The sequence below is a fragment of the Acinonyx jubatus genome, chromosome A3, assembly GCF_027475565.1.
Source record: "Acinonyx jubatus isolate Ajub_Pintada_27869175 chromosome A3, VMU_Ajub_asm_v1.0, whole genome shotgun sequence".
In the NCBI taxonomy this organism is placed as follows: domain Eukaryota; kingdom Metazoa; phylum Chordata; class Mammalia; order Carnivora; family Felidae; genus Acinonyx; species Acinonyx jubatus.
The window spans coordinates 97774738-98183332 of record NC_069388.1 but is presented as its reverse complement, the minus strand read 5'-3'; the positions used below and the strand labels follow the sequence as shown (position 1 = coordinate 98183332).

Below are 408595 nucleotides of genomic sequence, written 5' to 3'. Positions count from 1 at the left end.
CAAAGGAAGTTCAGTTTTGGTAAGTGGGTGTGGCAGATGGCTGGTAGAAAGGCTGAGTAGGAGGAGAGGAGATGAGGAAGGTTGACGATTAAAAGGTGCGCAGAATCAAAGAATAGGATCTTGTTATATGGGTGGGGAGCCCCCAGCCCGGGAATAGGAAGTGACTGGCAAATATCTTTTGGGTAACATTTTAGCTGTGATTCTTTCTGTTTTCAGCAGGAAAAGACAACTCTGACAAGTTTAAGCAAAAAGGGAGAATTGATTAGAAAGCTAGTGGTGTTGCCCCTGGCAGCCATGGAAGAGTTTCAGGTGCTATAAATTGACTTCTCATTATGGAGGGTGAGGACTGACTTCCCACAGACCACACCCCGTCACCCCCTCACACACACCTCTTCATCATCCCGGTGGCTTATGTTCCCGTTCCTTCGCAATTCTATTTTCCGCAGTCACTAAGCGTCTTGTTTTTTCAGTTGCCTGGTTATCTATGCACTTCTTGTTAATTCAATCCCAAGCTCCTCCCTGCCCCCAGAATGACAGGAGTTCTCAACATGTTCAGATGCAATGGATCTCCATCAATTTCATCATCTTGAAGAAATCTCTCCCAGTGCCTTTGACCTGGTCCTGTCTTTTTTTTTTTTTAATGTTTATTTATTTTTGAGAGAGAGAGAGAAAGAGAGACAGAGTGTGTGCAGGGGAGGGGTAAAGAGAGAGAAAGAGACACAGAATCTGAAGCAGGTTCCAGGCTCTGAGCTGTCAGCACAGAGCCTGATGTGGGGCTTGAACCCATGAACCGTGAGATCATGACCTGAGCTGAAGTCGGACGTTTAACCGACTGGGCCATCCAGGCTCCCGGACCTGGTCCTGTCTTGTGTGGACTGCTCTTCAGGACTGATATGTGGGGTGGTCATGGCGTCTCACCTGACCAGCATCCTGGGGATGTCTTGTCTGCACACATATTTAAGAGTGGGGCACAGAAAAGTGAATTAGAAGCCCCACGTACATATGTGGGGCTTGCCAACGGGGACTTGATTGCAGAGTGATCTGGCTGGGCCAGTTCATTGGGAAACCTCTGATGTCAGTATCTCTAGATCTTTTTTCTCGGGCTTGGTCAAATTTGCCAGAAAAGTTTCTGCCAGTCTCATGCTCAGAGGGAAGAAGCCTGCCAGTGTTCTGACTGTGGAATGGGGGAAGAGAGGTGGTGGTCTCCTCATTTCGTATGTAGGATGTCCGTGCTTAAACCTCCTGTTTCCAATATGCCACCTGGGCCCCCAACTGTGACCGATGTCTCTCAGTCCAGAAAACTGATTTTATCCTTTCCTAATGGAAGTCTCCAGTGTCTCCTGCTGGGGTAGAGGAGGGACCGCCACTCACTAAGGGCAGTGCGGGAGGAGTTAGGGAGTCTAATGGCTTCTTAAATCCACATTTAATTAGTTCTCCTGTTTTTATGCCCAGTTTTAACCTTACTCCAAGTGAGTAGTACCTGCTGCCTCCTACCTCAAGTTCCTGGGGGCTCCACGGTGTAAACAGGGGAGTATCTTGGTTTTTTTGTTTTTGTTTTTGTTTTTTGTTTTTTTTGCACAGCCGGTCTAGGATTCAGCTTTTAATGCTACGAAGTGACCATTAGTCCAGTTTGAGTCAAGTGTCCCTCCTAAACCAATTAACTTTGGCAAAGAGAGTAGAGGCCATGGCTGGCGTAGAGGGACCAACAGTGTGGTGGGGGTGGAGTCATGTTTTACTAACATGGCAGCTCCCATGGTCATAGAGATGGGGAAGGGCAGTCCCTAGGAAAGGAGATGGATAGTCCCTTAGGATCTACCACAGCTAGGAAAGAGGAGATTGAAATCTGGGGCTCTTTTTATTCTCCCCATCTTGTTGGTCATCATAAGGGCAGAAATGAGAGGGAGGGGATAGGACGAAAAAGTAGTCATCACAGCTCCTGGGGTAGGAGCTGGTGTCCACAGGAAACTTCTGAGTCTGTGATGCTATTAGATTAGGTGAGGGAGAAGATAGTGCACACGCAAAAGCTGGAGCAGGCAGAGGGACAGTGGGCAAGTCTCCAGGACGGCACTGAATGGGAAGGCCGTGGGAGAAACACTGATGTACTTAAGTAAGAAGGTTGTCCAGCAAAGTGCTCCTCAAGAATTTGGGAATCTTTCAGGGGCGGTTCACAAGGACTTAGGAATACATGGGCTCCTCTCTGGCATTAGGGCTGCCTCAAATCTCCCACTGGGTATCTTCTGGGCACCACCAGGTTCTGGGAGATACTGGCATGTTGTGATGCCAACATGGCACGTTGTTCTATTGCAAAATGGGAAAAGACTTGGTTCATCTCTTTTGTGTTACACTTGTTGGAAGGGCCCTAAAGCCACCTGCGGCCACACCAATTTGAAGAATAAAAAGGGTTTTCGCTTTTTGTATTTCCAACCTGACACACTGGGCCTCTCTCCTCCAACAGCCATGACTCTCCTCCAACAACTCTTTTCTGGGCCAAGCTGGTCATGCCTTTGGGATGAGAGCTTTCCGAGAAGTCTGCTCAGTCATTCAGGCAAATCAGCTGCCAGACACAGTCTTACATATCCAGGCCTCAATTTATGCCCCAAATTATGTTATCCTAGTCTCAACATGTTCGATACGTTTTCCGGCACACATTGATTAACGCTGGGGAAATTCACTGAAGAGGCACATAAGCTCTGCCCCTCTGACTCCTGGGATTAAAAGTGGGTGAGACTTCGCACATGTGTGTTTAAGGACAGTCCTTTATAAAGCAGGACTACCATTGCTTTCTGTGGGAACAGAATACCCAACTAGTGGGGGCTTGTGCCTGGAGTGAGCAAACTGGCCCACAAGCCAAATCCGGACTGTCACCTGTTTTTGTAGAGCACATGAGCCAAGAATGGTTTTAAAATTTTTTAATGATTGAACAGAAATCAAAAGAAGAATGAGATTTTGTGACATGTTAAGATTCTATGAAATTCAAGGCTCAGTGTCCATAAGGAACTTTTACTGGAGCACAGCCATGCTCTTTCCATTATGCATCGTGCATGGCTGTTTGCATGCTCCAGCAGCAGAGTTAAGTAGTTGAGATAGACATTGTGTGTTCCGCAAAGTCTAAAATATTTACTGTCTGGTTCTTTACAGAAAAGAAGCGCTGATCCCTGGCTTAAACCATAACAAATCTGTTATTTCCTTAAGAAATCTGAAAATAAGGCATTTCCAAGGTTTAGTTCAGTGGTTCCACAAAGTCTAGGTGCTAAGGTGACGTATCTAAAATTCTCCCAGTCTTGCCTCATAGTCACAAGATGGCTGCATCAGCCTGAAGCACTAGTACTCACAAAATCCCATCCAAAGGCAGGAAACAAGAGAACAGCAGAGGGGCAGAGAAGGACCTTTTTAGCATGCTTCTTTAAATTCATCAGAGAGGAAAATTCTTTCTCCAATTCCCCTAAAAAGCCTTATTCTCAATCTCATTGGCGGGCACTAAGTCAGTAGATCACATGACATCCCATGCCATCATGGAAGGAGCTAAAAGAGAAGGGGAAGGAAATGGCCATTGGATAGCGGACTGTAAGTGACTGCCACATACACAAACTGTCGCTGTGGGCAAGTGGTGAGTCGGTGGCAGTGGTGTGAGAGCCAGCTGCACACACCTCTTTCCTTCCTGCATTTAGTGATGTCACATTGCTGGTTTGAAGTTGGTCAAAATTGACAACGGTGGGAGTATTTATGTCACAGAAGTGAATAAATACTACAAATCAAGTGGTTTTGTCAGCACACGACTGATTAGGGATGGTTTTTATTTGGCTATACTTTTCCAAGTTTTCTACAATGAACATGGGTTAATTTTATAGTCAGAAAAAAAAATGTGTTAAGAACAAAAGAGGCCTCACCTTATATCATATACGAAATTAACTCAAAACGGGTGAAAGATGTAAACATAAGAGCTGAAACTATAAAACTCTTAGAAGGGGTACCTGGGTAGGATGCGTGGGTGCTCAGTCACTTAAGCATCCGACTTCAGCTTAGGTCATGATCTTGCAGTCCGTGAGTTCGAGCCACACGTCAGGCTCCAGGAGCCTGGAGCCTGCTTTGGATTCTGTGTCTCCCTCTCTCTCTGACCCTCTCCTGCTCGCACTCCATCTCTCTCTCTCTCCCTAAAAAATAAGCAAACATTAAACATTGGGATTCTCTTTCCCTCTCTCCCTCCCCCTCCCTCCCCCCCCACACTGTCTCCAGAAAATTAAATGCCCCTCCCCCCCACCGTGCTCTAAATAAATAAATAAATAAATAAATAAAAGATTATTATACTGGGGCACCTGGGTGGCTCAGTCAGTTAAGCATCCAACTTTGGCTCAGGTCATGATCTCACAGCTCGTGGGTTCAAGCCCCACGTTGGGCTCTGTGCTGACAGGCCAGAGCCTGGAGCCTACTCTGCATTCTGTGTCTCCCTCTCTTTCTGCCCCTCCCCTACTCACTCTCTCTCTCTCTCAAAAATAAATAAACATTAAAAAAAATTTCTTTTAAAGATTATTATAAAACTCTTAAAAGTAAACACAGGGGAAAAGCTTCACAACATTAGATTTGTAACAGTTTCTTACATGTGACACTGAATGTATGAACAACAGAAGTAAAAATATATAAATTAGACTCCCTCAAAATGAAAAACTTCTGTGCATCAGAAGACATCACGGTGTGAAAAGGCAAACTATGAAATGGGAAAAAATATGGGCAAATCTTACATCAGATAAGGGATTAAGATCCAGTATATAAAGAACTACACTGGACAACAAAATAGAAAACAAATGACTCCATTAAAAAAATGGGTAGGGGCGCCTGGGTGGCGCAGTCGGTTAAGCGTCCGACTTCAGCCAGGTCACGATCTCGCAGTCCGTGAGTTCGAGCCCTGCGTCGGGCTCTGGGCTGATGGCTCAGAGCCTGGAGCCTGTTTCCGATTCTGTGTCTCCCTCTCTCTCTGCCCCTCCCCCGTTCATGCTCTGTCTCTCTCTGTCCCAAAAATAAATAAACGTTAAAAAAAAAAAAAGGGTAAAGGGGCAGCTGGGTGGCTCAGTCGGGTAAGTGTCTGACTTCGGTCCAGATCATGATCTTGCTGTTTGTGGGTTCAAGCCTCACGTCGGCCTCTTTGCTGTCAGCACAGAGCCCGCTTCGGATCCTCTGTATCCGACCCCCCTCCCACCCCCACCCCTGCGCTTGCTTTCTCTTTCTCTCAAAAATAAATAAACTTAAAAAAAAAAATAGGTGGAGGACTTGAGTAGACATTTCTCCAAAGAAGATATACAAATGGCCTATAAGCACACAAAAAGATGTTCAATAACGCAATATCACTAATCATTAGGGAAATGTGAATCAAAATCACAAGGAGATATCAATTTATACCCATTAGGGTGGCAACTATAAAAACAAACAAACAAACAAACAGAGAATAAGTGTTGGTGAGGCTTTGGGGAAATAGGAGACTCATACATTATTGGTGAGAATGTGAAACGGTGCAGCCACTATGGAAAGCAGTGTCGTGGTCCCTCAAAATATTAAAACTAGAATTATTATATGATCTGGCAATTCCATCTCTGGCTATACATCCCAAAGAATTGAAAGCAGAGTCTTGAAGAGGTATTTCTACCCCCACGTTCACAGCAGCATTATTTACAATAGCCAAAAGGTGGAAGCATCCCAAGTGTCCATCAATAGATAAATGGATAAACATAATAAGGGAGATAGATGCATGCAATGTATGCAGCCCCACGTGGGGCTGGGGTGGGGGGAAGGGGGCGTTGTTATTTCACAGATGCAGAATTTCAGTTTTGTAAGATGAAAACAATTCTAGAATTTGGTTGCACAACAACGTGAACGTGCTTACCATTACTCAACCCTATACTTAAAAGTGGCTAAGATGGTAAATTTTATGTTACATGTATTTTACCACAACTAAAATTTTTTTTTTTTTTAATTTTCTGGGGACAGTGTCTGGAGGCATTTAGAATGGTCCAGTGTCTGAAATACCATCCCAGGTGGGTCTACAACACAGCCTCTAAGGAAACCAGGCTGTCCCTGGTAGTAGAATTGTTGACCTTTATACCAAGAAGGTTAGGAAAGCACCAAAATGTGCGTGTGGGTGTGCCCAGGCCGGCATCGAGGAGTTGGTGCTGTGAGACCTCACCTTCCTATGAGGTTGTCTCAAATGAACAAATATGTCAGCAGGGCCTTTGGTGGTTCCGTGCCTGCTGTGGCCGTGAGGGGACTGAGTGTGCTTCCTCACTGAGGAGCAGAAAATCTTTGAAAGTTTTGAAGGACAGAATACAAGCACAGAGTCAGAAAACTAAATTTAAAAACGAAGCTTTTTTCACTATATGCTAACTAACTTGGATGTAAATTAAAAAATAAAATAAGATAAATAAAAATGAAGCTTTTTTGAGTAATGGAAAATTTTTTTGTAAAGGTTAATTTAAGCTTAAGGTGGGAAGTGAAATTAAAAAAATATTTTGAGGGGCGCCTGGGTGGCTCAGTCAGTTGAGCATCCCAGTCTTAATTTCAGCTCAGGTCATGATCCCAGGGTCGTGGGTTCCACACTGAGCATGGATCCTGCTTAAGAGTCTCTCTCTCTCTCTCTCTCTCTCTCTCTCCACTCCCTGTTTGCCTGTGCTCTCTCTTTCTAAAATTAAAAAAATGATAATAATTCGAGTCCAGGTGAATCCAGACTCCCGGACAGATGACTTCCCAAGTAGCTGGGGACATGAGCTGGTAACTCAGGCTGGACGGTGAAATCCCTGAAGACCACAGGAGCTGGGCTTCTGGGCTGTCTGGGTTCGAAGCAGAAGCAGACAGTCCTGCCCACTTCCGATTTGGGGGGCTGCTTTCTGAAACGATGAAGAGTACTAGGTTAGGATTAGAACATGTGGTATACTTTATTATTTTTTTTTCAACGTTTATTTATTTTTGGGACAGAGAGAGACAGAGCATGAACGGGGGAGGGGCAGAGAGAGAGGGAGACACAGAATCGGAAACAGGCTCCAGGCTCTGAGCCATCAGCCCAGAGCCCGACGCGGGGCTCGAACTCACGGACCGCGAGATCGTGACCTGAGCTGAAGTCGGACGCTTAGCCGACTGCGCCACCCAGGCGCCCCCATACTTTAAATGTTCACCTGTATGGGGCACCTGGGTGGCTCAGTCGGTTGAGAGTCCGACTTCGGCCCAGGTCACGATCTCATGGTTTGTGAGTTCGAGCCCCGCGTCGGGCTCTGTGCTGACAGCTCAGAGCCTGGAGCCTGCTTCGGATTCTGTGTCTCCCTCTCTCTCTGTCCCTCCCCTGCTCATGCTCTGTCTCTGTCTCAAAAATAAATTAATAAAAACATTTAAAAAAAAATGTAAATGCTCACCTGTAATTAATGCTTTAACATAAAAGGTACAATAAGGTGTAATTGTACTTTTCACAGGATTTTAAAGAAATATGAATCCATTGTGTGTTACAGGCGGCAAGGCCAGTCACTAAGCCACACGCTTAAATCTGATTCATCAGTGTCTTTCTTTCATTTCTTGCAGGGCTACCCTGTGGACTGTATCTATAATCCTATTTGGAAAAAACATCCAAAGTCTAAATTTGAGACCTGTTGTAAAAGTGAGATTGGAGCCTGACTGCCTTCCTGCCAGCTGCCCAATACCCACCTCCATGAAAGGACCTGGAGGGGAGCCATCTGGGGCCTGAGAGAGAGCACAGTCTGTTTGAGAGACCTGGTCAGCATGACCCTGTCCTGAGAATTAATTTTGGCTCTATGGGTGGACAGCAATGTTCCCCAACGTCTGATCCTCAGTCTCTTTTATCTCTACACAGATTCAACAATTACATCTGTATGGGTGTCTCTAAGCCCCCACTTCCGCCTGACCTCTCTGGTATCTCCAGTCCCACACTTCCAACTTCCAGAGAGAAAGGTCCGCTTTGCTGCCCCACCCGGGCTGGCCCCCAAGCTCAACGCTCCTAGTTGAGCTCATCATTCCACCTCCTGGACCTGAAACCTAGAATTACTTTCAACTCCTACCACTCCCTTGGCACAGGTAACCCATTAGTCACCACGCATAGTCACCCACTGCTGGTAACGGCTTTCACACTCATCCCATTGTAAATGGCTGTGAGATCGCCGTGGGTGTCCAACCTATCATACGGATCAGGCAGAATGGGACCCCGCCTGGAACAGGCTGGCATCAGTATGGCAATCTGTCACTAACAGCAGAAGCTGTAACAGGAGTCATGGGCAATGGGGTAAGATGAAGAGATGTGGTCAAGGTCAGCGCCAGATTCCCCAGGCTAAGAGGGGTCAGACAAGCAAGGCAAGAATAAGAATTAAAGTCAAGAGCCAGAGCAGACCTGGGAACTGAGCTGGTGTGGGCTCGTAGGACAGAGCATGGGCACTGTGACTGGATTCTAGGGACAGAGTTTTGCTTTGCGGGGGGTGGAGGGGGCAGTGAGTAGGGACCCTTGGAGAGGCCCAGGCCTGTGCTTTCTTAGCTGTGCCGTGGCCAGGTGTCATGGAGCTGCGTATCCTTAACACGTTTCCTCTTCTCCACCCCCCTGCCTCACTCCAGCCCAGAGTGACTCCTTATTTGCCTTGACTTTGAGAAAGCATCTCTATCTGCAACCCTGCAGCCTCTGGAGGGGAGCTACTAATATCTATTGCACACCTGCTAAGGCCTTTTGTGTATTTTATCACATTCATCCCGACAGCAACACTGGAGATAGATGGTGACGTCTGACATTTGTTCGGTGACTTTGGTTTCTATTTTATTTTCACAAGCACTAACTCATTTGACCACTGGGTAACCCAGTGAAGTGGTCAGAGCCCTATTCAGCAGAGGAGAACACTGGGGCCAGAGGGATTAAAGTGACTTCCAGAAGTCACCCAGGTCCCTATGACTCCAGGTGTTGCCCAGCAGCATCTGCTGGAAGTTGTTAGAAACAACAGCAGGATCTCGGGCTCACCCCAGGCCACTGAACCAGAATCTGCATCTGAACCCGAACCCCGCGGGGGATCACTGGCATGTTAAAGTTGGCCTGAGTAGTTGTTCTAGGAGTCTGCACTAGAAAGCAGCCTTACAGGGCTAAGTCAGCTGCGGTCAGCGATGGTGGACACAAATACCCCAAGGTTACCTGCAGCTCTTAGAGTCAACACTGACCGCTGGCCCTCGGTGGGGAGTGAAGCTGACAGAGCCAGGGATTGGATGGAGAGAGAAGAGAAAGAGAAGTCAAGTCAAGGGGCATTTGTGAAGCTTCTGCTGGGTGCCTGCTGCTATGGCTCCAGGCATACATAGCAAAGAGGCCGGGGAGCTGAGGGTGTGTTTGGGGAGCAAGACACAGGAGCCAATGCGGGAGGACTGCGACCCAGCATCTGGAAGCAAGCTGAGTGCTGGAGAAGGTGCTGGTCCAGCGGCAGTGGAAGGCCCTCCTGGGGGCAGGAGAAGGAAGGCGGGAGGATGCCACTGGGCCGGGGTGTGCTGGGCCCTGCAGACGAGGCAAGTGAGTGCAGGTTCGGTCTGGCAGGCAGTGCCTTCAGAGAGCCTGGGCTAGAGAATGTCCTGGTGCCTACTTCTCCAGCCTTAGTTTCCCTCACCAGTCTCCTCTTCTCAGGGAAACACCTGTGCTTACAACCCCCTTAAGACCTTGTAGCTTGTAGAACTGCTCCCTGCCAATTCTCAACAACCAGAACTGAGTCCCTCAGGCCCCTTCCCTGCTTTCTGAGTCTTGATAAAGCCACCGCCCTTCACCCGGTCACTCCGCCACTCACCTTGGGAGTGATTTCTGACTCCTCCCCTTCTTGTGACCTTGACATTTAGTTCAACTGCTTCTGTCTGAATTATCTCTGATGAGAACACATTTTATCTCACGATGTCTCCCTCCTTCTAGTATCTCCACCCCACACTCAGGAATTGTTGGAGGCTTCTTTCGTTGGGTCCAAATTCCGCAGCCTGAGCTGCGATTCTCAGCTCTCCACACCTTCCTCCCACTTGGCCATGTCTCTCACTTTCCTCAGTGCTCCTATTGAGACAGCCATTCCCATCGTTCCTGCCTGCCCCTCCCTCAGATCCCTCGTGTCCATTCCTGCTTGTCCGACCCTACCTGGGGAGACTTCATGTCCATATGTCCTCTATCCAAAGCCTGCTTGTCTTTCTATGCCCATTATATGCTTTTGCTTCTCTTTTGTTGGGAGTAGAACCAAGGATTTGTGGCCAGGATTATAATGATGATCTCTGTTATGCACAATTGTCATAGAAAAGACTGGAATTAAACAGCAATGTAGTAACCATGGTGGTCTCTGGATTCTGGGCAATTGGTAATTTTTTTTCTTTCTAATTTTTAAAAAATATTTTCCTTTTTTCTAGGGCAACCATGTAGTACACTATAATTAAACAAAGTACATAAACTATTATGCTTTCTAAAGCATGAATTGCAGCCAGAGAAAGGCTGCTGTTCAGGAAGGCGGCAGTTGGGTGAATCCAGGTAGTTGGCCTTGGGAGGGCGGAGGGGTAGAAAGCACGGTAGTTAATTCAGACCTGGGCTTGAATCTCAACTTTGCACCTCACTCTCTGACCCTGGGCAAGTTAGTTAACCCTCTGAGTTTCTACATATGCTAGTGGTGTGGCCTTGGGGAACGAATTTAGCCTCTCTCAGCCTGATGATTCATTTAACAACTTTAATAACTATGGAACTATGTGCCAAGAATGGTTCTGGATGCTGGAGTCTAGCTGTACACAATTCAGACAAAGTCTCCACCCTCGCGGAGTCTCTACAGGGGAGAGGCAGATAGTAAACAACCAAGAAAGATGTAATATCTTTTCTTAAATGCTTTTTCTTAAGTTTATTTATTTTGAGAGAGTGAGAGAGTGGCGGGAGGGGCAGAGAGAGAGGGAGAAAGAGAATCCCAAGCAGGCTCTGTCAGCTCAGAGCCCAATGAGGGGCTTGAACTCCCCAACCGTGAGATCATGACCTGAGTTGAAACCAGGAGTCAGATGCTCAACCGACTGAGCCATCCAGGTGCCCCAGAAAGATGTAATATCTTCAATGTTGATATGTGCACACACAAACACATATATGATATCCCATGTGGTGGTTAAGTGCTATGAAGAGAGTAAAGAGGAGTCTAGAGACTGGAATGTGGGAAAGTTTGCAATCTTAAATAGGGTGGTTCAGGGAGGTCTCACTGAGGAGGTGACATTTAAACAGAGACCAAAAGGAATGAGAGAGCCAGCCCTGCGGGTGCCCGGGGAGGGAATTCCAAGCCAAGAGGACAGCAGTGCCAAGGCCTCCGGGCAGGAGTGGGCTGCGGGTCTGAGGAGTAGCCAGAAGGCCTGTGTGGCAGGAGCCAAGTAGGGGGAGCAGCAGGAGATGAAGCCAGGGACGTGGAGGCAGACCAGATGATGAGAGCCTGGTAGGCCATGGTCAAAGCCTAAGAATACTGGCAAGAGGGGCGATGGTGGATATATTTTGAAGGCGGAGCCAATGGGATATGCTGATATACTGACCATGAAGATACATTGCTGATATATTGACCACGAAGAAACACGTCAAGGAAGAGTCCTGGAACCAATTTTGATCTGAGCAGCAGAAGAATGAAGGTGCCACATAGCTATTTATTGAGCTAGGGAAGTGCTGTGTGCCTATTTCAGGCTCTCAATAACCAATGCTGTGGTGGGACCAGCTCTTGTAGTTCTTACAATGATTGCAAGACACTCTTCAGCAATAATCATCAGGAAATTTAAAAAAATAAATAAAGGTTTATTACTTACAGGACCTGGAAGTTACATAGCATACTTGGGGCCACACAGTGAGGTCACAGGGGGAGAGAGAGAGAGAGAGAGAGAGCGAGCGAGAGAATGTACATGCAGGCCTGGGGTCAAGGGTAGAGGCCTAGGGTTTCATGGACTCCCTCTGTCTTGGTGACTTTTTTTTTTTTTTAACGTTTATTTATTTTTGAGACAGAGAGAGACAGAGCATGAACGGGGGAGGGTCAGAGAGAGAGGGAGACACAGAATCAGAAGCAGGCTCCAGGCTCTGAGCCATCATCAGCCCAGAGCCCGATGCGGGGCTCGAACCCACGGACCATGAGATCGTGACCTGAGCTGAAGTCGGACGCTTAACCGACTGAGCCACCCAGGCGCCCCTGTCTTGGTGACTTTAAAACACAAAAGTGGGAATTTAAAGCACGGGAAGAGAAGAGGCAAGTGGCCCAAAATGATCAGTTATCAAAATCAGCCAAAATCTCTGAAATAAAGGAGCCTCAGTCCAGGGAGCGGCCCAGTTCTTTGTCCAGTCCTGTCGCTTGCTAGGAGAAGTAGATGCCTCTTGGAAGTGATACCTTGGCAATCAAAGCTTAAGTTGCGTTACAACTTGCATTACAAAAAGGAAGATCATCTGCCAGAGTTTCCACTACAAGAAGACTGTGGAAGGAGCAGGTTTAGGGGCACAATAATAGGGTTTGATTTTGGATAGTGTGTTGGCCATGTCTATTAGATGTCCAGGTCAAGGCATTGAGTAGACAGTTGAGTATTAAAGCCTAGAGTTCAGGGGACAGGCCAGGGCTGGAGATATAGACATAGTTGCTGTCAGGGGCACCTGGGGGGCTCAGCTGTTTAAGCGTCCAACTCTTGGTTTCAGCTCAGGTCATGATCTCACAGTTCATGGGTTTGAGCCCTGCATCAGGCTCTGCGCTGATAGGGCAGAGCCTGCGTGGGATTCTCTCTCTCTCTCCCTCTCTCTCTGCCCGTCCTCCTCGTGTGCTCTCTCTTCCTCTCCCTCTCTCTCTCTCTACATGAATAAACATTTAAAAGCAAAAACATAGTTGCAGTCAGCCTAGAGAGATGGACCTCATTTCAGGGATGAGGTCATCTAGTTTGAGCAAGGATAGATAAAAAAGAATGACTGAGTCCTGGGGCGCTCCAATGTTAGGCACCAGGAAGATGAAGAAGAACCAAAAAGATATGTGGTGAAGGAGGGGCCAGTGAAAAAGAAGGGAACCAAGGAAGAGTGGAGGCCCAGAGGCCAGGTGAGGTGTTGCTGCTGCTAGTGTTATTGACAGACTGGGTTCAGCCTACACGTGGGTGATGTATGACTACTTTGTCAACAGTTTCTCTGGAGGAGTGGTATTATGGCTATATTAAAGAAAGGCCACCACCATTTTCAATGGCCAATTGTTCAACAAATGAATTCCATCCAAGTGAATGCAACAGTCATCTTGCACTCCAAATTAGGTTTATCCTGACCTCACACAGCCACCTGTGATGGAAATCTAGCGGGAACAAGGCAATGGTGGGGGCGGGATGGGGGTGAGGGTGGGTGGCAGGGCTCAGAAGGAGGCCACATTTGGAATTCCAGGAACACAGATGGGGCCTGAGATCCCACAATAGAGATTTGGTCTCCGGGGAGCCTTGTGAGAGTCAGGGGAGGTCCTGGGCCCAGACCGGGTGTCCTGGTCCATCAACATGGTGACACCCTAAGCAGAATGAGGAAGCAGGAAGAGGAGTCAGTTGTTGGAAGAGATGCGTTCTTGTGTATGTACATAGATGTTCTGGCATCTGGTGGAGCCCCAGCTTCCTTTTCTGTGACCCCTGACCTGCCGCACCTTAGATTTGCCATTCCCTCATCCTTCTCCATACACAGGTATCCCCTCTGATTGTAGCCCCCAACCGTCATCTGTTCTTGCCCCTCCAGCAGCACGGCCTTCGATCCTCTCAAGTCAGCACCCCCTCTGGTCATGGTCACGGGCCTCCCTGCCGGCCCTCCCTCCCCAGGGCCCCCCACCCCACTGTAGAACTGAGCCTCAATTCACACAACAGCCACCGCCGATGCTTTCTGTTCCCTGAAATCGATAAAGTCTCCCTCTTGTTCCCGCATCACTAAACAGGTACAGCTCATACTTTTTGAAGCCACTGTCCCTTCTTATTACTCTGTTTTCTCAGAGCCTAATCATTCTGGGCACATTACAACCTTCAGAGAGACCTGCTTTACTGAAGTGAGACTTTACATATAAGATAGAACAGGAGGATGCACCAGGGCTCACCCCAGAGTAACCCCAGGGATCATAGTGGGGGTGGGGGGGTGGGGAGGAGTTGGGGATCACAAAGGAGGTCACCCCCTTCAGATAGACAACTGTATACTTTGTATTTCATGGAAGGACAATCTCTTTTTGTCATCCAGTTGTAATTTGCAACACTCTATATAGTTCACGGGCAAGGAACAGAATGTTTCGCCACAGGATGATTCCACCCCTGAGGAGTCAACCCACGGCCTTGGCCTTCTGAGCAGGGCCATTAACTGAGCCAACTACACAAGAAAAGAACTAATAAGGCACAGGCCTGTGGCTCAGGGAGTTTGGTGGTCAGGGATGTGCGTGCGTCCAGGTAGCAAACTTCAGGGTCGCGGGATGCCCCTGGAAGGAGAGCATGTCCCCTGCTTCTCTCATTTGATCCAGCCAACGTTGTTTACCACTGCTGGGGTGCCCCACAGGGCCCAGCTCAGAGTCCAGCTCAGAGAGGGTGGCAGAAGGGTCCTTGACCTTGCCCTTCAAATGTCTGTAGCCTGGCTGGGGTAAAAAGATATTTAAGAACTCAGGGTCATTTAGAAGGTGAAGTGAATGTCATGGGAAAACCAGGGTGCTCCAGCCTGAAGCGTGAGACCTCAAGGCTCCTTAACATCTTGGCTCCTCAGCTTCCCTAAGAAACGAGGCCAGTGCCATCTGTCCTTCACTCTCGCCTTGGGCATCTGGCAAAGTAACAGGTGGAAGGTAGTGAAGGGGAGAGAACCCGGACCGTGGGCCTGTCGAGGAGGTTAATCTCTGGTCACTTCCTGTCCATTCTCAGGGAATGTTCGAAGCAGGGGAGTTTATCCTTCCTCATCTCAGGCAGAAAAGTTGAGCAAGATGTGACCTTGCTATGCAAGCTCTGATAATAAAAATCCCATGGTTAATCTAGCTTATCTCTGGAAAGATACACAAGAAACCAGTAACACTGCTTTTCTCTGGGGAGGAGAACAGAGCAGCTGAGCAAAAGGTACGGGAGGGACACCATCTTTCTCTGTACTAACTACTCTTTTATGCCTTTTTAATTGAATGACCTGTGATTATTTTTTTTTTAATTTTTTTTTTAACATTTTATTTATTTTTGAGACCAGAAGAGACAGAGCATGAACAGGGAAGGGTCAGAGAGAGGGAGACACAGAATCTGAAACAGGCTCCAGGCTCTGAGCTGGCAGCACAGAGCCCGATGCGGGGCTCGAACTCACGGGCCGTGAGATCATGACCTGAGCCGAAGTCGGCCGCTTAACCGACTGAGCCACCCAGGCGCCCCGAATGACCTGTGATTATAATATCTAACAGTAAATATAATTCCAACTGAAAAGTGGTTCTAGGAATCGGTTTGAGGTTGGGACAGAGCCAGGAGCTGGCTTTGCATTGGGTTTCCTCCCTCAGATACCCTTTTTCTGAGCATGAGGGGCCGGTGAAGGGAGATGAGAGCAGACCGAAGGGCTTGGAGTGCCCTGCAGGCTGGGCCCGGTGTGGCGGCTGGACCCAGGTGTCTCATGTCCGCGTCCTTCCAATGAGAAGGGCACACCTGCCTCTCTCTTTGCCTCCAGCTCTGGCACAGAGCTTTCCACCAGGCCTGGGAGCCTGGTGGAGTCGGGGTTGGGGGGGCGCAGTCGGCACAGGCCGTCCCCTCTGGCGCAGGGCACCGTGTGCTCACTGGCCTGCAAGCCCGGGGGGCCTGAGCTCAGCAGCCTCACAAGTTTCGTCAGTGACAAGCAGTGCTAGTAAGGTGGGCAAGGGTCATGAGGATGTGCATATGGCTGAGGCACGGCTGAGGGCAAAGGTCAGGCCCAAATAGCATGGTGGCAGATGACAAGGAAGGCCTCGTTTGACCCTGGCATGGACAGGGAGGCCAGCAGTGGCCACTCTCACGGGTCCTGAGCCAGAATGCAGGGGCCGGTCCTGAAGCCTGCTTCAACCCCCAGGCAGCGACCCCAACCCAGCTGGTGGCAGCCTGAGGTTGGTGTGGCCCGTGAGCCTTGGTCTGTGGGAGCAGCTGACACACAGGGGCTGCCACGTGAATGCTCCGAGCACCCTCCTCTCATCTCTGTGCTCCCAGAATGTCTCCAGGCCTTCTCAGACAGGCATGGCTCCCGGTGTACCCCGCCCCCCAAATCCACAACTTGTCCTCCCAGCCTCCTCCACCGGATCCCCGGCGCCCCTGAGAAAAGTTCGTGGGCCTCGGCAGGGTCCCAGTGACCCAGTCTGCTTGCGGAAGGCTGCCTGTTGCTCAGATGTGTGCCTGGGGGTCAGAATGAAGGCAGCGTGAGGACACGGGAAGACCCTGTGGATGTGACTCCTGGTTCTGCCAGAACTCTCTGGGCCTTAGCTGCTTCGTCTGGGGCTTCCCTGCATCACGGCACCATCCCTTGGAGCACTAATTAATCATGAAAGCACTTTGTAAAATGTGACACACATTATCCGTGTTGTTATTACACGCCCTGTTATATCACTGAGCTCTTAGTAAACTGATGCTGAATGAATCTTCGTCTTGAGCTGATAATGACTCAGGAGGGTGGCCTTGGCATTCCTACCTTCAGCCTGGGCATCGAAAGTGAGGGTGAGGGCCGGTGGGGGTAAGTCTACCCTCTAACAGGATAAGAGGGTCTGACCTCCCCGAGGAGGGCAATTGGGCCAGTGTTTGACAGAACCTGAAGGCCAACAGGTGCCCAGGCCCTCTTTGAACAGGTCCCCTGGGAGAGGGGCTCTAGGGCTCAGCTCTGTTCACAGGCTGCCCTTGCAGGGGAGCTGGACTGACTCAGAAATGCTCAGCGCTACCCCAGCTCCATGCAGCAACTGCTCCCAGATCTTCAGGTGACCCTGCTCTGCTTCCAGAAGGAATGGAACTACAGACCTAGTAGGCCAAGGCAGAAGGGAGTGAATGGGTATGTTTTCTAGAGTGCGGAGGGGTACAAGAAGCTCCATGTCCTGGAGGCAGGCTGAGCTCACCCACCTCTGGCCTTGCATCAGCTGCAGAGCTGGCTGCCAGGCCCTGGGAATTAGGCAGGAGGCTCCCAGGAGCCTCCTAGCCTTGCTTCTTGCTCTCGGGGAGAGGGTGGCAAGGAGGAGCTGGCAAGCCCGGGGCTCCGCAGACTCTCCATTTCCAGGTCAGCCAGCTGCCCCAATTCCCAGCTTCCCGGGCAGCATATGGCCTGTGTGATCAAGGACAGGCACAGCTGAGGGCCCTGGGAGGTCACCCAGCCTGCCCAAGGTCTCCTTGCTGGAAGCCTTCCTAAAGTTGGCGGTATCTCCCAGGTAAATGTGGGGACTTTGGAGCTGGTACCTCTCTGGCCCCTGATATCACCACTTAAAAAAATTTTTTTTCGTCTTTATTTTTGAGAGAGAGACAGAGCGTGAGCAGGGGAGGAGCAGAGAGAGAGGGAGACAGAGAATCCAAAGCAGGCTCCAGGCTCCAAACTGTCAGCACAGAGCCCAATGCAGGGCTCGAACTCACAAACCAAGAGATCATGACCTGAGCCGAAGTCAGATGCTCAACTGACTGAGCCACCCAGGTGCCCCCTGATATCACCACTTTACCACTAAAAATGACCCTCTACCAATAGCAGCAGGTGCTACAGATGTGGGCCAGATGTGTATCATGGAGACTTTCATTGTAGCCTTTCATCTCACCCTTGATTTATTAATGATTCACCTTAGGGTTGAATGTGACAGGTGGTTCACAGAGGGATTCCCCTTCTGTTATTCTCTCCAGTGTGTGGGATTTATAGAATCTGTGAGAACTGCCCCACAGCTCCTGTGTCCCTGACTCCTCCTGGGGCACAACAGTGCATGTTCTCAGTGTTAAGTGCCATATCAGCTCCCTTCTGCCTGGAGCTTCTCAAAGGGGCATGTAGAGTTTCTGGGGATTCTGGAAGGCACCCATCAGTCCTCCTCACTCTACTGCCAGTGCTCTCTCTTGCCAGTGTCCTCCTGCTCCAAGCACACCGGGCCTGCTATCTGTGATGTCCTGAGAGCTGAGTTGACAGCAATGGGCAAAGGAAAGGAGACCCTGGAGGGCTAAAGCAGAGAAGGCAGACGGGGCGGCAGGGACACAAGGGTTCATGGGAGGCCTGGGTCAGCCCTAACCTGGTGCTTTCAGCTTCTCCTGGACTCAGTTTCCAAGTCTTCCTCAGCTGGTCCCCATGTCCAGGCCTTACCCAGACTTGTGCTGCTAGAGAAAAAATGTACACACCCCCACCCCCAACCAATCACAGACTCCTGTCCCCTTCCTGGGCCTTAATTTCCTCATCTGCAACGTGAGGAGACAGGACAAGATGGATAAGATGGTTCCCCAGCTCAGGTGCTGTAGGAGTCCATGACAGCATTCTTCTGCTAGAACTTTCTCTTTCAATGCTCTCCCCTCCATGCAGCCCCTGCCTCAGTGTTTGTTCTTGGGTTTTCGCTCCTGGTCTCAGACCCTCTGCCCTAACTTCCAGGCTTTAATGGAGACTGGGCTGATCCACTCATTATCTCAAGACAAACATTAGACTATTCCAAACCTACATTTGCCTTTTATAAGCTATATCTCCTGGGTTTTCATTTAATCCAAAACGCTCTGTGGAGGGGGTGCTTCTCCGCAAGGAGCGCGTAAGAGATCTCAGCTGAGAGGGCAAACCTTGTGAGGCTGAGCAGGGAGGACTGGAGGGGATTGGAGGGGTAGAGAAGTAGAGAGCATAGAAGGAGGTAGGCCAGGCTGTGAAAGACACACAGTCCCAGGCAGCACGCAATTAGCCCCAGGCCCTGAAGATATCGAGGTTGGAAAGGCCCTTGGAGGTTACTTAAGCCAAGCACCCTGCCCCTCCTATTGCATTTTATTTTATTTTCCCCTGCCTTTCCTATTCCATTTTACTTCATTAATTGTTTAATTTTTTTGAGAGAGATAGGAGAGCGCGCATGCATGGCTGGGGAAGGGGCAGAGAGGGGGGGTACAGAGGATCCAAATGGGCTCTGTGCTGACAGCAGAGAGACTGATGCAGGGTTTGAACTCACAAACCGTGAGATCATGACCTGGGCCGAAGCCGGACGCTTAGCTGACTGAGCCACCCAGGCGTTCCTTTCTCCTATTCCATTTTAAAGATGGGGCCTAGCAAAATCAAGTGACCTAAAAGAAAGTATAATTTAATACCAAAAAAGGAGGAAGAACTTGATTTCCCTTTAAAAGATGGTCCTTTAAATGGAATAATTTTGCTTTGGGAAGAGCTCATTCTGGGAATTGCGTTTTTCTCCTTTTTTGTCACCAACTGGTGATGTCATCATCATGGTCCATGGGTGTTCTGAGGACCAGATTTGGAAACCACTGTCCTGAAGTCCTTCTGTTCCCAACATCCCTCTGTCTCTTCAACAAGACTTGCAAACTAAACAAAGGAGACATCTGGGGTCAATCTAGATTAAAAAAAAAAAAAACACACTTTTAAAATGACCTCAGTATCCCTATAAATGGTCACTGCAGCTGTAAAGGAAGCAGAAACCTGTCGCTCAGAGTAGGGTGCAGGCAGAAACTCTGTCACAGGGCTCTGGACCAGGAATAGGACTTAACTCCATGCTGAGCAGACCACGGTAGGTAGGTAGGTAGGTAAATACGTAGGGAGCTAGCTGGTTCCTCTCACATCTTTGGCACATGAGGAGGATTCTGGGAGTATTGATTCTGGAAAGATGGTGAATGTGTTCTCCCAGACTGGTGGAGAGAGCTGTTTTTTATGTCCTCTTAACTCAAGGATCCTTAGAGATTGGGAGTGAAAGTGGGGAGAAGAAGTCCTTTAGTAGCTGTGGAGGGAGAACGAGATGCTAGTTTGTTGCCTGCCATATAATATGCACTCTGTAAATACTTGTGATTGATGTGTGGGATGTGTGACATAATTTATGGTAGATCTAGAGCCTGTCGGACAAGTCTAAACTCTGGTTTTACAACTAACTGCTCAGAAAAACCTCTGATGCCCCCAAACTTCAAGGACACAAGTGCCTGTGGCAGGCAGGAGTCTTCTTTACAAATATCAGAAGCCATACTCCTACCAGCTTAAACCAAAAAGGGTTTCTAGCTCACATAGCTGGGAGGGGCACAATAGCAAAAGCTGTGACCTTGGGGCAGAACCCAGTGTCTCCAAGATACTTGCTCTTTGTCTTTGCCTGACTTTTGCAGATAGGTTCTGTCCATGTGGTGGGGACGCCAGCCATTTGCAGCCCAAACTCAGGCTTAGAAAAAGGGCTTCTCTCTCTCTCAACATCAATATATCTATCTCAGAGAAGGCTTTGATTGGGACTGCTTTGGTCCTAGCCAGACCTAGGTCACATGCCTGGTCCTATGGTGAGGGAAGTAGATGGCATTACCAGGAGGAGGGGGGATGGGAAAGCCAGGTGGGGAGACAAAGCAATAATCATAGTACCTACAATATCTAAAGGTTGCATGTATGTGTGTGTGTTTATGCATGTGTGTGTGTGTGTGTGTGTGTGTGTGTGTGTGTGTGTGTTGGGGAAGCCCAAGTCTGAAAGAGCCTGTTAGAGTGCCTGGGTGGCTCAGTCAGTTAAGCGTCTGACTTAAGGTCAGGTCATGATCTCACGGTTCATGAGTTCAAGCCCTGTGTCAGGCTCTGTGCGGACAGCTCAGAGCCTGGAGCCTGCTTCGGATTCTGTGTCTCCCTCTCTCTCTGCTCCTCCCCAACTCATGCTTTGTTTCTCTCTCTCTCAAAAATAAACATTAAAAAACAAAACAAAAAAAAACCTCTGAGAAAGAAAGAAAGAAAGAAAGAAGAAAGAAAGAAAGAAAGAAAGAAAGAAAGAAAGAAAGAAAGAAAGAGTGAGCCCATGAAAAGGGATCATGCTGGGGCGACTGGGTTGCTGTCATACTTTGGCTCAGGTCATGATCTTGTGGTTCATGGGTGCAAGCTAGCGTCAGGCCCTGTGCTGATGGCTCAGAGCCTGGAGACTGTTTTAGATTCCATATGTGCCCCTCCGCTGCTTGCACTCTGTCTCTCTGTCTCTCTCTCTCAAAAATAAAATAAAAACATTAAAAAAATTAAAAAGAAAAAGAAAAAAAAGAAAAGGGATCATGTAAGTGGGACCAGAACCAGGCTTGGCCTATTCACAGGATTATTATTAGGTACCAATCATTTGGCTCCACTATATGTCAGGCTCTGCATTAGGCTAAGTATATATTACATACATTATTTCTCATTCTCACAGTAACCCTAAGAAGTAGATATTATTAGCTTCATTTTAAAGTTTTTTTTTTTTAAGTTTATTTATTTTGAGAGAGACAGAGAGCATGCATACTCACTGGAGCAGCAGAGAGAGAGGGAGAGAGAATCCCAAGCCCACTACGAGATGCCAGGCTGTCAGGGCAGAGCCCGATGCAGGGCTCACCAACGGTGAGATGACCTGAGGCAAAGTCAAGAGTCAGACACACTGAACCAACTGAACCACGGGCACCCCTAGCCTCATTTTAAAAGTAAAAGAGACAGAAGTTAAGGTCACACAGGCCGTGAGTAACTGAACCATGTTCAAACTTGGGTCCTTTAGACTATAGAGCCCATGTTTTTTGCCCAAGGTCAGGTTGCTGCTTTAGAAACCAAAGCTGAAAGCTTGCTGAATGGTGGCAGAGAGCACACTCCCAGCCCCAGCAGGTGTGGTCTTGCCAGGGTGGGTAGCCACGACTTTCATGCATTTCCTGGCTGCATACTTCCTTTGTCCCCTGTCCTACAGGCCCTTCATGGCAGATGGAGACAGGCAAACCACTCATGGTAATACATGGGCTTCTTCACCAAGTGGATACCAAATGGTATTTCTCCCAGACTTGGTCCCCCAGTTAGTGACTCTGCCTGGATATTTCTAGAGTCTGGCCTGTCAGGTGAGAAGAAATGGGATGGGGTATAGACGGACACTGGCATGGCAAAAAATCAAAGGATGTCATCTCTCACCTAAATCACAGAAGTATCTGCAGGCCCTGATTACTCTCCCTACCCCTGTGCTGCCTCTCCAAACCACTCAGCACTTCACAGCTAGAGAGACCCTCCTGAAATACTACCCCTCCTGCACCCACCCTTGCTCTGAACCTCGATGGCTTCCCTTTGCCCACATTCATTATGGAGGCTTCTCAGGCTCCCCTGGACCACCACTCTCCCCCACACACCATTCTCTTTTATCACTGGACAGAACTAGGTTGGACTTTTCTCTCACCAAGGAAGATCTGATTAAGGAATATTAACAAACAGCTTTAGAGGAATTTAGGGTAGACTTGACCTATTCAGTGACTCTCAACAGATTTTGGCATCTATTGTATTCCAGGTCCTGAATACACAATAATGGGCAGTAGTAGCTTGGTTCTTTCCTGGGAGTGAAAAGGCAATTGCTGGAAGGTGTCCTAAGTGCCTGAGCCCAGGTTTGGGGATCTGGGAAGGCTTCCTGGAATAGGGGACATCCACGTGTGACGTGCAGGGTGAGGAGGTACTAGCTAAACTGAGTCACTCTCTAGACCAAGCTCTTTTTTGGCCCTCAATGGCCCTCATCACAGGCTGTTTCCACTCCTTGGACTGAACCGCCTCTCTTTTTCCCCAGGGAGGGAAGGGGTGAGGCTAGTTCCTGAAAGTTAGTTTTCCAACTGGAACCAAGCAGAGTCTCTGTCAGGTCACCAACTCAAGAGCTCTGTGCTGTGGTCTCCGCTACCCCCACTGGCCAGCTGGCTTTGGGGCTAGGCGAATTCAGGGCTAGAAAAAGCCGGCCCTAGGGGAGAGAGCTCCTCAAGAAAAGTCAAAGCTGAGAATCTGGTGGGAGATGCCAGAATCTGATTGTACCTTGAGGCCCACCCGGAAGTTGGGCTCTCCACCCTCTCCAGCCCCTGAGTTCCCACCTGGTCAGGTAGGGGAAGGCCCAGAGGGAGCCAGGGCTGACTAACAAAGCCAGGGAAGCGTCCTTGGACCTCCTGTCCCCCTGCTTCTGCGGGCGTCTCCAGCTGCTAATCCCCTCCTCACATCACACAGCTGTGCCCACCCTCACCTGGCCCTGTGCCACCTGCCACATGCTGCTCCTCTTCCAGGTGGCCTGGCCAGAAACTACATCCCTGCTGGGACTTGAAAGTGGCAGTCACTGACCCGAATTCCCGTGTGTGTTCGTCTGGGGGAGAGGCGCTATGGCCCTCCCCACCAGGGGACGCCTGCACTGTCCTCCCCACTTTCCAGAGAGCGCCTTACCTAAGCCTCCTCCCCCTAGGATAATTGCGTAGGGACAATTATCGCCGCCTCTGTTACAGACATTAAGGAGCGGGTAATCTGTCAGAGCCGGCAGTGACGGCAGTGACGGAGAAAACCGCCAACGCCCACGACCTTGGCCCCGATATCGCACTTGCATCTCACGGTGCCCCGGGGCACTCCTCTGCCATCTACCCGCGCTCCCGCCAGGGCCTGGGCGCGATCCGGGGCCTCCCTGCCCGCCAGAGTCCGGGGGCCCGGCCGGGGGGGTAGGAGGTCCGGCCCTCCGTGCCATCCTGAGCGCCAGATGGCCTTAGAGACGCCCTTTGTTTCGCGGCGCTCACGGCTTCTGCGCAGTCACGGTCACATGGCGCTTCCGGCACGGGGTGTTCCGGGCGCTGCGCCAGGGCCCGGCGGCGCCCCCAGCCCAGCGCTGCCGCCGCCCCGCCCGCCTGCCGGCCGCGCGTCATTCTCGGACCCTCCAGGGTCCCTGAGCGGCGGCCGACCTTCCCGCCCGGCACGCAGGCGGCTTTGCACTCGGCCTCTTGCCTTCTCTGAACTCCACCCTTGGGCTTGCCGTAGCTTTTGATCTTAGCACTGGCATGTCAATTACCCATTTGCTTCCTGGGGTACTCCTGTTTCCCCTAGTCTAGACAACACCGAGTGAGCAAAGTCAGACTCATTCCTCCCTGGGGGAACACGATACGGCAAATAGTGGTGGACAAGTACTTAACTAAGTCCGTGCTCATCATTTAATGGGGCGGCAGAGACAGCGCCAAGCGTTTCCTACCCCTTCTCCACTCTGACCTCCACAAACAAAATAAAACAAAAATCAGCCACCCCGGGCTGGCCTCCACTGACCAGCTAAGGGCAAAAGACCCAATCAGGGGCAGAAACGGGGCTGGCCCTTCTTCCCCTGGCCTGGCCACCACGGCTCCATCACTCCCAGGCCCAGTCTGTGCCCTGGGACACTTAAGAACCTTGAAACCTCATGGAGGCCTCACAGAGGCTGCCTCTGCTTCACTCAGCAGATTCAAGAATTCACTCAACAAATATTTATTGAAAGCGGACCATGTACAGTGTAAGCAAAGATGCCAGCCCTGTGTTAAGTCCCCGAAAGAATGTGAAAGGATTCTCTTTGTGTCCAAGCAGTACCCCGGGCTGTTTCCCTGAGGCTCAGCTTCCCCGGGGAGGCTTTCATCCAAAGCAGCTTGGGAGGCTCTAGTAAACAGTGCAGACACAGCCATGCCTGGGGGCTGGGAATGGGGACGCTGCGTGATGCCTGCTTCCAATCCTTGGAGATGCAGCAGGGCAGGGCAGTGCCAGGCTCCAGGTGAACATGGGGTGGGGTCTCAGGGGCTCTTGCTGCCTCTGGGCAACCTTTCCCAAAGCCTCTCATCCAGGCCTGCAGGGACTGGGGCAAGGGGGTGGGGAGGGTCTGGAAGGGTGGAGACTTGGGAGAGGCAAGAGGGAGACAGCCCAGGATGGCCCCGGCAAGGAGCAAACTACGGGGCCAGAGGTGGCTGTGTACAGTCCGCCATGGCGTCAGGGCTTGGTGGGGAAGAGCAGGCAGGTGAGCTGACGGCTACCGCTGTGTCTGTCCACAAGGGGCAGCGGGTGCTGTGTGTAGTGCCGGACCATGGCAGCCACGGAGGAGAACAGCTGGACAGGAATGAGGGGCATCAGTGAGTCCCCTGAGCCTCATGCTGGGAGAAACTTCCTGAAGGAACTGAGGGGCTCTGGGGAGGGGGTTTGTTGACATTTTTCTAAATACTTTCCTTCTTGTTTGCCCCATGAAGAGCCACTGCTGTTCTGCTGACCAGTTCCAGGCCCCGCACAACTTTCTTGCAACTGCACCCACAGGCATGTTGTTAGCCAGGCTCATATTTCCCAGGCCGGGTAGAAATAACTTTGGGGCCATGCCTCTGCCCAGGTCCTCCAGCACGTAAGCCTCCGCAAGTGCCAGGCACAAAGTTAAGTCCTTGGGATGGGCAGGAACCTGGACTACCCGGGCCCTGCCCTCCTCCTAACTGGGTTCATGGCAGGCCCATTGCCTCCCACCGGGCCTTGGGCAGATGGAGCCCTACAAGAGGGGTGCCTCCCCCAGAGGAAGGCAGACCTCTGGGAAGGAATTCAAGTCACTGGCCACTCTTATTTCCACCCAATCCAGAAAAAAATGCAAAATGTGGGTTTTCCTCTGGGCAAATGCTCCTGGCAGGACCCAGCATGTGACTGTGCTGTGCCCTCCTTGCTTTGTAGCCCCCATCCTCTTCCAGCACCCACCTCCTCGTGGTTCCTGCCCTCCCGGCCCAGGGCATAGTGGCTCCCACCATCCAGCCGCCGGATGGGAATGTTGAAGACCCGGCCATGGAGAAGCACTGCCAGGGTAAGGGGCTGTGAGCCATGAGGCTCTGAGCTGGGGCGCACAGTGTAGGCCCCATCCTGTGGAGGAGACCCCATCCATCAACCTCGTCTCCCAACTGTCTGCCTGCAGCCTTGGCCCGCAAATGGCCAGCACCCCCCTTGCCCTCCCATCCCCACCTGCTCAGCCAACCACAGCTGGTGAGCAGAAGGGTTTCCGAGAAAGCCCAGGGGGACTGCAGTTGCCCACCTTTCGGAATTGGAGCAGGGCACTCTCAACAGCATGGCGGTCACAGTTCCCTGAGTACCAAGGCTGACCCAGAAGGCTGCTGTCCTGTATACACACACAAGCAGCCATTCACAGATGTGCCACGACAGTGGAGAGGGGCTGGGGAACAGAGAACCCTGCCCTGCGGTCGTGTTCACATCTCAGTTCCCTAGACTGAGTCTGCACAAGCAGAACAGAGATGTGTCTGTGTGTGGTGTCCAGCAGGGTGCTGCACACGCATGTTCAAAACGTGATCCTTGCTACGGTGAGCCGCACCCACCCCACCGGCCGCCAAGAGGCCCTGCAGGCCTCCTCCAGAGCCTTCTCCCTGCCCCTCCTCACCTCAGCAGCTGAGGTGCTCCGGGTGGGTGCTATGCAGGAAAGAGAGGATCTCCTTCCTGCTGGAAGAAGCAGATTGTAAAGCTGAGGCTGGCTGGGGATTAGGCAAAGAAGGCTTTGGGCCCAGCTGCAGAGGTGGGCGAGGTTAGAGGGCAGTGCACATAGGCCTGAAGCCCCAAGCAGAGCACCCGGAGCTTCATCCCTCCTCTCCAGGTCTTGGGCTCTGGTAGGACCTACCAGCTAGGCCACGAGTGACCTCCAAATGAGGGATGATCTTGAGATACGGGCTAGGAGCTTCCTGCTTTGGTGCAGACCCTGGCAAATGCACAGTGGGATCCCCTCAGGCCTGCTCCCAGCTGAAGTCAGAGCTGTGAGGACTCCCACAGCCAAGTGGGGCATGAGAGGCTGGAAAGGTGGGCCCTGGAAGGACTGCCTGGGGTTCATGCTGAAGACGCCTCTACTCACCTTTAGAAGTGTCGTTCGCTGCTCCCTGGGACACAGGAGGGCTGGTCAGAAAGTCTCGGTCCTGTAGGCCCACCCCCTGGGCCTGTAGTCCCTCCCTGAGCTCCCTCCCCCCCCCCCCCCCCCCCCCCCGCCCCGCCCCAGGTTACTTCTCCCCTGGCTACTAGCCTCTTACATTCCAAGCTTCCTGGGGGGCTACGGTGGACCTGTGGGGAACAAGTTGGGGAAGAAAGTGGCTCTGAGCTGAGGCGCTCAGCCCCAGTGGCTCAGGATTTTATCTTAAGGGAAAGAACCCAGTGAACCCAGAGATCCCAGGGTCAGAGCTGGGGAAGCTTGAGTTGGCCATCTCTCATGTACACACACACATCCCTGGTGGGCACTCACCTGGGCACCACTGATGTCCTTGGAAGAGGGTCTGGGGGCATCAGGACTTGAGAGCTCAGAGTTCGAGTCAAGGCCAGGACTAAAACAGTGAAAGCAGGCTGGGCTGGAGACTGGGTATCAGGCAAGGAAATCCACACCGACCAGGGAGGGGTGCAGATGCCTGCAGCCCTGCTGTCTCTCAGCAGCCCGGGCTCTCAGGGAGTCCTTCCAACCAGTGGGGAAGCCCATGCAACCCTTGCTTTAAGGGGGTTCCCCCTCTAGTATGCACAGTAGGGGTCAACCTGGACCAAAGGCCGAAGCGTGGGTGTCCATGTGGGTGTCCAAAAGCAAATGTGTATTGGTGGGGTAGTGGGGAAGACAAGGGAAGAAGACAGAGCCAGAATGTGTCCTGTTGTGAGCAGCTGAGGGCCTCAGGCAAGATGGATCTGGGGTAGAGGAAGGTGTTCACCTGGACTGGGCTCACATTCCAGGTAGATGTTCTCATCAGATTTCTTTGGAGGGCTTGGCACCTAAGAGTTTGACCAGCAAATGGGAGGGAGGGTGAAGCCATCACTTGGGGTGGGGGGAATATGGACATCTCCCCCCCCACCCCCCACCACAAACTGGACCTCTTTCTGAGAGCTAGCTAGAATGATTAAAGTTGCTCCTTTGCCTGGGAGGGGGCACCCACGAGCACCTTCCCCTTCAGAGGTGCCTATAGGCCCCAGCTCTCATAGAATGTGGGTGTCCAGGAGAAGCCCAGAGGCCAGGCTTCCCCAGTAGCCTTGGACGGCATATGACAGCTGGCTTACACCTTGTCAGGGGCCTGTGGCAAACAGGAACGACTCTGCTCTGGACCTTTTCCCTTGGTTTTAGGGCTATTTCCTGGCCCTCCCAAGGCCCCCTACCCCAACTTTGCCAACTTCCTAGCCAGAACCCTAGAGGATGAGTGGGGACTGAGAGAGAGGTCACTCACCATTCTGGCCGGTGTAGCCAACTCTGGAGGTAAAGGAGAAACCACCAGTCATGAGCACAGGGAGAAAAGAATTCAGTGAAACTTAGGCTGGAAGGACGGAGTATCTTTGGAACTCATCTGAAGGGATTCTCAGAGTCAGCTTTGAAGCTCCAGGAGAAAGCCACCCTAAGCTCCGATCGCCTTACTTCACACCCCCCCGGTGGTGTTGCCTGGCTTGACCTCCCAAATGATTTGCCAGGCTTGCTCCAAATGACTTTGGGCTGTTCCCCAAGTCAAAACCACCCTCAAGGTCACGAAGGTTTACCAACCACTGAGCACAGTAAACGTGAACGTGCCTCAAGTTAGCTGTTTGACCTTAGGCAGGAGACTGCTCTTCTTGGGCCATGTTCAGACAAAAATGTGCTGACTGAGGTCCCTCACTGTCCTGATATCCCAGGGTTCTGGGTTCACAGGCCTCAGGGCACTTATCACAGGCAAAGTCTCTGGACAGTGGTAGCAATAATGACATGGATGGGATCAGAGACCGGTGGCCAAAGAGCCACTTCGACAGGGACATGACACTCAGATGTGTTTCAATAGTGAGGGTCCCCCAGGCAGGGGAAGCTGCCCTCAGATCTCTTCATCCTGGAGTGTCCCTTGCCGGACCCAGAAAGCACAGCAGGTGCAGAACAGGACCTGGAAGTCGGGGACTCTGCTTTTTTGTGATCTCAGCCAAAGCATTTCTGGTCTCCAGACCTTAGGGTCCTCCTGAACTGCCAGCCTTAGCAGGGATGGGGAATTTTTCCTCAGGTAAAAATGAGGAACAGCTGGAGGAGTGCAGTGACCAGGCAAAGCATGAGCCCAAGTAACCCGAACCCTAGTCTGCCCTGAGGGGGCCAGGACGCCCCATCTCAGGGTAGGGAGTGGGTGGGCCTCTAAAAGAGATAGGAAGTCCTCATTACCTTGCTTCCCAAAGGGCTGTCCCTGCTTCCTAGCCTCCTGCAGGCTCAGTATTGCCTTCAGCTGTGGGCACAATGGGCGGGAGGGAGAGCAGGGTTAGGGGTGGGAGAAGGGAGAGGAACTGGGGCATGGGAAGGGCAACATGGTGGGGTGGGATGCAGTGGGGTTAAGTATATCTGCGCGGCCTTAAAACCACTGCAGTACAAGAACTAATGTACAGAGGTAACTCTTTGCCTCTGCTTTGTGCTCTTTGTTGTGAATCTCTCCCTGTTTTTTTTCTTTTTATTCCAATAAAATATATGATGAAAGTGGTAACTTCCAAGCCCATAAGCTTTTCTCAAGCCCAGTGGGCCTTTCCAGCTGGTCGTGATGGCAGCCAAGTGAGGGATTTCTTCACTCTCTAGGCAGGGAGGGGTCCTCAGGCTCCAGGGTCCAGGGAGGGGCAGCCTGGCCTTCCAGCCCTCCCAGCTCCACCGGAAGGGTGAGTCCCTGGACGCTGACTGGTGGGGGTGGGGGGAATGACCGGGAAGGGGGAGGGGAAGGGAGCAGCCGCTGGTAACAGGGCTCTGCTTCTGACACATCTAATTTTTCAGGGACTTCTAGAATGCAGATGTGGGGGAATCTTGCGGATGAGTTGCCTCTTAGATTTACTCACTGGGAAATGGTAGCCTGGGGTGAGGTGGGGGGGCGGGGGAAGGAGGCACTTGAGGGGGTGTTATTCACCGTTGTGGGCTGGGGCTGGGGTCGCGGTGGCGGTGGCGGTGACTTGCACGGGCCCGGGGGGCCAGGGTGATCTGGAAAAGGCCCCAAGCATTGTGGGTGCGTGGGTTCCTCCCACACAGGTTCCTGTTGTCCTCCCACCCCCTACCTAGCCTTTATTTCCTCCTCCCCCTCCCCCTCACTGGCTTCCCCACAGCCCCATCTCCATGGCAACTGGAGGCAGCCAGTTTTCCTACCCCCACCGAGTCAAGGAGCCCTGGGGGTGGGATGCCAGCGGCAGCCCCGGCTCTCCTGGCATCCCTACCCTGGTTCGAGAAGTGCGCGGGATCTCAGAGGAGGCCCCAGGGACCCTGTGGGGCCTCCTGCTTTCCCACCGTTGCCTTGGTTACAGTGCCCCTCCAGGCTCTCCCCTTCCCACTCTCCCTCCTACCTTTCTCCCCCCTGCCTCCTCCTCTCCATCCTCTCTCTCTGCCTAGCCCAGAGGCTTCAGCAACTGCCAGCTGAGGCCTCACCCCCAACCCCCCCTTCCGTGGCCCAGCACATACAAAGGGAGAAGAGGCAAGGTCTGCACCCTCTTTTCTTGTGGGGACCCTCTGTCCTGCCTGACCACCCAACTCCCTTCCTCACCTTCCCAACCCCTACCCAAGTACAAAGAGTCCTCCTCGGTGCCAGGAAGGTGGGCAGGGACAAGACTGAGGGGTAGAGCCTCACAGGGGGGCAGCTCATATTTATCTTCCTCCTCTTCCTCCTCCTCCTGGGCTTTCTGGAAGGGCTAGAAGAGGAGCAGGACCAGTGGTAGCTGCGGCGTCCCACCTCCCTCCCCTCTAGTCTCAGCAGCTATACTTACTGTGTGTCTCCAGGTCCCAGAGGCAGGCAGAGGACATGGGCTGGGGACATCTTTTTTCCAAGCTGGGGAATCTGGACAGGGGACTGATGAGACTGGGCTTATCTCCCAGCACCCCCACCCCCACCCCACAATGACTTACTCTCTGTCCCCAATATAATAAACCATCTGCACTTTTACAGTAGGGCCTCAGTGATTCACTCAGCTCAAAGGGACCATTCATGACCAACCTTTCCAACACTGCAGCAGGGCCAGTGAGGTAGGCGTTTTGAAAATAAGGGGGCCTCCCAGCTAAGTTCCAGCTATGACAATCCCCTACCCCATGCACCCCAAATTCTGAGCAAGGCAGATGGAAAGGCTAGGCCCCGGTGACTTAGTAGTGCTGGACTACAACGGGCAGGAGGGGTCCGGAGCCATTCAGAAGAGACTGTACTTGCAGGGGACCCCATTCTGCTTGCAGGGGGCCCCCTTGCCCACTGTCACTTACCTCCACATCTGGGAGATGGAAGGGGTGGCCCCAACCTGCAATCAGACTCTAGTCAACTCTGCCCAAGAGGCCCTTGAGTTTGTGTCAGCCAGACACTGCACAATTCCCAGGACATTCACATCCATGACTATGTGAATGGCGCCCCCTGGAGTTGTGTGGCACTGGCCTGGGATCAGGACAGCAGGAAGAACAGTCCCGGGGGCAGAGCCAGTGCCCGGTGGGTACACAGCTGGATGAGTTGGTGCCCCAGTGAAGCTGGTAGTGGGGGAGCCCTAGCGCTCACAGCGGGGTAGAAGTACATGAATGGTCTTACTGGGCAGGTAGGGCCGTGCCCAGGAAAAGGGCAGCGAGGTAGAGATCAGAGAGGAGGCAGAGGAAAGAGCGGAGCTGAGTACTCACCGGGGCTTGCTTCCCCTGAGCTTGTCCTGCAAAGAGAGAGGGGCATAAGGGGGTAGTCAGTGCAGCTGGGATGCCTCTCCCTGGGAAGATTCCTGGGCCCCAAGGGGTGGGCAGGTCTGTGCACCTCGGGCTGCCCCAGAACTAACTCTCACCATGGCCCAGCAGAAGCAGCAATGCCTCCCTTGAGCAGAGGTTCTGCCACAAATGGCCTGGGGACAGAGGCCCTATTGTTCTCATCATTTGCATCTCACAAGCACGAGGAAGGTGGGCCTGCTGTGTCCTCTAACCCCAGACCAAGTTACCCCAGAGGCTCCCATAACCTCCCCCACATTGCCTTCCCGTGCTGTGGTCCCCAGTCTCTAGCCCTTCTGCTCCACAGGAGGAAGGGCTCTCTCCTCTGCCCCAGGGCCTCAGGCCCACAAGGCTAGACCAGGGCTCAGAGGCCTACTGCAGCTCCCTGATCAATGCGTCCTCCTCCCAGAAGCTCATTGAAGGATCATCCAGACTGGCCTTTCCCACCTCACAGAAGATATGACATTAATGGGCAGATCCAGTTGAAAATGAGAGACCAGCCTTGCACTTTTCTTAAACGCTTTATGCTTGCTGTCCTTTCCTGGTGACTGGTCGTCAATGATCACAGAAGTAGAGGTTAATGAAAAGCTTAGAAATATGCATATGTATTTAGTATGACAGCTTCCTTTATGGATGGATGTATTTATTCACTGAATAAGTATTTATTGAACATCCATTATCTGCCAGGCACTATTTAGGTGCTAAAGATGTTATAGGAAAACTGAATAAGCAGGCATGTGTATTTCCTATTGGATTCTTACAATAACCTCATGATGCAAATGCTAGTTTAATCCCTGTTTTTCAGAAGAGGAAACTGAGTGTATTAGATCAGGCTGCCATCACAGAATACCACAGATGAGGTGGCTTGAACTAGAGAAATTTATTTTGTCACTGTTCTGGAAGCTAAATGCCCAAGATCAGTGTGCCATCAGAGTTGGTTTCTTTTTTCTTTTTTAAAAATTTTTAATGTTTATTTATTTTTGAGAGAGAGAGAGAGAGAGACAGAGACAGAGCACAAGTGGGGGAGGGGCAGAGAGAGAGGGAGACACAGAATCCAAAGCAGTCTCCAGCCTCTGAGCTGTCAGCACAGAGCCTGACACAGGGCTCAAACCCACAAACTGTGAGATCGTGACCTGAGCCAAAGTCAGACGCTCAACCAACTGAGCCACTCAGGCGCCCCCAGAGTTGGTTTCTGATGAGAGTTCTCTTCCTGCCTTGCAGACAGACAACTTCTGGCCTATGCTCTCTGCGTGCATAGAGAGAGCTATCTCTGATCTCTTCTTATAAGGACACCAGTCTTATTGAATCAGGGCTCTACCCTTATGACCTCATTTAACTTTAATTACCTCCCTAAAGATCCTGTCTTCAAATATAGCCACACTGGGGGCCAGGGCTTCAATAGATGAATGAAGAAGGGGTACAGTTCAGTCCACATAGCTCAGAGGCTTTGAGAAATTGGGTGGCTTTCCCAAGGTTGACAATTAGTAAGTATTGGAGGTGAGATTCAACCCAAGCTTTGCCTGTGCACTAACCACCAGGCAATCCTGCATCTCATCTAGGCCTGAATCCTTACCCTCCTTTCCTGTGAGGGAATTAGACACAGCGGTAAACACGGCTTCCTTAAGGAGCCCATGACTTTCAGGTGTTCTGTTACTTGAGTGAATTTTAGAACATTAATATCTGAGAAGTGTTGGGGCAAAAAGAAGGGCCTGGCGTCTGACTTTGTTTAAACCAGGGACTGAGGAAACACAGATGAGGATCATGAATAGAAGACTTTTCTAGGGCACTGTAACTTGCCTGTTTATTATTTTGGTGATGTCCTGGCTGTTGGCACAAAGAAGTGAAGGTCATGTGCTTACATCTTTGGAGGCCATGGGGCTAGGGACACTGGGGAGAGAACCTCAGGGTTGAGCTGGCCACAACCTTCAGAGAGGAAGACCAGATGACTCCTGGGACCCACAGGCCAAAGGGCACTTTAAGAAGCTATGAAAAATCACTGGGGTGGCTTAACAGGGAGCCCATGTGGTACAGTGGGAAAAACTGAGAGAACAAAAACAAAGAAACAATCTAGGTCTGGGTCAGGGACAGGGGTCTCCTCCCTAACCTCCACTCCCCATTTGACCTTTGTTCCACATTTGGACCGTATTGCAGGGGGCAACCTCCCTCATGAAGGGGACTTTCTATGGGACAAGGTCAGCAGATCAAAGTCTACAGCAGGAGGCTCTAGATATCAGCCCCACTGCCAACCCAAACTGAGTGGGTTTCCCAGTAAGTACCCCCCTTGCCTCAGCCACACCCCCCCTCCTTCTGTTTGGGGCTTTGCATAGGCAAATGCCATGAGCAGGGTGAGTGAAAGGGTCACAGGCACAGAGGATGGAATCGTGCCATCTGGGTGGGGGCATTGGCCTGGACAGATTAGGAAGAAGGGGGTGGAAGGAGGCCTGCCTCGTGGCTTTGTCTCACACTGGCCAGCCCTGTGCGGTGAGGACTGTGCTTCTTACTAATTACACAGGCAGATTTGGACAACCTCTTTCTCCTCTGGCACAGGACTGCTTTGTGCATAGCTATTCCCTCAGCATGAATTCCTAGAAGTGGTATTGCTGGAAGGTCACATTTTGGTTGCAATGCCCCATTGTCTGGTAGCACCCAGTGCCTGTTCTAAGGCTCTTGCATAGCACGCAGTGATTCTCCACATTTTCCAGACCTCGGTTACTGATCTCTAATGGGAACAGGCTGTAATTTGTAGGTGCAGAATAGTCTAAATCCACCCTAAGAAAACAGCTCTCCAGAGCACTGTTTCCCTTATTTGCATGATCACAAGAATCGCTAGAGAACTTGTTAAAAGTCTTAGATTCTCAGACCTTCCATGAGATCTTTTTTTAAAATATATTTATTTATTTTTGAGAGAGACCGAGACAGAGAGCATGAGTGGGGGAGGGCTGAGAGAGAGGAAGATAGAGAATCCCAAGCAGGGGATAGAACTCATGATTCGTAAGATCATGACCTGAGCTGAAACCAAGAGGTGGACACTTAAGCAACTGAGCCACCCAGGCACCCTCCCCCCTTACCTGAGATCTTATGGATTGGATGCTCCAGGAGGGAATTGGGAATATATATACACACACACACACATATATATGTGTGTGTGTGTGTGTGTGTGTATATATATATATTTAGTTTTGAGACAGAGCATGAGCATGAGCTGGGTAGGGACAGAGAGAGAGGCAGACAGAATCCAAAGCTGGCTCCAGGCTCTGAGCTGTCAGCACAGAGCCTGACTTAGGCCTCAACCCACGAACGGTGAGATCACGACCTGAGCCGAAGATCACGGACTGAGATCACTGACTGAGCCACCCAGGTGCCCCAGGAATCTATATTATTATTTTTTTTTTTAATTTTTTTTTCAACGTTTATTTATTTTTGGGACAGAGAGAGACAGAGCATGAACGGGGGAGGGGCAGAGAGAGAGGGAGGCACAGAATCGGAAACAGGCTCCAGGCTCTGAGCCATCAGCCCAGAGCCCGACGCGGGGCTCGAACTCCCGGACCGCGAGATCGTGACCTGGCTGAAGTCGGATGCTTAACCGATTGCGCCACCCAGGCGCCCCTATATTATTTTTAACAAATAAACATCCTAGATCAATCTTATCAAGTCAAGTTTGGGAAACTCTGTTATATAGGAAACAGTCTGAGAACCTGTAACTTCTAGGACATTTTTAGACTCACATATGGACTTTTGCTTGTTTGGAACAAAGGGGTCCCCAGCAGGGAAAGAACGTGACACAGACCCTGCTCTCAAGGGGCCATTACAAGTGATGGAGAGGGCACACCCAAGATGTTCAATCTCTGGGCTTGAGTTTCCTCTTGTGTAAATGGGGATGTCAGTAGGGGTTCCTTTTAGTGAGGGAGCTTCTGAGGGTTAAATGAGGTGATGGCACAAGAAACACACAGCACCCACAAAATAAATATCAGCTTTCCCTGAGACAGCGGTGTCCTGCTTCACATAGATGTTACCATCGGACACGGTGGGTGGTGCGGTCTAGCCGGGATCCCTGGTGTAGCAAAGTGGGAAGCACTGTGAGAAGGAGGGGGAAGGCAAGCAGGCTGTGGCCAGAGTTCTCAGGGGTGACCATGCGGAGCAGGAGATGGGGACGGCTCGACTCCTAGAGAATAGAAGGGGACCTGAGCCATTCTTTCTGGCCAGTGAGCATGTCCTGCATTTGGGGCATTCTCCACCTTATAAATCCTGATTCCATCCACAGGAGCCCAGCGACGTCTTCCCAGCCTCCTTTGCAGCTGGGATGCAGGCATTCAGCCAGTCACATGCCCCCGTGTTAGACTTTGTGTCTGAAGCAGGCACCAAGAGGAAACCGCCCTGGGGAGGGGATGACCTCTGTATCCTACTTCTGGAGGCTGAGGAGGTTGAGACCCCCTTGGGACCACCAGGGCCCAGGTGAGTGGTGTTGGCAATAGTTTTGTCTATGCCCAGAGGTGCCTCCACCAGGCCAACTTGGCCCTGACTTTTGAGCCATTGTTTCTGGCTGTTTTTCTGGTCCTCCAGGAGATGCTGTGAGCTACAGAATATCTTTAATAAATTGTTTTTCCGCCTCAACTAGCTAGGGTGGGTTTGTCTTACTTTCAGTTAAGAACTCCAGAGTTGAGACCACAGAAGCTCAAACTCTGAGGCCAGGCATAGTGGGTGTCTCCTACAAAGGTCAGACCGGGTAGAAAGAAGTGTCATAGCTTTATATTTCTATCCTCTTGAGACTGTGTTTATGACAAATATTAATTATTTTTACAATTAAAAAAATCAGTCAATACAAATGTAAACAACGGCAACAACAGAAGAAGAAAGAAGCAAGGGAAGGAGAGGGAGATAACCTGGATTTCAAATGTGAGGAAGCCCGGGGCGGGGGGGGGGGGGGGGGGGGAGGGGGGGGAAGGATGCATTAGGGAGAAGCAGGGCCCTGGAGGTGGCCCAGGGGAGGTCGTCAGGGTGTGGGGCTACCTTACGACAGCCAGCTTTTCCTTAGCCAGGAAAGTACTGGGAAAGGTGGGGAAAAAAAACCCCAGAGGGTGTTGATAATACAGGAATTCTTCTCCCAGGGGAACAGGAATCCATAGAGGCACGTGGAAAGGGTGGGATAGATCGAAGAAGTTTCTGAACATGAGGCTAGGGCCAAGTCAGTGGCATGAGACAAGCCTGAACTGCAGGGCTGGGGAGGGGAGACCTGGAAGTTATAAACAAGGTCCTGTGAGGAGTCAGGGAGAAGGAATTCTCAAGATATTTTTACCTGAGCAGGTGGAGCCTGAGTCCAATTGAACTCTGTGGTTGGGTTAAAGTTAATCTCAGGGACCCTCCCTCTATCTCCCTGAAAGTGATAAAGATTGGTGTGTAGCATGTCTCTGTATTTTTCTGGAGGCCGGAACACTATTTTCCTTCAGATTTTCCAAGGGTTAGGGTGGGGCCTGACAGTTGACGCCAGCTTTCTAGGTCTCCAGGGTAAAGAGCACGAGCCAGTACCACCTTCCACCTGCCTCCGTCCCACACACCCTGCCCTTCCCTGTCCCTGAGCCTTTGCTCATAGCAGATTTGGTCATGTCCCAGCTCTGCCTAAAACCCATAAGGGACACACCGTGGCTCCTTGAATAAAGACCAAATGTCTCTGTCACCTTGTAAGATCAGGCCCCTACCTGCTTCTCCTGCCCTAGCCCCTCCATTTTCCCCCATGGACTCACACTCAACTTCTCTTTGAGGTAAATACAGGATGCAGGTGGGGGGAGGGCCCATTCTGCACCCTGTAAAAAGGAAAAAAGGACTCTGTGTATGTAATAGTTCAAAAACTCTTACCCCACCCCCACCCGGCACCGCTTTCCTCAGCTCAGCTCTGCAACTGGCAATGCTCTCTTCACAGATGGTGGAAGCACACTTGCCTTCGCCAGACCCCAGCCCTCTCCCCTCCACCTGGGCCTGATTATGAAGATCACCATAACTTCTTCAGCTATTTTTAAACTTGATCCATTAGCCCACTGCCCAGATTCTACAAAGGAGCACCTGGATAGAGAGCCCGGGCAGTGTCCCAGGGTTTGGGAAGCCTGGATAAGGTGGGGGTAGGGGACAGGGTGGCTGCAAATGCTTATAATGTTACATGGCTTCTTTCATCCCTTTCTAGCCTTTTCTAGAGGCTGCACACTTGCCATTCTTTTGCTGGAACACTCTGTCCCCTTTCCTCCCTTGTCCTTCAGGCCACAGCTTATGTGACCCTCAGCAGGGGTCCCAGACCAGGGCAGTCTGTCTCTCCCTTACAATACACCCTCTCTTGCGGCTTCCCCCATAATTAGATCTAGAGGTTTATTTCAGAGCTACACTAGGGACTCCCACTCGACTGGAAGCCCTGTAAATGGGTAGCGACTGTATCTGTTCAGTTCACAGCCAAATTCCAAGTGCCCAGCCCACAGCTTGGCACATAAGAGGCTCTCAACAAATATTTGAGCTACATACTCAAATCTCACTCAAAGTCTGCCTCTCTGTGAGCACCTATTATGTGCTGGGCATTGGCCTGGGCACTGGAAAGACTGCACAGAATGGCAGAAAAAAAATCCCTGACCTCTGGAGCCTACATTTTATAAGGAGAGAGGGACATGTAAGTAAGAATTTTAAAAAAAGAAAAAGTCTGCCTCTCTGCAAACATCTTTGGTCTCTCTCTTCCGAAAGGCCATAGCTTGCTCCTTTACTGCCCATTGGTCACCAACCACTAGGCCTCCATTAAGCACAGTGTCTGGAGACCCTTTTCCTGTTTACCTGCAAACAACTCTCTTCCCTAAATACAGATGGATTACCAAGGACTCTTCTCTGGGTATCCGTGACTGACTGTGCCCTTACCCTACTGGTTCTTTTCCTCTATTTACCTTCCTGTGGGGGGGGGGGGGAGGGGGGAGGGCATCTACTCCTCTCCCCTCCCTCTCTGCACTCTACCCCCTCATTCCTCCACCCCCTATCTCCCTGGACAGATGTAATATGGACCTGCCTAGGTTTCCCTCTTCAGCTCAGAGCCAGTGAGCCAGATATCTGCTACTCCTGCTGCTTCCTTGTTTCTTTCTCCTAGGACTGGTGAACACAGAGATTACGGAAAACCGGCCTGGCCTTTTACTCCCCCTTCGGAGAGACCAGGCACTGCCGCTAGCGGATGTGTCTCCATCCCCACATCCTTCCTTGATGGGTGTGGAGGGCCCTGAGGTCACCCTCCCCACCTTTACCAACGGAAAAATTGAGACTCAAGCAGAGGTGGATGCTGGGCCTTGGGCCAGGGACATCCAATCTTACACGCGGGACTAGAGCCCTCGATCCCCTCACCCCGGCCCGGTCCGCTACAGGTCCTCAGACGTTCTACGGGAAAGGGCGGCCCCTGGTGGTGAAGAGAAGCGTGGCTGCCTGTCCTTATCCTGAGGATAGGCAGACAGAGGAAGGGGCGTGGCCTGCAGGACCACCAACCCAGGTTAATTACCACCTGCTGTTGATGCCAGGACCTTGCAGAAATCTGTGACGCTCTACACAAACGGAAGATTTTAAAAACATGTGCAAACAAGATAGAAGGTGTTATTAAGACAATGAGTTTCTGTTTATGATTTTATTATTTTTTTTAAGATTTTATTTTTAAGTAATCTGCACACCCAACCTGGGGCTTGAACTTACAACCCCGAGACCGAGAGCTACATGCTGTACTGACTGAGCCGGCCAGGTGCCCCTCTGTGCTTTAAATGACGGTTTTAACAAACTTTTATTTAAACATTCATGTGCCAAGAATAACCCTGTCAAAATGGGAATCTTGCAGTTGCATCAGGATGTAGAAGCAGTATAGGTGCAGGCAGGTACTTTCATGTACAGAATAGGTATGTTCCTGAGTCGCTCCCATGGCTCTGAAGGGGAAAGAATCCAACTTTTGTTGCACCTTACCCTTAGCCACATTCCCTGTGATGACCTAATTGACACTGCCCTGTGACTTTACCTGTGCCCTGTAGGCTGGATCTTCAGGAAACAGGGACAGGCATAAAATGGCTTTTGGCATATGGCAGGCAAGTGACACAGGCTCTAACTGATTCCAGAGTCCAGTGCTCAGTCCAGGAATGCAGAAGTTCGCTATCACAGGAGAGTCTTATTAAAGAGTCCAGGGACTGGGGCAAGGTTGTCTCCAAGTTTCCATGGTATCTATCTCTCGTCTCTAGGGGCAGAGGGGCTATGTAACAAACGACATGTTGTCTTAACAAAAATACTTGGAAAACCGAGCCTTTGAGAATTTCCCAGACAGAAATGGGCATGCTTAGAGACCACTTGACTAATTAATACCACTCCTGTTACCAAGGGAACCTGGGCAATCTACTTTGAATATCCTTTCTGGAGTGGTTTCTAACAATTCCAAGATTAAATGAAACGTTTCTAGGAAACAGCTGGTTCGACCTAACTACAGAAGAATAAAATCTCACTGGCATTACGGGGTTGTGGCTATACCTTAGATATTTTCCTATAAACCTTGATGATCAGGGACACAGCAGTACATGATCAGATCAGAAAGTGTATAAGCTGAAAATAGGGCTGGAGACAGAAAGTCCAATGTGTTGCTGGCCACTGTGGTGTCACTGCTCCCGATACAGGTGTAACCTGAATCCCCACTTGGGAGCCAGAAATCAGCTGAGAAGAGGCCTCTGGAGAGACACTGCCTTGGCTCTGGAAGGTGGATGAAGTGAGCTCATCGTACTGAGCAGACTGGACTGAGTTCCTGACTTGTACTGAAGGGATTAGGTAAGTCTCTTCTGTAATGCCTCAGACGATCCTTGGATAACCAGGAAGTTAGGACAAGAGTCTGGCCCTTGACCCCGAGCCGTGAGCAGACCATTTTGAGAGAAACCTACTGAATGAGACTGCCTGCTTATAACTTCCTGGCAGCCCTCAGCCTTATCAAACTCTGCCATGTAAAGCTAATGCCTGGGCGCAGGCACTGACAGTGGTCCGAAACCAGGCCCCGAACATCTGGACATACATCCAGGACCGGGAGAACCCAGGCCTTCCCGGAGCTTCTCCAAGAGACTTGCAGCCCGTACAAGGACCCTAAAAGGCTTAGTCCCGTCCCGTCTCAGGGTCCGGGCTGCTCTTCCCTCCTGGGAAAAGGAGTTCGTTCTAGGAGATGGGGGAGAGGTCAGGAAGGCGAACTCTGCATCCCCCTACCGCCAAGGGGCCAACACATATTCCCTTTCCGTAGCAGCCCAGGCTCGCGGGGAAGGAGGGTCCGGGCTCCGGTTAGCGGAGGAGGGCTCGGACCCGCGACGCCGTGGTCGAGCAGTGTGTGCAGGGGCGGCGGGGAGCTCGGCTGGCGGGAGAGAAGATACTCTCCTCCGTACCGGGGCAGCCACCATCCAACGATGGAAGATCCCATCACGCCCGTCACTCTCTTCCGGTCCTGAGCGTCCTGGTCTCCGAGGCCCCGCCCCGCAGCCCACTGCCTGCTGGGATTTGTAGTTCGCGGGGGCGGGCCGGCACGGCCTGCGAGTGCTTGAGTATGTGCGTCCAGAGGTCTAATGTGCTGTCCCGGTCCTCGTGACTCATGCCTGAGGGCTCACTCGCCTGGGGATTGGCACTGAAGTCGCAGACCACAGCTCCCGAGGCCCCGCCCCGTGGCCCACTCCTACCGGAACTTGCAGTTCGGACTGGGGTTCCGGCCTGGATGGGGCCGGAGGTGGCGTGTCCCACCCCAGCCGAGTCTGGCGTGTTGCCATCCTAATTTTTCATTGTCCTGGATCTGGACAATAGTCCTGGCGCGGGACTCGCAGCTCCGACCGGGATCGCTGTGGCCCTTTCCATGGCCTCAGCGGCCCCTGCAAGACCAGCCTCTAGATGGGCAAACTGAGGCACCAAGAGCTGAGGCTTCTGGCTGCAGTCGGCCCTGGTGTCAGGCAGAGCCAGGCTGAATGTAAACTTGGGAAAGGAAAGGCCAGAGTGAGGACTCGGCCTGGGAGACCCAGCCCAGGCCTGTGGACCACGCTGGGCAAGGGGAGGTCCAAGAACCCTTTCAGTTCTTGAAAGAGTCTGCGAACTCTCTCAAAATGAAGAACAGACCCTCCCGGCACTGGCTGAGCATATGTTAGAGTTGACTGCCTCATAGGGTTGACAGGTAAAATTCTTATTTGCCAAATTTGGCAGCCTTACAGAGGGAAGGAACTCAGGGAGGGACGAGGTTTCTTGTGAAGAAGAAAACCAAGAAATTGGCTAACCGTGTTTCACAGTTTGCAGTTCACATAAATGGGGTTTGGAGGTCGGTTTTTTGGAGTTTTTTTTTTTTTTTTTTTGAATTGAAGTATAGTGACATACAATTATTAGTCAATTGTATTAGACCATTATATTAGTCTCAGGTGTACAACTGACAATTATATATATTAGGAAATGTTTATTACCATAAGTATATATAGCTATCACTAACTATAGTTACCATCTGGGGGTGGGAGTGTTTTGCAAAGTATAAAGTTCAGGGCATGGGTGAGGAGTTACTATCATGAGAATTTGAACCTGAGACACTGGAGAAAAGGCTTGGGGCCTTCAGGAGTTTCATTTTTTAAAGGGGAAGGTGGTACACTTACTATAATTATGTAAGATGTCTCCATCAGGAGAAGCTGGGTGGTAGACACATGGGACCTGTCTATACTATATATATATATATATTTTTTTAATGTTTATTTTTGACAGAGAGAGAGAGAGAGAGAGAGAGAGACAAGCATGAGTGGGGGAGGGGCAGAGAGAGAGGGAGACAGAATCTGACAATTTAATTTCAGAACATTTTCATCACCCCAAAAAGTAGCCTGTACCTATTAGCAGGTACCCCCTAAACCACCTTATCTCCTCCAGCCCTAGGCAACCATTAATCTACTATTTATTTCCACAGATTTGCTTATTCTGGACATTTCATGAAATCATATAATACATGGTTTTTTGTGATGGGATTCTTTCACTTAGCATGATGTTTTAAATTTTTTAAAGTTTATCCAGGTTGTAGCATGTATCAGAACTCCATAGTGTTTGCAAGTTCTTGTGAGTCTATTATTATTTTGAAATAAATCTTTCTCTTTCTCTCCTTCCTTCTCTCTTCCTTTCTTCCTTTCTTCCTTCCTTTCTTTCTTTCTTTCTTTCTTTCTTTCTTTCTTTCTTTCTTCTTCTTCTTCCTTCCTTCCTTCCTTCCTTCCTTCCTTCCTTCCTTCCTTCCTTTCTTTCTTTCTTTCTTCTTTTCTCCCTTCCCTTCCTGCCCCAGTTGCCTGGTGCCCTCCTTGCCACCACAGTGCTCCACCGGATTTCTTCCTGACCCACTCATTCATGCTGTACTGGACAGTCCCACTTTCCAAGAGGTCACCAAGGAATTCCAGCATGTCACTGCCCAGAATGTCTCTGAGCACTCAACAGCTTTATTCAGAAAATATGGCATGGGGCCCCTGGGTGGCTCAGTTGGTTAAGCAATCTGACATTGGCTCAGGTCATGATCTCGTGGTTTGTGAGTTCGAGCCCCACGTGGGGCTCTGTGCTGACAGCTCGGAGCCTGGAGCCTGCTTCAGATTCTGTGTCTCCCTCTGCCTCTTCCCCACTCACGCTCTGTCTCTCTCTCAAAAATAAATAAATAATATTAAAAAATTAAATATTTTAATAAAATATTAAAAAATAAATAAATATTAAAAAATTAAAAAATAACTTTTAAAAGAAAATATGGCAGTTCATGGGACACCTGGGTGGCTAAGTCAGTTAAGCATTCGACTCTTGATTTCAGTTCAGGTCATGATCTTACTTCTCGTGGGACTGAGCCCCACATCGGGCTCTGTGCTGACTACAGAGCTTGCTTGCACTCTCACCTCTCTCTCTGCCCCTCCTCCTGCTTGTGTGCACAGGCATACGCTCTGTCTCTCTCAAAGTAAATAAGAAAACTTAAAGAAAAAAAAGAAAAAGAAAATATGGTAGCCCAGACCCCTGGCCGTTCCTCAGAGCTGGTTGAAATGATCTAGAAAAATTTATTACAGATCAAATATAAAGGCTAGACCCATCCTGAGTCAATGCCTTCAAAGGAATTTTTGGGGGAATTTTGATTGTTGGAATTTTAAGTGTTGCAACAGATCTCTGCCAGCTTCCCAGGCTGAGGAAATGCAACATCTCAGCCTGAGCTGTGCCTCTGGATTGGAGTCAGAGGACCCAGAAGGGACTCCTTGTCTGGTGCCTGCATTTTACAGATGGGAAACAGACTAGGAGAGGACCATATGGCAGGGTAGTTAGAAGCCAGGTTGGGAACTCAATTAGGGAGAATCCTTTGCAATTTCAGGAAATTCTTAGCCCCAGAAATCAATCCATAAGCCTGGGTCCATGAACACAGAAGCAGAGAGCTGGGCAGCTTGGGTGGCTCCAGACATTGGCCGGAGCCCAAGTAGCCAAACCCGGAAGTCAGTGTTGGATGCCTCTCTCCTGGTTTCCTTCAGCCAGATGTTTGTCCTAGAAGTAGGAGTTTATTAATAATAATGGTAACAGCAGCTTGCGTGTGTCTAGGCCTTTATTCTTTTCAAAGAACCTCCCATGGGTCATCTTACTGGATACCCACAATCCCCTAAGGTAGGATGGCTGGGTTATTGTCTTCCCTTCACAGTCAAGGAAGCTTGGCTCAGAAGGCTTAAGTGACTTTCCCAAAGTGACAATACCTTGGGGCCATTCAAGAATGTGGGAATTTTGCTCTCTAATCTGTTAATACATTTAGTAAAAATAATAATAATAATAATTTTTTTTGAGTGTCTGTTACCTGCTAGATGTGTTACAGGGTGCCAGGGTCTGTGGGGGAGCAAGTATTTCTTGTCCCCTTCAAGATCCTTCTAGTGGGACTAAAAATCAAATTGACATGAGACAGATTAACAAGAGAAAATCAAATTTCGTAGCGTACATATGGGGAACCCACACAGACATGGAAATTCCAGAGACAGGCAAAATGAGATATATATATGTCATTCTGAATTAAGGAGAAGGTGATAGGGCTCTGGGGCTTCAAAGGGAAAGAATGCAACTCACAGGATGATGAAAAAGAGTAAACGTTTGGTAAATGTTTTCTAGGCCACTCAGAAACAATGGGATATACAGGACTTTGCTCAAACAGGCCTTGTTAGGTTCCTTCCTATCTACTATATCTAGTTCATAGTATAATGTAGTTATTCATAGTGATAGCTGTCTTTCTGGAGCAGGCCCTCTATCTAAATTCTTTTTAGGCATCTGGAAGGGAAAGGGAGTAAAGAGGTTTTCCTGAATCTGCTAGGTTTTGATTGCTTTTTTAAAAATGATTATTTAGAGGAGGGGAGGGGCAGAGAGAGAGAGAGAGAGAGAACCCCAAGCAGGTATTGCACTGTCAGTGTAGAGCCCAATGCAAGGCTTAAACTCCCAAACCATGAGATCATAACCTGAGCCAGAATCAAGAGCCAGATGCTTACCCGAGTGACCCGTCCAGGTTCGTCTTGCTTTTTAACTCAATATAATCTTTGTGCCAAAGTGGCCCATCTTAAGATGGCTTGCCCTTGGACACTTTAGTTCACAAGGATAACCTGACATAGCTCCTGGGCTGGAAGAGCCAACGGTGTGTTAGGAGAGGCACACATGGAGTAGATGATAAAAAGTGGTGGCAAGGGAACTCTCTACGGGGGTGGAAGTGCTTTATATCTTGGTAGGATGTTGGTTTACTTGGGTGTTTGCATATGCCAAAACTCATTGAGCTATATGATTATGATTTGTGCATTTCACTTATCAATTTTACCTAAAAAATGTAGAAAATGGGAATGCTCTGGGAAGACTATGCCTAGCTGGGCTTTGGCAGGGCACAATTGTTGGGAAGTGGGCCAGGGGCAACTCGATCACCCGTGGATACAATTCCACCTTTGCTAGTGGGGTATGGCTGAAAAGTTTTCCCATGGAAGCTGTGGACCCAGATAGTCCAGAGGCCTTGACGCTCAGAGTACTGGGGACCACAGAGGAGGGAGGCAGGGATCGCTGTACACTTCAGGGGACAGATATTTCAGCTGAGTCTGCAGGGTGAGCAGTTGTCCGAGGACGGTGGACAAGTGGAGGTTTCTAAGCACCGCTCAGTGAAGTGTGGTTGCCCAGCATGGCCTAGATGGAAAGGGGTAGAACCAAGCTTTCAACTGCTTCTCTAACCCCATCAGTGGGCCTCAGTGAAATTCAAGCTGGTTGGATTTTTTTTTAAATAAATTTAATTAATTTTTAAAAGTTTTTTAATGTTTATTTATTTATTTATCGATAGAGAGCAAGCCGAGGAGGGGCAGAGAGAGAGAGAGAGGGAGAGAGAGAATCCCAAGCAGGCTCTGCAATTTCAGCACAGAGTCTGATGTGGGGCTCGAACCCAGGAACCTCGAGATTATGACCTGAACCTAAATCAAGAGTCTGACACTTAACCGACTGAGCCCCTATTTATTTTTTAAAAGTAAACTCTACTCCCAATGTGGGGCTTGAACTCAGGACCAGGAGATGATCCAACTCTGTGCTGACAGCTCAGAGCCTGCAGCCTGCTTCAGATTCTGTGACTCCCTCTCTCTGCCCCTCCCCCGCTCACACTCTGTCTCTCTCTCTCTCTCAAAAATGAAAACTAAAATTAAAAAAGAAAAAAGAAAAAAGAAAAAGAGAAGGGTGAGGTATTGCAGGTCTAACATCAGCTTTGAAGCTAGACCAGCCTGGGCTAGAATCCTGCTTCTGCTACTGAACTGGCAGTGTGACCCTGGACAAGTCACCTCCTCTGAGCCTCCCAGACACTTCTCTGTCCATTAAGCATAATTATGCATAATTATGACGGTAGTAGGCCTGAGGACAGAACCACCTCCTATAGTAGTGGTAGTAGCACTGAGTACAGGGGGCCTGGGTGGCTCAGTAGGTTGAGTGTGGAACTCTTGATTTCGGCTCAGGTCATGATCCCAGGGTCATTGGATTGAGCCCTGCAGCCGGCTCTGTGCTGAGCATGGAGCCTGCTAGGGATTCCCTCTCTCTTTCTAAAAACTAGTAATAATAACAATAAAGCACTGAGAACATAGCAGGCACTCATGGGTCAGACAGCAGCAGGGACTGATAACAGTAGTTAGAGCTTGATTGAGACCAAGGATCTGGACACTGCAATCCCCTGGCAGAATTTTCTGCACTGCATAGCTGTTGTTAGCCTCCCCAATACCCACCTCAATTCTAGGTCCACTTGGATGCGGCCGGCTCAGCAGCAACCCCCCCCCCCCACCCAAGCTGGGCCCCTCTCTGATTCCCATGTGGGGGGAGGGCCCCAAGCTACCAAGCAAGGTGCTGTTAGGCAAGTAGCATTCCAAGGTGACCGCCAGCACCAGGTTCCCCTATAGAAGTCGGAGAGGCTCAGCTGGCCCAGGGCCGCCTCCTCGGGGTGCCCTCTCCTCCCTCTCCTCTTTGGGGCACACCCGCTTGCCTAATTGCGTCTTCCCACTTCCCGAAAGGAGGGGTGGGAGAGGGCGGACGCTTGCTAAAGAAATGTTTTATTTTACTCCATCTGGGACAAACTGAGCATTCCTGCTGGGGGAGACCGGAGGGAGAGGAAAAATGTGAGTCTGGTTTAAACACACACACACACACACCAAAAAACCAAAAAAAAGAAGTTTTAGAGTCTGGTTACCAGATAATGTCTTTAGCATTGTTTGAGTTCCAAGGTGCTTGGGATTCCCAGGTTGAGTGATCTGCTCTTGTTTCATTGTTAATTTGCAAACCTCTTTTGATTTTTGTGGTGATGGGGCCAAATTTAGCCAAGTGAGGCTCAAATGTGGAGAACAGTGACTCCCAGTTGTCCTTGTGTCCTTGGTCATGCACAGAGTCCAGAACCTAAAAGCCACCCTGGTTATGTGCCAGTGCAGACTAGAGTGGGTAAACCTTGCTAGGGTGGGAGAGAAGGCTGGACAAGGGGTGGTGATGTGTGGTTTAACTTCCCATGCCCCTGCCGGCTCCACCATGAGTTCATGGTGGGAGGTGGGGGTTGGGGGGGGACTACTTCCTGAGGTGCCTGGCACATGTATTGGGGTCCCCTAGTAAATTCTCTTTGGGGGGAAGAAAAAGAAGTCTAGCCTGACTGAGTATCTATTTGCTAATTAATTTTATGATGTCAATCTTTGCATTTATCTTTATGCGCATTTTACAGATCGGGCACAGTGAGGCTCTAGGAGACTAAATACAGCCAGTAAGTAGCCAAACTGTTCAACTCTTTCCATTCTGCCAGGTTATCTGCCCAGTCTCTGATTCTTGTGAGGACAAGCCTCTTGCTGATATTACAACCCAGATTACCCTATTTTTTTTTTAATTTTTTTTTTTAACATTTATTTTTGAGACAAAGAGAGACAGAGCATGAACGGGGGAGGGGCAGAGAGACAGGGAGACACAGAATCGGAAGCAGGCTCCAGGCTCTGAGCCATCAGCCCAGAGCCCGACGCGGGGCTCGAACTCACAGACCGCGAGATCGTAACCTGAGCTGAAGTCGGACGCTTAACCGACTGAGCCACCCAGGCGCCCCCAGATTACCCTATTTTTAAAGCCAGCAGTTTGGCCGTGGAGACGGCCTGCTAGTCTCAGATGCCTGCTAGTCTGCATTCTCTGAAGAAAACGTCCCATCTTGCTCTGGTCCAGAAATTTTGACACGTGGATTGACTTAGTTCCACTGCCCGACTTGCTGCCTCCTGGGTGGGGCCTTGACCCTAAAGCCTGAGCCTTATCTCTAATGAGCCTGTGGACCAGCCCTGGGCCAGGGCAGACCTGTGTCCAGGACAGACAGGCCGGAGTCTTAGGCTGAGGAGCACAAGTGTGGCTAACTGGGTGCCCACCTTCTCCTGGGGCACACACAGACTCTGCTTCATACCTCTACAAGGATTCAGAAGGAAATGGAAGCTTCCCTTACACTGCCCCTCCTTCCCGTTCCTATGTGACCTGAGTCCCATCCCTGTGCAAGCCACCTGTGCTCTCAGGGCCTCGGTATCCTCCTTTAGAAAGCGTGCGGACAAGACTAGCTCTAGGGTCCTATGATGTGATGTAGGCAAGATGCCCCTGGGTTGAGCCAGAACCACCCTTCTTTTTATGTTTTTTTTCATTTTTTAAAGTACGCTCTGTGCTCAATGTGGGGCTCGAACTCACAATCCCAAGATCATGAGTCACATGCTCTACCGAGTGAGCCAACCAGGCGCCCCGAACCTCCCTTCATTTTATGGCTGACCCTCAGAGCGCCCAGTGCCCAGACTGTGTCAGTAAACATCTGGTGAACAAGAAGAACGACCCAAGGTAGACTCGAGAGGTATTTGGCCTGCAGGACACAGCAAAGAATGTTTCCTAGACCCCAGACACTCCCTCATTAGTGAGCTTAAAAAAAAAAAAAACCAAATCAAATGGATGCTTTCTGGGCAAGGAGAAAGACAAGTCTGGGGGAAGAGGAAAAAGTCCTGCAGAGGCAGTGACCCCACCCAGGAAATGTGACTAACCCACAGAGGCCGGGGGCAGGCAGACACACACGAACGCCGGAGGCTGGTGAGTGTGGTAGTTTTCCCGGGGCTCACCGTGCAGAGACGCCAGCCCCTCGGCACTGTCCCCCGCGAGGGAGGGGACAAGGGTCTGCAGGGTGGGGGCAGAAGGGGGGAAGAGCATGTGGGCGGGGCAGCCAGGGAGGGGACCTCGTGAAGTGAGAAGCTGGGCGAGGCGGGGCGGGAGGCAGAAGAGCCTGAAAAGCAGAAGAGGGAGGAAGGAGAGCTGCGGAAAGGTGAAAGTGGCAAGGTGGCTGAGGGAGAGTGGGCCCCTGGGACTTGCTGGCTGGGACCCTCTTAGAGGGGTGAGGGCTGGCCGCCAGGGTCTGGAAAGAGACTCGAATTTCTGGAAGCCGCTTTGTCCAGGACTTCTGGTCCCCCAGCCCGCTTTCCTGGCAGCTTTGTGCCAGGCTCCAGGTACATGTATTGTCTGTCTGGAGCCCCACGGCTGCCCCGGAGGAAGGTGGGTTGGGCTCGGGATACAGGCAAACAACTCCAGGGTCAGGCGTGTCCGGGCTGGTGGGAGAGGTGGTGCCCGACCTCCTGCCAGATTTGAGGATGCCTGTCCCTAAGACGGGGCTGGCCCGACCGTAGACTGGTGGACTGCAGTGGTGGGGGGAGGGGGAGAGCAGGACTTCCTTCCCAGCAGGAATTCAAACTGTAGCACAGCGCACTGTTTTGCAAATTCAGCAAGACTTCTGCTGGGGTCTGGTCCTTGGCCTGGGGTAGGGGAAGGGGAGAAGAAGGCGAGGGGGGGGGAAGGTGGAGGAGGGATCCCACTTGGTGTCAGGGGAAAGAGCACTGGCCAAGGAGTCCCCAGGCGAGGCCTCTGGACCCAGCTCCTTTCCTGAATGCCCCCATCCCAGGCTGGAAAGACTTGTTGCCATTTCTAGAGTTGACACTCACCCTTCTACCCTCTCTTGGAGAGAGGGGTAGGGGCTGTTTCATTTTAGAACTAGGGGCAAATGGACTGTGAGGTGAAGGGACCTGTAGCGGTCAACAGAGTCAGCGTCTGAGGAGGGCAGAGAGAGCACTGGAGGACTGCTGTTGCTCTGACAGTTGTCAAGCATTGCCTTAAAAGTACGCATCATGGTGACACCTCGCCCCCGCAGGTCCCCCAGGGTGTCCTCAAAGGCAAGTCCCTTCCTAAGTCCAGGTTGTGGATGCTCCGTGTGCATCCTGCCCAACCCCTGGCCCCTTGACAGTCTCACTGGATTCCCCAGCCTCTGCTTTCTGCCTCCGGGGCTGCAGCCTGTCCCAGCCTGTGAAATCTCTCTCTCTCTCTCTCTCTCTCTGACTCCAGCTGCTCTAGTGAGCCCCCACAGGTCCTGTGCCTCTGACGCACCCTCCGAGCGCCTGCAGGGTGCCAGGCACAGGGTGGGGCTTGCAGCGGTGGGAAAGTTTTCCCTTCTTCCCGTCTAAGGAGTTTGGCCAGTCTATTGAATTGATATAAGACAGATTAATAGGAGAAAACCAAAAGTTTAATAATGTATATACCTCTTGAATACTTGGGAGAGACCCAGGAAAACTCCCTGAAATGAAGCCATCACCTTAAATAACCATCTCTGCTAAAGACAAGAGATGCTGGGGGTCTGTTACGGGAGGTTACCGGGAAGGGCGTGGTAAACAAGGGCAAGATTGTTATGCAGGTTTACATGGCTGCTTTCTCCTTTGATTCAAAGTGAGAAGCTGGGTGGGGCGGGCAGGGAGGCACTGGAGCCTGAAAAGCAGAAGCGGGAGGAAGGAGAGCTGCGGAAAGGTGAAAGTGGCAAGGGTGGGTGAGGGAGTCGGCCCCTGGGACTTGTTGGCTGGGACCCTCTTAGGCCAGTGAGGGCTGGCCACCAGGGTCTCCCTTCCTGATCTAGTGGGGAGATACCCTCACCTATGGAGATTTCCTTATAAATGTAAACATCTCCTACATAGGGCAACTTCTACTTGGTTTTCAGAACTTCACCTGTATCTGCAGCTTCTTAAAAATAGTCATTTTAAAAGAAAAAGAAAGAAAGAAAGAAAACTAGCCAGTTTAAAATATAATCATCAGGCCAAAGAGGCTTATTTTGGGGTGGTATATTTTACTCCCCTTCAGGTTCCAGCTAGAGAGGCAAAATACCGTCTCTGCCCAAAAGGCCTTTATAGTCTAGTGGGGGAGGCTGGCAGATCCATAACTTAGTGCACTACGGCAAAGTGGGAGGAAGCAAAGGTTTTAACCTAAAAGGTATATATGGAGGAGGCTGCCTTGTGAGGTGGTGAGTTCCCCATCACCAGAAGTGTTCAAGAGGAGGATGGTGAGGGATGCCATAGAAGGGCTTCTTGCACTGTGTGTGTATGGGCATGTGTTGGGAGGCAGATGCAGAGCATTTAGGCTCCTTCTGATGCTGACATCTGTGATTCTGTGACATTCTCCACCTAGAGAAAGTTTGTCTGTGGCCCCGCTGGGTGTGACGGCTCCCTCCTTGCCTGCCCCCTCCAGTCAGACCATGAGACACGGATGGTTCTTCCTCATTTCTGTGCCCCTACCATCCTCACCACCCTCATTCTGCCCAGTGCCATGTTCCCAGGGTAGACTTTGTGTGGAATTGAATAGACCCTGTCGTGGGCCACTTGAGGAATGCAGGAGGGTCAGGCAAGTCTGCTGCTCTGGCTGAGGCGTGAAGCGATAAGACACCTGCAAACAGAGACTGAAGTACACGCTCCTGAGTGAGGGGGCTGCTGGGAGAAGTCCCAGAAGGCTGAGGCTACCGAATGTCCTGGAAGGCTCCTTGGACAGCTGGGGTTTGGTACGGGCCCGGAGGGTGGTGTGGCGTTGATGGACGAGGGGTGGATGTGCTACTGAGAAAGCTCGAGGAGCTGTGGCCTTGGGCAGAGCGGCTGGAAGGGAGAGGAGTGAGACGGCCTCGTGTCAGGGGGCCCCTTACCTGGGAGAGCCGGGAGCCGGGGGGGGGGGGGGGGCAGAGATCCGATGGGACAGCAGGAGTTTCAGCCCTGAGTGAGTCGCCTGGGACTTCTCAAACACGATGTCCAGGCTGCATCCCAGAGAGTCTGATTTTAACTTGTCTGGTGTGTGGCCCGGACATTGGGATTTTTTTGAGCTTGATGATTCTAACATACGGGCAGGGGTGAGATGCCTTTCTGGACAGTTAACTGGCAGCACAGAATCACCTGGAACATATGTTCAAAATGCAGATGCACACGCCCCTCTCCACACCGTGGAATCAAAATCTCCAGGCCTGGAACTGGAGCATCTGTGTTTTTATAGGATCCCAGGGTAACTTGAACAGGTTGCCAGGGTGATGAAGAAGCAGGCGGCCAAGCCCCTTTCGTCAAAACCCTGCAGTGGCTCTGGGAGGCCTGTAGTCCCGCCCATGGGCTACCTGCTTTTGACTTATGGCCCGAGCTCTCAGATCGGTAGCACAGAAGGAAAAATAGTAAAGCTAACAGTTGACCCTCTTGTCTTGTCTGTCACACCATCTCTGTTCCCCAGCTCTCTCCACTGGCTGGGGCGTGGTGCCTGGGGGGGTAGGGCAGCCGCTTCCCCTGCTTCGGACCTGAGTCACAGGCTGAGCAGCCTGCTGTAGGGGATGTGGGCATGGCATGTGACCTGTGAATGGAGAAACAAGGGTTCCCTCCCCCAAACTACCTACCCCCTCACTGCCTTCTGCTTTGGGAAAGTGCGGCTCTGAAAAAACGCCTCCAGCAATGTTGTTAGTTAGGAATGGAAAAGAAGTCATGATTCACCTGGCATCTTACATCCATTACCACTGCTCCTGTTTCTGTTCCGTTTTCCACTCAGACTCAACCCCCTCTAAAGAGGGCTCTTGGCCCTTCCCACTTCCTTGGGCCCTAAGAATCTCCCTATGGTGCCAGTTTGCCTCCTCACCTTGAAATCCCCCAGGCCCTTACCCTGTGTCACAGAGGCTCACCTTACAAAAGCTGTTCACGTGCACAGTGTGAATTGTGTTGCAGTGGTTGGTAGTGTGGGCTGTGCATTTTAATTTTTTTTAATGTTTGTTTATTTTTGAGACAGAGAGAGACAGAGCATGAGCGGGGGAGGGGCAGAGAGAGAGGGAGACACAGAATCCGAAGCAGGCTCCAGGCTCTGAGCCGTCAGCACAGAGCCCAACGCGGGGCTCAAACTCACAAACTGTGAGATCATGACCTGAGCCGAAGTTGGAGGCTTAACTGACTGAGCCACCCAGGCGCCCCTGTTTTGGTTTTTTAGTCAGGAATTGATGTCGAATTTTAGTAAATGCTTTTTCTGAATCTATTGAGATGGTTATATACATGCACACACACGTATATATTGTCAATGCAACATACATATATATATACATACATATGTATATACATATACATATAGACATGTACATATTGTCAATACAAAATGAACAAACCTTTTAGAATCTCTAAAAGAAAGAAAGAGAGTTTTATTTGAGCTCAAGTTAGGACAGCTGGACAGCTACCCTGGAGACACTCTTCACAGGGAAGAAAGTGCTCCAGAGAATGAACAGTTTTTACAGGATTATATACCTTTCTGTATCTTGCAAAAGCTCGAGAGATTATAGATTAGCATATAGGCAGGAACCATGAGGTTTCTTTTTAGATAATTATTTTTTTTAAGTTTATTTTGGGAGAGACAGAGACAGTGAGTGGGGGAGGGGCAGAGAGAGAGAGAGAGAGAGGGAGACACAGAATCCCGAGTGACTCAGCCACCCATATGCCCCCAGATTTCTTTCTAAGTCAGCATGACTGTACGTAAACTTTGTTTAAACCAAAAACCTGTAAGTGAAATAAGTCAGAGAAAGACAAATATTGTATGATTTCACTCATATGTGAAATTTAATAAACAAAACAGATGATCATAGGGGAAGGGGAAGAGAGGGAGAGCAGCAAACCATAAGAGACTCTTAACTATAGAGAACAAATTCAGGGTTGCTGGAGGGGAGGTGGGGCAGAGGGATGGTATAAATGGGTAATGGGTATTAAGGAGGGTACTTGTGATGAGCATTGGGTGTTCTTTGTAAGTAATGAATCACTAAATTCTACTCCCGAAGTCAATTTTACCATATGGTAACTAACTAGCATTTAAATAGAAATTTGAAATTAAAAAAGAAAAGTAAACAAAAAAAACAAAACAAAACCCAAAGGTCTGATTTATGGCTCACCCATACACTGTACACCTGCCTTATAAATGAGTAGCCTAAAGGAAACCATCTTGGGGCACCTGGGTGGCTCAGTTGTTTAGGCGTCTGACTTTAGCTCAGGTCATGATCTTGTGGTCTGTGGGTTTGAGCCCTGTGTCCGGCTCTGTGCTGACAGCTCAGAGCCTGGAGCCTGCTTCAGATTCTGTGTCTCCCTCTCTCTCTGCCCCTCTCCTGCTGACACTCCGTCTCTATCTCTCTCTCTCTCAAAAATAAACATTAAAAAATAAAAAAATAAAAATAAAGGAAGCCATCTTGCCCTTATGATATCGATCAATTCTCCTACTTCCTGCATTTCTTAACATTAAAACTCATGGTTCTGGGGCTCACCGGGTGGCTGAGTCAGTTAAGTAAGTATCTGACTTGTTTTTGGCTCAGGTCATGATTTCATGGTTTCATGGGTTCGAGACCTGTGGCTGGCTCTGTGCTGAGCATAGAGCCTGCTTGGGATTCTCCCTCTCCCTCTCTCTGACCCTCCCCTGCTTGCCTTCTTTCTCTCTTTCAAAATAAACAAATAGACATAAAAAAAAAGAGAGAAATCTAAAATGGCTTCCTTTGTATATCAAGTTTTTAGAGAGTTTTTTTCATATATATATAATTAATAAGGTGAATTATATTGATTTTCAGATTTTTAAAAATTGTATTTAATTTTATTATTTTTTATTTTTTAAACTTTTAAACAAAACTTTTTTTAAGTTTATGTATTTATTTTGAGAGAGAGAGAGAGAGAATGTGGGGAAAGGGTAGAGAGAGAGGAAGGGAGAGAATCCCAAGCAGGCTCAGCACCAGTGCAGAGCCTGACGGGGGTGATGGGGGCGAGGGGGGGGGGGGTGCAGCTCGTACTCTTGAACCAGGAGATCATGACCCCAGCCAAGGTTGGATGCCTAACTGACTGAGCCACTCAAGCACCGTTGATTTTCAGATGTTAAGCCAACTTTGCATTCTGGGGATAAACCCCATTTAATCATGGTGACTTATACTTTTTATATATTATCGATTTGCATATGCTAAAAATTTTTTTGTAAATTTTTTTAATGTTTATTTTTCAGAGAGAGAGAGAGAGAGAGAGAGAGAGAGAGAGTGGGGGAGGGGCAGAGAGAGAGGGAGACACAGAATCTGAAGCAGCCTCTGTTATGCCCAGAATTCATGACCACCAGGGAGCCGAATCCGATGCAAAAGCAAAAGAGCCTTTTTATTCGAGCTAGCTCGAGCTCAGTCCCCTACCTGCACCGACGCAGCGGTGAGATACCAGGGAGAGAGCGAGTTTTAAAAGCACAAAGGTTTTATAGGGGTCTAGGGGCAGCCGATTGGCTGGGGAAGGGGCGTGGCCTTGGCCGATTGGCTGGGGAAGGGTCAGAGTCCTGTTACGCAGGTCGCTGGGCGTGTTTTGATCAGGAAGTTTGAATGGGTGAGAGGGAGGTTACTCAAGGGGAGGAGGCGTGGTCTAGGTGAAGGACACAGAACAAGATGGAGTCGGCCAGCGTAGGCCCGCCCTTTCACCTCGAAGCTCTGAGCTGTTAGCACAGAGCCTGATGTGGGGCCCAAACTCACAAACCTTGAGATCATGACCTGGGCCCAAGTTGTCTGCTAAACAGACTGAGCCACCCAGGTGCCCCCATATGCTAAAATTGTGTTAATATATTTAAAAAAAAATTTTTTTTTAACTTTTATTCAGTATTGAGAGACAGAGCGTGAGTGGGGGAGGGGCAGAGAGAGCAGGAGAAATAATCCCAAGCAGGATCCAGGGTGTGAGCTGTCAGCACAGAGCCCAACGTGGGGCTTGAACTCACAAATGGTGAGATCATGACCTCAGCTGAAGTTGGCTGCTCAACCGACTGAGCCACCCAGGTGCTCCATATTTTGTTAGTATTTTTTATGTCTATGTTCATGAAGGACATTGGTCTAGTCTTTTCTTTTATAACATATTTATCTGGTTTGTTATATCAGTTAATGTTGGTGGCATAGGATGAACTGGGAAGTATTCTCTCCTATTTTCTGCAAAAGTTTGTGTAGAATTGGTATTATGTCTTCCTTAAATTTTTGGTAGAATGTACCAGGACTGGAATTGGGGGCTGTGGGGACAGGTGGCTTGAGTACAAATGCAACTTCTTTAATATATATTAGAACTATTCAGGTCATCTATTTTCTCATGAGTGGACTTTATAATTTGTATCCTTTAAGGAATTTGCCCATTTCATGTATGTTGTTGAATATATTGGCATAAGTTTTTGTAATATTCTCTTTATCCTTTTAATATTTGTAGAATCTGCAGTGAGTTACCTCTCTTATTTACGAATTGTAAATTTGTGTCATCTTCCTAATTTGTCTAAAGGTTGATCAATATTATTGATTTTTTTCCCAAAAACCAGCTTCATTGACTTTCTCTCTTTTTTATTTCTATTAATTTCTGCTCTTACTTTTATTATTTACTGTCTTCTGATTATTTTGTGTTTAATTTGCTTTTCCTTCTTTGGTGTTTCTATGGTGTTTCTATAACTTAAATTATTGATTTTAGACGTTTCTAATATAAGCAGTTATTGCTTAGAGAGCCGTATGTCGCCTCATGCAACACCCAGAGTTAGGGGCTGGAAGCAGAAGAGAGGCATGGCTGAGAGGTCACAGCAAGGGGAAGACACTGGCCAGTTGGCCCAGGAGTCAGAGACCTAGTTTTTGTTTTCGTTTTTTAAAGACAGAGAGAAAGAGAGTGTGAGTGAGTGAGCAGGGGAGCAGGGCAGAGGAAGAGAGAGAGAGAGACAGAATCCCAAGCAGGCTCCATGCTCCATGCAGAGCTCGACTCAGGGCTCGATCCCATGACCTTGGGATCTTGACCTGAGCTGAAATCGAGAGTCAGATGCTCAACTGACTGAGCCACCTGGGTGCCCCAGAGACCTAGTTTTCATTAGCTATTCATAAGCTTTGTGACTTTGAACTTCAGACTTTCTAACCCTCAGTTTCTTTGCCTGCATAATGGAGCCAGGGTAATCGCCTCTTGTGCTATTGGAGATGAAGTAGTTAATGTATATGATTGCATGTGACACCTGGAATGCCCCCCCCCCAGACCAATGTGAAGGGTGGTTGTCATAACATTTGTAATCATAATGGCTTCTTCTGTCTTTTCAGAACCGGAAACAGCATGTATACGCACCTCCCCCAGAGGTAGGCTGTGCCCCTCCCCTCTCATCGCTCCCCTGCTTTGCCCCTAAGGGCTCCTCACAGCTCCCCTCACCCCCCCCACCACAGCCCCTTGGCCCACCCAGGTCTGCCCAGCTCTCTCTGCTTGGGTCCACTCCTCATGGGCCCTGGCCAGCACTGCCAACCCTCTTCCCTCCTGCAGTGGCTCTCCGTTCCCAGCCTCGGTGCAGGATCCTGGCCTGCACGTATGGCGGGTGGAGAAGCTGAAGCCAGTGCCGGTGGCACGTGAGAATCAGGGCATCTTCTTCTCGGGGGACTCCTACCTAGTGCTGCACAATGGCCCGGAGGAGCTCTCCCACCTGCACCTGTGGATAGGTAAGGGAGCTGGGGGACAAGTTGGGGGTGTGGCCTGGCCCAGAGTCGGGCATGGGTCTCATGGGCCTGGCTCTGCCACTTCCCACCCACCCCAGGCCAGCAGTCATCCCGGGATGAGCAGGGGGCCTGTGCCGTGCTAGCCGTGCATCTCAACACCCTGCTCGGGGAGCGACCCGTGCAGCACCGAGAGGTGCAGGGCAACGAGTCCGACCTCTTCATGAGCTACTTCCCGCGTGGCCTCAAGTACCAGGTCAGAGCCCGCCTCCCAGCACCCTTACCCTGTGGCTCATCTCAGAGCCCCTCCTCCTTCCAGCCGGTTCTCACCCTGCAAAAAAGGCCCGGGTGCCCTCCGGCCTGGGTCCTCCCCCACCTATCTGCCCATCTCCTGCCCGGAGTGGGTGCGGCGGGCTGCGGGCCTCCTGTCAGTGCTCTCAGGTCGTCCCATCTGGGCTGCAGGAAGGTGGAGTGGAGTCAGCGTTTCACAAGACCTCTCCGGGGGCCACTCCAGCTGCCATCAAGAAACTGTACCAGGTGAAGGGGAAGAAGAACATCCGTGCCACCGAGCGGCCGCTGAGCTGGGACAGCTTCAACACCGGGGACTGCTTCATCCTGGACTTGGGCCAGGTGGGCAGGCGGGGCGGGGCTGAGCGCTGTATTGGCACCGGTGTCATAAGGGGGCAGGGACCAGGAGGCCGGGGAGAAGGGGAGCAGCTGTTCCGGCCATTAGCAAACATCTTATATTCCAAAGGACAGAAACTTCCCTCTGCCATCCAGCCATAGTGTCTAACACTGGAAGCTACTCTCTTCTTCTCGTGGAGCCTTTGTAGTTCTGAGTTAGCTGCCAGCCACACCATTCGTTAATGTTGTTCACTCAGCGAGTCTGTGATGCCCACCCTGAGCCAGCGTGGGGACTACAAATTGTCTGCCCTTGGGAGGCTGCCGAGACAGGCTTGTCACTTGCTGTAAGGTACGGTAGGATGTGATGAGGGCTCTAAGAGAGGCAGGGGCATGTGCTGAGGGAGTTTGGGGCAGGGAGACATCCCTCTAGCTTGAGCTGAAGCCCTTGTCCCAGGAAGGTGCCATTTGACTAGACCTTTACGGAGGGGGAAATACCTTTTGAGGTGAAAGGACAGGTGAGCTGAGGCTGAGGCATTGAGCTGGGGGAAGGTGCAGGCATGCTGACAGCAGGGAAGGGTCTAGCTTGACTGGGACCCTGAGTGGGGACAGGAGCAATGGGAGCAAAAATTGTTAAGTTGCCTGAGACATAGGTCAGGAGACTGTCTAAGGAGTCTGGACCACATCTTGTGCTGAAGGTTTGAGGCAGGAAGCCAACCCAGAATCGGTTAGGAGTGTCGGCAGCAGTGAGCTAGAGGGAGGGGACCAGCTCAGCAGGGTGCAGGTAGCAGTGTGAGACACTGGGCTCAAAGATGGCATTGACCCGTTCACTCTTTCATTCATTCGTTCATTCAATACTTATTTTCTGCCTAAATACATGCCAGTCTCTGTTTTAGTCCTGGGCATGCAGCAGTGAACAAAGCAAAGCAAAACAACACAAAACACCCATGCCCTAATGAAGCTTACTTTCTAGCCAGGGGAGCTAGATTACAAACAAGATAAAGACCTGTAAGTATATGCGGATAAGCAATGTGGAGAAACATAAATCAGGAAGGAGATGGGGCTGGGCGGAGAATTACTCTTGCCAAGAGTGTCGATTCAGGGGGCAGTTCATCAGGAACCACTCCCCCCCCCAGCGCCGCCCCCCCCCCCCCCCCTCCATCCAGTCAACAGGATGGATGCAAGCAGCTGAGCCTCTGTACTTCCCTCCAGAACATCTTCGCCTGGTGTGGTGGAAAATCCAACATCCTGGAACGCAATAAGGCACGAGACCTGGCCCTGGCCATCAGGGACAGTGAGCGACAGGGCAAAGCCCAGGTGGAGATTGTCACTGATGGGGAAGAGCCTGCTGAGATGATCCAGGTCGGGGGACATTAGGGTGGGCAGCCGGGAGAAGCTGGGGTGAGGAGGGTGGTCAGTAGAGGATGGCAGGGGTAGGAGTGGGCGGTCTGGGGTACTGCTTAGGGCTGTGGCTAGCTCACTGGGTGCCCTCGTGTGACTCAGAGTAAAGTATCCCTCTGGGTGGATGGACCAGTGGCCTCACTCACCTCTCCTGGGTGCTCTTGTGCAGGATGCAGTTAGTCCCCTGCCAGAGGTGGTGGCCTTGGGCATGATGGGTTGGGAAGGTTTGGGGCAGGTGCCCAGGAATCCCTGGAAACCTGGCCTGCCCTGGCCTCTGTAGGTCCTGGGTCCCAAGCCTGCTCTGAAGGAGGGGAACCCTGAGGAAGACCTGACAGCTGACCGGACAAACGCCCAGGCCGCGGCTCTGTATAAGGTGGGCACTGTGGGCCTGCGCTGTGCCCAGGCAGGGGCTGCTGAAGGGAGAAGAGAAAGCCCTGGGAACGTTGAGCCGGGCAGCATGGTGGTTTGTTCAGGGCTTGGTGTGAGGTGAGGATGGGAAATGGACAGATGTCCGGCCCTCCTGAGGAGATAAAAGCCACTTCACTTGTGGCCCATTGTTGGAGAAGGAGGTGTGAAGCCAAAGCTGAGCTTTACTTTTTCGGATTCTTTGCATCCATTTGTAATTTGGAATCCACCTAAGTGGAGGCAGGGCCTCGGTGCTACAGTGATTGAGGGTGATGTGAGGGGTGAGGTGCCTACGATTTGCCCGTCAGTGCTATCTGCCCCGAGTTCTCAGGCTGGGGCCATGGTGCAGGGGTGGAGCTTAGGGCTGTGTGTTGGGAGCAGGGGGTGGGATCTGGCACTGCCCATCCTCCCCCAGGTCTCCGACGCCACTGGACAGATGAACCTGACCAAGGTGGCCGACTCCAGTCCCTTTGCCCTTGAGATGCTGCTGTCTGATGACTGCTTCGTGCTGGACAATGGGCTCTGTGGCAAGATCTACATTTGGAAGGGTACGTGTGGCTTCTCCATGCTAGCCCAACACCGCCGCAGCTGCTCTGAGCTGGGCACGCTTCCCGTCGGAGGGCTCGGCCTGACTGACTGCTTTCAAAACCAGCCCCAGGGAGGCCCTGAGGGCTTTCTCTGTGCTGTTCTCGGCCCCCCTAAATTCCAGGCAATGGTTCTGAAACTCAAGCATGCTTTAGAATCAGTGGAGGGCCTCTTAAAACAGATGGCTACCCGCCTCCACCCCCCGAGTTTGGATATCTAACCGGTTCCCAGGCCTTTCTGCTGGTCCAGGAGCACATTTTGAGGACCACTGTTCTAGAACACTCCTAGGCCCTTGAGGGCTGCTGGGATCCCAATCTTGCCATTCTGCCCATGGGGTGCGACAGAGAGATTTTAGGTAAATTAAATCCCACTTTATGCACTGGGAAATGAACTAGTGGAAATTGTTTTTCCAAGAGATTGTATTGGCTGGGGATAGAAACACTGTTGTGTGTAAACTTGTCCACTTGGTTTAACTCTGAAAATGTTGAAACAAAACTCGGAACCTCTGAGTGACCCTGGGGGCCTCTTTACTTCTCCATGCTTGCCTTTTCTTGAGCGTGTCTTACCTCCCTGACCAGATTATACGTTTCCCGAAAGCAGGAACCGTATCATCTCTAGTGTCGTGACTAAATAGCATTTGCTCAATAGATATTTGTGGGGACAACTGAAGCCAAGAGAAACCCCCGGCCCTAGGAAGGAAGATGAGGAAGGATAAGGTGTTCCAAGGATAGTTCCAAGGATAAGGTCATCCAAGGAAGATGAGGAATGATAAGGTGTTCCCCTTCGGGGAAGGGCCAGAGCGGCCGACAGCATGGCGGCTTTCTACGAGTTGGGCGGGGATGGGTGGAGATTGTGCACTGGGGCTGCCATGGGGTCCCTTTCCCATGGGACCAGTTCCAGGCATGAGAGGTTCCCAGATACCCACGGAAGGGAATTTAACCCCAAGCAAAGAACCGAACCATTCTGGAAAGAGAAACCAGAGAAGAAAACAAACAAATAACGCTGGGAGCCAAGAAGAGAAGTACTTTGCCTTAAGCTGGAGTATAGCTTGCATTAAAGGAACTGCCCACAGGAGCAAATGGATAACTGGATGCTCTTCCTTTTTATAAGGTCTTTGGTGGCCTACCTAATGGCCTACGTACCCATTAGGCTGAGGTCAGCTATCTGGCATTGTGGGAGGAAGACTAATAAATCACACCCTTTTGTCCTATTTAGTTTTACACAAAAGGCTTGATACTTGTTGATACTTGTCAGTGGTACAGTTGATAGGCTCCAGAGGTGAGGTGTCCTGGGGCGGGGCTCTAGATTTAGGGTCTCATGCCACGGGAACACTAGCGCTCTCTCTGAATATCTGTGGGCCCTCGGTCCGAGCACAAGGTTTTGATTAGAGGAGGCGGAAAGAGCAGCTTTCATATCACTTGGAGCTGCTGGGTTGAGAAAAGTCTCAAGAGGTTGACCTCACGGCTCCAAAGACCTCCTCAGGGTCTTGCAACCCTCCTGGTCCGTTTATTTAAAAAGTGGCCGGCTGTTCTATGGACCTCCCCTTAAATTTCCTTGAGAAAATGGGATGTGAACTAGAGAGAATCCCTTCTCTTAAAAAACAAAAAATCCCCTTCCTATTGATCCAGGGCGAAAAGCTAACGAGAAGGAGCGGCAGGCAGCTCTCCAGGTGGCGGAGGACTTCATCTCTCGCATGCGTTATGCCCCCAACACTCAGGTGAGGAGGCGCCTTGTGCCCCAACTCCCCCTCCTGGGACTCTTCTCGTGGGCTCTTGCCCCAAAGACAGGCGGAAGAGGGCAGGAAATCCTCGAGCACAGTCAGGAGCAGTCTGGCCTCCCTACCATCCAGTGGGAAAGCCCCTCTTAATCCTTCAACATTTAAAAGCAAGAGGATGCTGGGCAGCCCCTCCCTGGCAGCCCAGAGAGCGGGTGTGCCTTTGCAGAGCTTGTGTGTCTCCTCTGGGCCATTGTCCCTGGCCCGTACACCCCTTGTTGCACCAGCAGTAGGACTCCATGAGTCTTTCCGAAGGCTCATCTGTGACTAGTGCGTCTATCAAACTGCACACACGAGTTCTTGAGGCGATGTTTTCTCAGCTCATGTCCCCATAATCTTCTTTCTCATCTCTTGGCTTACCTGGAGAAGCATTCCTGGCCTGGAGAGCCGTGTGGACTCAGGGCTGGGGCCCGGCACCCTCCTCCGTGGCTTTGGCCTTGCCTGGTGGAGGCCAGGGTGGAACCTCGTGGGCTATCCTTCTCCCCTGTTCTTCCTGCAGGTGGAGATTCTGCCCCAGGGCCACGAGAGTCCCATCTTCAAGCAATTCTTCAAGGACTGGAAATGAGAGTGGGCATCTCCCTGCCCCCGGCCTCCTGCCCGCTTTCTCCTACTCTGGCTGCCTGGTCAGTGCTGAGGTGCCCCTGAGGACGTTCAATAAAGGAGACAAGTGCCTCCCCAGCTCTCTGCTCTCAGCTAATTCTCACTCCCCACCCGTCCACCAGGGCTTACCCACACACTGGGGCAGAGGAGGACCGACCCAGTGATGATCCCCCCACTGACTTTGCATGATTGAGGCAGAGGGGCCAGGATTCCCTCTGGGCAGGTAGTGCTGTGAACCCAGTAGGGAAGCGGCCCAGCACCAGACCTCAGGATAGCTTTCAGCCAGGGGTTCAGTTCAGTCACGCATTCCCCACTGGGACAAGGTTGTGGCAACGGGCTCGGGATACCTTTCTCTTCAAGCCAGTCTTTCCTCAGCTGCTGTAATTAACCATGGTGAGGCGGCTTCCAAACGACACGCTTGCCGATCAAGAGGCTTGCTTCTCACTGCTGTGCAGAAGTCTGGCCTGTCACCTCATAGGCACGTCGTATCATGTTAGGCCAATGAGCACAGGGCCCCTGTAGGGCTGGGGGAGAGCCCCACACTAGTGTGGAGTCACGGGTTCTGGTTTACACTCTGCCTCTATTTCATCCTGGGCAAGTTGCTTTTCCTTGTCTAGGAAAAGACAGACCTTAGTTCATTCTCTTGTGCAATGGTGTGATGGCTGGAATATCAAAGAGCTTAGATAGCTAAATAGGAGGAGAACACAGTCACCCAATGTGGCCCCACCCTGGGGGGCAGGATCTAGGGTGGGAAAGAGCACGGATGGGTAAGCCTGGACTCGAGTTAATGAGGCCAGGCAGGGCTGTGACTATCCTGACCTGCCCTCACCCCTGGGCTCTAAGGGCTCTGTGGCTTCTGAGCTCTGACCTGCTGGATTCTTCCATCCCAAACAAATTCTGACCAAGTTCATCTTGTTGATTTTGTGCAAAGCAGCACAGAAAAATCACCTCCCCTGCATAGCACCCCCAGCCTGCCCTCGGTGGAGCTGCCAGCCTATACAGACAGCATGTGCAGGGATGATTTGCAAAGGAGAGAGTGAGGGCTGCACCAAATCCATGGCTCCAATGTTTTTAGGGTGGCGGAGCATTTTGTCTCCCATGGAAGGTCGAGGTAGGCCCTTCCCAAGAAAAAAAGCACAGGTTAAGATTTTTGCATCCACTTTCAGAGTGTTTCGGCCCCCCCTCGCCCTTCCCCAACAGAACCACAACTTAATCCCTGGACTGTGTTGTTGGTAATGTCCCAAGGTCTGAAGCTGAGTGCCCTGGAGAGCATTACACGGGGAGTGACTTGATTAGAAAGGACTGCCTCCCCTTCAGCTAGAGGCCCATGCGGACTGCTCCCTGAGCATGCTGCAGCCTGGGCATTCACCATCGGGTAGGCTGAGTTAGGCTTCCGGTCTGAGAGCCAGGGGAAGGAATCTGCAGGAAGGGAACTATGGAACCTGACTCTGAAGTGGGGGCTGAGCTGTAGCCTTTCCGTGTTCCGGCTCCACCCAGCCCAACAAAGCTCCCTGCCCCCCTGCAGGCCAGCTAAGCACCCAGACTGGAGGAAGAAAAGCAGACGAAGGATTAGTTCAGGTCTGGCCAAGATGGTGCTGTGCGAGGCAAACTGCAGAGTTGAGGCATCCTGCTGACAGCAGTGGGGAGGTCCCTGCTGTTTCCTGCCTGGGTGGCTGGCTATCATCCCCACCTCTGTGATGGACCCCAGCTCCAGGGGGTTAGACTTAGCGAGGCCTGCAAGGCCTGGACAGTGGTCTTCAGTGGGTCTACTGGAGGGAGTACAGAGGACAGGAGAGCAGTGTAGTGGGGTCTCGGCTGCCCCCTGCTGCCCAGCGAAGGAAACCCTGGCCTGGAGGAATGAAACATCGGAGCTACGAGCTTCCCCGGAAGCACATATAGGAAAACCTGTGGATGCCTTACAGCAATCTTCACAAGAGTCAGGGCCACCTTGCCCACCGGCTAGAGTGTGCGAGGAGTCTCTGGGCCTGTAAGTACGAATGGATATCTATGCCCTCAGCAGGGGCCTGGCCAGGGCAGAGCACCCTTCTCTCCTGGAGCCCGGGACTGGTGCCGTCACTAGGCTGGAGCACCTGGCTCTACCAGGCTGGAGGAAAACACCTGGGGCCCTTGGCCTAGGACAATTCTTTTATTCAAAAACTGCCGATGTGTGAACCTCCTCCTTCATCCAGGCCAGAAAACCATCCCTGGTGGCAACCGCACACCTTCATGGGGTGGGGTTTGTGCAGTAGTGGGGTGCCCAGCTGGTGGGCAGTGGGGATGGGCAGCAGTGGAGACACCCAGCCGAAAGGCGATTCTGTATCCTCAACAGCGGGGCTGAGGCATGGGGAGACGTGAGGGTGGGGTGAGTGCAAGGCCAGAAACCCCAGAGGGGCCCCATATCAGCCTGGTGGAGGAAGAGGAAGACCTGTTGCTCTGGTTCATGCTGTCCCCTGTTGGCTGCTGCCACTGCTCCTCCCTTCGAATTCTAGCCACAGGGTCCCTGTCCTGTGGGCACCTGGGGCCTGAGAGCCTGCCGCCCAGGGAGTCAGAATTCTGGCACCTCTGTGTGGGCATATCTTTCGATGTGCAGATATGTAGAACATCCAGGTAGGGCTTTCCTGCCTCATGATCCGTTCACTCACTGGGATTACCTGGAAACCAACTCTGAAGTAGCTCAATTCCAATTATGACAAGTTCATCGCTCTGGAGGCAGGTCTGTGGGGAATGGGATGAGTCTAACTGTCCCTAATGTCTCACACGGGTGAGGGTCCTTGGATTCGCCAAGGAGGTCCAGCCGGCATACACTTGGCATAATGTGCCAAGTGCCCTTCCAAAGCCCCCGTGGCCCAGCAGCTGGGTGTTTCTATCAGCCTCCGGTTGGTCAGATCAGCCGCGTGCCTTTGGATGAATGTGGTGGCAGGTCACACACGCCTGTGAAGGTGAGATCCCTGGAGTGAGAGGCTTGTGGCCCACAGCACTTCTGTGTTCCCAACAATGAGGCCTGTCCCTTTGACACTCCAGCCAGGTAGATTTCCAGGGTCTTGAGCAGCCGCCTCGGGCTCTTCTTGGCCAACACCTCCAAGTCTGGAACAGAGGAATGGAGAACAAAAGGCTTGAGGGGGCTTTGGGCTGCACACCAGTCCAGGCCTAGCAGCTCTGGGGGCACCCCCCAACCCAGACCCTGTGGAGAGAAGGGTGAAAGGGTCCAAGGTGGAGAGCTCTCCAGAGAGGGAGGCTGACGGACCAGGCAAGCCACAGGAACTGCACATTGTACCTTGACCAGGGCAGTCTCGACTTTGAATGGTCAGTCCACCCGATGGACCCAGCTTTTGATTCAGTAAATATAATCTGAGGTCAGAAAGGGAGGAGAGGTGGCAGGCTCCAGAGGGTGGGCTGATGGACACTTTGGGAAGCTGGAGTTTGAGAAAGTGTGAATGGGGGGGGGGGGGGGAGGGGGAGGGAACTGTAACCCAAACCAGTCTAGCAACTATCCTGGGGTCCCTGAACCTGGGGACCCTAGGAGTTCAGACCTCCTAGGTCAAGACAAAAGAGCACACCTTTGAGGACAAAGCCGGAGTCTGCGATGGTCTTCTGCTGAGTCCTCCAAACGTGTGCGAGGCGGAGGAAGGTGGCGGCATAGAAGCTGTTCACCACCGGGATCACCTTTTGCTGCCGGTTGCACTCCCTATAGCACATGGGCGGGGGGGGGGGTGGGGGGGTGACCCACCCCGCAGCAGACAAGCTGACAGCCAGGTGCCTCCTGCCCTCCATTCCCCCAGGGAGCCTTTCCTCAGGCAGCCTTCACCTCAGGGTAGGGTTGGACTCTGCTGGGACTGGACTCTGTTGGGGCTCTGGGAGAGGGGCTGGGAGAATGGGGCAGGGGGTGGGAAGGAACCAGGTTCTGCTGGGTCGCTCTCATCAGCTGGCTGAGGTTGACCAGCGTGGGGACTCACCTGGAGAGACATTCCTCCCTTAAGGCCTGGATTGCAATGCGGGTGATATTCACGGACATCAAACAGAAGGGGAATTGCTGGAATGGAGTGGGCACAGGGTCAGTGGCAGCCCGGCTCTTTACATGTTAGTTTCTACCGTTGCACATACCCAAGGACACCCCCTGAGGGGCACACACAGATCAGTACACTCCTTAGTTGGGAACAAGAGCCAAAGTCTCTTTATCCCATCTGCTTCCCCTAAGAAAAAGTCATTACATTATGATGCAGAACTGTGCTGTCCAGTAGGGTAGCAAGTAGCCACAAAGAGCGACTTAAATTAGTTAAAAATTAGGGGCACCTGGGTGGCTCAGTCGGCTAAGCATCCGACTTCAGCTCCAGTCATGACCTCACAGTTTGTGAGTTCCAGCCCCGCATCGGGCTCTCCCAATCTCATCCCATTGAGCTTGGGATTCTCTCTCTCTCTCTCTCTCTCTACCCCTGCCCCACTTGTGCTCTCTCTAAATAAGTAAATAAACTTAAAATTCATATAAATTAGTTAAAAATTAAGCAAAACTAAAAATCCGACTCCTCGGAACACCTGGGTGGCTTAGCCGGTTAAGTGTCCGACTTCGACTCAGGTCATGATCTCATGGTTCATGAGTTTGAGCCCCATATTAAGCTCTATGCTGTCAGCACAGAGCCTGCTTCAGATCCTGTCTCCTTCTCTCTCTCTGCTCCCCCTGCTGGTTCTCTCTCTTTCAAAATAAACAGACAAACAAACAAACATAAACAAAAATTCAACTCCTTAGTTGAAAAAACACTGAACTCCCGTGACGCCCAAGGGTCTCAATCGGTGAAGCGTCTGACTCTTGATCTCGGCTCAGGTCATGATTTCACAATTATGAGATGAAGCCCTGAGTGGGACTCGGCGCTGACAGCAGGGAGCCTGGTTGGAATTCTCTCTCTCTCTCTCTCTCTCTGCCCCTCCCCTACTCTCTCTCTCTCTCTCAAAATAAATAAGTAAACTTAAAATTTTTTTGAAAAACAAAACTGAAGTCCTGAGTCCTATTCCTTATATATAGAGTGGTCAATAGCCATCTGTGCTGAGTAGCTAGCTACTGTATTGAGCAGTGCCAATAAAGAACACTCCCTTCATTGCAGAAAGTTCTACACTGAACTATCTGACAGCACTGAACTGTAGAGGGTCTTCTGGCTCCGCAAAGATTTTCCTTGGGGTCTTCATGACATCTGGGCTCCAGATCTTGGCCTGGACGCCTGCTGGCTGTGTGTCCTTAGGAAGGCCACCCGAATTCTATGAGACTTAGCTTTCCCGTTTCTTAGAACCAAAAAGGAAATAACATTGAGGACTGCGCAGGAAAGAGTTAACGCACCAGACCTGAGACTGCTGTCCTTAGAAAAACCTGCCTGCAAGGGTGGCCTTTGGCTGGCACCTGGGAACTTGGATTTTGGGAGGGTTTCCACCATCCCCTCAGGATGACTCATGTGCCTTAACTGTACAATGTGGTTTATGCTGAATATCTGCTTTTTCTCTGACTCTGGAATTTTGGTGTGTGCTACACAGAGGGTGTGTGCACGACTGCCCCCATAAAACCTTGGGTACTGAATCTCTAGTGAGCTGCCCTGGCTGGCAACATTTCCTGTGCTGTGTGATTCGATACTGGAGGAATTAAGTGTTTCCCGTGTGGTTCTACTGGAAGAAGACTCTTGGAAGGAAGCTCATGCCCGATTTCCCGTGGATTTGTCCCACGCACTCCTTCCCTTTGCTGATTTTCCTATAAATCATAGCTATGAGTGTGACTATAGGCCAAGTCCTGTGAATCTTCCCAGTCAATCATTGAACCTGGGGGTGGTCCTGGGGACCTTGACAAAAGGGCCATGCTGGGTGGAGTCGAGTCACTATTCATTACAAAAATGCTATGAGATCGGTTTTATTACCTACAGTTCACATTTTCTATTATCTATTTCACAACCTACTCACAGTTATCGTCGCGAGCAATTAGATCGCATATGCAAAATACTAAGCACAGTGCCGGCCTAAGGAAGTGTTAACAAATGTTCATAATTATCCTTTCCTCAACATGAGTAGCTGAGGTCAGCAGCAATGCATTTATACCTTCATGTATTGCCTACTTAATTACATATATACTCGTATAAGATTGCTCCCTCCCTAGACTTTTTTCAGTCTAAAAATAAACACGGGAACAAGAATATGGTAGCAACATAATTAACAGAGGATCGAAACCCAGTGTTTGCTCACTCCTGAGAACACTGTTACCGAGCCCACTTACTAAAAAGCAGTGAAAAACTGGAATTCAGATCTAAATGCCTCTTTTTCTTCAGCAGTTCCTTGGCCCCTGACAAGTGTTGCCTAGAGCTAAAATACTACACTGAGGCTGTGTTGAGGAACTGACTGAAAGACAGCGGAGGAAGCCAGACCTGGACATTTTTGTCTGTCACATTCTGGCTTAACCACCTTTGAATACTGATGCAAAGAAGACCAGATCGTTTTTTGGGGTGGCTGCTGACATGGCTCCATCCCTGGAGATTCAATTCAGTAGTCTGGGGAGGGGCCTGGGCACCTGCACCCCCTAGGTGACTCTGAAGTGAGTTGCCGGCTGACGACTGCTGCTATGAGGAGCCCACTGCTGGGCTAGCTGTCAGGAGGTGTAGGTCCCAGGCCCCACTTCACCACTTACTAGCTTTACCTCTCTGACCCTCACATTTCTCTGCCTGGAAAAGAGATCTATAAGGATCATCTCTACCCTACCTCTTTGCAGGCTGTCATGTTGGCGGAATGAAACAAGGCATGGAAAGTGCGCGGAAGGCTATTGAAGTGTGTATGTGAGCAAGCATTACCATAAGGTGCTTCCTCGCCTGCCAGCAAGTAGCCCGATGTGCCCTGCACCCCTCGGTGTCTCTGACAGCACCCCTTCTCCGCATGGTGTGGGCTAAACACTTCCATACTGCTGGGATTCGTGGGAGTCTGCCCCCCTACGCCGGCATTTGTACTTTTTTTTTTTTTTTACTTTTTTTTTTTTTTAACGTTTATTTATTTTTGAGACAGAGACAGAGCATGAACGGGGGAGGGTCAGAGAGAGGGAGACACAGATTCTAAAACAGGCTCCAGGCTCTGAGCTGTTAGCACAGACTCACGGACGCAGGGCTCGAACTCACGGACGGCGAGATCATGACCGGAGCCCAAGTCAGCCGCTCAACCAACTGAGCCACCCAAGCGCCCCGGCATTTGTACTTTTTTGCCAGTTCCCCTTTAGCAGGATGTACCGTGGGTACGTGGGGCTTTACGTTTCCCCTCAGGAGAGAACAGGACCAGCTGCTGGCAGAGCTTTGGCCCCCAGCTGTTACTCTGATCTCGCACACGCCTCCTGGAAAATGGTGTTTTCAAGGTTCATAAGGGCTTGAGGTGAAGCTTTACTTTAAAATCTTGGCATTGCTTTTACTTCAAGGAATTTTAAAATTAATCTGGGAGGGACCTTAGAATTGTTTAGGCCAAGGCCCTTATTTCATAGAAGAGCACGCTAAGGCCCGGAGAGGTTAAGTGACTTACATCCTAGCCCCATAATAATACTGCGGATGGAACCAGGATCTAGCTTCCTGATACCAGCCCTCTTATTAGGTTAAACTGCTGTTCCATCTTACTGGCCAACATGCATATTGTGGAGTAAACATAAATCCCCAGTAAGTTCCATAAAGGCCGGCCGGTGAAGGGATGAGAAACGGACTGGTCAAAGCAGTCAGTCTGGGTCCGTGCAGATCAAGTACCCAGTACTCTCTCTCTCATCCTGCTGCTCCCTCTGCCTGGGATGTCCCTCCCAGAGACATCTGGATGGCTTGCTCCCTCACCTCCCTCAAGCCTGTCCTTAAAAACAAATGAGGTATTCGGAGTTGGCAATACCCTCCACCCTGGCATCCATTTTCCTGTAGGCAGCTCTTACAACAGAGTTTTCGTACATCACAAGAAGGGAGACAATGAGGTCAGAGATAACTCATAGGAAATACCAATTAGCCGTGGGACTTTCAGCAAGTCATTTGGTTTCTCTGGGTCTCCATTTCCATGCCTCTAAAATGAGGGGCTGGATTGCTGAGGTACTCCTCAACCTCAAGAGAGGGGACCACGGCATAAGCTACCAGGTACGGTTCTCAAACTTAACCCAGACATTACCTCCCTGCATCGTGAAGACCACAGAACATGCCCACATTCTCACCCTGTGAGGTCCCTGATATATCTCAAGACCAGATGCTTGTGAAGTCCCACTCTTGCCTCTTCCAGTGTTTCCTGGAACAGACAGGCATAAGTGAAGCCTTAAAACTTAATGGGTGCTTTTCCTCCCAAAGATACAGAGATATTCAGTAGGACATCAGAAATGTAAAACTGCCCCAGGGGGCGCGTGGGTGGCTCAGTTGGCTAAGTATCGGACTCTTGATATTGACTCAGGTCATGATCATACAGTTTGCCTCAGGTTCTGTGCTGACAGTGTGGAGCCTGCTTGGGATTCTCTTTCTCTCTCTGTCTCCTCTGCCCCTCCCCACTCACACACACACACACACACACACACACTCACTCTCACTCTCTCTCTCCAAATAAATAAATAAATAAACAATTAAAAAAAAGAAAAAGAAAGAAAGAAAAAGTGTCCCAGTGGCAGGAACCATATGATAACTTGTTTTGTATTCAAGAAGTTTTGGATGAAAAAAGGGATCCACCTAAGACACACATATACACACACTAAAATAAAATAAATTAAAAATTAAAGAGGCATCTACTTTACTAACAGTTGTGTGTGTGTATGTGTATGTGTGCCCTCATGCACACACAGATATGTATTCAACTGACTTTAAAAACATAAGATGTATTTATGTATGTATTATTACACATAAGATGTATAACGTGTATTTTTACTCACGGAAATCAATTACGTTGAGGGGCACTTGGGTGACTCAGTCTGTTAAGTGTCCGATTCTTGATTTTGGCTCAGGTCATGATGTCACAAACCATGAGATCAAGCCCCGTGTCCACGCTAACAGTGCAGAGCCTGCTTAGGATTCTCTCTCCTTCTCTCTCTGCCCTTCCTTGCTTGCTCTGTCTCAAAATAAATAAACTTCCAAAAAAAATTTTTTAAGTTATTTTGATAACACTCACTGAACGGCTGTTGCTTGGCACTTTACATAGTTTATCTCTAACTTAGAATAATTCTGCAGGGTTGGAATTACTTTCTCATTTGACAAGAAGGAAGAAATTGAGATTGTGAGAACCACAAAACACGGCCAGCCACACTGTTACTGCAACGGTCTGTTTTGGCAACTCAGGCCTGCCCACCTCCAACCCTCTAGGGTAAGATGATCTGATGCAAGTGTTGCAGGTCTGATGCTCAGCCACTGTTCTTGGGCTCCTCTCCCTCAGGCAGTATCAAAGCACACCACCTTCCTGCACCAGGGCTGGGACAGGTACACTCGCCTCCGTAGACCTCCCCTATCAGGGCTGGGAACGAACCTGTAGCACATGTGTGTATTCCAGGCTCTGTCCACAGAGAGGGCCTGGAAGGGTCAGAACTTACTAGCAGCGAGAACACCTGGCCCTCAGCGCTTGCTTTCTAAATGTCATTCTCCAACTAAAAGAGCAAGAGCTCCTTAGAGAAGTGGGTGATTCCAGGCCTGGAAATCATATGGGGAAAATACAAGATGAGACCAGAGCATTTTCTGCAGTCCAGAAAGCTAAACAGCGCTCAGAAAAGGGCACACTGTAAGGGCACAGGTGCCCACCTGAAAGAGCTCCGAAAATGGCCGAAGACCTTGAAACAATGTGAGCAACAAAATAAGTAACGATACTATTGGGTTATAACCCATAGAAAAAGATAAATATCTATATACGCTGATATAAAAACAGAGTATTTGCGCAGTCTCAAAGTATCTTCCCCAAGACAGTTACTAATTACAAAGGGGAAAAATAATAACTCTACAGTGTAGAAACCTGGCAGACACCTTAACCACATGATCAAGGTTAACCTTACCAGCAGTAAGACATGTTGGCATTACGTGCTCCTGAGCTGAGGCACAGAGAAGGCCACTGCTCTTTTGTGGTGCTCTTACCAAAAATGCATAACCTCAATATAAAATTTGTATGGCGGAGCGTCCAGGTGGCTCAGTCGGTTGTGTCTGACTCTTGATTTTGGCTCGGGTCATGATCTCAAGACTTGTGAGATTGAGCCCCGTGTCAGGCTCTGTGCTGAGCATGGAGCCTGCTTAGGATTCTCTCTCTCTCTCCCTCTCCGCCTCTCCTGCACTTGTGCTCTCTCTCAAAATAAGTGAATGGACACTTAAAAAGTAAAATAAAATTTGTATGGCAGACTGAACCCCCCAACCTTGCTCTCTCTTTTCTATTTCAGTTGATGGCCATTCTATCTTTCCAGTTGCTCAGATTAAAAATCTTTTTTTCTCACACCCATAATCAATCCATCAGAAAAATATGCTGGTTCTATTTTCTTTCTTTCTTTCTTTCTTTCTTTCTTTCTTTCTTTCTTTCTTTCTTTCTCTCTCCTCTCTCTCTCTTTCTTTCTTTCTTTCTTTTTAAAGCAAACTCTCCCTCCAACATGGGCCTTGAACTCATAACCCCAAGACCAAGAGTCACATGCCCTTCCAACTGAGCCAGCCAGGTACCCCAACTAGCTCTACTTTCTTAAGCCCACACGCTCAAGATCCCATATCCAGAATCTGACTACTTCACAACACCTCCTCTGAAAACACCCATCATCTCTGACTGGATTATAAAAGCCCTCCCTACAGACTATTCTCAACCTAGCCACTGAGAGGATACATTTAAAAATGTTGAGTTGCATCATGTACTCCAGGCTGCTGAAAACCCTCACTTTATTCAGAGTAAAATCAAAAGTCCTCATCATAACCTACCAGGCCCTCTGCCATCTGGTCCCCGTTAGCCGTATGACCTCCCTCCCGACTGTTCTCCCGGGCTCTTTCCACTCCAGCTGGCTCCCTGCTGTCCCTTCACATGCCAGACATACTCCTTCCTCAGCACCTTTGCTCTTGTCACTCCCTCTGCGTGGAGTGCCCTCCCCCAGGTGAAGGGCCAACACCTTCACCTCCTTCAAGGTCTAGTTTAAGTCCCTCCCTCTCATGAGAGCTACCTTGAGCACCCTAACCTTACCCTACTTGTTCTTTCCCTTTAGCACTTACCACCTTTGGGCATACTTGATCATTCCTTTACATGTTAGTCTCACTGCCTTGTCTTCTGTGCTAGAAGGATCTTTGCTTTGTCCTCTGATGTATCCCAAGCACTAAGCACAATAAGTAGCATAGGGAATGCTGAATAAAAATTTGTTTCGTGGGGGCCCCAGTCAGTTAAACTCAGTCAGTGGAGTGTCTGAGTCTTGATTTCGGCTCAGGTCATGATCTCACAGTTTGTGAATTCGAGCCCTGAGTCAAGTTCTTCACTGACAGCACAGAGCCTGCTTAAGATTCTCCCTCTCCCTCTCGCTCTGCCTTTCTCCTGCTCAGTCTCTCTCAAAATAAATACATAAATAAACAAGTAACTTAAAATTTTTTGTATAGTGGATAAATTCCATGTTCCATGCATCTGGCATAGATGAATGGCAGGAAACAGGTCAAATTTGTTTTCTAAAATGGTGGGATGGTGCACCTAGATGGCTCAGTTCATGGAGCATGCTAGTCTTGATCTTGGGGTTATGAATTTGGGCCCCAAATTGGGTGTAGAGATTATTTTAAAGTAAAATCTTTAAAAAAAATAAACAAAACAAAACAAAACAAAATGGTAGAACTACCACCTTTTACTACCTGGGAAAAACGTGAAACCTAACTCCAAAGAAGGTTTGGACAGACCAAGGGCTACAGGAAGCCACTTCTGGCCTGTCAGTAAGACCATGTGTCACCTGACCCTCACAGGCAAATCTCCTCCTCTGGGGCACATAAAGACTAACTCTTCTCCTTTAGGGTCAGGAGAACCTACTAATACTGTTGAAGGGATTTCCTCAGGGAGGATAATGAGTTGACACATTAATATCACAGCTACGCCTAGCGCTTCCATATACAACCTCATTTAATTTTCCCAACTATCCAGCTGAAGTGTTCGTGATTTCCATTCTATGGATGAAAAAAACCAAGGCTCTGAGGAGTTAAAGCACTTGCTTGAGACACAGGCTAACAAGTGGTAGAGCTCAGATTCCAGCGCAGGTCAGGCTGGTGGGGGAAGCCTGGTCCTGGTTTGGCCCCAGTTGTCCTGAGAGCCCTCAACCACTAGAGACAGCCCCCGTGAGGCTCTCCTGATAGCTCAGGAGCACCATGCTCCCGGACCCTGGGTCCACAGCCCTTTCTCTGGCTTCCCAGCAAAGCCCCACCTGGATATGGTGACGAGACAGGCGGAAAATCTCCTGGGCCATCAGCAAAGTCTTTGAGTCCATCACCAGGTACAGCAGGTGCAGGAGGGCAAGGAAGCCTGCTCCTCTCAGGTCTGTGGCCGGATTCGCTCCTGCAACAGAGATGAGGACATGGAGAGTGACGGCGAGCAATGCCAAATGAAGTCCCTCCTCCCGTGGGCTTCAAGGACTTGATTACCTTTGCTACAGGCCAAGTGGGGAGTCTGGACTTCCATCCCTGCCTGACTGTAACAAGGTGCCCCTTAGTTCCACCAAGGTAGTTTCAGCAAACTGGGAGCTGGGAGTGAGCCCCCCTACCCTTGCGATGTCAATGAAGTCTACATGGGACTCCTGTAATGAGTCATGTAATTTGGTACCTGTGCCCCTCTTAGCCAGTGGCATCAGCGGAGGCCGAACAGGGTGCCTGGGTGGCTCAGTCGGTTCAGTGTCCGACTCTTGGTTTCAGCTCAGGTTATGATTTCACGGTTCCATGAGTGAGTTTGAGCCCCATGACAGGTTCCGCACTGCCAGCAAGGAACCTGCTTGGGATTCTGTCTGTCTGTCTCTCTCTTGCGCGCTCTCTCTCTGCCCCTCCCCTGCTCACGCTGTCTCTCTCTCAAAATAAATAAATAAACTTAAAGAAAAAAAGAGTACATTTATCTTGATGAGCACTGAGTACTAGATGGAATTGTTGAAACACTATTATTATACACCTGAAACTAATTTATCACCAGCAGGACTACTTTAGAAAATGGCTAAAGGAAGTTCTTGAAAATGAAAGGAAATGATAAAAGAAGAAATCTCAGAATATCAAAAAGGAAGACAGAGCAATGGAAAGAGTAAACATACGGGCAAATACAGCAGACTTTGCTCCTCCTCTTGAGTTTTTAAAATTGTTTGATGGTTAAAACAAAAATCATAACACTGACATGATTTTCATTGCATATGGAGGAAAATTTTAAGATAATTATATTATAGATGAGGGAGGATAAAGGAATTTAAACATGTTGTCAATGCCAATGGACCAATTAGTTATAGGTACGTAAAATTTCCTATTTATTTTATTTTCAGAGAGAGAGAGAGAGAGAGAGAGAGAGAGCATGTGCACACACAAGTGGGGAAGAGACAGAGAGACAGGGAAAGAGAATCCCAAGGGCTTGAACCCATGAACCGTGAGATAATGACCTGATCTAAAATCAAGAGCAGGGATGTTTTAACTGACTGAGCCACCCAAGTGCCCCTAAAACTTCCTTTTTTTTTCCTAATTTTTTTTTTTAACGTTTATTTATTTTTGAGACAGAGAGAGACAAAGCATGAATGGGGGCGGGTCAGAGAGAGGGAGACACAGAATCTGAAACAGGCTCCAGGCTCTGAGCTGTCAGCACAGAGCCTGATGCGGGGCTCGAACTCACGGACCGCGAGATCATGACCTGAGCCGAAGTCGGCTGCCCAACCGACTGAGCCACCCAGGTGCCCCTAAAACTTCCTTTTTAAATGAAGACATTTTCCTATTCTATATAAATGTAACTTGATACGATTTTGAAAAAAGAGTTGTATAATCCCAAAACAGCTGAAATCATTTTGTTTCACTCAAAAAATAAAATAGCATAAAGCAAAATTTTTATCTGTGTTAAAAGGAATGAGGAAAAAGAAAACACTAGATTCCAAATCCTATCACTCTGATGCTTTCTGTCTCACTTAGAGTAAATGTTTGACAATGGCCTGTAAGGCCACAAGTGATCTTTTCACTTCAGTCACACTCCTTGCTATTTCTCAAGCATAGTGAACATGCTCACCTCAGGGCCTTTGCATTTCCCATACCCCCTTCCTGGAATGCTTCCCCCCAAGATATCAGTCTCAGGGTGTTGGCATGATAGGAAGAAGACTGTCTGGGCTCTTGCTCTAGTGGTGGAATCAGGGGTCAAGGAAAAGATGAACCATTCCTGTCTCTTACCCTGAAAGCCCAGATCTTCCCAGTGGTCTCCGTAGAGGGCACAGTCGAACTTGGAGCCAGTCAGCTTCTTATAGATGGTCTGGAGGACTCGGCCATGCATTGGGTCTTGGTTATCCAGGCCACCTACCCAAAAACACATCCCACCCCCCCGTCAGATTGCTGGCCTCTGAAGGGATGACTGAGTGTTTCTCAGAAAATGGTTGATACAAGGTAGATCTGGACTGTACTCGTCACTGTGTTCTCCCCCATTTTCATCCCGCGGCTCCCGCTCTCCCCCACGACATGGTACATGAAAGACCTCTGGCTTAGCCTCAACAACAGGTGGGCAAACAGTGCTCTCTGCCTGACCACAGATGCAGCACCCGTGCACTCACACTGAGCAATGGTCAGGACCAAGTCCCTTTCTTCACGGAGGCCCTGGTGGAGCTTTGGAGGCCCGAAGAGGCAGTGCCGGAGGGCAGCGAGCCCAGTCCTTCGAATAGTTGGCTGAATTCTTTTCTGGGGAGGAAATCACAGGCAATGAGCAGAGGGCTGAGTTCACCTGCTTGTTTGTTTATTTATTTATTTATTTATTTTTATTTTTTTAATTTTAGGGAGAGAGAGGGATAGCATGAGCAGGGGAGAGGGGCAGAGGGAAAGAGAGAATCCCAAGCAGGCTCCATGCTCAGTGCAGAGCCTGATGCAGGGCTCGATTCCACAACCCTGGGGTCATGATCTGAGCCGAAATGAAGAGACGGACGCTCAACCAACTGAGCCACCCAGGCGCCCCTCTGAGTTCACCTGCCTTAATAAACTGACCTTTAGGATCAGTACAGGGACTGTTCTTGCAGAAAGAAGTAGCTCCCCCAACTACCTGGCTGGGCTGTGGGCCAGGGAAAGGGGGTCGAAGCTGTGAAACACCTGCTCAATCTCTGGAGACAGGCTCTTCTGGCCCCCAGGATTTTTGTGAGTAGGAAAGAGATATAGGCATTATTAGCCCGTTGTCTGCATTTGCTCCTCCGGGTTTCTCCAGAGCTCCCTATTCCACCGACCACCAAGGAGGCTAGAGATGGCTGACGCGGGGACCCCCGCTTTGGTCTGACAGAAGCCAGGCCAGGTTTCCCGGCAGGGCCGCTTTCCCTTTTGTAGGTCTATCTCTTTCTGGAAAGGACATAAATGATAAAGTCTCGCAGGTCCTCTCAACTTCCAGGGTGAGGGAGCCAGCGGGGAGGCGTGTTTAGTGGGGGCTTTTTTGGAGCCGGATACCTGAGGGGTAGCTGGAGCGTTCTGTCCATACCACAACCAGCACCTCCTAAACCAGGTCGTGCTGACTTATGCCTCAAGGGCCACTGCAGCAGGTATTAGAATTTCTGGTTTTGGTAGCTTCTGGCTCTCTGGGTCCTAAAAACCAACCTGATTCTTGTCTTTGCAGCCTTTCTTAAACCTGGTTTTAGGTTGAAGATCTGCAATCACAATCCTCTAAAATTACTCGTAGTCACTCAAGATGCTGCAGAAAGCCCTCGAGCTTTTATTCTCCTCAATGTTTTTAAAATTCTCCTCGGGGCGCCTGGGTGGCTCAGTCGGTTAAGCGTCCGACTTCAGCTCAGGTCACGATCTCGCGGTCCGTGAATTCGAGCCCCGCGTCGGGCTCTGGGCTGACAGCTCAGAGCCTGGAGCCTGCTTCTGATTCTGTGTCTCCCTCTCTCTCTGCCCCTCCCCCATTCATGCTCTGTCTCTCTCTGTCTCAAAAATAAAAAATAAACGTTAAAAAAAAAAATTAAAAAAAAATAAAATTCTCCTCAATGTTTTAAAATCCTCACATATTTTTAAAATTCTCAAATCACTTCTGGTTCCCTGAGGGAACAGAAGATTTTTCTACAATGGCCATGGATTACTCAGCTTTCTAGACAGGATGCCTTGCTTACCTAAGGAGCTATCTAGCATTTGATTCCAGAGGAAGAACAGGGAGCTGCAACACAGACCTCTGTATGACAGGGCCATAAGAACTCTGGGGCACAGTCCCCAAAAGGCCACTGGGGTCCTGTATGAAGCATGGGTCTTTGGCTACCCCTGATTCTGTGCTCTAAGATTTCTTAGGTGAGGTAGGGTCCTCAACCGGAAGCTTCAATCTAGCTTGCCCAGTGTGGGATAGAAACCTGGGCCCTGGGAAGAACGTGCTTTGCCTGAGACCCCAAAAGTACTTTCATACCTTGAAGGAAGAGAGGTCCACAGTCTGGAAATGCTGCAGGGCTTCATTGAAGGAGATTAGCTGCCCAGGCTGGTCTGAGCTGGCCTGACCTATAGCAAAGGGGAAGACACTCCAGGATTTATAACAGTAGTCATTCCATCCGCGAACATTTACTGAGGGCCCTCTGGTTGTCACCTCTAAGCCAAAAGCTGGCCTTCAGTTGCAAACGTCAGATACCTACAGCTAAAACCAATTCTTTTTCAAGGGGCTACCATTATCTGCTGGGCCAGCTCCCTTTTAAGACCAGGCTGTTCAGAGGCTTGCTAGGCTGACCTCTGCAGCTGAGTAGGGACAGATCTGACCTGCGGGGGGGTGGGGGAGGGGGTCCCTAAATTCCACTCATCTGTGAGGAGGCAACTCACTGACTGGAGTAGGTGCCCCTGTGGGAGCATGCCAAGGTCTGTTTAGGGGCCTTTCCTAACTGCTACTTTGCCCCTTCTCACACCCTGTATGCGAATGACCCCCTTTCTGTCCTTTGGTACTGTCCACAGGGAATTAATTATCAGTTAGCAAATATAGGTGATGACTGATACAGTCCATTGTAATGACTTTTCAGGAGCCCCAGGGAAGCTCAAGCCAGGTATGCGTCCCAGTTCTACCCTCTTATAGCTCCATCCAAACCTGTCAAAAAAGGAAGTGAGACCATTTTCACCCAGCCCTCAGAGCCATCCAGCAGGTGGCTTCAGCCCCTATCTCCAGAGACCTCCCCGTACAGTGAACAACCTTAGGCAGGGACCCTGGCTGCTGGCCTCCATCCTTCTGCCCAATCTCATCACCCTGCAGAAGTTGACCCTGGCCAAGGTCCTCCCTGTCTTCTCTCAGGTGTGAGTGGATGGCAGCCCTTTCCCCATGGCATTCGTCCCCATTTCCTCCAGAGGCAGAATGTCATCATCTCTGGATTTGGGAAGATATTTTATTCTATGTCAAAGGGCTAAAATGAAAATGCTCAGTAATTGTCTCCTAATCTCAGAGTCACAAAAATGTTAGCCACACATGTGGATGGCACCCTTCCTAGCAGCTGGGCTGTGTGGAGACAGTGCCGTTCCCGTGGTTACCTGTCTCCGTCCGGATGTTGTCCACAGCTTCCCATTCTTCTTGGGCTCTGAGCACCTCCACACTCACAGCTGTAACAGTGAGAAAGGGAGACCCTCAGAGATCTAGGTATATCTGGATCGCTGCTGCAGCCCCCGCCTTGGTTGCCTGTCTTGGATCTCATTGCCCTCAGGTACCCTCTCCACACGGCTGCCAGTGTGAATGTTCAAAAAGGCAGCCCCCTTTGATGTCAGCCCCCTGCTCAAAACCCTCCAGGGATTCTCCATAATTCTCAAGATAAAACCCAAACTCTTCAGCACAGCATCTAAATACGTTCACAGTCTGGGTCTCTCTTGCATCTCTAGCTGTCCCGTAGGGCATGCAGAATCCCTCCACACCTCCCACCTTCGGTGCCTCTGCACAGACAGTTCTGCCACCGCAAAGTCAGCACCCCAGTTAACTCTGATGCCGGCCCTCACCCACACACCTTCTTTGACTTCATTAAATCTGGATTGGGAGTCACTCCTCTGTAAACTCCTGACACCCAGTGCTCGTCAGTGCTGGAATGGTCTCTCCCACTACACTGGGAGCTACATGAGGACAGGGTTCTCCAGAACCTAGCTCAGTGCCTGACCCAGGGCAGGTGTTCAACAAAAGTTTGCTAAATGAATGAAAGCACTGGAAAAGCAGGAGAAAACAAGCAGCAAGATAGATTCTCTATAGCCACCACCCAGCCCTTTCTCCAAACCACAGCTGTCACTCTTTAGCCCAGACTGCTGGTGGCACGTCCTGCCGCGGGCTTTTCCCATTTGCGAGAGAGGAAATCAACAAATAATGGAGAAAACAGAGACACTTGAGTCCAAGACCCCAAATCACGACCCCTCCAGCCTCTACCTCCAGTGGTAAAAGTGAGGGGGCAGCTCCTCTCGGCCATGCAGTCTTGACTGAGGATAGCACAGGACAATTAACTGTTTTGAAAATATACTTGCTAATAAAATAAAATCAATAAAATGCTACCAGAAACTCAAACCACTAACAGATATCGAGGAAGAGAGTGCTGCTGGGAAGCCATGGAGGGCTGTTACTGACCGCACACTCCAGAGCCAAGTGCCGGCGGGCACCTTCCCTCTGCTGCTCCCCAGCGGTGCTTCAGTGGGCGAGGCACGGACTATGTGCCATCACTCACTGCCACGAGGAGGGGCGTGACTCCTTAGCTTCTCAGGGCAGAATGTGGCCCAAAGATGGGTACTCAGTATGTGTCAGCTAGTATTACTGACAGTCCTGGGTTCAGGTCCAGGGGAGCAGTGGGTAGTGGCAGCAGGGCACATGGGTCTGGATTTCTAGGAAATTCAATCTTGCCAGCCCCCGTCTGGAGTGGACTGGGACCCCGAGCCTCAGGGCTCCCAAGCTAGATCACTTCACCAGGATACAGACTGCCTGACCTTGGATGGTGAAAAAAATAAAACTTCCTTCCAGCATGCTGGACCCCAGGGAGATGCAAAGGAGGGAGAAAGCGGTTGAACAAAGAGAAGAGTGGAGTGGCAGTGGGGACTGCTCATTATGGTGCTGACAAGGGCCTCGTCACCCCTCACCCTCACCAACACCCAGCTTCACGGACTCTTCACACCACAGGCCCTCGTTCCAAGCCACTTGGTCAACTTTTCACCCCACATACCCTCACCTACCAAGAACTTGCCAGAAGCTTGTGAGTCAGGAGGAGAAACCTCACCAGGAAGGTGTACGAATCTGCTGAGATTGCAGGTTGGTCAATAGGAAATATAAGGTCCCAGCCGGCAACTGCACTCCGGTGCCTAAACACTGGGGACAAATGTCCAAGGCACGCAAGAGCATCTCCTCCCCTTCCTCTTGGAACCAGGGAGACTCCTCCTCCATCCAAAGATGATCCTGACATTAAATACTAATGCCCCCCTGACTAACAGAAAAAAGTGGAGGCAAAACACAAATCTTCAGGATAGTGAATGCAGCTCACATTAGCACAGGTCTTTATCTTTCTTCCTCTTTCAACTGCCTCCTTTATTTGGGCTCTCTTTCACTTACACAGGAAACAGCATTGCTGAGTTAGTAAGCTTGCTTATCTATCTATCTATCTATCTAATTTTTAAAGATTTTATTTTTTCAATGTTTATTTATTTTAAGAAGTTTCTGTCTTTTTAAGTTTATTTTTTAAAATTTATTTTGAGAGAGAGAGAGAGAGAGCACGTGTACAAGTGGGGGAGGGGCAACGAAAGAGGGAGAATCCCAAGCTGGCTCTGCACTCAGCACAGAGCCCAACACGGACCTGAACTCACAGAACGTGAGATCATGCCCTGACCTGAAATCAAGAGTCGGACGCTTAACTGACTGAGCCACCCAGGCGCCCCTAAATGTTTATTTTTGAGAGAGAGAGAGGGAGGGGCAGAGACAGAGGGAGACAGAGGATCTGAAGCAGGCTCCACGCTGACAGCAGAGACTGATGTGGGGCTCGAACTCACAAACTGCAAGATCATGACCTAAGTCTAAATCGGACGCATAACTGAGCCACCCAGGCATCCCCAAAATTTTATTTTTTTAAAGTAATCTCTATACATGAGGCTCGAACTCATGACCTCAAGATCAAGAGTTACACACTATGTCTGAGCCAGCCAGGTGCCTCATAAGCCTATCAATTTAAATGAGCTGAGAGCAATCTGGAAGAAAAGTGTAATCATTCAATGCGATTAAAAATATCTGGCGTATAGCTGCCAGTTGTACTGAAATATAAAATATTTTAGCATTTAAAGCAATATGTCTAATAAATGTTAGGTTTGTCATCACACAGTGAAGATAAAATTCTGGGTTTTTTAAAATGTTTGTTTTTGAGAGAGAGGGAGAGAGAGACAGAGTGTGAGTGGGGTAGGGGCAAAGAGAGAGAAGGAGACACAGAATCCGAAGAAGGCTCTAGGTTCTGAGCTGTCAGCACAGAGCCCGACATGGGGCTCAAACTCACAAACCATGAGATCATGACCTGAGCTAAAGTCGGACGCTTAACCAGCTCAGCCAACTAGGCACCCCAAAATTCTTTTTCTTTTTTAAATGTTTATTTATTTTTAAGAGACAGCACGAGCGGGGCAGGTGCAGAAAGTGGGGGACAGAAGATCCAAAGTGCGTTCAAACTCATGAACCACAAGATCAAGACCTGAGCCGAAGTCAGATGCTCAACTGACTGAGCCACCCAGGTGCCCTGGTATATTAGAAGAAACTTCATAGATCTCCAAATAGTTTTTCTACATTAGAATATTTTTAGCAAGCCCCATATTTCTGGAGATTATATTTTCAGTTTGCAGAATTTAAAGATGACAATACAATGAGATTTATAGTCTGTGTGCTAAGCACTTTACCTTACTTAGCTCACTTATTCCTTACACAATTCCTGTTACACAGCAATTCTGTCTGATGCACGCCCAGCTTCACAGATGAAGTAAGTAAAGGTTAGAAGGTTAAGAAACGTGGCTCATGATCCTATAGCTGGTGGGCAGAAGCAGCACTTAACCCAGAGACATGGGATTCCAGAATTGGTGTTTCTCAACTATGAGTGGGCATTTCTGTGTCATAAATCAGCGAGTGAAATGAGCTTTAAATACAGTACATGAGAGAATCATAAAGCCGATAAAATAGGATACTTTCTCTAAGGCTTTTCACATGCACTGAAATCATTTTATTGTCACAGTATCCCTCTGAGGATAAAGGAGGCATTGATATTCCCACTGTAGACACAAAGATGATATGACTTGCCTAAAAGTACACAGTAAGCCACGAGCAGAGCTAGATCAGGACTCAAGCCTTTTGACTCCTAATCCAGAGTTGATTCTAATTTTCCTTGAAGAATGATAAATCTATCAAGTTGTACAGGACAAGTAGTGAAAGAAGTACAAATGATGAAGAATAGACATGGGGAGCTCTGACTTGGGTCCCACCCAGGCTCCAAGGGCCCTGAAGGGGACCTTACCACCTGGCTCCCATCCATTCGCTTCTGCGGTCAGGGCCTGGAGGATGCCATGGTTCTTCAACTCTGAGATCTGTAGGGGCAGCTGACCTTTAGTGTGAGGGCGAATCCACACCCCTCCGTCCACACAACCAATTCCCACCCTTGGAACTGGAGACCAGAAGGATGGGTTGATTAAAGCCAATCTTAAAAGAGAAGCACATGGAAAACTCCCGCTCTGATGTACAAGTTGCGCGATGTGGGGACAAGCATGTGCTCTCCTTGAAGAGTAAATAAAACTTCACGTCACTCCATTGAGACTGTGGTGTGCCTTTGGTATTCCCACTGCACTTTACAGTCTGCTTCACTAGCGCAATTATCTTACTGGCTAGAGGTTGTTTTGCAAGTTTGTGCCCCACACCTCTGCTCCCAAGTGTGAGTTCCTGGAAGCAAGGTCTGTGCCGTGCTGTGTGCCCGGCACCACAAACTCGCAACAAAAGCCTGCATTGGCAGGAGGTACTGGAGTTGGGTGATACGTACAGGAATTCCTCTGAAAGCCTGAAGAACACTGTTTTCCTTGTCATATGGTGGAGGACACACAGCACACACACTTTCAACCTGTAAGACAAAGCAGGATCAACCTCTCGGGCACATATAGGTCTTCCAAAGTTGACAGCTTAAATGTCACACCTTTTCGCAATACCACACACACAAAAATGGCTGAACTCCTGAGAAGTCAACTACAAGGAACACTGTAAGGGAAAACTTCTGCTTCATCTGGTTTTTTGGTTTTTTTTTTAATTTTTTTTTAACGTTTATTCATTTTTTGAGAGACAGAGAGAGACAGAGCGTGAGTGGGGGAGGGGCAGAGAGAGAGGGAGACACAGAATCTGAAGCAGGCTCCAGGCTCTGAACTGACAGCACAGAGCCCGATGCGGGGCTCGAACTCGCAAACTGCGAGATCATGACCTGAGCCGAAGCCGGATGCTCAACCGACGGAGCCACCCAGGCGCCCCTGCTTAATCTCGTCTTAAGAAAAGCTGCAAAAAGCTTAGTTAATGCTATCTCAGATTTCTTGGCTCCGTGAAACATCTCAGGGCTCTGAGTAAGTAAAGCTCAGTCAGGCAGTTCCCTTACCTTTGGCTAAACCTTGCCCCATCAGAGGGTAAAGAAAACCACTTGACCAACTTTTGCAATTCAGATTACCAATACAGGGCTAATTTTACTAATAATGTTGGGAATAAAATCCTACAAATCAGTTAGGGAAAGAAACCCGACCCAGTAGAAAGACGGGCATGGATATGGACAGCTTACCGAAAAGGAAACACGAATAGTTCTGAAACATACAAAAAAAATGCTCAACCGCACTCATAAGAGAAAGGTCAGGGGCACCTGGGTGGCTCAGTCAGTTAAGCAACCAACTCTTGATTTCAGCTCAGGTCATGATCTGATGGTTCGTGAGCAGAGCTTGCTTGGGATTCTCTCTCCCCATCTCTCTGTCCCTCCCCTGCTTGTTCTCTTGTTCTCTCTCTCAGAATAAATAAATAAACTTAAAAAAAATATGAGAAATGTCAAATAAAACTACTCTGAGATTGGGGTGCCTGGGTTAAATGTCCAACCTCAACTCAAGTCATGATCTCACAGTTCATGAGTTCGAGCCCCGCATCAGGCTCTGTGCTGACAGCTCGGAGCCGGGAGCCTGCTTCGGATTCTGTGTCTCTCTGCCCCTCCCCTGCTCGCACATTGTCTCTCTCAAAAATAAATAAACATTGGGGCGCCTGGGTGGCTCAGTCGGTTGAGCGTCCGACTTCGGCTCAGGTCATGATCTCACAGTCTGTGAGTTCGAGCCCCGCATCGGGCTCTGTGCTGACAGCTCAGAGCCTGGAGCCTGCTTTGGATTCTGTGTCTCCCTCTCTCTCTGCCCCTCCCTCGCTCATGCTCTGTCTCTCTCTGTCTCAAAAATAAATAAAAACATTAAGAAAAAAAAATTTTTTTAAATAAAAAATAAAAAAAAAATAAACATTAAAACAAAAAAATTTTTAAAAATCTACTCTGAGATAATATTTTTCACTTATCATATTAGCAAATATCAAAAAGTGTGGTAACACGCTGTGTCGGCTAGCAAACTAAGTGTTAGAACACTCTGAACAGTAAACTGTTTCCATCCCTACAGCTTGATAATATCTGACAGAATCAGATACACTTTGTGCATTTTGGGTCTGCAACTGCATTCTAGGAATTTACCCAACAGATATACTTGTCCGTGTGCAAAATGACATGCTTATAGCACTGTTCACAGTAGCACTGTTTGTAATGGCAAAAGGCTAGAAAAACCCCAAATGCCCACTAAAGGACTAGCTAAACAAATGAAAGCACATTAACTCAACGAGATCCAATATAGCCATAAAGAAAATGAATAAGAAAGTACTTTGTGGACAATATGGAACGATCCACGTGATATATCAAGTGAAAAAAGCAAAGGGCAGAGTATATATGCGATTTTACCATGTGTATTTTCAGAAAATACACAAATACATTTGCTTTGCTCTGCCAAGACGTTGTCCAGAATTATACCCAAAGAAGCAGTGACTTGGCCTCCAGAAGAAAACTGGGTGGCCGGGGCACAAGAGTAGAAGGCAGTTTTTTCACTATAGATACATCCTCCATGCTTTTTGGAGTCTGAACCATGTGAATGTGTTATTTTCTCTAAAATAAATAAAAGAGGGGCGCCTGGGTGGCTCAGTTGGTTAAGTGTCTGACTTTGGCTCAGGTCATGATCTCACGGTTTGTGAGTTCGAGCCCCGCGTCCGGCTCTGTGCTGACAGCTTGGAGCCTGGAGCCTGCTTCGGATTCTGTGTTTCCCTCATTCTCTGCCCTCCCCCACTAGCGTTGTCTCTCTCTCTCAAAAATAAATAGACATTAAAAATTTTTTTTAAATAAACACAAGAAACTAATTAAAACTAGTAAAAAAAAAAATCAGTGCTTTTGTCAAAGCTGTAGAATTCCAGCTTATTCTGTTACTCTAATCGTTCTCACAGACGTTTGCCAACTACTACTCCTTAAACAGAGCTTTGATTCTTTTATGACGAGGACACAGGAATGGCTGCCGAAACACACCATGGCTGAAAAAACTCCTCTGTCGCTGGCCTCATGATGCCCCCTCATGAATTTTTTTTTTGACAGTGTTTACTTATTTATTTTTAAAGATGGGAGAGGGGCAGAGAAAGAGGGAGAGAATCTCAAGCAGGTCAGCCCAGCCCCGACATACGACTCCACCCCATGAACTGTGAGATCATTACCTGGGCCAAAATCAAGAGTCAGCTCCTCAACCAACTGAGCCACACAGGTACTCCGATGCCTTCTCACTGTTATTGCCCACTTCGCCCCCGTGAACACCCTTGCTGTAGTTCCTCTCGCCTCCATCCCTCTGGTTGTGTGGTTTTCCTCCAGAATACGCCCCTACCACCACCTCTTGTGTCCTCCGGCCCCTTTAAGATCAGTTGCATCTCCTCAAGGTGGCCCACCTTATCCACTGGGGCCACACTACAAGGGTCTCTCCCCTTCTCTCAGCCCTGCAGCCAGTCCTGTGGGTGGCACAAGCTCCCTGCCAAAGGCCCGCATGATGAGGAAACAGCTCTTCTGAGTTGCTTCCTCAGGGCTGACAGTACGACAAACCTGCTTACAGCCAGAGTCTGGACATTTAGACAGGGACCCGGGCTTAGGATTCCTGCTACGAGTGCCTGCTTTGCTTTTTCTGGGGCATCTTTGAAAATAATCACTTAGAGTTGAGCCCAAGAGAAGTCAGTGACCTCCACCTTATGAGCAATAGGGGTACTTACTCATGATCTGGTACTGAGGACCACCCTTACCTAGGCTCCCTGCCCCCTCCGCACATTCACCCCTGCCGCGTTTCTGGGGTCTGTAAGTAGTAAGTCTTGTGACTCCTTCTTTGTGAGTATGCTGAAATTGTACCTAGAGTTTTTTTCTTGTTTTAATGTTTATTTATTTTTGAAAGAGTACAAGTGGGGCAAGGGCAGAGAGAGAGGGGGACAGAGGATCTGAAGCAGGCTCCGTGCTGACAGCAGCGAGTCCAATGCAGGGCTCCAACTCACAAACCGTGAGATCATGACCTGATCTGAAGTCAGACATTCAACCGACTGAGCCACCCAGGTGGCCGGTACCTAGAATTTTTACTTCCCCCCAACACAGTCTATCTTTAAATCACACTCTGCTGCTTTGAGTGGAGGAATCTTCTCTTATACTTCTTTCCTGTTTCTGACACCCATTAGCAGAGTATTTGGCACAAAATGCGTTCTCAAAAATATGTGATGATTCATTATGCTGAACAACTCCCTGTAGGGGTCTGTGTACTCAGGATTCACTTCATCCTTCCTTTCCCTCTCCAATTCAGTCCCTTCCAGTGGCCAAAGGCTTCTCTCTGTAGTAGAGTAGAGAAAACCTTCCTGGACTCCCAAAGCAAAGGCTTTATCCCAGAGGCTAATAAATCCCACAGGGTCCCTGTAAGACCATTTCTGGACAAGGGAGGGAGAAAGGGAGGTAGAGTCAGCTCCCAGACTCACAAGTCATCACCCTGGACTCCGAGTCCTGAGGATAATCAAGCCAAAGCATATGTGTGGCAAAGGGTCAATACAGTAACAAACTGATGAGTCACAAATACCTTGGGGGATTCCTCATTGAACTTCTTCTCTCACCCAAGCAAATCCAAAACAAAATCCCATGACCCACTTAGAACATAAGCTACCAGCAAAGGCAACTGACCCAGAGGTGAATGAATAGAAGCTTCTCCTAATAGAACAAAGAACATTATAATGAAAGTTTTCCTGTAACATTTCGAAAGTTCTACATTCTAGTGATATATCCTCTGTGTTACCACTATTAACAATATATCCCCAACCAACACCTTCTTCCCTAAATCGAAGTACTTGCTTACCTGTCCATCTCTTAATTCTTTCTCATGGAAAGAGCAAGAGTTTTCATTCATGATTCAAAGTCATTTGTTAAGTGAGCTTTGTCCTTGGGCTCAGAAAGGAGTTTAATAAGGATTAGAAATATGGAGAAAGCCTGACACCCAACTGTTCCGCCTTTGCCTTCCTTCTTGGCAGTCATTCAGACTAAGAGTAGGAAAACAGTCCCTGTGTGCCATCACCAGGGTGTGGGAGGTTTCTGCGAGTACTGAAAGAAGTCCCTGAAGTCTCTGAAGTCTCAGCACTGTTAAAAAAAAAAAAGAAAGAAAGAAAAAAAAAAAAAAGAAAGCTAGTTTCATCATTCAGTAAAGCCTCTGTTAAGAAAAATTGACTTTAAAAATTTTTAAGCAAGAAACTTACTCTGAATAAATCAGCTGCTTTAGCCAAATCCTAACTCTTACTATCCGTGCCACCCGATGACAAGAAGGGGATGGTGTAGGAGTCTGAGGGTTGGATTCTCAAGTGTCCAGAAGGCAGAAGCATCGCTGTTAAGTGGTAGGGTCAGTTCTAACCATGAAGTCACTGGGATTTGGGGGCAACTTATCAAAGGGTGGCATCCTGGTGGGTGGTCTTAGCTGAAATGCTTAGGCTTTGCTTAAGTCTCAGACACGGGTTGGGTCTGGGGGCTTAGAATACTAGGCCTGGTTCCTATGATGATAGAAAATCAAAATCCAACACGTTGCCTTGCCAGTGAACGCCAATATGGTACATGTTAGCCAGTGTGGCTAACTCTAAGGCGGTCATCCTACAAGCCCGCCTTGGGAAGGGGGCTGGACAGGCCCATAACCTACCATGGAGGAGCTAGACATCATGGATGCCTGTTACAACAATCTGGATCATAGGAGGGCAGACAGTCCACCACTGACTGACAATCATGCTTCACAGATGAGGGTAACTTAGGAAGGAGGGTGGCCTCTCTTTGAAGTCAGCTCCCCACTGTGGGAACATGATCCGGATTCCCTAAGAACTGGCTGCCAATAACAAACTAGAGTCTCTGCCAAGATGCACTGATTCCCAGCACCAAGAATGGGAATATTTCCTGGCTATTAGGCTGGACGTTTGGGTAACTCTAATTAAGGGGGGAGGACAGTGTTCGGTGGTCATGGTACCTCAGGAATTAGCTCTCTCTCACTGTATCCTCTGGGGTCTCAGCATCTGGTTCCCTTTCCTTTCCCTTCTCCTTGACCTCCATGACACCATATAACAAAACACTCACACATCAGCCAACGCTGGGAAGGTGACAGGCAGGTATGGTAAAAGCGACGTCAAGCAGCCTCTTCTGTTTCTGTGTATGAAATGAATCAAGCAGCTAGAAGTATGACCAGCTTCACACACCTGCTAGTGCCTCAGGTCTGGCTGGAACTCTGGGGGCTTCAACAGGTACAGTTAGTATCTGTATCAGAGACAGAAAAGAGCAAAAATTCTGTCAAATAAGCAAGTAATGGAAGTTAAGAAGTCACTCCCAGCAACATTAGGCTAGTTCCTTATAGTTGGGCCCAAGGAAATGGCCTTCCTCTAAGGACGGATCCTTTACCAAATTAAGGATTTATGGTGCACCCATTTTAGGCAAGGAGCTACATTAAGGGATATGATTTTCAAACTTCCTGCTGGAGCTTTCACTCTCTGAATAGGTATTTAATACAGTAACTGGGTCCATACGTTAAATACAAATGACCACGTAGGTCTGACAGTCCTTCTTTAATCCTTTCATCAGGCTTGTCGCTGGCAGCTCCCCGACCCTCACTACCCCACGGAAGGAGGGTAGGTGCTGTGGGGCCCCAACCTGCGGCTTGGGGGAGCCTCCAGGCCCCCGCCTCAGGCAACGCCATCCACGGGGCCGCCGCGGTCGAGGGCTGAACGATTGGCCATCGCGGGATGGGGATGGGGTGGGGGCACAGGGTTGGGTGCTCGCCGGCTGACTCGCGATCTCAACAGGAATCTCACTCCATCAAGAAACCCCGCCAGAATGGGGCTGTGTGGATTCCGGACGGAAACCTCCTCGCCACTAGGTACTGAAAACTGGTAAGCAACTTGCCTGGGGTCATTCGGCGAGCCCTCGGCAGAGCGCGGACCAGAACCCAGGCATCCTGGGTCCCGGGCGGGATTCTCTCTCGGGCCTGCAGCTCCCAGGCTGGTCTAGGTCCGGGACGACCATCTCCACTCCACGCGTCCTCCGCAGAATTGGGGGCTCGCGGGCCGCGGCCAAGGCTCCCGGGCCTTCCCAGTCTCCGTCAGCCCCCGGCCGCCCCTCCCCGCGCATGCGCACGGCGTCCGGGCTCAGCCTCCGGGCCCGGAGCGCCCCGCCTCCCGGCAGCCTGGGAAACTTGGCGCTGCAGGAGTACGAGCCGCCCGGAGGGCCAGTCCGCGCCGGACTCCTGGCTCCTGGCCGGAAAGTTTCTGGCTGATCAAAGGTCGATGTTGCCCCCGCCTCCTGGCCGGGAAGGATAAATACGAGCGGCGGGGGCACTGCAGTACAGGCTGGGGGTCGTGTCTGCGGACCCCGTCCTTGGGCACCGCCGGCGCTATGTGGCTTTCGCTGCTGCTGCTGCTGCTGCTGCTGCTGCTGCTGCTGGTTGTGCCGCTGTTGGCGGTCCTCTGCAAAGGCCACCTGCGGCCGTTCGCAGGCAGCTCCCCGAACCCCTTCTCCGAGGACGTCAGGCGGCCCTCCGCGCCGCTGGTGACCGACAAAGAGGCCAGGAAAAAGGTTCTCAAGCAAGGTCAGCGAGAAGGGCTCCAAGGCTGTACTTGGGCGGCCTCTCAGGTTTGCGTTCCGATTCCAACACGGCGATCCGCTGCCCACCTGGGCCTCAGTTTCCCCATATGTAAAGTGCTGGGAGGGCTTCCTTGAAAGTGGAGGCGCCCCGCTTTCGTGTCTCCTACGGGTGACAGACTTTGCCCAAGCAGGCCCCCAGGCCATAGTGGCCCCACGGGCGGGGGTCCTGTCCTCCGCTTTCTGAGGTCATGGCGATGAAGTTTTGGGGGTGATGGTGGGGTGGTCCTGAGCCTGGGACCAAGAAAAAATTCTTGGTGCAAAAAGGTGATTTTATTAAAGCACAGGGACAGGACCCATGGGCAGGAAGAGCTGCACTGAGGTTGTGACAGTTAACTCATTATATACCCTCAGGTTGGGAGGGGGTCAGGGATAGAGTAAGTCGCTAAGGTATTTTGGAAGCAAGATTTCTAGGACCTTGAGGGGCGAGCTGTTCCTAGGGAAACACCAATTACCGTTTAACAGAACCTCAGTCATGAGAGGTTCTGTTACATCTATACATAGATGTATGTTGGGAGGCCATACGCTTGGAGTATGATTGCCAACATATATTTTGGGGTAATTGAGATAAAGGAAGTAGACTTACAAGATGGGTCCTCAAGGTTGTGACAATGCTAAGCTCAGGTTCTCTTTTGTCCCTAGCAAAGTGCCATCATTGAAACAGCTAAGCTCCGACAGGGAGGTCACTCTACCAATTTCAAGGACTCGTCAATGGGCTGCAGGCAGTAAGGGAATTTAATTTTTCATTTGCCTTAGTTTCCCACATCACCATGGCAAGCACTTAAACCCTTTTCCTTTGTTCTTGGGTAGCCAGGAGTGTCCAAGGATTATCACACAGATCCCACCTGGGGTTGGGTGTGTGTGTGGCGGGGGGGGGGGGGGGGTACTAGATTGTGTTTTGCCCCTCAGCCTGCCTCATGCTCCCTCACCAATGGCATAGCCAGGAACAGGTCCACAACCCGCAGGATAGACAAGAAGAGACCTTTCCCCCACTTGGTTATAAGACCTTAACTTTTCCCCTTACTCTCCCCCATGGTTCAAGGGCATGGAGGAGCTGCACATCTCTTCCAACCTGTGTGGGAAATTGTATTTCGCCCATCAAGTGATTTGAGTGGCTATGCCTCGTCCCAACTCTTATGGTTGGTTCTAAAACTTTGGGAGAGGCTCAACAGGGTGCCTCAGGCTGAGAGCTGCTCTTTGGTCAACCAGAGTATCTCCACTATCATCTTTAGAACATACTTTGGGGTTCCTCATAAGGTTTAAAGAAAGGGTTGTGCTGCTTTAAGAAAAAAAAGTTAGATCTCCTCTTTGATCTCCAAGATCCCTCCCACTTGTAAATTTTAGAATTCTGTGTGATACATCTTGTGACACAGGCAGAGACGATACTGTTTTAAGTGGAAAGACTGTTAGTCTGAACTTCTGAGATGAGGGTTTTAGCTTGGATTCTGTCATTAATTTACTGCATAGCCATTATTAGCAAATTACTCCACTTCTCTCGGGTTGGTCTAGAAGTGAGATGACTGGGGCACCTGGATGGCTCAGTTGGTTGAGCATCTGACTTCAGCTCAGGTCATGATCTCACAGTCTGTGAGTTAAAGCCCCACGTCGGGCTCTGTGCTGTCAGTTCAGAGCCTGGAGCCTGCTTCAGATTCTGTGTCTCCCTCTCTCTCTGCCCCTCTCTCGCCCACTCTCTCTCTATCAAAAAATGAATAAACATTAAAAAAAATTAAAAAAAAATAAAAATGAGATGACTGATGTAACTTTTTCCAGCCAGGTTGTGTGATCTATTAGTGGATCATGAACTGGATTTAGTAGGTTGTATTTCAAAATGTAGTAGAACAGAAAATATCAGAGTCATCATACATAGTTCTGTAATACTTCTATTTCAGTTATTGTGAAACTTCAACTCCCGTTATTTAGATTATATACTTATTTATATTTTGAATTGTGATATAAAATGTGTTTTTCACTAGACTTTTTTCTTTTTTTCTTCTTTTTTTAATGTTTATTTTTGAGAGAGAGAGAGACAGAGTGTGAGCAGGGGAGGGGCAGAGACAGAGGGAGACACAGAATCCGAAGCAGGCTCCAGGCTCTGAGCTGTCAGCCCAGAGCCCGACGCGGGGCTCGAACTCAGGGACTGCGAGATCATGACCTGAGCTGAAGTCGAGCACTTAACCGACTGAGCTACCCAGGCGCCCTAGACGTTTTTCTAAAAATGTTTGAAAAGTTAAAAGTTTCCCAAGTTCTCTTGCAGCTTGGAAAAATTCCAAATCTCAGTTCAAGAATGATCTTTAAAGAACAGATCACGTGTTGAAGTGCCCACGTGGCACCATGTGCTGTCCTTTTATCTTGCTTAGGTGCTGATCCCTTAGTTCTGCCTCCAGACTTCTCTGATATGAAAGGGTGGTGCAATGATTTCTCAGCTCTGTCCTGCTCAAGCCTCTGCTTCAGGATCTTGAAGAACCATCATAGGACCAGGCTGTTCCACTGGTGCCTAAAGACCCTGTATTTTTCAAAGATAACCGACTTATGAATGGACAATTCCAAGAGCCACAGTCTGCCCACAGCACTCTCCTGTGTCCCCCGTTTCCTTGTTTCTTTCTTCCCTAGCTCTCTATCTGCACTTAAGTTTCTCAGCCTGTACTATTATTGTCAGCTTTCTGTTTCTGTTTGTGTTTGTTTTCTTTAAAGTAGGTAAAATCCTCAGGTACATATTGGTTTTAGTTCAATCGGCTCCAGTAAGACCAAATCACTGTCTTTAATCTGCCTGGCTGGTCCTGAGTATTTCCCAGGTGCAATGTTTGAGATATTTTAGTCGGTTGCTCCATGCCAAACTGCACTGGAGTTTTCTTGCATTGTATAAGCTAGCAGAGCCTTCCTTGGTTTCCGTGTCTTTGCTCTTTTGCTGCCCCTGCCTGAGAAGCTCACCCTCCAACTCTTCCCTCTGCTGCAGCTTTCTCAGTCAGCCGAGTGCCAAAGAAGCTGGATGCAGTGGTGATCGGCAGTGGCTTTGGGGGCCTGGCTGCAGCTGCGATTCTAGCCAAAGCCGGCAAGCGAGTTCTGGTACTGGAACAACATACCAAGGCAGGAGGCTGTTGTCATACTTTTGGAAAGAATGGCCTGGAATTTGACACAGGTAAGGCTTGTGTGGGAAGGGGTTGGGAACATGGCTGTATCTTTAGGAGGCTTGGAGCAGCCACTGTGGGATGACACTGGACGTTTCTGTTGTTCTGGAGGCCCCAGCTTCTCTCTGGGCACCACTTTCTTTGTCTGACAGCCATCACCGCGGGGAGCTGAACTGGGTAGAGATCTGGTGGTTTCTGCTGCAGCACCTCCCCACAGAAAGTTGTGGGTAGCACTCCCCGGGCACGGACTCAGCCATGCAGGACTACCTCTTTCATTTCACTTCTTTTATCTACCGTTCCAGGGATCAGCTCCCTTATCCCTATGACACCTTGTTCTTCTGTCTCCCAACAGGAATCCATTATGTCGGGCACATGCAAGAGGGCAAGAGTAGCCGTCTTATCCTGGACCAGATCACTGAGGGGCAGCTGGAATGGGTCGCCTTGTCTTCTCCGTTTGACATCATGGTACTAGAAGGACCCAATGGCCGAAAAGAGTTCCCCATGTACAGTGGGAAGAAAGCTTACATTCAGGGCCTCAAGGAGAAGTTTCCCCAGGAGGAAGCTGCCATTGACAAATATATAAAGCTGGTTAAGGTAACATGGATGTGCTGAGGACCCCCCCACCCCCACCCCCCGTTTATTCCCGACAAGGCTGACCTTCACTAGTGCAGTGACCGGTGGGCGAGGCAGAAAGGGAGGACCGGTCAAGTCTGCCCTGAACTTAGCCCTACCCTAGTTGGCCTCTGCCCAAATATATTCAGAAAATATATTTATATTCAGAAAAGGACTCATCTGAATGTGGAATGGGAAAAATTCACAGAGTACAGATTTTTAAAAATCCAAGTTCGGCCAGGGCTAAATGTTGCTGGGCCCCGGTGCTGGGCTGGTACGCAGGCCATTGGAATGGTGATTCCGTTACAGTGGCTCCTCGCTGCTTATTTTTTTTCTCAGGCGGTGTCCCATGGAGTTGTCCTGGCCATCTTGTTGAAGACCCTCCCATTGCGCATAGCTCAGGTCCTCAGCAAGTGGGGGCTGCTCACCCATTTCTCTGCCTTTCTTCGTGCTTCCACCCAGAGCCTGGATGAGGTCCTGCAGCAGCTGCCGGCCTCCCCGGAGCTCCGGGCGGTGCTCAGCTACATCTTCCCCACTTACGGTGGGTACTGGCCTGGAGTTCTGGGCGGCTCCTGGAGGAGGAGGTGTTGCCCTCTTGGCTCTCAATCTTTCTTCCTGAACCTGCCTGACTGACTGAAGTGGAGCAGGATAAACCCAAGGCCCTCTGGAGCTCTTGGGTGAGAAGTCTGCCCACCTACCTGCTGGACTCCCTGGCACACATTCCCTGCGCCATGCCCTGGATGCTTTTCCTTTTCAGCCAACCGTGTCCTCCCTCGTCTCAGCAGCATGTCACTTTGAGGGAGGACATTCCCACTGGCCCCCGGATCTGTAAGGTACCCTGTGTTTGGATGGCAATAGATAGGCCCTCTGGCTGCCCTTAGCCCTGGGGATCATTTGGATCCTGGGGTGGGCAGACCGAGGCTTGCGTGCTTTTTGACAGGAATCTGTCTTCCTCTTTAAATGCTGCTGCCGCCTGCTCTTGCCTCATCGCCCCTTCCTTCCTTCTGTAGGTGTGACCCCCAGGCACAGTGCCTTCTCCATGCACGCTCTGGTGATGAACCACTACATGGAAGGGGCCTTTTATCCCCGAGGGGGTACCAGTGAGATCGCTTTCCACACCATCCCTGTGATTCAGCGGGCCGGGGGCGCTGTCCTGACCAGTGCTACTGTGCAGAGTGTGTTGCTGGACTCCACTGGGAAAGCCTGTGGTGAGAGCCCCTCATCGTGCTTCATGGCTCCTGGGCTGGGGTGGGAGAGAAGTGGGGTGCAGAGAGAAACAAGCACAAGGTATAGAAAAACCGACCTCTTCACGGGGAGTTCAGGGCCAAAATTGCCCAGAGCAGGGGCTCAGGGAAAGCGATTAGAAAGGACGCAGGAAGGATAAAGGATTGCATGGTCCCCAAAGACCAGTATTTGATCATTTATTCCATAGGCAAAAATAGGGATCCAGCAATCCAAGATCCCCTTGAATGTAGGGGCTGTGTCTTTTTTTTTTTTTTTAAGTTTATTTATTTTGAGAGAGAGAGAGAGAGAGAGAGACAGAGACAGAGCACACCAATAGGGGAGGGGCAGAGAGAGACGGAGAGGAAGAGAACCCAAGCAGGCTGTGCACCACCAGCACAGAGCCTGACGTGGAGCTCGAACCCACAAACTGTGAGATCATGACCTGAGCCAAAGTCAAGAGCCAGATGCTTAACTGACTGAGCCATCCGGGCGCCCTGGGGGCTGTGTCTTTATGCCTCTAGATCTTAGCACATAATAGAGGCTCCATACATGTTTGTTTAGTGATTGGTGGGATGAATAAATAACCTGGGCACTTGAAAGGGCATTGTGGAGGCCAGCGAGATGCTCTGCCCTCAACCTGTAAATGGCAGAGTGGAGCCTAGAATCTCGTTATCCTGGCTCCGGTCTTTACTGCCACCTGCCCAGAGCATCAGAATTCCACCGTGGATGAATTCTGTGAGGAGAGGGTGTGTGCAGGGAAGGACTCTGGTAAACAGAACAGGCCATCCATGATTAGGGGGTGCTTAAAGAAACATCAGGGAAGGAGACAGAGAGAGACCTGAAAGAAGAGGGCTGGTGTGATAGTGAATTCACCAGAGAAGTCTTTCAAGGAGGAGGTGTGTGGATGGCCCACTGCACAAAAAAATCAAGGGAGAAAAGGTCATCAGCGATCTCTGAGAATACATTTGTAGAAGAGACTAGGAAGTTGCTGGGTGAGACCGGAGAGGTGGTTGGTTGTGTGAGATTTTTCTCTGATGTCCACAAGCAAGTTCTTCTTCCAGCCAGAAGAGGTCCTTGAAGCAAGGTGGGTTTATCAGTTCAATTAAATTCAGTTCAGAATATTACTCGTATTTTTCAGGTGCTAGGTGATAAAAGATGGAGATAAAAAGATGAGATGGCTATAAAGAAAATCTGTAATTCAAGAAGTTTCTAATCATAGGGAAGATCATTGAGATGTAAAGTGTCATACGAAGGTACAGACTAAGGATGGAGGAAGGAGGGCAGAGGTGCTTGAGGCAGGTCATAAAGGGTGAGAAGAAGCTAGCTCGAGCTTTTGGAATGTTCCAGGCAGGGGGAACAGAATGTGCGAAGGCACGGATGCATGAAAGAGCTGACTATTTTTAGGCATCTGGAAGTAGGTTGAACCCAAAAATGCTACTGTTTTTATAGGTCAAAGTGGTTGACTATCAGCTGTTTGATATGGTGCCACCTAATAGTTTAGTGCGTGTGGCCAGAGACAAGGCTGGAGACACAGAAGGGACCAGATCTTGGAAGGCTGGTACAAGACTTTGGAGTTTATCTTACAGAGGTTGTGGTGTCATTGGAGGGTCTCAGAGTATTTTGGAAATAGAAGTCTGGCAGCAGTGAAGAAGGGCCTGGGATTCCAGTGGAAGGGCTTCAGCCCATGAGCTTTGTCATGGTTAGTGTGGAGGTTTGGCTACAGAAAAGGGTGCCCACATGGCGTGGGGAGAGAGCCAGGGAAGGTAAGTGCACAAGTGACTGTGGGGTTAGGCGGAGAATGCTTGAGGATGTTTCACTTGCTTTGCAGTTTTGCCTGGAGCCTGCCTGCCTGACCATAGCTGGGCTGGATGCCCAGGTCTAAGAAGATAAAGTGTAGGCTGGGAGAGATCTGTGTAAAACCTGGAGTGCAAAGAACCTCAGCCAAGCTCTTGTGCCTGCAGGTGTCACTGTGAAGAAGGGTCAGGAGCTGGTGAACATCTATTGCCCCATCGTGATCTCCGACGCAGGACTCTTCAATACCTACAAGTACCTACTGCCAGAGAATGCCCGCTGTCTGCCAGGTAAAAGACTGGGCTACTTTGCTCTGCGAAGCTCCTAGCAGTGCCCCCTCTGGGGCTAGCCTGCCCAGCCAGGCTGGTGTTCTTGCTCCTCTTGACTGCCCTGTGACTGTCCTTAAGCAGAACAGGTGAGCACGAGCACACCATCTCTAGCATCTGTTCCCAGCAAGACCTCTGTGTTTAGGGGTTGGGAAGCAGCTTTCTTTGTATTGAATCACCCCCACAGACCCCTCGGTCCTTATCTCTCATTCCGTCCTTGGCATATTTACCCCTTATCCCCTATAACCTCACCCACTTTGCCCTCTTCTCTTTCAAGTCTGTTGCCTGTTTTCAGCTTCCCCAGATCTTAGAGCTAATAGTTCATGATGGTGGGTAGCGTCCTAAAGGAACGCTGCTTGGGTTTGTGGTTTGAATCCTACTTTTTCCCCTGAATTCTTCACTTACTTTGAGTGGGAAAGCCTGGTCTGACGTCAGTTAAGGAAGCTAAGGCCGGCATGGAGAAGAAAGTCTTGCTATAATTGTTGTGTGCTTTATTTGGGACCCAAGGTTCTATTTTTTTTTTTTTTACCTCTTTCAAGAACCAGCTACTTGCTGGGGCTGAAGCTGCGGGAGTACCCTTCTGGCTTTCTTCTGTCCCTTGAGCTCTGGGCTTGTGCTTGAAATCTGTGGCCTGGACAGAAATAACCCTCAATGCAGTCTTCTCTTCTAATAGGCTGTGTCCAAACATAATAAAAGCCTGGTTTTGGGGGGGTGAGGGGAAGTAGGCTTATCTGTGGGTGAGCCCTTCCTCGGTAAGTCTGTGTGAGAGGCTTTACCTTTGTCGTGGCACGTGATCCTCACTGCCACCTGGGAGACAGATGTCATCATCCTGATGTTTATGGGGCCGGAGGAGAAGTGAGACCCATACGGGTGAAGTGACTTCCCAAGGCCACCCGGGTGAAAGCAGCAAAGCTGAGATGAGAACACTGGTGGTTCTGACTTGAAAGCCTGGGTCCTTGGCCCCGTCCCGACTGAGAAATGTGGAGCTTCACTCAGCTGGGCCTCAACTGGCGTCTGTTGCCAGAGAAGGCCTGTCCTCCCTCACACTGTGTGGGGTGTGGCAGACTGGCCGGTGGCAGGGCAGCTGGCAGACTTTGCGTTTGGTACTTCCTGCCTCCCTGCCTCCCAGGACCCCTGAACCCTGGCTCTGATGGGTCCCAGTGCCCCTCCTCCTGCCTGCCTCCTCCCCAGGGCGCCCTGTCAGGAGTTACAAGTTTAGCTTGCCCTCCCTTCTCTAGTTACAGTGTTTACTGCTTTTGTGTATCTAATCTAATGGCACAAGCCCCACCTGGCTGAAAAACCATTTGCCCCCTTAGGAGGAACAGTTGGATGTTGCCTCAGATGAATCCCCGTTTGAGAGCGTTTCAGGCAGTGGCAGCCAAGATGCTTAACTCAGGAGACCCCCAGGTGCTGGGACTCCTTTGTTTCCACCTGCTTTGGGGGTGGGGGTTCTCATAGGTCTATCTACCTCTCAGAGTTGAGAACCAGATGTCTGGTGGCCTTTGGGGCAGGCAGTGCTGGCTGGAGTCGTGTGGAGGTGGGGTGGTCAGGCAGAGGGAGCCTCTGTGAATAGGAGCACTTTTCTTAAGTCCACTGCTGGGCCTTCAGGAGGTTCCTGGGGATGGTTTGGAGAGGAAGTTGTTTGAGTGGGGAAGACTCATCGGACAGTATCAATAAGGGAAGCTGAGGCTGGCATGGAGAAAAAAGCCTGGATATAATTGTGTGCCTTATTTGGGACCCAAGGTTCTATTTTTCTGCCAGGTATGGATCCCATCCTTCTAGTTGGAGAAAAAGGGAAAGGAAGGGCTAGGTGGGGTAGTTACTGTTCTTAAGGGCCTCTGGAGACCTAGATGGTTTCACTCCTGGGCCCCCTGTTTTCTCCATGATCACCCCCATCCCACCTGGAGAGGGGGAGCCGGCAGTGAGATGAGCCCCAGATGCTGGAACCCGGGTGAGAAGGTGCTCCTACGGCCCCAGGGCAGCCCGCCATCCCTCCCTGTGGCGGTGGAAACCCACATTCCCCTTCTGTCCTGATTGCGCCCCCATGGCCCAGTGGTCTGTCAGTCTCTTACTTGTGGTCCTACTGGAATTGCTATCCCGCCTCCTTTCACTCTCAAAAGCCTGTTTTGGATGATAAATCCTATGGTCACCCTACACATAGCACTCAGCTCTTTGTAGCCTCTATTAGGAAAGCCAGCTTCTTTCAGGAAAGCCTCTTTTCCAGGAGACAGGCATCATATCTGATTCCTTATAGTGTCCCCAAAGCCTAGCAGAGGATTCAGCACATTTTAGGTCCTCAACAAGTACTTGTTTAACAAATTAGGCACAGTAGCCAGTGGCCCAGTTACCCCTCAGGCAGGTGGTGGTCCTGGGAATGGGAACAAAGGTAAGACTTTGTGGGAGCCATTTCCAGAAGGCTGGTCTGGGGTCATTTGTTGAGAGGTGGGGGAGCCCAGCTGCTTAGCTCCAGGGGACATCAGATGGCTCTCACAGAGGCTCTTGCCTGCTTCCACAGTGCTCTTCCCTCCTCCCCTACCTGAACCTAAAATGCCAGCTGGCAGGAACGGTGTTGGCATTTGTTCATCTGCGTTGCTTACCATTTTGAAGTCTTGTTCAGCCTGTTCAGCACACTAGGAATTATGTATATTTGCTCATTGGATGGCTTGTATTCTTTTTTAATGCTTTTTTTATTTTGAAATCTTCATTTTGTTGTTGTTTTAATGGTGAATCTGGTTGTTCCTTTATAGTTACTATTTGAACACCTATTTCAGGAGGGGTGGTATTTTTAAAAATTGTTTTTAACATTTATTTTATTTTTCAGAGACAGAGGGAGAGTGTGAGCAGGGGAGGGGCAGAGAGAAGGCGACACAGAATCCAAAGCAGGCTCCAGGCTTGAGCTGTCAGCACAGAGCCTGACGTGGGGCTTGAACCCACGAACTGTGAGATCATGACCTGAGCCGAAGTCAGACACTCAACTGAGCTAGCCAGGCGCCCCTACATTTTCTTTTTTTTAATGCTTATTTTAAGGGAGGGAGAGAGAGAGAGAGAGAGAGAGCGCGAGCGCACGTGCAGGAGAGGGGCAGAAAGAGAGGGAGACACAGAATCCAAAGCAGGCTCCAGGCTCTGAGCTGTCAGGACAGTGCCCGACACGGGGCTCAAACTCACAAACCGTGAGATCATGACCTGAGCCGAAGTCAGATGCTTAACCAGCTGAGTCACCCAGGTGCCCCTAGATGGCTTGTATTCAATGTAATATGGAAATCAAGGCTTATAACAAACTACTGTTCGTACGTATGGTCTGTATAGTGTGGAGCCCAGTAATCTGCTCATAACTTAAAGCCAATAGGGAAGATTGCAGGCACTGAGCCAGCTTAGAGAAGCTGGGCCTCCTGGGCCTTCAAGGGGGCTTAGAGCAGAAGTGGGGGGTGGGCAGAGGAGTGGGAGCCCGGGGTGTGTTCTTACCAGGCAGAAGACAGAGAAGAGCAGGCCCTGTCAACACTGTTATTTTAGTGTTAAAACAAGAGTTGTGAAGATGGCCAGGTGCTAGGCTGGTCGCCGAGGGTGAGGCTGCAGATAAAGCAAGCAAGTTCTTCCGGGCAGGGAGCGGCTCCCCCTGCCGGCTGTGTTCACATGGCCCTCACCTCCACTTCGGCAGGTGTGAGGCAGCAGCTGGAGATGGTGCGGCCTGGCTTGAGCGCCTTCTGGGTTTTCATTGGCCTACGAGGCACCAAGGAGGACTTGGGGCTGCAGTCCACCAACTACTTTGTGTATTTTGACACAGACTTCGACAAGGCGTAAGGCGTGTGTGTGCATGTGGGGGGGGGGGGTGTCAGCTGGGGCCCACAGCCCATGGGGCTCTTGCCTCCTCCTCTGACGCTGGAGAATCCGCAGCAGTTACGGAGTGGGCCTCGGCTTCATCCCTGTGGGGGGTCCCGGGGGCTGGCCTGTCCTTGGGGCAGTGGCAGTGAGGAGCCAAGGCCTGGCATCGGCAGCCACAGCCCTCGCCCTCAGGATGGAGCACTACGTCTCGATGCCCAGGGAAAAGGCTGCAGAGCACTTGCCCGTCCTCTTCATTGCCACCTCCTCAGCCAAGGATCCCACTTGGGAGGACCGGTTCCCAGGTGGGCCTTTCGGTCAGGGGCGGCACGGGGGCCGGAGCAGGGAAGGGGCCTGGCATTAGTAACCCCAGCTGTGTCCCCAGACCGGTCCACGATGATCGTACTGGTGCCCACCTGCTATGAGTGGTTTGAAGAGTGGCAGGAGAAGGCAGAGGGAAAGCGGAACAGCGACTATGAAACACTCAAAAACTCCTTTGTTGAAGCCTCTATGTCGGTTGTCATGAGGCTGTTCCCACAGCTGGAGGGGAAGGTAGGCGGGCAGACCATGTGGTAGTGACAACATACCTCTCAGTGCCATTTCTGCTCTTTCTTTTGGGGAGGGAAATAAAAGCCCTGAAATAACTAAGCTCCAGGGAAGGGCAGGGAACCCATGCAGGCATACAGTTCAGTTGAGAACAGAAAAGGGAGGAAACGAGGATCTCACAAGGCCCCACTCCCACTCTGCTGCCTTTTGTCTCCTCAGGTGGAGAGTGTGGTTGGAGGGTCCCCACTGACCTACCAGTTCTATCTGGCTGCTCCCTGGGGTGCCTGCTATGGGGCCAACCATGACCTGGACCGCCTACATCCTCATGTGATGACCTCCATGAGGGCCCAAAGCCCCATTCCCAACCTCTTCTTGACAGGTACACTGCCCCATTTCTCTAGGGCCTACAACCCCAGGCCTCCCGGTCACCCAAAGTACTCTGTTCTGTCTGCAGATCCTACTGTCCCCTGCAGCCTTCCACATTGGGATGGGCTACCCCAGCAGGCTATGGACCCTGGTCCTGATGTAAAGCCATCCGTGGGTGGCCTAGCTTGGAGGGTGAACATGAGAGCCTTTGCTCCCTGTCCCCCCGCTTGGGGAAGATGCTCATGGGCCTGTGCTCTTGTCTCCTAGGCCAGGATGTCTTCACCTGTGGGTTGGTGGGGGCCTTGCAAGGGGCCCTACTATGCAGCAGCACCATCCTGAAGCGGAACTTGTACCTAGACCTTAAGAATCTCAATTCAAGGATCCAGGCTCAGAAGAATTAGTCCAGAGTGGAGTCTGAGGAATTTGGCTGGTGCTATGGCACAGCCCTGGATTTAGCCATAATGTCTTCCTGTACTCGTTCTTTCCTCACATAAGGCACTCTAATCTGTTTTTGATTTCTGAAGAGGTCTGACACATAGGTCACAATTCTTCAATCACAGTTCTCAAGTTGCACCTCTTCCAGCTGGGCAGGTGATTGCTCAGAGCTAACACTGCTATCCCTGGTAAAAGGCCCGGGGTGGCCCAGTGACTTGGGCAGCCTGTTTGGTCAAGCAGTGCTTTGCACACTGCGCTCCCATCGCCTCCCAACCCAGAAGAGTCCAACTGAATATTCTTTTGGTCAGGTGGACAGAACCCTCCGTAGTCTTGGTCAGCTGAAGCAGATTGGGCCAGATGTCCTGAGACTTCTCTTCATTCTCCTTGCTGCACCAAAGGAGTTCCATACTGCTGTTGGAAAAGGGTGCCTAGAGAGGTTTTTGTCAAAACCTGGGCATGGTTTTGGTTGTAGTTCCGTGGGTTCAGAGGCCCCCAGAGAGCCCGTTTTTGTTGGTTCCAGTGGCTCTTTCAGAGGGTGGGGAAACACCTAGGGTAGTCTCAATGTGGTTGTGGGAGTTGGGGGTAAAGACGTTAGCGAAGTATATATTGAAATATCCAATTCACATGCAGCCAGGCCCTAGGTTTGTCTTCCTTATTTTCACGGTAACATTGGGTCTCCACTGGGTCAGCACCAAGATACCCTCATGGAGCTCAGTACTTGAGCCTCAAAAGTTTATCTTCCAAAAATCCACAGCAAAAAGTGATGTTAGCAGTTACAACACTGGACTGGAAAGATGAGTTCATGGGGGTTGAAGCAGACTGAAAGAACGTTCCAGGCCAAGGTTACAGCAGATGACAACCACAGAGGTAACTGATTGTAAGACAAATAACCCAGCCACCTCCTAGACCTAGAACATGGGCTGCCTGGCAGGGAGGAGTGGGGCTGGAAATCAGTCAGGATCAGAATGTGGAAAGCTACGTAACGAGTGTACAAAGGTCAGGGATGGTGTTCCCATTTATTGGTACATACGGGGGGGACTGGATGGAAAGGTGAACAAAGGCTGAAGTTTTTTTTTTTTTTAATGACCTTTCACTTGTATTAGGCCTTATTTCTATCAATTTGATTGCCATTTTAATAAATTTAATGTTTTTATAGCTTTAATATTTGAAATTTATTTTGGTTTCTGTGCAGTGATACAAAACTACATTGAAACGGCATTCAGAGAAGCTCAGGAAAACATTACGTACTGAAAAATACTTATCATTAGACCAAATAAGCTTTAAAAAAATAAAATTAAGTAATCATATAGTTAAGTTAAAAAAGCTGAAAATATAAAACATTGCAAAAACAGTGGCACTCTACTAATCCGGTAAACAAAAAAGGGAGACAACTTCAACAATCATTTATTTAACATGAGAAACTTCTGAATTAAAGGAATATCTAAGTGTGAGGAGGCTGCTTTTGTTGGCAGCTTGTAGCTACACAGCTCAGACCCAACACTATTACGGAGGAGTTTCTCAACTGGGACATTTAGGAAATTCACAGGTGTCTTGAAGAACTAGGTGAGTTGAGATTCTGTCTTGCTCTGGATGAATAGTTAAATGGAACCTGGAAATCTTCCCAGGATTCTTCCTTAAGCAAGGCAATGTCAAAGGCAACCTTCTCAGCAAGACTTTTCAGAAAACAGCTGGAAGAACACCAGGATCTGGTGTCTGGTGTACAAGATACTCTCTTCCCCGTTCAAGTGATTCAGAACACGTGCGAAGCGTGCTAGCTTTCATCACACATACATAACAGCATTATGTATCAAGTTACCTTGTAAAAACAAGAAGCAGGCTTCCTTTTTTGATTTAGATGACATGAAGTAGAGAGAAAAATGAGAATCACCATCAGGGGAATTCTAGAGGTTTATAATTCTATCACCAAACGTTTCATTAAAAGCCATTATGGGAAAAGAAACGTCAGCATACATATAGCTCATTGTCAGGTCTTTCCGAGTTGTTGTAGCCTTTCTAGATAGACTGGCCTTCGTTCCCCCAGAGTCCAGAAGAGCATCTTTAAATAATTCTACTCAGTAATCTGTAGCAAGAAACGAAACCCCTCTACTGACATCCATGACTGAAACACAGATTCCTCCTACTAGAAATCAATTTTCAACCAAAGGCTGGGGCAGGAAAGACATAGCTGTCTAGATAGCGGTGCTTCTCGTGGCTCCAGGGACTTCCCTGCCCACCCCTACCCTTCCCCCACCCCCCCCCGGCGCCCCCACCCCCCCCCCGCGCCCCCACCTTGAGAGATGCCTCAAGCCAGCTCACCCTCATCCACACCACCTCTAGAAAAACATGCTATCAATAGTTTATCTTCAAAAGGACAACTACTGAGAAAAGTTTTCCGCTGGTGTCAGAAAGTTCCTTCAGTGTAATTTCTACAGTGAAGCTTAAATTCTATTGTACTCTTTTAGCACAAGAAACGATACTTCTCAGATGCTCAAAAATGGAACTATGCGGACTCCACAGAATCCTTCTGCATCCACTTGGTGCCAACCCTCTTGGTTCCTGAAACCAATCTTTCTGCTCACCCTCCTTACAAGCAAAGTCTATCAGTAAGGGACAGCAACCAGTAGCCAGGAAGAGCTGTATGAGACGTCAGGTAAGTCACATTCAGACGTCCTGAACAAGGAAAATGTCTCTGCAAGAAGACAGTGAACTCCTGAAGTACCTAGGGGATGTCACTACACTAGGCAGCTATGCAGGTGGTGCCAAGGGCACTCCTGCAAGTAGCTTCGTTTTGGGGAGGAGAGACCAGATACAGACATCAGATAAGTCTGCTCTTTTTTGCTGGAGTTACAAAATTTGTGATTGGCATTATTAAGAGTTATTAGAATAGAATGGAAAGAGCCAACAATCACGTGGTGGAGTAGGTAAGAAGGTGCATGGAAAAACCTGAGCTGGGGCCTGAAGAAACATCTGGGGAGGCAAGTGAAAGAAGAGAAAGGAGTGTGCCCTGACTGCAGAACCACGGAAGCCAGGGAATGGAGGGCACAGCAACAACAAAAAGGCACAGAGGCCTAGATGAGCCTGACAAGAGGAGCCTTTGGCCTGGGCAGGATGCAGAGAAAACCTGGCAAGAAAGTGCCCATCTGCAGAGTCCTGAACACTACAGTCTATAAAGCTAGATTCTCTAAGCCATGAGAGGTAGACAGAAGCTTTAGATCAGGGCAAGGATTTTGGAAAGATCAATCTGTACATGACAGAAGATGGACAGGAGAACCAGTTAGGATGCCTCTTGGGCGGGTTGGGAATTCAGGAGAGAAGTGAAATGGTGGGGATGCAACAGGAAAGCAAGGAAAATGGAAAGAAAGATTATACTGGAGACTTTTTGTTGTTGTTGTTGTTGTTGTTGTTAATGGATAGGTCTGTTGTAACAGATAAAAATGGTAAAAGACCACATAGTTTGGAGCTGAGACAAATAAAATGGGCAGGTGAGATGGGCAGCTTAATGGGTATTAGAGAGAACTTCAGTTTTTAGTGCCAACAGAGCAAACTAACAGCGCACAACAGGATTTGGTTCTTTGGGAACCAGGCCAAGGATAAATACTTGGGAGTCACTCACTCAGAGGATGAGGGATGGATGAATTTCTGGGAAGATGAAGGAAGAGAGAAACCATACTTTGAGAGCTCTCTTCCCCCACCAGCACAGGGTAAAGCAAAGTTCTTAGAAACCAGGACAGTCAGTCAAAGAAACCAGAAGGGGTTTCTGGTCAACAATGGTCAGTTCTATCCAGAACAAGACTAAGCTTTGAGAATAAGCCATTACCTTTGGCAATCTGAACCTCAGGAAAAACACTACTAGTAGGAAGACAGGGACCGACATGAGTGTACAAAGGTTACGAAGGGAAGGAGTAACAAACAGGATGGATGGGAACGGGACATCTGGGCATGCATAAAGGCAGAAGGAAAGGTGCTAGTGTAGACGGAGAAACAGAAAACATCAGAGGGGAGAAGGAAAGGTAGGCAAAGGGGAACTGTGGTTTTACAGAATGCTAGGAGAGCCGGACAGAAAATTCCTCAGAGGAAAGTGTTCTAAGACTGATGCACAGGAAGAGGGCATGACACCGAGATCATTCATTTATTCCTTGTCTCCATAAATCTCAACTCAAAGCCATGCTGTTTTAAGTGAGGCGCAAGGTAATGTGCCAACAGGATGGTCCTTTCTGCAGAATGACTTCAGCAGCACAGAATTCATCCCACCCCTCACTTCCCACATTCTTTGTATTTCCCTGAGATCAGCTATTCTAATTCCATTTTTTCTCTGCAGAACAACTCTCTCTAGGCTCTCTATAATAGGTAGCACAGCTAGAACGGACTTAAGTAAAACTTCAAACCACAGCATGATCCAAAACACTACCCTCAGTTACCCCAGGGGAACTCTCTGAATTTCTTAAGTTTTAACAACCTCTGACATGGAATGGAAGGAGAGTTTTTACTAATTACCCTTGATATCCTATATCAGATACAGAACCATTAACTAGATTAAGGTAAAAGAGACAGTACAGTTAGTTTCTGACTACAAGTCTAATTTGTCTATTTTAGGCAACAAATGTCAAACAGAGTTTATGGGAAACCTTTCATAAAACCTTAGGAAAATAATGCAGGTCAAAACCAAACCCTCCTGCACATTTTCTGCTGCAAAGTATGAGCTCACCCTATTTTAAAAAGTTCCTGTTACAATTATGAGTATAGACAAGCACAGTATTTTCAATAATCGTAACTATATTTTAAAAAATCTGTGATGGGAACCGTGGCTTTACAGCTTTACTTCCAGAATCCCCAAGTTCAGTTTTATGCTCAGTACAACCAAATGGAATTTGACTCACTTTGTCTTAAGTAATACGAAAATATCAGGAAAATGTGAAGAACTTACACTAGACAGGTTGGACTGCAGGCAATAAAGCACTTTTTAAAAGCTGTTTGGGTTTGCTGCTGAAGCCTTTGAAGAGAATTACGTATTCAAAGTAGCCCTTTGCCCGTCAGCATTCACCTTCTACATCTTTTGTAGGGCACATCCCTCCAGATGAGGCCTTGGTATAGAAGCACCTCAACCTGCAGGTGAGTTTTCTCCTAGGTTGACTTTTCAACCTAGTTTTCTCCTAGGTCTGCAAAGATAACTTGTGGTGGGTGCAATGCTGTTTTCAAGGGGTAACTACGAAAGGGCCAAGGCCCAAGGGAAGGCAGTCAGCAGCAGTAGCCTGCCTGGGGCTGAGGTCTCCCTTTGGTCATAGCTGGCTTCCCACATGCTCCCTCTACTCACACTCAGAGGAGGAAAGGATGGAAGACACCAGCATAGGTGATGGGGACACAGGAGTACAAGGTCACCAAAGTGCAGGTGCAAAAAGCTAAGCAATACCCCCCCGCCTCTGCCAGGCCCGATTTGCCACCAAACCCTAGAGGAGGGGGTGTCTCTTAGGTCACAGTACTTTTTTTTCTTCATTTCTCTTGATTTAAAAACAAATCAGCAGGGAGGACAAAGTTCTCAAGAACACAGAAATCAAATCTGAAACGAGAGCAACACAATTCATTTGTGACATTAATCTCCTTCCAGGGGAATACACCTCACTGCTATGAATCTAGGGGAATACAAGATCCTATAGGAGTTGCAGTTCAGGGAAAAAATTCAGAATTAAGATAAGCTGCCGCTCTAACATACAAAGAGCAATCGGTAAAATAAAAGCACATAAAATTATTTTTAAAGTCAGTTTGAAATCAAACATATACTAGAAAGATACACACTTGGTGAAAGGAATATGGAAATCCTGGTCTCTGCTTTGTAGTATTTCTGTGTTGTTTTGAATTGTTTACATGTGCATTTTAATTAGGAAAGGGAAATGAATCCTTAAAGTCAATTATCCGGAAAGGTACTAGGCCAAGGCTAAATTGTGAAGTTGACCTACTGGGCTAGTTAGCAAAGGTGTTTGGAGCTGAGTGGTTTATTCTGTTGCTGGTATGGGCTATACATGTGAACTGCGTTACCTGTAGGGAGTCTTAGGAAAACTTACAGTCAAGCCACCAAGTACTATTTACCAATGTCCTGACTGTCCTTACATAGAAGGGGAAAGGAGGGGTGTGTGCTGGCAAGGCAGTGGAAATACCCTGTTCCCACTCAGGCTGCTTTTGGGGAGAATCCTGCTCAGCTCCTACTCTGTGGGGTGGAAGGAATGCTTTGTTTTCTGGCAGGCGTGAGTTGGCTGCACTTAGGAAATCGAGTCCACAGTTTAGTAGGGCTGATCTCTAGAGTTGGAGGCCTAGATGTTTCTGGACTCACTGGTATTCGGGGAGTGTAGTCAAATGCTCTGCTACCTAAAGCATGGCTCCACAGCATGTGATGTCACCTGGGAACTTCCTAGAAACGTAGAAGCAGAGATTCCACCCATATGTAATCAGTCAGACTTTTCAATACAATTCCCAGGGTGATTCATGTGCCTACTAAAATTTGTGAAGTGTTGGTTCGGTGCAAAAAGCACAGGATGGGTGCCTAGGGGGTTGCCATCAGGTCTTGATTTTGACACAAATTTGTAGTGGGAACTTCGGTGCGGGGGCGGGGAGGAGGAATCAGGTTTCTGGGCCTGAATTTCCTCTCTGTCAAGGGAGGGAGCTGACTTACAGCACGTGGAGGTCTCTTCTAGCTCTCATATTGCAGACACGTACATATGGACATCTCTACTTTGTGGTCCGCAAAGGGTGGGGCAACGGCCATCGTGTCAAATGTAAGTGCTCTGCTGGGCCTATCTGAGACTGCCTATCCCTCCCACAGACCTGGGGCTTCTTTCCTTACCTTCTGGTCCAAACGCTGGTAATCACTGGCCTTTGGCCGTCGAGTAACTTTAGATCTTTTTCCTTCTAGCACAAAAGCAATAATCTGGGGAAAGGAAAATGAAATTAACAAGTGACTCTACAATGACATATCTCAGTCTCTGAAATCAGAGGTAATCACCTGGTAGTACATTTGTTAAGGACCCTGACAGTGAAAGAGTAGTACACCCACAAAGAGACCTCTTTAAGTTATGACAATTTTAAGGAGGACAGGGCCTCCAGTCACCTCAGAATCTTTTATACTACTAAGTATGAAGTAACAGATGGGAAGAAGACTGTTCTGGGCTTTGGCTTGTGGGAGTCTATATGATTTACTCAAGAGTACAAAGATCTGCCAACTCCTCCCCAGAAAGCTCTAGGATAAGACACTCCTTTTTTACTCACAAGCAATAATTATTTCTTATCTGCAAATGTACTTTTTCACCCCACACTTGCTCCACTTTAACCTTACCACTTTCACATCTACGGTTACTTTCTGGATGTAGAATAAGGAACACCTTTTTGTTAAACGTCTTCCCTCATTCCTTACAGTCATAGGCATATTGACAAATTGAACGCTCCAATTTTAACCAGGCTGTAGAAACTACTAAATTCTTAGGACTCAATACGAAATGCAATCATTTTGTCATCAGAGTGGTTGCTAAGCAACAGATATTACTGTATACCAAACATTGCTAAAGTAGTAAAAGATGAGTGTCTCCATGCAATTTCTGGCCATTCTTCTAATCAGAAACTCAACTGACTGTAGAAGACAGTCCCTGGGCTCTCTGCTGTTGATGTCAAAGACTATGTAACCACTCTTTCTGCCATTGCAGACGGAAGGTAAAAGCTTGGGAAAGGAAACTAGAAATCATTCACCATCTTCAGAGTACTATATTTACGAACTGTCAGGTACTCAGGTTCTCTAAGGCTGTAAAGGACCTAAGTTTAAGATTATGGGAGGAGACCCCAATTCAGGTCAGATCACAATAATGTCCTTACTTAGCACCTAATACAGCAGCAGAGGGCACTCAAAGGTATCTGACATGAAAACAAATCATTTATGAGAGTAGAGAGCCGTAGCAGAATCTGAGGATAAACTGAAGTTTGTCTTAAAATCCCCAGTGCTCATAGGCAGATGAGTGATAGATACCGGCCCACACACCAAACTTTCAGGGTGGAGGAAATCCCATTCCTCTTCTTAAGGCAACTCTTGACTTACCTTCCGCTTGTTGTGATAGGCAATATAGAGGACAGCAACAAGTATGGCTGCGGTCACCAGATATGCAAAGAAGTGGCTGCTCTCTGCACTGGCACTTCCAAGACTGTCTTTATAAAGGTCATCATTCTCCCTACCCATGGAATCCAAAAGTGTTCCTTCACGGTTCTCACTGGAGGCAAGGCCGGGCATCTCTTTCTCTTCTTGGGGCGGTGAACCTTCAGGCTCTGTATCGCCTTCCTCAGCCTTCTTGGGCTCCACATCTTCTGTAAGCTCTGAAGACTTACCTTCTCTCTCCTGCTGTGGAGAAGTGGGGTCAGAGTCCAGTAATACTGTCTCCCCAGATTCACCTCTAGAAGCATGCAGAGAGGTATCTTTGTCAGCTGGTATGTTTAAGTCAGGATTGGTGGGTTCCTTGTTATCAGAGGAGGGGTTGGAGACCAGCTTGTTGGAGTTCAAGGACTGCTGCTGCAGCTTCTCCTTGCTAGGGTTATCTCCCGTGGTCTGGGGCTGGGGCTTCTGCTTGCTGGAGCCCTGTCCTGTGGACTGCGGTTGGGGCTTTACCTTACTAGGGCTGTCTCCCACGGACTGTGGCTGAGACTCCACCTTGCTAGAGCCATCTTCCGTGGACTGTGGCTGGGTATTCACCTTGCGAGAGCCATCTCCAGAGGACTGCGGCTGGGTATTCACCTTGCGAGAGCCGTCTCCCGTGGACTGTGGCTGGGGATCCACCTTGCGAGAGCCGTCTCCCGTGGACTGTGGCTGGGGATCCACCTTGCGAGAGCCGTCTCCCGTGGACTGTGGCTGGGGATCCACCTGGCGAGAGCCGTCTCCCGTGGACTGTGGCTGGGGATCCACCTTGCGAGAGCCGTCTCCCGTGGACTGTGGCTGGGGATCCACCTTGCTAGAGCCGTCTCCCGTGGACTGTGGCTGGGGATCCACCTTGCGAGAGCCGTCTCCCGTGGACTGTGGCTGGGGATCCACCTGGCGAGAGCCGTCTCCCGTGGACTGTGGCTGGGGATCCACCTTGCGAGAGCCGTCTCCCGTGGACTGTGGCTGGGGATCCACCTTGCTAGAGCCGTCTCCCGTGGACTGTGGCTGGGGATCCACCTTGCGAGAGCCGTCTCCCGTGGACTGTGGCTGGGGATCCACCTTGCGAGAGCCGTCTCCCGTGGACTGTGGCTGGGGATCCACCTTGCGAGAGCCGTCTCCCGTGGACTGTGGCTGGGGATCCACCTTGCGAGAGCCGTCTCCCGTGGACTGTGGCTGGGGATCCACCTTGCGAGAGCCGTCTCCCGTGGACTGTGGCTGGGGATCCACCTTGCGAGAGCCGTCTCCCGTGGACTGTGGCTGGGGATCCACCTTGCGAGAGCCGTCTCCCGTGGACTGTGGCTGGGGATCCACCTTGCGAGAGCCGTCTCCCGTGGACTGTGGCTGGGGATCCACCTTGCTAGAGCCGTCTCCCGTGGACTGTGGCTGGGGATCCACCTTGCTAGAGCCATCTCCCGTGGACTGTGGCTGGGGATCCACCTTGCTAGAGCCGTCTCCCGTGGACTGTGGCTGGGGATCCACCTTGCTAGAGCCGTCTCCCGAGGACTGCAGTTGAGACTTCTCCTTGTTAGAGTTAACTCCCGTGGACTGTAGCTGGGGCTTCTCCTTGTTAGAGTCATCTTCTGTGGACTGCACCTGGGACTTCCCCTTGCTAGAGCCGTCTCCCGTAGCCTGAGGCTGCGACTGGCTAGAGTTTTCTAGCGGTAGGTCTACTGAAACAGAGAAACCAGTTGGCCCTGAAGAGAGGGAGGCCAAGAGAAGGGAGCCCTCAAAGCTAGATGAAACCGAGGCAACTAGCAAACGGGGGAGGTGGGTGATAGCAAGCGGAGGAGTGACTACGGCAGGGAAGTAGCGAGCTCAGAGAGCGACCCGGGGCGGTGAGGATGGTGGGCCTAGGGGTGAGAGTGGGATTATTTGGGGTGGGAGTGGGGGGGGTCTTACCCGCCACTACAACGCTCAGCAGGATCAACGCAACCAGGAACCGCATCCTGCACTAACGGTGCTTCCGCCCTCTACTGCTCTCGCGAGACCCGCGCGTGCGCGCTCTTAGTGCCCTTGGCTCCGCCCCTTCCTGCGTGCGTCTTCCGCCGCACGCTCAGGCGAAGGGAGGAGCTTACGAAAAGGCCGGAGTGTCTGGTGGTTCCTCCCTTGTCCTGTGCTGTGGTCCAATTTTTCAGTGCAGGCATCTAACAGTCTCCTCCTTTTCCAGGTTTCTTCTCTGCATAGCAGCCGCTACAAACATCACTCTCCTTTTCCTTCTCTCCCCTTGTACTTCCGAGACGATACAGGTCGAATAGGAGCTCCCTGGTCCGCGGGTGATCCCATGGGAGTGACGTCACTGGGGTTCGGCCCCTCTTGGCTCCAACCTGTGTTCACATTTTTAACTTCTCCCTTTCTCGTGGTTCTTTCGCTGTAGCACACAAACGTGCTGTACTCTGGTGTCTCCTATCTGGAAACAGACACCCATCCTGCCACCTTTGTAGCAGGAGTCTTCCCATCCCAGCTCCTCTCTTTCCCGACCCCACAGAAACTGCTCTTCGAGGTCCCCAGAGATCTTTTCTAAAAAATACATCCTTTTTCTGGTCATGGAAGTTACTCATATTCACTGTAGAAAATTTAGTGAACCTGTAGAAATAGAAAACAAAATCGTTGTCCCACTCTTCCAGGATAATCACTATTAAAGTTTTAGTGTATTTTCTGTCTTGCAAACATTTAATATTTTTGATTAGGTAATATATTCTAATGGTTCAGAAATCAAAATGGGATATTAAAAAAGAGGTATACACACACAAAAAAAGAGGTATACATTAGAAAGTTCTTGCTCCCTACCATTCTACAGGTTACCACTTACCTTTGTTGTGTTCCCATCTAGCGTGAGTTTTTTTTAAACAAATACAAAAGCATTCATTTTCTTTTCTGTCTTAATTCGTGTATTTTTTTCTATGCATATCCATTTTCCTCCAAGTTGATATTATTGGGTAAATAGTTTTGTATCCCACTGTTGAAAGTGCTGTTGTTTATACATTAATTACCGCTTGAAATCCTTTTATAAACATTTGCCAGGCGAGCTAACTTAATGGAGCATGTAATCTAGTGGAGAATACAAATATTAATCAATTATTTATGGAAATTGTGTGAGTGTGTGAGTATGCATTCTAAGAAATGCCAAGAAAGCAAAATGCCGAAACTGTGATCTCTGTTGAGAAAGGGACTTTTGGGCTGAGAGCCAAAGAGTGTATTTCCCAGGTGAAGTTGAGGGGAAAAGGTGAGCTCTCCTGGCTGAGTGTACAGTGTGTGCAAAGGTCTGGAGGCAGGTGAGAACATGACATTTCGTGTAAGTCTTAAAGACGAGGACAGGATTGCCAGATAAGAGACAATGGCAGGTGATGAGGCTGGAGTAGAGCCAGATTAGGAGTAAATGATGTTGTCCAGGACATAAGTCTTTGTGAGACACAAAAGTACATCAGAAAATATTCCAGTTAACTAAGGTTGAAATGTAATCCTACCAAAAAATACTACAACCACCAGGGGGAAATAACACTATAGTAGTCTGTTGAGTACAATCTTTAGGTTATATGCCATGTAGTTCTAGTCAGTTGAAAGTCTTCAGAATTTCAAGGAACAGTACGTGGCATAAATATAGTTTTCAGGACCAAGTACTTTGTTATTTAAAAACTCTTTAACATGCTTCTCAATGTTTCCTGTTGTAAGAAATCTCTCTCACACACATTACTGAGGAGAGAATAAGAATCACAGAGAAGTGAGAAATCTTTTACCAAATTATTTCAGAAATGTGACTGTTCTGGCTAAAAGAAGTGAATTGATAAATGAACCTTTTTTTTTTTTTAAAGATTTTTAAAAAAAGTTTTTATTTAAGTAAGTAATCTACCCCTCCCCCCCTCAAAAATAAACATTGTTAAAAAAATAAAACTTACTACAGAGCTACAGTAATTAGGACAGTGTGGTACTGGCATAAAGACATATAGATGAGTTGGATAGAATTCAATAGAGTCCAGAAATCAGCCTCTACATTTATGGTCAGCTGATTTCCAATAAGGGTGTGCTAAGACAGAAGTCTTTTCAACAAATAGAATAGTCTGGGAAAACTGTCTAATAAGCATGTGAAGAGATGCTCAACATTATTAGTATTACATACATATCAAAATCACACTGAAATACCACTTCATACCTACCAGGATAGCTATAATAAACAAAGAAAGAAAGAAAAACTGTGCTGGTAAGGATGTGGAGAAATTGGACCCTCATATATTGCTGGTTGGAATGTAAAATGGTGCAGCTGCTATGGAAAACAGTTTGGCAATTCCTCAAAAAGTTGACACAGAGTTAACCGTATGACCCAGCCATTCCACTCCTAGATATACACCCTAAAGAACTGAACACAGGGACTCAAACATACTCATATGTTCAAAGCAGTTCACAATAGCCCAAAGGTATAAAAAAACTCCATGTACTCATCAATAGATGAGCGGATAAACAATGGCTTGTATACATAATGGATTATTCAGCTGTAAAAGGGAATCAAATTTTGATATGTGCCACAATGTAGATGAATCTTGAAAGCATTGTGCTAAGTGAAATAAGCCAGACACAAAAGGACAAATATTAAATATTGTAGGATTCTATTTATAGGAGATACTGAGAATAGGAAAATTCATAAATAGAAAGTAGATTAGAGGTTCAAGTCTGGGGGTCAGGGGGAGTTAATGTTTAATGAGTAGTTTGTGTTTTGGATGATGAAATAGTTCTGGAAATTGACAGTGGTTATGGTGCATGATGTTGTGAATGTACTTAACACCATTAAATTGTCCATTTAAAAAGTTAAAAAAGGGGCGCCTGGGTGGCTCAGTTGGTTAGGTGTCTGACTCTTGATTTCGGCTCGGGTCATGATCTCACAGTTCCTGGGTTGACCCCTGCGTCGGGCTCTGTGTGTGCTGACAGCTCAGAACCTAGAGCCTGCTTTGTATTCTGTGTCTCCTTCTCTTTCTGCCCCTTCCCCGCTCATGCTCTGTCTCTCTCTCTCAAAAATAAACATTAAATTTTTTTTAAGTTAAAATGGTAAATTTTATATTATATACATTTATAATAAAAAAAAAGCTATGTCTGAGTAGGGTAAAACAAAACAAAACAAAAAAAACAAAACAAAAAAAACCTGGCAAGTACTCAAAAAGATAAAGGAAGACTTAAGTATTTTAGCAAAGCTCAAAAAAAAAAAATAAATAAAAAAGGAAACATATTTGGATACATGCTACAAAGTGGATGGCCTGGAGAACATTGATTTAAGTCGAATAAGCCAGGCACAAAAGGACGAATGTTTGATGATTCCACTTACATAGACTATTTGGAATAGGCAAATTCAAGGAAATTTGATGGAAAGTAGATTAGAGTTTACCAGGGGCTGGGGTGGGGGGGGGGGAGTGGGATGGAGGGAGGTTATTGCTTAATGGTTATGTAGATTCTGTTTGGGGTGATGAAGTTTTGCAAATAGTGTTGGTGGTGACACAACATTGTGAATGTAATGAGTGCCACTGAGTACATTTACAAATAGTTAAAATGGCAAATTTTTTTTTAATTAAAAAATTTTTTAAATACAAAACCACAGATTTTTAAAATGTTTGTTTATTTTATAAGAGAGAGGGAGGGAGAGTGTGTGTGTGAGCAGGGGAGGAGCAGAGAGGGAGAATCCCAAGCAGGCTCTGGCACAGTCAGTCTGGACCTGATGCGGGGTTCAAACCCATGAACCGTGAGATCATGACCTGAGCTGAAATCAAGAGTTGATGCTTAACTGACATGAGCCACCCAGGCACCCTTAAAATGGCAAATTTTATATTACATATGTTGTACCATCACAAGTAGAAAAGGGAATGAAGTACTGAGACATGCTACAACATGGATGACCCTTGAAAATCATAGGCTGAAAGAAGTCAATGAAAAAGGACCATGTGTTGTATGATCCCATTTATTATTTTTTAAAAACTTTTATTTATTTAAGTGATCTCTACACCCAACATGGGGCCTGAACTCATGTCCCTGAGATCAGGAGGCACATGATCTTCTGACTGAGCCAGCCCCCCTATGGTCCCATTTAAATGACATGTGCAGGGGTGCCTTGGTGGCTCAGTTAAGCATCGAACTGTTGATCTCGGCTCAGGTCATGATCTCAGTTTGCAAGTCTGAGCTGTACATTGGGCTCTGTGTTGATGGCGTGGAGCCTGCTTGGGATTCTGTTTTTCCTTCTCTCTGTGCCTCACCGGCTTGTGCTCTCCCTCTCTCTCAATAAACAAGCTTAAAAAAAAAAAAAAAGACGTGTCCAGAGTAGACAAATCCAGAGACAGAAAATAGATTTGTGGTCGCCTGGGACTGTGGGGGGTGAGGGGAGGAATTAGGGATGTCTTCTAAAGGGTTTTCGGTTCCTTTTTGAGGCAGTGAAAATGTCCTAAAATTGACTGTGATGATGGATGCACAAGTTTGAACATACAAAACCCACTGAATTGTATACTTCAAATGGGTAAATCGCATGTTATGTGAATTAGAGCTCAATAAACCTGTTAGACAAGAAATTAATGGTGGTGTTAGGTACCATGCAAAATGACAAAGGCCCCCCTTATATCTTGGCAATTATAAGATAAATGAAAATAAAGATTCCTCTCTTTGGATCTCAGTTATTGATGCTGACTGGTCTCTGTACATTTGAGGCTGAACGTTGGGTTGCATTTTTCCGTCAGGCATGTTTTCATATTCTCCCCTCCCCGGGCCCCACAAAAATCCAGCACACGGCTTGGTATGAAGATGGGGGCTTGATTCAACAGAAGGACTAAAATACTCAGAAAAGGTCTTGCAACTGCAATTTTATTTTCTTTTGTGAAAATAAACAACTGGAAGTTTAAATTGCTCCAAAAAACCCCATAAAAACAAAAAGAAATACACACAGAAGAAGCATGTGAGGTGATGGGGGGAGGGAGGAGGGAGTTTCGACCTTTGGCAGATTGTGCTAGCACTGACCCAGGGGACAAGAGCCAGGCCTGGGGGCCAGGTCTCGTCTGCCACTCTGGGACCAGGAGAAGAGGTCTGGACTGATGAGGGGGTGGCACAGAGACTTCTTCACCAAGGAAGTGGCAGGCACCTTGAATCCCTTTAAATGTGGGGGAAGAACCATTTCGGAGGACCTCTCTTCCCACCAAAAGCTGGAGGTTGTTGGGTTAGGGCCCACTGAGGAAAAAGGGATGCTGGTGGAGACAAATCAGGCAAAGGTGGCTTCTCACGTGATGACAGCCTTACCCTGGGCAGAGGACGGAGATGAAGGCAAGAACCCACGGAGCTGAGCAAAGGAGAAACACTTGGTGAGGGAAAAGAAAATGTCCAGGAGCGCCATCTAGATGAAGAGGCAGCAGGCTAGAGGCCCAGCGATGGCCAACATGCGGACTAGGAAGGGAGGGGGGCACGTGGGAGCGATGAGAACAGGGAGCAGGGCAGAAAGTGAAAGAGGTAGAGAGAAGGGGGTCTTCTGCCCAGGCCCATCCACCACTGCACATACAGGAAGAATAACACGCTACTTTTCAGTTCTCTTTCTTTTAAAGATTTTTTTTTTGTTTTGTTTTGTTTTGTTTTTTAAAAAAGCCTGAAGATCAGCTACTGGTTACATCTACAAAACGTAAAGTGCTGTTGTTACCAGTCACTTTACAGAACAGTCCAGAGTGGTCAAATATTGACCAATAAAGTTTCCTTTTTTTTTTTTTTTTTTTTTCCGTTGTTTCTTCTGAATCATTACTACTTGACGAGTCACTTGACAGCCTGCATAGGTCAGGGGGCAGCTCAGTGGGCAGACTTGGTAACCAAGGAAAGAGGCTGGGCCTGGAGGACCGGGAGGGCCTGGTGGGCATGGAGCGTGGTGGGGAAGGAGGGGGGGGAAGTCAGCAGAGCTGTGGGCAGGGACCCGAGGGGGAGGGGCCGGGAGAGGAGTGGGGGCTGGCTGCCCATCTGGCCAGAGGAGGTGGCTGTCGCCTTAGCGGACAGGAAGGCGGCCGAGTGTAGAGCCAGCTGGGCCCGGCTCTCCGGCTTGGTGGTGAGGGAGAGGGGCTGGGCTTGCTCCGAGTGGGTTGCAGCAGGGGCAGCAGGCGACGCCAAGGCCGCGGAGGGGGTGGCCGGGGAGTCGAGCATGCTGCCGTGGGAAGAGGCAGGGCTGTCACACGACTTCTCGGGGGGCAGGTACTGAACACATGGCTTCTTGCTCTTGGAGGCCAGAGCACCTACGGGGGAAAAAAGATACACAAAAGGCTGAGCAGCTAGTGGCTGTGGGTGAGGCGGAACACAAGGATGCTCAGTGGGAAGGGAGGGAGGGCCTGAAATTACATCTGAGGCTTTCAAGACCAGGAAGCTGCATTCAGGGACACCTAGAGCACGGAGAAGGGGCAACGTCAAAGTGACAAAGACCTATTCAGCATCTGATAGCAGGGAAAACAGCTCGGTCTACCACACCGTCACCTTCCTTGCCTAAATCTTACCACTGCGGGAGACAGATCTCCATTCAATGTGCCTTAAAATCTCTGCCTTAGGGTGCTATCAGAGAGGGCACAGCACCTGCTAAGCAGGGAGGTATACGGTGGGTTGGGCAGCACGTACACACTTTACTTATGTGTCCTCATACGTAAACGAATGTACAAATTATATAGACAAAAGGAAAGAAAGAGAAAGGGAGGAAGAAGAGAGTAACAGCATGTTGGTACCAGCTGCTCTACACTTGTCCAGAGGTGTGCATGAGGTGGGGGCACAAGGTGAGGGGCATGACCTAAACGCCTGTCACCGCATGAGCATCTCCGTGCCAGGTGTGACCGCAGTGTGAAAAGACAGAGCACATCATTTTGGCACAAAGCGGTCCCCATACCAAGCAAACTCTTTCGGGGTTCGACCAACCAAACCTTGCAGGAAACCTGCTTCTATTGGATTCACAAATAGGTGGCATGTCGGTCTCTGCTGCGCCCCCTTCCCGACTGAATTCCAGAGGTCATTTCAAATATCTCCAATTTTTACCTTATACATTTATTTGAGAACCCTCAAATAAGATGCAACTCAACTGAACTGAATGCCTAGGCTTTGAAGTGGGAGAGTGCTGGGATCAAATCCTGCCTCCGCCATTTAACAAGCGGAATGACTGGGAAGATCCAACTTCTCTGAGCCTCTTAATCTGCCATCTCTAAAAAGGGGATAATAATAACACGCACCTGGGTATGCAAGAGGCTCCCAAGAGGCAGAGGCCCTGAAAATGGCAGCTATTATGAAACAGCGCTGTCGCTGTACCCTTCAGAGAGCCAGGAACAACCCACAGGCAGGCACGAGTGTGACGGCGGGAAGAAGAGCCAGCGCCCTCCTTAGGACTCACCCTCTGCCTCTTGGACTTGCTGCTGGGACTGTGTCTGTGACAGCTGCTTTTCTCTCTTCCTCTTCTTTTTCTTACCCTGAAAATTATGGCCAAAGAAAGGGGTAACCAGGGACAGCTCTTTAGGGGGACAGAACATACTGCCCATACTGCCCTTGACCCTGGGTGAGAAGCTGGGGGTGGAGGGAGTCACTCAGGTCACACTCTCCACAGAAGCCTCTGAGGAGCCTTCCTGGAAGGTGCCTTCCCTTCCCCATTCGATTCTTCCCCCTCCAACCCAGTGTCCTGGCCTCCTTGGAAGGCCTCACCCTTCAGTGCCCTTGGGCACTGCTCCAGTGTGATTCTCGATCTTTTTTGAGGGGACTCAGGCCCCACTGAAAATCTAAGGCAGCTCTGAGGCCTCTCACCAGAAAGAAAAAAAAAAAGCAAATAAGAACAGACATACAAAATCTGTCTTGTTTCGAAGAGTTATTAGAAATGCCAGCTGAGGTGGCTCAGTCGGTTGAGTGTTCAACTTTGGCTCAGGTCATGATCTCATGGCTCATGGGTTCGAGGCCCATGTCGGGCTTTGGGCTGACAGAGCAGAGCCTGCTTTGGATTCTCTGTCTCCCTCTCTCTCTGCCCGTCCCCTGCTTGTACTCTCTCTTTTAAAAATAAACATTAGAAAAAAATGCCAGCTGAGGCTCATACATTGTTCTCCAAGCCCCAGGTTCAGAACCCTTGGCTGGTGACACCCTTGCCACCAGAGCCAGAACATAGCTCGCACTGCACCTTGACTTATGGACTCGAAGGCTGAATCCACCTCAAATGAGAGGGTACAGATTTACCTCGGTCCATAGGATGTCAACACCATGTCCTTGTTGACCTCCTGAGAATTAAAATGCCTTCCTTATTTCTAGAGCAATAGAGCCTTCTCCCTGGCCTTAAGTGTCCTCTATAAATGCAGCCACGTCCCCCTCCCCACTTCCTCTCGCAGATGCTGCCGTCGGGGCCGGAGGGGGCACGTACATAGTTGTCCCGGGCTGACCAGGTCGGGTAGAGCTGGGAGTGAAGTTGCCGCTCCTTCCGGGCCAGTTCATAGTACTTGGCCTGTTCTTCTCGGGACAAGTTGTGCCACTGCGGAGAGAGGGTCAGAGATGACGGGGAGCAGGAATGCGGGGGTCGCTGACCCTCAGAGCCTGGAGGGAAACAGCGGATCCTACCTTTCTTCCCAGGATTTGGTTAATGGCCGCGCTCTCCTTCAGGGTGCACTCGGCCACCACCTTGGCCCTCATCTCCTTCATATATAACATGAAGGCATTAAGAGGCTTCTTCACGTGGGGTTTCTTTTCTTCTTCCTTTTTCACCGTGACTGGTGATTTCCTGGGGAGTCACAAAGCTGTCGGTTAGCAAGAGTCAGTGGTCACCCTGTCACCTGACCCGCAATCCATGCCCCTCATGAGTGCCCGCGGGGAGGAGGGATGACTGGCTGTCATCCATTCAAGTTGCCACGGCTGCTTACAGCCCCCGAGTGTCTTCCACAAGCAGCCCTCAGCCTTGGGATGACCTCAGGCCATAGTCTATGAAAGGCTCCTGAAGGAGCAGAGGAGCTGGTGAGAGCCCCCTGTCACAGGTGATAGAGAGGAAAGGGGGCAGGGCGCTTTGGGCAGAAGCAAGAGGGAGTCTCCCCGCCATGAGGCGTGGACTTTGGCTTTCCTGCTGTCTTCATGGCTCAGTGGACACAGCACAGGCCTTGCTGGTAGTCTCAACTCCGCTACCGGTCAGCTATGGACCTGGAGAAAATCCTCCCTTAAGGGCTCATGTTTTCATGCATAAGGGAGAGGGGGAAGGAAGCCAAAAGCATTCTCAGGTCCTCTTTCAGCCTCTAAATCCTGTCTGTAAAACTCTTCTCACTGTGAGAAAAGATGTCTGAGAGGGTGGGGACACAGACAGTCAAAGGGAGCAATTCCTAGGAGAAAGGGTATGGCTGAGGGAGGCTGCTGGCTGCCTGCTAAATGCCACCAGGGAGAAAAATAAATGGCATCTGCCGCTCGGAGACTGGCCACCGTCCCATCCAGGCTGCCTGATACTCACGCGCTCACGGCGGGGCTCAGGCTGGGGGGTGCTGGCTCCTGCTTGACAATGGGGGAGACGATGGCGGGGTGGGGAATCCCTGAGGTGGGCAGACCAGGATGGGCCGGAGCCACCATGTGAGGAGAGAACCGACTGGAAACCAGGCTGTGTATCAGGGGAGAAACAAGTGACAACACGAGGGTTCAGGCTGAATGCTTGTCACCCGGCAGAGGACCCGGTGGCTGCCTGCCTTTATGGCAGAGCTCGGTAAATAGCTCTGCCACGGCAGACTTTGAGGAATGGAAGCCCATTCACTGACCTCGACAGAACCAGGTTTGGGAAACACCCAACAAACCTCCCCTTCCCACACAAACGCACAGGACTCCTGTATTTCGTACTGGACGCAGGTAGGATGAAAATCCAAAAGAAGGTGTGGCGGGTCAGAGGCCAGTGTCCGCAATGGGGAACCACACCATATGCCGTGGGTTCCACTTCCTTTGTGACCACAGGTACCATTGTCAGGTAGATCCGGCCCCTGGGACAGGAGCCCCCTTTGCTGTTCCCTCTCCTGACATCACTTCAGGAAACACTAATCATCTCCAGTCTCTGGCTTCAGTGCCACAAAGCCCAGCAGGTGGGGGGACGTGTGGGGATGCTGAGTACTAGGGCTTTGAAATTCTTCCCTTAGAGAGATGGGCAAAGAACGAGCCGAGTCTGTGGTCTCCATTCCGACCATACAGTATGTGCGAGGAGCGCCTCAGCAAAGAGGGGTGGGGAGAAAAGGTGAGCCCGTGCCTCCCAGTTTAGGGCCAAGAGAAAGCTTTTCATGGTCACAAATGACAAGGACACGAGTAGAGGACCGTTCTCTGCAAGGGAACTTCATGCTCACAGCCCCCAGTCCCGGGACTCACCTGGACATTGAGGCGTTCATGGCGAGGGCAGGGTAGGGGTGCCGGAAGCCACCAGGAGGAAGGGAGTACATGGGCTGTCCTTGCCTATAAGGGCCGGGAGCACGGAAATCTGGTCAGCATACTGGTTACAATGGGACTGTTCAGGACAGGGAAGGAGAGGGGGCTGGAAGAAAGGATGAAAGACAGAGGGCAGGAAGTAGGAAGTAAGAGTGGGGAGCTAGCTGCCCAAGGGAGAGAAGGGAGGTCTGAGCTGTGGGCTTTGATGAAAGAGCTCCACTGTGGGAGGTGGGGGTGCTGCACACAGATCCCAGAGCACGCTGGAGGTACAGGAGGCCGAGCACAGCATGAGGAAGAAGGAGGGTAAGAAAGTCTGCTAGTTTCCTTACTGCGGGACGAGCCAGCCGAGAGGATGAGGGATTTGTCCGACAGCTCCAGGAGACAGTGGGTAATATGGAGACAGCTCAGATGGGTGAGGGGGCCGGGGGATTCCTGCTTCAAAGAGACATGTGTCAGACTGTTCCCTGGCCCTACCAAAGCACCTTAAAATAACACCAAATGGGAAGTCCCTTGCCCCATGTCCCCAAGTGTGCTGGAGCATGGAAGGCCTTTCATTGTCCTTGCCTTCTGTCATCTCTCCAGCTCTGCTGGCTGGTGAGTCAAGGACATATTCAAGGAAGGCAGGACAAACACAGCCAGCTCTCTCTGGCTACATGGATCCCACCTATCAGCAGGAGTAATTTCCAGCTGCTTACATAGGAGTCATCCAAGAAAGGGGCCAGAAATCTTGGACTGAGAGACCCAAGACATTCTCCGGAGTCATCAGCTAACTACCCCTTTAGAAAATCTGCCTCATTCATGGAGAAGTAAACTTTGGATTTCTATTCCACTTTTGTCCTCCTCATTATTTGTAACTTACAGTAACTTTGCTTTCCTTAAAGAGGGGTTCCAAAAATACTTTGAGCCACTGCAACTCTGGGAATTTGATGAAGCTATGTTTCCCTAAGATGGACAGTTCTGGTGAGCAATTCAAAAAAAAGAGAAGAAAAGAAAAGAAAAAAGAAAAGAAAAATCCAGCTCGGCCTTACCTCTTTAAAGCTATACTTAGAAGTCTGGCTAGATTGGTAACTCTATTTGAAAATGTTCAGTGTAAGGCAAAGGTCTTGGTTTAGGAAGGCACAGCCTCCAGCTGGGCTAGAGTTCAAGGTCAGTGAAAAAGATTCCCACCCACCCCCACTTCCAGCTCATTGCACCCCAAAGTATTAAGAGAGTCTAAATAAAGTAAAGAATCTTTGGCAGAAGAGTGCCATCTCCTTACTGTGGAGCCAGGCCCTGACACTGCCTCATAGATTTCCTTTAATCCTCACAATGCCTCGATGATGCGGAAGGGACACAGGAGGTGTGGATGAAAACACTGAAAGGGCTAATGTCAGTAGGCAGGGTTATGGGCTCTTGGGAGTTGAAGACATGACCTGAACCCAGGGCTGCCGATTCCAGGGTCATTATGTTCCCTGAGAAGACAAGCCTGCCCCACTGGAGCTCTCTGCACAGGGGCCAGCCTGGGTGGCAGATGACTCACCTGTCTTTGGATCAATCTCTGGGGAGAGATGTGTGGGAGGGGAGCCAGGGGAGAAGTGGTCGTTGCTGTAGGTGATGAGGGGCGTCAACGGGTGCATGTGATGCGGGGGCTGAACAACAGGAACTTTATTAGACTGAAAGAGAGAAAAAGACTAGGCATAGTTACCAAGGAGACAGAGAATACAATCCGCTGTTGTTTACTGTGTCCAATATGTGCCAGGTATTTTCCATGCAATAGCCCATCCAGCCCTCAGACAGCCCTGGAAAGAAAGTAGCAGTCTACACAGCAGGGAAAGAACCAACAGAATTAGAGGAGGGATTACACCCACCTTCCCACATACCTACTCTTTAAAAAAACATATATTTACTCCATGTATGCTGTGCAGTACAAAATGCTATATATAGGTGATTGAGTTATCATCTGTGCTCTGTGTAATCTCAGTTAAGTTTAAAAGGTTCAACACACCCTTTCCAAATAAATTTCATAGAAATAGTAGCTCACAAGCTCAAGTCTGAGGCTGGGAAACAGACCAGTGGGGAATTGTCACCGTGAGACCTCATGGAATCAGCTGTCATGTTCAGGCTTTACAGACACAATCCAAGAGCACTTAAAACAGGTCTCCCTGTAGCACTTCAAACACAGCTAACCTAATTACCACATTTCCTTGAAAACACCAGCAAATGCAAGAAGTACCATTATTTTATAGAACTGTTAAGAAGGAAAAAAACCACTGGCATGCCACTGACACATCCTGATTTCTGAGATTTAAAGTGGGAAAAACCTGTAAGTCCTAGAATTGGTGAACTGAATTAAATTGTTTTAATCCAATCTGAGCTAACAATCAGGGTTTTATTATAAAAAAAAAAAAAGAGCTACAATTTATTGAGCCCTTCACTACAAGCACAGGGCTAGGCAATACATCTATTCCTTATAACCTAGCAAAGAAGCTGTGATGACCCCATTCGAGGGATGAAGAAACAGCTCAGAAAGATTAAGTGGCTTAGCCATAGCCAAGGACACAGAGCTACTAAATGGCAGAACTGGATTCATGTCGGCCGTTTAGAGCTTTAACAAACCAGAGTGTTTTCTCTGGTCCTACCTGCCTCCCCAAGAGCCCAAACATATATCTGCCAGAGGGGACTGACATACATTTTCCTGCATAATAAGGTAAATGAATTACATACAAGTGGAGAAGAGATTTGCTCTGAAAAGAGATCTGCAATATGGAGGATGATCTGGAGGCAGCCCAAGGGCTACGTTTCCAAACTGCTGTCTTTCCATTTGAATTTTTCATTTCATAGACTCTGGGAGCCCTTTCCTTCTTTCTCACAGTGCCCATTTGGTGCTCCTAATGCAAATCTCGATCCGTATGTCTATATATCCGTGTGCTGACAGGTAGTCTTGCTCTATTTTCAGTAGGCTAAGCAGAGAGAAGAGGCAGAATACTGGAGCAAGGTCCCCAACCAGGAGAGTCCAGCTCCCAGACCCGCCTATGCGAGGCAGAGTTCAGACTGTTCATAACCCACACCACTAGGTGGCGCTGGCACATGACCAGGTGCTGTGGGTCTGGAACCACTTCCTATCACCTCTCAATCCCAGTGGGCTCAGTTGACTTTTACCTATAAATTCTAAAATCATTTCCTTACTTTTTTTCCTGTTCCCTGACTGGCTTTTGAAGGTATCTCTATGTACACGAACAAACAGCACAAATAAGAGTATAAGAATTATTTTAAGGTCAGATTTCTTGGAACCTAATGTATTTAAATGGTGCATTAGGGTTTCCTGGAAACAGCTTTGTCTAAAGGATGATGTTTTGGTATCATAAAAGCAACAGAATGATTACTAAAGTAATAGTAAATGATAAAAGAATCACACAGAATGATTACAATTAAGAAAAAAATACATAAACGCTATGTTAAAAAAAAAAAAAAAAAAAGACAAGAAACCCACCAAAATGTAAGCAGTAGGTATGTCTGAGTGGTGGAGTTATGGGTGATTTTGTTTTTCTTGTTTCTATTTCTGTATTTTCCAACTGTAATTACTGTCTATATAAAAAAGTACACTTATGATGAATCAAAAAAAAAACACCACAAATTATATTATAAAGCATTTAGAAAACACAACCACACTAGCCTAATCCAGCCCCTATTATCATTTTGGTATATCTCCATTCATTTCTACTTTGTGTACATCTGGTTTTTTATTTACATTAATTTACATCATTTGTACCAATTTTTAAAAAATTTTTTGAATGTTTATTTTTGAGAGAGAGAGAGAGAGAGATAGAGGGAGGGAGAGAGAGAGAGAGAACGAGTGGGGGAGAGGCAGAGAGAGAGGGAGACACAGAATCTGAAGCAGGCTCCAGGCTCTGAGCTGTCAGCACAGAGCCTGATGCGGGGCTTGAACTCAGACTGTGAGATCATGACCGGCCACCCAGGTGCCCCACCAATTTTTTTTAATTAATGTTTTTTTCAGCTTTTCTGAGGTATAATTGACAAATAAAACTGAAATCTATTTGAAGTGTACAGTATGATTCTTTGATATATGTATTTATGGCCATCTAAAAATACTTAACAGTATTGTGAAATCCTGACTGCCTATGTACTGGTGAGCCTGACCTCACCAGAAGCTTGCAAACAGCACTGAACAGGTAGCAAAGTACAAAGCAGAGAAATGTGAGTTATATTAAAAAGGTAGGCATCCTCACTTAAATGCTCTGAAAGTTATTACTGGTTCCCATTAGGTGGCATCCTTGTCCAGAAAATGGACTGGGAGGTGGTGGGTTCACAGAAAGAGAAAGAAGGGTAAACTTTTTCTTGATCAGTCTGGAAGATGTGGCCTCTGGGCCTGATAATTGAGAATTGCCTCCCCAGGGAAGGTTCTCCTTAGAGGCTACTGTTCCAGTAAAAGTTCCCACTCTTTTCTCCTCTCAGCCACCCTCAGTGGCAGGATGTCCACAGCATAAACTCAGGCCAAGTGTAGGAATATCAGGAACCACTCTGCACCTCCCAATGGGAAACCTCAGTACAAATAATGCGCACAGGCGAAGCCATGGGGTTCACTTAACACAGTAGCTGAGTCCAGATTTACCTGAGGAAGAGCATCTCACAGCCATTCAGAAGGACCTGAATCCTTCTGCAGTCACGTATACCCAACCCTTTTCCAGTTCAAGTCCTCCTCGAATGTTTTAATCTGTTTCTAGAGTTGGTCCAAGCCAAAGTTCCTTAAACTCCGGGTCCTTGAGGAAGCAATGCCTCCTCTCCCACCATTAAAGACTTAATTTCAAGTTTAAAGTAAAGCTAACGCCACACAGCTCTAGCACAGCCAGAGAGACCATCCCTCCACAAGGCCCCTCTCCTTCAACTGGTCATTGGAGACGTCCACAAAGCCTCTTGGCTCCTATTGTTCATTCACTATTGTCTTTTCTTCCTGATCCTGATTTCAGAGATCAAAAGGATAAGGTTTCTTAGATCAGGCAAAGATGAGTCTTGGCTTTGTGGTACCACTCATAAAGCAGCACAGACTGGCCAACAGACTGCCCAGGAAAGATACTGAGAGTTCCAATAGGTTGCTAACTGTATCTGATTTTATGTATTTAAAAACTCTAATCTATCTACATCCATTTGTCTGTTTACTGATGGAAACAACCTTCTCTGTGGGGGCTGGAACTGTGTTCAAGAGACTATGCCTAACCACAGGGCTCAGGGGGGTGGGGGGAAAGAAACTGGAATAATTGCTAAAATATCAGCCTATTCACAGCGTTGTAATGCCCGTAGGGAGGAAGAGGGTCTGAAGTGGTCATGAAGGCCAGAAGAGGACTGGTTTCTCCCAACGCAGGGCTATCTGCTGAGAACAGTCAACTGCCAAAGAAAGAGGATTTCCAAGGACTTGCTGGCCCCCGCTACAAAGTTCAGTGTTAACTCCAATTCTAACAGTGACAGACGATCAGTTGGGCCAGGGGTCTCTAAATTTTTTTTTGACCACACAACTTAATAAAAAGTGTCAGTTCTACCATGTTTTGTTTGTTTGCTTATTTGTTCCTTTGGTTTGTGTTCTTAGTAGTATTTTCAATCTAAGTTTATTGCAGGAATCTTTCAAAGCTACTTGTCCATTTCCTCATGGGTTATTTTACTTAAAACTAGGTAATTTGTGGGGCGCCTGGGAGGCTCAGTTCATTAAGCATCTGACTCTTGATCTCAGCTCAGGTCACGATCTCACAGTTTGTGAGTCGAGCCCCGTGTTGGGCTCTGCTGACAGCACGGAGCCTGCTTGGAATCAATCCTCTTTTCCTCTCTCTCTGCCCCTACCTAACTTGTGCTCTCTCTCTCTCAAAATACATAAATAAACTTAAAAAAAAAAAACTTGGCAAATTGAAAATCGATGTAGCTGGGCTCAGGTGAACTGTCATTTGCTGAGAACCAACAAGTAGGTGAAGTTCATGCTATTGATCCCCCCTCACATTCCATACAGTAATGATGTACTTCTTCCTAATGATTTTAGTGACAATGTTTTTACCTCTGACCTGTACCTCAATGGAACATCCTGTGTGTGCACAACTTTTTGGAGACAACCAACTGGATTCACTGCTCAAGCTTGGGGAGAGAACAACTTTCTTTGCATGTACCCTATTTCAGGCCCTAGGAACTGTTTCCTTAAGTTCCTTACGTGTTTCTTTCCTAGCCCTATAGATGAGCATATCACTTAATAAAATCAGTATTCCCTCTCTCTGACGAGAACTCATCAAGCATTGGAAGACAAACACCTTGTTCTCTGAGGTCTTCTGTTTCCCTCATATGCCACAGTCTCTGGACTCCTCACTGTTTTCTGGCCACCTGTCTCTAAATTAGCCCCATGTCTTTCTTAAAATTAGTAAAATAGGGGCGCCTGGGTGGCTCAGTTGGTTAAGCGGCCGACTTCGGCTCAGGTCATGATCTCACGGTCCGTGAGTTTGAGCCCCGCGTCGGGCTCTCTGCTGACAGCTCAGAGCCTGAAGCCTGTTTCAGATTCTGTGTCTCCCTCTCTCTGACCCTCCCCCGTTCATGCTCTGTCTCTCTCTGTCTCAAAAAATAAATAAACGTTAAAAAAAAAAATTAGTAAAATATCCCAAAGGGAGTTGGCCAGTTGGTAGTGCAGAAAATAAGATTGAAAGATTTATATATAATAGAACCAGGGCCACATAGGAACCTAATCAAAGTTGGGGGGGGGGGGGGGAGAACTCAATTCTCTCTGCGTGCGCGCGCACACGCGCGCGCACACACACACACACACACACACACCTCTAACAAATACTACTTGAAAGGCAAAATGTAAGCTTTTTGCCATTCTGTCGTTGTATCCTATTAAGGGAAGGAAGTCTGAAGTTATGTGTCTCCTATATGGATTTTTCCTCTACTGAGAGAAATGGAAATCTACACTTTTATGTATTGGGTAAATGTTTGTGGAGACTGTCTGTACCGTAGGCACTGAGTTGGGCAGCCAAAGGGCTGGAGGCTGATAGAGCAGAGACAGAAGAATCGGGGTCTCTGATGACATAGATGGATTGCTTAACTGCCTGGCTCTGCAGAAAACACTGATCACAACAATAAAAGCAGTAGGATAAATTCCTTTCTTGTTTCGCTACCAAAAAAAAAAAAAAAGAGAGAGAGAGAGAGAGAGAGAGAGCAAAGAGCAACAGGTATTTATATTGTACCTACTATATGCCAGCAGTTGCTTGCTCTAGGTCTTGTGAATGCACTAGAGACTCATCTATTTAGGCAGAAATATCTATTCTCATGGTACTTATATTCTAATTGGAGAGATGGAATATAAGTAACATAAACCGCGCAGTAATAGTGAGAAATGCTAAGGAGAAAAACTAAGTCAAGGGCGAAGGGAGTGTGGGTTGTGACGCAGGTTGAACAGGGAAAGCCTCAAGCAGAAAATGACTTTTGAATAAATACCTGAAGGAAGTGGGGTGCTAGATGTGTGGATAGACAGGGGAAGAGCATTTTGGCAGAAGGAACACCAGTGCAGTGGCTTTGAGGTGGGCAGTGTGCTCAGCATGTTTGAAGAACCACAGGGAGGCCAGTGGACTGGAGCAGAAAGAAGAAATGAGGACACGGGGCTCCATGTGACTGTATTAACAAATGCTTTCTGGGCTCCTCACCCACGGCAAGCAGTTGTGCTGCAGGACAGAAGACGTAAAGATAAACCAAGAGTCTCTGTGGGGCAACGGGTGAGACCAGGTTTAGAGAACTGGAATGCGTTTCAGGTCCTTCTAAGCAGTGTCACATTTTTGAGGTCCTTGCAAAGTGGACTGTGCATAAAATTCTTGAGATAAATCTTTTTCCTTATCAAAACTCTCCTTCTCTGCCCTTGTGTTTGCTGGCATTGAAAATGGCAAAAGAGGGGCGCCTGGGTGGCTCAGTCGGTTAAGAATTCAACTCTTGATTTTGGCTCAGGTCATGACATCATGATTTGTGAGTTCGAGCCCCACATTGGGCTCTGCACTGACAGTGTGGAGCCTGCTTGGGATTCTCTCTCCCCACTCCCACCTCTCTCAAAACAAAACAAAAACAAAAACAAAAACCCCAAAAACCAAACCAAGCCGAAAACAAACAAAAAACACAAAACAAACAAAAACTTTAAAAAGAAAAAAAAAAAGAAAACGACAAAAGAAACCCTTTATTTTTGTTTCTTTGATACTGTCCTTTTTTCCTCCCCTGCACGTATGCTTGTAGAAAAAAAGATTAAACCCTCACATTTCAAATCATTGTCAGGATGTACACAGGTGAATGTCCATTTTCATTTACTTTGGAGAATTCAGGTGAACTCTTCTGATCTATAAATTCAAGTGTTTGTTTCTAAAGCCCGGCTTCACCTCTCTCACTGCCTTTTGTCGTTTTCATTGGCTGGGTCTCTTTTGCAGGAACACATCTGTTGACTGTTTTTGTAGCTTCTGTCCTCTAAACCTTGTCATCTTTTCCAGAGTGTTTTCGGTGCACAGACTGGACTTGTCACAATGACTGCTGGGAGACAGAGTAAGAATCTCCCAAAGCTAACTTCTCCATAGCAGAAACTAGTAAAGGGATGGAGGCAGGTAATCCCCAATGACTGCCCAAACTAGAGGGTGAAAGTCTGATGAAAAACAGGACACGCACACGGCTGCAAAGCGTCTCCCTACAGAGAGTACTTATTAGTTACAAACGGAGAAAGAGCCACTTCACAGTGGAAACACACAGCAGACACCAACTTAACCGAATGATTAAAGCTGACATCTCCACTATGGGGACAGATGGACACCGGGAGCCTGCCCCCCCAGTGTGAGGCACTGAGGAGGACACAACATCAGTGCAGTAGTGTTCTTGCTGAAGACACATGACTGGAGCCTAACCAGGAGAAAACAGACAAACCCTAGAGGGAGGACATTCTACAATAGCTGCTCAGTACTTCTCAAAAAACATCAAGGTCAGGAAAGACAAAGGCTGAGGGACCCTGCTAGATAAAAGGAGACAAGGGACATGGCAGGTAAATGCCACGTGTGATCCTGGATTGGACTCTGGCCAGGGAAAAGCACATGGTTGTAATGGATACCATTGGGACACTTGCCAAAGTTTGAATATATACCATGGGTTAGAGAGTAATGTGAAATGTTCACTTCTTGATTTTGATAACTGTACTGCAGTCATTGTAAGGCAATATCTTTGTTCTTAGGAGATACATCCCAAGTATCCAGGGATAAAGGGGCATAGTGTCTCCAACTTACTCTCAAATTGTTAAAAAAATCTGTACATATATGTACATGTGTATATATGCATGTACACACACACACACACACACACACACACACACACAAAGAGAGAGGGACAAAGCATGGGACAAAAATTTCTGAATCTGGATAAATGTATATGGGAGTTCCTACGGTGCCTGGGTGGTTCAGTAGGTTAAGTGTCCAACTCCTGATTTCGGCTCAGGTCATGATCTTGTGGTTTGTGAGTTTGGGCCCCACAGTGGGCTCTGTACTGACAGCTCAGAGCCTGCTTGGGATTCTCTCTCCCTCTCTCTTTGCCCCTCCCCCTGCTTGCTCGCTCTCAAAATTAAAAAAAAAAAATATGGGAGTCCTTGTATTATTCTTGTAATATTTCTGAAAGTTTAAAATTATACCCAAATAAAGAATTAATACTGCACAATAAGAATTGAAATCAGTATTGGAGGCAAACCAAAGCAGCAACAAGCTACATGGTGAGTTTTGAAGTGTTTTGGGTCCACAGCAGGTATACCAGTAAGAATATGGAGAAACTATGCACAATTTAAAAAGGGAAACCTAGGGGCGCCTGGGTGGTTCAGTTGGTTGAGTGACCGACTTCGGCTCAGGTCACGATCTCACACTCTGTGAGTTTGAGCCCCACATCGGGCTCTGTGCTGACAGCTCGGAGCCTGGAGCCTGCTTCAGATTCTGTGTCTCCCCCTCTCTCTGCTCCTCCCCTGCTCATGCTCTGTCACTCTCTGTCTCAAAAATAAATAAAAACATTAAAAAAAATTTTTAAAGGGAAACCTCAATAATTTTTTTTGTTTATTCATTTTTGAGAGAGAGCACACGGGTGCAAGCGTGCAAGTGGGGGAGGGGCAGAGAGAGAGAGAGAGAGAGAGAGAGAGAGAGAAAGAGAAAGAATCCCAAGCAGGCTCCATAGTGTCAGTGCAGAACCCGATGTGAGACTTGATCTCATTAACTGTGAGATCATGACCTGAATAGAAATCAAGAGTCGGATGCTTAACGGACTGACCCAGCCAGGTGCCCCCTTGATAAATGTTTTAAATTGAGAACTGGCATGTTAAGCAAAGTCAGACTTCTCAGCTCGAAGGCGAAGCAGCGAGGCGGCTGTTCTTCAGAGGAGGGCTTCCAGGCAGTGGCTTGACAATCCGATAGTTGCTTCTGAGAGCGGCCCAATATTTAATGGCAGAATGGGGAGCTTACTATTTAAAGGAAACATTTTGGTCATCTTCTAGAAAGCAAGTTACAGGTGCACGCATGCACACACACACACACACACACACAGAGAAGAGAATGAAATGCTGTATAACAAAACATGTGTGGGTTGTGGGATTCTGGGGCTCTTTCTGTGCACTTTGCATCTTCCCAAGTGTTTTACACAACACGGGCATTACGTTTATGGGTTCAAAAACAGATTCAGTTAAAAAAAAAAAAGTCCTGTAGGAGAAGAGGGAATGGAGCAAGAAGGAGAGAGGGCTTTAGAAGGGGTATCAACCTTTCCCCCATCATTTATTCTTCCATTCATTCACAAATGTTCTACAAGTACCTACTCTGTGTTAGGTGTTAACAATAAGCGCTGGGTGAATGAACGTGACCAAAGCAGGTGGGATTCCTATCTTCGAGTTGGTTATGTTCTGGAAGTGCATATATTTGTTTTGTGTGGCTGGGCACAGTGCTCCAGGGAGAGAAGAGGGAAAAGACGGGGGCCAGGCACATGGGGCCACGGTAACGGTCTGGGTAACAGTCTAACGTGCAAGGAGATTACAGTGATCAGATATTACAAATCGTTACATAGAAAATATCACAGCGATTCGGTTTTTAGAGCTTGTTTTTAAGGCATAAAACCCAAGCAGTAATAACACTTAACTCCGTCCCCACCCCGGCTCAGTTATGGCTTGTTTATACACATTTCCGTGACAGGCAGCTTTGACACGACTCACTAAATCTCTGCCAAGTACGCAGGCAGTTTCCTTCACTTGCCCTTCTCCCGGGGCCAACCTCATCTTAAAATATTCTGCTCGTGATTCTAAATGCAACTTCATAAGCAAGCGTCTTCAACTTTCTAATAAAAACACCAGTGTCCAAACCTCCACAACTACTTCCAGGAACCTCCAAGTTCTGCTTACACCTCCAGCCTAGAGAAGCCGGCACCTAGCAAACTGGGGTTGTCTCTAGCTCCTTCCCTTTGGCCTCTGATTTGTGATTAGGGCAAGGATTCTCCATTCTGGCTGCCCCTTAGAGCCTCCTGGGTGAACTTAAAAAACGAAGATACCAACACTGCCTCAGACCAATTAAATCATATCCTTGGGAGAGTAACTGTGAGATTCTATAAGCTCACTATCTCTCTTACCCTCGTGATCTGTCCACTTGAACTGGCACCTACCGCAGGCCCTCATCACCTTTTCATCTGCTAATTAAATAGTATTTTAATTGCTCTTTCCTTGTCTTAATAACAGCAACGGTAAGTGGGGGTGGCACCCGCAGTGAGCTGACAGTTACTGAGGGCTTACTTCGTGTCAGGCGCAATTCTAAAATCATTACAACGCACTGGTTCGTTTGCACACGACTTTTGAGATCGAGCCCTCTTCTATTCCCATTTTGTAGACGAGGAAACCAAAGCAATGAGAGATGAGGAAATGTGGCTAAAGCTGTACTGATAGGAAGAGGAGGAGCTGGGATTCACACCCACGGTGTTATACATTCTCTGGCACATAGATGGTCCCCCCCAGGTGTGTCAGGCTTTGCTCCCACACATACATGTATCTCAGAAGTTGGAATGAGACGCTCCAACCCGAAAATTGAGAAGGGGGGTGTCTTCTCCCAAACTGTAGGATTTCAAGTTAATGTTAAGGTTTTTGCCCATAAATTTTCCTTCCTTGAGCTTTTGAGGCCCGTTTATGCCTTTTTAAAATTTTTATTTTTTTATTTAAAAAAATTTTTTAACATTTATTTATTTTTGAGACAGAGAGAGACAGAGCATGAACAGGGGAGGGTCAGAGAGAGGGAGACACAGAATCTGAAACAGGCTCCAGGCTCTGAGCTGTCAGCACAGAGCCCGATGCGGGGCTCGAACTCACGGACCGCGAGATCATGACCTGAGCTGAAGTCGGCCGCTTAACCAACTGAGCCACCCAGGCGCCCCAATTTTTTTTTATTCTTAAGTCATCTCTACAATTAATATGGGGCTTCAACTTACAACGCTGAGATTAAGATGCTCCACTGACTGAGCCAGTCAGGCTCCCTTCTGCTTTTTTTCTTTTTTTTTTAAACTTGAGACGGGGGTGGGAGGGGCAGAGAGAGAGAGAGAGAGAGAGAGAGAGAGAGAGAGTATCTTAAGCAGGTTCCATGCTCAGTGCCGAGCCCATGACTCTGGGATCATGAGCTAAATTTAAGAGTTGGACACTCAACCAACTGAGCCAGTCAGGCTCCCCTCTGCTTTTTTTTTTTTAACTTGAGCGGAGGTTGTGCTGGAGGGACAAAGAGAGAGAAAGAGAGAGGGAGAGAGAGAGAGAGAGAGAGAGAGAGAGAGAGAGAGAGAGAGAGAGAATCTTAAGCAGGCTCCATGCTGAGGGCAGAGCCCAATGCAGGGCTCAAGCCCATGACCCGGAGATCGTGACCTGAGCTGAATTCAAGAGTCGGACACTCAACCCACAGAGCCACCCAGGTGCCCCTGCTTTACTATAGCAGAATATACAGTGCGATAGTACACAACTTACTAGAAAATTAGCCATTTTGTCACCTACAGTGTAACGTAGCCACTGTTCATGCTTCTCCACGCTGACAAATTAGGGGCCCCTGTTCTACCGCGCCAAGCTGGATTAGTTTCTGCAGAGCACTATCTGCAGGGGATGGGCGTCTGCCTGGCTGGTGGAGCCATGGGCACAGAACCTTGCTGAGAGGTTAGCGATTTCATGTATCTTTAGGTCACTCACATGGAGGTAATAAGTGAGAATGGGGACCTTGACTTATTTGAGGAAAATAGTCCAGAAAGAGAATGCAGGTGTAGAGAGGGCCCGGAACTGTTAGCGTGTGTGCATACAGGCCCCTGGAGTCACAAAAGCCCGAGTCCAGGAAGCAGAGCGCTGCAAACACTGTCCGATGCCACCTGCGTTGAGGAAAAGCAGGGGAAATGCTTGGACTGAGGCATGCGACACCGTTGCCGGGCCGGGCCGAGCCCGGCCGCGGTGGGTTGGCAGAACGAACGATGCAGAGGCAGAGGTGGAAGTCCTGCTCTTGTGGGAGAAGCCAGTGGTGGACACCACATGGGAAATCAGATAAAGCTCACAGCAGGAGGAGGTCTGGACACAGGCTTTTCATTTTATTTTCCAGAGACGGATTGCTCTGCACAGCAGGAAGGATGGGAAGCTCAATGAGTCCCCATGCTAGTTTTAAAGGGAACTCACTTCCTCTAAAGTAGATGGAGGGGCGCCTGGGTGGCTCAGTCTGTTGGGCATCCAACTCTTGATTTCAGCTCAAGTCATGACCTCACGGTTCAGGTGTTCGAACCTCATGTTGGGCTCTGTGCTGACAACATGGAGCTTGCTTGGGATCTTCTCTCTCCCTCTCTCTCTGCCCCTCCCCTGCTCTCTCTCTCTTTCTCTCTCTCTCTCAAAACAAACAAACAAACAAACAAACAAACAAACAAACAAACAAAAACTTACTAAAAAAGTAGGGGAGATTTTAGACAATATGCAGAGAGAATATGTGGAGGGAAGAGAGGAGAGAGGGCCCTGCCATCTCGGGGTCCACTGCAGTGGGCTGGGGGATGCCACAGGATAGGTAGGGGGGGTGAGCAAAGATTTGAAACAGTTAAAGAGAGACAGCTGTGCCTGGAGGGGACAACAAGCCAGGTCTGTGGCAGGGTAGATAGATGTGGGAAGTTGTGTCCTCCACTGGGACCAACCACTAGAGGGCATCGGGACCTCGCGCTACGCCATCCCACACAGGACTCTGGGGGACCAGAGACGCGACCCGGGCCTGTTCCTAGGGCGGCCTGAACCAGATGCCTGGCTGCTCACCGTTCCCTACACAGTCACTGGTCTCTCCTAGAGATGGTGGAAACCAGCTCTCCCCACTTGTCTCCCCAGTGGATGGCAGCGACAGTCATCTGACAACTACACAGGACACTGCTTTATAAACTTCCAAGGGCTCTGTCACTGTAAACTGCTCTCACATGTACTGGAAATCATACAGGCTCGCTGAGCCCGAATTATCTTCTCTGTATATCTAGACTCTCAGCTTTTAAATGAAAAAGGACTGTCAGGGTATCTTAAGATGTCCAGAATGAGATGAAATAATGTCTGGGATTTATTTTAAAGCAACCCAGTGTAGTAGGAGGAGGTGTGTGGGTGAAAGGGAACAGGTGAAATTTTCCATAATAATGTTTCTAAAAACACTATGTTTCCCAGGTCTCCTTGTCTATAAAATGCATAGGTCATGCCAGTGGGGTTCCTTCTAGCTGTACCCTCTAGGACTCAGAGGCTCACTGTACAATGCATATCACCAGTTAGCTTGAGGGGTGTGTGGGTCTTAAGGCTAGGGAGACCCCAAGCTCCTAAGAAAAGTCCTGGAATGCAATGTCCCAGGACCATCTCTTGTCTATTTCAGTCCACCGCAAGCCCTGAGGAGGCGAGACCTGCTTGGACCTCATTGCTCCCACCTCCTAGGACCATCCAGATCTTCCTTTGGGACCTGAGTTGTCACAGGGCTTGGCACAAAGGTCTCAGCTGCCCCACTGGGGTTTTCGTTTGCACAGAGCCTCTTCAACTGTTGCTGCCAGCAACAATGAGAAGTGGCAGCAATGTAGAACGAGCTCCAAAAGAGAGAAGGAACACCGCTGCCCAGGTGGAGCGGGCAGAGGGATTCTTAGGGAAGCGGCAAGGACCAGGGAACCAGCCAGGTTGGTGCCGGCATTTCTAATCATACGACATCACAGCTGGTATGTGCGTGTGTGTTGAGGTGGAAGGGGTGGAAAAGCGTACAGGTAACACGGCCACACCCCAACTGCTCAGCTCTTCTCCTGAGACACACACTTGGGGCAACACCGCCAGACCCCATCAGCTTCGGGATGGTGGATGGGATGCAACAACATGGGGTGAGGGGAGCGAGAAGATCCCTTTGGCACTTGAAGGGGAAACAGACTTACCAAGTGTGCCGGGGATGGTGACCTGGTGTCTTTGACTGTGGCACTGGATGGGACATCGAGGAGGGGCCATTTCATCTGTAGGTACTGCACAGGGGATAGAAAACACAAGGCATCTGGTGAGATGAGGCCTCGCGAGCACCCCCAAGTGAGCAGAGGAGGAGCTGTGCAGGTAGGCTGCTGCTGGTTCTCCGTGACCGCACATGCTCCTTCCTGCTCAGTGTCCAGATGATTATCTCAGGGGAGAGCACACACTCAGAATCACCACTACCATCACCTGCCCCCTCTGTCATGTTGTGGGGGACACACAACAGGACAACCAGCCAAAGTGTCCAAAGAACCTATATCGCTGAGGGTCAAGCTCTCCCTGCTCTAGTCATGGGACAAGCAGGGCACATCTAGGGACCAAGGGCTCCCACATGGTGATCCTGCCCCATTCATTCCCATCACACACAATACTCCCTAAGAAATAGCCTCCAGAAGTATTTGGTGAAGGAATGAATAAAAACCATCTGCCCGACACTCGCAGGGTCATGGGTAATATCTGTCCGTACTCAACGATGCTGATTTAACTTCTAGCTATAGTGTTTCTCAGCCTTGAAAAGATTATCCAGTACCTTACCCTGTATTATTGCAGAAAATCCAAACCAAACAGCAAACCCTCAACATACACATGCACATACTTTCTTTAAACAAAAAGCTTCTTCTTGGGGCACCTGGGTAGCTCTGTCATTTGAGCAACGAACTTGATTTCGGCTCAGGTCATGATCTCAGGGTCAAGGGATTGAGAGCTTGCACTGGGCTCTGAGCTGAGCATGAAGCCTGCTAGAGACTTTCTCTCTCTCTCCCTCTTTCTGCCCCTATCCCCTGCTCACGTGCTCTCTCTTCCTAAGATAAAAAATAAAATAATTTTAAAAAGCCTCTCCTCAACCCTGGCATGGCAGTCTTTGGCAAGGGCCTGGAAAGGAATGAGTGGAGAGGCTAAGAGGGGCACTGGGTGAGCCCGCCTGGGGTCTGGAGTCAAACGCTCATGGGTTCAGGGTCTCACTCTGCCAGTGTAGGCTGTGCAACTCTGGACAAGCATCTTAACAACTCTGAGTCTCGGCTTCTGCATCTGTAAGGCAAGGCTACTCTCAATAACTTTATAGGTTGTTAGAAGGATTAGGGACAATGTCAAGTATTGAACACAATGCTTCGCACGTGGGAGACATTTGATAAATGGCAGCTAGTATTTTCGTAAGCAAACCATTAGTCTTTGCCAAGGGCAAAGCACACATGTTGTCTTAGTGTCAACACTGACATGGTGTTTCTGGGCAGCAGACCAGCTATGCAGACTCTTTGCAAAATTCTTGAGGTTACTTTGGAAATTACACCTCCAATAGGAAATGATGGCTCCAGGAAGAGTTTCATAGACAGAAATAAGTTTCTGAGTTATCCCTTGCTCTGGTCACTCAATTTCAGGGAAAAAGAAATCGTGAGTTGGCCTTGAGCTATGTGCACAGGATCAGAAAACTAGGATGGGCCGTGCCCCTTTGCTTTCCATCAAAGAGTCCACAAATATGGACTGAGTGGGCAGGGTCTGGGCTTTCAAAACAATGTCCACAGGCAAGGATAATGGCCCTAGGACACATCTACAAAGGGCCAGTGAGTAGCACAGACAGCAGGTGGGATGGACCAATCAGGCCTGGCTGTGGGAGGCTTGGGAGGTGGGAACAAAAGGGGGTTGAGGGGGTGCTATAAATGAGGGCAGTCTTCACTCTGGGCCCTCTGTTGCCTGCCCCTCCATCCATGAGGCCACACCGAGTATCATCCCTGTCCCTGCATTCTGCTGATTCGTCCCACGCCCACCTGTCTTCTTCCTTACCCAGAGTCTACGCTTTGTAGATAAACTAACTGGGATTTCAATGCCTTTGGCAAATTAAAAACACTGGACAAATACTGGAATCATGAGTTAAAACTCATTTCCTGGGGTGCCTGGGTGGCTCAGTAGGTTAGGCACCCAAATCTTGATTTTGGCTCAGGTCATGATCTCAGATTGTGAGTGTGAGCCCCGAGTCGGGCTCCGCACCGACAGCTCGGAGCCTGCTTGGGATTCTCTCTCTCTGCTCCTCCCCTGTTTGCTCGCGTGTGCACGCGCACTCTCATGCAGGCTCTCAAAAATAAATACATAAACATTAAAAAAAAAAAGCCCTCATTTCCTCAGTGAATAACATCTGTGCCATACTGGCAGTTTCCAAAGCATTTCCACACACATAAACCAGTTTCCTCTTCACAACAACCCTGCTATTGCAAGTAGGGGTGACTGTCCCAAATTTTTCAGATGAGCTAATGGAGGTAAACAGGGTGAGTGACTAGCCCAAATTTATGATGGGAACTGAAGTTGAAGTCTCTTGGCTTCAACTCCATGCTGTTCACTGCGACAGCAGTCATCACATCACCTTCTTGAACCCCACCCCCCCAGCCTTTTCTTTGCTCCCATGGGTTTTTCTCCCTCCCTTTCTGTCTTGCCCAGGGCTGGCAACCTCAGAGCTGAATGAATATATACACACCAATGTTCTCCTGTAGGGACGCTTGAGGTGACCCAAGCTTACACCATTCATCACACTGTTTCTCTAGAAGCAACAACCTGAGCATTTATCGTTTTTCTTGAAGTTGAACTACAATCACAACTATCACGTGCGAAAAGAAGTATCCCAAATCCACCCCAATATGAAACATAGTAGAAGGGGCTCCTGAAACCCACCAACTCTACCAGCATCTGGTTCCCTAATTGACATCATAAAGACACACGCTGAACACTCCTCATTCTTGTTGGCCAGGGATGTTCTTAGATCAAATAGGAATCCATCTGAATCCTAGTTTGGGAAAGAACATTATTAGTGGACCTTTTGAGTTGTTAGGCAGAGCAGGCTTGTAGGAGTCTAGTTCAGGGCTTCTCAACCATGGCACTAGTGACATTTTGGGATATCGTGGGGGCTGTCCTGTGCACTGAAGGATATTTAGCGGCATCCCTGGCTTCTGCCTACCAAAAGCCAGTAGCTCCCATTCTCCTGCCCATTTGTGATAACCAAAAAGGTCTCCAGACTTTGCCAAATGTCTCTGGGAGTGGGAAAACCATCGCCCAATGGGAACCACTGCTCTACTATGAGCTCCATGAGGGTCTGCCTTCATGCTGGGGCTATCAAGGTACAAATATACATATGGACACATACACACACACACACACTCAGAGAAAGTGCTTTTAGTAATAGCTACTGTGTTTGGTTGTCCATCACATGCTTGGTGTCTTACCTACCCACTGCCTGGACTTCCAGGGGGAGGAAGAGACCACACTGTCCTCATATCTCTGTAGGGTTCCCTCTCACTCAATGACTTTAACAGAGACCTGGAAGCTTAGAAGTGTGTAAAAATCTTTAGCCTTGTCCACGACCGAAGCCTGGCCCCATAGAGATCTGTCAGACAGGTGGGAGAGTGGTTTTGGCAATGGTGGACATCTGGCCCAGGACCTTTCCTGCTCCAGGAAATCTGGGGGGTGGGGGGTGGGGGTGGTGTGGGTGTGCATGTATACAAGGAAGGATTCATTCGATAAAGAAATAGAGGATAGTCCCTTCCCCCTTTCTACTTTTCTGCCTAAGATTTTGAAACACGTGATGTGGGGTGGTGGGGAAAGACCTATAAAAAGACGCAGGGGCCCACTGCAGCTTCGCCATCAAACTCCCCTGGATCGCAATTCTGAAGAAAGGAGCATTCGAAAGGGACAGCTGAGCTTCCCAGAACCACAGATCAGGGCAGCAGGGACCTGCGGCAGCACCTCTGTAAGCCTCTCCCACCTCAGCACCAGATCTGTGGAGGTAGCCGGGCAGTTCTGAATTCCTGGGTCAGGCGTACCCCAATGTTTAGGGGCAATAAAACTCTCTTTGGCTGCAATTCTCATCTGAAGTCAGCCCACAATCACCCTGGGGCTAATCAGTTATCTGGGGAGTAAGAGAGATGTGGCTGAGCTTAGATTCTTTGTATGGTAATGGCATGTGGGCAAATTAAAAATGCTAGGTTTCTCCAAGTCTAGTCTAGGTTTTCCATCCAACTGACCACAACCGGCTCCTGACCAGTGTTATCATGCACAGGCTGTAGCGCAGTGAGGATGGGCCGGCGGGCTGCCTCCCTGCCGGGGATGCTCTTTGGAATGTAGACCATGGAAGCTGTGTGGCACCAGTGCAACTGACTGCCAAGTGATAGCAACGGCCACCACACATGGGATGCTGACTAGGAGGTAAGTATTCTCTTCTGATACTCAGAAAGAGAAAACTAGACTCAAATGGTGAGTACTACCACTCTCGATTTACTCATGCTGCTTAATATGCTACCGTATGTTGTGACTCTCTGAGACAGGACAGATATGCAGTTTCCTGATCTGACTGAATTTGGGAAACTCTTTCTGGGGATTGGGGTTCCATAGAACACACTTGGGGAACTTATGGTTCACAGTTAGGTAGACTGAGGCTGTGGTTTAGAACCTGTCTTTACTGTACTGACTCAGTTGTGAGATGTATACATAGTGATAGATTTTCTTACACGAAAGCATCCTTGCATGCCGCAGGTAAACCCTATTTGGTCATGGTGGCTTGTTCGTTCTTGTACTGTATTGTGGAATGCAAACTATGAGTCTCTTAAGATTTTGACTTCAACATTCCTAAGGGAGAGTGAACAAAAAGTTTTTTTTGTGGTATTTTTCTCAAGGGCTGCTATCAGTGTTATTTTGGCTTTACTCTTTATAAAGGGGGCTGTGCCTCTTTTTCTTTATGCTCTGGGTCCCTTTCTGCTTCTGGGGCCCCTCTTTAGTGCCCTTAGTGCCCTCCTTGCGGTGAATACTTGGCCAGGTGGGCTATTTCCATTCGACTTGGCCCCAGGGAAGGGTCCCTCTGAAGGGCGCTCTCACCAAAGAGCCAGAACCTCCTTTCCTGCAGGGAGGCAGAGAATCGGTCCTACAGGATCCCTGCTTAGCTTGAAGACTGTGCAGCAGATTAATTGCAGCTGTGCCCTGGAATTTCCCCAACATACAAATCTTCATGATGTAAAACAGCTGGGAGGAAATCCCAGCATGCCCCGTACGGAGGCAGAACTGCCAATGAGCTATGGAGATTAACCCTCCACCTCCCAGAAGGTAGGGACCCCCCCCTCCGCCTCCCCCCGCCCAGCCATATCTGCCCCTGTTCCAAGCTTGCTTTGGTGTGGACAGGACTCTACAGGACTCTGGGTACCGCCCACAGTCTTCCCATTCACAGGTTCTCACAGAAAACCCTTTAGGCAGGGCCCAGGCAAGAGAGGAAGCAAAGCTTCATGTTACAGAAGCCAAGAGCAGAGCTCGCCGAAGTGCACTACAGTTGGAAGCGAGGAAAGAAGTCCTCTCCAAAAGTTTCCCAGGTGAGAACACGCCATTCCACAGAATTCCTTCCACTTCTTGAGCTCTTCCCCCTGGCTTTACCGTCTCACAGGTTTTACCCTTCAGTAGCAGAAGCTTGCCAGTGGAGATGACCAATCTTTTCTGCATCTCTGGTCCCCAGTGATAAACAGACACTCTGGGACCCCAAAGCCAGGGCCCCTGGAACAGAGAAGAGGGCTTTCTTCCCCAGACCGCCCTCTTAGGAAACTGCATGGTGTAGCCACCCAGCAAAACAGGCCAGAAACCCAACCCCACAGGCTGTCCGCCACAGAGTGACAAGGACATTGTGCAAAATGCAATTTTTTTTTTTTAACATGAAGAATCGTATTCTAAAAACATGTGAACCAGTGATCAGTTTCTCTTTACTCTCCATTCTGCCACAGTTGGGGATGGGGATAGAATCAGGACCACTGCAGTGGCTTCCCGAATTCAACGCTAGTTTATCTTCTAAAAACTAAGTCATCAGGGGGCACCTGGCTGTCTCAGGCAGTAGAGCACGTGACCCTTAACCTCAGGGTTGTGAGATCGAGACCCACATTGGGTGTGGAGCCTACTTAAAACAACAACAACAACAAAAACACCTAACTCATCAGATATCTTCCTTGCTTAAAAAATCCTTTCCTAGTTGGTTGCTGGGCCCCTCAAAGTCCTCAGCAATCCGGTGCCAACCTATCTTTCCAGCCTTCATCCCTCAGGGCTCCCCTGCTCCTCCATCACCCACCGACGCCAACTGCACTCAAGTTCCTACAATATTCTGTGCCATTTGATCAGCTGCTCCGCAGCCTGGAGTATCCTTTACCAGCAGGAATCTCTAACCTCTTCTTCAAAACCCTGTCCCAAGGTCACCTTCCCAGACAAGCCTTCTGCAGCTCCCCACAGGAGCCAGGCACTCTCACCTCTGTGCCAGCTTGGCGTTCCCATGGCACTCGTCATGCTGTGTGGCTGTTATCCACTTGCAAATTCTGTCTCTTGGACTGTAAGCTCCTCAAGGGTCACATCCACATCCCCAGTTCCTCGCCCAGAAGCCAGCATTCATGCTTCCAGACCCTGTCTGGCTTTGAGCTTAAGCGCTTACCAAACTCCTAAGCCCTAGTTTCCACATCTGTAACACTGGGTTGTCCAGCCTCTTCCTGAATCCTTTGGAGATGTGGAACGCATTTAACGGAGTTTCTTTTCACTCTTGAGTGATTGGTTCTTATGTTAATTGGCCTACTATTGCCAAGAATCTGTAAATGCAGCTTGGAGGCTCTGATACCCAACCCTGCCAGTTCCTGGAGGCCTGTTTAAGATCCTCTGTCTTCTGTCAGAATGGACATAAGTTGATCTCAATTTGAAAGTCTACCAACATTGAGCAATGGGCTCATTAGTGGGGAGACAGAACCGCTCTCCCAAATAAGAACAAATGTTTCATTTCAGGAAATCACTGAACAAGATAAAATGAAAGTATTTAGGAGAACTGGTTTCCAAACATGATGGATTAGACAAAGTTCCAAGAGCGAAAGTATAAAAAGCAAAGTTTACACTCCTCTCCCTTATTTTCTTTTCTCAAGATGAGTAGTTTCTGCATTTGCTTCGTTCTGTGGATGGCACTAAATCCCAAACACAATCACGATTTTGTTTTACTCATGGGCAGAAGGTGGGGTTCCTTCTTAAGTTTCTGTTAATAGGTGAGTTGTTACAAATAAATCCAAATGTCTTAATACAAGATCCTTTTTTCATGTAATACAACACACATAATTTTCCTTGGAAAAGTTATTTAGAACCGCATTTTTGCAATGTTTTAAACCAATGAAATGACTTTTTTCTTGAGGCACCTGTCACAGCATTTAGGTCAGCAAATATTTTTGGAGCCCCTCCTGTGTACTGGCAGTGGAGGGGGCTCTAAAAATATTTCATGACTGAAGAGTAAACTCAAGAGTGGGTTGGATGGGTTTCAGTTTTCCCATAAACACCTATTCCCTGCCCATACCCTCAAATAATCCCCCTTCTTTCCCGGATGGCCTTAAACCATTCTCTTCCTCTTCCAACTCTGAGAATCTGGCAATCCTGCATACCAGACTTGACCAAAGGTTGGTTTTTAAAAACAGGGGCGCCTGGGTGGCTCATATGGTTGGGTGTCTGACTTTGGCCCAGGTCATGATATCACTGTTTGTGGGTTTGAGCCCCTTATCGGGCTCTGTGCTGACAGCTCAGAGCCTGGAGCCTGCTTCTTGGATTCTGTGTTTCTCTCTCTCTCTCTCTCTCTCTCTGCCCCTGCCCTGCTGGTGCTCAGTCTCTTTCTGTCTCTCAAAAATAAACAAACTTACAAAAATTTCTAAAAAAATAAAAAATGAAAACTGGCTCCCTGCAGAGGCCAATTCCCAGTGTTGGAAGGATACAGCATGGAAAGTAGAGACCAGAGTCCCAGGCTCGTTCTAACCTCTCTGGACTCGATCATTTCACCTTTAAAATGGGAGTATTTTACTGGCCTGAAGGCAGGGACCTGGACCAGATGGCCTCCCATCTGGAAGAAAAAAAATGAAATGTCTGATTAAACCACAGTGGGTTCCTGGGAGTGGAGACTGCGTTGAGGTACTCAATAAATAGACTCAGGAGTCCTCGCTGGTCCCCATTTACAAGCTGTGTACCTGAGGAAGCGACCTCACCCTTCAGAACCTCTGGTTTCTCACCGGTGACATGGGAATAATAGCACCTACCATCTGGCAGAATTCTTTTTAATTTAGTGCAGCAGTCACTTGTGAAAGGACTAACCAAAGGGCTGAGCACGTGGAGAGCTCTTAGGAAACAGGTGTTTAGTCCCCAGAACTTAAATTTCCTTTTGTTCAATGGGCCTATTAACTGCATTTTACCCAGGGTCAAGGAAGAGCTAATTAACATAGAGTTGGACCATTCACTCCTCTCATGGCGCTTCACGCGAGAGGTCCTGCTCAGTGGTGTGTTAGTAAATGTGTGACGGCCAGCCCTCTAAGCAAAAACAAAAACACAAACACAAACCTAGCTTTGTAGTATTTGCTGGGATCCACCCACAAGTGTAAATATTCCCACCATGGCTGATGTCAAGATACCATGGTGAGTCCCTGATGGCAGGGATGGGAAGAGAAGCTAATGGCTCCCTAGGTAGCAGCAGGCTCTATCACCCACTGCCTGCGGACAGGTGCTGAGAGGCCCTGGCGGACGGGGGCTTCTGGTTCTGCACACAGACGGCTGGAAGGCTCTCATACATGTGGCCCTCGGCTGAAGTGGGCCCAAGGTCTTGATGCAGAGTCGGACACTTGGCCAGGCAGATCTTTCTGGCAGCTGCATGCTCCTTTTAGAAGGAGCAGGGAACCTCTGCCCCCAGAGCACTGGGCATTCAAAAAAACCAGTCAAAGTGAAACAAACTGCTTTTGGGTCATCATTTCTGAAGCCTAGAGCTATAGGCCTCCTCAGTCTCTGTGGCCTCTCACACTGGCTGTGATCTTGGGGTTTGCTGGGCCCGAGCAGCTTCCGTGCTCAGTGCCTGACAGTGTACCCACACAGAGAAGCTTCTTTGTAGGAACTGACCTTGGACGCCTGGCCCTCCTTTCCCTGCGTCGAACCCTGCCTGACCCCTCCTCCTCTCCCTTCTGCCTCGGGTCTTGTCATGGCCCTGTCTGGTGCATGATGGCAGCACTCCCCTCCCTCCGCGTAAGATCATCTGTCCTGGCCCCCACCGTGGGCTCGGATGCGGCCGAGAGAACCTCTGCCGTGGCACAGCTTTGGGCCCTGTTCTCTGGCCTGCACGTACGCACCCCCATCTTGATCATGTAGCAACATATTAGAGCCGATTCAATTCCGTGTAATGACTCCATGGTATCCACTGTACAGAAAGGCCATACTCTAATACACAGTCCATATTCACAGACATGTAAGTGCCTCCTGGTCTTTTGCTGCAATGAACATCCTCAAACACTCATCATCACGCTCACGTATGAAAACAGCTGCAGGATACGTTTCCAGCTGGGAGGGGAACTGCTAGGTCAAAGCTACGTCCATTTAGGTTTTGAGAAGTATTATCGAACTTCTCTGTCTACACTGCCACCAGTAACATAGAAGAGAGCTTAGACCCTTGCCTAGTGTCCTCAAACTTAACTGGTCGACCCCAAACGGACAAGTGGAAAACAGTAAGTAGCTCCTTATTTCCAATTTGCATTTCTCTTGCTGCAAGTGGGGCTGGGAACTGCCACATGTGTAGGTAGCAATTTGAGGGCTAGACGAGATGTGCGTAGACAAGAGGAAGCAGGCTTATGAGGTGGGGGTACGAGGTGGCGGGGAGGGATGGAATGGGTACGGCATCTGCAGGTATAATGGAGGGCTGGGTGAGCTGTGCAGGAGAGGGGTCTCTGTGGCTTCTCACGAGTTACAAAGCTCTGTGCAACCTTCAGTGCACGTGACCTTCACTCAGGGGGAATAAAGGGCAGATCTGACAGGAGCCGAGGACACAGCTCATGGGGTGGATGACTGTGGGAGGGGAAGAGGAGAGCCCAGGAAGCTGCTGCTGCTCCAAGCTGGGTGAGCACGGGGGACGGTGCACGGCTGCGCTTTCCCTCCTCCCCTTCCAGTCTGGCTTCTGTTCCAGCAACTCTCCTGTCTCTGTCCCTGCAAGGACACTGAGGACCTGAGAAAGGGAAGTGGCCTAGTACCTACCAAATCCCGTGGGTGTCCTTCAGGCCTCATCATATTTGGAAGCTCTGGAGAAACACGTTTCCTGCACGGAACCCCCCCCCGCCCCCCCCCGCCCCGGTCTCCTATGGTTTCAGGCTCCTCGTACCCTCTGGTTGATGTACCAGCATTGCCCTGAATAAATGTCTCGGACAAACTGTTCAGGGAGAAAAGCCAATTAAAGAACCTGTAAGGACAGTCACCACAATGTCACCACTGGGTTTCAGCACTCAGGCAAATTTCCTTTTTTCTTGGTGCTTTTCTTATTCATTAGAAATTTTTACAATGACCGTGTCCTATATCATAACAAGAATAAGCAAAGCTATTAAAATTAATCCCAGATTAATTTTCTTTGTCCAGTCCATGCCTTCAGTTTTTCTAGCGGGAAATCTCAGAATCCGCCTTCACGTCTTTGCTTTCCCCGCCTCCTGTTGGCCAATAAGTTCCATGGATTCAAGGCCCCTTTCCAGATTCTAGGGATTCAGGTCCTCCTTATTTCACGACAGGGCTGCTGCAGCAGCCTTCTGTCTGCTTCTGATCTCCTGGCTCTGGTTCGGTTCTGCTCCAGATTCTATCTAGGAGGCTGCAAGCCGGTCTGAAGGGGGTGGTGGTGCGGGTCACTTTGTCTCACACGGACAAAACATCTGGTGTCTACATCAAAGAACAGGGTGTTGGATGGAGATGAAGGCGCCCCAAATCCTCCTCCATAGTGGCACCACTGCTTCTGTCTCCCTCCCTATCTCTCCCAGTCCACCCATCGCTTGTCCCTACAAATATCTTTGTAAAATATAAAAACTAAGCTATTTCAAGATGGCAGGTGGCTTCCGATTCTTACAGAACTGTCTCCTTCCTGATAGAACTGGTCGAGAGGCAATGGCAATTGTACAGAGCACTCCATAAATGTCACATGGGCACCTTCTACACAAGGTGGCTGTTCAGGTGCGTGAGGTGCCATGGGGGAGGTTTTTTTTTGAGTGCTTAAATAACTAGAATGTAAGTCAGCAAATGACAGGTTCACAGAAGAGAGGGGTTACGGTGAGCAGGATTCTCATGGAAAGACTGGAAGACTTCATCCAGGAGGTGGCACAAGAGCTGGGTCACACAGGCAAGATACACTTCTGTAGTTATTTTACTTCTTAAAGCATTTTTTTAAAAGTTTATTTATTTATTTCTTGAGACAGTGAGAGAGAGAGAATTTCAAGCAGGCTCTGAGCTGTCAGCCCAGAGCCCGACGTGGGGCTTAAACTCACGAATCGTGAGATCACGACCTGAACCGAGATCGAGAGTCAGATGCTTAATTGACTGAGCCACCCAGGCGCCCCATACTTCTTAAAGCATTTTACATTAATTACCTCATTTCATCTTAATGACCGTTAGATATAGATAGATAAGGCCAGTATTATCATCTCATTTTATCTATTTATGTTTAATTTTTTTGATGTTTATTCATTTTTGAGAGACAGAGCATGAGTGGGGGAGGGGCAGAGAGAGAGAAGGAGACACAGAATCTGAAGCAGGCTCCAGGCTCTGAGCTGTTAGCACAGAGACCGACGTGGGGCTCGAACCCACAGACGGGGAGATTATGGCCTGAGCTGAAGTCAGATGCTTAACCAGCTGAGCCATCCAGGCGCCCCCATCATCCTCATTTTAAAAGCGGGGGAGACGAGCCTGCTGGAAGCTCCTGGATTTAGGATTTCCCATGGTCATGAACTCATTGATGTCCAGTTGGCACTAGAATAGAGAGCTTCGGACTGTTACGGTATGACCCAAAGGTGCAAGAGCATGTTTCTGGTCACCTAGAAGCTTCAGTCTCACCTTGGAATCCTAGGGTATCAAATACAGATCGTGAATGCCGCTGCAACCCCCTCTTGTGCCCATGGTGGACACTGCTAATAGATCATGGTGTTCTTCCCTGTGTATGTGAAGACCTCAGAATGTTCAACCCAGTACACCAGGCAGCCACTAACAATTGATTCAAGTTCATCTGGGAGGTGCAGTCTATTTATTCTGTCTGATTTAAGCCTGAAGGTCGATGTAGATATCTTGGCTAGTAAGATGGGGGCCGGGGGGTGGGGGAGTGGGGGAAGGCCAGGCCTCAGGAACATTTGTCTCCAGGCCGGCACATTGAGGAACTCAAGTTTCCAGACAGAGGTGGAGGAACCACAAAGAATGTGACTGGATAGCAAAAAGAGTGATGACTTGCATGAAGCCCATTGACCAAAGAGCAGGCCTGGGAATTCTGAAGTTTATGGATTTTCCCCTGTGGGAGGAGAAGCTGGAAAGCATCCCAGGTATTGAGGAGAAAGGAAGCAGGATCTGTGTATAATCAATGGGGCACAGGAAGTGCTTATCGTAGGCCAGTAAAACACACAACACAAAAGAACAGCCAGGCGGCCTGGAGCCGCCTCTCAGCGCACGGAGCTGCAAGGGCCTCTCTCCAGAAGCCTTCTCCAGCACTCCTGCAGCCGGCGGCTGGCCAAAGTCAACAACTCCCGGGCACCAGGAAGTGGGACATGTCTGGGGAGGTCCCTCAATAGGTGTGCAGTTCTGGGAGAGCTCTTGACCCTACTGGCGAGAGAGGATGCTAAGAATAAGGCCATGCCGGCCATCTCCACACAGGACCATCACTCCTAATAAAGGAGCCTAAAGTATAGATTCCCGCGTCCCATCCTGGTGTGCGCGCGGTAGGTGGACACAAGTGGGTTGGTCACTTATAGGGCATTACAAAACGACTCTGCATTTGTACTGAGGTGAGGGCACCGAAATTAGGATAGGATAGTGGAAGGGCTGTAAGAAATGAACATTTATTATGAGTAGACTGTATATATATACTTTAAACATCTTACCATGGCACCAAACTCACACGTCTCCTCCTCCTCCTCCTCCTCACTTCCCGAGGGTCTGGCACCTCTTTCCCAGTTCCCATTTCAATTCTATTAAATGATATCCATTTTTGTTTTAGTATTTAAACTATTCGTTCTAACAGGCATTAAAATACATACATATTTTATATATAAAAAAGGAAAACCCGTGTCTTGAACACTGTTGCTTTAAATGAAGCTCGATTCTTCATTTTTTTAAAGTTTATATCTTTATTTTGCGACAGAGTGAGTGCGAGCCAGGGAGGGACAGAGAGAGGCAGAGAGAGAATCAGAAGCAGGCTCTGCACTAGTAGTGGGGCTGGATCCCACGAACTGTGAGGTCACTACCTGAGCTGAAATCGGGAGTCCGCTGCTTAACTGCCTGAGCCACTCAGGTGCCCCAATTGAAGCTCCATTTTTAAAAAGTGGGGAAAAAGTGAGTCAACTCAAAGAAAAACATTAGGTAAATAACATAGATGCCATGTGGCATATGGGCGCCATTCAAGGACACTGTTATAGAATCACGTGTTTAAGGCCATGCAGAGGCTAGCGCAAATTATGGGTGAGGATATCCCCATATCTCTAGGAACCAGAAGAGGTTCTGCACGCAGATCGAAATGTCAACATGTGCCAAGACGCATCACTATCTTCTTCCCAAATGCTTCTCACTCAGACCCACTCAGAGTGCTAGTGCACTCCCAAGTCAAGACCTTAGAAATCTTTCCCTCCTGCCTCTGCCTCACTATTTGCTGGCTAGCCAGTCACTAAGTCCTGTCCATTGGCTGACACAGGATTTTGTCCATTTCTAACACCACTGCCTTTGCAATGGCTTCCTAACCACTCCCTGCCTTGGCTCAGTCCCTCCTCCCAGTCATTCACATACTCTGCTGCCCCATAGCCAGACTCTTGGATCCTGTGTTACCTCCTCCTAAGCTTCTTGGGCACAGGAACCAGAATTCATTTGTCCCTTGGATCACCATGGCCCGTGGCACAGTACATCATTTGTGAGAGGTGCCTGGTAACTACTGCGGCGTGTTTTAGAGTTAATCAGGGACTCGAGTGTCTCTCCCTCCAAGTGTTGCTTCCCAGCCAGTTCCAGGGGAGAAATATATTCAAAAGCCAAAGACCATCAGTGGCCATGCTCCTGGGGTTGTTGCCAGAGACCCTAATCTTGGTGGCCCAGGGTGAGAACAGTGGTAGCCACAGCCTTTTGGGAAGACTACGGACAGAGTGAATGGGTCTGTCTGTCCACTGCCAATGGGAATCTATTGGCTAATCAAGATTCCATTTACTTCATACAGTAAGACTGATGAAATCAAGCACTCGCTGATATCAAATCTGCTTCCAACTGTTTTTGTATTTGCCCCTATAGTGTACGTGTTGATTATAAAATATAACTTGATACATCTTAGGTCTTCTGTAGTGGGGGCCATGGCAATGGAATTGTGTTGCTCAGTGAAATCATATTGTTTGATATTAGTATCATTTCAGGTAATCAGATAAGTAAGTGCAAGAGCCAAGGACAGCAAACTGTCTGTGTAGAAGAGCAAACAGATTTCTTTAAAGATAATATTTACTGATTAGTTATCTTGTGCCAGGCACTGTACCAAGCTATTTCCATGTGTTATTTCGTTTAACCCTCTCAGCCTCATAGGCTGATGCTATTATTTTCCCTACTTAACCGATGAAGAGATTAAGGTATTGAGAATTTAAGTAACCTGCCCAAGTCCTGTCATCTTGTTAGCACTTTCGTTTATACTAGTGTTGGAGGAGAACATAAGTGCAACACTCCTCCAGCCCATCCTGGCATTTGTCAGATAAGGGCACTCAGGCTACTGGCAGAGCTGTGATTAGTTTAGCTTGGGGCTTGTATGGATCAGGTTATTATTATTTTTTAAAGTTTATTTATTTATCTTAGAGAGAGAGAGAGAGAGAGAACGAGAGCGAGAGAGAGAGAGAGAGAGAGAGAGAGACAGCGAGCATGTGTGCGCATGCAGGCAAGCAGGGGAGGGGCAGAGAGAGAGGAGAGAGAGAATCGCAAACTGTGAGATCATGACCTGAGCTGAAATCAAGCGTTAGACACTCAACCGACTAAGCCACCCAGGCACACCAGATCAGGTTATTTTTTGCAACCAACATATAAACTACAGGGGAAAAAATAAAAATAATTGGAAGGGGATAAAATATTTCTCTTAGTAAATCAACATTATGAATGCCAACCAGCAGAAGTAATACAACACACAACAAAGGAATGATTGTATTAATCAAGATTTCACTATGGAGTGTGGTCACAGTTCCACACTGCCCCCTGGTGGTTCCCATGCAAACACAGGAAGCACGCTAGGCCAATGACTAGGGGGAACAAAGGCTCTGGATTAGGATACATGCCATATTCATCCTGTGATCTTGGGCCCCCACTTCTCTCGGTTTCTCTCCCTCTCTCTCTGTCCCTCCCTCACCTGCACCCCGCTCCAAAAAAACCCCCAAAAAACAAAACAACAACAACAACAAAACCATGTCATATTAAAAACCACATCAGGGAACGGCCTTAGAAAACCCAGGGGGGTTGGCAGAAACCTAGGGGGATTGACAGAAAAGATCCTCTTGAGATTTTGAGAATTTGAGATTAAGATGTTATGAACTCAGTAATGAGTTAAATACTTTTAGTCCGTCAAATTGGCAGAGGCTTTCCTCCTTTTTAATTACCATGGGCACTTTTCATACCTTGTTGGTGGGAGAGTAAATTAGTAAACCTTTCTTGTGCAATTTGGAGATACGTACCAAGTCTTCCGAAAGTCTACCACCCGCAGGAATGTATCTTAAGGAAATAATTAAGGATGTGAGCAAAATGTAACTGTAAGAAAGTTCGCTGAAGTGTTGTTTATAATAGCCGAAAGATATTAAGTACATTATGCTGCAATTATGCTATCTGAATTTATGAAGTAGGCGAGTATGTACAGACAAAGAAAGGTGTTTACTATATACTGTTAAGTGAAAGAGCAGTATACAAAACATGTGTTGATTCTACTTTTAAAAAATATGCATCTTTGGGGCACCTGGGTGGCTCAGTCGGTTGGGCGTCCGACTTCGGCTCAGGTCATGATCTCACGGTCTGTGAGTTCGAGCCCTGCGTCGGGCTCTGTGCTGACAGCTCAGAGCCTGGAGCCTGTTTCAGATTCTGTGTCTCCCTCTCTCTCTGACCCTCCCCCATTCATGCTCTGTCTCAATAAGTAAACGTTAAAAAAATTAAAAAAAAAATATGCATCTTTGTGTATGTTTTGATGAGAGAGATCTGAAGAGAGATCACTCTAAAAGGTGAACTGAACTTCTCTGGATGACAAAATTATGGGTGATTTTTCTTTTCTTCTTTTGACTAAATGTGCGCTGCTTTTAAAATGTGACAACGAATGCATGCAATGAAAATCACTTTTTGCTTAGACATTTTAAAGACCGACAAAACCAATCGGAAAAAACAATAGCAGTAGAATCTATATCCAAACCTCCAGTCTCACATTTCTGAACTTGCACGTGCTATTTCCCCTTGAACAGTAGTATCCTGCCCCGGACCATTCTTTCTAACCATCCCCATTCGGGCCTGAAAAAGGGTGATCTCAGCCACTTAGGAATCTCCACTGCTCCCTGGACAAGATGTGCTTGCTGGGCCCGCGGTGCTGTGACCACCAGCTGCACAGGCCCGTCCGTCCTCAGTTGAGGAAGGGTCCGCTCTGCTGGCCCTGCACTTCGGTGCTCTCCTCTTGCTCTTTCCCTTCCCTGAACACAGAAGGGAGCCCCCAAAGGGGAAGATTGGAGTGCCATTCTCCTCAGAGGGGAAGAGCTGTAGAGATAAGCCAATGTGCTGGAGAGCTCGGACCTCACTGGGCATCAGAGTTGCCTGGAGGAGCTCTAAAAAACAGATTCCTGGGGCTCCTGGGTGGCTCAGTCAGTTAAGCGTCGACTTCAGCTCAGGTCACGATCATGCAGTTTGTGAGTTTGAGCCCTGCATCGGGCTCTGTGCTGACAGTCCAGAGCCTGAAGCCTGCTTCAGATTCTGTGTTTTCCTCTCTCTGCCCACCCTGCCCCCCACTCGTGATCGGTCTCTCTCTCTCTCTTTCTCAAAAATAAATAAACATTAAAAAAAAAAACCCAAAAATGAATTCCTATCCCTCATCCCCATTATGGTCTAACTGTTCTTGTAGGGCCTAAGCATCCCTTTGTTTGTTTTTAAAGCTCTCCAGGTGATGCTATTGTGAGCTTTTCTCCAGATGCTAACAACACCCCCTCCTACCGCCCCCACCCCCCCCCCCCCCCGACCCCGCATAACTTTCTGCAGTTCTACACCCTGGGCTTCTCTTCCAAAGATGGCATCCATGGATCTGTGGTCCTGTCCCTTGTCCACTCTCCTTCTCCTCCAGAGCAAGCATCCACCAACCTTTTCAGTGCTCCTGTATGACAGGTACCTAGGTCTCACCCCTGCTTAAATCCTTGCCCAGAATACTATCTTTATTACAGAAGAACGATTATATGGATAATGCTCCAAGAGGAAGTTTCTGGTAAATATGGAGTATCCAAAACCTGAGAGCAGCCCTTGCTTGGGCGGTTAGATGAGAAGTGCCTGCAACCGTGAATCCTGCTGATATTACTGGGCAAATTCACCATATTCCTTGAACATTCCTAATGGCGTCAGCACATTACATGCCTCATTTCTGGGTTGGGAGAGGGGCTGTGTCACATTCCTCAATCTCTCCAACCAAATTGAGGGCTTGGTCTTTATGGAATTTCAAATATCCAGGCTAGGCTAGTTGGATTGGGGAAGGGGGTACATTTCAGAGCACAGAAGCCCTAAAGCATTTCTCGAATCTCATGTCATTTCCCAAGTGACCTGGGAGCACACCAACTCTAGGCACAGCCGGTGCATGAGGCTGGTTACAGAACTTGACTCTCTCACAGCTGTTTGGGGAGCTGGGCTGGGAGATGGTCAGGACTTGTTCAGGGCCTGCGTCTGATGACCCCAAGCTTCCATATCCCTGCCACTTCCTTCCTGAGGCTCTGGTCCCCATACGCTGGCTCTGAAAGGCAAACACCGAACTGGGTGACAATATCATCTCTGGGTCCAAAGACCCATCATGCACACAGAGCCAGACTGGGTAAGTGTGGTTCATCCAAATGCTTTTTTCCCCCCCTCAGTTAATTGGCCAAATTCTCTATTTGATTCACCTTGGTTTTCTCTGTTGCATTCTTTTATGTTTTTTTATGTTTGTTTATTTATTTATTTTGAGAGAGAGAGAGCGAGTGCACAAGTGGGGAAGGGGCAAAGGCGGGGGCGGGGGTGGGCGGGAGGGAGAAAGAGAGATTCCCAAGCAGGCTCTCTGCCACCAAAGCAGAGCCCGACTCAGGGCTCGAACCCATGAACCATGAGATCACAACGTGAGTTGAAGGCGGACACTTAACCAACTGAGCCACCCAGGTGCCCCTTCTCTTCTGTATTCTTAAACGTCCCACACTACTTACCAATTCTTTGGGGTCAGGCATACTCATTCAGAGTCACTCAAACACAATACTGAATTAAACTCAAAGTCATGGTTTGAGTCATGACTCAAAGTCATTAATTTCTTCCTCCTTGATTTCCATTTTTCCTTCCAAAGAAAGAAGACCAGTGCAGTTGGTCAGTCCCACAGTTGGGTGGGTCCCTGCTGCTGCTACCTCTCTTCTTCCCTATAGTCTTCTTATAAAAACCAAAGACACTGAACTCTTGTCCCTTCCACTCCTTCTGACTCCTTGGCCCAGTGCAATCTGGCTTCCGTAACATTGACACTGCTGTTGTTAAGGTTGCCGCTGGCCTCTTAACCAAATCCAATGTCGTGTCTCAGGTGTCTTCCCTCACAAACCCTTACATTCTGCCCTCCCCCCTTTCTGCTAGTTTTTATACTTCCCTCTCCTACCACTGGTGTTCTCTCGCCCACCCCCCGGGCTGGTCAGCAGTCACATGGTGATCACTCTCATCTCTGTGGTTACCCTCAATGTTTCTCCTGAACCCCTTGCCCCTCATTTCCAGTTGCCTCCTCTACATCTTGCCACAGGCAGCCCCATCCCACACACACTCATCAAAACCCAGCACCGCTCCAGTTTCCTAATATCCTACATAGCAGCATTCTTTTGCAAGTGAAAGGGAACACTTTTAACAATTATATTGGATGTGATGGTTAATTTTAAGTGTCAACTTGCCTAGGGCATTGGGTTCCCAAATATTTGCTCAACATTATTATTCTGGGTGTTTGGGGATGAGATTAACATTTGAATTGGTAGATCTGAGTAGAGCAGATTGCCTTCCCTCAATTAGGTGGGCCCTATCCAATCAGTTGAAGGCCTGAATAGAACAAAAAGGCCAGTGAGAAAAATCCTTCCTGCCGGATGACCTTTGGAGTGGGACACAGGCTTTCTTCCTGACTTTGGACTCAGAATGAAACAACAGCTCTTCTGGGGGCTTGCGTCTGTCAGCCTTTGCATGGAAACAACAGCGCTGGCTCTCCTGGTTCTCCAGCTTGTTGACTCACCCGCCTCCATAATCATGTGTCCACACACACACACACACACACACCTTGTTGGTTCTGTTTCTCTGGAGAACCCTAATATAGCAGACAACCAATGCAGACCATGAATATGGTCACCCTGACTATTCTACAAAACCTGGGGATAGTTTTTGGTTTCTTCTTTCCTTCCCTCACCTTCAAATCTGATGGAGGAACCAAGGCCTGTCATCCTAACTCTGACTCATATCTCAAATCGCTGCCCTAGTGTGTTCTCCTCATTGCTGCCCTGGACCTCTACAGAGACCCTTAACTGACCTCCTACCTCAACCCTTCCTCAGTCCAGCCCATCCTTCACGCTACTGATGGTGTCATCAAAAGCTCTGGTGGCTCCCCAATGCTTGCAGGACAAAACCTGCCTGCTCAGTGGGCATTAAGGCCCTGGCCTGCTCTTGCCATCTCCAGCCACCTGCCCCCAGCCGCCAATAAAACCCTCCCTCCACGTGCCAGTCACCCCACATTATTCTGAGTGTCTCACTGTTCACACCTCTGAGCTTTTGGCAAAAGGCTGCTTCTGCCCGGGGCTGGAACACCATCCTGGGCACCTTTGGCTCGTGGCCCATGCTGGCCAGGAGTCCTAAGGGGCCTCCACTCTCCCCAGGTGCATCTGGAGGCTGTACAGCCATCACAGTGTGCATAAGAGAGACAGACGCTAAGACCCTTATAGCGGCCTCTGCTATTTCTGGAGATCCAGGGCAAGGGCAGGGTATCCGAAGCCACAGCAGTAGCAAGTGATTAGGCCACTCCTCAGTCCCCAAGGGGTATCCAAAGGGAATCTGCCAGAGGACTTGCTCAAGGACAGCCTCAGGCACGATCTCCATACTCCTGCTCTCTGCTTTCAGGGTCCCTGGAAAACCCTAGGGTGGCCACGTGTCACCCATGTATTCTTCTGCAGTTTGTTCTCTGTTGCTTTTGGCAACATCTTGGGGGGAAAACCTTTCTGGGAGACTTCGAGCCTGGACTTTTAACAAGTCCTTGAGGGAAGTGCCCTGGAACCACCTGCATCTGTACCGGAGACCGAGGCACACAAGGTCTTCCAAGCCACAGCTTCTGACCCTGCGGACTGCTTTCTCCCTCCCGCCATGTGGCCCGTTGGAGGCCTAGGGGAACGGATGGAGTGGCTTAGGAGAGGAAGTCCTGAGCCCACAGCACAGCCTTCTTAGGTTTGACAACAACCGCTTCTACTTGCCCTGATCGCTTAGACTGCTTTTTGGTTACGGCCAAAGCCTATCTTCCGGTACTTAGGACCTCTGTCAAGACACATGGATACCGGTGGAGTCATTTGTCCCCCACTTTACAACGTCCTCTCGTACCAACCAGGGAGGTATCAATGGCAGACTCTTCAGCAGGTTGGCTCTGTGGCCCAAGCTCATGTGCTCCATAATCACAAATGCACAGAACATGCTCTTTGCTTTAATGCTTGCACTGAGTGGCCACAGGCGTGGGGAATCCAGAGGGTTCGCCTGAGGGCCTTCTGGTATTACAGTTCTCTTTTATGGTGGGTTTTAGGGGCTTAAACAATTCTACTGATATTATTAGAAGTAAATTTTATAAGCGTTGGCTTTGGAAAACACACACACACCCCAGAAATAATTCTGTAAGTAGTTGAAAACCAAAATAATGCTCTCGAGTGTATGTTCAGCTACTACACAGTAACTGTAAAAGTAAACCACAAAGAGACTGATTAGAAATGGCAGAAAGGTTATTGGCAGGGAAGATCTCAGCAGACCTGTTGGGGGCCTGTCACAGTAGATGTGATAACCGAGGGTGAGCAAAGGCGTAGAAATTACAATAAAACCCCCAAATCCCAGCAGAACTACTTCTACATCCTTAGCATGGAGGACGGTCTGCCATTTGGATGGACTTGTTCTACCCAGCAAAGGCTGAGGTGATCCTGAGCCTCCTGAAGGCAAGACAGATGATTATTACTTTTACATCTGTATCTGTGGAACAGATCACACAGCACATTATTTGCATCTGTTTGTTACATGACCACTAAAACGTCTTTCAAACAGGTGTTAACAAACGGCCAGGCCCTAATCTGAACTTCAGAGACAAGGTTTCTTTAAATGATGAATCAGGGGGCGTCTGGGTGGCTCAGTGGGTTGAGCATCAGATTCTCAGTTTTGGCTCAGGTCATGATCTCACGGTTCATGAGTTCGAGCCCTGTGTCAGGCTCTGTGCTGACAGTGCAGAGCCTGCTTGGGATTCTCTCTCTCTCTCTCTCTCTCTCTCTCTCTCTCTCTCTCTCTCACTCTCTCTCTCTCTCCCCCTCTCCCTGCTCCTCCCCTGCTCACACACATTCTCTCTCTCAAACTAAATAAATAAGCTTTAACAAAAAAATGATGAATCAGAAACATCAATCTCTCTTCTGTTTAAATTCCAGGCTACTGCACACGGCAGTGCTGATTCCTCGTAAGCACTAGAGAGTCATTAGCCATTATCTAGAGAGTCATTAGCCATTACCATCATTTCTTCTTGTTTATGCTATTATCACACTGTGGACAGAGCAGTGATGGCCTTAATGAACGAGGGTGAGTTTGCAAGGCCTGCCCTCCGGGGACGTCTTAGTTCCAGGTGTGGTCCCGGAGTGGAGAAGCGAGATAATCCTGCCATTTGGGTGAGCCCTGAGAGGTCTGCAGGGGTGCACCGGTCCTCTGTGAGCCCCCTCCCTCACGCTCCCCCCACGGCGTGTGCGGTGCTCAGGGGCACTCTCTGCCCTCCCCTTTCATCCCCAGTCAACATCCCACACCGCCTGTCCATTGTTCAGAAAGAATGAATCAAGCCTCGACTTGAGGCTTGGATTCATCTTGAAAAATTGTGTGGTTCTAAGGGTCTCCATCCAAATTTTTTTTTCCCCAAAAGGTTATTGTCCAAGGAAAAAAGAAAACAAAATGGCTAAAGCTCACAAATCTTTAGTCTCCATTATCCCACGGCTCTCTTTACCCCCTTGAGACGCAATTTTCAATAGTAAACTGGGCTGAAGTTTGAGGGCAAGGCCTAGAGAAGCTGTTTAATTCCTACCACCACAGACAAACTGGGATTCTTTCACAATTTCCCCTCAGGCTGGCCTTCTGCTTCATGGGGCCAAACCACTGAAAGAATACATGAATGCAAAAAATTCACCTTGCAGCAGCAAACACAAGTTTTTCTACAAATTCCCAAGCAAACCCACCCCAAAGATAATAAAAATGAGCGTGGGGTTTGCTGGGCTTGTTAGAGGCTGGCTGCCTAATTTTCTTCAGGGCCTGAAAAGGTTTACATGGAAAGGAGGGGGGGGGGGGCGGACCCTGACTGACACAGCAGTTCAGGAAAATCAACACAGGCCCACAGGACACTAATTAGTCTGCAGTGAGCTCACCCCTCATTCCACAAATACTCGCTGTGCATCTAGCGTGCTCAAGCCCTGCGCGAGGTGATGTGGGGGACACAAAGCCAATGTGGTTTGGGAGGGGGCCACAGCCCAGTAGGGAAGAGAGGACTTGCGCCCCAAGTGATGAATGCTATGGAGTGTGCAAGTGGGTAGTGAAGGCTAAGAGGTAGGATGTGACCTAGACTTTGAAGAATGGAGATCAAATTGCCACCTGGACAATTTACACAGAGCAGGGCTCTATTCTAGACTAATGTATTAATAAATAAGCAAAAGTTCTGAACCGAAAGGATCTAGGGCAATGTGTTCCTAAAGACAATATGGAGGAAGTCTCACAGGTCAGTGGTCGTTACCCTTTGGGAAAAGACGGGCAGGCACACAGGGTGGCCCACCCCTACAATCTGTGAGGCCCAGGACAAGATATAGATGGAAGCCCATATGCTGACATATTTAAAAGTTATAGGGGTGCCTGGGTGGCTCAGTCGGTTACGTGTCCAACTCAATTTCAGCACAGGTCATGATCTCCCAGTTCATGGGACTGAGCCCCACGTCAGATTCTGCACTGATAGCACAGAGCCTGCTTGGGATTCTCTCTCTCTCCCTCTATCTCTGCCCCTCCCCAACTCGTGCTCACTCAAGCTTGTGCTCTCAATAAAATAAAATAAACTTAAAAAAAATAAATAAAAGTTATAGCTCAAGCTAACAAAATGTTATATGCATTCTACCTTCCTACCTTGACAAATACCTTCCCAGTGTATTTGAGCCCCTAGTCTCAAATTAAGAATTCCTAGAGTTCCAAGTTCCAGACCAGAAAGTGGTGCCGGTGGGAGAGTCTGACCTGGCACCCTCTCCTTTCTGCCCTGTCCTCAGTTCCATCCTGTATCTTGAGGTCTTGGGACCACACATGGGAATGCCCAGGACACCTCAGCCCCAGACAAACAAAGAGCTCCTAGGTCCCCCCTCAGTCTAGGAATGTGCACACCAGGGGCTCAGCTCACACCCAGCAGGATGGACCAGAGGCAGTCTCAAAACCCCACTTCTCGGCTTCTGGGCCCCATGGATGCTCTAGTCTGAGGGGAAGGGAAGAAGGAGGGTGAAAGAGCCAGCTTGGTAAAGTGGGGGTCCATGCAGAGGCTCCTCTAGCTCAGGCCTAAGGGGGACACTGTGTACAGAGAAGGACTGGGTTCCCCAGACTGTGAGGCACAGTGTCGTGTGGCTTTGAATACGATGATGCTGGAGGCTAACCTTTATCCCAGATGATGAATACAACATGCGATCAGTTTTCACTTAATCTTCTTGTCAAGCCTATGAGCTCGGTGTTATTGTTCCCATTTCACATATGAGGAAACTGAGATTAGAGAGGTTTTAATTTAACCAAGGCCACCGAGCTAGGAGTGGTAGAGCCGGGATTTGAATGCTATACTGAGTCTCGTGGCTGAAAAATTCTCAGGAAAATATTTCCTGATCGTGAATCATGGAATCAGAGGCAGAAGGAACCATGAAATTCATTATGTCAGATCTTCCCAATGGTGATTTGCTGGTGGACAGCAGCCGAGGAGGAATCCAGGGTTTGTCCTGCCTGCCGAGAGCCATTCCCACCGAGAGCCATTCCCACCGCACAGCAGGCTCCAGCTCCGGGGGAAGCCACTTGGGGCTGGGCAGGTGGCCAGGGCATGTGTGGCTGGGAAGGTGACCTCACTCCAAGCAGGGCCCTGGGAGCTGTTTCCTATAGCTGCTGCCTTTGGTGTTTCCTCCAAATCCCAAGAGCAAAGTGGCCCATGGCGGTGGGGAGCCCCAGAGTATGGCTGAGGGCGTCTTCATTCTGTTTCCAAACAACAGGGCAGGAGCTCGGACACCCATGCCACCCAGGGCAGTCAGAGAGGCCCACAGGCCAGGCCTTGAAGGGCTGGAAGGGAATCTTTTTTCTTTCTTTTTAAAATTTTGATTAAAAAAAAAACCTTTTTGGGGCGCCTGGGTGGCTCAGTCGGTTAAGCGTCCGACTTCAGCTCAGGTCATGACCCACGGTTTCAAGCCCCGTGTCGGGCTCTGTGCTGACAGTTCAGAGCCTGGAGCCTGCTTCAGATTCTGTGTCTCCCTCTCTCTCAAAAATAAGCATTAAAAAAAAATTTTAAATGGAGGTATAAAATTTATATAGAAGTACACAAATCCTGTACATAGCCCAGTAAACTTTTAATACATACATATTACTTAACTACCACCCAGACCAAGATACAGACTCTTTAAAAAAAACTCTGTGCCCAACGAGGGGCTCGAACTCCCAACCTGGAGATCAAGAGTTCCATACTCTAATGTATGAGCTAGCCAGGCGCTCCAAGATAGAGAACGTTTTAAAAATTGATTATAAATTGAAGATGTGACACATGAACACATTCTCTTTGTGAAGCATTAATACAGGACATGTGAGCTGACCCCCCTTTTGACCCCCTCTACTAGTAACTCCCATAGGCACACAAGGCCCCACTGTTACAATTCTGTGTGTCCGGAAGCTGGGGCTTCCCCCTCAGCATTCCCAGGCCTTCAGGCAGAGAGGCAGCCTGACCAAACAGGTTTGGGGTCTTTTTCCTCAAACATTCTCTTCTGCCCACCCCCTACCCCCATCCAATTCCTGCAACAGATAAAGGGCCTGTAGATTTGCACCCCCACTCCCACTGCGGATAGTACGCTTCCCCATGAGGAGTGCTGTGGGCCAAGTTAGGATTGCAGGGAGCTCTCTCCATTCTCTCAGTTTAAACTAATTCCGACCCCCTAAAGATTGGCAGGCTCAAATAAAGAGTGACCTTCAGGTGCCTGGGCTGCTGGGCCTACACAAGGTAAGGACTGTAGGGACGCCCAGCTCCTGAGGCAGGGGCACACCGAAGCCAGAAACTGCCCAAACTGGTTACATTCCAGCAAGATTAGTACAAGGCCTGGGCCTGCTCCTGAGCCCACCCCTCCCTCCACTCCTAGACCATGAATAGGATTTTAACTATTTCCCTCCTACTTGCTGTCCAGCTTCACTTGCTGACAATGCTCCCTGCTGTTTGCACATTAACCTCCCATTTGCCAGGCAGCGGCTCAGGGGCTGTGGATTAACACCCACCAACCCAGACAATGGTCTCCGGGGAGGGATGCAAGGGGCTCAGACAAAGGCTCCAGGCGCCAGGCCCAGTCAATCACTGCCCACAAGGGCAGGGGCTCCCAGACCAGACTCTTCCCCATGCAGGACTACTGAGGGCTGAGTGCGCTTCCCTAGCAAGGGCCTAAGGAATGGGGAAAGGATCCCCACTGGGTCGAATCTGGATGTCATGGCCCTGCGGCGACTGCATTCAGGCCTGCAGGGACCAGGGGCTAACGTGCTAGGATGGGGTGCCTTTGGGCAGGCCTGGCAGACCCAGCCCCCCAAGTTAGATTTCCTCCTTTCTCCAGGTAAAACTGAGCTCTCAGGGGATACAGCAGGACACAGATGCCTCTGGCCCTGACCCTGAGGCTTCCTGGGAAAGCTGCCGGTTCTCTTGGCAAGTCCTGACTGAAGCAACTTTCAGATGTGACTCTGCGTCGATGCCATTTTCTTACCCTCGTGTGCAGGTGTACACGCATGTGCATGAACCTGGAAAGGCAGCAGCAGGTCAGAAGGGGAAGAGGAGAGAACAGGAAATATCTGGTATGGAAATGGCCCTTTAACATCCTAAACCACTGCCTTCTCAGCCCCAGCTGGGCTGCAGGATAAAGGCCTGGGCATTAGTATTTTACAAATCTCCTCCAGGTGATTCTAATGCAACTTTGTCCTAAAACAGAGCCTCTCAAAGCGAATGTTCGTATGAATCAGCCTGGATCTTGTTAAAATGCAGATTCTGAGTCAAGAGGTCTGGGATGGGCCTTAGATGCTGCATTTCTAACAAGCTCTGGGTCGAGGACCAAGTTTGTGCGCTAGGCACTAGATCCAGCACGTTCATCAGGAGGCCGAACCCTCTGGATACTCTTCAGTGTCAACTCTTCTCTCAAGGCAGCTAGTCCTAGCTGTCCACACCTCTGTTGGAGTCCTTCCTTATATTGATAGGACCCCTCCACCTCCACATCCCCCAAACCACAATCCCTCTTCTCCCTCTCAGTCCCTCTTCTCTTGAGCTACAAGAAAACTTTCTGGTTTCCCCTCCTGTTTTTCCCTCCTAGTCTGGGCCATTTCTCTGATCCTCATTTTATTCACAGAACTAATACCAAACAGGGAGTGGGTGGGGGCAGGATGCAAACTGGTAAGGCTATTGGGGGCAGGGCTGGGAATAAAGCCCCCAGTGGAAACAGAAACCAGAGTTCCAGCCCTGAGGCAGTTAACATCCAAGAAACTTAAGGACAATTAAAAAGCAACAACCACAATTAATACGGTTTACACAAGCAAAACTCATTAGAGTGTGGGTTGGGTGGGGTGCTGGAGTTTACCTTTACTGGGCAAACCCTTTCTTTACATATAGGACAAATTAAGCCAACAAAGACTGCAACAGGGATATTTACAAGGCTGTGCATTCCAGATGCGGGTGACAACACAGCTGACCTGTAATGGACACACACAGGTCTTTGCTCAGACAGCCTTCGCCAGGCTGGCTTTAATTCCTGGTGAAGTTCAAATGCAACCTACCTGTGCTCCTTCAGAAAGGTTTTATTATTCAGAAGCCTCCTCGTTTACACTGACACCCACTCCAAGTCTGAATTAATTGTGTTTCCAGACAGCACCCCGGGGGCCCCTGTGCTGTTAAGGGAATCTCTTCACGGTCATTGCTGCAGAGATTTGAGCAGGGCTTATGGTCTGCAGTGGCAGCAAATCTACAAATGATGATCTCCAATGAGATGATATAAGAACAACCTCAAGGGGCGCCTGGGTGGCTCAGTCGGTTAAGCATCCAGTCATGGTCATTTGGCTCAGGTCATGATCTCACAATTTGTGAGTTCGAGCCCCAGGCTGGGGTCCGTGCTGACAGCTTGGAGCCTGGAGCCTGCTTCGGATTCTGTGTCTCCTTCTCTCTCTGCCTCTCCCTGCTCGTGCTCTGTCTCTCTCTCTCAAAAATGAATAAACACTAAAAATAAAAACAAAAACAAACCAACAACCTCAAATAAAGCACTCGTCCCACTGCCCTGTGCTCAGTGGGGCTTTCTGCCCTTTGCTGGGCCTAGTGTTTCTAATGTCTCAACTGTCCCAAAGACTCAAGGGTTCTTACTGCTATTCCCTGCCCCAAACCCCAGAAGGTCATAGACTACAGCAGGGTCTGGCCTAGCTAGGACTGAATCCTGACCATACCTCTTATTAGTTGTGTTACCTCGATCTAAAGTTACCCCGTCGGGGCGCTTGGCTGGCTCAGGGAGTAGAGCATGCAAGTCTGATCTCAGGGTTGTGAATACAGTACGAGCCCCATGGTAGGTGTGGAGACTACTTAAAAAAAAAAAAAAAAAAAAGTTACCCTTTTTGAGTCTCGGTTCCCACTTGTTAAAAAGGTATTAGTATCACTTAGTTCATAAGGCTGTACTGAGGTTTAACTGAGTTAATGTTTAGCAAGTATAGGGACTGGACTAGGTAGACCCTTACAATGGTAATAAAAAGAGGACATTTCTTAAGGCAGTAGAGATGGTCTAACACCCCTCCTTTTTTTTTTTAATTTTTAAAAAATGTTTATTTATTTTTGAGAGACAGAGCATGAGTAAAGGAGGAGCAGAGAGAGAGGGAGACACAGAATCTGAAGCAGGCTCCAGGCTCTGAGCTGTCAGCACAGAGCCCGACGTGGGGCTTGTACTCACAAACTGCAAGATCATGACCTAAGCCAAAGTCGGATGCTCAACTGACTGAGCCACCCAGGCGCCCCTAACACTCCTCCTTCTTTCAGAGATGTCTCTCTTGAGACACTGACTTTTCTCTGCCCGACAGTCAGTTCAGCTACTAATCTAGTTCCCTTGATATTGGCCTGGCAGACAGAAAGCTCCCCCACGGAGTAAGTCAGACAGAAAGCTCCCCCACGGAGTAAGTCACGGTCTTACTTATCTTTGAATCTCCTGTGATGCTCAACCCAATGCTGGCAATCCATAGGAACCTGGTTGGTATGTGCACTGATTTTCCACATGAACTCACCAACACAGGACAAAGCATGGATGCCACACCAGGTGGGTCCAGTGACAGTGCAAACCAGCCTCCCACCCATCGTAAGTAGGTTCCGTTTCTGTCCTCAGGAACAATGGTAAAACAGGAATTACATTTCTGACCTGGTGCCAAACTCCTCATGAAAATGACCACCAACACCCCCCCCTCCCCCGCTTTTTTTTTTTTTTTTTTTTTTTTAATGAAACACTACACCGTATGTCTGCCACACAATGAGTAATCTCAAACCCCTGCGGTTTCGGGGGCCTTCTGATTCTTCTTTGGAAACACGATCCCTCATGTTTATACTCAATGTGACACAGGCTCAGAATGTGCTGTTCAACAGTCTCACTGCACTGTCCATATGTCCTACCTTGTTTTTAAGGAAATTGGTCATGAGGTCAGGGACCACCCCTTCCAGGCCATGACAGTTATGGTCTCTCTTGGGGGGTGGCGTAGCTCTAATTTTAGGCCTTATGAAAAACTGCTGTGCTGTTTCCCCAGCCTTAATTTCCTATAGTTATGTGATGAAGATCAAGTTTTTACGTTTTCTGAGGTTTTAAAATCAGAAAGTACTGCTCCCTTGGGCTCTCATCTCTTCAACCCTAGAAGGTTAGCCTGCACTTTGCGCCCCAAGAGCGGTGGGACTAAGCTCTGGGACGAGCCTCACCATGAAGCTGGGTACGAGCGGCTGAGTCCAGGCTAGGGCTCCCCAGGTAGGGGTGGGCCTGGGCAAAGGCCCAGGGTTCCGGGCGGAGCTTCTGGTGTGGGCTGCTCAGGAACCACACGCTTATTCAGATGACACTGTTTGTATGCAGATGTTTCTGGAACTCCTCTCCATTACACACAACACTCTTCCATGGACTTCTTCCTCTTGGTTCGGTTCAGCCTATCCCTCCCTGGAGCCAGGGACTCCCCAGGCTCCCAGGGAAGAGAAGTACGTGGCATGGGCCTCTTTTGGAAGGTTCGTGCCAAGGCGCCACACTGAGGCTCGGATTAAGGTGTAACGGGAAGGAGACCGGGAGCACACAAGCATTTGTGTTGTGTGCGGGAGAGCTGTCTTCACGTTATGAAAAGGGTTTAACTGCCTGCAATAGCGTATGCGAATTGTCTACGAGTCCTGACACCGCTCAGGGGCCAGTCCCCACAGCTGCCAGTTCAGGTCCGTGGCTACAGCCTCAACAGAAGGATTGAGTGTTTCTCAACTGAGAACCACTGGGAAGCCAGAGGTGCAGGGGAATCTGTATATGTTGTGGGAAGACAGATCTGGGGCTCCTGGGTGCTCCTGGGTGACCATGTGGTCCCTCAGTCCATTCTGTTATACCTACCTCTTCAGCCTTCCTGTTTCTCCCTCCCTTTCCCCTCCGAACACGTACACAACATCTCCAACAGGGAAACTGCTAGAGTCTCTCTCAAATGCAATCTGAATGAGAATGAGAAATGGTCAGCTGGTTTAAGGAGTAGCAGAACATAGCTCCTTATCGTGACATTTTCTGAAACAGGGAGCCGTCAAGAAGCAGAGACTCACAAGAGTGATCTTAGACGTGAGGGAGGGGGATCTAACACACAGCTGTTGTCTGATCCTCTCCTCATTAACCCTTCTGTCTGGCTGGTCCCTTATGAAGTGCTGAGGCCGGGCCCAGAGACTTGGGCTTGGTCACTTCACCCAACCGGCTGTGTGACCTTAGGCAGGTCCCGCCCCTCATTGAGTACAGCTGCTAAAAAAGCCTTTACTGAAACAATCATGTATTAAGCACCCACTGTTTATATTATATACTGTGCACAGTAAAACGCAGAGGCTTTTTATTTCTTTCCTACAAGACCTCTCTTTGTGTACGGAGAACAGTACTGGTTATCCCTCTAGACAATACCCAGATATGGGTCATTAAGGGGGGCAATGACCTACCCACTTGATACACTGACCTATTCTTGGTTATTTCAAAACATTATTCAGGCAGCATGATAATTGCTTAATTTTTCTTTCCACTCCTAAATTGTTAAATTAGACCAAAACCCCAAAACAAACAAACCACACCAACCTCCTACACACAAAGCAGGACCCTGATGCTAACTAACATCTGTCTCACTCCTGCAGTGGGGCTGGTTGAGCTCTCTCCCCCTACCGGTGGCCTCAGGCCATGTTCTTGGCATTTGGTCCCTAATTTAGCTGCTCTTGAGAATCGGGCTGTTCGTTATTTCTTTACCGCCTTCCCGTTGCTCGTCGGAACTCAAACTATCCTCCGGAGCCTCTTGTTTCTACTTTCCTTTTCCCGAAAACTCTTTCAATAATTCTTTTTTTTCCTTAATGTTTATTTATTTTGAGAGAGAGACAGAAAGCACAATCAGGGGAGGGTGGGGAGTGAGGAGCATCCCAAGCAGGCTCCGTTCGCAGAATGGAACCTAGAGCAGGGCTCGAACCCACAAACCGTGAGGTCATGACCTGAGCCGAAATCAAGAGTCAGAAGCTTAACACAGCCAACCAGGTGCCCCTCAAAGGTTCTTTATCTGTTCCCTAGACGTGCCTGATTCCCTGCATTCAGGATTTCCCTTGGAGGGGACAACACAACTTGGGGGCTTGTACAAAACAGTGTAATACAAATTATACAGGTTTATTAAAAGTCCTGATTTTGAACCAGTCTATGTTCAGGATCTTCTCACTGAGTTCTTTTTAAAAAGGCCCAATTACTAGTTCCTCTGTGAGGTAGGGGGAGACGGCCTCCCCGCTATCACAGACGTCTCCTGAAGGTGGGCTAGAGACAGCCAGCACTGGTATATTAGCGGTTCCTAACTCTGTTCAGCGCTGCCGCCATAGCTCGAAATTGGTCACGGTGGGGGTGTTTACACCATGGAAAACGGGAAATCGATGAACACTACACATCAGGACACGTTCCACCACATAAAAACAACAGTAACATTTAACTTTCTCCTCTGTCTAGCACTGCCCTGTCTTTACACATGCAAACTCGCTTAATCCTCATACCCAAGAGAACTATTATCATCTCCTTTTCACAGTTGAGGAAACTGAGGGCTCTTCCTCACCCCGTGAGTTTCCTCCTGTCCTCTGAAAAGGCCTGGGTGGAGGCCCATGTGCAAAACACTGAAGAAAATACTCCACCAGAGTTCAGACTCAGGAGCAAATCATTTCATGGAAGCTTTGTTTCAGGAAGGGTTCTTGGAAGTGACAAAAATTACGTAAACTCTGAGGAGGGTTCTAGACACCCCAGGGAACACTGTTAAGTGGCAGTTCAGGCCAGCTTAAGGAAGAGGGGTTTTTACATGGGCTCCTTGTAACAAACCCCCTTCTCCTGGCACACTCTGTCAAAGCCAGGGAACCCCCTTCCACTTCTGGAGGGGAGAAAAGGAAGGAGGCACAGTGTACAATTATGAGAGAACAAATACATCCTTAGATTCTCACAGCAAACCAACCAGGGAAAAACCCAGCCCTCAAACCAGCAAGAAGCTGGATGTCGAACACCCCAAAGAGCCTCTGCTCACCCTTGCAAGGGTAACTGCACAAGAAACAGGGCACATCACGGGACAGAGAGGGGCCACTTTTTCCCAGCAGTCATGCAGGCATAGTGGCTGATCCTCCTGGATTCCCAGTTGGAAATTTTGGAGGGAACAGCTTTCTGCTTTCAGCATCCAAAGAAAGAAACTGCAATTAATGAATAACCAAAATTAAATGTCTTAATGCTGCTTCATACGATGAAAATAGTTATATCCTGCGAACAATCAGACATTAGGCTGGGCCTTTCCTTATGATACTTAGGAGAGATAGAAAATCAAGTCCACTCCCCTTTTCCCTACTTCCTCTTTTTTTTTTTTTTTTTTTTTGTCCAGGGAATGAGTCAAGTCAGTCAACAAATATTTATGGAGCGCCCACAGGATTGCAGAGTCTGGGAGGAGACACGGGTTGCTGGAAGAAGCCCAGGATAGTTCTCACTTGAGACAGTAAAAGGAAATGTCAATCCTCAGGCCAGGTCTAAACAGGGCAGTAAGAACTGACTGCCACCCTGGGTGGGTTTATTCTGGGCCAATCACTCACTTTTGGCTGAGTGGCCTTTGTTATCATAAGGCCAGAGTGGGTGGATCCGCCATGATCATGCACATTTTTGGAAAAATACAAGCACAATGCTCACAATCTTGATGGTTTTGGGGGTGGGGATTGGGGATTGGCTGAGATGCTCTTCTTCCCTCAACTCCCAAAGGGCCCCAGAACGATCAGAATTAGTTCAACAAATGTCAGATGTTCACCATTTTCTCTTCTGCAAATGTAAATGTGTGTGAGCTGGAGGAGGAGGCTAGAAAAATCTAGGACCAATGGAAACAGTCTTTTGGGGGCCTGACCCTCCCTAGTTAGGAAACTGGATCCTATTTGCTTGGCTCCAGGGCCTTGCTTCCCAAAGTGTGCTCCACAAAGCAGCGACAGCGGCAGCTGGGAGTACGTTAGCAATGCAGAGTCTCAGGTCCTCTCCTGCCCTAGGGAATCGAAATCTGCATTTCAGCAAGCTCCTCAGGTGGTTCCCACGCACCTGCAAGTTTGACAAGCAACAGTCCAGATAACCAGGCAACTGTTTGTTATTAAACCCCATAGACTCCCCCGAAGTCCCATTTGGGGAACACCTGTCCTCCATACTGCAGGAACCAGTTAGCAGGTTCCCAAGACTTTCCATTCACAAAAAACAAATATTAGTAAAGCCTAAAGATTTGTAACTATATTATGACTCCTGGTTTAAAAATAAGTCACCTGGAAAGATCCAGGTCAATTACACATTCATGTAACCAACAGAGGAAGGCACATTCTTAGAGCATAACAGCACTGAATGCAGTGTGCCACAAAGCTTCCTTCCACTTCTGCATTTCACTCAACAGCGCACGCTGGCCTAGATTCTCTTCTGTTTTAAATAACCAAGTATGTTTGAATAACCTGTATGGTTACAATTAGGGTCAGCGCATCTGGGGAAGTCACCGCAAACCCCCACACATAAATATGGTGATTTTAATAACAAATAACACATTTGGAGCCTGGTATAGAAGTATGCAGGCGGAGGGAGCCACTGAAGATGTTAATTTGCATGTTCACAAAGGAATAGAATCCAGCTGCAACATTAATGCCTAATTCTACAGAGCCATAGGACACATGAACAACCTCACCATGGGCTTGCTCTAAATTTAAAGCCGATTTTCAAACCCTCACAATTTTGGCTTAAACTTAAATTTAGCTGCTTGAAAAGGAGACTGGATTTTATTTTAGTTTTTTCCTGTGAATCCTGAAACAATGGAATTGAAAAGGTCCATTTGTTTAAGTTTTGCAAATTAAATACAAAATATCTGAATAGGTTTGATCCGAAGTTTCTCAAAATATTCACACTGGCACAGGAAAAGAAAAAAAAAGGTCTCATCATTGGAAGAGATTTCTTCTAATAAGGCTCTGGAATTTAAAGACTAAACTGGAGCTTTGCTGTTGCTTTCCAGTCTCCTATACCTGTTTTCACTCTTAAGTAAAATGCTCCAAGTATATAAGCTTTTAAAAAGAAATAAAAAGACAAATCTTCTGAAATAGGATGTATAGGAATGAATGTGTGTGTAGGAGGGAGAGGCTATTAATAACAATGGTAATATTACTACACATTGGTAACAAACTACTTATACCAGAATATATGTAATATGTAATATACTATAATAACAACAGGTATTGTGTGAATTTGGCCGTCTTTGGGGAGACAAGGTCTCGGGAAGCTTTGTTCACTTTCATCATTTTCTCCAGGAATATGGTGTCTGTGTACTTGCTCAAGCATCTGCATAAAGACAGAAGGGGCCCCTGTAGGGGCAAACAGAACTCTGTGATAGCATAATCAATTAACTGTCTCAGTTATGAAGAAAATAGCTACAAAATCCTCCCATTCAAATGGTTTACAACCTCATTGAAAGTTGTTGGCATTCGCACTTTACAGAGAACAGGTGGGTAGCCAGGACCTGTGGTGACAAGGTCTGGTCCTACAAGTGTCCGGGAGGGAAGGAAGGTTATTAGTCATCCTCATCTACCAATCCAATGCACAGGAAACCCTTCTTGGGATGCACGTATCAGATAATGACTTGCTGGCATAATTTCACGAGATTAAAAATGTCGTGAGAGTTAAATGCTTGGGAGTCGTTAGAATTGCAGTTCTGCTGAATCTTTGGCCCATCTGTTATTAATAAACGCCGGTGGCAATATCCGTGAATACACTTGTCAAGGGGGCTACTTCCACATCCCCTCCCCCACCAGGCAGCGGACAGATGTGGAAATCAGGAGACCTGGGTTGACAGCCTGGTCCTGCCGGGGGCAATTCTGTCACCCCGATAAGCCTCAGCTCATCGCCTATTAAACAGGAGTGATTACACCAGCTTCACTTAATTCTTAGAACTATGTTGAGGCTCAAATGAGATAATGGATGTTAGTCCCTAGGTCTGTCAATCAGCCAATAACCCAAGCATATATGATATAATTTGGGACATCCGTGGGTGCGAGGCTGTGTGTGTTAAGGGGTGAGCTTCCTTCTTCACTGTCATAAAAAGGCATGTGACAATCGTAGTACGTTCCCCTCTCTGGCCCCCAAACAGGTTTGCCTTTACATTTTAACACATTCAGAATTCATTAAGCAATTAAATCCATTTTGATCTAATTGGGTTTCCTTTGAGAGCAGCTTAAGTTTCCTTTAAGCCTGTGAAGCTTGTGCGTAATTGGAAGGTATGACTCCACCCCACTCAACTTATTTTGAGATGTCAGTCATCAATTCCTTTCCAATGTATGATTTAAGCTCTCGAGATGGCTCTGTTACATCTGGAGACCAGAACCACGCCAGCCTCCACCACGAGCGGCAGCAATAAATAACACCATTGCATGGAGTCAGCACTGGATGTAGACGGTTCTGCCCTAAGCCACTAGTCAGAAGGAACACCTGGCTGCCATTTAGATGCAGACAGTCTTGTGGGAAGGACAGCTGGCCAGTCACTTGATAGCCACGTGGGGCAAGGCCATCCTCTAACAGTTTCTTTTTCTTTAATTTTTTTAATGTTTATTATTTATTTTTGAGGGGGGGGCGGGGAGAGGGGCAAAGAGAGATGGAGACACAAAAGCAGGCATCAGACGGAGACAAGGAAGTAGGCACCAGGCTCTGAGCTGTCAGCACAGAGCTCGACACGGGGCTCGAACCCACGGACTGTGAGATCATGACCTGAGCCGAAGTTGGATGCTTAACCAAACGAGCCACCCAGGCGCCCCCCTAACAGTTTCTATATGACAAACAGAGGTCTTGGGCCTGATCTCGGAGCTCGAGGTTACATCATATGGTTGCTAGTTGCCAGTCCAGGGCTCTGTGTCTGCACTGTGGCCAGCGCAAGTCTCTTCACCCACTTGCCCCACCTAAGATGGCAGAAGGAATGGTAACAGGCCTGGTGAAGGAGGCCTGCTTTCACTTTGCACTCTGAGGAGGAACCTGTAGGTCTCATGCTCTGAAACCAGTCGTGGGCCCTAGTGAGCCTCAGCCCTGTTCGCCACAGGAACCTGCAGTGCAGAGTTCCAAGGACTCTCCTGAGGCTCCTCAGTGGCCTGGCATGCCTGGAATTTTGGAGAGGGGCCTGCTTTGCCCAGTATCTGCTTTGATTCCCTGCTCTGGAATCTGTCCTGCTACCCAGCAGAGTGCCTAGGCCATCTTGGGAACTCCATTGCCATAGCTCTTTTGAGGATAGCAATGACCCCCCTTGGTCAAACTCTCACCTTACTTGGTTCTTAGCAGCACCTGACTCAGGTAATCCCTCCCTCTTCTTTCATATACTCACTCTCTTCCTTGGCTCCAGGTCCCCAGATCCCCAGGTCCCTGATCCTCCTATCTCTCTGGCTGCTCCTTCTCAATCTCCGTCACCAGTTCCTGCTCTCCTCTCCAGTGTGTGAAAGCTGTGGTGCCCAGGACTCAGCCCCCAACCCCCAGGGATCTCCTCCAGTCTCACGCTTTTGGTGCCATCGATTTGCTGATGACCCTAAAGTCTCTTTCACCAAGGCAGACCTCCTCCCTGAAATCTAGACTCACTCACCCACTGCCCATCACCTTCCCCACTGGATGACCAAAATGCTCAAAAGCAACATGTCCTAAACAGAGCTCCTGGTTATCCCCCTGCTCCCAGATCTGCTGGTCCCTGGCTTCCCCGTTTTGGTTAACAGCATTTCCATCCTTCCTGTTTGTTGCTCAGGAGGTATTCTTGACTCTTTTCTTCCTCAGCAAGAAAATCCTGCTTCACTTCTCTTTCAAAATGCATCCACAGTCGGACAACTCTTCCCACTCTCATCTCTACTGCCACCATCTGAACTACCCTGACCTGCTAATTACACTTACCTCCCCCTTCAGTCTACTTTTATCACAGCAGCCTGGGAGCTCCGTTAAAACGTCGATGAGATCACCTCACCACTGTGCTCACACCTCTAACGCTTCACATCTTGCTCAAAGCAAATGACCCAAGTCCTCACCGTGTCCAATAAAATCCCACGACTGGCCCTCAGTTCCCTTTCTGACTACACCGCCTTCAATGCACCCCTGCCGACCCCTGTGCACTCTGCTGCGGCCACACTGCTTCCCTTGCTTCCTCAAACAAGCCCGTCATGATCCTGCCTGAGGACATTCACATTCACCATCCCCTCTCCCTGGAATGTTCTTTCCCTGTGTGGCTAGACAGTTGGCTCTTTTCAGTCCTTACTGAAAAGTCACGCCCCCGGGAAGGCCTTCAATAAATAGTTGTTAGAAGAATGAACGAACAAATGAACTAACGGGTGGCTTCCCCCTGAACCCTCACTAGGGGGCTGGGACTCCAGTTTGCCTTCTCATTAGTTCTTTCCCTGGGGCTGGATCCTGAACCCTCTGCCCACCACGTCTCACACCTCCAGGGGGTGCTGTTCACCGTGTGGTCCATGACGGCAGGGGTCTGACTCTAAAGGCCAATCTGCTAGCTGGCACTGCCCATGAGAACAGGCACCACGTATCTTGTGTGTCAAAATACGCATACTTGACTCCTCATATAGAGCAGGGCATATAGAGGGGGTGGCTCAGAATATACCTACTGAATGAATGAGTGAACCAAAAACCCTGGCTCACCTTTCACACTGAACAAGAATCCTGTTCTCTTGGGCCCCGAGACCCCTGCCTTGGGACTGCCTCTTTAGCCAGGTGACTCTCATCTCCCCATCTCACAGTCCAACCATCTCGCCCCCGTTTTGCTCCCTCTCTTTCCTTGCTGACCTTCCAGTACCTCTTGTGGTGTTCAGACACAGACGGTGGTTTCAGAGGAGAAATGGGCTATTTAGTTTAGAAAATATGGATCCCCTGTAAATAGTGGGTACACACAGATTCCCCATGTAGCGTCACTGGGCATGTCCCCACAGTCCCTTTCCCCTTCAACCCAGTACAGATGTTCCATAATGCCTCCTCACGAGTGAGGTACAAAATGGCTCCTTAGGGACTCAAAACTAAGTGTGGAAGCTCTATCTGAGTTATTGAAAAGCCTCCATTTGGCTTCACCATTCCTGGAAATAAGCTAAAATTGCCACATGTTTTGTCCACGCCTCTGAATGATAGCTGGACACACCACGGTACTCCCTTCTCATCAAAACACATAAAGGCAGCATGGGAATCTCAAGCACGTAATGACGCCAAGCCGTAGCCATAACACGTTCTGGAATTAGTTCTTTTGAAGCACCATGCCAAATGATTATTAATAAATGACAAAAACACTGAGGGTGGAAAAGCTTCAGCTGAGTGCATACCAGTCTTGCACATGTTAACCAAGGTACCTGAGGTTCAAGTGGAAGCCAATTCAAGTTACTCATTGTTGAATAACTACTGCGTGCTGACACTTGGCTGCATTGAGGTCTGTAAGACTTGTAGGAGGCTCCACTCGAGAGGTCTGTAATCTAAATGGGGAAAGGAAAAAAAAAAATCCATGCCCTTTCATTCAAGAGTTTTTTTAAAAAATGCAGCAGCATACCGGGGAAGTCTGAGGCAAAATAGCTGCTTCTAACAATAGAGAGGCAGAGAAAGAAGGGAGAGAGGAGTGTTCGGGAAGATTTCTTGAAGGAGACAGAAAACTAGAAATTTGCAAAGAGGGGGCGCCTGGGTGGCTCAGTCGGTTAAGCGTCGGACTTCGGCTCGGTCATGATCCCCCGGTTTGTAAGTTCGAGCCCCGCATGGGGCTCACCACTGCCAGTGCAGAGCCCACGTTCAATCTTCTGTTCCCCACTCTCTCTGACAACTCCCCCTCCCGTTTGTGCTCTCTCTCTCTCTCTCAAAAATAAATAAAACATTAAAAAAAAAAAAAAGAAATTCGCAAAGAGAAAAAATGCAAGCAACACATCCCGCACAGAAAAGGAGAAACCTGAGTAGGTCCCACAAGCAAAAGGCTCAGGGGGAAATGTCTTCAAGTAGCATGAGACTGGGGACCAGTGCTGGCCTTCCCACTCACCACAAATGGCAACGGAGAGCCATCTGGTGAGCTCCATTTGGGGAGGAGGAAGGCAGGAGACATACCTCAGTGACTGCCCCCTAGAGTAAGAGTAGATGTGGAGCCGACAGAGTGCAGCTTCAGAGGTCATATTGTCATAATGGCCGCGGTGTCAGGTTTGGATGAGGAAGTGAAGCCAGAAACTCCTCAAGGCAGTGTAGGACCATCCTTGCCATTATTTGAGGCGTCGCACAGAAAAAGAAGGGGAGGAAACTCTTGAGTGTTATGTGTTCACAAATGGACAGGTGTGGATTTGGCTGGATGTTGGCATTTTGCTGGGTTGGGGCTTTATCTGACATGGGTTCCACATTGGCCGTTGGTAGCCCTGGGCTAGGAGGAATGCCCCAGGGAAGCCAGCAGCCATAAGGCTACCAACCTCACGGCACCCATGGGAGCATTAAGGGATCAGATTAAGGGAGCATAAAGGATCAGAGATGGGGATGGCCTGCTGGGTAACATGTAAGTCTCCCTCCTGCTGGGGTCCTGTAGGTAAATGCTTAGTTGGATTTGAACTGATCCAGACAGTGGAAGAAGTTCTCATCACCTTCTTATAGTTTGATGTTTTTAGACTCTGCATAATTCAAAAACTTTCCTCGCCATAAAAAAGAAAGAAAGCAAAAAGAAACTTGAAAAGGAGTATTTACAGAGAAACAGAAACAAGCTATTCCTAGAGCCAGGTAGTTGTCCAATTCCTAAAGCCCAAATAAAGTCCTAATAGAGAGTTTAGTTAAAATACTAAAAATAAAGCCTATATTTAATTTATTTTAAAAGTTTCTAAAGTCACCAACAAATTTAAAAATATACCTGGGGGCCTGAATTATCTCACAGGAACTAGGACTGCTTAAAAATGCACCCAATCCTCCGGTTGTCCTCCTCAAGCCACAGTCTGTGAGTCTGTCAACAAATTTCTATTCAGTGCTATCATGTAGAAGGCACTGAGGATGGGGCACTCTCAGAGTCAGATGAGAAAACCCTAGTGTTCCCACTTCTGTTCCCACACTGGAAAATGCTGAGCTCCAAAGGGCATGCTGTATAAAAACGTTGAAAAGGAAGACAAACCCTTTAAAAGGGTGACCTTGGGTGTGCCCTTCCCCATGGAGTTAAATGTCACTGCTCTGAGAACTTGTACTTTCTGATTTCCTGATTTTGCAGAATCCAAAGCTAGCATAACGAATTTAAACCTTCCAGTTTCCTTCCTTTCTCCATTTCCTTGAAAACAAAAACAAAAGCCACTGACTTAATATTTCTATTAAAATACAACTTAACAGAAAGTCACACGTTTTTACAGTTACCGTGGTTTAGGGAAAAAACACATTTCCCTCTCTCCTTTTTTTTTAAACTGCAAGATTACTTTCTCAAATTTCAGCGAGACATTAAATTCTGCCCCTGAATAACTTAGCCCATAAGCATATGCACCATTTTAGGCCATTTATGGCTTTAATTGTCCATATGGGTTTCTCAGTTATCTCTCTCATTTGTGACATGGTGACTGTCACCATCAGGAGGGAAATTCCCACATCAGTCCTTTGGGTTTTCCCATTCACACCTTCAGGGATGACAGCCTAAAGATTATAAGATCCTACATCTCCGCTGCCTCCTAATGCTCCCACTCTCCCATTCGTTTGTATTCAAGAGGGGAGGAGGTGAAGGGACAGCATCCCCTCCATCCTGCCCATGAGGAAAGGCAGTCTCCCGGAGCTGTCCCAGGAAGCCGCGTGTGACTGCAGCACTTAAAATGATGTGTGGTACACGTAAAACACACATCAAGGACACCGTACGGAAAACGAACATGAATGACCTTATAATTATTTTTATATTGATTATATGTTGAAATGATAATATTGTAAATGAACTGGAATAATTTAGGGGGTGGGTGTCTGGGTGGCTCAGTCAGTTGAGCTCTTGATTTCGGCTCTGGCCATGACCTCCAGTTCGTGGGTTCGAGCCCTGAATCAAGCTCTTCTCTGACTGCAGTGCCTGCCTGGGATTCTCTCTCTCTCTCTCTCTCTCTCTCTCTCTCTCTCTCTCTCTCTCGCTTTGTTCCTCCCTTTCTCAAAATAAACAAACTTAAAAAAGTTTTTTAAAATAAAAATTTAGTAGTTTCCTTTTAATTTTTTTTTTTTTTTTTAAGGAGGCTACTAGAAAATTTTAAATTACCTCTATGGCTCAAGTTATATTGTTATTGGATAGTGTTGCCCTAGAGGGATTGATGCAAAGTCATCCAGAGGGCCAGGGACGGACCTGGGCTAACCACTGCTCCCACTGCATTTGGGGTCACAGAGTTCCTGAGGAACTGGGAAGAGCTTTGCATAAAGAGAAAAACTGGTCTGCCCTGTGCCCGGAAAGGAGGGGCAGAATCTGCCTGTCCGGCTGTGTCCATGGCAGAGCAGGGCTCCAGCCCTCATGGCAGCAGGGGGAATGGGTACAAGGACCCGAGGGAGGGCCGGGGCCCCAGTGCCTGCCTGGATGGGAGACTGCACCAGAGTGGCAAGGGGTCCTTGGCCTGCCTGCTGGGCCAGTAGAGCAGGGAGGTTGCACGCACCTCCAAATAGGCACTGCAAAGTCCTCCCGTTTAAAGTAGCCCCTGGCCCACTAGCACAGCCCCTGGACTGTCTGCTTTTCTGCCCTGACCTCGGATCCTGGGACAGGGACTGGCACACAGAAGGCAATCTGTAAATGAGTGCTGGAATGAAGAGTGAATGAAGGAACCCAAGCCGTGGCCCCTGCAGTGCGTGGCGACCCCGGTTGCAGGACAGCGGCTGCACCTAACTTGCCGCCCTGGGAGCTGCCACAGTTACTTGTGTGTCAGAGGAAATGGAGGAGCCAGGAGCACTCAGGGCCTGGTGAGGGCTGGGGTTCCACCTGGGGTCTGGCTTCACTGTCTCCTCCCTCCATTGCTGCCATTTCTAGCCGGTTTGCTCTGGCCCTTCCCTAAGTATCTAGAAGACATACCCCAGCTAAGCCTCCTCGGCCCTCCTCCCACCGCAGGTGCTCTCTGCCTCTTCCTCCAAAACTCCTCCTGGGACACAAAGGGTGGTGTGCTGGCCTTTCCTTCCCACCGGCTTAGGGACTCTGTGAATGGGGCTCATGTCCCACTCCTGAGTCAAGGAGAGCCTCTCCTCATGTTGTCCCCAGGGGTGCAGTGCCTGTCCAGGGGGAAGAGGAACTCACCTGGAAGGCCACCCCCTTCCCCAGGCTTCCCGCATCACCTTCCTCTCATTCCACTTTCCTTCAGTCAGGTAGGCCCAGACTGTTTACGCTTTTCGTCGCTTAGCATCACCCCTACTTTCATGAGTATGCCCTCTGCGTGTTGAAAATCTGGGAGCTTGTGCACCCCCCATGCCTCCTGATGGTGCCAGCCCCTCCCCCATCATACTCAGAGTCCTGGAGGGCCCCCATGGAGGCCCCCTGATTGGTCAGCCCCTGCACACGGCACCCCTCCTTCCTCCCCATTATCCTTAGCTGCAGGCTGTCTCCCCCTGGACTGTTTACACAGCTGCAGAATGAAGGGACTTTCATTTCTCCCCGCCACCCCCGGCCCAGGGTTAATGCATGTGTATTTCCGGCTCCCTGCAACTTGGGGCAATGGGAATGCTAACCCAACTCGATCTCCTGTAAATAGTCCATACGCTGATAATTGTACTTGCGGGGGATGGCAAAGAGTGTTAAACTGCTTTCAGCAAACGGTCTTGTGGGTGCCTACACAGGGTGCACGCAGACTTTCTGCAGCCCAAGACAGAGCAGCTGTTCCACACCATGAAAGCCCCATCACGTAAGGAACTGAGAGGTGGCCATACTGCAGACCTCCAGGTGAACACGGTTCCAACCAGGAACTAGGGATGGGCATCCCATCCTTGATTTGGCTATGGTAGAGTCCAAGGCTTGACCAAGTATTGGCGGCAAGTTGCAGGAAATTTAAAAAAAAGAAAAATCTCCACTTGACAAACTATCCAATTCTAATAAATATCTGAGAACTGTAACTAAAGACCCTGAAAGTATTTTAGGCTTCTCTATCCTAAGACTTTACCTCAAAGAATGACCTCCTCAACCATACGTCAGGCAAGATGGGAGGAAGCAGACACAGAAAGCATTACTTTATTAGCCTATGGTAGTAATGGTGGTATCCCCAAGTAATGTGGATTATACAAGATCAGAGTCCTAATAAAGAACTCACAACAGTGACTTCAGGTGCAAAAAATAACATATAGGATGAAGCTGGTGCTTTGACACCTCCATGATGGTTGACAGCTTTAGGGAACAAAGCGTTGGGAAATCTCAATCACGGCCAGTGTCCCCTGTTCTCCTTCCAACCCTCTCACTCCACAATTCCTGGAAAGTCATGGACGTTTTGAGACTTCTGTCTCTAAAAGAGGAACTGTCACTTTGCATTCTGACTAACTTCCTTCAAGGAACTCAGACTGGGGTTCTTGTTAGCTCTTGTGTTCCCACTTGCCCCTGGATGACACACTGTCCTAGGGATAGATATGTACCACCAACGACCCTCAGTAAGGAATCTGTACTGTAGGAACCAAGGGTCGTTTTCCTTTTCCACTTACAGAAGGAAAAATTTTCCTTTCCAAGAGATTACCTGACGTGTCTTACGGGGTGGCTCTAGCCCGAAACCTGACAAGCCCAGCACCTGCCAGTCTCTTGACACACCTTCTCTTGAAATCCTCCTTCTGGGCACCAGGGACACAGTAGCATGTTCGCGCCATCCAAACCAGACACACACCCCTAGGAGGGGAGCCCTCAGGGTCTGACCCAGGTCAGAGACCCCTCTGCAAGGAATCCTGGGAATGACAGACCTGATTCTGTCTATGATGTCTTCAAGGGGCCCAGGACAACCATGATGACCCAAGTTAGCTCAGAGCAAAGGATGGAGCCCAGAAGAAACCTGCTTATGTGCAGCAAGTGTCATGGGGACTAAAATACTTGCTGACACAGAGGGGCCTGAGCTGAGGAATCACTTCAGCGTTGCTAAAGTCATCTTGGCCAGACCTGTCAGGTTGTTGTGCGGCCAAGCTTTTGGTTTTTATCATCACTAAAAAGGTACAAGGTTTACCCTTGCCCTTAAGGTCCTAATGCCTTGGTTAATGGTGAGTCTTACAGTTGTAATGCTTCAGCCACATCTCAGCTAAGTTCCTTGAGGGTCTGGGTTGAGAGAGTACTCACTCCATTGTACAAAAGAGGAAATGTGTCCATGGCCACACCACGGTGACTCCCAGTATGGGGACCTGCTCCTTTTCCACCCTGCCCCTTAGGAACTATACTCCCAGGCATCTCCAGAGAATGATGATAAACCAATACCTCCACCCATGGCTGAGTTCTGCACTGTAAGATACGGAAAAGGCTTGGGGGAGAGGAGGGGAGGACAGGCAGAATCCAGAAGTAAATTAAACTCAGAACATCCAAGTGCTTTGAGCTAATATTGGTGTGTTATTTCTACTTAGTGTGGATCCAGGCTTCAACTGAAGGAAAATAAAAACAACTTTGACAGCCATTTCCTTGCTTTCTTTCTCCACCCAAGAGGCACCAGTGGTTAACAGTATGGTGGCAACAAGTGGGTCAAAGGTCAGCCCCTCAGCCAGCACCGGTTTCCATGGAGACGGGGGCTATTCATCCAGCACACAGAGCCTCTTCACAGTCACTTACACACAATTGAGCTATTACTGAGAGCCCAGGAGAGCTGTGTCTGGAGCACAGTGCACTAGACAGGGCAGGGTTTAATGGAGCTGATTAAATGGTAGTTGGGGAATTATTCCAGAGCAGGATTTGGGAATGCCCTTCAGAAACAAGTTAAATCCCCAGGTCTCATCCCATTCCCCACACTCTCCCCTTGTGCTAGAATAATGCCAGTGTGTCTACACACTCTGGCTCACCTTACCCTTCTTCCCACATGTCCAAAGTTGAGAGGATAAACCCTTGTTCTGTGATTCCTGGACTTCTGGCATCTGTATCATTTGCTCAGCATTGTGGTGCATTTGTGACTTAAAAAGACATCAACCCAAAAACAAAGAACGAAAATTTAAGTAGACAATCCACTTCAGGCATAAAATGAATTCCAGTGGATGGTGAATGTGGTTCAAAACCTGTACTTCTTAGAGATGAGAGAGGCTTCGGCATTTGTTTGGGAATTCTTGAGATCTCTTTTTTTGCAAGAATGGAGGCATTCCTTCCAAAGTTGCACTGCCATCTGTAATTTATGAAACATTCTACCAAAATTTCTGCAGCTTTAAACAAGAGAGGTAAAAAGTAAAATCAGCACAAAGGCAAAAAGCCTTATTAAAAGATTATCCTCTCACATAAAAGTTTTAGGTGAATGTTTTATACAGAACCACCAAAAACTGGAAGGAATCCAAATGTCCTTCAACAGGTGAATGGATCAGCAAACACAGGCTCATCCACACAATGGAATACCAATCAGTAACGAACAGGAGCTACTGATTTAAGTATCAACGTGAATGAGTCTCAAATACATTTGACTACACGAATGAAGCCAGACTCAAAAGACTACGCACTGTATGAATCCACTTAGATGTCATTCTGGAAAAGGCAAAACTATAGAGACTAGACAGTGGTTGCCGGGGTTTGAGACTAACTGTAGGGGAGGTGTTGACTGAACAGGGTTGCCAAGAGGGACTTGGGGGGTGGGGGGCGGAGTGGACTTGTTCTAGATCGTAAGTGTGGTGGTACAATTTGTTAAAACCTATAGAAATGTACTCCACAAAGAGTGAATTTCACAGTATGTAAAAAATAAATAAATAAAGTAATAAGTAAGTAAGTAAATAAGTAAATAAGATCTAAATTTAGCCCTTTAGAGAACAAGCAAGAAAACAGTGTGCTGACTCTGCAGGCCAGGATAAAATAACAAATCTGCTTTGTTCTCCTACATCATATCGGCCAAGCTCTGAGTACACCCCACTCTTAAATCTCTGTTGCTGTGATCTCTAACCAGGTTGAGGTAAAGATGAACATATTCAAGATCTGAAGCGCTGGATGGATGATCACAACTACTCTAAGGACACCTACGACTGGGTGGGGAACATCAAGATTTATATTTTTTGAGATGTTGCTCTTTGTGAGTACGCCAACTGAGGAAAAATAATAGTGGAGGAGATGCTCCTTAGTGGGCAGGAGAGAAAACAGTGGAAAGAAGGGTGAAAGGACAGCAGTTATGATCTCAAGTGGGTTCATGGCCATATGTTGAACAGGAGTGATCAAATTCAAGGTCCTCATGCAAAGGGTGAACGCAACCTCACAGAGGCCATATCCCATATCCCTGATGTCTACCCATATCCCTGAAATGACAGTTTCACCAGGACACTCAGATCGCTCCTGTGGCCCGTGTCCACAACAGTACGGTCCCCACCGAAGGTGCACAGTCAGTATTGGTTGAGTAATGAATAAGTGAGCGCAGAAACTCGGAGGAGAAAATCTGATTCAAGAGAAACGGTGAAGAAAGACATGGTGGATTTACACACACCATTGGGTCAAGTTCAGTATTATTAAGTCCCCTGAGATTTTAAATTACAATTACAGGGTCGCCTGGCTGGCTCATTCAGTTAAGGGTCCAACTTCGGCTCAGGTTATGATCTCACGTTCATGAGTTCGAGCCCCACATTGACTCTCTGCTGTCAGTGTGGAGCCTGCTTCGGATCCTCTGTCTCCCTGTCTCTGCCCCTCCCCTGCTTACGCGATCTTGCTCTCTCTCTCTCTCAAAAATAAAATAAAAAATGGGGCGCCTGGGTGGCGCAGTCGGTTAAGCGTCAGACTTCAGCCAGGTCACAATCTCGCGATCCGTGAGTTCGAGCCCCGCGTCAGGCTCTGGGCTGATGGCTTGGAGCCTGGAGCCTGTTTCCGATTCTGTGTCTCCCTCTCTCTCTGCCCCTCCCCCGTTCATGCTCTGTCTCTCTCTGTCCCAAATAAATAAATAAATGTTGAAAAAAAATTAAAAAAAAATAAAATAAAATAAAAAACATTAAAAAAATAATAAAATAACAATTACAAAACCAAACACACAGAAAGCACAAAACAAAGCCAAAATAAACCTCAAAATAAAAAAACAGAAGGCAGGCAGGCCAGAAGGAAAGGCACAAGAGCCGTAATTCTCCAGCTCTAAGCCGCTCAGCCCTGGGGCGTGAGCCATGTTGGCTGCTGATCTGGGAGGCTCCCTTGGCTGGCCCTAAAGAGAACACAATGAAGACACCAAAGAATCTCAACAGGGTGACAGTGACAGATAGTTAACTTGTCTATTGTCTTTCAATGTCCAGGCAATGTTCCAAGTACTGTGCTAATATGAACTCAGTTAATCCTTACAATGACCATCTCAGGTGGGGCGGTCAGAGTACCTACCATTTTACATATGAGAAAACAGGCACAGGGAAGCTATCTGAGTAGCTCAGGGTAGGATCTGAATCCATCCTGACCTGACAGTCCACACATAACCCCTAAATGTTATGGAAAAATGGGGGCAAATCCATGACAACAGTTAACAGAGACAAAGTACTATAACCACAGACCTCCCACCACTGAGGGTATAGAAGTGGGATATGACTGAACTGACAACACATGTCACAGCTACACATGTGACAATAACTTTGGGGGAGTCAATTCTGCCCCACGGGTGCCTGAAACAGGAAGCTCCTTCAATGGCGGACATCCTCCAATGGTGCCTAGGGAATGGTGTTCTGCTTTTCAAATACACCCCCTTCCAGGAGATCCAGATTAGAGCAGCAGGCTGAAGATGTTCAAAACTATGTTGTCTAGAGATGTTCAGTGTGAAGAGAAGACAACAGGAGAAGGCTGTCTTCTGAAGAGTGAAAGGCCGTCACGTGGACAAGGAGGAATTCAATCTGCTCTGGGCTGCCCCCATCACTGCAGGTGTCCAGGCAGAGGCCAGACAACAAATTGTTGGACCAGATAGCCCTGTGATCTCAGCTAGTGATTAATTATTCTCAGATGCGAAGTGATTCTCAGGTCTCCAAGAGCAATTGAGGAATGGAAAAACCCACTTACAACTCAAAGAAGAAATACAAACAAGGCTGCTGGGAGGAAGCATCAGCCCGCCGAGAAGAGATGTTCTTCTGTGGCTGGGCCAGGATTGCAGTCCTGGGGTCGGAGGCATCCTAACAGACCTGATTTCCCAAGGGCGCTGACCATCAGTGACAGAAAGGAGCTGTTCCTTCGGGCTAGCTTAGCAACCTCATCCGTCAACAAGATTCCTGCAGTTTCAAAGTATTTTCAACGTGCCCTATAACGTTTCTGGGAACATTTATATGTTCTTCCCCCCTGAAGAGAGCACTAATCCTGAGGGAACGGACATTTAAAAGTCAAGGGATCTATCCAAGCTTAGACTACGTTTTGGAAAGCTTAAGACATTTGTTCCTTTACACAAACTAACAGCTAATTAGAAGGCTATATCCACCCACCCCCTCAGGCTTTTCCTCTGGCAACACAACCAAGCCAACTGTACACAGTGTAGGGCCAAGGAAAAACAGTGAAAACTTGAAGCTATTACTTTTTTTTAAAGACTTATAATCCGTTTGACTGTGCCCCACAAAAATGAGAGTGCCGTGTAGAGGTACAGAAGGAATGGGTACTCTGTGGGAGACCGAGGTATAAACAGGGTCAGCCCATTGCAAGGAAATTCGGCAACGAAGAGCTGTATAAACATTCCTAGCTTTTTACTCTCGTAAGCCCATGTCTGGGAATCTAAGGTAATAATGCCAAATTCAGAAAAAAAGCTTTGTACATAATAGACATGCCCTGCATTATTATTTATGACAGTAAAATACCAGAAAACTACAAATTTCTAAAAATAGAGGAATGGTTAAGTGTGTCAGTTGGACGTGTTATGGGAGAATATCACACGAAAAAAGCAAGACTCCAAATTACACCTCAGTAAGAAGACACTGATGGTTAAAAAGAAAGAAGTCTAGGGGAGCCTGGGTGGCTCAGTTGGTTAAGCATCTGACTCTTGATTTTGGCTCAGGTCATGATCTCACGGTTCGTGGGTCTGAGCCCCTGCTCGGGCTCTGCACTGACAGTCTGGAGCCTGCTTGGGATTCTGTCTCCTCTCTCTGCCCCTCCCCTGCTTGTGCTCACTCTCACAAAAAAAAAAAAAAAAAGAAGAGAAGAGAAAGAAAGAAAGAGAGAGAAAGAGAAAGAAAGAAAGAAAGAAAGAAAGAAAGAAAGAAAGAAAGAAAGAGGAAACAAAGACCCTTAAAGAAAGGAGTATAAAACTTATACACCACAAGAAAGGTCTGCCAGAAGCTGGACCAATATATTTGAATGATTATGTTTGAGTGACAGGATTACTAAGTGATGTGGAAAAGGAAAAGGAAAAGGAAAAGGAAAAGGAAAAGGAAAAGAAAAAAAGAAAAAGAAAAAAGAAAAAAAGAAAAAAAGAAAAGAAAAAAACCCTTTCCTTAATATCCAAGTTTTCTTTAATATACACTACTTTTCCCTCCCTTTCTTCCAATAGCTCAATTAACACAAGGAAATATTCCCCCTGTACATGCTTCTCCCCAGACCGGTGTGAAACTTCCCTATCTCCTTTCTAGAATATACGCCCACATATAAACATACATGTATGCAGATGGTCACATCTTTTTCTGCCTTCCTTCCTTTCCTTCTTTTCTTTCTCTTTTTTTTCTTTCTTTTATAGAATTATATCACACTTTTTCCAATAGTTCCCCAGCTTCCTTCAAAACAAGGCCCTAATTTCTAAGAACTCTGTTACCTCAGCAGCCCATATCTCAACATCTGCTTCCTTGCTTCCTGACTAAATCCAAACCATTGAGAACTCCTTGGGGACCCTGAGTCAGGTGCACACCTTGGAGAGAGCCCCGACCCACTCTTCCTTCCCTTCCCTCAAGGCTTCCCTAGGAGTCAGTCTGTGTTCCAGACTCACATAGGCTGTTCCTTTCCCAGCACCACGTCCTCACCCATAACTGGACACTCCCTCGCTTGAAATACAGCCCCACCAGGCTGGGGACCTGATCTTGTCTTATAACTCCGTCCCTAAGACACCCCCAGACTGCTAGCAGCTACTCAATGATGACTGAATAAAAAACAAATACCCAATACCACCAAATGGTTTATGGCTGATTGTAAGCCAATCAAATGTCTTAAGTATTTGAGAAACTGCTCAGTGAAGACAAATGCCATGAACCCCAAAACCTTACAAGGAGGATGGGAAATAAGACATAGACGAATTCAAAGATGTAGCCAACACCGGTGGTTCCTGTCAAAATGGTAGAAATAGGGACTAAGGGTAAAGTTTTTCCTAAAGCTACATTTACAGAGCCTACAGCACCGTTCTGCATGGCTGGGTAGATTTCTTTTCTCTCCTCACGCAGCACCCCCGCCGCCGCCTTTTCTTTCAAAAAAAAAAATTGTTTTTTTTTTTTTATATTTGTTTATTTTTGAGAGACAGAGATAGCGCGTGAGTGGGGGAGGGGCAGAGAGAGGAGGAGACACAGAGCCCGAAGCAGGCTCCAGGCTCTGAGCACAGAGCCCAACACTGGGCTTGAATCTACAAGCCAGGAGATCATGACCTGAGCCACCCAGGCGCCCCTCCTTTTCTTGATTATTGTTACTAAATTTTTCTTTTTGAAATGAAGTTATGGAGATAGTAGAGGGTAGTTTTTTCTATTAATTAATCTCTTCACTTGGTACAAATGCTATATATAGCTGGTGTTGTTCTGCCAACCCCTCTCCTTACCCAAGTTTTCTGAAATTTGGATGGTCTGGGAGACCCAGAAGTGGGGTCCCGGTGGCCAATGCTCTAGTAGTTTATGGGAGGAATGGATCCCCAGTGCCTCAGGGAGACCCTCTTTGAGTCGAGTCCTAGGAGTGGTTTTGATTTTGTAAGCAGAGAGGAGACCAAACCAGTAATAAGAGCTCAAAGCACACCGGCGTGGAACCAAGAGGAATCCAAAGATATTCAGTAGGCAAGGCTTTTGTAGTTTGCTTTCTTAGGCAGATACTAGAAAAACAGTAAAACCACATAGGAGAGAAGACTCAGCACTAACTCACTCTGGGCCCAAACGCTTGTCTTGTCCCAAGCACGCTATGCACGTTTTTTCCTACATCTGACCGTCTCAAAGTCCCCATCTTGCAGAGGACACCATGCATTAGTTGCAGGGTAAGAAAGTGGCAGAGGTGGTATGTGAACCCAAGTCCACTCTCTGCTCCCTGCCTTAGAAGTGAGACCCTGTGTTCATTGTATGGTCAGTGCGGATGCTCTGGAGGGTTGCAGGCAGGACAGTGGTATGAAGAAAGGGTGCGGCAGCAGGTTAAAAAACAATGAGGATTAAAAAAAAGGGAAGGGCTGGAGTTGATTCTGGGATTGGAGGACAGTGGCAGAGACTCAACAGGTCCTGGGGACTGAATGATGATTATGGGACACGGGAGGGAAAGAGGAACTGAAGACTGCCTTAGGTGATCAGGAGAATGGGAAGGCAGATAGGATAGAGAAGTTGGGGGGACAAACTCTTACAGCCTTAGATTTCCATCAAAACATGGAAACGGCACGGACATGAAGGGCAGCAGAGCTCAGCGTCGAGAACCCTGACTCTAGGTCTGCCCGGCGTCAACTCCTGCCCTTGCCACTTGCGAACAGGCAACCTCCGCGAAGTCATTTATCTGTGCCTCTGTGTCATCAAGTGTTCAGCAGAGGTAAAGACCAGCACACACATCACAGGGGGTTGCTTTGAGGGCTAAAGAATAAGTTCATTGTGAAGACTTAGCAAGTGCAGGCCACGCAATGTTAAATTGCGGTCTGCCGTACTTCACCATCCATGGTCCCCTGTGCACTTTTCCCTGGGCGTGGCTTCCTTCTTCTGCCTCCTTGCTGTTCTCAGCACACCTACATCAAGTTGGAGCTGGGGATACTCGCATCCTCACATCTTATTTATTACTGAGACAGAGAGACACAGAGCGTGAGCCGGGGAGGGGCAGACAGAGGGGGAGACACAGAATCCGAAGCAGGCTCCAGGCTCCGAGCTGTCAGCACAGAGCCCGACACGGGGCTCGAACTCACGAACCACGAGATCATGACCTGAGTTGAAGTTGGACACTTAACAGGCTGAAAAAATTTTCTCTTTCTGATAATTCATTATTGGTGTATAGAAATATAAACAGATTTTTCTGTATTGATCTTTGTATTGATTTTACTGAAATTTCTTTAGTAGTTCTAACAGTTTTTTGATGGAATCTTCAGGGTATTCTATACATAATGTCATTTGCAAACAGTGACAGTTTTACTCCTTCCTTTTCCTGATCTTAGAGGAAATACTTTCAGCTTTTCACCATTCAGTATAATGTTAGGTGTGGGCTTGTCATATACGGCCTTTATTTGAGAGGTATGTTCCTCTACACCCAAAGAGGGTTTTTTTGAATCATAATTTTGTCAAATGCTTTTTCTGCATCTAGTGAGACAATCATATGATTTTTTATCCTTTATTGCTAATGTGGTGTATCATACTCACTGATTTGCAAATGTTGAACCATCCTTACATTCCTGGAATAAATCCCACTTGACCCTTTTAATGTATTGTTGAATTCAGTTTGCTAATATTTTTTTGAAGATTTTTGCAATTATATTCACCAGGAATATTGGCCTGTGATTTTCTTTTCTCACGGTGTCCTTGTCTGGTATCAGGGTTTTGGTATCAGTTATCTAACAATAATTTTTAATTTAAAAAATGAAACTAACTCATTTACCTAATTGTAGTTTTAAAAAGTGTTATTTCCAGTTAGGAACCATCTCTCTGTAAATAAAATGATATCTAATGTAAAGAGACAAAAAAGAAACACTAACATATCCATTACCTAAATTAAACAGTGTAACATTTTCCCATATTGATCTTAGAATTCTCACCTTATTTTTTTAATTAATTATTTTTGAGAGAGAGAGAGCGCGCGCATGTGCGCGTGCGTGTGCGTGAGCGGGGGAGGGGCAGAGAGAGGAAGAGAGAGAATCCCAACTGGGCTCCATGCTGTCAGTGCAGAGCCCGACTCGGGGCTGGAACCCACGAACCATGTGATCATGAACTGAGCCGAAATCAAGAGTCTGAGGCTTAACCAACTGAGCCACCCAGGTACCCCATCACGTAACTTTTTTGAAAAAAGAAATAAAGTGATACTAATACAGCTAAAGCCCCCAGTCTCAGCCATACATTTCCCTAGACATAACTATTTTCCAAACATGCTGTTTAGCATCGCTCTGCATGTTTTAATACTTTCATTACATATGCACGATCTACAATTTACAGGCTCAATTTAGGGGTTTTCTCCAACTTTTTATTTTGAAAAACTCCAAATTTATGGGAACGTTGTAGGAGAAATATAATGAAACCCCATCTTTCCTGCAACCAGATTTACCATCATTAACATGTTCCCAAATTTGCCTTAGGTTTACCTTTCTCCCCTATACATGTACACACACATACTTTTATTTTGCTGAGCCACTTGAAAGCAATTTATAGACATTGTGATACCTTATCCTCCAATATACCTCAGCATGGATCTCCTAAGCACCAGGACAATTCTCCTACATAACCACAATATGATTATCATTCTCTTGGGAGTTTTAGACATTCATATAAATGGCAGCACAGTTTAGGTATTCTTTGGCCACTTGCTTTTTCTAATTAACATTAGACTTTTGGAATGTGTTCGTGTGTTAGTACATGTAGATCTGGTTAATTCCCTGTATTCTACTATATGGCTGTGTTTATGTGTCTATTTATTTTCTATATCAATAGCTACTATGTTGTTCTAGTTTAGGCTATTAGATACAGCGCAACAATGGCTATTCTTGTTCATGTCTCTTGTGCCACATGTGAGAGATCTGCTGGGTCATAAGATATGTGCATCTTCAACTTTTTTTTTAAGTTTATTTCTTTTGAGAGAGACAGAGAGTGAGAGAGAATCCCAAGCAGGCTCTGCATGGTCAGTGCAGGGCCCTATGTGGGGCTCAAACTCATGCAACTGTGAAATCATGACCTGAGCTGAAATCAAGAGTCGGATGTTTAACTGACTGAGCCACCCAGGCATCCCTGTGCATCTTCAATTACTAGATATTGCCAAAACATTCCTCAAGGTATTTATAATGATTTAATCATCATCTATTAATGTATATCCTTGCTGACACCTGCATTCTCATAATTTAATATTTGTCACCTCATTATGGTTTTAATTTTGCCTTTCTCTGATCCTGCATCTTTCTTTAAACAGAAAGTAAAGAACATATGTTTTTTTTTTAAAAAAAAGAACACATTTAACCTTTTCTGAACATCTTATATCATCATCATTACCCTCCATTACAAAGTACCTTTCTGTATTATTACTTCAGTGTTTCCCTTTGCCTAGATGGTCACCTGCACTTAATCTGAAAACGATCAGGCTGTCTAAAAACCAAGTACTGTTCTTTAACCTAGTAAACCTTAGGTAAAGATCCAGGGACCCCTCCCATAGACAAAAGAGCAAGAACTCTAATAAAGGACACTATGTCAGTTTTTCAGTGAAACTAAACACTTCTTAGATCTTGATTATATGATAGAAGCTTAATCCACTAGAAGTGTAATATTTAGATGAGAGGCGCTAACTCCCAACTCTGGGAATTAGCAAAAAATGGACAAGACAGAGGTTAGAGATCTCAGCACCTCACCTTTCCAGAAAGATGTACAGCCTCCCAGCTGGAGGCAGTCAACTGCAGGGAACACAGAGCAGCCTCATTTCAATTACTTGGGAGGGGGAAGGGCAGAAAGAAGAGGTGGGCGGGGGTGTGAGATGATGCGAAATACACACAGTTAGGAAGTTCAGAAGACCTAGCTGCTGGCTCCAGCTCATTTTCCTGGTCTGTAAAATAAGATAAACTAGATGGCTTAAAGTTTTTGTTCTTTCAACTCAACATAATGGTTTTACAAAACCATAAAAGCCTGTGAAAAATTCATTTCCCTTCAGCCCTGCATAAAACTGGGGTTCGTAAAGCTGATCCTGAGTCATCGAAAACAAAACAAAATGCAACAAAAAAGATTCCCTCTTCATAATTTAAGAAGTTAGAAAAGTATAGGATGCATTTTAGAATACTTCCACTGAAACGGCTAAAGTTAATTTTAGCGTTTTGACGAGGGAGCATCTATCGTCTGGAAAGCCAAATTTCTTAATGGATAAAAGACACATACATGAAATTTTTAGCCCATAAATACACAGTGAACACCTCGCAGCTACTCTTCCAGGCATGGGACAGAAAAACACCATTTCTGATCCCAAGGAATTCATTATCTAATGGAGGAGGCAAAGGAGAAAACAACAGTTTTAATATAAACTAGTGCTACTTTAATGCTAGTATAGGGTATTATTGGGGGAAAGGGTACAGAAGTCAATCGGGCAAGGAATTTCTAAGTCAGTGGTGGGTAGGGGGTATCAAGAAACTGCTCCAAGAGTAAACGATGCCAACAGAACCCTGAGAAGCAGTGGTAAGCACACAGGCACAGACTAGTAAGCGGTAGAATGTTGCAAGTCACATGGCGTCAGAGCATGGTGCTGGGACACGGGCCCAGAAGCCATGAAGCTCTGACACCAGTCGTGACATCAAGGGTGAACAGAAAGTGAAACAGAAAGTGTCTTCCCTCCTTCAGACTCATTTCACTTTAAATGAGGATCTTGGAAATTAAGAGTATAGAACACCCTAACTTTCCTCTTCTGTGAACAATTAGTTTTATGAAAATCAAATATCTTGCTAAGACAGCAGGTTACGTTTTTCAGGTGAAAGTCGGTATAATTTGCCTGGTTGGTTTCAATCCTGCCTATTTCGTGTTCGCAATGATCAAGAATAGTATAGTTCACTGGATGATCTGGTCAAGTGATTTATGAACGCTTAGGCTCAGTGAAGATGCCCATCATGCAGAAGGGTGTTCTTAGTTGAAGATGTTAGAGTCCAGACACAGTGAGGGCAAGAGGTGTCTCCACCAGGAGTCAATCTCAACACACATGCAATTCACCTTCTGAATGGAAGATGGTTAGCCTGTGAAAACTTCTGGCCAATCACCAGCATTCTAGGGAAAATGAGGTCGTCAAGAAGACATCTCTCTCCCCTCCCCAGGGTCCTTCCAGCCCCTGGACAGAGGGAAGGAAGGAGAGTGAGCTCCAGGCCACGACGAGAGCCAGTGCTAAGTGTTCCCTTGTGAGGCGCAGCCCGAACACCTCCTCACCAGGGCCTCCCCCTCACCCCTCCAGGCTTGAGTAGTCCTTTTTCATTTAAAAAAAAAAAATTCGTTTTAATGTTTATTTTGAGAGGGGGGGAGACAGAGAATCTGAAGGTATTCCAGGTGATGGTCCACTCTGTTTTGCCAGCCACTTGTCACATGTTTTGTAAAGACTGGTCTTCCTGTTTGTTCCCCTGCATTTTAAGCTCCTGAGGGCCAGGACCCTATCATATTCTACTTGGTAACCACAGAAGGTGTTCAGTAATTGTTAAATGGATGGACGGATGTGTGCACACCAGGCATCCTTCCAAAGCAGGCAGGCAGGCATGCAGGCAGGAAAGGGGTTGGAAATGTTGGCCTGATTAATTTCACAACATGGACGCATTCTAGAAGCAAAAGAAAGCGCAGAAAATGTGGACTGATATGTTTGTTTTGTTTTGTTTTGTTTTGTTTTGAGGCAAAATGAAGAAGGTAGGATGAACCGAGTTAACATCGCTAACCACTCACTGAAAGTTGTTTGGAATCCATCATTCCGGAAAACTCCGAGCACAGCAGAGCGCAAAGTTCCCAGGTGGTAAGTGGGGTATCGAGTCTTCACAGGCAACGGAAAGGGGCCAATTGCATTTTGCACAGTTACATACCTTCTCGACAGATCCCAACTATGATTTCCGCACCAGTCCAGTAATTCAGGGGCGGGAGTGGTAGATAAAAGGTGCCTGGAGCCAGGGTGAGGAGAAGGCTGGGCAGAGAGGGCCCCAACTTACCCACACTTTGTGAGCCTCCTTTCATCCCTTTGGAATAAAATCTGCATTCCTTTTCTGGGAGAAGGGCAGCCCTGCTCCCCACCTAACACAGCCCTGAATGTGGTGGACGTGGTGCCCCCCAAGCCAAGCTCCGCAAGGAGGCTGAACCCAGGCCAGCGTTAGCACAGAGGAGAAAGGGAGATTGTCCCCCTGGCCCAGCTCAAACATTTCATTCTCTTCCTAGGCCTCAAAACCCTAATTTGACCACAAAAACCTGGCCTCTGGTGTTTCTGTTATGAGTATCAGATTCCTTCGGCTGAACTTGGCTGTTCACTGCCTGAACAAATTACATTAACAATACAGAGAAATGTATACAGGGCCTTAAAAACACTGCTGAGCAGGGACCAAAACAAAGACGGTGGTGTCCTAGCAACAAACCTCACCCCCCAGCAGCCTCCGGCCCTGCCAGGGATTGTAAGCCATTGAGCTCCTCTCTTCTCTGCAAACAATTAGGGACAGAGAAGTCACAATTAGAGATGGGATTTACAGCCAGAGGAGCAATCTATAAATCATGGCGCTCCCACCCCCAGCCATTCCCAGCCAGATAATCAGAGCCAGATGTTCGCCACAGCTGCTTCAACGTGGGTACACTGTTGTCCGACTCGACCACGCTCCTGCTCTGAGAACCAGCAGAGGCTCCAGCCAAAGCATCCTGCCAAGCCAGAGGGGGCCTCTGCGCCCTGGAGCAGCCCCAACTGTATGAACAGTTGGGTCATGTGGGAAGCGTTTGGGAGAGCGACTGCAGAGATGCAAAGCATCTCCCTGGAGAGCAGTGCGGGTCCCGGAAGGCCCTCCAAACCTGCATGATTCGGCAATGAGGGCCACAGTGACAATCAGCAGCAGCTGACTGCAGGTGGTGGCAGCATTAACTTTCACCCATCACTGGCGAAGTACTGAGCACTGAGCTGAGTACTTTGCAGCTACCCCCCCGAGGAACACTCAATTCACAGATGAAGAAACTGAGCCTTAGAGAGGGCGACAGTTTTCTAGAAGGTCCCAGGGCGACTGAGTGGCAGAGCAGCAAGTTAAAGTTGGGTCAGCTTGACCGTGATGCCCCAATAACTTTGTTAAACTGTGGAATGATGGAGAGACTCATTCAGGATGCAGGGCTGACACCTTCCGAGTTACTCTCTTGACTGTCAAACTTGGAAGAGACTTGTGGTTACTTTATTTCTCCATAGGTGGCTGGTGTTTTAGATTTCTTGGCTGAACCAAGTCAGATTTTAGGACCTGGGGCCACGAAACAGCAAACTCCGAGGGTGGTAAAAAAAAAAAAAAAAAAAAAAAAAAGCTAGGCTACCAAATGTTGCCAAGGTGTTTCTCTTAATAGACCTCCTTTTTATGCACGTTTTCCTTCATTTTCTTATTTATTGATATACATACAGTAATGTGCACACATCTTAAAGGTACAGCTCAACTTACTTTTTCATATGTATAAACCCATGTAACCACCACCAGATGAAGAGATGGAACCTTCTAGAACCCGTTTTACAAGGTTTTTCAAATGTCCCTTTCCCAGTCAGCATTCCTCTGCCCCCAAGGTAGCCACTGTTCTACCCTTTATCACCATATATACTTTTGCTTGTTTTTGAACAAACAGAATCACACATCGCGCCTTTGGCGTAAAGACAGACAGGTCTTCTGTAGAACTTTGGTTATTGTCAGGGTCAAAGCAAGGTTCCGGATTCAGAGTTACCAGCAACGAAAGGCTGAGATAACATAATTAGTTCTGCCTGCTACATCAGCTTCATGAGACTATCCCATGACATTTGTAACCCCTCTTCCCAGAACCCTGCTGGTGTTGTCTAAGATGCCCTGTCCTCAAGGGGTGGACAAGTCCCTGGCCATTGAGCCTCAAGCACTGCCGGTAACTGAATCTGGTAGTAACAAGCTGTGTTTACCCCACTTGTCACTCTCCATCCTTGACACCCTGACAGCCACCACCCTTCACTCCTCAGGAAGGGCAACAGGGCATGAAGGATGTGGCTGAGGCCCTTCCCGGGAGGGGAAGGATTAAATGGTCTGGAATGTCTGGGCTCCAAGTCCTCTCCAGGTTCGGGCTGCTGAGGCAAAGCGCTCCCAGTCACCCTCACACCGCTCATCACCCCAGGAGACTCTCGGCGGGACGCACTCGCCTAGGACAAGAGGAGGCCACCCACTCACCGTCCCCACACAGGAGCTGCCCCTGCTGGGTTGGGCCTCTCACCGGGAAATCTAGGCAGGAAAGCTCCATGTGGGGTTGGGGTCGCAAGAAATTCCAGTTGAGAGGATGAAAACGGCCAATACGACAGACAAGAGATTCTGAGAAAGGTGAACACTCCTGAGCGCTGAGAGGGGGCAGGGTTTTCTTTTCTTGGCTTTCTCCCCAGTCTTGACTACCTCCTAAAGCACAGTGCTGCTCACCTTAACTCCTTGGCATGGCCCCAATTTCACTTCCCAGGGTACTTATATTTAGCTGCACTGAACACCTGTTTGTTTCCATGACTGCTTAAAATTCTAAATCTGTTGGCATATTACAACACAGGACACTTCCAAAGGATCTAATACTACCAGCCGGAAGTGGCAGACCCTTAGGAATTCATACTCTCATCCAAGTATTTATGGCTGACACATAAATACAGTGACCCTAACTTCCAAATAAAACATCAGGGCATGGGATTTCACGAGGGATATTTTTGGAGGTGTCATTTGGATGGAGAAAGAGTAGAATCACAGCATATTCTTGATTTGTGGGGATATGTCTGATTGTCCATGATGAAGACCATTAGACAATTTCGGAACCTGAAACTGAGGTAGACAAAGGCCGCTCCCAAGTTCAGCATTTTGAAGCCCAAAGCAGTCTCCTGTTGCAGCCGTTCAGGATCCAAAAGGCTACAGTCCGTTCCCACATCCAGCCCTAAAAGACCTCCATTGCCCCCAGCACACAAGACAACTGGAGGTTTCTCCTTCCTTCTCTTTGTTCTCCCCTCCATCTTCTGGGCTTCCCTTGGGTCACCTCATCTCCCCAGACTCAGCCTGCGCACCTCCCTTTCACCTCATCGCCTACCCCACCCACTTCCAGGACTCCTCCATTCAAACAGCCTCTTCTGCTGGGGGGACGGGTTGTGTCTGGTTCTAGTCTCGGGGGAGTTTCAAAAGGCTGGTCTACTGCCTGATCCTGTAACCGACACAGGAGGGTCCTCTGACCTTCCCATGACTCTGTCTGGACCCCACCATGGCCCCGACCAGAGCCGGCTCAGCAGGTCGGTGTTGCTGTACCGAGGACCGTGCACACCCAGCCTGTGACTGAGGACGTCCCTCCTCAAGGACTGAAGATACTGACATGCACCTGCACGGAAACATGAGAAAACTCTCAACAGTAGGAAGACCACACGCATCTGCAGCAACTGGGTACCGCACACTTTCCCGCTCCAAACTTTACTCTTGCGGGTCCCCCTGCTCCATCTTCTCTCCTCCCTCGCCCAAGTACGGCTCTTCAACACACAGCTCTTGGAAAAAACCGTCAAGACCCCAGGCTTCGTGAGCCTTCCTTCCCCAGAACCACAGGTCGAACATGTGAATGCTTCCCAGGGCCAGGCAGAGTGTAGTCCCCACAGTAACAGCAGCCACAATAATAATTATCGGGTGTGTCCTGGGAGGCAGGCCCTGCGCCCGGCCTTTTACCTGAACTAACCATTGAACGCCCACAAGACTTAGTAGGAGGAACATCACTACCCAGATGTAGAAAGAGACCAGGTCATGCCCACTGCTAAGTGGTGGGGCCAGCGTTTGAGCCCGGCCCAGGCTTTAGCCCAGACAACTCGGCTCTGAGGGAGGGGTGGGTACAGCCCATCAGAGGGGTGCTGCTGTTACCCTGCAGGAGTGTGACCCTTGCACTGCGACACTTCTGAGACCCTCTATACCTCTCTTGTTTCAAGAGGTGCTGGAAATATGGCCTTTTACATGACATTCTTTAATTCTATAAAAAGTTCCAGCCCCAGGCCATATCCGAAAGGAGACTGGGACAGCGGGCACGGGTCATGCCTGCTCTGAACGCTGCATCGTGCAACTGCCCAGGCACTGCTATGTGAGGTCTCTCTTCCCACGCCTGGAATTATGATTTAAATGTTTGTGGTTTCAGATAGCTCTTCTTACTGACATTATAAGCTAATGGAGGACAAGGAGCAGGTCTTCTCATTCATCATGGTTTGTGAAACCCTTCATAGCCTCAAGACCTCCTGGGTAGAACAGAGGAGAGACTTACCTACACAGAGACCCTACTATGTGCCAGCACTGTTCTAGACCCTTCCATGCACCAGCTCATTTAATCCCCATAATGACCTGTTGAGTTCAGTAATATCAACCTAGGTGCTTTTTTTTTTTTTTTTTTTTTTTTTTTGGAGACAGAGAGAGAGAGAGACTGCAAGTGGGGAAGGGGGGCAGAGAGAGAGAGAGAGAGAGAGAGAGAGAGATTGGGAGAGAGAACTCCAAGCAGGCTCCATGTTCAGTGTGGAGCCTAATGTGGGGCTCAATCTCACAACCGTGAGATCATGACCTGAACCTAAATCAAGAGTTGGATATTCAACTGGGCCACACAGGTGCCCTGCCTTTTCTTTAAAAAAAAATTAAAAAAATTTTTTTTCTAATGTTGATTTATTTTTAAGAGAGACAGACAGAGCAAGAGCAGGGGAAGGCAGAGAGAGAGAGAGAGGGAGGGAGGGAGACAAAGAATCCAAAGCAGGCTCCAGGCCCTGAGCCATCAGCACAGACCCTGATGCAGGGCTTGAACCCATGAATGACAAGATCATGACCTGAGCCAAAGTCGGGCACTTAACCAACTGAGCCACCCAGATGCCCCTGAAAAAATTTATTTTAGAGAGAGAGAGAGAGAAAGAGCAAGAGTGGGGGAGAGGGGCAGAGGTAGAGAGAGAGAGAGAATCTTAAGCAGGCTCCATGCTCAGTGCAGAGCCCAACATGGGGCTCAAACCCACGACCCTGGGATCATGACCTGAGCCAAAATCAAGAGTTGGACGCTCAACCGGCTAAACCACCCAGGTGCCCCCCCTAGCCTTTTCCTTTTACATGAATGAAGATTGTGACGCTCAGAGGGGCTTAGTCTCTTTCCTAAAGTCACAGACTTTAGTGGCCACACCACGCATGCTCCTGCCAGCTCACGGAACAGACATAGGTAACTGCTGAGATGCTCTATCTTGGTGGTTCCAGGCAGGGAAATCAATTCCCAAATTAATTAGTGAAGGAATTGTTTATGTTTTAATGGCTCTCAGTAAATAATAAAGTACTTGGATTCCTGGATAACGAAATTCCCTGAGCTCTCAGGACCATGTTGTCTGCCTTGAAGCCTGAACACTGTCCGAGCTTATTCAGCAGTGTTGCCAAACCCCCACTACGTGGGGGTTGTTCTCAAAGTGAAAAAGCAAAGCTGTCTCCAGGAACAGACCCATCACGCTGTGTAGCAAGAGGCAGCACCATGTGGGTGAAGCCTGGTGCGGCCCCTGGGCTCTAGCACTCTTGAGCAGTGTGACCCCTGGAACAGTTTCCTTGCTTCCCCACATTTCACTTTCCCTACCTGAAAATGGGAAGATGAGGACGGTGCTCACTAGGGATCCCTACCTCCCAGGACCAGTGTGAGGATTAAATTATTTGAAATCCATGTTTAGAACCGGGTCTGGCACATGGCAGAACTCCAGGAGCCGTGTTATTGTTCAGAACCTCAAGTTGCTGCTCCTTTGTCATCTCCCATGGAAGGGAGATGTCCCACCAGACAAGGACAAAGGGTCGGGAACAACCCGGATGCACCCAACCCTCCACACTGTCATCTGACGCTTCCTTCAGTGGCTTACTGAAAACTTCCTGCCTTGGACGGTCTTGGCTATGTCCCATTGTTTATGGTGGGTTTTTGCTTGATCCTCTTGGGTTTCCCAGGTAGACATTCTATAAACAGTGGTTGTTTTCCCTCTGGCTTTCCAGTCTTTATTGTCTTGGCTACTGTACCAATGCAACCCTGTTCTCTCCCTCCCTGGCCCTTGCACTTCTTATCCGTCTTGTCTACCTGGCAATGACCCTGACACACTGCTAGAGATCCCGGCCATCGGTAGAAACTTCAGGGTGCCAGTGAGGGACTGCAGCCATGACAGGCCCAAGACCTCCCCAACAGGGTATACAGTTCCCAGGAGAATCTGGAATGAAGATGGGGACATTCAGTATGTGTGGGAAAGAGCCAGGCAAGACAGGGGGCCTGGGAGGCAAGGGAGAGGCAGAGCTGAGGTCACCATAAGGAGCGAGTAATGGCCATATCACGAAGAGTGCCCCCCATGAGGCCTGACACAGGGCTGGGACTCAAGTACTGGTGAATCAGCACTGACCTGTGAAGATTATGTCCTGTCCCCATGGGTGCAGCCTAAGACAGACCCTCCCAGATCCTCCCCTTCTCTAGGATTTTAGGTATATGGAGATTCAAATGCTGTCTTTCCTTTCTTTTTCTTTCTTTTTCTTTTCTTTCTTTCTTTCTTTCTTTCTTTCTTTCTTTCTTTCTTTCTTTCTTTCTTTCTTTCTTCCTTCCTTCCTTCCTTCCTTCCTTCCTTCCTTCCTTCCTTCCTTCTTTCTTTCTTTCTCTTCTTTCCTTCCTTTTTGTTTATTTATTTTGAGAGAGAGAGAGAGAGAGAGAGAGAGAGAGAGAGAGAGAGAGAATGAATCCCAAGCCAGCTCCGCACCATCAGCACAGAGCTTGATAAGGGGCTCAAACTCATGAACCTTGAGATCATGACATGAGCACAGATCAAGAGTCAGACGCTTAACCGACTGAGCCACCCAGACATCTCTCAAATCCTATCTTTTCTTACCAAGAGACCTCCATATCTCAAATGGAGTTCCTTTCAAAGAAGGTAGACAGTTTCCTAATATATTAACATCCTTTTTTTTTAATGTTTATTTTTGAGAGAGCAAGCCAGCACGAACTGAGGAGGGGCAGAGAGAGAGGGAGAGAGGGAGAGAGAATCCCAAGAGAGAATCTGTGCTGACAGCACAGAGCCTGATGTAAGGCTTGACCTCATGACCCTGGGATCATGACCTGAGCTGAAATCAAGAGTTGGGCGCTTAACAGACTAAGCCACCCAGGCACTCCTAGTTCATTAACATTCTAACTGATTTCCCCGTCTGCTCCACTGGACTCCTGGGGAATGTGCATGTAGGATACATTTTGGGAAGTGGGGGGAGTCATCTTATAATTTGAAAATGCAGTATTTGCAGCAGTAGGCTTCCATGCAAAGGTGTTGCTCCCTATTACCAGGGTGCACTCCCCAAGCCAGCCCTGAGAGATAGCTTGTCAGTGTCAATGATGTACCTTGGGAAGACACAGGAACTCGCATTTCAATAAGCACCCGGGATGATTCTGAAGCAGAGGTCCATGGACCATACTTTGAGAATCACTGTCCTGATGGTTCTGCAGGTCTGACGCCTCTGAGCATCCTCCCTATAGTTCTCTACTCCCTCTTCTGACCCAATAAGTCCCTTCAGATATTCAGGGTCCAAGCAGATCCTCCCAGGAGCACGGACAATGGGCAGATCACAGGAAAAGAAGCAGGCCGGCCAGCAACTCCTGGCACCGCAGCCCCATCCCCAAACGATGGGACATGGAAGGGGCCACAGAACATCCAGCTGAGTCTTCCTGTCTCATTCATGTACCCAAACAGGACAAGTGCCAGTGACCTCATGTGTAACCGTGTCCACAGGCTTGAGCAAAGGAAGGTGAAGATGTCACTTGGGTTTCCATGTGAATCCCAACCACCTTCCTCCTTGGGATGCTGCCTAGGGATCTATGGCCTTATTCACCACCTAGGCCCTCCCTGCATGGCTCGTCGGCTTTCTCACTAGATGCGTACATTCATCTGTCCCCACTGGAGAAAACTCTCCTAACTAGGCACCTGTTTTAATGTGGCACTTTTTAGATTAAGAGAAATATCTGACCCTATTATTTGGTGACTACTGTAAAATTCTATCAAAGATATGGAGGAAAAAGAAATCAATGACATACAAATGCTTCTGGACCTGTGAAGCCCAGAATATTTTGAAAACTAACCTTGCTCTTATAAATTTCATATTGACTCCCAAGGGGAAAAAGAAAAAATAAAATCAAAATTTCATGATCTATCACTTCCTCAAGATAATAAAAAACAAACTAAAGGTAAAAAATTGGGGACCAAGGGCACCTGGGTGGCTTAGTCAGTTGAGCATCCAACTCTTCATTTCAGCTCAGGTCATGATCCCAGGGTCATGGGATCAAGCCCCGCCCTTCCCCCCTCCTCCTGCTCGTGTTCTTTCTCTCTGTCAAAAATAAAAAATGTAAATGAAAGTTTTAAATGTAGTCCATAAACAACTTTTTTTTCCTTTCTGGAACTGCTTCTTCCACCAAAAAAGGTAGCTGCTACCATTCCAGAGGCTCCCCCTGCACTGGACTTCGAGTATTCAGCTCCAGACTTGTGGCAAAAACTAAAACTGCTTGTGTGACAAGATAAACACATACCTAGAAATCACTCTGAAAACAAGGAATGGTAAGAATTTAGCTTTTCTGTGATGAATTAGATCTGGCTCACTCCCTCACTTCCTTCAGGTCTCTGCCCAAACATCACCTCTGCAAGACCTTTCCTAACACCCATGTGCAACAGCATCCTGACCTTTAGCCTCTACGTGCCTTACCCTGCTTTCTTTTCTTTATCGCCACCTGACGCATTGTGTATTTGTTCATTGTCTCTCTCCCCAACCAGAAGGTAAGCAACTTGAGAACTGACATTTTATTCACTGCTACATGCCCAGTACCTTGAAAGTGCCTGCCATGTCACTGCACTCAAGTATCTGTTCCGGGAAGGAACCCAGCCACCTGCCAATCTATTCACCAGTCTATCCATTCTCCCAGATATCTACCCACTTAGTACCAACCATGTGCTAGGTACATGGCCCACTTAGGCCAACCATGGCCTAGACGCCATGATGGATGTTCTGTAAATGAGGGTAAAGACTAAACATGGGTTTTGCTCCTGGAGAGACAGATACCTGGCAGCTGTGGGTATTCAAAATACCTGGCAGGTGCACCTATGTTTGAGACAAGGAGAATGGGCAGGAAGCTGTGAGAAAGAAAAAGGTGACAGCTTTTTTAAAGTTATGGGACCAGGGAAGTCCTCCCAAGAAAGCGACCCAGAAGCTGATAGGGGGTTACCCAGATGAAGAGTGTGGGGAACGGGAAGCACAAGGGAAGGTTCAAAGTGGGAAGAGCTCGGTGGCTGGGAACAAGGAAGAAAACAGCACAAAGGAGACAAGAAGGAGTCAGACCACTCCTGGCCTCCCATCACCAAGGTGCACATGTCAGGCAGGCAGGTGCTAACCTGGACCTGAATCAGTTGGAGACAATAGGGCATCAACTCTGCTTATGAGATTTAGAGAAGCAAGGAATAAACAATCCTGAAATGTTTCTTCCCATACCAATTATAAAAGAGGACGAGATTTACTTTTAAAATAATCAGTTGACATCCCTATTTGTTTCTGCATCAGTGAGGATGCTTCTTAAATATCTGAGAAAACCTTGGTAGAAGAAACAAACGTAGCTAAAACATTTTTTGGTGATAGCGTATCATGCAGCTCCTTCCCAGCGTCACCCCAAATGGCATCTCTGACCAGGGAGTGGAGTCACTGTTCACATTTAGGAGACTGGATTTAATGTACACAGTGTTGACAACAAATACTTAAAAGACTGTGTTTCCTTTTCTGCTGGAACCAAATAGCTGATATCAGTTTGTGTCCTGGGTTCATTTTCTCCTACTACAATTATAATACATGCAACAATTTTATGTTGCATGAGATAAATGATGGCCCCCTTACTCAACTATAAGCTCTTTGAAGGGAGGCATTATCTCTGGATTTCTATCACCAAGAACAGTTCTCAACCCATAAAAAATCCTTTAAAACAAGTCTATTGAGATCAAAGGGCCTCAGTTCGCCAAGATTTTGCTAGTCTGGTTTAGCACAAACCCCGCTCTCGATTCAGTATGGGCCGCATGCTAGCTGAGGGATCACAGGCTCTGGAATTGACTTTTTCAGAAAATTAAATGAAACAGTAACTTATGAAGAGTACCTATCCTGAAGCCCAGGACGTGGCAGTTAATCAACAGACAGGTTAATCAGTAAGAAGGATTGTTGTTTTGTCCCTAATATGCAAGCAGAACCAAGATATTCATACAGCTTTTGCATTATGACCTTAACCATCTTCTATCAGAATCTGAACGTGGCACAAAACCACTAACCCATTGACACATTCTGTGGTCATAGTCCACAGGGCCCAGGAGGACTGCAGAGCCTGTCTGGTCAAAATCCAACACAAACAGTCTCAGGGATAAAAGGGCCGCCAACAAGGCAAGATCAGTGTTGTGTCAGTAGAAGAACAGCCACTAACTTCCCAACAAGGTGGATGGAATCCCAACGGACAAGTCACAGGGCCAGTCCTAGGGACACACACCCTCACCATGGCCGCTGCCCCAAGCCCCTCCAGGCAGGATGCAGGAGCCCGACAGGTGAGAGTTAATGTTCCTAAATGGCTATACCTTCATTTGGAACTATCTTTCTTTCTCAATAATAAAAGGTCAGCTGTGAATTACAGATGGGAGTCAAGCCAAGGAAAGAAATGCTGGTCAGTTCTTAGTAACAGGGCTCTAAAAAAAAGCATCCAAGTGGATGACAGTCCTTATCAGCGACTTATCAATCCCCAGGGTCCAACTGCAGTGGTAATTTAATTTTTACATAATGTCCACTGTTTTAAAAATGTACAAGAGTGGAGAAACCACCTGGAAATCTTTATATGAACAAACTAGAATAAAGGACATGAGCTGAGAAGCACTCCTGCCTGCTGCCCCCAAAGGCTTCTATCAATATATCAATCCTGGGGCACCTGGGTGGCTCAGTTGGTTGAGCATCTGATTCCTGATTTTGGCTCAGGTCATGATCCCAAGGTCGTGGGATCAAGCCCCACATAAGGCTCCACGCTGAGCCTGCTAGGAATTCTCTCTTTTTCTCTCTGTCTCTCTCCCTCTGCCCCTCTCTCCCACTTGTACATGCTCTCTCTCTAAAATTAAATTAAATTAAATTAAATTTAAATTAAAATATCAATTCCCCCAGAGTGCAGGTGCATACAATATACCTGCACGCAAATCTACCATTTCAAGACTTAAAAAATACTCAGTCTTTAGTTGACAATAGGTCCAACAGAGGTGTAGTACCTCTGTTGTGGGAAAACAAAGACTTTCTTTTTCTTTAATTTTTTTTAACATTTATTTATTTTTGAGACAGAGAGAGAGAGAGCATGAACAGGGGAGGGTCAGAGAAAGAGGGAGACACAGAATCTGAAACAGGCTCCAGGCTCTGAGCGGTCAGCACAGAGCCCGAAGCGAGGCTCAAACCCACGGACCGCGAGATCATGACCTGAGCCGAAGTCGGACGCTGAACCAACTGAACCACCCAGGCGCCCCAACAAAGACTTTCAATACACACTTTATCAACTGCCTTCAGCTCTAGACCTGAGAGAAAAATAGTGACAGTAAACTACTCTTTACATGCTACTAGAGGCAGTGTAAATTGGTGAGCTACATCAAAAAAAGGCTGGCAATTCCTCAAATGTTTAAACATAGAGTTCCTGTATGACCCAGCACTTCCACTCCTAGCTATATACCTAAAAGAATTGAAAATGCATGTGTATTTTCACACAAAAACTTGTACACAATGTTCATAACAACACTGTTCATAATAGTCAAAAAGTGGGAATACCACAAACATATATCAACAGATGATTGGATGGAGGCACCTGGGTGGCTCAGTCTGTTAAGCAGATAAGCGTTCAACTTTGGCTCAGGTCATGATCTCACAGTTCTAGAGTTCAAGCCCTGTCGGGCTCTGTGCTGACAGCTCAGAGCCTGGAGCCTGCTTCGGATTCTGTGTCTCCCTCTCTCTTTGCCTCTCCCCCATTCACACTGTCTCTCTCTTTATCAAAAATAAACATTAAAAAAGTTTTTTAAAAAAGATGAGTGGATAAACAAAACGTGGTATATCCATGCAACAGAATACTATTGGGCCATAAAAAAGGAATGTGTACTGATTCATCCTATAATATGAATAAACCTTGAAAAAATTATGTTACGTTAAAGAAGCCAATCACAAAAGGATACACGTTCTGTGACTCCATTTATTTTATTATTAAAAAATTTTTTTTATAATGTTTATTTTTGAGAAAAAGAGAGAGAGAGACAGAACACAAGCTGGGGAGGGACAGAGAGAGAGAGGGAGACACAGAATCTGAAGCAGGTTCCAGGCTCCAAACTGCCAGCACAGAGCCCGAGGCGGGGCTTGAACCCACGAACTGTGAGATCATGACCTGAGCTGAAGTTGGACACTTAACTGACTGAGCCACCCAGGCGCCCCTCTATGACACCATTTATATGAAATGTTCAGAACTGGCAACTCCAGAGAGACAAAATATAGATTAGTGCTTGCCAGGGTTGGAGGAAGAAGATAAGAGGGAGGGAATGTTAACAGATAAGAGTTTCTTTTTGGGGTGATGAAAATGTTCTAGAGCAAGGTAGTGTTGATGATTATACAATTCTGTGAGTATAATAAAACCACCAACTTGTTCACTTTCATAAGAGGGTGAATTTTAGAGATAAATTTTATCTCAATTAAATAAATACATAGGATGTATTTTTTAAGCCACTAATTACATAAAGAGATAAAGGGAAAAATGATCTTGCCCAGTGTTTCTGGAAATAAAGCCTGAAAGCTTTACATCCACTGGCATACTCCAAACAATGGTTCCCAACCAGGGCTGCCCATTAGACTGACCCAGAGAGAGCCTTTCAAAACACAGAGATGCTTAGACTTCCCTTCCCAGAGATTATAATTTAATTGGTCTGGGGTGGGGCTCAGGGACTAGTGTTTCTCACAATCTCCCCAGTTGACGCTAACGTGCAGCCAGAATTAAGAACCACTGCCCTAGAATTTGAGCTTTTAAAGGAGTCCCTGGTGTTGGTTTAGGTATCTGCTATTTTATCCTTTCTCATAAACATAAGACAGACAAAATTTTAAATGGCTCACAGTTTCTGGCTGTTAGAACTGGGATTTCATTTTATTGTCTCTTCCACATTAAAAAAAAAAAGATCAGCAGGTTGCCATTTTGTAGACAGAGAATCTGAAGTACAAAATGGCTAAGACACATACTGAGGTCACCATAGTGAGTTGGGGTGGGGATCGGATTACAATTTCGTCCTTGGGAACCTACGACTCTAACTTGAACCAGGAGGAACAACCACTCTGCACGGGTGGCAGGGACAGGCAGCACCGGGCACTGGCACCAGAGGCAGGAAGGCTGGATGGAGCCTCAGTCTGGGAAAACCACAAACTCTCAAGTCTGCTGTCTTCACCTTCTGATTTGGTAAAATAGAACCACCCCTCTTCTGCACCCGCCCCTCCCCAAAACAAACCTGTTTTCCTTACAGGGCTGGGAAGAAGAGGTTCATTTCACCTCCTCATCTCAGGTAAGCTACCCCAAAGTGCTCACTTATTGGGAACACTGCTTATCTGATATTCATTATTTTCCCATAAGCTGGTGAAACCCCCGTCAGGTCTGCATTAGGCTCCACATTCATGTCGGAGCCCCAAAGCTGTTTCCAATTGGCAAAGTCATGGCCAGGGTGTGTTGTTCATTAGTATATTTGTGGGAGGCTATCCAGGCCCCAACCCAGTCACCGGCCGTGGGAAATTCTTCCCAGATCGGAGGACCCTCCAGGCCTGACAGAAATGAGGAGCTACCTGTGCCTCTCCCTGGGTTCCTGCTCGGAGCTCCTTCCCTACTCGCGAGGAACACAGACAGTGGTCGTTTGGGTTCTGATTTTGTTGAGTAACCTCTCGACGACTTGCTGCGCAGTTCCTGGCTCTTCCATCCCACCCTCCTCCCTCTCTCAGCTGTTTTATAAGCTGAATTCTAATCTGGGTTTCTTCACAATGTCGCCTTTGACTACAAGCTAATAAAACCCCAAACGGGAAATTCAGGAGTAATGGAGATGCCACGTGACTGTAACCTAAGGTTGTTGGTCAACTTGATTTGGTTTTCAAGCCTGTACCCCATCTGGGGGCTTCAGCCCCCACCCACCTTTGTGGCAATAAAGAGGGTCTTTGTCTTTTGTCACACTGCACGTGGGCCCTGAACCTTTCTGAGGAGTCCCACAGACAGCTCACAACACTCCAGGACCCCTGCACGCCCCTCTCCGTGTCTGCTACCTCGCCCGGGGCTCAGGAAAGCAGCTGCCTCACCTCCCAGGCCACAGACAGGCCTTACCTGCCACCTAACCTGACCAGAGTCACCACGGTGTCCACCCTGCACAACCAGGAGGCTGGTGGAACCCTCACACGGGGGTGGCACTTTTGTTATGAGTATGCAAATCCTCACCATAAACATCAGAGAAGTCAAGGAGAAGAACAAGGTGTTTTGCTGCAGCCTGAAATTCAAGGTTGCGGTTGAGCCACACTGGTAATTTCTTTCTGAATTTTGTTTTTAATTGCAGAGAACGGGGGAAAAAATCTCGATTTCCACAGATAAGTAGTAGCTAATGCTAACAGGCTTTCAGGAGGCTGCCTTTTGATCTTAGGATAGTCTTTAAGGTAAATCAGAGTTTCTCAACCTTTCTTTCATTATCACCCCCCCTTAAGGAGCCTTGGTAGACATTTTTTCCTAATTGTGCTCTCCTTCCTCCACGAAATCTTAACACCATAGATATACTGTGTATCTCTTTATGTATAGTGACCCTTCGGAGGGCTGCGCACCACTGTCATAGCTAGATTTTTTTTGTCCCTTTGGAGGCAATACTACTCTGGTTGAGAACACAGGAGTTCAATTGACCCAAGGCTTGAAATAGTGGTAGACTTATTTGCTTTCAAAGTATAATTACTAAAAATGATAGCAAAACTGGAAACAATGGAAAATTCTTAGACAATAATGATTAGTTGCTAGACACTATTCTAAGCACTTGGCCTGTACTTACGTAAGCTCATAATACTATTATTATCCTCGTTTAATAGATGAAGAAAAGGAGGCACAGAGAGGCCAGGTGACTTACCCAAGGCCACACAGGTAGTGGGCAGCAGAGGTGGGAATCAAGACCAGACTCCACACCCTAACCACTAGGCAATACTGGTCTCCCACAATACAAAACAACTGCTTGTGTCCTAATCACAAATGTAGAAATCAAACGATGCACCCAAACCCAACAATAAGCCTGTAACCAACCATCATGAGACACTTCCACAAAGTGACACATCATACATTATTAAACTGGCCACTGAGCTATGAAGACACCCCAAGCCGGGCCCACCAAGAGCACAGGTGAGTATCTGCACAATAGCACGTGAGCGTTCTATGCATGCTTGAATATTTAACAAACCTGGGGCTACCTACAAGCTTCCTAACTAATACCTCACTTCTAAGAATTCCAACACAGACAAAAAGGCAGGGGACTTATTTGCCCCAATGTGAGCCACCCTGGCAGTTCTAGTTAGTGCATCGGTTGGGCTCCAGTATGTTGAAATGTGGGGTATTTAATCAGACATATTTTATTTCGGTTGCACATTTTTATGTGGTGAAAAGAGAATTAAAAAAAAAAAAAAAGAGTCAAGCCCAACATTTGAGAAACCCCCATAGCACTGAGCCACAGCACAGACTCTGAAATCACCTGATAACCTTCCAGGGCCCTCTGGTCTGGCTGAGGGTGCCTGCTTATACAAGCTGGGACAGCTTCAACCGAGCCTCCTGCACCATATTCCCCACCCAGCTCCTGCTGGGGCATCACACCTCTCCCCCCATTCCCCCGACCTTCCAGCCCACGTCACTCAGCCATACCCTTGCCTCCCACCAAAGACCCATGCCCACACCAGTTCAGTCCAAGTCTGGGGCTGGGCCCAGCAGCCCTAGGTGTCAGGCTCCCCTGTGACCCTGACGTGTGAGGCACCTGAGAGCTGTCTGTCGTCCCTAGTTTCAGAAGGTAACCCTAACTCTGAGCAAGTCATAGCCAGCTGGTCCAAGCCCCTCACCTGCCCCTGAAAAGCAGGCAACTCTCATGTGTGTTCTTAGGCGCCATGATTGAGTGAGCAGGGAGTTCTCTTGACTTTCCACCTGTGCATGTGCTCCTGGTCCTTACTGCTTTCTTCCCATCCATGCATCTCTAACTTACTGTATGCCAGCAGCTGGGGAATCAAGGCAGATAAATACATCATCACTTACTGTTTCTAGCATTCTGCAAGAAAAAGAACAGGAGGCCTAATTTAGAGTTGGGGCAGGTGAGCAAAACTATCTGAGGAGTGAGGGTAACAACATTCTAGGCGGAGCGAACCCCAAGCAGGGAGACCAGAGATGTGGCATTTGGGGAATCTGAAAGCAGGTGGATGAGGCTGAGGAAGAGGAAGAGGCAGGAGTCTCCTCCATTATGAGGGCAGAGGGTTTTCTTCCCCTCTCCATCTGTGGGTGGACAGCAGTAAAAATCACTGCAGTTAGGGGTCTGAGCCAGGAGGCGGGTCTGCCTTCACTGGCTGTGTAACACTGTCTCAGACCTGGTTTCCTACTTGTACATTAGGAATAATCCTTTTTTTTTTTTTTTTTTTTTAATGGGAGAGACTTCACTATTTGGGATTTTTTTTTTTTAATGTTTATTTTTGAGAGTGTGGGGGTGGGGCAGAGAGAGAGGGAGACAGAGGATCTGCAAGGGCTCTGTGCTGACAACAGAGAGCCTGATGCAGGGCTCGAACTCGTGAACCGTGAGATCATGACCCTGAGCCGAGGTCAAACGCTTAACCGACTGAGCCACCCAGGCACCCCAGATTAGGAATAATCCTAATCCCTACCCCAGATGGGGGTAGTGACTCAGTGCAGCTATCCTCTCGAGCAGGGGTTCTTGACCTCGCCTGTACAATGGAACCACCTGGAGCCTTGTAAAGTGCTGACGTGTGGGGTCCACTGCTGGGCCTAGCCCAGGCCCCCCGCATTGTTAAAGCTCCCTCAGCGACATTGAGGTACAGCTGCCGGAGGAAGCATCAGAGCAGGCCAGGATGCTGGGCACGCTGCAAGTGCTCAAAAGCTCTGAGCTGTTACCAACAGAGGGATCTCCAGGCCTCACTCCCACCCCTCTCCAAAAATGCCCAAGTTCCCAATTGAAATCATCCCACAGCCCTCCCGCAATCACTCCCGTACAGATGACTTTTGTGATAAAGCTCTAACAACTGCATAACAGTCAAAGCCACAAAGACACAAAGTAGAAAGGGAGCTGCCATGGGGAGAGGGAACTGGGAGCTGTTCAATGGGGACCGAATTTCAGTGGGGGAAGATGAAGAAAGTCCTGGAGACGGATGGTGGTGATGGCTGCACAACAGTGTGCAAGTACTTAACCGTTCGCTTAAGAACGGTTAAGATAGTACATTTTAGGCTACGTATATTTTACCACAATTTTTAAAAAACTGCTTAAAACGCGGTTTACTCATATTCAGAATGTCCTTCGATGTCCACAGAATACAAGAAATATTAACTTGAACAATAATGAATACACTTATACTTTTCCAGGTCTAAGAATCTATCCAACAGAAAAGCCACCTTGCCGTAAAGATACGTGTACAAGTGTGCTCAGTGGGGCATGTTGCAATAGGGCGAAAAGCATCAACAACCTACAGGTTCATCGCTAGGTGAAGGCTCAGGCACATCAATGTCCGTCTTGGGAATACTATGCAACCACGAAAAAGGCTGAGTCAGTGTGTGTCTGTGAACACTGACAGCTCGGGTGAATAACATGCTATTCCGGGAGATGCTGGGCCCCTGGCATCTGAACTCCCTCCTATCTAGGAATCCTTGCCTTCTTCAAGTCCTGGTGGGGGCCAGGTCCACCTCTCACTCTGGGGCCTGCAAATGCCACCAGTAACATTAACTGCAGCAATGCTATCAGCCTGGTTTCGGGGCATAATGGTGGCCGTGGTCCGGGCTGCTGCCTGGTGTCCACAGTCTGGGCCCACAGCAAGACTGGGGACCACCCTGATGTCTTTTAAAGAAATTTCTGTCACTATCGGCCAGCCGAGAGCTACTGTTTGCAACTAAGAACCCTACTGATAAAAATATTCACATTAGGACTTTTTGTTTTTTAACCAAAAAAAAATTGGCCCTTATAGATCGGTAGATAAGGACGGCTAACATTTCTTGAGACAGTTACTATATGCCAGGCCCTGTTCTAAATACTTTTCAGGTGCCAACTCACTTAGTGTCCACAACAACCCTGTTAGGTCTGTACGAAGAATCTCATTTTACAGATGAGGGAACGCAGGCTTCGAAGAGGGTAGGTAACGTGCCCAAAGTTACAAAGTTTGCAGCTAGTTTGTAGGTGGTTCGAGAATGCGGGAAGTCTGGCTCCAGAGCCCACAGTCCCAGCCGTTCGGCAAACACGATTCCACAGACACTCTGAAGAAGGACTGACTGCAGGAGCTGTCTATACCTGTTACCTCTGGGACGGGACTGGGAAGGGGGAGGGCGGTCGGGTTGGAGGAGGCCGTGGGTGTGTTCCTTCTGTCCGGTTTAAATCTTTTACAACAGGAACCATTCATGTGCTACTTTCAGATAAAGCAGCATTGTGGAGCGATTAAACTTGAACTAGGGTACCTGCACACCAAAGGCCCTGGCAACGGAGACTCCGCTGCCTGCAGTAGCTCCCTGCTGCCACCTCCCAAGGACCCGAGGAGGATTCAGTGCCACACCTCATGCCAGGGGTTTCCTCCTGGTTCTGTAACAACCCATGCCCAAGGTGTCTACTGTGATGTGGCACACAGGTAGAGGCTAGTTGTGTAGATCACACAAGCTCTGGGTTCCAGGGCACCTGGCAGCCCACCTCCAACACCCCACTCCTCAAGTTTGGTCTTAAAGCACCACATGGTCCCAGTCCCCCTCCTAGAGCTTCTGACCCTCCCATCTACTGCCCTGTCATCCGAACCCAATTCACTTGCTAAGGCCCAAATCAGAGCTAATTCTCCTGCCAGCCTCAGTTTCTCCTATTCCCTGCACACATCATTTCCGAGTAATGCCTCCTTTGCTGGTGGAAGGTACCATGTTCACGGGCCATTCTTAGTTTATCCACCCTCTTCTCCTTTCTTCACTTGATAGTCTGTCTCACTGAACTCCTGAGGGCCACCTGCACCCTTTCACACAAACCCCCCACTACCACACAAGGGCAGGAGTTGCTAGAAACACCACCTTGATCACAGGTCTGCTCTACAATAACTCTAACACCCAAGGGCTATTATTTCATATGGGCCCTAACCAGATGAGGGTTGTTTTTTGTTTTTGTTTTTACTTTTTATTTTGAAATAGTTTCAAACCTACTGAAAAGTTACATGAGTGCAATGGACGCCACCTACTAAAGACCCCAAATGTGTATATTTAGTCTGTCCTCTCTCCATAGTTTTTTTCTCCGAAACATTTGAGACTACGTTGCACACAAGATACCCCTCTAAACACTTCAGTGTACATTGCCTAAAAAAGACATTCTCTTGCATTACCAGTTTATTTGCCTAATCAGGAAGTTAGCATTGATACAATACTATCATCTAATCTACAGACTTTATTCAACTGTTGCCAACTGTCCCAGTGATGTCTTTCAGACACACACACACACACACACACACACACACACACACACACACAGAGACAGAGAGAGAGAGAGAGAGAGAGAGAGAGAGAGAGAGGAAACAAAGAACAAACCCATGGTCCAGGATTCAGTCCAGGCTAAACACTGCTTAGAACGAAACTTCCCAATTTCTAGACCTGTCCATCCAGACTGGACAAGTCACTGTCCTCTCTGGGCTCCACCCTCCATAAACTATGAGGATAAAAGGGCAGAGAAGCCAAGGGCATTGCAATCCTTGTATATTGAAAGTGATCAGTCAGTGGGGCCACAATGACTATGATAACCTTCAGCTTCCCCCAGGCTTTGGGTCATTACTAGGTCATTACTTTACTAGATCATTATATGCATGTCTCACATGTACCATCTCATCTAAACCCAACTGTTTCTACGATCATCCCCATTTTGCAGATGAAAAAATTGAGCTCGTGGTGGTTGAGTAACTTGCTGAAGACCTTTCCAATGCTTACAGAATTAGAAACAAGGATGGAAGAAAACATGCCTTGTCATTTGCAGTCTGACCAACCTTCGCTAGATTGAAATAGCCTGCTAGGTGAGAGGGAGGCAGATCTCTAAAGACAGACCACCGAAGCTGCAGCGGCCACCAGACACAGGGTGGTTGCACAGCTGCATAGCAAAAGAACGCTCTGGTCAAAAGCAGCACACAGTCCCTGAGGCAGAGGAGAAGTGGATTCTGGGACCACAGTGAAAACAGAACTACACCAAGTTCCATGCTGCAAAACAATCTCTCCTTGTGGCCTGGAGTTGAATTTTTGTCCCCTCCCTATGCATAGCTCTGCCCTATGCAGCTGAATATGAAGTCCCTCTGTAGGAAATTCGCCACATCCAGTGAAAGAATCAACCTTTGATGCACTCACTAGAAGAGTACCAGGCACACACTTCTGCATCAAGTGCTGGCTAAGCCTATGAGGGTGCTATCCCATTTGACAGCCAGTTCCACGGCCCGCCCTGGTCTGAGCCGGCACAGGACAGATATCTGTAAGTCCTTACATAGTGCTGGCGCCTTACAAGAGAAGCTGTTGGGGCCAGATGTTTTGAAACAGGCATCATGTTAAGTGGACCCATATCCTTCCATTAGCTATGGGGCAAATCAACTCCTTCCCCAGGAGGAAAGGCCATGCATTTGTCCCAGTGGATTTGTGACCACCTTCCCAGGTTATGTGACATGTGGGAAAGTTCTTCTCTTCCTGTCCTCAGCACAGATGCTGCTGTGCCTCTGGCTGCCGGCAGTTTGTAAATGTAACATTTCCCAGCTAAATCCTGACACTCTGAAAGACTTCTTACGATTTCTATTTTTTTAATGGCATGGCCCCAATAAAGGTGTGTGTTTCCTTTTCTCCTTTGTTCTTTAAACTTAGTTTCTACTGAAGTAGAAATTATGACAATCACGTGGTTCTCTGCACCAGCCCTCACCTTGGCTGCAATAAGCCTGAGCCCTTGTCTCCTCTGAAGCTCTGCCACTAGCCTGAGGAAGCCACTTAATACTTCTGAGCCTCAGCTATTCCATCTGTAAATGGGAATAATAATCTTTCCTACCTCAAAGTGCTTAAAGCCCTTATAATGCATATATTTTACGTGTGTGTGTGTGTGTAAAATAGCTTGAGTCAAATGAAGTATTACACAGAAAGCACGTACCCAGTAAGTTCCCAAAGAATGGAAGACACTATTTCTTCTGCTAATACCATTCCTGCTGCCGTGATCACCACACACAATTTTGCAAAGCTGGGGAACACAAGGGCCCCTTGGCATTTCGGTCTGTGCCTCCTATTCCCCGCCCCGCCCCCCTCACCCCCCCCCCCCCCCGCTGTTCTCAGCATGGCCCTAGGGTGCCCAAACCACAGTGAGGACACAAGCCAGAGCTAAGAGCCAGAGGTTTCCAGGGCTCTGGCTGCCAAATGGCACAAGCCACAAGGAGTCAATTAAGTCCATGCTCCCAAATCCACATTTACCACCAACGGGTTCCAAGTCGGCCCAAGGTACTGCCCCTTCCTGCAAACCAGCCTATGGCTGAGCTTCCAGATTCTGAAGGCAGGTCCCTGGCTGCCACGAGACCCTTCTCCATGGCCACTTGTGACCTTGAAAATGTCCTTTTGTCCCTTCAGCGTCTCAATTCTACTGTCCCTCCAAATAGGAGATGATTGAGTTCTTTCAGAAGGTTGTCCATACCCCAGAAACAGAGGACACTGTAGTCTCATCAAAGAACAGTAAAGTACCTTTCCATCCATGTACCCTAGGCCTAAATGGAAGGAGCACCAGCCTAGTTCACTCATTCAACAAGCACTTGGTGGCTACCTTGGTACAGAAGACTACTACGAAGATTAAAAAAAAAAAAAAAAAAAAAAAAAGGCAAGGTCTCCGTTCTTAAGCAGGGGATCAGATGGGTGATACACAAAGATAAAAGCTGAAGGTCAGAGCCAAAGATAAGCTCAAGCAGGTCCAAGCTTGTACATTCCTCCTTTGCTGCAAGGTATTCCCACCCCGCCCTCCCTGAGCCCCCAAGTGCACAGAGTGAATGAGCCCCAAATGGCGGTCCAGCGTCACCCCTCTGGGCTCACTCCTGGGCCCCGGGCTCCGCCGAACAATCAGGGCTTCTGGAGGCAGGCCGAGCAGGCGCATTCTCATGTGCAGGGCCCACAGCGCCCTTCTCAGCTGATTGTGTCCAGGCGGCCGGGGTCTCCGAGGCGCATGAATGCCCTTGAATGGGCCCATTCAAACTGATGGACAGGAGCTGAAAGCTGCACACACACAAAAGCCACTGGGCAGCCGGGAGGGCTCCAGCCCCGGGGTTTGCCCACGGGAAGGGAGGCCACCACTCCACAAAGAGCAGTGTGAAGACTTCTCTACACTTTCAATGGCATCTCTGGGCGCCAACTACACAGTACCCGCCCCCACCCCCACCAACCTCGAAGTGGGTAACAGCAGCAGACGATGGCAGTGCATGGAGAAAGCTGAGGGGGTAGAGGTAGAAACGAAAATCCAACAAACAACAAATAAACAGAATACCCTTTTCTTTCATAGCAAGATAGGGCTCTGGGCCAGAGTCGCTGAAGGGCGCCTCCGTGTGCCTATCTTGTACATTGGTTAGGGCTGCATTCCTGACACCCACGGTGACCTTTAAGGACTCTGGCTGACCTGAGATTGTTTAACATGTCACCAAGAAAAATGATCTCGAAAGGGTGCAGCCAATATTTAAATGAGGATTGGAGAAACCTGGTCCCATTCTTGTGCCACTCAGCGTTTTCAAGAGGGGGGGGAAGAAATCTCTGAAACGACATTTGTGTGTTTAAATAGGACCAGGAAGGGGAGAACCACCCACCTGGAATTCTTTTAATTGCTTCAAGGGAGGGGCAGGCTCTGCCAGTCAGAGGAGCAGAGAAGTCTATTTACACTGTTGCGCACAAATATTTTACGCTCACAGTCAGGTGGCTACTCTGGAAAGGGTGATTCTCAGCTCCCGAGATCACATTACTTTAGAAACAACTCCCCAAAAAGATAATTAAAGATAGTTCCTCCTCATAATGCAATACTATAAAGAGCAATTAAAATTAAATTAGCTTGTCATAGTAAAAAAGATGGATTGCATTCTTAGGCTTCCCGACCCGGAGTTAGTAAATTCATGGAGAGAAGGAAGAAGTCTGTGACTGAGTAGCAGTTTTACTAAAGAAATATTAAATGTTCAGACAAATTCTGTGAACAGACCAAGATAACACGGAGACAGGCACCGATTTCACTTTTTAAATTATAGAATAATTCAAACATATAAAAAAAAAAAGGACAGAAACATAAAAACCAATAAACCCACCAACCCAAATTCACAATTGCTAGCATTTTGTCATATTTGCTGGTTTCTTTTCTTTTCTTTTTTTTTTTAAAGAAATAAAACGTTATAGAACCAGAAGAAGCCACTTGCCTCCTTCTGCAAAGGCAACGTGTCCGTGTTTTTACAGATTTGCCATTACTGACGCAACATAAACAGACCATAACATTGTCGTGTGTTTTTTCCTAATTTTTAGTTTGAAATAATTAAAGACGGACACGAAACTGAAAAGCAGTGAGTAGGGAGATCCCACGCACCCTTCACAGACTCCCCCAGCATGAACATCCTGCATAAATAATTACAGCACATGATCAAAACTAGGAGAGCAACAGTGGCACAACCCATAGAGCTTACTCAGATTTTACCAGTTTCACAAGCACTCGTGTGTGTGGTGGTGGGGTCCATGCAACTTTCATGTGTAGCTTTGTGTAAGCACAACAATCAAAATACTAAACTATACTCTCCCTCCAAGACTCCCTCTTGCTACCCTCTTCATGGGGACACCATTCACCTACCCCATCTCTAACTCCTGACAACCACTTAACCATTCCCATCTCTAATTTTATTCCTTCAAGAATGTGCTACAAGTGGAATAAGCAGTGCGGTCTGTAGGCGTTGGAGACTGGCTTTTTTTTTACAGTGTCATGTCCTCGACGTCCGTCCACATCGTTGCGTGTATTGGTGATTTGTTCCTTCTTGTTGTTGAGCAAGCGTTCCACGGTATAGATGTACCAAAGTTTGTTCAACTATTCATCATTGAAGGATATCTGGGTAGTTTCCAGTGTGTGGCTATTTTGAGTAATGGTGCTATGAACACGCACGTGTAAGTTGCTCTGTGAACATGAGAGAAAGGCCCTAAAAGAGTCTAAAAATCTTTGAAAAAGAATAAAGGAATCTTTCTTCCCAATGTGAAGGATGACTATACAGCTACAGTAATTGTGACAGCATGGAGGTAGAGAAAAATACACACAGATCAATTGGGACAAAAGAGAGAACACACAATCAGCCCCACACAAATATGCCCAGGTGATTTTTGATAACAGCACAGCGAATTCAATGAAGAACGTGTAGCTTTTTCAACAAACAGTACTGGAGCAACTGGATACCAAATAACATCAACATCAACTTCAATTTCACACTTTATACAAAAGGTAACTAAAAATGGATCCTAGACTTAAATGTGAAACATACAACTATAAAACTTTTAGGGGGAAAAACAAACAGGACTCAGGGAGATAACTTAAGTTTCTGTAACTCACAGGACAGCAGGAAGAGCCTCTTACCACATCTTCTCTGATGTGTCCCATGTGATTGAAATTCCACTATTAGACAGTCATACCTTTGGCTTAGGGGCTCTTCCATAAAATTCCTTTGGGAGAGATAAGATATGAGCTTTAAATCTTGGGGTGAGTCAAATTTCAAGAGCTCTCCAGTTGACAGCTGACAGGAGGCTCTATAAAGAAGGAAAATTAAAAAAAAACAACACTAAATACTTATGGGAATAGAGGACATTAGAAAGGAGTCAGAGGAAAAAGATGACCTTCTGACACGTTCCATCTACCTGACAATGCCAAGGTCAGTCCTTCCAAAATCCCATCTGGTTCACAGTCATTGGTGACAGTGATGCTGGGGATGCGTTTTCACCAAACTACACTCACCCAACGTGAGCAGACACTCATACAGGGTGTGCACCAACTTACATGCAGAGAAAAGAAAGTGTACATGGGTATAAGAGGGTAGGGGGTTGTGGATGTTTCCTCAGTATAGTACAAATCTAGCACAAAACAAATGATTTCTATTCAAATAAGATAACAGTATGGATGATGTATTCATTACTTATCCAGCATTTTCCTTCCTGGATTTATTATTTCTATTCTGTGGATGTTTTATAGAATTACTCAGGCAAATGCCTTTTGGGGAACTTGCTCTTGGAGTATCCTAGATACAAACGCATTGGACATATAAAAAGAATCAAAAACAATCAAGAGCTTTTAACCCTAAATTCTGTAGAATCAAAATTTTCACCTATGCTAATTCAGGAGGCACAATGGATGTCGTATGGTCTTGTAATCATTTATCAGACCATAAATTTGTATCATACAACCTAAAGAACAAGCATCATAGAAACAACAGAAATGAACATGTTAAATCCAGAAAGCGTGGCCCCATGAGATCTAAGGCTATCGTCGCTTGTTTTCCCCATCCACGTGGGAAGAGTGTTCAGAGAGGAGGCATCAAGTCTCCACAGCACCCCCTGAGGGCAAGGAGGAGTCACAGCAGGTTGGAGCAAGCCCTCAGCTTTTCCATATCACTTTGGAGGGACCCTGAAAACATCTTCCCTGTACTCTCTCCTGACTGGAAAGGAAACCCTTATCTCCTAGTCAGGCTCCTCAGAGAATATGACGCTCAAGTCAAAATGAGGCAGCAGAGAACACAAACAGACCAGGAGGCAGGGCTTCAACCGATGGAAGTGACACATACAGTGAGGGCCCTCTTAATTCTGACCATGTTCCCTCCTACCAGCTAGTCACAAAAAGCCGCCATAGGCCATGAGCTGCCACAGTCTAAGCGCAGTGTAGCACCTCAGGCTTGGGCACAGCCATTCTCTCACTCGAGGCAGCCTCCTGAGAAAAGTCACAAGCACAGGCAGGACAGCCCTCTGGGGACCAAAGGCCACCCTGAGCCAAGTGAGCTTCTGTGAGGAGCCCGAGCTGCCCCGAGGTTAAATGCCCCTGCTTGGGGCTGGGCAACTCACTCAGACTTCTCTGCCTCAGCTGCCTCAGCTGTGAAATGCTGCGACGTGGATTCATGAGTTAGTACGCCGGCCTGGCAGAGGGGGTCCTCAGTGCAGGCTAAGTATTATGATCGTCTGTCTTGTTCCTAATGCACACTCACCTAAAGCTGATTTCCCAGGCGTCTCCTGCTCCCTGCCTAGGTAGTCACAGTCTTAAGGAACATAAAATTCTTCGTCCAAGCCTAAGAAAGATTCTGAGTGCTGGCGTGAACTCCAAATGTGGACTCAGAGAACTGAGACACAGGCAGACCCTGTCACTCAACCTTGCTGTGACATCTGGGACAGGCCCTTGACCTCTCTGAGATGATGAGAGTCTTCACCTCGCTGTGGGGATCAGCAGGGAGGGCCACGCGAGAGACCTCACAACTGGCCATAACAGGAGCTCTTGGGCCAAGTCGACCGGCAAAAGCCCGCTTCCTGATGACATGGGTGGGCCCAGGCAGAGCAGCGGAGGACCGGGCTCTCAAACAGAGGGAAGCACAGTTGCTGAGAGCCTGCCTTGCCCCATCCCATCCCCATCTCAAGAGCAAGCACAGGGGTATCACTGGGAGAGGACCAGCACTGCAGCCCTGTGCTTACACCTGGCAAGGATGGGCCAGGAAAGGACGGACGAATGAGATCATCCTCCACTGGGCTCTCCAAGTAAGGAAGCTGACCTGCTACCTTCACACTCTGAGGGCTGGGGTTGTAAGGAAGCCTCTTTATAACCACCATCATGAAGATGCCAGAACTACCAAAGACTTATATAGACCTTTTTCCTGCAGGCTGACTCTTTTTAATTTAATTTTTTACATTTATTTTATTTTTGAGAGACAGACAGAGACAGAGCACAAGTGGGGGAGGGGCAGGGAGAGAATGAGACACAGAATCCGAAGCAGGCTCCAGGTTCTGAGCTGTCAGTTCAGAGCCCGATGCGGGGCTTGAACTCACAGACCGCGAGATCATGACCCGAGCCGAAGTCAGACGCTCAACCGACTGAGCCCCCAGGCTGACTCTTAAATGTGCCCCCTGTCCCTTCATTCCCCTCCAACACCCAATCTGGGCACTTGCCACCAGTTTTCTAAAATCACCTTCAGGTCACCTTCCCCTGGAATATTTATCCCATGATCCTCAACCAGACTCTACTTTCAGTAACTTTGCCTCTGCCAGGCCTGGTCCAGCCCCTCCTCCTGGCGGTCAAGGCCACCTCAGCCCATTCCTCAGGCCCCTTTCTGTGCCCTACTTTTAGGGTTCTTCTGCTGACTAGAATGCCTTCCCCTCCTTTTTTTGCAGATTTATTGAGATATAATTGACACATTACATTGTGTAAGTTTAAGGTATACAATGTAATGATTTAATTGTGTATGTGCTATGAAACCCTCTCCCCCTTCTATCTGCCCAGGTCCTGACTGGTCTTCATAGCTTGGCTGAAGACCTACTCCACAGAAAGATCCTTACAGATTTCTAGCCCTCACAGACACTTCACTTTTCTTCTAATCCAATTTCTCTCCCAAAGACACGGCCTTAAGATGGAGTCTGCCAAACTCCACATGAACCGTTCTGGTGCTGTGCGAGGTAGCAGTGTGCCGTGCTCTTGGACTGCGACAGTGGTCCGAAAGCTCTCCTTCTACACTTGAGTCAGAGACCCACCTCACTCCATCTGGCTTCCACTCTGACCTCATCTTCCCCTCGTCCTCCCGCTGGGACTACTCGTTACATCACACCCCTTCCCACGACGTTACAAAAAGGTCATGGTGGCCAACGTGCAGTATCACCTTCCATTTTCTCCAGACCCAGGCCTCCCACAGACCCCTCACCATCATTTGTTTGTCTAAGACCTGCTGAAACTGAAGCCCCCAGAACTAAGCCTGCCATACGGAGTTGTTGGGGCCGTTCTCTACCTTGAGCTGGGCTCTCTCATGCGACCACTGGCAAACACACTTGCTGTCCTCACCGAGCCCTCCTTCTATTTGGATTGACTTTGGCCTCTATTACCAGGTAAATTCACTGAAAGTGGCCTGGGGTCGTGGCCTCTTGCATCTTCTAGAGTGCTAGGCACAGGCAGACATGTGACAACTACCCACTGCTTCACCCACCGATTCTACCCCAAATCAGGTCTGAACTAAAAGACATGCCTATTGGCCACGCCTAAGAGTCAGACTACATAACACTTTCTGCCCTATACAAGCAAGCAGGGGTTTCAGTCTGACAGTCAGCAGGCAACAGAGATGAAGAAAAGACACCAAGAAGGAACTGGGATCATCCAAAACAAAGTCCATCGTGTACAATAATTACTCGACTGTGTGCAGCATTCCTCTTGAGGCCTGAGACATAAAGGTTGGACTAGGGATACCATGGACCATCCATCATAGGAAGTTGAGTCGCAAATGACTCCTGTCTATACTAACATGGTGGGACCAGTTGGAAATTCAATAATGACCTCCGTGAACATGCTGCCTTCTTGAAAGGCACTTATACCACGAGCAAATACTTATCTTGGTTGATTTCCTCCACGCAGGTAAAATGCTTTTTGAAACCTAGTATTTCAGGCACACATGAGGTGCAATCAGGACCCGTGCTGTGGCAGAGACAATGCCATTTTATTTTCTTCCTGGGCCCACAAAAAGACTACATTTCTCAGCCTTCCTTGGAATTAAGTGGAACCACTATGACTGAATTCTGTGCTCTCTCTTTCCTCCTCCAGGATTGGATGTAGTTGAGAACCGCTGCTCCAAAAAAAAGATGGCAGAACTTTTAGATGGAAAGATCTAGGTCCCAGAATGAAGCACGGTGCTACAGACCTGCACTGGAGATAAAAAGTAACTTGCAGTACTTAAGCCATTTGAGGGGTTATTTTGTAAAGTATGTATTCTGGTATTCTGTCCCAATAAAAACACTAATAATCACTGGGCTTCTACTCATTGGGGCCATTTCCCACCTGGGGGTCCCCAGGGGAAAGTTCTCTGGAGAGCAGCAGGCTGGGGTTATTTTATCCTGGCTGTGAGAGCCCGCACAGGAACCCTTTCTACCCACTCATTCATTCGTTCAGAGCCTGGCTGGTATGTTAACAATGGGGGAAGCGGAAGTCACTGCAGGGCCAGGATCAGATAGCAGCCAGCTGCTGGTGTTAACACATTCCTGCCACCCTCCGGCTCTCCTGCCTGTCACAGGCCGCCTGCCACCCCAGACCAGCAGCGGCCTGTTTGTCTTTTAAGGGCATCCAGAGCCCAAATCTGGGCCCGAATTCACAGACAGCGAATATCAGGGCCCCTGTGCCTGTAGCTCCTGCAGGTCCCAGGCTGTCCTGAGAGGCTGGGACGTCCACCTGGCCATCCATGGCAGTCGAGTTCAGTTCTGAGGGCCTTGCCTCTCCTTGCCGTCTGTGCCTCTCCTTTCCAAATGAAATACCACTTACTCCTCAAGGTGTCTCTGACTGTTCCCTTCTCCTGTATCCTTAGGCATTTTATATCTGAGACTCTCAGTGTGGCCTCAGACACCACCGGGCTCACCCAACATGGTTTAGCTGTGTTACCCAGAGTTCTGTGTCTCCTCATAAGAGACAGTTCTTCTGGAGGGTAGGGACTATGTTTGCATGCCTTCCCTGTACCCCCAGTCTGGGCACCAGGCAAAGGCCACTCACTAAATGCCTGCTTAGTGATCAATGAGTGAGGTACTGGGGGGACCAGTGATACCCTGATGACACTGTACATATAACCACCGGACCAATAAACCTAGATTTAAGATGCAAACCAGTCCTCTTTGCTGGGGGCACACTTGAGTCCCAAACTTTCTCCTCCAAGCAGATTCCCTCCCTTCCCCTCCAGTCTCTTGCTCCTCTAGGATTATTCCATCACAAAAGAGAATGCTTCTCCTCGGCCCCAGGGGGCTGCCCGGGATTCTCTTGCTGTGGTGGACTCTCTCCCTATCACATAATTCTTTGTTCCCATGGGCTATTTATTCCCTTTGCTGCTACCACCAACAAGCAGGACCCGGGGCCCAGCGCAGAAGCACACATTCCTCGGAGAGCCTCCCAGACCTCCTTCAACCTTCCAAAGCAGGGCCTTTTCCTGGGCAATTTTAAAGGATGTGGCTTACTTACCTACACTTCATTTCTGGCCACACACCAAACTGAACAAGGAATGCATTCCCGCCTCCCTTCCCCCACCCCCCCACCCCCCCACCCCCCCACCCCCAGCATGCCGGCCACTCCTGTTAGGCAGGTCTGCTCACCAGGTGATCCAGCCCTCTCTCTCAGGTGCCCCCTGCTCATCGTACTTCTCTCTTCCCAATTCCCTACAAGAGCCCCAAGTCCAGAGGGGCCCCAGGGCAGCCTGCCTTAGAAATTTAGGAAACCTAAATCACCGGCCTCCCCTTTCTCGCTTTCTAGCAGGAGAAACAGCTGACCGCCCCCATAGCAGCTCTTCTGCATGTCTCCAAGGTGAGCATCTGTCATGAGCCCTTAGCAAGGTGGGACTTAGGGCTGCGCCTGGGGAATCACGTGCTCTAGACCCGCAAGGGAGGAGGCAGTCTAGCTACTTGTTCTAGGCTGGCCGCGTGGCGTTAAGCAAATCATAAAACTTCACAGCACCTCAGTCTCACTACCAGTAAAACAGGGCTAATAGGGCTGATAGGTGCTAACCTCCTAGGGCTGTTATGAAGATTCCAAGAGGGAATACATACAGACACTTGGAACAGCTCCTGGTGCATAGGAAACACTCCAAAGAGGTCAGCTGGTACTCTTATTATGGTTATTATTTCCTCAAGCCTCACTTCAGAAGGTCACTAACCTCTGGGAGAATGTGAAAGGCAAGGAGACGAGACCAGTGTGGGCCAGAAGATAAAGGAAAAAGGGGTGCTCACAACCAGAGAACTGTTCCCGAGCCTGTATCCTCCATAGAAGAGCATCCAAAAAACTCCGGGATTATGATGCTGGACGGAGTTCCATCTTTTCAAATCCCTTACCCAGGACCCGAGCTGAGTAAGGAGCTGAGTGGGCGGTGATAACTTCACATGGCGAAGCCATTTAATTCAGCATTAAACTCAAACACGTTCATTTCAACTCTGCAGATTTCTGTTTTCGGAGAAAAAAATGTATGGATGTGTGTGTGTGTATTCATATACATAGATTTTTGAGCTGGAAAGTAATTTTTTTTTTCATTGATAAGCATCAGGGAGGGCACCTAGGTGCTATCAAGAATGTTACAATCTAGGGGGCACCTGGGTGGCTCAGTCAGTTAAGCATCCAACTCCTGGTTTCAGCTCAGCTCTTAATCTCACAGTTCGTGGGTTGGAGCCCTGCCTCGGGCTCTGCACTGATGGTTCGGAGCCTGCTTCGGATTCTCTGTTTCCCTCTCTCTCTGCTCCTCCCCCACTTCAAAATAAATAAACTCTAAAAAAAAAAAAAAAAAAAGGTTACAATCTGAGAGAAGCTCCAAGGACCTCTCTCCTTAGTGGGGACACAGGAGAAAAGGTTGAAGAAGACCTGTTGAAGGGGGCAGCACATGTCATGGGCTGGCTTGAAGGGTTAGCAACATATAGCATGCAGCCTATCATACCGTATTGCTGCATGCACCAAAAATGTGGGGCTTCTGTAGCAGAAAAGGTGGAAGAGAGATCCAGGCTGAGGAAGTGGTATGAGCAAAGGCCGGGCAGAGTGCACACCTCCAGTGTGTTTAAAGAGCAGGAAGGAGTCTGGTGCAGCCACACCATCGACAACATAGAAGGCAGCAGAAGAGATCAAGGTAATCATGTTGGCGAATGTCAGCACAGGGACTCGGCACACATTTGTCAAGCTCCTACTGTGTGGCAGGCACTGGGGATCCAGAGGTGAAGACGATAGGCACGTGTCCACCTGCCACGTGTGGTGGACATTCTCCTAGGGAGGCTGGGCAAACGAGCTACCTGTACCCAATACAGATTCCCAGGCCCCTCCCCCCAATTCAGCAAGTCTTGGCAATCCCCAAGATAATGATTATTTTCTTCTGTTTTTACTTTTATTTGCATTTATTTTATGCAGAATTTACTGCCAGGCCATCAGTTTTTGTTTCTTCAGTTTCTTCTGGGACATGTTTTTCTTCTATGCAACCTCCCCTTCTGGTTTAGAACAATCTGCTTTTTCTTGGTAAGCATCATCTCAATGTGGCAGGGAGAGCTCATGTGCAGGTTAATCTGACCATGAGCTCTGTAAATTCTATTCCGCATCTTGGGGACTTTGCTCACCTGGATGTGCTCAATGATCAGAGAATCTACACCTAAATACCTTTTATTTGAGAGAGAGAGAGAGAGAGAGAGCAAAAGAGAGCAAAAGAGAGCAGGAGAGGGGCAGAGGGAGAGAATCTTAAGCAGATTCCAATGCCCATCACAGAGCACAACACATGGCTCTATCTCACAATCCAGAGATTGTGACCTGAGCCAAAATCAAGAGTCGTACGCTTAACCAATTGAGCCACCAGGCGCCTCTAAACTCTGAAGTTCAGCATGACTCTCTGCATTTTTAAGCATGTGCAGTAAAACTTCACTATTTGGTGGGGGGGGGCACTGACCCTGTGTCCCACCCCAGTGTTTGGCCTGGGCACACCTACCAGCCCCACCACTGCAGTCACAGAATGGCATACATTGCCTCTGCAAAGAGACAACCTTCAGATAGTTGATGGCTTTTCGGATCTGCATACCCTTGGCGGCCTGGGCAATTTCATGTGTGTTCTTAAAGTGAACATGAAGATTTGAACCTCTTGATTTGCATGATTTTGTAGTGTTTTCTGGGTCAAGGGAATAGCCAACCATTTACAGAGATCGCCTCAGGCCACTTATGAGAAGAGGAAGGATACTGGATTTTTTCTTTAATTTTTTTTTTAACTTTTATTTATTTTTGAGACAGAGAGAGAGGGAGACACAGAATCTGAAACAGGCTCCAGCTCTGAGCTGTCAGCACAGAGCCCGACGCGGGGCTCGAGCTACGGATCGTGAGATCATGACCTGAGCCGAAGTCGGACGCCCAACCGACCAAGCCACCCAGGCGCCCCTAATACTGGATATTTTTAAAAGCACAATTCTGATACACATTTGGGAAACACCCATGTGGACCCATCTTAGTCTCAGGAGGGCTGGAATGCCCTGAACACCATAACTCCCTGGACTTGAATCCCTCCAGAGAAGGAGGGCCTACCGCCTCTCATGCGAATGCTTTGCAAACTGTAAAGTGTCCCATAAAAAAATAAGCAACTATTATTATCGATGCTGGGTTCTTATTCTACCTTTAGACAGATCTGCCCTTCTAAAGAGCTGAAATTTTCAGCCTGTGGCACCCTTCAAGTTATTCAAAGCACAGCTCCTATCCCCTCCCTCTCTTCCTTCCCTCCAGAGCTCAGCAAAGTGTCTTCTCCTCTGGTAAGACTCAGGACCTCGGGGCACCTGGGTGGCTTAGTCGGTTAAGCATCTGAATCATGATCTCGGCTCAGGTCATGATCTCACAGTTTGTGAGTTTGAGCCTCACACTGGGCTTTGTGCTGACAGCACAGAGCCTGCTTGGGATTCTGTCTCTCCCTCTTTCTGTCCTTTCCCTGCTTGCTCTCTCTCTGTCTCTCAAAATAAATAAACTTAAAAAAGAAAAAAAAAGACTCAGGACCTCGGGGTGCCCCGACCTGACCACTGCCCCCCCCCCCCCCCCGCCAACCCCCAGGGCAAGCTCCAGTAGTTCTAATTCTCTCTTAACATCTGAGTCATGGCACTGACCCAATATTCACCCAGGTGCTCTGATGGGACAGGAGAACACATTAGCAGCCCCTCCAACAATCCTCCTAGACTCAGACCATGTTCCCTTCTGTGTTGTTTTAGATTCCACTCCTCAACAGAGCTGAGATAGGCTTTGGGAAGCTCCTATTTTCTCTATCAAAATGACAGCATGAGGGCACCTGCTGGCTCCGTGGGAAGAACATGAGGCTCTTGATCTCAGGGTCGTGAGTTCGAGCCCCATGTTGGGTGTAGAGAATACTAAAAAAATAAACTTTAAAAAAAAGTTTAAAAAAAGACATCATGGATCCAAGCATCAGGAACACTGCCTTTCTATTTACTCAAAACAAAACTAAAAAGCCCATCTATTGTCTTCGGCAAAGTTTTTTAAGCCCCAACTCCTTCTGAAACCTAATCTTGTAGACGCTGTCAGCAGTCTGGGTTAACCTAAGGGTTAGCATCCCAGAATGCTCCAAAGGGCCCTGAACAAGCACCATCAAAAGCAGATGTGGGAGGCTCCCCAGGCCAATTTAGCTGTCCCCAGGGAGAGTTGAGTGCCCGGAATGGGGCCTTTCTTAGCCAGGCTCCTTATGACTGGGCTCTTCTCCCTGGCTTTCCCCCACTGCCTGTGACACAGCCTCTTCCCCCAGTTCTCTGGTACTCTCTTCCCCCTTCACGCTTGGGCCCAGAACAGCAAGCCCTCTCCCTGCAGGCTGTCCCCTGGCAAGTCGTCAGCTTGCCAAACGCACTCCTTTCAGGAGCTGTCGTGACCGTCACGGCCCTCACACGCATCCGCGCTCTCACTCTGGCCAGGCAGGATGGGCCCAGGTGGGAAAGCTCTGAAGCCAAGAAATTTTTCTCATGGGCCATGGGAAACTGTCAAGGGCTTTGAGGAGCAGGCTGGGCTCAGCAGGTGCTAGCATAGCGATATGGCAGAGGGAGGAAGGACAGACTGGGAAGGGGATAGATTGGAGACTGGCTGGGAACTCCTGTAATAGCTGAGGTGAGAAACTTAGGAGCAAACTAAGCAGGTGGCAGAGGTGTTAACAGAAACAGTGACCCTGAGAGGCTGGGGAGTCACTGGGAGTGAGGGCCAAGGGGGAATGCAGTATGGACAACCAAGGATTAACTAGGGTGGGGATTATAATGCACACTCGAGGGGGCATGATAACAGCCTGAGTCTGGCCATATGAGGCTGAGATGGCGAGAGTCCCGCAAGCAGACACGATAGGCAGCCAGGTTCTGGGCTAACACATCACCAACCCAAAGCTAACCAAAAGGAGCACTCTGCAGATCAAAAGCCTGGGGGCTCAACATTGGAATTCCAGCCACATGCCACATGTCTCTCCCCCACTTCCCCAAAGGGGGTGTCCTTGACCCTCTCCCCAGTGGATGCCCCTCTGCCCCACCTGGCCAGTTACTTGGGCTCAGAGCTATTCCCAGGGCCTTTGCTGAGCTACACGCTCAGCAGGAGAGTGAGAATCCCCCACATCCTTGAAACCATTAAAAATTAACTCTAGGGGTCTTGGAGAGCTAAGGAAAGTCAGAGAATTTGTTTAGAAGAAAAGAACATTAACTGCCTTTTTTTTTTTCATTCAACATCTAACAACAGTTATGACTCAAGAGAACAGTTGTAGTTCTTTCTTTCAAAAAGTGATAAATCTTTTCTATGCACTTACCATGGAAAACACTTAGCTTGTTAAATTCCACGTGCTGAAAGGAGGAACCCATCACCGCACCAGGGTGGCTCACTCGGCCCTGTTCTAATCCCCGCACTGGGTGGCAGGTAATGGGAGGGGGTCAGCCCCGGGGGTAGGGGTGAGGGGCAGAGCCAGGGGACAGCTTAGCTCTGGGGCTTAGCCAAAGTCTCTTGACTACTCTAGGCTGAAAGGCAAATAAATCCTCTCTCAGACAATGGCTCTCTACCACACTAACTGTGTTGGTTTTGGGAGGTGAAGAGGGGGAACCAAGGCCCAAACCTGAGAGAGGTGTTCAGAGTGCAGTCCTGGACCAGCAACACCATCATCCCTGAGGAACTTTTCAAGGCCCCCCTCCGGACCGACTGCATCACCCACTCTGGGAGCGGTGCCCGGCAAGGTGATTCGGATGCTTTTGAGAACCATTACTCCAGCATTTAGACTGTGTTTCATTCCATGGAAAATGAGAAACTGTTCTGTGCCCACCTGGGAGGAAACAAACTCCAGGTGTTCCCAATTTCTTTGGAAAGGTCAACATCGGGTTGAGTTCAAGGTGAGTGGCTCTATTGATTTTAACGTGGCAGTAAAGGCAACTATTCTCTTTTTACTGTTATGGTGCAAAAGAAAACAATGCCTGCAGAATGTGGGTGGCTTTGGAGAGAATGCAGCTCAAAAATGTCCGACTAACATCAGCTCAACCATCCGGGACCTGTACTTTTCCCAGGAGGGGACTCTGAAAGGCCCTAACACTCCTGGTGGCCACTTTTTCTCATCCTGGGTTAACAGCCCCTTTCTCCTCCAATCCACCCTCTTCTTGATGGTCTCCTCCACCCAAACACCACTCACCCACAGAGGACTGCAGTCAGGAGGCCCAAGCCCAGTAGGGCTGGCTGAGGCTCCACTACGACCCCTAACTTGAGACATCTAAGACAACTGTTTTAAAATGCAGCCCTAAGGGCTCCTGGGTGGCTCAGTCAGTTAAGCATCTGACTCTTGACTTTGGCCCAGGTCATGACCTCACCACTGTGAGATCAAGCCCCAAGTTGGGCTCCACATTGAGGATGGAGACTGCTTGAGATTTTCTCTCTCTCTCTCTCTCTCTCTCTCTCAAATTAAAAGAAAAGAAAAGAAAAGAAAAGAAAAGAAAAGAAAAGAAAAATGTAGCCCTGACTATCTCCATGGCTCTCAAAGCTCAAACAGGATAGTGATGGCAACCACAGCTAAGCCAGAGCTTTAGTCGAGGCCATGCCAACCTGATTCTAGTGACTCAACTAGACCTCAATTTCCTAGATACAAAATCGACAAATAACTATCTAGTAGGTGCTCATTAAATGTCAGCATTCCTGGCCTGGAGAGAGTGAGCCCTCTGAAAGGGTGGGTGGAAGCATCCAGATGCTGGGATTCCAGCACCCACTGCCCTCCTACAACCAGTCCCCCTACCCCCTTCTGGAATCTTTAGTGCTTAGCAGGAGCTCAACAAATGGAGTGAATTGAGGGGTGAGAGGTGGAAGGAAAGAGACCCGTGAACGTGTGACTCTGGCAAAGGCAGGATTGATCAGTGATGGTATTTGAGGGGGAAGGAAATAGCTAAACAAAACAAACTGTGTTTACTACCATGAAAGGAAGCCAAAACAGTAACCGGCTAATATGAAACACAGGAAATTCTGAAAAGTATGTAAAAAGGGCACTGTTTTCTTTTTCTTTTTCTTTTTCTTTTTTTTTTTGTCTGAAAGATTAAAACAGTTCAAAAACGTATTCCTTGCCTCTCTAAAGAGCTCATTGTCCTACACATGGACATGTTCCTGGGACACTGGAATGTGGCGCTACCTCACGCTTCCCCTCCCCCACCCCACCGTGCCCTGCTTTCCTCTCAGGGGTAGGGGACCACGACATCATTGATCCAGTCAGAACTGACTGGTTGGTGCCACTGGTTAATAAATGGTTTTCTATCTGTTCCACAGAATGAGATGCCGTCACCCCAGTGCTTACTATGACTGTGAGATGTTTGTGCTCTAGGCATGGCAAGACAAAGGCCCAAGAGCTGTGGGGCAAATTGCTGCACAGTGAATGAAAGAAACCACCGAAACTCTGTGTACACACTCTGAGTGTAACTATTAATATGGATTCATCAGAATAAAGACAAAGGAAACACTCAACTAAGAACAGGTTTGTTAGGTGACAGGATTACCATTGTTTTTTTTAATATAATGTGGTGGATATGGACTTTGGAATTCAAATTAAAAAAAATATATATATATATACATATATATGTATGTATACATATACATATGTATATGTGTGTGTGTGTGTGTGTGTGTGTGTGTATGTGTGTGTATTTGGTACACATATCAAGTTACCAGGATCCACTGATCCTCCTTTGGAACATGCAACTCGCAGAAGCCACTATTTTTGCCAGGATATGTAAAGGTAAGAAGGGCACAGCCCACCTAAGGTCCAGTTACCCTGAGACAGGAAGGCTTGACAGCCAGGAATACGGAAGATGGTGAGACCTACGGTGGGGGACTCCAGAGGGGGAATGAAGAAGATAACAGCTGAACAGAAGGAGGAATCCCCCCACCAGTAGAGCTGTCTAACAGGGGATGAAACTGCCAAGCCCCCAGTCTCCTGACCCTGCAGATGTCGGGGAGGGAGGTACTGAATAAACACCTACCTGCAGGAACTGGTGGGGCTTAGAGGCTTCCAGATCTCACTTCTTAGCACTATGTGCCGCAAGGGAGGTAAACACACGGTCAGTGGAGGATGGGAGCCTCAAACCTAGATCTCAAAGCCTACACTGCTAACCAAGAGCTTCCAATCCAGTTGGTGCTTCTGGCCCCACAATGGGGCAGGATATGCCTGAGGCAGTCAGCGAGATCCTACTCTCAGTACCTCCAAGGTTGGCTGCCTCCAGCCTTTTCATTTGCTCTAATAAGCCTACAAACATCACCATATTACACCCTTGCCCATAAAGGGGGAAGGCTGAGAGCACCTCTCATTACAGCGAAGAGAAGAGAGGGTCTCCTACAAAAACTCCTAAATTTTTTATCAGAAGGAAGTTGACATTGTCCCATCCAGTCTCTAACTCAGATTCCAAGAGATCCATCTGGCCATCTTCTTTTTCTTCAGGAATGACAGCCAAAGAAAAACAACAACAACAACAACAACAAAGACTAAGCTAAACATGGCTGGTAACAGTGAGGCAAGGAGACAAGCCAACCGAAATGAAAATGCGGAGGGCCTGCACTCAGATGGTCAAAAGTACTTGGTCATACTTCCATATCCTGGCTCATGTTACAGCCAACTTTTGTGTACCAGGCCTCCTGATTCTCTTCCTGCCCTTCCCAGCTTCCTATTTTAATTTTCTTCTTTCTCTGTTCACTATTATCTCAGCAGACAATGAATACAGACAACTGAGAAGCAGTGAAAACACTCAACCGAGGTGCCTGCTCATGTCAGATTACCTGATCCACCGGGAGAACAGAGAATGACAGGTCCACCCAGAATGGGGCCACACCTCATTGTTACTGATTTCCTTATCTCAAGTCACACCCACCCCTCAATCCTAACTGCAAATGCTCAAGACTGTGACCAGCAGGAAAGGGAATGAGAGGGAGTTAGCAAAGGTCCCACTGAACGGTGGCTGGGCACCTGCTGTTATTCTGTGAAATATACCCAGATGGGCATGGTCAGAAAGAAAATCCATAGTTCAAGTTTTGAGCAAACTTCAGGTTACTTTCCAGCTAGCTCAGCCATGCACTTCCAGGAATTAACAACGAGAGGTGAAAAGAGGATTCGAAATGATTTAAACCCGATCCCTGCTCCAAAGACCATTATACAACTAAGCAGGTGCCTCCATTCACACCTCCACCTCTCCAGTTACATGGCAAAGGGCTCGTAACTCCCAGACACCAAAGCAGCCAGCATGCACAGAGAGCCCACTGTGAGACGCTCGAGGCCAGCCCAAGGACGAGGGCATTACAAGACACTGTCTGTGCCATGCTGTAGTGATGGAGAAAATAATCACACATACAAAAAAGAAAACACACAGTTAAACACAGTTCAGGGTAGTAATGTCAAAAAGGCCTGAGGAGCTTGGCTAATCTAAGGGTCCTGAGCAGGAACAGTGGGGTTGCTGAAGAATCCTTTGCCCCTGTAAGAGAGAACACATGGAAGCGGGGGCAAGGTGGAGGCCTTCAAGAGCAGCGTGTGAAGAAACCAGCTGGGCAGGAGTGGAGAATGGAGAGGTGGTAAGGAGGCCGCTGAGTTCAGATGTGACTCACTGGCCAAAGGAGAAGAACACTCGGTAATCATACACATCATACACCAGCACAGTGGAGGAGGCCCACTTTCAGAGTGGACAACAGCCAGCTAGATGCGATGTCTGCACAACTACAGATCCTCGTGCTCACCTGGGCAGCACCCCCTCCGTTTTAGGAGCCAGGAAACCCCATTAGCACAAAGACTTTCATTACATTTCAAAATGGCTCAGTGGGTAGCCAAACACTAGGAAGAACCCAAATGCTTATCAGCGCATGAATTGATAAACAAAAGGTGGCATATCATGCAATGGAATATTACTTGGCCATAAAAAGGAATGAAGCACTGACACGTGCTACATGGACAGACCTTGAAAACATTATGCTAAGTGAAAGAAGTCAGTCATGATGACTGCATATTGAATTATTCCACTTAACACAGAGAAAGAAAGCAGATTAGTGGTTGCCAGAGACTGGGGGGGAAAGGAGGATGGGCGGTGAGTGCTGATGAGGTGATGAAAATGTCCCAAACTTGGATACTGGTGATGGTCACACAACAGTGTCTATGCTAAAAGCCACTGAGTGGTACCCTCAAAAGGATAGATTTTAGGGTATGGGAATTCTATCTCAGTGAAGCTGCTATTTTTAAAAACTGACTTGAGAGGTGCCTGGGTGGCTCAGTTGGTTAAGCGTCTGACTTTGGCTCAGGTCATGATCTCATGGTTCGTGAGTTCGAGCCCCACACTGGGCCCACTGCTGTAAGGGCAGAACCCACTTTGGATCCTCTTTCTGCCCCTCCCCTGCTTGCACTCTCTCTTTCAAAAATAAAAATGAACATAAAAAAAAAAAAAAACTGACTTGATGGGAGTTTTTTTAAACGTATTTGCTATTCCCCTATCCTCATATACAAGCATATTTGACTCAACGTAATCTTTACTAATAATTCAAAGTCATTGTTTCAATGATCAACCGATGGGCACCATATAAAACAATAAAAATAATACTCCCTCACTGAAGTGCTTCTCAATATCCCTGTATGGTGCCCCTTTTTTGTTTGTCTCCTGCCTCCAATGCTCACTGCCAGGCTATCATGCAACACCCCATCGCTGTGCTTCCTCCCCCCTGCGCCTCAGCTGTTCACGTGCAGGTTGGTGCTTGTGTCAATGCTCAGAACACATCGTTTCAATCAGGCACCTGGGTGAGGCCCCCTCTCCTGAGACTGAGCAAAAAAACGTGCCAAGAAGATCACCTTGTTTTGTTTTGTTTTTTAATTTTAGAGGTGGGGGGAGAACAAGGGAGAGGGACAGAGAGAGAGGGGGAGGGAGGGAGGGAGGGAGAATCTTAAGCATTCTCCAAGCTCAGCATAGAGCCCAACACAGGGCTCGATCCCATGACCCTGGGATCATGACCTGAGATGAAACCAAGAGTGGACGCTCAACCGATTGAGCCACCCAGGTGCCCTTATCCCCTTGTTATCTTCATTCTCCTTTTGAAAGGGCAATTTACGTGACAAGTTTAATTTTTCCCTGGAAACAAGGTTTGTGTGAGCAAAGTGGGCAGATTTGAATCTTTTTAAATACTGCTGCCACTTATTAAAAATTGTTACTTTAAAGAAAAGGGTAAGGGGTGCCTGGTGGTTCAGTTGGTTAAGCGTCCAGCTCTTGATTTCATCTCAGGTTATGATCTCATGGTTTGTGGGATCGAGCCCCATGTTGGGCTGTATACTGTCAGCACACGAAGCCTGCTTGGGATTCTCTCTCTCTCTTTCTCTCTGCCCCTGTCACCCACCACACACTCTCTCTCAAAATAAATAAATAAAATATTTTAAATGGTTTATTGGGCACCTACTCTCTGCCCAGCACTCTTCAGGTGCAAAGACAGATCAGTGAACAAGCCTTATGGGTTTGACATCCTAGGGAATGGGGTGAATGATGAGGCAAATGATGGTGGTGGGTGTTACAGAGTAAGATAAAGCCAGGGAGGAAGATAAGAAAGGCTGGGGGAGGGGTACTGTGGTTTGAAACAGGTGGTCAGAGAACTGGGGAGGTGACTGTTAAACCAGAGCCACACGGTTATGGGGAAAAATGTTCTCAGTGAAGGAAGCACAGAACAGAGTCCCTGAGACAAGAAAGTGCCCGGTGGGTTTGGGAACAAGAAGTATGGATGGAACAAAGTACGTGAGGGAGCCCTCACTATTACCTGAATGTCACTTCATTACTAGAACAATTTCACCTGGGACCTACCTGTCCTACAACTCTGTTGGGTGTGCTTAGCTGGACATACAGCTGAATGTGACTTGAGATGGGAACCACCATGGGAGTCTCATGGTGGGTATGTGACTAAAATCTGCCTTCTGGAGGCAACATTAAGGAGACATTTCAAACAGGCCTTGAGGGATAGCACTGTCCATCTCACTGGATGGTTCAGGAGAAGACACAGGAGCAGTGAAGACTGACAAACTGGTCTCTCCAAGGTGCCACCAGGACTCAAGCCGTAACAAAGGATGAGTTTTGGAGCCAGAAGTGGAGTGGGGGGAGATAAGGAAGGTTTTTCCTATAGGATAAAAACACAGCTACTGAGTACCAGAGACACTTGACATGTCTCATCTCCATGCATTACAATAATCTTGCAATAGTGATGTCCCAATCCCCTCCCTACAGATGACAAGATGGAGATTTGGAAAGGCCAAATGGCTTGGCCAAAGCTGCAAAGCTAGCGTACAGGAGAGCTCAACTACAAGCCCCGGTCAGCCCCACTTCATGAGTCTGTCAGTCTAACCACATGGGATTGCTGCTCATCAACTATTTTTGAACTACAAGAAGGGATATTTCCCATGGACCATACGGAGAGGACTGGCACCCCCAATATTTACCCACAACAGAAGCTCTGAAGGTTCTTGATGGGGGCAGAACTTCTCATGAGTCCACTGTTGGGCTCAGTCAGTGGGAGCACACACCCCAAGGTCTCCAGGCCTGGCTGTTGTCAGAGTCACCCTTAAGAGATTCCTAGTCCGGGCTCAGAACATCCAAGGGTGAGGTCCAAGAATCTGCATTTTATTTATTTTTTTTAAATTTTTTTTTTTTTAACGTTTACTTATTTTTGAGACAGAGCATGAATGGGGGAGGGTCAGAGAGAGGGAGACACAGAATCTGAAACAGGCTCCAGGCTCTGAGTGGTCAGCACAGAGCCCTATGCGGGGCTCGAACTCACGGACCGCAAGATCATGACCTGAGCCGGAGTCGGCCGCCCAACCGACTGAGCCACCCAGGCGCCGCAATTTTTTTTTTAACGTTTATTTATTTTTGAGACAGAGAGAGACACAGCATGAACGGGGGAGGGGCAGAGAGAGAGGGAGACACAGAATCGGAAGCAGGCTCCAGGCTCTGAGCTGTCAGCCCAGAGACCAACGCGGGGCTCGAACTCGCGGACCGCGAGATCGTGACCTGAGCTGAAGTCAGATGCTTAACCGACTGAGCCACCCAGGCGCCCCAAGAATCTGCATTTTAAAACAGAATCCCCCCACCTCAACCTGAATCACCCAGAATTGCCCTGCCCCACCCCACATCACTCTGATACAATCCTTCCCCTAACTCTGAAAAACCCACTGCCTCGCTATTCTTTGGCAAACACCAACAAACAATTTCAAGGAGTGCATTTTCTGAGATGTTCCTAGGCAGAAAACCCAAGGGAATTATTCTGTCCACAGGCTGCCTGCCCATTGTTCTGCTCAGGCTCCAGACTGGGAGTGACTACAGGGGAGAGAAGAAAGGCTTTTCACACCTCCTGTGCCCAGGCTTCCTGTGCAGGTGGGAAAAACTAATTTTCAAAACTCCACTCTGGGTGAGCTTCCTGGGCCCTGTTTTACTTTCTTGGATGTTCATTGCTAAGATGTGTATGAGAGAGAAGTCGCTCAAGTTAGCAGACAGAGAGGTAAGAAGAATCAGAGCGAACTCTCGCCCTTTACAATAAGTCTTTGGATAGCGGCAGGAGGACGGTGGCAAAAGTGACCAAGAGGAGCTACTGAACGTAATCGGAAATTCTGACTTGCTTTAGAGCAGTATTATGGCAGCCAGGAATGACCCATGAATTGATACTCTAAACCATGAGCCGGGTTTTTGCTCCTCAAAATTTTTTTCTCTCTTTTTTATATTGCTCAATTTTCTTTTGATGAATACACAGGAGGGTGGACAGGCCCACCTCCTGCCCAAACTGACTCAATTCTATGGTTAGAGATTGCTCACTTTGTTGACAATGCCAGACTTGATGCTTCTAAAAAATGAAGCCCACTTAGGGAACACATGGTCTCCGCCCCAACCGTAAGACGGCTTGGGAGAGCAAAGTCAGCTCATCTCCCCACGGAAGGGAAGGTGGTACAGAACATCTCCACTCGCGGGACTGAGGGAGCCCTCCCAGGGAGTTAGCTATCTGTTAGCCCTTGGGACCTCATCTTCCTCCCTCTGAGGTCCTTACGTTTCAAGTCTACCTTGTCGTGCTCTAGACTCAAATGGGCAGAAAGGTTTCAGCTACCTCAACTTTTAATTACAATATTGTTCCTTTTTTTAATTCTCATCTTTCAGTTATCTCAAAATGAGTTTAACTATCTCATGCTCAAGTAGAACCAAACCAGAGGCTAAAATATCCTGATTGTCAGCCCCTTGCATTCCAAGCTAATGACTACTAACCAGGGAGCCTATAGTTATAAATTCCAGTTTGCTTTGGAAGAGCCTGCAGAATAAGGACCCAGACTAGAGCCGTCTGGCACTTCGTGATGGGAGTTGGCTGTATTCCTCACTCAGCAAGTAATGATGGAGAGTGCACACAGCCACACTTGGTGCCCAAGAGTAGACCAAAAATGTAGCACAGGGTCCCTGCCCTCCCCCTAGTTAGGAAGAGGAAGACTAAGCACAGAAACAATTAAGAGAACAACACAATATGCTTTGTCTTGTTCACTAATCACTTACAGATAAAAAACAAGTCATAAGGCTATACAATTATGTGCCAAAAGAATTGTGTGTGACTGTGAGGTACACAGGAGAAAATGTTGACAGCAGGCAAATCTGGAGTTCGGGTCATCCAAGTCAACACTGTTAGAAAAGGGACCGAATGCTGCGGGATGGCATCTGGAAGGGAAGCAGAAGCACGTTAAGTGCGGGGAAGAGGTGCGGCTCAGGACTCATCAGAAGTGAGCTCAATCCGACCAGGTGAGGTCAGAGGTGGGAGGCCTGGAGAATCAGGCATTGAAGTTCAGGCTCCGGGAGTGAAGTGAAAGACGGCATTTGCTGCTTTCCCAGAAATGAAGTTACAAGATGATGGTGCCTTTGGAAGATGGATACTAATGGGCAGGGTAAGGTGAGTGACGGAAATGGAGACAGGATGTTATTTCAATTAGATTTCTGTCCTGCGATGGTGGCAACCTTGGCTTCCTGCTACACGCTTAGTTTCGGAAAGTGTATTTACAGGGGCGCTTGGGCGGCTCAGTCAGTTAAGCGTCAAACTCTTGGTTGCAGCTCAGGTCATGATCTCATGCTTCATGGGATTGAGCCCCTTGTCGGGCTCTGCACTGACAGTGCGGAGCCTGCTTGGGATACTTCTCTCTCCCTCTCTCTGTCCCTCCCTGGCTCATGCTTTCTCTCTCTCTCTCTCTCTCTCAAAAATAAATAAATAAACTTTTTTAAAAAAGTATATTTACAAATGGGTTTGAGGCCCTCCTCTGATAACCTGCCCAGGGTTGTAGCTCCTAAGCTCTGTCTACATCCAGACAGTCAGTGGATGGATGATATGCACGCTTGGCAGCAGTGAGGCTCCCCCAATTTCCCAGCACTAGCATTACATCTCCTTGGGTTCACTGAGCCCCTGCAGAGACTGGAGAAGGCCTACCTAACTAAATCATCCTTCCCCACACCCCTCTGTAGCTCAGTCTAGTGTCCCAACACCGGCTCACGAGAGCTGGACTTGTACCAGGTACCAGTTCTTACCACGAGCAGCCCCATGTTGCTGGAATCAGCCAGGAGGAAAGCAAGGTGGGGTGTGTGACTGCAGGTACACAGCTAGGTGTTATCGCTGACCATAAAGGTTAAGTAATTAGCTGAAAACCTGAACCAAAGAAACTGGGAAAAACCAGCAAACAAAAAAAAAAACAATAGATACATGTGCACCAGTATCCCCAAATGGCTAAAACCAGAAAACCCAGACATGGTAAGCATTGTTATCCCATGTGGTTAGAGAATGGAGTGTTCCCACTTAATCAGATGTCCTGGTAAATGGAGCGATGCCAAAGGCACAATAAACACATGGCTTTGGGAGAAAGTTACCACCTTAGTTTGGAGGGTGCCCTGGAATTTCTATCAAGTGTCCTCCCTTCTACCATGGTAATCAGACCTCACAACGGCACAGGCAGTGGAGCAACTATCATCCCCATTTTGCATCTGGAAGCCAGGCCCAGCAGCACAGTCAATTCAGGGATGCAGGGTAGGATGAGAGGGCTCCCGGGGACCTCCATGCCCACCAAGATAGGACCTTTACCTACAACCCAGGCCCAGTTGGGGCATCTCTTTATTCCCTAACTGTCCTCTCACCCCCTATGAAGCTCTGGACCCCCAAGAGTTGGATGCTGCCCTTGTGTCCTGCCTCTTTTTTGCTGTACCCCCCACTCCCCAGCTCAGAGAAACACCCTGATCCCAAACCTGGGATGCAGAATGCTGTGCCTACGGAGCACGAGCACCATTGCCTCCTACAACTTCCACCGAATGGACTCCAGGTCCAGACTGGACCTTGAAAATGGCAGACACACCTAGCACAGGGTCTAAATGCTGCACAGGCCTGGAGATGCATCAAACCACTACCTTCCGCCTCGAGGCTGATGGGCTGTGCTTTTACAAAACTGATAATAATTCACGATATTGCGTGCCTCACAACTGAGTTTTAAAAATATGTTCTATAAATGGTTCTGTATTGTGATTATGGTGGTAGCTACACGAATCTCTGCATGGGATAAAACTGCACAGAACTATACAAACACACACCTAAGTGAAGGCATGTGAACAATGGTGAGAACCGATTAAGGTCTATAATCCAGCTGACGGTAACAGCAACGTATCATTGTCAATGACCTGGTTTTAATATTGAGTTTGAGCTGCAGAAGATGTCACCACTGGGGGAAACTGGGGAGAGATCCCAGGACTCTCACATACTATTTTTAAAAACTACCTGTGAGTCTAATTATTTCAAAAGGAAAGTAAAAAAGAAAACTCCACAAAAAAACCCATAAACCTAATCATTTGCCATCAGACCATGTTCACACCCACCAGGACCTGGGAGCTGGCACCCTCAGCATTGTCCCGGGCCACCTGGAACTGGCTCTGTGAGCCCAAGTTTCAAGTCCCAACACAGGCAGCTCAGTCATCCGTGCGAGGCTTGCACATTTCCAGAGTGACCAAGGGGAGCATGTCCCAGTGCATTTGGCTCTGGGAGGAATAAGTGATACCCTACTTGCTCAATGGAGACTGGCTGGCGAAGGCAGGAACCAGCTTTCCCAAACAGGGCCCGACAGCACTGCAGGGCATATTTAAAGCCGGGCTTGTTCTAAAATGTTTACTTAATCCTTGACGTCTTTGAAAGTAAGTCCACGTGAGTGCACATGCACACACATACACACATGGCTTAGCCCCAAGGAGCCCAAAATAAAAGATACAAATATCAACTAAATCAGTGACTGTCAAGACTGTAATCTAGAATTATCTCCATTTATAGGATTTACCTACCCGCTGGGGACAGGAAGGAGTTATTACAAACACAAAACTAGGCTTCTTAACCTCTTTAATGCCACAGACCACCCCTTGGCAGCCTGGGGAAACCTGCAGACCTTCCGTAGAATGGCATTACATGCACAAATTAAATACATAACGTTACAAAGGCAGCCAATTACAATAAACTGCAGTCATCAAAATATTTAAAAATTTTTGCCATGGTAATATTTAATTAACATATTAGGTGAGACTCATCCATAAGCCTCATAACCACCTTAATTCTGAAGCAGTGATGAGGGTAACAATATTTAGAGACATCTACAACAACTCTACCATATTGGAAAAAAATCTCTGCAGCTGCTATTGGTGGTAGTCACAGGTACTGCTCAGGTCACTATGGTTTATTGTCTCCATTCGTCATCGAAGGAAACACAAATTTTCAGTTGGTGAAAATGAAATGTAATTTTTTTCCCCATCCAAGTGTTTGAAGCCTCCCTGAATTCTGTCCACAGTGGCTCATGCAAAGAACAGCCTCTGGAGTAAGCAGTTGATGTAGAATTTCCATGGGAATGAAACGCTGCCTCCTCTCCACACCCTTGTTACTCCCTAACCTGTTTACCAGTGATAATGTATGTACATTCCCAAGACCTACCATCGCATCGCCTCCATCACTCTCCTCCAGAGTACAAATGCATCCACTCAAACCGATGCTTAACATCAGCGTGTGACTCTGGCCCTTATCTTAGGCAGGGGAGGCCCACCCCTCATTAGTTCACCTCTCCTTTCAGGCTCTCAGCTGCTTCTGCCACCGTGAGGAAATCAGAGGAATTCTATCCATCTCTGGGGGAGCCTGACCATAAACTATCATCCTCCAAGTATACCCAAAACCAGGAGAACAGATGTCAGTCTGTCAGCAAGTTAGTGCTGGATGCTGATAACCAACCAGCCCTGGGCTCCGTGCTCTGAGCAATTTGAGGGTGCAAAGAAAAATATGTGGCTCTACTCAGTAAAGGCTGCAGTTAAGGTAGAAAGCTTGGATGAGGGGTGCCTGGGTGGCTCAGTCGGCTGAGTGTCTGACTCTTGATTTCAGCTCAGGTCATGATCTTAGGATTCTCTCTCCCTCTCTCTGGCCCTCCCCTACTCATGTGCTCTAAATAAATAAATACATATGGGAATGCAAGCTGGTGCAGCCACTCTGGAAAACAGTATGGAGGTTCCTCAAAAAACTAAAAATAGAACTACCATACAACCCAGCAATTGCACTACTGGGCATTTATCCATGGGATACAGGTGTGCTGTTTTGAAGGGACACATGCACCCCCATGTTTATAGCAGCACTATCAACAGTAGCCAAAGTATGGAAAGAGCCCAAATGTTCATCGATGGATGAATGGATAAAGAAAATGTGGTGTATACACACACACACACACACACACACACACACACACACACACACACAATGGAGTATTACTCGGCAATCATAAAGAATGAAATCTTGACATTTGCAACTACATGGATGGAACGGGAGGGTATTATGCTAAGTGAAATTAGTCAGTCAGAGAAAGACAAAAATCATATGACTTCACCCATGTGAGGACTTTAAGAGACAAAACAGATGAACATAAGGGAAGGAAACAAAAATAATATAAAAACAGGGAGGGGGACAAAACAGAAGAGACTCATAAATATGGAGAACAAACTGAGGGTTACAGGAGGGATTGTAAGAGGGGGGATGGGTAAACGGGTAAGGGGCATTAAGGAATCTACTCCTGAAATCATTGCTGCACTATATGCTAGCTAATTTGGATGTAAACTTAAAAAAATAAAAAATAGGGGCACCTGGGTGGCTCAGTGGGTTAAGTGTCCAACTTCAGCTCAGGTCATGATCTCACACTCCGTTGAGTTCAAGCCCCACGTCGGGCTCTGTGCTGACAGCTCAGAGCCTGGAGCCTGCTTCAGATTCTGTGTCTCCCCCTCTCTCGGCCCCCTCCCCTGCTCATGCTCTGTCTCTCTCTGTCTCAAAAGTAAAAATAAAAACATTAAAAAAATTTTTTTTGATAAAATAAATAAAAAATAAAACAGGTTAATAAAAAATAAACAAATACATAAATAAATACTTTCTGTTATTTTTTTAAATGTTTACTTATTTTTGAGAGAGGGACAGAGCACAACTAGGGGAGGGGCAGACAGAGAGGCAGACACAGAATCCCGAAGCAGGCTCCAGGCTCTGAGCTATCAGCACAGAGCCCGATGCAGGGCTTGAACTCATGAATCACAAGATCATGACCTGAGGCGAAGTCGGTTGCTTAACCAACTGAGCCACCCAGATGCCCATAAATAAAAACTTTTTAAAAAGGAGAAAGCTTGGATGATATTTGTTATAGGTCGAACTGTATATGTCTCCAAAAAGATAGTCAAAGCCCTCACCCCCTGTACCTCAGAATGTAACCTTAGAGGTAGGGTTTTCACTGAGGGACCCAAGTGAAAATGAAGTCACGGTGGGCCCTAACCCAATATGACTGCTGTCCTTATCAAATGGAGAAATTTGGACAGACACACCCAGAGGGAGGACAATGTGAAGAGACAAGAGAGAAGACAGCCATCTGAAAGCAAAGGAGACAGACTAGAACAGAGCCTTCCTTCACAGCCCTCAGAGGGAACTAACCCTGCTAACTGACACCTTATTTCAGACTCTCAGTCTCCAGAGCTGTGAGAGAAGACATTTCTGTTGTGCTAAGCCACCCAGTTTGTGGCAGTTGACACAGCAGCCCTAGCAAATTAATACAACATATGAAATCAAATCTATGGCCTGGGAAAAGGAGTTCTTAATTCAGAGCCCATCACACCATGTCTCCTTACATGTACCACTAATCGGTTTAAAACTGGATTCTGTTCAGAGTCTGCTTCTGGTCTCCGGGAAGGAGGGATGGTCCAAGGCCAAGTCTTGTGGAGGATAAGGGGCTTAGGGAATCCAAGGGTGCGTTGCTGGCAACCTACCACCGGCCCTGGTCTTACTGGGGGGCCAACACCTCGGCAGGCAGAGATCTTTTTAATCCTTTCATTCAACTATTCTATGAGGAGTTTTGGCCTAGGGCAGTGGTTTACAAACTTGGCTGTGCATTAGAAGCCCCTGGGGAGCTTTAAGAAAATTCCACGCAAGCCTGAGCCCCACCCCAGACCAACTGAATCAAAATCTCAGAGGGTGGGGGTTGGGCATGAACATTTTTTAAAAGCTCCCCAGATGATTCTAATGTGCAGCCAGGGTTGAGAGCCACTGGACCCTATGACCTTTGAGGGCCTTTCCTTCTCAGAATTCGGCGAGAGTGCATTTTGTGTTTATCTTAGTGGTTCTCAGGAGCGTGCTGAGGCTGGCCTCGGTCTGATTTGTTACAGGTCCAGTCTATGGCGGCCTTTATTGGGTAGAGTGGAGCTATACTTCTGATGAGCAGGGGGGATGGTGGCAAAGAGGGCAGGGAGTTAAAAAATGCCTTTCATTAAAACATCAAATTTAATAAGATTTGGTTAGGAAGCTCCTACGTGCCAGGAACTCAAAAAATGATCCAGAACCAAGTTGACAGCTATTAAAGTGAGGAGTACCACAACTGAGGTACACACAGGGGCAGGGACTCAAGCCACCCCCACAGCAACAGAAAGTGCCCCCAGAGATCATCTCAAAGGAGAAACCAGAATGTCTTCTGTGAGAACAAAAGAGCACGGGAAGGCTTGCTCCATGGACTGAAATGATTTTGTTCAGCTAGAAATATAGGAGACACTCCATCTGTAGAGACCAAGAAAATAGGAGACCCCCTGGTTTGGGAATCTGGTATCTAACAAGGGGTGGCCCAGCTGGGGTCTGTCTGACTCTGTTGCTCTCTGACCTCCCGACTGGGGCTGGCTTCCGCCTGTAGCCACACAGCAGCCTGCCGACCCTGCCACTGCCCAAAGCAAGGCATCTCAACCTAGCTATGCACAAACTTTTAAAGGCGAGCTTCTAACAAATACAAGTTCCGGCGTCCCGCGACCTAGAGATTCTGGGCACAGGGGCGGGGCATGAGCACTTTCAGAAAAGGGTGAGGAGGTGAGCTCCAGGGAACTCTGGTGGGCCAGTAATTCTCAACCTTTGGGGTACCTCACAGCTTTGATCTCCACACTTCTGTTTCTGAGGGCAGTCTGCCAGGACTATGGCTCACGACCAGCTTGCCTTGCCAGGCCCGCCTAGTGAGACCCTTGGCCTCTGTCTCCCACTTGGGACTGCTCACCTGACTCCCAGCCCAGGCTCAGGCTGGCCACCAGAAGCTTGAGTTCTTATAAGGGCACTGCCAGGCCCAGCCCCCTTCCAGCTTTGGCTCCTACTCTCGGGCCAGGGTCTTGATCGCAATCTGGCCAAGGAGTCGGCCCAGACTGCAGGCCTCATAAGTTAATCACCACAGATGCTCAGCCCGCAGTGTGGAAAATCATTTTCACCCTTTCACATGGACTGAATATGCACAAGAGTATGAATGGGGACTTCTGTATGTCCTGTGTGCTTCAAGTGTTCACCTGGCCCCCCAGACTGGAGACCACCATCCCAGGCGGTCATCTTCTGCTGCCAGGAGGCAGGAGGGGACCAAGGGAGGGCTTGGAGCTCGAGAGACCGGCCCCGCCCACTCAGGAGCACCTCCCCTCCCTAACAGCTCAGCTTCTCCCCACCTGCAAAGAAACTACACACCGACTTCTGTTCCCCTCTTGCAAGGGCCAATCACTTTGAGTGAATCCCATTTTTAAAACTTTATGTACCCTAAAATGTACCCTGAGTTCCTTCAAGTCCCCAGACTGCCGGAGAATCTGAAATTTTACCAGGATACTGGGCACCTGCAACTTATCCTGGACATTCTGGAGTCAACACTTCACTAACTGAGAAACATCTCGCATGAGATGAAGCTGTTCAAGTGCAGAGGGGCAGGGGGGCAGGGGGACGGGGGCACTTGGGCAAGATGGGGAAGATTTTTTTCTGAGAGCAAGGGGGATGATAAATCCTTTGCTAGGAGGACACAGGCATATTCCCCACAGCAAGCCCAGCAAGGGGATTCATGTCTATGGGCTGATGGATCATACGTCTGGTCCTAATTCTCCCATACAGGCAAGGGGAGCCCAGACAGACCTCGACAACCACCCTTGTCCTACACCAACTAAACAGGTTCTCTCTAATGTTTGCACATGATCTTCGAGAACAAAAGCAAGCCTTTTAACTTTTTTTTGTTTCCAAGATGTACCAAAACTTCAAAAATAAAACATGGGCTCAAATCCACGGCCAAGAGTTTCCCGTGTACTTTTGTTCAACTCATCTTTCTTCCTTGGGCAATCTCTAGCTCCGGGTTGTTGTTGTTGACAGCATTCCTTTACACTTAGAATTCATCTGTGTCTTCTTATCAAAGTTTTGAAGCACTGGGCTAAGAGAAGTGTTTTTATTATAAGCAGGGAAACAGGGATGGAACGGATAAAAAATGTCATGCTGTAGGTGCAGCTGAGGAGGAAGAAGGTTGGGTTAACACTGTTTTGTCCATACAGTGCACTAGGAGCACTAGTAGGCGTGAGAGCTCAGTGCAGCCGGAATAAAAAGGACAAAGGATGCTGGGGTGCTTTCCAGAGAGTGGACTTGATTTTCATGTTTCTCCCTTATACCACTATGGACCAATGAAGTTTCTGGGAAGATGCCCGTAACTTGGCCAACAAATCCTTAGGAAGAGTGCTGGAGACAGAGCAGTGGTTGCCAGGGCAAAGAGGGATGGGAGGGCACCTGCAGAGGGGTAGCACAAGGAGTTTTTAGGGATTTGGAACTGCGGTAGTGGCCACAGGAATCCATATGTGTTAAAATTTATAAAACTGTATACCCAGAAGTCAATTTTCCTGTTTATTAATTTTTTTTATTTGAAAAGAAAACCAAGCCTAGTCTTTTTTTTTTAATTTTTTTTTTAACATTTATTTATTTTTGAGACAGAGAGAGACAGAGCATGAACGGGGGAGGGTCAGAGAGAGAGGGAGACACAGAATCGGAAGCAGGCTCCAAGCTCCGAGCCATCAGCCCAGAGCCCGATGTGGGGCTCGAACTCACGGACCGCGAGATCGTGACCTGAGCTGAAGTCGGACGCTGAGCCACCCAGGCGCCCCCAAGCCTAGTCTTTAGGTAGAAGGAGGCAAGATTTGGCAGAAGATAGGACACGCAGCTAATGCCCTTCCTCCCTCTTATGACAGTGTCGCAGGGCTCTACCAGGGCCTGTATGCCAGCTCAGGAAAGCCCTTTGGGCAGGTGGGCTCTTAAACCCGAGAACCAAGGGACCACCACGGGAAAAGGAGTGAGCTGAGCCAACCGGGGAGCAGGAGACACACTTCGAGAAAAAACTGGGCCCCTACGCAATAGATGGAGAAACCGGGCCAAGAAGGACCTGGTGAGGGACAGAGGGAAACTGCCGGGCATGGCAGGAGAAGGCTGCCGGGACAGCTCGGCCAACAGCACACTCGGTCTAGGATCAGACCTGCTGTGAGGGGGGAAACCAGATGTCCCACTTTTCCTTAAGCATGCCCCTGGGCCTTGAGCCAAGAAGGCCCAAATATGATCTTTAATTTCTTGTGGGCTTCTCCCATCTCTGATGCCAAAAGGCTTACACTCAAAACCAGCCAGAGGGCCGGCAATGGTATGGAAAACAGAAGGAATGCCTGAACCGGTCTCCCTTCGAACTCTAACAGAGTTTCCAAAGTGCAAGCAGCCAGGTATGCCCTTCTTGGTCTCCAGGGCTCCTTCTGGAGAGGACATCACCGACCGAAATGTAAGGAGTGAAGAAAAGCCAAAACAGGTCAGGTATCTGCCTAACTGGTTCCTGAGTAACCCAGAGCTCACTCTACTGAGGCTGCAGCTGGGCCACGCAAGGGGCAAAGTGCATCTCTTTAGACCACAAAAGGGACCCAAGCCAGGTTCCTGAAGGTCAGTGGTTGGTCCAAGGCACGCAGGGAGTCAGGGCAGCTCCAGGAGGAGAACACAGGCCCCAGGGCCTCCCGCAAGCCCTAAGAAAGGACAACAGGCTACAAGAAGCTGCAGAAACCCCAGGAAGAGTTTCCTGTCTCCAGCGCCAGTCTCTCTCATTCCAGGAATCCCCTTTTCCTGAAGCTAGCTTGCTGTTATTTATTTATACAAGGCCGAACCCCACCTTGCAGGGCTCGGCAAAGCCCTCCTGCACCACAAAGCCCGATTGTGCTTCCACATCCTCGCAGCCAACTCAGAGCCAGAAACTTGCCTGAGGGAAGACAGTCTGTACCAGAGATGGAAACACAGTCAGATTTAAAGGCACGGTTCTTCAATAACAGAGATCTTTGTTGGGATGGAGAACAACCTTCTGACAGACAGAAAGGCGGGGTGGGGGCTCCAGCCCATCTCGGGGCCAGGAGGCCCTTCGGCAGGTGAACTGTGGCTATTTGGTTTTGGACCATCTCCAAAGAACCAGGCCTCATCGCAGGGCTGGCTGAGGGATAAATCAGCTTGCTATCCTGCTCAACTATCCACTTACAGAGAGGCATAATAACATTTTATTAAAGCAGGACACACAGATGAAAGATACATCAATGATAGAAAACCCCAGAGTTTTGTTTTGTTTTGTTTTTGTTTTTTTCCCCAAAAAGAGATAGGAAAACTATTATCCCCAGAACTATTCTGGCTGAAACAACAGTAATTTTGGCAACTCAAAGCACAATGATTTTTCTTAGGGCTTGCAATGTGGATGGATCTTCTCTCAGCCCGCAAACCTCTCTCGTAAAAAGTTTGGTCAGAATTTCTTTTTAAGTTTATTTATTTATTTTTGAGAGAGAGAGAGAGAGAGAGAGAGAGAGAGAAAGAGTGAGTGTACAAGTGGGAGAGGGGTGGAGAGAGAGGAGAAGAGGGAGAATCCCAAGCAGGCTCATCACTGTCAGTGTGGAGCCGGATGCAGGGCCCAAACTCATGAACAGCAAGATCATGACCTGAGCCGAAGTTGGATGCTTAATTGACTGAGCCACCCTGGCGCCCCTGGTCAAAAATTATTTTTAAACAGGCTCATAACTCCTCACAACACATCTGTAAAGTGCGAAAACAGCCCACGGAAAGTCTGGATCTTGGTGCTCTGGACAGGTTTCACCTTTGCACGGAATCTATGTGATTCCGTCTATATGAGGGTCTCCTGGACACCAAACCAAAAAGCACAGAGGGATCCTGGAGGGGAGCGGATGGCTTATGTTTAAAGCACCTCCTGCCAGAAGGATAAGGGAAGAAAATGAAGTCTGTCCACCGGTCAGTTCCTCAGTGCGGCTGCACAGACGAGGCTGAGGGAGGGCTGTGAGCCGCTGTCACGGACTGGACCCCGCTTCCTGCCAGTCTCCCAGCCACTGTCCTCATCCTCTGCCCACACTGCCGGTGCACACTCAGCTGTGTGGCTGGCTCCTCACTCATACCTGGGAATATCTAAAGTTGACCTCCCTAGGAGAAGGCTCCTCACCTTCCTTCCTTCCCACAGAAGGCTTGCTTTCCTCTTGGTCTTCCATGCAACATTCTGACAGAAGTTCCCCGGCTTCTCTGGTCCCAGGAGGCAGCTCTAAAGCTGTGCCCCGTGTCTACACAAATGATGAGTAATTCCCACTAATTGCCCCTCACCTCCTACTAACCCCAGGACCTCCCCTGAGCAGGGAAGGAGGGAGAAAGGAGGGGAGGGCCGGAAAGCCAGTCAGGGTCTCTCCCATCCTGCCCCACCCAATGGGCCCTGGGCCGGTCAGGTGCAGGCGGGGCCGGCTCTCCACCCAGAGGCCTCCTCAGCAGGGCTGAGGGTTCTACAGCTCAGGGCTTCTTGGACACAAAACTCTGGCACTGGTGACCATTTCCAAACTGCAGCCTTTGAATGCAACCCTTGGGAAGAACTCTGTGGGTCACCCAGTTCAGCGTCTTCCCTGTACATGCCACGTCCCTCAAATTCACACAAGCCATCAAGTGAGGCCCAGTGGGAGGCAGTGCCACCTAATAGGAGCTGGGCAAATCTGGGTTCTCTGCCAGTCCCTGCCCCTGGATTGTTGGGTGGCCTCAGACAAGTCTGCTTTCCTCTAGAATAAAGCAGGAATAACCACAGTCCCCGCAGGGTCATTCCGAGGATTAATGAGGGAATGTATGCAATTCTTCTCAGGGACACAGAGAACAATCAAAGAATAAAACTGTTATCACTGCAAGAAGCACTATTCGGAAGAAGAGAGCCTCAAGGACCAGTCCTGCTGTGTTTCTCACCAGCTCCATGAAATCAGCAACTCTTTACCCCTCTGGGCTCAGTTTCTTTAGCTGCAAGTAAAATCCAACTAGCATCTCTAAGGTCCATTCTTAAATTTTTTTTTTTAATGTTTATTTATTTTTGAGAGAGAGACAAAGCATGAGTGGGAAAACATGGAACCCAAAGCAGGCTCCAGCACAGGCTGTCAGTACAGAACTTGACGCGGGACTTGAACTCATGAACCGTGAGATCGTGACCTGAGCTGAAGTCGGACGCTCAACCAACTGAGCCACCCAGACGCCCCTAAGGTCCATTCTTTTTTTTTTTTTTTTTTTTAATTTTTAACGTTTATTTATTTTTGAGACAGAGCATGAACGGGGGAGGGTCAGAGAAAGAGGGAGACACAGAATCCGAAACAGGCTCCAGGCTCTGAGCGGTCAGCACAGAGCCCGACGCGGGGCTCAAACTCACAGACCGCGAGATCGTGACCTGAGCTGAAGTCGGACGCTCAACCAACTGAGCCACCCAGACGCCCCTAAGGTCCATTCTTAAAAACACACGCATGCACGTGCGCACACACACACACACACACACACACACTCTCACATGGTTTATTTCCTATATGTACACAATACGTATCTGTACACCAGAGCTTCTCAAGCACAGCACAAGGACATTGGAGCAATGTAATTTTTTGTTGTGAGGAAGCATCCATCAGTACATTTTAAGATGTGAAGGAGCAGCCCCGGCCTCTACCCACTGGATGGTAAGAGCATCCCCCCCAAGTCATAACAACCCACAGGGTCTGTCTCCAGACCTTGTCAAAACTGCCCCGGTTGAGAACTAGTTGTGAACACACAAACACACTGATACACATGCACACTTGCACACACATGGAATCCTAGGATGCCTACGCTGATAGTGAAGAGTTAAGCAAGGTAAGAACAGAGGAACCACATTTGCAGGTACAGCCCCTGCAATGTGTTCATGGAAACTTTACAGGGACCGAGATTACACACACACACGGGACTTTTGGGCGTCTTTACATCTGTGAAACAGTTACTGTGCTCATAAAGATTGCCTGCAGACTTAATTTGGCTTGCACATACAGAGTCCTATTTAGTGCATAAATTTGCCAGGGCAAGCTCCCCAGGTCTAGTCAAAAGTATGCTCAGGACTCGGCCTGGGCGGGGAGAAGAACACAGGGGGTTCTGTGTGCTCACTCCCTGCACACTCACCTTGAGCACACTTGAGGAAAAGGAAGCTGCCTTGGGGCAGCAGATGGCTGTGGACCATTCTTAAGGAAGAGGGCAGCTTGCCACACGCATGCTTCCCTTCGACTTCGTGCGTTAGCAGGTTTGACAAAACTTCGATTTTCCCAGTTCAGAAGAGCTAGCCACGTGGCAGACAAGGCTTGTGTACACGGATATGAGACCATCCGTACGTACCTACCCACTTGCTAATCTAAGTGCAAAGGAAGAATAATCACGAAGATGGAGAGGTAAGCGGAGGAGGGGAGGCAAGTATCTACCTTAGAGAGAGGTCTGTTTACCCCGAGTGTTTAAAAACAAGAATCCTGAACTCTCTTTCTACCTTAGTATGACTTACTTAACATTTGTTTTTAATTTACCCACGATCATAATCTTCACCCCGGACCACGTATAAGCCAAACTTGAACTTGAAAAGCAAGCTGGACCTTGTTCTGCCCGCATTAATTAGTGTACAAAGGGGCATCTGATTTCACCCTCCCCTAACAATCTGAAACACTAGTTCCTATTTATGTAACGAACACTGTTAGAATAGGGCTGCAGCCGGGCAAGTGGGTAATGGACCCTGAGACAGGTATCAGGAAACTAAGGACCCGCTCCTAGCGGACTCACTTCTGCGCCATGGAGACAAGCTATTCCAGGTATGGAGCCTCGTAACTTTGAATACGCTGACAGTTCCCTGCTAGCTGAGTGCGCTGAGTAAATTAGGTAGAATTATGAAGAGCTGCAGAATTCCAGTTATTCACACTGAAAATGAAGTACCAGGAATATAATGATAGCACAGACCCATCCAGGGTTCCTAAAATGGGTTCTGTGGAACACCAGTCCCAGGAGATGCCACACGGAAATGAAGGATCCTGTGGTTCCTTCATCCATCTAACAAATACCTTTTTTTTTCAGTTTATTTATTTATTTTGAGAGTGAGAGAGAGAGAGAATGAGAGTGGGAGGGGCAGAGAGAAGAGAGAGAGAATCCAAAGCAGGCTCCGCAGTGCAGAGCCCAATACAGGGCTGGATCTTAGGAACTGTGAGATCATGACCAGAGGCAAAATCAAGAGTTGGACGCTTCACTGACTGAGCCACCCAGGTACCCCCATCTAACAAATACTTATTGAGGGTTTTCTTTTTTTTTTTTAATTTTTTTAACGTTTATTTATTTTTTGAGACAGACAGAGACAAAGCATGAACGGGGGAGGGTCAGAGAGAGGGAGACACAGAATCTGAAACAGGCTCCAGGCTCCGAGCTGTCAGCACAGAGCCCGACGCGGGGCTCGAACCCATGGACCGCGAGATCATGACCTGAGCTGAAGTCGGCCGCCTAACCGACTGAGCCACCCAGGCGCCCCTTATTGAGGGTTTTCTAAATGCTTGGTGCTATAACTACAATGAAGAACAAAACAGAGCCACTCCCTGACTTCAGTAAGTTTAGGATACAGAGACAAGTATCAGATAATTACTAGGCCACCTATTTACCAACAGTAAAGGGAGCTCATACACAGGGAGTTGAAAACATGCAGCAAGCAACCACATCTGAGTCTGGGAGGCAGAGAGCAGAAGGGGAGACTTACGCTTGTGGGGGGAGGGGGAGTGTAGTATTCCAAACACAAGGCCGGAGGAATCCTGCATAATACACTCCCCTGTAAGAGATTCATGGTAGGGGTGCCTGGGTGGCTCAGAGGGTTGGGCGTCTGACTTCGGCTCGGGTCATGATCTCGCAGTCCGTGGGTTCAAGCCCCATGTCCGGCTCTGTGCTGACAGCTCAGAGCCTGGAGCTTGCTTCATATTCTGTGTCTCCCCCTCTCTCTGAACCTTCTCAGCTCATGCTCTATCTCTCTCTCAAAAATAAAAAAAAAAAAAATTAAAAAATAAATAAATCAATAAAAATAAAAATAAAGACATTCATGGTATACACCAGCATGTTAAAGGCCCAAGAAGTCCTGCAGAAAGAAGGCTGAGCATGCCCTACCTATTAACATCCCAAGGATGTTACTCTGGGAAATGCTGATAGAGGCACTATTGTTCTCATAGCCTACAAGAACCTTCCGTATAAAACAAAAGCTCTTGTTCATAGAACTGGAAAACTATGTGTCCTCTCAGAACAGCCAAAATACCTTGGAGTTGCTAATGTAATTCTAAAGTATTTTCCTTGGCACAGACCTATAAAAACATATGGCTTCCACAACTGCTGACACACTCCCAGTATCACAGATGAAGGAAAATCCACAGCTAGAAACCAGCAGGCCAGATTCAAAGGTCTACCTCCAGCACAGACATCTGCTTTATTTTTGAAAAGATGTATGTACAGCCTCAGTACTGGGATGAATTGAGAAAACCTTCAAAAATGTAAAGTAAAAATGATCAACCACCAATGATCAACTTTACAAAGATTAAACCCTGAAAGATGCCAGACGTGAACAAAGATTGCCCTTGTTAGCCTAAAATGTCCGGGAGGAAGACAGATTTTGCTGTTTATTATACATGATGCATAAAGAAGGAAATGTAAATAAATAACAAATACACATGTGCAAATTTTGTATACAAGGTACTGTGCTAGGGGTGACAATGATCAAAAGGGACAGAGGACAGCCAGGGTGCATAAGAATATGGATTCTAGAAAAGTAGCAATCCAAAACTGAGTATCAGTAAGTGCCCAACGAATGGTGTGGTATAAAGACTCAATTTTATAGGAGCTAATGGGCACCTGAGTGACTCAGTCGGTTAAGCATCCGACTCTTGATCTCAGCTCAGGTCTTGATCTCAGGGTCGTGAGTTCAAGCCCTGCGCTGGGCTCCACCCTGGGCATAAAGTTTAGTTTAAAAAAAAGTTTGTGGTTTTGTTGTTGTTGTTGTTTTTAACAATATCTCAGAACTGCTAATGCTAATAATGAGTTTACCTTAACAAAGCCCTTATTGTACCAGACACTGTTCTCCATGCTTGTGTGCAACTTAATTAATCTTTGCAACTATGAGGTAGGTCCTAGGAATATATCAAAATATGGCCTTGGCCTCAGCATTCAATGGAAATGTTACTTAGCTTCAGCTTCAATCTTCAGAAGGGTGAACTTCTGCCTGATCAATGATCATGTGGTGACAGGGGTGACCAACATATTTAAGTAATGTAACAAGGTGAAAAATAAAAAAAATGAAGCATGTTTGGGTTCGTCATCATTATCTGAACATGCCCTTTCAAAAAACAGGTTTAGTTTAGTGGAAATCTCCTTATGAGCTTTATCTCTTGAAACGTTATCTGTTGGCAGAATTATGTTATTTTTTTATTGAAAGAATAAAATATAAGCATGAAACATATTAATCTTTTACAGAAAACAATTACAATGTACACCTACAATTATTAAATAGGATTAATTAACTGCATTACTAACATTAAGATTACATTAAAAAAGAGAACAGTAGGGGTACCTGGGTGGCTCAGTTGATTAAGTGTCCGACTTTTGATTTCAGCTCAGGTCATGATCTCACGGTTCATGGGTTCAAGCCCCTATTCAGGCTCTTTCTCTCACTCTCTCTGCCCCTCCTCTGCTCTCTCTCTTTTTCTCTCTCTCAAAATAAATAAACTTAAAAAAAAATTTTTTTTAAAAAGAACAGTATATACTTTTCGAACAAGTGCATATAAATGTTTTTAAATTACAATTGGCATTCTACTTCTAAACTCTATGGAATTGCTTGGTGTGCTTGTAACATTAAACAGAATAACTTCAAAAAAAAAAAGAGTTTAGGGGTGCCTGGGTGGCTCAGTCAGTTAAGCGTCCGACTTCAGCTCAGGTCATGATCTCCCAGCTCATGGGTTCAAGCCCTCTACCAGGCTCTGTACTGACAGTTCAGAGCCTGGAGCCGGTTTTGGATTCTGTATCTCCCTCTCTCTCTGCTCCTCCCCCGCTCATGCACGCACACACGCATGCACACAAACACACTCTCTCTCTCTCTCTCAAAAATAAATAAACATTCAAAAAAAATTTTTAAGAATTTTATAAAAGGAGGGGGGCACCTGGGTGGCTCAATCAGTTAAGTATCCAACTCTTGATATCAGCTAAGGTCTTGATCTCAGTCTTGAGTTGAAGACCTGCATTGAGCCTACTTAAAAAAAAAAAAAAAAAAAAAAAGTTTAAGTAGAATAACGTTCAGAAACTATATGTGCACCCTTAAGGGCACCTGGGTAGCACAGTTGGTAAGGCATTCGACTCTTGATCTCCACCCAGGTCATGATGCACAGTTCGTGAGATCGAGCCCCAAGTCGAGCTCTGTAGTGACAGTATGGTGCCTGCTTGGGATTTTCTCTCTCTCTCTCTCTCTCTCTCTCTCTTAAAATAAATAAACTTAAAAAAAAAAGAACCTATAAGCACCCTTAGCATTCATACTATGGTGTCTAAACAACATATTTCACTACAAGGAATCAGAGCTCCTTCTAGAAATAGCTGGTCTGGGATGGGAAATGTGCAAGATGAACTTCGAACATCCTGCCATAACACTAAACAGGGAAACATCAAAGACCACTAGAATTGTATCCAAAGGACTCTGGAGCCAACCTGAAGAGGCTCCCACCAGGTAAAGATGGAACAATTTGAAATCAATAAAAATAATATTTATAAATGGATTGAAATACATGAAATAGGTTGAAATCCATGAGTTCATAATATTTTAAAAAATAACTTCATTGGTCACCTTTGCAGGTAATAAGAAACCAAATGGAAAACTAATAAAGAAAGGGAAAGAAGGAAGCATGTAAATTGCTTTCCCCTTATGACCTATAGGGATCAGCACACTTTTTCTACAATGGGCTATATAGATCTTTTCAGTTCTGTGGGCTGCAAATGGTCTCAGTGGTGACTACACCCCTAAGCCCTTGTATTGAAAAGCAGTCATAGACAATATGCAAACAAATGAGCATGGCTGTGTTCTAATAAAACTTTATTTACAAAAATAAGTAGCAGGCTGGATTTAGACTGTAAACCTTAGTTTGCTGACCTTTGATCTAAGTTAACTAATAGTTTATAAGGGATAGTTTCTCTCTCTTTTTTTTTTAATGTTTATTTTTGAGACAGACAGAGACAGAATGTGAGTGGGTTAGGGGCAGAGAGAGGGGGAGACAGAATCGGAAGCAGGCTCCAAGCTGTCAGCACAGAGCCTGACGCAGGGCTTGAACTTATGGACTGTGAGATCATGACCTGAGCTGAAGTTGGATGCTCAACCGACTGAGCCACCCAGGTGCCCCCGGAGATAGTTCCTCTATTAAAAAACAGTATAGCTGAGGGGCACCTGGGTGGCTCAACCAGTTGAATATCTGACTTTGGCTCAGGTCATGACCTCACAGTTTGTGGGTTCCAACCCCCACATCAGGCTCTCTGCCATTAGCGCAGAACCATTTTGGATCCTCTGTCTCCCTCTCTCTCTCTCTGCCCCTCCCCCCCGTCTCTCTCAAAAATAAATAAAACACTTAAAAATTTTTTTTAAATACTATAGCTGACAGATGAACAAGGAATGACACAAACAGACTATAACCATTTCAAAACTGCTAATGAAGTAATAATGGACGTGACTGATCATCAGTGGCTGCTAATTTCACAGAGAGACAACCAGACATTAAGTGTCTCATGATATAAGGACAACATCTATGAAAAAGACGTGCAAATTAAAAAGGAGAAAAAGAGAGAGAAATCCAGATCAAGAATCTAAATCTAGGCAACTCCCCTCTACTTGCTGAATGGGATGCTGCCTGAATCAAAAATCACTAAATAAATAATTCAATTCAACAATAAAACCAATTCACTTTAAAACAAAAATCTAAATCCGGCTAACAATTTTCAGGAATTACAAAGGACAGAAAAACATGTTATAAGATATCATGGGGTTGCATTGAACAAAATCCAGACTGTGAGAAAACTCCATAGGAGTCATCAGATAAAAACCTAAAAATCTAATTAGGAAGTTCTTTACATCCTATGAAGAATGTAGAGAAGAATGTCACTGTTGCTACCTCAATATTTCACAAGATTTCAAAACCGTGAATTCACAAATATGCTGTACAGCAACACAGAAACAATCTAGGCACTTACAGAGCTGTGAAATTACTATTCTCCCACGACAATGTCAAACGTTCAAAATGTGACCATCAATTTGGCCACTACCAGAGTAATAATTATTTCTGGCAAGAAACACCAATGGATATTAAAAACGATGGATGAAAGTTTGATGAGAAACGGGTTATTTACATAGTCACGAAGTTATCTTCCCACAAGACACTTACTAATTACAAAGAGGAGAAATAGTAACTTCCTTGGAGAAACCTGGCAGACATAATTTTTACCAAGTGATCATAAGGAACATCAACTGTAGTGGGAAAAATAGATGGCGTCTCATGAGGAGAAGCACCGAGAAGGGCATGCTATCAACTACACAGGGTTCATGCCCAAAATATACAACCTGAACCTACTCATGAAGAAACATCTGAAGAAAAGCAGAATTCAAGGTCCTTTTACAAAATAAATGGCTTGTAATCTCCAAAAGTCAAGAACACGAGAGACACAAAACAGACTGAAAAGCTGTTCTAGATTGAAGGAGTCTAAAGACACACAACCAAGTATACCACATGACCTTGGCTCATTCTGGACACCTCATCCCCCAATTTTTTTTTAAGGATTTATTATTATTTTTAAATGTTTATTTATTTACTTTGAGAGAGAGAAAGAGAGAGCAGGGAAGGAGCAGAGAGAGAGGGAAAAAAAGAATCCCAATATGACCAGGGGCTACTTCCCACGAACTTATGGACTGTGATCCCACGAGATCATGACCTGAGCCAAAATCAAGAGTCGGATGCTTAATTGACTGAGCCATCTGGTCACCCCTAAGATTTTATTCTTAAGTAATCTCTACACCCAACAAGGGTCTTGAACTCACAACCCCAAGATCAAGAGTCAAATGCTCCACCCACTGAGCCAGCCAGGTGCCCCCAAATTCTTTTAAATATTTTCTTTTGCTAGAAAAGACATTGAGAAGACAACCGGCAAAATTGGAATAAGGTCTATAGATGAGACAGTAGGACAAAATTTCCTGATTTTGATAACTATATTGTGGTAATGGTTATCCGTTTTTAGACCTATACATGAAATTGCCTAGGGGTAAAGGAGCATTGTATTTGCAACTTACTCTCAAATGGTTCAAAGAAAAAGTTATAGAAAGAAAGATAAATAAAACGTAGCAAATGTTAACATTTGGTGAAATCTAGAGGAAAACACATGGGAATTCCTCATACTATCTTGTACTTTCTCTGTGTCTGAAATTATCTCAAAATAAAAAGTTAAAATTAATTAACATATATACTCCATATATATGAACTAATTGTATACATCATTCTGTTGACAACTAATTAATAATTCACATAAACTGGCAATTGTTACAGTAATATGTAACTCTTTCCAAAGGCAATTGATAACCATGTAAGCCCAAAATCTGCATTAAGTACTGAAAGTTGATGTGCTAATTACTTTTGTTTAAGCATTCCTGGTTTTCCCATGACTATACCATTTGAGCATTTCCTATAAAAATATTTCAAGGGATGCCTGGGTGGTTCAGTAGTGGGATAGAGCCCTGCATCAGGCTTCACGCTCACAGCACAGAGCCTGTTTGGGATTCTCTCTCCCTCGTGCTCGCTCTTTCTAAATAAATAAATAAATAAATAAATAAACTTTAAAAAAATATTTTAAAATAGTGCAAGAAAACATCCACTTATTAAGATATTGACTAAAAGTCTTGGCCGCTAAACATCTTAATAAAGTTGTAATAATACTATAAATTATTCTGATGACATTAGTCATTTCTTTTTATATCCCAGAGATTCTATGATGCATTTAGTTTTAGCCTTGTACAAACCCTGGTTTTAAAATGCAGTCTATTTAGCCAAAATTTTAATCCAGTAACCTTCAAATACACCATTATCCCCATTTTGCCAAAGAGTGCCCTAGGGCCACAGGGGCACAGAGCCAGACCATGGCTGGGCTGAGATTCAAGGCCAAGACTCAAGTCTCAGACCCTTTAGCCAGATTGCCTCCCAGAGGGAAAAGGAGCGGCCTGTCAGTTTGCTCCTCTACCCCTCAGGCCTTGCACTGCTCTCCACACAAGTTCCTCTCTCCTCTTTCAATGTCAAGCAAAAGCAACTGCTTATTAAGAGGCTTTCCCAAACTCCAGGTGCTCTTACCATCCCAGCCCCTCCCTGCATTAACTCTCCTTAGGAGGGTCTGGGAACACCCCTGCTATCATGATGCCTTTCCAACTCCAAGCTTCAACACCAGCATCTCCCTCCCTGACAAGCATTTTACAACCCAAAAGCTTATGGTGTCAAGTGTTTTCGTGTCACATATCTTTAACACTCCTGCTCTAATGCTCTACCTCTCCTCCATGGATTCCTCCTAGAAAACAGTTAAATAGATAAGCAAAGACTCTATCCAATATACACAGAAAATCATACTCTGGGGTGCCTGGCTGGCTCAGTTGGTGGTGGAGCGTGTGACTCTTCATCTCACGGTTATGGGTTTGAGTCCCACGTTGGGTGTAGAGGCTGCTTGAAAATAAAATCTTAAAAAAAAAAAAAAAAAAGAAAGAAAGGAAGAAAAAATGCATACATGTGCAAGAAAGTGGGGCTGGTCAGGAGTAGGAAGCAGACAACAGACCACAGACCAAGTCAACAGATGCACATGACGATCTTACATATATGGTATCTAAGGAACCAAGTTTACTGCCTCAAGATGTGAGAAGAAAAACACAAGGGGGATTGGGGGGAAGAGATTAAGCAAAGCTGCAGTGCACAGCAAGGCAAAGAAAGATGGAGACAACAATGAACTCCATCTCTGAAACTGTAAAGAGACCAGCCATTAAAGTTCTGACTATCCCAGGCAGAAGCAGGGATTAAAAGTGCCTCCTCTGTGATAGGGCTGGAAATGACACCGAAAGGAACAAAAGCAGAGATGTTACTCCTCGCTCATCTCTTACTTGTACACACTACTGCTTTGTGAATTGTTCCAAATGGCATTTTCACATTAACTTGGTTGCCAACTCTCAGTACAGGGACAGTCTAGGACTGTGGCTGGAATGATGGCCCTAACACTTCCCACACAGGTGATCCTGGCCCCGCACTTAGGTTCTATCGCAGCTGACTCAGGGATAAAAGAGAGCTTCCGGTAGCAGTCACGCAAGTGTCCCATGTGGTAACAGTTGTAAACAGTGTGACATAGTGCCCTGGAACACTGCAGGTGCTTGTAGGGCTGTTTTTTTTTAAATGTTGATGTTAAATATTCATGCTGTCAACATTCAACAAATGTCTGTGAGTCACTTTTTTTTTAATTTTTTTAATGTTTTAATTTTTGAGAGAGAGAGAGAGAGAGATGGAGACAGAATGCAAGCGGGGGAGGGGCAGAGAGAGAGGGAAACACAGAATCTGAAGCAGGTTCCAGGTTCTGAGCTGTCAGCACACAGCCTGACACAGGGCTCGAACTCATGAACTGCCAAGATCCTGACCTGAGCTGAAGTTGGACACCCAACCGATGAGCCACCCAGGTGCCCTTGTAAGTCACTTTTCATGAGTCAGGTGTTACAGTTTAATAAAGAAGTATTTTGAGGTGTGCTTTCCCTGTGGCACTGCTTTCTGCAGGGCTTGCTGTAGACCCCTCGGAGCAGTGGAGAAAGTAAAGCCCAGTGATGCAGCTGAGCAAGTCCTAGTCCTGCTTCCATTCTTCCTAACTGTTTGATCCAGGCAAGTTCACGATCATCCTGAGCTTATGCTCCTCATGGGTGGGGTGGGCCGGGCCGGATGCTCCCTTCCAGCTCAGAGGGCTACAGGGTACCCAGGCAGAGGGTCCTTGCAGAGGAACCTGAGGGAAGAACACCCAACCCACCCTAGCAGGTATGTGTTATAAATCTGACCTTAGTGACCCCAATGTACACTTTTTGCAATTTATGGAGAAGAATGTAGTCCCAAACATCAGAAATCACTACTGCCAACAAATATGGACTTGTAAACTGATCCACTTTTCATACCATTGATTCCTACTTCTTTTTTCTTCCTCATTGTTAGATCCATCTTTTTTTTTTTTTTTTTTTAAAGTAAGCTCTATGCCCAGTATGGAGCTTGAACTCACAACCCTGAGACCAAGAGTCACATGCTCCACTCACTGAGCCAGCCAGGCAGCCCTAGATCCATCTATTTTTAAAAATTTTTTAATCACAGTTTCTATCTCTCATATTTATGTTTTTTTGTTTTCCACACATTTTTTTATAGACGTTCCTACAAATAATGACCCCATTCACTGTATGAGGTTTAAGACATTTATCTCACTAAGATTTAGTGTCTTGCAATAGCCAGATCTCAAGAAGGGCTTACTTAGGACCCCAAGTGCCTCCCCAGCTTCTATCAACCATACTCAGAAGCCCTTTTAATTAATCTTTCCACCATGCTATTGTTTTCAAAAAGAAACCACCTAAAGATAATTTGGGAAGTGAAAGAAAAAGCACTGAATTACCTGAATCCTGATATCAAACCATCTTACACACACACACACACACACACACACACACACACAGAAAGGGGAGTAAGGAGGAGACTAATACATTCTCTGCAATTCTTAAAATAATTCTGTGTAAATGTTTAGTTATTTATTTCTTTAATACTCAATTTACTGTAATAGTTATAAATGACTGGGACTGATTTTTAACTTAGCTTTAAAAAGGCAACCAATTTATAGAGTATTTTATAAAATAAATAACAGGGAAATAATATTTGCATGCTCGGTTCACCAGAGCTCGGTTTATTAACCAAACTATGTTGTAATCCAAATGGCAGGGGGTAGCAAGCACGTTTATGCCTCCCCCTTCTTCCACACCAAAGACACACTGTGTAATCTTCCAACCCTCGCCCACTTCAACAAGGAAAAACTGTCCCAAGTTCAAAACAGTTCCAATGTTAGTAGATAACCACTTTTTTCTCCCAAAGAGGGTAATGAGTGGTGGTAAAGCTCTGGGGGCCACCCATTAAAGGTTATTTAAGTCTTCCGGAGCACAGTCGTGATAGAACAACTCAAACCCCAGCCACTCACTCACACACGGTCTATTTGGGAAGGCACATTCCCAGGTCTGGTTCATAAAGTCGGAACAAATGTGCCACCCTCCACCCCAACTGGTAACTCACATCAGGATTTCTGAACTGCGAAACAAAGGTCAGCTGTCCTCCCAAGAGGAGGAGTTAGTTACATCAGGCTTGTGGGTAAAGTCACAAGGGTGGAACGGGGAACACCTAGACTTTAAACTCACAACCAAGTTCAAATCTTTGCACCGGTCGATTATCAGTAGCATGACCTTGAACACGATACTTGACCTCTACTAATCTGCCTGCACAGCAGCAAAATAGGAATAAGTATCTATTTCATAGCAGGTCAGAAGCTATGAGAAATATTAAGGTTTTAGCAGCTACTGCCAAGCGCTTTCCAAATGGGGTGGAGCTCTTAACGCCCCTCAGGAAGAGCAAATGAGAGCACCCACTTTACCATACATTTGCCAGCATTTAAAAATCTCATTAAGACAAAATCTCTGGTAATTTGGTGGGCCAAAAAACCAAAAGAAAATAAAACAAAAAAGATTCTTTTCTTTTCTAGCATCGTTTGACTACCTGGGAGGTTGAACACAGTTTCACATATGTGGTGGTCATTTGTAGTTTCTTCTTTTGGGAATTCTTTGTTTATATTTATTTTATGGTTACCTTCCACAATTATGGTGAACACTTGGCGCCTTGTTCCTCTTGAATGAGACAGAGTTCTAAAATGCTATAGTTCTGGGGCGTATGGGTGGCTCAGTTGGTTAAGCGTCCGACTCCTGATTTTGGCTCAGAGCATGATCCCAGGGTCATGAGATCGAGCCCCATGCTGGGCTCTGTGCTGAGTGTGGAGCCTGCTTGGGATTTCTCTCTCCCTCTGCCCCTCTCCCCTGCTCACACACACACTCTCTCTTTCACTCTCAAAATAAATAAATAAACATTAAAAAAAAAAGCCAACTTCAAAATGCTATAGCACAGTTTGAAAGCATGAATGTGAGTTCATTTCCTGTCCTGAGGACTCCAGATAACTAAAGTTAGCACCCCTTATCACTTCCACAAAAGGTCCTGAAAAGGGCCATGTCTAGGAAGACATTTGTAGGATTTTATTTTCAAACTCTGAAATGTATTTCTAAACAAACTGTTCATCTTCCCATGAAAATCTGTAGGCTACATACATAATGAAAAGAAAAGATTTAAGATTCTGAAATTTATTTTAGAACCTTAAAGGTACCTGTCAACTGAGCTAACAACTCAGAGCATTCTAACAACTTATGAGTCTAAGAAAGAAACTGTACAGCATCCCAGAGCTGTTCACTAAGTAGCACATGTGGTAGAGAGGAAAAGGCAAGCCCCCTTTACTTCCCTGTGTTCCCTTCATCCCCGAATGCCGAGGGCTGGGAAATTGCATTTATATCACCGTCCCTTAAATCCAATCCAGTTTGGGAGAAAACAATAAAATATGGAACATATAATGGGACACCTGGGTGGCTCAGTCGGTGAAGCGTCTGACTCTTGACTTCGGCTCAGGTCATGATCTCATCTCGGTTCGTGAGATCGAGCCCCACATTGGGCTCTGCACTGACAGTGCGGAGCCTGCTTGGGATGCTCTCTTTCCCTCTCTCCTGCCCCTCTCCCTCTCTCTCTCTCAAAAATAAATCAACATTAAAAAATAATAATAAGCATGTGAGACATTTAAAAACCTCCTCCTAAAATACATGATCAGATTAGCCAATCGGGGGCAGTTTTCTATAAGCTTTTAAGCAGTCAGTCCTTTTCCAGCCCCAATTATTTATCATACCTCAGTATCTGCTCCTGACAGCAAAGGAGTTGTATTTTGATTCCACCTTTATCATCCTTCAAAATCAGCCAGCCCCAGACATTAAAAAGAGGAAACACTTACCAGGTGGGTCCTATCTTCCAATCAATGCCCAAAGGTTCATCATTCAACATGCAGCTAGAAGGTTCCCAACGTTTTTGGTTTTATAGTGGGGTGAAGAGGAAGGGCCCGTACTGACAACATGTCCAAGACCCCCGCTCCAGCCACCCTGCCCTGATTTGAGAACACAAAGCCATCCAACCATCCAAGGCACTGCCCCTCAATTTCGGCCAGCTCCACCTCTGCACATACATCCCCATCTTCAACTCTTGGGCAAGTCGGTAAAACTGGAAGGACATCTACTGCTGAGCGTCCTCCATCCATGAAAGAAGACTGCCTTCTTCCCAGTTCCATTCTCATTTCCCCTTCCCCCTCGTCTTCTCCATTCATCTTCCACCCTAGCCTACTGCCCTACAAACAGGCTCCCACGCCAGCATCCCAAACACACCCTCTACAAGGCCCGCGGCTCTTCCCTTCCCTCTACTTGCCATAGCCAAACATCTTAAATGGGTTGTCCAGGTGACAGTAGACAGGAAATGTGTAAGGTACACAGGGGTAGAGAGGGAAGTCTGGTCTGGGGTTCCGGCTAAGTGAGGGATGGGCCACTACCTGGGACCAGTCCACAACACAGCACCTGGGCACCCAACTGGGAAGTGCTGAGCTAGTACCTCTGCCTCCCTGGCTTCATCACTCCCGTTGCCTGAACTGCTGGTCTCAGTGGTCAACCAATAGCTTCCTGTTGCTAAATTCCCAAAGCTCTTCTTCATTCCACCGTCTTCTTGTCTCCTCTCTCTGTGGCATCTGACAGTGAGGACCAGCTTCCATAATGTCACAGGACCTGGTCGCTCCTCTTACCTTGGCAAAAGCTCCTTTCCATCCTGCCTCAGGGACTTCTTTCTCTGCTCGGAGCAGCCTGTCCCTTCTTCTCTGGCTCCCTTGCATCATCCCGAGGCTGCAGTTTCAACTATCCACGCATCACCTGCTCACACCCCAGGTGTCTCCAATGAAACTCAGCAGTTCCTCCAAATGAAAGACCCTCGCAGCCTGTGAGTTCTGCTGTTGCCAAAGTAGTCAATGAGCATCCGTTCAGCGTGGGGGGGGGGGGGGGGCGCAAAGATGGCACACCAGGGTCCCACATGGAAGAAGTCATTCCCTCGGAGGCACCGAGGCTCAGACATCAAGAGTTAAGTGTGACATCAGCCACTTTCTGCCTCCGGTTACTTCCCCTCCCCGAATAAATTCAAGTCACCATTTCAGTCTCTCCCATCTTACCCTTCCTCTCCATCCAGTTACTCTTGGGAGACTTTTCACATCACCCCAGACTCCCGTGAGTCTCCTAACCCTTGTAGCTCCTTTCAGATCTTCTCCCTCCAATCGCTATAGTCTAGGCAAACGTACTAGCCACATCACTTCCCAGTGTAATTTTCTATGGTTCTCAGCCACTTCCTGAGTAAGCCCAGATTCTTTCATGACATTCAAGGCATCCCATGCCCTGGCCCCTCATCATGCAGCCAAATGGAGTAACTTGTATTACCCTAGACAGCCCTGAACTTTTTGCCTTTGCTCTCCCAGTGCTGGCTTCCACCTCATGATTGGGGTGAAGGAAGACTTAACACTTCTCACTCCTGCATGTTTAAAATTTTTTTATAATTAACAAGAATTACATTGAATTAAAGAATGACTGGGGTGCCTGGGTGGCTCAGTCGGTTAAGTGTCCGACTTCGGCTCAGGTCATGATCTCCCAGCTCATGGGTTCGAGCCCCGTGTCGGGATCTGTGCTGACAGCTCAGAGCCTGGAGCCTGCTTTGGATTCTATGTCTCCCTCTCTCTCTGCATCCCTGTCATCTGCTCACGCTCTGTCTCTCTCCCTCTCTCAAAAATAAATAAACATTAAAAAAAAATAAAATAAAGAATGACTGAGTTTCAGGGACTAGCTGTTTGTTTGTTTTTAAAGATTTTATTTTTTAAGTAATCTCTACACCCAGTGTGGGACTTGAGCTCACAACCCCAAGATAAGGAGTCACATGCTTTACCAACTCAGCTAACCAGGCACCTCAGGGACTAGTTTCAAACAATTTCTTCTCCCTAAGTTCCTTGATCATGCTAGCCCAAAACAACTTTTCTTCAAGAAGATTATTTTTTTTTTGATGTTTATTTACTTTTTGAGAGAGAGACAGACAGACAGACAGACAGACAGAGAGCATAAGCGGGAGAGGGGCAGAGAGAGAGGGAAGCACAGAATCTGAAGCAGGCTCCAGGCTCGGAGCTGTCAGCACAGAGCCCGATGCGGGGCTCGAACTCACAGACTGTGAGATCATGATCTGAGCTGAAGTCAGACACTCAACCGACTGAGCCACCCAGGTGCCCCAACACTACTTCAATTTTTAAGCCCTTTAGGGCAAAGCTGGATCTACTTCATCATATCTCCCATATCCTTGAGCCACTGCCATAATAGGTCCTCAGTAAATATCAGATGAAATTGAAGAATTATGAATGAATCTTAAGAATGCCAATCTAAATTTCCCCAGTTTGGCAAGTAAAGTTGACTCTAAATTGGAATGACTATATTGGACACCTGGGTGACTCAGTTGGTTAAGCATCCAATTCTTGGTTTCGGCTCAGGTCATGATCTCACAGTTCGTGGGTTCATGGGTTCAAGCCCTGTGTCAGGCTCTGCGCTGACAGCATGGAGCCTGCTTGGGATTCTCTCTCCCTCCTTCTCTCTCCGCCCTACCCTGACTCGCATGTGCACACACGCTCCCTCTCTTTCTTGCTCTCAAATACATAAATGAAACATTTTTAAAAAATAAATAAATTGGAATATAAGTAGGATATCTGCATTATATATATTTGGATTATTGCATCTTCCAGTGAGTTAATCATTATGTCATTTTTTAGGTCATAATTTTGTAACTTTGCACATCACTATAAAGGCAGGAACACTATGTTAAAGGTTACTTTTTGTTAGTGTACCAGCCTACTTTCTCCTCAAGAATCCCAAGAAGTGAGATCGATGAAGAATGAGACCAGCCTATAACTTTCCAACAGTAAAGCAAGTCAGGTAACCCTGCCAGATCCACCTACTCAAAGAAAAAAGACTGACAGGGTTCAAGTCCCCTCCACCGAACTGCTCCTCATTTGTCCCAGCAATCCAAGTGCCAAAAGTTCCGCCACACAGGCAGGGCCCTTGCAAAAGCTCATTCCATGTAAAAAAAACCCTCATTAAACCCTGAGTTATATTTAGAAAAACATGGAACAGAAGTTATATTTAGATGAAATGGCTTTAAAGAATTTTACCAAAAGCAGCATGTTTATACTGATCTTCCAGAAGAAAAAGATTTACTTATCAGCTTTTACACACAGCTTCTAAAGACAGACAACTTCTCTATCTGTACACATAGATTTCTGCTTGGGTTCCTTCATGTCGGGCAGAAAACAAGAGCGTCCAGGATACTTGCAAGACCTCCCATGGGAAGCGACAGGATAGGAAGGACTGAAAAACATGCACACGTTTGGAGAACAGAACAACTTCATACAGAAGCCTGAGTCGAGATGGTCTCCAAGAAAGGTGCCAGCAATGCGATGCTTGAGCTGCATGACAGTGCTTCTTAAATTAATGAACTGGAACCCCAAGCCATAGACTCCCTTGACAACTCTACCCAGAAGTGTTCTTTTCCAAAATGCCATTAGCACACGTCGCGGTCAAACTACCCTCTACCATTTCATAGCTAAGTCACCGAACCACATTCAACATTTTCTTTTTGGCTCTTATTAGTCTTACACTATTTTTTTTTTTAACTCTTTAACATTTATTTATTTTTGAGAGAGAGAGGGAGACACAGAATCTGAAGCAGGCTCCAGGCTCTGAGCTGTCAGCACAGAGTCCGACATGGGGCTCGAACCCATGAACCAAGAGGTCATGACCTGAGCTGAAGTCGAATGCTTAATCCAGTGAGCCACCCAGGCGCCCCAGTCTTACACTATTTTTGACATCCACTTTCCTCTGTGTTGGCTTACATTTTCCTAACAAAAAAACTAGTCAACAGCACCAAGGTGGTTTAGTAAACTTGTGAAGCCTTTTCATGAATGAATGTGTCATTTCAGGGTGGCTTTTGGAGGGAGTGAAAGACGGTTTGTGGCAGTTATTCATCTCTTCATAGGCCACAGGGTCCCCAGGGCTCCAGAGGAGAATGAATCATGGCTTGGAGGCTTGGCACACACCCCAGGCTAAGGGGACCTCTTCTCTAAAGAGCCTCAGGAAGAGGCCACTTCCCAGCCTCCCAGCCAAACCAGAGTGGAGGGCAAAGGTAACGCATGGGGAAGACAAGTCCCAACTGCGGGACTGGCCAACCCCCAGTCATCCCAGCAGGAATTATGCCAGTGCATGAGGGTGCGGCAGCCCTCTTGCTTGCTATTCCTAGGGCCAATTAACACCCTGAAAACCTCCAGCCAACCCCTACTTTTGCTTGTGGCTTGGTATTTCCAGAAAGTGTGAGAACAGCAGAGAACTGAAGTCACCCAGTTTTGTACTACTTAGAGGCTTTAGAGTAGCAACGCCTAAGGTTGTGAAATCTAGTAGTAAAACAAAAAGACCCAGGATGCCAAAAGGGAGAGCAGATCATATATTCCAGGCACCCCTCTGCGTCCAGCTTCAGTTACCTCCCTCTCCCCTCTTCTACCCCTTATCTATGTACATTCATTTTACCAGGCTTGGACCCCAAAAGAGGACCACTTGGTCTGCACCTATAGTTTGCCTACCGTGAAAATCACATTAATTACGTTCATATAATCATCCACAGGAAGAGCATCATCTTGACCCTATAGTCCAGACAATCAAGTGCTTAAGTGTTTCCTCACTTGCTTTCTGAAAAGCCCATGATGTTCAAGGATAGGGTCAAAATTAGCAGGTTCTATTGAGCTCAGCTAACTGCAGGAAACTCCCCCAGTATATCAATAAACTTCTGAACCAGGCAGGCCTAACACAATTAAAGGCACAGAAGGGGCACAGAAACTACAGGGAGATTGAACTTACTTCTATACGGGAAGTTCACCAGGGAGACCAGATTATATAGGAGAGTGGGACAGGATACACTAAGATCTTTAGGAAAGGTCGACAACAGGGACTTGAGTGTCCCTGGAGGCTTAAAAGAAGGATGGTGACATGGGCCAGGGCAGTGAACAGCTGCAGGAATGAGCAGGGACAGTCAGACATGCAGAGGAGAAGGTTGGCTTCTCCAAGGAGGGCTCCAAAATTCCCACGCAGGCCTGGATTTAGTAATCAGGAATCCCCAGGACCAGCAAGAAATCAGCCTGTGGAAGTTCTGAGGCAAAAGAACATGTAAGATGGAAGAAGGAAAGAAGGGCAGTAGAAGATGGTGGAAAGACGGGAACCGACACAAACAGAAAACCAGTCCCCCTGAGGCTTTGGGGTGGGGGTGGGGGGAGCAACAGATGAAGACAGGCAGTTGTCAGAGTTCTCCTTCAAAGAGGAAGAGTCAAAGCACCCCAAAGAGAAACGGGTAGGTGGAAGGAACAGCCTGCTTGAGGGAAAAACTGGTCATATCTGGGACACTTCTGGTGACTTGATCTGCACCAGGACCTGGATCAGTGCTGACTCACAGCCGTTAATGCCTCCCAGACTCCTCTCTCTAGACATCTAATGGTAAATGGAAAAATGGGGCTTTGTTACAGGAACCCTAGCAAACCTGAGCTTCCAAAACCCTTTTAGAACTCAGCTACATCAGTGCACAAGGAAGAGAATCAGTGAACACCTAAACAAAGTCGCTGCAGCTTGTTTTGCTCAACTTTTTACTTTACCCACTTTCAATATGAATGAGAAAAGGCACCAGTCAGACGCCCATATCCAGCTTATATTCAGGACTTCCCGGGGTGCTCCAAAGAAGGGACAAAGCTGCGGGGCTTTCCCGGCTAGAAAGATGAAGGTGTGTGGTCCCACGCCCCTCTCCCCAGGTCAGAGCCCCCCACCTCCACTCTCACATCCCTTCCGGCCAGGAGAGCGCCTCCACTCTCCATCGACCCTGTACCATGACAGTAGGGAGCGCCCATTCAGTACAGAGCGTTTCTCAGGCGGCCCTTTAATTATGACCATTATTTAAGGACACCTTAAGCATAAAGTGAGTTTGTCAGGCCTGCTCCTGAGGCGCCAACACCTCCCGCCCCCGAAAAAAGAACGAACTGGCGTGCACTGGCAAGCAAAGAGAACCACTACGGTGCTCGTGGGACCCAAGGGACGGCGGCGCGCAAGAGTCCGACAACAGTCACAGTCTCAGTAGGTAGGTGCTCACCGAAGATCTGCTATCGGACCTAGCACCTGAGCAGCTGGCCCTGGGGTGGGGTGGGGTGAGGTGGCGGCGGCTCGGGGGACACAAAGGCCTTGCCTGCCCAGGGCTGCTCCCCTCGCGACGCGGGGGGCGCGAGTTTAGGGCCAGGGAGGGGGCGATGGAATCCGCCCTCATTTGCACGTCGTCTGGGGCCCGGTCAATTTGCTTAATCACGGCTCTAAATGCCAGCGCGCAGCACACAATGCGCGCCCATTAACAGGTTTAAAGTGTCGCAGCTCTCGCTTTAAATGAGAAAAGCCGGCAACAAAGGGGGAAAAAGCCAAGTTCCTCAACTTGAAGAATGCCTCGGGTCACCCTCGAAATCATCTAGGCGAGTTTAAAATCCCAAGCTCCACAGAACAGTTGAGGCCCCCGCTCGACGGCTGGGGGTAGGGAGGGGGGTGTGAATAATCCGCCACGAATACTGGGTTTCTTAGGAACGAACTCGCAGCAGCCCAGTGAAACTGGAGTCGGGGGCAACGTCGCCAAGCCAGCTCCCCCAGCCCACTGCCCAACTGCCAGGGAAAGCTGACGGATTTCCAGGAAGGAAAGCGAGACACCCCCCCCCCCACCCCCGTCCAAAAGCGGGCACAAATCCAAGTTCTCCTTTACTACCAGCAAAGAATTTTGGAGGCCAGGGAAGACCCCCAGAAATGGACCCCAAAGCCTCTTCCCCAGTAGAAGGGTAAATTTTAAAGGAACTTTACTTTCCTGCAAGCACTGGCCAGCGCAGCCTAACGCTCGGCAGCCACAGAAGAGTTCAACTCCGCAAACTCGTTCTGCCCAGGATCCTCCCGAGACGGCCCCATCCCCCACCCCGTCGCCGAGCGCGGGGGCGCATCCCGCCGGCCCGGCCCCCCACCCGCCCCGGCGCGGCCCGACCCTCACTCACCGTGCGCGCTCCTCCCGGGGACAGGGGTCCGTTGGAGAGGTACGGACTGCTCAAGTCCGGGATCATCAGGAACGGGTACCCAGGGTACGGGGGACCCTTAAAGAACGCGCCGTCCTGGGGCCTTCTCACTGCGGGTGAGACCGAGGCGGGGGTGAGGCCCGGGCCGCCGGGACAGCGTAGCAGCAGGGGACCCGGGGAGGGGACCGCGCTCCAGGACGGCTGTGGCCGCGGGGGACGGAGAGCAGGGGCACGGCCACGGGGCGAGGGGAACCGTGGGCGGCCTGAGCGGAGGCGCTGGGCGCAGCGGGGCCCGCGCGTGGGGGCTGCCCAGACCCGCACGTACCTTCGGCGAAATAGTCCCGCGGCTTCTGGAAGGCGTCCCGGGCGGGCTGCGGGCGCCTCTCCGCCTGCGGAGGAGACACAAAGGCGAGGGCGGGTGAGCGGGCGCGGGGCCGGGGTCCCCCGGGGTCGGCCCCGGGAGCCTCCTTACCTCCGAGTCCGAGCTGCTGCTCTGGTTCTCCGACTCGTTGACCAGGGACGACTTGACCTCGTCCAGGTCCCGCTGCGCCGAGGCACTGTCGCTGCTCGGCTCCTGCTCCTCGCCCCCCTCGTCTTGGAAGGGGATCAGCTCGTCGTTCGCCCCGAGGTCGTCCCCTCCGCCGGCCGCCCCGGCGCCCGAGCCGCCGCCGCCGCCGCCGCCTCCCCCGCCGCCGCCGCCGCCGAGCTGGGGCATGGTGGGGCCGCGGGCCGGGGCCGCAGCTCTCCGAGCCCCTCGCCGCCCGCGCCCGGCCCGGCCCGGCCCGGCGCCCGCCCCTCCCTCCCTCCCGCTCGCCTGCCCGCTTGGCTCGCCGCCGCGGCGGCCGCAGCAACAAAGTTTGACAGGGCGTGGCCCCGCGGGAAGCGGGCCGGCGCGGCCGGGCCGGGGCGGGGGCGGCTCGGCTCGGGCCCCTCCGGCAGCGCCCAGCCCAGGGCTCCCCAACTCGCCGCCGCCGCCTGCTCCGCCGGGGCGTCCCAGCGCCTGGCCCACCGGGGAGGGGCGAGCGGCGAAGGAAGGAGGGATCGCCGGGCTGGGCAGGGGGGCCGGAGGGAGGAGCCCCGGCTGCAAGCTGACACCCGCGCGCCTCGCGGAACCCAGAGAGCTCCGGCGCGCACACACTCACTCGCATTCACACTCGCACACCGCTCACTCACACCTTCCGGGGGCTGCGCCTCCCCGCCGCGCACACCCCCGCGCCCCCAGCCTCGTCCTGGCCCCCTCCCTTGCGCCTCGCCACGCACCCCCGGCGGTCCTTCCCCACCCTCCGGCCCACCCCTCCCACCCCCTAAGCATCCCCTAACTTTCTTCCAAAGAACCCCCAAAACTCCTCACCGCTTCCACACACCCCTCCCACCGCATCGGCGGGCTGGCGGGCGGCACTGCCCCCTGCGGGAAAGCTTCGGACACACAGACTGGCCGCGGACACTCGCTGCCTGGAGTTCCTCGGAGCACTGGACCCCGCCAGCCTGCTAGCCCTCGCCAGATGCGTGGGGCAGAGGATCGGGCCTATTTATGGCATCCCGGAATACGCCGGGTGGCCTTCTGCTCCTGCTCCCGTGGGGTTCCAACGCGCCCCCTCCCTAGCCCGGGTTTTTGACCTTGTTCAGGTGCCTAAAGTCACCCGCCACTAAAATCCCATAGATCACCTGCGCCCCATAGTTCCCGACCGGGTCCTTCCTTAAACGAACAACAGTCTTGGTTTCAGAAAGGGTTCGGATTTGGTTCGTTGCGAAGGAAAATTGTGTGCTGGTGATCTCTGGAGTCGTTCACAAAGCTGCCTCGGTAGCCAAGGAGCATATAAAAAAAAATACCCAACCAGTCTCATGCTTACTTAAAGAAATGCCTCTTGTAATTACATTAAGCTAGCATCCCTCTCCAACCAGTTCCGGAAAGTTTTAAAAAGTAGATCCCGTGTCATCCACAGTAGGAACTGTTGGTGGTGAGAGCATCCATTTTAAGACCAGACTGAAAGGCAGTATGGGAATAAAACTGTTTTCAAAACTGCCAGGGGAGTTTTCTACAGCGATTCCTCCCCAAAGGGATAAAGTCACAGATACAAGGAAGTGCAAAGCAGCGGGGAGGTTGGCAAGGTGAGTTCTGGGTCTTACAGCGAGTGCCCGGCCCGTGCAGCAGAGCAACCAGCCCAACAGAATGAGGCCCCTGCGCATATGGATCCTAGACTGATTTTTGGAGAAACATTAAGTGAAAGTCAGTGTATATGGCACTCATTCATTTTTGTCTTTTAAAAATTGCATATATGTGTTTGTTCCTGCGCAGAAAAAAGTCTGAGAAGATGCGCAAGTTATCAAAAAATACATCCGAGAAAGTGGAGAGGAGAGGAGCCTGTCTTGTTCTGCTTTCTACATATTTTGTTGTTTGTAGCAACCAGAGATGCCTTATCTCCTGTTTACACAATTAATACATGAATGCAGTCTCAAAGCTTCTTCGAACAATATCCATGGATCTCCAGTAGTATCTTGAGTAAAAGCAAAAGTACCTCTTTCTGGCTTGCCACACCTCCCTCCTGTTAAGCACTGTTACTTGTTAGGTGTATCCTTCTAGACATTTTTCCTGGGCATGTGTAAACACATACACAAATATTCAAATTTATTTTCACACATATAGAATTGTACTGTTCACATTATTGTGTGCTATTTCAATTTTATAAGTTTTTTAAATGGGTGACGGGTATTTTGTTGTTGTTGTTGTTTATTTTTTGAGAGAGAGAGAGCACAAGTGTGAGCAGGGAGGGGCAGAGGGAGAGTGAGAGGATCCCAAGAGGCACTTAGCACAGAGCCCCATGTGGGGCTCCAACTCATGAACTCATGAAAGACCATGACCTGAGCCGAAATCAAGAGTCTGAAACTCAACTGACTGAGCCACCCAGGCACCCCTATACGTTTTTAAAACAAAGTTTTTCATGTGGTCCGTAAAACATATTAGTTTGCCATGGTTGCTGTAACAAAGCACCACAAACTTGGTGGCTTAAAACACCAGAAATGCATTATCTCACTGTGTGGAGACAGGAAGTCCAAAATGAGTTTCACTAAATCAAAATCAAGGTGTTAGCAGGGCCGAATTCCCTCCTGAGGCTCTAGAGAGAATATATTCCTTGCCTCTTCCAGCTTCTGGTAGCTGCCAGCATTCTGTCACATCCCATCACTCCACCTTCAGCCTCTGTGGTCACATTGCCTCCTCCTTTGTCTGTCAAACCTCTCTCTGCTTCCTTCTTATAAGGAAGGACACTTGTGATGTCATTTAGGGCCCACCCAGATAATCTTGGATAATCTCCCCACTCGAGATCCTTAACTTAATCACATCTGCAAGACCCCTTTTCCTTATAAGGTAACATTCACAGGTTCCAGGGATTAGTACTTGGACATATCTTTGGGAGTGAGCCATTATCAGCCACCCACACCTATCAACCTTGAAGAAATGCAAACTGAAACAGCAAGAGATACCATTTTTCATCTCCTAGATTGCCAAAGGCAGAAAACAGTAACACCCAGCACTGGGCCCTGTGCTGTAAAACATACAGCTGCTGGGCATGGTTGTGTCACATTTCTGAAGGGAAGTTTGGCAATAGCTATTAAAAACCTTTAAATGTGTGCACTCATCTATACACTTCTAGGATTTTATACTAAGAAAATAACCAGGCACAGAAGTAAACCTACGGAAATGTGTTCATCATAGTAAAAAGCTGGAAACAATCTCATTGTTCCCAGATAGGGAATTGTTACATAAAATCATGATGCATTCATCCAATGGAATGTTATGACATTGTGAAAATGCTTGTCAATGTGGAAAGAGGCTCGTGATAGTGAAAGTAGCAGATTAAAATTAATGTATATAGACTTCTGCTTTCCATTCTAATGGAATACTAAGGTCAAATTGACTTTTCCATCAAGAACCGCTATAGGGGCCCCTGGGTGGTTCAGTTGGTTAAGCATCCAACTCTCGATCTTGGCTCAGGTCATGATCTCACAGCTCGTGAGATTGAGCCCCACGTCGGGCTCTATGTGCTGTCCGTGTGGAGCCTGCTTGGGATTCTCCCTCTCTCTCTCTCTCTCTCTGCCCTTCCCCCACTCATGGTCTCTCCCTCTCATTCTTTCTCAAATAAGTACATAAACTTAAAAAAAAACAAGAACCATTATAAATGTTGGATAAAATGCTAAAATAAAACGACAACAACAAAACCCAGCTGATTTGAAGGCATCAGAGTCAATCAAATCAGCCAGGACTTAAGGAGTCAAAGAGGAGGAAAGTTCACTGAAGGGAGTTTATATTTACTACTGTTTTATCCTCTCGGGGCGTTTGGTGACTTACAACATCAGGCAAAGAGGCCTAACAAAAAGCAACTGTTCAAAGCAGACAGACTACAGCCTCCTGCCTGTTTTCATAAGTCCTGTGAGCTAAGAATATTTTGGGGTTTTTTTTTTTTTACATTTTCAAATGGTTCCCAAATAAATCAAAGAAGGAAAATAGTTTGTGATATGAAAATTATATCAAATTCAAATCTCAGTGTTGATAAATCAGGTTTTAATGGAACAGAGATAGCCATGCTAAGTTTACACGGTGCCTTCACTGCTTTCACACTATCATGTCAGAGTTTAGTGCTTGCAACAAAGACTGTTTGTGGTGTTCTCGTTGCTTTATGCCACTACTCTCTACAGGGTAGGGATGAAGCGTTTCAGATGCCACGTGTATCACTCAAATTTACAAAGCTTGTGAGGAAACAAGGTGTTTATAGCCTGTAGTATTTACTATATTATTCACCAGCAAGTAGTTTGCAGAAAATATTTACTTTTTTGTTTTGGATTCCTTTTACAAGGCATTAACTACCTGATGAAATTTTTTCCCAGGTTGTATTTTTTGGTTTACTATTTCTGAAGGAATGAATATTCCTTCCAGGTGGTCCAAAAGTTTCCTGGCATGCACCACCAAGCTTAATATAGAAGTATACATTTGAAGGGCTGTTCACATTGCTACGGTAGGTTCCTGGTGTATCTGCTGTGGTCATAATGAATTTTCCCAGCTATGCCATTTAGTCTTTTCGTAAATACGGAGTTAAGTCATTTTTATGGATGAGTTAAGATTTGAGCAAGAGGACACAGCCTACTCAAGTCAATGAGTTGAAGAATTTTCCCATCTATAAAAATCCCACTGAATCATCCCAATAAATGATTATTAAGCATTCTTTGGACTTAAAAAATAAAGTTGTGCAAGGAACCCATCTTTCCTGCTGTTCTTAAGGTGGAGAACAGGCAAAATCCAAAGTCATGAGGATTTGGGCTTGCATTTGGGCTCTGATAATTACTATGTGATTCTAGCAAGGTCAAGTTAATGTCCTGAAGCCTTGGTTTCCTCATCTATGAAATAGGGAAACAACCACGGGTTGTCCTGTCTGCTCCTGATTATACAGCCAAATCAGTTGTCAAGGACACCTTTGGCCCAATTTCCAATTGGGGAAATATGAAATATGAAGTATAGAGGAGATGACAATTTATCAGCATAAGTCTTATTATTTAGTATTTTCCTCTAATAAGTTCACTTTCCTTTCACGGTTTACTGTGGACTTTCCAGCTTCTGATCATTTTGTGTTATCGTTCTCAGCAAAATTACATAAGTGATATTTTCTTTTTCTCTCTGATTTTGAAAAAGGAGGTGGCACTCTAGTCCTTTCCTCTAACAGCAGCTTAAAACATATTCCAGTGTTGAGGCACCTGGCTGGCTCAGTCGGTGGAGCGTGGGACTCTTAATATCGAGATTGTGAGTTTGAGCCTCACATTGGGTGCAGAGATTACTTAAAAATCTTAAGAAAGAAAGAAAGAAAGAAAGAAAGAAAGAAAGAAAGAAAGAAAGAAAGAAAGAAAGAAGGAAGGAAGGAAGGAAGGAAGGAAGGAAGGAAGGAAGGAAGGAAGGAAAGGAAGGAAGGAAGGAAGGAAGGAAGGAAGGAAGGAAGGAAGGAAGAATTCCAGTATCTCAAAGTGGGGCATACCCAGTTTTGATAAAGGGAACTAATTCTTGCTACCAGAGCCCTATGATCAACCAAATTCTGGTATAAACTTGCCAATCCCAATTCCTATCATTTTGGGGGGTTATTTATTTATTTATTTATCATTTTTAAGTAGGCTCCAACACAGGGCTTGAACTCATGACCTTGAGATCAAGTGTTGCACGCTCTCCCGACTAAACCAGCCAGGCACCCCATCTTTTGGGTATTTATTTATTTATTTATATTTTTATTTTTGAGAGAGAGAGAGACAGAGAGGGGGACAGAGGATCCGAAGTGGACTATGTGCTGACAGTTGCAAGCCTGATGTGGAGTTCACACTCACAAACCGTGAAATCATCACCCGAGCCAAAGCTGGATGCTCAACCAACTGAGCCACCCAGGAGCCCCTCTTTTGGGTTTTTAAATAGTATTAATCTACTATCACTTTTCCAAATTATGAAAGGAATATTGGTTCCCTCCACCCCCAACAATCTGAAGCAATATGCACCAAGCAGTAAGCAGTGCTATTTTCTGGAGATAAATTAATAGGGAATGGGTCTATTACCTTCTACATTGTCTGTGTGTAGGTATGTGTGTTTGTGTGTATACATGTATTAGGTTCATGCAAATATATATTGAAAAAAATTGTGCTTTTTTTAATAGAAAATGGACAATTCATAAAATGTTGAAAAAATAGTAAAAAGATAAAAGGAGACAAAAGCATGTTGCAGAATCGATGTGGGCAAGACACATTTGCCATGGCTGGCACTTTACAGCGGTTTCCACCTCCCCCATTGCTGGCTCTGTACGGTGGCTGGTGCTGCTGACCTGCAGCCCTGCTCCCCAGGGGAGCTCTACCAGGCCGCAACTACCAGTGCACCAATGAGCACGTGCCATGATTCTGCTTCATTAACTCCTGATTCAAGGTCCAAAGTGAGGATGTGCGCTTGCCAAAGTCTGGGTCATATATCCTGTATCACAGCTGTAAGGGAGAGTGGAAAGTGAGTGCTAGAAGAACAGTTTTAGGTCAGGCTCTCAGGAAACAGATTCTGAGAAGATTTGTGTGCAAGTTTCTGGGGACGGGAACGACATCGGCAAGTGAGGGAACCGGGCTGGGTTGAGTTCCATAGAAAAGCTGAACTGTAAAGCAGTTGCAACAGAAGACTCCCTCGATCCCACAGGGAGTTCTGGGGCTGGAATATTCCTTTAGATTTGCCCCAGATTGAGGCAAGGAGCCAGACCCTTGTTCTCTTACACTGTCTACTCATTGAATATGGGCTGCCGTGAGAGTGGGGGCAAAGTCTTGCGCAAGGCCACTCCCCTTTGCCCAGAGCTATTTCTAGGGAAAGATGCAGCCGTGAGCCATTGGTAGCCAATACTGGCGGCCGAGGAGATGAGTGTCTCAGTCCTAAAGGGGGAATTCTGTGTGGCACACCACAGCATCCACTATAGTCTGTCCCTTGCACCATCTGGATCTGCTTCCTTTCTGTAGTCAGTTCGCTTCATCTGGGAACAACTCTAGGTTTCTGAATGATCTCATTTCCTGGGAGAACTTTTAAAAGGTTAGCAAGATCATCTACAGCCCTTGCTTCAGCTCGGCTCATTCCACAATCTCCCTCCTTACAGCACATTCTAGTCTGAAATGTCTCTTACCTGCAATCTAGATGGCTCACCCGATGGATGGCCCAGATCCTGCATACTGGAATAGTCTGAGCCCATAGTCACCATACTTTCTTAGAATACAGCTACTTCCTTTATCCCTTTACCATAAATGTTGACGAGGGAGCAGCAAGAGAATTTTCAGTGAATCTCTTGGGTGAAAATGCATTCTTTCCTACCTGGATTGAGTACGGCCTCTCTCCTTCTGATGATCACAATTAGTTAGTTAACCCCATGACAGTATGGCTATGTCTTTCCTTTCTTGCTAGTCTCTTGTCACAAGGAACCCAAAGTGACTGGGCAGTAGCGATAGGGAACATTTACTCTGTCCCCTAGAGGAAGCATTCTTCTCTGGGAACCAGGAGCTCCAGAACTTAAAATAGAGGGAATAGGGGGCTACAATTTTCCAAGTAGGTCAGTGGGTCCACTCTGACTCCTATTCCTTGGTTTCCTGACTCACATGGTCTGTCTGTTGTGGACACAATGCCATATAGTGGTCATTGATGTAAGATGTATATTGCATCCTGGAGGATAATGTCCCATTCTTATTGAGTATCATCTCTAAGCTGGTACTTCAGCTACACCTTCAAAAGGCTATTCCATCATTTTATCAGTCCAGAGGCTTCTGAGTGGTATGGTATGTGATAGGATCAGCAGATCCCATCATCATGTAGCCACTGCCACATCCTCCTTGCTGTAAATTGGATCTCTTGGGTCAGAAGTGATGTTATGCAGAATTAATTCCCTACTGGTAGATTACTCCATAAGTCCTCAGTTAGGGCGTTTTACTGCAGGCAGAAAAGCAAGACTATGTCTATGACATGTATTAATTCCTGTCAAGAGGAAGCAACACACCTTTCAGAGGGACCCGATAATCAGCTTGGCACCCAGTGGCTGATTGGTTTCCTTGAGGGATGGTGCTATATCGGGGCCCCAGCATTGGCTTCTGCTGCTGGCAGGTTAGGCATTGCATAGCAGTGGTAGCTAGACCAGCTTTGGTGGTTTGGAGCTCCTGCTTCGGGCCCATTCATAGTCTCCAAACCTGCCACAATGACTCTTCCATTCCTGAGCCGATTGGGTCAACACTGGGGTAGATGATAACAGGTTGGCTGTCGTCCACTGCCTGAGTCATTCTGTCTGTTTGGTTGTCTGGTGGCTTTTCTGGGGGTGGATGCTCTTGTGTGGTCATCGAAATGCAGTACAAAAATATTCACATATTTTGCCCACTTCCTTAGGTCCATCAATATGAAGCACTGGCAAACTTAAAGCCCACAGACCAAATCCACCCACTGTCTGCTTGTAAATAAAGTTTTATGGGAACAAAGCCATGATCATTTATTTACTTGTTGTTGTTTATGGCTGCTTTTGCACTACAACAGCAGAGTTGAGTAGTTGCAATAGCAACTCTATGGCCTGGAAATCAAAAGTAGTTGCTCTGAACCTTTACATAAAATTTTCACAGACTACTGATCTACTCCCTTCTTTCCAAGACCTTGTCCCCAATTTCCTTTCAGGTCCTTGGTCAATGAAGCCATTTGCCACTGCCTTCAACTCTGTATATTTTCACCTTTGGCTACTTCTCTTTCTACACAGACTAGGTGACCGGATGTATCACCCAAAGTTCTCACCATTGGTAGGAACTCCCCCCCCCCAATACTTTTTCAGGGTCACTCCTGGGTGAGACAGTACTGTACCAGCAGTCCGCTTTTGGCTTATACCCACATAGCAAGGCAGTTCACCCAAGAATCAGCCTTAACCTTTTGCTTCTATCTTGAGCTTGTAGTCTCAGGAAGAGGCATCGGTGCATCAGAGGAGGGTGACACGGGGCTCTAAGTGCTTGGGTAGCTTACTTTGGCCTCTGGCCCAACTTGATAGGTACTACTTAAATTTTATGATGAGTTGCTGCCAGGCTCACTCAAACTTATAACTTGGTAGGTCTGAGAGAAACCGGGTCATGACAGGCAGTTCTGGCCACGTGGTCACTCGATGTCCCATAGTCAGATTTTTCATCTCCGTCATGGTCCGGGAGCATTAGGAGCTGTTTTATAGTCTTGGATTTGCCATGCACTCCTCACAGGTCTTCTCTCACCGTAGGAACCTCCATTATCACAGTCTCCTGGATTACATGGTCCAATGGCAGGGTTGCTTGCAATGTCATGGGAGTCAGTTGTAGACTTTTCTTGTCCTGGGCCCCACCCAGTGTTGTCAGCCTTCCAAGTGATCCAATAAATAGGTCAGAGTAGTTCTCCCCATTATGAAACATTCTATCTCCAAAACCCAAAATGGCTATCAAAGTGTTGTGCTTCCTTATCAGTGGATCTTTAAACACTTTACTAATGTGGTGGGGCCAGAATCTCCCAAGGATTTAACCTCACTTCTCTGGTGAGCATGACTTGCTATTTCTTCCTCACACGGTCCACTTAACACTATGCACTATTATAGTGGACCAAGGTGATGCTCTTCGGGATGTTGAGATAGTCCAGATCTATTGGAACTATGTTATCATGGAGTGCCATGCTGAATTTAAAACATGTCCACACATTTGGTAGAGCATGTGACTCTTGATCTCAGGGTTGTAAGTTGGGGCCCCAAGCTGGGTGTAGAGATTATTTAAAAATAAAATCTTGGGGCATCTGGGTAGCTTAGTTGGTTAAGCATCTGACTCTTGATTTCAGCTCATGTCATGATCCTACAGTTTGTGAAGGCCTGTGTCGGGCTCTGCACTGTCAGTGAGGAGCCCGCTTGGCATTCTCTCTCTCTCTCTCTCTCTCTCTCTCTCTCTCTCTGTCCCTCCTCTGCTTGCACTCATGCTCTCTCTCTCCCTCAAGGATAAATATACATTAAAAAAAAATAAAAAATCTTAGTGGTGCCTGAGTGGCTCAGTCAGTTAAGCATCCAACTTCTACTCAGGTTCATGAGTTCGAGCCCCATGTTGGACTCTGTGCTGACAGCTCGCAGCCTGGAGCCTGCTTCAGACTCTGTGTCTTCCTCTCTTTCTCTGTCCCTCCCCCCCAGCAAAAATAAACATCAAAAAAAAAAAAAAAGAAAAATTAAAAAAATAAAAACTCTTAGAAAAAATATGTCCACAAATTCTTTCACATTCCTTGCTTCAGGAGGCGGAGCCTAATGTCTCTTTTTTTGTTCTGAGGGAAGTTAGCTGCCATGTTGTGAGAACACTTAAGCAACCACAAGCCCATGTGATGAGGAACTGAGGCTTCCAGCCAATATCCATGTGAATGAATCATCTTGAAAGTGAATCCTCCAGCCCCAGTTAAGCCTCCAAATGACTGCAGAACTTATAGATACCCTGATTACACTCACATGAAAGATTCTGAGCCAAGACCACTCAGCTAATTTCCTCCTGCCCTCCTGACTCATAGAAAACTGTGAGAAAATAAATATTGTCTGTTCCAGGGCTTCTGGGACACGGTGCCATGAGATGTTTCTCCCTAGTTATATGTGTACAATCCTGAAGTGTGAGGAATCTTCATCAATGGGGGCAATAGCCAGTGGACAAAAGCTCCTCTAGGCTTCTCAGATGGTCCCACAGAATCAAGCACTAGTTACGTATTGTGGTGGCCAGTTCGTCAATGCATCCTTGTACTCACTTTCTCTTTTTCCTCGTTTCTCTCTCTCTCACTTAAAAAAAAATTTTTTTAATGTTTATTTATTTTTGAGAGAGAGAGTGCGAGAGTACGAGTGAGGGAGGGGCAGAGAGAGGGACACACAGAATCTGAAGCAGGCTCGAGACTCCGAGCTGTCAGCACAGAGCCCGGTGCAGGGCTCCAACCCACGAGCCATGAGCTCATGACCTGAGCCGAAGCCAGACGCTTAACCTACTGAGCCACCCAGGTGCCCCTCTCACTTTTTTAAATTGAAGTAAGCTCTACGCCCAACGTGGGGCTTGGACTCATGACCCTGAGATCAAGAGTCACATGCTTTACCAACAAAGCTAGCCAGGTGTCCCTCCCTATTTATGTCTTCTTCACTCTTGTTCTCTGGAATCACCTTCCCCAAAGGCGATCTTTTGTCTGCTTCCAGGAAGACCTACAAGATAATGGAAAAAAGGCACTTGACACAATTCAAACCTGGTTTTTATATATTTAGCTGCCCAAGAGTTAGCATCTTATCTTAATATAGAAATACTGAAGTCAGGAACTGTGCTGCTAGTGTCTCCACTATGATTTAACATGATTTTGGAAGTATCAGCCAAAACATACACAAGAGAAAGCATTTTAGACAAGAAATACAATAATTGGAAAAGAAGAGAGAAAGGATCTCTGTTTGGCAGCACACCTGGCAGTCTGCAGATGTCTTTTGCTTTGATAGTATTTGGATGGCACAGACCCAGGGATTCCCCTTCTCCCCGCCTAGGAACACCCCCCAATATCCTCTCCATTCCCATCTCCAGACCTTCTCCTCGTCCATCCCCTTGCCTCCCAGACCAGCTAACACCATTTTTTGTGCTTAGCCACTTGTCACCAACCAACTTGAGCTCCCAAATTCGAATTATTCCACCTACATGGAGGCCATCGTCAACCACCTGGACGACCTGCACCTGCTGGCCTCCAACACCTGTCTCTCCTGGGCTTCTATTTTGAGCATGAGGTTGTGGCTCTGGAGGGTGTGGCTCTCTTCTAGACCTGCAGAAGCCACCCCAAGATGAGTGGGGCTAAGCCCTGGACACCATAGAAAACACTGTGCCCTGGGGCACCCCAGTGGCTCTGTCCATTAAGCATCAGACTCTTAGTTTTGGCTCAGATCATGATCTCACAGTTGGTGAGTTCGAGTCCTGCATCAGGCTCTTCACTGTCGGTGCAGTGAGAACTCCTTCTCTCTCTGGCCCTCCGCAGCTTGTGTTCTCTCTCTCTCTCAAAATAACTAGATTAAACAAAAAGGGAGGAGGAGGAGAAAACACCGTGCCCCTGGAGAAAAACCCAAACCAGGGCCTTTGACAACCGCAAGCTTGGGGTTCTGCCCACGCAGACCCCCACATCTGAGACTTTCTGGAGAACCACTTCCTAGATGAGGAGGGGAAACTCATCAAGATGATGGCGACCACCTGACTCACCTCTGCAGGCTGGTCAGCCACTAGGCTGGACAAGGATCTCTTCAAAAGGCTCACTCCCCGGGGCACCTGGGTAGCTCGGTTAAGCGATCAGGTCATGATCTCACAGTTCGTGAGTTCGAGCCCCGCGTTGGGCTCTGTGCTGACAGCTCAGTGCCTGGAGCCTTCTTCAGATTCTGTGTCTCCCTCTCTGTGCCCCTCCCCGCCTTATACTCTGTCTCTCTCTCTCAAAAATAAATAAGCATTAAAAAATAAAGGTTCATCCCTCAAGTAAGACTAACAGTGTGCATACCCTGGCAGACTTTGAAGGGGTCCCTCCGGCACTCCCCTGTTGTCTGGGCTTCTGCCTGACCTTTCCCTTGCAGCCACCAAGAGGCTTTCAACCACCTTGGAGCCCCCACCCAAGTCATGCACCAAGCGGAAACAATAAGGCTTTTCGCAGCAAAAACACAAAACAAAACAAACAACAAACAAACAAAAAAGCAAAAACCTATCTCTGTTTGCAGATAATATAATTATTCAGGTGGAACATCCAAAAGAGTTGAAAGGAAAATAATCATAACAATAAGAAAATTTAGTAAAGTAACATGATATAAAATCAACATTAGAAATCGACAACCTTCATATACACAAACACTAAACAATTAGAAAATATAATGAAAGAGAAGATTCATTTAAAATAGCAAAGGGGTGCCTGGCTGGCTCAGTTGGTAGAGCATGTGATTCTTGATCTCCTGGGTGGTGAGGTCAAGCCCCATGCTGGGCACAGAGTGTACTTAAAAAAAAAAATTTTTTTTTTAAACCTTGAAAAACAAAGTAGCAAGGGGAGCCTGGGTGGCTCAGTTGGTTAAGCATCTAACTCTTAATTTCAGCTCAGGTCATGATCTCATGGCTCATGAGCTCCAGCCCCAAATTGGGCTCTCTACTGACAGTGTGGAGCCTGCCTGGGATTCTCTCTCTCCCTCTCTCTGCCCCTCCCCCACTCGTGCTTACGCACACTCTCTCTCTCTCTCAAAGTGAATAAACATTTAAACAAATAAAAATAGGGGCGCCTGGGTGGCTCAGTCGGTTAAGCCTCTGACTTCGGCCCAGGTCATGATCTCGCAGTTCGTGAGTTCGAGCCCCGCGTCGGGCTCTGTACTGACAGCTCAGAGCCTGGAGCCTGTTTCGGATTCTGTGTCTCCTTCTCTCTCTCTCTGACCCTCCCCCGTTTATGCTCTGTCTCTCTCTGTCTCAAAAATAAATAAGCGTTAAAAAAAAATTTTAAACAAATAAAAATAAAGTAGCAAAAATAAAATAAAATATCTCGCGCAGACCTAAAAGAAATGTCCAAATGCTATATTGGTGGAAACTACAAAACATACATAAAAGATACAAAAGTGGACTTGAACAAATGGAAAGATGTACCATGCTCTTGAATAGAAGGGCTTACTATCATAAAGATGTCAGTTCTCTCTAATGTATGTGATGCATTAATCATGATTTCAATGGAAATTACCATCGGGTTTTGCTTTTTCGTTTTCATAGAACCAAACAAGTTTATAATATAAATATGTTATAGGAGAATAAACAAGGAATAGAAACATGGAGAGGCTAGCCTCCAAGAAATTAAAACATTAAAGTCTGTATGACTAAGACAGTATAGAAGTGACACGTGAACAGACAGAAGGACAGATGGATGGAATTGAATAGAAAATCCTGAAATAGGGACGCCTGGCTGGCTCAGTAAGTGGAGCATGTGACTCTCCCTCTTGGGGTCGTGAGTTCAAGCCCCACATTGGGCATGGAGCCTACTTAAAAAAAGAGAGAAAGAGAGAGAGAAAAAATCCAGAAATAGACCTAAGTGCAAAAGGAAATTTGGCATGCAACAAAGGATGTATCTCAAATCAGTGGGGGAAAAGACAAACTTTTAAATAAATGGTATTGAGACAACTGTGTACCCATATGGAAACACACTGGACAACTCCCAGTTGAGACAACCGTGTACCCATATGGAAAAAGATAACATGAGATCCATTATTCTCATGCATTGGAATAAATAATAAATGAGTAGGAGATCTAAATGTGAAACATGGGGACACGTGGGTGGCTCAGTGGGTTAGTGTCAGTCATGATCTCACAGTTCGTGAGTTCGAGCCCCACATTGGGCTCGCTGCTGTCACTGCAGAGTCTGCTTCAGATCCTCTGTCCCCCTCTCTCTCTTACCCCCCTCTCAAAAATAAATCAACATTTAAGAAATAAACAAATAAAAATGAAAAATGAAAACGTATAAATACTAGAAAGAAACTGGAGTGCATTTCCTTATAACTTGGGAGTGGGGGAAACAATAATTTGATAAATCAGAAGAAACAGAAGAAAAGGTTAATAAACTTTACTATGTAGATATAAATATGCTTTTGCAGGGAGAAAGAGAGAGAACGTAAATTTTCAAAAGGCAAATTGATGAACTGGGAAAAAGTATTTATAATTTATATCACAAAGGGCTAATGCTCTTAATGTATGATATGAAGTATTCCTGATTTTTAAAATGAGATCAATATATGAACATAGATAGGAAAAGAAATGCAAATGGCAAAGATGCTCAAACTTTTTTATAATAAAGGAAGTGCATATTAAAATTACTCTGAAATAACATTTCTTTCCTATCAGATTGGCAAAAATCCAAAAGTTTGACAACATACTCTGATGGTGAGATGTGGGGAGTTGGGCTCTCTTATATGTTTCTCATGGAATGCAGAGTGATACAATCTTTATGGAAGGCAATTTGGCAATATCTAGCAAAATTAACTATGCATTTATCCTTTGATTTAGCAATCCTACTTCTAGGAAATCTATCCCAAAGACTCACAGGTAAGACTACGATCTCACATACAAACAAGGAGCATTTTGTACACTATTTGTAATAAAAAAGATTGTAAATAATACAAAAGTCCATCAATAAGGAACTGATTAAATGTTACATTCATGCAATCAAATACTGCATAGATGTAAAAAGCAGTGAGAAACTCTATGGCTATTTGTGTCCCCTCAAATTTTACCTCCTGAAGCCTTAATCAACCACCATGTGATCATATCTGGAGATAGGAGAGAGCCCTGCATCAGGCTCTGCACTGACAGTGTGGAGACTGCTTGGGATTCTCTCTCTCCCTTTCTCTCTCTGCACCTCCTCCTTACCCTCTGCCCCACCCCTCCCCTATATCTCAAAATAAATAAATAAAATATCTCTAAATAAATAAACTTAAAAAAGAATTCTTACTTGGATATTTTACATCATCCAAGAAGATCTAGTCTCATTACAAATTTCTACTATAGAAGATGTTAGTGAGATGTGATGTGCAATATGTGTGTTTTTTCCCCTACTGAAAACTAAAAATGACTTTTTAGCCAAACTTCCTTTAAAAAATAGTAAAAAAAAAATAGTTAAGCTTAACTTAATGTAATTGATTTCTTTACACAAAATTTTTATTTATTTTTTTAAAGATTTTATTAAAAAAATTTTTTTAATGTTTATTTGTTTTTGAGAGACAGAGAGACAGAGCACGAGCCAGGGAGAGGCAGAGAGAGAGGGAGACACAGAATCCGAAGCAGGCTCCAGGCTCCGTGCTGTCAGCACAGAGCCCAACATGGGGCTCAAATCCACAAGCCATGAGATTGTGACCTGAGCCGAAGTTGGACGCTTAACCAACTGAGCCACCCAGGAGCCCCTAAAGATTTTATTTTTAAGTAATCTCTACACCCAACGTAGAGCTTGAATTTGCAATCCCAAGATCAGCTCTGCCCACTGAGCCAGCCAGGTGCCCCTACACAAAATTTTAAACAGCTTTATTGAAATGTATTTCACATACAATTGCAAGTGTTCAATTCAGTGGCTATTAGTACATTTACAGAGAAGTGTGACTATTGCCACAGTCAATTTTGGAACATTTTCATCATCTCAAAATGCAACCTGATGGGAGAAGCTGCAGCCATATTGCAAAGGGGCATGCATACAGTAATGAAAAGAATTTGTGACCATTTAAAAACCAATCCATCACATGCAGCGACATCATATTGTATCAAAAGCACTGAAGCTATAAAAGACAAATGGAGTCATTTCATTTTAAGAGAGAGAGAGAGACAGAGCATGAGCAGGCGAGGGGCAGAGAGAGAGGGAGACACAGAATCCAAAGTAGGCTCCAGGCTCTGAACTGTCAGCACAGAGCCCGAACAGAGCTCGAACTCACAAACCGTGAGATCATGACCTGAGCCGAAGTCAGACACCCAACCGACTGAGCCACCCAGGCGCCTCAAATGGAGTCATTTCAAAAGGGCACAGGGGACACCCTGAAGGGGCTTCCACTGGCCTAAGATGGGACAATTGGGATTTCCTTTAAAATACTCCAGAAAACAAACAAACGAAGTTGGGGTATGGATAGATGAAATAAGATTGGCAGAATGTTGAGAAACGTTGAAACTAAGTTATGGACACATGAAGTTTCATTTTCATTAATTTACATTAATTTTTAATGTTTTGTTTATATTTAAGAGAGAGAGGGACAGAACGCGAGCAGGGAAGGGGCAGATAGAGATGGAGACAGAACCCGAAGCAGGCTCCGGGCTCTGAGCTCTCAGCACAGAATCCAATGCGGGGCTCAAACCCATGAACCGCGAGGTCATGACCTGAGCTGAAGTCGGATGCTTAACCGACTGAGCCAGCCAGGTGCCCTATTAGTCTCTTTACATTTGCCGTATTTGAATTTTCCTGAAGACAATTTTTAAAATATTATTTAATATGTAAAAATGTTAAAACTATTATTAAATTTTTAAAACTATTATTTAATATTCAGAGTAAAAATTTTAGGAAATACAGAAATATAAAGAGTATAGAAATTATCGGTGAATCCCACCACTCAGAAATACAATTATTGGACTGTTCTTCTAGGCTGTTCCTATTCGTATGTGCAAACCCTGGTCTCTCCAGCATTGCTCAAGAGTGTCATTAACCATCATTAAATAAACACAGCCTTCTGCCACTCTTCAGGCAGCCGCACCTCACGGTTACCTGTGGGAGAAGCAACTTGCTTGCAGATTGGCACCTGTAATTTAAAGTCTCTGTCCCTGGCACTGTGGTTTTGAGGCACATGTTTGAAACCAGGTTTTGTTTTGTTTTCTGTTTTTTGTTTTTTTGCCCTGACTCATGATCTTACTTGGGCAGGTCCCTTCTGGCCCTCACACAGGTCTGTCCTTGAACTTGCTTAGCTGCCGATTTCTGCGCAGTTTGTCAGGGCCCACTCCCCGCAAAGGGAATTGGGAGTATGCCATAAACCCATATATATCTTTTAACATAAGCTCTATGCCCACATGGGGCTTGAACTCACAACCCCAAGATCTACCAACTAAGCCAGGCAGGCACCCCGTATACTTACATTTGAAATCAGCCCATCGTAAACGTACCCCATGCATTTGGAGAGACTCTGTCCTCCACCTTTATATATTACTGGGTAACAAGAAGCGTTCAATTTTTTGGTTTAATTTATATGGATTTATTTTGCAAACTTGACAAATCAGGATCATACCCTACTTTGTTCATGTACCATGAAATATACGTTATGCTATAATTTTTAGTGCTGGCATAATTTTCTGAAGTCTGCATGTTATACATTGAAATTTTCCATAGCATTTTTCACAGCTCTAAATAATGCTGCAATGGGTGGTTTTGTAAATAAACCTTCCCCTCCCTCTCTGTTTCCTTAGGACACGGTTCTAGAAACGGGATTACTGCATCAAGGCATTTGAACATTTAAAAACTCCTCCTATGCATGTGTGTAATATTTTTAAGTATTGTCAATATGTTATGTGAAAAATGGTAACTTCCTTTGATTTGCTTTTCTTTGATTACTAGTGAATCTAAAGAAGCATTTTAATGATGCTGGGGAAAGCCCAGGAGATTTTAAGGGGAAAGAGGACACAACTCTCTTTTGAAGGGCAATACTTTATGTAATTACAAAAAAATTTTTTTTAATGTTTATTCATTTTTGAGACAGAGGGAGACAGAGCGCAAGTGGGGGAGGGCAGAGAGAGAGAGGGAAACACAGAATCTGAAACAGACTCCAGGCTCTGAGCTGTCAGCACAGAGCCCAATGCGGGCCTTGAACCCACGAACCATGAAATCATGACCTGAGCCGAAGTCGGACACCGAACCAACTGAGCCACCCAGGCGCCCCAAGGGAGGGCAATACTTTAAATGTGTGTCATATCGACTTTAGCAGTGGTAGAAGTGAGTGGTAGAGAATGCCTGCGTGGCTCAGGAAGTTAAGTGACAGACTCTTGATTTTGGCTCAAGTCATGACCTCACAGTTCTTGAGAATGAGCCCCACATCGGGCTCTGCACTGACAGTGTGGAGGCTGCTTGGGATTCTCTCTTTCCCTCTCTCTCTCTCTCTCTCTCGCCTTCTCTCTCTGCCTTCTCTGTCTATCAAAAATAAATTAATAAACTTAAAAGGAGAAGGAGAAGAACAAGGAGAAGAAGGAGAAGGAGGAGGAGGAGGAGGAGAAGTGAGTGGTAGAGTGCTGAGGCCAGAGAGACTTGGGCTTGAAGTCTAGCACCTTCTAGAGTTGACCTTGGGCAGGTTCGTTGTTGGTTCCTGCATCTGTAAGAAAGGAGTCATGGGAGTACCTCCCTCCTTGTGTCCTGTGGAGACCTCCTGAGGCAACCCACCCACAGTTCAGCTTGTGCCTGCCCTCGAGTAAACATTCAACACATCGCTGTCAGGGTCATGACATGTATGGACATTGGGAAATATTCCAAAACGTTAACAGTGATTGTAGCTGGATAGTAATACTTCGTGTGAGTTTTGGCTGTGTGGGGGGGGGGTGGGGTTTCCCTTACCTTGTTCTATATTTTTGAAGTTTTTTACATTGATCATGCGTTACTTTAATGCATTCAAAAAACTTTCAAAAATGTGTTTTTTAAAATACACCTCCCAGCTGGAAGTCCTCACTCCCCAAGGTTTGCAAACTTTTCAGCACTAAGCCGGCCCCCCAGGCAGCTGCCCCCCACCCCAGCCGCAGCTGCCTGCCCGGAGTCTCAGCAGGCTGCTAGGATCAGTGTCTCGGGGCTGCCTGCCAGGTGCACAGCTGTGACCCCTTGCAGCTTGAGCTGCTCTAGCCACGGTGAATCGAGGGCCCGGCTGGCCCGGGAGAGGGTCCTGCCGGAGTTGAGCAGAGATGAAGGAGCCAAAAACTGCTGCGCTCGCCCCAGCCCATCCGGTACCACCATCTGTGTTTCTGGCCTGGCAAACCCCAGCAGGCCTTGGATTATTTTTAGAATTGACAGAGGCCTTCCAGATCACCTAGCCTGTGGCTCAGCCTAGGCTGCGCATAAGACTCATTCCGGAAGCGTCTTGAAACAAACGGATGCTCAGGCCCTACTGCAGACCTACTAGATCCAAAAATCTCCGGAGGTGGACACTGCCGTCCGCGGGTGATTCTGATGGGCAGACAGTCCAAACTCTGCAGTTCACTGTCGGGGGCCTGGAAACCAAAGAGCGTCAGTCACATGGTACACTGCGGGACTCACACACAGACCTCAGCCTGCTAATGCAGACAGATCTTCCCAGTACTGATGTATCGAGAGGTCTGAGTGGTTTACAGAGATTTCCTTGGACGTCATCTCAATTAGTCCCCATAACACGGGGTGAGGAAGGTGACTAGATATTATCTCTGCTTTGAAGACTAGGAAACTGAGGCCCAGATGGGTGAATTCCAAAGTCTGAGATAGACCAGAGCTCTAATCTGACTTAATTCCCAAGACGCCCAGAGGCATGATTCCTTCCAGGGAGAGACACTCAGGTGAGAATGCCTTGGAGGGCTTACATTCCTGAGCCCTGCCCCAGACCCACTGTATCAACACATCTGGGTGTGAGGGAGAGTATGTGCAGTTTCTAGAAACTCCTCAAGGGGCTAAAGCCTGAGGATCATTTCAGGTGCATCCACTGTGGTGACCCGAGGCTAAATAGCAACAGAATATGCCTATTTAGAATTTAGTTTCAATGGGCACGGGGTCGGGGGTGGTGCGGGACAGGGGGAGACTTCTAAGTTCAAGATGGATGAACAAAAGAAAACCTCAAAAAGTATTATAAAAGAAAACCTCAAAGTATTATAATTAATACTCTCAGAGAGATAAGATGCTACATTTATTCAAGTAAGATAGGATGGTACTTAATTTTAAAAGGAATGGCAACATTGAAAAGTAAACAAAATTCTAAGCGACGGTGCCTTTTAACCCCAAATCTTGGCTTAGCCACACTATCAGTTAGGTATACATAAAGACATTTTCAGATTTTCAAAGTAAAAAATGAACCAAACAGCAAATAAACACACAAAACAATGTGTCCTTTCTCAGAAGGCTATTGTGTATCAGATCTAGAAACCAACCAGTTCAGATCGGAGCAAAGGGACAAAGGACAGAGAAATCTAGATGAATGTCTTCAGGAAAACAATGGACGGGATATATTTGAACCTATGGAAAATCATAACAAGATGCATTGTATGGAGCTGTGGGAATGCAGAGGAAACCTTGGCCAGAGACTTGGAGAAAGCTAAACAAATAAGAATGAGGCAGGGGCAGCTGGCTGGTTCAGTTGATGGAGGGTTGCAACTCTTGATCTTGGGGTTGTGAGTTCAAGCCCCATGATGGGTGTAGAGATCACTTAAAAATAAAATTTTTAAAAAAACATTAAATATAAATTCTATTTTAGTTGTAAATGTTTATAGTAAATAAACATTTGGGAGGGTCAGAGAGAGAAGGAGAGAGAGAATCCCAAGCAGGCTCCGTGCTGTCAGCATAGAGCCCGAATGTAGGGCTCGATCTCATGAACCGTGAGATCCTGACCTAAGCCAAAATCAAGAGTCCCCAAAAAAGGAAAAATAAATAAAAAAAAAAAGAATGAGGCAAACACAAAAAATAATGTTAGAAATGAAATGTAATTTTAAAAAAGGTAATCAAAAAAAGAAGAAAGAAAAAAGGAAAAAAGAAAGAAAGGAAAAAGGAAAAAAGAAAGAAAGAAAAGGAAATGTAATCCAAATACTTCACCTGGCTTAGTTGTGAACAGTATTTCATAGGTATAATAATGGAAACACCGATTATTTCACCAAAAACTGTGATACATCAAAAAAAATTTAATGTTTATTTATTTTTGAGAGACAGAGACAGAGAGACAGAGCATGAGCAGGGGAAGGGCAGAGAGAGAAGAAGACACAGAATTCGAAACAGGCGCCAGGCTCCCAGCTGTCAGCACAGAGCTGGACGCGGGGCTCCAACCCACAAACCACAAGATCATGACCTGAGCTGAAGTTGGATGCTTAACCGGCTGAGCCACCCAGGCGCCCTGCAAAAGTGTGATACATTTATCTATTTATTTGTTTATTTATTTTTAATTTTTTAAATATTTTTTATTTATTCTTGAGAGAGAGAGAGAGAGAGAGAGAGAGAGTGGGGGAGGGGCAGAGAGAGAGGGAGACACTGAATCCGAAGCAGGCTCCAGGCTCTGAGCTGTCAGCACAGAGCCCGACACAGGGCTCAAACTCACGAATCATCATGATCTGAGCCGAAGTCAGATACTTTACCGACTGAGCCACCCAGGCGCCCCAAAAGCGTGATACATTTGAAAGCTAAGGGAAGGGGTGCTTGGGAGGCTCAGTCGCTTAAGCATCTGACTCTTGATTTCAGCTCAGGTCATGACCTCACGCTTCCTGAGACTGAGACCCACATTGTGCTTTGCATGGACAGCACGGAGCCTTCTTGTGATTCTCTCTTGCCCTTGCGTGCTCTCTCTCTCTCTCTCTCTCTCTCAAAATAAATAAATAAACGTAAGAAAAAAAAGGACATAGGAAGGAGGGAAGTGTAAGTTTGAGAGCTAACGCCCCTTTCTGCCACAATGGGAGAAAGTGAAGGGAGAAAGTGAAAGTCAGTGAAGACTGAAGGGATAATAAGTAAAACTGATTATCAAGGGCTAGCAGAACATACATGTTATCTAAAAATATAGAGGTAAATGCTAAGAGAAAATGAGAATAATTGAAAGCGGTTGCTGCTAGGGAGTTGGGGCAGGAAGAAAAGGGGAGAGAAGGGAAGAACCAGGAGACTCATGATTTTCTTAGACTTTTAGCCATTGTTTGACTTTTTAAGTTATATGTGTGTATTACTGAATCAAAAGAAAGAAAAAATCATTGCGTCCAAAGGTAAATTCCAAAAATGTTAGACCCCGGGGCACCTAGCTGGCTCAGTCGGTGAAGCATGCGACTCTTGATCTCAGGGTCATGAGTTTGAGCCTCATGTTGGGTGTAGAGGTGACTTAAAAAAGAAGAAGGTTTGACCCAATAGCATCTTTGTTTGGTTGAATATCAGAAAGGAAGGAGCACACATTTGCAGCACACGTGCCAATAAAAGATTTGTGGGGAGAATATGTAAAGAATTCTTTCTTACTCATCAATGAGGGAGGGGGGCTGAATCTAAAAAGAAATGGACAAAAGATATAAACAGGAATCATGAACAGTCCACAGATCTATGAAAAATTTCTCACTAGAAATCAGAGACACAAATAAAATAAAATAAAATACCATTAATAAAAATAAAATATCATTTTTTCTTTTTTTGCCTTTTTCTTTTTTCTTTTTTGATATGATTTTAACATTTTATGGTGTAGTCTTCTTTATTTTTAAAGTTTATTTCTTTTGAGAGTGAGTGAGCGCAAGAGGGGGAGGGGCAGAGAAGGAGGGAGAGAGGAAATCCCAAGCAGGCTCTGCACAGCCAGCACAGAGCCGGACGCAGGCCTTGAATCCACTAGCCATGAGCTGAAGTCAGATGATCAACCAACTGAGCCACCCAGGCGCCCCTTTTTGGGGCTTTTTAAAACAATGACATTTTAATTTTGTTTTGCCATCTTTTCCTTCTGCTAGTAGGGAATTCATATACACTTTTACATTCTTTTAGTAGCCAGGTATACATAAGAAAGTGTGGAGATAGTATCTTAACACTCTTTTTGAAAAAAATCCAAGGATCTTGTGTATTTGTCCAGTATTTTAGTTTTGTGGTTAACTCTACAAATTATGCATTAGAATAATTAATTATAATATACAGTACATATTCAGATTTCCGATATATGTACAGATTTCTTCGCTATTTCTTTTTGCGTTTCCGTTTTCTTCTTCCTGAAGTACAGGAGGAGACACTGTCAGTACCCCACCCAGATCTCTCTCCCTGGGTTGGTGTGCCCACTCCTCTAGCTGCAGTGAGTGTGGTCTGCCCAAACCTCACAGCCCTGCCTTGAGGACGGAGTGCCAATGACTACTAGCCAATGATGGGAGGGCTGGGACATAAGGCCAGCCCCCTTGCATCAGAGTGGGACAACTCGGAAGGGCCATTTGTGCTCCAGAGCTCCCCGTGGGATTAGTCTGTTGGTGGACTTCAGCTGACTCTTGCTTCCCTCATTTCCTTCCTAAGGTTTCTCCTTAGAGTACTATCTCAATAAATCGCTTGCAGGAGAACCCCAACACAGGCTCTGTTCTGAAGGATTCTGACCCCACGACTGCATCCTTTGTATGTGTCTACTCTTTACCATTTTCCCCATTTTGTTTCTCTGAAGCTGTTGATTTCCTCCTTCTTCTTGAAAAGAAGGTATTTCTTTTCCTCTTGGCCCTTTAAAGAGATCATTTTAAATAAGCATGTGAGAAGATGCTCAATATCATCAATCATTAAGGAAATGCAAATCAAAATCACAAAGAGATACCACTTCAAATCCACTAAAATGGTTACAATGAAATACATGGGCAATAACAAGTGTCAGCAAGGATTTGGAGTCATTGGAACCCTCACTTATTATTGATGTAAAATAGTGCAGCTATTTTGGAGAACAGTATGGCTGTTCATCAAAAATTTTGACATAGGGGTCGCCTGGGTGGCTCAGTCGGTTGAGCGCCCGACTTCCGCTCAGGTCATGATCTCACAGTTTGTGAGTTTGAGCCCCGCGTCAGGCTCTGTGCTGATAGCTTGGAGCCTGGAGCCTGCTTCGGATTCTGTGTCTCCCTCTCTCTCTGCCCCTCCCCCACACGCGCTCTGTCTCTCTCTGCCTCTCAAAAACAAAGAAAAATAATTTAAAAAAAATTTTTTAAAATGTTGACATAGAGTCATCATATGGTCCGGCAATTCCATCCCTAAATATCTATTTCAAGAGAAATGTCCACACAAAAACTTTTATGTGAATGTTTATAGTACCATTATTCATAACAGCCAAAAAGTGGAAACCGCTTAAATGTTCATCAACTGATGAATGGATAAACAAAATGTGATATATCCATACAATGGAATGTTATTCAGCAGAAAGAAAGAAAGAAAGAAAGAAACTATTGATCCATACAACATGAAAGCAGGCTACTGAAAGAGCTTAGACTCAAAGACCACATATAGTGTGATTCCATTTATATGAAATATTCAGAACAGGGAAATCTGTAGAGACAGAAAGCAGACTGGTAATTGTTTGGGGCTGGAGGAAGAGAGGAGAGACTGGGAAGTGACAGCTAGTGGATGTGGGATTCCTTTTAGGCAGGATAAAAATGTCCTAAAGTTGATTGTACTAATAACTGTACAACCCCATGACTATACTAAAAACATTGAATTGTGTACATACTTTTTGTTTGTTTGTTTAATTTATTTTGAGTGGGGAAGGGGCAGAGGGAGAGGGAGAGGGAGAGAGAGAGAATCCCAAGCAGGCTCAGTACACTCAGTGCAAAGCCTGATGTGGGGCTTCAACTCACAAACTGTGCGATCATGACCTGAGCCAAAGTCAGACACTTAACCGAGAGAGCCACCCAGGTGCCCCTCGAATTGAGTACTTTAAATGGGTGAATCATATGGCATGTGAATTATATTTCAGTAAAGCTACTTACAAAAAGATATTAATCTAGCAATTGGATTCCTTGGTATTTACCCAAATGAATTCAAAACTTATGTCAACACAAGAACCTGAACAAGGATGTTTATAACAGTTTTATTCATAATTGCCCAAGCTGGGACACCACCAAGACGCCCAAACCGGGAAGCAACCAAGACGGATAAATAAACAGTGGTACATCCAGACAGTAGAATATTATTCGGCACTAAAAAGAAATGAGCTATCAAGCCATGAAAAGACATAGGGGACTCTTAAATGCTTATTACTAAGAGAAAGAAGCCAATCTGAAAAGGCCGTATACTGTATGATTCCCACTATCTGACATTCGGGAAAAGGCAAAGAAAGCTATGGAGACAGGAAAAGGATCAGTGGTTGCTACGGATTGGGAGAGGGAGAGATGAACAGGCGGAGCAGAGGATTTTTAGGGCAATGAAACAACTCTGTAACCTACAATGGTGGACACATGTCGTTGTACATTTGTCAAAACCCATAGAATGTTCAACACCAAGAGCGACCTCTAATGTAAACGTGGACTTTCGGTGACAATGATGTGTCCTTTCAGGGTTGTCAGTTGTAACAAATGCACCACCTTGGGCTCATGTGGAATACATGGGAACTCTGTACTCTCTGTTCGGTTTTGTTGTGAACCTAAAGCTGCTCTAAAAAGAAAATCTATTTGGAAAAAAAGAAACGAAAAAAGTGACAAGCACCTATATTTTTAAGAAAAAGATGAAGCGTCCGACTTCAGCCAGGTCACGATCTCGCGGTCCGTGAGTTCGAGCCCCGCGTCAGGCTCTGGGCTGATGGCTCGGAGCCTGGAGCCTGTTTCCGATTCTGTGTCTCCCTCTCTCTCTGCCCCTCCCCCGTTCATGCTCTGTCTCTCTCTGTCCCAAAAATAAATAAACGTTGAAAAAAAATTTAAAAAAAAAGAAAAAGATATTTCACCACCTTCTGGCTTCCATAATTGCTATGAGAAATCTACTGACTATCTAATTGTAGTTTCTTTGTAGGTGACCTGACCATTTTCTGTGGTCTTCTAAAAAGATACTCTTAGATAAGCTCTATGTCAGCAGCTCTGCAATTCACTGCACTGCGTCCAGATGTTGGCTTCTTTTTATTTGTCTTATTTCCTGCAGCTGCGAGTCTGGTCTGTTTCAGTACATAGAAGTCTCTTAGCCATTCAACGATATCACCCTTCCATCCTCTCTAGTCTCTCCTTCTGGAGTTCTGATGGACATATGCTGGACTTTCCCATTCTACCTTTCTTGTTTTGTAACCTTCTCTTCATATTTTCTATCTCCTTGCCTCCTTCTCTTGCCATTCTGGATCATTTTCCTCTTCATCTTTGTGTAATCCATTTAACCTTTTCATTAAGTTTTTTTTTCCTTCACGTTTCGAGACAATTGTAGATTCACATGCACTTTTCTTTAATGTTTATTTTTGAGAAAGACAGAGAGTGCGCGCGCGCGCACACACACACACACACACACACACACACACACGAGTGGGGGTGGGGCAGAGAGAGAGAGAGGGAGACACAGATTCCAAAGCAGGCTTCAGGCTCTGAGCTGTCAGCACAGAGCTCCACGCGGGGCTCGAATTCATGAACCGCGAGATCATGACCTGAGCCGAAGTCAGATGCTTGACTGAGCCACCCAGGCGCCCCAATTTCAGGATTTCCCTGTACCAGTGATTTCCTTTGTCTCTCATTGTTTTGCTTTTTCAACAGGGACGTCTACAGCAGCTAGCCCATCTGTGTCCACCGCATGTGGGGGTGGGGGGGCAAATATCTTTCCTCTTTCGTTGCACAAATTCCCAGAGCCCGACCACGGCTGAGTACGGGAAGTGCACCTGAGGAGCTTCATCTACACCTGATCGTGACCTGGGAGATGAAATTCTGGACTTTGAGCTGATGCTGTAATGGAAAAAGACTTTGGGGGACCTTGGAAAAAAGAGTGAATGTATTTTGCATGAGATCCGGACGTGAATTTGGGGGGGGGGGGCGAACGTGGACTGTGGGCAGCAGCTTCTAAAGAGGCCCTTAGTGATCCCGCCCACAAGTGTTCCTGTGTCCCTCCTTGAATGTGGGCCGCAGAACCTAATACCCTTCCCGACACCAAGAGCACCTGAGCAAGGCACTCCAGACCCAGGCGTCGTGGTTCGATGCATGGCCCTGGGCAGCAGGTTCCCCAAGCCAGCAGGACTGACGGACAGCGGGCCGTGGCATCTCCAGCGGCTCCCGAGACCCACTCTGCTCTGGCTCTCCCCAGCCTCTCTGCCTGCGGCTTCACGCATCCTGCCGTCCTCCCCGGGCCTATCTGTTCTTCCTGTTCTCCCCGTCCCTGCGAGAGCGCTACCTCCCTAGGCCGCAAGCTTCACACTCTCCCACAGAAACCTCACACTCCGCAGGGACCTGAGGAGGAAAGCAGTCTCGGTCACCTTGGAAGTGTCAGGGAAGGAAAACATTCTGATTTTTCAGGGACCCTAGCTCTCCTTAGAGCCCAGGATCCTCATCTCTGGAGGTGGGGACGGGCGCTGGCCCCTCCACGACGTTGCCACGTCCTTAGTCACCGCCCTTCTGGACAGACCTGCTGCTGCTGTGCCGGCGTCTGTGTCCATAGCCTGTTCCTGATGCGAAGGTCGTGCTGGGAGCCGGCTGATTGACAGCTGGAGCTCCTTTGGGGCTCATTAGGGGAAGCTGGGTGGGGATCCTGACAAGTGAGCTCTCCCCTGCCAACCCCAGACCCAGGCAGCAGGCAGGGAGCAGGGGAGACAGGGGGCAGATCTCCCTGGGCTGGATGTCCCCTGCATCCTGCCAGTTCGAGGCCCAGCTGTGCCCACGGCTGAGGGGGAGGCTGCACCCCTAAAGGCCCAGCACTGGACTGGAATATTTGCAAGTGCCGTGCCTCCTTCCCGTGGGTGTCCTCAGAGCCCCGCCGTATGCCCTTCGCTGCTTTCCATTCTAGAGCCCCGCAGGCTACTCAACACCACTTCCAGACTCTTCTTCCCCCACTTCCTGGGCTCATGACACACTGGCCTGGCTGTCATCATTATGACATGTTGATTTAATCTCCAAAGAGCTCTTTATGAACCATAGTGTTAAAAACTATATGTAGACTCTACGTCCACATCTCTATTCATAGCATAGGCTAATTTTCTATTTCTGTGTATACCCTTTTATGTTGTTCAAATATTTTTAAAAGTTTATTTATTTTGACAGAGAGAGAGAAAAAAAGAACAGGGGAGGGGTGGGAGAGAGGGAGAGACAGACAGAATCCCAAGCAGACTCTGAGCTGTCAGCACAGAGCCCCAAGCGGGGCTCAAACCCATGAACCATGATATCATGACTTGAGCTGAAACCAAGAGTGAGATGCTTAACTGACTGAGCCACCCAGGCACTCCTTGTTCAAATATTTTCATATCTTTTTAGTTACTTTCAAAATCAGGAAAAAATAATAGAGATTTCTAATTTGGAATGTGATTATTTTCTCTCCTGGTGATCAAGTACAAGTACTCCAGAGGCTGGCTGATAGTACTTGGATCCCTGTCCTGAGTAACCTTGAGCAAGATACTTAATCTCTCCATTGCTTTAGAATCCTCACGTGGAAAATGGAGTGAATAACCGTTCCTCCCTCAGGGGGCTGCTGTGAAGATTAAATAAGTCAATGAGTTTGAAGTGCTTATTGATACATAGTCTTAAAAAAGTATTTGTTAAATAAAAATGGAAAATTCATGGGGCTCCTGGCTGGCTCAGTTGGTAGAGCATGTGACTCTTGATCTTGGGGTTGTGAGTTCCAGTCCCACACTGGGTGGAGAAATTACTTAAAAATGAAATCTTAAAAAAACAAACAAAACACAACAGAATCAGGGGAGCCTGGGTGGCTCAGTTGGTTCAGCGTCCAACTTTGGCTCAGGTCATGATCTCACGGTTCATGAGTTTGAGTCCCGTGTCAGGCTCTGTGCTGACGGCTCAGATTCTGGAGCCTGCTTTGGATTCTGTGTCTCCTCTCTTTCTGTCCCTCCCCTGCTCGTGCTCTGTCTCTGTCTCTCTCTCTCTTTCTCAAAAATAAATAAGACATTTAAAAAAACATTTTTTTTTAATTAAAAAAAAACATCAGCTCAGCTGTCTGTGGAAGGCTGGTGAGTCATAGGGCCAATGACTCCCATCTCCGCCACTGCTCTGATCCTCCCCCCTGTGGCCCCTTCTCCCTAAGGTCAGGATTTCAGAATTTACATTAGTTCCAGTTACTGCTCCAAGCCATTGGTCCAAGACACTGCCCAGTCCATAGGCCCCTGCAGGTCTCATGCACCTTCGTCAACCTCTGCCTGTGAATTTTGCCTTGACAACAACCAGGGCCTGTGGACAGGCCACCCACGATGTGGCTCTCTGACTTCCCAGTTCAATGAATCCCTCCAGGATTCCTGTCCCTCCAGGGCCATCTTGGAGCCATAGGACTGTTCTGACCTTGAACCTGGACTTCGACCACCTGATCCGCCAAGAGCACCATGCCAGTCCGTTAGCCCAACCAAGTATGCTGGTCCCGCACCGTGGAGCATGGCCTAGGACCAAGTCCCAGCCTTCTTGCCTTGCTGAGTGTGAAGGTCACCCCTCTCTGCTAGTGAAGCCAGTGGTTCCCTCCTGAGGGCCTGCCACTGACATCATTCTCTTTCAGCGCCCCCACCCCTGTCATCACCACACACGTCTGCTTGTCTTGGGATAGAGAAGAAGTTGAGGATTCACCCAATACTTGACTGTGGCTGAAGGGTCTGCTTCTAAGCTTTCTCAAGTTGTTGTATCAGGGTTGTTTTTCTGAGGGTCTCAGTTCCTCACTGGGTGTTGACTAGAGGCCTGCCATAGCTCTTTGCCATGTGGACCTCTCCACTGGGCAGCTCCTAAGGCAACTGGCTTTCCCTAGATCAAGCGAGTGAGAGCGCCAGAAGGAGTCCCCAGGAAAGAAGTTTGAGTTGTTTTGTAACCTGTGATACAGTGAGAAATATATATTTGGCCTGACATGGAGCTCCTAAATCTCAGGGAACTTCCTGTTAGCAAACATGAGAGCATCTTTTGCCCTAATGAGGCAACTCTTAGCAGACCTCTGGATAGCTTCAGGATGAATGCTGGTCACCAGAAAGACAAAGGTATGATTAGGTGGTTGGAACTTTCAGCCTTACTTCCTCCTCCACCTCCCTCCTCCCCAACCTTTGGGTAAGGGAAAGGGGCTGGAGGTTAAGTTAATCACCAACTGCCAATGATGTTTTTAAAAATGTTTGTTTGTTTGTTTGTTTGTTTGTTTATTGAGAGAGAGAGAATAAGCGAGTGTGCACGAGCACGTGCAAGCCAGGGAGGGGCAGAGAGAGAGAGAGAGAAGGAGAGAGAGAATTCCAAGTAGGCTCTGCACTGTCAGAGCAGAGCCTGACTTGGGGCTCGATCCCACCAACTGTTAAGATTGTGACCTGAGGCTACAAGTCCGAGGCTTAACTGACTGAACCAGCCAGGTGCCCCTCAGCTGCCAGTGATTTAGTCAACTATGCCCACATAATGAAATTTCCATAAAACCCCAAAATGATAGAGTTCAGAGAGCTTCCAGGATGCTGATAACATTGAGGTGCCAGGAAGGTGGCACACCCAGAGAAGGCATCAAAGCTCTGAGACCCTTCCGCCATACCTTGCCTCAGGCACCGCTTCCATTTGGCTGTTTCTGAGTAGTATTTTTTAAAAAAATCTTTTTTAAGTTTATTTATTTTGAGAGAGAGAGCAAGCAGGGTAGGAGCAGAGAGAGAGAATCCCAAGCAGGCTCTGCGCTGGCAGCACAGAGCCTGATGTGGGGCTCAAACTCACGAACCACGAGATCATGACCTGAGCTGAAATCAAGAGCTGAGCTCAACCAACAGAGCCACCCAGGCACCCCTCTGAGTATTCTTCTTAATAATAATTTGATGATAGTAAGTAAAGCGTTTCCCTGAATCCTGTGAGCCATTCTAGTAAGTTACACAAACTGACAAGCTTGTTTATCAGAAATGCAGATGGCAACCTGGGACTTGTGACTGATATCTGAGGCCAGGGGGAGGGCGAGAGAGTCTTGTGGGACTTAGCCCTTAACCTGTGTGGTCTGTGCTAACTCTGGGTAGTTAGTGTCAGAAATGAATTAAATGTAGGACACCCAGCTGGTCAGAGAGATTGTTGGTGTGGAAAAAACTCACACATTTGGTGTCAAAAATGTGACTAAAAATGGCTCAAAATTGAATCTTGGTTAGCAGAGAAAAGAAATAAAAGGCATAGAGTTTGGAAAGGAGGAGATAAAACTGTTTCTATTATCAGATAACGTGACGGTCTGCATAGAAAATCCCAAGGTCTCGACAAAAAAACTCCTTAAACTAATAAGTAAATTTAGCAAAGTCACAGGATACAAGGCCAATACACAAAAGGAAATCATATTTGTATATGCTAGCAATGCACAAGTGGAAACCAAAATATAGAAAGAAATTAATACCATTTATAATACGAAAAAATGAAATGCTTAGGTATAAATTTAATAACACATGCCCAGGAAAACTACACCCTGATGAAACTCATCAAAGAAGATCTAAATAAATGGAGGAGAGTGCCTGGCTTGCTCAGTTGGTACAGCACATGACTCTTGATCTCAGGGTTATAGGTTCAAGCCCCACATTAGGCGTAGAGATTATTCAAAAATAATGTTTTTTTAAAAATGGGGAAACATACCATGTTCATGACCTGGCATGCTTAACACAGTAAAGATGTTAGTTCTCCCTAAATCCATTAAACTCAATTCCAACAAAAATCCTATTAAGGTTTTTTGTAGACATAGATGAGATGATTCTGAAGTTGATATAAAGGGGTGCCTGACTGTCTCAGTTGGTGGAGCATGAGACTCTTGATCTAGGGGTTGTGAATTCAAGTCCCACATTGGGTATAGAGATTACTTAAAAATAAAATATTTTGAAAAAATAAAATAAATAAAATTGATATGTAAAGGCTAGGAATAGCTAAAAATCTTTTTTTTGAAATGGCTATCATAATCTTGGAAAAGAAGAGTGAAATTGAAGAAATTATACAACCTGCTTATTTATTTATTCATTTATTTTTAAAGTTTATTTATTTATTTTTAGAGAGAGTGAGCATGAGCAGGAGAGGGGCAGAGAGAGGAGAGAGAAAATCCCAAGCAGGCTCCATGCTGTCAGCACAGAGCCTGATGCAGGGCTCGATTTCACAAACTGTGAGATCATGACCTGAGCCAAAATCAGGTGCCCCATATTATTTGTTTGTTTGTTTGTTTGTTTGTTTAAAATGTTTATTTATTTTGAAGGGGGGTGGGGAGAGAGAGAGGGGGACAGAGGATCTGAAGAAGCAGGCACTGTGCTTACAGCAGACAGCCCAACTCAGGGCTTGACCTCACGAACCGCAGGATGGTGGCCTGACCCAAAGTCGAATGCTTAACTGACTGAGCCACCCAGGTGCCCCTACACAACCTATTTTAAAGCTAAAGTAATCTTGGGGTGTCCCACTCTTGATTTCAGCTCAGGTCATGATCTCACCATTTATGAGATTGAGCCCTGTGTTGGGCTTTGTGCTGACAGCGTAGAGTCCGCTTGGGATTCTCTCTCTCCCTCTCTCTCTCTCTGCCCTTCCCTTGCTCTGTCTCTCCAAATAAATAAATAAACTAAAAAAAGAAAAAAAGAAAAAAAAAAAGAAACTAAAGTAATCAAGGGGTGCCTAGCTGGCTCAGTCAATAGAGCATGTGACTCTTGATCTCAGTGCTGTGAGTTCAAGCCCCATGTTGGGTGTAGAGATTACTTAAAATAAAATCTTAAAAAAAAAAAAAGCTAACGTAATCAATACATTGTGCTATTGGTGAATGTTTAGATGTGCAGACCAATGAAATAGGATAGAGAGTTCAGAAATGTATCCACAGAAACATGGAGATTTGATTTTTGACATTGGTGCAATGGAGGAAGGATAATCTTTTCAACAAATAATATTGGAACAATTCTAATCCATAAACAAACAAAAAACCCACTTTGACTTAAACTTCATGGCTTATTTTATTTTAAAGATTTTTTAAAAGATTCTATTTTATTAAAAAAATTAATGTTTACTTATTTATTAATTGTTTTGAGAGAGAGCCAGGGGACTACTTGGGAGGGGCAGAGACGGGGAGAGAGAATCCCAAGCAGGCTCCAGACTGTCAATACAGAGCCCAACTCAGGGCGGAACCCATAACCATGAGATTATGCCCTAAGCTGAAATCAAGTCAGATGCCCAACTAATTGAGCCACCAGGCGCCCCTAAAGATTTTATTTTTGAGGGGCGTCTGGGTGGCTCAGTCAAGCGTCCAACTTCAGCTCAGGTCATGACCTTGCGGTCCATGAGTTTGAGCCCCATGTCAGGTTCTGTGTTGACAGGTCAGAGGCTGGGATCTGCTTCAGATTCTGTGTCTCCCTCTCTCTCTGCTCCTCCCCTGCTCACTCTCAGTCTCTCTTTCTCTCTCTCAAAAATAAACATTAAAAACAATTAAAAAAAATTTTTTGAGTAATCTCTACACCCAACTTGGAGCTCAAACTCACAACCCAGAGATAAAGGGTCACATCTCCACCAACTGATCTGGCCAGGTGCCTGCCTGGTGCCTTACTTTAAGAAATATGTGTATTTAATTTATTTTGTGTGTGTGTGAGAGAGAGTGCATTGTGTGATAGCTGGGGAGGGACAAACAAAGGGAGAGAGAGAATCCCAAGCAGGCTGATGGAGCCTGATGTGGGGCACAAACTCATGAACCATGAAATCATGCCCTGAGCCAAAATCAAGAGTCAGACACTTAGCTGACCGAGCCACCCAGGTGCCCCCTCATGCCTTATTTTTTAAAATTAAGTCAAAATTGAGGCACCTGGGTGGCTCAGTTGGGTAAGCATCTGACTGCAGGCCATGATCTCACAGTTTGTGCGTTCGAGCCCCATGTCGGTCTCTGTGCTGACAGCTCAGAGCCTGGAACCTGCTTCCGATTCTGTGTCTCCCTCTCTCTCTCTGCCCCTTGCCTGCTTGTGCTCTGTCTCTCTCTCAAAAATAAATAAACATTAAAAAAATGCTTTAAAAAGTTAAGTCAAAATTGATTATAGGGGCATTAAAAACATTTGTGCATCAGAGGACACGAATAGCTATTTCTCCAAAGAAGGCAAGAAGACAAACAAATTGCCAATAATGACAGAAAAAGATGTTCAACATCATCAGTCATTACGAAAATGTAAATCAAAAACACAATGAGATACTACTACATACCCACTTAGGATGAAGATTGTTTGTTTGTTTATTTATAAAGAGAGAGAGGGAGCAAATGAGCGAGGGGCAGAGAGAGAGAGAAAGAGAGAGAGAATATCATGAGGAGCAGAGAGAGAGAAAAGGAGGGAGAAGCAAGGCTCGTGTTTTCTCCAAAGTAGGGCTGGAGCTCACCTGATGTGGGACTTGAACTCACAAAGCGTGAGATCATGACCTGAGCCAAAGTCAGATGCTTAACTGACTGAGCCACCCAGGCACCAGAGAAAATGGAATTCTTATACCTTGCTGGTACAAATGTAAAATGGTGCAGCCACTGTGGAAAAACAGTTTATTCTTCAAAAAGTTAAACAGAATTACCACATGACCCAGCACTTCCGCTGACTCAAAAGAATTGAAAACGAGTACTCAAGCAAATATTTGTACATATATACTGTATTCATAGCAGCATTACTCGTAACAGCCAAAAGATGGAAACAACTCAAATATCCATCAATGGATGAATAGATAACTAAATTGTGGCATATATAAGTGACAGGGTATTTTCAGTCATAAAAAGAAATGACATTTTTTTAACTTTTTTTTTTTTAAGTAAACCCTACCCCCACTATGGGGCTCGAACTCACAGCTCTATGATCAAGAGTCACATGCTCTACCAACGGAGTCAGCCAGGTGCCCTAAAAGGAATGAAATACTGACACATGCTACAACATGGTTGAACCCTGAAAACATGCTAAGTAACAGAACGCATACTGTTTGATTTTATTTTATGCAATGTCAAGATAGGTAAATCCATAGAAACAGAAATCAGATAGATGGTTGTGGTTGCTAGGGGTTGCAGGGAGGGGAAAATCAGTACAGGTTTTTTCTTTTTCTTTCTCTCTTTTTGGAGAATTGAAATGTTTTGGAACTAGATAGAGGTGGTGGTGTCATAATATTGTGAATATACTAAAAGCCACTGAACTGTATACTTTATTTTTTAAGCTTATTTATTTATTGAGAGAGAGAGAGAGAGAGAGAGAGAGAGAATGAGCAGGGAAGGAGCAGAGAGAGAGAGAGGAGAAAATCCCAAGCAGGCTTCATGCTCTCAGCACAGAGCCCAGTGCAGGGCTTGAACTCCCAAACCGTGAGACCATGACCTGAACCCAAATCAAGAGTTGGACGATTAACCAACTGAGCCACCCAGGTGCCCCTGAACTGTGTACTCTAAAATGGTTAACTTTATTTTATGTGAGTTTGAGCTCAATAAAAATTAATTGTATAGTTCTTGGATGATGTAACAGAATTTCGTGGTAAAATAAATTTGTAGATATAAACATATAAAGTAAAACCATAAAGCTTTTAGAAGAGAACATTGGAGACAATCTTGGTGACCTGGGGTTAGGCAAAGAATTCTTAGCCATGATACTGAAGGAATGATCCATAAAAGGAAAAAAACATTGAACTTCATCAAAACTAAAAACCTTTGCTCTGTGAAAGACACAATTAGGAAAATGGAAAGATAAGCCAGTGGGAAAAATTATTTGTACGTCATGTATGTGATAAGGGCTTGTGTCTAGAATATATAAAGAACTGAACTGAGTAAACAAACGACCCAATTAAAATATGGGCAAAGTAGGCATGTCACCAAAGAAGATATGCAAATATCTCACAAGCATATGAAGATGCTGAATATCATTAGCTAATCTGGAATAGTAAATTAAAACCACATTGAGATACCATTACATACCCATCCAGATGGCTATAATGAAAAGAACTGCAGGGATTAGGCGACTTTGCAGGTATGTCTATTACCAATACACTTTGGGAGACGGAGAAATGTCCACTGGGTAACACAAACCTCAATGCATCTACTCCGAACTGGACTTTGGCCAGAACTCCATTTATTGCCATTTCTGACCTGACCCCTAGATGCTCCTATTCTTCTTCTTTTTTAAAAAAGATTTTATTTTTAAGTAATCTCTACACCCAATATGGGGCTTGAACCCACAAGCTGAGATCAAGAGTTTCACATTCCACCGACTGAGGCCCCCAGGAACCTCCTATATGTTCCTATTCTAACAAGGGACCGTGATTACATTTTGGGTCTCAGGTCATCAAAGTCAACTGGGAGTCTGTGGCCAGTGGTCCTCAAAATGTTTGGGTATTTTCCTTTTCCCAATGCCCAATGACCCAAGCAAATAGCCATAAGTCCCTCTGGGAGAAGGCCAGAAGGAATCATTACACATTCAAGTGCCACATTCATGTTACAGGGTCCTTCAATCCTGGAGTTCTAGACTCTTCTTCAATCAGCGGGTTCCGGTTTTGAAAACTGACTTTGGGTAGCAACTGGACAAGGCAGTGTGACTTTTTATTGGAGCAACTGCTCTTAGCTTCATCATCATGACCCTTGATGTTTCCTCTCGCTCCATGGTTCAATTTGAATAGTACCCTTGTTGGCTAACTGACTATTTTGCCTGTGGTTATGCCAAGTTCTCTTAACTGCCTCCATAACTCTCCTCCGCCCTGACCCTGCTGGCTGCCACTTCAATCTTGCTGCTCACTGTGATAATTTCAGCCCCCTGGCTTCAAGCAGTTAAGCACTGCCACTCTTTCCGTATTGCTTTGGAGTCCTCTCTGGCCATTGCTGGGGAGCCACTGCAGGGGAGGAGAATGGGTCCGCAAGGGAAATGGAGGCAGCTTTGATACCAGGCAGTCGGGCCCCAGACACCACACTTTTACCCAATTCCCACTACTGCCTGCGAAACCTAGAAAATAAATATTAAAATGACCCCTTGGGAGCCTGCAAGGGCTGAGGGCTGGGCACGGGGCTGCCTTTGCATTTCGTGTTGATCCACTGCCCCCACGTGGCCACAGCCCAAACTTCATCTTCGTTGGTTCCCCAACAGTGGCCTACCCTTCAGATTCTGGCCCCTGCTATAAAGATCCTCCAACATCACCCTGATGGGAAGCATACCCCCGCTGGCCTCAGAAAGCACTGTGTGACTTTGGACTGGGTACTTACCCTCCTGGGACTCATTTCCCTCCTTTCTAAAATGGGGTGATGATAGCAAAGTGAAATGATGAAATAAATTAATACAACTAAATTCCTGGATCAATAAGGGCCCAATAAAGATAAGCTCTGGTGCTGTAATGCTCAGAGGGGCGCCTGACTGGCTGGGTCGGTGGAGCATGTGACTCTCTATCTCCAGGTGGTGAGTTCGAGCCCCGCAATGAGTGTAGAGGTCACTAAAAAAAAATTATTTTTTTAAATTAGGGGCACCTGGGTAGCTCAGTTGGTTGAGTGTCCGATTTGGGCTCAGGTCACAATCTCATGGTTTGTGAGTTCGAGCCCCACATGGGGCTCTGTGCTGGCAATGTGGAGCCTGCTTGGTATCCTCTCTGTCTGCCCCTCTCCCACTCTCACTGTCTCTCTCTTAAAATAAATAAATCTTTAAAAAAATTTTTTTTAATGTTTATTTACTTTTGAGAGAGAGAGAGAGAGAGAGAGAGACATAACATGAGCAGGGAGGGGCAGAGAGGGAGACACGGAATCTGAAGCAGGCTCCAGGCTCTGAGTTGTTAGCACAGAGCCTGAGGCAGGGTTCAAACTCATGAGCTATGAGATCATGACCTGAGCCGAAGTCGGATGCCCCACCAACTGAGCCACCCAGGTGCCCCTCAAAATAAATAAATATTAAAAAAAAGACTTTTAATTTAAAAATCAGTAGATAAATCGGGTGGCAACTGTCACCGTCTCACCTGTGCTACAGTGGGTGAACTGCGAAGTCAGCTGCCAATGTTGGGGCTCAGCCTTCAACAGTAGGAAATCCCCTTTTCAAGGTTCCTTGAGAAATGCTCCACTAGAGTAGCTTGGTTCTTGCTGGCTTGACTCAGATCACTGTTGAGTAAAAGGTGTAGACATTGCTGAAATAATGGGAGGCCTGGCTCAGACCGTGATTTGGAGATTCAGAAGTCCCTCACTAGAGAATGCTCTACTGCTCTCAACGCTGGAAGGACCTTCGTCCCCAGGCTGGGGTCATAGAAGTATGTGTTCTCCCCAAACCTCTCCTTCCTGGACCTGTTGTGTGAGACCACCAGGTGCCTTCCGGGACAGGATTTCTGCCCTTAACACAGCCAGCCTGGGCCGGAGGGGGAATTCAGTCCCAGACCTGACTCTCCCCAAGCTTGGCCCTGTCACCTGAGCAGAGCCTCCCTGCCTCCTTGTCAACACAGAGCCCATTCATGGGCACTGATTGCCAGCCTCGTAGACCCAGAAAGGGAGCCCTGCCCCTGGCTCACCTACCCCCATCACTGCTGAAGTGATCCCTTCAACCACAGACACAAGCAGAAATGTATCATGAGCTGCGGCCTCTCGTTCCCAGCAATTAGCCAAGATTGTCCATCTTGAGGACAGAAGAGACAGCTGGAAGACCAGGCTGGTAATTGAAGAAGGCGTAGGTGAAGGGCCACGACTCAAATGTTCCTAATGGGCGATGACCTCCAGCCTGCGGAATGCTAGATTTTGGAAACAATGTTCAAATAATAGCGTAAAGGCCACCAGTTTAATTCCTAATCCTGAGAAGGAAATTTATGTGTATTCCTGGGCCAGAGTTTATAAAAGTTATCAAGTGGCTTTAAGTGTCTATCCCAAAATTTTCCCAAGGATGGCTTTCTAAATGTTCCCAGAGAGACTTTTCTGAGCTCTTGGCTCCTCTGAATTTGCCATAGTAAAGATAAGGCAGCGATTTTGAAGGGGTTGGAGAAGGACATTAGAAGAACAAATCATCTTGTGTTTTCTAGAAATGTCCTAATTTTAATTTACCGTCATATCAGATATCATGCCAGATGGATTCCATTCTGTCCGATTTGAGTCAGACCACCTGGGTCAGGATCTTGGCTCTGGCAGTGACGAGACCTGGAAAATTTATTTGATCTGCCGTCTTCGTGTTAAGCATTCCCCAGCAGCAGGGCGGTGGCCAGCGGCCCTGCAAGGATCATCACTTCAGCTGCGGGGCTGCCCAGCCACACCTCCACGGGCTGGGCTGAAGGAGACGCTGAGCACACGGGGTCAGAGAGGATGTTTGTTACCTACACGGGCAGCAAAAGCAAAGTCAGCATGGCACCAGCTCCTTGTGTCCCTAGTCCCACAGGATGGCACCGAGCTGGGACCCAGAGAGCAGATGGCACAGGCAGGGAGCCCCTCTGCCGTGCAGAAGCCAAGTGTCACCTCTAGCCTAGCAGCTTTATGGACTTAGGCGGCGGCCTGCAGACGTCTTGTGGAAGCAGGGAGAAGGGGAAAGTGCTGCACTTCGGCACCGGGAAGAGGGACGAGAAATGGCCCCGCAGCAGGCTTCGGGAAGATAGGGAGGTGGGTGAGAATCGGCCCCAGGGCAGCGGCCCACTAGGCCACTTCTCTCCAGCTGCTCTAGGAGGAAGTGCTGGGCGCTGGGCGGGCCACGGCCCCTGTGCCAGACTGCCTATGTGGACATGTGCAAGGTCGCTGGGTGCCAGGGCAGAGCTGCTCTCTTAAACTTACCCTCGTCGTCTGTAAGATGGGGATATTAGGGATATCTAACATCACGGGGCAGCTGGCTGCAGTTCAAAGAGCATGCGACTCTTGATTTCGGGGTTGTGAGTTTGAGTCCCACACTGGGGGTAGAGATTACTAAAAAATAAATAAAAGTTTTATAAAAAAAGGAATATCTAACATCATCTTTTTTTTTTTTTTTTTTGAGATAAAGTTCACATAAGGGGTGCCTGGCTGGCTCAGTTGGATGAGCATGTGATTCTTGATCTGGGGGCCATGATTAAGCCCCCCGTTGGGTGTAAAGATTACTCCAATAAATCATCCTTAGAAAAAAGCTTATATAGGGGCGCCTGGGTGGCTCAGTCGGTTAAGCATCTTGACTTTGGCTCAGGTCATGATCTCACGGTTCATGAGTTCGAGCCCTGCGTAGGGCTCTGTGCTGACAGCTCAGAGCCTGGAGCCTGCTTCGGATTCTGTGTCTCCCTCTCTCTCTGCCCCTCCCCCTGCTTGTGCTCTCTCTCTGTCTCAAAAACAAGTAAACATTTAAAAATTTTTTTTAAGGTTTACATAAAATTCACCATCTTAAAGTGTGTCTAATTCTGTGGTTTTTAGTGTATTCACAGAATTGTGCGGCCATCACGGCTACCTATTCTAGAACATTTTCATCACTCCAAAAAGAAACCCTTACCCATTAGCAGTCAGTCACTCTCCACCCTTTGCTCCCTCAGCCCCTGGGGAGCACGAATCCACCTTCTGTCTCTCTGGATTTGTCTGGTCATTTATTTAAATGGAATCATATAGTATGTGGCCTTTCCAGCTTCTATCACTTGGCATAATGTCTCCAAGGCCCATCTAAGTTGGAGCATGGGTCAGGACTTCATTCCTCTTTATGGCCAAGTGATATTCCATTGTGCGGATGTATCATGTTGGGTCTGTCCCTCCACCACTCGAGGGACATTTGGGTTGTTTCCACTCTTCGGCTATTATGAGTAATGCTGCTGTGAACATTCAGGTTTGCATTTTTGTGTGAACATATGTTTTTAATTCTCTTGGGTGCATACTTAGGAGTGGAATTGTTAGCTCATACAGTGACTCTGTACTTAATGTTTTGAAGAACTGCCAGACTCTTCCGCTGGGGCTGAGTATTTTATACTGGTGTGTATTAAAAAAATTCTTTTTAAACATTTGCTTAGTTTTGAAAGACAGAGAGAGACAGAGCACGAGCAGGGGAGGGGAAGAGAGAGAGGGAGACACAGAAGCGGAAGCAGGCTCCAGGGTCTGAGCTGCTCACACAGAGCCTGACGTGAGGCTTGAACTCATGAACCATGAAGATAATGAGCTGAGGTCAGACGCTCAACTGACTGAGCCACCTAGGTGCTCCGATATACTAGTATGTATTTTTAAAAAATCATGAAAACCACTCTTAACAGAGCCTGGCCCACAGTGTTCATTCTTTCATCCCTTAGTTATGGAGCACCTATGATGTGCCAAGCATTGTTGTAGATATAATGATATAGTGGTGAAAGATAGAGAGCTTTCGTGTTTGTGTGTTTATATGTGTGTACGGATGCATGATTGTATGTCCATGTACATATATGTGTGTCTACATGTATGTTTGTGTGTGTGCGTGTGTCTATGTGTATGTGTGTGCATGAGTCTATGTGTGTGTGTGTCTACATGTGTCTGTGTGCATGTGTGTGTGTGACGGGAAGGTGATGCTGATACAAGTCATGGGGAAGCAATAAAGCAGGGAAATAAAGCAGGCTGGGGAATTCTGGGCGGGCATGGGATGGCTGTTTTTTGAGAGAGAGAGAGAGAGAGAGAGAGAGAGAGAGAACCAACAAGGGAGGGGCAGAGAGAGAAGGGGACAGAAGATCCAAAGCAGGCTCCATGCCGACAGCAGAGACCCCAATGTGGGGCTCGAACTCACAAACTGTGAGATCGTGACCGGAGCCAAAGTCAGATGCTTAACCAAATGAGCCACGCAGGTGCCCCATGGGATGGCTATTTTTCCTTCGATGTTTGGGGAAGGCATCAGTGACAAAGGGTAGGAGGTGAGGGAACATGGCCTTTCCAAGAAAAGACAACTGCAGAGACCAAGGTCCCCAAGTTGTGGTGTGCCTGAGGAACAGCAAGGCGGCCAGCAAGGTCAGAGTGGAGGGAATAAAGATAGCAGGGGGTGGGCACAGGACAGTAACAGGAACCACATCCTGCGGGGCCCCGGGCCCTGATGAGAACTCTGGTTTCACTCGGAGAGATGGGAAACATTGCAGGGATTTGAGGCTCCTGGCGATGGGGTCTCCTGAATTCTAGCGAGGTCCTCCAGCCGCCGTGCTGAGAGGGAGTGGGAAGAGACAGGGATGCCACGCTGCGGCATGCCCCTGACCCTGTAGGGGATGACACTGGTGTGGGCCAGGGACAGCCCTGGAAGTGGTGGGAAGGGTCCAGTTCCTGGATAAGTTGTGGCAAGAGAGCCAACAGGATTTGCTGATTAAATGGATGTGAAGTTCGAAGAAAAAGAAGAGTAGAAAATGATTCCAACAGCTTTTGGTCTAAGCAACTGCAAGGACAGAAAGTCGTGGTATGTGATGAGTTGGGGCATCTTCGCTTTGTTCACGGCAGAACCCCACGTGCCGAGAACAGTGCCTGGCACATAGTAGGGCTCAACCAGATGAGTAAATGGAAAGGTGACAGGATCCTCGGGAAGGCCTCTACCAGTGCTTATTTTTTGACACCTATGATCACCAGACCTAGGGTGACGCCTCCCTCCCCCTGGTCTCAAACTCTTCAGAAAAAGATTCTTGTGGCTGTGTGTGTGTGTGTGTGTGTGTGTGTGATTTTTACTAGGTCACTGATTCTCATGGAGATTTTTGCCAGAATCTTTTACAAATGTTTGCAGTAGGCAGGCTAATTGAATCAGTGTATTGCCTTTACCCAGGTGCATGCGCTCTGTCTTCTGGGATTTGTTCCCAGGAGAATCTTGGGCTGTGTTCTCTGCCTTCTGACCTGCCACCTACTGTTTATTGAATGGTTACTTTGCACCCAGCACTATGTTAACACAGTATTTAATACATCATTAGCTTCACTTAATAGTGAGGAAATAGACATGCTTTTTAATTCAGGTTAACTTGACCAAGACCACACAGCTCGTTAAGCGGGTAGATCCAAGATTGAAACCCATCTGTGCTCCCAACCACTGCACTTCATCTTCTCCCTTTTCTGGGGTGGGTGTTCCCTTGGTAGGAGTGTTTCCATGGCGACTCCTGCGTTCAGAGGCAGACTGGACCTTTCCAGCTCTAAGCTTTAATTCCAGAGCCCCATTTTCCAGGTTTCTCCCAAACGTCACCTGTAACTCACCTTGATTTCGAGCCACTACTCTTGACACAAAATTGTGCATCTCTTAATCCTCACCATGAATTTTAAATTTTAACCTTTGACCAAGGAACACCATCTCTTCTCCTCTTCCTCCTTTGGGGTGAACAATACCAGTGATCCAGGGAATTCTGCAAATTTCAGACTCCTGTCCGGAATGGGCTGACCAATTATTGCCCAGGACTTACCTCCTAATTCAGGCACGATTTGGGTACTTATGAAATGGGAGAGGGAACCTCAAGATGATGAGTTCAACCCTAATTTCTTTGTTTTTTAAATTTTTTAATGTTTATTTATTTTGAGAGAGAGAGAGAGAGACAGCATGAGCAGGGGAGGGACAGAGAGGAGAGAGAGAGAATCCCAAGCAGGCTCTTTGCTGATCAAGAGTTGGGCGCTTAACCAACTAAGCCGCCCAGGCACCCCTAAACCCTAATTTCTAAAACTGAAAATTCTTATCAATTCTCATTCATTGTAATCTTTCCAACCACTTCTTTCCACCAGTCTTGCTCCATTCTTTCTCCTGATTGCCATCTGTTATGTCTGGTTACAGAATTGAAAACATCTAAAAGCTGAGCATTTCCAAATACTTTGTCAAATACTGCCCTAAACTCCACCTGAAATGCCTCATAATGATGTATACAATGTCTGCCTTTTAACAGTATAATAAGATGTGAAAACCGGTATTGGTTGCATCCTTTAATAAATCTTAGCCAATCCTGGGGCTCCTGGGTGGCTTAGTCGGTTGAGCATCCAACTTTGGCTCAGGTCATGATCTCATGGTTCATGAGTTCGAGCTCCACGTGGGGCTCTGTGCTGACAGCTCAGAGCCCGGAGCCTGCAGCCTACAGCCTGCTTCGGATTCTGTGTCTCCCTCTCTCTCTGTCCCTACCCCACTCACACTCTGTCTCTGTCTCTCTCTCAAAAAATAAATGAACATAAAAAAAAAAAGAAAAGAAAAGAAAAGAAAAGAAAAGAAATCTTAGCCAATCCTGGGCTGAAGGCAATCTGAAACAGAGTAGGGTGAAGAGAATGTCTGGCACGAGAGCCACTGGACAAACACCTGGGTGAAAGTCTACACGGTGGGTTTTAGTTTACTCAGGTGGACATGTCTGGTGCTCTGTAACCACAGAACGGTGAACACTTGCACAAAAACTCTACAAAGAATTAAAAGTCTCATTGAAATATGCTTCAAGTATTATTAAAATATATACCCCACCTTCCTTCCCAGATACCCTACTTCATAGTCTCAAGCTCTAGAGCCCGAGGTTAAAGCTCTTGTTCAGGCTAGAGGCCAAAATTTTGTGATTTCCACCACCACTTTTTTTTTTTTTAAAGATTTCATTTTTAAGTAATCTCTACACCCAACACGGGGCTTGAACTCACAACCCCGAGATGAGTCACATGCTCTACCCACCGAGCCAGCCAGGTGCCCCTCCACCATCACTTTTAACCCTACTATTACCTGGAGGCAGTTTGGTGCTCAAAAAGGGAAAACCAACAACAGTCAAGAGGCCAACAGGGACCCTGAAGAGGAAAAACAGTTAATAAGGAGCAAAGCCTTGTCCTCTCTCTGGTCTTGGGTGGGTGGGGCTCATGTCACGCCGATGATGAAATTCTGGCGAGTTCTTCCCAATTCCTTCCAGTCTCACTCGCCCTGTGAAGTTGTAAGTAAGTGTAAGTGAGTGCTCCAAAGTCCTTTTCTGGACTGAGGACTGAGGCCACACCTCCACCTCTCAGGGTCAGCATAATCTTGGTGGTCTTCCTAAACGACATCAGCAATGGGTCTTAGGGTAATCTGGGCGGGACCTGAAAATTCTGTAGGCAAACGGAGCTAAAACTTCGGGTGTCACCGGAAGCATTAATGAAACATACATGCACGGACAGAAGCCAGAAGGAAATAGAAAGGAAGCAGAGAGGGACAAGAGGAGAAATAAGATATTCATGGGGTGTTTGATACTATAAAATTCCCTGTAGAACAGCTAAGACACTGGTACCACAGATGTCTGAGTCTGTGGTTGGGCATTACTTATATCTTTTTGTAAGTTTTTTCTTTTAACGTTTATTTATTTTTGAGAGAGAGACAGAGCGCGAGTGGGGGAAGGGCAGAGAGAGAGAGAGAGAGAGAGGGAGACACAGAATCCGAAGCAGGTTCCAGGCTCCAAGCTGTCAGCACAGAGCCCAACATGGGGCTCGAACCCACGAACCACGATATCATGACCTGAGCTCAAGTCGGACCGACTGAGCCACCCAGGCGCCCCAAGGACACTACTTAGATCTTACAGTGATACGATACAGCCACTGAAGTCAAGCTCTGTTATCCACATGAATGAAAAGTGATGTGCGTAACACAGTTTATTTATATATGCACCCAAGAACATATTCGGATCAGAAATCACGGAAAAACTGGGTGGCCAAGTGGTGATGTTACAAAAAATAATCCACATATGGGTTCAGTGTAGTCTGGGAGCCCGTTATAATGTCTGCAATTTATTCTAAAATGCTACTGTGCAGTCAGTGTGATATTTTCCAAGGTAGCTTTGCTTCTAGGAGTAGTCCGCTAAGAAGGTGGCTGCCATCCAGCTGGGCCACACTCCAACGGCTGCTCCGACACGCTCTTTTGCAGTTCGACAGACTTTAATCAGTACTGCACATCCGAAAATGGCTTGATTTTTTCTTTTGAAGATATTTATTTATTTATATTTTCGAGAGAGACAGAATGTGAGCAGAGCAGGGGCAGAGAGACAGGAAGACACATAATCCAAAGCAGGCCCCAGGCTCCAAGCTGTCAGCACAGAGCCCGACGCTGGGATTGAACTCACAAACCGTGAGATCATGACCTGAGCTGAAGTCAGATGGTTAACGGCCTGAGCCACCCAGGCGCCCTGAAGATTTTAAGTAATCTCTACACCTAATGTAGGGCTTGAACTCACAACCCCGAGATCAAGTCCCGTGCTCTACCGACTGAGCCAGCCAACTGCCCGCCGAAATTTGTTTTTATTGGTGCAACTAGTCTCATGAGAGGCTGTCAGAGACCAAATTAAAGGCATTCAAGAGTGGCCAGGATAGTTTACGTGACTAGGGTGTAAGAATCTATGAAGTCTTCATTCCCTAGAGATAGTGGCTGAGGCCTGCTTCCCAGCGGCCTGGTCCACCTGCTCATTTAGGATTACAAAATCTCACCCTAGGAATATTGCTGCTTCTACCTCCCGTAAACCTTTTATATAGGGTGCGGTCAGAGCGTCTGAAAGGAGAGCTGGGTATTCCTCCAATTTACAGAAGAGGATGTCCCAACTGTTTTGGGCCAGCTTTGCTAGTAAATGCAGACTGATGTTTTATGTGTCCGGCAGAATTTGAAACGTGCTCAAAGCTGGCAGCAAGATTTAAAGGAATAGCTCAGGGGTGCTTGATGGCTCAGTTGGTTGAGTGGTTGACTCAGGTCATGATCTCAGTTTGTGAGATCAAGACCTGCATCGGGCTCTGTGCGGACAGGGTGGATTCTGCTTTGGATTCTCTCTCCTTCTCTAAATAAATAAATTTAAAAAAGAAGAGAAGAAAGCAAAAAGGATAAGCTCACTCACCAGAGCGGATTGGATGCCTTCTCTATGAAATGCAAGACTTGGTGATCCTGAAAACGTTCCCAACTGGGTGAGGGAGAAAGGCTCTTCTAGGAAATTGTTTCTGAAAAATTCTCTTACAGGGAAATGTGTGTAAAAATTGCAAGTTGTAAATGATGCTTAGGCTTAGACCAAAGCCCTGTGCCTACTGAGAGCTCAGAAAGTATGAATGAGGAGAGAGGACGGGAGTGGTGGTGGCTTATGTAGACAGAGGAGCCAACCAATCACAGGTCACATCCACTGTCTACAAAGGAAACAAAGTCAAGACTAGGTCCTTGGTGCGTTGTAAAGGATTAGTAAAGACCTCTCAGACTGGAAGAGAAAAATCGTCAGTCTAGGCCTGAGGAAAGTGGCCCTTACAGGGGTTTGTGCACACGTCCACAGGGGTTTTCAAATCACATTATGCACGCTCATCAATGTCTGTGTGCGATCTGTGTGCCGAGGAACATTATCAGGGACACAAAATCATACTTAAGGGTTTCTATTTGTTTTTAATATGTTTTTTTAATGTTTATTTTATTTTTTGATAGGGAGTGCAAGCAGAGGAGGGGCAGAGAGAGAGGGAGACAGAGGATATAAAGTGGGCTCTGGGCTGACAGCAGCAAGCCTGATCCAGGACTCAAACTCACAAACCCCGAGATCATGACCTGAGCTGAAGTCTGATGCTCAATTGACTGGGCCACCCAGATGCCCCTTAAGGGTTTCTTTTTAACTGAATCTTTTACCAGTTGCTGTAAAGTTCAACCGACTTTGTAAAACCCGGGGACCTGCAGGGAGCATCCTACTTTGTAAGATGAGGAACCTAACCAAGGCACTACCGACCTGATAACAACAGACTAAAATGCCATGTGGATTCTAGCCTGCGGGCCAGCTTCGCTGAGAGATGAATAGTCTTTCAAATCTGAAGGACGTGGCAACAAACATTTATATACGAGACGTGCTGTGGGGTTCCTTAAATAAGTAACTCCCCAGGCTCATATACTTATAGAACAATTATTTAACAGAGACGGGCTGAGAAAAAGAAGAACGAAGAGTTGATGAGTATTACTCTGAAACAAAGATAAAGCAGCATTTAGATGCTTAAGCATGGTTGAGGCTGATGGGCACAAGAAATTGGATTTTTACACTATACTGAAAAACAAAGTCACTTGAACATGGCTTTGGGACACTGTGATGAAATTACTCAGATAAGGCCATGTTGAAAGCCACAGAATTTCGTAACATTGTCACAAAAGCTCAGAAAGTCTGCAAACTGCTGCTCGACTTGCATTCCAACTGCAAACGCCTTCCCACTCCAAGCTGGGGACAGGGCTTTGGTTACCATGTCCGTCCGAGGGAGATCTGTTGTGGTTTTAAAGTGTCTAGTGGAGCTTTATAAAGAGCACAGAAAAGCATGACCTTTGTGTCAGCATTAACCTCAACATATAATTCTGGGAAACTTTTGTACCTACTGTTTTACTTATTACTGCCTGTGAAGTAAGTTTTACTTGTGCCTCCAAAGCTGTGCAAGCATATACTTTAAAAACACAAGGTATCTTATATAAACATTGTTGTAGGCTTTCCTTTACTAAACTGGTACTTTGTTGAAGAGCTTTTAGTGCCTACTCCTCGTTTACGCTTAGTTTTTATGCAGTCCAGTTTCATAGGGCCGTACTAATTGTATTAGATCCCAGTTATACTAGACTTATTTAAACAATTTTTTTAATGTTGATTTTTGAGACAAAGAGAGGCAGAGCATGAGCAGGGGAGGGCAGAGAGAGCGAGCGAGAGACAGAATCTGAAGCAGGCTCTGGGTTCTGAGCTGTCAGCACAGAGCCCGATGCGGGGCTCGAACCCACGAACTGTGAGATCATGACCTGAGCCAAAGTCAGACACTCAGTCGGTTGACTGAGCCACCCAGGTGCCCCTAGACTTATTTTTTATTGAACAATGTTCAATGGTAGGGATCCCACTCTGACCTTTTTTCTCCAGCCACCTCCTTCCACTCCCCTTCCCCTTGACCACCTCCCCATTTACTTGCCCTTAAATAGATAATGGGATGCAGTTTTGTGTTACTTCAGTTACTGTAATATTGGATCTGCTATCCTAAGCTACATTTCTTTGGGGGCCAAAGGGAGAAAGGACTTTTTATATTATCTGAGTCTAATAAATGTAATAAGAACCGGCTACTCTGTTAAGTAACAAACCTGGGTTCCAAATGTTTTCTTTCTTTTTTTTTTTTAAGTAACAATACAATCTAGATACAAATCTGTGTACTTCACTGGAGATATTGTATAAAATACAGATATTGTATCTTACGACTGTAGCTACAAAAAAGCATAGGTGTTTCTTTTTGTTCAAAAGAGCTGAAATATTTTAGCAAATGGAATGAAAAACAATCTGAGGAAGTCATGAGATAGATTCTACATTTCAGTTGGAAATGGAACAAATTCCATTGTTCTCCGTGATGAAATATCCAGGAGTGTGAGGTCTGTAAATATCCTACACACAGTTATGACTTAGCGGGAGTTACTTTGGGATTCTTAAACACACATTGTGTTCCATAATTCACACAGAATAGAAACAAATATAGTTTCGAACATTCTCTGAAGGGCATCTTCTTCACTACACATTATTTTTCTTGGGTTCTGTAGGGTCATGACATTAAACTCCTTTCAGAACACCTTCAGCAGAAAGAAATTATATCCAAGCAGGAAATAAAGACAGGCACTATAGAAGAGCACTTCAAACTTGTACCCTAGACACTCAAAACTCAACAAAAACCTTGCAAAACTCAGGATCTGGTCCTTAGAAACTTGGAGGTGTCGTAAAACAGTGGCATATCGATTTTGTCTCCTCTACATCAAAATCTTTGTAATTATTTTTATTCAATAAATCCAATAATATATTAATTCAGAAACTAAAGAAAAAGGACACAAGAATTTGAAGGGCTTAAATATATTTTTTATATTGATAGTCTGTGTCTTTCTACCCTAAAATACATTATTATTGATTACATACAGGATGAGGTGAGGTATTTGTAAAATATCTGGTAAAAAATAATTAATATACAGTATTCTACATGAGATGGAATCTTAGGAACCTTTAGGTCTTCTGAAGTGTTCAACTGATCATCTAGATTAAACTGCCCTGAATGGATTTACAGTTGTTCCCTCAAACCATGTCAAAAAAAGGAAGGCTCTTACATTTTCCCAGAATTTGTGAAGAAAAGGGAAAGCACATAATTGGCAATTTCTATTTCTCACATCCACAGTAATGCATTCACACAAAATCAGGACCTCCACGTTTAGCATAAAAAGAAAAAAAAATCCTGGATTAGATATATAATGATATCCATGAATAATGAATGGTTAGGCTAATTCAACAACAGCAAAGAAATTCAAGTGGTCAACAGTCTTGAAAATGCTTTATTGAAATGTGTGACTTATGTGCAGAAGATGTGTTTGAAAAGACCACAGCTTGAAAACTGGTTTTTGAAATGTCTCAACAACCAATTGAAAAAAAGGAAGGAAAAAAAAAAAAAGAAAGAAAAAGAAAGAAAAAGAAAGAAAAAAGAAAATCCCTACTGGGCTGGACTTCTAGTATAACCAGAAGCCTGGTGTAAAATTTTTCCTTTAAAACGTTTTCCATCACAGAAACTAAAGAAAACAAAGCTATTATATTTGGAAATTGTTGTGGAGTCTGAAGTTTCAGAGCAGGAGAAGAAACAGTTTTTAGACATGTGGGGTGACTTCTTTTTTGGTTACATTTGGACGAACATGGACTTCACAGTTCTCAGAAGAACACCGAGGGCGTTCAAGTCTGTATGCTTGTCGTGTTGAAGGAACGGAGAAACACAGACGGGAAAGGAAAAGGACGACAGGAGAAAGAGAGGAGACTGGAGAAAGGAGAGCTGGAACAAGACATGATTAGGTTAAGTCTAGTTATAAATTTATCAGAAGCTGTGCGCACCTTTTTTAAAAGTCCTAAATTTACATTCCAAAAACTGCCCCCCAACCCCCAAACCCGCTGTCCCTGCCTTGGAGCCATTGTGAAAGTCTATGCACAAAAACTGAAACAGAAAATAAAAAATATCCCGGCCCCTCCAAACCCCAAAAAGCTGTACATTTTTTTTTTTTTTACACATAGGATTAATAATATAGGCATATAGGTGGCATGATTCAATTAAAAGGCTTTTACTTTTTATGCCGGAAAAAACCCAATAAATAAAAGGTGCTAGAGTTAGCATTAAGAATTTGGTTGTGACATACTGACAAAATCTGGGAAGGCAAATCCTCAAAGCTCCCCTGATCTGATCTGTCTCAGCAAACTATGAAGCAAGTACACAAATAACGCAAAGTATGATTGAGAATGTGAGATTTTCAAAAACAAAGACAACATAATCCAGGTTAACTTTGTTGAACAGTGAATAAATGAAATTCATCTACACCTGAATAAAACATATTTAACAATTGAAAAAAATTTTAAACAACCACAAAAAGTAAAAACTTTAAACAAACATGAACAGGATTTGTTTTTAGGGCGCACAAACGCCCCTGCAGCAGATTCCGACAGTAGCTTTACTGGTGCGTCTTCTAGAGAGGAGTTAAGAGACAGGCTGAGCTCCGCACGGGTAAGAGGACTGACGGGGCGACAGGACAGTCACACAGGGCGGAGCGCGACACCCGGCTACGACCCCCAGATTCCGCTGCAGAGCCGGCTTTGTGCGTAGGAGGCACACAAAGAAAGGTGATTCAGGCAGACATTATTCAAAAGCTACTTCGTCACGTAACTCTTTTGCCGTGTAACCCTTGAATAATGTTCAGGAAAGCTTTGGGCTTTTATTTTTGTTTAAGTTTTACTCCTTGTATTTAATTTTTTAAATAACAAGGTCACTAAAACTCATGCACGCTGCAAAAAACCTCATGCAGTAGTTAAGGTAAACCATCCAAGCAGTTTTTATTCATTAATATTCATAAATACACACAGCAGCTTCATTAGAGATTTCAATTTTCCTCTTCAGTTTGAATGTGGAGTATTAGGAGAGCCTTTTGCATGTCAAGGTACAGGAAGCAGAGATCACCCCTGCACTGCTACCTACATTTACCTGCTAGAAGTAAAAATTAGTTAAGTGGAAATGATTATCATATATATTTTCTCTCTTCCTTTGAATGTACACAATGTAACAAGAGTGACAGACCTGAAATTACAATCACCAAACAAACCCAAGATAGTTGTTGTCCACTTTCATTGGCAAATACAGCACAGAGGACATTGTCTGCGAATTGGGATGTCATCAAAGAGGAGGTGGTGGAGGCTCATTTCCTTTATTACTCTCTTTTAAATTTAGGTTTTCTAAAGCAACATCTAAAGGCATAATATCTACACAGCCCATAGCACCGAAATCTGCCATCTCCCCCCGTTCATCCTCGTCGGAGGACGAGCTCTCTTCGCGCACTAGAGTGGACAGAAGGAGCTCTTGGACAAACAGGCTGCGGTCCGCGCGCTCACTTTCCATGGACTGGCGCTCTGTTTCCGACATTTTAGGATCGTTCAACCTGCGAAACAGAAAAAAGAAACGGTCTTACCGGTAAGATGTCAGCGCACAAGTGCAGGGTCAATTTTGACAATGTCTTCTGTGCCAGCTTTCAGGTGGCAGAACTCGGACTCTGAGACATACTGCTGAAACACTCTGCTCTAATGTATCACCTCCATCACGTTGAGGTGAACTCCCCACACTTCGAGCAACACCGCTCCCCAAGGTGCAAATCTACGCTTTCCTTAGGTTCAATGAGAAAAAATACACTTAGACTTCTCATGCTCCCTCTGGAAAAAGTGGTGGTGAGCACTTTTCAGAGGAAAACAAAATTTCCGATAGGTAGTATGTTTGAGGAAGTAGTGAGTTCCTAACCAGAATTTCACCCGTGGGCAGTAAAACGAGGAAAAGGAGCAACACTGGTCACAAAAACTAGTGACTAGAATATTCGGCTGAAAAAAACCCCTAGAAGTTCCTTTGACTTTTCTCTATTACTTCCATCTAATTCTTCCTAAAATGAAGATACCTCCTGAAGGGTGAGAGGTCAGGAAAACACACACACACGCACGCACGCACATGCCCTCCCCCCCCGCCCCAACCCTGTTTCTCCTACCCAGGACTGAACAGCAGGGCGGACTAAGAGCCGGGTACGCTCATCTGATATATGCACTTATGAAATCTGCATCACGCTGGGAAACTTGGTTCATCTGCATGGACACTGGACAGATGTTAAGAGCTGAATTCTTGTTACTCACCTGATGAATGACTTAAGCAAAGTTCTGCTTAGTTTCAGTTATTGATTTTATTTCTCTACATTCTTAGTGTCAAAGAAAGAAAGGGAGGGGAGCCTGGGTGGCTCAGTCAGTTAAGCATCCAACTCTTGGTTTTGGCTCAAGTCATAACAGTTTGTGAGATCAAGCCTGCTTGGGTTTCTCTCTCTCCTCTCTCTCTGCCCCTCCCCAGCGTATGCACACACGCACTCTCTCTCTTACTCTCAAACTAAATAAACTTTAAAAAAAAAGGGGGGGGGGTAAAGAAAGAAAGGGATACTAGCTGGAGCACTGGGGTCAGGACAAGTAACCAAACAGGGAGAAGACCGTGAGAGTGCAAGGGTGCCTGGCAGGCATGTATGACAGGTGCCTTGCCCAGAGATGGTGCACTTGGAGCCCATGCTCCTCAGGGACAGGCACCTGCTCTCTGCTGTCCTATCTATGCTGAAAGTGACAATACATACCGGGCCCTTACTATGGGTCAAACTCTGTCCTAAGTGCTTTCTGTAGGTTATTATCTCTTTTAACTCCTATGAGTTAGGTCATATTACTAACATTTTACAGGAAGAGGAAGCTGAAGCAGAGGTTAACTGACATGCTCAAAATCTTAACAGCTGTCAAGTTCAAAACCACTGGATGATTACATCTATGGCTCAGAGACAAATGAAAAGATCTAAATTTCAGAACTTGAAGCAAGAGGATCTGAAAAGTAATTACATAAAAGCCATTAAATTCACACTGAAAGGAAATGACTGATGATACACAGAAGACTACCTACACAGTGAGCAAAGCAGAGACATATAGCCTGAGATCCCCAACACTTTGGAGAGCATGTAATTGCAATATTACTGTTGTTGTTTTTTTTTTCTTTTTTAAGACGATTAAGAGTCACATGCTCTACTGACTGAGTCAGCCAGGTACCCTATAATATTATTGTTTTTATTTTTAGTAAATAACTGAGAAAATATTTCATTCCTAAAAAGTAGATAAAATCTGGTACCAGGGCTAGATCTCCTAATGTGCCAAACTTCATTTGGGATCTAGAAGTAACTGCAAAGCTTGTGAAGATCTTCAAACTGGGAGTTAGCCAGTTAGCTGACTCTATTGCCAAAAAGACTGAAATCTGACCCAAGCACTGCAACAATAATTTTCTAAAAGATCCACAATTTGGATCCCAAGGCAACGGTTTCCCCACGATGAGTTCCAGGGTGCCATGAACAGGAACTGTGCCTGGTTAAAGAGGCCAAAGACAAGGCTTGGGCCCCACATAGATCACATAAGGGCTATGTGACCAGACACCAGGTTTTTTCTTTGGAAATACTACAGCCTTGAAGCTTTCCTCCCCTTAAAGATTCATAATGCGTATTAATATAGTTAAAGTTCTGAGAAGCCCAATAATAAATGAACTACTTTTGTTAGTTAGTTTTGCCCAAAATTGTCAAGAAAAAAACCCTGAACATAAGTAACTCTACATGTTCCTTAGAATATATAAAGTCCCAGGTAACGTTTTTCTGGAAATACTACCTAAGATAGATCTTACCAGTCAGGATCAAATGATACAGTGAAAGGTAGGAAAAGTGCTCTGTAAACTGTAAGATATGTGCAACGTACTGTATCAGATGACAGAAGGGGCCCTTCAAGAAGCTATGACCAGAATCCAGGAAGGCTGCTCAGAGGCCACTCACACCACGCCCTAGGAGTTGGGTGTGGTGTAGAAGAACTACAGAGAGAAAAATCCCAAATCAAGCCCACTGAGTTTCAGGCTAAAGAAAAAGAACGGGCCAAGTGTCAAGGGTGAGAAGATGTCTTTTCCAAAGATACTCATTCATTCCACCCACAGTCAGTGAACTCTCAGTGGATATACACATTGTCAGGTCTCCTGTTGAGGTAAGTATCTAGACCTGCCAAGCTGGAAGACCCAAAAAGGTAAGGCTACATGGCAGCAAGGGTAGCTCCATCTGTGGCTCTGCGGTTTATGTTGAAGCAACATTTTCTGGTAATCACCAAGCACAGTTACTGTCTTTGCAGAGATAATCCCAAGGTAAATTCCCCCACCTGAAACCTCCTCCTTAGCCCCTAACAAATGAGAATAACGGGGACCATTAATTGGGCCTTTATTATATGTCAGATACTGAGCTAGACCGTACATATACCAATATTCCATTTCATCCTCAAAATAATTCTCTTTCTCATGAGGCAAAACTCATAGGCTGTTGATGATAAGACTGAGGTATAGAGAAGTGATCTGCCAAAGGTCCGAACTAGGTAGTGGCAAACCTGGGGCTCTAGACAGGGGTCCGCAATCATTTTTTATTCTGCATCCAAAACATATTATTTATAACTAGGCACAGGTGCCACTGTACCAACAGAGACATTTACAAGTATGATATAAATGAAATATACAGAGAACTAATATTGTCTTCTAGCATCAGTTTGGAGGTAACTGATACATTACACTGCTTTTCTCCTTCACTTCCCAGTTTTTACTTTATATTCCTCTATGCTCTGTTAAAGGCCCAGATTATTCCAGGTTCATTACCTGTTGAGCCTAAGTCTTCTCATCACTACTCTTTCTAAAATTCCTTATGTTCTTAAAAGTCACATAAAATGCCGACAGGCTTGGGAGAAAAAGATGTTCAGTTGCTGATGGTAGTTTTCAGAAGCAGGTAAGAGCTCTATTCCATCCAGTAAAACCATTTACTGTATGTACTGCACACAGTATTTGTTGCATTATGGTAAAAATTTTTCAAAACTGTCACTTTTGTTTGTGCCAATTTCAAGAACTTAAATCCTGCTTCTTTAGAAATTCTCAGGAGAAAACCACTATGTTGTGAAATCCTCTCCCCTACCTTTTATGTTTCACAGCTGACTGAAACTGGCAATAAAAGGAAAGCAATGTTAATTATGACAATAAAGATACCTAATATGTCCCCAGAATGTAATGAGAATGGTGTTTCAGTTGTATGGGCAAAACGGGGAAAAAAATCACATGAGATGATAATTGACTGTCAGAACGAGACCACTAGCAGTTCTGTGTTAACCACTATTCTTCACATTCTCGGGGAAATACTGAATATGCGGTTTTGCGGAGAGATCGTGAGTTTTAAGGGTCGGATCAAACACAGCCTTTAAGAACACGGACAAGGCACAAGAGAGAAAAGATCATTTCAGACCACGTGGCGCCAGCCAACCACTGCTTGTCAAAGCTGTGTGGACAGACGAGCTACCTTGTTAAAAGAAACTGGGAATTGTGGACAGTCTGCGGACTGCTTTCCGTGTTGGCGATGTTGGTGGCTGCCGTGGACTGCGTGATCGTGGTGGTGACGCCGCTCGTGTTAGCGCGCCGGGTGGCGTTGCGGGCGGTCTCCAGCTGCTGCCGCGCCGCCTGCGCGTGCTGCCGCTCCAGCTGCAGCTGCATCTGCAGCTGCTGCAACTGCGAAGCGGAAGGGCCCGAAGAGTTAAGCTGTCCTCCCGCGGACCGCCTCACTCCTGACAGCTGAGACAGCAGCTCTGCCAACGGAAACGAAGGGGGTTAATGTCTCGTTAGATGCTGCGGGAAACAAAAGGCTGAAGGTCGCGCTTTTAGAGGAGCATTAAAAACGATGGCCAACAGGCAGGTGGGTATCCATGGCAACATAAAGTTCAGCTGGGAGCTCAGCACCTTTCTTTTTATTAAAGATTTTATTTGTAGGTCGTAATCTCTACACTCGACGGGGTCTTGAATTTAACAATCCCAAGACCAGGAGTCGCATGCTCTACTGACTGAGTCAGCCAGGCGCCGCCCCTCGGTACCTTTTAGAATGCCTCCTGGAGGTAGCGGCTGTTGGGTATGGAGAATGCAAATCCATGAATATTAACCCACATACAATTATTTTTAAGCAGAACATAACAGATTGTTGCTTAATGGACTAATTTAGTTATACTTTCTCTCAATATTGTAGTAAATTAAAGTGGATCATCTGCTGGCCCAATCATAATATAAACCTTCTCCATACAAGCTCCATGAAAGAAGGGGTCAAGTCTACCATTTATACTATTCCAGCTCCTAGAACAGTGCCTGGCGCATAGTAGGCCTCAAACATTTACTCAATGATTGAATGATGATCCGAATTACATCCAAGAGGCCCAGATCATTTCTATCTGTGACCCTTGCACCACTCACCTTTGCCTTGTCTCTGGTACTTTCTGGTACTGTCATTTGAGAGTCCTGGAGTACCACTGGACTATCACTGGTGATGTTCAGTGAGGCTGACTAGCTCCTGACCGTACAGCCTAGTTAGTGGTCTGTTACAATCCAGACTCTCTTCTTTCGATAAGGTTGAACTCACCAAGAGCAATGTGGAACTTTGTCCCTGAGTCCTCATCTAAGTAGGGTGCAGGAAGCGCCTTGTCCCACATGGGAGAGTTCCACCTAGCTTACATGGAATTACGTGGAATTGTCTGCCTTACTAGCAAATACTCTTCGTCGTTAAAATTCTTTAACGGGTGTTGCTGTTTTCTAGCTCACTGTTGTTTTAACCCACAGGTTCTTACACCATTCTTTCATATAGCCTACAACTAAAATAAACTAATTTCCATCGGCAGAAAAAATTGGAAAGAATTTCTCACTTTTGAATTTTGTTTCCAGAAATGAACTTTTACAAAAAGCCTACTAACAAAGACAGTAGGTAAATACTCCCTTTGGATGAAGAAGTATTTTTTTAAAATCCCCAAAACTCAGTTCACAGGGTTTATTGCACATCCAAATGCCCAAAGCACATTTGGAATTTAGAGGTTATATCTGTAGGTCTGTACATTTTAAAGAACATTGTATGAGTAAAACTGTTCCTAGTTTGTACCACAGATCCACACTTACCAGCGTCCCAGGGTGTTCTGCAAGGTGCATCATGATTTTCAGGCACATATTCACCATGCGCACACATTTCAGAACTTGTACAGGCTTCCCAGAGTCTTACCTTAGCCTGTGTTTTGTGCATCTTACAGTCTCAGGCTACTGTGATTTCTGACATTGTATTTTCACCTCCAACCTCTTTGCTCTGCTGCTGGCTTCCCAGCTTGGTCATGTACTAAGCCCAGAGGACTTGGCTATGAACTACATATTCAAATGTTGTCGTTTTTTAAATAAGATTTTCTCAAGCTACTGAAACACATACTTTTCAGTATGTTCCCTAAGAGTATAGTTCTCAAATCAAGGCAAGAACAGAGAAACTCCTACTTTATTTTCTTCTATGAGAAGAGCTTAATTCTCTAGTCTTGTCAATTAGTTTTATTATCTGTGTGTTTGGGGGGTTGAACCATGGAACTCTGAAAGTCTTCCGACTCTGAAATCTTTGATCATTTTCTTGGGTTTCAATACAGGCCACAAATAGAACCCAGAGCCATTTCTTAGTATCTTCTGCTCTAAGTGCTTAAAGAAATGTCAGAATGATATGAACTACTTTATGTTGCCCACTTTTAAAATATTTCATACTAATAAAATTTGGGGAAGTTCTGTGAAGGAATGTAGGAGCATGATGAGAGACTAAAACCACAAATTCCACCAAAACATTTTAAAGGAAGGCCCCCTCCCTGGCCATTTCCTTTATTAATGGGAAACTAACTTACCAGCTATAGGATCCATGGCCTCCCTATTGCTTGGAGAATATGAACTCTGAGAGGAAGAAAGTCCACCAGTAGAACTGCTAGTAAAGTGCATGTTTGATCTACGAGCACGAGGACCTCCTAGTCCCCGGCCAGGGTGAAACATTCTACGTACATGTCGAACACCACTCGATTCATCGTAACTCCAAAGTTAAGAAAAGAACCCAAGTATTTCACAGAAAGAAAAAAAAAATCACTCGAGCCCCTGTTAGACAGACATGCAGATTTCCTAAATTATAAGCATTTAAAAATAGCACATTTCATTTAGAATGCAAACATCACAACCATATCTACAAGGGCTATTAACGCTAAAAAAAAGACACTCAAATATAAAGCACCATGTGAGTGAATGAGTGAGTGAGTGAGTGTGTGTGTGTGTGTGTGTGTGTGTGTGTGTGTTTTCAAAGGGAAAAATGTTTTTCCAGATAGGAACAAATTTCTTCCTAGCCTCCAGCGACAATAACCGGGTGGGGTAAAGGGCACCATTGGGTCAGACTCCCAAGATAAGGCATCGCCTTACCCTGACCTCAGGGCTGAATTTCATATATGTTCATACTGAAGTAACCAAAATTAATAAGCATCAATTTTTTTATCTGAGGGGAGCTATGCTAATCAAGTCTCAATTATCATCTGGAATAGAAAAGAACGGTATGAGCAGTTTTATTTACATTTTTACAGTTTTTTAGGTTTTATTTATTTAAGTAATCTCTACACCCAACATGGGGCTCGAACTCACCAACCTGAGATCAAGAGTTGCATGCTCTCTGAGCCAGCCAGGTGCCCCCTGCATGAATAATTTAAATTCAGGAATAAAAGACTCCTTTTGGTTATTAGTTTTAATCTGTCTTCAAGTTGTTTTTTAATGCTGCTGCTAAACTGAAAACTAGATTTGAATTTTTTAATAGCAGTGGACAGAGAGAGAGTAACACCACATTTATCAAGAGGTCAAATTCCGAGGGGTGCCTGGCTGGCTGTCAGAAGAAATTACTTAAAAAAAACAAAACAAAACAAAACAAAACAAAAGTCAAAGCTAGCAGCCTAACCCACCTTCTACAGCTGACAGCAAACAGCCGCCCAAACTCATGAAGACATGAGTAAAGAAGGTCCTGAACAGCAAACAGCCACCCAAACTCATGAAGACAACCTTGTGTTTCCACACAGGCAAATGTATGGGTAAAGCACAGCCAAAGAGACTTTTCTTTCAAAGCAGTACACGGAACAGCTATATGGTACAGAATGACTTTTTTAAGAAAACGTTTATTGAAAATATTTTTGAGAGAGCCAGAGGGAGAGCGCAAGAAGGTGAGAGGCAGAGAGGGAGTGGGGGACAGAGGATCTCAAGTGGGCTCTATGCTGACAGCAGAAAGCCTGATGTGGGGCTCAGACTCATGAATCGTGACATCATGACCTGATCCAAAGTCGGGACACCTAACCGACTAAGCCACCCAGGCGCCCTGGTGCAGAATAACTTTGCTGGCTTCCCAGTTTTCAGCCGATGATTTTGGAGTGATTTAAGGATAGGATGAGTGATTACTGAAGCCCTCAGGTGCCATTATAATGTGTACTGTTTCATCATGGTATTCATGATAATGGCTTAGGTTTTACAGGAAGTAATGTTATGATCACCATATTTTGTTTTTAAAAAAGCATCTAGGTGTAAAAACTACACTTTAGGAAGGTTCCATCTAAACAGCAAAAAAAAAAAAAAAAAAAAAATTCTGGTGCCTATGAGGTTCGGAGAGAAGCTATTCCCTCATGACAAAGTCACCACACAGAATCACTTGAAGAACCTGAAAAATCAGTATATTTCCAGGATAACTGCAATGTCAACATTTTGTTTTCCAGAGCTTAATGGCAATACTGGTTAGGAATCTAAAATGTAACATATGCCTTCTCCTATTTTTATTTTGCATAATTTAATGTTCTCTTGATAACCAGGGACTTATAAAAATCTCACAAAAATGGATGTAGGTGACACGGGACATTCTACTGAATGGATACTAATTTCATTACAGGACCCCAAACTTGCTGAAAAAGTTCAGGATTCAGGATAACAGCCTGGCTTGCAATTACTTGCCTAGCTTCTCCATGAAGATGGTGCAGAACAGGGATCAAGCATAACCCTGCTCCGTATTGTTTTAAGATTCTTTCATATAAAATGTGAAGTGACTCAAAGACTTAAGTATTCTTGGCCCATTCAGGTTTTCTTATTCTCTTCAAGAAAAAAACAAAAAAAATCACAACTTTCTTCATTATGCTTTCATGTCCTCAGCACTTAGGAGAGAGGAAAAGTGGTGTCATCTGTTCCTCCGTCCTTGACTGGCTCAGGTCTGGCTGACATTCTCATTTCTTAGGTTGGCTCCATATCTTTGTATTCGCTTTCGTTTTCTTTTATTCCCCTAACTCCGAAGGGCCATGCTGCCAATTAGAACATTGGGAACTGTGAGCAAGGGATGGGAGCTGGGGGACAAGAAAACCGTCAAGCCAGTTTCTTCCTCAGTAGGACCATGGCTGGATTATGGTTGCCGGGAGGCAATCAAAGAAATCAGAATAAAGTCTGGCGAAGAGGAAAGTCGTGATTAGCTCTTGAACCACTTCAAACTGCAATGAATACTGAAACCTTTACATGAAAATGGACCCCTGAGTTAATAGGTGACAGTTTTCGAAAAACAATTCATAACTTGAGACGAGAAGCACACAGCGCACAAAATTAATTACTCCGGTGGGCCGTTCATCTCTTGAAGATCACAGGGAACATCACCAGCAACTGCTGAGAGACAGACTTGCGAAGGGGAAGCAGAAAGGAAAGCGGGAAAGGACTTCAGAGCTGGCTGTGAACTGATGCGATCCTACTCAGAGACTGGGCGGGGAATGACAGTCTCTGGAGAAAGGGGCTCCCAAGGGAGAGGAGCCCCGGCATGCACTCCTGCTCATCATCCCCCACTAGAATGGGGTACCGGCAACAGAGGACACAGAGGGGAAGCACATAAATTCTCCTTGTACTCAACTAGATTTTAATTCGGATTAGTGTTTTCCTCTTTCGTATGAAAACACCCTGCTGAAGACTTATCACCTGGGCAAAGGGTCTTAAGGGAATCTGACCGAAACGAAGTGAAGATGACGAGCAAGGCGGCTTTCAGTGAGTGTTGTTCATGTGACAGGCACAGCATGTAACAAGAGAAATAAATTGCATCTCAACACCGAGTCACTTTTAGGAAAGGTCAAATAAACTCAAATAAATTGGAAGTTAGTTTATCTCTTTGGGTATATTGTCCTTAAAAATAATCAAAATGACAAACATTACAAACAACTCTATCCCTTCTTGCCTCTTAAAAGGATATTAAATCTCTAGGGGCTCTGTGTTCAAGTGTAAGATGAGCTGCAAAGTCATCCGTGACATGATTAGGATCGCCTCCAGGTAATGCTGCACATATTGGACAAATCTGAAATGAAAGTAAAGAAAGCAGATTTAATAGATGGATATTGATCAGACATCTTGTTGGATGAATATTTTACTATAACTGAGTTTTAACCAGGCAACAACACAGTAGAGATCCTGAACTAGTAAACAGCAACGGAGGCCTGAATATGAACTACGGCACATCCACGCTGTTACTTACAACTCCGAGAGATAACCTCTCAGGGTCAGACACAACGGTTCTAGACAAACAGCTCAAACTTGAGCTCTGGTAAAGCCTTCTAACAGCCTGGCCGATTCATTTGCATGGTCTGACAAAACACTTTCCATAAAAAAAAATTTGTTTAAAGATGTGCTATTTAATTAGTGCACATTCACATCTGACTAAGTTTGGTCTTGAATGGTAAAGACGGAGACATAAGCCTCCCCAAAGTAAGCTAGATTTGAGGGCCAATCTCCAAATACGACAGCAAAGCTCTTATTAAAATACAACTATACAAGCTCATATATTAAGACAGTGATTACTGGTAATGTGCAAATATGCTCTATAAATTCATGAATAGGACTTCCAAGGGAAAATGGGGATGGGAGCCCATTTTTAGAACTCTATCTTTCAGAGGAATGGGAGGCGGAACAAAAGCTTGTTCAGGTTAAGGTCAAGGAGTAGAAGACCAACTTCTTGTGCGCCTTAGGGCAAGGAATAGGAGAAAGGAATAATGTCTGTGTGCACACGCAGAGCTCAGGGGAGCCTTCAGAGGCTGGAAATGTGGTTTCTGAAGCGGTAGGTTAGAGAGGAGTGGTGACACAGGAAGAAGAGGGGTAGGATCAAGAGAAAGGAACTTTGAGAGGAAAGGCCCCTTCTCTTCCAGAAATCCAAATGGGTAAATGATGGTCTAGGAGTGGAAGCCAAGCCTTGAGGTGTAAAGAACTTGAGAGCTAAAGAACAGAACCAAACAGAAAGGTCTGATGCAAAGGGGCACAGCCAAAGGGAGCCCCAGGAAGTGTACAAAGCTTTAGGCTTGTGTCTCTCTAGGGAGAAAAGAACTGAGGCTAGGATATGTGATTTACGTTGCCAATACACATGTTGTATCTCTGAATTCTTTCACCTGGAGTAAAATTCAGGCACTCGGTTGACCTTGCTGCCTGCCTGTGGTGGTGTAAAAGAGATGAAGAGGCAGGCGCAAGGCGAGACTTGGAAGGCCAATACTGGGATACAGACGGGAAAACAAACTATCTGATCCCCAGAGCCTATGCCAACGCAAATCACCATCTTCTCAGGACTAGAAAGCAGAAGTCCCCTAAAAGTCTGACTCTGATTTGATTCCAGTTCCTCTTAGGCCCATTCAGCTGTTCTGATTATATCTGCTTCAGGAGTCTGAGAAATATCCTTAAGAAACCCTAAAGATGCTCATGAGAAATAACACTTAAGCAGGACAGTGTGCAAAAGAAGAAGGGAGGTCACATAGGAACGTGCCTGCAAATAAATGAAGAAAGCACTGGATAAACATGTGCATGCCTTTCTTAGAGGATGCCACAGAGGTGTTCAGACATTTTTTCCTCTGTCAGAGAGAAGAGCAATTGTATCTGTTCATAAATTTACAGATAATCAACTCTCTTTCTCAGGAATTTAGGTTTTACTGTCTGTGTCATTCCTGTACTATGAAACTGCCAGGCAGTGTCCGCTGTACTTATTTTACTTTTTGTGTGTTTCTGTCTTGCCTAGCTAGATTGTCAACGGTTTTGAGAAATGCAGGACAGTGTGATTTGGTTGTTGTTTGGGAACCGTGACCAGACTTGCTTAAAACAAAAAGAGCAACAGGTTTGGAGAAGCAGAAACAACCTCCAGTTTAACAAATCAAACAAACAAGCCAGCTTAGATATTTTTGAGTCCCTCAATTTTGCAACAATTTAACAGGTGCTGGACAATGCAGAGCTTTATTACAATGCGACAAGATTACAAGTGTTAAGATTTTTATCCACAGAAAAAATAACCAGTAAGAGGAAAAGGCACCTTCCTTCTAAGATATTTGCTTTAGACTGGCCTTTGGCTAAGGTCTATGCACAACTCGAACTGCACAAAAGATAACTGTAGAAGTTTCAGTACTTTGAGGACACATGCAAATGTTCTTAGATGAGAGAAGTATCCTTGAGAATATGCATTCCCGGAAGGAAGACAAAATGGGAAAGTACAGATATCAAATGTACTAAGAATGCCCTAACAGGACCGACAGCCTCCTATACCCTAGAAAAGCACCTTCGAGATGGGGATGTAGACTAGTGCTTAGTTTTGAGTGTGTCTTTACTTCCACACACCCAGTATTTTGCAGAGGACAGAAAAATTCCACACAAAAGATACGCTGTTAACCCTAAACTTACGAGTCTGTCAACATTAATATTTATCATGCTTCGACTGCCACATGATATAGTAACATCTATTACTTGAACAAGCAAATTCCATGTAACACATTATCTTAACGCAATGACAACCTGCCAGCGTTCAGGCATATTGAACTGGCATAAGTCAGTGTTTCCTGAAATTGGCTGAGGATATAATTCATCCAGAATATTTGGTAAAAACACAGTTCTCTAGGCCCCTGCCTGGAAACTGATTCTAGGAGATTTGAAAATCTATATTTTTGACAAGGGTCCCAATTATCTTACAATTAGGTAAGTTTGGTAAATACAGCTTAAATATACAACGGTATTTAAAAATAATAAATATCCTGAGGAATGAAACATGAAATGTTGTATTTACTATCCCCTGGCTCAAATTCTTTCTTTTTTCTTTTAGTGTTTTTATTTTTGAGAGAGAGCGCACAAGTGGGGGAGGTGCAGAGAGAGAGGGAGACACAAAGACAACCACAGAGGGGTTAAGTTCTCATGATGTAGTGAGCTCTTCTCCATTTTTTTTTTTTTTTTTTTGGATAGGCTTCATTACAAGTTTCTTGGCCATTTTGTTCACTGTTCCAGAAAATGCATTTTAAAAAACTGTCTATCTGATCCAGTACATAACCTGGCTTGAACTGAAGCTACTAGACCACAGCACTACAGAGAGATCGGTCTTGCACCAAAATCATTCAGCAGATGCTGAGAGCTAGGCTGGTTCTTTACCAGGAGGCTGACCCACTTTGGAGCATCATCCTCTCAGACCACTTGAAACTGCCCTTAAACTCAGATTCTGGGACACTAAGCTTCTTGTTAACAGCAAACACTTTTTTTTAAAGTTTATTTATTTACTGAGAGAGAAACACAGAGAATGAGTGGGGGGGGGGGGGTTGTTGAGAGGGGAGAGAGAATCCCAAGCAGGCTCATCAGTGCAGAGCCCGACCTGGGGCTCAACCCCACCAATTGTGAGATCATGACCTGAGCTGAGATCAAGAGTCAGATGCTTAACTGACTGAGCCACCCAGGCGCCCTGTAGCAGCAAACACTTTAAGTGAAATAACTGGTTTGGCAATTGGTATTTCTTGACTAGGTTTCTGAAACTTGATAAACTCATTTATTTCATTTATATGATTAATTTTAGATCTCTGAGAAATGTGTTCCTTTTGAGTAACTGTTCAAAAGCTGTGATTTCCCTATATCATCTTCTATTGTTACTTTCTAGTAACACACCAAATGTTTGATGCATCGTTTGTCTGGCAACGATGATCTTATGGCAGCACAGCTTCTTTGTAGTTCATTTTTTGGACCCTTTTTCAAAAAGATTCATTTTCATCCACATAATCATTATGATTAGGTTCATCTTGTCACAAAAGGCCTACAGAATCACTCAAATCCTACCATCCTTCCATTCCCAAGTAAAAGCCCGGGTGGCATGATGGTGGAGAAAGTAACATTATTCCTCTGTACAAATGTCAAACCTCTTTATTATCCACCAGACCAAGTGGACAAATGTTCTCGTTTTAATGGTTCTCTAGTATCTGGCCGTACTCACCTGATTCCATTTTATTTCCCATTATTTCCCACAACAATCAATACCTTACCATCCCTTCTACCTACTATGTTTCTTTCTCAATACCACATCTTAGTTCATGTTGTCTCTTCCCTCTGAATAATGCCTTTACCTTCCCATTCTGTCCACTTTTTGAAATCATACCCATTTTTTCAAGGCCTACATGAAGTCCCAAAGCCCTCTGACTCCTTCCTGTGTTATTCTCCAATTGTGTCAAACAAGCTAGTTTGCTCTTCAGATGGGCCACAAAGTCTGTGTGGGTTGAGGCCACATGTTTTACAGTTGTTATGCTGAGAGCCACTGTGCCTTACTCCAAGAATTCAGAGGCCTCAGAAAGCACTTCACACTTTACATACTAAACGTAATGTTCTTGGTTAATACTTGGGGAGATACGTTCAGAAGTCACAAACATTTATCTAGAGAAAGGCCACTAAAATCTCCCTTTCCAACTTGTCCTTAATAATTGACCCAGGAATGATCTAGAACAGAGAATCTTCTGACATTATCCTCTGAGGGCAAAGAAGGGAAGGTAAAGTCAATGTTGTGTTCCCCTCACCCTCTTCCTATTTATAACTAACGACTCAATTTCTCTCAGGCACCCACACATTTTCTCACATAAAGCCCTTCTGCAGCCCCCCACCTTCCTGTTACTTTGCTTTCTGTCCAGTCATTACATGAACATTCCTTCTCCTTGTTCCTTTTCTCTACTACAGCTGTGGGTCAAGTTATGAAGTGAATCACGGTTAAGAAGATTAAAGGTATTACTCTTGTATCTGAGGAGTTACAGGTTCTGCAGCAAAATTACAATGCAGTGAAGAATAACTGCCACAGCTCTACTGCCTTCAGAAAAGCTGCTTATTTACTTGTGTTCGGTGAGTTTGTGCACCCCCCACATCATAAGCACAAGAAAGATAAAAACACAATTCCAGGTCAAATAATTTTCCTTTGTTAATATTATACCAACTTTCTTTCTTTCTTTTGTTAATAAATGGGGAGGAGAGAAAGTTCTTTTTTCTTTTTTTTTAATGTTTATTTATTTTGAGAGAAAGAGAGAGTGGGAGTGGGAGAGGGGCAGAGAGAGGAAGAGAGAGAATCCCAATCAGGCTCTGTGCTGACAGAGCAGACTCCTACGTTGGCCCCAATCCCACGAACTGTGAGATTATGACCTGAGCTGAAATCCAGAGTCAGACACTTAACTGACTGAGCCACCCAGGCGCCCCTCTACTAACTTTCTAATACAAGATTACATAGGCTTTTCCTAAGCTAGCTTCGAAATCAAAATTCACCACATGATGTGTTCTGCCAACCTCGTACTTATTTATTGTGCTCTGAGTTTCAAGCTAGGTTTCCAAAGGACATTTACAAAAACAGCTTCTTTTTAAGTTGGTGTTTTCTTCTTCCTTTCTTCTCATATGTGTAGGTTATATAAATTTAAATGAAAACATGTAACAAAGCCTTGTGAGCACTGTTTCAGATACGGGGCACCTTCTGGGACTGCAATAAACACGGTTTCTCTTGTGCTACTGTTTACAACTGCGTCAGTTTTCTAGTTAAAGGATCTATGCCAAGAAGTCCAGGTGGGCTAGTTAATGAAAGTTATGAAAGTTCTCACCAGTCAAATTTGTTATATTGTATAATTTTGTTACTATGGATTAACAAACTCATTAAGTATTTACTGAGGACCAAATCAGTGTTCACTTAATATCCTGGGTTATAAAAATATTAAGAAACGAAGACAGTGAACATGGTGATCCTGCCACCATTCAAGTTCATACAAATTCCATTTTTTTTTTTTTTTTAGTTTCATCTCTTCTTATAAATTGGGATGTATTTTTCATTATTTATTCAAACCAGATTACAATTCATGTCTCTTCTTTTGAAGGGCTCTTAAACTCACCTCTAGATATACCCCACGCTTGTTCTGTTAGGCAAAATTTTCTGATCACTTGCAATATAATGGGATGTTTTTAACAGAATTTCTTTTACTGAAAAGTGATGATCCAAAAAGAGCTATTAGAATTTAAAGCCAAGACACATAAAAAAGCCTTCAAATGCATTTGAATCCTTAGAGTTAAACAAACATAAAGTTGATAATCTACCAAGCTAACTATTGCTGAGGTTTATTGGTGATGTCAGGTTTTTGATCTCCTACCCAATTAAAAGTGGTTCATCTTATAAAATCTGCAGCTATAACAAATATAAGACTGAATGCTGGAGTTTTGCTTTGAAGAGATACATAAAGCACTACTGGAAAATCTTTTGGGCCTAGAACTATCTAAGTTGTAGCCACTTACACCTTAACCATCCAGTTTGCCAATATAGACATAGGTCCTTTCAAGATTTGAGTGAGCACACCATTCAACTGGATTACAATCTAATTTTCTATTGTTACAGCGCAACACTGAAATTAACTTATAATGAAGTAGGAGTTACTTCATATTGAATTTATTTTTCTCCTCAGTTCCATTCTCCCCATTTTAATACTTAGGTTGGAAGTGTCACATGCTTCTAAAGAGTAGCATTTAGAATTTTAGGAGTGTTTGCTATATACAAAAGTTTTAATTTTCCTTACATTTTTTTCAATTTTTTCATGTAAAAAAATGTTTATTTATTTTTGAGAGAGAGACGGGGGGGGGGGGAGGGGGAGAGACAAAGAGGGAGGGAGGGGCAGAAAGAGAGGGAGACATAGAATCTGAAGCAGGCTCCAGGCTCTGAGCTGTCAGCACAGAGCCCGCCACAGGGCTCGAACTCACAAGCTGTGAAATCATGATCTGAGCCAAAGTTGGACACTCAACCAATGGAGCCACCCAGAAGCCCCTTCCTTACATTTTTATACATGATTTAAAAGTCCTAAATAACTAAGTTTTGGTTTTAAATGTTATTTTACTTACTTACTTAAAGATTTTTTTTTTCTTAAGTAGGGCTTCATGCCCAGCACGGAGCCCAAGGTGGGGCTTGAACTGACCCTGAGATCAAGATCTGAGTTGAGATCAAGAATTGGATGCTTGGGGCACCTGGGTGGCTCAGCTGGTTAAGTGATGCTTTTGGCTCAGTCATGATGTCAGGTATGTGGGATCGAGCCCACATTGGGCTCTGCACTGAGTGTGGAGTCTGCATGGGATTCTTTCTCTGCCACCACCTCCCTGTTCCATGCGTGCTCTCTCTCTCAAAATAAATACATAAATTTAAATCTTAAAAATAAGAAAAAGCTGAATGCTTAACTGACTGAGCCACCCAAGTACCCCTTGATTTTTCCCTTTTAAGTAATCTCTACACCCAACATGGGGTTCAAACCCACAACCTCGAGAACAGGAGTCATACCCTCTACCGACTGAGTCAGCCAGGCATCTCCTTAAATATGTTTTTTGGGCAGAAATTTAAATTATATGTGTACATTGATGGGGCTCCCGGGTGGCTCAGTCGGTTAAGTGTCTGACTTCGGCTCAGGTCATGATCTCACAGTTCGTGGGTTCAAGCCTTGTGCTGTTGGGCTCTGTGCTGACAGCTCAGAGCCAGAAGCCTGCTTCAGATTCTGTCTCTCCCTCTCTCTCTCTGTCCCTCCTGGCTCGTGCTCTGTCTCTCTCTCAAAAATAAAAATAAAACATTTTAAAAACATAAAAAAAAATAATTTAGCAACAGTAAAAAATAACTCCAAAGGATTCAGAACTGTCTTTTTTCTTTATCCTGCCCACAATTCACTCCAGATATGAGCACCCATGCTCACCTAGAAAAAAAAACCCAATGTCAGATCCACTTTCTTAATCTAACCCGGTGCAAGCTATATTTATTACCTGTAGACTTTGAGAAAGGACATGGGAACCTCTTACCTCTTAGTGGTATCAAGAAGAGCCTGAAAGATGCAGGGAGACAGGGGCAGGGAGGCAGTGCCTGAGAGCAAGAAGCAATTTTAGTGAAGAATCAGAAATAAACTCTACCTTAGTTAGTGGGTCTGTGTGGTTTACAGTGAGTTTAAGTTAGAGTCTGATGAGGACTGAAGCTTTCTGCATGTTCCCCTTCTCAAGGGCATAACCAGTTTGTCAAGTAAGACTGAGTTTGCCAGAGCTTCCTAGAAAAAGATGACCTCAGCTATGAACATCAAGACTGGCATCTTCAAATAATTTTACCAGTTTTTTTTTTTAAATCTGAGGGGCAGGTCCAGAAAAGAAGAGACAAGACTGAAAAGCATTTAAAGAACTTCTGAGTCACCCTGTAATTTGCCAACAGTTGTCGAAGAGCTCCCATCCTTCCTACAAATCTTTCTACAAACCCTGCAGAACATTTCTTTGACTTAAAATTAGCTGTCTGGACACTGAACTAGACAAACCAGTATTTTATAGGACAAAGAAGAAACCAGACTAGTGGCTAAAGAAAAAAAAAATTCAAAATGAACGTGTGTAACACCTGCTATTTTACCCAGTGCTCTCCTTCCCATTCAGAAAACTGCCTGTTTTCCTTCCCTTACAGGATTTTAATTCAACTTCAACATAGAAGAAAGTAGAAAGCAATGAAAACCCTACCCAGGAAGAACAACATACTCTCAAATAGCAGGCATTTAAGGAACTTATTTCATACAGAAATAGATTTTAAAAATGTCATGACACATGTATATAGGATTATCCCAGAACAAATCTGGAATCCCCAAAATATCTCCTATCATTTCCTTCCCTGCTCACAACTCCAAAAAATCTGCTGGGGTACTAGTAGCTATATCACTCTTAAAATCAAAAGTACTATGATCTTGGGGTGCCTGGGTGGTTCAGTCGTTCAAATGTCCAATTTTGGCTCAGGTCATGATCCCACAGTTCGTGGATTCGAGCCCCATGTCTGTGTGGACAGCTCAGAGCCTGGAGCCTGCTTCAGATTCTGTGTCTCCCTCTCTCTCTGCCCCTCCCCTGCTTGCACTCTTTCTCTCAAAAATAAATGTTAAAAAAAAAAAAAAAGGTACCACGATCTGATTTTAAACAAGTAAATGTGTTCAAAGTAACTATTATTTAAAAATATGCAAAGACAGCCAAACACTAAAGACAGGAAAAACTGATTTATAAAATACACAGTGTTTAGAGTCAAAAGTAATGAAAAGCACAAATTGTAAAAGTACCAAATCCTAACCTTCTACAATCTCTCCAGCTAAATGCAGCTGAGCAGTGGCAATATGGTTTCCCTGCAGCAACTGTATTTTTCAAATCCTATGTATTTATTTCTACAGCATTATTAGATAAAATACCCTTGTGAGTTCATAGAAAAGCAGATAGCATCCAACTGCATTCTCTGATAAAGAATGCAAGCAGTAAGAGTCAAAACGTATTTTTTTCTTTTAATGTGAGTTTGGCTTTTAAATGCTTACCTTTCCTGATTATCTGATTAAAAGGGTAAGAAGGTAGTTACAATGTTTAAGAAAGTGTATAAAATTAGATTAAAAGATATGTACAAACTGTGGTTCACTCCACTGTTGCCCTAATAAGGAAATAAGTGCGGAAGTTAGCTCTACATATCGACATATTAAAACAGTCTCTCAATGAAATACAGATAGATTGATGATCAGGATTTAAAAGTCCTATAGACAGTTTAAAACAGATGTCACTTCTCATCGCCTTCATGAATAAATCATATCTATCATGTTAATTTGGCTGGAATATTTGATCTAATACTTTCTTGCTTGCTTAATTTAGAGATCAAATGCATCTAATTGTTTAGTACAAATGCCACAAATTGTTTAGTACAAATTGCCAATAGATAAACTATTCTGTGCTCTATGACATTCAAACAACTGTTTAAATATTAAGTCAGTTACCAGCTAAAACCGATTATTCTGAATCATGAAAAAAAATTCAAAGGTCCTTTTATGCCATCGTTTTTTCTCCGTAAGAACTGTTGTCATTAGTTTTTAAAGTGTTATGTATGTATGTATGCATGTAATCTCTACACCCAACGTGGGGCTCAAACTCACAACCCTGAGACCAAGAGTCTCATGCTCTTCTGACTGAGCCAGCCAGGTGCCCCAAGAATTATTACTCAAAATAAAATTGTCTAAAGTCAGACTATGGGAAATTTCCAAAATCATTCTTTCTCCATGATTTTTAGTTCTTATAAATAAAACACAGTACAACTGTACTATTTCAAAACTAAACTCCTTTTGTTAAGAACACACCTAAGTCTTCATTAAAAAGGGGAGGAAATGGGGGCACGTGTGGGGGGCTCAGTTGATGAAGCATCTGACTCTTGATCGGCCCAGGTCATGATCTCACAGGTTGGTTAGTTTAAACCCCTCATAGGGCTCCATGCTGACAGTGCAGAGCCTGCTTGGGATTCTTCCTCTCTCTCTGTCCCTCCCCTGCTCACTCTCTCTCTTAAAATAAATAAATAAACTTTATTTTTTTTATTTTTTTAAACTTTTTAAAATTTTTTATTTATTTATTTTTTAATTTTTTTTTTTTAATGTTTGTTTATTTCTGAGACAGAGCATGAGTAGGGGAGGAGCAGAAAGAGAGGGAGACACAGAATCAGAAGCAGGCTCCAGGCTCTGAGCTGTCAGCACAGAGCCCAACGCGGGGCTCGAACTCACGGACTGCGAGATCATGACCCGGGCTGAAGTCAGACACTTAACCGACTGAGCCATCCAGGCGCCCCTAAAACTTTTTTTTAACATTTATTTACTTTTGAGAGACAGAGCACAAGCGGGGAAACGGCAGAGAGAGAAGGAGACACAGAATCCCAAGCAGGATCCGGGCTCTGAGCTGTCAGCACAGAGACCGACACGGGGCTCGAACTCACGAATGGCGAGATCACGACCTGAGCCGAAGTCAGACACCCAACCGACTGAGCCACCCAGGGGCCCCATAAATAAACTTTAAAAAGGGGGGGGGGGTTGGAGGGATGCTTGGGTGGCTCAGTCAGTTGAGCGTCTGTCTGACTTCGGCTCAGGTCATGATCTCACAGTTCGTGGGTTCAAACCTTGTGTTGGGCTCTGTGCTGACAGCTCGGAGCCTGGAGCCTGCTTCGGATTCTGTGTCTCCCTCTCTCTCTGCCCCTCCCTCGCTTGCACTCTGTCTCTCAAAAATATATAAACATTAAAAAGGGGTGGGGGTAATGTTATCAGTAACATAAATGAAGAGCACCTAAAAGCTGGACACTACCCTAACCCCTTTTCTGGAAAGTAATAAAAATGAGTAAATCAAATGAAAAATAGAAAGCAAGAAGTTCCCAGCAATGACCTATTAGAAGACTGCTGTTATTATGAACAGAATAATACATTAATACATACATTTCTGGAAGACAGAAGAAAATGTTGGTAAACCAAAAAGTGCTTTTATCTTTTAAGCATAATAGTCTTCAGATAAATTACAAGAGATTTACTTTAACAACTGAGAGCAAGCTAACGACATGTCATTAATGAAATGTAGCAGAACATTTCATCTAAAAACAAAATCTCTGACGGCTTTCAAACTAGCTACAGTGCAAGCTCAAATACATAGGATTTAAGAAAAAATTCAGGAGTCACTTCTTTTACGTCTGAAGAAAAGTTTTTCTACCTACCATGTTTCTTCCACCATCCTCACACTTCCTCAATAATCCTTCGTATCTGCAATCCCATTTGACCACTACTGCTCACTTCTGCTACTAGATTGATGGATTTTAAAATTACATACTGTACTACACTTCCCCTCTTAATTCTTTCCATTACCCAATCTACCCAATCTACCAAATCTCGTGGTAACTATGCGGGATTTTAAGAATTTGTGCTTAATCTCAAGATCACATTGTTTACCATGTTTAGTGTTTACATAGAGACTCCTGAGGGCTGCCTGGGTGGCTCAGTTGGTTAAGCATCCAACGCTTGGTTTCAGTTCAGGTCAGGATCTCATGGTTTGTGGGTTCAAGCCCTGCATCGGGCTCTCTGCTGACAGTGAGGGATTCTCTCTCTGCTCCTACCCTGCTCGTGCTTGCTCGCCTGCTCTCTCTCAAAATAAACAAATAAAAGCTTAGAAAAAAAAAAAAAAGACTCCTGAGGCTATGCCCAATCCACTTCTTAAATTTTTAACTAGTTATCACCCTCACTCATTCTATGTCAGATGTTGTTTTTCATAGTATCTGGTTTTGAAGGGTCCTCCATACCCTCAAAATCAAAGTCTCTTGAGTAATCCCAAATTAATCTTAAGAAGGGGGGCAGGGGCGCCTGGGTGGCGCAGTCGGTTGAGCGTCCGACTTCAGCCAGGTCACGATCTCGCGGTCCGTGAGTTCGAGCCCCGCATCAGGCTCTGGGCTGATGGCTCAGAGCCTGGAGCCTGTTTCCGATTCTGTGTCTCCCTCTCTCTCTGCCCCTCCCCCGTTCATGCTCTGTCTCTCTCTGTCCCAAAAATAAATAAACGTTGAAAAAAAAAGAATTAAAAAAAAAAAAAAAAAAAAGAAGGGGGGCAAATCTTATATGGGGCCTTTAGAGTCCCTATTTGAAAAAGAAAACAGAGACATATAGACAAGGTTATAAAGTTGTCTACAAAGTTGTTGTATTTTTTTCTTTTTTAAAAATGTTTATTTATTTATTTTGAGAAAGACAGAGAGAGAGTGGGGGCAGGGTAGAGAGAGGGGAGAGAGAGAATCCCAAGCAGCCTCTGCAGTGCAGAGCCCGATGCGGGGCTTAAACTCATGAACTATGAGATCCTAACCTGAGCCAAAGTCACACACTTAACTGACTGAGCCACCCTGGCGCCCTTACAAAATTGTTTTAAACATTAACCTTCAGTAGACTTCCTTACCAGCTATGTCAGGTATCGGTAAATGCTTACTAGTGGTGACAATAATACCTACAGTGACATTCTTTTACCCCTAAATGTTCCAAATGGATGCTGGTTAGAGGAGTGAGATCCTTAAGTCCCATGAAGTTACAAACCGGTGGCCTAGCCGACACATGGAAGAAACACAGGAGCAAAGCAAGATAGCACATTAAGCATTTAGAAAGAAAAATGTAGGTGGGGCACCACAGTGGCTCAGTTGTTAAAGCATCTGACTTCAGCTCAGGTCATGATTTTACAGTTTGTGAGTTCAAGCCCCACTTGAGGTAAGCCTCGCTTCTCTCTCTCTGTCTCTGCCTGTGATTCTCCTGTGATTCTCTCTCTCTCTGCCCCTCATTCACTTGTGTCTCCTCTCTCTCTAAAAACAAAAAAACAAAGAAGAAAAAAAAGAAAAAAAAAGGAAAGAAAAATGTAGATAGGAATAGAAAATGGGGTACACATGAGTCCCCCACCAAAATAACGAGTCACTCTTGAACTCCAGAAGTTTTCCACGTTTGACTAACCATGACCTTGGCAAAATACTGGGGAGGGCGGTGGGGTGAGAGGGACACCTAGTAACATCACCTGGACATTTATAAATGCTTCACACGCATGCAGAGAGGCACTCAAAATACTTAATAACTGGTGGCATAGGCACCAATCCTTCAGAAAGGACACTAGTCAGTAAGCCATATGTGGTGCCAGCCCTGGACTGAAGAGGATAGGACTCACAAGATTTGAGGAAGAAAAAACCCTGTACCTTCATATCAAAGATTCTTGTTTGCTTGCCATTTTTCACTTTGAAACACCTGGGTGGAAACAGAGGGCAGATGTGGTGTTCATGCAGACTAAGGGCTGATGAGGAGGGAGCAATCCTTAAAATACTCCACAAAAAACAATTTAAAAACAGTACGGCCACTGTCTTGAACTATGTACCAAAAGCTTGGGAACTTAACAAAGGCACATACTGAACATGCCTTATAAGAGACAGACCACTAAACCATTTGTAGATGGTAAATATTTAATTTTCAAACTGTGAATCAGGTGTAGAGGAGTGTAAACAAATTATGAGTATTTACTTACAGGAAAAAAAAAAATCAAGGCAAAGCTGCTGAGGCAGAACTACTCATTCTTATTTCAAAAGACTAGCTTTTCACTCATGGAAGGACTTAACTTTCTGCTGGATTCTCCAATTTGGGGTGTGGAAAACTGAGTAGCTGTGCTGCCCCAGTGGAGTGATGAAGTACTATCCCAGGGCCTACTGGCTAGTAAAGATTTTAAGAATGCCTGGTTCAGTAAGAGAAACCCCTCTCTGTTGTATCCAGTAACAGAAATTAAGTCAAAAAGAAATTATTCCAAATTTCCCACAACAACGAGGATGAGATGCGATCAAGTCCACATTCCTCATACTGGTATCTGGGACTGAACCAAAAGGAAGCAAAGTCACCTTTACAAAATAAGAACAACAAATTAAGAACAGTAGTAAAATGTGTCAACAGTGTTCTGAGGCTCCAGATGAGAGCAGTTCTGAGCTGTTAGATACGAAAATTTGGCTTTGGGACTACATAATGTCAATTTACCAAATGGTTGAACTACACACCTTATAAGCAACTTTAAGCATCCAACTAAGCAGTGTGAATGGGAATAAAAGTGAACCTGTAGTACTCACAGCTGTTAACAGCAGGGCTGTAGCAGAGATAAAACAGGACAATGGTTAAGTAGGGACTCTACAACCCAGAGGGACTCTGGCTGACTTCAAACACCAGGCTCTGCCCCTCAGCAGCTGTATGTCCTCGGACACCCTATTTCTGGAGTTTCAGCTAATTTGTTTTGAATACATTTAGGGGCTTATTAATTGATGCAATGTGCAATTGCTTGTGCCAAAATTCTCCAAATCCCAGACCTACAGTTCCATTTCTCATCTCTCACTTTATCTATTATTACCAATAGTAAAGGGGGGGAAAGGGTGCTCTTTTGGGTGTACTTTATCGTTTCTTAAAAGTTGAATATATGCTGACTCAGATGTCAAGTTAAATGCCCAAAAAGCTTTCAAGGCAAGATTTCCTTTGTGCATTATTCCAGGTCTTTGGCTCTTAGCCAGTTGGGAAAGATTAGAGTAGAAGGAACTTGTAGGGACCTTAGAGCTCCGACCAATGAACCAAGAGATCTGACCTAATAAAAACAAAGTAAGCGATATGTTACAATGAGATGTGACAATGGATTATTACTTAAAAATTTAAAATTTCATTATGAAGGCATTCTTGTAGAAGAAAAATTAAGCAGGTAGCAAGAATACCTGCTTTTTAGAAAGAGCTGTGCTTCAGGGTGGGGTGCTTTTAACCTGTTCACAGTACATTTGCTAAGGGCTCCTGAATTTGGTCAAGATTCCACACTGTGCTTTTAGCAACAGGGCGAGAACGGCTAGTGTGAATAAATGAAGCATGTTATCTTGCACACATGCAACCTCCTAGGATGTGTAAAACTTGCTGTTAAAAGAGCATTTTAATAATTATTATGCAAACAGTATCAGTACACTTAGTAGGAGACAGAGGATAGTGACCTGGCTTTACTTTTGTTAGAAATGATGTACGTTAACACATCACTTTAGATACAAAGTTTCTTCACTTACCACTTCTGTTGATGTTTCTGCATGCTCAGAAGTAACATGTTCTTGGAGAGATGTCTCCGTATAGCCCATTTTTCCACAATAGGGACAAGTAAAAGACTGTGGCTGCTCTACAGAGAAAGCTTCCCCACCATAGTACAAATCTGAAAAATAAAATGGAACTGCAGTGAGAAATAATAATTATTGTTTTCTTTTATCACATGAAAATGTAAACATATGGTAGGTACAATAATGTAAAACAACAGTGTCCCTGAAATCTCCAAAAACCTCACCCTGTCAAAGAGTGCTTAGGTACCTCATATGTGCAACATCCTTATTTTGCCTGGGACTCCATGCCACCCCTCCAAAATTCCTTTTTCACCCACACAGCTATTATTTCCTTAAGAGAAAAACAAACAGGGACACCTGGATGGCTCAGTCGGTTGAGCATCCGACTTCAGCTCAGGTCATTATCTCACATCACAGTTCGTGAGTTCAAGTCCCGCATCTGGCTCTGTGCTGACAGCTCGGAGCCTGGAGCCTGCTTTGGATTCTGTGTCTCCCTCTCTCTGCCCCTCCCCTGCTCATGCTCTTTCTCTCTCTCAAAAATAAAGAAAAAAATTTTTTTAACATTTGTTCGTTTTAGAGAGACAGAGACAGAGCATGAGCAGGGGAGGGGCAGAGAGAGAGGGAGACACAGAATTGGAAGCAGGCTCCAGGTTCTGAGCTGTCAGCACAGAGCCCAACGTGGGGGCTCAAACCCACAAACTGTGAGATCATGACTGAAGCTGAAGTCAGATGTTTGACTGAGCCACCCAGGTGCCCCATCTCTCTCTCAAAAACAAATATACGTTAAAAAATTTTTAAAAAGAGAGAAAAACAATCAACTTTTTATCCTTTCATTTAACTTTGAATGTTTTTTTAAGATATTTTTAAGTAGCCTCTATACCCAATGTGGGGCTTGAACCCACGACCTTGGGATCAAGAGTTACATGCTCTTCTGACTGAGCCAGCCAGGCCCCCTCCCTTCATTTAATTCTGAAACATCTCTCATTTCACATCTAGTTCTAATTTTACTGTAATTTATTTTTTCTTTATCTCTGTGGCTACTGTACCAAAGCCAGTATCAACACAAAGAAATTAGCAGAGGGAGAGGTGCCCAACTGGCTCAGTCGGCAGAGTGTGTGACTCCTGATCTTGGAGTTGTGAGTTTAGTTCTCTACATTTGGTACAGAGATTACTTAAAATAAAATCTTAAAAAAAAAAAAAAGAATCAGCAGGGCATACCATAATACAAGAACACAAGTGCTCGGAATAGGCAAATGTGATCAATATGCCAAACCCCAGACGCAGCTATCTGTCTAAAGCACACACCATTCTTACAGCAGGAAGGACCCTGAGCAAAAATGCTAACTTGAATGGAGTACTACCACAACAGACTCTGTCCATGTTGGTTACCGAAGAACTGATGAATTAGTGATATTCTATGGGAATAATCTGTTTGCCTCATTAGTACATCTCAAGAAATAAGTTTATTTTTCTCCATTAGTAACACAAAAGGAAATGCATTTGAAAGTATATTTAGTATGTTATGTCACTTCATTCCAAAGAACTATACTTAACATGAAACAAATGCTTAATTTAATAGGATATGAGGGGGCGCCTGGGTGGTTCAATCAGTTGGGTATCCGACTTCGGCTCGTGTCATGATCTCGCGGTTCATGAGTTTGAGCTCTGCATCAGGCTCTGTGCTGACAGCTCGGAGCCTGGAGCCTGGAGCCTGCTTCAGATTCTGTGTCTCCCTCTCTGCCCCTCCCCTGCTTGTGCTCTTGTCTCTCTCTCAAAAATAAACATAAGAATTTTTTTAAAAATAGCACATTATAAGAGAAAATTTTATAAGAGAGAACATTTGCTATGTGAGAGATTTGTTCACATTCATTTTTAGGAAGATTTAGGCTATCTTAAAAGTATTTGCCCATACACACTTGTGCACACACACTCACACTCACTCACACACACATTATTATATGTATAAGACTTGCCAGGTATATTTGGGATAGGTGGGGATAAATATATAAAAATCAATAAAACTTCTTCACTTGATAAAAGACATCTACAAAAAAACTATAGCTAACATCACACTTATTGGTGAAAGACTGGATGTTTTCCCCCCTAAGACCTGGAACAAGACAAGAGTGTCTGCTTTAGCCATTTCTATTCATTATTTTACTGGATGGTCTAGTAATTAGGCAAGAAAATGAAAGGAAAAGCAGCTAGAGGGAAAGGAAGAAGTGGAACCATTTGTAATCAGCAGATGACATGACCTTGCATATAGAAAATCCTAAAAAATCCAATTAGATCCTATTAGAACTAATGAACAACATCATAGGATATAAGATCCATACAAAAACCAATTATTTTTCTATACACATGCAGTGAACAATCCAAAAATAAAATTTTAAAAATACACTTACAATAACAAGAAGAATAAAATACTTAGTAACACATTTAAAGAAGGAAGTATAAAACTTAACCTCTGGTAATTACAAAACTTTGTTGAAAAATATTAAAGACAAACTAAACAAATGGAAAAACATCTCATGTTCACCAACTGGCAGACTTAATACCGTTGCTCTCCAAACTTATCTACAGACTTAAAACAATCCCCATCAAAATCCCAGTTGGCTTCTTTGCAGAAATGTGATGAGCTGATCCTAAAATTCTTTCATAGAAACTCAAGGTATCTAGAATACTCAAAACAATCTTGAAAAAACAAAAAACAAAACAAAAAACAAAACAAAGCTGGAAGACTCATACTTGTCAATTTCAAAGCTTACTAGAAGTTTACAGTAGTTAAGACTGTGGTACTAGCATATAGACAGATATATAAATCAATGAAACAGACAGAGACTCTAAGGAAAGACACATTTATGGTCAACCAACTTTCCTAATAGCTTTATTGAGATATTTCAGACATATAAAATTATGTATATTTATGATATACAACTTGATGTTCCGATGCAGTATGCACTGTGAAAAGACCACCATGTCTACATAGTTACCTGTGTGTGTGTTGAAAAAATTTAAGATCTGTCCTCTCCAAAAATTTCAAGTATACAATATAATATTGTTAACTATGGTCACCATACTGTACATTAGCTCCCCAGAGCTTATTCATCTTGCATAATGAAACTTTGTACCATGTGACCAATATTACACCAATCCCCTACCCACCCCTCCCACCTCAGGTCAACTGATTTTCAACAAGAATGCCAAGACAATTCACTGCGTAAAGAATAGTCTTTTTCAATAAATGATGCTGGGACAACTGGATATCCATATGCAAAAGAATGATCTATCTCATCATTCCATATACAAAAATTAATGCAACATGGAGCAAAGATCTAAATGTAAAAGCTAAGGGGTGCTTAACTGGCTCAGTAGAAAGAGTATGTTACTCTTGATCTCGGGGTTGTGAGTTCGAGCCCTACACTGCATGTAGAGATTACTTAAATAACTAAAAAAAAAAAAAAAGTAAAAGCGAAAACAATAAAACTCTTATAAGGAAACAAAAATGTAAATCTTCATGATCTTAGACCGGGTAATGGTTTCTTAGATATGACACCAAAAGCAAAACAAAAGAAAATAAAAAGATAAACTGGACGTCATCAAAATTAAAACTTTTGTAGGGGCGCCTGGGTGGCTCAGTTCAGTTAAACATCCGACTCTGGATTTTGGTTCAGGTCCTAATCTCACGGTTTGGGAGTCTGAGCCCCGCATGAGGCTCTGCGCTGACAAGCACAGAGCCTGCTTGGGATTCTCTCCCCCCTCTCTCTGCCCCTCCCCCACTCACTCTCTCTCTCTCAAAATAAATAAACAACAACAACAACAAATGAAAATCTTTGTGCTTCAAAACATACCATCAAAAAAGTGAAATGACAACCCATGAAATGGGAGATTTCTGCAAATCATCCACCTGATAAGGAACTTGTATAAAGAGTATATAAGGAACTATTAAAACTCAATAATAAAAAGACATATTACCCAATTAAAAAAATGGACAAAGGATCTGAATAGACATTTCTCCAAAGTAGATATACAAATGGCCAGTAAGCACAAGAAAAGATGGTTACTATTATTAGCCATCAGAGAAATGCAAATCAAAACCATATGAGATACCACCTCACACCCACTATGATGGCTAGAAACAGAAAAGCTCTGTGCTGAGTGTGGAGCCTGCCTGAGATTCTCTCTTCCTCCCTCATGCGCGCGTCTCTCTCGCTCTCAAAACAAAAAAACCCCAAGTGCCGACTAGGTAAGAAATTATAGCGTGAAACATTTATAGCCTTTCTTATAGATTAACAAGGGCTTCTAATCAACTGCAGAAACACAAACTGTGCTTTCTGGCAGCCAGAGCAAGAATACTTGTGTACTGCTAGCACGAACAGTTCATTTATTTTACTGAGGCGCTCCTTCCATCTCATACCATGTCAGTTTTCTAGATAGATATCTGAATAGCTTTTATGAACAGCTGAGCTATGATTATGAGAATTCTTTAGAATACGAAAGTAAGAGTCATGTTATTTTTGATGTATGCTATCGGGAATAGTTTTAGAACATCTTGCCTTTAAACTTCTTCACGCACATGCACACAAAATTGTAAATGACAACCCATTAGAATGAGAAATAAATACGTACCAAAATCTACCCTTGTTAATATGCACTGCATTGGGTGGTCAGTTGTATGCCTTGTGGTTGTTGCACCACTTTCATAACAAGATGCACAAAGATCGTAATCGTAGCAAATTAAACACTTATATCTGCGACCTCGAAAATTTCCTTTTAAACATGCATCACAGCTGACACCTATTAAAAAAAAAAGAAATATCATTAATTAGCAGCTGTAATAGGCCCCACTCCATCTCATTTTTATAACATTTTTTAAGTACAGATTTAACCCCAAATTTCCTTTCCCAAATGACCAGAAACAACATAGTCAGATGATACGGGAATAACTGACACTGTGGTGGATTTGTTACTCTGATTTACATTCCTCATGAAAATAACTTAAAATATTTGATAAAAATGTAAAATCAACTTTTAAAATGCCTTGATAAGCTAGCAGGCGGATAAAAACCAAGTGAAAGAGGAACTGGTAACTAGAATCACTAAAGGGGGCAAGCATTCATTTACCAAAGCAGGTAAAAATCTGAGCTTGGATTTTCACAGCGTTGCAGGACAAAGCACAGGAAGTGAATACCAAAGTCTGCCAAAGGTGGAGTGTCTAACAAGCAATTCCTTGTAAGGCTGAGACCCTAATATACTCTCAGTGCATGGGCAAGCCAGAAATCCTCCCTAGGGGATTACAAAACTTGCCCTAGTGAAATTCGCTCACCCGCTTGGCACAAAACAACAACAAAAAGCCCTGAAAAATCATAACCACAAACCAGCCCAGCCCTGTAATGAGTGAAGAGTCCAAATTTAAACTAACAAATGGTTCCAAATGGTTCTCAGGTGAAGAGTTTAGTTTAAAGTGGTCTGGGGTGCCTAGCTGGCTCATTTGGTGGAGCGTGCAGCTCTTGATCTCAGGGCTGTGAGTTTGAGCCCCATGATGGGTGTTGAAATCACTTAAAAACAAAATATAAACAAACAAACAAACAGACAAACAAACAAACAAACAAAGTGGTCCTAAGGGAGCAAACACTACCACCAAGCCTCTGGCAGAAATAAACTTCCACAGTATGAATCCATACACAAAATACACACACACACACACACACACACACACAGCACCATCAGAAAGAAGTAGCAGAAACAGCCGAATCAGACTGGGAAAGAGTTTATATCAGAATTGGATATGAGGTAATAGTTAATAGGTTAAAGTAAATAAAAGAGAAGTTTGAAAAGAAGAGGCAACCAACAGATTTGAAAATGAAGCAAACAACATCTAAATATAAAAAAATTAATTAGAATTTAAAACTTGATGGGCAGGCATAATAGTAGGAAAAGCCTCTTATTCACAAGTAATATGCTTGGTTATGCAAAAACCCAATACAGCTAAATTATTATAGTTATTTTAAGCAAGGTTGATAAATATAAAAACTAATTTAATAAAGTATCGGTTGTATTTCATAACTCCAAAAAAGAAAAATTTATTATTAAAAACATGTCATTTAAGATTGTACTCACATGACGTACTTAGGATTCGTAAAATTCAGAGAAAAAGTAGGTAAGTGGTTACCAGGGACTGGGTAGGGTTATTAAATGGGTACAGAATTTCAGTTTGGGATGGTGGAAAAATTCTGGAGTTGGTTGTGCAACAATGTGAATATACTTAAAGCCAATGAGTTGTACGTACAAAAAATGGTTAAAATGATAGATTTTATGTTTTACCACAATAAAAAAAATATGACATTTGTAACAGCATTAAAAAAAATGCCTATGAATTGGGATGCATGGGTGGCTCAGTCAGTTAAGTGTCTGACTTTGGCTCAGGTCATGATCTCCTAGATCTCACTGACAGTGCAGAGCCTGCTTGGGATTCTCTCTCTCTCTCTCTCTCTCTCTCCTTCTTTCTCTGTCCCTTCCCCACGGGTGCTTTCTCTCTCTCTCAAAATAAATATAAAAAACTTTAACCAAAGATGGCCCTTTATAATGCTAATCAGTAAAAATTTATTCAGGGATGCCTGGCTGGCTCAGTTGGTGGAGCATGTGACTCTAGATCTCATGGTTGTGGGTTCAAACCCTACACTGGGTGCAGAGATTACTTTAAAAAAAAATCTTGGGGCACCTGGGTGACTCAGTCAGTAAGTGTCTGACTCTTGATTTTGGCTCAGGTCACGATCTTATGAGATCAAGCCCACATTGGTATCTGCATTGGGCACTGACTGCTTAAGATTCTCTTTCCCTCTGGGGTGCCTGGGTGGCTCGGTCGGTTAAGCGTCCGACTTTGGCTCAGGTCATGATCTCATGGTCCGTGAGTTCGAGCCCCGCATCGGGCTCTGTGCTGACAGCTCAGAGCCTGGAGCCTGTTTCAGATTCTGTGACTCCCTCTCTCTGACCCTCCCCTGTTCATGCTCTGTCTCTCTGTCTCAAAAATAAATAAATGTTAAAAAAAAATTAAAAAAAAAAAAAAGATTCTCTTTCCCTCTCCCTCTGCCCCTCCCTTGTGCATGCATACATGTGCACACTCTCTCAAAAAAAAAAAATCTTAAAAAAAAAGTATATGTATATTCAAAGACATTAAAGGACTTAAAAAAAAATAATAATATCAAGTTCACGGAAGAGAAGGTTCAATGAAATGAAATGTCAATTCTCCCCAAATTGATTCATGGGTTCAGTGCAATTCTAATCAAAATCACAAAAGAAGTTTTTGTGGAACATGATAAGCTGACTCAAATTTTTATGCAAGTTACAAAGGGCCACAAATAACCAAGGTATTCCTGAAGAAAAATAAGATGGAGGGATCTGCTTAACATATCAAGAGCTATTATAAAGCTAAATTAAGACAGGATGGTATCAGCACAGACACAGATCATTTGACCAATGAGAAGAGAATTGAAAGCCCAAAACAGATACACCCATGTTGAAATCTGTTTTATGACAACAAAGTCCCTAGAAATCAGTGGGGAAAGGAGGGAGTAGTAGAACAGGTGATCATCCATATGTGGGGAAAATAAAATCAGATCTCTTCCACAGATCCCATACACAAACACCAATTCTGGATGGCTTAAAGAGAAATGTCGAAGGAAACTAAAAAATATATATATATTTTATAATATATTTATAATATACTTTATAATATATATAATTATAATATTTATACTATTTATAATATGTTTTATAAAATATTTAAAATATATTATAATAAAATATATTGCATATTTATTTACATAATAAAATATATTTTATAAAATATTTATAATTATATTTATAAAACTTATATTTTATAAAATATCTAAAATATATAAAAATATATAATATATATATAAATATATATAAATATATATTTTTTTAATTTAAAAAATCCCTCAAAGGCCATGTAGGGAAAAATTATATGAGCTCAGAGTAGGAAATAATTTCTTAAAACACATACATATGGTCGAAACCAAAGAGACATTAAATCACATTAAAATTAAGACTTTTTCTTTACCTTCTAATGCCCTAGAGTGATGGAAAGCAAGAAGGCCCTGAAACTGGTGATACGTGCAACATACATGACAGACAACAGTTTGGTATTCAGAATACATCAAGAATGCGGGCGTATCAGTAAGAAGACATCCAATAGAAAAATGGGCAAAATGGGGTGCCTGGGTGGCTCCGTTGTTTGAGTGTCCAACTTTGGCTCAGGTCATGATCTCATGGTTTAAGTGTTTGAGTCCTGCATTGGGCTCTGTGCTGACAGCTCAGAGCCTGGAGCCTGCTTCAGATTCTGTACCTCCCTCCCAACCACACTCTCTCTCTCTCAAAATAATAATAATAATATTAAAAGAAAAAAGAAAAAAAAGAGAAAAATGGGCAAAGACTTCAATGGGCACTATAAAGAACAAACACAAATGACCGATAAATATATGAAAAGATGCTCAATCTCATCAGTCATCAAAGAAGTACAAATAAAATTTTCAGGAGCTATCATTTTACACCTACCAGTCTGGCAAAAACCTAGAAATCTGATGATTTTGAGTGCTAGTGAAGATACAACAGAAACACTTCTACTTTGCTAGTGGGAGCATACATCATCACAACAACTTGGAAAATTTTGTTCACATTCTAGTCAAGTTAAATATGCGCAATTCCAATGACTCTGAGGTTTCACTCTTACGTATATTCCCTGGGGAATCTTTTGTCCATGTGTACCAGAAGAATGGAGAAGAATGTTCACAGCAGTTTTTGCAACATGGTAAGGGAGGGGGGATGTTAACAACCCAAAGGCCCATCAACAGTCTATTACAGAATGAATTAGAAAATGCATCATAGCCATAGGTAAAGACTTCAAGAATCTCAGATGTATCAAAGAAAGTCTCAAAGAACACATATATATTTTTTAAGTTATTTATTTATTTATTTTTAGAGAGAGACACAGAGAGTGAGCGAGGAAGGGGCAGAGACGGAGGCAGAGAGAGAATCCCTGGCAGGTTCCAGTCAGTATGAAGCCCAATGCAGGGCTTGAACTCACGAACCTTGAGATCATGAAAGAGTCAGAAGCTTAACCGACTGAGCCACCCAGGCGCCCTGCAAAGAACATATATAGTTTAAAGTTCAAAAACACTATCTAGTTTAGGAAATCAAACATGTAGTGAAACTATAAAAGGAAAATACGGAATGACAAAATTTTGGTCAGTGGTTTCCTCTGGGGGGAGTGGAGTACTCAGCGATCTTGAAAGGTAATACTTTCACATCTAGCAGAGGGGATCTGTAGTACCACTCTTTTCCTTTACATTTATTTGAAAAACGTCCTCAACTATCCCTCAATTTTTCTTCAAGTCTCCTCCCCCTTCAATAAAAAACAAACAAACAAACAAAAAACAAAGCTTATAACAACTCTTGGGCTGTCAGTTCAAGATGGAAAACTAGCATAGTTTTGGCAGATTACCGATTCTCAATAAATGTTTACTGAATAAGTTTTTATTTAAAAAAGAACATGGATTCTTATTATTAACCATGGGCTCTTAGGCAAACCACTTATTGTACTCTACTACATTTCTTCATCTATTAAGTTTGCTGTGAGAATCATATGAGAAGAAAAATTTGAAGGTCTTAAATTTTATTTTATTAAAAATTTTTTTCTTTTTTTTTTAGTGAGCTCCAAAGTGAGCTCCACTGACAGCAGTGAGCTCGATGTGGGGCTCAAACTCATGAACCATGAGATCATTACCTGAGCCGAAGTTGGACACTTGACCGGCTGAGCCACCCAGGCTGAGCTACCCAGGTGCCCTTGAAGGTCTTAAATTTTAAAACAAATACTTATTTTTAAGTAATCTCTACACACGAGCGGTCTTGAACTCATGACCTTGAGATCAAGAATCACACACATTCCTGTGACTGAGCCAGCCAGGTGTGCCTGAAGGTCTTACATTATTTTATTCAAATGTGGTAGGACTAGGTTATCATATTTTCTGGTATACAATTTGATATCAGTAATAGTATAAACAACCTTTTATTTTTTATTTTTATTTAAAAAATTTTTTTAAATTTTTATTTTATTTTTTGAGAGAGAGAGACACAGCATGAGCAGGGAAGGGGCAGAGAGAGAGGGAGACACAGAATGTGAAGCAGGCTCCAGGCTCTGAGCGGTCAGCACAGAGCCCAACGCAGGGCTCGAACTCACGAACTGTGAGATCGTGACCTGAGCCGAAGTCGGACGCTTAACCGACTGAGCCACCCAGACGCCTCTATTTTTTATTTTTTGAGAGACAGAAAGAGTACATGTGCACACACACACTTACACAAATAGGGCAGGGGCAGCGGGCGGACAGAGAATCTTAAGCAGGCTCCACGCTCAGTGCAGAGCCTGTCAAGGGATTCCATCTCATGACCTGAGCCAAAATCAAGAGTCAGAAACTTAACTGACTGAGCCACCCAGGCACCTCTATATACAACCTCTTAAATCAGTCCTCAAAATATCCTTCACGATTGTTAAGATTTCCAGAGATGTACTGAGATCTCACCAAGTTACACTGAAAGCCAAATGATGGCATCAAGCCAGTAGTTTTCCAGCAAATTCAATAAATATCGAGTGCCTACTATGTTCTAGGTGGTGGGGAGACAGCAATAAACAACACAGACAGAGCTCCGCCCCTATGAAGCTGCTAACACTTTGGTGGGTGAAGACAGGTATAAAAACACATGAAGCTGTAAAGCAAGTTAGAAGAAAGTGCTATGGAGGAAAATAAAGCAGAAAACAGAAAAATTGTGCGGGCAAGAAAGCTTCACAGAAAAGATGGTATTTGAGCAAAAGGATGGAATACTTCAAAATTTGCTCATTCAAAACAGCTGCCAGGCATGATAACGCTTTAAACATAAAACATAAACATAAAACATAAAAATCTTGAAAAGCAGTAAATAACTGCTTAGATTCACAAATGGAAGTTTAATCTAACTGGATACAATAACTTTGCCAAACAAATGTAGCATGAACTGTGCTAAAAAGATGCCAGAAAGGTAAACCCAGCTTTGAACACTAACTTTCTGGTGTGTCCCATCTGATGTTACTGTGTAGGCCTGACCTTCCTTCCCATAGTGGGGATGCTGGCTGACCAATATAACGTGAACAAACTTTACGGCAACCCTGGATGGTGATGCTACCAAACTCTGCATCCATCACGTTCAGTAGGAAGGTCTGCTGGTGCTTATCCCTTGCCTGTTTTACTCTTCTGATATAATTCAAGGCTATCTAAATCTAAATGCCCATGGATCTTGAGGTGCCTGTGGCGCTCAGTGAGTTAAGCAGCCAACTCTTGATTTCGGCTCAGGTCATGGTCTCATGGTTCATGAGCTTAAGTCCCACATCAGGCTCTGTGCTGACAGTGCGGAGCCTGCTTAGATTCTCTCTCCTCGTCTCTCTCTCTCTGCCCCTCCCTGCCTCTCTCTCTCTTTCTCTCTCTGAGTAAATAAACTTTAAAAAATTAAGAATGGGGCACCTGGGTGGCTCAGTAGGTTGAGCGTCCAACTTCAGCTCAGCTCATGATCTCACAGCTTGTAAGTTCAAGCCCTGCAGCAGGCTCTGTGCTGACAGCTTGGAGCCTGGAGCCTGCTTCAGATTCTGTGTCTCCTTCTCTCTCTGCCCCTAACCCATTCCCATTCTGTTTCCATCTCTCTCAAAAATAAACAAACATTAAAAAAAAAATTTTTTTAATAATAAACTAAAAAAATTAAAAAAAAAAATGCCCATAGCTCTCCTAAGAGATAAGGGTATGAGGTGGTGGGAGGCTTCACCTACAACCAAGCTGGAGTTTAGTAACTGTCAGATCTTTAGGAAACAGCAGTGTTGGGATGCCTGGCTGTCTCAGTCAGTAGAGCATGCAACCTTTGATCTCAGGGTGGTGAGCTCGAGCCCCATGTTGGGTGTAAAGACTACGTAAAAAAATTAAATCCTAAGAAATAGGGCTGTTGTTATTGTTTTTAAAATAATATTAACTATTTTTCATGGAGTCGTTTTTTTTTTTTTAAATTTTCTTACATTTATTTATTTTTGAGACAGAGAGAGACAGAGCATGAACAGGGGAGGGGCAGAGAGAGGGGGGGACACAGAATGGGAAGCAGGCTCCAGGCTCTGAGCCATCAGCCCAGAGCCTGACGCGGGGCTCAAACTCACGGACCACGAGATCGTGACCTGAGCTGAAGTCGGACACTTAACCGACTGAGCCACCCAGGCGCCCCATGGAGTCGTTTCTAAAATGTATGTTTCCTAACTTCAAGTCTATAGACACAACTTTTATGATTCAAAGTTATTATTTCAAACACAAATATACAGTTCAGCCATACCACCAAACATTATGATAGGTAAGTTCTTAGCAGGGTCTCTTAAAACATAAGAGTTGCTTTATAAATTATCTATGGTGTCAAATATGCTATGGAGGATTTCTGTGATTAGAGGACTATGAATAAAAAATCAAGGAGGTGAAAATGTTTTATATCAGTTTTCCACACAGCCTGCCCTTCTCATTGTAATAGCTCTGCCATTTAACACTTCTAATTTAATTCTTCGAATCTGTCAACATAAGCTTAAATCAATACCTAATTAAGTCAGTATCTTAAGTTTGTAGAAGATTCCATACCACCTTCTACTTGCAAGTAGCTCTAAATCTGCAAACAAAAGCACAGAAGCATACACAGGCTCTGCAACAGTTTCCTGATAGCGACCAAGTCTCCCTTTCCCCCCGCCCCCCACTCCCACTCTGAGTTACCAAATCTCATTTAGCTTTGACAAAGAGCCCAGATTTCCCACTTAGAGTCCCTTCTGAGTATACCTGTCTGAATTCATTTTAATAACACAGACTAACAAAATTTGCTCCCTTAGTGTCAACTACACACAATCTACGGCTCCTACTAGAGGAAAAAAAGTTAGCTCTTTGCTGCACAGCCTCCTGGTTAGCAGTTGTGGTCGTACCTGGTACCAGGAGGCTCAGGAAAGTCTGGAACAGAACATATATGCGGCTCATGTCAAATTATCAATTCTTTAATAGAAGAATGGAGCTGCCTCTGATTAGATGTTAAGGATAAAGTTCCTGCAGAAAAGCATGATGTCACAACAGAAACAAGAGTTCAAATACTGTCAAATAAAACATTGCCTTGAGAGGCAAGGCTGGAAAACCATTGGGTGTTAGCACTGAGATCTACTGGATTAACAAAATATGTTTAGGTTTCGTTTGCCCTATGTTAAATACAGCTTGCAAAAACTGAGTTAACCACATAATAAAATACGCAAACTCATCTTTGAATAATCTAGCTTTAGCCATATTGCAACATAAATTAGGATAAGCACTGGTCTGTAAAATGTAACTGCACAAACAGCATCATAAAGTTATGGTGGGATATTTGTGATCCCCCATCTAACCAAGCTCACTTACGAGGTAAAAATGCTAGGAAATATAGTTTGACATCAATTTTGATATTGGCACAGATGAAACTTAAATGAAGAGAATGGTATATTTCTGACAACTCCTATCTGTAAGAGGTGTATCTGAGCACATTCATATCCTCAACATTTATCTATTTAAAAAAATTTTTTTAACTTTTATTTATTTTGGAGAGAGAGCGAGAATGCAAGCGAGGGAGGGGCAGAGAGAGAGGGAGACAGACACAAGATCTGAATGAAGCAGGCTCCAGGCTATGAACTGTCAGCACAGAGCCCGATGTGGGGCTCCAACTCGTGAACCGTGAGATCATGATCTGAGTGGAAGTCAGACGCTTAACTGACTGAGCCACCCAGGCGCCCCTACATTTATCTTTTTATTTAGCAGTTCTGTAAAATAAATATACAAAAGCTATGAATTAAAATCAGAGGAAAGAATGCCCTCTAGTGGGAACAGAAAATAAAGTTTTAAAAAGCCACTAACATAATATGTAAAGTCTTTTCTCCCCTTAATTTTCTAAAATGAAACAAAGAGGCTGCTATATTTATTTATGATGGTTTATTTATTTGCTTTAAAGATTTTATTTTTAAGTAATTTCTACACCCAATGTGGGGCTCGAACTTCTTTACAATGCTGTGATCAAGAGTCACATGCTCTACCAACTGAGCCAGACAGGTGCCCCTATTTACAGATCTCTAAAAATTTTTTTTAAATGTTTTTATTTATTTTTGAAGGAGAGAGAGAGACAGAGCATGAGCTGGGGAGGAGCAGAGAGAGAGGGAGACACAGAATCAGAAGCAGGCTGCAGGCTCTGAGCTGTCAGCACAGAGCCTGACACAGGGCTCAAACCCATGAACTGTGAGATCGTGACCTGAGCCACAGTCGGACACTTAACCGACTGAGCCATCCAGGCGCCCCCCTATTTACAGATCTTTAAAAAGGAAAAACCCAAAGGGTGATATAGCGTTTTCTTTTTTCAATAAATTTTTAGGTAGGGAAGAGCTGATGGGAAGGGAAGGTCAATAAAGGGCAGTGATCTGTCAAGGAATACAGTGACAAGGAACACAAAAGGAAAGAACCCTCCTGGAATTTGAAGGCCTGGGATTATATAACATAGTATTTGTCAATGACAATTTATTTTGACTTCTAGTGCCAGGTAATTTGGGGAGAAGACCCTCTTTTTACTTTAGCAAAATATCTAAGTATTATCTCTCTAGGGCCTCTGCATTTCTTTTCTTCTTCTTTTTTTAAATGTTTATTTATTTTGAAAGAGAGAGAGAGAGAGAGAGAGAGAGAGAGAGAGCGCACACAAGTGCAAGCAGGGGAGGGGCAGAGAAAGAGGGAAAGAGAGAATCCCAAGCAGGTTCCACACTGTCAGCGCAGAACCTGACACAGGGCTTGGACTCACAAACTGTGAGATCATGACCTGAGCCCAAATCAAGAGTCAGATGCACAACCAACTGAGCCACTCAGGCACTTCAGGGCCCTTGCATTTCCAATAAGTGTGACTTAGAAAAAACAAAAAACAAAAAAACCCAGTATATTATATTGCAAATGCTATACAATACAATTAATGTTGAGAATGGCACAGAGAACTATGTCATTAAAACAACTTTATAATGATAAGGACAATTTCCAAGAAAAGGTTCTTTGAATTAAGTGGTTGAAAAATCATGCAACCCTTTGAAGAGGATCTCAGATGAACATGGAAGCAATTAATGAACCACTTATTGTAACTCAGTGAAAAGCAGAAGTAGCCAGAATTAAAGAAGATGGTCAAAGGATATTTCCAGAAGCAAAACTGCAGGAGGAAGGAATTTAAGACAAATTTTAAAATGCTTCACACAATCTGGGAGCTTAGATCAGGAGTGAAAAGCTTTCCTTCTGTCTATTAAAGAATCACAGAGGAAATTCAATCATGCTTGCAAAGGTGAAGTAACTCCAGGAGTTTCCCACACACCACCACCAACCACCACCACCAAAACTCTATACATGTTTATTTTAAAAAATCTCTACGATGGTGAAGGGAGAAAGTCAAGAGAAGAGAAAACGGAGTAGAGAAATTCATACAAACACATACCATTCAAGAAAAGACCTATAAAGAGAGTCCAAGGGCAGAGAAAGAGAAATGAGAAAGAGGTACACAGTTCGGGGGAGGGGAGGGGCAAGATTCAGAAGGAAGAGAACCGAGTGACCGAGAGGAACATTGAAGTATGGAAAACACGGAGGAGTTTGCAGCATGCTTGCTGTTCACACTTAGTAGACTCGCTTGAAACTGATACATTTACCTGGCAATTTAAAACAACCCTTTATTACCGAGACTCAGCTTTTTTACTTTATTGTTTTCAGGTAGAATTCTACAAGTTCTGTCCTATGTGACAATAAGGGGCATCCATGTATCCTTTCATTATTTACTGAGTATCTAATATGTGCCAGATACAGCAAGGAACAAAAATCTTTGCTACATAGAGCTATACTCTAGTGGTGTCGGTAGCAACCTCTATCATTATTGTGAGCCAGAAAGCTTACCTATATTACTTTATTAATCCTCACAACAAAGTGATGAGGTATTTGCAAAGTGTGATAAATCTTCTGTGGCTAAGGAGGATTCAAAGCCGGTTCAAATTTGCCCCAAAAAGCGGACAGAAAGGCAGGGGCTGGACGTTATATTACTGAGTTCCTTACTCATTTTGTCAAAGAGGGAAGTTAAATTCTCTACAATTCTCTAAAAGTTTTCAGTGCAGAGGAAGTTGGCCCCTTTGGGAACAAATGAGTGGTTTGCTTGGTTTTAAAGAACTAGTCTACGCTCTTAGTTCACAGAAACACATCCCTGGCCTGCAAATGGAAACCCATCTTAGTAACAATGGACTTGCTCATTGATGAGCAGCCTTTCAGAAACTCTTATCTGGAAACAGAGAAGATTCTATATTACTCAATCTATTATCATCTTCAGCCATGATTAGAGCTGTTTTCTGATTCACACATAAGATGAAGGAAGAGGAGGTACAGAAGGATTTCAGTGAATATCTGATGAATGAATGGAAAGGGAAGGGGACATTTTTCCTAGAGTAACGAGATAAGAGCTCATTTAAAAGAGAAGGGAAAAGGGATTAATGTGTGTCTATCATAGACTTCTTGACGTAAGAATGACTGAATGATGAAAATTGAGGGGGAAGAGAAAGGAACAGAACAATAGGGATTGGTTTCCCATAGGAGAAAAGAAAACGAATTAGGTAAAAATGCTGTGCCAAATACTTCTAGGCACCAGCTACCAGTCAGCCACATCAGCCCCGGAAAGCTTGGTTGGCAGCTGTAACAAACGGCAGGGTCGGTGGTGGGAGAAACAGGTTACTGTCAGCCATGGTTTTATGTGTAAACCCAGGATTCTCATAGGTGTGTATAATTCGGTTTCTGCACAGAAACTGCTCCTCTGTTTGAAAATCCTTCCCAGGCAGGTCTATGGTACAGGGCAGAGTGCTCCAGCCCTCCCAAAACAAGGGTCCTTAGAGAAGGTGATCATTTTTATGAAAATATCTAGTGCTTGCATTTTCCAGAGTTTTGGAAAAGTGAATACTAGTAAAAAAGACACTACATCTCAAACCTGGAGGGGCTACAGAAATTAAAACACTTAGATGGGCATAACACAACACAGGAGAATCTCCCTCGGCTCATCTCTACCCAGCAATGTTCCTTCAACAACCAATCAGTGTTTAACTGACCCTGATGCCCCAGGCACCTGCTGAAAATGGTGTGGTCACTGACCTGTTGTTCTTTTCCAGATGAATAAACTGAGGACACAGACATTAAGTACCTTGTTCAAAAAGCACACTGTCATTAAGTGGCAAGCCAATGATTACCATGCAGGGTCATCCACTGAGGCATGCCTTCTGACAACAATAAATCCGTTTTTGCTTGTTTGTTTCAGAAGTGGATGTCTTCAGTACTTTTTATTTGCTGTGGCACAGGGATACATTTAGTGTCGTGTTTACTATTTCTAAGAGACTCTAATTTTGTCAATCATATAACTTCTCTAAAGTGAAACCCTGAGGTTGAGGAATTACTTCTGAGACAGGTACCTATAGATATTTATTTACAGAGGTTGATAATCAATCAAACACAGTTCTACCTAAAGTCACTATTTTACAAGTTCTTATTCTAGACTAGTATTTTGTTTTTTAAGACTAATTAAAAAAATACTTATTTTTGAGAGAGAGAGAGAGAGAAAGCGTGTGAGCAGGGAAGAGGCAGATGGGGAGGGGGTGGGGGGTGGGGGCACAGGATTCAAAGCAGGCTCTGTGCTGATGCAGAGAGCCCAATGCAGTTAGAATTCAAGAACTGCGAGATCATGACCTGAGCAGAAGTCAGACGCTTAACTGAATGAGTCACCCAGGAGCCCCTTGAGAGTAGTATTTTCCTAATTTTTGAAAACCTATGCCCTATCTTGGTAAATGGTTTAAAAACATTACCATCTCCTTTATTTAAAATCTCAGTAAGGTGGAAACATGTCTGGCCTCACTCCTTCAATTCAGTGCAGAACAATAATCAAGACTGACTCTCAAATATATAATTTATTTTTCATTTTTGGTCTTTTCAGACATATAAGGAAATCTGGCATACACACATCTTCAAACTTGGTAATCAACAGCCTATGACACAATACAATCATACAATGAAACACTACAACACTGAGCTCTACACACCAATTCCCATCAGTCCTCACAGAAAAACAAACTGTGAAAGGATACATGCTTACTATTTTGAACCACTTATGTAAATTTAAAAATACACAACAGGGGCACCGGGGTGGCTCAGTCATTAAGCATCTGACTTCCGCTTATGTTATAATCTCACGATTCATGAGTTTGAGTCCCGGATTGGGGGTGAGCATGTGCCATGCTTCGGGTTAAAAAAAAAAAAAAAACATGAGCCCCGCTTTGGGTGAGCCTCGCTTCTCTCTCTCTGCCCCTCGCTCACTTGCTCCCTCTCCCTCTTTCAATAAATAAATAGATAAGTAAATAAATAAGATACACAACACAATATTCTATGACCGTTTATGGACACATACATATGTGGAATGCATACTGAAAGGCAGACAGAAAGAATACATACCAACTGCAAAAAGTAATGCCTCTGGGAGGTAGAGAGAGAAGGACGGACATGGAATGGAATCAAGGAAGGATATCAAGTGGAATTCACCTGTATCTGCAAAGCCTTAATTCTGTGTTTAAAATTTTCTCTTTAAAAGATAAACAAACCAACATAGATAAATTTCCCATGCCATCTCAACTTATAAAGTGATATGGAAGAGGACTTTTAGTGACATAATGTCTGGTTTTGTGCAGAAGTATAAATGGGAAAAATAGCTGACCTAGTGAAATTATGAAATAAAACTTTTTTTTTTTTTTTTTTTTGGCCCTAGAGATGGGGTCTACATCCCATACTGGTTAATTCCTGCTAGAGTATAAATTAGTCACTGAGTTTCAAGCTAAAGCATTCAAGAATGACCTTTCCCAAGCACAGTATGTGATCTGGGCATGCTGAACAACTCAAAGGCAGTGTGAAGATCGTACTCGTGGACACTGACCACAGAGCAGAGGAGTGGTTTAGAATGCCTTCCTGATGCCTTGGCCAATAAGCACAAATAGCAGTAGGGGACTTACTGCCTGGAAAGACGGATTGTATGTGTGTAAGAAAAGAGTGTCATTCCAAACAACTAAAGGGTTAAACGTACTTTAATGGTATTGACCTCCCACGTGCACCCCCCCCCAACTTGTGCATCCCGAACTTCCTGGCCTACGGTTTAAATATTTTGAAACTAATTTTCTGCAACTGTTTCAGGAAAGGAGAAGAAAACTGGAAATCCTTAATGTACCATACGGCGGACAGGAAGGAAGCAGAAAACATATGATTTAATGATACCTATTTAATGATATTCGAGCTAGAAATGTCTGTGCATGCACTTGTGATAAATTCCCAGTCAAGCAAGGCACATGACAGCTCTTTCTATTGTGGGAAAGATTTGGCCTGGATCGATATTAGGAGCTAATTTTGCATTGACTTACCTAAACAACATTATTTCAATCAACAAAAAAATCTGAACACCTACAGTACCCATTTAGTGCTTAAAATTTAATAGGAAATAAAGATATGTAAACAAGCAAACTACAGTATGAAGAGTGAGGGACAGACAACTATGGAAATGCATCCAACACAGAAACAAAACAAGACAAAACAATAAAAGATGAACTATTCTGGTTGGAGGGGTTTAAGAGAACCCAGTTAGCCTCCCTCTGACACAACTCTTGGTACCAAGCAGTTCCTGAAGTACCTTCTCTCTTCAAAACAACCTCAGGTCCCTTTCTTCTATGTTACCCACACATAGAACAGTTATTCTAAACTCATTCTCAGAAACCCACTACATAGTTTAAGACAAGAATTCAGTCACTGCCTCCTCTTGTCTAGGCTAACCAATTTAAAATCTAACAAGTCCTCAAAAATGTTACCTTCAACTGTTACATATTTTTCTTTATTCAGCTCCAGTTCCTTCACTGATTTTAAACTAAAAGGACCTACAGCAGACACAAAACTCTGGAGGGGACTAGGAATAATGAACACAAAGTACAGAGAATGCTCTAGCACCAGGAGAAAAGAGATAGTGTAAGTCTGGTTTAGGAAGCATACTAGTCTAATTTTAGACATTATGTATGAGATGATAATGAAACATACAAGTTGAAAGATACTGTAAACAGGCTGATCTTTGGGAGATTCCTTTTAAGAGAGGACATATCTTTGTATCAGGGACAGTGATATACAATAGTACGGACAAGAAAGAAGGAAAGAACAAAATGAGGAAAACGAACAGTGCTTATAGAGTCTGAAATAAGTCTCTAGGAAATCAGCTTAACTGGTATTCAAATATAAGTATATATCTAAAGCTAAAAATAAAATAAAAGCATTGGCTTTTAATTTTTTTAAGTTTATTTATTTTGAAAGAGAGAGAGAGCGAGTGCACACATAAGCAAGTGAGGGGCAGACAGAAGGAGAGACAGAATCCCAAGCAGGCTCTACACCATCAGTACAGAGCTTGATGCAGGGCTTAAACTCATGAACCATGAGATCATGAGTTGGACGTTTAAGTGACAAGCCACCCAGGCACCCCAAAGTACTGGTTTTAGAAAAATGTTTATTTTGACCGGAGTGGGGGAGGGGGAGAGAGAGAGAGAGAGAACACAAGCGGAAGAGAGGCAGACAGAGGGGAAAGAGAGATCCAAAGCAGGTTTTGTGCTGTCAGCACAGAGCCCAATGTGAGCCTCAATCTCATGAACGATGAGATCACAACCTTAGCTGAAATCAAGAGTAGGACGCTTAACTAACTGAGGCACCGCAAACCTTGTCTTTGATATAAATACTATTCATGTTTCTTCTTCTCTCTACATATGAACATTTCTAGCCATGATTCTCAGCAGTATGACCCTGAGTAGGGCAACATACAGAATATGCATCCAGGTTGACAACATATCAGTAATGACTTTGAAATGCAACACTCAAAAGAGCAGTTCACCCACTGAAAAAAGGTATGGTAATAACTCCAAGGTACAAAATTCTAGAGCAAACTTTAGGAGCAGGTAAACAAATTACTGGCAAAGATTTGAATCCTGTCTGACTGCAAAGTGATTGCTTTTTTCATCAATTAAAGAAAAAAAAAAGCATATAATAATCTTTCTATATTGCAGGGCTGTCACAGACATATTAACTTCTCTTCCCTTCCTTCACATTTCAAGGACATCAAGGACATCTGAATCCAAGAGTAAGGTACTGCTTATTACTACTATTTCTCAGCTTCAAGCCTACCCTTCTATACTTTGCTCTGCAATGCTGGGTTCAGGAGGTGGTTCTTAATCAGGCGCCATTTTGCCCTCCAAGAGATATCGGGCAATGTATGGAAACATTTGGTTTGGAGGGAGGGAGATACCAGCATCAAGCCTTGGTAAAGGCCAAGTATGTTACTAAACATCCTACAAAGCCCAGTATAGTCACCTGGCCCAAAATGTTAATGGTGCTGAGATTAAGCAACCATGGTCTCGGGTCTGCAAACTCAATTATTCAGACTGTCTTGGCAGCTGGCTTCTGGTTTACATTCTGCCAACGGGAGGCCCTAGTGGGAGAGAGAAAGCATCCCTCCAGCAGCAGAGGGGCTCCAGCCCCAGCATTGCCATCACCAGCCAGTTGCATCCCACTCAGAAAACTAGTAACCTCACCTTTTCCCTTTTTGTAATGATGGAAATGTCTATATCTGTACTGTCCAATGCAACAGCCCATAGCCATTAAAATACCTTATCAGCTGGGGGGGGGGGGGGGTCTAGAAGCAGTGATGCTCCGGTAGCAATGAGCACACACAGCACCATGATCTTGGTTTCTAAACAGCATCCTCCACTAAGAGGAACCTGAGCTCCCTGGAGAAAGTTGATTTCAGGGATTGGGGCAGGGCAAGTACATGAGCCTGTAATATCTAGTTCTAGAATGAATGATGCAGAAAGAATGATGGATACATGTCAAAGGGATACAGAAGAAACTTTGAAGGGGTTTCCATTGGTCATATCTAGGATAATTTGAGCACCAAAATAAATAATAAAAGTACCAGATTATAACCCACTGAATATAGGAATCCATGTGCTCATACTGATATAAATAAGAAAGGAGAAGAAAATAGGAAAAAATAATTTCCTTATGGTAAAGGAAATAGGAAAAATTTTTTTCCTTATGGTAGATATATTGATTAGTCCTCCCAGGGACACCTGGGTGGCTCAGTCAGTTAAGCATCCAACTTTTGATTTCAGCTCAGGTCATGATCCCAGAGTCATGGGATCAAGCCCCGTGTTGGGTTCCGCACTGAATGTGGAGCCTGCTTAAGGTTCTCTTTCTTTTTCCCTCTGCCCCTCTCCCCCACTTGCATGCTCACTATCTTTCTAAAATAAAAAATAAAAAAGAACTTACTCCCAATTCTTACTTAATCAGCATTGGACCTGTGCTGTCTAGTCTGGTAGCTACTAGCCACATACGACTTTTTAATTTTTATTTATTTTTTAAAATTTATTTATTTTGAGTGAGTGAGAACCAGTGGAGGAGGAGCAGAGAGGGGGGGGGACAGAGGATCTGAAGTGGGCTTTGTGCTGAGTCTGACATGGGGCTCGAACTCACGAACCACGAGACCATGACCTAAGCTAAAGTCGGATGCTTAACTGACTGAGCCATCCAGGCTCCCTGCACATGTGACTTTTTAAATGTAATTTCTTTTTAAGTTTTTATTTATTTAAGTAATCTCTACACCCAATGTGGGGCTTGAACTCGCCACCCTGAGATTAAGAATTGCATGCTCTTCCAACTGAGCCAGTCAGGCACCCCTAAATATAATTGCTTACAATTAAATATAAGTTATTCAAAATTTTTTTTTAATGTTTATTGATTGAGAGAGAAAAACAAAACACGATCAGGGGAGGGGCAGCGAGAGGGGGAGACAGAATCGGAAGCAGGCTCCAGGTTCTGAGCTGTTAGTCCAGAGCCCAACGTGGGGCTCAAACTCCTGAAATGTGAGATCATGATCTGAGCTGAAGTCAGACGCTCAACCGACTGAGCCACCCAGGCGCCCCAAAACTAAATACAATTTGAAATCCAGTTCCACACTAGCCACATTTCAAGTGCCCATATGGCTAGTGGCCACCAGACTGGACAGCAAGGTACTGACAACTGCATTTGAGACTGAGCCATAATTTTGTAAAAATGAAGTCTTCTATAGAACAGGTAACAAGGTAAAATCTAATGCTGTTCTTTTCTGAAACTCTTTAGTATTGGAATTTAAAAATTGACAATTTCATAATGATAGAGTAAGAGTAAACAATAGCAACAAAATTTGGAAGATGGAAAGTAGATGGATGAGTGGTAATGGGCTTAGGAAATTGAAGACAGCTGAATCCTAGAATGGGTAAAGGGGAAAGCTAAGCAACAACCCAATTTACAGTGCGGATACAACAAAATGTCCAGGACTGGCAGCATCAGGTACCACTGGAACGAAAGTCAGGGTGGAGAACTGTAGACAGATGTAATATGTAAAAGCTCTTTGAGAAAAAGTTAAATTTTTTTTTTAAGGTTCGATTTAAATCCAGTTAACATATAGTGTAATATTAGTTTCAGGTGGACAATACAGTGACTCAACACTTCCATACATCACTTGGTGCTCATCACAAGTGCACTCCTCGATCCCCATCACATATTTAACCCATTCCCCCACCCAGCTCCTTGCTGGTAACCATCAGTTTGTTCTTTATAGTTAAAAGACTCAGGAAGCATTTAAATTTCTAAGTTGTCTCTCCAACAGTACACTCCAAGCAAAAAGTAAAAGTTTATTGATTAAAGAGGGTAAAACAGAGGGTCTCGAACCTAGGGAACTCATGTAAAGAACATTTTTTACTGAAAACAGAGGAGCTGGAGTTAAGTAACTGAATTACTTCCAAGAGAAAGGGTGGGGGATAGAAAGAATAGAGCATAAAGAGAAGAAAATTGGAACACTTGTCCGGAAGTTTCAGTATCCTAAAAGTGGGAAAACGGAGGGGAGGCAATAACCAACAGAATAACTGAAGAAAACTCAGAAAAAAAAGGATATTAATTGCCAGAATGACAGTGCCCATAGAATACCCAACACAGTGGATAAAAGGAGACCTACCAATCACATTTCAGAAGAGCAGACATAAGAAAGAGATTCTAATTCTACTAGCTTCCAGAAGAGGGGTGGGGAGAAGAAGGGAGTAGAGGTTACACACAAAGATAAAGAAAATCTGATGTTTTAACAGGTACACTTGGGACAGTAAAAGGTGATGCATTAATGTCATCAAAGTTCTAAAGGAAAGAAATTTCCAAATTAAAATTCTACACCAAGGGAAGTTATCGTTCAAGTGCATTTTAAGGTGGATTAGGTTCCTTTTTTTTTTTTAAGTTTTTATTGAGAGAGAGGGGGAGAGAAAGAGTGAGCAGGGGAGAGAGGAATCCCAAGCAAGCCCAACGTGGGGCTTGAACCCATGAACCGTGAGATCATGACCTGAGCCGCAATCGAGAGTCAGTAGATACTCAACCAACTGAGCTGCCCAGGAGCCCCATGTGTTGCCTTTTATAACCTCAGCTAGTAATGTGCACGAATGACCGTGAAAACGCTGCAAGCATTACTATATATGTATGTATGTATGTTTATACATTTATATGAACAAAATGGAAAATTAATCTAGAACGTTAGAAGTCAAGATAGTGGGGTGCCCTGGGTGGCTCAGTCAGTTAAGTGTCCGACTTCGGCTCAGGTCAAGATCTCACAGTTCAAGGGTTTGGGCCCCGCATCGGGCTCTGTACTGACAGCTTGGAGCCTGGAGCCTGCCTCCCTCTCTCTGCCAATCTCCCATTCACGCTCTCTCAAAAACTAATAAACATTAAAAAAATTTTAAGAAAAAAAAAAAGAAGTCAAGATAGTCACTTGGGTAGTTACTAGAAGGGGCATGAGGAAGACTTCTGGGGCTTTGGTAATATGCTGTTACTTGATCTAGGTGCTGCACAGGATGTGTTCACTTTGTGAAAACCAAGCTGTGTTTATGATTTGTGTACTTGTCTGAATGTGTTAAACTTCAGTAAACAGTGTAAAACAATACTGTGGCCTCAGGATCTGGATGATGGCCACTTGACATGTATGGCTTTGTGAGTCACTGCTCTCACGTGGACTAGTGATTCTGGGGGTTGCCACTTTATCACCTAGCTTCCTGGTGATTTTTTTTTTTGAAAGAGAGAGAGAGAGAGAGAGAGAGAGAGAGAGAGAGCGCGCGCGCGAGCGAGCCACAAGTGAGCAAAGGGCAGAGAGAAAGAGAATCCCACCAGGGAGGGGGAGAGGGGGAGAGGGGGAGAGGGGGAGAGAGAGAGAAGCAGGGCTCACCCGAAGCGGGACTCGTGTTTTACCCGATGGGGGGCTTGTGCTCACCGGAAATGGGGCTCAAGCTCACCCCATGTGGGGTTCGAGCTTACCCAAAGCAGGGATGGAGCTCACCAGATGCGGGACTCAAACTCACAAACCGTGAGATCGTGACCTTTGCCAAAGTCAGATGCTTAACGACTGAGCCACACAAGCACCTGCTTCCTGGAGATTTTTGTTGCTGCTTTCTCTCTTGTATTGGTCTTCTGATTCCTAGATTCCATCTTCCCATTGTTTTCCTCTCATTCTTTTGGTAGCATATACTTCTATAGTTTCTGGAGAAAGGATGCAGGGGAAGTAATCTTAAGAACTTAATGCACCTTGGGGTGCACTGCTCTGTCAATGCAGAGCCTGCTTGGGATTCTCTCTCTCCCTCGCTCTCTGCCCCTCCTCCTGCTCGCACACACACTCTCTCTCAAAATAAATAAATATTCAAACAAACAAAGGCAACACTCTCCCTTCTTGTTTCTGCCCTCATATTTTAAATAAGTGTCCTTTTCATGGCCTATTTAGTGCCATGGTTCTTACCTTTTTGTACTGTTTATAGGTAGTTTCACAGTTTAAAATGGCCCCTAAAGGCAGTGCTGTAGTGCTGTCTAGTGTTCCTAAGCATCATAAGGCTGTGATGTGTCTTACAGAGAAAACAGGTATCAGAGAAGCTTTGTTCAGGCATGAGTTATAGTGCTGTTGGCTGAGTTCTATATTCATAAATCAACAATATGTATTAAGTAGGATGCCTTTCAACAGAATCACTTATAAAACAAGACTGATCTACTTATGAAAATGTGACCAGAGGCTTACAGGAACCTAACCCTGAATTTCCCCTAGAAGCAATTGCTCAGTATTTGCTAATTCAGTGTTCATGGAAACTTTACAGGACTACCACAAGTAATAATAATCAACCACACACACACACACACACACACACACACACACACACACACTCATATAGTTTTGTGCATTTTCTTTTTAATCTGAGGAAAGAATGATGTCCAGGGAGTGTGGCTCAGGCTCAGCTGTTTGTCTGGACTTGGTTGGTCGTGGCTGTGTGCTGTTGAAGTTCCTATTCTCCCCTCCAGGACAGAGGTTCAGCTGGGGACCCTCATTTTACCCAAGTGTTCTACTCTGACCTGCTCATGGGAGCAAGAGGTGGGCCACAGTGAGCACCCATCCTATTACCACACCTCTGCTGGAAATCTACCCTGGTCCACACAAGGGCCCAACCAAATCCCTCCATCTGTGGCGGCCCTGAGTTTCCAAAGTTCTCTCATGACCTCACCCAATGACTTCTCCAAGTTTCCTCACTGGAAAGTCTCAGTGAGGCTGAAGGCAGACTGGTCAGCTTCTCCTGTCCTCAGAGCTTTCCCCAACAGTGCAAACTGCCCTTTCTTCACACAGCGAGGTTGTTACTCCATGTTTCATAACTAAACAATATGTTGCTCAGGTAGGAATAGATACATTGAGGGTTAAAGTATAGAGAAAAGCAAGAGGATAATCAAGACAAGGGTCCCGACAGTGGTTATGGATGTGTGTGAGATGGTCTACTTTGTCATATGGGTGATGAAAACAAAGATCTATCTTTCTACTGAATATGCACATTTTGTATGCTCTTCTGAATGCAAGACACATTTTCACACATATGTAAAAATTCCATTTTTAAAGGACTGACTCTCCAGCCATAGATCTTAAAAATGATAAATATGGTTTAGGTTTTTTTGAAGAGCTAGAAAGTTAAAACTGTAAGAGGATATTTTTATTACCTGTTAATGGGCGAGTTAAGACTGTCTAAGCAACACAGGGAACTTGAAACCATAAATGGGGGGAGCACACTGTAAATCTGATAATAGAGAGGTATGCAACTTTAATAGTGACACAAGATTCCATAAACAAAGTCAAAGAATAAGACGAGGAGAAATATTTGCAGCAAATATAACAAACAACGATGGGCTCTTAAAAATTCAGAAAAAGACCAACGGGAAAAAAAATATATAGAAAAATGGGAAATGATAAATGACCAGGCATTACTGAAGAGGAAGTATGTGATTCAAGTACATCCTTGGTAATAAGAAAAGTATCTAAAGTCCTCCAAAATTTTCAACGCCATTCATAAAAAGGCCTAATTGAAGTAAGGCTCATGACTATCTTAAAGTGGAAGATTCAGGTGAGACCAATAAAATGAAAGGTAAGCTATCAATCCTATGAATCACAACTGGCTTCATTCTTAGGTAAAACTGCCCCCCCTGCTACCAGACCTTCCTCTAAAAAATTCAACTGCTCTCATTTTGCAAGAGTTCTAGCTTAGGCACCACCCACAGTCCACAAAGAAGTAACACTGAATCAAGACCTTCACTCTTTGCTAACATTTTAGCTTCCTCGCATAGTTACATACTTGCTACATCTTTTCACCTGCCACTTATCTTGCACCACTGTAAGGTCCCGTACTTGACCTCATTCTATATAATATTTTTAATAGTGACTTAGAAAATGACAGAAAATATACCTATAAAGCTTGTGCATGAAAGAAACAGCTAAAATGCTGGGTGACAGAACAGCAATTCAAAGAAAGGTGAATGGTTATGCCAAAATAAGCTGAATTTTTAAAGGGAGTCTCATAAGGTTTTGCCTTTAGATGTAACAGCAATCCATGGGATAAAAAATTCTGAGTGAATTAACTAAGCAGAACTTCAGCTTCAGTATTAGCCTAAAATCAGATGCAGTTGCTAAAGAAGCCAGCAAATAAACAAGCTCAGGTCATAGTAGCAAACATATAAGATACATAACTACTATTCCCAAGATGTTTTACTCTTGGACCATATGTGAAGAACTGCATTTAGGGGCACCTGGGTGGCTCAGTCAGTTAAGTGTCTGACTCTTGGTTTCGGCTCAGGGCACGATCTCACAATTTTGTGAGTTCGAGCTTTGCACTGGGCTCTGTGCTGACAGCGCAGAGCCTACTTTGGATTCTCTGTCTCCCTCTCTCTCTACCCCTCCCCAACTCAGACAGAGACAGTCTCTGTCTCTCAAAATAAATAAACTTTATTATTTATTTACAAAAAAATTTTTTTTTATTTTAGAGAGCACAAGCGGGGAAGGGACAGTGAGAGAGAGAGAGAGAGTGAGAGAGAGAGAGAGAGAGAGAGAGAGAGAGAGAGAGAGAAACTGAAGCAAGCTCCAGGCTCTGAGCTGTAAGCACAGAGTCTGATGCAGGGTTCAAACCCACAAGCCGCGAGATCATGACCTGAGCTAAGGTCGGATGCTTAACCAACAGAGCCACCCAGGTGCCCCACAAAATAACGAAACTTAAAGTAATAATAATAATAATTATTATTATTATTATTAATTAATTATTAATATTATTTTAAAAGAACTGCATTCAGTTCTGGGTGTCTTGTTTTATTTATTTTTTACAGTTTTATTTTATTTATTTTGAGAGAGAGAGAGAGAGAGAGAGAGAGAGAGAATGGATGCACGCACACACAGGACAAGTGCTGAGAGAGAAGCAGAGAAAATCCCAAGCAGACTCCCGTTGCTCTTAGCACAGAGCCCAATGAGGAGCTCAAACCCACGAACTGTGACATCATGACCTGAGCTAAGAGTCCAATGCTCAACCCAGGTGCCCCTTGGGTGTCTTGTTTTAACATGAGAAACGAATACAGTATAATGACAGAATGGCAAAGGATTTATGCACTTGTTCTCTGCAGCTACTGAAGTCAAAACCAGGAAGCACTAAATGCAATGTGCTACCCTATACTGGATCCTGTAACAGAAAAAGGCTATTAGTGGAAAAACTGGTAAAAATTCAAGTAAATCTCCAGTTCAGTAATAAACGCACCAACGTCAGGTTAGTAGTCTTGACAAATATGCCATGGTAACACGTTGACATTAGCAGAAACTGAGTGAGGGGTAAATGGGAAATCTCTATACTATCTTTGCAACTTTTCCATAAATCTGAAATTACTACACAATTAAAAGGTTATTAAAAAAAAAAAACGAAGGAGGCAGATGGTTCAACAAATGATCCTCAAATAGTGTAGTAAGTGCTCTAACAAGGCATGCGTGGGGTATGTTCAGAGATTAGACAAACTGAAATATGCCTTTGAAAGGATATCTGCCTATTTCACGGGACACTGGTATCATTTGTACTGGAGGTCACTAAAATCTACCTTGGAGTCTGAAAGCCAGAATGTAAAGAACAAAGCTAACTGAAGCAGATCCATCAACACTAGGAAGTAATCTTACATTTCCAATAATGTTGCAATTGATTCTTCTGCTAGTGTTGAGGAAGATGCAAAAGCCTTCTGTGTTTTTCAAACCAGAGGTCATGACCCAATGAAATCAGTTTACGCACACTAGCTCTCCTTGGAGGTACCACTCCCAGGGGGCATACTGGAACTCTGTGGGGGTATTTTTTTGTTCATCACAATGATCGGGGCTACTACTGAAGTTTATTGGGGGGAAAGCACCAAAGATACTAGGTGTCTGGAAATGCAGTAAAGAACTGTTCAACATCCCAATAAGCTAGGCCAAATTTCCCAGGAGACATTCATGTAGGAAATAAAATAATAATAACAACCTTTAAAATTATCTAATCATACGACTAAACTCCATTTTCCCCATAAACACAAAATATTTCTGCAGCTTTAAAAACACTGATTTTCCAGGTATGCCACCATCCATAAGTTAAGAAAAGTCCATTTTGCTTCATTTATAACTTTACAAAAGACTGTTTAGCATTTCAGAAAATCTGATGACGAAGCTGTTTGCAATGATGGAGCTTCTACCACCGCATACCTGTACCACAGTGCTTTTGCAGCTATAATTTTCAAATAGGTAATAGAGACTATTCGGAATATATTTATTTCCAAACATGATTTAGCAGGGACTTACGAAATAGAAGGTTCTTTCTAAATTGTATTAACATTAAACATATTTCACATCACGGTTGTCCTATACATATTTAACTTTTTGTTGCAGAATGATTAGAAATCCATGTTTGTGAAAATTAAATGTTAAACTTTATCTGGGGCTGTTATTTTCTTTTTTACTCTAATAATGCCTCCCAAAGCCTCCCACACAGCCGCTGTTTCTTTTTCCAGGCTAGCCTCAACTCCGTATTGTTTACCAAAGAATTTGCTCCCCAGGCGGGGGTTGAAGACTAGAAGCTGATTGTAGGTTGCTAATGGTGGGTGTTCCACTAGGTTTTCCATGAGACTTCAACTTCCTGGTCTCATGCCAAGTCATTTCACAGGGAATTATTTTGACACTATACTCATAAACGACAAACTCATTGATGAGTATACAGTGCTACCCACCTCTCAACTGTGAGATCATGACCTGAGCCGGTATCAAAAGTCGGACGTTTGATGGACTGAGCCACTCCGGTGCCCCTAGTGATACTTTTATTTATTCAGTAAGATAGTCTAATTTGTCTTATGTTATCCCTATATCAAGTAAAATTATTTCTCTCTTTATATTTTCCCTATTTTAAAAATTTCCCTCTTTCTCTTATTTCACTTTTTATTTATTCTAACAGTTTTTATTCTACTATCTACATAGATCTCAACTCTTTCATTTTCCTATACTTTTTATAGGGTATGTTTTCTGATCTTATTTCTTGTAAGTCCAAAAGTATTTACTGTAAGTAGATGTAGGCACTCAACAATGTACTTAACTTTAACATATAAGGTAGTTGATGACTTATCAATTAACTTTATTTCAGAATAATCAACTGTGTTAAAATATTTATTATACAAATAAATGAGGCACTGATAGGGTTGAGAATCACTGATCATAAGCACAATTTCTTGAAAAAGCAATAGAAAATTATCAGAGTGCAATGCAAATAGGGTAGTTTCATGAAACTTGTGTTTCCATTACGCATGTGTTTTCTGGGTGTTATAAAAATCGATTTCTTGCTAAATTCGGGGTCAAATAAGCAAGCTGCAGTTAATAACCAAACAGGCCAGTGGTCAACAATTCTCCTACAAGCTCCTTCCCCTTCTGGGCTCTCAGTCTTACTCTGTGATGTATTTCCCACCTCTAAGTCCCCCTCCTCTCTCTAAAGCACATACATTCAATTTCCCCACTTCCCACATGTATGTGTTTAACTCACTCCCTCAATTTATTTTTTACCTTTTCTGTCTAAAAGCAAGCAAGCTAATAAACAGAAAATTATGGGCATGGCAAATGGCCAAAAAAGTGACCTCTTTGGGGTGCCTGGTTTGCTCAGTAGGTAGAGCAGGGACTTAATCTTGGGGTTGCAAGTTTGAGCCCCATTGTTGGGTGCAGAGATTACTTAAAAATAAAATCTTAAAAAAAAAAAAGTGACCTTTTGGGCCTTATGAAATCCAGAAAGCATAAAGAAAAGTCAGAGCAATGTCTTCTACAACAAAAATGAAAATCTTTTGGAGGAGCCAAGGCACCACACATATACAAGGCCAATGTGACTGGGAAAAAAGTCCTATCATATCAAAAAGGTTTCATATCTTTAAGACTGACAATAATCAGGAAGAAGCAATGAGGGGAAAAAAGTGCAACAGAATATGTTAAATGAAAATTAGTCATACCCTATGATCCAGCAATTCTCACTTCTAGGTATATAAACACTTACTAAATTATCTCATTAATTCTAATAATTTTTAAGAGTCCCTTAGGTTTGCCAGGCATAAAGTATTAGCAAAAAGAGATGTATTTTATCTTTTCTTTTTTAATAAAAAAATTTTTTTAATGTTTACTTTTTTTGAGAGAGAGCGCGTGAGCAGGGGAGGGGCAGAGAAAAAGGAAAAGAGACTCCCCCAAGCAGGCTCTGTGTTATCAGCATGGGGCAGGATGCAGGGCTTGATCCCACAAACTGTGAGATCATGACCTGAGCCAAAATCAAGAGTCAGATGCTTAGCTGAATGAGCCACCCAAGCGCCCCTATCTCTCACTTTCAAATGTTTACTTGTAGTAGTTATTTGATTTTCTGCCTTAATATATTCACTTAATGTAGATTCTTAAAGAGGGTAACATTACTTCTGAGAGGACATTTTGAAAATTTGGTTATCACAATGACTGGGTATTTACCTCAACATGTGGGAGGTCAATGGCCAGGGATTCTAGAAACTTGTAATGTGATGGACAATATTACACAGTGAAAAACTGTCCCACTTTTCCCATGACTTTAAAATGTCCCAATGGAGGGGTGCCTGGCTGGCTCAGTCAGTAGAGCACGTGACTCTTGATGTCAGGGTTGTGTTCCAGCCCCAGGTTGGGTGTAGAGTTTACTTAAAAAAAAAAAAAAAAAAAAAAGTAGGGGTGCTTGGGTGGCTCAGTTGGTTGAGCATCCAACTCTTGATTTTGGCTCAGGTCATGATTCCAGGGTCATGGACTCACACTGGACTCAGGTCGGGCTCTGTACTGAGTGTGGAACCTGCTTAAAACTCTCTGCCCCTCTCCTCCACTTGCACTTGCGCTCTCTCTCAAAAAAAAAAAAAAAAAAAAAAGTTCCTTGGTGGCTCAGTTGGTTAAGCATCTGACTCTTGATCTTGGCTCAGGTCATGATCTCACAATTCATGAGTACAAGCCCTGAGTGGGGCTACGTACTGTCAGTGCAGAGTCTGTTAGGGATTCTCTCTCTTCCTCTCTCTCTCTGTCCCTCCCCTGTTCGTGCTGTCTCTCAAAATAAATAAATAAACTTAAAAAAAAAAAAAGTAAATAAAATGTCTCAATGGAAAAACTGTTTATAATGGCCTGAACTCAGAAGATAGGTCAATTTTACATATAGATATTAACTACTTTTTGCATGATTTTTACACACATTGAAATCACCAGTAACAATTGCTCGTGTAATTGTGTAGAACTTGACACTGTGAGTTGTTCAAAAAGGAACAGCATCAATGGCAACATTGTTTAAGGTATCTGAACTGCCAAGATGTCTGTTAAGGATTTGCATTTGAAGCTGTCACATTCGCAGTGATTCTATATATTGGTACAAACTCCTCATTATTTCCTCTAATATAATTATGCCTGAGCATTTACATCTTGAAAGACACATTATTTTATTATACATCATTTCATTCTTATTTTTCCTTTATATTACAGTGATTTCTTTAAAGCATATATGACTAAGAGTTCTTTACAGAAAAATTCCATTGAATAAACACAGGAGAAATTGTAAGAGCTGGAAAATCAACGTCTTGCAACCACTATGAAGCAAAAGATCCAGGCAGCTTACATCACTGACAGCCAATGGAGGGACAGGCTGACATCTGAACCCACTGAGACAACCAGACATTATGGGCCTCTCAATGTGATATAATAAGAATTATTATGAAATATTTAGCACCTATGAAACGGTCTTATCAAAACAAACAAACATCTGAATCAAGCTTCTAGAACCGAGTACCACATAAATACGGGGAAATGAAAGAATATGTTAAAAAGACATCATAAAAACGTGAGCCAGAATGTGAGACATACTATTAAAGAAATAATCTAGTTTCTTCAACAAATAAACAGCACTTTTAAAAGAGGAGAGGACTGTTACAAATACAGATTTTAAAGGACATACCAACCAAATGTAATATGTAGACCTTGTTTAAATACTGATTTTAACAAACTAACTTTAAAAAGACATTTTTTTTTTTTAAAGTTTATTTATTTTTGAGACAGAGAGAGACAGAGCATGAACGGGGGAGGGGCAGAGAGAGAGGGAGACACAGAATCGGAAGCAGGCTCCAGGCTCTGAGCCATCAGCCCAGAGCCCGACACGGGGCTCAAACTCACGAACTGTGAGATCGTGACCTGAGCTGAAGTCGGACACTCAACCGACTGAGCCACCCAGGCACCCCTAAAAAGAAATTTTTGAGGGGCACCTGGAGTCAGTTAACCAACTTCGGCTCAGGTCATGATCTCGCACTTCATAGGTTCGAGCCCCATGTTGGGCTCTGAGCAGACAGCTTAGAGCCTGGAGCCTGCTTCAGATTCTGTGTCTTTCTCTTTGCCCGCCCCCCCCCCCCCCCAACTTGCACTCTCTTTCAAAAATAAACAAACATTAAAAAAAAAAAGACACTTTTGAGACAACTGGAAAAACTGAACATGAACTGGGTATTAGATAATATTCAAGAATTATTGTTTTTTCTGTCAAGTGTGATAATGATACTGTGGCTTCACATGCAAGCATGTATGTTTAATGCATCCCTATCAGCTAGAGATAAATGCTGAAATATTTGTGGGTAAAATGATATGCAGGTCTGGGATTTGTAAAATGTTCAAACCCTAAAAAAGAGAGGCGGCTGATATAAAAATGGCAAAATGTGTTGAAAACTAAGTAATAGACCAGGGGAACATATTAATAATTATGTGTTAATCTCAGTTGACTTTTTTAAAAAGTCCTAGAACATAAAAAAGATACAGAATCATCTCCTTAGTCCTGCCTTTAGGTTGCCACTAACCTATGGATCAACACTCTGAGCTACTCAACCAGTGAAAAGCTCCTCTTACATCCTCATCTAATAATATCTATGTAGCCTTCTTATTATGTACTCATTTCTGCCTACTGCCTTGGTTGGAATATCTATCTGCTTTTACTCTATCCAAGCAAGTCCCTTCTCCACAAAGATGGCTCAGATCCCTTCTCCTCAGTCTCTATGCCTTCATCGGACACTTTGATTTACAGAATATCAGAAAAGGAAGGGAGTATCCATAGCTTTCATTGGCCTGTAAGGGTAAGCTTTTGTTATCTCCTGTATTTTTATCCTTCCTTCTTCAATAGAATACAAATTCCTTGAGTGCAGGGACTATATCTCAAATAAGGAAATATAATTTGCATATTGTTAGTGCTCAAATTATATGCGAAGAATTTAGAAGTGTGAAAAACAGCTGTTTTCTACATCCAAGACACAAATGAAGGTGGCTCAAACAATTTTTTTTAATGTTTTATTTATTTTTGAGAGAAAGAGCACAAGTGGGGAAACGGCAGAGAGCAAGGGGGACAGAGGATCCAAAGTGGGTAGCAGTGAGTCCAACGTGGGGCTTGAACTCACGAACCATTGAGATCATGACCCAAACCAAAGTCGGACGCTCAATCAACTAAGGCACCCAGGTGCCCCTTTATTTTTTTAATTTATTTTTTATTTGTTTAATTTTTTTTAAGCTTACTTATTTTGAGAGAGAGAGGGAGGGAGCATGTGCACATAAGGAGGAAAGGGACACGGGGGGGGGGGGGGAGGGAGGAAGGGAGGGAAGGAGAATCCCAAGCAGGCTCTACACTGTCAGCATGGAGCCTGATGTGGGGCTTGAACTCACGAACCATGAGATGACAACCTGAGCCAAAACTAAGAGTCAACTGCTCAACCGACTGAGCCACCAAGGTGTCCCCTTCCTTCCCCCTTGCTTTTAGAGAGAGAGGGAGAGACAGTGCAAGCAGGGGAGAAAGGCAGAGGGAGAGAGAGAATCCCAAGCAGTCTCCACACTCAGCACTGAGACTGACACAGGGCTCCCAAGACCCTGGGATCATGACCTCAGCAGATATCAAGAGTTAAGATGCTCAACAGACTGAACCACCCAGGTGCCCCAATGAGTGATTATACGCCAGTCACTAGCCTAAATTTTTATATATAATAATCAATCAACTAAACACCCTGAGATTAAGTAAGCATTATGCCCATTCCATGAAATGATGCACAGAGAGGTAAACAACTTATTGATGTCACAGTGAGTAAGTGACTAAGGAAGAGTTTGAACCCAGGCAGTCTGGCTCCAAAATCCCAGCATCTCAGAAAAAAATTTGAGTACACAGGAAAATTCTATCTAATGCAGAAGTCTAGCCTCTAGTATTAGTCTACAAACTAACAAACTCTGAGCCCTCATCCCAGCAGCATATACAGTAGAAAATGGGCTGGAACAAGAGTCATGGGATCTGAATTCTAGTCCTCACTATGATCTCAAGTAGTATGACTCAGCCTTTCTAGAACACAATTTGGGAAAAAAATAGAAGGTTGATTTCCTTCTGGACCAAAAGGTTTATTATTCTATCTTTCTCTTGATTTATTGGCGAGAAAAGAACGAAAATAAACTAATTCATTACCCAGCTGCCAAACTGGCCTAATTCCCACAGTGAGCTCTCCTGTCTGGAACTGTATCACTACAGCACTGCCACAGGAGACACACAGGGCTTTCTACCTCTGTGCTCCCTCTTTCTTGCTACTTTGAGAAAAAAGACAAGGGTCATAGGCTTCCAGACATTTACCTACTAAAAGGTTTGAGGAACTCAAGCCCCAGTAAACTGGAGAGAAGAGCAACAGTCACATCAAGTCTTGACTTCATTCACTCATTCAGCCAGTTCAACTCCAGGTCATTCATCCAAATGGCCTAGACAGCTCTGCCTGAACATCTAACAGACATCTCTAACCTAGTGTGTCTGAAACAGAACTCCTGACCTCCACCTCCAAACACGTTCCTTCCCCCCTGGCTTCCCTGTCTCAGTAAATGGCCTTCTTCGTATCCACGTGCTTTTGCCTACACTACACCAGCAAGTCCTGGTAGCTCGACATTCAAAGAATTAAGTTCAAATGTCTCATCATAGCCTCTAAGTGCCCCATATAATCTGGAGTCAGTCCATTGCTACCTCTTCTTCTCTCCTCATCCTCCCATTTGGTCAGCTCCAGCTACTCTGTTCCTCAAACCTACTTTACTCTAACCCCAGGGCTTTATACTTGACTAAGTCTCTGCTTCAAAGGAGCACATCCTCTGAAAGGCCCTCCTGACCATTCTTTTAAAAATAGCTACACAGAGCACTCATTCACCTTCTATCACATTTAATCCTTATTCCCTATTCCCTCACTCTGCTTTATGCTCTTGAGAATATTTATCATGAACCAAAATTATATGATATGTTTCTTTTTTGCCCCCCTAATGAGAACTTATCTTTCATTACTCTACCCCACTTTTAAATACTATACTAGTAGTAGGCACAGTGTTGAATGAATGATTTTCCCAGTCTCTAATATCTGCCAAAACCTGCTCCAGGTGCTAGAGATACCTTTCACTGTTGACATCTCTCCTTCCCTTCACAGTTAAATCTTTAGGGAATATTCCTAACTTCTTGTGTTCTTTCAGGATTTAACACCCTGCAGTCTGGGCTCTAGCCCACTCCTTTGAAAGTGCACATCAAGTTCCACAACCTTCCTCACTCCAAGAGCTCCAGCCAATGAACACTTCATTTCTTATCTTCTTGACCCATCTGCAGCAATACTGACTGAATCCTCCTTCTCAGAAAATCATCTTTCTAAGTTTCAATGCCAACATTCTCTCCTGGTTCTCTTCCTACTCTCCAGGCTATTCCCATTCAGTCTCCTGTTTCTTAAATGTGAAGTGTTTCCAAGGGCTTATTGATCAGTCTCCTCATCCTCTCAATGTCTATGTTCTCACCATCACTGAGCAACCAACTCTACTACTATGGATTACGCCCAAACTCATGAATTCTAGACCCCACATGTTCAACTGCCCCTGGAAATCTCTACCTGGATTTCCCACATGTACTTCAAACCCAACATGCTAAAAATGGAAACCACTTTTCTTTCCCCTGCTTTCCACCTTCTCCCTCAAGGCATGTTTCTTAGATATGCAGCTTGATGAATGGTGCTGCCCAACTAACCAAAACGCTATTTTCCTAGACTTTTCACCCCTCCATAATCCCTGTCTAATTAATCACCAAGTAGGTCTATTTGCACTCACTTCAGCAACTATCAAATCTTTTGTTTTTTTTAATTAAAAATTTTTTTTTCTTACTTTAGAGAGATAGTGTGAGCAGGAGAGAAGAGCAAAGCGAGAGAGGGAGAGAATATTAAGGAGTCTCCACACTCACTGAAGAGCCTGACACAGGACTTGAACTCACAACCCTGGGATCAAGACCTGAGCTGAGATCAAGAGGTGGACACCTAACTGACCGAGCCACGTTAGGGGCCCCCAAGATATATTTATTAAACAAATGGATTAAAGCAGGGGTCAGCAAGGGTGCCTCGCTGGCTCTGTTGGTAAAGCATATGACTCTTGCTTTCAGGGTTGCAAGTTCAAGCCCCACACGTTGGATATAAACATTGTTAAAAATAAAATCTTAAAAATATATAAATAAATTGGTTCCCTGGGTGGCTCAGTCAGGTAAGTGTCCTAGGTAAATCAATCATTCTAATACCTCACTCCCATAGCAGACATACAGGAGTCCTCTGTTCCAGAAACCCTGGTCTCAGTGTTGTCCCACCCACCTCTCTTGAGCACATCTCAGATTTGCTTAGCTCTGTAGTTTACCCTCTACCATGCTCTCACTTGGTTGACAGCTCTATTTCCAACTCTTGTTATAAAAATACAGTACTATAGCATAAAGAATAGTCATTAATATTGTAAAAACTTTGTATGCTGACATATGGGAACCAGACTTGTGGTGATCACTTCATAATGTATACAAATACCAAATCACTATGTTGTATACCTGAAACTAACATAATATTCTATGTCAATTATACTTCCATTTAAAATACCCACAGTATTTTTTCAAGTCTTCAGTCTAAATATCAAACTTTTGGAAATGCCTTCTCTGACACCCAAAAAACATTCTATTCCACTTGCTAATAACATCATAGAACTTGTAATAACTGATTTGACACTTACTGCTCCAGTTATACTACAGCTAGTTTATCTAATATACTTAGAACTTCCAATATCCCCCTCCAAGAGGAAAAATTGTTTTCCATCTGTCTCTGTACCTATCACAATACCTTGTACACAAGAGACGCCCAAGTTTTGGATTAGATAGCATTGGCCGTGTTTTTCAAATAGCAAGTCACAAACAATGAATAGAATGGGAAATCAGTCTAGGAGGTCACAACTATTTTTCTTTTCAGCAGGCTTCACACCCAGTGTGAAGCCCAACACAGGGCTTGAACTCAAGACCCTGAGATCAAGACCTGCGCTGAGATTAAGAGTTAGATGCTTGACTAAGCCACCCAGGTGTCCCTAGTATTTTTGTTTTTAATGACATAACAGAAACAGAATACATCTCTCATAGTAAAGATAAGTACTGTTTTGTGAAACTTATTTCTTTACATATGTATGTAACTATTGGATAATATCAAATACATTTCTTACTATGAGTTATATTTTTTTAAAGTTTGAAACCTGCTAACATTGATGACCCAATTTCTAGGCTCAAGGGTTTTACATTCAAACCATGGAAATATCTGATCTCTACCAAACCCCTCTATCTATTTCTAATGTACAAGAAACATTAGCTACATAGAATACATAGATACATGGGGGCTGAGGACCACGAAGCTTAAGAGTAAAGAGTGTAAGGGAAAGTTTATAAAGAAATGTTTCTTAGAGATGTTGGAATGCATTGTAACACCAGGTATTTAATTTCCAACCTTTGCCATTTGTTTAGCCAAAAAGACCGCTCTCTATAGAGGGGCTCTGCAAACGTTGTTCTTGATGTACTCACAGGTAAACAGTCTTTACTACAGCCCACAATACAAGGGTCTTCAGGATCTGGCCCTGGCTATGGCACTTTCCTATCCCTTTCCCCCCTCAATCACAGTCTTCCAGTCACAGTGGCCTTGACGCTGTTCCCAAAACATTCCAAGTTTCAGTACCTCTGCACTTGCTATGCCCTCAGCCATATCCTTCCTTCTTTAAATATACTTCACTTAATTCAATTTTTTCTTTTAATGTCACATCTTCAAGAAGGCCCTCCCTGACTACAGTATCTAAAGTAGGCCCCCACTCTCTATTCCCTTAACCCACTGAATGGTTTTTCATAACACCTGTCAACTCCTAACACTTTCTTACATATCACATATTTATTCTTTTATGGTCTACCCCAGGGACCCACAAGCTTTTTCTGTAAAGAGCTAAGTAGCAAATATTTTCAACTTTTTCTGTCACAATTGCTCAACTCAACCCTTACAATATAAAAAGAACTTAGACAATATGTAAATGAGCAGATGCAGCTATGTTCCAATAAAACTTTATTTATAAAAACCAGCAGCCAATTAAATTCTACTCCTGAAACCAATACTACACTATATGTTAACTTGAATTTAAATATAAATATAAATAACTAAAATAAAAAAAAAAAATAAATAAAATAAAATAAAATAAAAAATAAAAATCACAGGGGCATCTGGTTGGCTCAGTTGGTAGAACATGTGAGTCCTGATCTTGGGATTGTGAGTTCGAGCTCCATGTTGGGTATAGAGATTACTTAAAAATAAAATCCTAAACAAACAAACAAAAACAAGCAACCAGCCAGGTTTGGCTCACAGACCATATACCCCTGATATATTTCTTCTAATAGAATGTGAGTGCAACAGGGACAGGAATCTTTTCTGTTTTGTTCACTATGGTATCCTTGAAGCCTCAAGTATATGTTCAATAAATTCAATAAATGTGTGTTGAGTAAATTTATAGTACTGGTCTAGAGTGGGGAGCCACACTTCTCTCTCACCTCCTCAGGTGACAGTAACATAGCGTTCAAGAAGAATGAAGTCAAGGGGCACCTGGGTGGGTCAGTCAGTTGAGCATCCGACTTCAGCTCAGGTCATGATCTCATGGTCTGTGAGTTCAAGCCCTGCAACGGGCTCTGTGCTGACAGCTCAGAGCCTAGAGCCTGGAGCCTGCTTTGGATTCTGTGTCTCCCTCTCTCTCTGCCCCTCCCCTGCTCATGCTCTGTCTCTCTCTGTCTCAAAAATAAATAAAAGCACTAAAAAAAAAAATTAAAAAAAAAAAAAAAGAAGAATAAAGTCAAGGTCAGCAATTGAATTTCTATTTGACTGGTACCATACCATAAAAAAATTGTATCACAACCATTGTGTGTCCCTCTCACCAGCGATAACCATCTCACACATAAATGCTTTTGGTCATAACTGGGTCCAGGTAGAAGCTTATGAAAACACAAACTCCTGGGCACCACCTCCAGAAACTCTGATTCAGTGGGTCCAGGGCAGCGTCCAAGAATCTGCATTTCTGTCCAAGTTCCCAGGTGGTGCTAATAGCGCACATCCTAAATTACCCTTTGAAAAACACTAGGTGAGAGCACCCAAGCCATACAATACTAGTATTTTTACACTATTAAAGAAAAAAAAGCCATAAATTCCTGATGTTTCAAAGATCTGGCTGTAGGGGGACTGAAAAAGAACAGAACCATAAAACCCACTGCTCTGTGGAACTGCTGCTTCAGTGAAATGAAGGAAAAAAAACACTAGGTCTTTAATTTTTAACAGACTATCTCTGAAACAGTCCATTTTTATTTGCAAATCTAGTTCTAACTGGCTAAACAGTACACCAAACAGGTAAAAAAGAGAAATCACCAGTGGCTGGCTAACCTTGACAATGGGCTGGCTATTAGCTCCATAATCCGTTTTCTTAAAATTATTTTTTAAAATTCTTTTTTTTTTTTTTTTAAGTAACATAGGTTTAAAATGCTCAATGTGAGGCTTGAACTCACAACCTGAGATTAAGAGTTGCATGCTCTACTGAGCCAGCCAAATGCCCCAATTTTCTTAAAATTGCTTTGAATAAGAGTCATAACCATCTGTTTTTCTGTTGTTAGATGGCAAAGGCCTTTTCCAGATGGATACTAGAGACCCAATCTCATTACAATGAAATACACCTACAATAAATTACCAAGCCTGGATGTCACTTTCTTCAAATGATGAAAAGTCTATCCTCACCAGATAGAACCCAAACAATCCATTCCACCATAATAGAACCTGCAATGGACTAGTAACAATTTTTATAAATTTTACATTTGTCATCACGGAGGACTTAAAATAACCCCACAAACTCACATTAAAATCACTCTGAGGCCATTATTTACTCTTCCAATCTGAAGGGCCCAGAGGGATTATAATTTATATACATTTATAGCTGCTTATAAAGTAGTTTTCTATTGTAATGGTTAAATGTTGCTAATGTAGGTTAAAAAATTTTTTAAGTGAAAAAGGTAAAATCTGGGTTCTTAGGAAATTAATTCAAGAAGCAAAAATCCAGAATGTTAATGAACTCACCATTGAGCAGATGGCAATACTACATCAAAACGTACCTACGGAAAGAGACTATATATGGTCTATTAGCAGACTCCTAATGTACAAGTCTAAAGATGATTCTCAGATGATATGAACTAAAGTGTGCTAAGTGTAAAATATATACTAGAATTTTGTAACTTTGTAAGAAAAAAAGAATATAATAATTTTATCTTGATTGATTAATGTTAACTTGGATATACTAGGTTTAAGTATTAAACTATTTAAATTTAATTTCACCTCCTTAGTTTGCTACTGTGGCTACCAGAGAATTTAAAATTACATGTGCCTAGGGGCACCTGGATGGTTCAGTTGGGTAATCATTTGACTCTTGATTTTGGCTCAGGTCATGATCTCACCAGTCATAAGAATGAGCCATGGAGCCTACTTAGGATTCTCTCTTCTCTTTCTCTCTCTCTCCCTCTGCCCCTCCCCACTTGCGCTCGGTGGCTCTCTCTCTCTCTCAAAAAAAAAAAAAAATTACATGTGGCTTAAAAAAATAAAAATAAAAAAATAAAATTACATGTGGCTTGCACTTCTAAAAAGCTTGTAGAAAATGACATGGAGCAGTGAAAGAACATGAAGCGATATCATACACCTAACAGGGAATGTCAGGAAAACCATGGGTCAAATGCTTACCCACTGTCACTTCAGGTGCTAATCACCATTTTTCCTATGGAAGGCAAGATCACTCCCTCCTCTGCACATTTTACGTTAATTTCAAATTGCAATTTACTGTATCAGAGTCCCTAGCAGTGTTAATCAGGCTAAATGTAAGATCTCAGATTATGAAAACTAGAAAACTACCTGGTTCCCAATACCCAAGCACCCCCAGCTCTCAGCATGTATTTATTTCATTCTTACAGAAGAGACACATTTGTAACAACTCCTTTAAATAATCCCTGCCTGTTTTACTGCGATGCCGTTAACTCCTAATTTAGAAAGATTCTCATTTCCTTGCACTGCCAAACCTCTACAACCATAGAAGACACCAAAGAAGAATAACGGTTGAGGAGAAATAATAAAAACAAATACCATCTAGTTACTCCAACAGTTGCTATATAACCATTAGGCCTTCACACACAAACTATACTGAATACAAAAATTAAACATTTAATCCCTTGAGCTGTTTTCTAAGCATCAAAGATACTTATAAACCTATGAGGAATAATCTACTTGAACATACTTTCACATATGCAGATATGTGTTGAGACGTTCACAGTCTAAGGACAATATTAAGGAAAGAAATGTACTGCTGGGCAGAATTAGAATTGAGAAACTTAAATGAAAGTAGGCTTAAAAAGAGGGGCGCCTGGGTGGCTCAGTTGGTTGAGTGTCCAACTCTTGATTTTGGCTCAGGTCATGAACCAGGGTTCATCAAACCCCACGTCAGGCTCAGTGCTGAGTGTGGAGCTTGTTTAGGATTCTCACTTTCTCTCTCTCCCTTACTCCCTTGCCCCTCACCCCTGCTAACATGCTCTCTCCCAAAAAAGGAGGGGTGGATGAATATTGTCAAAACATTAAAGTATTTACATGATTTAATTACCCTGTCATAAGATATAAATTTTAAGGACTAATTCCAGCAAATTGTAAAAGAACCACAGCCTGTGCAACAGGAAAGCATTTAATTCCCAAAGGTGTTTCAAACCCACTGAATATTATCAATGCTGCAGCAAGGGTCAACAACTTGCGGCAAGCTCTCGAGATGATTTTGAGTAGTACTCAAGTAGGAAGTCCATAAATACCCACTGAATGAATGAATGAATGAATCAGAAAACTCACACATGGTGCAATCAATATTCAGAACCCATAACCAGTTAAACCAAAACCAGAGACAGAAGTAGAACAAAAAAATAGTACCTGAGTCTAATCCCAAGTCATTCCCCCAGGAGTCAGCTTCCTTTAAGTTTTCACTCTACGTAGTTTATTCATCCCCTCTTACTTTTATGAAAGTTCCAAATCTTTCCTACCATCTCCCTCCTTCTTAACCAGCTTCCCAGATAAAAGCAGAAGACAGCAGTTTCTAGTCTCACCATTTTTTAGACAAGTAATAACATCTCTAACAATCACCCACAAGTGTTCAAATGTCTGGCCTCCGACAGTCCAGACATTGTGCTTGGTGGTAGGGTGTAAAGGTAAGTGTAACACTATACCTGTCTTTCAGGTAACTTGTTGGGGAGGCACACAAGCAAACAATTACAGCATAAAAAAATGCTTGGAGAATAAGGCAAGGGTGCCACTAGAGGGACCCTCCACTTTACTAGGTGGGAGGGGAGGGTGACAGTCTCAAAAAGAAACAAAAGTCAAAAACAAAAAATAAATTATAACTGATTATGCCTGTGACTGTTCTAATAGGTCCTCAAGTTAGCACTCTAAAGTGACTCTCCTAATGAAAATTCTCTTAACATAAAAAAAAAAAAAAGCTGAAGTTCATGACACTAGCACTGAGAACCAGTGGGGGGGGGGGGGGGGAACCAAACCCACACAACTCAGCAGAACATAATGCTAAACCTAATTAGTCATGATGTCAAGAGGCTTCACCCATTTATTGTCTGTCCCTCCTAGCTGAAGGTGACTTGACTGACCCACTCTCGTGATTTTAGTTGTTTTTTTCTAACAGCAGTGATGGACTTGCTGGGATCCATTCATACTTCCTCCCTGATACTCCTTACAGCCATTGGCAAGGTCTGCTGGACTGCTGGTTGGCACTGTGGCTGTGGAAGAAATAAATGGACCATGTACATGAACTGGATAGACCCATGTACGTGAACTGTCTTTCTATTCAGAAAGACAACTAAAAGCACGATTAACAAACACTGTGGGAGAGTGGTGAGACAGGTAGTAGGGATGGCACCCTGGAAGGTGCCTAACAAGGAAATTCATCTATTGCTAGCTTCACAGGATGATGAATTTTCACCTCCTGGTACTCAGCATGAAAGGTGGTCTTCTGTCTCTAACTTCCTGTGGCTACAGATCATTTCCAAGCTTCATGTCCACCTTGCCTAACTTTCCTCTGACAGCACTGTTCTGTCCTCCTATCCTTACCATCCCAAGAACACCCTCTCTTTTCATGATCACTCACTTCCTTCCTATGTAATCTAGGTAGTATGTTCCCTTCGGGAACTGTCTGCCTTATCCCCACTCCAACACGAATCAGGACAATGACTAATACAAAAGTTACCACGTTTTAATTTTTTTATTTTAAGGTTTATTTATTTATTTTGAGGGGGGAGGAGCAGAGAAAGTGGTAGAGACAGAGAATCCCAAGCAGGCTCTGCACTGTCAGCACAGAGCCCAAGGCAGGGCTCAAACCCACAAACCGTGTGAGATCCTGACTTGAGCCAAAACCAAGAGTCGGATGCTTAACCGACTCAGCCACCCAGGCGCCCCAAAGTTACCACATTTTAAAAAAGTTCTGATCTGTATACCTCTTAAAGGCTCTTTCCTCAATTTAATAAATAACTTCAGCAATTGAAAAAACCATACCTTATCATTAAAAAAAAAAAAAAAAAAAAACCTGAAAAACATCATGGTTCTTAGCATAACACTAAAATTAATATGGAATTAATCTTTCACACAGATTTTAATTATGGGGGGGGCACCTGAGTGGCTCAGTCAGTTAAGGGTCTCACTTCAGCTCAGATCATGATGTCACAGTTTGTGAGTTCAAGCCCCACATCAGGCTCTCTGCTGTCAGCACAGTACCTACTTTGGATCCTGTCTTCCTCTCTCTATCCCTCCCATGCTCGTGCTCTGTCTCTCCCTCTTAAAATTAAACATTAAAAGAAAAAAAAATTACTTACTTAAAAAACAAAAAACAAAGATTTTAATCATAGGGGTGCCTGGGTGGCTCAGTTGGTTGAGCATCTGACTCTTGATTTTGGCTCAGGTCATGATCCCAGGGTCATAGGATCGAGCCCTGCATCAGGCTCTGCCCTGGTCAGGCTCCACCCTAAGAGTGGAGCCTGCTTAAGATTCTCTCCTTCTCCACTTGCACTCTCTCTCTAAAACAAAAACAAAAACAAGCAAACAAAAAAAACCAAACAGGGATGCTTGAGTGGCTCAGTCAGCAGAGTGGCCAACTCTTGCTTTTGGCTCACATCACAATCTCATGGTTTGTGAGATGGAGCACTGAGTTGGGCTCTGCACGGACAGCCCGGAGTTTGCTTAGAATTCTCTCTTCCTCTCTTTCTGCCCCTCCCACATGCTCTCCCTTGTCTCTCACATACAAAAATAAATCAATAAACATTTTAAATAAGTAAATAAAAATAAAAAAGATTTTAATTATGAACAGGGTTTTACTTTTAACTTTTACAAGCATAAAATGTAGGAAATGTTTCCTTTGAGTTCATGCTCATGAAAATAGCTCCCCAGCAATATTTATAATGTAATTAAAAGACACACTATTTCTAGGATAATTCAACCACACCTTAACCTTCACTAGAAACAGCTTTTGGAGCCTCCAGTTTAAAACAACAACAAAAAACAAGCCTCAGCAAATGTATATGGTAGATTCTCTAAAGCTGATGTTTTTAAAATTATGAGTCGTAAGTGCATGGATTTCTTCATTTTTAAGATTTGCAAGCCTAATCGAAGGGATTTGTTTTGTTCATTTCACATCAGAAGTTTCTTAAGTTTCTATTATAAAAAAGTTTTTCTTTTAAACAAGATTGCCGCTAATATTTCTTCAAGTTCTAAGACTGAAAGGAGTTTCTTCCAAATTAAATTTCTAATTTAAAACAAGAAAGTTGTATTTAATGACATTTTAACTTAAACACAAATGCCAAAAATATGGGACAAATGAGCTTCAAAATCAACTTTTTATGAAATGAAATCAAAGACCCCAGGAATAAAATATTTACATTTTTATCTATCCTTTATTTATAATCAGGGTAAATATAATTCATGACCTATTGAACTGAAAAAGCCTTAATTAAGAATGTCATAATCTTTTAACGAATCATAGTTAAAGTAAAATAAACGGTCTGACATGTTAGCAAAAATCAAAATCTTTTCAGTGGGAGTCAATTTACTTCACTTACAGGAAGGCAAAAGTCATCACCTTACAATCACAAGCCAATTACCAATCCTGGCTTTTGCAGTCCCCAAATCCTGAAAACAAAATTCTTGCACTTCACTCTGGGATCATCTGCATGTGAGCTTTTAGGGTCAGATAATATTTTTAGAGACGAGGAAATGTAACTCTACTAACAAGAGCAGTACAATTTCAAAAAATGGTACAACTTTCAAAAGCTAGATTAATGGCCTACATACTTTTATACTTCACAGTTTGAAAATAAACAATATCAGATGCTTCTGAGAAAAACGTAACAATAAGATCACCTACCTGTTCACCTACTTGCTCTAACTTTTACATATGAAAGTCTTCTAAAAGCTAGGGGAAATATAAATACGGTGAAGATAAGGACTCTATTTGAAATCTCATTTTTTCCCAAAATCAAGAGTAGTCCACAGAAAAAGGAAGGTGCTCAAGAAAAACAGATTCCCTCTCTGAAGTGGGGCAAAATCCATTAGGAATAAAGTTGATAATGATTTTGTCCTCAATTCATTTATCTCCCTATGGTCTCCCATTGTGCTGTAGAAGCTGTATATACACATGCATCTTCCCACCGGACTCAAGGTGAGGAGCCATGTCTCATTCATCTCCACACTCCTTGGTTCCTAGGAAAGTGCCTTATACATAGTAGCAACTGAAAAAAGGTTGACTGATTTAAGGCAATAAATGTGTTCCTAATTCCAGGGAATCAACTAGGCTCAAACTCATGCAAGAGCATTCATAATTTCATTTTATCTAATAAGCACTGAGTAATTTGAGGTTTTTAATTTGCCAAGCTATTAAATGCATTTTAAGCTCTGAATAACATACCTATATTTAAGAAAGTGTGTAGTGAATCATTAAAAAAAATACTCTTACAAATAAAAAAGATGACTGATTTCACTGTGTAACATGGAACTAGATGGCGTTGGTATGGTGAACATAAAGTGACTGGGCACTGATGTAAAAAGTTTGTTAAGATGACAAGAATGTTACAAAGCGAATTAAAAGACAGAAAAATGGAATTCTGGCTAGAAAAGTCATAATGGGCAAGCAGGAGACTTAATGTAGAGTACTCCGACTCCACTCAGACATGGTCTGGGAAGGTGGGGAGCCTGTTTTTCACTCCTGAAGAACAATTACTTCTCTACCAATCTCCACGGTGCGGCTGGAAACTGAGGTACAAACCATGGACCAAACCAGTTACTCCCCATTACCATTACCCAAAGGAAATGATGGAATGAATACCAAGCACAGTGGGCCCTTTATGAGTTCCATCAACTCTCTAAAGCTCTAGGTGAGAAAAGAAGTAGGCAAATTATACCCCACAGGTCAAAGTGGGCCAAATTCAGCCACCTCCTGTGTTTGTACGCCTGCAAGTTAAGAATGGTTTCTACATTTTTAAGTGGTAAAACAAAGAATCATATTTTACGACACATGAAAATTATACAAAATTCAAATGTCAGCATCCAAAAATAAAGTTTTCATTGGAACACTGCTGTGCTTATTCATTTACATGTTGTCTATAGCTGCTTTTGCACTACAATGGCAGAGATGACAGAGACCTTATAGCAAACAAAGCCTACAATATTTACTACCTGGCCTTTTACAGAAAAAGTATGCTGACCCCTGGCTAGGACATTTCTTTATGCTCCTGGTTGCATCTCCTTTCTCAGACGTGGTCCACTGCTTCACAAGGTAGAGACTCAGCTTGACATATGTCCATCTTGGGGCTGAGTTGTCCAAAGTTACATCATTACATATATCATGCAACTCATTAGGGTGGGCACAAAGACAAAGTAACAAATTACATGCATCCGGAAGGCACTGAAAAGGTAGCGCAATCCAAGTACAACAATACAGGCAGCACATTTCATATGTTTTACCAGACTACTACATCCAGTCTGGGTCACAGTGCAAAAGGAAACAAGAACCACAGAGAATGTGGAGGTGGGACAGATGATTAAAAGAACTCAAAAATCATACCACTAAAGAAATGCTAAAAGAAATGAGATTTGCTTGCCCAAAAAAGAGAAAAGTGAGAAAAGAACTATAATAGTAAGGGTGTCAAACTCTAAATTTGTTGATTAAATTTTTACTGATGAAAATAATGGCAGCCTGAACTAGTAATCCACAAAACATATCTAATGAATTAAATGTGATTCTTAATGAGACTGCCACTCCTGCCTTAGGCCATAAACTAGCCCCTCAAAAGATAATGACTTGTCAAATATTGTACTATAAGTTTTCAACTAATGGATTATATATAGCAATGTTTCATTTTGAGAAACATCTGGGATTGTGTAAGTTACCAGAAAAAGTGTGCTATTAACTTGCTGAGGTTCAGTAGTATTCAAGTAAGTAAAAGGTAATGTAAGTTTCAAAACCATATGCCTTTCCACAGGATCAAATAGGGGGAAATGGGCTTAAATTACAGAATTTGTGTTATATTCAAGAATGTTCACACTGTGGGACTTTAAAAGATTACTGGGGGTAAAGGAATCTTCCCAGGACATCATCCAATTAGAATGGAACTATCTGGATGTTTTCCTGAAGCAGGAGAATGGGTCTCAAACCCATTCTTCCATTGCTGATTCTGTAGTTTTAACGCTCCCAGTTCTTAAGAGAGCCTGCGGCCATGCTCCGTTTCATTTTGTCTTAAAGGTGGTCAATGTACACACAGCTACATCTAATATAAACTTTAACATCCCAAATTAAAATTTAGTTGTAGCTTTAGTAACAACTTCTTTTAAATTACAGAGATAGAGAACACATTTCCATTAAGTAGGAAAAATTGGGAAAATGGACAGTTTCTATGAGCCTAAGCCCCTTATTGCCTTACAATGTCCTACACTTGCCCACAATAAGTGAAGAAAAGACGGTATATTTCCTATTAGGTTTGAGCCTTTTAAAATACAGAATCCTTGAACACAAAATGTTCTTTAAGTCCATCTCAACAGCCCAGTTGAGCAAATTCTGAAATTTGCGCTAAATATAATTTTAATCCATCTAAGTTTTTCGACCTCGAAATTCTAAGGCCTGCATTACCTTAAGAATACCCTTCCAATGGTGTGAAACACACTAATCTGACTCACTAAACTTTCTCCACTCCTACATCACCTATACAGGATTTTAAAAGCAAGAGTACATAATACTTGAAAGCCACTTCTACAATCTTGCATTAACCTTACCAGGATAAACTTTTCGCCAAGTATGTTAACACTTTTTATTTACTTAAAGACCTGTGGTAGCGAAACAAAGAAAACACAACCCCCTCCCCCTTTTCTAAACCATATGGCAGTAAATTGAAGTTAACTTATTTATTTATTTATTTATTTTTTTTACCGGCTCAATGCCTATACATCGTTCCTAAACATGTTTCTCTTTGTGCCCTGGGACTGGGCTAGAGCTGTCTGCTTATCTGCAACTGTACCCCAATCATGCTTTTTGACCGAAAAACAGGTCCAAAACGCCCCTGACCACTAACAGACTACACCACGGTCATTTACCAAAACCTGGTTAGGTAGGGTAGTGCACGCCAGGCGAGGGGCCCGCGGCCCGCCGGGAGCGAGTCCCGCTCTGAGCGGGTGTTCGAGCAGGGAGTTTACTCGCCGCGGCCGGGCCGGATCCGCCCCGGGAACTTGGTTACCCGAGCCCAGGGACTCGCCGAGGCCTAGCCGCGAGGCCGGGCAGGCTCCGGGTGGCGGGGGCTTCCCGTTCCCCGGCCGCAGAGCCTTCCCGCCCGCCCCGCGGTCGCCCGCAGGCAGGGGCGCTCGCCGTCGTCTCCCGGCGACCGGACGCGCCTACTGGGTCCACGGAGGGCTCCTGTGTCTCCTGCTGCCGCCTGGGGCCCCGTTCGGCGGCCGCACCGAGCCCTTCCGGGGCGGCGGGAGCACTAGGCCGCGCCGGAGCCCGCGGCTCTGGGGCTGGCCGGGCGGGCCGCGGCGGCCGGTATCAGTCCCGAGGGCCCGGCTCCCGCCGGTAACGGGCCCCGCCGACTCCCCTCCCCCTCCCCCGCCCCATGACAGTGCAAACCCTCCGGCCGGCCCGGCCGCCCCGCCTCCGGCACCAGGCCCAGCTCAGGGCCGCGGCCGTGGTGGCGGCGGCGGCGCCGCGGCTCTCCGCTCTCGCTCGCTCGCTCCCAGGCCCGGCGCCTCGGGCCCGGCTCGGGCTCGGCCGAAGTCTCCTCCGCTTCCCGGCCGCCCTCCGCGGCGCCTGGCCCGGGCGGGGTAGGCCGAGGCCCGGGCGGTGGGGGTGGGGGCGGGGGCTCCTCTCACCTTCATGTCGGGACATCCTAGTTCAGACGGTGGCGGCGCGGCCCCTCCCGGGCTCCGGCTGCAGTGTCCCCGGCGGGGTCCCGGCGCTGCCCGCGCCGGCCGGCCGACTCCCACTCGACTCCCGGGCTCGGCCGCGGGGGCGGGGTGGGCAGGGGAGCGCTCCCGCGGCGGCGGCGGCGGCGGCGGCGGGGAGGCGGCGCGGGGCGGGAATGGGGCCGGGCCTGGCCGGGGCTGAGCTCCTCCAGGAGGCGGGTCCGACGCCGCGGCTCCGCCGGCGCCCGCCGTGACTCGGTCACTCTCGGGCCCGCCGGCTCCCGGCTGCGGCGCCGCGCTCCGCAAATCCCGCTCCTCCCCTCCCCCGACCCACCCCCCGCCCCTCTCCCCCGGCTCCCGGCCGCCGCCTCCTCCTCCTCTTCCTCCTCCTCCGCCTCCTTCCGCCGCCCGCACGCCGGCCCCGCCTCTCGCTGCTCGCGCCGGGCCCAGCTGCCCCGAGGCCCCGCGGCCGGCGGTCGTGGCGGGGGCGGCGCGGCGCCTCCCCGCGCTAGCCAGCAGGCCGCGGTCGGGCGCCCGAGCCGGGCCTCGGCCTGGCCGCCGCCGCCGCCGCGCCGCCGCGCAGCGCGTAGGGAGGAAGAGGAAATGCCCAGCCGCCGGCGCCCGCTGCTCGCCGGTAGTGCCGGCCCGCGTGGCCTGTAGGGCGCCCGCCTGCCTGGCCGCCCCAGCTCCGTCTGGGGCCTACCCGGGTGCGGGCTGTGTGCGCCTCCGCCGCTAGGCTGGGCTGGGCTGACCGCGGGCGGCGGGCGCTGCCCGGCGACGAGCTGCAACCCCGAGGGTCTCTGGCCCTCGGGCGCATTTCTGTCCGGCCGACCCGGGAAGCGGGCTTCGGGCCCAGACCCCGAGGAGAGGCTGCGGGCTGCCTGGGGACATGTGTTTGTATTTCTTTTTAAACCAGCAGCTCGGCAGGGAGAGGCGGCAGCCCTCCGGTCGTCGTCGCGTGTTGCCAGGCCGGGTGACTCGCGGTCGGGAGAGGGCGTGGGCGCGGGAGGCGGCCGGACTTCGCTGCTGTGCTCCAAGGCAGGCTCCTCCGGAACCATCTCTTTGAAGACTCCGCGCCCGCCAGCTTGGGTGTCCGGCGGGACCCGAGCAAAGTTTGTTCCAGGACCTTGCCTCACCCTGAATGCGCTGCTTGGAAAACTGTTGGAGGGTGTGTTTGTATTTTCCTTTTTTCCCTTGCCCGTGAACTACCTTTCCATTTTCATTTCTCTTTTACATTTTTTTTTTAACCCTCTTCCTTGTCAACTTTGTTTTCAGACTTATTAATTCAATGAATATTTATACTACCCCTTACCAGGTGACCGTGGTAGCGTGGTTTGGTGGAAATGAACTATGCTTTGGAGTCAAGACAGGTCTGCCATCGGATTCTAGTTCTGATAGTCTCTGTGTAACCTTGGACCAGTTATTTAACCTTGCTGAGCCTCCGTTTCTTTGTCCTATGTTTGCTTTTGCTTATTTTAATTTACTCTTTTATATTTGAAATTGTTCTGGGCTTTTTGGTTTGTGTGTGTATCATATAGGAGTCTGTCCCTAGGCGAAAGCTGTTCTTAATCCTGTACACCCCGTTACTAGCTCTGTGACCTGGGGCAACGCATGACAGCTTTCCTAGGCCTTGATTTCCCCATCTTTAAAATCAGCCAGATTACAGATGGTATTATGGCTAATAATGATCATAACAGTTGGAATTTGGAGGATTTAGTGCTAAAATGTGTATAAAATATCTAGCACAGGACACAGTATAGATAGTGTTACCATATTTAATTAAATCTACTTTCAA

The 408595-nt window shown here is 46.2% G+C and overlaps 7 protein-coding genes, 5 long non-coding RNA genes and 1 pseudogene across 28 annotated transcripts; 5 read left to right on the top strand and 8 right to left on the bottom strand.

Moving 5' to 3' along the window:
* Positions 1 to 5994: 5994 nt before the first annotated feature.
* LOC106978217 (60S ribosomal protein L34-like) lies at positions 5995 to 6621 on the top strand (annotated as a pseudogene).
* An 8784-nt stretch (positions 6622 to 15405) lies between these two features.
* LOC106978201 (uncharacterized) lies at positions 15406 to 24187 on the bottom strand. Its single transcript, XR_008289438.1, has 3 exons — positions 23061 to 24187; positions 21346 to 21446; positions 15406 to 19457 (listed from the first exon to the last, which is right to left on the bottom strand). It is a non-coding gene; the product is annotated as an uncharacterized LOC106978201 (long non-coding RNA).
* A 111-nt stretch (positions 24188 to 24298) lies between these two features.
* SH2D6 (SH2 domain containing 6) lies at positions 24299 to 31564 on the bottom strand. The gene is made up of 16 exons (XM_053201390.1): positions 31556 to 31564; positions 31410 to 31435; positions 31011 to 31045; positions 30527 to 30597; positions 30199 to 30442; positions 29683 to 29813; positions 28962 to 29022; positions 28021 to 28043; positions 27514 to 27574; positions 27066 to 27144; positions 26857 to 26887; positions 26685 to 26709; positions 26223 to 26281; positions 25863 to 25946; positions 25535 to 25693; positions 24299 to 24913 (listed from the first exon to the last, which is right to left on the bottom strand). Exons 1-16 carry the CDS (start codon positions 31562 to 31564, stop codon positions 24797 to 24799), a joined length of 1215 nt encoding a protein of 404 aa, XP_053057365.1. The 3' UTR covers positions 24299 to 24796.
* A 1532-nt stretch (positions 31565 to 33096) lies between these two features.
* Positions 33097 to 40351, top strand: LOC128311245 (uncharacterized). The gene is made up of 3 exons (XR_008289439.1): positions 33097 to 33749; positions 35743 to 35933; positions 38587 to 40351. It is a non-coding gene; the product is annotated as an uncharacterized LOC128311245 (long non-coding RNA).
* An 8583-nt stretch (positions 40352 to 48934) lies between these two features.
* Positions 48935 to 63208, top strand: CAPG (capping actin protein, gelsolin like). 7 transcript variants are annotated; one of them, XM_027072077.2, is made up of 10 exons: positions 48935 to 49052; positions 57364 to 57399; positions 57578 to 57750; positions 57846 to 58000; positions 58207 to 58374; positions 59578 to 59727; positions 60047 to 60139; positions 60587 to 60719; positions 62385 to 62473; positions 63030 to 63208. In XM_027072077.2, exons 2-10 carry the CDS (start codon positions 57377 to 57379, stop codon positions 63093 to 63095), a joined length of 1050 nt encoding a protein of 349 aa, XP_026927878.2. In that variant the 5' UTR covers positions 48935 to 49052; positions 57364 to 57376; the 3' UTR covers positions 63096 to 63208. The 7 variants fall into 7 exon arrangements, with proteins under 7 accessions (XP_026927878.2, XP_026927882.2, XP_026927880.2 ...); XM_027072081.2 differs by lacking the exon at positions 48935 to 49052 and adding an exon at positions 49174 to 49281; XM_027072079.2 differs by lacking the exon at positions 48935 to 49052 and adding an exon at positions 49288 to 49462.
* A 2053-nt stretch (positions 63209 to 65261) lies between these two features.
* Positions 65262 to 91054, bottom strand: ELMOD3 (ELMO domain containing 3). Of its 2 annotated transcripts, none has more exons than XM_027072071.2 (12): positions 90861 to 91054; positions 89611 to 89888; positions 85200 to 85277; positions 84684 to 84753; positions 80722 to 80790; positions 79628 to 79716; positions 77814 to 77937; positions 77440 to 77562; positions 75468 to 75598; positions 67084 to 67160; positions 66688 to 66815; positions 65262 to 66214 (listed from the first exon to the last, which is right to left on the bottom strand). In XM_027072071.2, exons 2-12 carry the CDS (start codon positions 89659 to 89661, stop codon positions 66012 to 66014), a joined length of 1143 nt encoding a protein of 380 aa, XP_026927872.2. In that variant the 5' UTR covers positions 89662 to 89888; positions 90861 to 91054; the 3' UTR covers positions 65262 to 66011. The 2 variants fall into 2 exon arrangements, with proteins under 2 accessions (XP_026927872.2, XP_014931333.2); XM_015075847.3 differs by having other exon boundaries at positions 90980 to 91051.
* An 889-nt stretch (positions 91055 to 91943) lies between these two features.
* On the top strand, positions 91944 to 105817 carry RETSAT (retinol saturase). Its single transcript, XM_027072070.2, has 11 exons — positions 91944 to 92361; positions 95368 to 95550; positions 95892 to 96133; positions 96491 to 96692; positions 97162 to 97359; positions 99337 to 99456; positions 103148 to 103286; positions 103504 to 103613; positions 103694 to 103860; positions 104074 to 104233; positions 104488 to 105817. Exons 1-11 carry the CDS (start codon positions 92169 to 92171, stop codon positions 104619 to 104621), a joined length of 1848 nt encoding a protein of 615 aa, XP_026927871.1. The 5' UTR covers positions 91944 to 92168; the 3' UTR covers positions 104622 to 105817.
* A 3590-nt stretch (positions 105818 to 109407) lies between these two features.
* On the bottom strand, positions 109408 to 115241 carry TGOLN2 (trans-golgi network protein 2). Of its 6 annotated transcripts, XM_053200838.1 has the most exons (6): positions 114716 to 115241; positions 113414 to 114486; positions 113288 to 113371; positions 112727 to 113020; positions 111488 to 111571; positions 109408 to 110209 (listed from the first exon to the last, which is right to left on the bottom strand). In XM_053200838.1, the coding sequence occupies exons 1-6, from the start codon at positions 114759 to 114761 to the stop codon at positions 110204 to 110206; spliced, it is 1587 nt and encodes a 528-aa protein (XP_053056813.1). In that variant the 5' UTR covers positions 114762 to 115241; the 3' UTR covers positions 109408 to 110203. The 6 variants fall into 6 exon arrangements, with proteins under 6 accessions (XP_053056813.1, XP_053056812.1, XP_053056811.1 ...); XM_053200837.1 differs by having other exon boundaries at positions 113288 to 114486; positions 114716 to 115236; XM_053200836.1 differs by having other exon boundaries at positions 112727 to 113371; positions 114716 to 115206.
* A 4382-nt stretch (positions 115242 to 119623) lies between these two features.
* TCF7L1 (transcription factor 7 like 1) lies at positions 119624 to 277419 on the bottom strand. 4 transcript variants are annotated; one of them, XM_027072047.2, is made up of 13 exons: positions 277162 to 277419; positions 277015 to 277078; positions 276672 to 276799; positions 179467 to 179586; positions 140600 to 140683; positions 126705 to 126837; positions 125515 to 125620; positions 125129 to 125212; positions 124239 to 124382; positions 123368 to 123527; positions 123174 to 123281; positions 122169 to 122244; positions 119624 to 121038 (listed from the first exon to the last, which is right to left on the bottom strand). In XM_027072047.2, exons 1-13 carry the CDS (start codon positions 277402 to 277404, stop codon positions 120605 to 120607), a joined length of 1884 nt encoding a protein of 627 aa, XP_026927848.2. In that variant the 5' UTR covers positions 277405 to 277419; the 3' UTR covers positions 119624 to 120604. The 4 variants fall into 4 exon arrangements, with proteins under 4 accessions (XP_026927848.2, XP_053056814.1, XP_053056815.1 ...); XM_053200839.1 differs by having other exon boundaries at positions 125515 to 125617; XM_053200840.1 differs by lacking the exon at positions 179467 to 179586.
* On the bottom strand, positions 138088 to 139442 carry LOC128311243 (uncharacterized). The gene is made up of 2 exons (XR_008289437.1): positions 139086 to 139442; positions 138088 to 139051 (listed from the first exon to the last, which is right to left on the bottom strand). It is a non-coding gene; the product is annotated as an uncharacterized LOC128311243 (long non-coding RNA).
* LOC113603140 (uncharacterized) lies at positions 211843 to 219268 on the top strand. The gene is made up of 4 exons (XR_008289436.1): positions 211843 to 212746; positions 213295 to 213598; positions 215822 to 216035; positions 216492 to 219268. It is a non-coding gene; the product is annotated as an uncharacterized LOC113603140 (long non-coding RNA).
* Positions 277420 to 327526: 50107 nt separating the features above from the next.
* Positions 327527 to 406916, bottom strand: KCMF1 (potassium channel modulatory factor 1). Of its 2 annotated transcripts, none has more exons than XM_027072083.2 (7): positions 406768 to 406916; positions 359504 to 359671; positions 354830 to 354969; positions 339404 to 339505; positions 336027 to 336201; positions 333650 to 333932; positions 327527 to 329674 (listed from the first exon to the last, which is right to left on the bottom strand). In XM_027072083.2, the coding sequence occupies exons 1-7, from the start codon at positions 406781 to 406783 to the stop codon at positions 329413 to 329415; spliced, it is 1146 nt and encodes a 381-aa protein (XP_026927884.1). In that variant the 5' UTR covers positions 406784 to 406916; the 3' UTR covers positions 327527 to 329412. The 2 variants fall into 2 exon arrangements, with proteins under 2 accessions (XP_026927884.1, XP_053056807.1); XM_053200832.1 differs by lacking the exon at positions 406768 to 406916 and adding an exon at positions 367914 to 367980.
* On the bottom strand, positions 383814 to 391122 carry LOC128311242 (uncharacterized). Its single transcript, XR_008289433.1, has 2 exons — positions 389206 to 391122; positions 383814 to 388980 (listed from the first exon to the last, which is right to left on the bottom strand). It is a non-coding gene; the product is annotated as an uncharacterized LOC128311242 (long non-coding RNA).
* Positions 406917 to 408595: the final 1679 nt, after the last annotated feature.

Coding starts and splice junctions, on each gene's coding strand:
- SH2D6 (XM_053201390.1), bottom strand. Junction 29,023..29,682: donor CCCAGCCCCAGCCCACAACG/GTGAATAACACC, acceptor TTGTGCCCACAG/CTGAAGGCAATACTGAGCCT. Junction 28,044..28,961: donor ACAGCCCTTTGGGAAGCAAG/GTAATGAGGACT, acceptor CTTTACCTCCAG/AGTTGGCTACACCGGCCAGA.
- CAPG (XM_027072077.2), top strand. CDS start 57,377: ATGTATACGCACCTCCCCCAGAG. Junction 57,751..57,845: donor CCACCTGCACCTGTGGATAG/GTAAGGGAGCTG, acceptor CACCCACCCCAG/GCCAGCAGTCATCCCGGGAT. Junction 58,001..58,206: donor CGCGTGGCCTCAAGTACCAG/GTCAGAGCCCGC, acceptor TCTGGGCTGCAG/GAAGGTGGAGTGGAGTCAGC.
- ELMOD3 (XM_027072071.2), bottom strand. CDS start 89,661: ATGAATGAAAACTCTTGCTCTTTCCATGAGAAAGAATTAAGAGATGGA. Junction 80,791..84,683: donor GAATGGATGGGAGCCAGGTG/GTAAGGTCCCCT, acceptor TCACTGTTACAG/CTGTGAGTGTGGAGGTGCTC. Junction 75,599..77,439: donor GGAAGATCTGGGCTTTCAGG/GTAAGAGACAGG, acceptor TCTCTGTTGCAG/GAGCGAATCCGGCCACAGAC.
- RETSAT (XM_027072070.2), top strand. CDS start 92,169: ATGTGGCTTTCGCTGCTGCTGCTGCTGCTGCTGCTGCTGCTGCTGCTG. Junction 97,360..99,336: donor CTCCACTGGGAAAGCCTGTG/GTGAGAGCCCCT, acceptor TTGTGCCTGCAG/GTGTCACTGTGAAGAAGGGT. Junction 99,457..103,147: donor GAATGCCCGCTGTCTGCCAG/GTAAAAGACTGG, acceptor CCACTTCGGCAG/GTGTGAGGCAGCAGCTGGAG.
- TGOLN2 (XM_053200833.1), bottom strand. CDS start 114,761: ATGCGGTTCCTGGTTGCGTTGATCCTGCTGAGCGTTGTAGTGGCGG. Junction 114,487..114,715: donor GCTGAGCGTTGTAGTGGCGG/GTAAGACCCCCC, acceptor TCTCTGTTTCAG/TAGACCTACCGCTAGAAAAC. Junction 111,572..112,726: donor CCTATCACAACAAGCGGAAG/GTAAGTCAAGAG, acceptor TCCTTTCCCCAG/ATTATTGCTTTTGTGCTAGA.
- TCF7L1 (XM_027072047.2), bottom strand. CDS start 277,404: ATGCCCCAGCTCGGCGGCGGCGGCGGCGGGGGAGGCGGCGGCGGCGGC. Junction 277,079..277,161: donor GCAGCAGCTCGGACTCGGAG/GTAAGGAGGCTC, acceptor TCTCCTCCGCAG/GCGGAGAGGCGCCCGCAGCC. Junction 276,800..277,014: donor GCGGGACTATTTCGCCGAAG/GTACGTGCGGGT, acceptor TCTCACCCGCAG/TGAGAAGGCCCCAGGACGGC.
- KCMF1 (XM_053200832.1), bottom strand. CDS start 367,965: ATGAGCCGCATATATGTTCTGTTCCAGACTTTCCTGAGCCTCCTGGTA. Junction 336,202..339,403: donor ACAGAGCCCCTAGAGATTTA/ATATCCTTTTAA, acceptor CTTTGGAGTTAC/GATGAATCGAGTGGTGTTCG. Junction 329,675..333,649: donor TCCCAGTTTCTTTTAACAAG/GTAGCTCGTCTG, acceptor TCTGTTTCGCAG/GTTGAACGATCCTAAAATGT.